This window comes from Bemisia tabaci, chromosome 2, assembly GCF_918797505.1.
Source record: "Bemisia tabaci chromosome 2, PGI_BMITA_v3".
NCBI classification, from domain to species: Eukaryota; Metazoa; Arthropoda; class Insecta; order Hemiptera; family Aleyrodidae; genus Bemisia; species Bemisia tabaci.
Genome location: NC_092794.1, coordinates 66,811,185 through 67,272,801, shown reverse-complemented (window position 1 = coordinate 67,272,801; position 461,617 = coordinate 66,811,185). Strand labels below are relative to the sequence as shown.

Sequence of the window (461,617 nt, the reverse complement as noted above, 5' to 3'; positions counted from 1 at the left end):
ATTTTTAGCGAGTGGTGTTGGTGAGACACATCTAATGATTTTTCTGATTTCGCCTAATGTTGACTGGTATGGTGCCTACGGGTGGAACGACGAGACAGCCAAAAAAGTCCTAGCCTATTTCCTGAGCGACAAGGCTAGAATCTGGTATGACAACGAAAAGAGGAACAATGGATTAATAATATAACAAAAGTCCGCTTTCTTTCCCCTCAAATTTTTTTTTATTATTGTTTACTCATTTCAGGCCTTTATTTTATTCTTTTTTTTGAGTGCTAAAACAAAACCCACATCGCTATGTTCACAATTGTAATCTCGAGCCGGGCGAGCGCTTACAACTGGAACTAGGGATGTTTAAATAATCTATTGCAGTTATTGCGTCGAATTTTTTTATCGTAAAACAAAATAATTATTTTTTATTTTTTTTTAACCCTTTTTTCGCGTACCGATCGCAGTGTCACAACACAACTCGACACACCCATCCAGCCAAGAACCTTAAATACAAAAATATTTTTCTACGAAATCTGGATCACCCTTTTTCATCCCCTTTTTAGTACAAACTACGTACAAGATTCACTGATCAACCGTACATTTAGCAGCCTTCAGCTGAAATGCTCGCTCAAACCATGCCGTGCCGTGCCGTGCTCGTGAAATGCATACCTTCAATTTACTCATAGATTTAATTTCATTCAAACTAACATATGTCAAAATCTTACCATTCCTCCGACAAGAAGATAAAACTAATTTGGATAGCCACATTACAACATATAAAGTAAGAGACGAGTTGAAACGTATAGATCCACAAAAAATCATTCTATTTTTAAAAAATACACTAAACAAAAACACCAGCGAGTGCGAGAAAACTGAAATTAAAAGAGTACTTACATTCTCTGTTAAATACGCGTCAATACAAGAGTATGAGGAACAATTAGAAATCCGCCCGACTACCTTCGACCATAAAGGTAATCCAAGCGATATATACCGGCTTGCAAAAGACCGATTAATAGTCGAATTAGCCAAAAGGGGTTATGCTTATATTACTCAAGTGTAGACAAAGCCAGAACAGCACTAAAGACCATAATTGCAATAAGAGAAAAACACAAAACCCAGTCCGTGCAAACACAGCATTCTACCGACGAGCAGACATCACCCATCAACCCCCTACACACCCCTTCTCATAGCGGAAACAGCGTAAGAGACTCAGGAATCCTCAGCGACCATCAGTCTCCAGAAAACCAAACACAGGAGCAGCAACTCCCGCATACATCAGACGAAAGAAACGAAGAAGAAGAACAAAGGGTAGAACATCAAGAGGAAGAAGAAGAAGCAGAAGATATGGCGCAGCGACCCGAATTTTCAAAACTCAAGATCCCGTACTTCAGCGGAAAGACATCGGAAAATCTCACCCAACATTTCAGACGACTAGAAGCCGAGAAAGATGCCTACGGGTGGAACGACGAGACAGCCAAAAAAGTCCTAGCCTATTTCCTGAGCGACAAGGCTAGAATCTGGTACGACAACGAAAAGAGGAACAATGGATTAAACGAAAAAACCTGGGAGGAGATTAAAGAAGCTTTCGAAGCACGCTTCGTAACAGAAAAAGACAGTTCGGCAATCATAGCCTTTAGCTCAAGGAAACAAAAACTAACAGAGAGACCAATGGATTATTTCGACGCCATGATTGACCTGAGGGAAAGGCTACCACATGAAATAGACGAAAAAACCCTTGTATTATATATCAAAAGAGGCCTTCTACCACAACCCAAAAAAATAGTCCGAGAGCAAAGACCTAAGGCACTAGAGGCCTTAAGAGAAACGCTCTTAGGAGCAGAAGAAGCGCTGGAACTCCTAACATCATCTGAAGATGAAGAAGAAGACGAAAAGCCGCCAAAAACTAAAACACCAGGCAAGTATCACAAGCTGGAAAAGAAAATGGAGAAGATAGAAGCACTTTTGGTAGCCAAGGCGGAACAAGTTCAACTTGTAAATACAGAGAGACAAGATATCAGAGGAATAGAAAAGAAAATGGAGAAGATAGAAGCACTGTTGGCAACCAAGACGGACCACGTCCAATTTGTAGATACAGAAAAACACGACATTAATGACATAGTAGCAGCGATAAACCGCCTAACTGTAAGTCACAGCCAAGGACGCCTATGTTACAGGTGCAAACAGCCTGGTCATTTTGCATCTGAATGTGTCCAAGGAAACGAAAAGAAACAATGTTTGCGGTGCGGCGAAACCTCACACGTAATATCCGAATGTACACTAAAAGAAATTGAGCGTATATGTTACACATGTGGCAACACCGGACACTACAGTAGATCCTGCGCCTTGAACCGGAACAGGAAAGATTCACGTGGACCATCACCTGCTAGATATCGTGACAGATCATCAAGAGACAAATCTCGCGAGCGCCCACAATCAAGTCAAATACGCTGCCAAATTTGCGACAAACCTGGTCACGCCGCTTTAGCATGCCAGGACTACATGAAGAACCAAAAAAACTAACTACGCCTCAGAATGCCAGTGATTCTCACGTAATTCAAAAACCAGAGGCTTCACGAGAATCAAAACAACCCATCAGAGCCTACCTAAACATGGACGTACAAATAGCTCCGGGAGAGGTCACAACAGCTCCGGCAAGAGCCCCAAACTTCCAACGAGACGTACGGGCATCTGTAGATTTCAGCCCGTACAAGATAACTTACGCCGATATTGAGCCCAATGAAGAAACGAAGATGATTAACGAAACAGACTTCCTGGTGACAATTATAAATAAGTCAAAATCGCCATTCAAACTGCAGAAAGGCACTCCAATCGGAACTATAAAAAACGGCGAAAAACTGACAACAACGCATACACCAAAACACAAACCCCGGATTACAGTGAACTTGGTAGATGACACACGAGAAGAAGAAGAAAAACCACGCGTCATCATAGTGGGAGACTATCACATGCATGGAGCAGCGGACGAGGTCAAGAAAACGCTGACTCCCTTTGCCAAGGTCGAAACGTTTTGCTCAGCCGGAGCCGAGATGAACGAGGTATTGGATAACCTAAATCATATAACACCTGAAAAAAATCGGAAAACAATTTTAGTTATAGTTGCAGGAAACCGCGATTTTGACCGCCAATATTGCCTCCTAAATCACTCAGCCATTACAAATAACATGCCACTGGGACGCATTAGGGAGCTGGTCCAATCGTACCACGTAGCATATGCTACAATACTACCAAGGTATGACGTCACCAGACTAAATGACAAAATTGGCCTTGTGAATGCGGACATGGTAGGGCAGTTGATACCAGGGAAAGACTTAACAAATATTCGCCTAAACAGTGAGAACCTACCAAAGACAGCATTTAATAACAATGGCAGAGATCTTAATAAAAAAGGCAATAAATTATTAACAGCAATAATAACGGATCACGTGAAGAAAATTATAAATGATCAGCTGGAATTGGGAATTGTAAGTGCAATTGAAAATGGCACCAGAAAAAAATTAAACCTAAAACGCCCTCTCCGAATCAAGGGGGTGGTAAATTTTAAAGAAACATCCCTTATGTTAGATACAGGATCCTCCGTAAACTTAGCGCAGCCAGGATTAGTAAACAAGGACGAAGTACGAGAGGTGAGAAATTTCCAGCTCCTAACTGCATCAAGTGAAACATTTTCGCCGAAAGGAGAAGGGATACTCGACGCTGACCTAGGACCGGAAAGACTGCAAATTTCATGCTTCATCACCGACAAAATTCCAGTTCCTGCAATTTTAGGAATACCCTTCTTAACATATTATTCGGCCCTCATTTGTTTCGACACGCAAAAAGTTATACTCAGAAAAAACGTGAAACACCCCATTAAGCTCGAATTCATTCAAGATACGCCAAATTTGAAAACAACCCAGCGACCCCAACTACAGGATGATGACCAAGATGAAGAGAATCTCATAGGATTCTGCATGGCACTCGCTCCGGTAAAGGAACCTCGTGACAATCACCGGAACTCTGAGGCCTTCACGAAAATCAGCGCAGAAATTAGGCCTGTTGAGCTATCATCACCTCCGAAATTCAGGGAGTCTTATAAATTTGGCGTGCGTAACGCGTCAAGAGATCAAATTGCAAAAACCACAAGGAAATTTTGGGTAAATGACCCAAGATGCTTATCTATTATTCGACACTTCACTACTGGCCACCCCTGGCGCGCGAGTCTATGCAAACTTTTGAATTCAAAAAACAAACTCACGCTCGGATCTTCTAAGCGGCATCGCCTTCAATGTGCAATTTAACATCGCCTATCAACACCTCGTAATTTACTGAGCAGCATAACTGAGTTAAAACGAGGAGCATGTACTGCGGATTGCATAGGGGAATTAGTTCAACGAAAATCAACGAATTCGCCTACAGGGATGGAACGTACTAAACCACCCAACGTACAGATGAGTTCTCCTTCTGATGAAAAATTTGCCGACAAATTTAATAAATTGCCTCAAAATAAAAATTTACCTCCAATTCTTGTAATCTGCTGTGCCCTTGCTTGCGCAGTAATGACGATTAAAGAATGGCTAACACATCTAAAAAACCCATTACACCAATATTTCGAAGCAACGGCGAATGCAGTTCGCATTTGTGCCTTCAACACATGTTACTGCTTCCTCTCTTCCTCTATGTTACTGGTGAATTCACTTAGAGACCGTCTGAAAGTGTGGCAAACATTTTTACAACCTGGAAAATCCCAGTACTATCAAGTACTTCGTAAATGTAAATTTAAAAAATTTACACAATTTTTGAAAAAAGAACAACCAAGAACCTTTACTCGGCAGAGAAGAAACTTCGTTCCCCGTCAAACTTTCTCTAAATCACGTAAACGAAAGAAAAAAAGCATGTTCTCCACTTCCTTACACTCTCCAGCTCTCACCACCATTTTCAGTCAATTTTTGCGCCAGATTTCCTCTTTCTTTCCATAATTTCACTTCACAACAAGAAATCCACCTTAAAACATTTTCTTCACGGAAAATGATTTTCAGGCATACGCCCTAATTTGATAAATGTGTTTATTATCTATTATCTTACTTTTTTATTGAGATTCTAAATGAGTAACGCGCTTTTAAAGTATAAACTCAAACAGCTCGGGAAGAGCTAGACGGTTGATCAGCGAACCTTAGCCTTGTTTTTCTTCCTTTTTCATCAGCAATTTCCCAAAAATTTACCTTTTAGCTTGACTGCAAATTGCAGTTTGAAACCAGAAAATTTGACCTCTATGGAAAAACACTTGTGTGCATAGGGGGACTAATGGGACATGCGTTGTTCTAGAACCGGGCTAGAATTTGCACAGTCCAATTGATCTACGTTCATAAAATTCAACATTTTCTCAGCAAACTTGTTCACCAGCAACACAATTTGCTGCTCCTGCGGCACCGAGATGCATCCCAGCCACGAGATGAGACGCAGAGATCCAGCAGTCATACGTGAAACAGATCTCACCCGAGAGTTTGGATGCATCTTTGTGTCGCGGAAACAGCAAATTGAGAGCAACGCATATCTACGCAATGGCGAAGAGACATATGATCCGGGAGCGTTGTCAATTTGTCTCATCAACTTAGTAGAAAGAATACCTTATACAGAGCATCTTTCGAAAAATTAAATGAGTACATTTTTTGCCGAGCGGAGCTGCGAGCATTGAGACGTGAACCCTAGATCCCTTATGATCACGTGCACAATACGGTTCATGTTGCGGTGCGTGCAGCCCCGTTCGATGGAAATGCGTCCATTCTTCACGATGAAATGCGCAGAAATAATTTCAACTCTTATCAAAATACGGGAACTTAATTTTCGCACGGAGAGGGACGCGAGAGGATGGCGAACTACCGGGATCGAGCACCAAATAGAGACAATCTTGAGTAATTTATCAACAAATTCACGGCAATTTAATTTTTTAATTTTAATTTTTTAGTCACAGTCTCGGAAGCGTCGCGGTGCTCGCGCGCCCTTTTCCTTGCTTGAAAATTCAGTTACCCAAAAATTATATTTCAGAGTTTCACAAATTTCATTTTTTCGTCTAGATAAGTCGATCAGTAATCACTTTTAAGTGAAAAAGCAGCGCTGCAATGGAGGGTTTCTCGCCGCGTCGTTCAGGCAAATTTCAACACACATTTTTACACAAAGTTTACAGTCCCCAATTTGAAAAATTTCAATCACATGTTCAATTTCAATTTCAATTCAATTCATTCAATTCATTTCGTTTCAAGTTCATATTTCGTTGTTTCGCTCACGTAGGGGTGTGTCTCGATCGAGACACACCCCTACGATCGATTCACACGTGAGCCGTGATTCAAATAGGAAACCATTCTTCCGAGAGCTCATGAGGTGGTTCAGAGGCGCCCTTGTGTGGGGGGAACGACGAATTATATGAGCTACATTAAGAAATAACGGAAACTAATACCAAATTATTTCGCACACTTACTAGGAAAATCATTGAAATTTTTCTCTGTGCAAAGAAACGAAGCGCAACGCGCAGTTTGTAAAAAGAGCAATTCCGATAGGAATAAGTTTAGTTTTTAATAGTTAAGTCCCATGAGTAAATATACTTAAGTAAAAGACCGATAATTCGGCATTAAACGTCCCACATTTAAATTACAATTGCATAAAGAACTAATTTGTCTCATTATTATGCTTTTTGAAATATATGGAAGAACTTACGCCCACATTACAATGGAGGAGACCTCTTAATACCTAGGTGGCTTCCTAGCAAGCTTCTCAACATTCAGAAAGTTCAACTTTTAATTATTTTTACACTCTATTTCTTTAAATCCCGTGCTGGACAGACGCGGCGCACACTGGTCCGGGCCAGCAGGAAAGGTCGAACACAAACTAATAACTTCGGAAACTTATAAGATCGAAACTAGAAACGAGAAGGTTTATGAGTGGCTTCACTGGTTCTTTCATAAAATTTCTGTTAAGAGACAGCCTTTCAGGTTAGTTTCTTTGAATAAACACGTACCAAAATTTAAGATTTTCAGTCAACACCTTGATGTCCGACCTTTACTGTTTGCTCATACCACTGTGCGGCGTAAATCGCAGTGCGTCAATGGCTAAGCCATTTGAAGCTGTGGGAAATGATCGATACCACGACCGTAGGTTTCCCATTAATTTGAGTATTTTGACTGGAAAGGTTCGTTTTCAAAGAATGCGGTATTTTTACAGAGAGGAAATTCATTAGAGCTGTTCTTTCTAGAATCATCAGCTGCACATAGGTACCTAAGGATACGGCTGCAATGGGTTTTTAGTGGGTAAGGAATTACTAATCCCTCAGAAAACATGACTGCATTCACCTGGGGAGCATAACAAATGGCCCTGCACAATGTTTGTTGAAACCTATGGACAAAGACAAATGTAGCGATCCTTTCGGTGGAACTATGGAAATTGATAGAAAAACGGTGTGACACTATAGACATGCGAAGGGGAGCTTGTGAGCATTCGATGCTTAGTCTATCATTTCACTCTTTATACACATCCATTTCTCTATATTTCCACCAATAGGATTGTCCCCTTCTTATTTTGTCTATCAGTTTCAATAATTAGCATGCAGTAGTGAAACCAAATAATACATGATTTTACAGACTTATAAAGAATGCATGCATAAATATGAGTTCTAATTTTAAGCCACATTGCTGTCAATCAGCGTTACCTTGATATTAACTTATCTCAGTCCTTAAGCGCTCACCTTTCAGTCCAAGTATGCTAGGCATTGATTCTGGTTTAAGCAAATGCTAATCTTTTAATGTGGAGTAGCATTTACACCAAATCAGATCAAAAACAGTCAAGTAAACCTTATAAAACAGGCAGCCACTGATAACTAATGCCTTTACGTGCAACACTAATTGATTTGACTCAGCCGTATACCTACAGAAGAGAGAAATAGAACCTTTGAGTAGGTGAAGCGATTACACTTAGAAGGATATCCAACCCGAACTATTCCACATTTTACCGAACTATTCCATTCTAAGAAGTTACACCAAGTGTACAAGTAGATACTTTTGTAGGAGAATACAGAGAAAAGTTTCAAAGGAATGAAAATCAACAATCAAGTTCGAATCATAACATAACCTAAAAACCTGAATTCATCGAGATTGTACTAGCCATCTCACAAAAGTAGTGGCTCGAAAACTTGGGACGGCGCGGCAACGTGGCGGTAAGCGATGGATGTTGAGTTTGACGCGGGCGAATATTTTATATATAAAATATTTTTTTTTTATTATTAATTGTAAAAAATTAAAAAAATGGTATTTTTAAAAAAATTTATATATAAAAAAATATAAATAAAAAATGTCATGTATATAAGTAATATTCGCTGCCGTGTATTTTTCACGGTATATTTGTATAAAACGGAGGATTGATAAATAAAAATACGTTTTATATGGAGGAAAAAAGAAAATTCATAAAGAATTTACGTCGACCTATATAAAATTAACAAATATATTAAATTTTTTTGTTTATATATATTGTATACTTTTGACCCTGATATCACCCCATAAAAAAGTTTTGAAATATTTTTGAAAATAGTTGGAAAATATTTTTTAAAAATTATTTACGTGACAATATTATAAAAATATTTTTATGCTTTCATTTTATAAATGATTACATTAAATATTTTTACAATATTGCTATGTAAATTATTTTTTAAAAGTATTTTCCAATTATTTTCAAAATTTTTTAGCAATGTTATTTAAAACTTTTTCAAAAATATTTTTTAAAACTATTTTAAAAAAGTTGTATCAATATTTTTCAGAGGATATTTTAATAGCAATAATGAAAATATTTTTAAAATGTTTTTAAAATATTGCGGACTGACTGGGAACGCGATATTGGGTGACGTAGGCTAAAGTCCCTCCTGACGTAATATTGTCTCACCGCTGTCTTCACATTTACGAGCGAGAGTGCTGTTATAGTAAAGTCCCAAACGACGTTCCATACCCTTCGCCCTACCACCAGAGTTGCTAAAAGAAATTTCATCGAATGAAATTTCATGAAATTTCACAAGAAATTTCATGAAATTTCTTTTTTCCCAATGAAATTTCTTTCGACCGACAAAATGTCAAAAATGCTTATTTTTTCTAACAGAATTTGTTTTTATTTTTAAAGAGAATAATATTCGTCAATTAGACCAGTTGGAGCGCGGTCTTCTCTCAGCTTTTCTCTTCTGGTCTTCTCTTACTCTTTCTCTTCTGGCAGTTCTGGCTTATCAAGGGGAGGGGAACCGGGGACCCTAACTTCAAATTTCAAACTGTTAATTTCTGAAAAAAATCAGAGACAAATGAAAAAATCATTTAAATTGTTTCAAAGATAGTTCAAGATCCCTCTCTTTTGTACCAAAATAGAACGATATACTATTAGGGGGTACTAGGATTCTTTATAGTCAAGAAATTTGTTTTGCTCCAAATATGAAAGCTAACGTCTTACTTTATCCGTAAAATTTATTTTGGTGTTCAACTGGTACGACTGTGCGCTGTGTGTTCAACCAAAGGACTAGGTACGTGCAAAACGGGCCATTTGGGGCTCGGGGCGGATACCTTTGAGACTTGTCCTATTCATTCACCTAACAATGCCCCATCTTTTCCCAAAGTTTCAAGCCCCCCAAAAATTTTGGGGAGACGCGGCGGGGGGTCAAAGTTAAAAGCCGGCAAAATTTTCGCGAATTTATTACTCAAAAACCAAGAAGTTTTGGAAAACGCGGTTTAAACGAGCGTATTCAGCGTGACGAGAGCTTTCAGAAAATGTATAACATCATAGGGTTTTGTCAACTTCAGCTCGAGTTATCGCCTCCGAAGCGCCGGAACGCTCAAAAAAGACCCCTTATTTTTTCACGTTTGGGCCGATTTAAAAAAAAGCCATTTTTTTATTTTGATGAAAAACTGATATGTTGTTCCTGACTCTCTGTAGCCCCTCTGGCTCTTTACCGCATGCTGGGGAAATGTTTTGGTCGCGAGTTATAAGAGCGGAAAGGAGCGAAGGTCGGAAAAATCGGCTATTTTAAACTGCGCGCGCGGCGTTGATCGGAGGGAAAACGTCCCCTCCTACTAAGTTCGGCGAATCACACTCCTCTGCCGACCTCGCATTGTTGCCACATGTCTCCTGATCCGTCGCCGCGCGCAGTTTAAAATAGCCGATTTTCCGACCTTCGCTCCTTTCCGCTCTTATAACTCGCGACCAAAACATTTCCCCAGCATGCGGTAAAGAGCCAGAGGGGCTACAGAGAGTCAGGAACAACATATCAGTTTTTCATCAAAATAAAAAAATGGCTTTTTTTTAAATCGGCCCAAACGTGAAAAAATAAGGGGTCTTTTTTGAGCGTTCCGGCGCTTCGGAGGCGATAACTCGAGCTGAAGTTGACAAAACCCTATGATGTTATACATTTTCTGAAAGCTCTCGTCACGCTGAATACGCTCGTTTAAACCGCGTTTTCCAAAACTTCTTGGTTTTTGAGTAATAAATTCGCGAAAATTTTGCCGGCTTTTAACTTTGACCCCCCGCCGCGTCTCCCCAAAATTTTTGGGGGGCTTGAAACTTTGGGAAAAGATGGGGCATTGTTAGGTGAATGAATAGGACAAGTCTCAAAGGTATCCGCCCCGAGCCCCAAATGGCCCGTTTTGCACGTACCTAGTCCTTTAAGAAAAAAAATTCAAAATTATGTTTTTGCTGTTTTACTCAACTTTCTGGGCATTTCTAAAGTTCCCTTTCACAGTTTACCACGTTCCTATAAATGAACTTAAGGAGATTCATAAGTTTCAAGGGTTTAATCCTGAATTCTGCGTGTTAAATGAAATTTCTTTTTATAATCTTTCATGAAATTTCTTAACTCTGCCTACCACCCATAATTTCTCGCGCGACCCCGGCGTTCCCTGTTTAGGCAACGAACTGGACCCTGTCGAAATGAAAATGAAGAAGGAGAAGTAGTGAATTTTTTGGAATTTTGTTTGCATCCCAATTTCCCGCGCATTATGCACTTTAGCAGTTAGTAGTTAGTAGTGTGCACTGTGCAGTCTGCAGTGCAGCTCCCGGCGCCTAAAGCTCTAACGGCGAACGGCCGGAACGGCCACCTTCTCCAGTTAATTTTGTAGGTATATACTTATATTTATTCTTCTCTCTTTGCCCTTTTAATTTTCAAGATTATTATTTGTCTCTTACCTCTCTTTTAATGACTGTGAACAATCAGATCTCATGAAGGAGCTGAAGTTTTTGGACCTTCTTTCGACTTGGCTGACCCCATGAGGCCATCGAAGCTGATTTAAGATTACGATTAAGATTAGACTTATTAATAAACTGTACTAACAGTACTTTCAAGATTTTTCATTCACTTTTGCTGATTGGGTTTTGGTAGCCCCTATAACCCTGCTACGAGTAGACAGGCTCCATGAGGCAATTGAATCTGACTTAAGACTCATCAGGCTTTACCACTGATTGCTGTTCAAGAATATTTTGCTATTGGCTAGAGTTCCTGTAAGAAGGCCCATTTAACTTGCTCAACTTCGTTTATCTGATCTGTTTTGTTGGGACAAGCATCAAGAGTCCACGATAAATGAGTTTACGCACGTGTAGATTGCGACTGAAGATCTGCTCGCTTTGGTTATTCCATTTACTATACATGTTAAAGTAATGTCCGACAATCTTCTGTCGAAGTCTAGAAGTGCGTAACCTTATTTGGCGAGGGCTCTAACGATCCTCCAAGGTACGCTCCTCTGTGGGTCCAGATAGATTTTGCCTGGAGGATGTGCACACCTGAACCATTATGGCCCCTTCTTCCGGAATCCCTCTCAATTGATCGTCCTCTGCCCCTCACCTTATTATTGAATTTCAAATCAATAATTATCATAATTGTGGTGTTGTTTTCTGATGCCATTCAAGTAACTATCGAGTTTTCTGTCCACAAGATACACAGTGTGATTTTTGAGTTGGGTTATCTTTCAGAGCCGTCACGCTGTGCTCTGCATCTGTTGAAAGGTATTTGTATTTAATCTGTACCTTATGTTGTTCATCGTCTGAACATGCATAGCTCCCAGTAACTTTCTCAAATGGCCAATATGCTATTAACACCAGTTCCAAGAGGTTACCCCTTGCTCGTAGAGGCGACAACATTCATGATGTCCCGCCGCATGAAGAGAAACCTTACAAGCCAGATTAGATTCTCTTTCTATTTAATCAGTGTCCCTCTCTAAATTTTTGTATTTTCCCCTTCCTTCACAGGGTCATCCTCCTGTGGGAGGTGCCAGTAAGTATTGTAACACGTTAACTCGTAGGTCATTTTTATCAGCAGCCCTTATCAACTTATACTTGGTTGAAACCATAAATGCATCTTTGATTGAAATATATTTTAAGAAGGGACAGTGAATCATTAGAGTAACCAGGAAAGAACAGAGCCCACCCACTCTTTAACTCTTGACACACATTATTGAGCCAAACCCAATTCACCAGCAGGAACTGTGGCGATTGCATGCGAGGGTTACCATTGTACTTTTCCATCAAATTGCTATTCATTGCTCCCTTCGTCAATTCTATCATTTTATCTTCAATGCTGCAGCCTTCTTTGGGGCTTGTTACATGTCAATAAAACTTGAAAATAATAAAAAAAAAAATCAGGAAAGTACAACGAAAAAATGTTTGTTGATACGAACTATTGTTAGAGTAGCTGAGGTTCGATTCAATTACATTAGAAAACAAGCATTGTTATCACAACTACATTTTAACAAATTAAAGATCAAATCTAGTTCCCCAATCACTAAATACCACAAATTTTCTACTACCACCTTTACTTATTCTCATTTTGGTTGACTTTAAGTATTCATGACCTTTTCTAGAAACATGTTGTCCCTTCCATACATGATCTACCATACGGTAGATCATTCTAGTGACCCTCAAACTACTTCTCTTTTAAACATGGTTCCCGAAATCTCACATTATTGCCATCCATCCTCCGCTGAAATTTTTCATCTGGTGCCTTTCATTAGAAAAATAGATGAACCTCCTAGACTTCCCCACACCATTATTTACTATTCACTATCTACCTTTAAATTGTTACATCATCCATTTTTTGATAATTGTTTTTGTTTCTTTCCAGTTTCATTTCCTGTTGTATTGGCCCCTTTTTACCCAACCTACAAAGTAACAACAACAACAACAAAGAACAAAGTACAAGATAGTTCATCAGTTTTTCAACCAACAACGCATTCTTCTCAACAGTGCAAAACATTCCAAAAAATGGTAATTAGATCGTCATCAGTCTTTTATTTTATCAGTGTGTCTACAAGTCTGGAAATAGTACTGATTTGTTAAGGGCATTCCGGAGGTACTGAAGGAGTGCGGAAATTCCGCAAGAAGGTCTGGATTTTTTTTTTTTTTTTTTTTTTCGCAATTTCAGTGAGTAATTAAAATTTTTGGAATTTTTCGAATATTGTCAAGTTGAGATTACCCACTGAAAAAGTATTTAATTTTTCTATTTACGAGGTATACTGAATTACTTGGGAATGTACTGTGAAAGTAGGTACTGATTTTTGGCCAACCTGTTTTAGTAGACGCCCTATTTAAGCACCATTGATAGAACGCTAGCTTAGCAAGAAGCACAAACATGCAGCTGCATTAAGTTCGAGGACCAAAATTATTAACAAAGAAAAATTCTGAGAACATTAGCGGTGGAGCCTTTTTTATGGAACAGTACGAACAAGGTACCTGGAATTGGTTCCTTCACTTTAGTTGTATTACAAGGATCAATCATTTTTTTCAATTCTCCATTTATTTTAAGAAATGAAGCATGACCATGCGCAGAGACAACTCCTTTTCCTCACCGAATGACCTTAATGCTGTCTCATCCATTCTAAGGGCCTATCTGTAGGCTCCAGAATTTTAGTTTACCTCAAGTTTCCTTTTTGACCGGAGGCTGTTAGATTCCAAAACATGAAAACGGAGCACTCGTATCTACTAACATGGGGGAGAAGTGAAGCCGCCCTAGCCTCTGTGCTTGTGTGAGTGTGTAAATAAGCGTGAGAATCCATGGAGCAAACGGAAATTTGATTTGAACTTGTCCTCTAGAGTTTTGCACATTTCTTGCTCTACACTCGTCACTCGTTTTAGCACTCGTTTTAGATGCCTAAAACGAACAAATAAATAAAGTTAGGAGGGTGACTTTTTATAATTAACTTACTTTGGCTTGGTTACAAGCAAGGATCTCAGATGAAGTGAGTTTTTCTGTTGCTCATGGTGGTCCTGCCGGTTCAAACAGGCCATTACAGTCCTAGATGATCGTTACTCCCATATGAGATTAATCGGTCGATGATGGACCAAAAATAATCTGAACTTAAAAAATTATATGTGGATAATTGAATTTGAGAAAAAATCAACCTAGAATACTTTGTTTTAGTAATTTTATTCCATCGCCGCTTTTTATTTGAATTTCAAACTTGTCGAGGATCTTGCCGCCAGTTGGAAACGTGGTTTCATTTTTTTCTTCTAGTGCTCCGTCTCTATGTCTTTGGTTACATTATATCTTTAAAGGGCCCAAAACTGCAATTAGGGCCCTGGGCAGTTCGAGCCTAGTTTGGAACATGAGATGCACAGGGCTGTCGCTGCTTGTGGTTATCCAAGAATGTGTGAGTTACTCAGTCGGTTACTCTAAATAGCCAGACTGTGAACATTAAAGCTTTCGTATTCCAATGATCGAAAGACAGGCCAGAACCATGTCTTTTACTCTTGAGCATCTATGATACATAGGATATAGATAGCTTTCTCTTACTATAACTCAAAATCGCAAAATTTAACAATCTAGTTCTATTGTAGCTTATAAAGGCAAACCTCATGACTTGGACGTTAACCTGAGGCTCGAAAGCCCTTACTGACAATTAGAACTGGGGAAAGAAAAGAGGAGTCTAAAAAATTGCACCATTCAACAGATATTTACATGCTAACCAATGGGCCAACTGATGATTGATGCATCCAGACTGCTGTGACTTTCGTCTCTTCTTTTCTTTCCCCAGTTCTACCTACCCATCTCTCTCCGTAAAGTAAATTGAGGGGTTTGGAGGACAAGGCGCAAAAGTGCAGTTTTTGCTATTTCAAGAATTACATGTTTGAAGTTTCGAAATAACATGGATCCTTGTAGCAGAAAGAAAAAGTTCAAACTGACTTCTTGATGCTTAAAAATTAGAATTCGGGAGCGAATTTTACACAGAATGTGCATTACCACTAGTTTTACTTGAAATCACTAATATCTCAGTTTTTTAAAAAAACTGCACTTATGCGCCTTATCCTCCAAGCCCCTCAATTAGATTATAAGTAACATAATGAATCAAGTTAAAAGACAACTAAAAAGGTCGAAAATAAATGACGCAGGTAAACAATGAAGTAAAGGAAATAAAATGAATTAAAAGAGAGATAGAGAAAAGGAATCTTATTATCTTATCATTGTATTTATTATTTGCAAATTAGAAATATTACGTAATGTAACCTTACATAAACCTGTAGTTAACACATTTTTTGATTTTTCAGGGTTCCAATGAAGAGCTGAAGAATTTCTTAGAGCAGGCTTTGCGCAATGCTCTTCAAACGGCACTTGTCAATTTTCAGCAAACACCACCACCACCACAATAACAACAACAACAACAACAACAACCCAGTAACAGGGACCAACCTAGATTACAATATGTCGCTGCTACTCCAGTGAGCAGTACACCTCAAACATCACAACAACAACAAAATTACAGGAATACCAGTAACAGGGACCAACCTAGATTACAAGATGTCACTGCTACTCCAGTGAGCAGTACACCTCAAACATCACAACAACAACAAAATTACAGGAATACCAGTAACAGGGACCAACCTAGATTACAAGATGTCACTGCAACTCCATTGAGCAGTACACCTCAACCTCAAACATCACAACAACAACAAGAAAATTACAGGAAAGTCGTAATCCCATCTTTTAAACCCCACAATTTAAGTACCCCACAATTTACTCCACGATCTTTCAAGCGGCATCCGCTGATTAAGGAAAAACCTTTTTACCGTCAGGTAATATTGCTCGATGAATCATCTGCCACAACTCTCTCTCCTGAGAAGAGAGAGATACTTGAGGGAAGTGGTTTCGTTAAAGATCACCGCAAATTTGATAAGAATTGGACAAATGAGAAATTAAATCAGAAAATTTCTGAATGGTTTGTTGATGTTCTTAACAATCAAGAAATTGATTTTCAGTTCGTAAAATATAATGGTAAAAATTTAAAATCATTCAACATCCCTAATGAAGAAATAGATGGAGAATTTTTAAACCGTAACACAAAATCCATTATTTACGTTAAGCCATCAAGAGATCTTACTGATACTTCTGATGATTCGTCCTCAATATGTGAGCCAAAATCCAAAATTCTGAAGACAGAGTCTGCATCAACACCGATCTCTCCAAGTTCATCCTCCCTGAAGACTTCAGCACAACCCAGTACCCACCCAGCTCCATGTAATGAAGCAAATATTGTTTCAAGAAACGTTTCCGAGCCAACCACGGAAATAGCACACACCAATTTAATAACCAGCAGTGATTCTGATAGTTCTTCTTCCCTGGACTACTGGTTTAAGGAAAAACCCAAAGGAGGCCAACGAAAACATCCACCTGAGATTTCCTTCTTCCGGTCATCTCCTGTCAAAGTTTCCTCCAATTCTGATTCATCTCCTCATCCGGTTTCCAGTCAATGGGAAGATATTGCATGTGCCTCAACCTCGACTGCTGCTGATAATAATTTTAAACTCTCTCATGGTAAACCTGGGACCTCTATGTACACAGATGATTATGGCCGAAATCACATGCTCATTGATGTTAAACCGGAAGATATTTCCCAAAATCGAGAAAATCGTCTCTCCGTGGCAGACGTTTTAGCTTCACTTCAACTGCAAATGCACCTTAAATCAACTAAGAGGCACATTAGAGCACGAAGGGACACTTTGTATCCAGATATGTTACGTCTCCTCGAAGACCCTTCTTTTTCTGTTCTTGACCAGTTAAGTGTTCGATTTGAATGCGAAGTCGCTGTGGGCAAAGGTCCTTTAAAAGCCTTTCTCAACTCCCTTGTACTTGAAGTGAAGGAAGACACCAGAATATTCGAAGGAGCATCAGAGAAAACTTTGACATACTGTAAACAGAGTTTGAAAGAAGGCCTTTATAAAAAAGCTGGACAGATCTTGCAGTTGACTTTCTTGCATGAAGGACCAAGACCTCAGTTTCTCTCTAAGGCTCTGTTTGAGCTCATATCCCAAGGATCCTTGAAAAATTAGGAATTGAAGAGTAGCTTGGTTCCGGATTTGAATACGAGACACGCCATTGAACAAATGGAAAATGCTGCAAATCATCATGAAGTGAATGCTGTCATCCGTGATAACGAGTCTTCCTACCTGTGTGCTGTAAAGAAGCACTTTCTTGAAGAGAAAGAGTTTTTCAAGAAAGAAGAAATATTGAAAGGTAACCTGTTTTTCATTTCAATCTTGCTCGAAAAAGTAGATACTGATTTATGAGGTCAAATAGCATGCTACAATTTTTCAGGACTATATGGGTTACATTCCTTACGATGGTGATATTCCTGGTCAAAAGAGAAGAATTATCCTCCTTCTGCACATAATTACGAACTGCTGCTTTCTTGAGAATGGGACTCTTGTACTTACAAAATATTGACACTAGAACTACAAAAATGCATTACCCTTATTGTAATGTTTAATTTCTGCTCTATTTCAACATTATAGAATTATAACTAGACATTTTATACAAAACTGTTACAGAATAATTTTGATAGGAGAAATATTAATCACGCAAAGTTTGGTGCCAAAAATATGATTACCCATACTTCAAAAAAGGAAAATTCAACAGGACATCAGCATCATGGCCCACCAGAATACCTGGTCTTGTAGTGTCACCATTGATATCTGAAGACTTGACGTCTGCATTGTTGCTTTCCACAGCATTTGAGTTTTAAACTTCACAATTTAGCTGGAAAAAATGCAGTTATTTTCTCAGTGTTTTGAAAGATCAGAATGAAGTCCTTTCATTTTCATCCTGTCCCACAACAGTTTATCCACTCAATTTATGTTTTCTGTTCATATACTCTTTTGTATGTTTATTTATTACGTATTCCTATTTTATTGAGAAATTAATTTCCAACCCTTAACGAATATATATTCCTGTCATTTAGTATGGATTTATCTGAGTTAATAGTTATCTACTATTGAGTGGGTCGGGTCAAAGACTGCATGGTGTAAATTTTTAAGGGGTCCAGGCTTCTGACTAGGGGGAAAGGAATGTGTAAAAATCTGATTCCTATTGTGATGTAACTTATGAATGATCCCATTGCGGCAAACCCTCATTTTCTTCACTATCTCTGTAACAATTATATCCATAATTTAACTTTATATTTTTTCTCTTGGTTGTTGCTATAGATGTTTTGGAGTACCATCTACATGACAAAATTAAAGACCCTCTCTCACAATTTAAAGATGGACTGAATGAGGGAACTTCTCTTTAAATTAAAATTAGAAAAAAAGATTAAAAGCTCTTTAGACAGTTTTTCCACGTATGCACACCGTATTTTAAATAAACTTCTACATTTTTTTTTTTCATGAAAATATTTGAAATCTAAAATTGAAGTATCTTAAAAAGGGGTGCATAGAATCCTACGATTTTTTTCCAGAGATCGGTTATACCTGTATCTACACCCTTGCCAAAAATCAAAGTGGAGACTTGGTGAAGTCAAAAGATATGACCGAAAAAGCTGAATTTTTCACCGGTGCGCTAGCGCGACGGGTGACGAAAACGGCTCCGAGCCGCGGCGTTCCGAGAATCTGTCGAGGCGCCAGGGAACTTCTAGGAACGATTCTCGGAACGCCGCGGCTCGGAGCCGTTTTCGTCACCCGTCGCGCTAGCGCACCGGTGAAAAATTCAGCTTTTTCGGTCATATCTTTTGACTTCACCAAGTCTCCACTTTGATTTTTGGCAAGGGTGTAGATACAGGTATAACCGATCTCTGGAAAAAAATCGTAGGATTCTATGCACCCCTTTTTAAGATACTTCAATTTTAGATTTCAAATATTTTCATGAAAAAAAAAATGTAGAAGTTTATTTAAAATACGGTGTGCATACGTGGAAAAACTGTCTAAAGAGCTTTTAATCTTTTTTTCTAATTTTAATTTAAAGAGAAGTTCCCTCATTCAGTCCATCTTTAAATTGTGAGAGAGGGTCTTTAATTTTGTCATGTAGATGGTACTCCAAAACATCTATAGCAACAACCAAGAGAAAAAATATAAAGTTAAATTATGGATATAATTGTTACAGAGATAGTGAAGAAAATGAGGGTTTGCCGCAATGGGATCATTCATAAGTTACATCACAATAGGAATCAGATTTTTACACATTCCTTTCCCCCTAGTCAAAAGCCTGGACCCCTTAAAAATTTACACCATGCAGTCTTTGACCCGACCCACTCAATAGTAGATAACTATTAACTCAGATAAATCCATACTAAATGACAGGAATATATATTCGTTAAGGGTTGGAAATTAATTTCTCAATAAAATAGGAATACGTAATAAATAAACATACAAAAGAGTATATGAACAGAAAACATAAATTGAGTGGATAAACTGTTGTGGGACAGGATGAAAATGAAAGGACTTCATTCTGATCTTTCAAAACACTGAGAAAATAACTGCATTTTTTCCAGCTAAATTGTGAAGTTTAAAACTCAAATGCTGTGGAAAGCAACAATGCAGACGTCAAGTCTTCAGATATCAATGGTGACACTACAAGACCAGGTATTCTGGTGGGCCATGATGCTGATGTCCTGTTGAATTTTCCTTTTTTGAAGTATGGGTAATCATATTTTTGGCACCAAACTTTGCGTGATTAATATTTCTCCTATCAAAATTATTCTGTAACAGTTTTGTATAAAATGTCTAGTTATAATTCTATAATGTTGAAATAGAGCAGAAATTAAACATTACAATAAGGGTAATGCATTTTTGTAGTTCTAGTGTCAATATTTTGTAAGTACAAGAGTCCCATTCTCAAGAAAGCAGCAGTTCGTAATTATGTGCAGAAGGAGGATAATTCTTCTCTTTTGACCAGGAATATCACCATCGTAAGGAATGTAACCCATATAGTCCTGAAAAATTGTAGCATGCTATTTGACCTCATAAATCAGTATCTACTTTTTCGAGCAAGATTGAAATGAAAAACAGGTTACCTTTCAATATTTCTTCTTTCTTGAAAAACTCTTTCTCTTCAAGAAAGTGCTTCTTTACAGCACACAGGTAGGAAGACTCGTTATCACGGATGACAGCATTCACTTCATGATGATTTGCAGCATTTTCCATTTGTTCAATGGCGTGTCTCGTATTCAAATCCGGAACCAAGCTACTCTTCAATTCCTAATTTTTCAAGGATCCTTGGGATATGAGCTCAAACAGAGCCTTAGAGAGAAACTGAGGTCTTGGTCCTTCATGCAAGAAAGTCAACTGCAAGATCTGTCCAGCTTTTTTATAAAGGCCTTCTTTCAAACTCTGTTTACAGTATGTCAAAGTTTTCTCTGATGCTCCTTCGAATATTCTGGTGTCTTCCTTCACTTCAAGTACAAGGGAGTTGAGAAAGGCTTTTAAAGGACCTTTGCCCACAGCGACTTCGCATTCAAATCGAACACTTAACTGGTCAAGAACAGAAAAAGAAGGGTCTTCGAGGAGACGTAACATATCTGGATACAAAGTGTCCCTTCGTGCTCTAATGTGCCTCTTAGTTGATTTAAGGTGCATTTGCAGTTGAAGTGAAGCTAAAACGTCTGCCACGGAGAGACGATTTTCTCGATTTTGGGAAATATCTTCCGGTTTAACATCAATGAGCATGTGATTTCGGCCATAATCATCTGTGTACATAGAGGTCCCAGGTTTACCATGAGAGAGTTTAAAATTATTATCAGCAGCAGTCGAGGTTGAGGCACATGCAATATCTTCCCATTGACTGGAAACCGGATGAGGAGATGAATCAGAATTGGAGGAAACTTTGACAGGAGATGACCGGAAGAAGGAAATCTCAGGTGGATGTTTTCGTTGGCCTCCTTTGGGTTTTTCCTTAAACCAGTAGTCCAGGGAAGAAGAACTATCAGAATCACTGCTGGTTATTAAATTGGTGTGTGCTATTTCCGTGGTTGGCTCGGAAACGTTTCTTGAAACAATATTTGCTTCATTACATGGAGCTGGGTGGGTACTGGGTTGTGCTGAAGTCTTCAGGGAGGATGAACTTGGAGAGATCGGTGTTGATGCAGACTCTGTCTTCAGAATTTTGGATTTTGGCTCACATATTGAGGACGAATCATCAGAAGTATCAGTAAGATCTCTTGATGGCTTAACGTAAATAATGGATTTTGTGTTACGGTTTAAAAATTCTCCATCTATTTCTTCATTAGGGATGTTGAATGATTTTAAATTTTTACCATTATATTTTACGAACTGAAAATCAATTTCTTGATTGTTAAGAACATCAACAAACCATTCAGAAATTTTCTGATTTAATTTCTCATTTGTCCAATTCTTATCAAATTTGCGGTGATCTTTAACGAAACCACTTCCCTCAAGTATCTCTCTCTTCTCAGGAGAGAGAGTTGTGGCAGATGATTCATCGAGCAATATTACCTGACGGTAAAAAGGTTTTTCCTTAATCAGCGGATGCCGCTTGAAAGATCGTGGAGTAAATTGTGGGGTACTTAAATTGTGGGGTTTAAAAGATGGGATTACGACTTTCCTGTAATTTTCTTGTTGTTGTTGTGATGTTTGAGGTTGAGGTGTACTGCTCAATGGAGTTGCAGTGACATCTTGTAATCTAGGTTGGTCCCTGTTACTGGTATTCCTGTAATTTTGTTGTTGTTGTGATGTTTGAGGTGTACTGCTCACTGGAGTAGCAGTGACATCTTGTAATCTAGGTTGGTCCCTGTTACTGGTATTCCTGTAATTTTGTTGTTGTTGTGATGTTTGAGGTGTGCTGCTCACTGGAGTAGCAGCGACATATTGTAATCTAGGTTGGTCCCTGTTACTGGTATTCCTGTAATTTTGTTGTTGTTGTGATGTTTGAGGTGTACTGCTCACTGGAGTAGCAGCGACATATTGTAATCTAGGTTGGTCCCTGTTACTGGGTTGTTGTTGTTGTTGTTGTTGTTGTTATTGTGGTGGTGGTGGTGTTTGCTGAAAATTGACAAGTGCCGTTTGAAGAGCATTGCGCAAAGCCTGCTCTAAGAAATTCTTCAGCTCTTCATTGGAACCCTGAAAAATCAAAAAATGTGTTAACTACAGGTTTATGTAAGGTTACATTACGTAATATTTCTAATTTGCAAATAATAAATACAATGATAAGATAATAAGATTCCTTTTCTCTATCTCTCTTTTAATTCATTTTATTTCCTTTACTTCATTGTTTACCTGCGTCATTTATTTTCGACCTTTTTAGTTGTCTTTTAACTTGATTCATTATGTTACTTATAATCTAATTGAGGGGCTTGGAGGATAAGGCGCATAAGTGCAGTTTTTTTAAAAAACTGAGATATTAGTGATTTCAAGTAAAACTAGTGGTAATGCACATTCTGTGTAAAATTCGCTCCCGAATTCTAATTTTTAAGCATCAAGAAGTCAGTTTGAACTTTTTCTTTCTGCTACAAGGATCCATGTTATTTCGAAACTTCAAACATGTAATTCTTGAAATAGCAAAAACTGCACTTTTGCGCCTTGTCCTCCAAACCCCTCAATTTACTTTACGGAGAGAGATGGGTAGGTAGAACTGGGGAAAGAAAAGAAGAGACGAAAGTCACAGCAGTCTGGATGCATCAATCATCAGTTGGCCCATTGGTTAGCATGTAAATATCTGTTGAATGGTGCAATTTTTTAGACTCCTCTTTTCTTTCCCCAGTTCTAATTGTCAGTAAGGGCTTTCGAGCCTCAGGTTAACGTCCAAGTCATGAGGTTTGCCTTTATAAGCTACAATAGAACTAGATTGTTAAATTTTGCGATTTTGAGTTATAGTAAGAGAAAGCTATCTATATCCTATGTATCATAGATGCTCAAGAGTAAAAGACATGGTTCTGGCCTGTCTTTCGATCATTGGAATACGAAAGCTTTAATGTTCACAGTCTGGCTATTTAGAGTAACCGACTGAGTAACTCACACATTCTTGGATAACCACAAGCAGCGACAGCCCTGTGCATCTCATGTTCCAAACTAGGCTCGAACTGCCCAGGGCCCTAATTGCAGTTTTGGGCCCTTTAAAGATATAATGTAACCAAAGACATAGAGACGGAGCACTAGAAGAAAAAAATGAAACCACGTTTCCAACTGGCGGCAAGATCCTCGACAAGTTTGAAATTCAAATAAAAAGCGGCGATGGAATAAAATTACTAAAACAAAGTATTCTAGGTTGATTTTTTCTCAAATTCAATTATCCACATATAATTTTTTAAGTTCAGATTATTTTTGGTCCATCATCGACCGATTAATCTCATATGGGAGTAACGATCATCTAGGACTGTAATGGCCTGTTTGAACCGGCAGGACCACCATGAGCAACAGAAAAACTCACTTCATCTGAGATCCTTGCTTGTAACCAAGCCAAAGTAAGTTAATTATAAAAAGTCACCCTCCTAACTTTATTTATTTGTTCGTTTTAGGCATCTAAAACGAGTGCTAAAACGAGTGACGAGTGTAGAGCAAGAAATGTGCAAAACTCTAGAGGACAAGTTCAAATCAAATTTCCGTTTGCTCCATGGATTCTCACGCTTATTTACACACTCACACAAGCACAGAGGCTAGGGCGGCTTCACTTCTCCCCCATGTTAGTAGATACGAGTGCTCCGTTTTCATGTTTTGGAATCTAACAGCCTCCGGTCAAAAAGGAAACTTGAGGTAAACTAAAATTCTGGAGCCTACAGATAGGCCCTTAGAATGGATGAGACAGCATTAAGGTCATTCGGTGAGGAAAAGGAGTTGTCTCTGCGCATGGTCATGCTTCATTTCTTAAAATAAATGGAGAATTGAAAAAAATGATTGATCCTTGTAATACAACTAAAGTGAAGGAACCAATTCCAGGTACCTTGTTCGTACTGTTCCATAAAAAAGGCTCCACCGCTAATGTTCTCAGAATTTTTCTTTGTTAATAATTTTGGTCCTCGAACTTAATGCAGCTGCATGTTTGTGCTTCTTGCTAAGCTAGCGTTCTATCAATGGTGCTTAAATAGGGCGTCTACTAAAACAGGTTGGCCAAAAATCAGTACCTACTTTCACAGTACATTCCCAAGTAATTCAGTATACCTCGTAAATAGAAAAATTAAATACTTTTTCAGTGGGTAATCTCAACTTGACAATATTCGAAAAATTCCAAAAATTTTAATTACTCACTGAAATTGCGAAAAAAAAAAAAAAAAAAAAAATCCAGACCTTCTTGCGGAATTTCCGCACTCCTTCAGTACCTCCGGAATGCCCTTAACAAATCAGTACTATTTCCAGACTTGTAGACACACTGATAAAATAAAAGACTGATGACGATCTAATTACCATTTTTTGGAATGTTTTGCACTGTTGAGAAGAATGCGTTGTTGGTTGAAAAACTGATGAACTATCTTGTACTTTGTTCTTTGTTGTTGTTGTTGTTACTTTGTAGGTTGGGTAAAAAGGGGCCAATACAACAGGAAATGAAACTGGAAAGAAACAAAAACAATTATCAAAAAATGGATGATGTAACAATTTAAAGGTAGATAGTGAATAGTAAATAATGGTGTGGGGAAGTCTAGGAGGTTCATCTATTTTTCTAATGAAAGGCACCAGATGAAAAATTTCAGCGGAGGATGGATGGCAATAATGTGAGATTTCGGGAACCATGTTTAAAAGAGAAGTAGTTTGAGGGTCACTAGAATGATCTACCGTATGGTAGATCATGTATGGAAGGGACAACATGTTTCTAGAAAAGGTCATGAATACTTAAAGTCAACCAAAATGAGAATAAGTAAAGGTGGTAGTAGAAAATTTGTGGTATTTAGTGATTGGGGAACTAGATTTGATCTTTAATTTGTTAAAATGTAGTTGTGATAACAATGCTTGTTTTCTAATGTAATTGAATCGAACCTCAGCTACTCTAACAATAGTTCGTATCAACAAACATTTTTTCGTTGTACTTTCCTGATTTTTTTTTTTATTATTTTCAAGTTTTATTGACATGTAACAAGCCCCAAAGAAGGCTGCAGCATTGAAGATAAAATGATAGAATTGACGAAGGGAGCAATGAATAGCAATTTGATGGAAAAGTACAATGGTAACCCTCGCATGCAATCGCCACAGTTCCTGCTGGTGAATTGGGTTTGGCTCAATAATGTGTGTCAAGAGTTAAAGAGTGGGTGGGCTCTGTTCTTTCCTGGTTACTCTAATGATTCACTGTCCCTTCTTAAAATATATTTCAATCAAAGATGCATTTATGGTTTCAACCAAGTATAAGTTGATAAGGGCTGCTGATAAAAATGACCTACGAGTTAACGTGTTACAATACTTACTGGCACCTCCCACAGGAGGATGACCCTGTGAAGGAAGGGGAAAATACAAAAATTTAGAGAGGGACACTGATTAAATAGAAAGAGAATCTAATCTGGCTTGTAAGGTTTCTCTTCATGCGGCGGGACATCATGAATGTTGTCGCCTCTACGAGCAAGGGGTAACCTCTTGGAACTGGTGTTAATAGCATATTGGCCATTTGAGAAAGTTACTGGGAGCTATGCATGTTCAGACGATGAACAACATAAGGTACAGATTAAATACAAATACCTTTCAACAGATGCAGAGCACAGCGTGACGGCTCTGAAAGATAACCCAACTCAAAAATCACACTGTGTATCTTGTGGACAGAAAACTCGATAGTTACTTGAATGGCATCAGAAAACAACACCACAATTATGATAATTATTGATTTGAAATTCAATAATAAGGTGAGGGGCAGAGGACGATCAATTGAGAGGGATTCCGGAAGAAGGGGCCATAATGGTTCAGGTGTGCACATCCTCCAGGCAAAATCTATCTGGACCCACAGAGGAGCGTACCTTGGAGGATCGTTAGAGCCCTCGCCAAATAAGGTTACGCACTTCTAGACTTCGACAGAAGATTGTCGGACATTACTTTAACATGTATAGTAAATGGAATAACCAAAGCGAGCAGATCTTCAGTCGCAATCTACACGTGCGTAAACTCATTTATCGTGGACTCTTGATGCTTGTCCCAACAAAACAGATCAGATAAACGAAGTTGAGCAAGTTAAATGGGCCTTCTTACAGGAACTCTAGCCAATAGCAAAATATTCTTGAACACCAATCAGTGGTAAAGCCTGATGAGTCTTAAGTCAGATTCAATTGCCTCATGGAGCCTGTCTACTCGTAGCAGGGTTATAGGGGCTACCAAAACCCAATCAGCAAAAGTGAATGAAAAATCTTGAAAGTACTGTTAGTACAGTTTATTAATAAGTCTAATCTTAATCGTAATCTTAAATCAGCTTCGATGGCCTCATGGGGTCAGCCAAGTCGAAAGAAGGTCCAAAAACTTCAGCTCCTTCATGAGATCTGATTGTTCACAGTCATTAAAAGAGAGGTAAGAGACAAATAATAATCTTGAAAATTAAAAGGGCAAAGAGAGAAGAATAAATATAAGTATATACCTACAAAATTAACTGGAGAAGGTGGCCGTTCCGGCCGAACGAGTAGCAAAGGTCGACATCGGCAATGGTCGATTCGTGGCGAACGGTCAGAGGTCGATTCGCGAACGGTCATACGTCGATGCCCGAACGCACCGAACCAGTCGAACCTAGTTCACCATTGTGCATTTATTTTACTTTTCATTTTATCGTTTGTTGCAAATGGAGCATTATGTTTAGGCTGCTTGTCTTTGCCGTGGACGACACTAAAGACCTCTAAGTTTAAGTAGCCCTCTTAGCAGAACGAGAGCCATAATGGATCAGGAAATTCCATCAATGGTTGTAAATTAAACTAAATTTATGCTTTGTTTCTGACCCTTAAAGTAGATACCTAAATAAACAGGTCTCGATTTTTAATTTGACCTCGACTGATGAGCAATAAAAGCCTAGCGTCACCACATCAATGTCTTCCTTTTCTTCATCAGAGAAAGGCTATGTCCAATAATAGACTTAATTGAAAATGAACTTTGGAGAAACGTTCTCCTCTTAATTTTGCACCATGATTTGAAGAGAAAGGTCTTCAGGATTTTTCCATTCTGATACTTGGAGGGAATTTAAGTTTTTTTAATATCTTTTCTAATAAGACCCAGCTGGGGTGCTAAGTGGCTTTTTTTATTTATTTTTATCTTTTAATGTGATAAGACATACACATCAATGGTGAACCTAGAAAAATTTCCATTGTGCAAGGAATATGGATTGATAGCATCTCAGAATCGGTGCATTACATGCAATTTTTCTTCATGCACTGATCCGTTATGCTTCAAAATAGTAAAAAATTTAAGAACATCTGAAATGATGCAACTGCAGATAGGATTGTGGTTAAGTGATGTCACCTTCATTATGCATCCCCTTAAAATGGAAGGATTTATAAAATGAACTTCAAATTTCTTCAATGAAAGTGAAAAACTCTTATGAAGTTGCGTGTACAAATCAATGTCTCATTTCTGTGTTTTCAGAAACAAGTCGCGGTGAAAATGCCTAATTTTTTTTTTAATTTCATGGAAAATAAACTTGATTTTTCTCGTCCTTGAAAGTATCATGTCCTACCGCGATGTGCAAAAAGAATGCTCGATAGGTACCTATGTCATAACTTTTTCCATGTTTGAATTAAAATGTTCCGATTAGGACTAGTGTGAGAAGTTCCAGTTGTACTTCTTTGAGGCTGGGCCTCAGCCGGCTCTTTCACTTTTGCAGTCAAGTATACTTAGTGTTTCATCCACTTATCTTTTTGTGTTCGTGTTTTCAGCACCCTGTCTCTCTTTAGTAGGGAGCCGAGGCACCCTTCTATGACTCAGTCTTGTCACGTTACAGTATGAGGAACTGCGCAAAAGCAGATTGAAGCAAAGGAAACTGTGTCGGTAGTAAATTCTAGGTATCCTACATGAATGTATTTATTTCCAAGTAACTCCTGTGGGTAACAAAACGTTGGCTTCCACATCAAGAATAAAGTTGTCAAAGTAGAGGCTTGAAGGCAACTTACAATGAGGTAGATGTAAAGACCTGTGATATTAAAGCGTATTAAAGGTGATAAGGAACTTTACCATCGAAGAAATCTTCACTCATGGCGACTATGACCATGGAGCAGAGACGTTTCCCTCGCTGTATAAGAAAATCTGCCATTAAAGTTTTTCAAGAACAAGAAAAGCTACAGTTTCATCTGCATTTTTCATCAACTTGGTTCTCAAGAAACCTTCAATGATCAGACGCAATGATATGCTCCTTTGGCGTGGTAGCGAGTGGAGATAATCTATGAACTGCGGAAAGACTACTTTTTCCTCAAAAAGTGGATTTTTCCACCTACCTACGCGAAAGTCGTAGAGTGTCCACTCAATTAGGGCTCAGACTGAAAAAGAAATTAATTAATTAATTTAAACTGACTCAAAAACACTTCCGGATTGAACAGCTTCGATTAACTTCCCACCGTTCCGACAATGAACAGCAGTGGCTAGGCAAGAAATTACTACTAAACAGACACACTGCCAAAAAAATAATTTATCCGACGACATGCGAAAATTTATTCAGTGAAAAATATTAGACGTTCTTGACTATTAAATAGGTAGATGTACTATCACTATTACTGATGTCCTCAAAAGGGGTTAGTTTATTGAGAAACAATAACAAACTCGTCCGAACTCGCCCCGGCGAATGTTCATGACATTCGCGGCAGTTCGCGGAACCATTCGACCCGTTCGCTTCGAGTCGACGTCTGCCCTTTTTTCGAATTCGACTTCTGCCGATGTCGACGATTGAACTCCGCCCTGACGAAAGCGCTACGCAGCGGAAATTATTCAAAACCCGTGACACCGTTGCCAAGTCACGCGCACTGTTGCCGGGGACAAAGATTTAAACGCGTGAGAAAAGTTTTTGAAATAGTAAAACGTGTTTTATACTATTCTTTCTCAAATTCAAAATCATTACCTTTCATCTCCGATAAAGTTTTCCCAAGTAATCGCTCTAGCTATGCTGCAATATCGATTTAAAGTCAAGAACCGGGCACGGGGGACACGCAAATTTGGGACAAATGAAGGCAATCTGCACATTAAAAATTGTGCTAAATTTGTATTTTAGTCCAAAGAAAGTGGAAAATAGCATGTAATAGTCAACAATAGTTTGGAAAATGAGAAAAAAATTTACTCTGCTCATGGTTCTCAGATTATGACGATTAAAACAGCTGGGGACACCAGATTAGACGCTTATTTGAAAGCACCCACCTATATTAAAAAAATTGTAAAATTTGCATGTCCAAACGCACGTCCATTTCGTGTTTTCCGAGATACGCACTTTTGCACTTTCACCATCGATATGGTGGTGCGATTTTTTAAGAATTCATGCATGCAATAGGGCCGGATTTACCTACTTGCCGCCCATGGGCCGTCTGTATTTTGCCGCCCCCATTTCATTCGTTTTGAAACATCATTAAAAACCATCAAGCAGGGGCGGACTGGCCATAGTGGCGGGGAGGCGATCGCCCCTTAACAATTTGCCGCGGAGGTCCCAAAGGGGCCCCCGCGGCGAATTTTTGTCGAGTCATCGTTTTTTTCCTGTAATGTTGTAATTTTCTTATCCTTTTCAATCACTAAAAGGCCCCGAATTCCTTGAAAATTTCTCTCTAAGAGATATGGAAGGCGAAAGCCATGTCAACACTACCAGCAAAATTTCACGAAACTTTGCGCGAAAGTTAAGGTCCGTAAACCTATCTCTGTGTGGACAAGGTCCTCAATTTTTAAGAAATGAACCAAAAAATTATGAAAGAACATAAATGTGGTTTAATAATTTTAACTTCCGCCACTGCGCCGCGCTGATCGCACTGTGTTTGGCGCAATGCGTGAGGTATTCTTGCAGTCTTGTAAGCGCTATGCGTTTCACGGCAACCGCTCTGCCGTGATAGCGAAGAGAGCCGTAAGTGCAAAATTTTCGAAATCGAGTTTTCTTCAAAATTCGTCTAAACTCTTTTAGATGAAATTGCTGAAACAGCTAAAACAGCAAAATTCATCCTACTTCAATGAAAACGAGACGTATGAGAAAGCCGTAAGTGCGCAAAAAATGACATAGTTTTTTCAAGACAGATGCAAGTGCATGACAGGCAATGAAAACAGTGCTTTCCAGTAAAGTGCCGCCCTCTTCTGCCAATTTCTAACCTGTAAACGTGTTTGTTGTGCGTCCAAAACGCAACCACGAAAGCATGCAGAAGATAGCACTTACGGCTGTCTTGCCTTACAATAACCTCGCATGAAAATGAAAAATACCCTTTTTGTGTAATGGAAATAAAATCGGTCGATTTTTAATCATCCATACGATCTCTAGGAGTCCTCCGGACGATTAGTGGCAATTTGACAAAGAACGGAGGCTTTTTTCGATAACATGTTCCGGTCAGAAGCTTCTGAGCCTGTTTTCTCATCAGAACTTCATTTTTGCACTTACGGCTCTCTTCGCTATCATGGCAGCGCCCCTAACCGCACTGTGTTCGGCGCAATGGGTGAAGTATTCATGCAGTCTTGTAGGCGCTAATATGTGTTACATGCCGACCGCCCCGCCGGGGCTTTTCCTTTTCATCTCAAGTCATTATCATCATTGCTCTCTGCGCCACGCCATTCCAGGCCAAATTGCGTGTTTGGCTTCTCTCTTAACTCAAGTAATTGGATTGCATTTTACAAAAAGGAACCACTAGCATTGCAATGATGCTAAGATTGTGCAACTTCATCCTTTGCAATAAAATTGCGGAAACTGTGAAAAACTATGAAATTTAGATGGTAATTTTTGTCTTAAATTTACAGTTCTCAGCGAGTAAAATAGAAACTATTAAGGGATAATCGGGTTTTTCCTCCAAGACAAAAGAAGTTGCACGATCTTAGCAACATTGCAATGCTAGTGGTTCCTTTTTGCAAAATGCAATCCGATTAAAGATGCTGTCTCTTGTATCACCGAAAAACGACAAAATTAGAAATTACTATATTCTCAGGAAAGAGAGATTTCGTCCCCTTTTCTCATCGATAATTTTTGTTTTTTTGAATACGAATTTTTTTACACCCACATTTAAAAAAATTGCAAACTTTGCCGCCTCCTAAATTTGCCGCCATGGGCCGCGGCCCATGTGGCCACCCCCGTAATCCGGTCCTGGTAGGCAATCGAATTTAGAATTACTGCTATCAGTGCTCCATAAAAGTACGAAAAAAGGCACGATTCGACTGTGATTTTTTCAAAAATCTTATCTCTCGAATCGTACTGAAACATATTGGAACGTGTTAAGTTCAGACATTCCTAGGTGAAATCGCAAAGTTAAAGGTCCCCGGTTATAAACATCCGTTTCGAAGCATTTCCATCTTCCAAGAAACCGTTCAAGTATTAAATAAGCCACTAAGGGAGAGGGTGCAGGCTTCAGGCTCCTCCCCCTTTAAAAATTGAAATATGGTCCAATAAAAATAATTTATGTCAACAATTTTTCAGGCTCTCGGCAGCGGTATATTTTTTTGAATAACGGGAGAGGGAGGGGGAATAAAGCTAGACTTCCAAAGGGAGAAGGTGAGAGATTGGCTTACGGGTGGCTCGCAGCGGGGAGGGGAGTCATAAATGGCATGTACGTATTACTAGCGGTGCCCAATGGAACGCCTCAAACGGCCAATTTGAGACGCGAAAAACTGCACTAACATAATGCGCGCCCCGCTCACCACGAAGTGAGTTGCGGTCGTTAGGGCTCACAAGACTCATCACTCTCTAATCAAAACTTCGTGCAAACTTTTTCAACCACTGACAACTTCCAAAATAAACATGCATATACGAGATTAATGTTTATTGTTTATAAATTAAATCCAGTTCATTAAAACTTTCTCTTTCCGCAAAACAAAAATCAACATGAATGAAATGGGCAACGTTATATGAACTTATCCGCAGGCAAGTAACCAAACGGTGAGTTTAAGAGAATATCTTTCTTCCTCTCCTCTGTGACACGGCAGTCGTGATATAAAATTAAACTGATTAATTTTCAACTAACGTAAATGACATAAGCGCCAAAATTTCAAAAATGGGATTTTGATGGATTATTCTTGTTTGTATCAAGATGCATCTTACTGGATAACGGCTTTCAAGGTACACAAATATTAAGGTCTTTGCCTCAAAAAATTCCTTGGAATTTATGGTTTTCAAAGATCATTTATAGGTAATTATGGTGGAAAGGTTAGTGGCAGACGGTGGCTTTCTCATTTTTCTTGAAATCAAGTTTGTGCCACTTACGTCATTTGAAAATGATCGGTCAAATTAGTCTTGTAAGTGCCCAATTTGATTTTTATGGTGTTTTTTTCCATTGCATCAGCGCGCAGCGGAAAGTTGGCACACTTTCACACGGACACTGCACTCGCGTACAAATGATGATTTAGAGTAAGTAAGATGTCAAAAAAACGAATCTTAGGTCGCAAAGCTGTAAGCCTCCGCCCATATTTTATTTACTTTTTCCTAAGGAAAACCAACCCGCATAGTTTCCTTAGAACTTTTTTGTGAATTTTCTTTGCTTATGAAACAAAAACAAACAGAAAATTAAAAAATAAAATGGAATGTGGAATATCCTATGGAATGGGATAACTAAACATCACCTAAACAATAAAAAATTCTGATTGGATTTCCTTGAAGAAATGAAACATAATCGGAGATTTTTGAACATTACGACACTAAGGTGCCTACGCATTTTTCGCGTTTATCTGTCGATTAAAATCCTCAGGGTTAGTGGGCTACTCGACGACCGGCGCCACTAGCCAGATGAGCGATGAGCATACGCCACAACGCCTGCAATTCCACGAATAAATAACTATTACTACGCGGCGGATATTTTGTAGCCTGTCTCCCAAAATGAAGGCGTTGTGTAGGTATCGATTTCCTCGCTGTGTTTAGTGTTATTCCACTTCAATCGGCTTCATTTGGTTGTCCTTTTATACGAGACTATTTAAGCGTCCGGGAGGGGCTCTCTAGGGGAAAATATGTACGAGTTGCGAAAATATTCTGAGTAAAAACAAATTACAAAATTATGTGGGCAGTATTAGAAAAAATGAATGAACATTCTTCATTTTTTTACTACGGGCAATAAGGAGGAACTCAATTTTTCTCTCATTGCTTCATTTATCTCTTTGAGAGTTAAGGACCTAGAGACTTAGCAGTAAGGAGTGATACAGAGTACCTACTCTATATGGTTTTGAAGTGAATCTATTTGAAAAAAAAATGTAGGTAAGTACCTACATTAAGCATAAGTAAAACTAGTCAATGGATATCGAATAAGGTGACAAACAAATAACGACCAATAAATGTTTATTTTTAAAGAGTAACTTTTAGGATGACGTTTTTTACATTTGATCACGTACACTGTTAGTTCGCCGCAGTAAACTGGCGCCTTACTTTACATAATCCAAAAAACAAACATAGAAAAATAATATCTATATACGATAAAAGAAAAGCTTAAAAAACGCTTAGTTTCTGCGTCAATTTTTTATCACATTTTACATTCATTCATACTTACTACAGCATACATTTTTAAAACTGAGAATGCAGATGAGTTACGCATTGTTTTCACGGGACATTTCGCGGGATTTTCCCCAAGTTCGAATCGCATGAATGAAACTTCTGGGCTTTTTTCTCGTCAAACAACACAACGAAATTTCTTCTTCTTTTTAAGTCGTTCCTGGGACTTTACAATGATTTTTTAGTTGGCACTGTGATTAGCATTGACTAACTCAATATTTTTCCCAACTTCGTAAGTGAGATTTATCCCTGGGACTAATCCCATGAAACGCTCCGTGGAGACAAAGCCTCATTGATGATTATTGTTTTGTTACGGATATAAAGCTCTGTAACGTAGAGAACCTCGAGACCAATCGTAAAATAGACTTCCAACACTGATTCCAAGGTATATCTGGAATATTTTCTTGAGCAACCTTAGGACATCACTAGTCAAAATCATTCTGAAACACGTTAACGTACAGTGGAATAAGTATAAGTGTTAAATATGTTGCTTACCTCAATTAATAAATAATTTACGTCCAGAATTCTTACTCGTGGTCACTTCATGTGCTCGAAAATAATAATTAGTCTATTTATTGTTTCTGTATGATCATAAGTAAATGAAACTGGAACAGTAAGAAAGATGTCCCTGCAATCTGAAAACTTAATTGCGTAACTTGAAATCCTCAGATTACAACAGTTCCCTTTCCCTCCTATGAAATACGAGGGTCGTCTCAAAAGTAAGTATAATAGTGCCATATCTTTTGAACGGCTCTATGAAAAATAAAATCGGTAAGGAGGGTTTTGTGCGTCGTACTTTCAGCTTTCTAAAAAGCTAAAGAAATTTAAATTTGGTTCACTAGAACGCCAAAAAAGTTGATTTTTGTGAAGGCACCTCCACTCCGAGCAGGTCCAAAAATTTCACGCACCGATATCAGTGCGTTTGAGGTCCACTGTTTTTTGGGATGCAAAAGGAGTGCTGTTAGTCGGGTATTTACCACGTGGGCAGACAATAAATGCAGAACGGTACAGTGAGAATCTCTTGAAACTCAAAACCCGTATCAAGAGGAAGCGTCCAGAACTTTTGACCGATCAAGTTCTGTTAATACACGATAATGCCCGACCTCATTCCGCTGCAACCACTCAAACTTTGCTTCAAAAATTCAAATGGGACATTTTCCCGCATCCTCCTTACTCACCAGATCTTGAACCAAGTGATTTTTACCTTTTTCCAAAATTGAAGTCTCTTCTTGGCGGCCAGAAGGTCGAAACCGATGAAGAGGTCTAAAATGCGGTCAACGGTTGGTTGCAGAATCAAAATGAGGAGTTCTATGCAGCAGGGATTCAAAAACTGGCTCAACGATACCAGAAATGCATAGATAAAGGAGGGTCTTATGTTGAAAAGTGAGGTAAGATTTTTTTAAAAGTACCTCTTCTTTTACCTTCTTTTTCATCTCTCTTTCAATGATTTTTTGAGTAGAAATTCCGGCGAATTGGTGGCATGAAATTTTTGGACCCACTCGGAGTGGAGGTGCCTTCACAAAAATCAATTTTTTTGGCGTTCTAGTGAACCAAATTTAAATTTCTTTCGTTTTTTAGAAAGCTGAAAGTACGACGCACAAAACTTTTTTTACCGATTTTATTTTTATAGAGTCGTTCAAAAGATATGCCACTATTATACTTACTTTTGAGACGACCCTCGTACCATGTACTGAAATGTGGAAATCATAAAAATTGTATATGTATAATGGTAGGCTCAAGAATGTAAGGGGCCACTCAAGTATTACATAAGGCACTAAGGGTCTGAGCTTGCAGGGGTCATACAAGGGGAGGAAGGTCAAACCCGTCTTACGTAAGCTCTCCACCTTAATGAAAACAATTCCTCGTATTTTCCCCTAAAAATAATTTTTGTAAGCTGTTTCTCAAACTTGCTCCATTATTTTCAGAAAAATTGGGGGGAGGGGGGGCAAGTCAGTCTTGCGTAATTTCAGAAGGGAGGTTGGCTTAACTTGGCTTACGGATGCCTCACCAGGGTTGTCTGGAGGTAAAAAAAAATCAAATTTTCATCCGTCATGTTGTGATATTTTACGGCCTAATACTTGTTCAGAGAGTTGATTTTGATTTCAAACCAAGTGCGTTAATATACACACGTCGATTAAAATGAGTTTAAAACTTTTCATATGCGTTATTTTTTAGTCAAAGCTTTTTTAGGAGTGCTCCCAAGTTTGCAAGTACTTAGTGCTCTTTTTCAATTTGTAACCCCTATCCCTCGACTTCACTTAAAAAAAAAGTGAAGTTGATTTAACACTCTGGATGTAAAAAAAGTGTGCGAGAACTTACAAAATGCTGAATTAACCGCTACAGCAGTTACTTCAGCAATGTCAATACGTAAATCTAACTGCTGAAGCGGGTAATTCAACATTTTCTAAGTTCTCGCACACTTCTTTTACGTCCATAGAATGTTAAATTAACTTCACCTTACTTTCTGTGCTGGTTTTCTGTTGAACTGAGAAAAAAAAATATATTTTCCCCCTAAAAATATTGCCGTTTGAAAACTCGGATTATTACGTAAAGCCATATTTTAGATTTCCCTGCTCTTTGGAACACACACCATAACACAGCCTCAGAATGAATTTTCTCCCCATTTAAGTGCACCGCTTGAGAGCTTTTTCATGAGTCATAAATCTAGGATGTGTAGTCAGTTGTTTTTTACTTACGCTTGAACCTTGAAAGGGTGACACCCAACAATCAGGGTATCTTTTAGAATGTAGTTATTAATTCCTTTGCTCACATTTCGCAAGTACCTCATCCATTCAATGTTACAAATGTCAAAATGAAACAAGTCTCGATCCAGGTCTGACATAGCAGACCACAAGGACACCAAATTGTTGTCATTGAAATTCCAATTTTTTTCAACGAATGGTCTTACTTGGCCTAACATAGAGGCTATCCTCGTATAGATGTTCAGTATCCTAAAAATCAAACAAAAGCAAGTTAAGGCAAAATAGAAAATGTGCGATTAAAAAACTGAGGATTACAAGTTTCAAAATCCGAAAGTTTCACAGTAGGACATCTGATAATCCTTTGAATTTACCATATAATCAATTTTTATCAGTGTTCCAAAAAAAATTTGATAAACCAAAATGTACCGCCAAAATTTGAATGTCGTTCAAAATTTACACGAAGACGTTGCAGAACTTTCAAAACTTCAGATATAGTGGGTACGACGGATGTTTTTATGAGGATTTGCCCCTCCCTTTCTCTTTTGAGCAAAATTTAACCTAGCGATGCAGCTCCGGAGTATTGAAATTTTGCTAGAACTGCGAGCAACTCTTATTGTCTCGATAATTAACTGAAATCAGACCCAAAAAATGAGATTCACAGGGTGTTTTCTAGATCTCATTGCCAGAAATTTTTCATGGGAAAGAGGGTCTGCTGTCCAAATTTTCTCATGGGAGTGCGGATTCATAGGTAAAAAATCTCTGAAAATTATGAAAGATAATGGACCACTAGACAAGGTACGAATTTAAGCATTCTGGTACATGTTTCTTGACCAGAATTTCACGTAGAGCACGATTCGCGCAACGAAGACTAATGAAACGAACTCCAAACGAAAATATTAACGTTTTTATTTCACATTGGTTACGAGGGAGTTGGACTGCCTGCTGACAAGAAATTCAAAGCTCTACGTGAGTCAAACTGCGCACTACAGCGGTTTCAACAAGCTTCTCAATCGAGTAATGTTCATTTCCCACCATGTGTTGTTCAAACTATACAAAATTTGCTACAGCTGAGCCAAAGCGTCAAGATTGAGGTTGCTAGATTTTTATATCGCAGAGACTGTCAAGATAACGTTTAGCGCACGATGTGAATCACGCATGAGTATTGAGTTTTCATGAGCGGGTGATTTGAATTGACGCATCAAGAATTATTGAATATCTTATTGGAAGGAGTTGATTTCGGTAATTTCCGTTGTGCGAGTCGTATTCTACGTGAAATTTTAGTTACGAATCCCGTATCCGAATGCTAAAATTCGCACCTTGTCTAGTGGTCCATTGTGAAAATGACTTCCGAAAAAGTGTCAAATTACCTGGGAGGTTTTCCTTGTAATTTTTCTGCGAGTATTAACAAAGGAAGAGGCAGCACATGATAGAAGAAGAACTTAATTTCGTAGAGATAGCGATTGGGTTCGAATGTAACATCCACAGTCCATATTTGATGCCCCGATGAGACTTTCTCCTCTCTGTGTATTTTAAGGGCCATAACAGAGAGTGCTCCCCAAGTTATTGGATTGCGATCACTCACGTGATTATATATTGGAGCGATTTGACGGTTGTTCTTTCTGTAAATGAGAATGCAGCTCAATAAATTACAGCATTTTCATCCGTGCCAAAATACCAACATTTCACAGAACTTTAACTAAAAAATGAACTTTAATAAGCGATTACATAGTAAAAAATTCGCAGAAAATAAACTTCAGGAATTTTTAGGATATGAAAGAAATGCGGGTTTTAGTCCCCTCTTGGCTGTGCGACAGAAACTTATCTGTAATTTTTTTATTTTTAAATGTTTTTTGATATAAGAAAGAATGATAAGGCAAGGGAGGATGAGGAGCCTATTATCTCTAGAGAGCGCGCTGCTAGGGTAACGGATAGAAAAAAGCCAATCAATTGATAGGGATATTGGCGCTCATGGACCCCACAGATAGGGTAAAATAGAGTCCCTTTATACTGACAATGAGAGTCAAGACAATTTGAATCCATTTCTGATTGGTTCCCGTATTTTAGGCCTCCACAGTGTCACAAACGGGAATAAAGATTACATTTTCACCAATTGCAAAGATTATAATCTGGAATGGACCAGGGAATTACGGGTTCGGCAAGGAACAAACGGAATGAGAGGAGGAACGGAGAAAGGCATTCGAGAATGGGCCGATCAAAGATCACGAAAAACGTTCAATTTCTGTAATCTTTATTCCCGTTTGTGACATCCATGAGCTGAATTGTCTTGACTCTCAGTATAAAGGGACTCTAGGGTAAAAGGGTCTGGGTCGGTTGCGCTGATCACAGAGTCGCAATTTGAACGTATTTCTGCCAAACGGAACTATGTACATTATGAAGTGAGCCCTGTTATTCATATATTCTTATGGGTCGCAGTGCTCATGTAATGCACAAAGTTCCCTTTGATAGAAATACGTCAATTTGATGCTTTAAGCTGATGGATTACAAAAATATAATGGACCACTAGACAAGGTACGAATTTAAGTATTCTAATACATGTTTCTTAAGCAGAATTTCACGTAGAGCACGATTCGTTCAACGAAAATTACTAAAATCAACTCATAACGAAGATATTAACGTTTTTATTTCACATTGGTTACGAGGAATTTGAACTGCCCGGTCACAAGAAACTCAAAGCTCTACGTGAGTCAAATCTCGCACTACAACGGTTTCAGCAAGCTTCTCAATCGAGCAATGTCTATTTCCCCCATGTGTTGTTCAGACTATTAGCAATTTGCTATAGCTGAGCCAAAGCGTCAAGATTGAGGTTGCCAGATTTTTATATCGCAGAGACTGTCATGATAACGTTTAGCGCGCTATGTGAATCACGTAGAGCATTGAGTTTTCATGAGCGGATGGTTTGAATTTACGCATCAAGAATCATTAATTATCTTCGTAAGGAGTTGATTTTGGTTAATTTCGTTGTGCGCATTGTGTTTTACGTAAAATTTTGGTTGAGAAACATGTATCAGAATGCTGAAATTCGTACCCCTAGTAGCCAAAATAGTGCCATCGAATAGGTATCGTCCAGATACCCTATTCTATAGGTATTTAATAGATATTTTATGGGGTATAAAATATACATATTTAGATCCATCTATTTTATAGGTATTTTACATGATTTTTTACAGGTGTATCTCAAAAGCACATTTTATACCTATTAATAAGTATCAAACCAATTTTATTTTTAAGTTTCATGGAAATGGAAATTTTCATCTCGGCATCCTCGTTTCGTGTTCGTGTGATGATAATACGTCCTCGTAGCGGTTGTACTTATCTACGTCATCAAGATGGCCGCTACATTTGTAACGGTCTCAGCTCCGCCTTGCGCATACACCGAACCCGTGCCCGTCTAGTCTAAAGCCCATCGCCGCCTTCTTGATGGTTAAAAGTTTTCAAGTTGTTTTATTTATATTTGTTTCAATACTTCATTACTATCAGCTCCGTTGCAGGAATTTGTTCATTGCTTGAATTATTCATCTGTTTGCCAGAGTAAGTAGCTAATTTTACTTTTTTCTCGTACCTTTTTCCATGCCAACCTCACGTTTCCTGCAGGTACCAGAGGATGTAATTCTGCTTGTTGTTTGCGAGTATATATCTGAGCGCCTCATGCGAGTAAAATATTCTCTTAGACGATGGCCCTAACTGTCTCTTTTGAATCTTGTTCGACAAGAATCAAGCATCAAAATAAATTTCTGAGACTAGCGCAACTGACCCATCATTTGCAGTGGGGCTTAATCGTTCATGTGGATCCCGATTCCAGGTTAGGTCCTTCCAATCGTACAAAACTTTTTCATAATCAGGTATTGAAATTATATGAAGTTATGTATGCATTTACTACCATGTGCCATTTCTTACTGCTGTTACAAAGTTGAGTGGAGAGTCTACATCAAATAAGTGTACGCACTCCTTTGGTGGGACAGAAGATAATCTTTCATCAATTTAGCATTGAAAGTGAAGAGCAGAATCGAGATGGTGGATCGGCTGATGCACTCTAAAGGTGCTAATCTTATTTGGAGCAGACCCTTATCACAAATAGAAACTTCCCAACTATTGCAGGCGAGTGCTCCAGTAAGTCTGTAGGAACATCCATGAACATCCTCATACCACCTGCATTTTCCTTGCGTCTTCAAAAGAATGAAGTACACTTAAAGTTTGGTTGCATCTACTTCATCTCTTGTAGGACATCTGAAAGTTGTCTGATTTTAAAATATCTAGAACCACTAGAGCTTCAACAAGAACGAACTGCTCTACGTATCAGTTACTCAACGTATCCTGGCAATCAGTGATTGAATCAGGTTAGGTATCCGTCAAAATTGGATGGTGGGTCCCTGAGTTTTAAATTGTATCGACTGGTGGACTATGTTTCATCCAGTGGCTCAGACCGGTAAGTAGTGAAGTGGTCAATCTTTAAGTTTTTCTTGGCCCTCCCTCCAGAAGGAAGGGTCTGACTCTCACTTTGAATTCATTCTGTTATCAAAGGGTGGATGATTTATTGTAATGTATCTTAATGTCTGTCTCTATTGATGGTCATTAATTGTAGGTGGGTCAATTGGATGATCTGTCTCTTGCTTTGTATTTTTGCAGATCGACACTTCCAGGAACTATTGCCATATCAGATGTAAATTGCTGCTTAGTGCCATTCGCTCTGTGCCTTTGACATTCTCTGTCATGTGTGGAAGGAACGTCGGGTAGAGAATCGATGGCTACCTTAATATCATCAATGATCGGAGTAAATCATTAAATTATTTAAGCTTCATTTTTGTCGGTGTCAAGGGATGATGTCGCATCTTTTGAAAAATGCATTTTTCTTCTCTATAAATAAACTGAAAAATGGCGTTGTGTTAGTGCTTTTCTGAGAGTGCTGTTCTGCAACCTGATCGTTGAAATTGTGTGTCTGTTGGGTAGACATAGATGACATAGGTTAAAAGGCGGAGCGTGATTGGCAGTGTTCCAACCCCACGAGCGCCATGTCGCCAAATGCTCCTAAAAAATCGGCCACGGCCCCTAAAAAATGAAGACCCTGCGCCAAACGTGGCTCCTAAAAAATTGTCGCAATCCTAAATTACGGTTTGATGATTTCAAGATTTTTGTCAGTCAGCCTGGACTGAACGCGCATAGCAAGCAGTTGCGCGCGGAACTTCGTCGCGGCAGCGGCTCAGCAGATCGAGAATCGTACTACTTATCGTACATACTATAGAATCGTTCTACTACTTTTCATAATAGGAAGTCAGAAAAAGTATTATTTAATTGAACAAACTTGAAGTAAACTAAAAGCTCCTTGTTTTAAATCGGAATATCATGCCTTTGGCCTTTCCCTTTCCCAAGTAATGGCTGCGAGCTGCAACTTGCAAGTCCTGTAACTGTGTATCTTGCGTATAACTTTTCACTAAATGCGTCGTGATATATTGGCAAAAATTCAATTTGGCCCCTAAAAAATCTTCAATGGCCCCTAAAAATAGAACTTGATGGGCCGAACGGCTCCTAAAACTTGGAGGTGAAGTTGGAACACTGGTGATTGGTCAGCTATATTTTATCACTGCTTTGTTGTGCCTATGTCGGGTGGAACTCACGACAAGCTACAGGCACCTCTTCAGTTTTCAACTGTATGTCCTGATAAAGCAGCGATAAGACATAGCCGACCAATCTTGCTCCGCCTTCTTACCTTTGTCATGTACGTCTACCCGACAAACACAAAATATCAACAATCAGGCTGCTGTTTTGATCAGCTATTAAATCATGGTGCTAATAATTTTTCTCTTACTTTAAAGAGTGCTTTAGATTTTTCTATAATGCACTCATAGTGTTTCAAGTGTTCCTCGGTACTTATACCAGTTCTAATTGTTCGGATTCATTGTTGCAAAGTGGATTTTCCTGACCCAATGGATTACAGATTCGAGCAAGTTGGTGAGTGTTTTTTGTTCATTTTCTAAACTTTAATTGAGCATGTTTGCATGGCCCAAATATCCCGTGCCTCCATGAGGACCTTTGCTTCTCTGGAAATTTAGGCCATGGTTGGTTGCTATACGCTACTGAACCTTGAATTTTCAACAGTACTTGGTGATAAGAATGCCATTTGACGAAATTGAGCCGAAAGGCATCAGTATGGGTTCTTCATATTTTAGTCACAGCTGATTGCCGGCTACCAAACTATGGCTAAATGGTAAGAAATTCCATTCAGATTACTTTAACCATTAATTCCTTTTATTAAATGGGACATTTATACTTTTTTTTTTTTTTCGTTGTCTTGACTTAGTAAACTACTTAAAAGCAGTTTTTTCTACATTAATCCAAAGAACAAATAAAGACTTGTCGATCAAATTTATTCTCTTGAGTAATCATCATTTTCCTTCTCTCTTATTTCTTGATTCTGGAATCTCTTATGTCAGGATGTTGATCTGTATTATTATTTTTATATTCCTGTTTATTTTTTGGTTTTCTTCATCTCTTTACTAGGATGTATTCTAAGCCTTTGGTATTGAATTCATTTGTTCTTTGTATTCATGAGTAAAAAATAAACAATTTTTATAAGTATTACGTATGCTATCTTTTGTACAGGCCACCTGGACCGAGTTTAACAGAAAGGAACCAAGCCACATCAGCTATTGCCAAATTTAATCGGGCAATGCAATTTTTTACGAGAGAACGTTCGTGCGGATTCTTTTAAAATTTTTAAGGCATTTGCTTCAAACTATGGAGAATTTTCACTGTAATTTCCACGGAAATCCGCAGAACCGTTTTCATGTAAAAAATTAAATTGCCCAATTAAATTTGGCAATAGCTGATGTGGCTTGGTTCCTTTCTGTTTAATGCGGTCCACCTAGAAACCTACTTTTTACACATTTAGAATGGTACCCCATCATTTGGGTTATCTACCCCATTTTATACCTATTTAATATGGTATTTAATACAACCCTATTTTATACCTATTTTATATGATATTGGATACTATAAAAAAAGGACACTTTATAGGATTTTTTAATATGGTATTTTATACCTATTTTAAGCTATTTAATACCCTATTTGATAGGTATTTGAATAGGTATTTTTTACATATCTTGAAATGTATTATAAATCATATTTTGGCTACTAGGGACCTTGTCTAATGGTCCATTAAAATCTGCTCAAATGCCTAGTTCCTGCTTTCAATAGTGACGGAGACATCGCCCTTCAAAAAACACGGTGTATAACGTCACCCGCACCGCGGTAGCATGCATATACCATGGTTTCCACCATCCTGCTTTCATCCATGTCTCAAGTCATCAACTAGCGCAAGTGGGTGTCTCTTTGATGGATGAAACCGAGGTTTAAAAACCATGGTATGCATAACCTCGGTGGATGACTCGGACTACATTTTGCAATTAGGAACGATAAATTCTAGTCCGGTTTATAAACGACGTATGTGCCATTAGTTTCCCTATGCACATAAGTGTTTTTTCAGAAGAGCCAAAATGTATAGTCCCGAATTGCAAAATGCAGTTCACGTCACACGCAGCGTTTTTCGATACACGAGATCTCCATTAATATTGGACGTAGACACTTGGCGTTTAGACGGATCTAATTATTTTCGTCTTATCTACACTGAAAAAAAATTCTCGGCGTTTTTACCAAGGTCCGTTGGTACCTTTACCATCTCACTTTTTTTTTACCAATTATTGGTAATTTTACCAATACAGACTGGTAAGCTTACCTAAAAACCGGTATTTTTACAGTTTTTTTCAGGTAAGAATACCACTTTTATTGGTAATTAACTCCCGGTAACTTTGCCATTTTATCTCGGTAATTCTACCACAGTCGATAAAAAATATTGGCACTTTTACCAAGGTCCAGTAAAATTACCGAGAAAGTTAAATAATTTTACCGAGATTTCTCGGTAAAATTACCAATTCCATAAATGGTAATATTACCAAGAAAAAACTGGGATCAAATAGAACCCTGAATTCTTGGTAATTTTACCCTTTTCTTAGTAAATACACCGAGATTTTTTTTTCACTGTATAAGCTTCAACCATCAAAATACGATTCAGTGACTAGCACAACTGACCCACACTGCTGAGAGGCAATAATTTTTGAGACGGTTTACGTGGCTAGTACCTGCTATTGAATATGTGCCATGGGAGGGTGACAAGAGCGCTGACGCATTTGTCGACCGGGATGGCGTCCACTCGCTTCTCAGCACCGAAATGCAGAACCCTCAAAACTCCTAGACCGACGCCAGTCATGATGGCACCTACATTTTGCAAAGTGCAGCTCCATCCAGTGACTGGCTCCTCATATGTGTTGATCACTGAAAGACAATCCGGAATGGAGATGTTGCATGTGTGAGGGATTTGCGATTTGACTGTTGTTTCTCATGTAAAAGTTCGCGAGAAACACAATGGTGCCACTGGTTTTCTCTGAAATCAACTCCCAAGCGCAAAAAAAGCTCTCAAAGTGAGGCCAAAATGGAGGGGATATCCCACCTTACCCTGAGAGTCCACCTCTACATCAAAACAAACTCTCCATGCAAAGATAGGGAGCAAATACATTGACAGGGCTGCCACTTCATTTGGGGACTCCAAAACTGAAAACACGGCAACCCTGCTAATGTATTTGCTCCCTATCTTTGCATAGAGAGTTTGTCTTGATGTAGAGGTGGACTCTCAGGGTAAGGTGGGATATCCCCTCCATTTTGGCCTCACTTTGAGAGCTTTTTTTGCGCTTGGGAGTTAATTTCAGAGAAAACTTTTACATAAGAAACAGCAGTCAAATCGCAAATTCCTCACACATGCAACATCTCCATTGAGAAATTATTTATAACAAGAAAAGAAGGAGAAGGAAATGACTGAAAAAAGAAATAACATCGTTAGTATACCTTGAATAATAAATGTAATTTTTTAGGCCGTTAGAATGCAGGAGCGTATTCTATGGGTCAAAATGAGACTTATTTTTCAAAAAATTTTCCAAAAGTGCCTCCAGTCGGATCTACGACCCCCCAAATTGTCAGGAAACTCGTCGTGTAATTTGAATGTTAGCAACGTTAATGGATCAAAACGCATGAGAATACTTTTGGAATTATTCTTTTACATCATAATGTTTAATGCTAAAACCTTATATGACCTAAAAAAAACGAACTCTAGTTAATGGGGGATTTCAAGGGATCTAAGGAGGGGAAAACTGAGTTTTGTACCCTAACAGATCCGAGACGCCCTAAAATCCTCCTTATATGTGAAATTTGGATCTGTTTGAGACCATTATTGTATTTGACGCTAAAAATATGGAGGAAACCCTATTTCCATCAGTTTCGGTTCAAAACTGTACCTAATTGATCTCTGGATCAAAGATATGATGGCTCCTCAAAAATTTGGGTGACCGTGGCTTCGATAGGTAGCGGTAGCAATTTTGGAATGAAACTTTACAAGAGAAAACGTCGTATTTTGACACAAAGAAAACGCTCGCACCAATAGTAAAATATTCCTAAATGTTATTTTTAATTAAAGGATGCTAAAATATTAGGTACCATTGTCAATGAACGAGCTGGTCAATGGGAGAAGTTCGATATGAATTGGAACATTTAAAAGCTACAATTTATAATTTGATGGGAGAGCACCATTTGCAGTTTTAGTAAACAATTTAATGTCTGATCTTTCCAAATGGTTCGTTCGTATGTGCGTCGAACGGTGAAACGAGTCAAATCAAGAAGTTGGACATGAAATTTCGGACTAAAACTGCGAATTTTGATGTATATTTCGTCACATTTTGAATTTAAAGGGGTGCAAACAGAAGAAAATTTCACGAGGAATAACCAATGAAACCACTTTTACAGCATGAAAGTTTTGTATAATGGAGTTTAAGCTTTTAAAGTTTCCAAATATCCGACCTCTCCTATTGACTCAATCCACCGTCAGTCGGACCGGAAGTGGTTCATAACTCACGAAAAACAAATTTCCCAGGCAAAGAGTGGTTGCTCGTGTACTAATGCTCACATACATTCATCATTATTTTTCATTTAATATACTGGTTACGAGATTTTGTCCTAAATACTGTTTTATCCATCTTCATCTGTGGCCCATGTAGGTACCAACAACAACTTAGTATATGAAACTTACCCATTGATGGCCGATAAATAGCAATGGGCAAAGAGTTTATTTTGTGACGCAGAAATTCCTCTGCCATAGTTTTGGTTAGGATATATGTGTTGGCCGTTTTACCTAGAATTCTGGAAAAAGTGAAGGATAAAATGAAAAAAAATCAAGAAAACAAAAAGTTCTGTTTTTTTATTGGAGTGGGATGTCAATGATATTATTTTGTGGGAAACGTGAGACAATGAGAGTAGGAGAGTGTTAGAAGGGAGAAAAAGAATAACCATCCAATGTTTATAATATATCACTTGCATATTGGAAGGATCATTTCCCACTTCTTCTTTGCAACAGCCTTCGTTTGCTTGGCAGTCCAATTTTAAAACTGCAGCCAGGCCGCAGGTGCATGAGCGCCCCGCTTTTTCTTAACTTTTCATGAAGGAGAATCATTGCAATTCTCTGAAAGAATCCATTTGCGAGGTATATCGGTTGAATGACATTACTTGAAATCAGTGAAATTATATATTTATTTGTATTATTTTTGTTTGAAGTATCCTTAAATCCCCCTTAACCGCATTGAAATCGTTACGTCGATTGATTACCCCAAGGGAAAGTACCTTGAAAGAGTGACGAGTGACTTACAAGAGTTACTTACAATCACAGCCTCTAGTCACCATTCCTGCTAGAGGGGATCTTTTGCCTAGTTATTCAAACCATGAATATGTATTATGGCTTGTGATGTTACGGATTTCGTGTAGAATTTTTTTTTTTTTTTTTCAAGAGACGATTGATCATGATTGTTGTTCAAAAATCTGTGCTTTACTGCGGCGAATACTGAACGTATTTCATTTCAACGCCTGAACGCAAGTATTCGAGCTCCACGGATTTCCGTGTTGCATACGTGTGGAGTTGAAGGCGTTTTGAGTCTCCAGGCACTTCTCGAATTCACTTGCGGCTCGACGGCGCAGCGAGCAGTGTCAAGCGCCTTCAATTCTTCTTCCGTGATACAACTACATAATATCTTAGGCACGTATAGTTACTCCACAAATCAATCGCACATCATGATATCTTATGTTATACCGATTGTTTTAGAGTCTTCGAACTGGAACACCAGTAGATCGAGCTTATGAAAAACGAAGCAGTGACGAAGTTACCAGAAGAAGCCGGCCTAAAGCCAATGGGCTTTCCTGGTTTTTTTTGGGCGTATCTCAATTTCTACGTGAGCCTTGTATCAGATGTAAATCCATGCCTTTTGGGGCTCATGCGGAAATCGAGATACGCCCTTACGCCACACAGTGAATCGAGTCAATCAAAGAGGTCGGACATGAAATTGACTAAAACTGCACATTTTGATGTTTAATTAGGCACTTTTTTTAAGGGATGCTTTTAGAAGAAAATTTCATGAGAAAACTAATGGAACCTCTTTTAAAACCTCAAAGTTTTGTAGAAACAGAGTCGTGAACTTTTAAAGTTTCCAAGGCTTGTCCGATCTCTCCCTTTGACTCGATCCACTGTATGCGGCGTAAGGGTGTATCTCAATTTCCACGTGAGCCATGTATCAAATGGACCGCATTTTGCAATTTGGACCTATAAATTCTGACTCATCTAAATAAACACTTATGTGCATAGGGAAACTAATGGCACATACGTTGTTTCTCTACCGGTTTAGAGTTTATAGTTCCAAATTGCAAAATGTAATCCAAATGTAAATCCATGCTTTTTGGGGCTCATGCGACGAATTCACATACTTACAGGTTGTTGAGACAAGCCAAGGAGTAGTCGTCGGTGGAGTCGAGAAGCGCTTTCATTTCGGTCTCCGTGTAGGCGCTTGGATAGAATTCTTCCAGTATAACTCGCGAGCTCCGATGCACAGGAATAAAGGCGGTTGAGACGTGAACAAATGCCTGCAAAAATCGCGAGACATTTTCGCAGGAGTCACTAGGACCGTTGCTATTTAAATGTAAGGTGCTTTTCATCGCCTTATGAAAGAACCTAAAGCAGGGGTATGTTGAGCGACAATGGGCCACTACACTGAAAAAAAATCTCGAAGTATTTACTGAGAAAAGGGTAAAATTACCAAGAATTCAGGGTTCTATTTGATCCCAGTTTTTTCTTAGTAAAATCTCGGTAAAATTATTGAACTTTCTCGGTAATTTCACTGGATCTTGGTAAAAACGCCAATATTTTATATAGATTGTAGTAGAATTACCGAGATAAAATGGCAAAGGTACCGGGAATTGATTACCAATAAAAGTGGTATTCTTACCTGAAAAAAACGGTAAAAATACCGGTTCTTAGTTAAGCTTACCAGTCTGTCTTGGTAAAATTACCAATAATTGGTAAAAAAAGTGAGATGGTAAAGGTACCAACGGACCTTGGTAAAAACGCCGAGAATTTTTTTTTCAGTGTAGACAAGGTCTGAAGTATAGGGAAATGTCGCAAGCTTTCTATTCAAAATCTTACGTAGAAAATAATGTAAACGACGGAAAGTTTTGAAATCTGCCCCTGATCGAGATATCAACAAGTCTTTTAAAAAATAAATCCAATGAAAGTTCGATTTTATGTTGCATTTTTGCCATTTAACTAATGTTAATAGAAAACACTTATATTTTGTTTAGGAGTTGATTTTCAGACTTTCCGTTGTGAGAATCGAATTTGAAGAGAATACTCGTGGCATCGTTCTTTAATTCATACCTTGTTTAGAGGCCCATTTCGTAATTTTTGGAGAGGCTACTTCGATCAGCTTTTTATTTAGAGTGGCCGAAATTTAATCTGAGGACTACTCACTTTTTCAAAAATTTCCGCGGAATGTTCCGTGGGCCCACTTTTGGAGCTGAGGAAATCTCTCCGAATCCCCCTTTGGAACTGGTGGAGTTTTATAGACCTAGGTGGGATGCCTTTCTGTGCCCCCAACCCTTGATTTCTTTCTTCTACACGCTATATCCATTTGCAGTGACACCAACAAATGTGCGGTAGTCTTTCAAAGATATCACAAAATATATCAGATAGACTCGTATGGCCTTCAATATTCGAGAATCTCAATGTCATAAAACAGCAGTGACGTATCTACATAATGATATTGGACAAAGCGCGGACTCGTTAAAGCATTACACTACCTATAAAGATACTAGGGGACATGTCCCCGTAGGTTAATTTAACAGAGCATCATATAGTGGCTGGCTCCTAGCGATAGCCACAAAAATCATCATGTTGGTGAGCTTAAAGTAATGAATATATTGCTTAAAACTTCTGGTGAAACTACATATTTTTGCCGTGTGAAGTTGTTTGAAAAACAATATTTAAAAATACCTTCAAATGTGGCATTGATTCTGCTAAGGCAACTAACGCTTTCAAGCTACCAACGTTGACTGCATAAGCCTTTCTTAAGGATTCATCAAATCTGACTGTTGCCGCTACATTGACGATGACATCCACTTCTCTCTTCAGTATGCCCGCATCCACTTCACTAAGGCCGAGGTGTTCATTTTCTAAGTCACCATGCACGATTCTGATTTTTTGAAAAATGTTGACATCTTGCTTCACAACTCGTGAGAATAACTAAGAAACAAAGTAAACCGCAGTTGATTCAGTTTCTCCACACAAAAACTGCAAAAACTAAACCCTATTGAAATTACTGTACTTTGACAATGGATTGTCATTAGAATGGAAGGAGGGTTGTTCCAACTGACAGCCGAGAAATTTTAGAAATTTTACGAAAAATCTTGAGAAAAAAAAACTTGTTTTTTACTTCGATTCATTCCGAAAATCATGAGCAATGGGAGTATCAAGAGGTAAAATTTAAACTATATAATTTTAATTATACCCTGCTATACTAAGGAACTACAATTTTTGTATACAGTCTTGGAGGGGATGTTTTGAACGACAGCTTATTTGCTGTTCTGTCTCTTTTTTCTGGGATAAAAGTGCAATAAAACCAGGACTCTATAACGGTCTATTTCGTTAAGAAATTTCATTTCGTAAGATATTTGTGTTTCTATACGCCTAACTATTAGGTGATTTCTAATATTCATCACATGTCTGATACTTACCGGATTACTGAGCATTGCTCGCATCCTATCCTCTGCCGATTTCCCCTTTTTTGATCTCATTATGAGGAATAATTTATTAATTCCAGGGCATGACCTATAAAATAACAAGAAAATAAGGTTGATACAATACCTAATAAGACTCGTTTACTTTCGTAAAACGTATCAAAAATTTGTGTTAACGTTGCAGGATACTCCGAATGACAATACATCATCAGATCATACTCGGGAGCTGTTCCTTAGTTCATGAAAAACATTAGATGTTGAAATAATTAAGTTGCTTCTATTTTGATCTTAATTTAAAAAGCGACGACTGTTGATGGTTGGAAACAACACGAAACTTTTCAAATCTCATAAAGCCGCAAAGTGGTTTTAAACGTTTGAGTATTATTAAACTTCTCAAAAATCTTATCTAAATCGGTAAATTTTTAGATTCTTTATGTCGCAGGCAATCAGCTACCGCATGCATTTTGCAAGCTCTTTTTGATGAATAGAAATACATGTTTATAGACAAAGGAGGAAGATAGGGTGCCATTGAAAAAATAACATAATTCCCTCCGTAAGCACGTGCATTGTAACACCTGGTAAACTTGCATATGCGACTGCGAGTATAGTGAAATCAGTTAAGCTTGGGTAGGATACCTAACTAACTGCATGGTAAAGCGTGGAGTATCGCGGGAAATGAAGGCGCTCCCAGTTGTGATCGTGCTTTTTGAGGGCTATCGTCAATAAAAACTTAATCATTACAATACAAGTCCTCGCAATTTTCTGAGACAACATTTAAACCGCTCGCAGCTTGCTGGTGATTACTAATTGACTACGACATAAAGATACCTTTCTTACGTACTAATGATTTCATTTAATAATCTCTTATTGGTTAATTATGCAGCGTAGAATTAAAAGTAAACGTTGTGCATTTACATAATTTTCATGCGTAAGTACATTGAATTATAAGACCTTAAAACTTTTTTCTCGTCAACTTTTAAGTGATATTGAAACAACCGAGAGCTCATTTTTAACAAACCTTAAAAGTTTTTCAACAAGCACCATGCCTATGAAACCGGTTCCTCCAGTGATAAGGATGTTAGCATTCTCATAAAACTGTTGAACCGGGGACAGCGGTACCTCGTCGGAGGATAAGCTCTCCTTGTCTTCACCATCGTTCCCAAAGACTCGTTCAAATGCATTCGGATATAAATAGACCATTGCTGCTTTCCAGTGATGAATAGTAGCTTTTGCATTAAGCCTCTGGTACCAAATTCAGAAGAGGTTACTTTACAGATATATGGAAAAAAAATTATCATTCCGTATACTTGAGAATGAATTAAAAGCACTCACCCTGGTAGCGACGATTGTTTGAAACAACTTGTAAATTTTAAAAAGAAAACTCTTAAAAACTGCTGAAATGTTGGGTTTAGGAAATTTTTTAAGGCATTTTTAAAGTAAAATTTAAATAGAAAACTTTTAAAATAGCGTTAAAAAACTCTCTGAATACCAATAATGTAGATTGGCAACACTAAAAGTGTTTGAAAGAAATTTGTTACTTAAAAGACTCTTAAAAAAGGAGTAATTTTTTTAAATGTGAATTTCATGAAGAGTTCAATTTTACTCAAAAAATAACCAAAAAGTGGTTCCTTAAAATTTGTTTAGGAGCTCTTGGAAGTTGCTTTTGAAAATTCATCACTACCAGGGCAAAGAGATTAACCGGTAGACTCCATGTCACCTTCAATGTTTAGACTTTTCAAACAAAAGCATCACGAGTTATTTTTATTGTTCCATTGCAGAGCTTCAAAGGATTGGACAATTGACCTCCAGAAATTTTTCAGGAATCCTTTTAAGTTGATTCATTAGGAATTAGCGGAGGGATCCTCTAAAGAAGGGGCCTTTGCTATTTATAAAACTTCCGGTTACTTACTATTTTGAATTACTTTGATCTCGTAACATAAGGACAAATGTAACCAGAACAACTGTTTCAAATTATTTTTCGTCTATTTTAATTTGGAACACAGACCACGTGAACGAGGAGAACGAGAATTAACGTAATAATCAGTATATTTGTATTATTTTTTAAAGGTATGAAAAACCATGAAAAATCAAAAACAAATCATTCAATCAGAGAAATAATGGTTTTTCCTTTTTATGAACCACTAATCGTAGTTTTAACTTCTCTACTGATTTCTTTAACTGCACAGCTTGTATCACATATATTAAATTGCGCGAAATGAGTAGGTACAAAATTTATCAACATGTATTCTCCGATAACTTTCTGATTTCTATTGATATAGAACTATTTCGTTGGGGGAAAATATCAATATTGTCGTTTGATGCCGTCACGTATACGTGGAACCGTAGTTCCTCTGAAAATAAAACCAGTCTTTAAGGGTGCATATTTAAGTCCTCGACTATGATTTAAATCATCTTTATTTTAAATTTTTTCTTTGTAGAAATCACTAGGCTTGATAAAATGTAAAATGAAAACGTACCTTCAACTGTCATAAGGAGTGTTTGTCCTCTTTGTCCCCAGATACTTCACGATACATTTGAAAACATTTCACAAATTTTAAACGAAATTTGAATGGTGAATTACACTCTTTCTGTCTTATCTTTGACGTAAGCAGGTATTAAGGAGGGAGTGATATATAAAACAAAAATTATTCCAACTCCTGATTTATTTACGTACTCTTTGTAAATGAGAAATGCGCATTTGTATAATATCTTGCGGATAATTTCTTTGCATTCTTATGACGAAGCATGTGTAAACACTAAAATCATGTATTAATACGCAGTTTCAAAAGCTTCGCAAATTCCAAAAAGAGGTATGGTAGGGTACGAGGGGAATATTCGGGACTGAAAAACTGGGTAAAAATCAGAGGAGCAGGAACTGATGTTTAAACACGTGTATTTGATCAAACTTCGACGCCGTATTGACCTGCTCTTGTTGTACAAGAATCGTTAACAGGTTGTCAAGTGTCTCATGTTTCGTTTTTCGTTTATTCAAAATAAAGTAATTTTGTTTTGTTTTCCTTATGGCAACCGAGCATGACGTTCCGAACTTAAGATTTTATTCCCAGCCATTGCGATGAACAATGTTAGTAGGGCTATAGATAGCCCGGTTCCCAATTTCCGGCCTTCTTCAAGCTGGATTTTACTTTTGATTTCAAGGTTAAGACGCCCAATTTAACTGCCTGACCTTCATTTTCACTCCTACTTTTTCCTTAACACGTGGGCTTGATTGTACCTTTACTCCAGATGCGCAAAATGTAATTTGGACGTAGCGTAAGTCTGCAAATGGGGGGGGGGGGGGGGGTTACACACGGTCTCCAAAATGTCTCATCACTCACAACTTTTGAAAGTTGTTCATCTTAACCTAATAAACATTGATTTTCAAGATCAAGACTCCATGTGCAAAAGAAAAAATCCATATACAGGGTGATCCAGAGTTAAACGACCAGACTGCAGGAGCATGTTCTATGGGTCAAAATAAGGCTTTTTTGTTGTACAATTTTTTTCCAAAAGTGCCTTCAATCGGAGCTACGGCCACCCCCCCCCCCCCCAAAAAAAATCGGAAAGTATATAGTGCTTCCTGAATTTTGGCAACGATTGTGAACCAAATCTTATGAAAATGTGTACCCCCCTGTACTTTAATGCCTTGTACTCGTAAATTATCTAAAAAAAAACAATCGAAATCTCAATTTAAAGAGAGGGTTTAGGGGGTGTTTCGACTCCCGCAGTCTGGCCATTCAACCCTGGATTACTCTGTATACATTCTCCTCATGTAGATATTCAAGTTTCTGAGCCCGAATTTTGTCGGCTTTTTCACACGGAGTGAACAGCCATCGATGAGTTCAAACCGCACCACCGGCCAATCAGAAGTGCTCAGCCGGACTTAAGTGCAGTCGAGACCCGTTCTAAGTATATTTAAGTACGGTGGAGGGGCCGACAAAATTCGGCCCCTGGGAATTTTCAGTCACGCAGTTGAGGACAGAAATATATTGGTAAAAATGGCGATCACGGATAGAGGAGAATCGTTGTCCTTACGATACTCTTGGTAGATTTCAGTTCCTGTCTGCTTTGCTAGTCGTGGTTAAGTTCGGCCCCGGTACGGGACTGAGGAGATTGGATCTCATTTGACAGAAAAGAATCTATACGATTTTTGAGAAAATTGAGTCAGTGGTTGATTTGATCGAGCCTAGTCGTTCTCTCTTAAGTATATGCAGTATTTTCTTCACAGGCGATTCATTCAGTCCGAAATTTTTAATTTGAATTGGAGATGATTCGCCTTGGAAGTTTTGATTCTTCAGAAAGAATCGCAGAGCGCGTTGGTTAGGTCTACAGGCGGAAACGGCTGTATACTTTTGAAGTTTTAGTCAAGCGGCGTATTCATCAAAACAATAATACCACAATTCATTCGTGTTTTCCTGTCGGGCGTTTTGCATAGTGGAGTAATCGAAGGCACCCCCCGCTTACGGAACCTGCTACTAGTTCACTGAAAAAAAGTTACCGGCTATATAGACATACCGTCCGTTCAAGGCTCAGAGACTGAAAGTTTCGGGTGCTGGAGCGGTGGCTTCGATCGTGCCGGGTGCTACGCCCAGAACTTTCGGCCTCTGAACCCGGAACGCAGACGGTATGTCTAACTTTGATCTATACTGCCGTGATAGCGAAGAGAGCGGTAAGCACATTTCTGTATGAGCCATGATAAGCCCATACTTGTATGTGTCTCGAGGCTCATCCCAGCATGCACTTACCGCTCTCTTCGCTATGACGGCAGCATATATCCCGTGAGTACGGCCTCCGCGCCCGGAGTTTTTTCTTTTTCAGAGTCAAAAACGAAATTCACTGCCCGTATCTAGCTTGAGTTGGTTCCCTACTATGAATTCAGTTGAGATCTTGGAAGAAGCTAGGGCAGCTAGTTTGTGAGTTGGCCCCCGTCTGTGAATTGATTTCGTTTGATTCGTAAATATACAATGAGAAATAAGTCAAATTCTCTACTTTTAATTGAATACTTTGATTTTGAGGTATATGAATTCAATTATTTCGGTTTGGATATAAGTCCGAAAAACGTGTTCCATGATAAATAGATAGCAAAAATTCGGGTTTTTTGAGCAATAAAGACGCTAAACCTTTCGACTCAGTTTTCTCAAAATGGCTGAAAGCCCGTTGGTTCCCTCTTACTAATGCACGGAAAAAAAACTTCGTGCGTGGGACCCGAAGTTGAGATCATATGGATCTTTGAAGTTTTCGGATCAAGTATCTAAAAACTTGAGGTCGAGCTGCCGAAGTTCGGGTCAGACATCGAGGCACTTCGGTGTGTACCGGAGTACTTCAGATGTGTGACCCGAACCCTTCGGTATATATCGAAGTACTTTAGATGTCTGACCCGAACTTCGGCAGCTCGACCTCAAGTTTTTAGATACGTGATCCGAAAACTTCAGAGATCCATATGACCTCAACTTCTGGTCCCACGCACGGAGTTTTTTTTCCGTGTGCAATCCAAAAGTAACACAAGTACGACTAGAAAAGTAGGCAAGACGCCACGAGTATTGAGGAGCATAGTGTGATTCTCTTTTCTCCGAGATCGGCACTTGAGTCTTGAAAAAACCTGTGACTAAGGTCAAGTCTAAATAACGCTAAAGTCAATTTCAAAACAGAATGAGACCAGTACAAATAACCCTGGCGTCAGTTCTATTCCTTGTCAGTATCAGCCTAATCGGTTGCAATCGGTCAATCTTTGATCGCTGTGCTGCTGTGCTGAAGAAGAGGGCCTTATGAACATCCGAGAGTTGACAAATTTCCGTCAATAAAATGTTTGTTTTCGAGCAAATCTATGAATATTTTCCCTCGTAATTTTCAGGAACTTTAGGTGAAATTGCAAACAACATCATCTGAAAAATTGGAAGAACGATATATTCATAAGTTTACCAGGAAATTCGTGTTTTATAAATGGAAATTTTGCAACGCCTGAAGGTTCATACGGCGTTTTTCCCCAGTATGGCAGTGTAGGACAGCTGAAGCGCAATCGCTTGTAAGCTGGAAGTAACCTTACTGAGAATTCTAACACAATTTTTATCAGTGATGATTCTGAGAAGTTATTTTTTATTTTTATTTTTTATCATTTTTTTTGAAAATTAATAACGTAAGCATACGAATTTTAAGATAATATACAGCATTTGATTTAATCTGCAAAAGAAAAAGTAATTTTTACAAAGCTATTTTGACTTTCCATTATTGTGTGGAAACACGAGAGAAAACAGCGTGGGGTATATAGACTCGTACCTAACAAATATTGGTAAACCCAGAGAGAGGGGATAATACTTTTCATTTGCACGGAATAAGGCATTTCACCTGTAATTGGACCGCGTTTAGCAGATGGGAACCAAGCAACATCAGCCATTTCCAAATTTTATTGCCAAACAGGACAATGGGCCTGTTGCATGCAAGAGATACAGCCACGTGAATAGACTTTTTAGAGGTTAAATGACACGAAAATTACGATGGTCACATTAAAACAAGTCTGAAATACACTCCTTACTGCGCAATTTGCGTTGTTAGGAACGCGCTTTTTCAAATTTCCCGCGTCTGGGGGCAGTTTTCTAATCACCGGAAACGAGCAAACGGCGGGCTCGGTGATTTCCGGAAGATGTCGAGTCGTTGTTGTTGTTGTTATTTTTTCCTTCAGTTTGTTTACAAACCCAACGTGATCTCCTACAGTGGTCCATATACGCTTTATGCGGTAACCAAATCGATCAATTTTTAAATATCCAACGCAATCCTTCTACATTTCATTTCACGATGTCACGAGCTCCAATTTTTAGGTTATGTTGTCAGTTTTAGTTGACCGGAAATAGCCGCGCGTTGCCGTTAATTGTTTCCGTTAGAAAACTGCCCCCAGACGCGGGAAATTTGAAAAAGCGCGTTCCTAACAACACAAATTGCGCAGTAAGGAGTGTATTTCAGACTTTTTTAATGTGACCATCGTAATTTTCGTGTCATTTAACCTCTAAAAAGTCTATTCGCACGGCTGTATCTCTTGCATGCAACAGGCCCATTTAATTGTTTACAAGGGAACGCTTGCGCGGATTTTATTGAAAATTCAAAGAATTTGTTTTATGCCGTGCAGAAAATTCACCGAAATTTGCACAAAAATCATCGTTTTCATGTAAAAAATTAAAGTGCCGAATTGAATTTGGCAGTAGCCGATGTGTCTTGGTTCCTTTCTCCTTAACGCAATCCAATTAGCGTCGGTCAGCCTGTTTTGTTGATTCATGCCTGATTACTGCTGTCGGAGAAAAAAATTAGCTGTAGTTAGGTTGTAAAAAAGTTTGAGGGATCAAATTTTTCAGAGGAGGCAGACAAGAATGAGAAGCATGCATCCGCATTTAGACTATAATTGTAGAGCTCACAATCAATATAATTTATTTTAAAAGGTTATTAAATGTTGCTTCTCTTGAGGGAGGTTGCGGAGGGAATCTTCATTGAAGGAAAGCGGGAGAGCTCTCAAAGAATTTTTTTCTCCTCGTAATCCTTTGCGTAACCTGTGATATCATGCAAATTTTTTAAAACATGGCAGGAAAATCCTGTGGTTACATATCTGAAATATTCGTCCCAATCTAAATCAAATACATTCAGAGGGTAAATACTGCGATCTGTCATTGACATATGAGACCATAAACACTGCATGTTGTCGTCTTCAAATCTCAAATCCCTTTGAGTGAAACTGGTCAGTTGCTCAGAGGACATTCCAATTTTCATGTACAATTCTCGTAACCTGGGATAAAATTTAGATATAAAAATAGGATTAGCTCTTAACACATCATGGATTAAAATTAAACTTCAATTTTTTTCAGGATATGTTTTGGTAAATTGACATAAACTATGTATTTGGAACTATTATTATGTTATTTCCTCCAGATACGATAAAAAATCAACCAATTTGGTTTGTCTGCGGGAGTATACTCATTTCATCTAAAAAGCTTAATCGTCGTTTCATAATTAAGTGTATATACACTTTCCTGAAGACAAATACACATAGCGTCAGCCTTTTCATGTAAGTACTCGGATTGGGAAGTTAAGCTGTGAGCTTACATGTCGTGTGATAAGAGATGTACGGAAAAGAGGTGAAAAATCAGCGGGCCGATTATTGAAAGTTTAAAGCAGCCCAATAAGATATCGAAATCGAATTGCGATATATTGCATGGTAAAGATCAGGCCCGCCACAAGGGGGGGGGGGGGGATACTGGGTCCCTGGTACCGGGGCTCGGGCCCTGGAGGGGCCCATGAAGGCGGTGACAAACCACTACGAATTCATGTGCAACCCTTGTTTCGTGAGGAAAAGTGAAAAAATTACCCTAAAAATTCCGCAAAAGGTAAATAAAGTTTCAAAAACACGCTAGGGCACTATACAATTTTTTTACTTTTTTAGAGATTTCTATCTATTTTCAAGATTTTGAGTATATGTAGAATGATATTTTTAGTAACTGCGTTTCATTTTCTTCCGTTGTCGGATGCTAAGAGGCTCCTGTCTGGGCATCCTCGACTTCAATGGCTCAACTCCCTTGCTATAGACGTACGAAAGGGGAGTCCAGGGGGGCCCGGCTCCCCCTAAAATTTAAAAGTATCATCTGCCTCCTCAAAAAAAAATAAAATGTATAAATGTTTTGACTGCAACAATTCGAAATTATTTGGTGCTGATAGTAAAAAAAGGCGTAATTATTCTGCAGAAATTGATGGAAAATCTCCATCATAAGTTCTTCAAAATGCGTCCAAATAGATTTAAAATTTCAAAAATTTCCCGGGGGAGACCTCCCGAACCCCCCTCTGTGCGAGGGGCTCTGGCCAGAAAACTGGTACCAGGGCCCGAGATGGGATGTGGCGGGCATGGTAAAGATAGAACTGTGTCTTGTCTTGTCGTGCTCACATAGAATCAATAATAAGCCTGATCGTCATTTAAGCTGCACCTTGAAACTGCCCTCTCTTGATTCTTCTTTAAGAGTTTTTTACATTTGAACTTCCTATTCGAGCGTCCAATAATTTTGGTCTTCGTCTTCTCTATCATCATCGTCAAGAATCAGGAAAACTTCGACTGATTCAGAAAACCTCAGGCAAACTATGATCGGTGAAAAAATGTGCCTTATACACGTTTCCCACATAATCCCTTCCAAAATTTTTTTGTGCAATTTTGTTCTTTGGTGAAACGTTATATCTACAGACCTGCCGGCCGATTGTTGAAATTGATAGACAAAGCTATAGACAAAGGAGACATAGGGAGTATGGAGCGATCCTATTGGTTGAAATGGGTGGTTCCTATAGACAAAGGGAGAAAATGATAGACTAACTGTCGGGTCTCTCGTGGGTTGCCGTTAGTTAGTCTATTACCTACCTCCTATGTCCATTGCCACCACTCGCTTCCACCAATAGGATCCCTCCAAATCCCTTTTGTCGTCTTTGTCTATAGCTTTATCTATCAGTTTCAATAATCAGCCTGCTGGGCGACTCTTTAGAAATTTTGAGACTAATCATCATGTTCTATTCTCACAAAAAATGTAGAATCCGTTTGCCTTTTACCTTAAAGGCGGACTCAGCTGTTTAACATCAGCCGTGACCGGTAGTAATGACACAATTTTGGCGAGGAGAAACTTCAATTTTTGAACAATCTGATTATTTCTAATTAGTTGCATTATCTTCTGCATCAAGTTAGACAGCATCCATTTGATGCGGATATTGCGTAACATCAGGGACCTTGCCCTCGTCCAAGTCACGGGGTTACGGTCGGTGACGTGGTTATAAATCGGGGTCACATCAACTTTTTCTCTCCTGAAAAAACAAAAAAGAGTGAAGTTTTTACTTTATCAAATTGAACTGCCACTGTTTCCGCAGAGTAAAGACGGAGCAAAAATGAGGACACCGCACCAAGAATTTTTATTTTTATTCTCCCGTCACATTCTTAAGGTGCAATGATACAACTATTTGAACTCTCCGGAAGGTGTAAGGTATCACGCCGCAATTGAAGGCGTTTTCAAAACAGCCAAGTTCCGATATCCGGATTATCGTTTTGCATGGTTCATATTCTTTTCTTTTATTCGGTACCACTTGTTTATTTTAATCCTCGTATAAAAACCACCCATTTGCTAAATACAATTCTAGCTGGAGCGCACTTAAGCTATGCATTCACCACTGCAAAAATGTCAAAGGAAATCGACCAGCCCGGCGTGCATGGAGGCTATTTCAATTGAGGACACCGCACCAAGCACAACCTATAACTGGAAACCTTGTTTTGAGAAAAACGCATTTAAAGTTTTGTTTTTGATGTACTGCGCAGACTTTTCTACGCAGGTACCCTGTTTTGGTGTTTTTGGGTGCCCTAACCCTTCTATTGAAGGATGCCGGGTAGATTTTGCGATACATTTTGGGTTTACACTCTAATATATTAAATTTAAAAAAGCGGTTTATAGGCCATTATTACACCCAACAGTCATTTTGGTGGCAATATGAAGTATAAATCATTTTAATCACGCATGATTTACGCAAAATAAAAGCATATCGATAGTGAGTAAAGAGAGGAGTTAATTTTATTCTCCCGTCACATTCTTAAGGTGCAATGATACAACTATTTGAACTCTCCGGAATGCGTAAGGTATCACGCCGCATTTGAAGGCGTTTTCAAAACAGCCAAGTTCCGATACCCGGATCATCGTTTTGCATAGTTCATATTCTTTTCTTTCATTCCCTACCCCTTGTTTAATTTTAATCCTCGTATAAAAACCACCCATTTGCTAAATACAATTCTAGCTGGAGCGCACTTCAGCTATGCATTCACATTTGCAAAAATGTTAACGAAAATCGAAAAGGCCAGCGTGCATGAAGGCTATTTCAATTGTAATCTTCCGTCGCATTTCTAAGGCGCAATGATACAACTATTTGAACTCTCCGGAATGCGTGAGGTATCACGCCGCATTTGAAGGCGTTTTCAAAACAGCCAAGTTCCGATACCCGGATCATCGTTTTGCATAGTTCATATTCTTTTCTTTCATTCCCTACCCCTTGTTTAATTTTAATCCTCGTATAAAAACCACCCATTTGCTAAATACAATTCTAGCTGGGGCGCACTTAAGCTATGCATTCACCACTGCAAAAATGTCAAAGGAAATCGAAAAAGCCAACGCGCATGACGGCAATTTCAATTTTAATGTGAAGAAATGAACGTATTTTTACCAAACAGAACCAAGTTCGGATGGAAAATATGGGGTGTGCTCGTTAGTTCTCGGGCCGTAAGAGTGAATGGGAATTACAAAGTGCCAGTGACGTCATCGGTGACAACGAGAGCGATCCCGAGGAGCTGCGCGTTCTTTAACTCATGAGCCTTGTCCACAACGCTCTTGTCCCTTGCGCACGGCTCAAGTCCCGCATACAGTTGGCACATAGTTCCGTTTCGTGAATTTGGAGTCCCGCTTTTCCAATTCTTCAAAAGGAAACAAATCCACTTTTACATTAATTCTTGTCCAGCTCCCCACGAGAACACCTCATCTTTCCCACCCACACATAGTTCTGTTTGGTAGAACCTCCAAATAATAGGCACAATGTTGATACTAAGCAACACGAGTTTCTGAGCGTGGCCAAGGAGAAAGTTCCTCCTTGCCCGAATAATTTTCCCCCAAAAAAGGCTTTCATTCTGATTTTCAGGAATCTTCCAACATTTCTTCGTTTCCCATTAAAAATGTGTGTCTGCGCCTCTAGGTGCAAAATGCTACCGCATTTAAACCATATTTACATAATAAAATGTAATTTCTGGTATTTAGACCAGAAAGTGCGTAGCAGCCCCACATTGACGATAAAACTGAAAAATGCGCTTTCCAGTTTGCGACGTTGAAGATTTCCTGCCATATTCTATTTTTTAAATGGGAAACTTCTTAAGATCATCATAAAACACTCTTGTTATTTTTTTCCAAGTGTGAGGAATATTCTGTGAAAATGTCAGGCGTTGGTTATGTATTTCTCCGTAAAAAATAAAGTAGGGGGTAGATTTTGCAACGTCGGAAAGGAGATGATCGTTTCTGCAGCTCCACCGTCGATACATAACGCCGTGTGAGAATCGGGCTCTCGTTTTCAAATAATCGCTTCTCAAAATGAAACAAATCTTGACGAAAATGTCACCCCAATGAGGCACAAAGCAGAGTAATTCATTAATTTAAAATTCACTTGATGGTGTGTTCAAGAATAATCGCTTTAATTTTGTAAAGTATGCAATATGAACTCTCTAAGTGTAAATTAAAAAGATAGTGGTATCAAAGCAATGCGTCAGTGTTGCAGCTATTTCTGAGTCCGAGCTGTCCACTTACGATGGGTAACATTTCATGAAACTCTGCTTTAGATCACTTATAATTACCAAGACCCTGCGTCTTTATTTCCATTATACACTGAAAAAACGAGATTACGACTGGGCCCTAGAATTGCTTGACCTCCACCGCCACAGGGGCAGGCCCTGCGCGGGTAAGGCCCAGCCCTACCTGGACAGGGTCTAGCTCTTATCAGGTAGGGCTGAACCCTGAAGCAGGTAGATTTGGGCTCTACGCGCGCCGAGCCTGCCCCTATGGTGGTGGAGGTGAAGCAATTTTACCTACCCGGTTAGGGCTGCGATCTTCGGCGCAGGTACCAGCCCTAAACTCGTTTTTTCCGTGTAAGGCGGAATTTTTATATCACAGTTCCACAACATGATGGCGCTGTCAAGGGTCTATTTCTATGGATCAAAATCCTAATAAAGTGTGTTGTATACATACGTATACTATACGGGGTGTCTTAAAAGTCCCTTCCACCCCATCTAAAATTTTACCTAATTAATATTTTGAAAGGAAACTTTAGGGATTTTTATCGATCATTACTTTTGGGGCCCCCATAAGTAGCTAAAATTGATCGATGAACAGGGGTGGAAGGGACTTTTAAGACACCCTGTATATTCAAGCCACTAAATCAGCGCAATAGGGCACTCTGCGACTCCGAATCGCCATAATCTCCTACAGATCACTAGGCAAATGACTCCTACTGATCTCGTCCGTTACGAACTCGTTCTCTCTGCAAAATCCCCGTGGATTTTTCTCCGCCAAAATTTCATTTTTCTTGCACATTAGGATTTGAATTTCTCCTTCAACTGCCGAACATCTCACTCCTGTAGGTAATAATACTTTTCAAGATGGCGCGGTGTTATAATGGACCACTAGACAAGGTACGAATTTCAACATTCTGATACATGTTTCTTAACCGAAATTTCACGTAAAACACGATGCGCACAACGAAAATTACCGATATCAACTCCTTACGAAGATATTTAATGATTCTTGGTGCGTGAATTCAAACTATCCGCTCATGAAAACTCGATGCTCTACGTGATTCACATCGCGCACGAAACGTTATCATGACAGTCTCTGCGATATAAAAATCTGGCAACCTTAATCTTGACACTTTGGCTCAGCTATTACAAATAGCTTATAGTTTGAACAACACATGGTGGGAAATGAACATTGCTCGATTGAGCAGCTTGCTGAAACCGTTGTAGTGCGCGATTTGACTCACGTAGAACTTTGAGTTTCTTGTGAGCGGGCAGTTCAAACTCCTCGTAACCAATGTGAAATAAAAACGTCAATATCTTTGTTAGAAGTTGGTTTCAGTAATTTTCGTTGCGCAAATCGTATTCTACGTGAAATTCTGGTCAAGAAACATGTATCAGATTGCTTAAATTCGTACCTTGTCTAGTGGTCCATTCCCTTCAGTCCCTCTGGATCTAGGGGATGTAAGCCTTATATTTGGACAAAAGTAATAAAAGCTATTACCTCAATGAGTGGATGTGCCATGGTAGCGCCACGAGAGCGCATGCGCATTTATCCACCGGAATGATGTTGATTCGATGATGAGACGACATTTTAGGGATTCGGAGTGCACTTAAACCAAGTCGGAAAAACAGTGCACCGACTCCATGAAAGCTGCGATTCCACCCACACACTGGCTCCTTATAAGAGTTCATCACTATATAATGACACAATAAGAGAGAATTGTAAGATTACGTACTCCAGAAAAAACGCGGGCAGCAAAAAGATTCGTTCACAGTTCAAAGATGGAGCTCCGAAAGTATACGCTCCCTTTCTTGAGAAGGCATCGATGAGGATCTCTATCTGTCTCTGATTCACTTTGGAAAACCACTGAATCCGGTTATTAATAAATGACTTATGAACGTGTTTCTGGCAAACAGGAAAATGTGCGAGGAGAAAGATGGGGGTGTGCTCGTTAGTGCCCGGGCCATAAGAATGCATGGGAAATATAAGGCGCTAGTGACGAAACCGCCGCCGTACTTGTACTTGAGACCTGTCCTCAATGCTCTAGATACACGCCCACGGCTCATGCGTGCCGCACTTACAATGGAGATGTTGCATGTGTGAGGAATTTGTGAGACTGTTTACTATAAGGTAAAAGTTCGTGAAAAACACGATGGTGCCACTGGTTTTCTCTGAAATCATCTCCCAAGCTCAAAAAGAGCTCTCAAGTTGAGGCCAAAATGGAGGGGATATCCCACCCTACCCCGAGAGTCCATATCCACATCAAGACAAACTCTCCATGCACAGATAGGGAGCAAATACATTGACAGGGCTGCCACTTTATTTGGGGACTCCAAAACTGAAAACACGGCATATCCCCTCCATTTTGGTCTCAACTTGAGAGCTTCTTTTGAGCTTTGGAGTTGATTTCAGAAAAAACCAGTTGCAACATCGTGTTTCTCGCGAACTTTTACGTATGAAGCAACAGTCAAATCGCAAGTTCCTTACACATGCAACATCTCCATTAGTTGGCTCACAGTAGTCACAGTTCTGTTTGCTGAATTGGAGAAGCGGCCGATTTCACGTTCTGTCAAACGGAACTGTGTGCACAGTGTATGAGCCGTGGGTATGTATCTGGAGCGTTGTGGACAGGGCTCATGAGTTAGTCGGCCGCCGAAGAAGCGAGTTTTTGAGGGGGAGAAAAACTTACCCAAAGATGGTCTGTAAATTGCAATCGGGAGTCTGCCAAGTTTCTCTCGTATTACCTCTTCTGCCATGATCTTGGTCAGTACATGAGTATTTGGTACTTTGCCCAGTATCCTGTGGGTTTATTAGGAAAATTTATTTTGAATGGTAGTTAAAGGACACTTTATGAAGCTCATTCAAGGACCGTACTGCGAACAATCGCTGCAGGCATAGCCGAGGAAAAAATGTCATAATTTTTACAAATTCTAGGCCTGGACCACCGAATCTGTATCTGATGAATTTTTGTTTATTCAAGTCTACTATATTTCATGCCAGGTATGATGAGAAGTATGTGAATGTGATCCTGGAAAAAATGGACGTCATTTTGCAATGTGGAACTGCAATTTCTGGCTCATCTGTAAAAACACTTACGTACATAGGGTAACTAATGGCACGTGAGTTGTTTCCATATGTAATATAAGTTGTTTCTAAACTGAGGCAGATATGGTATAGTTCCTAATTTTAAATATGGCCCAATTATTCATCACCAGTCGTGGACACTTCGATAAGAAAACAAAGCCTGTGTGAAAATCATTTGGTTGGAGTTTAACATTTCACTGCAAAGGAGGATTTGTAGTCTATACGAGACACAGTGGATCGAGTCAACAGGAGAGGTCGGACAAAATTTGGAAACTTTAAACGCTTATAATTCCGTTCATACAAGCGTTTGAGGTCTTAAAAGTGGCTTCATAATGGTTTTCTCGCGAAATTTTCTTCTATAACACCACTTAAAACTTACAATGTGACGAAATAAATATAAAAATCGGCAGTTTCAGTCAAAAATTGCATGACCGACCTCTCTAATTGACTCGATCCACTGGGCGACACACGGATTTTGAATAGGATCCGCGCAGAGGATGTCTTTTGGCCTACATCGAAGATTGAAGGCGAAACAGCAACGTGCAGAACTGACACACCCCTTCCTGTCAATTCTGCTTCCTCCATATTCTCGGTCAGGATTCGCCACTGATGGTGCTAAATGGAGATGTTGCATGTGTGAGGGATTTGCGATTTGACCATTGTTTCTTATGTAAAAGTTCGCGAGAAACACAACGGTGCCACTGGCTTTCTCTGAAATCATCTCCCAAGCTCAAAAAAAGCTCTCAAAGTGAGGCCAAAATGGAGGGGATATCCCGCCTTACCCTGAGAGTCCACCTCTACATCAAAACAAACCCTCCATGCAAAGATAGGGAGCAAATACATTGACAGGGCTGCCACTTCATTTGGGGACTCCAAAACTGAAAACACGGCAACTCTGCTATTGTATTTGCTCCCTATCTTTGCATGGAGAGTTTGTTTTGATGTAGAGGTGGACTCTCAGGGTAGGGCGGGATATCCCTTCCATTTTGGCCTCACTTTGAGAGATTTTTTTGAGCTTGGGAGTTGATTTCAGAAAAAACCAGTGGCACTTTTGTGTTTCTCGCGAACTTTTACATAAAAGACAACAGTCAAATCGCAAATCCCTCACACATGCAACATCTCCATTACGAGGCTTTTGTCTACCGTTGTCAACCGATTCAATCAAGACTGGGACTTACAATTTAGTGAGGCCAGCGACAGCGACGTCGTTTACTGTCTTAAGGGCTGCCATCATTTGAGACGGCATGTACAAAGCTGGGAAGAACTTTTCTTGAACGCGCTCCGACTTCAGGTGTAAGTGAATGAAGGCTGTTGAGGAGTAAACAAACGCCTGTGAACCATGATTTTTAATTTTTGTGACACCTCATCATATTTCTTTCCAATCGAAAGATCACTTAGCTCAGAAATAATTGAAAAATATATTCACGACCAGACTAAGGTGTTAACAAATTGTACGGGGGGTCATCCAGAAATTACACTGAAAAAAAAAATCTCGGTGTATTTACTAAGAAAATGGTAAAATTACCAAGAATTCAGGGTTCTATTTGATCCCAGTTTTTTCTTGGTAAAATTACCATTTATGGAATTGGTAATTTTACCGAGAAAGTCAATACTTTTACTGGACCCCGGTAAAAACGCCAATATTTTTATCGACTGTGGTAGAATTACCGAGATAAAATGGCAAAGTTACCGGGAATTGATTACCGATAAAAGTGGTATTCTTGCCTGAAAAAAAAAACAGTAAAAATACCAGTTTTTAGGTAAGCTCACCAGTCTGTCTTGGTAAAATTACCAATAATTGGTAAAAAAAAGTGAGATGGTAAAGGTATCAACGGACCTTGGTAAAAACGCCGAAAATTTTTTTTCAGTGTAAGATCTTCTATGAAATTTCTCAGCGCTAGAAAAACACCTATCATACCGTTTGCTCTCAACTCCCATAGTTTAAACTCTCATTTTTTGAAATTGGACCACCGGAACGCTCATTAAAGCAATGTTTTTGAGCACCACAGATCCAAAAAGACCTCAGATCTTGGGTACTCAGATCCAGCGTTCAGATTGATGATGGGTGGCTGGATTGAGGGGGGACTTACTGACAGATTCCGGCGAGGTCGAATTTTAAAAAAGTGAGAGTTTGATTAAATGCTGAGAGTACGCTATGAGTAAAGTCAACGGTGAAATTAGTTTTTTCTAGCATTAGCGGTTTTTGAGGATTTTCACAGGACTGCTCAAATTCTGCATGTTCTTTTTTTGACTAGTTTTTTACTTAAAATATATAGTTTTCAACAAATGCACTCGATCCCATGAATCACATTATTTTAAGGAAGAGATGACAATCAAATTAATCGCCCAGAGATGGTTAAGTTTCACTAAGCATCACACGATTATTAATGGTGGAGTCGCCATGCGATGGTGACTTTGCAAGGAAAGCGTATCTTGATTTGTGACGTTGCAAACTTTCTGTCGTAATATATATTTTCATCGGAAAAGTATTTAACATTCGAAAACCTCTCTGATCTTTCTCCTCTGTATTGAGAATAATAGCGCATCTAGATTTCAAGCAATAGCGTTAATTTGTTCTCTTTTGATGAAATAAAAGTGGAACTACTTATATACTTACACAGAGAGTGAAAAGAGGGGGATGAGAATCGCGTGGCTGAAGAACGCCCTTTGTGTCCTCTCATGTTACGAAATTGTCAAATAACAATCGGACATAGAGTACATAGAGTCGTAATGTAAATGGGAGAGCTGGCGCCATGTTCTGCTCGACGAATTCCGAGCCCGGTGTGCGCCGAGTTCGGGTCGCTTTTCGATACATTTTCGATCCAAAATGGCGGTGCGGAATACGTGGTAATTCCTATCTCCTTTGTTGTTGTTGTTGTCATCGGATGGCCGGGTACCCGTGTATCGCAAACAATCGATTATGTATCGAAAAAGTGACCCGGCGTCACACAGGAGTCTCGGAATTCGGGACATGGAAAATGCTTAAAAGTGGCGCCAGCTCTCCCACTTGCATTACAACTCTATGTACTCTATGCAATTGGACCGCGTTAACCAGAATGGAACCAAGCCACATCTGCTATTGCCAAATTTAACTGGGTACTCTAATTTTTTACAGGAGACCGCGTTTTTGCGGATTCTTTTGAAAATTTTAGGGAATTCGCTTCGTACTTTGCAGAAAATTCACTTAAATTTGCACAAGAATCCACACGACCGTTTTCATATAAACATTGAAGTGCCCAGTTAAATTTGGCGATAGCTGATGTGGCTTGGTTCCTTTCTGCTCAACGCGGTCCATTTCACTCGGTGTCGGAAGGTAAAAGCGTTTTTTGTGACATGACATTGGATTGAAATTGGAAGGTTACCTTTAAATTATGCATAGACTCCGCTAAAGTCACAATTTCCGACGTGCTATTAACATTCAGAAAATAAGCTCGTCGCAATGTCTCGTTTGGTTTGCTTGCGGATGCAATGTGGAAAATAACGTTCACCTTCTTTCTTATCATTTCCAACTCCTCGGAGCCAATCCCAAGCATAGGCCCCTCCAGATCTCCCTCCAAGACGCATACTTTTTCGAGAATCGTCGCATTATTTTCTAGGAGGGGCAAAAATAACTGCAAAACAAAAACCAACAAAAATATTACCCTAGATAGTTTAAACAGGAGAGTTGGCGATTTTAACATAGGTCGTTTAAGTTATGAGGCATCCCGCATCTGTCATTTTGTAATTATACTTTTTTACAAGGTAAATACTGAAAAAAAGGTATGCTGTTTTAGCACCTAGGATGTCAAAAATATGTCTGGTGATCCTAGGATGCTACCTTGCTTGCCCACGCAGCTGAATTTGCATTCATAGGATGTAAAGTTACCTGCCAGGGCAGTAAAGGCAGCATCTTGGGATCACCAGACACATTTTTGACATCCTAGGTGCTTAAACAGCGTATTATTTTTTTCACCGACGGTTTTTTCAGTAGGTCTTCACTTCATAGCATAAAATTCTCCCAGTTTAAGGAGGTTTTGTCACCTTCAAAAATTGAGAACTTTTTCGTAGCAACAAAACCTCGGAAACAATAGTTTCCCCGAGTTTTCCCCCCGTCACATTAGCCTTTACATGATCATTTTTTTCATTTGGAGTCGTATGAGACTTCAAATCTATTATCTGCAAAAATATAAACGACCGAAATAATTCGCTCGGCTGAGGGAACCGAGCGACCAAAAAGCGGCCAACCAACCAATAGCAGCACCGTATTCTACATTTTTATGATGATAAAATAAACTCACTTAACCAGCAGAATCATGATGGTGAACACTTGTACATCTACGAGACTCACCGGGCTTTGAAACATCACCGTGGCTCTTTTTTCTGCAGGTTGTCCATTCACTTTTCTAATAAGAAGGTATACCCTATTAATACCCGGACATGATCTGCAATACCAAAACATTCTCATAGAAGCGAGGTATTATTCTTAATATCGTTAGGGTGAAATAATTACCATCGATCACATCGCATAGTAAATTTTTATGATGCTAACACGCTTTTTCGATATTTTTATGTGGTAACAGAAAAAATTGTTTGCGACGGAGGCGCAAGACGAGTGAGTCTATTGGCGCTACCTAATTTTTTTTGTCCTACACCTGCACGTTTACACTGAAAACAAATTCTCGGCGTTTTTACCAAGATCCGTTGGCACCTTTACCATCTCACTTTTTTTTTACCAATTATTGGTAATTTTACCAAGACAGACTGGTAAGCTTACCTAAAAACCGGTATTTTTACTCTTTTTCCAGGTAGGAATACCACTTTTATTGGTAATCAATTCCCGGTAACTTTGCAATTTTATCTCGGTAATTCTACCACAGTCGATAAAAAATAATGGCGTTTTTACCAAGGTCCAGTAAAATTACCGAGAAAGTTCAATAATTTTACCGAGATTTCTCGGTAAAATTACCAATTCCTTAAATGGTAATTTTACCAAGAAAGAACTATGGGATCAAATAGAACCCTGAATTTTTGGTGATTTTACCCTATTCTTAGTAAATACACCGAGATTTTTTTTTTCAGTGTAGGGCCCCAACAGACTCCGATCTATGTCTCAGCCCTAAACCAACAGATATGGGACGCAAAATAGTTACCTAATTTCGATGGCCCCACCCGTCTTGTGCAGTGGCGTGGCGTGCTTTGCGATATATCGATTGATCTGCCATTTAAACCTGGAAGCGGATTGATAAACAGGGTGTTCGCAGCGAACACCTTGATAATCGATTTTTTACATTAGTTTCGATGGGGAAATATCGATAATCGATCATTGACGCCTCGCCACTGGTCTTGTGTCTCTGACGTAACGTGTAACGTAATCGTTATTTCCGTGCTGAAAGTAACTACTTGAAGCTATGGAGGGAGGGTTAGCTGGACCACTTTTTGCAATACGGAACCACTCTTATGGCTCTTTTTAAAAACAACATATATGCCATTGTTTTCCCAATGCAGGGAGGTGATTTTATGAAAGAGCCCAGAGATAGTGGTTCCTTATTCCAAAATGGTTGGACGTTCCAGTTACGGTTGCAATAACTTCTGGTACATGCAATGCCGAATGTTTCATGTAGACACATCCTCATCAATACAAAACTATTCCTAAAACATGAACAGTCATTTCGTTGCTCATAAAATATGGCTGAAGTCGAAAAAAGAGTATTTACAATGCAACGTTTAAAACTTTCCGATTATGTTTCATTTTTTAAAAGAAAACCAACCGTAATATCTCCTTGACATTTTCTATGAATTTTTTTTTAATGAGTCACGTAAGAAAATTGGCAGAAAATTCCAGTCACAGCCATTTGGAAGAAGAGAGAAGGAGATAAGACAGTTTTCCCTTGCCCAGACCCGAGGATTTTAAAGTTTGTGTTTACCAGTGGCGATTTTTCTCGTTGGCAACACCGTTTTACCACCGTTTCAATCCAAAAATGCTGATTTTAGGTGAGGCAAGTTGCCTTATCAAGAATCGATTGTTATAAATACATTCAAATGGAGGAAAAACAACGATGCCAAATTTTTGACCACTGACCTGGGGGGGGGGGGGGGGTCGACTTGACTTGGGTCGATTTCAATCAACTCCGGGGGCATTTATCGTAATTAGTTTTGAAAGTTTTGCCCCTCCCCCCTCCATCAAATTGTCACTGCATTCTATTATTTTACGTCACTTGTTCGATGCTAAGCCAAGTGATAGATAACGTGAGAGTAGCGGTCATCACGACGATCATGTACTGCCGAGGGACCAAAAAAAGACAAAACTAAAGATACGTGCTCATGAGATACACGGGACCTTAAATAATCAAACACTTATGGATTGGCAACTAAGTCAAGCCCAAGTTTGGTTCGTACATGCATAATGCATGATTTGCAGTGCAACAATGTATCTCAATGAAAATGATGCGTGAACGCTGACCGATTGACCCTACTCAGAATTTCGAATCAAAATTCAAGCATTACTTACTTCTGAAGCTGTCCCTACACGGTCAAATCGGGAGCTTCAATATAGATCACCGATGCCTTTTGTCATTCTTTAATTGGCCAGCTGTGCAAGCCCGAGTCATCGATCACTCACATTGAGGTTCCTATTTTGACTGTGTTAACATGGCTTCACTATGTTGACAATTTCAAGCAATACCTAAGGCTATGAATAATATTTACGTCGGATACTTTTGCTAAGATAATCTTTAATCTTACAGGCATTTGTAAGTTATTTTAGCCGGGATACGTTATTTCCTTTCGCATCACAAATGGCAATGGGCGATCTAATTAATTTCTAATAAAATCTAATCTATGTCAATAATTCAGTAACGTACATATATTTGCAATAAATTAGCAAGTTTCGTCCAAACGTTACACCCAATCCCTGGTAAGCTGTCGAGGATACGAGGAATTTACTGAGAAATTGAAATATAGATGGTACGAGAAAATATAAATTTTGAATGAAGTTAGTTGATGGATTAAAATTCGTTCAAAGAACCAATTTATAATTCTAAATTTGCACTAAATGATGGGCAGTCTTACTATATTTGCCAATGATTCTGTGCATCCAAAACACTGGAATTCATAGACTTAAAAAGAGGAGGTGTTTGCATTTTGGGCATCTTGGATTTTTTCAATGACGTATTTATCAGGAGGGTTATTTTTATCATCGATTTTCTTGGAAATGTAATTGTTTATGGGAAAAAATCATTACATATGATGTGTTTTAAATTATATTCTGAGTTTATATACGCAAAAAACGGATGTTATGGTCCGTTTCTCTTACTTCGAATTTCGGATTTTATTGGAATATCGACGCCATATTTTACGGACCTACGCTACGTCACGGGGTAAACAATCCTCAAGATATAAACACCTTCCTTTTTTTCTCCATGACAGGAATTTGTATCAGCAAAAATTGAAGAATATATGTATGCTTCCTCTCTTTCATTTGTTTATTTTTTTATTGGTTTGTAAGATAAACCAACCTGAGCAGTTTCTCAATGAGAGCCATTCCCAAAAAACTGGTACTGCCGGTGACCAACACATTTGCACCTTCGTAAAATCTTTGGATAACAGACGAAGGATTGGACGCGTTTGATAAATTCTGTTCATAGACGTCACCTTCTCCATCATTGCAGCATATCCTCTCAATAGTGTCTGAATAAGTGTCGATTTCTTCGTTTTGCGGTTTTACTGGGATTCCCATGGTTTTGCGACTCTTTCACGACCCTCTTTCTGAAAAACATTGAGCGGGAAATGAGAATAGCAGCCTCCCCCCCCCCCCCCACCACAAACACAGTACCGATCTCGAAATACAATCGGGTGAAAAATATAGAGTGCCAGAGAGCCTGTAGTAATGATGTAATGTGAATTTTTTTTTTTACATGCTCCAAGGTGTAAACTATTAAATGTAGAAGAATAATTTAAGAAAATTGATGAAGCCTAATAGCTTTTACGTATACACAGATGAGAAATATGCAAATATGAAACGATGTTAAACTCTGGCTGGATGGACCAGAGGGGCGAGCGGTGTTTTCAAAAATCAAAATAGCAACTCTGAATTCTCATGACACGGTGAAAATTGGGAAGTTTTAAAAAATGTTATATTTTTTCGAGTAATTTATTGCTTCATGACGTATATTATTAAAGTCGATAAAATTGTTGCGACTGTTCAGTACTCACGGAGAGAGACCAGTGATCGTCGATCCTTTGATGTAAGGGCGTGTCTGTATTTTTACTTGAGCTTTGTTCTTCATTCACAGTGGCGTGGCGTGCTTTGCGATATATCGATTGTTATGCCATTTAAACCTATGGAAAAGGATCGATGAACAGGGTGTTCGCTGCGAACACCTTAATAATCGATTTTATAGCATAGGTTTAAATGGCATAAAAATCGATATATCGCAATTTACGCCACGCCACCGCATTCAACTCCATGTTTCATTGGGCTCACGTGGAAGTAGAGATACGTTCTTGCGTCAGAGGGTTGACGGGAACACGACAGCAAAATTTTCAGTAGTGCGACTTTTCTCGTCGAGTTGTATCGAAAAATCGGATTTTGGGATTTGGACTTTAAAGGCTCTCTGTGGTGCCCAAAGAATAAGCTGCAAGGAATTATTAACATTTTCGTTCTCTGAAAAGAAATGTCCCGGGCTCAGAGGCCGAAAGTTCCGGGTGCTAGAAAGTAGCTTCGAGTGTTCCAGGTGCTATGCCCGGAACTTTCGGCCCCTGAGTCCGGAACGGGAACGCGGACGGTACGTCTATACAGCCTGTAGGTACGGCTTGCACGGCCAGAGTTTTGTTTTTTCAGTCTGCTAGTTGAGGGTGTAAAGTTGCATTAAGATTCGAAAATTCCATGTCCTAAAGAGGATAGACTAAAATTGTAAGAAGCTCTTTCTAAAAACTACTTTTTTTTAAACTATGAACTCCAAACTGCAAAAACCTTGGTTTGCTTAGACTTTCTCTCCCAAAATGCTTTATGACACTCCTCCATACAATATTTTCAATAGCTTTAATATTAGTTTTTTGTGAACTTCGGTCATTTTTCCCGTGGACAGCTAAAATTTTATAAAGTGCATAATGTCTGCAGAGCATTGCAAAATTATTTTCTTAACATAATATTTTTAATGACATTGGCATTGCACCAAATCCATTGAGCGTTTACAGAAGCGTTGAAAATTAGTCTCGAACATAAGTACTGAATGCAGAATATAAAATGTTAAATGTGGTCAAAGTTTTACCTATATGCCCTGACATGCGTTATTCCTCACCTGGAAAATCCTGGTTCATTCTCACGTCACTTAACTTTTACTGTCACTTTTGAAATCGAATGAATTTTGAATTGATTTTTATTTGAATAAATGCATTTTGCGCATTAAACAGTGTTCAATCTCAGCTGAAAATTCAAACTTCAAAACAGCGTAAGGCACTTAAAAAAATAATAAATAAATAATTAGCTCATTAATACTCCAAAGGCACTTGAACATTAATCACAATAGAAAAAATAAAATTTAGAAAGTAGTATAGAACGGAAATGATCAACCAAGCCTCTAAAAGTGTTGTAAACTTGCATTGATTCAGAAATAAACAACAGCGCGGTTCTCTCGATTGCAAAAGCGTAGTGACTTTCTTAATTGCAAATGAGATGCCGTAAAAAATCGGTCAACATGACTCATTTAAATTTGAATTTCGCGCCTGTAAGAGGCATGTCCACCTCATAGACAGAAGTAGAGTCTTTACTAATGAAACATCTTATCATTCATACTACCATACTGTCGTTTTGACAAACCAAAAACGTCGCCAGCGTAGCTGGTGTGACATTATAAGATAAAACCATAATATTTTACTCACTTTAAAAAAATGTCCATCTTTTTCAAATGATTTAGGTACATTTTTGCTAAAGTCCTGTCGTAAATAATAGAACCATAGATTTCCAATTCAATCTTTTTTTCTATCTTTTCAACTCATTTATAAATCTGATTTGTTGACCGATAGGTAAAGTATTTTCCAAATGACGCGTGCACCATAAACACGATTTTGAGAAAGTTGAGATAAACTGTGCTCATCGACCTGCTACTGATGTTAGCATTCTGAAAAAAGTGTGCTTCTTCAAACAGCAAAGAATTCAAAAAATATTGTTGCCCAAAATCAGATATTAGTATAGGCAAAACAAGCTCCCACGTGGTCGAACAGTGGTATCATCCCCGAAACAATATCCGTCTAATACCCCGGTCAATTCCTAAAAATCAATTACCATTAAATGATTGATTTTTTGTGAAGCACCTAGACCCGTGACTTCAGTCTCTGGCTTTTCAAAATAATTCCCCCTTAGCTCAGCAGCAATTCAAACTTGATGCGGCTTAGGGCGTCCCTGTCAAAGTCGGACTGTAAGTAAGAAGCTGACGGACCCAAGTATGTGATGCAACTATTTCAACGTCCGAGTAGCCGAGATTGCATAGATAAATAATTGAAGGCGAAATCTGTTGCGCTTTGGTACTATCGCTCGATTGCTCGATTAGACTATCGGATAGAGTTTAACTTAGAACCCAGCAAATTGGATTTTTTAGAAATATGAGCTCGGGGAAATTTTGGATTCAACTAGTCGTAACAAGCTGTCCGAAAATTTCACTGCATGTCTTTTCTTTGTGCTGCCGATAAAATTTAGTGAAATTTTCAAACAGATTCAACCGACGATTTCTCTGTAAAATAATCAAATGGCGGCAGTACTTTTGAAACGTCGCATGGCGCTTTTTCGCCATTTAAGGCAATTCTTTCCCCTAATAAAAATAGTTGGGGCTCTCGTCACTCAAAAAGAAAGGGCGAAATCGCCCATTTCCGTTAAATCAAGAGCAAATTTTAAATTATTTAAACCGTACCATACTTGCAAAATGCGATGACCTCCTGTTTGCTCGCGTAGGTAATAATAATCAATGAAAACCTCATTTCGGAATTTTGGCGCCTACGACATTTGAAAAATGATCCGTCTAATTCAGCTTTCTGTCTATTTTTAAGCTTGGGCCTCAGTCCCTGTGTTGCATCACTTACAAGTTAGTTCTCCAGCTAGATAATTCATTAACAGTCTGAGATAACGCCACTGTGACGTCATTTTCTGAGTAAAAGTCTCGCGTACAGTTTATTCTGAGTTGTTTATCAGCCTTCGTATGCTGGAGTATGCGTGGTATTCTTCACTTAGAATTAAGTATATTGAAGAGCTGTTTAACCTATACGTACGTTTTTGTAAAAATAAAGTTTTCTTTTTCCAGTCTTTTTTTTTTTCAATCTCTAACGCTCCTACTCCAAAAATCGTTTCAATCCCTTGGTAAACAAGTAAGCAAGTCCAAAAGTACTTTCTGTTAATTGACCAACGTAAGCTGTCGCAGGTCCTACTGGATCACATTAAGCAGAGTATATGACTATGTATATTTTGGGTGTTTTGAAAGAGAAAAAATAAATTGTCTAATCAGAATCAGATTCCGGGAAAGAGGGAAATTTTTATTACATATATACATATAATATAACAAAAGCAAATAAAATAGAGTGGTAAATAATAATTTTGACCGCATGAGGGTGCAAAGGCGAGAAAATGATTTCATACCCTTTTCGTAACATCATGCATACTAGTTAATTAACAAGACAATAATCAGACTTTTTAAAAAGAGGATAAGAAATTTTTGAGGATGGCCACTGTTTAGGCGACGTTCTTCCAAAAAAAAAGATTTCTTCCCTCGAAAATTACACATAAAGTATAGGGTAAAGTAGTATTATTGTAATATATTCAACATAGAAATTATATGAGTATTTTGATAATTTGGCACATGCGAAGAATGTATTTTGATTATTACATTTTTTTCATTTGTTTAACGGACGGACAAAGTATTGATAGTTTATTTTCCTTGATTTTTATGTTTCATGTAATCGTTGAAAATCAGCTTCGCCGTTATTGCGTCCTCGCCACCCATTCCTGAAACAACGAAGCGTCATATTAAGAAAAAGGAAGAAGAAAAAAAAAACATTGCTATGGCTTGAATATATGACAGAGAAAAAAATGCTTCGAGATTTACAACAATTTTAAACCGCTTTACACATGTTGACAATTTGTTTGGAAAAGTTGAATTAAGAAATGACCTTCATAGCCTTGGACTAGTATATCATTCCATGCAAATTACACCTCATCCTCGTACAAAATTCAACCTTGCATAAGTTGAGTATGTTCGTAGTCTTGACTTATTACATCTTTGGTTTGAGTAGCGTGTAACCCGGTAGGAAAACACTCATCGCGGGTCACGATGTGAACACTTTTTGGGCACATTTCATAACAGTAATTGAAAATCAACCACTCCCTATGTGAATTGGACGTATTTCTGTCAAACGGAACTATGTGCATTAAGACATGAGCCCTGAGACTCATAAGATTATATGCATAACAGGGCTAACGTCATAATGCGCATAGTTCCGCTTTGCAGAAATACGCCCAATTAAAATGTGCATGCCGATTGAGGATTTCATCCTTTCCCTGCGCTGGATTAGTTTGACAGTAAATCTCAAATAGGAGCAAAACCCCATTTGGACGCATTTCTAACATACAGGACTATGTACGGGTGGGGGAGATCAGGTGTGCTCGTAGTGAGCTGGACAAGAAACAATGTAAAAAAGGGGCTACATTCCTTTTGAAGAATTGGAAAAGCGGGACTTCAAATTCACCAAACAGAAGAATGTGCCAACTGTAGGCGGGACTCATGAGCCGTGTACATGGGACATGAGCGTTGTGGACAGGGCTCATGAGTTCAAAGAAAGTGCAGCTCCTCGGGATCGCTTCCGTTGTCACCGATGACGTCACTAGCTCTTTGTAATTCCCATTCACTCTTACGGCCCGAGAACTAACGAGCACCCCCATATTTCTCACCCAAACGTGGTTCTGTTTCGTAGAAATACCTCCATTTAAAGATCATTTAGTCAGCGCTTTCAGTACTTCTGGGATGTCAGAAAGGCCTAAAGTCGAATCTATATGAGAGCAGCCCATCTTTTGCTCTACTTACTTGACGTCTATATGATCTAGTCACCCTTCTAACCTCGAAGTATCAAATATATTACGCGTTTTATCGATGTCGAGAGTACCTCAGTATCGCGAAGATACCTTTCTTTCTCTATCTTCAACCTAAAACTTTTTCATTCAAATTTAATTTAGTCAATAGGGTTTAGGGTGGCCCACAAAAAATGAAGCACGCAAAATGAACGTAAGGCTTCAACCGATGAGAATCATGGCATTTTAGCGCAGAAACAGTGTACGACGACTCCTTACGGAAAAATTGCGATAGACACGATTCCTCAGTCAGAGGGAAGGAATGCAGGGAGCCAGCGCCGGACTGTGGAATGTCACTTATAGACATAAATTCCACCCTCGGGTCCGTGGGCTTCAAGCGGTGAAATTCCTGGCATTTTAGCGCAGAAACAGCGTACGACGACTCCTTACGGAACGTCGGCGATAGACATAATTTCCACAGCCAGAGGGAAGGAATGCAGGGAGCCAGCGCCGGACTGTGGAATGACACTGATAGACATAACTTCAAACCTCGGGTCCGTAAGGCTTCAAGCGGTGAGAATCCTGGCATTTAGCGCGGAAAGACCGTACAACGACTCCTTACGCAACGTCGGCGATAGACATATATTCCACAGCCAGAGGGAAGGAATGCAGGGAGCTAGCACCGGACTGTGGAATGTCACTGATAATCAAAAATTCCACCCTCGGGTCCGTAAGGCTTCAAGCGGTGAGAATCCTGGCATTTTATCGCAGAAACAGCGTACGGCGACTCCTTAAGGCACGTTGGGATTAGACGTAAATTCCACAGTCAGAGGGAAGGTATGCGGGGAGCCGGCGTCGGACTGTGGAATGTTGACTCGCCTCGCGAGCCAACATTCACTCGCGGAGCGAGTGACTGGGGGTCCAGGGGGCGAAGCCACCGGCTAGCGGCGCAAGCGAGCGTAGCGAGCTGAAGCAGCTAGTATACATAAATTCCTTCCTCGGTTCCGTGGGCTTCAAGCGGTGGGAATCCTGGCATTATAGCGCAGAAACAGCGTACGACGACTCCTTACGGATTGTCGGCGATAGACATAAATTCCACAGTCAGAGGGAAGGCATGCGGGGAGCCGGCGCCGGAATGTGGAATGTTACTGATAGACATAAATTCCACCCTCGGGTCCGTAAGGCTTCAAGCGGTGAGAATCCTGGCATTTAAGCACAGAAACACCGTACAGCGACTCCTTACGGAGCAGTGGCGATAGACATAAAATCCAAAGTCAGAGGGAAGGAATGCAGGGAGCCGGCGCCGGAATGTGGAATGTCACTTATAGACATAAATTCCACCCTCGGTTCCGTAAGGCTTCAAGCGGTGAGAATCCTGGCATTTAGCGCGGAAAGAGCGTACAACGACTCCTTACGCAACGTCGGCGATAGACATATATTCCACAGCCAGAGGGAAGGAATGCAGGGAGCCAGCGCCGGACTGTGGAATGTCACTGATATACATAATTTCCACCCTCGGGTCCGTAAGGCTTTAAGCGGTGAAAATCATGGCATTTTAGCGCAGAAACAGCGTACGTCGACTCCTTACGGAACGTTGGCGTTAGACATAAATTCCACAGGCAGAGGGAAGGAATGCAGGGAGCCGGCCCCGGACTTAGGAGTGACACTGATACACATAAATTCCACCCTCGGGTCCGTTAGGCTTCAAGCGGAGAGAATCATGGCATTTTAGCGCAGAAACAGCGTACGACGACACCTTACGGAACGTTGGCGATAGACAAAATTTCCACAGTCAGAGGGAAGGAATGCAGGGAGCCGGCGCCGGAATGTGGAATGTCACTTATAGACATAAATTCCACCCTCGGGTCCGTAAGGCTACAAGCGATGAGAATCCTGGCATTTAGCGCGGAAAGAGCGTACAACGACTCTATACGCAACGTCGGCGATAGACTTAAATTCCACAGCCAGAGGGAAGGAATGCAGGGAGCCGGCGCCGGACTGTGGAATGTCACTGATAGACAAATATTCCACTCTCGGGTCCGTAAGGCTTCAAGCGGTGAGAATCCTGGCATTTTAGCGCAGAAACAGCGTACGACGACACCTTACGGAACGTTGGCGATAGACAAAATTTCCACAGTCAGAGGGAAGGAATGCAGGGAGCCGGCGCCGGAATGTGGAATGTCACTTATAGACATGAATTCCACCCTCGGGTCCGTAAGGCTTCAAGGGGTGAGAATCCTGGCATTTTCGCGCAGAAACACCGTACGGCGACTCCTTACGGAGCAGTGGCGATAGACATAAATTCCACAGCCAGAGGAAAGGAATGCAGGGAGCCGGCGCCGGACTGTGGAATGTCACTGATAGACATAAATTCCACCCTCGGGTCCGTAAGACTTCAAGCGGTGAGAATCCTGGATTTTTACCGAAGAAACAGCGTACGACGACACCTTACGGAACGTTGGCGATAGACAAAATTTCCACAGTCAGAGGGAAGGAATGCGGGGAGCCGGCGCCGGAATGTGGAATGTCACTTATAGACATAAATTCCACCCTCGGGTCCGTAAGGCTACAAGCGATGAGAATCCTGGCATTTAGCGCGGAAAGAGCGTACAACGACTCTATACGCAACGTCGGCGATAGACTTAAATTCCACAGCCAGAGGGAAGGAATGCAGGGAGCCGGCGCCGGACTGTGGAATGTCACTGATAGACAAAAATTCCACTCTCGGGTCCGTAAGGCTTCAAGCGGTGAGAATCCTGGCATTTTAGCGCAGAAACAGCGTACGGCGACTCCTTACGGAACGTCGGCGTTAAACATAAATTCCACAGGCAGAGGGAAGGAATGCAGGGAGCCAGCGCCAGATGGTTGAATGTCACTGATAGACATAAATTCCACCCTCGGGTCCGTAAGGCTTCAAGGGGTGAGAATCCTGGCATTTTCGCGCGGAAACACCGTACGGCAACTCCTTACGGAGCAGTGGCGATGGACAGAAATTCCACAGTCAGAGGGAAGGAATGCAGGGAGCCGGCGCCGGTCTGTGAAATGTCACTTATAGACATAAATTCCACCCTCGGGTCCGTGGGCTTCAAGCGGTGAGAATCCTGGCATTTTAAGGCACAAACAGCGTACAACGACTCCGTACGTAACGTCGGCGATAGACATAAATTCCATAGCCAGAGGGAAGGAATGCGGGGAGCCGGCGCCGGACTGTGGAAAGTCACTGATAGACATAAATTCCACCCTCGGGTCCGTAAGGCTTCAAGCGGTGAGAATCCTGGCATTTAGCGCGGAAAGAGCGTCCGACGACTCCTTACGCAACGTTGGCGATAGACATAAATTCCACAGTCAGAGGTAAGGAATGCAGGGAGCTAGTGCCGGACTGTGGAATGTCACTGATAGACATATCTTCCCCCCTCGGGTCCGTAAGGCTTCAAGCGGTAAGAATCCTGGCATTTTAGTGCAGAAACAGCGTATGGCGACTCCTTACGGAACGTCGGCGATAGACATGAATTCCACCCTTGGGTCCGTAAGGCTTCAAGCGGTGAGAATCCTTGCATTTTAGCGCAGAAACAGCTTACGACGACTCCTTACGGAACGTCGGCGATGGACATAAATTTCGCAGTTAGATGGAAGGAATGCAGGGAGCCTGCGCCGGACTGTGGAATGTCACTGATAGACATAAATTCCACCCTCGGGTCCGTAAGATTTCAAGGGGTGAGAATCCTGGCATTTTCGCGCAGAAACACCGTACAGCGACTCCTTGCGGTTCAGTGGCGATAGACATAGATTCCACAGTCGGAGGGAAGGAATGCAGGGAGCCGGCGCCGGACTGTGAAATCTCACTTATTGACATAAATTCCACCCTCGGGTCCGTGGGCTTCAAGCGATGAGAATCCCGGCATTGAAGCGCAGAAACAGCGTACGACGACTCCTCACGGAATGTCGGCGATAGACATAAATTCCACAGCCAGAGGGAAGGAATGCAGGGAGCCAGCGCCAGACTGTGGAATGTTACTGATAGACATAAATTCCACCCTCGGGTCCGTAAGGCTTCAAGCGGTGAGAATCCTGGCATTTAAGCACAGAAACACCGTACAGCGACTCCTTACGGAGCAGTGGCGATAGACATAAAATCCAAAGTCAGAGGGAAGGAATGCAGGGAGCCTGCGCCGGACTGTGGAATGTCACTGATAGACATAAATTCCACCCTCGGGTCCGTAAGATTTCAAGGGGTGAGAATCCTGGCATTTTCGCGCAGAAACACCGTACAGCGACTCCTTGCGGTTCAGTGGCGATAGACATAGATTCCACAGTCGGAGGGAAGGAATGCAGGGAGCCGGCGCCGGACTGTGAAATCTCACTTATTGACATAAATTCCACCCTCGGGTCCGTGGGCTTCAAGCGATGAGAATCCCGGCATTGAAGCGCAGAAACAGCGTACGACGACTCCTCACGGAATGTCGGCGATAGACATAAATTCCACAGCCAGAGGGAAGGAATGCAGGGAGCCAGCGCCAGACTGTGGAATGTTACTGATAGACATAAATTCCACCCTCGGGTCCGTAAGGCTTCAAGCGGTGAGAATCCTGGCATTTAAGCACAGAAACACCGTACAGCGACTCCTTACGGAGCAGTGGCGATAGACATAAAATCCAAAGTCAGAGGGAAGGAATGCAGGGAGCCGGCGCCGGAATGTGGAATGTCACTTATAGACATAAATTCCACCCTCGGTTCCGTAAGGCTTCAAGCGGTGAGAATCCTGGCATTTAGCGCGGAAAGAGCGTACAACGACTCCTTACGCAACGTCGGCGATAGACATATATCCCACAGCCAGAGGGAAGGAATGCAGGGAGCCGGCGCCGGATGGTGGAATGTCACTGATAGACATGAATTCCACCCTCGGGTCCGTAAGGCTTCAAGGGGTGAGAATCCTGGCATTTAAGCGCAGAAACAGCGTACGACGACTCCTTACGGAATGTCGGCGATAGACATAAATTCCACAGTCAGAGGGAAGGAATGCAGGGAGCCGGCGCCGGACTGTGAAATGTCACTTATAGACATAAATTCCACCCTCGGGTCCGTGGGCTTCAAGCGGTGAGAATCCTGGCATTTTAAGGCACAAACAGCGTACAACGACTCCTTACGTAACGTCGGCGATAGACATAAATTCCACAGCCTGAGGAAAGGAATGCAGGGAGCCAGCGCCAGACTGTGGAATGTTACTGATAGACATAAATTCCACCCTCGGGTCCGTAAGGCTTCAAGCGGTGAGAATCCTGGCATTTAGCGCGGAAAGAGCGTACGGCGACTCCTTACGGAACGTTGGCGTTAGACATAAATTCCACATGCAGAGGGAAGGAATGCAGGGAGCCGGCCCCGGACTTAGGAGTGACACTGATACACATAAATTCCACCCTCGGGTCCGTTAGGCTTCAAGCAGAGAGAATCATGGCATTTTAGCGCAGAAACACCGTACGGCGACTCCTTACGGAGCAGTGGCGATAGACATAAATTCCACAGCCAGAGGGAAGGAACGCAGGGAGCCGGCGCCGGACTGTGGAATGTCACTGATAGACATAAATTCCACCCTCGGGTCCGTAAGACTTCAAGCGGTGAGAATCCTGGATTTTTACCGAAGAAACAGCGTACGACGACTCCTTACGGAACGTTGGCGATAGACAAAATTTCCACAGTCAGAGGGAAGGAATGCAGGGAGCCGGCGCCGGAATGTGGAATGTCACTTATAGACATAAATTCCACCCTCGGGTCCGTAAGGCTTCAAGCGGTGAGAATCCTGGCATTTAGCGCGGAAAGAGCGTACAACGACTCTATACGCAACGTCGGCGATAGACTTAAATTCCACAGCCAGAGGGAAGGAATGCAGGGAGCCGGCGCCGGACTGTGGAATGTCACTGATAGACAAAAATTCCACTCTCGGGTCCGTAAGGCTTCAACCGGTGAGAATCCTGGTATTTTAGTGCAGAAACAGCGTACGGCGACTCCTTACGGAACGACGCGGTAGGCATAAATTCCATAGCCAGAGGGAAGGAATGCAGGGAGCCAGCGCCGGACTGTGGAATGTCACTGATAGACATAAATTCCACCCTCGGGTCCGTAAGGCTTCAAGCGGTGAGGATCCTGGCATTTTAGCTCAGAAACAGCGTATGGCGACTCCTTACGGAACGTTGGCGTTAGACATAAATTCCACAGGCAGAGGGAAGGAATGCAGGGAGCCAGCGCCAGATGGTGGAATGTCACTGATAGACATGAATTCCACCCTCGGGTCCGTAAGGCTTCAAGGGGTGAGAATCCTGGCATTTTCGCGCGGAAACACCGTACGGCAACTCCTTACGGAGCAGTGGCGATAGACAGAAATTCCACAGTCAGAGGGAAGGAATGCAGGGAGCCGGCGCCGGTCTGTGAAATGTCACTTATAGACATAAATTCCACCCTCGGGTCCGTGGGCTTCAAGCGATGAGAATCCTGACATTTAAGCGCAGAAACAGCGTACGACGACTCCTTACGGAATGTCGGCGATAGACATAAATTCCACAGCCGGAGGGAAGGAATGCAGGGAGCCAGCGCCAGACTGTGGAATGTTACTGATAGACATAAATCCCACCCTCGGGTCCGTAAGGCTTCAAGCGGTGAGAATCCTGGCATTTTAAGGCACAAACAGCGTACAACGACTCCTTACGTAACGTCGGCGATTGACATAAATTCCATAGCCAGAGGGAAGGAATGCAGGGAGCCGGCGCCGGACTGTGGAATGTCACGGATAGACATAAATTCCACCCTCGGGTCCGTAAGGCTTCAAGCGGTGAGAATCCTGGCATTTAGCGCGGAAAGAGCGTCCGACGACTCCTTACGCAACGTCGGCGATAGACATAAATTCCACAGTCAGAGGTAAGGAATGCAGGGAGCTAGTGCCGGACTGTGGAATGTCACTGATAGACATATCTTCCTCCCTCGGGTCCGTAAGGCTTCAAGCGGTAAGAATCCTGGCATTTTTGTGCAGAAACAGCGTACGGCGACTCCTTACGGAACGTTGGGGATAGACATAAATTCTACAGTCAGAGAGAAGGAATGCAGGGAGCCGGCGCCGGACTGTGGAATGTCACTGATAGACATAAATTCCACCCTCGGGTCCGGAAGGCTTCAAGCGGTGAGAATCCTTGCATTTAGCGCGGAAAGAGCGTACGACGACTCCTTACGCAACGTCGGCGATAGACATGAATTCCACCCTCGGGTCCGTAAGGCTTCAAGCGGTGAGAATCCTTGCATTTTAGCGCAGAAACAGCTTACGACGACTCCTTACGGAACGTCGGCGATAGACATAAATTCCGCAGTCAGATGGAAGGAATGCAGGGAGCCTGCGCCGGACTGTGGAATGTCACTGATAGACATAAATTCCACCCTCGGGTCCGTTAGGCTTCAAGCGGTGAGAATCCTTGAATTTTAGCGCAGAAACAGCGTACGACGACTCCTTACGGAATGTCGGCGATAGACATAAATTCCACAGTCAGAGGGAAGGAATGCAGGGAGCCGGCGCCGGACTGTGGAATGTCACTGATAGACATAATTTTATAGCCATAACCCCCTAAATTGGTTACAGCATGTTCATAAACACGGAAAATTAAATTTGTGGTCAATCGGACAAAATTAAACCCACTCGCATTTGCCATTTATCCCCACAAAAATAGCGAATTTTTACTGTTTTTCAGTAATATTTCGCCCCCAAAAAATAAAGTCGGAGGGATGGCAATTTAAATAGAGGGCAGAATTAGTTCATAAATTACACCCTAGTGAAGTTTTGGACCCCCTCCCTGCTTTTGACCCGACGCGCGGTTGCCATTTTCACGCATGAAAATAGCGAATTTGTTACTGTTTTTGATGATTTTTGCCTCTCGGTAAATTAACGTTATAGATGCCTAAATTGTAATCAGAGTGTGAAATTAGTAGCTAAGATGCTTCCAATGCTCCTCTTCTGATAATTTTGACACGCTGCGACGTTGCCATTTTTCTGATTAAAATAGTGAATTTTGACTCATTTCAATATCATCTCTCACGGCCTAAAAAAAAACTCAGGAGCCATCGAAAAAGTGCGCTAAAACACGGTGATTATACCATGAGTATCTTTTTTGAAAATTTGGACCCTGTAAAATGTTTTACTCGGCGTGTAGCTCCCACTTGGCAAACAGTGGTTGACGGTAATTATCAATTTTCATACGTTAATGCGCCTTCAATTACATTGGATACTGTGCAATACTTTCGTGGTGGAATAGTTGCATTGGCACCTACAAACCTAACAGGGATACTTCACTCATTGCGCAATGCATGCAGTATCCCTGTTAGGTTTGTAGGCGCCAATACAACTATTCCACCACGAAAGTATCGCACGGTATCAAATGTAATCGAAGGCGCACTTACGTATGAAACTTGACTGTCACCGTCATGGTGTCAGGGGGTATTTTTTAACAAGGAACTTGAATCTCGACTCAAATTTTTAAAATTCAAAAATCCAAAAATCCAAAATGACTGGAATTGCCAAAAATGTTATCTTGAGACTTTCGAAATCTAAGACGGTTGATTGCCTGACCGGTCTGGCAGTGAGGTAACTTCACGCCGAGTAAACCATTTTACAGGATCCACATTTTCAAAAAAGCTACTCATGGTATAATCACCGTGTTTTAGCGCACTTTTTCGATGGCTCCTGAGTTTTTTTTTTTTTTTTTTTTTTTTAGGTCTAGAGAGATGATATTGAAATAAGTCGAAATTCACGGTTTTGCTCAGAAAAATGGCAATGTCGCAGCGTGTCAAAATTATCAGAAGAGGAGCATTAGGAGCATCTTAGCTACTAATTTCACACTCTGATTATAATTTAGGCATCTGTAACGTTAATTTATCGAGAGGGAAAAATAACCAAAACAGTAGAAAATTTGCTATTTTCATGCGTAAAAATGGCAACCGCGCTTCGGGTCAAAAGCATGGAGGGGGTCCAAAACTTCACTAGGGTGTAGTTTATGAACTAATTTTGCCCTCTGTTTAATTTGCAGACCCCTCCGACTTTATTGTTTGGGAGCGAAAAATTACTGAAAAACAGTAAAAATTCGCTATTTTTGCGGGGATAAATGGCTAATGCGCGTCGGGTTAATTTTGTCCGATTGACCCCAAATTTCATTTTCCGTGTTTTTGAACATGCTGTAACCGATTTAGGGGGTTATGGCTATAAATTTTCGAAATTCATTTTTTGTGGGCCACCCTAATAGGGATCCTGCATCTCGTCCGCTTTTCTTCTTTTCGTCTCTATCGCCCAGCCATCACCTATAAAATTAATGACAAGACTTGCAACTGATAGCTCCACTGATTATAGCCAGCCAATAGCGTATATAAACGTGCTGTCTCGCCGCTCGTGACGTCATCAAGTTTACAAAAGCGTGTGCTGCCCCTTTCTCATGGTCTTTTTCTACCTGACCCATGCCTGGCATGCATGCCGCTTCTCGCCCTTCTGGCATAAGTGTGACTTTCTTTGTAAAACTGTAATTATTCCAAATTCGTTCGATAGACAAACTTTTCGGCCTCGTAACGCTTATGTTCAATATCTGCTCTCCCACATCATCGCTGTTTCTAGTGCGCGTTTTAAGAATTTTTAGATGTTCTAGTCCATTTAACACTCAACCAATCCTACAAACGTGACAATCGTCTTTATTTGCGGTATGATCTATTTGCACGAAGTTCTCGATTTATATCGAAAAAAATTTTTATTGTTTGAATTTTGGTTACTTTCTCAACGAGAAATATAAACAATTATATTACATTATGAGGTAGTGTTACAGAATGCCTCGACAGCTTAGAGGCATTTTTTTCTTAACTTATTGTCTATGATGATGGGTAGATGTGATGATTATGTGTTTGATGATGGGAAATGCGTGGGTGGAATGGGATGAGTGAGCTTTACAGTGTACAAACGAACATAAAGATTGGATAATTTAAAAAGCAGAAATCAGAGTCATATGCTGTTGTCAACTCCCAAGGCAATTTGATACCTGAAATTAGATTTGAAGAAGAGATATCTGTAGACCAAAAAAGAAAACTAAAAAAAAACCACTTTAACACTTAAAAGGTTTTTGTAGAAGTTACAATGCCCGAGTTGTTTTCTGAAATTGCTTCAAAATATTTTTAAATATCTCTACAAAATTTGTTTTTTTGTAGATCAAATTTTTTTTTTTTTTGAATATTTATTACGCACATCTTCGTTGTTACAAATTTAGCACTGTTACTTTATAATGAAGAATATATATCTTAGAGTTAGTGAACTAATGAAATGCTGTGGAGGTGAAGAAAATGAGTATATGAGAACTAGTAGATCAAAATAAAACGCTTTTAAAACAAACTTGTTTCTCAATACATTCTAGTAGGGATGTGTACTCACTAGCGTGTTTTTATGTCAGACGATGGAGAAAAGTTTTGAGAACACATAAAGTTTGTCACATACCGAGCGACTGGAAGACGGTGACACCGCCGTTGGGAGGGACTCTCTCGGTGCCATTTATCACAGCCCCGACCTCAGTGAATTTGATTCCGGCCTCATGCAAGCTTTTCAGCTCTTGCTTTGCTCCATCAAGACTGTCGACAAAGACGGAAGCCTTCCGATACGTGTTCTCGTCCAGCTCCGAGTGGTGACTCACCCCAAAACCGACCGCTGGAAATCGCGAAATAAAAATTCAAAGCTCAGTATCAATAAAAGGCCGAAGTTTTGGTGCATTTCGATATTCCAAAAAATTAAAGTTCTGACGTAATACCCATTATAATTGGACTGCATTTTGCAAAAAGGAACCACTAGCATTGCGATGTTGCTAAGATTCTGCAAATTCTTTTGTCTTGGAGGAAAAACCCGATTTTCCATTAATAGTTTCTATTTTACTCGCTAAAAACTGTGAATTTAAGACAAAAATTACCATCTAAATTTCGTAGTTTTTCACGATTTCCGCACTTTTATTGCAAAGGATGAAGTTGCACAATCTTAGCATCATTGCAATGTTAGTGGTTCCTTTTTGCAAAATGCAATCCAATTAATCACACGAGTAAGGTTTCTGACTTCTCAAATTTCAATTTTAAACCATGGTCCGCTCGAAAAATCTATCGGGCCAATTTTCATGATTTTTGTGGCTATCGGTAGTTAGTAGCTTATAAATGGGCCCGCTTTCATTGAATTTTTAAAATGCGGGCTAACTATTGAAAAAGATAGACAAAGCTATAGAAAAAAGAAGACATAGGAAGTATGGAGAGATCCTGCTGGTTGAAGCACGTGGTTCCTATACTGTGGGAGAAAATTATGGACTAACCATAGAGTCTCTCGTGGGTTGCCTATAATTAGTCTACCTCCTTTGTCCATTGTAACCACCCGTCACCACCAATTGGATCCCTTCATATTCCTTTCGTCTTCTTTCTTTAGAGCTCTTTTCTTAGCTTTGTCTATCATAAGAAGCAACCCTAGGAACCCGCGAATCATCGGCGGTGCAAGTCCGCAACAAGGTATCTTAGCTTGCGACGTCGCAGACTTCCTGCCATACTTTATTTTTCAAATGGAAAACTACTCGGGGAAAATTCTTAACAACTCCCGTGATTTTTCTTCTCAGTGCGAAGAAAATTCTGCATAAACTTCAAGGAATGATGTCAATTCGTTCTCCGTAAAAAAATGAAATAGAAGAGGATATTTTCAAACACCGCAAACGAGATACGTCGTTACGGACTAACGCCGTCGTTCTGGGGGTTCGGCCCAGTGGCGAGGCGTGAATAATCGATTATCGATATTTCCCCATTTGAGCCGTGGTAAAGAATCGATTATTAGGGTGTTCGCTGCGAACACCCTAATAATCAATCCTTTTCCATGGGTTTAAATGATAGATCAATCCATATGTCGCAAAGCACGCAACGCCACTGGTTCGGCCGCATGGCGACCGGGGAGCGTGTCGCCAAATATAGCTATTTACGTTATTATAAAGTTAGACTCAGTGTAAATATTAGTAAACAACATGCGTAAATATACAAACTTGAACATTGGGATATTGTGGGAGTTTTATGAAAGTACTTGCGAGCCGTATAAGGCGCGTAAAAACATCAAACTTATTTCCACGAGAAAAGCTAGACAGCCTTCATTTCATTTGTATGCAACCTGCAAAGGTATGAAGCGATGAAGCAGCATCCAAGCCAAGAAAAGATGAGTCGCAAGCTCCGTTGCCTTTTAATTTTGTTCGTAACTCTGCAATCATCTACGAGAAGAGGATTCTTGATGCCCGGAGCCCATAAATCTGAAGTGGTATTTTTCTCTGGTTAGATGTTTTTTAGGTCTAGATTTTTTTTTTAAATAGGAGCTGTGGTGTTGTTAAGTGGCTACAGAAAAGTCCACTCCCGAACTCATATAAGTTCAATCCACTCTGCCTGCAGTGGCTATTCTAGCAAGTTGGCAACACTGTAAATACTTCATTCAAATCCATTAAATATACCGATTCTACGCGAGACAGGCTGCCTTACCTAGAATCGATTGTTTAACATACATTAAAATGGAGAAATAACAATATTGCAAATTTGCCAGAATTGCTACTACCGCTCTGTGTTGAGACAGGGATGAGCACACTGGCTGTAGAATTGGTCTTACATTTTTCAATTATGATATAACTATTAATTATTACCCTGTGCAGATTCGTCCCATGATCCTTTATGCAGGGTGAAGTCCATAACTTTGGGCTAAAAACACCCACGTAACACGAGGCATTAATCACCCCTGTATTCATCTGATGTACTTAAACTGCACAAGGAATTGAACTGCTTACAAAACTAGATTCTCCTAAAGTCATAACTTGCTGCCACCAGTATCATATCAATTTCGGTAGCTTTTTATGAGTTCGGGAGAGAATTCATGACAACACGCGACAGGTACCATTCTGTCCTTTCCTCAAGTAGCTACTTTGATCAATGATTAATCTATTGAATTGCAAATCCATCACTCTTGTATGAGCTCTATTGTAAGTCCATTTAAAATGCTACATTGATTGTGTTTTAAAATCAGTATGTTTTTTAAATCTTCAAAATCTCAAATTTTGAACACAAAAATTGCGAATTTCACAGTTAGATGTCTGTAAGCCACCATCATGGACTGCGTAGTGTTGTTGCATGCTTCTTTTGGCCGCTGGAAATCAAAAAAAAAAATGATTTTTCATACCATTTATATGAGCGTCCGACTTAAGCCAGTCGTAGTGTACCACGGGGGTGGGCGAGTAGGTGGCAGTCACGATTAAATCAGCGGGTTTAACGCACTCCTCTTTGTCCGGAAACGGTTTTGCGATATCACCCAAGCGTTTGCAGAGGGCTTCAGCTCCCGCAAATCGGTGGTTCCAAATTCTAATCTGCAATAAAAGGAATATCGACAGTGTAAGCCGGCAATCACATAACTCGGTTTTAGCGACATCGCAGACTTCCTGTCATTCTTTATTTTTTAAACGGAAAACTACTGAACGGCAATCCTTTAAAACTGCCGTGATTTTTCTTCTCTGTGCGAGGAAAATTCTGCAAAAACTTCAAGGAATGATTTCAATTTGTTCTCTTTTAAAAAAATAACATGTAGGCGGAGGTTTTCAGACGCTGCAAACGAGTTATGTTATTGCCGACTTACACTGTCGATATATATTTAGCCTGTTCAAAGGGATCAGTGGATCACTGGACAAGGCCTCCTATGCATATTTACTCTTCAAAATATTACGTAGAAAGCGATTCTCACGCACAGCGAGATGTTTGGAAGTCAACTCCTGAGCGATGTGTGAACAAGTATTTTTAATGAAAATCATATGGATTGCATTTTGCAAAAAGGAACCACTAGCATTGCAATGTTGCTAAGATTGTGCAACTTCTTTTGTCTTGGAGGAAAAACCCGAGTATCCATTAATAGTTTCTATTTTACTCGCTAAAAACTGTAAATTTAAGACAAAAATTACCATCTAAATTTCATAGTTTTTCACGATTCCCGCAATTTCATTGCAAAAGATGAAGTTGCACAATCTTAGCATCATTGCAATGCTAGTGGTTCCTTTTTGCAAAATGCAATCCATATAGATGTCAAATTATGCTAATGGTCTCGCATTTTTTTTGGTCATTTGATTAATATTTAAATTATATCAAACACTCGAATAGGTGTTGATTTCTAACAGTGCTGCGGCCGTGGCGTGCTTTGCGATCGATCGATATTTCCCCATTTGAAGCTGTGGTAAATAATCGATTATTAAGGTGTTCGCTGCGAACACCCTGTTCGTCGATACTTTTCCATAGGTTTAAATGACCAATCAATCGATATAACGCAAAGCACGCCACGCCTCTGATTTCTAAATTTTTCGTTGTTTGATTCGTTTTACTTGCGATAAAGAGAACGTACATTGCGTAGTGCCGATTCATACCTTCTCTAGAGGTCTATTGTAGTCATTATAATTTAGCACCAAGAGCTGCCAAACAGGGATCTAAAATTGTCTCCGAAGTGCGAAGTTGCGAAGTCAAAGATGCATCTTATTGTACATAGATCCTCTTTTTCAAACTTGCATAAAACTTGATTTTTCGATGTATTGTTTAGATCATGATTTGCGGAGCACTTATAAAATAAACGTTTGCCAATTGTAGCTCTTGCGCTTAAGCCCTGCATAGACGATAATTCCGAACCAATTCCGATCAAAGTAGACATGCTGATGACTGGTGGTCACCATCTACCATCAAATTTTGACGGGCCGCACTTTTTTGTTCAAAGTAAGATCAGAAAGGAGTGCCACCATTCATCATTTCCTGCCACAGGAAACATTTCTGCCAAGTTTTCATTTTAAAATGAAAAAAATTAATGAGTTTAAGACTGATGACTCCCGACACTTTGATGCTACTTTGATCGGAATTGGTTCGGGAATTTGATCGTCTATCGAGGCCTTTACATCCGGGGCCGGATTTTGTCGGCTCTTTCACACGGAGTGCAACATCCATCGATGAGTCCAAACCGCACCACCGGCCAATCAGAAGCGCTAAGCCGGACTTAAGTGCAGTCGAGACCCGTCCTAAGTACTTTTAAGTACGGTGGAAGAACCGACAAAAGTCAGCCCCTGATGGAAGAACTCGCCGGTCTGCCGATCCCTAAGTATAAAACTCGATGTTTTTCTTAAACGGTGCGAAATTGTTTTTTGGTGCCCTTGTTCTCAGCCTTAGGCCCTCACTCTCTGCGGCAACGTCAACATTGGTCCAACGATGCTCCAAAACTCTGACGTTCTTAGGTTATGCATTTATTGCGTCACATCATCTCGTTGATACATTGAGTGCCTGGTCTTCCACGATGATTTTTACTTTTATCAGTTCATTTACCTCTTTAATGCTGAAATAAGACATGAAAGCTTGAGCGTGGATATGAGCTTGAACTCCAGAGCCCATGATAGCAAGGACGAGATCTTTATCCTTAATTCTTCTGAAGAGATTTTTGGTGGCAGCGACAGAAGCTGCTGCAGTTCGCCACGTTGTTATTTCTGTGCCCTCCATGATCTGTAGCAAAAATATTGACGACAAAATTTCGATCGAACCCAATCAATGAATGGGACTATAACACAAAACCATTATTAATTTACCTATTTTTATTTTTTTAAATTAAAATAAATCATGATGAATGACATTGACTGACATAATCAGCTCGAATAATAGTTATTTACCTTGAAATTGGGAAGAGGGCTAATCATAAAAGAAGCGAATTGTTCCTCAAGAATGGCATTCAGCCGAAAGGGTACGCCTGTTTATTAGCATTTCATACTTCGGAGTTAAACATTTTCTGTTTTTTAGTTCGTTTTTCCGATGAGACCAATTCTGTGAATTTTTGCTATGGAAGCTGAAAATAACTTTAATTTTTGCTCGCCATGCTCCAATTTTCCGGAAGACTGAATTTTCCCCAAGAAACCCATTTCGTGTGTAAAATCCCTCCACAATACATAAAAAGTTTAAGTTATGCATTGAAGACATGACCCGTTTGTAGTTTTGACGTGTAGTAGATCTACTGATTTGCCCTCCGGATACATCTGAAGTAATTTTTCAAAGCTTCACTGCCTGTAGCCTCAGATACCATCGATATAAAAATGTTTAACGTGAAAATCGGCTCGGAAAAAAAACCGCAGAGCAAACGCTATATAAATTATTTTAATCATTCCTTTTTAGATGGCTTGGTCCACATCCTGTTTGTCCAGATATCCGCAGGAGCGCAGCTTTCCACAAACTGCGATTTTCAGTGGACAATTTTCTCATGAGAAAATTATTGGACTCAGAGTGATAAGAATACAACCACAAAACTGCAACCAACTTTTGATAACTCATCGTCGATTCAAAAAAAAAAAAAAGAAAAAAAAAAATTTGGACACACAAATCAGTCGCTAGAGTAACCACAAAACCATGGTGCATCCTTTAGATAGTGTAAAATGCTGATATTGACGGCGGTGATGACAGATCTCTACACAATTTGATCTAACCTCTGCTTCCGTATGAGATTACAAGATACAACTCTTCTCTCAGAAGTACATAATTAGCGTAATTTTAATGGATCCCACTTTACAAAAGTAGGAGATGAATCAATTTTAATCGTCACGAACAACTGAGATAACATACGAAGGAAGTTGGTAAAAAAAAACATTATAACGTTTTCGGCCCAATAATTTCCGGAAAACTATCGTTATGTGTTTTATTCTCATGAACTGGTCGGTTTAAAGTTTGAAAACTACGCCTACGGTACTTTTAGCTGCAATCTATATGCTATAATTAAAGAATGTTCCCCACAGACCAATTTCCGGCGAAACATTTCTCTAGGTTTTTGAAGAAACTAATAAAAACCGATACAATTTAGTTTTTACAGGTTGCAAGAATCAAGTTAGTGTTAATTTATTTTCGGACTTTTTAAAGAAGAATCTAGGTACTAGTTTTTTTTTGTTTTGTTTTTCATTCCCGTATTCTAGTAAAAAAAGTCGATCGACAGAAATTCGTTTTATCGAGGGAAAGATGAATGGAACCAAGGGAGGAAGGATAATGCTCGGCGGAAATATCCGAAAAATTTGGTTCAGACATCATTTCAAAAGTTGGAAATCAAAAAATCCATGAAACCTAAAATTTCGTTAAGCAATTAGGTATAGCGGCATTTTTTTTAGTAAAAGGTTTGAGATGCAATACCTAGTTTCTATACATAGGCACTCTGTCATTCGGATGCTACTACTAACAACAACTTCCATGCATGCATTTTTTTCGAGGTGAGAAAAGCGAAAGTGCCTTCAATTTTGAAAATACAACATGCAGATTCGTGGAACACGAATAGTTGCATGGAGGCGCCGGGACCAACTCACAATCAGCGTAGTATTTGTAGGGCGAGATAATCACAGCTTTAAATTGGTCATTCTGAAAAATACCCAACCGCCAGAAATTCTGATACGAGAAAAATTAAAACGGTTCGATCTATTAAAAGCCTCTGATATTTTTCGGTGCGTGAGAATGCGTGAGGTATCACGCCGCATTTGAAGGCGTTTCCAAAACAGCCAAGTTCCGCTATCCGGATTATTGTTTTGCATAGTTCCAATTGTTATGTTTTATTTCCTCCCATTTGTTTGTTTTCAATCCTCCTATAAAAACTACTCATTTGCTGAATAAACTTCTGGCTGGAGCGCATTTTAGCTATGCATTCACCACTGCAAAAATGTCAAAGGAAATCGACAAAGCCAGCGTGTATAAGGCTATTTCGATTGTAATCTTCCGTCGCATTTCTAAGGCGCAATGATACAACTATTTGAACTCTCCGGAATGCGTGAGGTATCACACCGCATTTGAAGGCGTTTTCAAAACAGCCAAATTCCGATATCTGGATTATCGTTTTGCATAGTTCATATTCTTTTGTTTTCATTTCTAACCACTTGTTTATTTATAATCCATTAATCCTCCTATAAAAATTACCCATTTGCTAAATACAATTCTAGCTGGAGAGCACGTCAGCTATGCATTCACCACTGCAAAAATGTCAAAAGAAATCGACAAGTCCAGCGTGCATGAAGGCTATTATTTGAAACAGCTAAAAATCAAGAGTGCTACAACTGATTAGTCCCGTGAATCTCTAAGGAAACGAGAGAAGCGCCCTCAATGAACATACAACACGCATATTTGTGGAACACGTATAGTGGCACCAAAGGCGTCACAGTCAACTCAGTCTAGAGTTTGTAAAGCGGAAGTGCAACCAATTTTCCCGATATACAACTAGCACTTTCAAGATACTGAACATATAAGGAAAATTTAAAAAAATAATGTGAATTCGTATTCAGAACTTTAGATAAATATGAAAAAAAGTCTTAAAATTTGTTCAAAACCAGTATTTATTTATTATTTTTCTTTTTTTAGGTTTAATGGCTTATACCAAACTTAACCTGTAAATTGTTTTGATACTTTTGATTTTCGTGTCGAATAAGTCATCAGAAATCGGTCATTGGTGGACATTCGTTGACTAGCCTATTGATTTAAAATTAACATTTGGTCCGTTGGCTGTGTTTTTATACTTTTTATAGGCCAGTCCACGAACCAGTTATCAAGTTCACGGAATGGGCAACAACATCTACCAATTCGCGGCTTGGGCAGTGGGAATGACCTGTCCACGGACGGGACAAAAAAGTTACCCAAACTCCGAACTGAGAAAAGCCAACGAAGAAAGTTGCACTACAAAATAAAATAGTGAATTGTTATTCATTGCAGTATCCTCAAACATGTGTAGCTTACCATTTTTGTTCCTCCGTTGCTTCCATCAAATAAAATGACAGTTGCTAGAATTGACGGCAACCCAAGAGCAGCGTTATTTCTGAAACTGGTCACAACTTTGCAAGCTAATACGTTATCTTCAGCTAGGTATGCTGGCATGCACAAAAGTGCGCTATAAAAAAAAAAAAAAAATACAACCATCAGGAGTATTAGTACAAAAAAAATAAAAAATGTAAATTAGAAATGTTGCGAGAAATTCCTCCTACCAACACCCTTTACAAGGGTAGATGTACGAAGTATTTTTCAGATCACACGTACCAAGCTTTTTTCCCGGTTGTTTTAGTGCGTACGAAGTCACGAACCCCAAGGAGCCCAAAAATGGTCCCGAAGCCGCGAAACCCCCCTTAAGAGGTAAACAGGGGGTTCGGCTTCTAAAAAATTGGCCCCCCGTTTAACCTCCGAGGGGGATCAGGGGGTTTCAGGACCATGTAATTCGAATTCCGTTACTTAAGATGCCATCTATTTCCGTAGAATCTACGTCAATTTTGCGACCAAAAAGTTTGTGGAGGGGACATGACACCGTCTCCCTCTTTAGGGGGTCATTTTTTTGGCCTACAAATTGCCGATTTTGGATTTGTAGGCGTCAATTAATTGTGAAATTGCATTTTTCATGTCTGATGCAATTTTATCTCAATGGACTACTAAACAAGGTACGAATTTAAGCAATTTGATACATGCTTCTTAACCAAATTTTTACGGAGAACACGATTTGGACAACGAAAATTACTGAGACTAACTTCTAACGAAGATATTAACGTTTTTATTTCACATTGGTGACGAGGAATTTGAACTGCCCGCTCACAAGAAACTCAAAGCTCTACGTGAGTCAAATCGCGCACTACAACGGTTTCAGCAATCTTCTCAATCGAGCAATGTTCATTTCCCACCATGTGTTGTTAAAACTATAAACAATTTGCTACAGCTGAGTCAAAGCGTCAAGATTAAGGTTGCCAGATTTTTATATCTCAGAGACTGTCATTATAAACGGTTAGCGCGCGATGTGAATCACGTAGAGCATTGAGTTTTCATGAGCGGGTGGTTTGAATTCACACATCAAGAATTATTGATTATCTTCGTAAGGATGTGATTCCGGTAAAGTTCGTTGTGCGCATCGTGTTTTACGTAAAATTTTGGTGAAGAATCATGTATCAAAATGTTGAAATTTGCACCTTGTCTAGTGGTCCATTCGGCTAGGAACCGTGATTTTTAGGATCATACCACTCTTCCTCCCCCCCCCCCCCCCCCCCTCCCTGGGGGCGGGGGTGGTTCGAGACCATGTAATCTGGAATCCTTGGTGTCGATTCCTTATTCAACCCTGTGGTTCCTGACCACGTGCGACCTAAAAAAACCGAGATAAAAGCCTGGTATGGGTCGATTTTCAATGTGCGCGCAACTAGTGGACTCCCCGCTTATTTGAAAATTGGCGCGTCAATTTGTATAATTTGCCAAGCGCGGTATGGAATTGGCGGGAACCAATGGGAGTGGAAGTTTTGACTTGTTTACATTCGCGTTCTTTTGATAACCAAGTTGGTTGTAAACAAACGTGAAACGTGGTTCTTCATCTTCGATTCCTGAGTGTTGTAAGTCCTTTAAGTATCTAAAATTCTCGAAGTTCTTGATTTTGAAGCATCTATTATTTGCCTGTCTTAACCGCATCCCTCCAAACAATGTTGCATTCGGTGCTCCCACGTTCCAGATCCATTTCAAGTCAATGCCTCCAAGTGTGCTCTCAAACTAACTGTAAGTTATTATCACTATAAAAGTTTATTTTTTCCTTCTCGCAGTTCCACTAGAGCTGCACTGTTCAAAATTATTGAGGCTTTCAAATTCCAGGAAACTTCAAACCTTCGTTTTTGGTTCGTTCATCAACTTATTGATTATTTATCACCAGGGATTCACTTATCATGTTGTGGTTTAGTGCCTACTCCCAATGCTTGTTAGTGACAGCTTCTCACCGGTTTATCTATATTCTTAGTCTGAAGAGGGTATTCACAGCTGAGATACAAAATACTTTTTGCCTTAAAATAAGATGGAGGAAGGTCTCAGTCGAACCTAGAGTCTAATCTATTGAGAAGTGTCAATCGGGGGCCGGGCAAAGTTCGGATTTTCCTACGATGATCATGCCCTAAAAATGGTTGATTTCATGCCTCTAGTATTGCAGACTCGTATTTTTCCTTCAAGGATTGATAACAGGACAGAATAAATTTTCCTTGAAGCCTCGTAGCCTAGGCACTTATTGTTAGAGAATGAGAACGGAGGTTGATCTGACAACAGACGGGCAGGAAAGACTAAGGTGCATCAAGGCTGTCATGGGCATTCACACTAAATATCAAAATTGATGAATCTATAACCCTCTCTCAGTGAAACATATTTTTTCCCCTTCTGCTCACTACACTGCAGCAAAAATTAATCGTCGCTGGTAAGACCCACAATCGTCGGTTCCAGACTAGGTACTTCTCATCTTTCCTTGTATGCGCAAGATAGGGAATGTTTAGGAGAATAGAGGTTAGGGGAGCTAGGAGACTATGAAATTCGAAATACCAGGTGTCAAGTAGCCCCAATACCACCTTTTTCAAGAGAATATCTGTGTCAATTTTGGACTTAAGAACAGTTTCTGTAGGAGGCACTGCCCTCCTCTTGAGATGGCAACTTTTAGGCGTCAAGTGGGTCAATTTTAACTCATGAGGGTCAATTGAGGTTAAAATGTATCGTGCTTTTCAATTTTGATGCAATCAATTTACGATTCTGAAGGGAGCCCTAACTTTTAAAATTGAGCCTCCCCCCACCCCCATTTACCTTCCAAGGGGTGCTATAGGGGCCTCAGGACCATGAAATTTTGCATTGTTGAATGCATTGAGGTTGATTACTCAAATTCATAGAGTACATAGAGTCGTAATGTAACTGGGAGAGCTGGCGCCATGTTCTGCTCGACGAATTCCGAGCCCGGTGTGCGCCGAGTTCGGGTCGCTTTTTCGATACATTTTCGATCCAAAATGGCGGTGTGGAGTACATGGTAATCCCTATCTCCTTTGTTGTTGTTGTTGTTGTTGTTGTTGTTGTCATCGGATGGCCGGGTACCCGTGTATCGCAAACAATCGATTATGTATCGAAAAAGTGACCCGGCGTCACACAGGAGTCTCGGAATTCGGGACATGGAAAATGCTTAAAAGTGGCGCCAGCTCTCCCAGTTACATTACGACTCTATGTACTCTATGCTCAAATTGCATTTTGCATGAAGGAACCAAGAGCATTCTAATGTCGCTAAGATTGTGCAACTTTCTTTACCTTGCAAATATAAACTGATCATCTAAACAAGTTCTATCTTTACTCCTGATAAACTATAAATTCAAGACGAAAATTACCTTTGTAAATTTAATTTTTTGCATGATCCGTAATATCACTGCAATGAATTTAAGTTGCTCAATCCTAGTAACATTGCAATACTCTTGGTTTCTTTATGCATAATGCAATTCACTCAGAATCTACATCATAATTGTACGACCAAAGCAAAATATTTAGAGGGAGCCATGCTAAATTCCTCCTTTTGAGACGGTAGTCTGTGGGCCTAGAGTGGACCAATTTCGGGTTTTTAAGCGTCAATTTAAATTTATATGTTCCGTGCTTTTCAAATCTTATACAATTGAATCGCAATTTAAGTGCAGCGCAGTGACTCGTCCTCTCGCAAAAAGTAACCGCTTACAGTAAACGTTTTGCGTTACTTAACTACTGCGCGGGCGTGGTGTACTCAGCACGTTCACATGTTCGCCTTCATTGTGCATATGTAGGCAATTTCTCGACTTGGGTGCACGTCGATTTGTATCCTGTTTCACTGCGCTCCGCATCATATATAAATAGCGCCAAAGTCAGCGCACGTGGCGTCTTTTCTACGTTCATAAATTCGCCTTCACTGTGCTCTAGATAGGCAATGTCTCGACTTAAGAGCACGTTATTTTTATCCTGTTTCGCAGTAATTTTTTCTGTCATTCTCATGCTTTTTGATCTTAATCGCGGCGCGGTGCCTGTATCTCATCCTTGCTCTCTGACTTTTACGCTCAGCCATTGGCGGGGCCAGCAAATTGGCAACATTGCTTTTTCTCCATTTAAACCTATTGGAATGTATCGATTCTCGGGAGGGGGGGGGCAGGTGCTCCGGCGAGAATCGATTATCCAGCACAGGTTCGAATGTAGGAAAGCCAGTGTTGCCAAGTTGCTGGATCCGCCTCTGCGCTCAGCTCTATCGCCTCTTTATAAGAACGAATAATAAAAACTTGAAATGCTGTTTTCGGAGATTTTATAGCTTGTAGATAGTAAATGGACCTGCAAACAAAGTGTGGATTTAAGCCATTTGTTACATGAATTCTGATCAAATTTCACGTGGAGCACGTTTCTCGCAACAAATACTACTAATATTATCCTCTAACCAAGATATTACCGTTTTTCGATGATTTCGATGCATTAATGTATACTCTCTGCTTTTGATGTAGAATACCGTGCTAATGACTCGCCTGACTGAAATTTTTGTCGCATAATTTTTAAACATCTTTTTTTATGCAACAGGCCCAATTCAGACGGTTTGAGCCATGGCTTCAGCAGCGGCGATTCTTCAAGTCGGCAAAACTGTTTTATATCCATTTAAATCCACTGAAATGTCGATTTTGAGTGAAACCAGCTGCGTCATCAAGAATCGATTGTTTCACATTTTAAGTGGACTGCATTTTGCAATTTTGACCTATAAATTCTGGCTCATCTGAAAAAACACTTATGTGCATAGGGAAACTAATGGCACATACGTTGTTTTTGAACCGGGCCGGAATTTATAGGTCCAAATTTCAAAATGCAGTCCAAATGAAGGGAAAAGAGTGTTTCCAACTTTAAAGACTCGCCACTGAGCTCCAGTTGCAGGGCTCAAAATTGTTATAGTATTCTCATTATTCTTCAATGGCCTTTTTCTGTGGTACTGTCGTCTACAGCAAAAAACCCGTAACTCCATTCAGCGTTTTTTCAATTTTTCTTCTACAAAATGTTGTACATCACAGGAAAATCACAGAGCATTCACGCCTTATAATTTTAGAATAATCATAATTATAAGATATACCTCTGAAACCTCAAACTGTCAAAATGAAGCAAAATGACAATGATGATTTATTGTAATAGAATAGTATGTATGAAAAAAAAATGAAAATATTGATTGGAGTTACGGCGCTTTTGCTGTGGACCAGTGGCGTGGCGTGAATTGCGATGTATCGATTGTTGTGCCATTTAAACCTATGGAAAAGGATCGATAAACAGGGTGTTCGCAGCGAACACCTAAATAATCGATTCTTTACCATAGATTTAAATGGCATAACAATCGATACATCGCAATTCACGCCACGCCACTGCTGTGGACGGCAGGGTAGTAAGCTCTTACACATGCATCGGTTATTTTATGCGAAAATTGTCAGAATTTTGACTCCCACAACTAAGACGGATAGTGTTTTTGAAGGATGCATGCATAACAATAAGAACATTATTTGGATTGCATTTTGCAAAAAGGAACCACTAGCATTGCAATGTTGCTAAGATTGTGCAAATCCTTTTGTCTTGGAGGAAAAACCCGATTATCCATTAATAGTTTCTATTTTACTCCCTAAAACCTGTAAATTTAAGACAAAAATTACCATCTTTTTATAGTTTTTCACGATTTCCGCAATTTTATTGCAAAATATGAAGTTGCACAAGCTTAGCATCATTGCAATGCTAGTGGTTCCTTTTTGCAAAATGCAATCTATTTTTGAAAACTAACGCATTCTGCTGTGAAATCGGCATGATGAGCCGTGGTGGCTGGATTACTAATTCGTTGTGACGAGATACATTTGCGAAGAGTGTCTCCGTAGCCGGGACCAAAGTGTTCCAGTGCAAATGTCGTTTCACCTCCTCATTGGTCAGAAATGGTGGTGGAGATGGGGTATCTCTGCTGCCTCCAGTAGTGTTCGATAAGTTACTTGTCACTTTACTGGTATCCGCCATAGCTCCTCTGGCCTCTCCTAGCGGAGTCTCACATATAAAATCTGTAACAATAGATAAGACCTTTGGTTCACGATATTTTTTGCTATCATCGTGCTTAAAAATGAGAGCCAGTGGCGTGGCGTACTTTGCAATATATCGATTGATTTTCCATTTAAATCTATGGAAAAGGATCGATTATCAAGGTGTTCGCAGCGAACACCTTGATAATCGATTCTTTACTACAGCTTCAAATGGAGAAATATCGATAATCGATCATTCACGCCACGCCACGGATGAGAGCGGGAAATTCATTTAGTTTCTCTTGTATAATGGACGGATTTACCTAACCTGAGACAGTCAAGCTACATCGGACGCACCGCTGAATTTTCTCGTCCGTTTTATTTCTTAATAGGAAACTGAGCAGCAATGAGTATTAAGTGTGCCAACAGCAATTCCTCAGCTATTAAAACGAATTTATCCACCTTTGGTCTCATATCTTTTTTGACGAAAATATAAACCATTTGGAGTCGTGTGCTTTTCATTCTAACACTTCAGAGACGTAATTTCGGGAAACAATTTTAGCGACACAGTTTATGAGTGTGGGGGCAAATTTTACGATCTTCAGCAATTATCACTACAAGTGTCCATCAATTTAATTTCCAGCTCGTCATTTGACTACAATTGAAGGACGAACTAAATTGATCACGTTTAGCGAAGGACCACTAGACGAGGTACGAATTTCAGCATTCTGATACATGTTTCTTTATCAAAATTTCACGTAAAACACGATGCGCTTAACGAAAATTACCGAAATCAACTCCTTACAAAGATATTTAATGATTCTTGGTGCGTGAATGGAAACCACCCGCTCACGAAAACTCAATGCTCTACGTGATTCACATCGCGCGCTAAATGTTATCATGAACGTCTCTGCGATAAACAAATCTGGCAACCTCTATCTTGACACTTTGGCTCGGCTATAGCATATCACTTATAAAATGAAAAACACATGGTGGGAAATGAACATTGCTCGATTGAGAAGCTTGCTGAAATCGTTGTAGTGCGCGATTTGACTCACGTAGAACTTTGAGTTTCTTGTGAGCGGGCAGTTCAAATTCCTCGTAACCAATGTGAAATAAAAATGTTAATATCTCCGTTAGGAGTTGATTTCAGTAATTTCCGTTGCGCGAATCGTGTTCTGCGTGAAATTCTGGTTAAGATACATGTATCAGAATGCTGAAATTCGTACCTTGTCCACTGGTCCATTACAATCGTATTGAAAAAATGTTTATCCTTCATAATTATCCAAGAAATCTCCCTGATTAGGGCAGTGGTTTTACTTCCCACTCAGAATTTGTTAATTTTAAAGGAAAATGATTGTGTAAATTTTAAAACTGTACATATATTGAGTATTTTTTTTAAAAAAAAAGAAGTTGCACAATTTTGAAAATACTGTAATTGCGTTAGTTCCTTTTTGCTGATGGCGATCCAGATTGCCTTGTCTAATCTTTCACTATTTTCTACTTTTGGTGCATATTCCGAAGGAAATACAATATTTCATTTTCTAAAAATTGTTATAGACTAGGGGGTATACTTCTTGACGGCTTCGTGCTCAATCCTCCAAAGTCTTTCGCGCCTCAGGTGTTTTGCGTCACGGGTTACTCTTACATGATTTTATATTTTTTTTTCAAAGATGTGACTTAAGATTAACTGCTGCCCAGTAACGCCATTATCTCAACGGCGCTCAAAAGAAGCTTCATGTGGTTTTGATTCCATATGTTTCAATTTAAGACACAAATGAATTGAAAATAATTGTCGAGGTAAGACAGGCATTATCAATTTCTCCGGCTAAAAGCAAGAATAGCAAAAAAATGAGGGTCATTGGCGCATACACTTTTTCCGGATTAAGAAACGAGGCTTTAAATTTTGATTTGTACTTACATCTGCGGCAGTAATCTTCTATTGGACTAAATTTTGCAATCGGAGAAACTACTATTTCTGGCTCACCCTCAAAAGCTCCTATCTCCGTAGGGAAAATAGTGTCGCATACCTCGTTTCTTAATCGAGCCGAAAAGAGTTGGTCTTTATTGGAAAATGTGGTTCAATTGAACCAAGTTTAACTGAGACACACCAAGTCGCAGAAAGTTTGAACCAAGAAAAAGGGTTTGAAGTTCAATTACTCCACGTATATCGATGTTAGGGACAAAGTTCAACGACTATTTTCTCGTTCCAAATAGTTGTTCTCAACTTGGAATTTTTAACAAGAGAAAATTTTTAATCAGCAGAATTCAACAGTGCTCGTATGACTCATTTTCCTTCCAAATTTCGACTTCGTACTTTTCTGTCCAATTCGGCTTGATTGTTCGATCACGCAGTGGCAATGGCACCAATTTCATCAAACTTTGCGCTCCTGCTAAATTTACACGATTCATCACGTTTCTGCAGGTTGAACACTCGTATTACGTTCAAGCAAAACACACCTAAAACATTTCAGCATGCGCCATTCATGAAGTATTTGCGATGAACACATCCTAAATTTTGTTTAGACACGAAAGCATAATAATTGACATTATGAAGGCGTTTGATTACCTACGAATTAAAGTAATTCCCGGGGAAGTTGAGCCGCAAAATGTTGTAAGGGGAGAACAAACACTGGAAAGACGTTAAAGAGCCGGGCGTATTCAAAACACTCCAGAGCGTAAACACGGTCCGTCACATGCGATGAGGTGAGGTGCGCGCACAGCTTTTGATAAGAGTGAAAGTTTCAGTCAGTAACCGTAGCTAGGTAGCTCCGTACCGTGTGGCTATTACGTCAGTGTTTGTCTGTGCGAGGATCAGCTGACGCGGAGGGGGCATGGGGGGCGAGAACCCCATACGGTGGCGCCCCCGGCGGCCGAAAGACGAACCGCGGCCGAAGTGATGCGGTCATAAGGAATTATCGATCGGCGGGTTCGCGGATCGCCCACTGCGCGACTCCAGCGCTGACTTCCGCCAGAAAGGAAGTGGTTTCGAGGCCTGGGACTGTGTCTAGAGATTAGGGCGGAAAAGTGCGACTTTCCTTTTTTCAGAACCGAAATTTTCTGTTCCAATTTCCTCAGTTTTTCTCGCCTGGATTTTTTACGCCGCCATACGCCCTCCGCAGTGTTCGCTTTTATATTTTTTTCCGTTTCGTAATTTTTTTTAGAAAAAAATTAAATCTCGCTGCCGTTCCAGTGTAGAGTGTTGATTCCTGCTTTTTCTGCTTTCCTCTTTTTTCCGCGGAAAATGTGTGAGTGTGTTTCCCGAAATGTGAGGAGTTAACGTTTCACCGAAGATTGATCGACCGCGAGAAGAGGTGAGTTAACTTAAAGTTCTGCCTTCTTAAAAAAGAACGTTCCGAACTTTTCGTGCCTTAAAATGTTACTGCACAACCCTCAACGGGTCCTCCCTTCTTGCGATAACGTCACAGCTTACGGCAGTATTCCCCGTCCTATATTTAGTTCATATTCCAACCTATTTGCTAATCGAAAGTTCTAGTAATGCAGTTATTTCACTCTAAATTATTCATAACTTTTTTTTTATAAAAATCCCCTCCTTTTTTAATGCAATAAGCCTTTGACTCATTTTCCAAGCCCTTTTTCCGTTTTTAGTTTAACCAAAATTAAGCTTCCAGGGACTTTCGTAAATTTTTCTTGATATTCTCATGTAATGATTGCCCGAGACTCATTCAGTTATGCTTCATATCTCCTTAAAATTTAGAAGGAAATTGAAAATCGATTAGACATGTATCATACGGTTAACCTATTTTTCAGATGCTCCAATTAGTTCAAAACATGACCTCATCTGTCACTTGAAAAGCAGCCTCTGCTATTTTGCTTCGTCCACAGCTGAAACTTCTCAGAACTCTGAGATTTAACTAATATGATTTTTTAATTTTCATTTGCAAAGCAAGAAAAATCAAAAATCAAGTATCGTATCTATATAAGCACAAAATATTCTAACCTATTATCCTCTTTTACTCTAGTTGCTTTATCCTATTTTATACCTAGAGCATGAGGTAGGTCAATCAAACAGAGCTCTCACTGAACGCTTCCATCATTTGTGAGAATAAGTTACTTATATTAGATAGATATTGGCTCTTACAGTTTTTCTGTTTGAGCGTTACCTACTTAGTTGAATGGCATCCGTCTATTTACCCCCATGACCTTTGTAGCTGCGACAAATGCATCAATATAATAATTTTGGTTCAAAACTAGGTGGGACGGACTAGGATATGTCAAAGTGACCAGATTATCAAAATTGAGTTGAAGCTGTCATTTTCAAGTTACTGCACCCTTATTGTAAGACTCAAGAGATAGGCAGGGTCCATGGAAGAGTTAATCGAAAAATTTACCGCTTTGAAGAGAACATTAATTCCCTTTTTCAATTCTAAAACGACATTGGCAGTGAATAGAAAATTTGTCTTATCATTTTCATAAAATGCAAATTCACTGATATACAAATCTCTAAAATGTAGATCTATATTGCGATTTAAAAAAAGTTCCACCTTAGTTCTATCTTTAAATACTGATAGTAAAACAAACGTTTCTCCTAAAGTTTCCCTTGATCTCGAAAAGTTGTGTTGTTTGTTGCTGGTTGATTTTTCTTCTACAATGAAAATGAGAATATTTTACAATACCACGAGCGACGCAGGACGTCAACTGCTTTAAAGTTCTTTAACGATCCATTTAGTTGAACCTCGAAGTGAAACCTACTTTTTGGCACAATCTCTTTTAAAAAATCCGGCATTTATTGGGAGCAACGCATAAAGTATCATCGTTTATCGAAAAGAAACTAAGAGACCTGCAGAAATTTGCAAACAACTTTATAACATCATCTTTCTTTCTATTTTAATTTCAATACGCTGAAGCAAAACTCACGGCCATACTTACGAAATACATAGACACTTACGAAATACATAGACACATACCATCCCCGTTCCGGGCTCGGAGACCCGAAGTTCCGGTCAGTGGCGTGGCGTGATTTGCGATATATCGATTGATCTGCCATTCAAACCTATGGAAAAAGATCGATTTACAGGGTGTTCGCAGCGAACACCTAAATAATCGATTCTTTGCCATAGGTTTAAATGGCATAACAATCGATACATCGCAATTCATGTCACGCCACTGGTTCCGGTTGTACCACCCGGAGCAGTCAAAGCCACCGCTCCAGCACCCGGAACTCTCGGCCTCTGAGTCCGGAACGGACGGTACGTCCATGTATCCCGTAACTTTTTTCAGTGTAAGCCACCGGCTTTCTATTTATTTTATACTCCATCAAAAAAATTAATTTTGACTAGCAGAACCATAATTTGCTCAGTACAAATCTCTCTCAAGATGGTTACCCATGCCTTGCTACTCTGTAAAAAGGAGCCCACTCGAACCATAGCCTGGCATGCGATAAATCGCATCGATTATGTCAAAAATCTCGGCAGATTTTGAATTTTTAGCCAAAAGAAGGATGATAGCCCCTGCGCATGAGCCTAAAAAATCAATCTAAAACCAAAAAATCGGCTGTATCTAGAGAAATGAGAGCAGAATCCTATTTGGAAAAAAACCTCGTATTCGATGCAGTTATCAATTTTTGTATCGAATGCGAGGGGATTTTTTCCAAAATGGATTCTGCTTCCATCTCTCCACATTTTGCCAATTTTTTGGTCGTAGAATGATTTTTTAGCTTCGTTTGCAGGGACTGTCGTCCTTTTTTTGGGCTAAAAATTCAAAATCTGCAGAGATTTTTGACATGATCAATGCGATATATCGCATGCCAAATTGGCCAATTCGATCACGTCAGAAACCTTGACGAATCACCTTAAGAACTACACACCAGTTGGTTCGTCTACGGATCTCTAGAAGATTGTCTCCAATTTGAAGAAAAATATTCGTCACTCGACTGACAAAGGCCGTAACTACACTCAGAGAAGAGCTCGGAAAATCATTGATATTTATGGGTGGCAGGGTTCATCGCGCAGTGCGGCTACGTCTCTAAGTCATAAGAGCGACGAATTCAGTGGTGTGGCGTTAGGGTGCGTCAAAAAAAATGAAAGTCTGAAATGTTCCGCTCCCCAGGCGGCAATCGATGACGTTTGGTAAAAAAACATGTTTGCCAAAATTTGGGCCAATATCAACCATTTTAAATGGTGCCAAAGGTCAATTTTGTAATGACATTATGATATTTTGGTTTAGACCTCGATTTCGCACAAAAAACTCGATTTTACGCTGAAATCGTGCGTTTACGAGAAAAATGCCAAAGAACTCGACTTGTAGAGGATGAAATTTTACACTAGGAAGACGTCTTGTAACCGATAAAAATCAAATTGAACTAGAAAAACTCAACTCGGTATTTATTTTTTTGGTCCTCAGAATTTCCGAGGTCTTAGAAAGTAGAGGTGTAAAAGACTCATTTTTCACGAAAATAAGTCGAAAAAGGGTGTAAATGAACTGTAGGTAAGTGTTGAGGATGCAAATGTCATCAGAACTTCCTCAGTTTCAAAAAACGTTCCAACTATTTTGCACAATCCTCCAAAAAGTGCACGGCTCGAGAAGCAGGATCGTGCTATAATAGTAAGGGGAAAGAGCGGTTTGACCGGGAAAAATTGCGTAACAAACTTTCCCAATGTAATCGTCATCAGTAGGTCCCCCTGAACAACTTCCTAAAAGTTAAAAATGGCCCGACCCCGGAATACCCCTCAAAAAAGTTAAAATTGAAAATGGCGGCCGTAATAAGAGGGTCCGGGAAATCGGTATTTTAAAATGCTCATTCTGTCTCATCATGTGAGGTATCATTTCCTATGTAATTTTGGTCGCAGATTTCATAAATGAATTCCACAAGGCCCTCCGGCCAAAGGGGGCGCTCTAAATCAAAGGTGGCGGCCAAATGTGAAAGGCAGGAGGTTGCATTTTTTTTTAAATATTCACCGAAGGAACAAGGAAAGTGAATTGTCTTTATTTTCATGTATTTATGGCCGAGAAACTTAAATTTGATGTTATAAATGTATTTAATAAAGAAAAATAAAGGAAACATACGACTACCGAGAGAAATGTAAGCTTAGAAGGGGCCGTGCGGAATTCATTTATGAAATCTGCGACCAAAATTACATAGGAAATGATACCTCACATGATGAGACAGAATGAGCATTTTAAAATACCGATTTCCCGGACCCTCTTATTACGGCCGCCATTTTCAATTTTAACTTTTTTGAGGGGTATTCCGGGGTCGGGCCATTTTTAACTTTTAGGAAGTTGTTCAGGGGGACCTACTGATGACGATTACATTGGGAAAGTTTGTTACGCAATTTTTCCCGGTCAAACCGCTCTTTCCCCTTACTATTATAGCACGATCCTGCTTCTCGAGCCGTGCACTTTTTGGAGGATTGTGCAAAATAGTTGGAACGTTTTTTGAAACTGAGGAAGTTCTGATGACATTTGCATCCTCAACACTTACCTACAGTTCATTTACACCCTCTTTCGACTTATTTTCGTGAAAAATGAGTCTTTTACACCTCTACTTTCTAAGACCTCGGAAATTCTGAGGACCAAAAAAATAAATACCGAGTTGAGTTTTTCTAGTTCAATTTGATTTTTATCGGTTACAAGACGTCTTCCTAGTGTAAAATTTCATCCTCTACAAGTCGAGTTCTTTGGCATTTTTCTCGTAAACGCACGATTTCAGCGTAAAATCGAGCTTTTTGTGCGAAATCAAGGTCTAAACCAAAATATCATAATTTCATCACAAAATTGACCTTTGGCACCATTTAAAATGGTTGATATTGGCCCAAATTCTGGCAAACAAGTTTTTTTACCAAACGTCATCGATTGCCGCCTGGGGAGCGGAACATTTCAGACTTTCATTTTTTTTGACGCACCCTAGTGTGGCGTGCTTTGCGATATATCGATTGCTATGCCATTTAAACCTATGAAAAAGGATCGATAATCAGGGTGTCCGCAGCAAACCCCTTAATAATCGATTCTTTATCATAGGTTTAAATGACAGAACAACACGCCACTGGATGCATTACATGCGCGTGCACTAAAAATGACTCTCATTGAGATAACCGTCAATTAAAAAATCAGCAATCAGTCTGCCAAATTCTCGCACAGACACAATTCTGTAATCAGGAACTACTATTGTTTGCTCATTTTAGAAACGGCATGGATGCCATTTGATTTCCTGTGCATTTAGGGGTTTTTGTGGATGAGCCCGAACTGGTAGCTTTTGATTGCAAAATGTAATCGATATCATGTAGCACTTACATTATTCTGAATTTCCGGATTACAGACTGTTCTCGCAACGAAAAATGGTACTTACCGATCTTGTTCAGATTGTATCAGCTTTTTCCACCTAGAAGAGAAGCAATTTTGTTTGTTCTCCGCGCAGTGGCGCCAGCCTGGCGCTACAGAACCCTTTTATTGATGAGACAATATCGCCGTCTATTTTCCCTCACTCCGGAGAGAATGCACCCCTCTTTGATTGACTCCACCAGTTTTAGGCCGTGATGTAAGGATTTTGGGGGCCATTCGAAGCAAAAAAGATGGCAACAGCCTTTTCAATATGACTCGACTTTTTTATGACACAGAATCTCCCAAAGATGCGTACATATTCCAGAGGAAAGTTTAGCCTGTAACGCTGTTGTCATTCATTTTTCAATTAAACAGGACAAGTCACCGATCAAAAAAAAAAAAAAAAAAAAAAAAAAAAAAAAAAAAAAAATTGCTGATGACTTAATTCACGGTGGCCTTTGAGATATCTCCGAAGGCTTGAAATTAGCAAATCTGATTGGACTTCATTTTTCAATTAAGAACCGTCATTTCCAGCTCATCCGTGGAGGCATCCATCTACTTGCTCGGATAAAAAAAAAAAAAAAAAAAAAAAAAAAAAAAAAAAAAAAAAAAAAAAAATGAATCATATAGAACATCTAACTTTTTCGGTCCCGAACCCGAACTTTGGTTCAGCTAACTGCAATTTGGTTCTTATGCCCGAAAATCTTGGTTACCTGAGCCGAGAATTTCAGTGTTGAATATGACCAAAGTATTCTATTCCTGTAAAAGAAGTTTTTTTTTTTTCGCAATGTAGGAAAATTAATGAACTTATCGATGCTTAAACGCAAAAAATCCGCTTCTTAATTGCAACGTTTTAAAATCGCGCAGTTAATGTTTTATTTTCTTTCAAAAAGGCTAATTAAAATACTTTCGTGCGAGCAATTCTATATGATTTTTCAGAGTGAATGATGTTAATTTACAGACAATTTCAGTAGAAGGTGCCGGTTAGTTATCCCTCCAAAATAGTAATAAATAGTAACTTTTCCAACTGAGCCTTTTTAAACAGTAGCGAGGCGTGTATGATCGATTAGCGATATTTCTCCATTTGAAGCTACAGTAAAGAATCGATTATTGAGGTGTTCGTTGCGAACACCCTGTCTATCGATCCTTTTTCATAGGTTTAAATGCCAGATCAATCGATATATTGCCAAGCACGCCACGCAGCTGTTTTTGAAGCTTCTTTACAATGGGGAAAAGAATGCTTTAAGCGGTCAATGTAAAGGTGATGAAGTCTATCCGTTTAGAACGCACTTCAGGGTCTTCAGAGGTTGATTGGCCAATTAACATAATGAGATTACCATCAACGTTACCTACACATCCCTAAAGCTAATCTTTTTGTTCCTTGGTCTTTTCTGTGTGAGAGTATTTTCAGCGAACATTAAACGAACATACGTGATTGTTAAATTCTTACATTCCTCAATTTAACTACATTTTTCAATAATTCTAGTGCATTTATTGAAGCGCCTATAAGCCTATACTGCCGCGCCAAGGAAAAACGCCTTATAAACATTCGAGAGTTGCCAAATTTTCTTCAATAAAATGTTTATTTTTGAGGGAAGTTATGAATATTTTGTCTTGATATTTTCGGGAAGTGAAATAGCAAACGACATTATCTGAAAAATTGGAAGAAAAATATTCATAAGTTTATCAGGAAATTCAAGTTTTATAAATGGAAATTTGGCAACGCCAGAAGGTTCTTACGGCGTTCTTCCTTAACAAGGTAGTATATGCATAAGAAAGCTAATGGGACATAACGACAGTGAAACTCACAAACCACGCATCTCGTTTGCCGTTTTTGAAAATCTCCGCTCTTATTTTATATTTTTATGTAGGAGAAAAAATCAATGTTATGTCTTAAAGTTCTTCCAGAATTTAACACAGAAAAAAAATTGTAGACATTTTTGAGAATGGACGTACTCATGGAACGCATTCACGACTGCAAAAATGTTTATGGAAATCGAAAAGGCCAGCGTGCATGAAAGCTATTTCAATTGTAATCTTCCGTTGCATTTCTAAGGCGCAATGATACAACTATTTGAACTCTCCGGAATGCGTGAGGTATCACGCCGCATTTGAAGGCGTTTTCAAAACAGCCAAGTTCCGATACCCGGATTATCAAATTGCATACTTCATATTCTTTTGTTATATTCCGTACCACTTGCTTATTTTTAATCCTCGTATAAAAACCACCCATTTGCTAAATACAATTCTAGCTGGAGCGCACTTCAGCTTTGCATTCAAGACTGCAAAATTGTCAAATAAAATCGACAAGGCCAGCGTGTATGAAGGCTACTGCAATAAATGCATTTCATAGTTTGAACCATACATTTCCACTATAAGCAAATGTTATGTTCGCCTTTTTTCTAGGCACACTAGTTGAAAACTATGCACGTGATACTTACAGAAGAGGCAATAATTCGCAAACACGCAGGAAAATAGATAATCGCGACTATTGAATAAAGAAATGAATTTATGAATATATTTATCGCAGACTCAACCTAAGAAAGAATACCCCGATGAGCTCGGGTCATTCACATAGTTGCGGGATGTCCGCAAGTGCCGGACACCCATTCGATTTATTTCCGTGTCCACCTATCGGCGTGAGAGGTTTGTTCACCTCGTGGCTACTTTTAGACTATTTTTCAAACCGTAGCCCATATCCTTTTTGGCTTAATTTAATGCGTATACCAGTATTTCCATCCGTTCACTGTGACATAGTATTTGGACTGTTTTTCGAGAGGAAGCCGCAAGGGTAGGTTTATGTTACGCTGGTGGATTGGCTGTCGGTTTTGGAATTCAAAAAAGTATTAAGATGTGCAAAGAAGCCCTTTTTGCTGTTTTTAACTAAAATTTATGTGAAATTTCCGTTAACAATAAAAAGTTATGAAAGAGAATCCTCGTTAAAATGTTGTTAAATTCTTGAAATCACTCGTATATTAATGATGCTAAAAGCAAAATAAACTGCAAAAAATGCAACGTAACAGCTAGTTGTGTTTGCGAAAAATTAAAATTGATGTTAAAACTTGCGGAAATAAAATGGAAAAAAATTGTAAGAGTGGGTGGTGGCTATTTTGCGTGAAAAAGAACAAAACAGTTTTTTCAATGAGTTTGAAATTCACTAATTTCCTAACTTGCCACTTGGGTTGTGTAAGACTCTATCTTTTTTAAACTCATCGGCCACCACTTGAGCCTTATTCCATTATCTGCGGTGCCAAAATTGAGTCCTTTTTCGCAGAAAAGACGTACCAGCTTTTCAATGCTGTTTACACGGAGAAAATATAGAATCGTTGCTCCTGTAAGCTCATACCGGATTCCTGGTCCCATCTACTTTTTGTCAACGTAAAACCACGGCGTGTGTTTTTATTAATGAAAATTAATGCACACTCTATTTCTGAATCTAAAAAAGATAAATCAGATGTATTTAACCCATCAGTTAGCTAGTGTTATTCCCTTGAACCATGCAAAGTTTCATCTAAATCAATTTACCTGCTGCTAGTCAGTGCATTATGTCATTGAATCTAGTTAAGGTGCTTTGTTAGAGTGCATAAGAGACCGTCCAAAAACGAATGAGGATTTTCATAGGCGGTTCTACGGGGGTGCCAGTGGGTGCCGGGCACCCCCAGGCAAAAATTAAGTACGGTTATCGGAACTGTGAAATTACTGCTTTTAAAGATTCTGTATTCGCTCACGCTGGGAAAAATCCCAGCAAATAATTGAAAATGTTTTAAACAGAATCAATATTGATAGCCGTGTTTTACGATGATTATACTGTTTTTTATGGTAAGATTGTAGTTTTGATGGAAAGCTTTGCGAAAAATTTTCTACATTGAATTTATAGGTATTTAAGGAGAAAAGAAGGAGAGAAAAAGAGAAAGGAGGGTAGGAAAGGGATAAAACTTGAGGGCCGAAACTTAGGCCTCCCCTGAGCGACCGTCCCCTTCGGGGCCGGTCTTCGACATTTTCCACCTCTGGGCACCCCCAAGCATGAAGGTCTAGAACCGCCTATGAGGATTTTACCAAAAACTGAAATGGAGTTGAAATCAGGCGTAATTATATCTAAAATGGTGTATGTTTCAATACAGTCTTTGCCTAAATCGATACAACGTTCGGGCATGCTTGTTCATACCATCAGCTAAATATTTTGATGGTCTGCTCCTGAGCCAAAATCACACAGTTTCTTTGACTCCATTATTCGCCGCTTATTCGTGGTTTTGAGGTATCTTTTATGGGGGACAAATATAAATCTTAAAAAGCAATGTGAGGGCTGTGTGGCATGTCTTGAACTTTAGTTACATCGCTCACGACCAGGTAAATTCTCCTCAAATTTAATTTAAGACCCTTAGCACGGCCTTCATACAGCCCGAATTTTCCTCCTTTCGATTTTTGTTTGTTTTTAAATGTAAGAGAACACCGAGAGGCTACAAATACGCCTCAGAAAATGAAGACAAAGAAAATGTGCCGCCTAAATTCTACAGCAGAACAGGAACACCGCTGACGGCACGAAAAAACTTGCTCTACATTAGGAAAGCTGTATCGGATTTGGGGTTAGCCATGTTGAAAAGTAACACACCATTGTAAAAGTGATTACGTCTACTTTTGTTCGCTTTAAGTTCTCGGAAAAATCTTTTACTGTCCTCGAAACGTCCATAAGTTTGCATTACTTTTCAATCATCCTTCGCACGAAATAGATGATCAAAATTGGAAAAAATACAAGCGCCAATGATGTGTGCGGAATTTTTTTGTAAAAATAGGACAGACTTTTTCGGAGATAATTTCAGGGGGACTCTCAAATCGCTTAGTTGCAAATTATGCATGACGTTGTACAATCCCGCGTGGCCGAAATGTAGATACAATTCGTTAGGTTTGATATCCCTGACGGATAACTTAACATAAATAGTCACTCAAGGAACCGCGTGTGTAATTGGATGTATTTGAATGAAAAAGAACCTTCCTTATTAGGGCATAAATTCTGAGACCCTAGAGAGTGAATTCATGACAGGGCCCATGTCGCAATGTAGATAGGTCCTTTCGATTTAAATACGCCCAATTGACTTGGTTATGAGGATAAAAGCTCTTTCACAGAGTTGCGCATTTTTTTTTTTTTTTTTCGTCATTGTCTTGCCAGTAGAAGAGTCCTTTTCAGGTGAATCTTTAGCAGTAGTTAAATGAAGATCACCATAACTCGTTTTCAAAATCTAGTGCCAAAAAACAGTGATTATTTTAATAACTCAACAGAATATGTGAGTATCAAATTTTAAGACTTATAAGTTCCAGTTGCACATGATTTGAATGCGTAAAATCGAAAAATAGCTTTGAAAATGAACAGTGAGGGCTAAAAACTGATCTCAGTTCCTCCTGTGGGATACCTTTAAGTGCGGGAAAAATAGCTCATGGTGTATGATATACATCCATATTAGCCGGAAGTACTTCATTTTCCATAATCGGTCAAATCAAGGCCATTTTACTTTCTCTGGAATCAATTTATGGAGCTTCAGAGATAACATCTCTTATTACGTACCATTTTTACACACCATCGCATTTACCCTTTACCCTACCTTGGTGAGGGAGTACGGTCAACCGTGGAAGGAAACGCATCAAGCCCCCCTAAGCTCCATTAGCAATAGGGAAGGAGAGGTAGAATAATATATATGTTAATCATTAGCAATAGAGAAGGAGAGGTAAAATAATATTAAAAACGCAGTATATGTTATGCGATCTAATATATGTTTTAAGACGCAACAGCAATACCGGTAATAGCGGTCCTGCGTTTCTGTTTCCGGTTGACCCTAAGTTCCGTACTTCCGCAGTTCACCAAGTGGTGCACGGAGAAAAAAACTTCGTGCGTGGGACCCGAAGTTTAGGTCATATGGATCTCTGAAGTTTTCAGATTGAGCATCTGAACACTTAAGGTCTAGCTGTCGAGGTTCGGATCACACATCTGAAACTTCGGTTCTTATATCTGAAGTACTTCAGATGTGAGAACCGAAGTTCTTCGGATGTGGAAACCGAAGTACTTCAGACGTAAGAACTGAAGTTTCAGATGTGTGATCCAAACCTCAGCAGCTGGACCTTAAGTGTTCGAATGCTCAATCCGAAAACTTCAGAGATCCATATGACCTAAACTTCGGGTCCCACGCACGAAGTTTTTTTCTCCGTGTGGAGCGTGCTGGGTGCAGTATACCTTTAAGGCGAAAGGTCCTCTGGATGGTGGATGTTCACATGAAGATCCGGAAGGGTAACGTAGGACCGCTCGCCAGGGATCTCACGCGTCATGAAACGCATTACTGCTATATTGAGGTCCCTTCCGAATTTTTAACTTTACCTCAGTGGCTGCATTTTCTGTTCACGTGAACATCCGAAGAGGTAACGCAGGACTACTCGATGGCGATACTACGTTCAATGACGCAAAAACCTTTCGAATGCGGTCCAACATTACTTAGAGTATCTGTACAAGGAGAGTACGGAAAAATATGGAAATATAGAGCTCTTAGGGCCCAAAAGGGCAGCTAGTCCTCTAAAACGGAACATATCACTGTCAATCTTTAGATTCCAATATCAAACCAATATGGCCAAGAATGTTCGTAAACAAGCGTTCGTCCGCAAAAATTAGTCAATTTCTACAAAAACTAAATCAAATACCTACGTGTTTTAAGAACGACGGGTCGTAACAATTGTAATAATACGAGTATATCACTCTGGATATTTTGAATTCATCGAATGGCCGCCTTTTTGGGTCATAAAGGCTTCATGACCTAATCTCAAAATTACCGTCATGTCTGTACTCTCCTGTATAAGCAATCTAACGTTGCTCTTCAGGACCCTCGTGTGCAGCTCTGGATGGGTGTTTACATGAAGTTTTGGAGAAGTAACGTGCGATCGCACCATAGCGGCACTGCATGCGTTCCATGACGCAAAACCCCCGGAGAGCGGTTCTATGTCTCTTGAAAAAGCAAAACCCCTCTTATGCGCCTTTCCCTCCGAGACCCTAATTTTTCGATTTCAACAGAGAATTTGCAAAAATGTGTACTTTGGAAATCTTAACGGCGGATGGATAAAATAGTTTTCGATAGAATTTCAAAAATGCTAATTTGGCAGAGGGGTCAGGGTGTCTACCGGCCCCCAAAAGTCCCCTATGTCCCCGATTATCCTCGATTTTGGAAGGGTGTCCCCGATATCCCCGGAATACCCCAATTTTCTTGTTTAGATCCCCAGAAAATGAGAAAAATCGTCCTCAACACCGGCATTTCCAAATTTTTGGCGGCGCGGTATAACCAGGAATAACAAAACTGAAGCGTTGCTTGGTTTCTCGTATGTTTTCATCGTCTCAACATGACTTGTAAAATTACTCGTATACGCCTTTTAACGCTCTAACTAGCCCCCTTTCTCTTACCGTTTCGAGATAAAAGTCCTCGATTTTCTTAAAAAAAACGCCCCTAAAAGTCTTTATAAGTCCCCAATTGAGGCACTGGATGCGAAGAAGGCACTTCTCTGTCGCAGTGTTTTAGAGTCCCCTCTAATATATAATTCATTGTAAAGAAAGTGAATGCGTCCATTTCACACACATTTTTACTGAAAATTCCTTCTGATTCTAGAATTTTCCATGGAGAGAATTCTGGAATAATCACCCATTAAATTCTTCTCCGAGGGATTAATTACCAATAGAGATTTTGAAACACCGCAATCGAGAGGTGCCCTTTTTACAACAAGTGCCTCAATTTTGGTATTTTATAACTGGTAGACACCCTGATGTAGAGTCCCTTTATACTGAGAAGTCAAGACAATGCGAATCCATTTCTGATTGGTTCCCGTATTTTAGGCCTCCACAGTGTCACAAACGGGAATAAAGATGACATTTTCAGCGATTGCAAAGATATAATGTAGAATGGACCGGTGAATAACGGGTTCGACAAGGAACAAACGGAATGAGAGAAGGAACGGAGAAAGGAATTTGAGAATGAACCGATCAAAGATTACGAAAAACTGTCAATATGTGTATAATCTTTATTCCCGTTTGTGACTCCATGAGGGGGTGTTGTCTTGACTCTCAGTGTAAAGGGACTCTACTCTGATGGTGCTTTTCATTTTGAAACTGTTTGGTCGTCCGGACGGTGAGCCAATGGAAAGCAACAGTAGCTTGAAAATGTGGCGAGCACGCTGGAAGGGCGACACCGTGTCGAGCTGGAAGCCCAGGATCGTTTTCAAAGGGAAAGACTCTATACTGCGCCAATGAACCAAGGCACGCAACCAAGGAGAGAGGGAGGAGGGCTGAAATTACCCCCCCACCCCCCGCAGCCCCCCATCCCAAACCACCCCCCACCTCCCCCGTCTCCACCACCGCCGGTGCCACACTGCATTCCCTTGCGCCCCGCTCGAGACTCGAGCCCCAAACCAGCTCTCTTACTTTTCTTCGCTGCAGTGGCGAATCTGGGCGCCGAGGTTGCCAGAGTATGCGGAAAAACCTGGATATTTTACATAGCGTTCAACAGGGAATTGCTCTGAACTTTCAGCATGGTCCGCGCCCTGTGGGCGCTGATGGAGGGGGGAGGAGTCCTCCGGCTAGGTCTCCCCACCCCCGCCCTCCCCCGTTTTGAAACAACCCGAGACATGGTGAAATGCACGCTCTCGGATCTCGAAATAATGCAACTGCTCTTCATAAAAATGAAGAGCGGTAGGAAAAAAAGAAGAACAAATAATTCTTCTTTTTCTTCTTTTTAAATTGACCACTAGACAAGGTACGAAATCAAGGAGCGCAATATATTGATGGCGAAGCTGCAACTGCAGGGACGCGCATCTCTCTCGCGATACTATAAATTCTCAACCGCTCCCTCTGTCTATCAGAAGAGATCAACCCAGTACTTGAAATATTTACAAAATTGTCTTTAAACAGAGAGGAATAGTGGCGGAGGTTTTTAAATAGGTTGAGTTTTTTTTCCATCGAAAATAAATTAAGGCAGGAAGCCTGCAACGTCGCAAACCTGTGTACGTGTTCACTATCGATGTGTCTCTTTGTCGTTTACGTTGAATACGATAGATAAATTTGGACAAAATTTTGAAATTTGGACTCAATTTTGCAATTTGGAACTTACCTATTTCTGTTAAAGTATACTTCTTTATTTCGAGCTTACTTTAGAAGCAACGTCATCACGGGAGTTATACGGATGAGAATAGAAATAGTAGTTCCTTCTTGCAAAATGTAGTTCCAATTTTCCATGTTACGAGTGTCCTGAAATGATGAAACCGTCGCACCCCGTTTCCGTTTCATCGCGGAAATTACTACGTAAGACTACATTTTGCAACACAGAACTACCATTTCTGGCTCATTTGTAAAAGCACTTTTCTCCGTAAGAAAATAAAAAACACATTCGCTTATTCGAAATCAAGCTAGAAATGGTAGTTCCTTATTGCAAAATATAGTCCAACTAAACTGGAATTCTAATGAATAAGGTTTGATTTCATCAGACCGGGGGAAAAAGTTTCCAAACCTCAAACCAATAAGTGACATCACAAAGGATAATTTTTTTTTATTTATCTATTTTTTTTATTTTTTTATTTTTATTTATTATTATTAACTTATTGAAAATGTACAATCACCCCTTTAAGAGGTGTCAATTACAATTGTTTTAACAGAGTATAACTACTAGAACTTAACCTTAAGATCAGTGTCTATTTTTTTAAATAAAAACATACTAGCATTCAAGGATAATAACACCTAGGTATTTGTCGATGTTGTCAAATTTACATGACCCAAGCCGCTTCCCAGTGGATCGAGTCAAATGAGAGCCGACCTCTCTCATTGACTTGAAAATTTGGAAACTCAAAAAGCGTATAACTCCAAACATACGAAACTTTGAGATTTTAAAATTGGTTCTATTGGTTTCCGCGTGAAACTGTATTCCCGAAACACCCCTTAAAATTTTACAGGGAATGAAATTAACATCCAAATTTGCAGTTTGTGCCAAAAATTTCATGTCTCTTTATGATTAATTCTATCCACCGTGCGCCTTTTCACGTTTTATTTTTTATTTTCCCAATTTGCACAAAGCACTCCCGACCTCAACCACCCCGAAAGGACTCGGCTAATGAATAATTCGCAATTTCAGAATCGAGGGGTAGGGGAGGACGAAAATAGATACCGCGTATTTTCGAAGCGAGCTTTTCTTATCATAGTGACTAGCTTCGGCTCTGGTTGGTCAATACAACATTGCTCGGCTCTTGAGGTCAATGGCATTGAGAATGGCATTGGCCGTTTATTGACAGCCCCGAACGGCCGCGGTTAACGTTTAACGATGACCATTACATCTGTTTCTCCTTCAGATAATCTCCATGAATCAGCGTAACTCCATTATAAATCGCCTAATATCCTCTTGCGCTTTATTTTTCCTACAGAAAACTATTCAGCATTCTGCGATTTGAAATTTTGGGCGTAGGTAGGTAAATTCCACAGAATCTTCTGGAAATTCGCAGAAAGTTATAGAGCTCAATTTTTTTTCGTTTCACATTTAAAGAGTAAATCTGAAGGGAAATTCGGCAATAACGTAGTTCTAGGCGAAATTTCTCCTTCAGATAATCTCCATGAATCAGCGTAACTCCATTATAAATCGCCTAATATCATCTTGCGCTTTATTTTTCCTACAGAAAACTATTCAGCATTCTGCGATTTGAAATTTGGGGCGTAGGTAGGTAAATCCATTTCAGTTGCCCTCAACATTTCTTGCGTTCTTTTCGTCAAAGGCCACACTTCACTACCATAGAGCACGATACTTTTAACGATGGCGTCATATATCCGGTGCTTGTTTGCCTTTGAGATGCTCTGATCCCAGAGCACCCCGTTCGGCGATCTGCCGGCATTTCGAGACGGGACCGTGTCCGTAATGAGAGAATTCGCCAGGTGATGAAGGTTGAGAAAGATATCGTGCACGACGTCATGTCCAGGCAGTTATGCTGGTATGGACATGTGCAAAGAATGTCGGAGGAGAGGTTGCCCAAACAATTTTTGGATTGGGTACCACCTGGGAAGAGGCGACGGGGACTTCCCGTAAAGGGTTGGCGGCAGGGCGTTGACGAAGAGATGTTGCGGTGTCAGTTGCCCGAGAACCTCTGGGAAGACAGGCATATGTGGCGTTTGGGTGTCGTAGAGCGCCAGAGTGCGTTATAAAGCGACTTTACATACATAGGTAGGTAAATTCCTCAGAATCTTCTGGAAATTCGCAGAAAGTTATAGAGCTCCATTTTTTTCGTTTCACATTTAAAGAGTAAATCTGAAGGGAAATTCGGCAATAACGTGGTTCTAGGCGAAACCATCCATATGCTCAGTAATCATCAGGTCAACATTTTTATACCGATGACTTCAGTTGAAATATACGTCTTTTTAATGCAACGTTTGAAATTCCGACACTGGCTGAAGTGACCTTCCAATCGCGTTGAGAAAAAAAAAAAAGAGTTTTGAGTTATTTATTTTGAAATTTTGATTGATTCAATAAAGATGGTAATTTTTAAACGAAGTCATTAATAAGTTTTTAATAAAACTTTAACTTTCTTCTCTGTATAGGCGTGCGTCACCGATGGAGGTGAAAGAGATTATCTTCGACCCCAAGGCGTAAGATTATCTTTTATGGGCTGTTCAAAGGGCTATATGGACGTATTTATGCCAAAAGGAACCATGATCAAGTGGAAAGATGGGATGTGTCCGTGGTGAGCTGGATAAGAAACAATGTAAAAGTGGAAACAGTTCCATTTGAGAAAATAGAAAAGCGGTATTTTACATTATATCAAAAGGAACTGAGCGCTAACTCGTGAGCCGTGGACACGTGGTAAGAGCGTTGCGGACAGGGCTCATGAGTTAAAACCTAGCAAGGACGACAATGGCTTCTTCGCCGCTGACGTCACTGGCGCTTTAAAATCCTCATTCATTCTTATGGCCCTCAACTAACGAGCACACCCCATCTTTCCACTTGCACATTAGGGTGGCCCACAAAAAATTAATTTTGGAAATTTATAGCCGTAACCCCTTGAATCGGATACAGCATGTTCAAAAACACGGAAAATGAAATTTGGGGTCAATCGGACAAAATTAACCCGACGCGCAGTTGTCATTTATCCCCACAAAAATAGCGAATTTTTACTGTTTTTCAGTAATTTTTCGCTCCCAAAAAATAAAGTCGGAGGAGTCTGCATATTAAACAGAGGGCAAAATTAGTTCATAAACTACACCCTGGTGAAGTTTTGGACCCCCTCCATGCTTTTGACCCGACGCGCGGTTGCCATTTTCACGCATGAAAATAGCGAATTTTTGACTGTTTTTAATGATTTTTCCCTCTCGGTAAATTAACGTTACAGATGCTTAAATTGTAATCAGATGGTGAAATTAGTAGCTAAGATGCTCCCAATGCACCCCTTCTGATAATTTTGACACGCTGCGACGTTGCCATTTTTCTGAGCAAAATTGTGAATTTCCACTTATTTCAATATCATCTCTCTAGACCTAAAAAAAAAAAACTCAGGAGCCATCGAAAAAGTGCGCTAAAACACGGTGATTATACCATGAGTATATTTTTTGAAAATTTGGACCCTGTAAAATGTTTTACTCGGCGTGAAGTTACCTTACTGCCTGACTGGTCAGGCAGTCAACCGTCTTAGATTTCGAAAGTCTCAAGATAACATTTTTGGCAATTCCAGTCATTTTGGATTTTTGAATTTTAAAGATTTGAGTTGAGATTCAAGTTCCTCGTTAAAAAATACCCCCTGACACCATGACGGTGACAGTCAAGTTTCATTCGTTAGTGCGCCTTCAATTACATTTGTTACCGTGCAATACTTTCGTGGTGGAATAGTTGTATTGGCGCCTACAAACCTAACAGGGATACTGCATGCATTGCGCAATGAGTGAAGTATCCCTGTTAGGTTTGTAGGTGCCAATGCAACTATTCCACCACGAAAGTATTGCACGGTATCCAATGTAATTGAAGGCGCATTAATGTATGAAAATTGACTATTACCGTCAACCACTGTTTGCCAAGTGGGAACTTCACGCCGAGTAAAACATTTCACAGGGTCCAAATTTTCAAAAAAGATCCTCATGGTATAATCACCGTTTTTTAGTTAACTTGTGTACCTAGGGAAAATATTTTTGCAGAATTCTTTCATAAACACTATCAAGAATTCAACCTGAAAATTTGAGGTGCATGGGTAAAACAATTTTTATTTTATGAAGTTCCAAAAAACGCGGGAAAATGTCGATGGATTTACGGCGTTTTTGCTTAGCATAGCAGAGTTCCATTTAGCATAAATACGTCCATATCATCGTCACTGTTGAACCCAAGAAATGTTATTTGAAAGGAAATTTGTATTTTTGGATAATCCATGAGCTTCAACTTTCCATCAAAACGCAATTTTTGGACACACGCAACCGACTTGCTGTATCACTGAGCACGAGAGAATAAAGTTTAATATTAATTTGTTGGTGTACACTGCTCACTGCATCTAATCGATTTACAGCCGGGGCAATTGTTTGGCGGCAGGTTTGCCAAATATGTTAAAAGAACGCTTTCATTTCGCATTGAGCTCAATCAGAGGAGTGGTGTCAAACTCCACTATTTCGCAGTTATGTTTGCGGGCGGTATTATGGCCATTCTGCATGCTACATATCTGCTCAGTGATCGCGCCACTTCCATAACAGCGCGCTCAGCGCGGCGCTGTTGCCAGTTCAAGGTGAAAAAACAATCCTTTTATAATGTGTTTTCGCAAAGATGCCGAGCAGTAATTGATGCAGCGTGCAAGTAGGCAGGTATCGACCAAATGAACGTTGCCGAAAGTAGTAAATTTAATCCCATTTTTCTTTCATAATAATTATTTCTATTCCACTGACTTTGAGATCGGAATTAGAGAGATAATGTTACTGTCGTAGAACACTAGGGGGTGCTCCTTCTGGTAGCTTTATATGCGGCCAATCCCGCAGAGAACGCTTCGCGCCCTGTAAGGGTGTGTGTGTGTTAATCTAATTGGAGCGGGCTCATTTAGAGACTATCTCCTGTCAATAGCCGCAAAACGCATGAAAATCGACTTCGTAGATCTTTAGAACAAATTAAGGGGTACGCCCTCTGGCCGCTTCACGGCCCAGCCTTCTGAGAGCGCTACGCACCATCAAAGGGCCTTTTTCGTAGTTGCAGCGTTAATGATAATCATATTTTTATGATAAGATATGTTTAACAAATCTCGGCAAAACTTCCGTGACCGAAATAGTAAGAGCCTAATGGACTAATCCAAATGCAACGTCGCAAAATTTAATCTAGCAAATCGTTATGATACTCGAAGACGGTCGCAATATTTATTATAAGCTTTATTTAATTGAGATCGATTAATGAACCGTTGTTGCAGTAAAACAATGGCAAATGATTTACAAATTATGCTGCTCCCCGCGGGGAGCAGAAAATGATTGAAAAAAAAAAAAAAAAACTGGGTCATATTTCCAAAATCCGATCAGAGGCGGCTCATCTAGGGACTATCACCTGTCGGTAGCCGCAAATATCATGGAAATCGACCCAATAGAACTAAACGCTCAAACAAACTGCGACCAAAAATGAAATTGTACATTGTTTAAATGGGAAAATTCGCAACTTTACCACGTAATATACCAAAAACCTGGGTCATATTTCCAAAATTTGAATAGAGCGGGATCATCTACACTTCCGTGCTAAGGAAAAACGACATATGAACCTTCAGGCGTTGCCAGATTTCCTTCAATCTAACACAAATTTTCGAGAAAACTTATGATTATTTTTCCTCCAATTTTTCAGATTATTTTGTTCGTAATTTCACCTAAAGTTCCTGAAGATTTCAAGGAAAAATATTCATAAATCTCCTTGAAAATACACACTTTATTTGGGAAAATTCGGCAACTCTTGAATGTTCATACGCCGTTTTCCTCAGCACGGCAGTACAGAGAAGCATCGCCAGAATTAAGACGGACGAAACCAATACAATATGGAATTAAAGAAAGGGAAAGGACTCGCATTGATGACGGCGCAGAGATACAACTATTCGTGCCTGATGGAGTATGTCCGTGTAGCATCTGCCAGATTGAAGGCGCTATGGCGCTAGGCGTAATCTAACGATGCTCCGCTCTTTACTGCCATCCAGGTATTGCTCAGAATTGGGAGAAAAGTTAAAACATGAGGCCTGATTGCATCACTCTCATCTCCGGCTGTGTTGACCCTCGATTTTTTTTCGATTTGTCGTCTGATTCTTTATCTAGGATGAATTTATAGACCTATCTAAGGTTCGTTTGTACCGGCCCCAATTGACCTTGGACCAATTTGACCCGGCTTGGGCATCTATGGGTTAATGGATGAGCCAAATATATTTCTTAGTGCAAAAACGTAATCTAATGGACCACTAGACAAGGTACGAATTTAAGCATTCTGATACATGAATCTGAACCAGAATTTCACGTAAAACACGATTCGTGCAACGAAAATTACTGGAACCAACTCCTAACGGAGATATTAACATTTTTATTTCATATTGGTTAAGAGGAATTTGAACTGCCCGCTCACAAGAAACTCAAATCTCTACGTGAGTCAAATCGCGCACTACAACGGTTTCAGCAAGCTTCTCAATCGAGCAATGTTCATTTACCACCATGTGTTGTTCCAACTGTAAGCAATTTGCTATAGCTGAGCCAAAGTGTCAAGATTGAGGTTGCCAGATTTTTATAACGCAGAGACTGTCACGATAAACGTTTAGCGCGATGTGTATCACGTAGAGCATTGAGTTTTCATGAGCAGGTGGTTTGAATTCACGCATGAAGAATTATTGAATACCTTCGTAAGGAGTTGATTTCGGTAATTTTCGTTGTGCGCATCGTGTTCTACGTGAAATTTTGGTTATGAAGCATGTATCAGAATGCTGAAATTCGTACCTTGTCTAGTGGTCCATTGGACGGTTTTTAACAGAATGAACCTGAGTGACCTATAAGTTCCCCGAATTCTCCTCAAGTATTATTTGGACAGCATTTAGCAGAAAGGAACCAAACCACACCAGTTAGTGCCAAATTTAACTGGGTAATTTAATTTTTTGCAAGAAACGACTGTGTGGATGACTTTGAAAATTCTAAGGAATTTGCTTCGCACTGCGCAGAAAATTCACTGTTTGCAAAAAAATCCTCACGCCCGTTTTCATGTCAAAAATTAAATTTCCAAATTAAATTTGGCAACAGCTGATGTGGCTTGGTTCCTTTTTGCTAAACGCGGTCCATTTTTACAACGGAAATCCAAGGAGGAAAAAAGAGAATGATTTATATCAAAATAATCAAAAGCATTCTGACCTACGGCAGTGAAGTGTGGCCCATGAAAGATTGCACCATAAAGATTCTTAAGGCAACTGAGATGGATTTCTGGCGAAGATCAGCCGGAATCTCGAGGAGAGATCACGTAAGGAACGAAAGAGTCCGAGAGATCATGAACGCCGAGCAGAACATCGTGCATGAAATTATGACCAAACAGCTTGTCTGGTATGGTCTTGTTCAACGAATGGCAGATAATAGGTTGCCTAAAAAGGCACTAGATTGGGTTCCTCCTGGGAGAAGACGTAGAGGGCGTTCAGCAAAATCTTGGATAGGTGGCATTCAAGATGAAATCACAAGATGCCATTTACCAGATGACCTCTGGATCGATAGGCAAGGATGGCGATTAGGTGTCGAAGAGCGCCTCGAATGTATGTAAATCCAAGGAGCCAAAAATCAACAAAAACGCTAACTACTGCGCGGCACTCGCGGTTTTTTCTTGCAATTTCTAAACAAAGCTCAAAGAAAGATGCCACCATTTCATCCTCAGAAACATTATTCAGGGGAAATGAACTTTCGTATATGCGTGTATAACTGCGTGTCTTTGATTTTATCACCGATTGCAACCAAAATCAGAGCTCTTTATCCTTAACCGTCTTAAAGGCATCGCAATAAAACGGTTACCTCTTAAAGCACCCTCATATACACCGGCATAAAACGTCGACTCTATTCTGCCAACCAATGGCGCCGGTGGCGTGGCGTGGATTGCGATGTATCGATTGTTCTGCCATTTAAACCCATGGTAAAGAATCGATTATGAATGTGTTCGTTGCGAACACCCTGTTTATCGATCCTTTCCCATAGGTTTGAATGGCATAACAATCGATATATCGCAAAGCACGCCACGCCACTGAATGGCACCCAACGAGATGTAACGTTTCTCCCTCAAACTTCTATTCCAGCACGCAGAGTATAAGATCTCAATTTCCAGAGTATGCAGCTGAAATTGAATTTTCCGTGCGACCGATATCGAAAAAAGACGTCCCTTCGAAACTCTCGCACGATTCAAGTCCAACTTACACCGAGTCCAAGTCTCCGATCGACCCTGCCGCGGATCGAATGGTGAACGGATCGAATCAACTTGATCGATAAAGCCCTGTCTTGGCAATGCTAATTATCGATCGAGCTTCGACAATCGACTCCGCGGTTTTAACGGATTTTAATTACTCCGACATTTTATTCGTATCGTGTTTCATTGTTTGATTGTTTCCTGTCCACTTCCACCCATCCAACCTCCCCCCCGCCCGCTTTCCCGGCCAATCCCCCACCCCCGCACCCCCGTCTACCCTCAAATCCCCTCGGTCGCCGACAGACTCGACACTAATCTCCGCGCCGACCGGGAAGAGGGAAAGGGGGGTTGAAGCTCTGTTTCTGTCTTCCATGAACACTCCTTTATGAGCCTTTACGAGCTTTCTGTTTTCACTCGTGAACGGAGCAACGGAGCTGGGATATGATCGATTCGGTGCCCTTTCTATCGCTGATTATTATTCACAGTTGCCGGATTATGTGGCCTCCAAGACGACTCACGGAGGAAAAACTCCGGCTAGAAGGACTGAAATTCAGTTTATTTGGAGTACTGAAGTTTCCGGTTTACAAAGGAACAACTTAAGACGGGATTAAGGCCGCAAATAATAAAGAGAAACACATAAAATAAAATAAAAAAAACCGCGGGACGTTTCGCAGGGATCAGGGATCACACTCGCATTTTCAACCGGCAAAACAAGAAAATTAAAAGAAAGACACTATGAGCCTCCCGTTGTTATTGTGAGACTCAACTTTGTTTTTCCGGTTTAGGTGACTGAAGTTTTCAGCCATGGGAACCGAACCTCAGTTCAGAAAATCTAGGCCTTTCGGAAAGGATACAAGTTTTAGTTGGGCTATCAAAAACTAAAAAGCACAAGGAAACTGGTAACCAAGGCTAAAAAAGAACCAAACACAAACCTGTGGGCTGATTGTTAAAATTAATAGACAAAGTTATAGACAAAGAAGTCATAAGGAGTATGGAGCGATCCTATTGCTTGAAATGAGTGGTTCTTGCAGGCTAAGAGGGTAAATGATGGACTAACTATCGGGTCTCTCGTGAGGTGTCGTTAGTTAGTCTATCACCTACGTGTTTTGTTCATTACCACCACTCGCTTCCACCAATAAGATCCCTCCGTATCCTTTTTGTCTTCTTTATCTACCTCGTTGTCTATCAATTTCAATAATCAACCCGCTGGGACGTTTCATGGTAGTGTTCGACCAGGGAACAAAAATATATACAAAATTATAAAAATCAAAATAACTAGATCCCTATTTCATGGGGAAAAAAGTTTTTTGTTATCACGAAATGGGGGTCTAGGTATTTTGATTGTTATAATTTGTTATATTTTTTTCCTGGTCGAGGAGGGGTTTCAAACCACCCCATATTGTCCCAGGCTTTGTGTTTTGTTGTTTTTTTTTTAGCATTGGTTACCTTTTTTGTGTTTTTAGTTTTTGCTAGTTTTCTTGTGTTTTTAGTTGAATTACTCGGGCCATTTTTGTACATTTTTTCTGTAAAAACCTTAGGTACCTGAATTGAAGTTTGGTCCCCATTACTAAAAATTTCACTCACTTGAATACTTTAAAGTTTAATACGAATTGCAGTTTTTTCTCCGTGCATTCAAATCATTTCCAGACGTATTTTCTTCATAAACTGAAGAAAAAAGTACAAAAAACAAAAACAAAAAAACTCCTACTTTAAATTCTTTAGTCGCCGACTCTACAGAAGTAACGCGTCCGTTCTAGGCTGAGAGGTGTGGAGGCATGTCATTCTGATAATAAGAAACATTTGCCGAAATCCCGTCTCATTCCACACGGAAAGTTCTCTGACGCACACTATATCTATGAGCCCTTCCCATACTTTCTGCAGAAATCGAGATAAAACCACAAAAAACTCATTCACACATCTGCCGTGATAGCGAAGAGAGCCGTAAGTGCAAAAATGAAGTTCTGAGAAAACGGGCTCAGAAGCTTCTGACCGGAACATTTTATTGAAAGAAGCCTCCGTTCTTTGTCAAATTGCCACTAAGCGTCCGGAAGACTCCTAGAAATCGTAAAGATGATTAAAAATCGACCGATTTTATTTCCATTATATAAATAGGGTATTTTTCATTTTCATGCGAGGTTATTGTTAGGCAAGACAGCCGTAAGTGCTATCTTCTGCATGCTTTCGTGGTTGCGTTTTGGACGCACAACAAACACATTTTCAGGTTAGAAATTGGCAGATGAGGGCGGCACTTTACTGGAAAGCACCGTTTTCATTGGCTCTCATGCACTTGCATCTGTCTTGAAAAAAACTATGTCATTTTTTGTGCACTTACGGCTTTCTCATACGTCTCGTTTTCATTAAAGTAGGATGAATTTTGCTGTTTTAGCTGTCTCAGTAATTTCATCTAAAAGAGTTTAGACGAATTTTGAAGAAAACTCGATTTCGAAAATTTTGCACTTACGACTCTCTTCGCTATCACGGCAGAAATGTTTACATTGCGCCATGGTTGCGATCGCAGTTCCACCGTTCACAAAACTCCTTAGCATGGGTCATGCATCTATTCGAACTCGATTGCGGTGATATTGCCTACCCAATTGATTTCGGGCGATCTACCAGGCTCTGAGTCAAACCGCGTTGCAGTCATCGCCCACCTCCGTCTTTCCTATTTTTATTGCAATTGAAATTTTATTCGCAAATGGTTCCCTAGGGAGTATATATTGTCGTGTACCCATGTCCTAATACAATATCTATGGTATCAATTTAAGGCATTTAAATAAAGTAATTACTCATGTAATTGAAAGATTCTTGTACGGTTTCCATGGCGGATTCATTTTACCATCAACATGGTTTGCACCAGCTTGATCAAAGTAAGTAACAGTGACCGATACGGTATCTGCACGGCACCAATATAAGACACTTTTAAGACGATGTTTTTACCGTGTTGGTATTAACTTGATAACATGTTAGTACCATGTCAATACTAACATCGTCCAAAAAGGACCGCACCAGTAACAAGATGATCTCAGCATGGCACCAACATGTTCGTTTTTAGCAGGGGCACTATTATTCTTTCTTTACGGCTGAACTCTCGCAGCTCATGCAGGACTGTCCTTCAGGTAGACAAGCGTGAATATGTTTGTTTAATGCGCCTGTTTCGACCCAAAGGTTGTCGCCTTTTATGCGAGTTCTCGTAGTTTTTATTTCGGTCCATGAGTGAATTTCGCGTGATCTAGCAACCTTGATTCGCCGACGAAGCTCGCCTCTAGAAACCCGCCGCCACTCACGAGTTGAAAATAGAAAATCGATACTAAACTTATTTTTAAAGCATTCTCATAAATACTTCATTATCAATGGCTTGCACCAACATGCCTCAGCTAAGTGACTTTAGAGCGCAATACTCCCCCCCGTCCTCGTCTACTCTCCCGCACTAACACCTTAAATCTTGCCTTTGATGGTTTGCTTTTTAAATTGATGGTGTGACTTGATTGGCCGATAAAAATAGCTGTTCTTTTTCCCTTTGTCTACGTTTCCTCGTAACCTGAGACCCTGAGTCTCGCGGGCTCTTTTTCACATAGATGTTGCAACTTGATTGGATTTTTAAAGAGACTACGGGAGGTATTATTTTTAGATACAAGAGACAGATATTACAATAGCTCCAGCGGGCTGATTATTGAAATTGATAGACAAAGCTATAGACAAAGAAGACATAGGGAGTATGGAGCAATCCTATTGGTTGAGATGGGTGGTTCTTATAGGCTAAGGAAGAAAATGATGGACTAACTGTCGGGTCTTCAGTGGGTTGCCGTTAGTTAGCCTATTACCTACCTCCTATGTCCATTGCCACCACCTGCTTCCACCAATAGGATCCCTCCAAATCCCTTTTGTCGTCTTTGTCTATAGTTTTGTCTATCAATTTCAATAATCGGCCCGCAGTTGCACAGGTAAAATGTCTAATTGCGATCGCACCCGGAGAAGGGATTTTAGTTTACGAATGAGCGTTTTTCTTGGGAGCGATTTCCTTCGAGTTGGGTCTAAAAATCGAAACCTGAGTTTTCGACGAAAGCCATTCTCATGTCCAAAAGAATAAATTGCTACATTAAAATTCATTTTTTTAATAACGGAGAGCGTAAAGATGTAAAATAATTCGACGATATTGATTTCAACACGGACCCAACCAAAAATATTGGTTTTGACTCGGGAAACTCCAAGCCCTCCAATCCAAACCCTGAAAACTCAAAAATCGCCGATTTCAGCTATGCAACGAAAATATAGTTATCTCTGGGTTGAAACGGTTCGTTGAGGGTTAGAAATGAACTAAATATGATACTTTTGACTGTTGTAATTCATGTATTAAGTATATACGAGCAATTTAACACTCATTAGAGACTTTTGACCGGGGAGGAATTTTCTACCGAGGGGAGTGGGCGTGTTGCAAAATTTTGCTGGAGCAAAAATAAGAGTTGTTTCTATCAGTAAATGTCTGAAAAATCACGGTGAGCGCATTGACTAAGTTTGCACTCTTAACTTCACAATCTGTGTAAGAAATTTGCGTTTCCCTGGTTAAAAATTGGCAGTAAAATCTGTGTTCTAAAATACCATAGACCTACAGCCGGCTGTAAGATTTCCAATAGCTTCTATACCCAGCTATACAATTTCTTATAGCCTTTTATAGCCGATGGCGAGTAAGCAACAGCCAGGCGATAAAGTGTATGCTAAACGTTACTAATTACGGATGTTAGGACTTAGTGAGTTTTTGGAATACTGCTCTCTTTTTGGGCCGTAGTATCTTGATTTATTTTGCGAGGAAAGCTCCGTACTTTTGATGGATGCCTGCCATTACTAATATATTAGAGCGCCTTCAGTTTCGTATGATACTGTGCAATACCTGTGGTGTGAAATAGTTGCTTCAAGCGCCGTGGCTGGCGGGCAGCCAGCGCGAAACACGCATTGGCGCCTACAAACCTAACAGGGATACTTCACGCGTTGCGCAATGCGTGAAGTATCCCGGTTAGGTTTGTAGGCGCCAGTGCGTCGCCGCTCCGCTTTGTGTTAGGCTCTAATATTAATTTAATCTGGCGGAGTCAGCGTTATTCAACTCATGATTTTGAAATGTTTGCACATCCTGTATGGGTTATTCTCATTTTAATTGATAAAAAAAATATGTATTAAAGGACAATATAATGTGTGTTTTGTAAGTATTAAGGTGGTTCCGTATCAAACTTAATGATTTCCTAAGCACACGAATTTCTACACAATTTCTTATAGCCTTTTATAATCGATGGCGAAAAAACAACAGCCAGGCGATAAAGTGTAAAGCCTGTGGCGATAGGAACTATAGCCCGGCTGCATAATTTTTTATAGTTTCGTATAGCCCGGCCGTATGATTTTCTCCGCATTCTACAGCCAGCTATATGATTTTCTGTAGCCTTCTTTAGCCGGCCATAATAATTCCTATGGTATTTTGAAATGCAGCTCTTATCGCCAATTTTTACCACGGTTTTTTGAGCCTCCCGCTAAAAACGATACTACGGCACACGGCACAGGTGAATATTTCGTTAGAGGAGTCGTTTCATTCAACCCTTTCACAATAGCAATACCCAACGTTGCCGACGCATTATTTGGGGCGGAGGGGAGGGATGGACCAAGCATGAATTGAGAGTGGACCATAGTTATCGAAAGTACTCATCAATGAAGGCTAAAGGTCCAAGATCTTCGCATAGCACCACAGGTGGTGACTGAATACTTAGAAATGTCCTCAGAAATGTTTTAATTAGCCTCTCTTTAGTTAATATATTTTTCAATTCGACGCATATCACGAGATTAGGCAGAGGATGCGCTTGGACTGGTGTATCTACTAATAAAAAATGTAACTTTAAGGTAAAATCATGCAAATTTGAGTCAGCTTTTTAAGTTTTTTCGATGCCAAACTGGATGGTCGCGGTACGTCCTCCACGTATAAAAGCAATTAGAGATCAAAGGGATTCTCCATTATGTTGAATTACTTAAAAAAAAATAAAAAAATAAATAAAAACTATGAAGAAAAATTAAATTGTTTTTTTTTTTTAAAAAAATAAGGAAAACTCAACAAAAAATTTTTAAAAATAAATTAAAAAATGATAAAAAGTAAAAAAAAAAATTGAAAAATTGAGAAAAAATTAAAGAATATTATAAAAGGTAAAAGGAAGAAAAAATCAAAAAATTGAAAAAAGTTAAACAAAAAATCCAAACAATAAGAATAACGTAACCTCTTTCAATGCCACCAATGGGAATAAATCGAGATTTATCGCTCTTCAGTGACGGAACATTAATAGCGTCTGTACCTGCAGAGAGATCATACGAGGGGTCACTGGGGGTTAGAGAGGAGAAAAGGGTGGGGCAAAGGCCGCTTGAAAGTCTGCCGAAGGGAGAGGCGGGGCGGAGGGTGAGGGAAGGGAACGGGATAACTAGTTTCAGCCGGGTGGGTGTTCGGATGAGTCGCCCCAACTTTAGGTTTATGCTCCGGTGGTGTGCCTTTTATCAACATTTCCACCGAGTCTCCTTTCAATAAGTCTGCAGATATGTTGGCTCGCCGTCAAAATCCTCCATTTTTCACGTTGCACCGGACGGATTTCTAGGGGACCCGCGGCAACGTCGGTTTGTTGCGGCTGTGACAAGATACGCCGCGCCGCTACTCTGCCATGCTAAGGAAGAACGCCGTATGAACCTTCAGGCGTTGCCAAATTTCCTTTGATAAAAGAAAAATCCCCTGGTAAACTTATGAATATTTTTTTTTCCAATTTTTTAGATAATTTTGTTCGTAATTTCACCTAAAGCTCCTGAAAATTTCAAGCAAAAATAAGCATAACTTTCCTCAAAAATAAACATTTTATCGAAAGAAATTTGGCAACTCTCGAATGTTCATACGGCGTTCTTCCTCAGCACGGCAGTACTGCTGCTCCTCGATTGTTGAATCGTTATCGAATGACCTTGATCGATATATAGCATTGTTAAGATAGGGATTTATCGATCGGAAGCGTTCGATAACGATTCAACAATCGACCCGCTGGTCCCATTGCCACATTTGAATTGATTCTTGTGGTAGAAGGGCGTGAGTCCAGGGATAATGTTTATAAAGGCAACAATTTGATTTTCACGACAAGTAGAATGATTAAGAATCCGACTGTTCGAAAGATGGGCCAACATCTGTTTAAAACTTCTGAAATACTTTTTCCCGCGCGGGAAGAATTTTTGTACCCTTTTTCAGATAATTTAAAACTTTGGACTTACGCTTTTTTTCATGAAAATGAAGGACACCTGAGGTATTTTAAGCAAAAAACGTATGTTTAAAATGCGGTTTGAGAGTTTTATCATTCACTTTTGTCATATAAGTAGAGTATAGAAGTGAAAATGATAGATTTAGACAAAAATTTGGAATAATTTTGCTTTTTCCTCCGCATTAGAATAAAGAAATCTCAGAAAAGGTGTGAGTACTCAGAGAGCCAAAACTGCGTCAAATTGTTTTGAAAATTTTTCGGGCCTATACTTTACCCTTCAACCACAAATCTAGCCTGAATGAATGTTGAAAGCTCTTTGTAAGCTTGGGATTTTTTTCACAAAAAATCAGTGTCGTCATCATGTAAGTTAAATCGCAAATCCAGGGAATTGAAAAAAGGACTTAAATTTGCATCTCGAACGTTTCCACTTGAATCAAGAATAAAATGGGTTGAATCAAGCACATTTCTGCACGATACAAGCTAACGTATTTAATGTAATTTCCCTTGTATATAGCCACATACTGCCATGCTAAGGACAAACGCCGTATGAACATTCGAGAGTTGCCGAATTTCCTTCGGTATTATGTTCCTTTTTTACGAAAGGTGTATGGATATTTTCCATTGAAGTTTTCAGGAGCTTAAGGTGAAATTGCGAACCCAGTCATCTGAGAAATTGGAAGAAAAATATCTATACTTTTCCCCGAAAATTCGTGATTTACAAAAGGAAATTTAGCAGCGCCTGGAGGCTTATAATGTGTTTTCTTAGTACGGCAGCATACATTTCATAAAAAAAAAAAAAAAAAAAAAAAAAAAAAAAAAAAAAAAAAAAAAAAAAAAATCAAAAGAGCGACATGGCTTTACGCTTTCCATACTACGGTTTTGAAGGGCAGCGGAACGTGTAGCCTCTGGAAGCCTCAGACGAGCTGGTTTTTTTTCTAAAAGGGAGGAAACATACCCTCCAGATGAGCCCACAACGCTAGTATTCTTACGTAGCCCAGAGCTCATCTGGAAAATAGACATGCGCCCTTTTAGAAACAATCCGCTCATATGATAAATCGATCGAGACCTACACCTGAGTCGGCCTCCCACTTGTGACATGACATTTGCGGCAAATCACAGCCATTAAGCGTTATCAAGTGAGTAGGTAGCGGTTTAAATAAACGCTTTCGGATGCTTCTTTCATTGGGCATGCAAGCTGTCAATTATCGTTTATTTTAGGGTATCGTCCGCAGTTGGGTTGTATATGCATTAATAATGGGAGCAATTAATGTTTGACTTAATCGTGACGTCAACTTCCGGCGCCATCCATTAACTCTTTGCGGCTGATGTTCGTCTCAGAATTTGTTTATCGGGAATTTTCGTTACAATGGGTCAGTTGCGCTGGTCACAGAATTTTTTTTTGACGCTTGAGTCTTGTAGATTAGCCAAAAATAATGAGATCTGTCTAAAAAGTAACTTTCTACGTTCGACTTTAGCCGAGATATTGCCCGTTGAAAAGTCGGGTTTTTGACGTCATCCCCCATGGTAATGACACCCTTGGTTTCTTCCACCTTGCTTTCATCCGAGTTTCACGTTGAACAACCAGTGCAAATGTGCGTCACATAGACTGACGAAAGCAAGGTGGAAGAAACCAAGGGTGCCACTTTCGCGGTGGATGACGTCAAAACCCCGACTTTTCAAAGGGCGATATCTCGCTTAATATTGAACATAGAAGGTTGCTGTTCGGACCGAACTTTTTATTTTTAGCTGATTTACGAGAATTAAGCACCAAAACACGATTCTGTGACCAGCGCAACTGACCCATTTGCCAGCCAAGTAACTTCGGCCGTATAAACTAATTGAACTTAAGTCGTCAATCGTTCATGTGATTTGGATGTTCTCAAACTCATTTAGAATTCTTTTCGACATTTTTGTAAATTATGACCTGAAATCGTATTAACCCTCTCAAGATGCCATTAATACCAAGATGGGAAGTTATTTTTCTTTACGAAGTTATTTGTCGTAGTAAGAGTTCAGTTATTCATTTATCGGCCTCTTTTTCTCGGTAGTATTCTTGTGTACCCAGACTCTAACAATTAGGTTTCACGCGCTTTTTTTGTTTACGTTAAAACTTGACCTAGGTATGCAACACGCTCAACGGTACACATTGTAAAAAATGCAGTATTACGCAGGTTGTCCACCTATTCGTACTTCTTTCTCTTGCTCCAAATATTGAAAGTGACTGTCGAAGCTTTAAAAGTTTATATGGCCCTTGTGTGAAGAAACATATACTAATAAGTAATTGCCGTTTGCGGAAAAAGCTGCAGCACGAGTCGCTTGATTCGATGCCCTGATCGCTGCGGTAGGCGCAACGCGTTAACACTCATGACAACGTCGCGGCCGTAAATGCAACTATCGTGCTCAGTGACTGTGCGTATTGCAGACTTACAAAAATGAAGGCGTTTTGCTAATCTTGCGTTCATTCAAACGGTGACGGTGAAAGTCAAGATACGAGTACCGCGATCCCTACGTTTTTAGGTTAGAGGTGTCTTCCTGTCCATCCCCTGCGCACTAGGATACTACGTGTTTACATTCACGATTTCTTCGCGTCGATAAAGATCCGCCTTGGTTGACTTTGTGCTCCCGATTGCGATTTGGGCGCGGAAGCGTCGGCTGTGTTAGGTATTGCTAATGCGAAAGGTTTAGGAACGACTCCTCTAACGAAATGTTCACCCATGCTGTAGTATCGTTTTCGAAGCGGGAATCTAAAAAAACGCAAATTTCTTACGCAGATTGTGGAGTTAGGAGTGCATTTCAAACTTTGCCAATGCGCTCACCGTGATTTTTCAGACATTTATTGATAGAAACAACTCTTATTTTTGCTCCAGCAAAAGTTTGCAACAGGCCCACTTCCTATCATCTGTATTCAACGTCCTCCATTTTTTCATCTCCAGAGCTCCACAAAGCCTAAGATGACAGAGCCAATCATGGCTCTTCCTGGAGTGACCGTACTGCTATTCTGTCGTGCTAAGGAAAAACGCCGTATGAACCTTCAGGCGTTGCCAAATTTCCTTTGAGTAAACATGAATCTCCTGGTAAACTTATGAATATTTTCCTTCCAATTTTTTCAGATAATTTTGTTCGCAATTTCACATAGAGAACTTGAAAATTTCAGGGAAAAATATACATATCTCAGGGTTGCCACAGTCAGGGAAAACTGGGAAAATGGCGAAAATGTCAGGGAAAATGACGAAAATGTCAGGGAAAATTTGTTAAGTCACCTTCATTTGCTTTCTAGATTGGGGTTGAGGTTTCGAACAACAAATTTTGCCTGAAAACTATTTTCAATTATGCCCTCTTAACCATTTGTCACATCTTCAATTGTCAGGGAATTTTATTTTCTAAATTCTGCGGCAACCCTAAAATCTTTACTCAAAAATAAACATTTTATCGAAAGAAGTGTAGCAACTGTCGAATGTTCATGCGGCGTTCTTCCTTAGCACGGCAGTATTCTAGTATGCATCGGTTGGCTGGCGCTAATTCGGGGGGACCCGGGGGGGCAGGGGTGGGGGGGGGGCGCCGGGCGACGGGGATTTCGGGAGACTGGCGAGTGTTTGGCGAAAGGGGCGGGGGTGCGGCGCTGACTAGGGCAGAGGTGGTGGGGGTGGCCCTAACTTGGGCGGAGGGGGTGGAGCTGACTTCGCGCCTCTCCCGTAATCTCCCGTGTCCGTGTCGGGGCCGTTTCAGCGTTTCAGCGTTTCAGCGTTCCACCTCGTCTGCCCCTGTTGTCTCTCGAGCATCAGTCCACTTTCCAAGGTTGTTAGCTTGAGCGTTAATTTTTCAAGTATTCTGTGTTGACAACCGGAAGTGTGCAGAGGAAATTCGGGGTGTTTTTTCTTTCTAAGGAACATGGAGAAAAATAACCGAATTTCCCTGATATTACATACGATTACACCATAAAATCGATAACATTTTGAACAGTAACTGCTTGGCATGTTTTTGAAAAAATTTGTTTTTTAAAAGTCATGTAAAGAATAGTTCACGTAAAAGTGGAAATCGTGTAAAAATGGCTTAACTATCGCAGGCAATTAGTCGAATTAGGAATTTTATCAAATGCCTAGGCAGATAGCCAAATTTTGGCAGTTTACGAAATTTTGTAAATTTATGGTGAAGAGCTCACGATTTTTCGATATTTTGGGGAAAATAACTCATCAAATATACGAACTCCCCTCGTTCCTTCCTCCTCAAATGATGCTTATATATTTGAATGGTAAAATTTTAAAAATTTCTGTATTTTATGATATGCTGAAAATTTCAAGATAAATATTCGCTCAGGAGCTAAAAATCTTGTAAAAGATTGCTGTATGATACACATTTTTATGAAGAATTCTTACTTACAGAAAAAATGATTTTTTTTGCCTAAAATTATGATGAGAATGAAAACTCAATTTGAGTAAGAATATATGACTATTTGCTTAGGCATTTGACAAAATGCCTGATTTAGAACTTTAGAAACAATTAGAACAAATTAGAACTTGAAGAGTCGATTTGCCACCGGGTCTCCAACACTACTAAAATAAAAGACGTCTTGCCCTGAGTACTCGGGAGGTTATGTAAAAGTCATTTTCTTGCAGAAATTTTGGGAATTTCTGACTGAAAATTTTACCAATTTTTCCTCTAATCACACCCAAAAATTAGGAAATTTTTTCACTGGGATTGCTCAATTGAGGAGTTCTTTGGAACAAAGTCGTATAAGACTTGCAATGCTGCCAAGGTTGTGCGACTTTGTATACAATTTTCAACGAACCAAGCTACACATACATGCTAATTATTTTCACAGAAAAATAAATCAAAATTTTAAGATTTTGTTCAGAAAAAAATCCCTGCAGTGCTTTCAAACTGTTCAACTGGAAACGATGCACTAAGTGGCACAATCCCAGCAGCATTGCAAGTCTTATACGCCCTTGTTCCCAAGAACTGCTCAATTATATTCTTGTAAAAAGTTGGACTGTTTGAGTCAATTTTGTAATCTTGAAATGGATTTACGTTTCTCTATCGAGGAACTTGCAAATATTGAGCGGAGAATCCCCAATGTCAGTAAAGTCCATCCGCCACTTTTACTATCTATACACGGTATAAGATTGGACCATAGGTAATAGGTATACGATTCTGTGACGCGTAAAACTGACCAAACATCAATGAACATAATCCAAATGGGTCGGTCACACTGGTCACGGAATTTTGTTTTGGTGCTTGATTCTTGTAGATTAGCTAAAAATATTAAGATCCGTCTAAACCGCAACTTTCTACGTTCAATATTAACCGAGATATCACCCTTTGAAAAGACAGGTTTTTGACGTTATCCACCGCGGTAGTGACTTCTTTGGTTTCTTCCACCTTGCTCTCTGTGTTTCACGTAGAGTAACTAGTGCTAATGTGTGTCTCCCTGCACTGAAAAAAAAAGTTCGGTAAATCCGAACTAGTCAGGATCATATGGAACCAGGTTTTGTTCGGTACACACAACCGAATTGTTCGGTTTTATGCGATCGAATCATAATAAATTCTTACAGTTCCGTTCAGTGGACCGAACAGTTCGGCTGAGCAGACCGAATAATTCGGTCGTGTGTACCGAACAAAATCGTAGTTCCATATGATCCTAGCTAGTTCGGATTTACCGAGCTTTTTTTTCGGTGTGACTGATAAAACCAAGGTAGAAGAAACCAAGGTTGTCACTACCGTGGTGGATGACGCCAAAAACCCGACTTTTAAAAGGGCGATATCTCGGTTAATATTGAACGTAGAAAGTTGCGGTTTAGACAGATCTTACTATTTTTGGCTAATCTACTAGAATCGAGCATCAAAACCTAATTCTGTGACCAGCGCAACTGACTCATTGGTAGGGAATCACCATCCTAGGGGTAGATGCACGGGGCAAAATTTAAAGATATGAGATTCTCAAGCATTTTAAGTGTAAATAACCAAATGCAGAATCAGGAAATAATTGTTCAACATTTTCAAGTTCCTTTTTCCTGGAAAAAATTTAAGAGAATATAATTGGCATTTTTTTTCTCTGCAAAATGGCAACGAAAGCGTTTTTCATACATTTATTTACTGTACGCCACTTTGCTGATGCTTTTAATGAATATATAATTTAAAGTGCGCGAGTCTCGAATGTTTTTCCATCCATGTCAGATGCATACCTACGTGTTTTGCGCGACTCGCAACGCCTAATGATGAAACAGAGGGCAGAACCAGGCAGGATGGGGAGAAAAATGGAATTTATCATGCAATCTGACAAGAGGACACACTCAAGATTCGCAATACAAGCTCCATCCACCTCCACCCCCCACTGCATCCCCCGATTTTCTCTCAGTTCCAACTTGATGTCATCTCGTCTGTCACTCCGCTCGTAATTTTGCTTGATGCACTTACCCCCCCCCATCCCTCCCTCCCACCCACCACTCTCCTTTCCAACCACTCAAATTCTACCTTACCCCTTCATTTTTCACGCTGTGCTCTTACAAAGCCTCGAAACCGAATACAGGACCCCGGCCCGGTGGACTAGCTACGTATGAAATATCCGAGTTCCTCTTGACCAGAAGCCATAGCTTGGATTTAGGAGATCTCTACGCTTAAGCCTGAGGAGGGAAGGGGCCAATGCCAGTAAAACGTGACCTGGTAAAAAGCACACTAAATCCAAAATGTACCATCCTCATTTCTTCGACGTTAGTGTCACCGTATGATTAAAAATACTTCAAATTTTATTCAGCTGCATATTCAACAGTTTCCCAAAATGTTTGGGATCTTGGAGCGAGGGGGGGGGGGGATCTGTCAGCAGTTACATAATTACTAAGAGGGATTCGGGGTTGCCTTACGAAACGTCACAAGAGCGGAGGGGGATACAAAATTTCCAAAAAGTATGACTTGTACTGATTATGAACGCTATCAAAGAACTGTTCTCTTCTCCTTCCTCTTCCTCCTCTACCTTTTCTTCCTCTTTCTCCTCTACCTCTTCTTCCTCTTCCTCCTCTACCTCTTCCTCCTCTTCTTACTCTTCTTCTCCTTCCTCTTCCTCCTTTGCCTCTTCTTTTTCTTCCTCCTCTGCATCTTCCTCTCCTTCTTCTTCCTCCAATACCTTTTCCTCTCGTTCCTCCTCTTCTTCTTCTTCCTCTTCCTTCTTAACCTTTTTTTCTCGTTCCACCTCCTCTCCCTCTTCTCGCTCTTGCTCTTGCTCTTCCGCTTTTTCTTCTTTACCTCTTCTTCCTTGTTTTCCTCTTCCCTCTCTCTCTCTCCTCTTTCTCCTCATATTATTTTTCTTCCTCTTCTTCTTCTTTTTCCTCTTCTTTTTTCCTCTTCTTCTTTTTTCCTCTTATTCTTTTTTCCTCTCCTTCTTTTTTCCTCTTCTTCCCTCTGAAATCTGTCGGCTCTTTTTGCTGCTCCCAGGCAACTGCCTGGATTGCATACTTGGGAAATCCGGGCACCGGTAAGATTCTGTAGATTGGGTGCTTTTATACATTTAAGCTGATTTGACCCCCGTTGTCCCTTATATCCAAAAATGGGGCAAAATCTCAACCCCTCCCTCCACAGTACCTTCTTATCGGAGACAAACTCGATCACCCTGAATCGGGGTGCTTCTGAAGTCAGCCTGACTCGGGCTATGTTTCGTGAAGCACCGTGCTTCACTTCAGTCTGGCATCACACTGACTTCGCGCCAGACGGTCAGACTGACATCAGGGTGAGTAACTTTTACTAGAGGCTCACTCAGTTTGAAGGAAATAAATCGCTCATACGAATCAAAGTGTCTTAAACTTTCGTGTTTCTTTTAGTGTTTAATTTTCTTAGCGTTGCCAAATTTCTAATAAAAATTCGGAAATTCGAAGGAAAATAGGCGGACATACAAAGTGTGCGGATTTGCTAAAATGGGCAGAAGTGAGCGGAAATGAGACGCAGCCATCCGAAATCTCGAAGTAATAATGTCTCAGGTCATTTACATAAGATGGGCGATTTTTGCGAGAACAACGGCAACGGTGTGCAGGAAAGGATGCATTGGCACCGGAATGCAATTTACAGCAGTGTTGCCGAAACTCCGAAAGGTTGTTTCGAGGGAGGAAGTTGGCGGCGTAGCGTGAGGGGTGACTGCGGGGTTGTACGGCGCGGGGATAGGGGGGGGGGGCGGGGCACGGCGGTGGCTTTGACGAGGGGACGGGTGGAGAAAGGTCGAACTGGGTCGCGACCCAATTCGGCTTCTGCTACCGTCTCTGGTCTCTGATTAATCCGTTCGCTTACAATACTGCCGTGCTACGGAAGAAAGCCGTATCAACATTCGCACCTCGCCAAATTGCCCTTTTAAAGTATCAATTTGTGAGAAAGATTAGGAGCATTTCATCTTGAAATTTTCAGACGCTTTAGATCTTATTGGGAGGAAAACTCTCAGAAAAATTGGACGGAAAATATTCACAAGCTTTACTGAAAATTCTTATTTTATCCAAGGAGAAATTTGGCAACGTCTGAAGGCTCATAAGGCGTTTTTTCTTAGCGGGTTCGTTTCGCCTATTCCGTAGTCCCACAACGAGCGTCCCGGTGTTTGGTGAGCTCCGGTGTCTCATTGCCCGCAAGACCCTCCTTTTCTCGCAATGATCTTTATAGTCCGAGAGCCAGACGACTTTGAGTGACAAACTCGGGATACATGTTTTGACCCCCTAAATCGATAGCCCTGCATGCACTGAAACGGAAAATTTTTGTCTGCCGCCCTCTAGCCTGTGCCATCACCCTCATCTAGGCCCTCAAAGTGGTCCAAAAAACACCATCTGGTGACAAACTCCTGACGCTCGGCAGACAAGTCTATTATTAAAGATCATACCCAGGGTGACTAGAAAAACTTTGTCTGCCGCCTTCTAGCCTGTGCCATCACCCTCATCTAGGCCCTCAAAGTGGTCCAAAAAACACCATCTGGTGACAAACTCTTGACGCTCGGCAGACAAGTCTATTATTAAAGATCATACCCAGGGTGACTAGAAAAACTTTGTCTGCCGCCTTCTAGCCTGTGCCATCACCCTCATCTAGGCCCTCAAAGTGGTCCAAAAGACACCATCTGGTGACAAACTCCTGACGCCTAGTGCGGTTGCAGATGTACTCCTGTGAGCAGCTTGTGTAATAAAGTTTGAATGATACATCATTCTCTTCGTTTTTTTCGTGTAGAATCCGATTTTCGATGTTGTCAAGTCCAAAAATGATGCTGGTGCCCCCAATTCAAGATGGCGCCCAAAATGGCCGCCCCGGGGGTCAAAATTCCAAAATTTGAGAATATTGTCGAGTTTGGTATCCATTTATATGTAATTTTGGTCGTAGAATTCATATCTGGTGTCAAAAAATAATTTCAACCCCTTAGGGTCCGTCAAATCCAAGATGGCGGCCAAAATTTCAACTTTAATGATAATGGACCTGTTGCAAACTTTTGCTAGAGCAAAAATAAGAGTTGTTTCTTGTAGATAATGCCTCAAAAATCACGATGAGCGCATCGGCAAAGTCTGAAATGCACTCATAACTTCACAATCTGCGTAAGAAATTTGCGTTTTTTTAAGCTTCCCGCTTCAAAAACGATACTACGGCACAGGTGAACATTTTGTTAGAGGAGTCGCTCCATCGTCGGCGATATTCATCATGGCCGACGCTTGCGCGCAGTTCCGCGCGTAATTCGAGGAGAGTTCAAGGTCAATCAATTCGGGCGTGGAAAATATGAACGTTAACACACCGATTGTTATCTGGTCTAATCCAGTTCAGACGTTATCTCGTCCCATCAAACGTGTTTTGGCGGATTGGCGTCGGCCATGATGATTATTGCCGACGATGGAACGACTCCTCTTACAAAATGTTCACCTGTGCCGTAGTATCGTTTTTGAAGCGGGAAGCTCAAAAAACCGCAAATTTCTTACGCAGACTGTGAAGTTTCAGACTTTGCTGATGCGCTCATCGTGATTTTCGAGGCATTATCTATAAGAAACAACTCTTATTTTTGCTCTAGCAAAAGTTTGCAACAGGCCCATTACCCAAGATGCACCTTTCACTGTCGAATGACGTGTCTTCATTTATGTTAATTAGGTCAGAAAACCTACAAGGGAGGTCTACAATGCCACTGCACCCTATGGAGGGCCAGGGTTCACCCCCTCCTACCCCCAATATGGCCGCCGCGGAGGGCATAAATAGTGACATTCTCTCAGAACGTCATAGTAGGTGTCCATTCCTATGTAATTTGAGGCGTATAAATTCCAAATTTCAAGTCATAAATCGCAAATGTGAGACTTGCAATGGCTTATACCCTATATGGGGCCAGGGGAACCCCCTCAATCCCCTCTTCTTTCTAATATGGCTGCCATGGGGAGCATAAATAGTGAAATTCTCTCAGGACGTCATGTGAGGTGTCGATTCATAACATTGGGACCATATACGTTTTTAGATCCCAGAATTCGTCCGGAATTAAGAAAACACATAACTTCCAAGGGAAATTATGAACTTGATTTATCGACTTTTTTCACCCTGAAATGTCCGCTATTCCAATATTCGCCCACATAGGAACAGTGAAATTCTCTCAAAGCGGCATAGTAGGTGTCGATTTGTTTTAAATCTGAGGCGTGGATTTCGAATCACAAGTCAAAACATGTAAATATCCCATATATACGGCAACCGCTTTGGCCTACATTTTGGACTAAAAATGCTGCTTGGGTTCATTTTTGTCGAAAGAGCTAGAAATGAATTGGTGATTTTAATGGTAATTGACAAATTTTACGCGTATTCTTTTTCTATGTACGCAAAGGACTCAGATGGGCGTCTGTTTTTTCATTTTTAAAAATTCCCACAAAAATATAATTTTTTTGCCGACGAAGTATGTATCTGCATTCAGAGTTCCTATGTTATTGTTTATGAACGCACTCAGTTTAATTGCAATTAAAACAACTGGATAATTGAGTGCTTTTTGTAGCGCAGGGTTTCGTCTCCTAGTAGAAGCGACACCTACAGTTTCCTGCGTTATCTGCAACAAAACGCACGCTCCTGCTAGAAGAAAATCGATTACAAAAAGAACCATCTATTATCCAGTTATCTAATAATGAAAGAACCAGAAACCAATATGAATCCTCTGTGTACATTTGAAAAAGAACACCGGTGAAATATGTCAATCACCATTAAATTATCCGATTCATTTCCAGCTCTTTCGACATAACTGAACCCATCCCAAGATGCATTCTTTATTCCAAGATGAAGGCCAGAGCGATTGCCATGCTTAAGTGTTTTTGTCACTTTGAGATATTGACGATTTCTGACTTAAAATTCGGAATCTACGCCTCAACTTACATGAGAATCGACACCTCACATGCCGCTTTGAGAGAATTTCACTGCAACTATGTCCCCCCGGCGGCCGTTTTGAAGAGGGTACGGGGCTACTCCTGGCCCGCGTAGGGTGAAATGGCCTCAACCTACATGAGAATCGACACCTCACATGCCGCTTTGAGAGAATTTCACTGCAACTATGTCCCCCCGGCGGCCGTTTTGAAGAGGGTACGGGGTTGCTCCTGGCCCCCCGTAGGGGTAATGGCATTCCAGACCTCTAATTTGCGATTTCCGACTTGAAATTCCGAATCTACACCTCTATTTACATTAGAATCGACACCTCACATGCCGCTTTGAGAGAATTTCACTGCAACTATGCCCCCCCCCCCCGGCGACCGTTTTGAAGAGGGTAGGGGCTGCTCCTGGCCCCGCGTAGGGTGAAATGGCATTCCAGACCTCTAATTTGCGATTTTCAATTTGGAATTCGGAATATAAGCCTCTACTTACATAAGAATCGACACCTCACATGACGTCCTGAGAGAATTTCACTATTTATGCCCCCCATGGCAGCCATATTAGAAAGAAGAGGGGATTGAGGGGGTTCCCCTGGCCCCATATAGGGTATAAGCCATTGCAAGTCTCACATTTGCGATTTATGACTTGAAATTTGGAATTTATACGCCTCAAATTACATAGGAATGGACACCTACTATGACGTTCTGAGAGAATGTCACTATTTATGCCCTCCGCGGCGGCCATATTGGGGGTAGGAGGGGGTGAACCTTGGCCCTCCATAGGGTGCAGTGGCATTGTAGACCTCCCTTGTAGGTTTTCTGACCTAATTAACATAAATGAAGACACGTCATTCGACAGTGAAAGGTGCATCTTGGGTAATTATCATTAAAGTTGAAATTTTGGCCGCCATCTTGGATTTGACGGACCCTAAGGGGTTCCTTTCACTGTCGAATGACGTGTCTTCATTTATGTTAATTAGGTCAGAAAACCTACAAGGGAGGTCTACAATGCCACTGCACCCTATGGAGGGCCAAGGTTCACCCCCTCCTACCCCCAATATGGCCGCCGCGGAGGGCATAAATAGTGACATTCTCTCAGAACGTCATAGTAGGTGTCCATTCCTATGTAATTTGAGGCGTATAAATTCCAAATTTCAAGTCATAAATCGCAAATGTGAGACTTGCAATGGCTTATACCCTATATGGGGCCAGGGGAACCCCCTCAATCCCCTCTTCTTTCTAATATGGCTGCCATGGGGGGCATAAATAGTGAAATTCTCTCAGGACGTCATGTGAGGTGTCGATTCTTATGTAAGTAGAGGCTTATATTCCGAATTCCAAATTGAAAATCGCAAATTAGAGGTCTGGAATGCCATTTCACCCTACGCGGGGCCAGGAGCAGCCCCCTACCCTCTTCAAAACGGTCGCCGGGGGGGGGGGGGCATAGTTGCAGTGAAATTCTCTCAAAGCGGCATGTGAGGTGTCGATTCTAATGTAAATAGAGGTGTAGATTCGGAATTTCAAGTCGGAAATCGCAAATTAGAGGTCTGGAATGCCATTACCCCTACGGGGGGCCAGGAGCAACCCCGTACCCTCTTCAAAACGGCCGCCGGGGGGACATAGTTGCAGTGAAATTCTCTCAAAGCGGCATGTGAGGTGTCGATTCTCATGTAGGTTGAGGCCATTTCACCCTACGCGGGGCCAGGAGTAGCCCCGTACCCTCTTCAAAACGGCCGCCGGGGGGACATAGTTGCAGTGAAATTCTCTCAAAGCGGCATGTGAGGTGTCGATTCTCATGTAAGTTGAGGCGTAGATTCCGAATTTTAAGTCAGAAATCGTCAATATCTCAAAGTGACAAAAACACTTAAGCATGGCAATCGCTCTGGCCTTCATCTTGGAATAAAGAATGCATCTTGGGATGGGTTCAGTTATGTCGAAAGAGCTGGAAATGAATCGGATAATTTAATGGTGATTGACATATTTCACCGGTGTTCTTTTTCAAATGTACACAGAGGATTCATATTGGTTTCTGGTTCTTTCATTATTAGATAACTGGATAATAGATGGTTCTTTTTGTAATCGATTTTCTTCTAGCAGGAGCGTGCGTTTTGTTGCAGATAACGCAGGAAACTGTAGGTGTCGCTTCTACTAGGAGACGAAACCCTGCGCTACAAAAAGCACTCAATTATCCAGTTGTTTTAATTGCAATTAAACTGAGTGCGTTCATAAACAATAACATAGGAACTCTGAATGCAGATACATACTTCGTCGGCAAAAAAATTATATTTTTGTGGGAATTTTTAAAAATGAAAAAAACAGACGCCCATCTGAGTCCTTTGCGTACATAGAAAAAGAATACGCGTAAAATTTGTCAATTACCATTAAAATCACCAATTCATTTCTAGCTCTTTCGACAAAAATGAACCCAAGCAGCATTTTTAGTCCAAAATGTAGGCCAAAGCGGTTGCCGTATATATGGGATATTTACATGTTTTGACTTGTGATTCGAAATCCACGCCTCAGATTTAAAACAAATCGACACCTACTATGCCGCTTTGAGAGAATTTCACTGTTCCTATGTGGGCGAATATTGGAATAGCGGACATTTCAGGGTGAAAAAAGTCGATAAATCAAGTTCATAATTTCCCTTGGAAGTTATGTGTTTTCTTAATTCCGGACGAATTCTGGGATCTAAAAACGTATATGGTCCCAATGTTATGAATCGACACCTCACATGACGTCCTGAGAGAATTTCACTATTTATGCTCCCCATGGCAGCCATATTAGAAAGAAGAGGGGATTGAGGGGGTTCCCCTGGCCCCATATAGGGTATAAGCCATTGCAAGTCTCACATTTGCGATTTATGACTTGAAATTTGGAATTTATACGCCTCAAATTACATAGGAATGGACACCTACTATGACGTTCTGAGAGAATGTCACTATTTATGCCCTCCGCGGCGGCCATATTGGGGGTAGGAGGGGGTGAACCCTGGCCCTCCATAGGGTGCAGTGGCATTGTAGACCTCCCTTGTAGGTTTTCTGACCTAATTAACATAAATGAAGACACGTCATTCGACAGTGAAAGGTGCATCTTGGGTAATTATCATTAAAGTTGAAATTTTGGCCGCCATCTTGGATTTGACGGACCCTAAGGGGTTGAAATTATTTTTTGACACCAGATATGAATTCTACGACCAAAATTACATATAAATGGATACCAAACTCGACAATATTCTCAAATTTTGGAATTTTGACCCCCGGGGCGGCCATTTTGGGCGCCATCTTGAATTGGGGGCACCAGCATCATTTTTGGACTTGACAACATCGAAAATCGGATTCTACACGAAAAAACGAAGAGAATGATGTATCATTCAAACTTTATTACACAAGCTGCTCACAGGAGTACATCTGCAACCGCACTAGGCGTCAGGAGTTTGTCACCAGATGGTGTCTTTTGGACCACTTTGAGGGCCTAGATGAGGGTGATGGCACAGGCTAGAAGGCGGCAGACAAAGTTTTTCTAGTCACCCTGGGTATGATCTTTAATAATAGACTTGTCTGCCGAGCGTCAGGAGTTTGTCACCAGATGGTGTTTTTTGGACCACTTTGAGGGCCTAGATGAGGGTGATGGCACAGGCTAGAAGGCGGCAGACAAAGTTTTTCTAGTCACCCTGGGTATGATCTTTAATAATAGACTTGTCTGCCGAGCGTCAGGAGTTTGTCACCAGATGGTGTTTTTTGGACCACTTTGAGGGCCTAGATGAGGGTGATGGCACAGGCTAGAGGGCGGCAGACAAAAATTTTCCGTTTCAGTGCATGCAAGGCTATCGATTTAGGGGGTCAAAACATGTATCCCGAGTTTGTCACTCAAAGTCGTCTGGCTCTCGGACTATTACGTCAAACGCGAGACGAAACGGGCTCGGCTGTTAGGCCATAAAAGGAGGCGAGGCAGAGCTGTGCGAAGACTTTGACCTCAACTAGGAGGGCAAATGCTCGTTGGAGGGTTCTGTTAAAGTGTTAGCTCTCTTCCCGCACCTCGTAATCGTTGCGATACAGCGACAGCATACTATAGAGACTCCGAACTATAACTTTTTTTTTATAACTTTCATCATTTGAGGCGGAAGAAAATCTAAGAATATAATACGGAAAGAAATTCATGATCTGAGGCTTATAGTGTGACAAAATGGATCCACTGGTAGAACCGTCAAGGTTAATATCCTATGATTATGCTTTAGAAGTGGGTGACACTTAAAACCTCGAAGTTGAAACCCTATCAATAAAAAGCTGAAAATGCGAACAGGGTTGTGTCTGGTATTTCTTGTTTTCGTAAGTTTCAGTTTCTGTTCGGCTGCCTGCTTTCAAAAGTGCAGGGTTTTTCTTCTTACAGTTTATCAAGCTTGATTAATAGCAATTTTAATTAATCAAAATTTATTTTATTCTTTTTTCTTCTTCTTTATTTTCGCTTGTTCATAACAGCTGCGAGACGTGAATTATCGATTATCGATATTTTCCCATCGGAGGCTATCGTGAAGAATCGATTATCAAGGTGTTCGCTGCAAACACCCTGTATATCGATCCTTCTCCACATGTTTAAATAGCAGATCAATCGATACATCGCAAAGCACGCCACGACACTGGATCATAAGTAGGAGCGAGCCGGCTCCAAAATGTCCAGAGGATGGGGTGCAGGCCCCACCGAATAGAGGATTTGGGACCGCTCCTAATAATGGGAGGGAAGGAAGGCTCAAAAGAGGCCCTGCGAGATTTCTCAAAAATTGCGAAATGGGGCCTCAGCGCGGCTTTTTTGGCCAAAAGTGTAGGAGGCGATCACAATTCAGCCCCTCGGCCGATCCGCCCTTGATCATGAGAGATAATGATGTATATCTTTCCTCTCCCCTCTGCACAACGTGCAAGGAGAAATCCAACCGAGAAAACCTACGGAGTTTCCGGAATATTTGGTGACCTTGCTTGTGAATAAAATATTTCAACACGTTCCGCTGCGGACAGGAACAATAAACGGGGAAAAGAACAAGGGGAGGGCCGGAGTCGCTAAAATATTGAAAAGCCAGGCGTGGGTGAAGGGGCATGGTTGTTGAGTAGCCGCGAAAATCCACGGTTCTCAGATATCTGAAACATACTATCGGATGTTTCAGGGAAATTTGGCTGGTATCAGAGAAAAAAGCCCGCGGGTAAGGAGGGTGGAGGGGGAGGCGACAAAGACGGGCAAAAGGAATGCGTCGATGCATAAATAATTGGCTGCGTGTAGCGCAAACAAGAGGAAGAATAAGCAGAGGGAACTTCGGAATGGGAGGAGAGGAAAGAATGGGTCTGCGTGTGCGAGATAGGGAATTGAACACAGCAGCTGGAAAGTTGGGAGCAGCTGGACCACTTGGACGTATTTCTGTCGAACGGAACTATGTGCATTACGACGTGAGCCCTGTTATGCATGTATTCTTATTAGTCTCAGGGCTCATGTCTTGATGCACATAGTTCCGTTCGGCAGAAATACGTCCATTTGGTTGCCATGGTTGCCGTCCACGTTCCACCCCAATTTTAATGCGATTGAAAATGAAATTTCTTCTTAAAAATGACGAATGAAACCTCAAAATTGGAAGCGATTGGTTGGAATCCCATTATGTTGTTCACTGAAAGTTGAATGCATTTTGAATGAAAGTAAAGCAGTGACGATAAGAACAATAAAAGTGTTTGAAATGATCAACGATACAGTTCCAAATCATGGATAATAATAAAGAAGAAAAGTAAAAGGGTAGATAGTCTTAAAGCATCTTAAATTTTTGGGCAAAAGACACTTTAGAAAAAAAAAAAGATATATGTAAAATCTTTCTAAGATTAAAAAACCACCCAAGAGAGCGTCATTAAGATTATAATCAGACTAAATTGATAGAACCGTCACCAATCACCTACCGGTCAGAACTAAGAGTAGATCTGGTCATCTGCTTTGTAATCACGGGTCAATCTTACCAACGGTCATCAAATTCGAGTGCTCAAGAAGGGTGATATCATTAATACATATATATACGGCAGAATCTCTATGAAACTAACCCGGATTAAATCTCCTCCACCGTAACAAATCTTCTCTCAGAAATAAAATTAGCATTTCGCAGAGGGCGGTATTTATTTAAGTTTGATATTAAATTTTTTTCATCGGTAATGTAATTTCCACTGTGAGATAATCAACGGAAAATTGGAACAAGTAGAGAGCTCCACCGACTTTCCACCAGAGAGTAAATCTCAGAATAAATGTAAAATATTGATGGGGACGGAGATAGAGCGAAGGACAGGACGCGCGTTGATGTGATGACGGCGCAGAGATACAACTATTCGTGCTTGATGGATGTCCGTGTCGCATGTGCAAAATTGAAGGCGCTATGGCGCGAGGCGTGAACTCACAATGCTCCGCTCTTTACTGCCAATAAGCTGTGGCGTGGCTCAGATTCGGGAGAAAAGTTAAAAACGAGGCCCGATAACGTCACTTCTATCTTCGGCTGTGTTGATGCTCGATTTCTCTTTCTTTTACAAAGTTCGGCGTCTGATTCTTTTTTAAGGATGTATTTGTAGACTTAAAGCTTGTATGCACCGACCCCATTAACTCACGGGACTTGTATTTTTTAAAAGCCCCAACCTGGCCCGTCTTGGGCATATTCTAAGGGCTGAAATAAGGTGACCCTAAGCAGGAACAAAAAATCCGTTGAATATCATGCGAGGCTGTTGGGAAAACTTGAAGCAATTTGTTCCTTGGAAAATATGGCAGATTACTTAAAGGGACCATACGCGAATCTATAGACACATCGAACGGGGGTGGGCGTAAGGGCGGTGGGTCCTGGGGCCTCCCCCAAAATTTTTTTGAATCTTTGAAGCATATTTATGCAGTTTTAGTCAATTTCGTCATGAATAATTGCGAAACGAATTCGTCTTTTCCTGTTTCTTCTTCCGTTCCTTCCTTTTTTCTTCCTTCTCTCTTTCTCCCTCCTTTTTTTCGGGCGGGGAGGCGCACGCCTCCTACGCCCCTCTCCCCTTGGATCTGCCTATGAAAGTGACATTTACCCTTCATTTCACGTAGTGTTTTCACTACCATCATTACAATCACTGCTATTTTGTGTCCGTGACTAATTCTTCTCTTACCTCATATTCTCTCTCGATTCCGCGAAACAATCCAGAAAAAATATCAGCTGGGGACTGACAGATATGAAATTATGAGGTTAAAACACTCTCAATTGAAATCGTTGAGCAGTTTGAGCTACGAAGAGGTCAAACAATTAGTTTTATGATGCCCTGTAATTCCAAATCTTGAAGTTTATCGCTGATTTTTCACTGAAACCCATCGTACAAAATTGATTGAGGGCTCAAACGAAAAAGATTTGACCAACTTGTAAACTTTGACTTCGTATCAAAATCGATGGTACCGGAGATCTCACGAGAAGTCAAAACGTTATGAGAATTAAATGTAGACACCTATTTTTAAACGTTTCAATTTTCCTGTTTCATAACGGTAAAAAGAATCACCGTACATTTCATTCATAGAGTCCATCGTCATGTCTTCCTCTTCCCTCTTGATATGTTTCGTCTTAAAAAAGTGATAATTTTACTCATTTCCCCTCTACTTCTCTCTTTATCATCTTCTTGTTATCAATGCTGAGTAATGAAAAAGAACTAATTGGAAATTGCAATCAAATTTCGATTTTTTTTAGTGAATCGATGATAAAGTTGTGCGGCATTTATGACTGTCAACATGATTCATCATCCTTTATTAAGTCCGGTCAATCATGATTGCCCCGCTTTTGGGGCGTATTCACCACTTTTACAGCAGCAGTGGGACAATAGATTATCACATTAAATTTTCAATCTCCGTTCGCACACTTTTCGGCAGTTTTGCACGGAAATGCAACATGAGCTGAAACTGCACTACTAACCACTGAAAAAGCTGCAAACCGGATTTGAGTGCAGTCTGGACCCATCCTAAATAAGTTCTCAGGGTTAAACAATCAAACCCGAGGGGTACGTTCTATGGACAAAATTGAGACTTTTTGTCAGTTTAAAGTGTTTTTTTTTTTTTTTTTTTATTTTTTTTTTTTATTTATTTTTTTTTTTTTTATTTCAGAAGTCTCCCTCTCTACGGTTAGAGGGGCGTCAAGGATCCCCCCCAAAAAACAAAAAAAAAAACAAAATGGTGGGAAAAATCAGCTTTTGCTCTGAATGTTGGCAACGGTGGGCCAAAAAGTACAAATATTCCCAAAATTGTCTAGTGCCTAGATTTGTCTCTCTATTTCTCTTCTCTTTTGTGCTGACACCTTCAAGAAAAAAAATCAACGAAAGAGGATATTTGTCAACATGAAACAGGCGATTTTCTTAGAGCCGACTCATGCTGTCGAACTCCTAATTTTCAACTTTCCCAGCCGATTCAATCAGTAAATTTATCACCAACTTTTTCCTCCAGACTAAGTTGTTGAGTTCATTAGTATTAGTGGCGTGGCGTGCTTTGCGATATATTAATTGATCTGCCATTTAAATCTATGGAAAAGGATCGATTATCAAGGTGTTTGCAGCGAATACCTTGATAATCGATTCTTTACTACAGCCTCAAATGGAGCAATATCGATAATCGATCATTCACGCCACGCCACTGATTAGTATCACTCAACTGCTAAGAGGAATCGGAATCGTTTTTGTTGTAGAGGGAAAAAGTTTGAAAAACCATCCCTCTCTTCTCTAAAAAGGTGACAGGAAGCAGAGCAAACGGAGATTGAAACGCGAGGGGCTTTCAAGAGCGTGTCCCGGGTAACACAATGATTGACGCACGTTATATGAAGCGAAAATTGCACGTTAAAAATGTCGAAATTTAAGTTTAGATTCTTTATTTATCTTTTAGGTTACTTATAACGTACAGAAAACATTATATGCGTAATTCGCATAGCATCGACACGCCTTTCATGGAGAGGCGGATCTAGCAATTTGGCAACACTGGATTTCCTCAGTTTAAACCTATGTTGAATAATCGATTATTGTCGGAGCACCTGGCCCCAATTAGTATCGATACATTTCTATTGGTTTAAATGTAGAAAAACAATGTTGCCAATTTGTTGAATCCGCCAATGCTTTCATTTCCATCATTTTACTTAAGAAAATGAGACGAAGCTCAGCCGGAGCACAGTGGATCGAGTCAATTAGAGAGGTCGGACATGCAATTTTTTACTTGAACTGCGAATGATGTTTATTTCGCCACATTTTAAATTTCAAGGGGTTTTCACACGAGAAAATTTCACGAGGAAACCAATGGAACCGTTTTTAGAATCTCAAAGTTTTGTATAAACGGAGTAATAAGGCTTCTAGGACTTTATGTCCACCTACCTTTCGTCCATTAAATAAATGTCCACCGCTATTTATGTCCACTAAACATTAAGTCCAGTCTATATTAAGTCCACATGATTTAATGATCAACCATGAATATGTCCAAAATTGTCCAAATTGTGGACATGTTATGTCCACATTTTTTTCCTCTCATTTAAATGACAGGAACCACCTCAAAAATAAATAATGCATACTACTACTACCTTCATTCTTAAAAACATTTCATTCATGAATCAAGTCATGAAAGAGAACAGACTCTAAGAGCAGATAAAAACATATGTTCATATGTACACTGTACGGATATGATAAGATGAAAACCGAAGTGGGAGCCTAGGAAACGCTCCAATGCCAAATTAAACATTTTTCAGTAACAGATGCTGTCAAAATTGAAAGTCCTCTTCAACTAGTTATTTCGTGCGCCTTTAATCTTGTAGGATACTGTGCAACGCCTCTGACGCGAAATAGTTGCTTAAATTAAGCGTTGCGGCGCGGCAGGCAACCAGCGTGACACGCGCATAGGCGCCTACAAACCTAACGGGATACTTCACGCGCTGAGCAATGCGTGAAATATCCCGTTAGGTTTGTAGGCGCCAGTGCGCGTTCTGCGCTGCTAACACGCCGCTCCTCTCTGAGTTAGGCTCTAATATTTAAACTCGCGGAGTCAGCGTTTTTCTACTCGTGATTTTGAAATGTTTGCACTCTCTGCATTGATTATTCCCTTGTAAACTAATGAAAAAGAAATATGTACTATTGGAAAATATAATGTGTTTTTTGTAAATATAAGAGTAGTTCCGTGTCAAATTTAATGATTTCCAAAGCATTCAAATTTATTATTTTATGTTTTGGGCCTTTACCGTGCTGCAGCGTGGTATAAGCGGAACTAAACGCTCAAAATTGGACGTATTTGACTCAAGAAGGTCGATGTACAAATAAGTTAAAAACTAAAAATTGCGTTCTTCTTAGTTTTTTTCCTCTTTTATTAATTTTTGTATTGTTTCTTTTATCACAACTATGGCTCATTGAGATTCATATCAATGCCATTGCTTGGAAAAGGTTTTACAAATATTTACCACGTATTGTAAATGTTTTTAAAATGAAGTAATCAATGTCATTAAAAAAAAAAGAATGTACGTTTAAGGCATATTTTATATCGGAAATTTACCAAGATTCACAAATTACCAAGAATTCAGGGTTCTATTTGATCCCAGTTTTTTCTTTGGTAAAATTACCATTTATGGAATTGGTAATTTTACCGAGAAATCTCGATGAAAGTATTGAACTTTCTCGGTAATTTTACTTGGCCTTGGTAAAAACGCCAATATTTTTTATCGACTGTGGTAGACCTACCGAGATAAAATGGCAAAGTTACCGGAAATTGATCACCAATAAAAGTGGTATTCTTACCTTAAAAAACATTAAAAATACCGGTTTTTAGCTAAGCTTACCAGTCTGTCTTGATAAAATTACCAATAATTGGTAAAAAAAGTGAGATGGTAAAGGTACCAAAGGACCTTGGTAAAACCGCCGAGAATTTTTACTTTTTTTTCAGTGTTGAAGTGTAAAATGATGCGACGGTTACAAAATAGCCACCACGCTTTCGCACAGCGCAAAAATGAGCAAGATATCGTCTTCTCGGGTGTTTTGGAACAAAATTAGTGAAAACTTCGTGTAACTTGGCTTGACATATAAAGTAAGGGGAAAAATAAGTTCTCTTATAATCCTGAAAACACATTTAAATATGGCTGACCGTCTTCAATTCCAATCGAAAAATATTAGGTGCCTTCAATGCAGTGGATATACAATTTGAGCTACTTCGGCGTTGATATAGTAGTTGTATCACGCAGTTTGGTGATGTGAGAGCAGCAGCCCGATTGTTGAAATTTATGTCGGCACGACAAGAACCGAAAATCGATCTATTACACGGCGCAGATAGGGCTATCGACGGTGAAACTACCAAACCACGTATCTCGTTTGCGGTGTTTAAAAATCTACGCTCACATTTTATTTTTTTGAAGTAGACCAAATTAATATCATTCCTTGGAATTTTCACGGAATTTTCTCCACACAAAGAGGAAAAATCACAGAAATTTTCAAGGCTGGATGTTAAGTAGTTTTTCATTTAAAAAATAAAGTATGACAGGAAGTCTGCGACGTCGCAAAACGAGATACGTGGTTTGGTAGTTTCACCGTCGCTATGTCTTGTCTTATGTTGCCGACGACGTAGCCAGTTAAAGTTTCAACGATCAGGCTGCAGGTTGGATGGGTATGGGATGAATGCACAGTTCACCATGCTTGCAAAAAGAAAAAGGTGTGTAGATTCCGAGTATATCAAAAAGAAGACATTTGCGATACAAAAACAACGCTTGCGATGTAAAATACCAATGTTATACTCCGCGCACTCATACGTATAAAATGGACGGTGACGCAGCGCTATCTTTCTGCAGCGACGGGACCCGTTAAAAAGCGGCGTCAAGGGGATTTGCATTTAATTCCCCCAGAGCGTAATTGAATTACTCGTTTTTTGCGCCAAAACGGTTCAACTCGAATACTTAGAGTCGAGTCTGTCAGTTTTGTGAGTTTTTTGTTGCATTAAAAAGGGATGCTGCGAAATTTCGCGCGGAACGTAAGCTCTCCGTGAAAAAAAATATTTATACTGATTTGGCAACAGCACCCAAAGTTCAGGCGCACAGAATCGTGGGATAGGGTACACGGTGCCGGAATTACAAACACCATGAGTGAGAGTTACAGTGTTGCCAGCGATTCGCATACATTTCACGCGAATAAATTATTTCAATAATCGTCAGGTAATTACCGGCTATTCGTGCGTTGACAATTTTTACCATTTTAAGACTTTTCTTATTAGCCATGGACTATTTCTCCTGGAAGAGTTGGTGACTGATCGATCATAAGGGGACCAAGTTGCTTGACAGGAGTCAGGACTCACCTATTTTTAGAAAGAGATTTGCTTCATTGGCGGATCCAGCAAATTGGCAACACTGTACTTTCTCCGTTTAAACCTGTGAAAATGTATCGATTTTTAGAGGGGCTAGGTGCTCTGACAAGAATCGATTATTTAGCATAAGTTTGAATGAAGTCAATATGGTGCTGCCAAATTGCTGGATCCACCTCTGAGTTTCTTCTTAGCGCATTGCCCGATAGTCACGATCTTGAATTGATTTGGTCCAAAACGGAAATGACCGCCTTACAGTGGTAATTTTGCACGTTGGCAACACTGTTTTTCCTCCATTTAAATCCGTTAAAAATATCGATTTTAGGTGAGGCGAACTGCCTTACCGAGGATCGATTGTTCTACATATATTTAAATGGAAGAAACACAATCTAGCCAATTCTCAAGAATCGCCACTGCCCCCTCGTTGAATTCTTTAAGCCCGAATTAAAATCTGCGCCACACTCCTTCAATTTAACTAGTACACTACCGGAAAAGCAGCAGTGCGGAGTACATCTAAAATATCGTCACCTTCCGGCAAAGTATCGCGAGCGCCGTTTCAAAATTTCCGCCGCCATTTTATTTTTTTACAAAGAAATTTTTGGTTGCATCTGTGTGAAAATTTCACTGAATTTTATCGGCAGCACAAAGAAAATTCAGTGAAATTTTCGGGCAGCTTCGTTGAACAATTTCTCTGTAAAAAAATAAAAAGGCGGGGAAAATTTTGAAATGTCGCAAGGCGCTTGTGATACTTTGGCCGGAAGGTGACGATATACTGTCTGCGGGCCGATTATTGAAATTGATAGACAAAGCGATAGACAGAGAGGATATAGGAAGTATAAAGCGATGTTATTGGTTAAAACGGGTGGTTCCTATAGACTAAGGGAGAAGATGATAGACTAACTGTCGGGTCTCTCGTGGGTTGCTGTTAGTTAGCCTATTACTTACCTCGTTTGTCCATTGCAACCACCCGCTTCCACCAATAGGAACCCTCCACATCTCTTTCGTCTTCTTTGTCTATAGCTTTGTCTATCAATTTCAATAATCGGCCTGCTGGTCGCTAGAGTCCCTTTATACCCAGAGTTACGACAACTCACTTTTGGTTGGGCCAGGGTTGGGCTGAAAGTGGCCTAAAAAAAAATCCAATTCTGATTGGTTCTCGCTCATGGAGGCCGAAACGAGTGCACCAAGATGGCGGTACCTCGTATGTGAAGAAGAATAATGAAAATATTACCTAATTGTGGTTTATCAAGAGTAAATTGTTATTTCCATAGGTCCAAAATGAAAATAGATTAAGAAATTATTCACAAACCAATCTCATTTTCTTTTTAATCGATCACTTTGTTGATGTTGTTTTTGTGTGACAGACATCGCAGGATTCCTGATCCTTAACCCTCAATATCGTTCGTTTGGGTGCACTCGTTTCGGCTTCCATGGCCAGCCAAGGCCGGCTGCCAGTCAGCTGATAATTGAGTTGTCGTAACTCTGGGTGTAAAGGGACTCTACTGGTCGCCATGTACCCTTGAAAATATTATGGGCTCATCTGATAGGCGATCGATGTAGACCTGGTTGAGTGACGTCACGGCCGAAATATAGGCAAGGAAATGATTGGCTTCGGTAGGCGTCGCGTCCGGGTAGCCGGTGCGATCGATGGCCCATTACAAACGCGAAGTGGCTGAGTGTCGCCGCGGCTCCTATCAAAGGCGAGTCCTTTGAGATATAAACAACTGGCTTTTATTAAAAATTTACCCGAGAGACCCGGAGTCAGAAAACAATATCAGAGAAACTTCTCCCAATTCAATCGACGACGGTCAGAACGCACCGTTATTTATAGCTCCCTCCGTCTGCTTTTGTCAGTTCCTGTGTCCCACGTCCTCAAGTTCTCCTCCTTCTCCCTGGCTTTCGTTTCAAGGCCGAGTAGTTCTACAGGGTTGCCACAGTCAGGGAAAACCGAGAAGTGTCGGGGAATTTTTAAAGTCAGAGGAAACCGGGAAATGTCAGGGAAAATTTGTTAAATCACCTTCATTTGCCTTCTAGAATGGGTTTGAGGTTTCGAACAACAAATTTTGCCCGAAACTATTTTCAATTATGCCTTCTTAACCATCCGTCACATCTTCGATTGTCAGGGTATTTCACCAAAATGTATCAGGGAAATAAGGGAAATGTCAGGGAATTTCACTTTCTAAATTCTGAGGCAACCCCGGTTCTACCTCCAGTAGTTCAAGGATACCGAGGTCCCATCTCAGTCCTTACTTGCCCCATAGAGAAAATACAGAAGGTGTTGGCAAGCGGAGAAATGTACTTTTCTACGTCACGGTTAAAAATGAAGCCGCCCCTCCAATTGGTTCGCGGAAAAACCGAGACCTCTTTGAAATTTAAAAAGAAGCGGAAAAGGTTGAGAGGCTCCCACTTATTTTGGCTATAAAAACTCGTAAATGACTTTCTACGTTTCAGTATGTTTTTCTATCAATGTTCGACTGTAACTGAAAATAATTTGTAAGTAAAAAATATATATTTCATATAATAACAACTTTTATCTTGACTCGTCCCGTTTTGAAGGTATGAATGTTGAATTACGTTCTGTGCGTCAAAAAAGCAAAAATTCGAGTCATGGTAACTAATGTTCAATTATATGATTTTCAATGTTAGATTCAATGGTGATGTAGGTCTTTATACAGGTTCCATCATGTAATCAAAATGTAAAAAATGCAAAATGTAATCCAATTAGGAATTACAATTAAAACACCTAACTGCACAGGGAAACTTATGACACATTTCCATGTCCAAAAGGCAAAAGCATGCATCTCCATAGCGGTGTTTAAAAATGTCCTCTCCCATTTTATTTTTCGAAGAGAAACAAGGCAACTTCATATCTTGAAAGCACAGAATATTCTACTAACAAAGTGGGAAAATCAAGAAAGTTCTCAAGGAATTATGATGACTAGTTTTCCGAAGAAAATTTATAATACAGCAGGAAGTCTTCAACGTCGTAAACGGAGATACGTGGTTTTGCACTTTAGTCGTCGGCATCAGTGGCGTTGCGTGAAATGCGATATATCGATTTTTATGCCATTTAAACCCATGGTAAAGAATCGATCATTAAGGTGTTTGCTGCGAACACCCTGTTTATCGATCCTTTTCCATAGGTTTAAATGGCATAACAATCGATGTATCGCAAATCACGCCACGCCACTGATCGGGGGCTGTTTCTAACACAAGCCAGAAATTGTAGTTCCTCATTGCAAAATGCAGTCCAGTCGCGGAGTAAAATTGGAACAAGCTACACCTTTCACTCTTACTATATGCAATAGCACAGAGGGTTCTGGCAATGCCAGGGGGTTGAATATAGCATCGCAAAATATTATAACCTTTCTCATATATTTATAGAGGAACGGGAGAACGTATTTGAAAGGCCCCACTTTACCCTCCTAACAATTTTGGGGCAAAAGTTAATAACAGGGATGAATGAATACTGAACCAGGAGGAACCTGGGTGCCTGTCCCCCACTAATCTACTGACAAGAAATGTGAGAGATTTTGCCTAAGAAAGTCCGTGAAATATGTATCATATTTGAAATTTTCATTCGATCAATTTTTTGATAAAAACAACTCAGAATTGCTCCTAATTCTAATTTTTTCCAAATTTTCCCAGAAAAGCCCAGCAGACACTCCTTGATGAGGTTTTTTTTAGTGCCACCAAACTCCCCTCGATGAGGTACCCCTCTGGCTCCCACCATAAAAAGTTTCTAGTTCCGTTCATGCGAAGTCGATCAACATTATTGATCTAATTAGAATTCATGAGCATCTTGTCACTCATTTTTTGGGCTTATTATGATGACTGTTAAATGTCGCGTTGAGTGTTTTGCGAAGCGAGTTCGTAAAACTGGGTCTTGAATGCTGGACCGATTGAAAATATATTGTAGACGGAGAAAGAACTCGAAACAGGAAAACGGTTTCATTCGTTTTTGCATGAGCTGATTCAATTGAACTGCATCAGCTTTCCTACTTTCTCCGTCGGCCTTGTCTCCACGAGGCGTTTCACGAGATTTGTCCCAGGGAAAAATCCCACCTACGAAGTTGGGAAAAATATTGAGTTAATCAATATTTTTCCCAGTACCAAGTATGGTACTTGTACCCCTAGGATCCACTGAGAGAAAAAGAAGAAGTGAAAACGAATCGTGCGATATTTTATTCATTACTACATTGTTAATGTTTGTTTAGTTAAAATAATGTGTCTAATTGTCAATTGAGTGCAATTATTATTTTAATCCCGGTTAAATACTCGATTTTAACTAATTTATCTTCCCGCGCAAACTAGTCGCAGGACTGTATGAGCCCCGTCCCGTGGAGACGGTAACTGGGAAAAATCCCAGAAGTTTCATTCCTGCAATTCGAACTTGGGACAAATCCCATGAAAACGTCCCGTGGAGACAAGGCCGTCGACGTGCCCGTTTCATTCAAATTTTAAGGATCATAACATTGTTTATTCCCTTTTTTTGTTTCAGGTGAGGGCTCGATCTTGAAAACTTGAATGTTTACCTGAATGTACTTGAATGGTGCCTACCTGAATGTAAGGTTTACTTTAATCACGTGTTCCATGGATACTGTTATACTACTACATCACAGAGTGCGAGAAATAGATTTGATCTTATCTATGGCATTTAGAGAGATTATTTTATCTCTATTATTCAGATCCAATTCGATCAAACAGAGAATCTTCATAGCGACATCAGGACTAACAGAATCTAAACCATCCAGCAACTTTCCCTAAAGTAAGTAGACCAGCAATTCCAATGCAGGGATGAATTGCATTTTGCAAAAAGGAACCACACGGAAAAAAATTGCTGATTCAACAATTCAATTGCTAAAAACAGTGAGTGCAATGTTTCAACGCAGATTTTACAACAAAAAAATGCTACTTTAACCACCCCCGTGGTTAAATTAGTTTACAATGTGGTTAAAGTAGCATTTTTTTGTTGTAAAATCTGCGTTGAAACATTGCACTCACTGTTTTTAGTAACTGAATTGTTGAATCAGCAATTTTTTTTTCGTGCAGGAGCGTTCTGATGTCGCTAAGATGGTGCACCCTCTTTTACCTTGCAAGTATAAACTGATCATCTAAACAAGTTTTATCCATTACTCACAATGAACTGCAAATACAAGACGATGATTACCCTCGTAAATTTAATTTTCGACATGATTTCAGTAATTTTTTTGAAAAGAATGTAAGTTGCACAATCCTAGCAACACTGGAATGCTCTTGGTTTCCTCCTGCGGGATGCAATCCAAATATGATGAGCCGTCCCTAATACATCTCTCGATTCAGCTAGAGATTAACGAAAGGTGATCATGATCATAGCCTCTAAAAGGTACAGCCTGTGTAGCAGCGCAACGTAGTGGTGGGTCTCGTCCGTAGATCTTTTTGAATCACCTTAATTTGCTCGTTTAAGGTGATTAGACGCCGCATATTTTGTGTTAGAACGGCATGCGATATATCGCATCCATTGGTCACATTTTTTCAGCTACTCATCATTTTTCTCCAATTGTGAAATCGCAATTCTGTTGTCAGGAGACTAAATCACTCACTAACCAATTTTAACAAAGAAATTCAACGTAATAAAGGCGCGGTTTTTTTAGAGAGAAAATATCGCATTCGAGTGCAGTTTCGATATCAGTATCGAATGCGATGTTTTCTCTCTAAAAAAAACACGCCTTTATTACGTTGAATTTCTTTGTTAAAATTGGTAAGTGAGTGATTTAGTCTCCTGCCAACAGAATTGCGATCTCAAAATTGGAGAAAAATGACGAGTAGCTGAAAAAATGGAACGAATTGATTCGATATATCGCATGCCGCTCTGACACAAAATATGGCGTCCATCGAATCACCTTAAACGATGTATTTGCGGCAACTTGAGGTTAAGCGGGCGTCAGGACGTCGCGCGTCGCGTCGAGTCGCCACGAGTATCGAAGAATCAAGAGTGCCTTCAATTGTTGCTGTATGCAATACGCGCATCCACAGAACACGAATAGTTGCATCGCGCCTTCACAGTGAACTCACTGTTTGCTCTTTTTGGAGATCTAGCTAGAAACGGTTGGGAGCCTCTTTGTACTGAGAGTCGGGTCGTGTGAAAATCAAGGAAATTTGCCTTTTTACACTCAAGGGACAATTTTATTTTATTTCAAATCATCGTAACGATTTTCAAGCACTTAACACGAGATTATTGACAATTTCACGGGAAACTGATCATTTTTTACAATGCCGATTTCCTCTTCCATACGTTTAGTATCTCATCTTCATTTGTTTTTTTTTTATTTCTTTGTCTAATACACACTCTCAAGCATCACAATGACCTATATTCCCCCCAAAATTGGTATTAACTCGGGTGAAAAAGCAGTACTATAGAATTAAGAGGAAGCACTACGTAGTATTTTTCACACAAAAAGGACGTAAAAAATCGAATCGACTTACCCATTTTCTTTTTTACTTCATTATCAAGGAATTTTTCACGCGGAATATTCTCGTGATTAATTGCGATATTTTCTCTACGCACAATTTTCTAATTCGTAAAAATTATCAATTTTCATTTTTTTCATGAGCCATTTTACAAATTGAGGCTATTCTCTCTAGAAACACAGCAGCGGACGGAGAAAGAAGAATCGTTCCAGTCCAGGTCTCACCTACCCTCCTCCTTCTCTAGTCCTCGTTACAATTTATACCTTCGTGATAACACTTCTTGCGATCTCTATAACAATGCTAAATTTCCATTAAGACCAAAAAACAGTTTTATCAATAAGTTACATTGTGACTACAACTTGAAATATAGTTGGGACCTGAAACGATTATTCTTTCTCCGTGTGCTGCTGTGTTTTTAGGGAGGGCAGCCTCAAATCGCAAAATAGCTCATGAAAAAAATGAAAATTGATAAATTTTAAGAATTTGAAAGTTGTGCGTAGAGAAGCCTCGTAATTAATCACGAGAATATTCCGCGTGAAAAGTTGAGGTGAGAAGTGAGCGTGAAATAAAGAGGTAAAAAAGAAATTATAGGCAATGCAAAAGCAACGATTACTTCATACCGTGAAACCAACCGGAAATAAACGCACCAAGAAGAAAGTGAAGTTAGTTCAACATTCTGAATGTAAAAAAAGTGTGCGAGAACCTATAAAATGCTAACTTACCCGCCCCAGCAGTTAGTTTTACATCTTGGCATTGCTAAAGTAACTGCTGTGGCGGGTATTTCAGAATTTTATAGATTTTCGCACACTTGTTTTACATCCTGATTGTAAAAAATTTCGGCCCAATCCAAAAAATCTCATTACCTAGTCACCAAAAATAAATAAATAAAAAAAAAAAAAAAAAAAAAAAAAATTGGATTCATCATTGAAAAGTAAGTAATAAATCAAAACGGCTCAATTTTCTCCTTAATGCCCATGCAACATACTATACACCCCCAAAGTTTTTCACACAAAACAATTCAATACCTACAAGGTATGATGGCGTGGAACACGTTTTGATCCATCGCTTTAAAGGAGTATGATATCAAAACGGCCCAACTTCTTTGAAATATGCCCATCTCTGAGCAATAACTCTTTTGAGACCTTCTGACTCATCGCTGAAGAGAGTACGCATTTTCTGTGTGAATTTTCTTCATGATCGACTGGCACTTCTCCTGGATATCTTGCAACTTTTGTTTATATTCTCCTAGTCCAGCTTTAGGATTTTTCTTTAGCCAATCCCAGATTTTATCGCTTTCCTCTTTCATGCAACCCTTGTCAGCCTGGGAGAGCTCGGACTCTGCTGCCTTTAATTCCTGCATAATTTTGTAAGTATAATCCTCTAGTTGATTCCTAGCTCTGGATCGAGCTAAATGCCTCTCATCTTCTTCTTTAAAAAGTTTAGCTTCTAGGATCATTCGTCTGATGTCTCCTTCGGATAAGCGACCCTTTTCATTGGTGATAGTAATGTTTTCAGACTTGTCAGTGCCTATTTCTTCAACTGAAACCGAAAGGATTCCCTCTGCATTCAACTTAAACGAGGCTTCTACCTTAGTCACACCTTTGGGTGCTTTTTTGATACCTTCTAGTGAAAAATTACCCAGAAAATGATTCTCAGAGGCTACTGCACGCTCACCTTCATAGATACTGAAACGTATTACTTCCTGGTTGTCTATTGTGGTTATATATTTCCTTGTTTTTTTACATGGAATCCTGGTATTTCTCTTGATGATAACACTGAATACGTCATTGATGGTATCAGTTCCAAGGGAAAGGGGAGTAACATCGCACAATACTACATCCTTAATTTTGAAGTCATCATTTCCACTCAGTGATGCGGCTTGCACAGCAGCACCATAGGCGACAGCCTCATCAGGGTGAATCGAGTATTTCAAGGATTTACCATCAAAGAAATTCTGGAGCAATGATTGGACCTTTGGAATTCTCGTGGAACCTCCAACAAGAACTACATTATCAATGGCATCTTTTCCTAGTTCAGCATCCATTAAGGCCCTCTCAACTATCGTTAATGTTCTTTGGAACAAGTCAGCACAGAGGTTCTCGAACTTAGCTCTGGTTACTGATGTGTGAAAATCAATTCCATCAAATAAAGCATCAATCGAAATATTGGCTGTTGGCGCCGCTGACAGAGTGTGTTTGGCTCGCTCTGCAGCAGCCCTCAATTTACCTAGTGCTCGAGGATTGGGTGCGAAACCTTTCTTGTGCTTCAGCTTGAATTCTTCGATCAAATAGTTCACCAAAAGGCTGTCGAAGTCTTCACCGCCCAAATGAGTGTCACCAGCAGTCGATTTTACTTCGAATAAAGAACCTTCATCGATGGTCAGAATAGAAACATCAAAAGTACCACCGCCCAAATCAAAGATCAAGACATTCCGTTTACCTTTCATATCAAGACCATATGCCAGGGCAGCCGCAGTTGGCTCATTAATGATTCGCAAAACATTTAACCCTGCAATGGCTCCCGCGTCTTTCGTCGCCTGCCTTTGTGAATCATTGAAGTACGCGGGAACGGTGATAACTGCATCCGTAACTTCACAATCAAGGTAGGCTTCAGCCGTTTCTTTCAATTTGGAAAGGACCATGGAGCTAATTTCTTCAGGAGCAAATTCCTTCACCTCTCCATCATGGTCGACACGAACTTTCGGGTTGCCACCATCATCAATAACAGAGAAAGGCCAATGTTCTATGTCCGCTTGGACCACAGAATCATTGAATTTTCTGCCAATGAGACGTTTCGCGTCAAAAATGGTGTTTTCAGGGTTCGTAGCGGCTTGCATTTTGGCACTGTCTCCAATCAATCGCACTCCGTCTACGAAAGCAACATAACTCGGTGTAATTCTCATACCTTGGTCATTTGCGATGATTTCGATTTTCCCATGCTGCCAAACTCCAACACAAGAGTGTGTGGTTCCCAAGTCGATTCCGATAGCTGGTTTTTCCATGATAGCAATGCTTTGGGAGAGTGAATGTGAGGTATGTAACGTTCTAATGTTGGCTCTTATCACCAAAACAGGAGGGGTAAACTTGAGACGATAAGTCCTTCACTAACGCAAGAGAACGAGTCAAATCAACGGAAAAGAATGTATATTCAACCGCTGACCACTGACAGATGCATGCAATTCCATTTATAGAACTAAACCCATTTCCATGCACTTTCCATGACTACACTTTTTGAGGACTTTCCATGCACTAACAGTTTTCGGTAAGCTATCGAATAATAGCTCTGCTCAAAAGTAGTGTTGATAAGAGAACCCTTATCGATAACTACTTATTAGAATTTGTACAGCAGGCGCGGCGTAAATGAGCTGTTGACATGTTTATACCTATCAGTTTTGTTTTACGCCCTATTTTAATGGGTTTTATGCAATCTTTACCTCCACAGCCGTGACTGAAGTTCGACTTTCAAAACGTCAATAAACGACACAATTATTAATTTTTCTCCCTTATATCTCATTAGTTTCAAATTTCCAGAAAAGTAATTTTAGTTTATATAACGCTGATTCAAAATATCTATACTTGTATATGGTTTTTTCCGACGATCATAGCTGTAGGTTATCCACGTAAACATGCCCACCTTCCGCGACCGAGTGTCTTGCAGGCCCCGAATCTGCTCAACAATTCCATCATAACCGTTTTTTGGGTTCCAAAATGTGTCGTCAAAACTTAATAACTTTTTTAATATTCAACTAAACTCAAACAAGGTGAGCATTATGAGTAGAGCTGAGCATCTTCCACCCAAATATTATAGGGGTTTCGGGATTTACTCCAGGACTTAACTAGCAGTAAAGCTAAATAGAACGCAAACCGTGTAGGCGAGATAATTTTTTTGATGAGATTTTTTGCTGATATGTCACTCTTAAAGTTACTAGATAGAAGTTTCCCACCATATACATTTTATAGTCTTGTTTTTTTAGAAGTTTTTTGAAAAGCACTTCTCAACAATGACCTCCACTAGGGATGTGCATATTTTTGCGCGATATATCATCGTTTCCCCACGAAAAAAGGTAACTACATTTCAGCATTGCAAAATTTCCACTCTCAAATTGCAATTTCAACAGGAAACTTTTGGACATTTTTTAACGGAAAATTTCACCGATCTTTCTTCTAATTTAACTTACTTGAAAATCGGCAAAATTTTAGACGGATAACACCACAATTATATTTCTGTAAAACATTGCATTGTTGAAGTCTAAGACAAAGTATATGTATTAAATCATGAAGCAAATTTTCTCTTCGAAATTTTACGTGAAAAACAATTTACATAGCGGAAAGTTTAGACATCAACCCTGAAACAAAATACAATTGATTACCATTAAAATCAGCAAAAAAACAAACGACGTCATTTGCACATATAAATGAAGTTCCATTAGATCTGCGCTATCAATACTTAACACTTGTTAATCTGGTTAAAGAATTGATCTCCAAACTTCCCGTGTGTAAACTGTTTTCCACGTAAGATTTTGAAGAATAAGTATGAGGCTTTTTTTGTAGTCCAAACCTTGTGCTGCAGACTGATTATTGACATTGATAGACAAAGCTATAGACAAAAACGACAAAAGGGATTTGGAGGGATCCTATTGGTGGAAACGGGTGGTTGCAATAGACAAAGGAGGTAGGTAATAGACTAACTAACGGCAACCCACGAGAGACCCGACAGTTAGTCTATCATTTTCCCCCTTAGTCTATGAGAACCAACTATGTCAACCAATAGGATCGCTCCATACTCCCTATGTCATCTTTGTCTATCGCTTTGTCTATCAGTTTCAATAATCGCCCCGCAGTGGTCCATTTTGCAACGCTGAAATACAGTTACGTTACTCGGTCTGGGAAAGAACGAAATGGAAGATAGAGACGCGGCGTTATACGCGACGCTGGCGGAAGTGACGATGGCATGTTTGGCAACGGTTGAGAACACCAACATGGAGCATGGAGAGCGACTTGAGACCTGCATTGCAGCTGTGACGTCACCCTCAAACCCACAGCCACACAACCAATATCTTGGCGGAACTGCAAACCTGCCGCCTGCCGCCTTGCGGCCCGCAACCCGCGCGACTCGCCTCGTGAATTATCGTGTAATTTCCCCCCATTTCAATAGCTTTATTTTCCTCATTTGTTCGCCAATCCACCCCTTCATTTGTCGTCTCTTAACAATGGGAGGGCTCCCTAGGATTAGGAAGTGTCGCGAGACGGCACCCGCTCTTGTTTCCAGCTTCAAAGCTCAAGACAACGGAACAAAAAATCCGCGATGCTCCCCAAGAAGAGCAAACAAATAAGTTAGACGAAAATGTAAAAAAACCCGCAAGGTCTGTTTATCAAACGTATTTCGTTCAATACAATGCATTTCTAAAAAAAGAAAAGAAAAAAATCCAAGAAACACTGCGCAAATTTCCTAAATTTTGCAATTATTATGGGAACTGCAGTTTTTTACTCACAATCAGTTTAGAAATAATGTACGGACCAAGAATGGAAAAAATAACAAATAAAAAAAACCAAGAAACATCGCAAATTCCCAACATTTTCCGATTATTACAGGAACTACAGTTTTTGAGTCTCAACCAGTTTAGAAACAATGTACACAACATTAGTTTCAGTGGCGTGGCGTGAATTGCGATATATCGATTGTTATGCCTTTTAAACCTATGGTAAAGAATCGATTATTAAGGTGTTCGCTGCGAACACCCTGTTTATCGATACTTTTCCACAGGTTTAAATGGCATGACAATCGATATATCGCAATTCACGCCACGCCACTGATAAGTTTCCCTATGCATATAAGTATTTTTACGGATGAGCCAGAAATTTTAGCTCCTTACTGCAAAATGTGGTTCAAATTTCACAGGATTACACTTATTTCTCATCATTTCTGACATGAAGTAAAGTAGGCTTGAATATGTAAACAAAAATTCATCCAAAAAATTTCTCAAAAATACACGGATATTAGTGCATTGATTAGAATACAGTGTATTTAAATCAGGAGCATCATTTGGGGGAAGGAAGAGGACATATGCTTCCTCTCTCGGCATTTTGATTCTAACTTTTTCTGGAAAAATTTGGGTCTAATTTGATCGCTTCTAGGGCAGATGGGAAAAGTGGCATCCGGGCTCATGCCCAAGGAGGCATGTCAAATCGTACTCTCCACATTTTGGGTGAGAACCAGCCCTACCCCGAGAAACGGAAAAACAATTTGTTCATAAAAACATTCAATTTTGATGTAGAAGACACAAATTTTGACGTAACGATAGTGAGTGTTTTATGCAATTTTAGGAAATAAAACAACTGAAGCTTCTTTCGTTCTAAAAAACCTCTTTTAAATGCTAAAAATATTTTTGATTTATGGTTTGAACATAAAAAATGAATATATTTAAGTAAAATTAAGTTTACATTTTGGATACATGTTCTATCCTTAAAATGTTCGATTTAAATCATACCTTGTATGTACCTTTTTTTTATTTTCATTTTTTATTTTTATTTTTTTAATATTTATATTTTTCAAACGTGGCAGACCTTTGCCAAGAAATGGCATCAATTTCAATATTAATGAGCCGCAGTGGTGTTGAAAGAAGCTGTACAAAAATGAATGACTTAGGAAGAAAAACCAAGAAGCACGCAATTTTTGGTTTTAACCCATTTGTACATCGATCTTTTAGAGTTAAATACGTCCAATTTTGAGCGTGCACCACGCGGCAGCACAGTAAAAGCACAAAATACAACAGAAAAAATTAAGGTGCTTTCGAAATCATAAAATTTGACAGGGAAACAACTTCATATATTTACGAAACACACATTATGTTTTCCTTTAATATTTTTCTTTTTTCATCAATTCGAATGAGAATAATCCATGCAGAGTGTACAAACATTTCAAAATCATGAATTGAATTACGCTGACTCCGCGAGTTTAAATGTTAGAGCCTAACACGGAGCGGAACGGCCAGAGCGATACGCGCGCACTGGCTCCTACAAACCTAATGGGATACTTCACGCATTGCGCAATGCTTGAAGTATCCCCTTAGGTTTATAGGCGCCAATGCGCGTTTCGTGCTGGCCGGCCGCCTGCCACGCCGCGCCGCGGCGGCGTGCCAAGACGCCTCAAGGAACTATTTTACAACAGAGGTGTTGCACAGTATCGTACGAAATTGAAGGCGCTCCAACATGTCAAGAATGCCTGGCATCCTTTAAGAGTACGGACCTTTCCGCGCAAAATAAATCAAGATACTTAGGCACAAAAAGAAAGCGGTAGTCCAAAAAGTCGTCTTAGCATCCGTATTTAATGACGTAAACAAGCGGGAAAGTTCTAATATGTAGGTATTAGAGAAACGCTTAGCTGTTAGGTACAAAGAGGGAATATACACATGTACACAAAGCTCAAGGACAGGATTGAAAGTCAAAAGACGCTGCTCAAAAACTGCATTTCTATGGTAACAGTAACGCAACAGCTGTGTCATATATAGGCGAATTTTAGCAGTTTCAGAAAAAGTCATCACCGGTGGCAAAAAGTTCGTTGAAAGGAACTCAATACCTGAACTTTTAGACATAATAATGAAATAACTATGAACGTTCCAGCAAGGAAAATTTTGGGAATGTTATTTATTTCATCCGCTAATTTATATTTAATAACGTCGAATGGGGTATTATCAGCTAGTACAGAGAAAATTCTAAGAATCTTGTCGGCCATGTTTTGTTGAGTTGGTGAGCCATTCAATCGCTTGAGCGCTCTACTATAGAAGAACACTGGTGGCAAAACGAAAACAAGAAGCGCTTGCTTATCGGCTGAGCGCCTTAACGTTTCGTCTATTTGAGGTGTTTTAGTTTTTCCTCCGTTCTGGAAAACTTCTCTAAAACATTTCGTTGCTTTCAGAGATATTTTTAAGGCGTCATTGTGACATAAGGGTACCGGGATACAACTTGTAGGACTGGATACTGGCACTTGTCCGAGCAGGGCTGGTACCTCACCCAAAATGGAGGAATCTTCATTTGACGTACCCTTGGCATGATCAGTACACCGGTTTTTTATGTGCGTTTTAGAAGCACGTTAAAAATCGTCCTCCTTCCCCTTCGTCATCAGTTGCTTTTTGTAAAAAAAAAAAAAAATTCACAGTAGTAGTACGTAGAGTAGTGCGCAGGAAATTCCTTCCGTCTTGAAACATACAGAATTTGAGGTTAGTTTACTGCTCAATTCGACCACAGTAGACTCTAGCTTTCTAAGCGTTGAAAGTGCGAATTAACGTAGAGCAAAACCGCGAGTTTTTCTAACTTATGAATTGATTTTGGAAAGTTTTAATGTGTCTGTGGTATTTTACGTAAAATGTTGAAAAGGAGGTGTGCAGCGCATATTTTGCCTCTTGATTCCGAATGTCTCGAGACCTTCGAGACACTCGAGTGCGTGTTAAAAGAATGGAGAAGGAAATGTTATGGTATGGGTGTCCCCTCGGGTGTTTTTTAAATTCGGTTCACTCTGTGCTTTATTGATGACCAGGTGGTGGTTGCTCAAGATCAAGATGACGTCGAGTACATGATGCGGAAGTTCGTAGAGGAGTATCGAAAGTGGGGTTTGGAAGTCAGTATATACGAATCCGAGACGATGACTTTCGGAGGTGATCAGCAAGTTGGAGGATGAGCAGCAGATCAAAAGCTGTGCGGAGTATAAATACATAGGAGTGCGGTTGACCTATAGGATGGAAGGACGGATCAAGCTATCAAGGAGGGAATTACCTTAACAAGGAAGGCTATAGCGATGTTAAATCCTCTGGAATCCTTTGGGATCCAAGGATTTCCTAAGAGAACAAACGGAGAATTTAAAACGCTATAGATAGTATATTAACGTACAGATGTGAAGTTTGACAGGTGAAGAAACGGACCCAGGATATGCTAAGAGTAACGGAGATGGATATCTGGAGGAGGTCAGCAGGACCGCCAGGAGATCTTCCGTAATGATGGAGTGCGTCAGATAATGGAGGTCGAAAATGACGTCGTGTTTAACGTCATGACCAAACAGCTTGTCTGGTACGGTCATGTCAATTGGATGACGGAGGAGAGGCTGCCAGAAAATATGCTTGGTTGGGTTCCTCCTGGGAGGAGACGGAGGGGACGCCTGGGTTTGTTTGGGGGTAACCAGGGGGTTTTGGATGAGATGAGGGAGTGCCTACTCCCTGATGACTTGTGGGAGGACTAAGTTTTGTGGCGTTTAGGCGTCGCAGAGCGCCAGAGAGCGCTGTAAGAGCGCTGTAAGAGCGATTCCTATTTATGTATTATTTCGAGTGTTCCTTATCGCGTCGATGTCAGCTCGCACCGTTTGGCAACGAAGCTCATGGTCAGGGATCACCTCCCTCAGATTTATTACAAGTCACCAAGCTCCTCCTTCCTCTCGATCCATGAGCTCCTTAAAATCATTCATTAACCGTCAATCTTTTCCGAGCCCTCTCCATTACGTCACTTTTGGGACTCTCTTGATTACGCAGCGGTTTACGACCCTTAGAGGATGTTCACTGCGTCCACGTTACCTAATTACTCCAGCGTTGCCGTTATCAGAGACAAAAATAGTCTCGGAGCTAAATCCAAGTCCATTATCATTCCAGAACCTGCGTAAATGATTGTGAGCTACACCAATTGAAGTTGAAGAGGGAATCTGCATACGTGTCACCTTCTGGCCAAAGTATCACAAGCGGCATGCGACGTTGAAAAAATTCCGCCGCCGTTTTATTTTTTTTACAGAGAATTTGTTGGTTAAATCTGTTTGAAAATTACACTGAATTTTATCGGAAGCACAGATAACATTCAGTGAAATTTTCGAACAGCTTTGTTGAACAATTTCTCTGTAAATAATAAAATGGCGGCGGGAATTTTGAAACGTCGCATAGCGCTCGTGATACTTTGGCCGGAAGGTGACGACGTTTAGGACAATGATGTATTTTCGAGCCTATCTACGATGCACATACGGTAAAGGTACACGCATCGTACACGTGTGGAAAATTTTCAACGTTCAGAATTTTACGAAATGCCTTGACGTCATTCAGAATATTTACGGCGATACTGCAAAAACGCGTATCTTGGTTTTAAATGTTGACTTTTTGTTTGGAGGATATTGTATGTAGAAATTTTTGGAAAAAGTTTATTATTTTTTGCTAATTAAACCATCCAAGTACGATTCTATGACAAGTACAAATGACCCATTAACAGCAGAATTTTCACGCAAAATTTGTATTGTTTCATCTGAAAGTGGTTAAAGAGCTGATCTCGCGATATTTCTTTCAATTTTTGTATGGTATGGAAAATAGTATAAAAATAGATTTAAAAGTGAGAAAATATGCTCAGCTTAGTGACCTCATCTGGTGGCATTTCCCATTTAAACATGTATATTTTAACAGATTAAGTTATCTTGTAAATAGGTTATCTCAGGTTTCCTTGCTTCCTCCAATCGTTCAATCTATGAACCAAGGGTATCCTCGTCTCCCACTGTAGTAGTTCACTGAAAAGAAGTTATGGGCTGTATAGACATACCACCCGTTCTGGGCTCAGAAGCTGAAAGTTCCGGGTGCTGGAGCCGTAGCTTCGATTGCTCCGAGTGCTACGCTCGGAACTTTCGGCCTCTGAGCCCGGAATGCGGACGGCATATCCATATAGCCCGTAAGTACGGCTTCCACTGCCTGAGTTTTTTTTCCAGTGTTTCTGTCGAATTACGAAATTCATCAAACAGACACTTGCAAATTCTTCACCAGAGTCAAATGAATAGGAACATACTCAAATTTGCCTCCGAGGTGGAGTCAAAGTTGCGATCCGATCTTGTGGCCAAAACAGGACCAAAGTGAGTCCAAATAAAGTCCCATTTGGACCGAGTTTAACAGAGAGGAACCAAGCCACATCTGCTATTGCCAAATTTAACGGGGCAATTTAATTTTTTACGAGAGATCGTTTGTGCGGATTCCTTTGAAATTTTTAAGGAATTTGCTTCAAATTATGGAGAATTTTCACTGATTTTTGCACGAAAATCCGCACAACCGTTTTCATGAAAAAAATTAACTTGCCCGATTAAATTTGGCAATAGCCGATGCGGCTTGGATCCTTTCTGTTTAACGCGGTCCATTTAACCTTAAAGAGCGCGGGGGCTTTAACCTCTGAAACTCCGTGCACGCGTCCCGCCGCCTGCGATTCGTCGATTTCAGCGAACACAATCGTTGCTCCAAAGCGATTCAATTTTGAAAGTGTCGCGCAAATTTTCACCGCATCTCTTCCGGCGGAAGTAAATGAATTGCTGCCAACAACCCCCCCCCCCCCCCCACGTTCTACTCTTTCCCCCGCGCCAACCTGCCCGGGCCCGTGACACCGCGCCGTTTAGCATTCAATTCGATTGGAGCAAGTGATGTCGATCTGTGTGTGATTCCCGGGGCATTTCCCCGCAGCGTGATACGAATCGAGGAAATCCGTGGAAAATTAGGCAACGGTATCGGGTTTTTTGAGGGGGGCGTGTGGTAGGCGGCGAGGATAGGTGGGCGGAGGGGTCATAGGTAGAGTTCAGAGCGGTCGCAGGGATAGGGCTGGTCGCGGGGCGGTGTGTGGTGGGGCCCGGTGGGTGGGTGGGGGGGGGGAGGGTTCTGAAAGAGACTAATGAAGCGGAAACGTTTGTTTTCGTATTGGAGCAGCTTCTCCCCTCATTTTTCACCGGCGCGGCGCTAACTTTTTTTTCGGGCGTGCAAAGCGAGTCACGCCGCGTCGGTCGCCATGCTACGAAGTCGATGTCTGTCAAGCCCTCATTTCAGCCCCGCGCGGGAAACCAATATCCCGTTATCGGATTCGTGAGAGGAGGCAACGGCACGTAACATCGGAAATTAAGAGGCTTTTAAAAAATTGATGACTTTTATGTTTTCGTCGTCATCGTTGTCGTTTTTTCTGTCGTTGCCGTCGTTTTTGTCGGCGTCGCACAGTGGATCAAATCAGTCGGAGAGATCGGACACGAAATTGTATGCTATAAATGCAAATTTTGATGTTTAACCCTTCGAATTTTTAATTTAAAGGGGGGAATCTAGAGGAAAACTTCACGAGGAAACCAATGGAATCACTTTTAAAATCTCAAAGTTTTGTATAGACGGAGCTATAAGCTTTTTTAAGTTTCCAAATTTTGTGCGACATCTCCCGTTCCACTGTGCGTCGTTGTCGTCTTTGCAAAAATAAATGCAAATATTGATGTTTAACTCTTCGTATTTTTAATTTAAAGGGGGGAATCTAGAAGAAAACTTCACGAGGAAACCAATGGAGCCACTTTTAAAATCTCAAAGTTTTGTATAGATGGAGTTATGAGCTTGCAAAGTTTCCAAATTTTGTGCGACATCTCTCATTGACTCGATCCACTGTGCGTCGTTGTCGTCTTTGTCGGCGCTTTCAAAAATTGACCTTTTCATCCTGCTTGTGCAGGGCTGCCGGCTGTCTGTAAAACTGGGAAAACTAGGGAATTTCTGATACAAAATCACTGAAAATATCATCGATCCTCCATCTGTTTACCCCTCCTGATCATTTTTAAGGCTTGTCATCTTTCAACCGGCTACCAAACGCTTTTGTCATTGATTTGATCCCTAAAAAAGGAACTTTCGTCAAAAGTGTAGCCAAAGTCAGCCTGTTTAAAAAACATTTCGTCTGAAGTTCCTGAAAATGTCAATGAAAAATACTCATATCTATACTAAAAGAAACATGTTATCGAAAGAAATTTGGAAATCCTCGAATGTTCATACGGCGTTTTCCTTAGCTTGGCAGCATTTCGACGGTGAAACTACCAAACCACGTATCTCGTTTGCGGTGTTTAAAAATCTACGCTCACATTTTATTTTTTTGAAGTAGACCAAATCAATATCATTCCTTGAAATTTTCACGGACTTTTCTCCGCACAAAGAGGAAAAATCACAGAAATTTTCAAGACTGGATGTTAAGTAGTTTTTCATTTAAAAAATAAAGTATGACAGGACGTCTGCGACGTCGCAAACCGAGATACGTGGTTTGGTAGTTTCACCGTCGATTTGAGGCCTCCTCAGGAACGACAAAGCTTATACATAAGGAAAGGAACAGTGGCGTGGCGTGAATTGCGATATATCGATTGTTATGCCATTTAACCCTATGGTAAAGAATCGATTATTAGGGTGTTCGCTGCGAACACCCTGTTTATCGATCCTTTTCCATAGGATTAAATAGCATAACAATCGATTTATCGCAATTCACGCCACGCCACTGGAAAGGAACCACCGTGAAGACGACCCTTTACCGGATTTTCTCAGGTAAAGGGTAAGTGCACGAGGCGTGACTCTAAGGCCCTAAATCTCAACGTAAACCATATGGGGCCTCTCCGAGTATAGGATCTGCTAAAAGAACAGAGACAAGAGACCCTCCACTAGTATCTTGGCCATTGTGGAAGCTTTTACTTTTGGGACTTTAGCATTCTACTGTTGACTTACCTACATGGTTGATGTTCAACAACGTGTTGGCTAGTTCCGTTTAGCAAACAAGCCGAAAATGGCCGAAGTTTGGGAAACTTGTTTGGCTCATGAAGCTCATCATCCACCTTGTAGATAGGTAAACAGCCGAAACTAGGGTGATGACTGTTGCTCCCTAATAATTGTCCATAAGGAATTGTTGAAACCCCGAAAGTAAAAGCTTCCACCTGTCGCCAGGAGGCCAGTGGAGGGTCTCTTGTCTCTGTAAAAGAACGACTGCGAGTATGGCCTTTAAGGTTGAATCGGGGAATGAGCGGTGAGTTGGGGCGGAGGACTGAGAAAGCTACTCGATTTCCTCGAATAATTTATGGACACGTGTTCATCGTGTGAAGCTTGACGCCCCGTCGTTGGCCACGACAGCGCCGGACTCTGCCATCCTCCGCAAGATTGCCCCATGAACATTTTCACATTGCAAAATTTCTCCTTTTGAAATGCTAATTTTCTGGAAAAATTATGAATATTTCTTCTTGAAATCTTCAGATACTTTAGATCACACCGAGAAGAACATTCTCAGAGAAACTGGATAGAAAATATTCACAAGCTTTCCTGAAAATTCGTGTTTTATCAAAGGAAATTTGGAAACATCTGGAGGCTCCTACCACGTTTTCCCTCAATCGCTCTTCGACCGACCGTAACCACGCTTTAATGAAGCGACGATTCACCGGTAATCGGCAGCCAGCGAGTCGATTGTTGAAAATACCGAGGCGGATCCAGCAATTTGGCGACACCGGATTTGCTCCATTTAAACCTATGCTAAATAATCGATTCTTGTCGGAGCACTCGGTCTCTTCAAGAATCGATACATTTCCAAAGGTTTAAATAGAGAAAAGCAAATGTCGCCAATTTCCTGGATCCGCAAAGCATCTTTGCTGGAGCAAGTTGGCAACGCTGACTCCCTTCCATTTAAACCCGGGTTGAATAATCGATTCCTGTCGGAGTACCGGGCCCCTCCGAGAATCGATATATTTCCATTGGTTTTAATGGAGAGAATACAACGTTGCCAACTTTCTGGATTAATCAATATCGTTGAATCATCATCGGGTGATCTTGATCGATCCCCATCTCAGCAATGATATCTGGACGGATTTCACCGTGGAAAACGGGCTTTCCACCAGATTTCCACCGACCAATTTCGAGCCAAATCGGAGGAGGTCGAGTTCCGGACCGGGTTAAATCGACTTAATGAGGGGTTTGGAGGACGAGGCGCATAAATGCAGTTTTTGAAAAAATCCAGGTATAAACAGTTACCAGTAAAAATAGTCTAAATACATATTCTGTGAAAAATTCGCTCCCGATTCCAATTTTTAAGCATTAAAAAATCAGTTTGAACTTTCTTTCCGTCATGAGGATCCATGTGATTTCGAAACTTCAAACGCGAGTTTTTTTAAATAGAAAAAACTGCACCTATGCGCCTTGTCCACTAAGCCTCTTATTTAACTTTTCTCCCGAATCTGAGTGACACCTCATTGACAGCATGGAGCGGTGCATTGCAAATTCACCGCGCCTCGCATCATCGCGCCTTCAATTTTGCAGATGCAACACGGACATCCATCAAGCACGAATAGTTGTATCTCTGCGCCGTCACCAACGCGCGTCCTTTCCCTTGCTCTATTTCTAAATTACGCTGGTTCCGTCTGTCCCATTTGTATTGTGCTTCAAGGCCTACGCGAGCAACACAGCCGTAGTTTGAAACGACGTAATCGGGCCTCGTTTTTTAACTTTCCTCCCGAATTTGAGCGACACCAGCACAGCGCAGCGGCAGCACAGAGCGGATCAATGCAAGCTGCGCTTCGCGCCACCGCGTCTCCAATTTTGCAGATGCAACATGATCATGGATATCCACCAAGCACGACCTTTTTTACGTGTTGTATCTCTGCGCTGTCATCAACACGCGTTCGTTGCGGTGTCTCTTAGAGTACCTGTGCACGAGAGAGTATTGCCATCTCAATCCTTACAGAAAAAGTGCGCCGCTCTCTGATCGGTCGGCTATCGTGGAACCCCAAAGTTGGACCAATGTAAACGAACCCCAGCCCCTCCGCTCCTAGTTCGGCCCAATGTAAAAAAAAAACAAGATGGCGAAGAAGTTCTACAAAGTTCTAGATTTTGGGTGCGATAGACATTTTCTTGTATCCAACTTCTGAGTTGAGGTCGGATCGAACTTTGATGAATATTTTTGCCGAAAATTAAGCTGTGAGTGTGGTTATCATTCATTACTCAGCCGATAATACGTGTCCCTCTTGGTCGAGTTTGTTTACGTTGGTCCAACTTTAGAGCTCCATGATAGCCTGAAATTGATGAACCAATCAGAGAGTAGCACAGTGATAGCAATACTCTCCCGTATACAGATACTCTAGTGTCCCTTATTTTTGAAATTTGAGACAAATTTAAGGTTCACTGGAAAAAAAAAAAAACACATTGGATCTAGAGTCCAGACTATTAAAAACATCGACAAGAAAAAATACTCCTGATTCAATCGGATTTTTGCTTAAATCAAAAGGAAATCCGCTCAAATTAAGATGCTTGGTTTTTGATTCAAGCAAAAATCCGATTGAATCAAGAGTGTTTTTTCTTGTCGATGTGTTTAAGACTCTGGATCCAATGTGTTTTTTTTCCAGTGTTAAGTTAGCCCAAATTATGCTTAATTATCACTCAATTATCTCTAAGTGTCTTTATGGAATAATGTTGATGTTTGTTAATGTGCCTTTAACTCTTTTAAACCTCTCCTCATTCTCTCAGACCAAAAATTACATCTTCTTTTGTTCATTTTGTTTCAGGAAAGATGCTGCATTAGCCAATGCTGTAAAGCGTAAGTTGTCGCATTTTATCTTAGAGTCTCAGCAAAATTATCAATTTCTTTTACTTCATGAATAATGTATGCTCATTGCTTCCAATTATATGTTTAAAATTCACATGAGAGAATTCAGCACTAGCTTTTCCCGAGACTGAGGCAATATTCCTAGTTTTTTTTATCATGAGTAATTGTTGAAACAGCATGACAGGGGAAAAAATGATTTCCTATAAATGTTTCTGTTTAGTTATTTTATTAAAAACAATATGCACCCTGAAAAAAAATACCGATAGAATTTACCATTCCTTCGCCCTGTATTTCACACAGCGTTAATGCAGAGTCAATTCTGTCAGAAGGAAGGTAAACGTTACTATACACTGGTACAGGTAACCATTTCTTCGGCAGAATCGACCTGAAGATTGGTAGAATTTACCATTCTTTCACGCTGTGTGAAACACAGCGTGAAGGAATGGTAAATTCTACCAATCTTTTTTTTCAGTGCATATTAAAAATAAATCACGTCAATTGACTTGTAGATCGATTCAAACGAGACACCGATTTACAGAGACAATGGAAATAATTTAGAGTCATTTTAGAGACAATTAATGAATTGAAATTTATTCAAATTGGACTTGAAAGTAGAATTAGAGTTGACTCGGTCTTATATTCAACATGTAAATAGAATATTATTATTTTGAATTTGCAGGTTTCGCCTATCTTTCCCCTCCGCAAAGATGGAGACGCTCGCGTAATTCGAGAGCGCATATTTGAATTTAGCGCGCATTAATCCAGCAAAAAGCGCGGGAAACGGAAACGCTGAGGAAAGACCACAGGGGAGGTGGGGGGATGTTGGGTGTATTCATTATTCTTCAACTGCTACAGTCAGTAACCATATTACTTCCGTCAGTTAGGATTCTTTCATTGAATCATTAGGTTTCGATCACCTCTCTTTTCCGCAATTACAGAAGCGCTCATGGAAATCGGGAGCGCTTATTTGAATTTGGCGCGCATCAACCTGTTAAAAAGCGCGGGAAACGGAAACGCGTAAAAACGGAAATGGAGAAACACATCACGCACTCTGTTTACAAAATTCCGAATCTTCGTAGCATGTGCGAATGTGAGGTTAGACGTTTGAAATTTTCGAAATTTTGAATAGAATAGATTACTGATAGATTTGTTTACAAACAACAACTTCTATTTTTGTTTATTATTTTGAAAATGAAGCGCTTTACTTCACAGCAGAATAATACTATCCAACAGCAAGGAGTGGATCATTATCATGTCTTTTCAATCATCCCTTACCCAGAGGTTCGTAATAACCATTAGATATCTGTTTTGGAAGTGACTTGTCGACTGTGCCCGTGTATGTCTGCTCAGCAGATGAATTTTTATACCCGCTGAAATCGAATTCTGCACAATAAATTCCCCTTAGTTACTCCTCTAAGATCCATCATTTCAAACACTGCTCCGGAAGGTAGTGCAGTGAAGTAAATTTACGTCTATACTATGCACACAGGGCAAGGTAGTGTACAATCAGTGGATCTATTACAGGCTCTCTTGAGGGGCTTTGAGGACAAGGTGCGCCAGTGCAGTTTTTCGAAAAATTGAGATATCAGTGTTCTGCCTTCCCTGGGTACCATGCGCTTAATAATCAGGCCTTGGCGCCTAGAAATGGGGGGGGGGGGGCTGGGCCATCGTGGCCTATGACCTTAAAATTTGACAGATTGAACTTGCAATCGGGATGCAGTGGTAGCGATAAAGCGCTCTCTATATGCACCGTTTGCAGCGCGTGTTTTTTAGAACATCTCACAGCGCTAGGCCTGTTATACACTGCAATTCTGCATTCATGCCCTCTGCAAATTTTCATTCACCATGGCCTGTATGGTAAAATTTCATTTGGCTCCTAAAAATTGGGCTTCCCGGCGAAGGTAGCTCCTAAAATTTCAGGGGGAAGGCAGAAAACTGATTGAGATATTAATGATTTCAAATAAAACTAGTCTTCTGCATATTCAGTGAAAAATTTGCTCATAAATTCCAATTCTTAAGCATCAAAAAGTCAGTTCGAACTTTCTTTCTGCTACAAGGATCCATGTAATTTTGAAACTTTGAACACGTATTTCTTGAAATAGCAAAAACTGCACTTATGCGCCTTGTCCTTCAAGCCCCTCTGTCGAGATCAGTTCGGAATTGATCCCTCTTATATAAGTAAAGAGCTTGTATCAGAAGTGGCAAGTTTATTATCACCTTGTTGGTTTCTGAATTCTCTCAGTTAAGTACCTAGCCTGGCCCCACAAGACATTTGTCATCAAAGACCGGAAAATATTAATTTTATTCCTGAATGCACTCTCTTATTTTTGCAATCCGAAGTTCATTTGAAGAGTTGAAGTGCTGTTTATCTGAGCGCTTTAACTTCATCAATGGCACATACAGCATTGCAGTAAAGCTCAGCGGCTGTGTTAGGAATAAGCCAATGTTAAGGTATGCAACAACTCTGGCAAAGTGGGAAATGGCTGAGCGTGGCATTGGTCTGGTAGAATTGGACTCAGTCGGTGCAATTTCTCACAGGCAGGTAATGCTGGTAGTATTGCACATGAAAGATCCATGAATTAATCAAAGTATATCCGTGTAGTGTGGAATGCCGACTACCAAATGGTCATGTGCCCAGTGTTCCTGGGTGCTCTTTGTACGTACATTCTGCCACTCTTCATGCTGCCATTGGCTGCTTTGTCATTCTGTGACATCTGGTGTACGGATTGTTTAAGATATGGGAGCATTTTCCCGCAAGCTTTTGGTCCGTGCCAGTATAGGGAAGATCCGCACGGCATGGTTATATTTCACACATTTGGGATCACTGAATGTCCCTCTCTTTTTCTGTTGTCTCAAAGGGACTGATTGGCCAGTGGGGTGGCACGTTTATCCACGGCCATAATTACGGATTTTTAAGTGTCCATTAAAAGCTTTCAACTATGGAGATGAAACCTGGGACTTCAGTGCTGTCAGTAAATCGCCTTAACCGCCACACCTTAAAGGCTCCAAATTCAGTTTAATCAGTAACAGCCAAATACAGAGCAAAAATAGGCGTAACATTTAGATTTCCTAGTTCTCTTTGTTCCATCTCTTAAATTTTCTGATTGCAAAGAATTTCATCAATAACCAGCTGATTTTTCCTTACAATTCCTCATAGCTTCCCTCTATGCCCTTGTTCACAGGCAGATGATGGCCCCCTCCCTGATAGGCACTCTCCCGGCCCAGGGGGAGCGCCGGCCGGAGCTTTGAGAGGTAAAATATGTCTCAGGATTCCAGTTCTTATATAAGTGAGGAACGCAGTTTTTTCCGTCCGTTCACCAGAGAGTCTGTCAAAGAAATCGAAGAACGAATCGCCGAAGAACATGCCAAGCAGAAAGAGCTCGAGAAGAAACGTGCGGAAGGAGAGGTAAGCTGTATCTTCCACCTTTGAGTTTCACTTCGTCTTATTCTATTGACATTCGTTGCTTAATTTGAAATTTGTCTAAAGCTGTAACAATAATTTTGTACTTTGATGCTGTCTGGGCGTTTTGTGAATCCATTGTCATATTTTTAGTGAACTTGGAATAAAGTGGTGTGTTAACAATGACCGAAATCCCCTCCTGATTCGGTTTGATTTTCCTTAGGATAGGATCTGTTTTTTCTGCAAGCATCAAGGCCCGAAAATTATTTCCGTCCAAATAGCAATGTTGCCAAATTTAAAACTATGGATTTTAAAATGCTATCATTTGAACAAGGAATATTCAACTTACAAAAAAATATTCAAATCTAAATCAATGAATGCACAATATTCCAAAAGACAAAAATATAAATAGCTTGTCCAAATTGTATTGCAACATTGTTTATTCATGCACTGTTCACAAGATACAGAATTTTAAAGTTGTAAAACTTGGCAATGCTGCTACGAAGACAAGAATTAGTATTACGTCTTAATGTATTCAGGAGAGACATACCCTATCCTTAGAACTAGTGTGTAAAATGAAGGGCATGAACTCAATTAAAAAAATTATATCTGAAGCATTATTTGAAAAAAAAAAAAATCTGAATACTATGAAATATTAATAGCTTGATAGCTGGTAAGAAAATGTGTTTTAATGTCAGAAGAAAAAAAATTTAAAATCACTTACGGTTTTGCTATTACCTACTGAAGTTCTGTAAATCTAGAAAGTCAATTTCAACCTGCCACAAAACTTTACGCTTTTGAAGAAAAGTATTTTAAAAATTGTGACAGCAAAGCTAATAATTTGGAAGCAAATTTCAGACAATATTAAACCGTTTCATCAGAATATTTCATGAGAACCCCAGATTTGAAATATTTGAGTGGTTAAAATATGTAGGCAGTATTTTTGTAACCTAGTTCATAAAAGTTTCCTATCCTTTTTTTGGGGCAACACAGTTTTCAATCAAGATTTTGAGGTTGAATTTTATTCTAATAGAAAGCTATGCATAATTGGTGTTTGGTATTTATCAATTAAAATCCTCAGTGTTATGCAAAAATTATTCTTACTGGATGTCTATTTCACAATTTCTTCTTATTTCTATCCGTATCTTTGGGAATTTTTCTTTCTAGTTTTGAGTTGTAAGTCAAAGTGCAAATTGATCTTTGAGAATTTTTTTCATTCCATAAAATGATTATTATTTGAGTCTGATTTTTTATGTGACTTTTAGGGGGATTTTGGACGGAAGAGAAAGAAGAAAGAAGTAAGCAAATGTTTGAGTTGATTTCTGCTATGACTTTCTGAATGATTTTTATTTTTTAGTCGATTCTCCACATTTTTAAAACAAGTTAATGCTTGCCACCAATTATATCCTTATTTTTAATAGGCTGGCTAGGCACTTGAAGGATAATGTGGATGCAGAATTCAGGTGACATTTTTGTGATTTGAACAAGAATTTTCTGTTTTGTTTATTTGATTACTGACAGGAAAACTTGTCCTTGGTTGTATCTACTTTCATGCACCGATAAATTGACAAAGTAGCAGGGTTCTGATATTTAGTAGTTTTGCAGAGTACTTTCATAGATGACCTCAACAGAATCAGTCTCTCTTTTTCAAAAATGTCACTCAATTCTCTGTTCTGCAGTACCCTTCAGTCACTGTTGACTGATATCTGTATCTCCTCCAGGATTTGAAATGAAGCCTTATTCTTTATTCGATCTGTTCAAAGTAGAACCTTTTCGGTAATGATCTGTCAATATTATGAAATTGACTACTATCATTTGTCCAGTCATCTATCATTGACAGTTTAACTTCGGTCCAGCTCATCCATGTTCCTCACTAAAATTCAAAGAACTTTAAAAAGGTATCTTTGTTTTTTTCTGGCTCAAAAATTTTAAACATTCGAGTCAATCAAAATAAGTCTACTCACTTTCAAATTCTTTCAACTACATTCAATTCAGTTAGATAAATATATTTGTTGAAATAATTGCATTGAGTCATCAAGCTATATGCAGTGTTTTGTGTTGAATGAAAAGGTTACTGAATTCAAATTTAAATATAAACATACCGCCCGAATTACAATAGAAAAAAATTAAATAAAATAAAGGCTGAAAGTAAATCATCAATAAAAATACCAAGAAGTTTTGGGACTCTCTAGAATTCTTTTCAACTGATGAATCAAATATGATCAAAGAGAGTGAAAAAAGAAGGAAATGAGCTGAAAATACTTTGTATCACAAAATTATGATATGTTGAGTTGAACGAGACTGTCAAGTCCAGTACTTACTAATGAATGCTTCAAACTCTCTACGCACCCTGCATAAAACAGTTTTTGAAACAGATTGATTTGACTGTAATCAGTACATCTGGACCGCGTTTAACAGAAAGGAACCAAGCCACATCAGCTATTGCCAATTTTAACTGGGCAATTTATTTTTTTACGAGAAAACGTTTGTGCGGATCCTTTTGAAAATGTTAAGAAATTTGCTGCGCACTATGGAGAAAATTCACTGAAATTTGCATGAACATCCGCCCAACTGTTTTCATGTAAAAAATTAAATTAGTCAATTAAATTTGGCAATAGCTAATGTGGCTTGGTTCCTTTCTGTTTAACGCGGTCCATCTCTATTGTCTGTTGCTGGATTTCCCCTCTTTTATATAATCTACTAAAATTTTTGATCATCGTTTCGTTTTTGAATTTTAAATTTTTATTCTTTGTCTCCATTAATGCTCGGAAGTCTTTTTTTGTTTTGTTTTTAGCTATTACTTTTTTTAATCAACTCTCTGCTGTAAGTTTTATTTTCGGTCTTATGATTTAAAAGGCGATCATATCTCTTCAGAGAATTTGAAAGTGAAGTAAAACTTTAAAGACTGAAAAGTGTCATAAAATCTACTGCACCTAGTGAACCTGTCGAAATCTGGGATGTTTTCATTCTCTGGAGGAAGATTAAGACTATCAGTTTTTTAAAAACTCTCTAGAGGATACTTCATAATTTTTTTTTCATTTTAAAATCTCCCCTTTTTCCTGGCTTCAATATATACCTCAATATTTAACTAGAGCTTGAGGTTAGATACATTTTTGATACTTTTCTCACCTATCATTTGAACATCAGCTTTCTCAACCCCCCCCCCCCCCCCCCGGGCAGCTTCACCGACATCTTTTTGTTTTTTGATTTTTGATTTTTTTTTCCTGCCAAAGCCAAGGCGCAACTGCTTTTCATTTTCTTTTATCTTTTTTTGAAAGAGTAATTTTTATAGATAAGTCTGTTAAAAGATAACTCACAAGCACTGAACTTTTCTCTGGATTCAATTTTATTTTCTCGACTAGTTTATAATCAAACAAATTAATTTTTTTCGAGAAACCCAAACAGCTACCAGATTCAGGAACTAATACAGAAACACTGAATGCCTTTTTGAGGATGAGGATCTATTAGTTTATTTATTTCACCATTCAAAAACTCCAAGCTATGTATTTAAGAACACTCCTGCCCAATTTTCGAAAGCTTTAATTACCTCTGACATGGTTGCCATGTAGCATGGAGCTCTGGAGTTTTAGTATAACCAAGTTTTAAGGTAAATTTTAAGCTTTGCACCTGGTGAAGTTGGGGCACTGTTCATGGGTAAATTGAAAAGAAATAGGATTCACAAAATAAAAAAAAAAAAATTCACTTACCATTCTGAAGAAATCTGTTGATAAAATTCTGCGTAAGATTTCATAAAATTGGCAAATGACCACTATGGCATTATATGTTTACTACCACGTAAAATTAGATATAATGTAGTAGGATGACTAAATGCGGAAGATGCATATCTCAATTCCGATGTTTTAAAATCTTTAAACTCCCTGATGACCTGTGGGAAGACCGAGCTTTGTGGCGATCAGGCGTCGTAAAGCGCCAAAGAGCGCTATAAAAGCGACTCATATATATATATAAAATCTTAGACATTTTCTCATTTTCTGCAAGGAAAACTAATCCATATTCCTATTCAAAATTCTTGTGTGATATTTTATAGAATGAATGAAATCGATTCACACAAAATTTTAACAGAAACTGTCTAGGTCTAGGCTAGTTTTTCTTTGAGAAAACAAAACACGACAGGAGATTCACAACGTTGCAATCTGAGTTATGCATTATTCAACTCCGAGCATCAATCAATGACAGGGGCAGGCACTCAGCTCAATACATCTATCACATTACATTGTGCATTTTGTTTTACCTATACTTGAATTCATCGGAGGATAAGACCACATAATTTTTTCAATCATCTATTTATTTATTTTTATTTTTTTTCTTCTTTGAAAAAAGTATTATTTTGTTATTTTTTTAAAGTTATCCTCTAATCCAGAAGTAATTTCCTTTGTTTCTTTGCTCTCATTCTCTCCCCCTTATTTCATATTTGGACTGCATTTTACAATAAGGAACTACAATTCATGGCTTCTACAAAAAGACATCTATCTGCACAGGGAAATTAATGGAACATATGTTGTTTCTAGAATGAGCGAGAAATTGTAGTTCCTAATTGCAAAATTTATTCTATTTGTTATATATTCTCATGAAAATACCATTCCCTTATCAGCCATTACAGCTTTGCTTTTTAATTTAAATGCTTTACAACTAGTTTTAGTTTAGTTTAGGAAGTATGTCACTCAAAATTTCAATTATCCTAATCATAACTTTGTAAAAATGTCATTTAGAGAAATTCATCACTTTTAATTTACCAGGCAAGTCCCAATAATAGTTCTATCTCAATCATAAGTATTTGTTTATTTTTAAATATTTTATTATTCTTTATTGTCATAGGCACAACAGGACATGGTAGACATCTCCCACCTTTAGTGTAGAAAACAAACATGAGCATGAGATTAGAGTGTTTATTATAGGCATCTCATCCATAATGTTCATTTTCCTCGCTTTTTAATAATTTCTATTCTATCAGAAATTGAACATTTTTTAAGTTCAGTCTTATGCATTGCTAAATTAATATCTAGTGTAAGTATTTAGTTTTTAACATAGGAAATAGATGGAAGTGCCAAAAATTAGTATAATTCAAATTCCTGTATGGTATGGAGTTTTACTGCTTTGCTCCAAACCAACTGGACTACTTTTTGCAATCGGGGACCACTATTTCTGGCTCATTTCAGAAACAACATATGTGGTATTAGTTTTCCTATGGAGGTAAATCATTTCATGATTGAGCCAAGAATAGAAGTTCTTAATTGCAAACGCAATCCAATTCTGTGAGAATGGTACTCTCAAGAAATGCAGTAGAAGTTTACGTAATCTTTAACGATTCACACTAGACGATTGGACAGGGCCCGGAGATTAAGCATTACAACTAATGTTCTCTCATCCTAATTTCACAAAGAACATGATGGACACTTGAACTCTTTGAAATTTTCAAAATTTGAGAAACAAGCGAAAAATCATTGTTTTTTATGTTCCTCATTTTGAACTACCGCTTGCCAAAAATCAGATTCTACTTGAATTCAAGCAGGCACCATATGATTTCAGTGGTTTTTGCCTTAAAACAATTTTAAAAGTGTGTTGAATTTCAAGACAAGTTCAAAGGCTCTGTATATCAGGTACCAATGGAAATATCTTAATTTCCTACCCTTATTTTCCCGCAGGTAATCTTATCATAATAGACAATTTGATGTTTGTTCATCTTGATTCAAAATCAGCGTATACAAGCACTCTTTTTATAAGTTAAACATGGAAATTTTCAGTATTTTTAACAAGTTTTACATGAAACTTCAACGAGGAAACATGTCTTCAAACGCTATAACTCTTACCCTGTCTTGTGGTCCATGAAATCGGTAAATGAATGTGAAGTGTGTCTTACTTCCAAGGTGCAATTGGAAAACATTAGTCTAGTCTCTTATCATGAGGAAGTCTTTTGTTGATCCATACTTTCCCACTGTATGCAGTTCGTCTTTTTGTCACTTATTGAGACACTCATTTTTGACCTCAAGTCCCAATTTTTGTGACCAAGTCAAGAGAGTGCCACATAAGAGAAATGTCCCCCCCCCCCCCTTTATTCTTCAGACTTTTCGACTATTCAGCAAGTGAATGAGTATTCTTTATTTTTCTATTTCTCATGCCCAGAAAAAAAAAATATTTGCAGATTTGCTAGGCCAAAGCAAAACTCTCTTTTCAGTTCTTTAAAACTTATCAAACGAAAAAAATGATAACTTTTCGTTCTCTTTGCCGCAAGATTCTGTAATCACTGTAGGTATGAGCAATACTACTTCAATCAACCTATGTTGTCTTAATTAATCAAACTCAGTACCGAGATGAGCACATGTAAATAATTTACTGCCTGTGTACTGTACATGGTTCTTTTTTTTTTTTTTTATCTTTTTCTGTGTGCAATCATGATCCATCAAAATGTAGTAATTTTTACCTTTACACTTTTACCCCAGTTTTTGCTTCATTACTAAATCAAAACGGGATGCATCCTGTGGCTGAAACATCTCTAAGGTGGATCCAGCAATTTGACAACACGGGATTCCCTCCATTTAAACCTATGTTAAATTATCGATTCTTGTTGGAGCACTTGGCCCCTTCAAGAATCTATACATTTCCACAAGTTTAAATGGGGAAAAACAATGTTGCCAATTTGCTGGATCCGCGAACAAAACATTTCTAGTCTTATCTTTAAAAAAAACTAGCCTTGTTTGTGTTGGTGTTATTGTTATCATCCGTATTTTTTCCTATTTATTTATATGGATTTTCTTACGTATCAAAAAGTGCCCAATTTTCGTTAAAATACCCAAAATCATACTCAGTGAAGTGTTTTCTTTTTACAAGGTGCCAGTATGGTACCAATTTCATGTGCTTAGTCCTGAAACGATCTTCCAGACAATAAACTATTAAAAGAAAAATCCTGCACAAAAGAACCTGGCAAGTTCTGTCATCGGATGGCAGTTTACATCTCTTGTGAATTTGTCCAGAATTTTCAAGTTTTTGTGGAGTTGCAGAAGCTCGAATTTAACAACTACTCGACTCAGAATACCGCCATGTCCATCAGGATGTGCGCATGAGCTTTTATATGCTATGGTCTACGAATGTAGTTAAGCGTTGAGCATTTATTGGAGGCTTGACCGGAGTTTCAAGGGCATAGTCAAATTTAGCTAGTCGTTGTTCTACAAAGTTTGATCATTCTTTGAAATCAGGATAATCAGAGCAATGAGCCGTCTTCTAAATCATTCCACACAAGCACAGGAATTATGTTTGTTACTGTCAAGGAGCTTGATTATCAACACCATCATCTGTCTGTCCCTGAGGAGATACTTCAAAATGTACTATATCCTTGAAAAATGTACCATTAAATACTAGCTCTAGTCTGTAGAATATCTGATAAGAATCTGTTTGGAAGTTCTCAGGGTTTTTCAGTAAATGAAGTTATGTAAATCTTCAAAGTACTCACATGTCTACTTTATATAGAGGGATTGTGACAGGCGAGTGTAGCGCCAAGCCTGTGATAGCTTTTAATTTTTGCAAAAAGTTATGTCCAAGAATTTTTCTGATGCAATCAGTGTAGCTGTATTTTCTTGTCTTATGAAAGATTGAAAAAGAGGTATAGAAAGTGTCAACATTTACCCTAAAACGCTATAACTATTACCTAGATGACAAATATTTGGCATAGGTACACAAAACTAACGTTTTTAGTGTGCACAATACTTGATCAGTTAACTTGCTTGTTAATTTATTTCACATACATAGTCAGTTTCATTCACTCTTTGCTTCCGCATGAAAAGTGGAACAGAATACTTCAACGTAAGACTAAGATAAAAGCTTATTTTACATACGGTTGCCTCTGTAACAATTTCACCACTACTTCTAATACTCTTCTTGCATTCTTGCATAGGCACTTTTATAGGCGGAACTAAGGGGAGGCATTGGCAGATCTAGCAAATTGGCAACATTGTTTTTCTCCATTTAAACCTATGCAAATGTATTAATTCTTGGATGGGCCAGGTGGCCCAATAAGAATCGATTATTTAACATAGGCTTAAATGGAGGGAATCCGCTGTTGCCAAATTGCTGGATCTGCCTTTCAGGGGAGGAGGCTGACCAATCAGGATTCCCCTTGGTTCTCCTCAGAAAGGGCTAGGAACTTTCATTTCTTGATATTTCTGTCTTCTGTGAAATTTCATTTCAATGAATTTTTCGGTGAGAACAGCTCAGAATGGAGATGTTGCATGTATGAGGAATTTGCGATTTGACTACTAATTCTTATGTAAAAGTTCGCGAGAAATACGATGGTGCCAAAATTGAGGGGATATCCCACGCTATCCTGAGAGTCCACCTCTACACCAAGACAAACTCTCCATGCAAAGATAGGGAGCAAATACATTGACAGGGCTGCCACTTTATTCGGGGACTCTGAAACTGAAAACTTGGTATCCCTGCTAATGTATTTGCTCCCTATCTTTGCATGGAGAGTTTGTCTTGATGTAGACGTGGACTCTCAGGATAGGGTGGGATATTCCCTCCATTTTGGTCTCAACTTGAGAGCTATTTTTGAGCTTGGGAGTTGATTTCAGAGAAAACCAGTGACACCATCGTGTTTCTTGCAAACTTTTACATAAGAATCAACAGTCAAATCGCAAATTCCTCACACATGCAACATCTCCACTACTCCTGAGGTGTATCGATTTTCAAATTTCTCCAGGAAGGCCCCTTTCAGACTCCTTTCAGAATAATTCTCACCCCGATGTAATACCTGCAGGTAGTTCCGGGGCACCTCCCCAACATTAAATTTAAACCAACTAGCTAAAATACAGATGATTGTATATGCGCAAATGTTAGACTCCTTTCAGAGCTGATGGAGTGCCTCAAGACACACACCCCCCCCCCCCCCCCCCGAATGGAGTGCCTGTCTTTGATCCCCAGATCTTCTTGCCGAGGTACCCCTTTGTGCCCCTCCCACAAAAAATTTCTAGTTCCGCCCATCAGTACCTTACACTTACATCTAGTTTTGATTTTTATTAATTTGGAGCATCAAGAGGACAATTATTTTCAGCGAACAAGGTAGCGATTTTTTCCATGTTATGAAAGTCATACCTCTGTGCTAAGAGAAAACGTCATATGAATATTCAAGCGGTGCTGAATTTCCTTTGATAAAATATATATTTATTGGAAAAGTTGTAATTATTTTTCAGACAATTTTATTCTGAATTCAATCTAAAATATCTGCAAATTTCAAGGCAAAGTATGCCTAAATTTCTTCCAAAACATGATTTCTCGTTGGAGCTGTAGTGTCGCACTACACTCCATGGGGCGAATCAGCATAGCCCAAAACACAATTTCTATAAGGGAAATTTTGGCAACATTCAAATTTTGATACAGCGTTTTTCCTTAGCATAGCAGTACAGTGTTATATCACTAAGCTTTGAGAAAAATTATTCTAAAAATAATATTTTTCTGTTTTGAAATGAGATTGGTTAGTCTCCCTCAAATTGGGAGACAATTCTCGTTTTCGTCTCTACCTCTGAACTTGTCCAATGAATCGCAACTACGCAATAGAACTGGCTTCAAGTTGTCACGAGTTTGCATTTCCACTATTTTTGCTAGCATCAACAACCAACTATTTTACACTGTGGTTCTTTGCAAAGATTTAGATTTTAATATCGTGTTCATTTTGATTAATTTAGATACGGTATGAAGACGAAGACGAAGATGAAGGTCCCCAACCGGATACGACATTGGAACAAGGAGTTCCTTTGCCAGTGCGTCTTCATGGACAATTTCCCCCAGAGCTTGCTTCAATACCTCTCGAAGACATTGATCCCTACTATCTCAACCAGCGGGTCAGTTTTAAACTTAATTCTGCAACTATATCAAATTTTAATTACCTTAATTGTTACTTTATTACCTATTTTTCCTGTGGCTTTGGTCAACGCAGATAGTTTGATCTTTTTTTTTCGATCAGCTGAAAGGTTCATTTTAAGTACTTGAGGCAGTCAATTTTTAAAAGTTACTTTTGAGAGAAATTGGTGCTCAAATGAGCTTTTTCTGTCTGAACCCATCCTTGAATATCTGTTCCATAACATCTTTCTAGTCCAAGAGCTTGTGAATTGAACTTGTGTGTTTCTTGTCTTAAAAATTGCCAAAATTTCATCTGAGGAGCTTGGAGGACAAGGCGCACAAGCGCAGTTTTTGAAAAAAATTGACATTTTAATTATTTCAAGTGAAACTAGTCCTAATACATATTCTGTGAAAAATTGTCTCCCAAATTCCAATTTTTAAACATCAAAAAGTAGTTCGAATTATTTTTCTACCGCCCTAAGGATCCTCGCAATTTCAAAATTTAAAACTCGTATTTCTTGAAATAGCAAAAACTGCACTTATGCCCCTTATCCTCCAAGCCCATCATTTAATGATTATCCTTCGAAAATGGTACCATAACGTCTGCAAATTTTCCGTGGACATTCATACTGAGACTGACTTTCCCATAATCCTAATTACTCATGGTTCAATAAGAAGTATTTATAAAATTTTACAGTAAGTATACTAAATTGTGAAAACTGATTGGATTTTGTTTGTTTTGTTCCAGACGTTTGTTGTGATTAGTAAAGGGAAAGATATTTTTAGGTTTAGTGCAACCAAAGCACTATGGTTGCTTGACCCATTTAATCCAATTCGACGGGTTGCTATCTACATCCTTGTTCATCCATTCTTCTCTTTGTTCATCATCACCACTATTCTCACCAACTGCATCCTCATGATCATGCCTACTACGCCAACTGTTGAATCTACTGAGTGAGTTGTCTATTTTCTGTAATCTTGTATTTTATCATTCTTTTTCTTTTACAATCTTTTCCTTGATTTGCAAGGAATTTATCTTGTTCCCATCTCAGGAATCATTCCTCTCAGATCTACAATAATGGAGCTCTTGCATGTTACAGGGGTTTGAAATTGAAGTGCATTATCCTGTATAAAGTTTTGCAAGAAACGTGGCGGTGTCACTGGTTTTCTCTGAAACAAAATCCCAAGATTAAAAAAAAAAGCTCTCAAAGTTGAGGCTGTATTAGAGGGCATTGCTCACAATACAGTGTGAGTCAATTTCTGTATCCAGTCAAACTCTCCATGCACAAATGAGGAGTAAATACATTGGCTGAGTTGTCATGGCTGCAGTTTTAAAATACCCTCTCAAAGTGGTAGCCCTGATAATGTATCTTCTCCCTATCTTTGCATGGAGGGTTTGACTGGACGTAGAGGTGAATTTTCACTGTAACCTGGGCAATCCTCTCCATTACAGCCTCAATTTTAAGAGCTTTTTTTGAGCCTTGGACTTTCTTTCAGAAAAAATGTGTGGCACCATTGTGTTTTCACAACATTTTTAACAGGCAAAAGGACTTGAATTGCAAATACATATGGCATACGAGAGTTGCATTCCTGGAGACTGGAGAAATCTTTTAAGTCCTGTTGAAAATAACAACTTTTCTTCTACCAAAAAGTGTGTGATATCCTCGATTAATCCTAAAGAATCAAGAGAAAACTCTGTGCAAAATTTTGTACCTCGTCTACATTGACAACTTTGCCTTGCACTCTGGTCAGAGTGGTTCAGCGAATTGACTGAAATGAGTAGTCTAAGCAACTAACTAACTTTAGGTCAGATGAAACTGGTTCAACAAGGCGAAAATGTGATTATTTTTTCTTGCACTCTTGTCTGCTGGAATGTCTTTGAAGCGGTTTGAAAAATATTGAGTCAAATAGACAAAACATCAGCTTTTTATTTCAATCTCAATTTCATTCCCTTTTGCAGCAGAAGATGTTTTTGTGCAAACAAGATTATCAAATCGCCGATGTTTATTTTAGAGATTTCCTTGAAATAAGTGAATCTCTGTTCAAACTTAATGAGATCCAATTTTTGTTGAAATTTAAATCCACACAATGATTTTCTTTCTTTTTTTTTTTTTTTTTTTGGATAATTTTAGAGCAATTTTATTTTCATCAATAGAAAGGAAATTAATTTTCGAAAGGGAATTTATAGCACTTCCTCTAGTTGCCAATCTTGCTTTTGGTGTACCTTCAGTATCTGAGTAAAATATTCACCTGACACCTAGTCATCTTGGAAAATGTGAATAGATGACTGTAGACACGAGCTGTATGGGTCCTCTCATAACTTCTTCTCCCCCCCCCCCCCAATTTGAAGTAAATGAAAAATGGCTCTATTTTAAGGTAAATTTTAACTGTCCGATAGTTGTATCAATACGTTAATCGAATTCAGTGATTTTGCACTGAAATGATGCTGGTTTTTTTGGTGGGAAAAAGCATCTGATCTATTTGTTTTCTCAAAAAAGTGTATATTTTTAAAGTATATTGAGTCCATCCCACCTTTTAACCAGAATAGCAACTGCTGTTAAAATTCTCCTCTATGCAAGCAAAATCAGATCATCAGCCGTATAGTTTCAAAGTCATAGCATTAGTCTCAAGACTTCTTGATGAGCCCATGTATTTATGTGTCTTAATAATCTTTCTCCCTATTTTTTGTAGTGGGAGTTCTTTTAGAATATTTAGTTTCCTAACTTACTATGTGTTTTGTGCTTGTTTCAAGCAGGTACTAATTTCTCTTTTATTTTCTTTTAAGGAATGAACCTATCGGAGAAATAAAATATGTAGTATTTATTGCATCCATTGAGAGTGGCAAAATCACTTTGAAAATTATCATCTATTTCCCCCAGGGCTAGATTGCGTCTGTCTTTGTTTCTTGAGCATTTTCAGGCTCTCATATTTTCACACTATTTCGTCACAGTATCTTATACCTTTGCCAAAGTATTACGAGCAGCATTTAAGCTTGGACGCTGTATTGCCGATTATCTCACTGTTCTTTTAATTTTTTCTTTGAAACTTTTGCACAGACTTTCATGAAATTTTCAAGGATAAATCTTGATGACTATCAATTTTAAGTGAAAATTTCAAGTGATTCTTTTAACTAGTTTTTCTACGAAAAATTGGACAAGTTTGGTAAGTTTGACAACAAAGTGTCCAGATAACTTTGTTAAAAAAAAAAAAAAAAAAAAAAAAAAAAAATCAAAGTGCCCAAGCATAACGCTTGTGATACTTTGGCTAGGAAGTGACAATTCTTTGATAATGTTGAATATTGATGGCATGGCTTAAGTCAAAAAATGCGTATCACAAGTTATGATGATGCAAGTCTCTTCTCAAGTTTTATTTTTTAAAGGAAAACCTGTTTCTATTGAAACTTTCTGCGAATCTCATTCTCTCATTAAGAAGAAAATCACACAGAATTGCAAGGAAAAATTTTGACCGATTTTCTTTGAAGAAATTAAAATATAATTGGAGATTTTTAAATATTGTAAGATAAATACGCATTTTTTTCTTTCAGCTATCAATATGAAACTGCTAGGTCCTAAAATTCTGGCAGTGACATATTTCATAGGAATTGATACACCCCGGACATTCATTTAATTTTACCCTTCTTGATTTTTTCTCCTAGTTTTACTATCTTCGTGATGTTGCTCTTTATTACTCTTGTTGTTTTGTAATAACAGGAGTTATATAAAGTGATTTTTTACGTATCAAGCACTAGACATCTGTCTGATAATCCAGCCCTGGTTTTCATTGGAGATTATACCAAAGTTTTTATTTTCCTTAAGTGAATGCCAGAATTATTCGGTGAGTCCTAACTAAGGACACTTGAAAGAGCCATGTTCAGCCAGGATGTATGAAATAAAAAGAATATTTAGCCATTTGCTTTGAGTGAAGTGTATTAAGAAAAATACATTGCATAATTAAACGAATTGTTAAATTGGGTGATTGATTTTAAAAAATGGTAGTGACCCTTGTGATCATGAGTTTTGCCATCATGTATTTTCATTAATGTATTTATTTCTCAATTGTTTCTATTGTCTGTAATGGCCTTCAAGGTAAGGTATGAATTAAAGCACTACGTAACATACTTCCTATTCAAAATGTCCCTGTGGAAACGAATCACAAGACAGGAAGTGTAGAAATTAACTCCTAAACAAGATTTAACAATCCACAATTAGTATTTTTTAAATGGCAAACACACAAAAGACATCATTTGTATAATCTAATTTCTATTTGATCCATGTTAAAAACACTTTGTAATATTTCAATCAGGAGTTAATTTCCGAATTTCAGAAAAGACAAAACTTTTTTTTAGTTCAGAGTTTTTTTTTCTAGTGGTCCATTCTCCATACCCATACTGTGCCGACACCAAATGACTTGTTTTTACATATTCTGGTAAAGCATAGCTCTTTCAATGTTACAACTCATCATGCAGTTGCCAGAATGTAACAACTGTCAATGTAAGACCTCTCTCTTGACCGGAAATTTTCTTCTCATAGCCTGTTTGACATTAATGTCTGATGATTACAGAGTTATTTTCACTGGTATCTACACATTTGAATCAGCAGTCAAAGTGATGGCTAGAGGCTTCATTTTAGAGTCATTCACGTATCTTAGAGATGCATGGAATTGGCTCGACTTCGTAGTTATAGCTTTAGCGTGAGTAGTAGTACCGTAGTCATGATAGTAGTTTTTTTATAGAATAGACCTTATTACTACAGAACAGATTTTAGGTACTTATTTTTATAGCTGTTGAAAGAGAATAATGACATGTTAAGAAATCAGAAATTGTCCATTAAATTCAATCTAAGCTCTCTTTATGTGCTTTGAGACATGAAGCATACAAGGATGTTAATGGAATTGTTCAGAAAAACTTATTTTGTGGGTAAAGAGTTCATTTAAAGAACTGTGTAAACCACACCCTGGTATCCTTTTTTGTGAACTTTTAAGTTGGACCAATGCAAAATTTTCATGGTAGTTTTTGTAAATATATGGACATATTCCCTTTAAAAAGCAACTTGTTTATTAAAGTGAAGACAACTTTCTGCGTACCTTACTGTTCCTCATTTTTTTCATCGTAAATTCATAAATTTTAGTTTCTTTTTGAAAAATCATGTGATCACTTTAAAGTTTCATTGTCACCTAACTTCACCATATTTTAAGAATTTCAGAACTTTTTGTACTCATCAACAGCTGTAAATTTGAGATAATAGCTAGTTTTTAACTTTTCTCAAGACAGTAAAATAATTTTCAGAGGTATTCTGAAATTTGTATTCTAGTTTTTCCATCATTATTAGAGATAGTTCAAGTACATATGTATTGTCGTACAAACCTTTCAGGTCTGAACCTAGAATTGCAAATAAATCCACCCTCTGATCAAAATGTAGTCTTTCTATCCATTAAATAAGTAGCCTTTTTTATGTGATAGTCATATTTTTTTTGTTTGTACATACTGTATAGAATTAATAGTTCAGTTCTATAATTTCTCTTTGAAATATATGTACCTACAAGTCGCTCCTTCAGCGCACCTTGGCACACCGTGAAACCCATGAAAAAGTGGTAAAAGACTTGATTTTGGGACAGGAAGACTCAATTTTGATAGTCTCAGATGATGGTTATCAAAATGGTAGAAGAGAGATGAAAGAGGAAAAATTGTGTGAAGAGAGCTATGTATTATTGAAAGAAATTGCAGAATGAAGTACAGATATTCCATGAATACATTTTGTGAAGGAGGCGTGAACATTTTCATTTTAAAATTAAAAAAAAAAAAAAACTTATTATATTACATCAGCCTGTTTTATTATTCCAACTGCCAGTCCGTTTATTTAGTCAGTTTTATGTTTGTTCAAAGCTCAATCTTAGATTTCTTTTTTTTTTGTGAGTGTGTTGGAGGACTTTTTTTTGGATGTTCCCTTTCCTTTGAAAAGTTACCATCTGGAAATTTTAGATTATCATTTGTAGTCATACCTAAAATATTTAAAACCTGTAAAGATTTAACATTTACATTTTATTCTAATTTATTTTCAGCTATGTTACCATGGGTATTGACCTTGGAAATCTAGCCGCTTTAAGGACTTTTCGGGTTCTTAGAGCTCTTAAAACAGTCGCCATTGTGCCTGGTACGGTTTCAGCATATTTGATTAATTTATTAAGTACAATTTACACAAGGTTAGCTTATTAGCACTGATTGAGTGCGGAAAAACTGTATTTCTAGTGGATTTGAGCTCCTTACGAGAAAATTGACCTGTTCATTGTCTCAAGAAACAAGATTTTTTTTTTTTATTTTTAATGTAGGAACTATCACTAAACTTTCCCTGTAAAAAAGAAGAAGAAGATATACAACGAATGAAAAAACAAATAAAGATGATAAAAAGATTGAGCCAAAACAATGTATGGATTGAGTTGAGAACCTAAAAAAGAAAGAAAACTTGAACTCAGTTAAAATAGAATTTTTTAAAATATTTTTGGATCCTCTTAAGGAGTCTTCCCTTCTTCAGCTTTTATTTCATGTGAGTTTGCTGTGAAATGTAACGAATGAAATCATTCAGTCATAATATTTAGATTGTGCAGGCGTAAATCTCTGTCTCGGCGATCAAAGCAGGAGCTCAAAATGGAGCGGTATATAGAAATTTGGTTAATGTTTACTCGTGAAATGATCAGAGCTCATCAAGCCAATTTGAGCTCCTCATGTTGATTGTGGAAAAAGAGTTTCAGAATGTTTGAAATTTTTTAGTTTGTCTGAATAGTATTTCTCTTTACTATTCTTATAATTATTTCCTTTACAAAAATGGGTTCAAAAATTCAGTTGACTGAAACTAAAGGAGAAGGAAGTTTTAAATTTTATCACAAATGACTGTTGGTAGTTTCTTAAATTAACGGCAACTTTTCTCAAATTTCTTCCATAAATATAATACCTTCACATAGAGAGATGAAATCTAGATATCATTAACCTCTGTCTCTTTTTCCTTTTTCAGGATTGAAAACTATTGTTGGAGCCGTTATAGAATCTGTAAAAAATTTACGAGATGTGATAATTTTAACTATGTTTTCACTTTCTGTGTTTGCTTTGATGGGTCTTCAAATTTATATGGGTGTTCTGACACAAAAATGCATTAAAAATTTTCCTGACGATGGATCTGCTGGCAATCTGACCGATGAAAATTGGTTTCGCTTTGTTTCAAATTCTTGTAAGTACATGAATTTTTACTTTTTGTGTCTTTCAAGGTTAAACAACCCATTTCAATTTGTACAGGCATTTTAGAAACTGTTTGCTCTTTCCCCCAAAAAGTATTGTATCTGCAGGAAAAAACAATTTTTGACAGGACTCCTATCTTATTTACCTTTTAAAAAAAAACAATTTGTTACCCTATAAATTAACAACTCAATGAGCTTGCATTTTTGAAAACTAGAGAGTTCATATAGTTCACAGGAGTTTTCCCCGATTTTTTTGAGCAATAATAACCCATGAAATAGGAGTTCAAAGTTCCGTATTTTGAGCTCCCATTTAAACATGCGTCGCTCAGGTTATCCAAGATGGCGTCCATTCTATCCGTCCTGCGATGGCCACACTTTTGACCTTGCATGCCGGCGAGGTACCTCTGCCACGTGTGGTAGTCCAAGAAGTATTCAAACAAACACTGGGCTGAATCTATCTGACTCCCACGCGATTACCCATAGAACTAGCTATACAGCACCCTTTTGTTGCGTGGAATCGGCCCGGGTGTATCAGTCCATGGGTAATCAGACAGGAGTCAGATAGATTCAGTCTGGTGTTAGTTTGTTTACTTCATGGACTACCACACGCGGCAGAGGCACCTTGCTGGCACGCAAAGTCAAAAGCGTGGCCATCGCTAGACGGATAGAATGGACGCCATCTTGGATAACCCGAGCAACACTTGTTTAAATGAGAGCTCAAAATCCGGAACTTCGGGTTAATATTGACCATAAAAATCGGGGGAAATTCCTGAAATTCCTGTGAACTACGTGCACTCTCTAGCTTTCCAAAATGCAAGAATTACAAATTACTGAACAAGCTCATTGAAAAAGTTATTTTTAAACAACTTCCGAAGTTAGGATAAAAATGTTTTTGGTAGCTCCATAAATGGTCTTGACAGAGTGAAATTTTTCAGGCATTTTTAAAGTTATGTATTGTCCACTATCGGAAAACAGGGAGCTGAACTTTTCAGCCTTTTTCTAAGGATGCTCGGACACTGTACCCTAACCTGTAACCCTGTAACCCTAATGGGTATTTCTTTCCTCTTCATCCCCCACCAACACTCAGAATCATTTACTATGCCAATTTTTGCACAGTTATCGAAATATTAGAATTTATTTACGGGGGACTAGCCCTTGAGAGCTGTTTGAAAGATTATTAAATAAGAAAAAAAAATAGTTTCGTTGGCATCTACCTTTTTCCAGCATTGTATCTGTTCTTTCAATCAAAAATAATTTGTTATTGAATTTTGTTTTCACAGCTAATTGGTTTGGAGAAGAGAATGACTATCCACTGTGTGGAAACTCTTCTGGAGCAGGGTAAGTTCAGGTTTTATCTTTCTGGCTGTGCCAATAAGAGATTCTCATTTTTTCAATTTCAGTTTGTAATGATCTTACCTTATTACTTGGCAACGGTTAATTTTTTGCTCGTTTATCAAATGTATCCTTCTGAGTCTGTCTTTGTCTTTTTCTGCGTTTTTATCACCTTTCTAAAACTATTTTATGGTACGGTCAGTCTTGCTTTGATATTCATCCGAGCAAATTTTTTATTATAATTGGAATTTTTTGGCGTTCTCTGCGCAGAATAGTGTGGATCTAGCATTATTCTACCACCTTGTTTTTTATGGTATATTGATGATTGAAATATCCTATGTTTACAGTAAAACCATTTTGTTGAGGATGCGAGTCACACTGAACCACCAGATAGGGTAAAAAATTGAACACTGCAGCACATATTTTCTCATCCAAATTTCACATAGAGCTTGTCAAACCATCAAAATGGGAGGCCATTTTTCCAAAACTTAAGGGGCAATCGCCTCCCAGCCCGTTTTTGGAATTATTGTTCTCTCATTTGATTGAAACAGCAAATGTTTAGAAAATATCAACACCCTCTCAGAAGATTCACCAAGAATATGAACTCAAACCATTCTTAAAAGCTGTACTAATTCTTCTTTTTTTCTTTTTCAACAGGCAATGTGAACCAGGCTACACATGTCTTCAGGGATTTGGTAAAAACCCCAACTATGGATATACTAGTTTTGATACCTTTGGTTGGGCTTTTTTATCCGCATTTAGACTCATGACTCAGGATTATTGGGAAAGTTTATATCAAATGGTAAGGATTCTAAAAATTTTTTAAGAAAATTTCATTCGAATACTTTAATTATTTAGTAATATGAAGCAAATTCATCATAAAAACTATTCAAGCGGCATCTCTTTTTTTGTATCCTTTGTTTTAAAATTGAACAAATGTAAAAATAAAAAATTTTTTATCAATCAGTAAGAATGTGAAAAATTAAATCTTGGAACATCGGTAACAGGAGACAATCACCGCCGATGATTTGATTACCTCCCTTTCTACACATCATTTTTAATTATAATGGAGAATTTGCACACAAAAATTTTATTGCTTCATCTGAGAGTGCTTAATGAGCTGAGTTCGCAGCATTTTCCATAATTTTTTTCTGACATGGGAAATTGGAGAAAATTTGAGTTAAAAAAAGAGAGAAAATGTGCTGCCTCATGACATCATCTGGCGGCATCCCTCTTATACACATGAATTTTAGCAAATTAGGTTATTTCGACTTATCTTCTCAAATAATTGTCCAATTTAGAAAGCAAGGATATCCTCGTACTCAGTTTTCGTAGCAGTATCATTTTAAAGGTGAAATTTACAAAATTGCAGACACCTGCAAATTTTCTAGTAGGCCTTGCTTTGGATTTTCAAACCTCATTTACCTCAGTCATGTCTCCTAGAAATTTTTCTTGAAATAACTTGTTTGCAGAGACAACGTTCATTTTTTTCTCCTCATTTTTTTAAAGTTTCGTACTCACTTTAAATAACTAACTGTCAGTGAATTAATTTTGTTTCAGGTTCTAAGATCAGCAGGTCCGTGGCATATGTTATTCTTTATTGTAATAATTTTCTTAGGATCTTTCTATTTAGTTAATTTAATCTTGGCCATTGTTGCTATGTCATACGATGAACTGCAGAAAAAAGCTGAAGAAGAAGAAGCTGCAGAAGAAGAAGCCATCAGGGTACGTACAAATCCTCCCATCTCTCTTTTTATCAATTTGAAACGACGCTAGAAGAAACCTTGGCATGCACTATGTGGTTAATGATGTCATACTCCGAGTTTAGCGATGGGTGATATTGGATGCACAAACTTGATGTTCAACAGATGTTACTGTTTTTTGCAAAACCATGAGCCTCAACCATGAAGACACAATTCTGTGACTAGCGCAACTGACTCACCTATACACAGGGCAAAACATAAATTTGTGTCATGAATACAACATAGTGTGTAGAAAAATGGTGTGACATTTAATTCAATTACATACAAATCGGAGAAAAAAATAAATAAATAGTGCTGAAAGATAAACTAAAGAGAAAGAGAATGGATCAGGAAAATTCAAGAAAAAAAAGGGAAAATTATATCTGAGAGAGACGAATCAAGAAGAAAGAAAATTGATCAGAGGAATTCGGAATATTTCAAAAGAAAACGGTGGGGGGGGGGATATATTTTTTGAAATAGCAGAAATATGTTCCTCTCAAAGTTCACATGCATCTCAGCAAAAATATTTTACAGTCTATTTTCAATTGTTACGAGTTCTCCTGAACCTGATGAAATTTGAATAATGTGTTCTAATCAATTTCAGGAAGCTGAAGAGCAAGCTGCTGCCAGAGAAACAAGAAAAGCCCAGCATGCAGCGAATGTTGAAGCACGAGCGGTGGCCGCAGCAGAAGCAGCAGCAGCCGAGGCTGCTGGGCATGCAGAAGGTGTCGTTAAATCTCCATCAGATTTTTCGTGTCAGAGTTATGAGCTGTTTGTTGGCCAAGAAAAAGGAAATGTGGATGACAATAATCGAGAGAAAATGAGCATCGTCTCGGAAACTCTCAGTCAAGACAAACCTCCTAGTCACTGTAGTAAAGTTCGTAAAGTAAGCACAGTAAGTATATTTTATTCTCTTTGGACTTCTCTTAAGTGTAGAAACTCTGGAACAATCACTACATACTAATTTATAAGAGGCTCTTTGCAAAAGCATTAGCATTAGCGTATAAGCTCACAAAAAAGGCTAGCAAGTTGTGGTTTACGAGGTTCTTTAAAGGAACCTTTTACCCACAAAATGAGTTCTTCTGATACACTCATTAATAACCGTGTATACTGCTTGTCTCAAAGCAGATAAAGAGAGGTTAGATTGAATTGTATGGACAGTTTCTAATTTCTCACGAGACTATAATTTATTTATCACATTTATGCATACATGCCCCATACAGGTAGAAAAATCAATAGGTAGATACAAGAGATCTCAATGAGACGGATTCAACTGGAATCAGTCTAACTATATCAGGAGTTGCCTACTTTTTTCTGGTTATTTATTTTTTAAACAAAGAACCAAACAACACTGAAACTTGAAATTTTATGAGTATGTATATTCTTCATAATGCAGGGTAAATTCATATAAAGTCTAAAGGCGTCAAGTAGTTCTCAGTGAAAAGAATGAAACATGAGAAAAACTTAAGTATTATGAATTGCAGTTCGGCTGATCTTGGTTGAACCCTTCCAATTAAAAAAAGAAGAAGGAAATTTGGCAGATAAGTCAGAACTCATTTCCCCCTTTTTTTCTCTCTCTGGGAATTATACAAACAGTTAGCTCATCGTTGAGTCTAGCTCAGTCCTTGCCTATATTTTTCATCGATCTTGAAAGAAACAAAGCCAAGCTGGGCTGAAAACATTTTATCCCTCATAAGAATTCTTTTTGAGCAGTAAGGCTCCACATACTTGTCATTTATCTTTAGTTGCACACTTGGAATTCGATGATAAACAAAAATCATCCAGGAAAAGGGCACATCTAGTGTCATTAAGATTGTGCAACTTTGCAGTTCTTTTACTTTAAAAAAATTCTCTTGATAAATAAATTGTGTATCACATTATGAAAATGCACATAATATTACAAGTTTGTTTCTTAATGCTCCATTTTTTCTGTCCTCTCTACAGGCAAGTTTAAGTCTTCCTGGTTCGCCTTTTAATTTGCGCCGTAGTTCCCGTGGTTCACACCAATTCACTCTGCGAAATGGCAGGTCTCGATATCCCCCTGGTGGGGATAGAAAACCATTAGTTTTATCAACTTATTTAGATGCTCAGGTACTATAAGTAATAAAATTATTTAATTATTTATTTATAAAATTTCCAGTTTGTCTGCTTGTTCATCTTTTTCTTGTAAATTACATTTTTTTTTTTTTTTTTTTTTTTTTTTGAAGAGAACCTTCAATTTAAAAGGATACAAAATATACATATATATTGTGGAAATTGGCTCTAGGTGAATACAGAAGCCAAAATCTATGCTCTATCGCAGAAAATTGATTGTACAAATTGATAAAATTGTAATACCTATGCAATGCGAGAGTTCCATTATCTTCTTAAGAGTTTACATGAATAAGATGATATTCGTTCAGCTTTCTCTGTAACAAAGAGATACAGGAGTTTGCCCCTGTGTCTTGTAATAGGTTTGTTGAGTTTTGTATTCTCATTAAGTTTATTTTTTCAGGAGCACTTACCTTATGCCGATGACTCAAATGCTGTGACGCCGATGAGTGAGGAAAATGGTGCTATTGTGGTTCCAATTTACTATGCCAATCTTGGATCCCGACACAGTTCATACACATCTCATACGTCTCGTATCACATACACATCGCATGCAGACTTAGTAACAGGTGCCATCATCAAACAGCCAACCACCAAAGAAAGTAGACTGAAATCTCGATCTGCCAGAAATAGCAGTTCAGCAGGGGAGCACAAATCTTACTTTAGAGAATTTGTAAGTCACTCCTTCGTTCGTGGTTGTGTTTATGTCGTACGTAGGTTTTGCCAAGCTCATGCAGGAGGCTCATCTTTGTTTTTAAACTTTCTCAGCCACCAAATGTAGTGAAAATTCCTTTTGCAATCAATAATGCCCAGCATCAAATCATACAACTTGGAAAATTTTCTTCATTCGGAAAAGTATTTGAATATTCCATAAGAATTATGTTAAATTTAGAAAACTCATTTACTCGCATATTGATGATAAAACTTCAAAAACATCTATATCGACTTGAAATGTCGCAGATTTCTTATCATTTTTAATTGTTTGGATAAAAAACCACTCAATGTCATTTCTTGAGAACCCTGGTGATCTTTCTTCCTAGTCTTTAAATAGATATAATACAGGGTGTCTAGCATCAGGATTTTCCCGATTCTCTCAGGATTTTAGACGAATCAGGATTTAATCCCCGATTTCATCAGGATTTGAGAAAAAATCGGTCATAAAATCAGGATTTGAGAAAAGTTGGCCATCTGATCGGATTTTTTTAGCCAGCTATTTTTGTGAAGTTACATTCGCCAATTTTTCTCCGCTAAAAATCAGGATTTGGAAAAATTATGAAATCAGGATTTAGCCGTCAAAAATCAGGAAAAATCAGGATCTCATCAGGATTTTGCAAAATGAAAAAAAACTAGACACCCTCTAAATATTTCTGTTGCAACATCCATCAGGTCAAAAACTTAGGTATCGAATGTTTTACCGTAAGTGTAGTTTACAGCCTTGTTAATGCAATGTTAAATGCAAGTCATTGAGTCACTCAATTTTCTTTCCAGGCATTAAGTAATGTTGAAACGGATGAATGTGGAGCGGTCCTAAAACCTAAACACCAAGACAATCCTTTCATAGAACCAACCCAACAGCAAACCGTTGTCGACATGAAAGGTAATGGCTCACCATGAATTTCCTCAAACTTTGACTTGGAAGTCAATATAATTTCTTTACCAAATTGTTTTCCAAAGTGAGCATGCCCAGTACCAAATACATAGGCTGTCCCAAAACAACTGGCACTAAGGCTGTCATTCGGGAACTACAATAGAAATCGACATGCGGTTTGCGGAAGGTGATAGCTCATACTCTTAGCTCTTAAACGAGCCTAAGTTGAGCTAGTTTGATTAAAAACTCAACGAGTTACATCAATTTTCCCGAGACTTGTAAGAAATATCCCTACAGGATTTTTCGGTAATTTTTCATTCCGTTAACTTTGCCCCCACAAGCTGTGCAATTGGTTCAGACATTATGAATCAAGTTTCCACTTGTCTGAATGAAAGTTTAAACTTGTCAGCAAGTGTTTCCATCACAGTCAAGAAGTTTTTTTCTGTTTGCAAAGTCAGTTTGGTGAAATCGTCCGGCCTAAAAACGACGCGTCATTTTGTGTTTCGTCATGAGTTCACCCGCGGACCGCGGAGTTGAAGCAGGAGCAACGATACGCAATTCGATATTGCGTTCAGTGTGAATCATCTACTTCTGAAACTGTGAATGAAATGACAGTGGCTCAGATGTGTTTCAGAAGTAGATGATTCACACTGAACGCAATATCGAATTGCGTATCGTTGCTCCTGCTTCAACTCCGCGGTCCGCGGGTGAACTCATGACGAAACACAAAATGACGCGTCGTTTTTAGGCCGGACGATTTCACCAAACTGACTTTGCAAACAGAAAAAAACTTCTTGACTGTGATGGAAACACTTGCTGACAAGTTTAAACTTTCATTCAGACAAGTGGAAACTTGATTCATAATGTCTGAACCAATTGCACAGCTTGTGGGGGCAAAGTTAACGGAATGAAAAATTACCGAAAAATCCTGTAGGGATATTTCTTACAAGTCTCGGGAAAATTGATGTAACTCGTTGAGTTTTTAATCAAACTAGCTCAACTTAGGCTCGTTTAAGAGCTAAGAGTATGAGCTATCACCTTCCGCAAACCGCATGTCGATTTCTATTGTAGTTCCCGAATGACAGCCTTAGTGCCAGTTGTTTTGGGGCAGCCTATGTAGCTCCAAAATGCTAGTATTTTCAAGTTGCTTAGGAGTCACCTGAAAACGGACATGTGATCTTCCAGAGATAAATTGCTGCTGTATGCTTTTAATGTTATATTTTAGAGATCATGAATAATCCTCTGCTTAATTTTTTTTTCTTACCTTGTCAAACTTTCAAAATATTTAAATTGAAATTTTTTCAATTTTAGTTCCATAATATTAATATTTACAGGGTTATCCAAAAGTCACTGACCATCCCTGTAACTTTTTTCCAAATTGAGATAGAAGTTTGAAACTTTGGGAATGTTCCTCGGTCTAAAGTAGCAACTTTTTGGTCCCCCCAAAATTTTGGGGGGCGGCCCCCCTTAAGGGGGGCGGGGGCTAACTTTTTTTTTTCAAATGGCAACCCCCCCTTTGTGATACCTCATTCGACAGATAATAAAAAAAGAAAATTTTTGGCGCAAACCGCAGGTCAAAATGTTCATTTTTGACAAAATGGCGGCCGGTCAAAGTTCAAAATGGCGGAAATTTGGCATCTCCGTTGTTTATTGACGGATTGGTGTAAAACTCGGAATCCTAGGGTTTTTCGAGATGAGAAAAACGATTTTGGCATTGGTTTTCCAGAGAAGTCAGTCCTTTTCAAAATGGCGGCGGTCAAAATGGCGGCCTCGAGCGGGAAGTGGATATTTAGGCTGCATATCGTTGGATTTGAATGTAACTTGGTATCTGGGGGTATTTCGGCACTAGAAGAACGAATCTTCCATTGGATATCTAAAATTTTGACAAATTTCAAAATAGCGGCGGAAAAATGGCGGGAAATCAGTTTTACGGCTCTTCACCGATGGATTTCGTATGAAGTTCGATATCCTGGCGGTTTTTGGTTGGTTAAAAAGGAATCTTTCATTAGATTCTTGAAATATCAAATAATTTCATGCTAATCCATTGGTGAAGAGCCATAAAACTGATTTCCCGCCATTTTTCCGCCGCTATTTTGAAATTTGTCAAAATTTTAGATATCCAATGGAAGATTCGTTCTTCTAGTGCCGAAATACCCCCAGATACCAAGTTACATTCAAATCCAACGATATGCAGCCTAAATATCCACTTCCCGCTCGAGGCCGCCATTTTGACCGCCGCCATTTTGAAAAGGACTGACTTCTCTGGAAAACCAATGCCAGAATCGTTTTTCTCATCTCGAAAAACCCTAGGATTCCGAGTTTTACACCAATCCGTCAATAAACAACGGAGATGCCAAATTTCCGCCATTTTGAACTTTGACCGGCCGCCATTTTGTCAAAAATGAACATTTTGACCTGCGGTTTGCGCCAAAAATTTTCTTTTTTTATTATCTGTCGAATGAGGTATCACAAAGGGGGGGTTGCCATTTGAAAAAAAAAAGTTAGCCCCCGCCCCCCTTAAGGGGGGCCGCCCCCCAAAATTTTGGGGGGACCAAAAAGTTGCTACTTTAGACCGAGGAACATTCCCAAAGTTTCAAACTTCTATCTCAATTTGGAAAAAAGTTACAGGGGTGGTCAGTGACTTTTGGATAACCCTGTATATTCCATGATCCTCAATCCTTGTCTATGCTGGGTGCTTGCAGTTTAGGCCCTTGTCTCCACTGGCTTCTTGCGTCTGGCGGAGACTGGGATCTTTTACAACTTTTCCCTGTCCAAGGCAGGACACTAGTTGTCATAATGTACATAATTTTCTTTGCTTCAAAGCACCAAAAAAAAGAAAAGAAAAAAAAATGATAATTGATATAAGCTTCCTTATTTTACGTTTTATTTTTTCAATAGATGTGATGGTTTTGAATGACATCATAGAGCAAGCTGCTGGTAGACAGAGCCATGAAAGCAATACCAATGGTGAGTTCAGGTTTTTTTTTTCAGCATTTATTTTTATCAAATCTCGTCTACTTTTTAGATTTTGCTTTTCTTCTTCAGTGTTTGAGAAATGTTGTGTCATGAATCAACGGTAAGAGTTTTTTTTTTATTTTTATATAAACCAAAAGAGAGCTTTTTTTCTTAGTACGTGTATATATTTTTCCTGCAATGCTGAAGTAAGAACCCTTTAAGAGTCTCAATTTACCTTTTCGTTGCACGAATCGTATTCTACATGAAATTTTGATGAGTTAGCGTAATGCCAAAATGCTTAACTTTCTACCTTGTCTAGTGGTCCATTGATTGTAATTAAATGAGTAAAAAAAATGATCAATTGCTCACTTTTGAACTAATTTTGGACGTTTTTCTTTTATAAATACCTTGATTTGGGTGAAATTTTGACAAGGTGACACTCATGCCTTTTTGTCTAGAAATGAGAAATTTCGAGAAGTAGGTACCTGTTTTGTATGTACCAGGTTCTACATGATGGTTTCATTTATGAATTATGTGCTATATATCACAAGGAAATGGACTTGCAGACAAGGTACGAATTTTAACATTCTGATACATGTCTCCTAACCAAAATTTTACGCAGAACATGATTCGCCCAACGTAGACCACTGAAACTAACGCCTAACTATAATTTTTGATGTATCTTGACAAGTGAATTCAAACCTCCTACCCATAAAAAAAAATTCTAATCCACTAGAGTCAACCTGTATACTAAACATTACCACCATAGCTTCTAAAGTATGAACTTATGACAACCACAATCTCAGCATTTCGCTGCAGGTGTTGCTCATTGTCAACACTTTGGACAACTCAAGGCAGGGAAAGAGTACTGCTCTATTGAGAAGCCTTCCTAAACCACTGCAGTGTGCAATTTGACTCAAGTAGACTATGATTTGTCTTGTGAATGGGGAATTTGAATTTCCTGTAACCAATGGAAACTAAAAACGTCTTTATCTTAGTTAGGAGTTGATTTCAGTCATTTTCGTTTTGCAAATCATGTTCTACGTAAAATTTTGGCCTGGAAATTTGTATCAAAAAGCTTAAATTTATACCTTTTTTACTGGTCAATTCTTATTGTTTTGTAAAATGTACCATTTTCTGGTACTTTTTTCAGTCCTTAAAGTTTTATTCAGTATTACTTTTATTATTACTGCATATTTATCGTTGTTTCTTGTCTGTTTTCTTCTCTGCATTGGTTTGGAATTCTACATAATAAGTGCCTTGTACATAAAAATTTAAATGCTAATTTGTCGTGTCAGTGACTGAGGATGGTCAATGGGGACTGGATATACATTGCTAGATTTTAAAAAATCATGAATCTACTCAAAGCTAATGTTAATTTTCTTCGTAGGAAAAATTAAGTAAAAATAGCAAACACAAAAATAAAATGGCGCTTGGAGCGCCGCTTTATTTTTATTAGAATTTTTTATTAGAGTTGTGGCAGGGAGAGAGAGAGAAAGAAAATTAAAACAGCCAGGTTTAGTCAACGGGGGAAATGGCTCTCTCTTTTAGATTGCAAGGTTAGAGCTGGATGTTACATTATCCATGTTTGCTGATTTATGATGTATTAAAAGATATCTAGGAATAAGGACAAACAGATTGATGAATATTTGATGAGGCTTTTAATGTCATTAGACAGTCTTTAAGCAATGAATAAGAAATGAGCCTTACACATTTTATAAGGAAAACGAATCGCACAGTGAGGGATCTGGATATCAATTGTTAAACAAAATATAAGTGTCTACAATTAACAACGGTAAATGGCAACCATACAAATGAAGTCATCGGTATAATCTAAACTCTATTTGAACCGTGTGAAAAGCACTTGCTAATATCTCGCCAAGGAGTCGATTTCAAAACTTGCCACTGTGTGAATTGTTCTTTACGGAAGATTTAGAAGAGAAAAATGTGACTCATTTCTAGTTCAGACCTTTTCCAATGGCCCATTGGCAGTTGTAGCAGTTAGCAGATAATTTATTTTGGAAATAATTAATTTGCAAATAACAAAAACATGAAAACAAGTAGTCAGATTAATATGTGAATCAACCACAAGCTATCCTAATTTTATTGTACAGAAAGAGAAGGAAAAAAAAAAACTGATGACTAAAAATAAAAAAATCAATCAGAATAATAATATTCAAATAAAATGAATTAAAAAAAAAGAAAAAATAGCATTTGATTTCAAGGTTAATCACTCCCAGAATTCGGCAGTTGTGGTATTTCCCAATTTTGGTATCCCTTCAAAAAACGCTGTATAAAGATCTGAGTGTTGCTAAATTCCCATCGATAGAATGCTAATTTTTAAGGGAAGTTCTGAATATGAGTCTTTGAAATTTTCAGACACTTAAAATAAAATCGTAAATAAAATTTGCTGATAACCTGGAAGAGAAATGTACACAAGTATCCCAGAAAAGTCTTATTTCATGAAGGAAGATTTTGCTACTTCTGAATGCTCATACTGTGCTCTACTTTAGCATGTCAAAATGAAGCAGCGTCAACCAACAGTTGAAGCTATTTGCCTTGTACTTTCTATTTGCCTAAATGTCAGTGAACTTGGCACATAGAGGACCGCGAGACTAGTTCTGCCGAAATCTGGAGAGGTGTGTGCTAGGGCCTTAGGTCAGAGTAAATTGTGTCATATCAATGGTGAAACTCCCAAATCACGTATCCCATTTGCGGTATTTTAAAATCTCTGCTCTTGTTTTATTTTTGAAAGGAGAATAAATAAACATCATTTCTTTAATCTTTTTAGACTTTGCTTTGCACAGAGAAGAAAGAACATGGAAGTCTCATAGGAATTGACGTTGAGTAGTTCTCTATTTAAAAATAAAGTATGGCAGGAAGTCTGCGAAACTGGCAGTATGGCGAACTGATTTACGTCATTTGGGAGTTTTACCATCAATATTTAATTATTTCAGGATTTTCTGTACATACTTTGATTCTATCCCATATTGCATTGTTATTTCTTCTCTCTTTAATGTAATATTTAATTGTTTGTAGTCAATTGTTTGCGATTATGATTCTCATGTGTGTGTTAGTATTGTTGTGTTTCAGAAAAGGCATTGAAATTTTTTTTATTTTAAACATTGATGCATGCCTGAAGTGCAGTCTAAATTTAAATTGAAGTGCGTTCCCTGTTTCTAGTACCTTAAAATCTTTTTGATCTGTAAAGATACTCAAAGGAAAGCATGTCCAGTTTTTGCCTTGATTTTTAGGTTCATCGTGGAAATTTCTAGTCTTCTTTCACTCTGGCTTAAGCTTGTGTGCATGTTGCTGCAGATTTATGTAATCAAGGAGCTCTCTAGAAGAAGGGCTCTTAACATGATGTGTTTGTTACTCCGAGTGGTGGCTACCTAAACAAGCCATTGTATATCTGAGACGTTTGCCGCCTGCTAGTTCAGCTAAGGCACTCTGGAGACATGAACTTAGGCTCCTTCTTCCAGAAACCTCCTCAACTAGCATCTCTGTTGTAAATGCTTGCTCTCTTGGCAAACATCCTTTTCTTTTCAATTGCCACATTCTGGCCCTTCATTATTTTATCTTTCAAGTTTTTAATCTTGAGGAAGATTGTCACTCTTTGCTGCCTCAGTATAAGCCTTGATAGACATTCAAAGTGCGTATCTGAAGTGTGTTACGTGTAGTCAGTCCTAAAATCGTTACTATGCATAATTTTCAAATGAATACTTGGCAGAAATGTTCCGTCTGGTAAAAGATGATGAATTCATTTCGAACGGCCATCCAATTTTGCTCGAAAATGAATGTTGTAAGGTGACCATCAGTCATCAAATGGTCTAGTTTGATTGGAATTTGTTTGGAATTTGATTGTCTATCAAGGCCTTTTGAGTCTTCACTCATAATCAAATCTCATTCTTCACTTAATCTCCATCGGAAGTCATCCTACACAAAACTATTTTCTGGAACTTTTTCATTTGAAAAAAAACATAGATGTTTGGATCTATTTTATATATTTTACTGTTACAAGCAACCTGAAAAACTCAGAGAAGACACTGAAAAATAAATCAGAAACCAAAACTCATTTCTTACTCCTCTTGTAAGTTTCACTCATAATAATATTCAATGGAAAGAGAGAAAAATATATAAACTACTTAATTTGAAAGTTAACAGAAGTTGATTTTTGAGGATGAAGTTTGTCTTATCAGCAAGGATGGACGGATATGGAAGACTTGTCTTAATCTCCTGTGGTCCTTGGGCTCTTAAGTATTAAGAGGTAGAAATAATGGACGCCAACTCGTAAGTTAGCACATAATGGGGACAGTGTTTGCCTCTTTCTACATATTTTTGTGACACATTAAACAAATTCTACAGCGATTCATGAATTTTATGTATTCAACGATAGGTGCATGTTTTTCATTGGTTTGTAGTTTTAGCTTTTCCACATTTTTTGGTTTTTACATACTATCCACTGATTGTATCCTAGAAGTTTGAATTTTTTGTTATTTATGAATTAAAGTTCTCATCTTCTTCAAAAGTAATTATCGGCTTGAGTAATAAGTGCATGTCGCTCTGTGTTTTTAGGTGTAATCAGGGGCCATCCATAAATTACATACGGCACTTTTTTCCATTTTTAGGCCCCTCCCCTCCCCCCTTTGTAAGGCACCGTAAGGCTCCCTCCTCCCCCCCCTCTAAAAATTACGTAAGGCTCGACTGACCCACCCCCCCTTCCTGTTTCAATTATCACAGATCTAAGCATTGCGTTTTCTTTTAGAAAAATGCTAAAATTTTGGCCAAAATTGTTATTAATGATACTTCATTTTTGAAGCAAGTTCAAAGGAAATATTGAAGATATAATTGGTTTAATAAACAAAAATATGTGGAGCAAAATTGAAGATTTTTTTTTGTCTTTGGAACAATTAAAAGTATCAAGTTGGCATAAGGATAAAGTCACTACTCATCATCCCACGGACAATGAGAAGTGGGAATCAAGAGAAATGACAGTAGCATGATCCAATTGGTCAGCAATCGGTGATGTGCTGATTTCCGCTATTTCATCCTGAATTTTACTATCAACTTTGCGAAAAATGGATGTTAGCATTTTTTTTAAAATGGAGGCTGGAAAGCTCACGCAAGGCTCGGCCTTATCCCCCCTCCTCCCCTCGTAAGGCACCGAAAGGCTGTTAGAGACCCCTCCTCCCCTCCTAAGTGCCTTACGTAATTTATAGATGACCCCTTACTGTATACTGCATGGTGTGTTGCGTACTATTCAAGTTTTATATTATTAAAATAAGATAAATTTGTACTTCCTCACTGTCAATTTTTATGAAAACAAAGAGCAAGCAGGCAGTTTTTAACCGACAATTTGATAAATCATAAACCGAGAGAATAAATGAGAATTTTATCATCTGATGCAAGTAGCAATATGTAATTCTGCACATAAAATAGGGAGGTATCAAGGAAATCACGTTTCACACTTTTTCATTTGTTGATTTAGCAAGGCTTCTCTTTGCTTTGTAATATCTTTTTACCCAAATTCCGGAACTTTTCAAAGGCTATATCCAATTTATTTATTATCTCATTTGTTCAATTAATTTTATAACCCTCTTAATTATGTAACAGTGCTACATTTTTTCTCTTTTTTTGTGGTACATTGACTTCAAAAGATGATTTGAAGTGTAGTTATTTTTCATGGAGTTCTTTTGCACCAATGATTTGCATCATCCTTGATGAAAATTTCTTCAAAAGCATTCATGGAAATTTTAGAGAGTCTCCTCTGAATCCGTACATGATTCAAAAGAAAAGGAAATTGTGGTCCTGTTTGAAATAAGTTTCTTATTTTACCAAGATTTACCTTTTCGTTTACTTCTTTTTAAATTAGCATAAATTGATATGTTTTCTTTCAGTTCCGTTCTGTTTCATGAAAACTATCATTGAAAACTCAGTCACCCGTAGGAAGTATTCCGATTTTGAAAATTTACTCTGAGATCAGTTTACCAGTCCTTGTTTTCTAAGAGTCAGTGTGCTCAATTCTCGTATGATATTTTATGGGTGAAAGCTCCGCTAAAAATCACACGCCTAATTTCACCCTTAGATGCACTTTCAAGTACATATTGAAATTAGAAAACTGCCTACCATACTTTATTTCACCAAGCTGATTACTATGGCAATCAGTGCAACTAGAGATGTTCAATTAATCTCACAATTTTTATTTTTATGGATTGACTGTATCCCTCACTTTTTTTATTAACCTGTCTCCAATTAAAATGTAAGATGACCACTATTGAAATAGATACCTTTTGTTCTAAAGTAATAAAAGCGATGAAGTGGGTAACTTATCCGTCTGGTAGTGCTTAGGAAAAATATCAAGTGAATAGTTGAATGTTGCTGATTTTCTTCCGACGAAGTATTCAGTCTTAAGAAATTCTAAGAATATTTTTCATCAAAATTTTTCTGTAAACGAGATTATTATGCAAATGAAATTCCCTGAAAACAATCAAAGAAAGAGAATTCACAGGTTTCTCAGATGAATATATTTTCATAGACAAAAATTTTGTAACATTCATAATAGAAATGTTATTCATGTTTGACGCGAAGAAAGTTCTAGGGTAAAATCGTGTTTTTTACAGTACATAATTCTGGAGCTCCAGAAAAAGTTTCTATTTTCACTAATTTACCTGTGGATCTCAGTTGTTAAATAGTTTTTCCTCTGAAAGTGGTCATCTTACTTTTGATTCAAATTCACCATAATTGCCTAAACTGGACATGTTACCTAAAAACTGGACAAAATTTTTCTGCAGTTTTTGTGCGTCGGTTAATTTTTTTCTTCTCCGGCATTTAAATAGACGCCATTAGTTTGAATCGAGCTGAGTGAGAAAATGTCCGAAGGTTCTGTTGATCTTTGGCTGATGACTTTTTTTCAAAAACTTTGTCTCTGAATTTCAATGTCTTCACGTGTGTTTGTTAACGTTTGTCGTTTGTTGCTTTGGCAATGCGACAGTTTCGACAGTCTATTACTTTGCAACAGACGAAGAGGAAGACGGACCATCAACCAAAGAGAAGTTACTCAGCGCCTGCCTACGAGGGATCGATATTTTCTGCGTCTGGGATTGCTGTGGATGCTGGCTTACTTTTCAAAAATATGTAGCTCTACTGGTTTTCGATCCATTTGTAGAATTGTTCATCACCCTTTGCATTGTTGTCAACACTCTGTTTATGGCGCTGGATCATCATGACATGAACAAAGAGACTGAGCGCTTCCTGAAAACAGGAAATTATGTAAGCATTTTATCTTACTTTTATGTACTCAAATAATTAAAGACAGTAGAATCTATGATATCCGGTCAAAAACTATCTAGGCATTAGATTATCTAACTGAATCCTCCTCAGTTTTTAAATTTTTTTTTTTTCTGTGCAGTGTTTCTTTTACCATCTATTGACTTGTCAGTGTATGTGCAAGGTCCTCTCTTAGGAAAAGTTCCTTTTTTTGTGTACACGTTGAATTGGACTAACAACTTTACCAGACATAGCTCTTTACCAACGACTTTAGAAGAAAACGTAGCCCATCCTTGCACTTCAAAAAGCAGGGACCATCATCTCTATAATCCAATATTTTCTTATCTGATCTGACTGTGTCACATGGGACCACATAATCAAGGTTTCAATTATGTGCATACCTGATTAAAAAAACAGCCGGGCATTAAAATTATATAGAATCAAACTGTATCGTTTTCTATTTAGCCTTGAGTATAAATGGACCGCATTTTGCAATAAAGAGCCACTATTCCTGGCTCATTTTAGAAACAACATTGATGCCATTGGTTTCCCAATGCAGAGAGGTGCTTTTATGGAAGAACCAGAAATAGTGGTTCCTTATTGCAAAATGTAATCCAAACCTTCTCAAGCATAACACCATTTTATGTGTCATTTGGATTACATTTTGCAGTAAGGAACCACTATTTCTGGCCCATTTTAGAAACAACATATATGCCATTGGTTTTCCTATGCAGATATGTGCTTTTATGGGAGAGCCAAAGACGGTGGTTCCTTACTGCAAAATGTAATCAATTTATCAGATGATTCTTATTGATATTATCAAATAGGTAACTCAAATTAACAGTAAGTATCAAATGGATCGCCTTTACCTGAAAGGAACCAACGTGATTACAGTGATTTTAAAATCGTGCAAATTAATTTCTCCTTTTTAAAAATACTGAATACATTACAGCATTAAAATTTACACAGTTATTTCCCTTTAAAATTACCAATTTTTTGGTGGGATGCTCAAACTATTTGCTGTTTTGGGAGATTTTTTACATAATTATGAAGAAGCAACATTTTAACAACACTGTAATTGCGCTGGTTCCTTCTTGCTAAATGGATCCAAATAATAGTAAGTGAAATATCAGCAAAATGGGAGTTACATTAATCCTAGTCATAATCATGAACAATCTGGTCTCTGCAAACCGCTTTCTTGTGATCAATGCGATGACAAAGATTTTTTACGTGCAAGCATACTGATGCTTTCATATATTCCCTCTTTTTTTTTATTTATTTTTTTTTTTAAGATCAATACATTCTAGGAGGTTAACTTTTTAAGGTAACTTTTTTAGGGAGTGCAACTTGTCTTAACTCTTTTAAACTTCTATTTTTCAGTTTTTTAGTGCAACATTTGGTTTTGAAGCTGCCATGAAACTAATAGCAATGAGTCCAAAATATTATTTTCAAGAAGGATGGAACATATTCGATTTTATCATTGTGGCTTTATCATTGCTGGAGCTTAGTCTTGAGGGTGTTCAAGGTCTCTCAGTCTTGCGTTCTTTCAGATTGGTGAGTATTTTTACCGCAAATTCCTATTTTGAAGGTTGCTGGTGTCCCTTTTTATCAGACAGATCTCATCAGAAATGCATATCAGCATTCATAAGCACATTAACTTGTCTGGAAGTAGTACATTTACATTTATAATCCAATAAGATGCTTAAAAAGAAAAAGAAATTCCCTAAATTTAATTTTACATAAGAGCCGGTTTCTTCCAAGAAATTCTCTTCAATTTACATGGGAATCCAATTAATGTCTACCTAAATTTATATCGCTTGATTACTTTTTAACAATTGACTAACACATATTAGTAGTTAATTATTTTACTCATTCATGAAAAACACATCTTGTTGCTACCATGGTATTGTTGATTTTATTTAGTTGAGCCCTAGTAGAGTCCTGTAGACTCTTAAGTGGTCTGAGTAATTTGTCTCTTTTTAGTGGGATATGATTTTAATCGAATGTAAGCAATTTACAATTGAGGAGCATTCCGGAAAAGAGGCACTTACACGTATGTGTTTTACGCGTTTTTCGGGAAATAGCAGAAATGGATTTCTTGTATCCTAATGCACCAACATCCCGAGTTTCAGCTTAATTAATCAATTTTTGGAGCCAAAAGACCAAGTTTTGTGAGGCTAAGTCAGGGGTCACAGGCATATTTCATCTATTTGCCTCTGAGTGCGGTCGCTGCGACGTTGAGGAGATAGCGCGCAGGCAGGCAGGCAGGTAATAGGATGGGTAATTGGGTACTGATTAGGATCACTACGGATGCATCGCACTGATTCTGCTAATTAATGCAATATCATCGGGTTGCAATGATTGTCAACGCGTTGCACCGGTCACACGTGAATTTTTGTCACTATTACAATAATTCAATTTTTAATGGTCTCTTATTGTGAGTTTGAATTTTTCAAGTTTTTTGCGTGTTTTGCTGTCTTTTTCATTAATAATGGTTGAAGATGATCCATCTGCGCGTTCGCGATCAAAATAATTATTTATTAATTTATCGGAATCATTTATTTTCATTTTGAAACTCGTTGAAGTCTCGAAAATTCAGCTCTAAAAGCCAAAACCTATGACCCCCGGTCTATTTCCGGAAAAAGGGCACATAACGGAAAATTTATAAAATTCCTCCCACAACACTGAAAGAAGTGTAAGTTTCACCAATGGTCGTTATTCATTCTAGGGTGTATGAACGTTGATATGAGTGCCCCAGTTCCGATGTATGTCATCATCGGTGCTCAGAAAATAAGAATGAAAACTTAAAATGCGTTTTTCTCACAACTTGTTTTTTCGGTATGTGCCCTTATTCCGGAAAGCTCCTTGATTTTCACTTGTTTCTGAAAGACACCATCTTGCTTGTTTTCACTTTAAATTAATCTCTCCTTTACTTATTTCCAGCTTCGAGTTTTCAAATTAGCGAAATCCTGGCCAACTTTGAATCTGTTGATTTCAATCATGGGCCGAACAGTTGGGGCCATAGGAAATTTGACTTTTGTTTTGTGTATCATTATTTTCATTTTTGCTGTGATGGGAATGCAACTATTCGGGAAGAATTATACAGGTATGATGTTCAGTCCCCCAGCTACAGGACTTTTGTCTCTTTATTTGTAAAAAATCTTGTCTTCCTGTTAGTATTTTCATGTCAAATTTTGAATGTAAAAAATGGAATGATTTTGAGCGGTAGTGCACTTATAAGTTTCAAATAAACAACTGATTTCATGTTGACAGAAGTTTTTAAGATAAAAAGATACTTGTTCGTAATAGCCCATCAAAGGTGCGGAAAGTTTCTAGCCCTCCTATTTTTCTTTCCCATCCCACTTTGCCATTCCACTTCGAAAACATTTTTTCCCTCAAAATTTTCTAAATTATGCCTAATTCATAAATTGTCACAATTTGCAGAGTAGTTTTTTTTCTGTAGTTGGCGGTCGCATAGCAGCCACAGGCCCCTAGTCTAATGTAAAATTGAATAAAAAAGTTATTAAACATTTTGCAGTGGCCCATGTGACATCAAGACGAAGGTGAACATAATTGGTGAATTCAAGAAAAATAATCTTGCAAAAAGTATCTCTGCAGAAAGGTGACTCTTATCAACATAAAAATGAACCTATACTCTGTAACATGTCCTTGAAAAAAAAATATTGGTGGGCCTATTTATTTCCTTTTGGACGTCTTTTCATACATGAGTCGTTTTTGTGGACAGAATTTCACTTTGGATAGAAAAAAGCTAGAGAAAATGTCGGTGGACGTACAGTCCGAGTATCTTCTAATGATTTTTCCCCTTTTTTTCAGACAATGTTGATCGCTTTCCTGGCGGAGAACTACCTCGGTGGAATTTTACTGACTTCATGCACTCATTCATGATCGTTTTTCGAGTACTCTGCGGAGAATGGATTGAGTCCATGTGGGACTGTATGCATGTTGGTGATGTGTCCTGTATTCCTTTTTTTTTAGCCACTGTCGTTATCGGTTACCTTGTAGTAAGTGTTTACAATTTTTTAATTCACATATCTCTCTTAAAAGTCTTGGAACTTGTTTCAACTGGAACAAGTTTCTGCCAAATGGAACTATGTGCATTAAGACATGAGCCCTGAGATCCATAAGAGTACATGCTTAACAGGGCTCACGTCATGATGCACATAGTTCCGACTGACGGAACTACGTCCACTCATCAATGGTATTATTCAATTGCTAAGTCTTAGTATCCTGAAGTTTCCATTGTAAAAACGCCATAATACTCGTGGTACCAGCAAAGAGCTTAGATGTCATCTCATCAAAGTTTCTTAGCTTTAAATTTATGGAACATTTTCTTACTTTGACTACATTTTGCAATAGGGAACTACCGTTTCTGGCTTAATTTTAAAATAGCATACGTGTTATTAGTTTCTCTATGCAGACTTGTATGTACTGTTTTGGGTGAGCCAGAAATAGTAGTCCTGTTTTATAAAATGAAGTCCAATTGGACTACATTTTGCAATTCGGAACTATAATTTATGGCTTATCTGTAAAAACACGTATGTGCATAAGGAAACTGATGGTACATACGTTGTTTCGAAACTGAGCCAGAAATTTTAGTTTCTAATTGCAAAATGTAGTCCAATTTATTAATGCTATTTTAGTTGCGATTTAAAGGCATATGCACATACTAGTCCAAATCTGAAAAGTGCTGAAATGCAAATAAAAGATAAGGACTAGTTTTTTAGAAACTAGACAGTAAAAATCCTGAATGATTTCAGTTAAAATTCGATACATCAGTGTGTCATCAGTAACTGAAAACCCAATAACTTAACTTCCTTAAGGCTTTCACGGCGAGTCCCACATGGTGGTACCAATTTTAACAGTGGGGCATTCATAAAACCCCAAAATTTTTATTTTCATCAGAGTTTTACCAGAATGGTATTCAAAACTAGTCTGAAGGTCAAGTCTAAAATAAAAAAACGTGGAAGTACAAAGCTTACCTGTCTCTGATTTTTGAATGATAATGGGACGGAGTTAAACAGAAAGGAACCAAGCCACATCGGGATCGAACCGAGAAAAAGAGGTTTAAAGTTTGTCTCCTGCATAAGACTCAATGTAAAAGATAAACTTCAAATTCTGTTTCTGCAAAATTTGCTCCAACAAAAACTTTGAATTTTTGGCGATAGATAGTAGAGCAGTAGTCGAGTTCAAAACCACTCATAACTCAATTTTTTCCAAAATGTGGGTTGGTTCCTTTCTGCTTAACTCAGTTCAATGATAGGATAACAAAGTTTTAGTTCCACTTCAGCGTAAGTGTGATAATAATGCGCGACCAATCAAATAAGATCACTTAAGACACTAAAATCAAAGATACTTTGTTATAGATGTTTCCTCTGTTAATTGTAGGTTTTTTGTACAATGTAATGAAATGATCACTTAAAAGTCACTATGAATGTTTCCAGGTTTTAAATCTTTTCTTAGCGTTGTTGCTGAGTAATTTCGGATCATCAAGCTTATCTGCGCCAACAGCTGATAGTGAAACAAATAAAATAGCAGAAGCATTTGCAAGGATAGACCGATTCATCAAATGGGTAAAACTTAGTGTAAGAAATTTCTTCCTGGGTATCGTCAACAAACTTCGCTCAAAAGTTACCGCTCAAATTCATGGTAGTAAGTATTGCTCACTGCTTCACAAACCTTAACTTTTCAATGCTAATGGAATTTCTAACTGTATGAACAAGCCAAGCACATTGCCGAGTTAAAAAATGTAACAAGTTTGTAAGATAGTGTAGCCAATATCTCAGAGTAGTGCACTTAAAGGAAATGGATCTAAATGTAAAAAAGTGTAATTATAAATTCATCATCAGAAAATTAGAATGTGAATAGCTCAAAATCAACCTTTTGACACTTATTGTCAGCCTGTCATTCATAATAATTCTCAATCTTTGAATCATTTATGAACTGACTTGAGGATGCTTTTTTAAATTTCTCATTCCAGATCGAGACCATGTCAGCATAGATTTAGCTTCAGATGAAATTTTAGCAGATGGTGTCATGTTTAGGGATAAAAAGGACCAACTTGAAGTGGCAATCGGAGATGGAATGGAGTTCACCATACACGGTAACAATCTTCATTATATAAAATGAATAAATACTTCCTCAAAAGCGTAATTAGAATAATAGAGACTTCTGCTAAACATAACTGTAATGAGCCATAGTTTCAACCATTGTGAATCCGTGGCACCCTGGCCGCCCTGGCTCACAATTCACATCTTAAACAAAAGATTTTGTATAGAAAAATGCGTCAAAAATATTCATCTCAAATCTTCCAACAGCGTAGACATTTCAAGAATAATGGGGATATTTAATCTCTTTTTATGGTTGCAATAGGCAAATATGTAAACAAATGGAGGCGAAAGGACACATGCCGATAAATTCTTTTGACGTCATGAAAACTATTAGCACAATATTTTTTCATTCAAAACAGGAACGGATTTTTGGCAACCTTGAAAGTCATCATCTCAACTAAAAATTGATCAAATGAAAACCAAAAAAAAAACACAGATTTTCTAATTTTTCATGTACTTTTCGAAAATCAATCAGAAAAAAATTATGAAATAGCCTCATTAGTTAGAAAGAATCATGTTGTGTTGCATTGCTGCAATGTGCATTGAGGCTTGCCGAGTCAACATGAAATCTTATTATGTAACACTGCTATTACTGTAAAATGCATTAAAAAAATTTGCTCAATTTAATTTTAATCGCCCAGAGGAAAATGAATGTATACTTCTGTTTTGTTTTAAAGGAGATATGAAACAAAAAATTAAGAAAGGAAAAAATCATATTGGTAATTCGATCGGGAACCATGAAATTGAAACTGAATTCTTGAAACACCGGTTTGATGAAGACACTTTCAGGTAAGAATTTCATTTGCCACTGGTTTGAGCCATAAGTGAGTATATATATATAGAACTGAATCAATTTTCAGAATAAGGGAGTTACGTGTGTCTATGGTTGGCTGCCACCTTTTTCGTTTGGACGCTTTCCAGTGTTGTCGAGTTTAGACTTTGTCCGGAGGCGGCTACCGCCACCCATGATGTGTCACATTCTATTCTCTTTGATTGCTAAATTCTAGATGTAACGACTCTTTCAAAACTGAGTCATAGCTTTTCGCACCAAATAAAAGTGCATCATGTAATACTTGAACAGCCCCAAACCTGAACTATTCTATGTGATATATATTATAATATATTCTATTGATTTATAGGTTCAACTTATTGATCTATGATTATGTCTAATTTCAAATTTTTTTTTTTCAAGCTCAAATTTTAAAAACTGGTCATCAATATGTTCTAATACTTTGAATTGCTTTACAGTAACTTATCGTATGGAAGCCACAAACATAGACCTTTCGATGAGGAAAGTCACAAAGGAAGTATAGGTGAGCCACCCGTTGAAAAGAAAGACACAAGCAAAGAAAATCTGGATGATGAACCTGGTAAGACTTATGCTTAAAGGAAAGGTCTAACGTGACTATTACAACCAGGGACCTTAATAATGAGTTTCTAACCAGATGAAGAAACTATAAAAAAGAGGACAAAAAAAACTGACTATCTATGAAAAAGATGGTGCTCTCCACTCCCTAACGGTCTAAATCCTATTTGAAACAATACTTAGTTTTGAATAAGAAATAACGGGTTCAACTGATTAATACTGGGGCGCACAATGCATCAAAGCCTAGCATCCTAGGTCCGTTCATTCAAATTTAATTTATCATTGAGAGATAAACCTTTCTTCAATTGAAACTTTCTGTGTAAGTGGAGTTTTGATATTCAACCTGTTTAATTCTGGTTTTAAATTCTAATTTAGCTATCCTGGAACGTGAATTTTAATCATTTATCAGGGTATATAAACTAGCTCTTGGTCTGATGACGGTAAATTCATTTAAAGTAATATATTTGATCCAGCTGCTATGTTTCATGTCTTTTGTTTTGATTTTAGATGAAGAAGAAGAAAAGGAGGAGAAAGAAAAAGAAGAAGAGAAGATTCCAGAGATTCCAATAGGACACATTGTTGAAGATGGCATGCTTCTGGACGATGCTGATAGCTATCCATCCGATTGTTTCCCCGAGGACTGTTATCGGCGGTTTCCTTTCTTGGCCGGGGATGATGATGCTCCCTTCTGGCAAGGCTGGGCAAATCTTAGGCTCAAAACATTTCAGCTAATTGAAAACAAATATTTTGAAACGGCTGTGATAACCATGATCTTGCTGAGCAGTCTGGCGCTGGTAATTAATTCTGATATACTCGTCTCATAACTATCTGAGGCGCATCCAGCAATTTGGCAACACCGGATTTCCTCCATTTAAACCTATGTTAAATAATAGATTCTTGTTGGAGCACTTGGCCCCTCCAAGAATTGGTACATTTCCATAGGGGTAAATGGAGAAAAGACAATGTTGCCAATTTGCTGTATCTGCAAGTGATAACTATATTGCTTGAAATCCGATCTGTTGTCGGTGAATTTATCTTGGCTTGCATCATTGCAGATTTTGTGTTGGATGCCGTTCTGAAGAAAGCTTTGTCTACGTCATTCAAAATTTCAGAAAGTTTCAAATTTTAAAAATTTTAAAACACTGCATCAATGATATGTGTTTTATACGTATGTTAATATGTTATCACCCACCAGCCAAAATATTAGACGCTTAGACGCAATGTTGCCCGACACCTTGATATTGATTTAATTTTTTCTGCACATACTGTCATGAAATTCTCAAGGATTAATTTCGATGACAGATAAATTCTAAGCAAAATTTTCAAGTGATTCTGTTAATTGGTTTTTCTAAATAAAATTGGACGAATTTAAGAAATTCGGCCAAATATTGCTGAAACACAAATGATGCTTATGATACTTTTGCGGAAAGGTGATGATGTATCTCCCGGGTTGATAGAATTTTTCATGAAAGGTTGCACGAATTTTTGGTGCCAGAAAAAAAGACATTCTCATTTTTTTTTATTTTAAAATGTTCTGTCTTACTAGATAACGGAGGCTCTGTGAATATTGCAAAATTATTAGCATTCTAAAACTGTAATTATTTGAACCAGTAGTGACCATACTTTATTTGGATCGTAAAGTATTAAGATAAGTGCTTCTTACAGGAGCAGGTACAAAACTATATGTACGCCTTCACAGATGGAACAAATTGCATCCTTTGTAATCCTTTACTTTATAAAAAATTGTGAATTTCTTAGATTTTCTGATTCACAAGAATATATTGAAAATTTTTAAACAGTATGATGGCGCCTTAAGTTTCTCAGCTTTGGAGAAATTCTCATCAGAAAATATCTCTGGATGGATGCAGGTAATTGAGGTTCCAGATATTTGGGATCTAGTTAATCAAAGTTTCACCAAATTTGTTTTATTAGATCGTATGCTGGTAATATGTTTTGAACCTTTTCATTCAGGCGCTGGAGGATGTTCATCTGCAGCAAAGACCAATTCTCCAAGATATATTGTACTATATGGACAGAATATTTACGGTCATCTTCTTTTTGGAAATGTTAATTAAGTGGCTGGCTTTGGGGTTTGCTAAATATTTTACCAATGCATGGTGTTGGCTGGATTTTATCATTGTCATGGTGAGTTAATATTTTGTCTACAAGAACATGTAAATTAATAACATAAGGGGGGAGAAATAACAAGAAAAAGTCGCTTTTTCAGAAATTCGATGAGTATAGAGAAAAGATGAAACTATCTTTTTGAAGTGAAAAATAGAGAAAATGGAGATCTGAAGGAAAAATTGCAAACTAATCTCTTTTCATCTGTTCTTTCTTCTGACCTGCTTTTCTAAAATTTGTTTGAAGCCCCCTTATAGCACACCTCCAACTAATGTAGAATTAGAAATTTTGTCTCCAAAGCTTTTTGAAGTTTTAGTGGTCCAAATCCTCAAGCAAAAATTTGAGGTGAAAACATCGGTTCAGGAGTTTTACAGAACAATCTCTGCAAACAAAGTAATGTACACATTAAATTTTGTGAGTCAGTTTCTTTTCTTCTGAGTTTTATACATGGGACCTATTTTTGTTGGCACAAACTTCTAAAATTATTTTAATGAGCAATGTTGTTTAGCTTTCTCTAATTAATTTGGCCGCTGTATGGGCCGGTGCTGCTGATATTCCGGCGTTTCGTTCAATGCGGACACTTCGTGCGCTACGTCCTTTACGAGCTGTGTCACGGTGGGAAGGAATGAGAGTAAGTTGTGGCGCGTGCACATCGATCTAGTGTCTGCTTTTCGTGTTGTCGTCTTGTATTAGAGGGTTGTAACTGAAACCGGTCTTTGCGAGTTTTGGTCTGTCTCATTTAGTGCAGCTCTCAGCTCTCCGTGTACATTCTACTCAAATCTCTCTCAACTTGTGTTTTTCACAGTCTGTGCAAAGAGAATAAGTTCATTTATACCCAATAAATTAAGCAGTTTTTAGTGCATTCCATGGCTGAAAATTTTTATATGGTTGTCATGTCTTAAAAAAAGGTTCAAATTACCATTGTGTGTACCAAACTAACCTGCTCACATTTTTTTTAAGTATGGAGAAAATAAATCAGATGAACATGAAGAACTTAGATGAAAACGTATATGTCTATTTTTATGGCACCTAATCTGAAATCAGTGGTATGTTGCGCTTATTCTTTTTGTATCTGATAGTGCATATTAATATGAACGTCTTTTTCTTGTATTTCTGTCTTGTTTCTTAGGCTCAATCAGTTTCACTTGATGGAGCCTGCTGCTTCTTTTTCTTGATTGTCATCTTATCAGAATGATTGTGTCAGTTATTTCTTTTTAAATTTTCCAGATTCTATAATGACATTAGTCTGTTTACAGCAGTATCAATTAATAGCAAAATAGTAATTTTTAAAGTAAATACCTTGAGGAACGCATTACCTGTCCAGAAATTTTATTAATAGAGGAGATATCTGTGATTTTCATGAAACTCTTTAATGATTAGTAAACGGGTAGCAGCGTAAAATTATAGATTTTTCTGATTGTCAAGTATTGCCCAGTCTTTTTTTTAGCCCTTTTCTCTTTTTAAAAATTATTTACTTTCCTATCAATATCAGATGAAATTTCTGATTTGTACCTAAGTAGAAAAAAATCATAGTTTATCGTGACAGGAGATCTACTCCTATCAAATTTTTCTTACATCAATGTATAATTTTTGTAAAAATTATTAAATACAAATTTTGGAAACAATGTGATAAGGTGACAATTGGAAGCTTATCAATGTCTGTCTTAACGTGTGCTGCAAAAATTTGAACCTTGTTTCTTCGTACAGGTTTCTCTAATAAACTTCATAGCCTCTTTGTGCGGTGCGGGTGGAATCCAAGCTTTCAAAACTATGAGAACGTTGAGGGCTCTGAGACCGCTCAGGGCCATGTCTAGGATGCAAGGGATGAGGGTATGTCTTTCTGTTAACCCTGAATCGTGGTATTAGAAAATCCCCAGCTACAATATGTTCTGTAATATCGAGTTAGTGCACTTTAGAAGTACTGCATCGAATTCCTATGATTTTAGATCAATTTTTTTGTGACAGAAATTGTATCAATGAGTAAGTAGCAAGTCATTAGAAAGACATGAAAAGAAGCCAGCATGAACCCTGTGACTTACGCTAGTATTTGGTGCGCAGCACAATTTTTTTTATTTATTTATTTTTTTTACCCGCAACATCAGCCAGTAGTTAACCCAAAAAAACACTTGTACTTCATGAATCGCAATCATCTAACAAGCAAAACAAGCTTTTTGGTGGCAAACTGATAAATTCAGTTCATGCCTCCCTAAAGATCTTAACAAAACTAATTATTAAATCCCCACAATGACCAGGACGAGCGATCTACCAGACCAATGTTAAACCTCTTTTGCTTGTTTGAGAGGTGAATGTATGAGGAACCAAAACTTTTTTTCCAATTGAGAACATTCCAATAGGGTAAATTGAAATCAGGTGCATCCTGAACATGATCATCATGTGCGGAATGAAAGCTTTTTCTTCGATTGAGAATACCTTCATCAGTTCGCTCATCAGTTTCTCATCAAGACACTCCTTTTCTTCTATTTTTCCTATTAATACTAATGTATGTATCTCCAAAATTGATCTGTCTTGCTTGTGAATGTCTACTATTCCAATTGCTTAACTCCTTTTTTTATTTTAATCAAATTTTAAATTACAAACTCCGCGCCTCTGTAGCAAAATCTTCCTCAGTAAAAATCGCATCCTATCATTCTATCAATTCAATTACCTATGATACACGCGTATGTTCTTCTTCATTTTGTCTGTAGAGAATGTGAAATTTTATTTCCCATGAGTGTATGCCTGTTTGCATCTTCTCATCAACCCGTATTTCATCCATAATCTTTGAAAGGGAGCTTCAATCCTTGTTAAGCATTTTTATTTTATCAGTCTTGCAACACATTTTATTATTTTTTTCTTTCTTACTGTAGCAGCTATTGTATTTTTCTTATCTTAATATATCAATGTGAGTGTAAAATGTTTAGTGTTAGATGTGGCATAAATACAAATGATTCCAAGTCGACAGTGATGTTAAGCTACCACAGTATAAAATGGACCGTGTTAAGCAGAAAGGAACCAAGTCAGATCAGCTACTTCCACATTCAATTCGGCAATTTAACTTTTTACGTTGTACGGATTATTTTTGCAAAGTTCAGTGAATTTTCTGAATTGCATAAGGCAATTCCTCAAAATTTTCAAAAAAGCAGCATAGACTTTTTCTTTTAAAAAATTGAATTGCGTAGTTAAAAGCTGACGTGGCTTAGTTCCTTTCTGCTAAATGCGGTCCAAGTATTCTTTTCAAAAATGATTCAGGAAATTTGAACAATTTACTCACACAGGAAAGTAGAAAGCTCCCAACATTTCGACGGTCCGTTCGGGTGCAGGTTGAGTGTCAGTTGCATGATATGCGGGAAACGCTATAATGACAGAAAAAATCCTGACTTAGAAGGAATCCTGCCAGACTTTTTCGATATTTTTGCTTTTACAGAGTTCCAAGGTTTTTTTTTTTTTTTAAATCTAAGAGGGAAATAATCGTGAATTTTGTTAAAAATGGGAAAAGCCAATTGAAGTCGGGTGAAGGCTTGAAACTCTCTGCCTCCCTCCACAAACATACCATGTGGAGAGTTTTATTGGCGTAGTATTCTATGTATCATGATATTGCTGACATATTACAGTGGACTCTCGATAATTCGAACCTCGATAATTCGAAAACCTCGTTAATTCGAAAATTTTAAGCTGACGCGGCCCTCTATAATTCGAAATTGCGACGAAAATTCTCTCTGTAATTCGAAGTGTGGGAAGTAAATATGGTCCTCCCTCTATAATTCGAAATGAGACGGTACATTCCCTCTACAATTCGAAGTCAACTGAAGACTACTTCCAAAAATAAAACTCTATTATTTTAGGTTCCTCTTGTGTGAGTAGAGTAATTAATAATAATTATTAATTTTAAAATTAAATATAAATAATTAATAATTAATAACTAATAATAACTTAGCGTAAATTTTACTCCCGTAATGAAATAAACTAATATTTTTGGTTCCTTTCAGCGTAAATCCGTCCATTTGCTCCTCCATATTCGAACCTCCCTAATTCGAAATGTCTCCACGTGGAATCTCTTTAATTCGAACTCTCTTTATTTCGAAACCTCGCTAATTCGAAGAAAAAGCTGTTTCCCTTCAATTTCGAATTATCGAGAGTCCACTGTACCAGGATTGTAAGATTTTGTAAATAGTTAATAAATGATAAAAATTAAGTGCAGAAAACAATCTGTACAGAGTAATGCTCAAATTATTCTATTGCATTTCAATCACATACTTAGCAGCCTTTGTAGGGAACAAAAAGAAAGAAGAAAGAAAAAAAATTAAGGCTAATAATGCTGACTTGGTTTAGTACGTAAGTATTCTTACTGGCTCTTCAATCATCGTTTATGGAAGTAACAATTTATTGTTAGAGTGATAATATGTCGAATATTTCTTCTGCAGCTCTTGCTATCTGATCTTCAATAATCGGACAGATTATATGGATTTTCGATTTTTGAACCACCTGTATGTTCTTGTAGCAGAATATGAACAACTATACACCAGGAAAATTTAGTCTATTTCCCCCTACTTTCCCCATTTTTTGCATGTTTACCCTGTTGTCGATGGATATGCTGCAAAGTAGTCATCCTTGAGTCAAGCAATGCCATATGAGCAGTTATTTGACAGGAGAAAAATTCTGGCTGTTTTCAAGTTTTTTTTTGGTAATATACCCAGTGCTGGAACATTTCATTGCTCAGCAAGGTTTCCAAAGTCGTTCTTGCTCCAGTTTTCTTTTGGAAAAACATTTTCAAATGATTCTGGTTGTTCAAGAGTACATTATTTTATGAGCTTCAGACCTCCAATTTGAGCATTTGTATTTTTAATGCATCCTAAGTAGTTGTTACTCTCCGCTACCTATATATTCTATTTAAGCTTGTATCAGATGAGTGTTTCACTTCTGAACTTTGGTCAACAATTTAATCTGTCACTTCAAAATGTAAATATTCACTCAGAAAAGATTACACTTATTTTGTGAAAAAACCTTCAATAAAAACAAATGATTTGAAAAGTCAGAAGTAAAGCTGATCACCTCTAGTCTGGAAGAACATCGATTATTTACTTTTGTCAATTGCAAACAATGAATATGAGTTTTAAAGCTTCACTTCAACTTTCATTTTGGTATCTTTCACTTCAACAATCATTTACTTTTGTATCCTTTCCCTCAAATCCATGATTGACTTTTCTACTTTGATTGAACTGTTTATTAAGGACTTGTTGAATTTCATTTTAGGTTGTCGTCAATGCCCTAGTGCAAGCCATTCCAAGTATTTTCAATGTGTTGCTCGTTTGTCTGATTTTCTGGCTGATTTTCGCCATCATGGGAGTACAACTTTTTGCTGGAAAGTACTATAAGGTAAATTTCTTTTCTCTAAGACTCATAACTCATTCTAATTTAATTTCATGTATGAGGTGTCTCAAAGAACCTATTTGCTTTCCATGTCTCTAGAAACATTGCATTAATATCAAATTGGTCTAAAAATTTTTTTCAGTCTCTCTCATAATTTTCTACAAGCTGCCTCTAAATTTAATTTAACAAATTGCTTGCCGTTTTTTTGTTTTTGTCCGTTCACCTCTTCAACTACACTCAAAATTGCGTGGAGCAAAATAAGGAATTAGAAAAATCAGTTCCTCGCAAAATCGAGGCTGGGCTCCCTTTTTTAATCGTAAAAAAAGTGTTTTTTTGAGCGCTTTCCATGTAAGGAAAAAGAAATGCTAATATAATGTGAAATTCTATGAAAACTTTAAATCTGCATCAAGAAAGAGCAAGCTCGATTTCTGATTCATCAAATGCTGAGAATTTTAGTTTATGTAGAACGCTCTACCTTATTTCGTAAAAACTGCTTGTTAACCAGAAAAATTTGAACGAGACCGGGCTGTGATGTTATTTTACCATTGCTGTAAAGTCAACAGTAATTTTTTTGGAAAAAAAAAAAAATTGAAGAAGGTTACGCTAATTTTTTAATTATTTTTTTAATTTGTTTTAGTGTGTCGATGCAAACGGGACGACCCTCAGCCATGAAATAATCCCTGACAGGAATGTATGTGTTGCCGAAAATTACACATGGGAAAATTCGCCCATGAACTTCGATCACGTGGGCAAAGCTTACCTATGCCTTTTTCAAGTCGCTACTTTCAAAGGATGGATTCAAATAATGAATGACGCTATTGACTCAAGAGAGGTGAGTCAGTGTTAATTGAAAATTAGCTGAATAAGAGAAATTTCCTATTCTTAATTTTAAATACTCATTTGTTGGTTTACAGCACTCTTTGGTGCCCCATGACACCTGACTGTCACTGTTCCTACTGAGCGATAATCCTTCAGGAATCTTGCCTTTCAGCATTTTCGATTGAATTCCATCCCTGAGAAATTCTTTGTTGACACGGGCAGCATATTTTTGACGCTGCCTTTCCTCATTTTATCTATTAAGATGGGCTTGCATAAAGGTGGATTATTATTTCAATTATTCTTAAAAGAATAGACAATCATCACCTTGTTTAATCTCTGAACAGAGCATTTAATTTAGTTGTTGTATTTGTTCATTCTTTAAGTAATTGACAAAACTGCAATCTTGATGAAATAAAAAAATGTGTTGACTTATCAAAAGCCTTTTCTTTCCGTTATTTATTGGCTGACTTTCAAAAAAGAATATTATCATTCTTATACTTATTTTTATCAGCTGCTATGAAAGTTTTCTCCTATATTATTAAGAGGGGAACCGAACTTCAGTGATAGACTCTCATCCTTTAAACTTTTAGCTTTTCTCAAAAACTTCTTGGTTGTGACCTTTATCTTTTCAACTTTAAACTTCAAAATTTTAAAGTTTTAAGTATTGAGATCTTATTGTAAGGCAGATTTTTACCCCAGCTATTATTATAACAAGTTAATTAAATTATACATTGAAGGTAAGTGCTGAACTGCAAGTAAAAACTGTAAAATAAAGTATACTTCCATAGTATAATTCCATTCTATTATTTTCTTTATTGATTGACTCAATATTTTCATTTTGTTCCAGTTGGGAAAGCAACCAATTCGAGAGACAAATATTTACATGTATTTGTACTTTGTGTTCTTCATTATATGTGGATCCTTTTTCACGCTCAATCTGTTTATTGGAGTCATCATCGATAATTTCAATGAACAAAAGAAAAAGATAAGTATTTTTGTTGTTTTCCTTTACTTAAAAATGTGTCAATCAATGTGTGTGTTTGTTAAGGAGTGAAAATCACTGTTGCTGTGTTTTTTTTTTTTTATCACCTCTTCAGTGTCTGTCCTTTTTATTACAAGCAGCGCATATGTTTGCATACTTTCCGTGATGTGTCAAAGTACAGAACAAAAGTTGCCCTGAAATGAAAATTTTGAACTGTGTTGCTTGAAAGTAGGTCACAAAGAATCAATTTAACCAAATGGGCATTTTTGAAGAACTTCAAAATCTGCATTCTGCCATTTTGAGAGAGATGAGTTGATTGAAATTTCGATATATTATTGAATTTGACACAAATTCCCATGACAGTATAATCCACCTATTTTTGCTCGACCATCTTGAATCTGGAGAAAAAATACTAATGATAGTAGCGGAATAAAACTATCAGCTGATGAAATTTGAAATTTTGAAGTCGTAAATAATCAAATAATTCGGAAGCTTTTGAGTATATTGATGGTGAAAGTAAAAAGGAAAACATATATCTCAATTTATAATGCAGTGAGGTGGGGGAAAAATAGAAGAAAAACTAAGCATCGATATTTACTCAGGAGTTGCTCTCCAAAATTCGCATACAAAAAAGTTACTTGCGAAATTTCTCAAAGTAAGAAGTCTAGTTCACTTTCCTCTGAAATACATCGAAAATCAAGTAAATATCTAATATTCTCTCCATGATTGACCATTAGCCATCGAAACTTCATCAAGAGTTCACAACGATTGATTCTCTGTGATAAATTATTCATGTCTATGTCCAAGGAGTTATTTCTTCTCAAACCGTATTACATCCGCAGAAATGACACCAAAATGTTAACCAATGGAGCATGTGATAGATGTACAATAGCTTTCCATTAAAGCTTAGCTTTTGTAAAAATTTGTCGAGCTCGTCATCAGGTTTCAATTTCTAATCTTTGTCCTCTATTCGATTCCAATGAGGATGCAAAAAATAAATTATTTTAATTTGGGTACTTTTTTTCTCCATTCAATTGATCTGTGTGATATGTGTATATATCTAAAAGTACTAAATGTGATGCTTCTAATGCCATTGCCAAAGCCTAACTACTCAGTGCTTTTAATATGTTCATTTATCGCTGTTTTGAATTGGCAGTGAAATACCATGCTTTTTGAGCGCTTTCAAACTTCCATGAAATGATGCTAAATTCATGGAATCTTATCGTAAGAGAGCTGCCAATGCTTTATGTGTAATGTGTATACTAGTGATTCATATTCTTCTAGGTGTCTGTAAATCTTTTAACAGTTAAAATAGAAGCCTCTTAGTTACTGACGTCGATCTTATTTAAAAGGAAAACCTCAAGACTAGTTACCCAAGAAACCAAAATTTTATTTGATCTCTGCAGCATGCAGCCCTTTTTTCTAATAGCAGAACTAGGAAAGGGGACCTTACTCTCATATTCTTGCGCTTTTTACCATATTTATCTCTTTCTTTGGAGACCTTATGAATCACTCTCATGTGTAAAAAAGAGAGGGGTAGACAAATTGAATGCAAAACAGGGGCCCACAATAATAAGACTTTGCTTGAAGGTTATCATGATCCTCCAATAAAATTAAATCCATATTCTATCATGTGCTAAGAATGGCAGTGTTGTCAGTCTCCCTCAAAATATTTACTCCCACATTAAAAGTACACAAGTTATATTCTTTTGTGATCAGTTCATCCATAAAAAAGCGGATCATCAATTAACTGATTCAACAGTTCACAACAGCAAGAAATGCAAACAAAATTTTGTTTGGGCTACAGAAGGGACAAGACAAACTTGCTGTAATAATGCGTTTCATGCGCACGTCCTTGCTTGAGACATGTTGGTGCATAAATCAACATTTGATTCAATCGTACAAGCGTTTTGAAAAAAAAAAAATCAAGTTGCGAGTATTCTTGCGATCTTGTAACGGTTTCCCTTTTTCATCTTTCCGTGAGGAACTGCAAATAAAGGAAATTTTAATCCATTTTACAAGGAGAACATTTCTGGAAAGCCCAGCCTACATTTTTCTGATTTTGAATGGATAGAAAATGCCTAATGCTTTTGGAGTGGATTGCTTGAGGGTAAAATACAACTTTGTTGTCAATTATGGCTGAAAACCTCTGCTTTGGAGGCAGGATCTGTATATAAAAAGAGCTCAGATGAAAAGAATGAGAAAAAAACTCTCAATAGCTGCAAAAAGCTCTAGTGGGAACTTCTAGACTTTTCCTCCTGAAAGTGATGACTATTTTGGTCAACTCTGTTAAGCTTTGAAAGTCAAAACGCCCCACCCAAAGACTACTTTTCTGATAGTGTTGGTAAACACAAGCCAAATATTCTTGTTGGATTTTGATTCCTGCGGCTGTTAAATTGTTTTTCTTAATAATAGCATTGCCCAGCATCCTTAATTTGCTATGGAAAGCATTTAACTATTCTCTGCGCGCATCTCTCATTTTCGGCTGTGTGATAGTGAACTGCAGTAACACTTACATGTTCCAATCTTACTATGTTCCAAAAGAGGTAGCGCTGTACAAGGTTTTTTTCTAGTTTTTAATCTTGTTCAGGTTGATTATTGTAAAAAATTGAGTTTGCTATTGCGTCCGCAGCTTACTAATCAACTTAATAAATGAAAAAGTTAAAAGAATGTTTCATACATCCATCTTTTTTGATTGACAGGGGTAAAAAAACTCTTAGTTTTTGAGTACTCTATTCTTATCTTTCAAAAATATAAAAATTAGGTGGCTTTTGGTATCGATAATAAGCTCTTATTAAAAGGGTTTAGCTTTTATGTATTGTGCAACTCTCTCTGTTTATATTTTTATTTTTGCTACAATATATTTGTTTATCTTTTTTTTTATGTATATTATTTTGCCTTGAAAATGACCCATCAGAATCTGCGGATAAGCAATCCAAGATTATCTAATAATCTGTTTCTTTTATAAGGTAAGATAGCTGGAGCGATAGGCATCTTGTGCATGAATCTGTAATCTGGATGCTGTGAATATTTTAATACTCTTGGAAACTCACAAAGTGCATAAATTTTGTTATGAAACATCCCATGAATGTGCTAATCGATTTTTAGTGAGATATTCTCATTGATTACAACTCCCTCTTGCTATGGTTTTTGCTCCCTTCAACTCTCCTTACCACATATTTTCAAAGGGTACTGCATGATTAACTAGAAAATGACTCCTTTTCTTCCCTGGTTTTGTTTTTCCACCTGTTTCCTACTCTTGCTTTTCTAACGAGGAAGGTTATTGGCCCTGATTGAAAACCACCAGGCACATCATGCGTTCATCCCAAATCTTGCAGAAGCTTTGTTGGAGGAACAGATGAGGTGTATCTATATTATCCTTGAACAAGAGTTGGGTATAAAGCGCCTCTCAGATTGGGGTTAGAGATGTTGATTTCCTTTGTAATGAGTATTTCTATTTTTACAGAAACAAGTACAAATAACTATGATGTAAAGCCAACATTTTTGCCTACATAGACTAAATATAGAAAGAAAGTAGCTGAAGTTTACCAAAAATAAAAATTATCCAAAAATAAGAAGGAAAAATTCGAAAAGAAATAAAAAGATAATTTTTGAGCTAGCAGTACCCTTTGTTTTATGATACCATGACAGCGATACTTCCATTTTGACCTACCATTTGTTCTTGCATTCATCGATTTCCTACATCTGTAGTTCTTTCTAGGATTGATAACTCATATGTTTTTCTAATGTTTTTTTAGATTCCCAAATTCAAATTAAGTTCTCACTAGAACTTTTGTTTAGGGCGCTTCTTTTTAAAACAATTTTATCTGTTCTTTTGTATACATTTTATAATTTTCCCCCATGAATTCAATATAATTTGAAAACTCGTCTCTTTTAATTTTCATCGGAAAGTTTGCACGAATATTTTTTATTGTTTAATCTCAGAGTGCTTTAAGAGCTGATTTTGCAGTATTTCTTTTAATTTTTATTTCCAATAGGGAAAATAGTGTAAAAATAGATTTAAAAGTGAGAAAATGCACTGCCTAGTGACGTCATCTAGCGACGTTTCCCATTTAAACACATGTATTTCAGCATTTCAGCATTTAAACTACTAAAATATGTCTGCTGATTTTTTCTGCATTTGACAAAGAGGGAATGGTAGAAAAGAATAGTATACTCTATTTTTTTGAAAATCATCAAAATTGTTGAACGCATCACCTTTTTAGGTTCAAAAAGTATGCTTCTTTGATACTCCTAGTTTTTTTGTTTCTTTTGGACAGTAGTTAAATTCATGACGTTTAAAAGCTCTTGGTTCGATTTACCCACAGGTTTTACCCTCCTTATATGATGATTTTTCTCATTCTTCCTTTTTGTTAGTTGTATTACTGTTGCACTACTTCAGTGCGACTTTATAAGTAGGTAGTCAATCCTGATTTTAACTCTATTTTACTTTAATTTTCTTTTTAGGTACTTTTGTTTTTTTTTAAAAAGAAAATTAGGCTTCTCTCTTTTCTTCTCAATTTGTTTTAGAAATGTAATTTTGATTATGAATTAGGAAAAAACAGCTTCTTCCTGAAACTTTTTATCATCATGAGGTTCCAATGCTCTTCTACTGAAATTTCATCTCAATATCTGTAATAATTTAATTTACTTCAAATAGCCCCGTCAAATTTTTTTCTTTTTTTGAAAATTAAATCATAATGGGGCTATTGCGTGGTTTAAGAATGGCCTTGAAACTAAGTACTCTCCCAGTCAAATTTAGGGATAAGCGCATAGGCAGGATCAAAGAAGCTTAAAACAGCTTTTTTGTTTGAAAAAAGCGGCTTAAAGTTGAAGGATTAAAAAGCACGTTCCTTAATCAGCCTGAAACTCATGATGCCACATGAAGTGGCGACTCATGGTTTTAACCACCATGAAGCCAATGTTCCATGGCTGTTGTATAATTCACATCTTGAACAATCTATTTCATGTAGAAAAAGTAGTCCAAAGATTCACACCCAACAGCTATCTTAATTGTAATTTTTTTTGCAACATAAAAAAAAAAAAAAAAAAAAAAAAAAAAAAAAAAAAAAAAAAAAAAAAAAAAAAGTGCATTGGCCCCACTCATGAAAGTAATTTTTAGAATCAGTATTATTACACACAAATATTATTCTATCATTTTGTTGTTTGCTATGTTTTTCAGAATAGAATTAAGGGTTAAGCCTTAAGAGTATAAAGGTGATTCAGGGAATTTGTTTACTATTAGGTGGAAGGATTGAACTGGAATTAATCTAACGACATCGTATGGTGCCTATTTTTCTTGGTTTTTTTATTTTTTAAAGAAAATACTAAATCAGAGAAATTTCAAAGGCGTTAAGCAGTTTAACTCTATTATAAAAATGAAATTTGAGAGAAAATTAGGCTCTGAAATGCAGTTAGGTTGATTCGGGTCAAATTTGCTCAAATGTTGATTAAATTTTTGAATGAAACGTGACCTACGTTAGATTTGGAACTGAAGTATGTACGTTTAGATCGCGCCAAGATAAATTTCTTTCAGTTAAGTGGTATAACTTTTAGCTTTGTAGCCTTCATTTTCTTAAAATTTTCAATTGTCTTTAACATATATTGTATGTAAAAGTCTAATTTACTGCTCATATTAAAAATATGCATTCCAAAATTCTGCACAGATTGCAGCCTCGTTCAGCTGTTATCTTCCTCTCTCCTTCGCTATGAATGAATTAGCCTCAACCTTAACATTGGGCACATATGCATTTTTTGCATGTAGACCTCAACATGTTATCCATAAAGTACCTACTTACTTTGTAACTTTTAACTCATTGGATGATATGTCTCTAATTTTCTCATCTCTTGTCTCCTGATTTTGAATTCTACCAAATGAGACTCGTTACACCTGCAAATCTGAATGTAGGGAGCTTTTTTTTCTTTTTTAACAAAATTAAGTAGGATGTGATCAGTTTTTATGTTTATCAATTGAGACACTCTCCACTCATACGGGTCAAACTCTTTGCATATTGGTTTTATCTGTTTCGCACACATTAACTTGTTTTTTAAGTTGCCAGTAGTGCTTACTTGGTTTAATTCCAGAATAATTATTTTTTCTCAATTTTGGTATCTCTCTTTTTAAATCATCATTTCATGATTAGCGTTTTACTTCTGCTTATATTTTTCTCTGATTTCCATCTTTGCACTTTATTTTGGTTTGTATTGTAGTTCCTTCTCTCTAACATGAATTAAACTCTTTCCTGCACACTTTCACAACTCTAATCACCATCTATGCATAAATGCAATGTTCCTAATCAGCAGCATTTTCTTGAACTTTTTTCTTATCGAACTGTCACACAACGACTAACTCACATTCAATGGTGGGTAACAAGGAAACTTTGCTGCACATTTTCCTGATGATAACCTACTTTTGAGTTCAGATTTGAACTATGTAAAGGAAGGGAAAGAGAAAAAGTCTCAGCAAACCCTGGCATAACTTGATTGAAAGGAAAATCATTTTGATCAAATGATGGAGAATTAGGCGAGGAACCACTGGAGTTTTATCTCGTCATTAGAAGCAATCGTTATGCTTTGAATTTCATACTTCTCTGTGCCGTATGACCTCTTGAGATTGTTTTAAATTTGCTTGTGCAGTCTTCCGCAACAAGTTTCCCGATTGCGTTCATCAATTGCCGCAATTTAATGCTGAAAACAGAAACAATAAGAATGCTTGCTTCTTGATTATATCTCTAAGCTTAGCATGCATACTGTAAATTTAGTCAATACATACCTTAGTGCTGTATGCATTGCAGTCTTGACCGCAATCTCTTACTAAAAATTGCTTCCTCCAAGGTCCTTGTACACTTTCATGGTACTATTGGTTTTGGTTAGTTTGAAGAATTGACCATGTAGGTGAATATTCTTTCCTTTCATTTCTTTAAATGAAAACAGCTTGTTTCAATTTTCGCACTCTTAGTCTTACTTAGATAGTCGTAAAAGAAGTGCCTCAGTCCCAAATTAGTTGAGAGCAACTTGAAATAGTCTCAGTAGTATTCATAAATTATTATATTTCATCAGTTAATTTTAGAAGAATGAATAAATACCATTATCATAGACTTCTTCATTTGTTGCAAGAAACAAATGTTTATAGCTACATTTATTGCTTCGTTCAGTAACTTCTTATTATTAAATCGGAAATATAATGTCTCAATGGTGAAACTACCAAACCATATATTGATGGTGAAACTGCAAAAATGAATATCAGGGTTTTGCTTATTGCGGACTTTCTGACTTTATTTTCTGCGTCGGAAGCTACTAAATAACTTTTGAAACCTTCGATGATCTTTATTCTCTACTTGTGTAGAATAATCTTTGAAAATTCCGAGCCATATTGTTTGTCTAATCTCCTTATAAGAATAAATCAGGAGCAGGCATTTTGAGACACTGCAACCAAGATATGCATTTTTCTAGTTTCATGGTCAATATTGATTCCACCATATTGCAAATTTCCTGCTACATCATATGTCTTGAATGACTGATCATCCTCATTAAATAAGATTTTGTAATATTTTTCTTTGCCCTCTCAAGAATACCTACTCAAAATTTGGTGCATCAATTTCCAGTTTTACTCTTCTGAGATATAAAGGAGCAGAAATTCAGAAACTCAATCGAGATCTTTGTTTTCGTAGTTTCACTATTTTTATATTTTCTATTTGTAAAAAAATTTCATTGAATAATTGTTTAAGCCTCTGTCTTCCATCCTTTTATCGTTTTGTAGAAAATTACTAAACAATTTTTTAGCTCTCTGAAGATATAGTTGCACTTAAAATTTGTATTTTTTCTCCTTGCAGTGAAATACGTAGATAAAACAAGAAATGGAAAAAAAAGAAGAAAAATGAAAAATAAGCCTTGAAGAAATTTCTGATGGAATCAATATTTACATAAAAAACAGATTTATTTGTAGGAAGTAATATTATAAAGCATGTACCAGATACCTCTGTACTTTTTTGTCCTCATCAAGCAATTCAACTAAAGAGTCAGTATTTTTTTTTTTTTTTTTTTTTTTTTTTTTTTTTTTTTTTTTTTTTTTTTTTTTTTTTTTATCGAGAGAAAATTACAATGTCTTGAGGGTTAGAGGTAACCTTAAACTTGCTAGGGCTTGGCATTTCCGTTCAATCTGCTTTTTCGTGCAAGTACTTTTCATTACCTGACACATCTTTAAACACGATTGCCTGAAAAAAAACTGGCAATTAAACCTACCAATCTCAACTCTGGCGTTTATTCCTAAATAACTTTTTGAATTTATTGTTGTTTCAATGCAGTTGAATTTACAAGGTGTGGTTTTAAATTTCTTCGGACTCCAAAATGATTGTGTTTTTCAATGTTTACGCAGGGGGCTCTCTGGAGATGTTCATGACCGAAGATCAGAAGAAGTATTATAATGCCATGAAGAAAATGGGATCGAAGAAACCCCTCAAGGCCATCCCCAGACCAAGAGTGAGTGTCTACTGCAGAAGCACCGTTTTCTTGTCCTCTATCGCTAAGTGCAAAGTGCCAAGTTAATCAATCATGCTCAGAAGCAAAAATGCAATTTTAATGTGGACCAGTGTGGATGTGAACAAAAGCTCTGTCATTTTCCTTGGAAACCTCACTAATCTACATAAAAACAAAAACACTGAAACCTTTTCTAATAATGAAGCGTCTGGTTCTATCAGTTTGAAAAAGAGAGAAGATATGATCCTCATTTCAAATCACAGAACATTACAGTCGAACCATTTTGAATTACTGAGTTGGTTCACTCGCTGATCGAGGTCAAAAATTCAATTATTAATGCATGACAAATAGATGTTTTTCTTATAGAGCTTTTAGACTCTTAGACGTCTTTCTTTTTATATATAGAGCTTTTTCCAAGGGGGCTTTTCCTTATTAATTTTGAACTTTTTGATTTAAGAAGCTTTGAATTTCTGATCACACACTTTTTTACATAACTTGGTTTGTTCCTATTTCCTAACTCATGAAAATGTATTTTGCAATTTATAATTGCTCTCTAAATTTACACATAAACCCAACAAAAATTTTTTACCGCAAGTTTTAATTTGTACTTCTTTTTTCTGTTTAGTGGAGACCGCAAGCCATCGTTTTCGAGATCTGTACGGATAAGAAATTTGACATGGTCATCATGTTGTTCATCGGCTTGAATATGTTGACAATGACAATGGATCATTACCAACAAACTGAGCTGTTCAGTATGGTTCTCGATTATTTGAACATGATATTCATAGTTATTTTTAGCTCCGAGTGCCTCTTAAAAATATTTGCCCTTCGGTATCACTACTTCAAAGAGCCCTGGAACCTCTTTGATTTTGTTGTAGTGCTGTTATCAATTGCAGGTAAGTTCATTTGCCAGTTTCTGTTTTTGGGTCATAATTGATTTTAAAGAAATAAGTCACTAAACCATGAACAACTGTTGACAAATTTATCAATAGATAAATGATGTGTAAAACATGATGCGCATATTTAGAACGCAAAATAGACCGTAACTCAGAACCGTATGGACCGTAACTCAGAAACCGAGAAAAATGCAGTTCAAAATGCATGACTTTTCGGCAAATTTAAAATACCCCACTTTTGCGCCAAACAAAATGATGTCATTCGGCACCAGTCGGAAGCAAGCAAGGGTTTCTATGACTTCCGTCAAATGTGTTATACTCTCCGCGTGTAAAAACAATAGAAAAGTCAAAACTGTTTTTTGAGAATCAAAGAATCAAATCTCATTCATGTTGTCTGTAGTAAACATGCAACAATTCCACATTGGAATACGATTTATTTTAACGAACATAATGGGAAATGAGAGGAGGTGGCATTTTGACGACCGCAGTACATATCTCTAATTATTTTCCTGCCGTTGCGGCGCGTTTGAAACTCCTTTGTGTCTTTGGACTTTTAAAAGGCAGACTTTTTCAGGATTTTGGCTCCAAAAATATGCAATAGATCACCATGTAATCCATGCACCAAGTATTGTTAGACTATCAAATAATAAATGCAAGGTTTAGTGACCTATTGTAACAATGATATTTATTGACATATTATCTGCAGTAAGGGCATCCATGTAATCCATGCACCAAGTACTGTTAGAATATTAAATAAAAAATGCGAGGTTCAGTGACCCTTTGTAACAATGATATTGACACATTATCTGCAGTAAGGGCATGCATGCCTTAACTGTGTTTTGAGAAAAACGCATTTAAATTAAAAGGTTCCTGGAGCAGAAGGTCCTTTTTGCAAATAATGCAATGTTTCAGTAGCTAGTTAGTTTTGAAAATGATTCCATTCGTTTAAGGTAGTTTTGAAAAAGCCCTCTAAAACAAAGGATTAAAATTTAATCAAAATGCAATTAAAATTAGCATTTCAAATGAATTCATTGTAATCCGATTTCCTATCTGGCAACTATTGTCAAATGGCTAAAGACAATGCCTACTATAATATCCAAATGTAATTTTATTTTACAACTAGAGACGCAAAAAGACTTCCAAACTATTTTAAATATTTAATATTTGGATTGAAACTGACTCATCAAGAGAAGTCTAAAAGAAGAGGCAGCAGGAATAACTACATACAATGGTTTCAACCGAGCTGCAATTATCATCATCAAGATAAATGCCTAACTAAATGTATCGTCTCGCTTACATGTCTGATTTCTTGCTTAGTAATAACTGTAAAGTTGTATTTTGAAAGGTGAAAGGACTTCTCAAAAAAATTGTCCTCTTATCTTTTATCATCTTCTTTTTAGGTCTGGTTTTGAGTGACATCATTGAGAAGTATTTTGTATCTCCGACATTGCTCCGAGTGGTTCGTGTGGCAAAAGTGGGGCGAGTGCTGCGATTGGTGAAAGGTGCCAAGGGAATCAGAACTTTACTCTTTGCTCTTGCTATGTCACTGCCGGCACTGTTTAACATCTGTCTTCTTCTCTTCCTCGTCATGTTCATTTTTGCCATTTTCGGAATGTCGTTTTTCATGCATGTCAAGGACAAAGGTGGTCTTGATGATGTTTACAACTTCAAAACGTTTGGTCAATCCATGATACTTCTGTTTCAAGTAAGTGCTGATGATCTACTCATTTGTCTTGAAAGTTTAAGTGAATAATAATCTAGAAATGAATGTCGGAAATGCCAGAATATTTCTCAGTTTCTTTTTTCAAGAACTGTGGGTGAAAAAAACAAAAAGAGGTACTCACTTAGTGTTTTTTTATAGATGGCTCGGCCCTTGTGGCAAGTAGTAAGAGACTCTCTTATTTAAATCAGAGGCGCGTCGTATCAGTTTACCCAACAATTTTATTGCATATTTGTCGCCTAAAGTAACATAATAGCCAAAGTGCGTCACCTGAGTATCTTAATTACTATTTTTCAAAATTTCAGCTCCTTTTTCCTTTTTTTGAAGAGGAAGAAAACTGACTTTAGAGCTTGAAATCAATGCAGAACAATACGCTGCTAGAGAAAAAAATCAGAGAAGTTTTCAAAAAAGTATATCGGCTTGCTTCTCAAAAAAAAAAAAAAAAAAAAAGTGGCAGAAAGTCTGAAATGTTGCAAACGGAGGTACATGGTTTTACACCTTGGCTATCGAATTGCTTGTCATGGCCCTGAAATAGAAAAAATCTCATAATTTTAACGGAAGTGTTCATAACATGCTAGAAGGACTTTGTAGCAGTTCTGTGATTAGTTCACCTTCTTCATCAAATTACCTCAATTCCTTACACAAATTTTCCTGCTTGTCCCTCTAGCTGAGAATGCTTAATAGCAGATCGTAAGTGAAAATTTTAGGCAATCTACAGGAAACTCACTTGATTATATGTATTTTAATCTGGAATAATGTGTTTCTTTTTTTTTCTAGATTTCCACCTCTGCTGGTTGGGATGGAGTCCTTGACGGCATTATAAATGAAGAAGACTGTGATTTACCAGACATGGAGATGGGCTCACCAGGAAACTGTGGGTCCTCAACTGTCGGCATCATGTATTTACTATCATACCTAGTCATTAGTTTTTTAATTATCATAAATATGTACATTGCTGTAATATTAGAAAACTATTCGCAAGCAACCGAGGACGTCCAAGAAGGTTTGACGGATGATGATTACGATATGTACTATGAAATTTGGCAACAATTCGACCCAGACGGAACGCAATACATCCGCTACGATCAGCTGAGCGATTTCTTAGATATTCTAGAGCCTCCGTTACAGATCCATAAGCCTAACAAATACAAGATCGTAACGATGGATATACCAATATGTAAAGGTGATATGATGTTCTGCGTCGATATTTTGGATGCACTTACGAAAGACTTCTTTGCCCGTAAGGGTAATCCGATTGAAGAAACAGCAGAAATCGGGGAGGTGAACTTACGGCCGGATGAAGTTGGCTATGATCCAGTCAGCTCGACGTTATGGAGGCAACGTGAGGAGTACTGTGCAAGACTGATTCAAAACGCTTGGAGGAAACATAAGCAACAGCGACAAGAAGGAGGCGCAGACAGCCTCCATTCTGGAGATGCGGATGCTGATGCTGATGCCTGTGATACAGCTGTGCTAGTCGAAAGTGATGGTTTCTCCATAAAAAATGGGCACAAGGTGGTCATCCATTCTAGGTCTCCCTCTACCACATCTAAACTTGCCGATGTTTGAGATTAGCCACGTCCTCCTATCCAGGTGAGTTTCCAGTCTCTCCTTAATCGCTCAGTGCCACCCTCTTTTTCTAATTCATTTTCTTAAAACTCTAGGAATTTTATCAGAGTTTCTTAAATCCTAAGTAAGTGGCAAAGGAACCTCGTTTTGAAAATGCCAGAAATGGGACCCGTGTGAAACAATATTTTTGGTAGGCACTGATGGCATAGCTAGCCAGGAGAAACAGTGTTTGCGGATTTGCTGAACTCATATTAAATCATCGCCTCGCTACATCACTCAACTGTTGGATTTTGATTGGCTTTTTCTCCCCTTAGAAATGATTTTTTTTAATTTTTTAATGAACTTCTTGGTTTTCTCACGAAATTTTAAGTATGAAGATGTACACTACAATCCTCAAAAATTCCTCACCACTAATTAAATTTTCTTTATTTTTATATATTTTTTAATTAAAGATTATCAATCTTATTTAGGTATACTTAATATATAAATTTATTTTACTTTAATACTTAACTTTTAAAGGTTTTTATTGTTTAATTGTTAACATCCTACTCTACAATACACAACAGTCAGAGTTTTCCACTGACATCCTTTTTGGTAAACTATTGCTGTGCTCCGTTTTTAGCAACGGTATACTCTGATGAGGCCGCAGCAGTCAGGAACAATTAGCCCAAGTTTAACTATATTCTCACTCTAAGCAGTGTTGCTCTGTTTGACGGTTTTTTAAATGGCCCTAAATCATAGATATACATGGCAACAGCACAGTTTTGGTAATTCCATAAATGCCGATAGTTTTCAGTGAGAATACTTCAATTTTTACCATTTTGTATCGGAGGCTTGTAGAAAACCAAGAGCACAACCCTACATCTCAAGGTCAGCTTCCAAATAATTGATTGTTCAGTGGCTTTGTTTGTTTGGTGTTTCTAGGCAAGAATGACGACAATGGTGATTACAGAACATTGTTATTTTCCAACATCATGTACCGATATTTAACTGTTTGCAGAAATTGCATTTCGCTGCGACTGTCTCATAATAATCCCTGCTTTTTCTTTTTAAATGAATGTTGACATATTGACAAATGAACTACATTTTGCAATGAGAAACTACTGTGTTTTTTAGAAACAGTGTATGGATGGCCAAAGTGCAAAACCATGTGCCTCTTTTGCAATGTTTCAAAATTTACGCTTGCATATTTTTTCCAAGAGGAGCGGGTCAACTTTGTAGCTTGAAATTTATAAAATATATTTTCTTATTCTGATAACAGATAAGAAAAATCAAGGCAGTTTTCAAGAAATCACGTTGTCTAGTTTTTCAGAGAAAAAATAAAGTATGACAGGAAGTCTTCAACATTGCCGACAGAGCAATTTGCTTCGCATTTTGGTCATCGATTTGTACTGTTAGTTTTCAATACCGATAGGTGCTTTCACGGATGAGTTAGAAATGGTAGTTCCCCATCATAAAATGTAGTCCAAATAATAAAAGCACAAAAATAAAATCACAAAACGAAAATCAAGTATTTAAAGCATCTTTAAGTTTATATTTGTACGGTGATTGGGCGTCGCAGAGCACAAGGCTGCGCTGTGAAAGCGACTTTATGTATGTAAGTTCATATTCCTAAGAATTGGAGCAACTAGGTGATAAGAAATACATTTCTCTAAAGCTGTGTGTTTAATCTTTTTTTTATTTTTCTGTTTCAGACTCCTGCTGAAGGAGAGGGTACGGAGTGACGTGGCGCCAAAGTTTTTCTTTTTTTTAAATCATTATTTTCTTCATTTCTTTAAGTTTGTTTGTCTCTCCAAGTAAAAATTGCTTAGTTTATGCTTCTGTAAGGACACTAGTACCAAGCAAGCAAGTGAATTTTTCCTATATTTTCTATTTATAACCTCAATTTATTTTAGTTTAACAAAGCGATTCTTTGAGTTTCGAGAATCAAAAAAGTGAAACTCTCATAATGAATAGTGCGGAAAGAAGCAAAAAATTTAAAAAAGTAGGATGTATAGCATCCATGTGTATAAAATAAAAAAAAAAACTTTTATTAAATTTTTTGGTTAATTACAATAATTTTTAGGAAATAATTTGTGAAATAATTTCAAATCTTTATTATATTTCTGCAAATACTAAGCTTTTTAAATTGAATTTTTTTTCATTTTGGATATAGTTTATGGAAATGTTGCTAGGTTTGAACATATTAATTTTATTTTTGTTTTTATATGGATTTATATAATAAATAGTAATTTTAATATTAGCAGGTACGTACTGTCAACCAAAAAATAATTGAATCAGCTCAAATTTTAAGGTCAATCTTTTAGCCCCTCCTGTGAGTTTTTTCTTCTTTCTTGTGATATATACATCCCTCTCTTTATTTTCCCAATTTCTCTTTCAAAGTTTCTCTCATTGATAAATGAAAATTTAAAGCTTGCGATTATAAAGCAAAGATTTTGATGAGGAATGTGCATACATTCAAAATTTTTTGGGTGACAGTATTATTTGTACCTTCTAAGTTTCACTGGTTACCAGTGATATCAAACGCTTCACTTCTATTAATTAATGTATCATTAGAGCAGATAACTTAGTATTTAAAAAACCCTGGAAAGAAAAAAAAACTCAAAATCTTAAAGAAATAATACCACAGAAAAAAGAAAAAAATGATCATTTCTAACTCATTTATTTGATGGAGCATTTTTTCTTCTCTCTAAATCTCCCCTTCCCTTTTTATTATTTTTCTTTATTAGTCAGCAATCCTCTGTGAAATTACTCTTGTACAGGTACAATCTTACATTAAGTGATACTGTGTATTTGTCCAGTGACCCTCAAAATTTTTTTTTTCGTGAAATTTGATTTCAAATTTTACTTTTTTTGTGATTTATTTGTTTTGAATCATCCAAAAAGAAAAAAAAAAAGTAAAAATACCCTAATTATTTCAAGCTAAATAAATGCTTGTTAATAGCTCAAAAGTTTTTAAGTGTTATTGAAATCTTATGAATTGCTTCATGAGATCTTTTGTGCATATTCGTAAGATCTTGTCTGCAAGAAATAAATGAAAAATTGCCGAAATAGCTCACTACACGCAAGCACAGTAATTTTGTGACTTGCTCTTTTGAAATCAGTACTAATACCTGAATATCAGATCATTTCAGTCGATAAATTCGTGAACTGCCAAAGAAAATATCTAATTGAAGATGCAAAATTAAGCCTGGAGTGTTTCAGTGCAACTATGAAAAAACATAATTTTGGCGTCCATTTGTAATTCGTGAGAAATCTCCGATTCACTTCAGTGTAGTTTAAATGGACTCTTTGATCCACCCGGACAACTACTATGTAGACAATATCTTACTTTTATTGCAAGTGAAAATGCCAAAATCAGGCTGGAAGACAATTATTGATGTCAGTATCAGTCGCTCCGCCAATAAGTTGAAAATTCCTTTCTTTCTCTTCTTACTCGGTAATAATTTTGGAGTAAATAAAAGGAAAGTTTTCCCTTTTTCACTGGAATACTCAATTATTTAAATGTGAGCCTTTAGAATCATTTCAGGTCCTACAATATCAAACGGATGAATTTCTTTTGCTGTTATTTTTTTTCGTCCACATCAAGAACATGCTTGCTTGCTCGCATGGTTTGAAAAATTTAAATCTGGGCCTTACAGAACTCTCACACAATGTGAGCTTAAACGACAGTGTAGTCATTTGACACACCTCTTTTTTCTGACTCACATTTTGGCATTTTTGCTTGTTCCTTTCTTATTTTGGTCTCAGCCAATTATTGCTAGCAACGATTTAACGATCTTTTAGATAATAATTTGTAACTCCATTTTTATATCTTGAAATGATTTTTCATTTTTACACAAACTTCCCTCAATAATGAAAAATCATCATTTCACTTTTGTTTTCGTTTTTTTAAATTATTTACTGTTTTGTTTTGTTTTGTTTTGTTTTGTTTGATGATATGAATGTCATACCGTTATTACTCATTGTTTATAATAGTCATTATTAATAAGCAAAATCATTAAGCATCAGTATAATATATTTTTATCAAAAGACTCACTCTCAAAGCTAGCTGAAATCGTTAGTAATCTTCAATGACCCACAATTTTTCACTTTTTTGTACATTGCTCAAGAGTTTTAAGTATTTATTTTATTATTTTCAGAGCTTGCTAATGATTTTGAATTCCATCAAGAATTTTCTTGCAGTTGAATATTGTAATCTTCATTGAATGTGCCGGAACTGTTCATTCATGGCCTTCTTTTTTTTCAATTTTCTGCAGTCTTACTAATCTTTTACTTCCTTCATTACACTTAGCTTCCTTTTCCGCCCATCAGTTTTTTAGCATATCGTGTCATAGTTGATTTCAATCACAATTTATTGCTGGGAAAATTAAATAAGAATTCAATGCTGAGCAAATATTGTTCAGAATAATTCAGATTGAGGACTAAAATTTTCGGGTGAAAATTCAGTGGGACTGACCTCCTCTGAAGGAACTGACATCTATATAATGCCTTTTTTTCTAGTTACAGACACTGTTGCTTTATCTTCATAGCTCCGTCTGTGGATATGGTCACTGATCTGAACAGTTTTCCTATTTGCAGCAGTCCATAGCTGTTTTTTTTATTTATTAATAATGTAAGTCAAGACAATCTGTATGAATGAAAATAAATTGCCGGCCATTATGCTGTAGGCACTAGCATTGTGAAATTATCTCTACTTTGTCTAAAACCATCTTCACAGAACTCTTTTGATGTAATTTCCGTGTTTTATTTCTCTGTATTTTTGTTTTCACTTTTTCTTATTACGTGCAAGTTTGGTCAATTTTTTAATCACAAAATACATAGTCTAGCTTCCTTTGATTTCCCCTCGCTACAAAGCTCTGTTTTCAAAATTAGCCACCAATCACTTTTGAAAGTAACCTGTCCATTTCTTTCTCTCTCTTTTTACCCAGGTAAAATTTTTATATGATACGATTCAATTCAAAGTTCATATTCCCTGCTTGTTTTAAGTTAAATTGATCATTATGCTCAAAAGAGAAAATAATTGCTAAAACCAGAAGCAAAAATACTTTTGAAGGAGATTTAATTATTGTTATGACAGTCCTGTATTATGTAACTTCTCCGAAGTACTTAAAACTGGAATTTTTACCAACTTCTAATGGTATTTTCTTTTTTAAAACAGGTATAATTTTTAGTTCATCTCTTTTGATTTATTGTCGTACGTGTTATTAGCAATAATATCGTTTTTAAGTTCATCTGTTCATTTGTTCCTAGTTCAGTGGACCTGTAAAAAGAAACTTTCAAGTACTTACCAAGTTTCGCCCCCTGATGAAGGGTTTGTGCATTGTAAATTTTCAAAGGTATGTGTTTATGCGAGATTTTTAAAGACTGATTGTATTGAAAATCTAATTTTTCGTTCATTTTTAAATTCTTTATTTATTTTAGTTTTAGCAGCTCGCTTATTGATTATCCACGGAATTTTGAAATCTTAACAGTAACGTGCATACAAAGATTACTATCATCCATAATTTTTATGTAAATTTAAATTCAATGACTGGCACAAGTAGACCAGATTTTTTCATTTTACACAGCGATTTTTTCTTTTGTAAGTTGAAGGAATGAATCTAGATCATCTCTTAATCAGACTGTTTTTGTTAGCTAGCGAGTTCGGTATTCCACAAAGTGTCGAAGTGCATATGCTTAATCTCTTTGTAATCCGTCCAATAACGCCATAGGCTAATTTGTCTTCCCTCCAGATTAGCATTATGGGTTTTGGTGTTTGGATCTAAGATTTGCCTTATTTAAAAACAAAAGGAGAAAAAATACTCAATACTTTTTCTGTTCCATGTTGAATATATTTTGCTTGGTTTTTCCTCTATTTGAATAAGGGTGGGTATTAAAAATCTTGACATTTTTCTCATCCTTATGCAAGTTTTCGTTCTGTTTCTTGTAGACTATCAATAGGTATATTGCAGTAGTCTGCTTGTATCATAGGCCAAAGACATTTGATCAAGATTCATACCTTGCAATTTTACCAAAGTTGAAAGGAAAAAATCGCTTTTCATTTTTGCCTATTTTGTAAAAGTGAATTACCTTTTGCAATTATTTGTTCATGAATTGTTTTTGTTCAAAGTCATCTATGAACATGATTGTCAATTGACCACTAAGTAGCTCGCTCATTATCAGCTGCCAGATCTATTATTGAATGTACTTAAGTGTCTGAAAAAAAGAAACTCAACTATCTGTTGAATCGAAACATCAATCAATAAAGTGTTATAATTGATTCCAATGTACATAAATAAATGTGTGCATATGTGAATGTCATTTGTAAATGATTACAGAACAATGCCTTCTTTTTTTAATCTTATTTTGGACCCACCTATTTGCTTGCAGAATCATGCTCGGCTATTGTTTACCGATCACTCTTGCTGTATACTTGCTTCACTGCATTACATTGTCAGTTTCATTTGATTCTCTCTTAATTTGTTCTCTTTTTTTTTCAATTAATTCATTTTTTCTGTTTTCTCTCTTTGGTTAATTTCAACTTGTCAAATTTATCATATAACAAGTAAAACTTTTTCAATTTGCGTTAAATGATTATTTTTATTCTTGTCATTACTTTTTTCAAAAATTATGAAAGCAGCCATTTACAATCAGGTACATGCACTCACTATTACGATTAGAAGAATCATTGAAGATGTTTTCGCATCATTAATCTTCACTTCTTTGTTTTTTGTTGCTGGTGATGTGGGAGAACTTTTATTTCATGTTCATCAAAAAAACTTATTCTCATTTCCCCCTGCTTCCTCTGGGTACAATTTCCGATTTTTAGCCCAACCTCCAAATTACTTTTTTTGGATTGTCCATCTTGGGCGACAGTCTGATACTACCAATAGGTAACTTCTGTGTTTGGATTCTCCTTGAGAACAGTTGAGTAGCATTTTTCAAGCTTCTACTTAAGCTTGACTCTGGCACTGTAAAACTTGCGAAAACCTTGACAGCTTCGAACACGTCAGAGGAAACACTCATGATGTCTTTTTCTGGTAGGTCAAAGCCCCACTTTCCACCTCCTGGCAGCTCAATCGTGTAGGCGTACTGGATTCCTGCATAGCCTTTAACCCAGTCAGTGCTACCACCAGCAGCAGCTCCTTAAATTAACAGAGGACATTCAGTAGGTATTCATGAAAGTGTCGAAGTAGTATTCACAGGAAACAAAAATCTTTTAACCTTGAAAACGATTGCTCGAGAAATTTTAGAGGAAAAACTTAAAAGTTTTGTCATGAAAGTTCGGATAGCCAATTTGGCTGATACCTTAAAACTCAAAGAAGTATTTTGGAATACAAATATTGCGATTTGATTGCAAGAAATTTTCTCAATTTATTGCAACTTCATTCAAATTTTATTGAAATATTCCTGCAACTATAGGCCAAATATTTGCAATCATATGGTAAAAAAAATTTCAATTTTCTGGTGACAAAAATTGAAGAAAGTTGAAATGAAAATTCCTCTTTTTGCGAAACGTGTACAATTAGATACATTCAGGTGTTAGTAGGCAAGTACTCTTATTCTTCAAACCAAAAGTTAAAAAAAATAAATTATTACTACAAACATTTTTGGAAAAAATTAGAGCCTCAAATTATTTCCTCAAACCTCTTGGGGCATGAAAGTTTATCAATCAAGCGAGAGAAAATTTCTAGTCTAAACTAAGTAATGCTCAAAATTAATCCAAAAATAATTCCTGAGGAATGAGCATAGATATTTTTCGAAAAAAAATGTATTGGTTTGCCTTTTAGCTTGATAATAGGCCAACATTTGGACTTATATATTTATGCTAAAATAAACTGTGTTATTGCACGCAATCTGAATGCACATATTTCCAATTAGCATAAGTCAATTTAAGTGTAGGCAAGAAGCAAAACAAGCTCCCATGTGGTCGAATAGTAATATAAGGCATCCTAAAACGGCACGCACATGAATAGATTTTTACCAAACGAGAGTTAAATTCCATGGCAGTTTTCCTTCAATTTTTAGTGTAGGCAACATTGTCTCCCACGTGGTCGAATAGTGGTATCTTTGTAAAATGGTACGTTCAGTCGGGACACTTAAATGAGTGCTTCTTATAATATAATGCAAAACAATTTGGAAAATCTCGTCATGTAATTACAGAATATTCGAAAACGCCTTGAAATGAGCCGTGAGAATAATTAAAAACTAAGAAGCAGGAATAATTTAACTAATTAATAAAAGGAACTCAAATCGACAATATAATGCGAACAAATTTGGAAAGTCTCGTCATGTAAATACAGAAGATTCGAAAACGCCTTCAAATGAGGCGTGATACCTCACGCGTTCCGGAGAGTTCAAATAGTTGTATCCCCGCGCCTTAGCAAGGCGATGGAAGTTTAATATTGAAGCAGCGTCCCCGCTTGGTCTTACGGCTTTCCTGTGCCGCACAGGGGCGGACCGGTATTCGAAAAGTTAGGAGGAGACCTAAATTTAAGGGCCCTTCTTGTCGTTCGGGGGCCCCTCTAAGAAGGTCCGAGGGCCGTCCCCCGGTAAATTTTGAAAATTTCACACTTTTTAAACACCTAGGCATTATTGGAGTTGGATTCTACAGTACTTGAACTTCAAAATAACCCATTCTCAGGATTCATCGGGGGTCCCTCCATCACAAATACTTTCGGCGACCTTCCATGTCTCTTAGAGACAAATTTTCAAGGAATTCGGGGCCTTCTAGTGATTGAAAAGGATAAGAAAATTACAACATTACGGGAAAAAACGATGACTTGAAAAAAATTCACCGCGGGGGCCACTTCGGGACCTCCGTGGCAAATTGTTAGGGGGCGATCGCCTCCCCATTCCCATGGCCAGTCCGTCCCTGGACTCAATAAGTGCAAGAAAGATAGCCATATGATGCTGAGAGATTCGAAAACGCCTTCAATTGAGGCGTGATACCTCACGCGTTCCGGAGAGTTCAAATAGTTGTACCCCTGCGCCTTAGCAAGGCGATAGAAGTTTAATATTGAAATAGCGTCCTCGCGTTGTTTTTCGGTTTTCCTGTGCCGCTACTGTAGTTTCAACCGTTAAGGGCGCGAATGCCAGGATTGTATTCCACAAAAAGATAATTTTTGCATAATAATCAAAAATTAAGAAGCTTGAATAATTTAACTAAATAACAAAAGGAACTCAAATCTACAATGAAATGCAAAAAACTAACGTAGTTTAAGTGCGCTAAAGCCAGGGTTGTATTTCGCAAATGGATAGTGTTTGCAGAATAATTAAAAATTAAGGAGCAGGAGTAATTTAACTAAATAATAAAAGGAACTCAAATCTACAATATAATGCAAAACAATTTGGAAAATCTCGTCATGTAAATACAGAAGTTTCGAAAACGCCTTCAAATGAGGCGTCATACCTCTCGCGTTCCGGAGAGTTCAAATAGTTGTATCCCCGCGCCTTAGCAAGACGATGGAAGTTTAATATTGAAGTAGCGTCCCCGTTTGGTTTTTCGGCTTTCCTGTGCCGCCACTGCAGTTTCGACCATTAAGGCCAGGACCATTAAGGCGCTAAAGCCAGGATTGTATTTCGCAAAAATATGATTGTTGCAGAATAATTAAAAACTAAGAAGCAGGAATAATTTAACTAATTAATAAAAGGAACTCAAATCGACAAATGCAGTAGCAACTACAGTAGCGGCACAGGAAAGCCAAAAAACCAAACGGGGACGCTACTTCAATATTAAACTTCCATCGCCTTGCTAAGGCGCGGGGATACAACTATTTGAACTCTCCGGAACGCGTGAGGTATGACGCCTCAATTGAAGGCGTTTTCGAATCTTCTGTACCTATTTACATGACGAGATTTTCCAAATTGTTTTGCGTTATATTGTAGATTTGAGTTCCTTTTATTATTTAGTTAAATTACTCCGTAGTTTTGACCGTTAAAGCCGTAGTTTAAGGACGCGAATGCAAGGATTGTATTTCGCAAAAAGAAAATGTTACCAGAATAATTACAAATTAAGAAGCTTGAATAATTTAACTAAATAATAAAAGGAACTGAAATCGACAATATAATGCAAACAAATTTGGAAAATCCCGTCATGTATATACAGAAGAAGATTCGAAAACGCCTTCAATTGAGGCGTGATACCTCACGCGTTCCGGAGAGTTCAAATAGTTGTATCCCTGCGCCTCAGCAAGGCGATGTAAATTTAATATTGAAGTAGCGTCCCCGCTTGGTCTTTCGGCTTTCCTGTGCCGCTGGCGTATCGATTTCAAATTGGTGCTTTACAAAGTCTCTGAGTATTTGTCCTCTTGCACCAAAAACGGTTTTTCTTAAACTAACTTCTTCGCCCGCTGCGCAGTTTTAAGTGTTTCCTGAACAATTTTTTTTCCGAGTTGGTGTGTTTTCGAACTCACTGATTCATTTCTTTCCCCCAGAGCTATAGTACTTAAATGACAGTGATAATACTTTACCAAGCATAGCAGACGATGAGCCAACACGGTATTTTGCACCTGAATTCCGGCTGATTGCCTCACTCGCTTTCATAGCCAAACGCTCCTGTATGTATAAAGAAAAGTATTGTGTCAGGAAAGATGCAGAAACTACACGGAGGAAAAGTGAGGAATATCTATAAAGTATAGGCGGATTCAAGGGGGACCGTAAGGGTCGCACGCCCCCCCCCCCCTTCATACGCCTGGAAGGAGGAGGGAAGAACAAAAGGTAGAAAGAAAGAAGGAACGGACGAAAAAAGAAGGAAGGCCGCTTACATTTGATATTTATTCTTGAAGAAATTGACTCAAACTGCATATCGATGGTGAAAGTGCAGAAGTGCGTATCTCGGAAAACACGATTTTTCAGGAGAGTAAAAAAACTGTCTACATTCTTCCCTTTTGTCAGTAGAAGGGTAATAATTCTTGAGGATAGCAAGAATAAGATGCTTTTTCAGACTTCATCAATATTTTGAATAGAATCTCGCGCTGTTAGAAAATACGGCCGAAATGCCGAGATTCGCGTTTTCGGCACTAAGAATTGACACTTTATCACGAGATACGCATTTCTGCAATTGGTGTTTCAAACCTATTGTTGGCGGATTTTGATCATTCAAAAACTGAAAAAAGGACTTCATGCTTACAATTCTTTATCAGAAGCTTTAGTTTGACCTCATACGGCCGGATCAAGCATTGTATGATTGGAAACTGACATTAGATTACGAGATACGCAGTTCTGCAATTAGCGTCTTGAAGCTACTCTTGATCATTGAGATCATAAATAGAATTTATTCAACCTTAAAACCTATTTAGAAGCTTTAGTCGATCCAATATACTAAATGAAGCATTGTTTGACCGGATTGACTCTAATAAAACTGACCGTTATGATGAGCCGTCAGTTCAATCAGTTCATGATTGCATTGACCCAGAGAGTAAAAATGGACGTGAACGCCGCGCGCTGCTAGTAGGTAGTAGATACCTATGAAGAAATTATACTGGAGGGCCCTCGAGTGATAATCCGCCTTCAATTACGAGCGTATGCAACATTAATGACAAGTAATTGTACCTAATCCCCCCCCTTCCCTCGTCTATCGGCCTATCACCAGCATTCACTGATATTATGCATGCTGGACTGCCTGATTATCCACATTTATCCGCATCAACTTTTCTTTTAGATAGATAAATGAAAACCATTGAAAACAAACACGGAACAGCTGATCAGCTGATGTGCGGTGTTGGCGGGAAACGCTGCTGAGGAGCGCGCGTTGTGATTGGTTGTGCGTAAGGCGCGCCGAAAAATGAACAGGCCTGAACGAGATACGCATTCCTGCACCTAAGCCCGAGATACGCGAAAAAAGTTCTACGGTTTTAGGTGACTTCCCGATTTTTTTCGATTATAATCTCTTGCTGGCTGATAGACGACATCTTCAACTACACGTTTATGCAGCTAACTGAAAACTGTCAAAAATCGAGATACGCACTTCTGCACTTTCACCATCGATATTTGATGCTTTGAAAAATTGAAAATTTTCTAGGCGAAGCCCCCCCCCCCCCCCGGACACCCCTCCCAAAGTTTTTCTTGCGTTAAATAATCTGCCACAAAAACCACCAAAAGTAATTTTCTTACAAGTACAGGTTCTGTCAGAGTAGGTGTAATACTATACTTAGTCATTACTGCGCTGTGATAATGAGTATACCTATGATGGGTAATTACACAATGGGCTAACGAGCTTATGCGATAATTTACAATTTACGACCCGCACCACTTAAACACAATGATCTTACAGGGACTCAGGGACACACCGCATCTGGCAGTTTAATAGACATGTGTGCCTATGCCTAACTTTATTTTTTCATAGAATATTCACAGAAGACTCAGTTTTATATACTGCAGTGCGAGTTCTTCTCACACTCTCAATCCCTGCCTTACAAGTAAGTAATTATACAATTTTGATGTTGGGAGGTGGCAAACTAAAAAAATAGTTTAACGTGTGCATTTGTATTTTATCTCAAGAAAAAATAATAATGAATATAAATAATAACTTACCAAAGATTGCCAGTCAAAGGGTTTGGCACCTTGGTGACCCCAGGGATATAGAATGTACTGCAACAAGAGGAGAATAAAAGAAATAAGAAAATCAAAATTGTTTCAAGATATATTAGTCTTCTAGTCCTCGAGTTCTAGAAAACTTCTCTCTTTTTCCTTTTCCCTAGTTCACTTCTAAGAAAATGTATGTATCATTGACCATCGTGTAAAGATAAAGTTATGAAAAAAACTAGCATCAACATTTTTATATATTCTACAAATCGTGCAGAATGACGCAAAAGGAAAACTAATGTTACGCGCAAAACTGAACATTTCAGAATAATTTCTGTTTAAATTTTACAAAAACATACGTCGGGAAAACTCGTAAAAGTGCGATCCGAATAGCACGATTTGCAGTAAATTGCAATCACATGGTAAAATGATTGCTACTGCATCGGAGTGCAGTGCATGCCGCTTACCTACTAATTAAAGGGGCTCCTGTAATTGAGGTGTGTTAGAATGCTTTTCCGCAACAATACTTTACATACCACTTATCTTTCTGATACGAATAAGTCATATTGTTATTTTCATCAACATTCATTGACCAAATGATGTGCTCAAAAGCATCTCAATTTCGTAGTAAACAAAATAATAATATACATTTATTTAAAAAAAAGAAAAAAAAACTATAGTATTTTCAGGTTTGGAGGTCGAATCCAGGCATTCCACAGTCGTCTGTAAATTACATTATTGATTAATCTTCATATCGACGGTGTAAGTCGGCAATCACATAACTCGTTTGCGGTGTCTGAAAATCTCCGCCTCCGTGTTATTTTTTTTAAAGAAGAACAAATTGACGTCACTTCTTGAAGTTTTTGCAGAATTTTCTTCGCACAGAGAAGAAAAATTACGGCAGTTTTAAAGAATTTCCGCTAAGCAGTTTTCCGTTAAAAAAATAAAGTATGACAGGAAGTCTGCGACGTCGCAAACCGAGTTATGTGATTACGACTTACTTATCGGACTTGTCCGATATCGACGGTGAAACTACCAAACCACGTATCTCGGTTGCGGTGTTTAAAAATCTACGCTCACATTTTATTTTTTTAGAGTAGACCAAATCAGTATCACTCCTTGAAATTTTCACAGAATTTTCTCCGCACAAAGAGGAAAAATCACAGAAATTTTCAAGATTGGACGTTAAGTAGTTTTTCATTTAAAAAATAAAGTATGACAGGAAGTCTGCGACGTCGCAAACCGAGATACGTGGTTTGGTAGTTTCACCGTCGATATGTTGGATCGATTCAGTTTACGCTCCATAGTTTGTGTTCTTCATAGCCTCGAGAGATCCCCCCCTCCTCCACCCAAAATTGTCTGGCCTTCCCATTGAGTTGAGCTGTTGAGTGCAGTTGTTAATGAGTAACTGGACTGGGCATCAGCTTACATTCCCGAAGCTATGGAATGATAAATATATCTTGATTTGCATCCTGTTGGCCATGATGAAGTCGCGCAAAGCTCTAGATTCTGGCTCGGAGAAAGGAGCAGGGCCTCGATAAATCCCTGAGCAGGGATCGTAATTCAGCGCAGCAAACTCTGTTGGAGGAAAAAAAAATGTCCGGAATCAAATAATAAATCAAACGACTAAAAATTTGGCAGGAGATAAATTAGAACGTAGTGGCGGTGAAACCCCCAAACCAAGTATCTTGGAAATAATCTCTGCAAGGTTTCTAAGATAATATTTGTTTTGTCCTTCTTACCAACGATTCAACCAAATAGTTCGAGGTTCACACGGTTCAATCAAAGCTCATGGAGATATGTGGAATAGATAACTATCTTCGCCCTCCGGTATATTTGTTGCCTATGCGGAAAAATTGAAGGCAAAATTTAGGTGAACGATACTTATCAGCAGGGTAACAAGGTGGCTAGAGTCTTTACCCAATTTTGTTTGGTCCAACGTTTTTATGGTACATTTTTAAGTTTGCCAAATAGTTTGTTTAATATTTGTTGATGTTTTTTGAACCAATAGTGTACTTAGTCCAGTTGCAAGCAATGATATAAGTGCTGAGAAATAATGAAATTTATCCCTTAGATGTCCAGGCTGGGTCAAATTGACTCCATCAGGATCGCTGAAAACACTCGTCCCGCGGGTTTTGCTGGCCAGGCGCGGGTTGCCGGTACATTCGAACTTTTGATGTAGGTCTACAAATACATCTTAAAAAAGAATAATATATCAACTTTAAGAATGAAAGAAAAAAATCAAATATCACCGCAGCCGAAGGTAGGAGAGACCTTGCGGGGGGTCTGGTTTTTTTAACTTTTCCCCGCACCGGAACGACAGTTCATTATAGCAGCCTAGAGCGGAGCATCGCGAGCTCACGCCTCACGCCATACCGCCTCCTATTTTGCAGATGCAACACGGACATCCGTCAAGCACGAATAGTTGTATCCCTGCGCCGTCATCAACGCGCAACCTTTCCTTTGCTCTATTTCCACGTTTTGTTGGTTCCGTCTGTCTTATTTGGACTACATTTTGCAATTTGGAACTATAAATTCTGGCCCGGTTTAAAAACAACGTATGTGCCATTAGTTTCCTTGTGCACATAAGTGTTTTTCCAGAAGAGTCAGAATTTATAGTTCCAAATTGCAAAATGCAGCCCATTTGTAGAATGGTGCTACAAGAGCAAAACAGACGAAGATAGGAGAGATGTAATCGGGCCTTTTTTTTAACTTTTCTCCCGAATCTGAGCGACACCTCATTGGCAGAATAAAGCGGAGCATTGGGAGTTCACACCTCGCGCTTTCGCGCCTTCAATTTTGCAGATGCAACACGGACATCCATCAAGCACGTATAGTTGTATCTCTGCTCCGTCATCAAAGTGAGTCCTTTCCCTTGCTCTTTTTCTTTCACTCTATCTCCATGTTGTGTTGACTCCGTTTGTCTCATTTGTAGCGGTGTTCGAAAAGCTACGTGAGCAACACAGCCGATAACTTCCATTTTTGTTGGCCAAATTAGGTTTCGGGTAAAAAAAAATGGGTGAAGTGTCTACCTACCGGTTAGCAACATCGTGCAATGGTTCAATCAACGTGTAGGGAGCGATTGAAATCGTCCCCTCTAGGGCAGAGTATCACATGCGCCATGCGACGTTTTAAAATTTCCGCCGCCATGTTATTTTTTTACAGAGAAATTGTTGGTTGAATCTGTTTGAAAACTTCACTGAACTCTATCGGCAGCACAAAGGAAATTCAGTGAAATTTTTGAACAGCTTCGTTGAAAAATTTCTCTGTAAAAAAATAAATTGGCGGCGGAAATTTTTAAACGTCGCATGGTGCTTGTGATACTTTGGGCGGAAGGTGAAGAAATTTTTTTTCCGAGAAGGTGAAATGTTGCAAGCGTCCAATAAGTGTGGTATCCATCTGAGTAATCTTGCAGATTTATTATGATGAAGCGAAGTAAATTCCTCTCGAAAACCTTTTAGTCATTAAACAAATTAGTGAAAATATACGCACGCGCATGGTCTAATCCAAAATTCCTATTCAGATCCACTCCTGAACATACAGTGTTTTGATGTCTCCAAGTCTTGGCCCGATTTTTTCTCCACATCCTATCCTGAATCAAAGTAAAACCACTTACAATATTTCAAAAGGAAGAATGATGAGTGATAATTAAATCGGAGAGTGAGGTATATATTTTTATCCCTGCAGGAATTTCTATAAAAATATTTATTTTAACGCCAGGTGTTCAAGTTAAGTTCAGAGGTCAACGCTAATTTTTTCCGATGGTGATTCATGAGCTTTGGTGGATCCAGCAAATTGGCAACATTGTTTTTATGGAAATGTATGGATTCTTGGATGACAAGAATCGATTATTTAACATCGGTCTAAATGGAGGGAATCCGGTGTTGCCAAATTGCTGGATCCGCCTCTGTCATGAGCAATTTGTTGAGAATGGAATTTGCCAAATGATGACTGATGTCGGGGTGAGCGCTTTGGCAATTTTTTGCAAATTGGTCTAGAATCGCTTAACCAAATTGCTCAACCGAATATGTAAGTGCTCACTTCCAAAACTAATTATTACACTATTCTGCTGTGATAAGGAAAAACGCCGTATGAACATTCGAGAGATCCAAAATTTCCTCCGATAAAATGTTTCTTTTTGAGGAAAGTTATCAACATTTTCCCTTGGAATTCGTACCTGACTTGAATCAAATTACGAACGAAATTCTCTGAAAAATTGAAAGGAAAATGTTTATAAATATTCCAATAAATTCGTGACACAACAAAGGAAATTTGGCAACGCCTAAAGCCTCATACGGCGTTTTTCCTTAGCACGGCAGTATTGTAGGCAGGTATGAGGGGTCTTTAAAATATCGACAGTGAAACTTCCAAACCATTTATATCGGTTTGCGACGTTGCAGACTTCCTCTCATAATAAAATAACAACTTAATTTGGAAAAAGGCTCGCAAAAGGGGGACAAATTAAAAGCAAAACCCGAAACGTTTCGAAATAATCACAATTCCAGTATCTTTGGACCTTGGAGTATCACCGGAAAACAAAAAAATAAATAAAAATGAGTCGTCGATTCGCTGTTATTGCGAGACCGAGATTCAATATATGACCTTCCTCTCATATTTTATTTCATAAGTAGAGCAATACTCAACGTCAATTCATAAGAACTTCCGAGATTTTTCTTTTCTGTGCGAGGCAAATTCAGAATATGCTTCAAGGAATGATGTTGGTTTGTTCTTTTTTAGGAAAATAAAATAGGAGGGGATATTTTTAAACGCCGAAAATGAGATACGTGGCTCCCGAGTTTCACCGTCGTTATGATCTTTCTGTTTACTTGACCCTATTCATTCTTCCCAATGAGGGTTAGGTTCATACTTACTCCCTCACCACACAGCCTCACAATTCACACCCTTGACAATCCAAGGTGACTGATAACTCTCTGCCTTCGGGGGCAAATCAGCATTCAGTCATTTATCTGTGCATTTTCAGAGTGTAGCCTGCACACTGGTCTCGAAGAAGAGGAAGAAAAAAAAGCGACAAAAATTTACCCTAAACCGGGTTGCAGGGGGGGGGGGTAGTTTATAGTACGTGTGGACTTGAAATCGGGAAAAATCAAAATCTTGGCAGTTTTTTCCTAATTTCGAGGTATCGCACTACGATTTTGATCAGCTTTTTTTATTTATTTGTCCATTGAATCGGCGTTGATCGGTTCACGTTTTCATTTTTCGTTCGATTCATGTCGATCGAATGTATACCCTCTCGTCACATTCAGGCAGACCTTCCATTATATCCTTTTTTTATAACTGAACAATTCGCCTTCTGCTGCGTCGGCAGCAATTGTTGTTACGAATATGTTGAGCGTGCTGATTTTAGATCATTACATACTCGACTCTCTGAAGGCGTTTTATGTGCGCAAGTAGCGCAATCTGTCGGAGAACGAAGGAAGTAGGGATTGAGCCTTCAGTCTCCGACAGATTGCGCTACTTGTGCACATAAAACGCCTTCAAAGAGTCGAGTATGTAATGATCTGAAATCAGCACGCTCAACATATTCGTAACAACAATTGCTGTAGACACAGCTGAAGGCGAATTGGAAACAACCGTGTAATATGCGTCGAAAATAATTTTAGCTCTTTAATAAAATTAATATTAATTATTATCAATAGAGAGTTGTATTTTATGGTCTTTTTATGAGTGATTCTCCAAAAAATGTTCAACATAAACTAAGTTTAAATGCAAAATAAAATATACCGCGCTCCAAAGTTTCATGCTTGGCAAGAAGTTTAGCCTAAACTTCCCGTCAAGACTGATGAAGCCCCAACACCATAATTCTCACGAAGCAAAAAAAAAAAAAAAAACCGCGGCAAAATTTTTCCTTAAACGGTTTTCAGGTGCCGAATTTAGCGTTCTCAGTGCTTCAAAAATTTACTCTGGAGACTTCCACAACTTTGCTGCGACCTATATCCGAAAACGTCATTTCCATCTATGACTTCGAAGCTTTCCTCTACATGTCTTATCGTGTTGTGGATTTTTAATGATTCAGAGGAATTATTGGTAATACTTCAAAATGTTGTGCTTCACTCCGCATCAAAGTCATGAGCCCTGGCTTTCGTTGATTTCACAAGACGTTAGAACTCATGAGTTTTTGGGCTTCCGCCCGTGTAACAGAGACTGATTAAGTGCTGCGGAGAGAATTAATTTCTCACCAGAGAAATTAGTTATTGCTCCGGAGAAAAATATGTTTTCTTCTCAGCAATAACTCATCGTTCCGAAGGGAGAATATTTGTCTCCGGAACACTAACTGATTTCTCCGGAGCAGGGCCGGATTACAGGGGTGGCCACATGGGTCGCGGCTCATGGCGGCAAATCTATAGGGGGCGGAAAATTTTGCAATTTTTTTAAATGTAGGTATAAAAAATCAGATTTAGAAAAAAAAAATTACAAACGAGAAGAGGCGACAAAATCTCTCATTTCCTGAGAGTCCAGTAATTTCTAATTTTGTCTTCTTTCAGTGATACAAGAGACAGCACCTTTAATTAGTCGAGTTAAGAGAGAAACCAAACACGCAATTTGGCCTGGAACGGCGCGACTTAGAGAGAAAAAATGACGAGGACTTTCGATTTACTTACCTTACCCTACTGACAGACCAAGACGATTCAAAATTTCCCGCTTTGTTCAATTTTCCGCTAAATTTGAAATTCCCGCCACTTAATTTTGCCCCCCCCCCCCTTCTAAGCTCCCTGGTTTACTCTTATACAGACTGGCCCAGACCTACCGTACCAGACCTTTTTTTCGGTTAATTTGGGTCGTACGAAGTCCAGGATCGCGGGGATGAATAGGGAATCGACCCTAAGAAATCAGAAGTTCATGGTCTCAGAGCCCCCCTCGCCTCCCTTGGGGGGTAAAAGGGGTGTGCGTACTTCAAAAGTCAGGATTTATGTCAAAATTTTGAAATTATTTAATCGGAATCAGAACGTATGGGAATTTTTACCTTAAATCGACACCAAGAAATCCAAATCCGTGTCCAAAACACTGACCCCTAAAGGTGGGGGACAGAGCCCCCTTTCAAAAAAATTCAAGTTCGTTAAATTGCCGTGGAGACTCGAAAAAAATGTGTATTCATGGTAATCGACCCCAAGGAATCCAAATTTGAGGGTCTCGTTGTCCTCAGAAACTTTTCTGATGGGGCGCAATGGGACTCTGAACTTTTAAATTTAACCGATGTGGAGGTTACCTCTGTGCCCCATCAGAAAAGTCTCTGAGGACAACGAGACCCTCAGATTTGGATTCCTTTTACCCCTTTTTTAGCCCCCAAGGGGCGCCAGGGGGGCTCTGAGACCATGAAATTCGGATTCCTTAAGGTCAATTCCCAATTCATCCCCGCGATCCTCGACTTCGTACGACCCAAATTGACCGAAAAAAAGGCCTGGTACGGTAGGTCTGGGCCACCCTGTATAAAAGAACCGGGGTACTATTTCCAACATCTGAATACAGCGGACTCATCTAGGAACTATCACCTGTCGATAACCGCATAATATCATGGCAATAGACACAGTAGACACTCAAACGAGCTGTGACAACAAATAAAAATTTATTTTGTTTAAATGGGAGAATTCGCAACTTTACCACGTAATTTAAAAAACCTGGGTCATATTTTCAAGAGTTGAATGTAGCAGGCTCATTTAGGAACAATTGCCTATCGATAACCGCAAAAATCATGAAAATCGGCGCAGTAGAATGATGGAACTAAGCGTTACCAGATATGCAAATTTAGGAGGTCTCGGTGCTTATAGTATAGATATTGCATTTAAACTTAGTTCATGTAGAAATTTTTTTCGAGAATCCCCGATAAAAATACCATAAACTACAACTCTCTATTGGTAACAATTGATATTGATTTTATCAAAGAGCTAAAATGTTTCTCGACGCATATTAAACGGTTGCTCCCAATTCGCCTTCAGCTGCGTTCGCAGCAATTGTTGTCACGGATATGTTGTGCGTGCTTATCTCAGCTTATTACAAGCTCGACTCTTTGAAGGCGTTTAAAGTGGGAAAGTAGAGCACCCTGTTGGAGAACAACAGTAGTGAGATTGAATGAATCGATCAATCCCTACTTCCATCGTTCTCAGACAGATTGCGCTACTTGAGCACATAAAACGCCTTCAGAGAGTCGAATATGTAATGATCTGAAATCAGCACGCTTAACATATTCGTAACATCAATTGCTGCCGACGCAGTTGAAGGAGAATTGCTTCCACACATAAAACGCCTTCAGAGAGTTGAGTATGTAATGAACTAAAATCAACACGCACAACATAATCGTAACAACAATTGCTGCAGACGCAGCAGAAGGCGAATTGTTCAGTTAAAAAAAAGGATAGTCTGCATGTAACGAGAGGGTGTCGACATGAATCGAAGGAAAAATAAAAGCTTGAACCGATCAACACCGATTCAATGGACAAATACATAAAAAAGTAGCAAAATCATTAGAAAACTTACATTTACAATGAAAATTTTAAAATTCCGATTCCTCGAAATTAGGAAAAAACTGATTTTGATTTTTCGCGATTTTAAGTCCACGCGTACCATAGACTCCCCCATGCAACCCGTTTTTGGGTACATTTTTGTCGCATTTTTTTTTTTTTTTTTGCCTCAAGACAACTGTGCCTGCTTGCCGTAAAAACGGAACCTACCGCCTCCGCTCCCTAGTCCAACTCCCGACAATGAGTGGTGAGGGTAAGCACATGACAGTAGCGATTCTTGAAAATTGGCAACTGCGTCTTTTCTCCATTTAAACGTATGTTAAACAATCGATTCCAGGTGAGGCAGCCTGTTTCACCTAGAACCGATAAATTCAATGGATTTTAGGGGAGTACTTACAGTGGTGCCAACCTGCTTGAATCGTCACTGGCGCACGACGATGAGCGGGGAGGGGAAGAGGCGATTCCGCATGAGTTCCAGAGGGATGGAGGGGACAGCGGACTGCTCAGGCTTCATGCGCGTTACACGTTATTCTCATGATTTTATATCATAGAATAAGTTATCGACTGCGGGCCGATTATTGAAATTGATGGACAAAGCTACAGACAAAGAAGACAAAAGAGATTTGGAGCGATCCTATTGGTGGAAGCGGGTGGTTGCAATGGACAAAGGAGGTAGGCAATAGACTAACTAACGGCAACCCACGAGAGACCCAACAGATAGTCAATAATTTCCTCCCTCAGTCTATAAGAACCATCCATTTTAACCAATAGGATCGCTCAATACCCCCTTTGTCTTCTTTGTCAATAGCTTTGTCTATAAATTTCAATAATCGGCTCGCTGGTTTGATTAACACTGTCTATTTCAGTGCTGCCATTTCCCGGAATTAATTCTGAAATGCCGAACTTTCCAAATAATCGTAACTTTTCCCATAATTTTCTGAATCCCCGGAACTTTCAGCTATTTTTGGAATTTCCTCGAAAATTGAGGTTTTTCGTTAGATTGACCATATATTTGATCAAATTTGATGCTGTTTGGAACTAAATCCGGGCGTATTTCGGAATTTTCCTCGGAACTTTGGCAAATCGGAATATGTCTCTGGGAATCGGAATTATTTCGGAATCTTTTGATAAAAACAAATGGCAGCAATGGTCTGAAGAGTAGGTTCTTACTCACTAAATCCGGGCGTATTTCGGAATTTCCCCCCGGAATTTTTCTCGGAACTTTGGCAAATCGGAATATGTTTCCGGAAATCGGAATTATCTTGGCATCTTTTGATAAAATATAATAGCAGCACCGGTCTATTTATCTGAAGAGTAGGTTCTTACTCACTAAATCTGGGCGTATTCCGGAATTTTCCCCCGGAATTTTTCTCGGAACTTTGGCAAATCGGAATGTGTTTCCGGAAATCGGAATTATCTTGGCATCTTTTGATAAAATATAATAGCAGCACCGGTCTATTTATCTGAGGAGTATAGGTTGATACTCACTCTGCTCATGGAGTAAACGTATCCGTCCGGGTTGAGGAGGGGCACGAAGTACCAATCGGTGGCGTTGATGAGGTGAGCGTTGCGGTGGCGGTTGGTGACGAGTTGGTCGAGGACGTAGAGGACGACCGCCGGGGAGATCCACTCCCGGGCGTGGATCCCGCCCTCGAGGAGGATGGCTGGCTTCAGGCCGCCACCCCCGGAGGACACCCTCACCCCCTTGATCACGCGACCTTCCACGCTGCGCCCCAGAGGGAACACCGTCACCACCTCCGGATGAGACCTCGCCAGCTGATCCAAGTACCGGCTTATCTGCAACATGTAACGCCATTCGCGATAAATGGATCAGCGAGCCGATTATTGAAATTTATAGACAAAGCTATAGACAAAAAAGACATAAGGAGTATAGGGCAGTCCTATTGGTTGAAATGGGTTATTCTTATAGACTAAGGGGGTAAATGATGGACTAACTATCGGGTCTCTCGTCGGTTGCCGTTAGTTTGTCGATTACCTACGTTCTTTGTCCATTGCAACCACCCGCTTCCACCAATAGGATCCCTCCATATCCTTTTTGTCTTCTTTGTCTATTGCTTTGTCTATCAATTTCAATGATCGGCCCGCTGTTGCGCTCTGCCGTGCCAAGGAAAAACGCCGTATGAACCTTCGGGCGTTGCCAAATTTTCTTCGATATAACACGAATTCCCTCGTAAACTTATAAATATTTTTCTTCCAGTTTTTCAGGGAATATTCTTTGTATTTTGATCTAAAGTTCCTGAAAATTTCAAGGAAAAAGATTCATAATTTTCCTCATAAATGGACATTTTATCGAAGGAAATTTGGCAACTCTCGAATGTTCATACGGCGTTCTTCCTTAGCACGGCAGTGCTGGTCACAGAATTGTGTTTTGATGCTTTAGTTCTTGTGGATTAGCGAAAAATATTAAGATCCGCCCAAACCGCAACTTTCTACGCTCAATATCAACCGAGATATCGCCCTTTGAAAAGTCACACGGAAAAAAGAATTTTAGGGCTGGTACCTGCGCGGAAGGTCCCAGCCCTAACCGGGTAGGTAAAATTGCTTGAACTCATACCCCGTGGGGGCAGGCCCGGCCCGGCGCGCTGCCGTGATAAGGAAGAACGCTGTATGAAAATTCGAGAGTTGCTGAATTGCCTTCGATAAAACGTTTGTTTTTAAGGCAAGTTATGAATGTTTTTCCTTGAAATTTTCAGGAACTTTAGGTGAAATTGCGAACAAAATCATCCGAAAAATTGGAAGAAAAATTTTAATAAGTTTCTTTCAATATTTGGACGTATTTCTACCAAACAGACCTATGTGGAGGTGAGAAATGTGGGGTGTGCTCGTTAGTTCTCTGGCCGTAAGAGTGCATGAGAATAATAAAGCGCCAGTGACGTCAGCGGCAACGATCGATCGCCGGCAAAACGAGGAGGTCGTTGGAGGGACTCTTTAACTCATGAGCCCTGTCCACAAGGCTCTCTTGCCATGCCCGCGGCTCATGAATTCCGCATTCAGTTGCACATAGGTCTGTTTGATAGAATGTAAAATCCCGCTTTTCCAATTCTTCAAAAGGAACCACGCCCACTTTTACATTGCTTCTTATGCAGCTTTCTAGAGCACACCCCATATTTCTCACCTCCACATAGGTCTGTTTGGTAGAAATACGTCCATTTGTGTTTTATCAAAAGAAATTTGGCAACGCCAGAAGGTTCATACGGTGTTCTTCCTGAGCACGGCAGCGCGGTAGAGCCCAAACCTACCTGGTTCAGGGTTCAGCCCTACTTGGTAAAGGCTGGACCCTGTCCAGGTTGGGCTGGGCCCTACTCGCGCAGGGCCTGCCCTTGTGGGGTATGAGGTGAAGCAATTCTAGGGCCCATCCCTAATCTTATTTTTTCCATGCAAGTTTTTGACGTCATCCACCGAGGTAGTGACACCCTTGGTATCTTCCATCTTGCTTTCATTTGTCAGTGCGACGCACATTTGCACCAGTTACTTAACGTAAAACTCTGATGAAAGCAAGGTGGACAGGGCGAATTTCAGGGGGTGGCCACATGGGCCGCGGCCCATGGCGGCAAAATGTAGGGGGCGGCAAATGTTGCAATCTTTTTGATTGTAGGTATCAAAAAAAGAGAGAAAAAATTTGGATTTAGAAAATAAAGCACAAACGAGAAAAGGCGACAAAATCTCTCATTTCCTACAGAGAGTAATTTCTAATTTTGTCATCTTTCGGTGATACAACGCAATTGACGCAAACAACGCAATTTGACCTGGAACGGAGCGGCGCGGCAGTCGGCATGAAACGCATAGCGCCTACAAGACTGCATGAATACTTCACGCATTGCGTCAAACACACTGCGGTCAGCAGCAGTCGGCTTGAAACGCATAGCGCCTACAAGACTACATGAATACTTCACGCATTGCGCCAAACAGTGTGGTCAGGTGCTGACCGTCAGCAGCGGTCGGCGTGAAACGCATACCGCCTACAAGACTGTATGAATACTTCACGCATTGCGCCAAACAGTGTGGTCAGGTGCTGACCGTCAGCAGCGGTCGGCGTGAAACGCATAGCGCCTACAAGACTGCATGAATACTTCACGCATTGCGCCAACACAGTGCGCAACACATCGCAGCGGCGGAAGTTAAAATTATTAACCACATTTATGTTTATTCTTTCATAATTTTTTCGTTCGATTTTTATAAATGGAAGGCCTTGTCCGAACAGGGATGGGTTTACGGAACTGAACTTTAGTTAGTGTTGATAGGGCTTTCACAAGAAATGTGCCCAACACGAGTAAACGCGTCTCATACACCCCTCCCCCACCGGCACCTTCACTTGATGGTTTTTATAGATCGTATTCGACGGATCACACAGGTGAGATGATATTGATATCGATTGGTTCAATGTGTAACCATAGCCTCAAAAGTCAATTTAGAAATCTGAGGTAACGGGTCTAATGTCATCGAATTTTTATTCTCTCGCGTACCAAATGGCAATGAAAAGTGAAATCGTTAGGAACTTTATCATTTTCAGCTTTCCCAAATTAAATCCTGAAATTTTTGTTTGAAGTTATGTTCTATTATTTTGAACCAAACGGTACTTCAAACCACTGTCGAATACGATCTATTGATGTTTCCGAACGAATGAGAAGGGGGCGGAAAAATACAGGCGGCCCATGGGCGCCGGGCGGCAAGTAGGTAAATCCGGCCCTGAAGGTGGAAGAAACCAAGGGTGTCACTACCGCGGCGGATGACGTCATCAAAGACCCGACTTTTCAAAGGGCAATATCTCGGTTAATATTGAACGTAGAAAGTTGCGGTTTGGAGAGATCTTATTATTTTTCGCTGATCTACTATAATTAAGCATCAATACACGATTCTGTGAGCGCAACTGACCCATTGTTTAGACAAAGAAAGATCCTCCATTATCAGAATCTGAGCTAAGATAAAAGCTTTCATTTGTGGGGTACAACGTTTAAATTTTGACCCACCTTTTGGTCGGCTGTTGAGCGGCATGATGATGAGCGCTTCATTTAACAAACAAGCCAATGTTTGGTAAACTTGTCTGGCGCATTGCATTATCCAAAGCTCATCAGGGAACAGGGAGAATAATGACTGTTGCTACCTTAAGCTTTTAATATTCCATAAGAAAATTCTAAATCACTGAATGTAAAAAAGACCCGGCAGGATTGATGTTTTAAATTAACAGGATGACAATGGAAGGTCTCGAATTGTCACTGGTGCATATCGTTGGCTTGCTTTCATCGATGACCGACGATCATTGTTGGAACCATAGTGCTCAGAGGAAAGCAACAATGATGAGTTGGCTTTTTATGCTTTTGACCGTGGCATTAAAAGCTCTCCAATTTAACCTCCACAACTATATCCTGCTTAGACAGGAGCTGGTCACGACGGTTAACTCCTCATATTTTGACGTATTTCTATTAAACAGATTTATGTGCAGGTGAGAAATATGGGGTGTGCTCTAGAAAGCTGGAGAAGAAACAATGTAAAAGTGGGCGTGATTCCTTATGAAGAATGGACCACTAGACAAGGTACGAATTTAGGCAATCTGATACTTATTTCTTAACCAGAATTTCACGTAGAAAACGATTCACACAACGAAAATTACTGAAACCAACTCCTAACGAAGATAGTAACATTTTTATTTCACATTGGTTAAGAGAAATTTGAACTGCCCGCTCACAAGAAACTCAAAGCTCTACGTGAGTCAAATCGCGCTTTACAACGGTTTCAGCAAGCTTCTCAATCGAGCAATGTTCATTTCGCACCACGTGTTGTTCAAACTATTAGCAATTTGCTATAGCTGAGCCAAAGTGTCAAGATAGAGGTTGCCAGATTTTTATATCGCAGAGACTGTCATGATAACGTTTAGCGCGCGATGTGAATCACATAGAGCTAGAGCATTGAGTATTCACGAGCGGGTGGTTTGAATTCACGCATCAAGAATCATTAAATATCTTCGTAAGGAGTTAATTGCAGTAATTTTTGTTGTGCGCATCGTGTTTTACGTGAAATTTTAGTTACGAAACATGTATCAGAATGCTGAAATTCGTACCTAGTCTAGTGGTCCATTGGAAAAGAGGAATTTTAAATTCAGCAAACAGAACTATGTGCCAGCTGAATACGGGATTCATGAGCCGCGGGAATGGCACGAGAGCGTTGTGGACAGGGCTCATGAGTTAAAGCGCCCCGACGATGATCTCCGTCTCGCGCCCCAGCTCCATCATTGCCGCTGACGTCACTGGCGCTTTATTATTCTCATTCACTCTTACGGCCAGAGAACTAACGAGCATACCCATATTTCTCAGCTCCACATAAATCTGTTTGATAGAAATACGTCCATTTTTGCTTGGACGTATTTGAGGGTGAAAGGAATTATGTGGAAATGAATATAATCAAAAGGATCTATGTATACATGTGCCTAGGGTTTACGAGCTCCTTTTAATTTATCCGTTTTCCACATAGTTTCTGCTGGCACGGGAAGTCCAATTAGACTATATTTTGCACTAGGAAGTACGATTTCAGGCTCAGTTTAGAAACAACGTACGCACCGTTAGTTTCCCTATGCACATACGAGTTTTTTCAGCCGAGCCAGTGATCGCAGTTCATAATTGCGAACTGTAGTCCACTTGGGAGTCCTATACGATTGCCATTTTTGTTGAAATGTTGCGATTTTGGGATGAATCTGGAGTGAATTTTGTAGCTCAGCGCGATACCTTCACTAAAAGGAGCGTTATGATTTATTTTCAATTTTCCGGTCGGAAGGCAAAATTTTGAGAAATCAATGTTCGTTATCTTAAATGCTCTTTTTGCATCATGTGCTCATAAGACTATGTCCGTAACTGCAGTGGTCTCGCCATATTTGAAAAAAAAACTTACCTCCAGCTCTGTGTTGTATTTTGTAAAAGAGATAGGATTTGTATTGATGAAAGGATGTTCCCATAGTGATTTTCCCTCACTTCTTCCAGGGAAGAGAGAACTGTTGGGTCGACGTGGAGGAGGTCTTGAAATAAGTTCTTCTCTAGGCCTTAATATCATGAGAAAAACGTTGCATTATAATCTTTAAAACAGTGATGACCACGATCAATTTGAAACTAACGAAATTATCTACAGAGCTGTTTTGTTACCTAACCACCGGCGATGTGCCATTAATGAGCTGCATTGATGACTGAAAAATTCTAGCAAGACAAGACAGGTGGTTCCTTGAAATGAGTGTATTTATCGTAAGGTGGCAGCACTGTTTATCGAGGTGAAACTACAGAAAAGCTTATCTCAATTGGACCTCGTTCAGCAGAAAGGAACCAAGCCACACCAGCTATTGCAAAATTTAACCGGGCAATTCCATTTTTTAAAAGAGAACGTCTGTGCGGATTATTTTGAAAATTTCAAGGAATTTCGTTCGTACTATGCAGAAAATGCACTAAAATGTGTACAAAATCCGCACAACCCTTTTCATGTAAAAAATTAAATTGCTCAATTAAATTTGGCAATAACTGGTGTATGGCATGAGTCTTTTCTGCTTAACGCGGTCCAATTTTCAGGGTAAAAGAAACGTACCTATGTATAAAAATCCATTTATTATATTAAACTCTTCATTCGCGGTTTTTTGCGTGAAATCCACAGACTCTTATCACTTAAAACTTATTTTAGGAGTTTTTTCATTTACTTACGACTTTAAAAATCGTATAAATTATTGGTTTTACATGTTTTTGCAAGTTATTTTATGCGCTACGCTACTAGACAGTTTTCCCCGACTGATCCAAAAGTAATATTCACTCACCTGTTATCAGAGAGGAGAAATCTATCGCTAAGTCCTAATGTTGACACATACCATACTAGGTACAACATTTTTGGAGGCAAGGGATGAGGCACCGTCACTTTCCCACCGACAATTCGAGCTATCGTTTTTTGTGGCTGCATCTTGAGTTTTTTTCTCTTTTCCTTTTTTTAAGTGGAAACTTGATCAAAAAAAAAAAAAAAAATTCTCAAACTTACTCTCTCTCGAGTCGTTAAATTTTCCGAGACTTAGTATTCAAGCAGAATTTTATTGGTAGCTTGAAACCTCGTCTTCAGCTCAGAGAAAAATTATTTTGTATTTACTTTACTTCATTCATTTTTGGAAGGGTGACAAGGCGTGCCAAGTCACTGATTCCTGATCAAGTCACTGATCAGCTGCATAGGAACGGCGTGTATATCACCCATTAGTCGAGTGTCACAGCAGTAAGTTTTCAAAAATGATTATTGTTTCATTGAAGAGTTCAATACGTATTCAGTTAAAAAATTTGATTCCTCCCACATATGATGAGATGAGAAGAATTGAATGAAAAATATGTTTAGATGAGAATAATGTCAGTTGATTTTGTCTGGAACGTGTTTGACTATTCTCATTTTTAGAAACCGATTGCTTTTGCCGAAATGTCCTAATAAATGCAATCGTTTCAATTTTCTTCACAGACATGACATTTTTAATTTTTTAAGGTTTACGTATTTTTTTAATTTATTTTCACATTTACTGAACAAGATGACCTTTGAGAGGTATCTTTTGATCGCAAATCAAGCCCTGTTATTAAACTCGAGCTCTTATTTTTACAATATCACTAAAACTCACTTTTATTGAGGCAGGAGCCAACAGCATGGATTTTTTTTCCAAATACACTGACACCAAACTATAAACACACCGGCAGTTATGAGGATTATCTAATGTCATCAAAGAAACTCGAGCTCAAGAGAGTCATTTTTCACTTGCACAGTTCACTATCACTCACAGTCTCCACCGCGATGTTGTAGAATGAAAAAGGCACTATGCGTGGGCGAGTGGGCATACGAGATTTAAGTGTTTGGTAATTTTTCGTGCTGCAAAGTTGCATCATGGTTTTTTTTAGGATATTTGAAAACGATTACCTCACATGGCTCGAACTGCATGTCCGACCTCGATGAGCACGCGCACCGTTTTGGCGCGAAAGCCGTACCTCCGAAATGACGATCTTCGGGCGTGATCAATATCGCCAGATTTCGCTGAAAATTCAGCATGTTCTCCCAATCAGCTCTAGAATATCTGTACACGGGAGAGAATTGCCATCTCTATGCCGCTCTCTGATTGGTTCATCAGTTTCAGGCTATCATGGAGCTCCAAAGTTGGACCAATGTAAACAAACTCGACCGTGAGGAACACTTATTATCGGCTGAGAAATGAATGATAATCACACTCAAAGCTTAATTTTCGGCAAAAATATTAATCAAAGTTCGATCCGAACTCAACTCAGAAGTTGGATATAAAACCATTTCTATCACACCCAAAATCACGTCTAGAACTTTGCAGAACTTCTCCGCCATCTTGTTTGTTTACATTGGGCCAAACCATGAATTAAACAATGAATTTAAAAAAAAATGAATGAATTAAAATAAAATTAACTTTTTTTTTTTTAAATGAATTTTTTGGAATATTTATTTTCATTGGTCCAACTTTGGGGCGCCATGATAGCCGACCAATCAGAGAGCGGCACACTTTTTTTGTATTATAAGGATAATTGAGATGGCAATACTCTCCCGTACACAGGTACTCTAATCAGCTCAACATAAAATACCCGGATTTTCACACATAACCTGGCACCTATGGGCGTGATCAATTTCTCCCTCAATCATGCTTAGAATAGACATCGATGCCGGGTGAGAGGCAATGACTTCATCTCCCATTCGTTTTCGGTGGCGTAGACGGGGAGGGTGGGGGGGGGGGATATCCAGACCGAAAAAATTTCACAAAAAAAATAATTTTTTCGAGAATTTTTTCCTCATTAATCCCCCCCCCCCCACCCCGATTAACAATTTCTGGCTGTGACTGGCTTATAACCTCTCTGTCCTTCTCATTAGCTCTATGGGCTGATTATTGAAATTGATAGGCAAAGATATGGACAAAGAGGATGAAGGGAAAATTTAGAAATCCCATTGGTTTAAGCGGATGGTTGCAATGGATAGAAGAGTGACGTAATATATACTAACTGACAGTAACCTACGAGAAAACCTACAGTTAATTCATAATTTTCCCTCTTGATCTAGAAGAACCCCCCGTTTTAATAAATAAGATGGCTTCCTCGCCCTTTGCGCGATTCGCCCCTTTTCCTCTCGTCCTCTTCGCGTCATCAATTTCAGTAATCAGCCCACTGATATGCAGGCAAGCTTCTTAAGTAGCTCAGGTTACATGATAAAATCATTGCTATTGTATTAGAGTGTGGTGCTGTGTATATTGTCTATTCACTGGTTGGAAGGGCTCTTTTCTTGAAAATTTATTGAAATTAAATTTGAAATAAGTTGCAATTTATTTTTTTATATATTTATTTTTTTTTGCATCGCAAATTGCCGATAACTCACTTATGAGAATGTTTTTATTGGTCATTAAAAAACGGCATTTGTTGATCAAATGATATAAAGTATTGCAATGGTAAAAGAGTTGGCATTTTACTGTATTAATTTGAAAATTATTTCAATATTTTCGTTACATGTGATTCTTCAGTAAGATCCCCCTCCCCTCTATCCAACAGAGTGTCTTACATAATAAACCTGATCTGATCATACCTTGGAGTTTTTTGCCGTATAATCAGCAAGATTCAAGCATCGAAACTGGATTCTGTAACAGGTGCACCCGCGCGTGCATTTCACAGGTGGTTTTTTTTCTGATCAAGAAAGTTTTCGCCGCTCGGGTCTCGGGTGAAATTTTCGGGGATAACAAAACGAGACAACGAGGCTCGGCGCATGTGCACTTAGTGTCCGTTCACACACGACCGCGCATGCGCAAAGAGCCTTTATTGGCCGATTCGCCGCGGTCGATTAATTTAAATTAACACGTTACCAGCCTCAGGCCAGGCGCACATGTTTACCGGCCTCCAAAGCAAACCGTAAAATTCACTCCGCTCGAGAAACGCTCACTCCACTGGCATTGCCAAATTTCCCAACCAGCCCCGGAGATGTACATCCTAGTAGCAACGGCTGTTCATGAAAATTAAAAATTAAAAAATAAAATATATACCTAGAAAATAAAAAAATAAAAAGGAAAAAGTAAAATATAGAAAATAAAAAATAAATTATAGAAAATAAAAAATAAGACAAAAAATAGAAAATAAAATATTAAAAGTAAAAAATTAAAAAAAAGAAGTCTTCTTCTTAAAATATATTCTGTGAAGAATTCACCACTAAAATCCAATGTGAAAACGTGAGTAAGCTCTCTCTTTCCGCCACGAGGCTCCAAGTAATTTTGAAACCTTAAACAAGTATTTTTCGAAATGGCAAAAACTTTCTTTTACGCGCCTTACTCTACAATCGTCTCTACTGTAGTTTCTTGACATTTAAATATAGAGAAATAGTTTTGAAATATTCTTAGAACATTGATAAATAACAACAGTGCAAGACTAACACAATCAACATGAATTTGAAGAATCAATGATGAAAAGGGCACAGAGTCACTTTTCCAAGTTTCAGAGAAACGTACAAGTTTCGTAAAAAAAAAAAAAAAAAAAAAAAAGTATAACTTTTTTTTGGGCAAGGTGAATTTTTTGGGGCAAAAATTTAAATTATAGCTTTGGACCAACATGCGATTAGCCATGAAAAGTTCTAAAGTTTAAAGTCACCCTTATCACACGGATTCCTTCTAGAAAAAAAAGGATGTGTGCCTTTTTGGCACTAACTTCTTCGACCATTGTAAATTCTTTTACATGAATAATTTTTTTTTTCAGTTTTTCTTTATTTTTTGAAAATTCTCAAATTTTTGGGAGATACATTTTCTCTTCGGCTATCAGAATTTAATTTGTTTTAACAATTTAATTGGACTTTTAACAATTTCTCTCACTTACATTCATGTATCAAGATCAGTTCATTCCTTGAAAATTCTCAAATTTTTAGGGGGCTTATATCCTCGTGGATCCCCAAAATTCAATTTGTGCCACTTTCTTTCTGTTTTTCTGGATGTGGCTGCGTTCTTCATAAGTGCTGTATCACCTTAGTTTAGTCATACTGCTGTCTTGCCCCCATTTTATCCTGTGTACTTCGAGTGGTATCCAGATACAGCCTAAAACGAATCTCTTGATTCCTTTTTCGCTAGATATTATCGACACACTAGTATTTGGTTATCAAAAATGATAAAAATATGAAAATACAGTTAGCGGAAGATCCGCCTGATCAATGAATAAAATGACCTCATTTCGAGGTTATATTTGACAACATCATCTTCAATGACGGTCATTAGACTCAATGAAAGTGATGCGCGCTTCCCGCAGTCTCTTTGGCCCACGGACGATGTCTTTTCCCTTTCGATAGCGGAAGATGAATTTTTCATATTCTTCTTCGTCTCTTCCTTCTTGGGAACACGCACCATTGTACAATGGAGAACCATGGAGTGCTTTTGAATCACACATTTCACGATTCCATAGATCGAAGCTCAGCTTGAATGAATGACAATCTTTCACCTTATTACTAGTTGATGATACACCTTCTTGTCAGTGGCGTGGCGTGCTTCGTGATCTATTGATTGATACGACATTCAAACATATAGAAAAAGATCGATTATTAGGGCATCCGAAACGAACGCCGTGATAATCGATTATTTACAATAGCTTTATACAAGGGAAAATATCGATAGGTGATTATCACGCCTCGCCCCTGTTTCTTTTCTGGATAAGCGCAAAAACAAAGAATAGACGATTCCTTAACTGCTGAAGGTTTCAATCCTTTATATATGTAGGTATTATCGGACCTTGCGTGATTTGCCCCACGAATTAGTTTGAAAGTTAGTCTCTCTTGTCCAGGAACCGTGTTTTTATGGCTTTTAGTCTTGCAGAAAATAAAAATGATGCATTGTCCATGAGGCATATTTTTAGTGGCCGTTCACAAGATACGTAACGTTTTTGGGACAAAGGGGAGATCTGATTCTGCGTTACGGGTGTGTTACAGGCTAAGACTGCCGTCCTAAGAAAGAGCGCCGTATGAACATTCAAGAGTTGCCAAACTGTCTTCGCCAAAATGTTTATTTTTAGGGAAAGTTAGGAATGTTTTTCCTTAACATTTTCAAGATGTTTAGCTGAAATTGCGAGCACAATTATCTAAAAGATTAGAGGAAAAATATTCATTTTACCTGGAAATTCGTGTTTTATCAACCGAAATTTGGCAACGCCTGCAGCTTTATACGGCGTTTTTCCGTAGCAAAAAGAGGGGAGTAAAAGGCTGCGGCACGCGACGCCGAAATCGGTCCGAAGTCGGGGACTGGGCAAGACTCCTGAAATACTTACACGCTGAAGTTAGGCAATGCTGCGTTGAAATTCCTTTATCCTTTTAATCGTAAGTTTTCAATCGACATGGGAATTTTACAGGGGTCATAACTCGTCCTTTTCCCCGTTTCAAATATAATGGGCTCGCAAGACAAAAAGACGAACAGACACGGACGGGTATGGGGGTGAGTGGGTGATCGGCGCGGGAGAAAAATGAGTCGAAATCGACGAGTCGACCGCACCGGAAGTGGACGCTGAACATTTCGCCGGTTTTGGCGGAAACTGGAAAGCTCCGTTTTAAACTTGTTCTCAGATTAAGCAATTCGTTCCCCTAGTTCAATTCCATTGTTGCCGATCTTATTGCAAAAATTCGCTTTGCAAAGTCAAACATCGCCTCTACAAGTCACCTCAAAATGTTCACGGAGCAAAAACTTCGTGCGTGGGACCTGAAGTTTAGGTCATATGGATCTCTGAAGTTTTCGGATTGAGCATCTGAACACTTTAGATCTAGCTGTCGAGGTTCGGATCACACATCTGAAACTTCAGTTCTTACATCTAAAGTACTTCGGTTTTCACATCCGAAAAACTTCGGTTCTCACATCCGAGAAAGTTCGGTTCTCACATCTGAAGTACTTCGGATGTAAGAACTGAAGTTTCAGATGTGTGATCCGGACCTCGACAGCTAGATCTAAAGTGTTCAGATGCTCAATCCGAAAACTTCAGAGATCCATATGACCTAAACTTCGGGTCCCACGCGCGAGGTTTTTTTCTCCGTGTTGACACCTCAAATCAGTCATAATTTCGTGACTTTCATGCCCGACAAGCTACTCAAAATAATTGAGTTTGGCAGGATAGGATCCTTTGTGATTGAGCGTTTTTTTTTTTTTTTTTTTTTTTTTTTTTTTTTTTTTTTTTTTGCAGAGAGAACAATGTTAATTTTAGTGCTAAAGCAATATTGGACGTATTTCTGCCAAACAGAACTATGTGCATTATGACGTGCGCCCTGTTAAATATGTATTCTTATGGGTCTCAGAGCTCATGTCGTAATGCACATTGTTCCCCAGAGATACGTCCTATTATCCCCACCCCAAGATACGCCGATAGAAACCGTCAGACTATCATACTGGATGATACCACTATTCGACCACATGAGAGCTCGTGTTGCCTACACTCAAAATTGAAGGCGAACTGACGTGGCGTTGGCGAAATTTCGTCCCGTTTCGTAAAAAGTTCTTATTTATATATCCACAGTAAAAATCTCGCACCACGTATCTAATTTTCTCTTGTGTCTCAAAATCTCCACTCCTACTTTATTTTAATAAGGGATAGAAAATTAACATCATTCCTTGAAGTTTTCACAGAATTTTTTTCGCACTGAGAAGAAAAACCACGGCAGTTTTTAAGAATTGCCGTTGAGTAGTTTTCCACTCAAAAGATGAAGTATGATGAGAAGACTGCAACGTCGCAATCTAAGGTACGTGTTTCAGGAGTTTCACCGTATGGATATCGATGGTGTAATTCGGCAATAACATAACTCGTTTTGCAACGTCACAGACTTCCTTTCATACTTCATTTTTTAAACGGAAAACTACTCAACGGCAATTATTTAAAGCAGCCGTGATTTTTCTTCTCTGTGCAAAGAGAATTCTGCAAAAACTTCAAGGAATGATGTCAATTTGTATTCCTTTAAAAAAATAACATAGATGGGGAGATTTTCAGACATCGCAAACAAGTTATGTGATTGCCGACTTACACCGTCGATATGAAGATTAATCAATAATGTTATTTACAGACGACTGTGAAATGCCCGGATTCGACCTCCAAACCTGAAAATAGTATAGGTTTTTTTTTCTTTTTTTTAGATAAATGTATATCATTCATTTTTTACTACGAAATTGAGATACTTTTGAGCACATCATTTGGTCAATGAATGTTGATGAAAATAACAATATGACTTATTCGTATCAGAAAGATAAGTGGTATGTAAAGTATTGTTGCGGAAAAGCATTCCAACACATCCCAATTACAGGAGCCCCTTCAATTAGTAGGTAAGCAGCATGCACTGCACTCCGATGCAGTAGCAATCATTTTATGTGATATGTGATTGCGGACTTACGCCGTCGATATGTTCCGAGCGAGCTAGCTATTTCATGATGAGACCCCTGTTTATTGATCTGTTTATCGAGAGTAATTGATGAGAGAGTGGTCTCAACTCGTTGCAAATCGGCAACAATATGCTCGGAGCTTTGAGTTGGTGTGCTGGGGTAAGTTATGACAAGTGGAAGGAGCGAAGACGAGAAAGAGTCCCGTCCCCGGTTCTGGTCAGTGGTAAATTCACTTTTCACTCCTGGTTCCGGGTTCCGGTTTCCGATTTGTTATTTGTTATTGCGCGCCACTCTGCTGACGTCCCCATTTTACAACCCCACGAGCCACGACCCCCTCCGGGCGCAGGCCACCCGCCAACCCCTCACCCTTGCCCAGTTTAAAACACCCGTCCACTAAAAACTAACATATTTTTCAAAATTCTCATTATTATATTGTAAAACGCTCTTTGTATTCCCGTTTGAAGAGTTGATTTGACGTATTTAAGCTAAAAGGAACTACGTGCAAGTGGAAAGATGGGGTGTGCTCGTGCAAGCTGCACAAGAAGCAATGTAAAAGTGGGTATAGTTCCTTATTTCGAGAAAATGGAAAAACGGGATTTGACATTAAATCAAAAGGAACTGAGCGCTAACTCGATAGCCGTGGGCATGTGACAATAGCCTTGTAGACGCAGGGCTCATGAGTTAAAGACAGTAGCGTGGCGTGAATTGCGATTTATCGATTGTTATATCATTTAAACCTATGGAGAAGGATCGATAGACAGGGTGTTCTCAGCGAACACCTTAATAATCGATTCTTTACCATAGGTTTAAACGGCCTAACAATCGATATATCGCAATTCACGCCACGCCACTGGTCAAAGACCGCGTTGCCGATCGTCGTTGCCGCTGACGTCACTGGCGCTTTATATTTCCCATTTATTCTTACGGCTCGAGCACTATAGAGCACACCCCATCTTTCCACTTGCACATAGTTTAGGGTAGGTTTTCTCCCTTAATATCCACGTTGTCGTTGATGCGTTACAGCACTGGAAAAAAAAATCGCTTGGATGTAGAGTACAGACTCTTAATAACATTGACAAGAAACATTTCTCTTGATTCAATCCGATCTTTCCTTCAATCGAAGAGCCGAGCCTCTTGATTTAGGCGGATTTCTTTTTAATTCATGCAAAAAGTCCGATTGAATCAAGCGTTTTTATTCTTATTAATGTTTTTAAGAGTCTGGACTCTAGCTCCAAGCGACTTTTTCTCCAAAGTGGATATGACTCTCCGAGTCCGAGAGTATTGAACAACCGTGCAAATACAGGAGAAGGATCACTGAGCCCGGAAGTAACTAAGTTGAGAGGGAAAGAAGTGGGAAAACAATTCCATTAGAAAACCAATGGCATGGTAGACTTCTTATCTCTGATTCATCTGGCTCGATTCTTTATTATCTGGAAGCGCGCGGAAGGAGAGCGGAATCATCAGGGTATTGTCCTGGCAGAGGAAAGGGAAGGCTCCTGTTTTTTATTTTTAATCGAAACCCTTAGGTTTCTCGTTTTGTTCTGTTTCGAAGTAGCGAGTGTTTCAACAGCCGAGTTCCTCCTCGTCATTACCATCAAACCCCGTCACCAGCGCACTCCGTTGCCACGACATGAAAATAAAAATCCCGGAGCTTTTTCCTGGCAAAACTATTTCATTCGGTCAATTTAAACGAAAATAACACACCAGTTCCCTAAGAATCTCCATGGAAACCGCAATAAACCTCTATAAATAACCTAGATTAAATATATAAAACACTGGGAGAAAAACACCTTGACTCTAGAGTCCAGACTCTTAAAAACATCGACAAGAAAAAGTACTCTTGATTCAATCAGATCTAAGCTTTAATCAAGAACCGAGCTTCTAAATTTGAGCGGATTTCCTTTTGATTTAAGCTTAAATCTGATCGAATGAAGAGTCCGTTTTCTTGTCAATGTTTTCAAGTGTTTGGACTCTAGATCCAATGTGCTTTTTTCCAGTAAATAAAATAAAAACTAGTATAACTAGAGAAAAACTTACCTCAACAAGATAGTATTTTATTATCATTTCTCTAATTCTATATCCTTTTCCTGACACCTGAGGATGTTTTGTTCGAGGAACTTTATTTTTATTTACCATAGGTGGATTAACTGGAATTATTCTTGGTAATCCTTCGGTTGATGTCTGCTTACATGACACCTATTTTGTTGTTGCCCATTTTCAGTATGTGTTATCCATTGGAATTATTTTTGCTACTATAGGTGGGATATTTATTGATTTCCTCTAATTTTAGGTTTGACTTTCAATAATTATAACCTGGTTTCTCAATTTCATATTACATGTATGGGAGTTTTTTTAATTATTAAAACAACGAATCAAAATTCAATGACTTTTAACGTATAAATGTTTTCAAAATAATTGTACTCTTCTATTTTTTTATAATTTATAATAATTAAAGGCATAAATTCCTTAATATAAGATCACAAGAAAAGCGGAAACCCCAAAACGGAGGAAGACCCCAAATTCTAACCAATACTCTGCCATACCAAAAAATAAAATTAGAAAAACAGGAAATCAATTAATTAAGGAAATAATTGTAAAGATCATAAATCTCAAAAAGTCTATTAATCAAACTAAAATTTACATTTTATTTATAAACACATAGATTTATGTCGCCATAACTAATCTCCTTAAAAGTCTCAAAGTCGTTTTTCAGATGGCAAAGTTTGTCATTTTAGAGAGAAAAATCTCATCGGAGTACAATAATTTTCTCTCAAAGATATATGCTATTTGCTCCTATGAGCTTTTTTCCTCTATAATGAACTTTTTTCCTGTGTAATGAGCTTTTTTCCCCAGAATACACGTTTTTTTCTATGAGTAAAGTAAAAGTTTCATACTGAAATTTTAAAGGCACCTTCGCAAAATCACCAACACTTAGTCTAAACGACCCCTGAGTCGAACTGCAATCTGTTCGTGAAAAAAATAGGATTTGTTCGTCCTATTAACAGAGTTTTCCTCATAAAATTTTGCCTTGTTACAACACACACAATTTGTAAACTTGTTAAGAAAAATTTAGTACATAGATCATTTTCAAGCATAAAACTTCCTTAAATTAGCTCATCGCTCTATTGACAAGAGAGACCTTCAGGTTCAGAGAGTGAACGGTTAGAATCAACATGAAAACGCTATTCTCTCTCTTTGGGTTGAGTTGCTTTTGGAATTTTTCAATGTTTACCATATTCTTCCACAAATTTTGACGAAGAATGATGCATTACGGCGCTTAAATGTCCTTACCATGTCCAGTAGACGATTTCCACGGATTAGGAGCTAAACCGGAGACACATACAGCCTCACAACTCGAATGCCAGTGCCGGTGGAAACATGTATTTCCGAACAATCATATAACTTCCTCATGGCAACAACATCCATCTGACTAACCTATCTTTTGCTTACTGCTGAGTAACGCGTTGAACGGAGTAAGCTTGCTTATCAAACAAACCGCTGAAAACTTTACTCAACAGACATCGAGGAGAAAATTTCAACGGTTGAACGGTTGAGCCGTGTTTGAGCTGTTGTAATGAGAGCTCGCTTAGAATATTCCTAAGCTTAATAATATGAACCCTTAAGGACAGTACTACCGTGATAGCGAAGAGAGCAGTCAATGCAAAAATCAAGTTTTGAGAAAACGGGCTCAGAAGCTTCTGACCGGAAAATTTTATTGAAAGAAGCCTGCCTCTGTTATTTGTCAAATTGCCACTAATCGTCCGAAAGGCTACTAGAAATTGTTTGGATGATTAAAAATTGACTGAGTTTATTTCAATTACATAAATAGCGTATTCTTCATTTTAATGCTAGGTTATTGTTGGGCAAGACAGCCGTAAGTGCATTCTTCTGCATGCTTTCGTGGTTGCGTTTTGGACACAGAACAAACATACATTTTCAGGTTAGAAATTAGCAGAAGAGGGTGGCACTTTACTTGAGAGCACCGTTTTCATTGGTTCTCTGGAGGAACATTGGCACTTACCGCTGTCTTGCCTGAAACTACGTCATTTTCTGCGCACTTACTGTTTTCTCACATGTCTCGTTTTGATACCATCAATATGAATTTTGCTAATTTCGCGATTTTAGTAATTTTATCGAAAAGAGATTAGACAAATTTTGAAAGAAACTCGATTTCCAAAATTTGACACTTACTGCTCTCTTCGCTATCACAGCAGAGTACGACTCAAAATTATCAGAAATCCATCGATGTTTCAGAAAAATTGGCAACGCGGGTAAACTTTTTCACGATTTCTCAGATGTTCGATTTATCTCTTACCTTCCCTTTCCTTCCTTCCCCGCCCCAATCTCCAATGAAGCAATCAAGCATCCCCTGGAAAGTTTAGGGGGAGGAGAGGAGGAATTATTGTAATTCCGCAGTTGTGAAGCTTGCAGCCGAAGACGAAGACTTTGCTCAGACAGACAATTTTCTTCTTCACTTTTCACAATCGCGAAATAAACGAGCTGCAATTTATTATTTTCCGATTCCAGGAGCAATAGTATAGCGATCTCGGCGTTGTTTATAATTGGCTTTAAAATTGGTTTCTTTTCTCTTCGTCACAGATTTATCTTCCGAGCTGATAATCATCTTCAGCACTCCGCAACCTCCAACTTTCGTACCCCTGTTAAGGCGAGAATCCGAACCTTTAAATGAGCAGTGTATTGTTTCAACCTCGATTAGAAATAATAGAACAGCTGTTGCAAAAATTCGATTTATCATTTGTTTTCTTTCTTTTTTATTTGTTTGTTTATTGTTTATTATTAATTTATTTTATATATATTTACTTATTTTTTTAGACGTTGCTTTTAATTCTATAGTAAGTTTTTTGAAAGTACCACCACACAATTGGTTTCATCGGTATGATAAAGTAAAGTTCAGCTATTCAGTAAGTAAAGGAAATACATTCTACAACTAATGTTTGCACCTTGTGTACGCGGCTCGGGCAACCAAACTTACTTCCCAGATAAGCTGGTTGCGTCGGACTAACTGAAGGGGATTGTAACTGGAACTGAGCTCCTATCTATAATTTCGTTGTAGTATTGAAACGTAGAGGCTAAAAAAAATCTTGTTTGGTTTTCCTGCACATGCTCAGCACCATTTAGACAAAACGCTCTGCCAAATAAACCGTTTTATAGAGTGTTGTGTGTATTTCATATCGACTGAACATTGAGTTCATGGCGCACTTCTCTGTTCAAAAAACCGTGCCTCAGTTCATGTGATTGAAATTGTTAACTAAATCAAAGTGTAAACACAGTTCGGTAGCATAAACCGAACCGTAGAGATAACTCGGTTGTATGAATCGAGGATACGGTTACCAACGCGTGTTGAAAATATTAATAGTCGGTTTTGATATTGAGGATGGAATTTACTTAACTATGACGGTACTTATATGTCTAAGCTGACTAAATTTCAATTTACTTAACTCTGACAGAGTCGGAATGGTGTACGTTGCTTGTATGCAGCAAAACAATGGCAAAATTTAGTTTGACGATGGGTCAGTAACATCGTTTATCAGTTCAATCAAAGCTTAAAGAGCGATCAAAATGTATGTTGTTAGAATAGATACCTATTCTCGCTTTTCAATATGTTCGTTGCCTACGCGGCAAAATTGCAGGCGTAATTCGCATAGACGACATCTGTCATTATTTTTACGTATACGCATGGTGTTTTGGTTCTACTAAAGTTTACAGAGCGAAATTAATGTGTGTTTTTCGAATAGGTAACTATTCCCCAGTAGATATGTTGCCTATGCAGCAATATTGAAAGGGGAACTTTAGATGGACGATACCCACGAATAGGTTAACATCATTGTTTACTCCTCAGTCAAAGCTCATGGAGCGATATACGTGCGTGTTTTTCAAAAAGACAACAATTTGCGCTCCCCAGTATGTTACTTTGTTGCCTATGTGATATATTGAGGGCGAACTTAAGATATACGATAGTATAGCGCCCTTGTTGTGAGGACGCCTGGTGCAGCCGTTCTTCATGCGCCACCCTGATTCGGCCCTGATCTGATCCCAGGTGACTATTAGTATTGAAAGTTCATCAGAAACGGTCAACGCTCAGTAAAAGTTATTTCGTTACAAATATCTGAAAAATAAAGGAGCGCCATCGGTAACAAGCGGAAAAATTAATGTATAGGAGGGCATTATTGTGGCGGTTGGGTGTTGCAGAGCATCAGAGAGCGCTGTGAAGGCGGTTTTTATGAGGGTATGAAAACTGAGCGTTCACAATGATGCCTCGGGATTGCGGAACGTTCCATCAAAGCAGAACACCAATTGTCGAAAAAGAATAATGTGTATAAAATTGCTCGGATAAAATGTGTTCTTAATTAATTAAACAAAAATGAAAAAAAAAGTTTTAAAGAGAGACATCGAAGGAAAAGTGGGAAGGAGGAAGACGAGGGGTAGAGGACAAGAGGTGGGAAGGGCGAGGAGGAGAAAGGAGATTGGAGTGGCTAAACGGAGTATCGTGGAACCCGGAGAAAATTCCCTTTTTAACATTTTTCCATTATCGGGAAGAGCTTAATTTACAGCTTAATATAAAATCTTTTCATGCTTAGTCGGCCAATTCAGAGCCCTCCCCCTTCATTTTTAGAGCTGTCTTCAGGCTTTTACCCGCGGATGGGACGGAGGGGAGGGGAATGGGCGAGAGGGGGTGTGAACTCACTTAAGGCTCCCCAAACACGCCCTCTTCGCATTTCTTGCTTCATTCAACTTGTCACAATTTCATTTTTAAATTAACCCCACTCCAATCCTCCTTTCCATGTCTCGCTGAGCCAACCTTCGGGATATCATTTAATTTATATAAGAAAAACGGAAAATGTATTAAAGGCTGATTTAAGACTTAAGAAGTTCTGCTTAATCGGTTACAAAAAATCCAGCTCATTATGTGATCGCGTTTTTTTCTTCTTGAGGGTGCGCGCTGCGGAATTTGTGTTTATTTCCACATGGGTAAATGAAGAGAAACATCTCTCTTTCAACAGCTTTTCAACCTTTTTCTCTTACTCTTACCCGCCTCCTCCTCTCTTCCTCTTCACCTCCATAAGTTTCCGCTTGACACCCATGGCTCGCCTGAAGTATGAAACTGATGTTGGCGAGCTGAGAGTAAAAGAGAGGTTTCCTTAATAAGATTTTTCCCCACTTGAAAGACCAAACTTTGAAACAACCTTAAATAGAAGATAAAAGTGGTGTTGGAGAAAAAATACCACCTGTAAAGAAGCACTTGACAATTTTATGCAGCCTTTATTCATCTAAAATCAGCGCACCCCGCACTCTCTCTAAAATCAGGTACGATGTCCTCCTTTAAAATCGTTATTTATTTACTTTTTTTCATTTTTTTTTAAAAAAAAAAAAAATTATTTTATTTATTTATTTTTTTTTTAAACTCCAAATTCACATTTTTATCATTGATGACAGCGGATATCAGTTTAATCCATGTTAGAGCATGGAGCAATAATAACCATCGGAATTCTTCATTTTAAGTAAAGTGAAAGGTTAATCTAGTTTCAACAGAAATGGTGGCGAAGTGTGGTACATACAGTACACACAGCGTGTGACGAATCAGAATTAGTGAGCTCGTTCTTGCAGCATAAAGCAGTGGATACTTACTCGCACGACTCAACGATTATATTTTCTTCTTTTTACCTTCTAAAACTATACGTTATTTTTCCATAGAGCCACCCACGCGACGCCTCTGGTTGTTTATCACGCAAAGTACATGTATGTATGTTGTATACACACAAGGAGAAACTTATATTTTAGACTTACCCTGGTAAAAATTGGCGATAAGAGCTGCGTTTCAAAATACCGTAGGAATTCTTCTAGCCGGCTAAAGGAAGCTACAGAAAATCATATAGCTGGCTGTAGAATGCGGAGAAAATCATACGGCCGGGCTATACGAAGCGATAAAAAATTATGCAGCCGGGCTATCGTTCCTATCGCCGGGCTTTACACTTTATCACCGGGCTGTTGCTTTTTCGCCATCGATTATAAAAGGCTGTAAGAAATTGTGTAGAAATTCGTGTGCTTTGGAAATCATTAAGTTTGATACGGAACCACCTTAATATTTACAAAACACACATTTTATTTTCCTTTAATACATATTTTTTTTTTCATCAATTAAAATGAGAATAATCCATTCAGGATGTGCAAACATTTCAAAACCATGAGTTGAATAACGCTGACTCCGCCAGATTAAATATTAGAGCCTAACACAAAGCGGAGCGGCGACGCACTGGCGCCTTCAAACCTAACAGGGATACTTCACGCATTGCGCAACGCGTGAAGTATCCCTGTTAGGTTTGTAGGCGCCAATGCGTGTTTCGCTCTGGCTGCCCGCCTGCCACGGCGCTTGAAGCAACTATTTCACACTAGAGGTATTGCACAGTATCATACGAAACTGAAGGCGCTCTAATATATTAGTAATGGCAAAGCATCCATCAAAAGTACGGAGCTTTCCTCGCAAAATAAATCAAGATACTACGGCCCAAAAAGAAAGCAGTAGTCCAAAAACTCACCAAGTCTTAGCATCCGCAATTAGTAACGTTTAGCATACACTTTATCGCCTGGCTGTTGCTTAGTCGCCATCGGCTATAAAAAATTGTGTAGCCGGCTATAGAAGCTGTTGGAAATCTTACAGCCGGCCGTAGGTCTATGGTATTTTGGAACACAGATTCTACTGCCAATTTTTACCAGGGTATTGTCTTGCAGATGGACAAATTCAGCAGTGTGTTGTAAATTTCCTCTGCAGCTAATTTAATGAAAATTTTGGAAATTATTCGTTTAGCTTAACTTAAAATTTTAATAAAATATAAATAGAATCAAATAAGATATTAAAAACAGAAATCTTAATAATCCAAAAGTAAAATTACTAGTGTGTCACTTCATTCTCCTAACAAAAACAAAGCATATCAGCTTTTCAAACGACGGAATATTTTTTGGTCGTAAAAACGTGTTTCCTGGTGGTTTCAATGGCTTTTTATTTATTTATTTTTTATCAATGCTCCATAGCAATGGGCTATATCGACGGTAAAACTCGTATCTCGACCACGTATCTCGTTTGCGGTGTTTAAAAATCTCCGCTCCCATTTTTTTTTCTTAATCAATAACATTCCTTGACATTTTTGCAAAGTTTTCTTCGCATGGAGAGGAAGAAACATGGACATTTTCAAGAATTGACGTTGAGCAGTAGTTTTCCATTAAGTCGAAAATGTCGTAAACCGCGATTCGGTCTGGTAGTTTCACCGTCAATTTGTAAGAAAATGAATACATGTACATTCTGCCGTGCTAAGGAAAAACGCCGTATGAGCCTTTAAAGGTTGCCAAATTTCCTTTGATAAAATACAAATTATCGGGCATATCTGTGAATATTTTCCCTCCAATTTTTCGGTAAATTTTATTCGCAATCAGATCTAAATTATCTGAAAATTTCAAGAGATAATATTCATGATTCTCCTCAAAAATAAACAATTTGTTGGAGGAAATTTGGCAACTAGCGGATGTTCATACGGCGTTTGTTCTTAGCATGACAGCATTCATGTTCGCAAGTAGAACAAGCCCTGGCAGTATGGCAACACTTAATATTGAGTCCTAAAATGCGGTGCAATATAAAGGTGAAGCGAGCACTATTTTACTGTGGAATTATCTCCTGATTGGAAGAATTGGTACGCAGGCTGGCAGTGTTTATTGCGGTTCGATTACAATAATAGTGACGAAACACTGTGCAAGAGAGGACGCGGTGTGACATCCTGCGGTTCATGACTGTGTCACCAAGCCCTTGTAAAAACCGCGTACTTGCCGCGGGTTTCCGTTGGAGTAAAGCGATTCTTACTCAGCACGGCACACGGTAGATCGAGTCAAGAGGAGAGATAGGACATGATGAGGAAACTTTGAAAGCATACATCTTCCTCACTATGGATCAAAAGAATTTAAAAGCGGAGGAATTGGGTTTCTCGTACAATGTCCTACATGAAACACTCCTTGGAATGTATAATATGACAAACTAAACATCAAAATTCGTAGTTTTAGCCAAACATTGCACAGTTTGCACCACTGTGTGACTCTGTGGCGTAGCGCCCGAGCTCCCGCGCACCCCTTCACCGCTATCCCACCGATACCATACCCCGCCAGCCCTCCTGCTAACACTGCGATGGAGCGCCGCACAATGGTATGCGTTGTTAGAAGAGTTGGACATGACATTTTTCACTGTTTTTGATGCTTACTTCGTCACATTACAAACATCACGGGGTGGTTCTTCTAGTAAATTTTACAAGGAAACCAATGATGATGCTTTCCAAATGCTTTATTTTGTTTAAATGATGCAATATAAGCTTTTAAAGTGTGCATATCATGTCCGATCTCTTCAATATACGGGTTCCGCTGTGCGTTGCGGCTCATCGATTTCTTGGGAGCTTGAAAAGCTTGTGCTTATTTACAGCAATTTAACCACCTCGTATTCAGAGGACTTCGTGGCGCAACGGTAGCGCGTCTGACTCCAGATCAGAAGGTTGCGTGTTCAAATCACGTCGAGGTCACAGGATATTTTTGATTGATTTTCGGAGGGAATTTCGAGCATTGCGTACAGGTCTTGTGATTGGACGGACTCTACGGCACTTGGAGAAAGAAAATGTCAATCCTTTGCTTATTTAGGACCCTATTACCGATTTGCTTGTAATGAAATGGATTATGTGCAACAAGGAAGTACTATATCCGAATTATTTTAGAAACAGCATAAGTGACATTAATTTCTTATTGCAGACAGTTTGAGAAATGCCTCGGCGGTCGTTTGATGAACTGTCCGCTTACTTAAGACAGTATGATTGATGTGCTTGCGATGATTAGGACTATGGATACATTAAATATTTTAAGGCTGTCTTAATTTAGAAATAACATTGGCGCCATTAGTTTCCTCATGCAAATAGGTGCTTTCAAGTGGAATAGCGCAATGCTGCTAGAGCAAAAATTTTTACGTCTCATATCAGCTGAGTTCTTTTTAGATTTTTTCATATCCTCCGTGCGCCCTTATTAAAATGGATAAACAGAACAAAAATAAATAAAAAAAGTAAATGAAAAAAATAAAAAACGTACTCCAAATAATTTTTTTCCTTGCTAAATATCCCTATATCCCTTTGCTTTCATGTATGAGCCTGAAATAATAGTTCTTTATTGTAAATTGCAAAGCATCTATACTTGACTGCTTATGACTGTTCGGTATGCAGTATGATTTTCAGCGCACCCATATGATGGGTACTTAAGACCCAGGATGATAGTTTGGGAATACTGACATTTTTTTGACAGGCCGGTTGCGGAACTCAATATTGAAAATAAATTTAAAAAAAAAAAAAAAAAAAAAAAAAAAAAAAAAAAAAATTATAATACAACATGAACGCAGGAATAAAATATATACACGCAACAAGGAAAAGACAGGAACTACAAGGCAATTTCATATCACCAATTCCAAACTCTTCACGTAATCTTCTCACGTGGCACTTTCAGAAGTAGTAAATAAAAAACACAAAGTTTAGTGACACAAGAATGTTTCAAAATTCAGTATTATCTGAGCCTTTTTTGAACCGTAGATAGCGGAACGCTCCTTCAACTTAAAACAATGCGAAGAACAATAGAAGAATATACGAGGTAGGGTTGAAACCTAACATGCAACTATTTTAACTCCGCGGTGGGCCAGGTTGCATACGCCAAATTGTGTAGGCGAAATCTGAGATCTGCCCACGGCTTACGCGCAGTATACGCGCTCACTGCGATTTAAAATTGGATTACAATTTGCAATAAGGAGCTTCTATCTCTGACTCTTCCATAAAAGCACCGTTCTGCCTAGGGAATCCAATGACATATATGATGTAACTAAAATGAGCTAGAAATAGTAGTTCCTTATTGCAAAATGTAGTCCAAGTATAGCTTCCATCGCCTTGCTAAGGCGCAGGAATACGACTATTTGAACTCTCCGGAACGCGTAAGGTATCACGCCGCAATTGAAGGCGTTTGCTAGTTTACTATCTTTGCACAACAGGATTTTCTGGTCCCATAACGTTCGGAGCATGGAAGAAAGGGAATGACTGATCTTCCGAGCTACTTCCACGGTTACGCGCGCATCCCCATGTTTTAAATTTTTGTATATTACTTTCTCGAATGTCCGTCGATTTCACAATCAACTAGAAAATTGATCGTGAACACGAAATTTGCTCGGACATGATTTGGTTCTAATTTCAGCTTTTTAAACATATTCTGTTACCAAATTGTTTTGTATTATATTGTTGATTTGAGTTCCTTTTTATATTTAGTTTAATTACTCCTGCTTCTTAATATTTAATTATTTGGCAAAATTATCCATTTGCGAAATACAATCCTGGCTTTAGCGCCCATAAACTACGGCCTTAACGGTCGAAACTGACGTAGCGGTAGCGGCACAGGAAAACCGAAAAACCAAGCGGCGACGCTACTTCAATATTTAGCTTCCATCGCCTTGCTAAGGCGCAGGGATACAACTATTTGAACTCTCCGGAACGCGTGAGGTATCACGCCTCAATTGAAGGCGTTTTCGAATCTTCTGTTTTTACATAACGAGATTTTCTGGTCCCATAACATTCAGAGCGTGGAAGAAAGGGAATGACTGATCTTCCGAGATACTGCCACGGTTACGCGCGCATCCTCTTGATTTGATTTTTTGTGCCTTGCTTTTGTTCCAGTTAATTATGAGATCAAAATTTGCTCGGACGTGCTTTGGCTCAAATTTAAGCTTTACATACACATTTTTTATCGCAGTTTTTTGAATTTTATTGTTGATTTGAGTAACTTCTATTTGGTGAAATTCCTACAGCTTCCTTGTTTTTAATTCTTCCATACAAATTATCCATTTGCTAAATACTAGCTTAGCTTGAGCGCCCTTACACTATGCTGTCAAAACTGCAGTACTGGAAAGGAATAACCCGAAATGGCTAGCAGGAAAGCTGCTTCAATATTAATCTTCTATCTTCTTAGTAAGGCGCAGGGATACAACTATTTGAACTCTCCGGAAGGCGTGAGGTATCACACCTCAATTGAAGGCGTTTTCGAATCTTCTGTATTTACATGACGAGATTTTCCAAATTGTTTTGCATTATATTTTAGAATTGAGTACCCTTTATTATTCAGTTAAATTACTCCTGCTTCTTAATTTTGAATTATTCTGCAAAAATTATCCATTTGCGAAATACAACCCTGGCTTTAGCGCCTTTAAACTACGGCCTTAACGGTCGAAACTGCAGTAACCCGAAATGGCTAGCAGGAAAGCTGCTTCAATATTAAGCTTCCATCGCCTTGCTAAGGCGCAGGGATACAACTATTTGAACTCTCCGGAACGCGTGAGGTATCACACCTCAATTGAAGGCGTTTTCGAATCTTCTGTATATAAATGACGAGATTTTCCAAATCGTTTTGTATTATATTGTAGATTTGAGTTCCTTTTATTATTTAGTTAAATATCTCCTGCTTCTTGATTTTTGATTTTTCTGCAAAAAGTATCAATTTGCTAAATACAATCCTGGCTTTAGCGCCCTTAAACTACTGCTCAAACTACTCAGATTCCTAAGTCGTAATTTATAAGTTCCCTCTCGTTTTATATTCGTAGATTAAAACATATCCAACAGTTATATTGAAATTCTGTCTGAAGTTTCTGTAAGTATTCTCTCTACATAAGAATCACGCAAAATTTCAAGCCGGACGCATTAATTAGTTTTCTTTGAAGAAAATAAAACATAATCGGAGATTTCTAAACGTTACAACAATTATCGAATACCCCTTTTTTAGCATCAGCTATCAATTTATTATTGTCAGTTGTATTATACCCGGGCGATTTTCCCCGTTTTCCCGAATTATCCTTTATTTTTATTCAGCGGTAGCGTCCTCCAATTCATCCCGATAAAAAAAAATTGCATTCAAGTTTATTACGACAGAAACAAATGAACGTAAGTAAACTGTAGAGCGCAGTAAGGTAGCCCCACTTGGTATTTGCTTACAGTCTTTAGTGCCCATTCTCTAGAGTAATTTGTTGTTCTAAATTGGTGCTTGTCCCTCTCAAGTGCTTTCCCACTATCCATCAGAACTTTTCCAACACGGAGCTGTTCCTTTTCTTAAGGAAACCATTCGTTTGAAATAATTGCTACTTAAACGCCCTCTGACATATCATATCGTGTAATTAGAACTGGTTCCAGGATTTCGCCTAGCACATGTTCACGCGCACGTCTCAGGGTTGCGGGGTAGTCAAATTTTATGTTTAACACCTACGTAGCATCACGGCTTAAGGCAAGTCCGCAGCATATCTGCCGTGCCAAGGAAAAACGCCGTATGAGTCTTCAAGCGTTGCCAAATTTCTCCCGGCTAATCTTTAATTTTCACGAACATTTTGGAATATGTGTCTATCAATTTCTCAGATAATTTTATTTGTAATTTGATCTAAAACTTCTGAAATTTTCAAGGAAAAATATTCATACATTTCCTTAAGACTCAACATTTTATCGAAGGAAATTTGGCAACTCTCGAATATTCATACGGCATTCTTCCTTAGCACGGCATGTATCAAGAATAGCGAATCAGTGGATTAAGGTCACTACTGGGCAATTTCCTCCCAATAATTTTACAAGGCAAAATTAAACTGAGGACCTATTTTTTTTATTCTGAGTTATGATAAGTACTTTCTCTCCTTTTCATTTTTTTAAATTTTTTTATTTTTATTTTTGAGATGGTCAAATCCTAATGTAATACAAATAAAATGCAGTGCCAGTATTTTTGATTATGATGCCCTCCGCACAACGTAACTAAACGATGTAAAAAATAAGTTGATCCGTTGTGACTTCCGAGAGTGACAGAATTAAATTTGATACTTAAAATGTATAGGTAATATTCTTGACGGTCAGTGAGGATTCCCCACAAAGATTCATCATGGAGAAACGCCAAGTCATTTAGACATTCTTCATTTCTTAATGCATGGGTCATAAATCATTCTAAAATCATTGTACGGGTTATACTTACGTGTGAAGAAAGCGTTATGTCCAGTCAAGAATATACAGTCCATCGAACTTTTTAAACTTTCGCCATATCCCCACATTTCCTCTGCTTGAAGAGCAAGAGGCAAATCCTAAAATTTACTAAGTGTGGACATGTGCATATTAGAGTGAAATTCCCAAACCGCGTATCTCGTTTACCGTGTTTCATAATCACTCATATTTTATTTTCTTAAATGTTAAAAAATCAACATCATTATTCCTTGAAGTTTTTACAGAATATTTTTCGGAATGAGAGGAAAAATCACGGCAGTTTTTAGGGTCTGGCGTTGAGTAGTCTCCTATTTGAAAAAAGTATGTCAGGAAATCTGCAACGTCACAAACCGAAGCTTAAGGGTTTGGGATCTTTGCAATCCGTGTTCACGATACAGTCTTATGGGAAAAATAATGAAGTGAAAAACACTCCACAATGTATAAGTCGAAGGCAAATAGTCAAATATCAGACATTTTGTCAAATGCTTAGGCAAATAGTTAAATATTCTTACTTAGACTGAAATTCTGATAATTTTGCTGACTGTAGACAAAATAATTCTCTGATCATGTGGAAATGAATTCCTCTTAAAAATTTGTTCCGTACGATTATAAATACGGTTTTTCTAGTCCTTGAATGCAAATTTATCTCAAAACATGCAGCATTTCGTAAAATAAAAAGTTTTTACAATCTGAACGGTTGAAACATTATGAAGAGCATTTTTGAACGGGAAATAAAATGACCTTTGTACTTTGATGGATTTTTAGTCTCAAAATATTAAAAATTAGAGAGGTATTTTTCAGGATGTCAGGAGGTGTCAGTTGCCCGATATCCTCTTGGAAGACAGGCATATTTGGCGTTTGGGTGTCGTAGAACGCCATAATGCATTGTAGAGCGACTTTTATGTATATAGAGAGGTATTTGTGAAAACATAAAAATCTCGTAACCACTGAAAATTTATCTGCCTAGGCATTTGATAACGTGCCTGATTTGACTATTTGCCTCCAGCATATATACTTATGAGTGAAACTTGGCAACGGAACAATCTCTCAACAATTCAGATCGCTTATCCCGTCACCAGAAGCTCCAATGTTACAGGGTAACAACTTAATCCTATATCTTTCGTCGCCCCGACTCTTAAAAAGTTTGTATCACACCTCAATCGTGAGCTCCGGAAGTTTGATTGAGAAAGCAGACTTAACAAGAGTGTGTAATTTTCACGAGACCGGCTCCTGACCCCGGACACGGTGCCTTTATTAAATACTAGGGGTTACGCCCTCTGGCCACTACGCAGCCCAACCTACAAAGGCGCATCGCGGGCCCCTCATACACGGAAAAAATTAAATTGTTGATTCAACAATTTTGTTGTTAATAAGGGGACTGCAATGTTTTAATGTAGATTTTACAACAAAAAAATGTTCCTTTAACAACATCAAAGCGCTGTTTCTACCACCCCCGTGGTTAGATTAGCTTTCCGCCATTGTAAAATGTATGTTTGAGACATTTCAGTCACTTTTTTCAACAATTCAATTGTTGAATCAGCAATCCATTTTGAGACTTGCAACGCTACTTAGATTGTGCAATTTTTAAAAGCATTTGGGGCAAATGAAACTCATTTACAGTCAACTTGCTTCCACGCAACACTGGGGAAAAATTCAGAGCAGATTCAGGGAAAAATTCATGGTGGAGCTTTCGGATAGGTTATACTCGAGCTTTGAGAGTTACGTTGCACAATATTAGCAGCATTGGAAGCTTCATTCGCCCTTTAACCGAAGGGGTGCTCAGTTTTTCCAACTAGACATAAGCATATGAGTTGAACTTCCAAAAATTTCAACTTGAAGTGGTTTATTCTCAAAAAATCTCCGAAAGAGGGCCTTCCAATCCCTCCCACTTTACTAAGTGAAATGATTGTCCCTAGCGGCTCCAGATCCAGCCATACTGGTGCGAAACTTAAGGTGAATTTTCGTGAGTGAATTTGGTCGACTTTTTCAATCAGATTGGCAGGGTTGCAAACCAAAGGAGAAAAAAACTCTAATGCTGTCCTCTCTGCTGATTCTAGTGAGTGGAATTTGCATATTTTTGATAATTCTACCATGTTAATTGGGAAATTCAAATAAGTTCTGGTGTTCAGTTTTTCACACCATTCGTTATTCATTGGATTCTGTATGACCTACGTCGCGAGGTGGGTCGAGAATTTTGGATGTGGTCGTCATTGCAGCCAGCATGAAAACCAAATGTTGTAAGTGCTCCGTCGCACAGTGAATCGAGTCAATAGGAGAGTTCGGACAAAATTTGAAAACTTCAAACGCATATAACTCCGTTTATACAAAACTTTGAGGTTCTAAAAGTGGTGCCATCAGTTTCTTCGTGAAATTTTCTTCAAGAAGCACCCCTTTCAGTTTAAAATGTGACGAATTAGACATAAAAATTCGCAGTTTTTGTCCAAAATTTAATGTCCGACCCTGCTAATTGACTCGATCCACTGTGCGCCGCCCGAAGGGAATTTCGTTTCGTTGTAACGGAGGTTGGCAGTAAGTTAAACACTTGGACCAAATACACTCGCGAAAATTTGCCTTTCATGGAGTGCAAGTAACAAATCTATTAGTTCTAACGAGGAGCGAGGATAGAGAGGCGCTGTCCCGATGTTGGTATTACAGTCTCCCGATGTTGGTATTACAGCCTCGAGCTGGCCAGGCTCCGTATTCAATGTTCGATGCAATGGTCGACGCGGCGAAAGGTGGAAGGTCGAAGCGTGATGTTGCACACGAAAATGATGGCAGGTTAACACGCGAACATCAGTGACGCCTCTTCCGTGTTCCACCGACCAATTACAACGACCCGACATAGCCCGCCCCAGCGAACCACCACCTCTAACACCCCCCCTTCCTCTGAACCCCCTTCCGTCACCCCCCTCCCCCCCCCGGCGTTCCTTGGGATCAACTTTGGCGTGAGCCGTGGCCATGTCCTGTTCCGTTGTAATAATACTCTGCCATGCTAAGGAAGAACGCCGTATGAGCCTTCAGACGTTGCCAAATTTCCTTGGATAAAAACCGTGTTTGCTGGGAAAATTGTGAACATTATTTTAAAAAAAATTCAGAGAATGGAGATGTTGCATGTGTGAGGAATTTGCGATTTGACTATTGATTCCGATGTAAAAGTTCGCGAGAAACACGATGGTGCCACTGGTTTTCTCTGAAATCAACTCCCAAGCTCAATAAAAGCTCTTAAAGTTGAGGTGAAATGGAGGGGATATCCCACGCTATCCGTAGAGTCCACCTCCACATCAAGACAAACTCTTCATGCAAATACAGGGAGCGAATACATTGACAGGGCTGCCACTTTATTTGGGGACTCCAAAACTGAAAACACGGCATCACTGCTAATGTATTTGCTCCCTATCTTTGCATGGAGAGTTTGTCTTGATGTAGAAGTGGATTCTCAGGGTAGCGTGGGATATTCCCTCAATTTTGGCCTTAACTTAAGAGCTTTTTTTGAGCTTGGGAGTTGATTTCAGAGAAAACCAGTGGCACCATCGTGTTTCTCGCGAATTTTTACGGAAGAATCAACAGTCAAATCGCAAATTCCTCACATATGCAACCTCTCCATTCTGTACAAAATTTAATCTAGAATATCTGAATATTTCAATGAAAAATATGCTTAAAGTACGTCAAAAATACACGTTTTATCGAGGGAAATTTGGCAACTCTGGAATGTTCATACGGCGTTCTTCGTTAGTAAGGCAGTACTGGAGTACGCTCGGAAGGTACGATCCTTGAGAAACCGGGTGAGCCACGGGGGAATGTATACTGTCATGAGCTGAGAAAATCTCTCAATTTCAACAGTTTTCCGGCCGGATGATTCAAAATCCCTGTAATTACCACTGCAATGATGCTGTTATTTTGCCATTTAATCTAACGAAAATGAGGCATTGAGGCCATTCATAAACGATATTCGGTTTTTTTTCTCATTTATTGACCACAGTAAGGAGCTTTCGCCCTGGTTCTTTGAAGAATCTCGGCTCAAATATTAAGATGGAGACAGATCTTTGGAGCCAATCTACAATTGGACCGCGTTTAACAGAAAGGAACCAAACCACATCAGTTATTGCCGAATTCAACTGGGCAATTTATTTTTTTTTACGAGAGACGTTTATGCGGATTCCTTCGAAGAATTTAAGGAATTTGCTTCGCACTAGGAAAAGAAAATTCACTGAAATTTACACGCAAATCCGCGCAACCGTTTTCATGTAAAAAATTAATTGCCCAATTAACTTCGGCAATAGCTGATGTGGCTTGGTTCCTTTCTGTTTAACGCGGTCCAATTTATGGTTAAAAAAAGGAAGTTGACGCCACTGAATTTTTGTGCGTGTAAAGTAGGTATGATTTTAAATGCCGGAGACAAAATCTACACCCTATTCTTAAATGAGGAAGTAAGTGAAAAAATGCCCTTATGACGTTCATGTCTGGCTAAGGGTGCTAGGGTGCTTCAGCACCCTATAATTTCTAACTGGTGGCTTGCGGGGCCCCGGTAGGACTGAAGTAGGAGTCCCGAAAGCTTGAACCCCCCCTCCCCATAAAGGAGGACTTTTGGTCAGTTAGGGGGGTTCCACTCGAGAGAAGGGCCCCGAAAACGTATCAGGACCTAATTATGTATAATATAAGGTGTAATATTATCATTAAAAAAAATTCCCAAAAACTTTGTGGGGGATCGCCCTCTCCCCCGCACTGAAATAAAAATCTCGGTGTATTTACTAAGAAAACGGTAAAATTACCAAGAATTCAGGGTTCTATTTGATCCCAGTTTTTTCTTGGTAAAATTATCATTTATAGGATTGGTCATTTTACCGAGAAATCTCGCTAAAATTATTGAACTTTCTCGGTAATTTTACTGGACCTTGGTAAAAACGACAATATTTTTTATCGACTGTGGTAGAATTACCGAGATAAAATGGCAAAGTTACCGGGAATTGATTACTAATAAAATTGGTATTTTCACCTGAAAAAAACAGTAAAAATACCGGTTTATACGTAAGCTGACCAGCCTGTCTTGGTAAAATTACCAATAATTGGTAAAAAAAGTGAGATGGTAAAGGTACCAACGGACCTTGGTAAAAATGCCGAGAATTTTTTTTCAGTGCGCTCATACTTGCGCCACCTCTGGCTAATATTGTGTTATAGACATCACATATACCAATGAGTCAACCTTAAAATAATGTTGATTTAATTTTTTTTTTTTTTTTTGGTATCTCCATAAGAGAACGATGAAATCGAAGCACTTGCGGAGCAGAAAGGGCATTTCTTGGTTGCGGTTTCTCAGAATCTCCACTAACATGAAATATAATTCAAGCAAACTATACGGAATTCGTGGACACTTTTATCGAATTTTCTACATGATTTTATAATGCTGAAAACGAAAATTTTGAGAAAATTAATTGAATAGTTTTCTCTCTAAAATGTAAATTAGCAGTGGAGATTCTGAATCACCGCAAGCAAGAAATGCCCTTTCTAGAACCAACGCCTCCATCTTGGAAACTTGCATCATAACCAAGAGACTCGGGCCTGCTATGAATATTGCCTTACTAACGAAGAACGCCGTATGAAAATTCGAGAGTTGCCAAATTTTCCTCGATAAAACGTGTATTTTTTACGTAATTTAAGCATATTTTTCCTTGAAATTTTCAGATATTCTAGATTAAATTGTGTACAAAATTGGCTGAAAATTTGGTAAAATAATATTCACAATTTTCCCAGCAAATACGGGTTTTATCCAAGGAAATTTGGCAACGTCTGAAGGCTCATACGGCGTTCTTCCTTAGCACGGCAGAATAGTTCGTGCTGGGCCTGCTCGATCTCTGTCTCTATTTTCCCTGGCAACCCGTCGATGAAACTCAAATAGTTAGCAGTGTTAACAAGTGATTCATACCACCCCCTTTCCAGGAGCCACCCCCTTCACCCACCACTTCCCCATTCCGTGCCCACAACTTCTTCGGAATATCCGCGTGGAAATTGCATCGGCGGCCGATGGTTTTCCGCCAGCCGGGGGAGGGAGAGGGGGAAGGGGGAGGATAACAATGCATGCTCCGCGAGTTTCCCTTGTTTAACACAGACTGCTCATGTATGATGAGATGTAAACCCCTATCCCAGCAACCCCCCGCCCCCCCACGGCTCCCGGTTTTGACGGCCGGAGGAACTCCAACATGGGTCCTACATGGAAAACACATTAGTCAATACTTAGCTCCGGCAGCCCCGATCTAACCTCTCCGAATCCCGGTCTGGGCGTCTTCCCCGTCCTCCGGCACAATGGCGTACCACGATTCTCGCATGAGCCCCAAAAAGCATGGATTTATACGTCTAACAGGGATCAAACGAAAATTGAGGTGCGCCTTTAGTTATAGAGTAACGACCGGAATTGCCAGACCGCTCGCTTCGGGAAAAAGTTCACCAGAGTTTGGTTGAAAAGGGTTGGCGATTGGGTGAGAATTCGCTCAATGCTGGGGGGTCAGTATCCACGCGGAAAAAATGGATTGCTGATTTAACAATTAAACTGTTAAAAAATATGTCCAACATGTTTCAAATGTACACTTTACAATTGGACCGCATTTTGCAATAAGGAGCCACTATTTCAGGCTCATTTTAGAAACAACATATATGCCCTTGGTTTCCCTATACAGAAAGTTGCTTTTCCAGAAGAGCCAGACATGGTGGTTCCTTAATGCAAAATGTAATCCAATTGTGGAAATCTAATTTAACCACTATTTTACAATAGTGGAAAACTAATTTAACCAGGGGGTGGTTAAATCAGCATTTTTTCATTGTAAAATCTACGAGTGCATTGAAACAAGTCGGATATTTTTTTATCTGCAAAATTGTAAAGATCAGCAATATCATTTTTTTCCGTGCATATTTTGTGAGGTGGACTCCGAACGAAAAGCGAGATGGACTGATTCAGAGGTTGCATAATACGTTCTACATCCAAGGTCGATGGTTTCATTGTATAAAGAACACAAAACCTTACTGTTGTATTTGTGCCGTGCCGCGCGCCATGGCGGTGAAATGCCTCCAAAACTTTCTTGCAACTGGAATTATGAGTCATTGATTGATTTATGATGTGTGCATAATAAAATTTTAATGAATCGACACAATTGACATTAGACAAAATTCGGTTATTAGATGATTTTTTTGATTGGAACAATCGCTAATCGCTTTGTCGAAAATCGCTTAAATGCGATTTAGCCACGAAATTAGTCAATTGTCTGGACCTGCATACGGTGCTTTGAGAAAAACATATTTCTGTACATTAATTATCTTACTTTATTTATGTACCTATGTCTATTTAATAATTGGACGTATTTGTGCTAGAAGAAACTAGATGTTATTAAAGTTCGCGAGCAACGTATCTCTTTTTAGTATAAATACGCCCAATTTTAATTATAATGACTTTAATTATTAACATTGCGTTAGATTCGAGTGAAATGAATCTAGCTTGCTGAACCTTGGTTTCTATTCATAAATAAATATTGATCCACCCAACACGAACTGCGATGGAAGAAGAAACGAGTACTTAAATTTACGAGTCTCCTTTTCAAACCCGCACGTACGTCGCACCAAATCATAAAGTCGTTGTCTTGTTTGATTACGTGCCGATTACATTTTTTTGGTCGATCGCGAGATTTGACAACGTTCAATCTTTAAATTGTGCGAGGCCGAAAATCGGGAAGTTCATAAGTTGAATCATTAATGAACGGACGGTCGAGAGAATATTGTCTTCGTCAACCTGGGAAATCGAGTGTTCAGGCCGAGCAAAAACCAACATTTTAACGGGCTAAAACTTTTCCCTCAAAAGTTGTGACAGAACGATTAGTTGTCGATGAAATCCAAGCTCCGGGACACTTAAAATGGATAGGTAGGATTATTCGAAAAGAAAGCGAATTCATAAAAGCAGAGATCTACCTTTGCGTTAAAGGTAGTTGAGATGCGCGCATTGTGGGCATTGAATCTATAGGTAGAGATGTATTGTACTCAGCGTAACAAAGGTGGTATACCATCCTGATTGAAGGGGATATTGCCGCGCTGCTATTTAGCACTAGCACGTCGCAATGCTTACAGAACATCGTTTCTGGGACGAAGGCAAACCTAACACATTTCAAACGTTGCAAAATTTACTTGAGCAATTGAATTTCTTGCAAATATGCTATTGTGCAATTTACCTCCATAGTTTTGTTAATTTGTGTACGTTTCAGCAAAAGAAAATCCGTAAAATCTCCAGTCAAGAATTCGGTAAAGTTTTTTGATCAAAATATAATTCATGAGTGGAAATCTTGCAACGTCCGTGAAGGATGATGAATTTGGAAGGTGGCGAAGCATATGTAAAATGGTTACATTGCAATTTACCTATAGGAATAAGGTGGGATCTATAAATCAAAAACTGGTTAGGGATAAGCGTTTAAATCCATTGAGTCTGTGTATTATTCATAAATAATCTAAAAATTACACCTGCGTAGTAATGAAAAATGAGAGAAAAAAGAAAAATGAAATTTAATGGCAATAGAGTGTAAACACCGCTGATAACTCACTTTTTGGGGACCTAGCAAAGAGCGTTATTCGTTGAATTCCGAATTTCAATTATTTTACGCAACGCAACCCGACGAAAATAGCTCCTCTCAAAAATTTTCTCCTGCAAAATTGCTTTTTTTTCCAGTCGACGGTCAAATATTTTAGTTTTGGACACATATCACCATACAATACCTTGGATAAATAATACAAGCAAGCCATTAACGAAAGTGAGATAAGGCAAGATCATAGCAAGATTGAGGCAATTGATGAAGCCTAAAGTTCGGGCAAATAATAAGAAAATGAGGGTGTAAGGATAACAAATAGAAGTGCTGAGCATTAAAAGTCCTTGAAATTAACATTTCCATAAAAGTCCATTAAATGTCTGTAAATTTTCTTAAAAATATACGGTCTTCGCGGTTCAAGCCGTGGAGGCAGATGTTATGTGAATTGCATTTTGCAAAAAGGAACCACTAGCATTGCAATGATGCTAAGATTGTGCAACTTCATCTTTTGCAATAAAATTGCGGAAATCGTGAAAAACTATGAAATTTAGATGGTAATTTTTGTCTTAAATTTACAGTTTTTAGCGAGTAAAATAGAAACTATTAATGGATATAATCGGGGTTTTCCTCCAAGACAAAAGAAGTTGCACAATCTTAGCAACATTGCAATGCTAGTGGTTCCTTTTTGCAAAATGCAATCCATGTGACCATCAAGTAAAATAACTCGGAGTACGCATAACATCGAAAGAAAAGAACACACGATTTTTCCTACAGACCGTTGGTTTGAAACTTGTGTCATACGATAGAGCAAATATGGCAACGTCAAAAGCGCACCGAACTGCTCTAATTAAAACTCGACCAAAATAAAAATAAAAAAAAATTGTCTGTCAAACACAGCGATTACCTACACCTGCGATGTCGCGAAATAATTTTAAATGAGATGAATCTTGCTAGCTGATCTACTTCATGGTTATTGTTCGTTTCTATCTGAATTTTTTACCGCACTTCAAGGCTGACCAGCCCTAAAAATTTGATGGGTAAACAAGGTAAAAGCGATTAATCCGTTTCATTATTTGTGCGCACAGCAGAGGGTGCTGGGCGTCTTAATGAAAAGTTAAGTTCGAGGAAACGTTTGCACACATATTATTAATTAATTAGGATTGTTCGTGCGTCCGGCAGCTGATGGCTTGCCAAATTCTGTGACTATACAAGTCTCGTCACCTGTTGATTTTCGTAACCCTTGAGGAACGGCTCGGAAGGAAGGTTCCCTCATCAAATAGAGACTAGAAAATCTATTCTTGAATGTAGACTCGGTATACTTGACGTAGAAGCGAGGGGTTTGAGCGCATCTAAATTGCTCTCTAAATACGATCATGAAAATTCGATTCGGTGACATGTAATTGATTTGAACCACACAACTTGTTATAAATTATAACTTTCCTCGGAGCTACACACGTAGACATTCATCAGTCTTAACTATTTTGACTCTTATTTGAATTTTTACTCTGTAAGTTTTTCAATGACGTTAACCTCGGAATTTAACTTTTGCTTCACTCATTGTTTAGAATGTTGATGCGGGGTTTTTGAAATGGACGTATTTCTGCCAAACAGAACTATGTGCATTATAACGTAAACCCCGTTATGCATATATTCTTAAGGGTCTCAGGGCTCATGTCTTAATCCCAGAGACAAGAGACCCTCCACCGGCCTCTTGGCGACAGGTGGAAGCTTTTCCTTTCGGGGATTCAACAATTCCTTATGGACGCAATTATAAGGGAGCAACAGTCATCATTCTAATTTTGGCTGTTGACCTACCTACATGGTGGCTGATGAGCTTCGGGTGACGTCATGATCCGAACAAGTTTCCCAAACTTCGGCCATTTTCGGCTTTTTTGCCAAACGGGCCTGCCAACACGTTGCGTTGTTGAACATCAACCAGGTAAGTCAACAGCATAGAGAAAATAAAGGAGTTGTTTGAATTCCGGGCATCCCCTGGTAAAAATTGGCAGTAGAATCTGTGTTCCAAAATACCATAGACCTACAACCGGCTGTAATATTTCCAATCGCTTCTATAGCCGGCCACACAATTTCCCATAGCCTTTTATAGCCGATGGCGATTAAGCAACAGCCAGGCGATAAAGTGTATGCTAAACGTTACTAATTACGGATGCTAGGACTTGGTGAGTTTTTGGAATACTGTTCTCTTTTTGGGCCGTAGTATCTTGATTTATTTTGCGAGGAAAGCTCCGTACTTTTGACGGATGCCTTGCCATTACTAATATATTAGAGCGCCTTCAGTTTCGTATGATACTGTGCAATACCTCTGGTGTGGAATAGTTGCTTCAAGCGCCGTGGCAGGCGGGCAGCCAGCGCGAAACACGCATTGGCGCCTACAAACCTAACAGGGATACTTCACGCGTTGCGCAATGCGTGAAGTATCCCTGTTAGGTTTGTAGGCGCCAGTGCGCCGCCGCTCCGCTTTGTGTTAGGCTCTAATATTTAATCTGGCGGAGTCAGCGTTATTCAACTCATGATTTTGAAATGTTTGCACATCCTGTATGGATTATTCTCATTTTAATTGATGAAATAAAATATGTATTAAAGGAAAATATAATGTGTGTTTTGTAAATATTAAGGTGATTCCGTATCAAACTTAATGATTTCCAAAGCACACGAATTTCTACACAATTTCTTATAGCCTTTTATAATCAATGGCGAAAAAGCAACAGCCAGGCGATAAAGTGTAAAGCCCGGCGATAGGAACTATAGCCCGGCTGCATAAGTTTTTATCGCTTCGTATAGCCCGGCCGTAAAATTTTCTCCGCATTCTACGGCCAGCTATATGATTTTCTGCAGCCTTCTTTAGCCGGGTATAAGAATTCCTATGGTATTTTGAAACGCAGCTCTTATCGCCAATTTTTACCAGGGTCTTGGAATTTTTTTGATGACGTAGGTCGGTACCGCGACTTTTATCATCGATTTTCTTGGAAATGGTGTAGTTTATGGAAAAAATGCATTCTACATAAAGTGTTTGAAAGTATATCATGAGTTGATTAAAGCAAAAAAATCGGACGTTATGGTCCGATTCTTATACTTTGAATTCCGGATTTTGCTGACCAGGTTGTACCAACCTACGTCACAGGGTACACAATCCTCAAGCTGCAAACACCTCCATTTTTTTCTATGAGTCAACAGTGGAATGCTGAAGTCCCGAAAGTAAAAGCTTCCACCATGGGCAAGATACTAGTGGAGGGTCTCTTGTCTCTGCTTAATCCACATAGTTCTGTTCGGCAGAAATACGTCCAAATATATTGGCAGTGCGTCCGTGTTTAGCACCCAGGGAATTTTTGGCAACAAAGCCACCAAACACCTAACTGAATTCCTTTCCCCACGGCGCGCGGCGCCATCTACAAGGCGCTAACATGACCACAGGTCTCTGAAAGGTAGACAGCAGGAGACACCGATCGAAAAAGAGTCAACAATGAAACGGTGGCGCAAATCGGAGGCAAATGAAGGCGTTAAAATTGGAAGCGACATTTATTGGGCGTTTAGGGACCGGCGCGAGATCTCCGATCTCAATGAGTGCCGGATGCGACAAAAAAATTGAAACTTCACCTCAGAGGTCGCCTGAAGATTGGACGATTTGGCAAACGTCTCCTCATGACTATCCCGAACATGGTTTTAAACGCGAGGTAATTTGAATATTTTCGGTCATTGTTCGTTTCGACTTCCAGCAGGTGTGATTTCCTTTCAGGTGCATCCAAAGCACCTGTCGACAACGTAAGGAGAAACAGCCCGTGAATCGACCACGGTTTGTTTATATAATTAATTATAGGGCTTAGGTCCAGTCTACTTGTCAAATGCCACACTTGTCCGAGTATTATAAAAAAAAATCGGTTAGACGGACTAAACTACGGTGTATGCGGATCATCAACAGTGGCGTAGCGAGAATGATCGATAATCGATATCTTTCCATTCGGAGCTGTGGTACAGAATCGATTATTTAAGTGCTTGTTGCGAACACCCTATGTTTACCGATCCTTTTCCGTGGGTTTATTTGGCAGATGAATTGATACATCGAAAATCACGCTACGCCACGGATTATCAGCGTTGTTGGTAACCCGAGTTTTTTTTTTTTTTTTTTAAATCAAAGAGACAACACTGCGGAAATATTTGTGTTCTCGTTTTCCTATTGGTGATTATAGGAATCGAAAAACAAACAGATGAAATAGATAGGTTCTCCTTCTTCAGTGGAACCTACTTCTGATGCCTCTGAAAATATGAATTATGAATGCCTGTACTAGTTTTCATATTGAAAACATTTTATAAGAAAAAACAAATGTAAAAAATTACAGTGGAGTCACGGCGTGTATGCGTATACAGCGGTTCAATGTTAGTAATAACATCTATTGAGTCTGTTCCTATACCTAAACAAGATTGCAACTCACCTCAGCTCAATTTGTGAGGATGCAACTATTTAAACGTCCAATAAGCTGTTTTTGCATACTCGTCAATTTGAAGGCGATGCCAATGAACGTAATCCCAAGTGATTACAGAGCGTTATTTGCCTTTCTTTGACAGATAAGTATAAAGTAATGCGTTAAAATTGGCACATCTTCAGAGCTTGATGTGAATATTTTCTTGAAAACTTTAAATTAGGATACATTGGCACTCAAAATGGCTACCTACATGGCACCCACAAGTTAATTTCCGAAAGACTGGAGACATTTCTTATAAATGATGCAGTTTTATTTTAAATCTATTAAAGTACACAATAAACCTAACAATTTGACGGTGTGAAAATCGTGTAATTATTGAAATTACAACTATAATAGTGAAAAATTAACACAAAATGACAAAACATAAAAAAAACAACACAACACACAAATATACACAAAATAAAACACAACAAATATACACAACATAAAATTTAGCATCTTCAACATTTTCTAAAACTCGAACAGTAAGTCCGTTCACGATGATTATACCGTAGGACTGGTGAATTTTTTTTTAAATAATGTGCGTTACAAAACATCGATTGTGTGAGGATTGAGTTGGTAATTATTTCAATGCAATTATAGCCGACTTGAAATTTTCAATGTGCATGTCATGAAATTCACCCCATCCTAGCATTTCCTAAAATTCAAACAATATATTCATTTATATAATTACTGTCAGACTAGTGAATTTCTTTAAAAGAATTAGTTTTATTTTAAATCTATGAATGCTTAAGACAAACTTACTAGTTATATTATATGAGTATTGAGTGGGTAATTATTTAAATTGCAACTATCGCCGTGATATAATGTTCACTCCACAGGCCATAAAATTCAATCCGGTGTCTTGTATATCTTTAGGAATAAGTTCGTTCACTTTAATTACCTGGTAAAATTTCTCCAAAAAATTAATTTAAAATCTTCTATAATCTGCGCAATAAATGTGTATAAATATACCCTAAGATGTCAAATAATCAAATATCTTTTGTGGTATGATCACTTTTCACCGTAGTTTTCTTCACTTCCAAGTAGATTAGTTTTAAGAAAAACACTTTTTATCGTCTTTATTTCACAAAAATTGTCTTAATAAATTTGTGGACCATATGCTCGTGTGTTGTCAAGAACACCTGCATCCCACAATTTTGGACGCTATGCTCACTTCGATTTTTCTAAAAAAATATCCCTCATTAAAGTGAGCATGGAGTCCAAGATCTTGGACGTGATGAGCAACCGAACATTATATAGGTGATCATGGAGTCCAATATCATGGACGCGATGCTACATTACCGACTTGATTACAATGTAAATTTGACGTGTGCCTAGCCTCCAAAAGGCTCCTATATAAAATAAAACAATTTCTAATTTCTAATTTCAAGGTAACGATCGGAACGTGTGTATGCCGTGTAATTATTATTTAAATTGCGGACGGTGCGGTGTGGCGATACAGATCGTAGTTGTGGCAATCTCGCAGATAGGAGGCAGTGATACCGGCAGAATTACCGATTTTGAGAACAATGGTGTCATAAATTCACCAGAGGCTCGATCGGGTAGCGCGGCGCGACGCGGCGATTTGACTCGTGTTGGAATCTGAAAAGTGCGAATTCAAAAAGAAAGGGCTCAAACTGTCGCCGGCTAAATTATTGACTCTCCCGCCCCATTAGCGGCTGAATTTACCTGTATATTGTTCTCCGGCGAAATTCGATAGAAATTGCGCCGGTTGTCGACAAGAGTCGCGGCTATTTTCGCCCGGATCTCACGGGCTCGGCATGGGAACTATGTGGAAAATTTCATAAACGTACCGTTGTCCTTTGTTAGGTGATAGTTCTGGCAAGCTGTTCCCTTCCACGCTTTCGTCGCGCATTTGCGTAAACTGGAGTGCGATCAATTTTTCCCCCTTTTACCTCGCGCGCGAAAATCGATCGCCACCTCACGTGTTCCAGTTGTTCCCAGTGAATATATTTACAACCACCCAGTTAGATTAATTGGACTTCATTTTGCAATTAGGAACTATAATCTCTGGCTCATCCGTAAAAACACTTATGTGCACAGGGAAACTAATGGTACATAAGTTGTCTCTAAACTGAACCAGAAATTGTAGTTGAAAATTGATCGCCGTCTCATGTGATAATTTCTAGTGAATATATTTACGACCGCGGTCCAGTTAAATTAATTAGACTTCATTCTGCAAGTAGGAACTATAATCTCTGACTCATCCGTAAAAACACATATGTGCATAGGGAAACTAATGGTACATAGTGTCTCTAAATTGAGACAGAAATTTTAGCTCCTAATGTAAAATTGAATCCAATTTGCATTCCTGAATGATTATTTTTCCCTTCATTACTTCTGAAGCACCGAAGGAAAACAAAAAGTAAGTCATCTTTGCATTTTGGGATGGAGGTACTTACATGTAATACTTTAGACCGTTTGACTGAAATAATTGAAAGCAACCCTATGATTAGTATTCCGCCATATAAAGAATAGCAGTTTGATCTAAGCAATATTTAAAAAACAAGAAAAACTAATTAATTGCTGTGCAGAAAGTTTATATTGGTTGGTTTTTTGGTTTGCTCCCTTGGAAACAAATCTTAGTTGTCAATACATAAACTAGGGTCATGAACAGTGAAAGTATTACCTTTCAATAAAATTGATAAAGTATTGAAAAAATAAAATATAGCCTAGAAAAAGTAATATCGAACGATGTGCGCAGTCAACAAGAACCGTTGCGAGTTGGCGCTCAAGTCAATTTGATCTAAATGTGCTTGTCCTCATAGTTTAAGGTCATGTCTAAGTCCTTCGTTGAACTTTAAGACTCTCTAAACAAATGTGCTTATCTACGGCCAAACTTAACTTAAAGATCTAAATTTGTGTATATACACCCATCTTCTAAATTCTTTGCAAAGACGTTAATAGCCTAGGATGCTGAATGTCTTTAAATAAACTAACTTACTAACTAACTAACAATTTCGAATTGCGACGTTGCAGACTTCCTGACATACTTTAGTTTTTAATTGGAAAACTACTCAACGTCAGTTTGTGTTTATTTTCTCGATTCTTCCTCTCCGTGGGAAGAAAACTCTGAGAGAACTTCAAAAAGTTATATTGATTTGTTCTCCTTTAAAAAAATTGAAATAGGAGCGGAGATTTCTAAGCACAGCATGTTCGAGATACGTGGTTTTGGAGCATCATTGTCGATATTTTTCATAACTAACGAAGGTCTTAAAGCGGAGAAACTACCATATTTAAACGGTACTATGGCGCTGAACGCGGTACACTGAAAAAAAAATATCGGTGTATTTACTAAGAAAAAGGGTAAAATTGCCAAGAATTCAGGGTTCTATTTGATCCCAGTTTTTTCTTGGTAAAATTATCATTTATAGGATTGGTCATTTTACCGAGAAATCTCGCTAAAATTATTGAACTTTCTCGGTAATTTTACTGGACCTGGGTAAAAACGCCAATATTTTTTATCGACTGTGGTAGAATTACTGAGATAAAATGGCAAAGTTACCGGGAATTGATTACCAATAAAAGTGGTATTCTTACCTGAAAAAAAAAACAGTAAAAATACCGATTTTTAGGTATGCTTACCAGTCTGTCTTGGTAAAATTACCAATAATTGGTAAAAAAAGTGCGATGGTAAAGGTACCAACGGACCGTGGTAAAAACACCGATAATTTTTTTTCAGTGTACCTGGTAAACGTTAGTGCTATGCTGCCGTGCTAAGGGAGAACGCCGTATGAACATTCGAGAGTTGCCAAATTTCCCTCGATAAAACGTGTATTTTTGACGCAATTTAAGCACATTTTTCCTCGAAATTTTCAGATATTTTAGATTAAATTGCGTACAATATTGTCCATAAAACTTTTGGAAAATAATTTTCACAATTTTCCCAGCAAGTACGGTTTTTATCCGAGGAAACTTGGCAACGTTTGAAGGCTCATACGGCGTTCTTCCTTAGCATGGCACTGGCAGTATGGAGGTTAAGCTCTATTCACGTGCCCACCACTGGCATGTCTCTCGACGCCATAACTTGAACGTTGACGAGCTGTAAATTAAAGACAATATTAACCGTCAGCAAAGGAGCATTCAACAACCTCGACAAGCTCCTCTACGGATTGAACGCTTGTTACGAGTGTTACTCTACCGTGCTGAGGAGAAACATCGTATCAACATTCAAACCTTGCCAAATTTCCCCCCGAAAAATTATCACTCCCACGAAAAATTATGAATATTCCACCGCGAAATTTTCAGAAAAATTAGATTACAGCGAGTAAAATTCCACCACAATATTGAGGAAGAATAAATGCGTAAATTATTAGGGGAACATATTTTTTAATGAGTGTAAATTTTGCAACACCTGGATGTTAATACGATGTTTTTGCGTAATACGGCATTACTGTCCCCGCTCCAGAGACTCCAGTGCTCAACAAAACACACTATTCAAATGAACATTGCTGTAGAGTCTGATCTACCCGGGAAGACTACTTTCCTGCGTGGACCGGGTTTGAGAATCGAGGGGTTTCTCCGTGGATATGGCTATCCTGCGTGTACTTGGACAACCACTCGTCGGAAAGGGGGGAGGGGGTGCAGTCACGCTGAAAACATCATTCGGCTGAAAAAGAGTCGAAGCCCAAGACGAAAGCTCGAGCACAAAAACACCCGTGAAATCGTGATGCTGCGTCAATGCCTATTAATTAAGCTATCTGACCGGGTGCCGAGTGACGGATGATATGAGATTACCGATTGATCCCATTCGATTTTTGACAACGGCCCTTTTGCCACTCATCGATCGAGTTTTCTATTTCCTCCGGCTGACGTTGTCAAATGAGGGTTAACGGGTTGACATGGTCCTCCTGACTTTAACTATTGCTTATAACTTGTACTATCTATATATTTCTTACTAAAATTTCATCAATGTTTCCTCTAATGGACCATTAGACAAGGTACGAATTTCAGCATTCTGATGCATGTTTCTTAAACAAAATTTCACGTAAAACACGGCGCGCACAACGAAAATTACCAATATCAACTCCTTACGAAGATATTTAATTATTCTTGATGCGTAAATTCAAACCACCCGCTCACGAAAACTCAACGCTCTACGTGATTCACATCGCGCGCTAAACGTTATCATGACAGTCTCTGCTATAGTAAAATCTGGCAACCTCAATTTTGACGCTTTGGCTCAGCTATAGCAAATTGCTTATAGTTTGAACAACACATGGTAGGAAATGAACATTGCTCGATTGAGAAGCTTGCTGAAACCGTTGTAGTGCGCGATTTGACTCACGTAGAGCTTTGAGTTTCTTGTGAGCGGGCAGTTCAAATTCCTCGTAACCAATGTGAAATAAAAAGGTTAATATCTTCGTTATGAGTTGGTTTCAGTAACGTGTGTTGCGCGAATCGTGTTCTACGTGAAATTTTGATTAAGAAACATGTATTAGAATGCTTAAATTCGTACCTTGTCTAGTGGTCCATTACACCAAAAAATCAGTATAATTTGTGGAATTTGTAAGAAAAAACCAGTAAAGTTGTATACAGTGATAATTTCCAAAGAATGTAATGTACTAGAGTCAGTTTTGCAACTTTGGAATGGAGTTACGTTTCAGTGGCGTGGCGTGCTTTGCGATAAATATAGATTGATCGACCATTTAAACCTATGGAAAAGCATCGATAAACAGGGTGTTCGCAGCGAACACTTTAATAATAGATTGTTTACCACAGCTTCAAATGGGGAAATATCGATCGATCGCAAAGCACGCCACGCCACTGTTACGTTTCTGTGTTTTCCATCCGCTCTAGTTCAGATTATGGCAGTTCCGACTCTACCGAAAAATCCGATGGCGACATTCGACTCATCAAATAGGTCATATTTCCAACATTGACGAAAAGCTATGGCCTTTAAACCAATCAATGGTTCATATGGAACACCAGTAACAGTAGTAAAGGCAACTTATAATAATTATTTAGTTACTTAATTTACGACAATCAGCAACTAGGCTATTTACGTCGGGGACCAGGGAACCTTAAATTTTTTTTAATTGCTTAAAGAATTTTAAAATTTCGGTGACATAATAATAGCACATATACCTTCGTTATGGTATATATATCTCAATAGGGCACGAAATACCTTCGTATATGGGTCACCGACCGAGAATCTTTAGTTCATTTACGACTATTAGTGGTGTTCCACGTGAACCTTATAATTGGTTTATAAAGCCATAGATTTTTCTCCGTGAAGAACTTGACTCCAAGCATTGGATTATATCACAAAATTCTAGATACTTGGCAGCACCGTAAAGTTACTTGATCGTTTGTTAGTGAGTAATGGTTTCTGTTCTCTCTTGAATTGCTTGCTTGAACGGTTTCGCGGTTATGAGTTGGTGCTGGCTTCGTATAACTTGCAGTTTCCTATTGTCGCGATAATAAGCGCCCAGTCTAGGACTTTTATAGACTGCGAAACCGTTGTCTCTGCACTTGCCGAGCGGCTCTCGGAGTAGTTCGTACGTTTACTTAATGAGACATTTTTGAATACTTCACCCAAGAGCATTTGACCCAGATTCCGAAGAGTTAGATCAAAAACTAGTCGATGCAAACTCGCTACGTGAGCTTTCGCAGCCAGTCAAGTTGCCTCCACGAAGCGATAGCTCCACTTTGCAATTGCGACGTGCCACTCCCTTTTTCAGTCACCTTGCTCCCTCGAAGTTTTTAAGGAATCTGCAGTGTGGTCAACAATGGAACGTGTACACATGTGTGCGGCTGTGCGGGGCTGAAAAGTTATCCCTTAGAAAGGATAATCGAAATTCGAATTTAAAATCACCGTAGGCTTACATTCGAAGGAAGGGATGAAAGCTAGATGGGTTTAATAATTATACTGCATTCATAGGTGAATATACATAGACACTTTGAACTGGGGGGGGGGGGGGGGGGGGGGGGCGGACGGGGGCCCGTTGGGCTTCCCCCAGAAATTTCTTGAACTTTTAAAGCATCTACGTAATTTGCGGTTTGAGTCAATTTCGTCATAAATATTTACCAGACATGAGCGTTTTTCCTTCTCCTTTCTTCCATTTCTTCCATCTTTGTTTTCTTCCCTTTTTTCTCCTTTTTTTAGGGCGAAAGAGGGAGGGGGCGAAGCTCCCTACGCCCCCTGGGTCCTCCCATGACTGCATTTTGCAATTTGGAACCGCAATTTCTGGCTCATACACAAAAATACCCATCTAATTGGGGAGACTAATGGCTTAGGTGACCATCGCCTGAGACCATCAAACTTAGGTCACCTGGCCGGGAATCGAACCCGGGACCTCTCAGTCATAGGGCCAGCGCTATACAACCAGTACACCACAGGAGGCCGACAAAGGAGGTTTTTCTGTGCATTCTCGCTGAGACAGCGTGTCTCCTCTAAAATTGAGAGGTAAAGATTGTTTCACATACATAAAAATGGGCGACTTTGGCGAGGCCAACTTTCATGAATTAGCACTGGCCTTTCGTGAAACTAGACCCTTTCGAAAGATTATGTAAGAACGATGATGAATGAACTGAATTTCTCTTGATGTTAGAATACAAAGTAAGATATGTTTACCGTCTCAACGTTAGCCAGCTGATTATTATGCATCAGTAAATGTCTAATTGAATGATCTTAATTACTGAGCAATCCAAGATATGGCTTCGTCGATTAGGTTCGCGAAGGAGCAATTAAGTCGCAATAATCGACCTGCTGTATAGTCTTACCTAAATTAACTACATTTTGCGGTAGGGAACTACTATTTCTGGCTCTTTTAGAAACAGCGTATATGTGTTACACACCGTTGGCGAAATTGCCAAGCCCGGTGACCATTTTGCGAACTGGCCTTAAATTGAAAACACGGTAATCGACAAATGTCCTCCACTGACCGATTTACAACGAATTGAGATTTTGAACGAGACTTAAAAGCATTAAAACAATTTACAGGTTATGTAAATAAATTCTACAACTTATTGGCGCGTATACGTAGTATACCGCCTTTGCGATCGTTTCGAACCCTGCTCGATACAATAACCGAGTCCCTTAGTTCCTTACCGAAAAGTGACTACCGCGAACTTCTGAGATTTTCCAAAGCGTGTAAAAAGTTTATTTATCCATCAATAATTATGATTTAAAGTTGTTTCTCATTCTGGGGCTCATTAGTTTATGTGCAGTGAATACCAAGAGTCTACGTTACTTGGTTTTTTCAAAAAAAGCCTAAGAATGCGACGCGCTGATTTAAATTATGCATATATAAGCAGAATCAAGCGAATTGATTCGAAGATGGCTGAGCAGGTCGGCACTCTCGAAATGAGAATTTAACTCCTCCGTTTTGTTCAAAACGTTGCTTTGACAGATCTGTAACCTCGGTTATAATTTCCAAAAGTTGGTACCCGTGCTCTGATAGTGCAATCTGTGTAAGTGCAATCTGTGATGAGCCTCGAGACTCAATAGACCATTAGCTAAACGTGGCTCATACAGGAATCCACTTACCCCTCTCTTTCCCACGCTCCTGCTCACTGCGTCGGCGTCTCGACGAACAATAGCTAATGACGGTTGCCAAGCGATGCCGGGATCCTCAGCCCCTCGCAAAATTACTTACGCTTCATTAACCATTTCACCGTCACGCTAGGATTCGTCCAATTTTCAAAAAAAATTGTTTCGCGAGTTTTTAGCAATTTTTTCCTTACTCTCCGTTAAAACACGAATTAAAAGAGGTCTCATTCATAAAAATCGGCCAAATAGAAGAGAAGTTACAGTATTCGAAATCCGAAGAAATCAACAAAACTTCTCCAAACAAAAAATAAAATGAAGGGGGAAAAAAAGAAATGTATAAATTACAATTTAATATGATTGACCTCAGAATGTGACAAGCAATTCAATTATAAAAAGGAGAAAAAATTGAGTGAAATTACAAAAAATTAGCCTCTTGCAAGGGGCTTCCTTGTATGAGTTTTGACCTGAAGACAAGTAAATCCCGTTATATTATTAAAACGAAATTGACTCCATAGTTTAATGCCTTAGTTTCTTGAATACGATTATTTTAAGCACTCGATTTATATCAGCAATTTTACCCATGAGGTGATTTCCTGAGAGCTGATAATATCACGAATTTCTCATAGAGCCCTTCAAAAATGGCTTGCTTTTTGGGCAGCCGATTCGGCCATCAAACCGGGGTTTAAATGGAAGCTGATAATAACACAAAGCTCTGAGAACAATTTTAAGATGAGTATAGGAACGGTTTGTACATTACGAGGAGAGGCGGGCATTCTGTTCAGCATATCGATACATAAGTATTTTCACACGTAGAATTCAATTTTCACGTCAGGGAGTCGACATATTTTGATTTTTTCGATTTTATACGGAAAATTTATGGTTTTTCGGGATTGAAATTACTTACAATTGTTTCATGAAAAATGAATGCACCCAAAATGACTATAGCATTTTGACTTTCACATACCTACGTGCACTCACTAAATTGATTGGTAAATTCAAAGAGTGGGTACATCGACCTGGTATATCAAGTTTCTGCGATTTTTTACGGCAAATCGGTAGATTTTCGGGATGTGGATTGCTTACTTTCAATTCATGAATGAATAAAGCATGGACATGGTTGAGCTTCTTTGCATGAAAAGACGTTTAAAATAACAAAATCAAGACATATTTAATACAATTGCATTTATATCGAGTCAATTTCTTTTCAATAATATAACGGGATTTATAATACCGGTGATTTGGGTATTTTAACCCCAAAATACCTTTAAATCGACTTTATCCTCTAGGAATTCGACAGAATTTTTCCTTTCTTCGCTTAAATTTTTCCGTAGCACTTTTCCTCAAGAATCTGATAAGATTTTGCTTGAGGCGGATCAAAAAACTTAAATTTGTTCGAATAGCTTTCTAGATTCACAATACACGGTCTCGTCAAGGTGCGTCGTTGACCTTGCAGTGTTGGATCGTGAATTCTCCTGTTGTGCTGCTTGCCTTTTTTGAAATCTCTGTAAATGAAAACTAAAGGGGTTGATATGTGCGAGTTAATGACGCGCCTTATCAACACATTGTGTTGGAGTTCACTGCTTGTTTTTTTGATGTTTCTAAAGTTTTTCTATCTCCAAGTTTTTTTTTTTTTTTTTCCATTTATCTCATATATTTTCAGTATTTTAGACGTGCGTGTTGCATGTATTAAAAATATTGGAGGCACTCCTGCTTTACAAACACTACACTGAGTTGACTGTAGCGTCTTGACGCAACTATTCGTGTTCCACGGATGTGCGTGTTGCGTGTTCCATATTGAAGGCACTTTCTCTTTTCGCAATTCTTCAGAGATGCACGGGACTCTTCAGTTGTAGCACTCTAAATATAGAGTGCCAATGTGGGAAGAGTATGGTAAAATGATTGAAAAAATAATCGAGCAACAAGCCAAAAATAAATTAAACAAATAATATTTCAAACTACATAGAGATTATTTCGATTATTATTTACTCTATTATTTTTTCAATCATTTTACCATGTTCTATGAAGCTAGCCAAAGACATTGAAACGTATGGAAAGAGTATTGCCAGCTAGTGACTCGAGGTTAGAGTATCTATGGCCAATAATTGAATCGGTCATTCTTAAAAATACAAAGCGCCAGAAATAAGAAAAACATTAGAAACTGCACCAATCGACCCGTTTTGAATCTTAGATTTTATAATAGTGTGATTAATTACTTATCCTTTTAATATTTCAGAGCTCTTAACCATTAGACGGGTCGATTAAAACTTTTTAAACGCTTTTCTCGTATTGTAATTTCTCGCGTTTGAGTCTTTTGTAGAATGGCCGATTCAAATCGGTCATTATCTCGACCTACGAATACTACACTGATTATGGGTTGGTTGTGGCTCCTCGATGCAACTATTTGTGTCCGACGGATGTGCGTGTTGCATGTTCAAAATTGAAGGCACTTTCACTTTTCTCGCTGCTTTCGAAATGCACGGGAGTTGTCGTTATAGTTGTAGCGCCCGAACAACAAGGTGCCGTAGAGAACTCAAGTATTCCATCTCAATCCTTTTACCACAAAAAGAGTGCCCGCTCTCTGATTGGCAACGACTATCAGACTTTCATGAATCTATGGATTTTTCGTGGAAATTAAGTGCCAATGTTCGATGGTTTCATAAAATTGTACCTCTAGACAACTCGACTGACTGATACGTCTGATCTTTTCCCAAAAACGTCATTTCATTATTTAATTCACATCATTTGCAACGTCTCACTAGTTGAGTCCATTTGTCTATCAGGCCCTCAATTGAATTGGTTTCTGTTGGACGGGCGTAAGTTCAAAAACTCGTGAGCCCTGGCGTCCTGCGTGGTCAACGAAAGCCAGGGCTCACGGGTTTTGGGATTTACGCCCGTCTAACAGAAACCGATTCAATTCAAACTTGCCAAAATATTTTTGAGCTAACACTCGCAGAATTCGTTTCTCCTTCTTCTTCCTCTTCTTCTTTTAATTCTTATTCTTATTATTCTTCTCCTCCTCCTTCTTCTTCACCTTCTCCTTATTCTTCTACTTCTACTTTTTCTTCTTCTTCTTCTTCTTCTTCTTCTTCTTCTACTTCTCCTCCTTCTCCTTCTTCTTTTCACCCAAAGAAATGTGCTAAAATTGGAAAATTGCATGAAAAATGTAATCGATTCACTCAAGTTCGATTGCAGGATCCGTTATTTTCCAGGTGCTTGGTTGAAAGAGGCTTAATTTTCACTGAGCCGAAGGAAATGTCCTCTGACGTGGCAACTTTGGGACGAAGACGGGGCTGATATGGAGGGGGCCATTCGGGGGGTGTCCGCCCCGGGGCCAGGGGGTGGAAAAGGGGAGGAGTGAGAGAGCTTTCGCTACATCCCACTTACAAGTTGCTACCGATGGGCTGGTGCAGAGGACAAAAAGCCCCCTTCCCCTCTGCCCCTCCTTCCGCCGTTCGCAAGTTGAGCTTTTACTCGGCGGCTCAGGTGCCCTGCAGGTTTCTATTGGATTTGTAGACGCTTGTGTTCGACAAATGACTTCCGGGGCTAAGGGCACAGCGTTGTCGTCTTCCCTTGAATAAATAATTGCATAAATCAATAAGACATTTGAGGAAACCAAACACACGGAAAAAAATGAAATTGTTGATTTAACAATTTTTTAGTTCAAACAGTGCCCAACATGTTTCAGTGTAGATTTTACAATAGAAAAATGCTAATTTAACCACCCTCGTAGTTGAATTAGTCACTCACGGTTGTAAAATGAACATCTGAAACATTTCGGACATATTTTTTTAACAATTTAATTGTTAAATCAGAAATCCAATTTTTTCCGTGCAAGGTCCACGACACAGAAAGAATTACTGCTTTTTGAGTTACCGGTGGCTATGTTTCCTGGCGTTGGTAACCTAATCAATACCGTGTGAGTTTTTTTTAAAAAAAGAAACGGTTGAAAAAAAAATCAACCGGTAAAAGGTAGAATAAATTGAACTAAAAGGAAATTTTAGTGGCGAACATGATCGATATTACTTCATTTAAAGCTTCGGCGAAGAATCGATTATTAAAGTGTATGTTAAGAACACCTTGATAGCGATCCTTTTTCGCGGGGTCAAATGGCAGATCTATCGAATCATTGCAAAGCACGGCACTGGAAAGATGATCGAGCTCAAGAGACCTCGCAGGAGATTTTTGGGTCAAGCCTGAGTGAGGTTGATACACACATGAGATACAGCCAAGTGCATATATTTGTTTGATGGTTAATCATATGAAACTCTAAATCAGCCCATCAGAAATGTCTAAAATTCTCTCTTCAACGCAAAATCTACTTAGTTCGTACCGTGTTATTTCAAAATTTCCGCGTCAGTGTCATAAGCAGTCAGAGGCAAGCAGGTTTGCCGAGTACAAAAAGTGAAAAAATTTAACCTATATGAACAAAACAATCAAGCAAACTGTTTTCACGAATGATTTTAAACTTTTATTCTCTTTTTGTTACCTTTTGTTGCAAAATATATACTTCGAATCAGTCGAAATCCTAATTAGATACAAAAGATGGATATAAATTTCCGATATTAAATTGTTCAATTAAAATTAGGTCAGGTTTTTGTAAGCCTCTCACAAGGCAAAACTACTTGCTGGCAACTGAGGAAAACTGGCTACTAGCGCAGTTTAAAGAAGGAAATAAAGAAAGAAAAAAAAAACGTGACACGGACTAAGAAAATTTTACTGTGCGTAAGGGGGTAGATTATAGATATTTCGAGCAACATGATTTCTGCACAATTTTGGTCGTTAAAAGGTACTCATTTGGTCATATTTTTTGTGTGTCAAGTCGATTCCTTCCCGCTCCTGAAATTAGAGTACCTGTATAGGGAAAGTATGGACAACTCGATTTATGTATAGGGCCCAAAAAGGCGACAACGTGAAAAACGAAAATCACTAGAAAAGTGTTGCTGCCAACCTACGCATTTGAAAGATTAATCAATAGGGCCGACAGCGCATTACAAACAAGCGTTTCTAAGGATTAAGACTTTGAAACTGAGAAAATTCATGGGAAATCAAAATTTTATACGCGCTTTTATAATTTTTGATCAGTGAACCTACTCTCAGAGTTAGAATTAGTACCACTGGATAATTCGAGTTCATCGGTTGGCTGCCTTTTTGGGCCCTAAGAGCTACAAGACCTGATCAAACCTAGCCTCCAAATTTTCGAGTTGTCCATTCGCTCCTTACGAAGGTACTCCACCTGAAATGAACGCAAAGTCAGTAAATATTCACGAGATCAGACATCCAGGCAAGGATTGATCCTGAATACTGCTACACAAAAACACCGTGCTCAATTCAAGGCGCCAAGAGTCTTTGTGTTTTTGCGCTCACTGAAACTTGGGAAACTGGAGTTTCCTTTCTGCTTCCTCCAGGAGCAAGTTGATTCAGCAGAGAGACAAAATTGAAGCTAGCGCGACGCTCCGCTGCGCTGTGCACTTTGTGTTCGCGACAAGTACTTTTCTCCCAGGGTGATGTATTGATGATGGCAAGATCAGAGCTGCCGGATTTAAGGAAATGCTTCTCCTTCCTTCAAAGTGAAAAAATCAAATAACACGGGATCATGCATAAAACCTATGCATCTGATAGGAGCGTATATAATTGCTTTACCTAGCAAAGACACTCTTGTTTGTGATGACACCGGAATTTATTTAACTATGAAACTCTGATTGAACATGCGATTTTTTGCAATCGAAGAGATGGCTGCAAAAACAGTACATACCGGCGGTGTAAGTCGGCAATCACATAACTCGGTTGACGACGCAGCAGACTTCCTGTCATACTTTATTTTTTAAACGGAAAACTACTCAACGGCAATTCGTTAAAACTGCCGTGATTTTTTTTTCTCTGTGCGAAGAAAATTCTGCAAAAACTTCGAGGAATGACGTCAATTTGTTTTCTTTAAAAAATAACATAGAGGCGGATATTTCCAGACACCGCATACGAGATGTGTGATTGCCGATTTATACCGTCGATTTGTCCGTACCAATAATTTGTGCTTGCAAGTTCCATTAATGAGTCCCGGCAAAAATATCCGAAGAGATTAGAAAGACTTTAGAGTTAGTATATTAGTATAGTTAGTCGATACGCAAAAAACTTTTGTTATAAATACAAATAATTTATGAAATTTATTGCAAGTCTTCGTCCTCAAAGGCTCTAATTATGAGAACGCAAGAAAACATATTTATACTTTTTAAAAACGCAACGAGCGCAGGGCCGAATTTAGGGGGACATGGGCCACGGCCCATGGCGGCAAATTTAGGGGGCGGCAAATGTTGCAATTATTTCAAATGTAGGTATCAACAAAAAAAAATCGGAACCAGGAAAAAAATTACAAATGAGAAAAGGCGACAAAATCTCTCATATCCTGAGAGTTTAAGTATAGTAATTTCTAATTTGTTCGTTTTTTGGTGATACAAGAGACAACGCCTTTCATTTGCCTTGTTAAGAGAGAGACCAAACACGCAATTTGGCTTGGAGCGGAACGGCGCAGAGAGCAATGATAACGAGGACTTGAGATGAAAAGGAGAAGCCCTCGGCGCGTCAGTCAGCATGAAACACATATTAGCGCCTGCAAGACTCCATGAATGCTTCACGCATTGCGTCAAACGTAGTACGGTCAGCAGCGCAGCGGTTGGCGTGAAAGTCACAGTGCCTACAAGACTGCATGAATACTTCACGCATTGCGTCAAAAACAGTGCGGTCAGCTGCGGTCGGTGTGAAACGAATAGAGCCTACAAGACTGTAGGGATACTTCACAAACTGCGCCAAACACAGTGCGGTTGGCGCGGTGGCGGAAATTAAAATCATTAAACCACATTCATGTTTATTCTTTCATAATTTTTTCGTTCATTTCTTATAAACGAAAGGCCTTGTCCACACAGAGATAGGTTTACGGAACTTAACTTTTGCGCAAAGTTCCAGGAGCTTTTGCTAGTGTTGACAGGGCTTTTACAAAAAATGTGCCCAACAGGAGTAAACGTGTCTTATGCACCCCTCTTCCTCCGGCACGTTCACCTGACGGTTTGTATCGATGTTTCAAAACGAATAAGAAGGGGGCGGCAAAATACAGGCGGCCCATGGGCGGCAAGTGGGTAAATCCGGCCCTGAACGAGCGATCGAAATTTTAAAACTATACGTGCATTTTTCTTTTAAACAAGGTTTATGCGTATACGTAGTTGTTTTCGCAGCCCTCTTCTGATTATGCAATTTACAGTGTCAGAAAATTGAATTTTTTTTGCAAGAGGTTTAGGTAAAACACTTTATACATCCATGATTAAATTTGATAAATGCATATCTCCATTAATGCTTCATGTTTCGAAATGCTTTTCGAACAAACCTATGTCTCACATACAGATAACAAAAGCAAACCACCACAAAATTCGCCTCTGATGGAAACGAAAATATTTTGCCCGTTTACTTTTTGAGACCAATTTTTTCACCCTAGATCCGTTCGACTTCCGTTCATTGACTTTTATTGAAGAAAATACATATCCACGATAATTTCTGTTTGCTGAAAGCACGAGGAGATACGAATGTCGACATGAGAAACATGTTAATGAAGAGGCTGTGAACCTCTGAGATAGTACAATTTTAGTGGAAAGGCGAAGAAGGTGGAAGACCTTCCAAGATATACTTAGTAAGTAGATAAGGCATGAATGAGAGTTTGAATGGAGTGCGAAAGGAAAAATGTTAAGTAATCAAACTAATAACATATAGTTTTTACTATTTCTGAAAGAAGGACAGAGAATCTTATAATTCCTGTTTTTTAGAGAATGGTTTCATTATCTAACGTTACCTTGTATATTTAATGAAATTAATTTAGTTTGTTTAAATTATGTAGATAGATACGAGACATTCTTGTAGTAGTTACACTGGGGAAAAAAACACATTGGATCTAGAGTCCAGACTCTTGAAAACATTCACAAGAAAAAATACTCTTGATTCAATCAGATTTTTGCTTAAATCAAAAGGAAATCCGCTCGGATTAAGAGGCTTGGTTCTTGATCTTGTAAGCAAAAATCCGATCGAATCAAGAGTATTTTTTCTTGTCGATGTTTTTAAGAGTCTGGACTCCAGATCCAATGTGTTTTTTTTCCAGTGTACGTTTTATTTAAATAAAATTTGTTAAAAAAAAAAAAATCTCTTAAGTTAACAGAAACTTAACCGGGGCTGAATATATCTGTAAATATCGCGCGAAATTATCCACAAAGCAAAGATCTTTTACAAAACCAACAGAAAAATACAAGCTTGAATTTCTACACGGAAGCCAAAGGAACAGAGCCCTAATGCAGGCGTTGCTTTCCCTTCCTTAGTGGGTTAATTTCTTTCAGCACGCTAGTTAATACTCGTGATTGTACGGACTGCGTTTTGCCGAAACGCGGGCAGCTCATTAGCATTCACGAACAACTACCCACAACAAATGAAGAAGGAAAGCCCTAAGCTCAGTGGTTAGATTGAGCTCAGAGTCGAAACAAATCGGGTCTTGATGTTACAAACAGTCGGAGAGATATTGCATTTTGTAAAGTTTTCGTAATTTTCGGGAAACTCATTCCTGTATTCCTTAACTCAGTTCCTTCCTTCATTCGCAGGGTCAAACTGGCACAGGAGGCGGTATGTCCATCGCCACCCAAATCAGGGACGATAATAATGTTGGAAATGTAAAAAAAAGAGAAAAAAAGGAAAAAAAAGAAAGAAAAAAATTGAGGGGAATAGGGCGACACATAAAAGCACTGAAGTTTCTGTGACCCTTAGCCTGAGTGAAAATTGCTACTTGTATGGAGGATCCAGGCCGAGCCAAGGGAAAATTAGGGGCCGGCCAGCCTGACCCTGTCTGTACCAAAAAAAGGAAAGAAAAAAAAAAAGCAAAGAAGAATCTACTTTTACGTGAATAAATTTGAATTACGCACTTAACTTTATTTTTAATATTTCTTTGTTTATCTATTTGTTCACTGTTTCTTAATTACATACAAATACCTCAATATACAAATGTAGAAATTTAGGAATGTAATTTTTTTCACATAGTGATTTTACAGTGAAGAGCACAAAAATATCTTAAAAAAAGAAAAAAAAAACGAGATAAAGTCACCGCTTTAAGACCAAACGCTCTGTTATGGACATATTCCAGCTTTTTTCCTCGAGCTTGTGGCATCTGAAAGCAATACCACTATTCGTCCACGTAGGAGCTCGGGTTGCCTACACGGAAATCTGAAGGCAAACTGACAATGAGATAAAGTCACCGCTCCGCACGTCACGCTCGTTGAATTATTCCTGCTTCCTACCTGGAGCAACTGTGACATCAGAGAGTGATACCACTATTCGGCCACGTGGGAGGCCGGGTTGCCTACACTGAAATCTGAAGGCAAACTGACGATGAGGTAAAATCAGATCTACAACGTTTTTTAAGGTTTTCCCTGATGGTAAACAAATTACCTAAAAATTCTCGATGTTTCACGCCATCCGGACTTTTCTCCACCAGTTCCACCTTCCACCAATTTTTTCTTGTGCCGCTATGCCGTGCGTCAGATATTCGTATAGAAAGTTCGACGAAGTGAAAATTTGATAAAAGGGCGTTTCGAGTGAATTTCATAGACAGAGAGACAAAATGAATTGCGATATAATTCAGTATGTATATTTGCAGTTATTTCAAACTATTTCTTGGTTACATTTTGTGGACGAATACCTGATACTCTACAGCGTGATGTGATACTCGCACATTCTGAAAAAAATGTCCTGAAATCCTTGTGAGTTGATTGATCGACGATCGAACTGCTCTCCGAGGTGCTGAAGAACCACTGGAAATTATACTCATTTTTGACATCATTCTGGTCGCTAATGTTGTATTTCAAACCACGGCGCGACATTATTTTGAGACGCTGAGCAGGAAGCGGAATGACGGAAGGATGGCGGCCGGCCATTTTGAATCCTTAAATATGATACCGGGCACGAGCTACGAATTTCGGCTGATTATCGGCGGGGGCGGGCCCGAACGAAATATGGGGAGCGTTTCCGGCGAGGCCCGCATAATTTGGACCAACACGAATACTTCGACGAGGCCTAAGCGCAATGAGACTCTTATTACTTAATCGATCTCGTTAGCAGAAACAAAACCGCTTGCACGCTCCTTCCTCCAATTCTTTTATCCGAACTCGCCGTTTACAGTCTCTTCTCTTCTCTTCTCTTTCCTCGAGGGGTCCGCATGATCGGGCCCGATGCGAGGGTAAATTGTCACCCACGCCCACAGCAAATTTGGCGCCCCCATTCCTACGTCAATAATTCGGGGGAGGAGGGCAAGCTGAAAAAGTATGGTGAATACAGGGATGTTCTTCTACACTGCCGTGGTAAGGAAAAACGCCGTATAAACCCTTAGGCGTGGCCAAATTTCCTTCGATAAAACACGAATTTCCTAGTGAACTAGTGAAGATTTTCCCTCCAATTTTTCAGATATTTTCGTTCCCAATCTCACCTAAAGTTCCTGAAAATTTTAAGGATAAATTTTAACACAATACGCAAAAGCGTTTTTGTGCCCATCGAAACGCTAAAATGGTGGTTGTCATTTCTAATTTTAGGAAACACCAAGCATCACGCGAGAAAACTTATTTCTTATAGTCGCAGCCTGATTAAACAAGTAAATTGTTAAAATACGTATAAGTCCGATATCGACGGTGAAAGTCGGCAATTACATAACTCGGTTTGCGACGTCGCAGACTTCCTGTCATACTTTATTTTTTAAACGGAACTCAACGGTAATTCTTTAAAACTTCCGTGATTTTTCTTCTATGTGCGAGGAAAATTCTGTGAAAACTTCAAGGAATAATGTCCATTTGTTCTCCTTTAAAAAAATAACATAGTTGCGGAGATTTTCAGACACCGCAAACGAGTTATGTGATTGCCGACTTGCACCGTCGATATGTTTTAAATGTACAGTATACAATAGTGGAGAGCTAATATAACCACGGGAGTGGTTGTATTAGCACTTTCTCACTGTAAAATCTACATTGAAGCATATCGGACATTTTGCAAACTACAAAATCGTTAAATCAGCAATTTCGTTTTTTCCTTGTGAAGTACCGACTTTTCTCCAGTGAAAAACTCCGCGGGTTCCCTGAAATTTGTCAGTCGTGTTTTTCGCGTGGAATCACGGTCTCATCACGTGGACTCATCTTCGCAAATGTTACGCTCGGCAGCCGCATTGTTTTGCATAACTTTCCAGGCGTTATTGGACCGCTCTCCCGCTCCCGATTTCGCCCACTGTCGTTTCGACAGATGTAAATTAAAAATGACAGCTGTAAGTGTTTGATTAGAAACCGAGCGGTGTGATTGACGCCACCCCTCCTCGCCCCCATCGCAGTAATTTCATGACAGCTAATGGCGTTTTCCAGACCGACACACTAGCAACCATCACTCATTCCACACTACGCGGATGGAGTCTGTTCACTTAGTATGTTTTCACGTCCCTTGAATTAATAAAATAGGAATGAGTTTGGGGAGGGAGAGGCGGAGAGACGTATAAGTGACTTCCCCTTCTTTTGCGGGACATTTTCATGCTCCTTGGGGTAGAACTCATACACCGTCAACCTCAACGCCTGTAAGTATAAGAAGTCAACCATTCAACCAACCATGTCACAGCTTGATGGGAGTTTCGCCTCTTTTTTAGGCACTATAGAGTAGAGTACTACGTAGGGAGAGTGCGAACATGTCGAACAATGGAGCTCTCAGGGCTCAAAAGGGCAATTGGACGTAATTCTATCAAACGGAACTAGGTGAATTATGACATGAGTCCTGTTATGCACATATTCTTATGGGTCTCACGGCTCATGCTTTAATGCACATACTTCCGTTTGGCAGGAATACGTCCAATTAACCTTATGACACAAAAACTGTCACTGCCAATCTTCAGATTCCAATATCAAACTGAGATGGACAAAACTGTTTATGAATGAGCGTATTCCGAAAAAATGAGTAAATTAATGCAAAAACTAAGTCGAATACGTGCTTCACAAACAAAAATTGAGAATTTGCAGGTGTCTAAAATTCGATGAACTTCGTGTTTAAGTGGAAATTACTGAATGAACTGAACACGAGGATACTTTTGGTTCATATGAACTGAATAATTATTGGAGAAAATATGACAAAATGATCTAATCTCCTAAAATACGTATGTTTAAATGGGATATGCCGCCAGATGACGTCACTAGGCGGTGAATTTTCTCACTTTTAAATATATTTTTATACTAATTTCCATATCAGAAAAAATTAAAAAAATAAGACTGTGAAATCGGCTCTTTAAGCACCTTCAGATGAAGCAATAAAAAATGTACATGCAAATTCTCCATTGTAATAATGCATGTTTCCGGATGCAGAGCAGAGGCGTATTTCCGCGTCTGGATTTGGTCGAGTTTCTTGACCTATTGTCAACCTCCCTTACAACAGATCGAACCCCCCCCCCCCCCGGACGACGCGACGCGACGGTGCGCCTACAACATTTGATTTTCATCTGCGGGGTAGCTACGCGGTTCAACTTCCAGATGGTCTCTTGATTTCTTTGAATAATCTGGAAATACCTCAAAGTAGGAAAAGCCATGCATACTAACTCTCAACCAATGGAGCGCATCCCCAAAAGAGGCCTCCTTTGACCAGTGGGTCGCATTCCTGAAATGGGCGCCCCCGAACCTGTCAGGTGCACCCTGAAAAAGGGCACCCCCTCTACATAAGGCGCAAACCCTAAATGGACCCCCTCCGTAAAATGTGGCAATTCCTAGAGAGGACTCCATAATAGAGGTCTCCTTGAAATTAAACCAAAATTGACCCTCTGAAAACGACCCACAAAAAAGCCCCCCTGAAAACGACGGCCCTCTGATAAGAACAACTCAATAAACCCCCCGAACGACCCATTAAAAAAGAGGAAGGGGTAGAAAATAACTGGTAGTGAAAGAAATTAAAATTTTATTAAAAAAAAAAGAGAAAAAAAGGAAAATCAATCTGATGTCGAAAATTCCGACGGAAACTAAACGCTCCCATTAAATCTGCATGCAACTCATTGATGTAGCATATGAGGCTGAATAAAATAGAAAACATGATACCTAGGATATAGTGCTGTCGAGTCGACTGAAAATCCCACCCCGTTGATCAAGGGCGAGCGGGGCCTGAAAGGAAAAGCTCGTGCATTAGGATTCGTGTTTTACACGATGTTTGATTGTCCCGCCAACAGGGGGCGTTGATGCCGAGCATTCGCATATCTCTCGCTCCAATCCACGGGATCGCGGAGCCGCACCACTGCGACTCGACAACTATGACGGACACGAGTATTTTTCGCGCGATTATTTGATAAAACACTCTTGTTGGCTATTTGAAATCCGTGTTTTGCAAATCCGCGTCCGGCCATTGTCCGGGGTCTTTTGTCTCATTAATTATCACCACCCCACGGCTTGAAAGCTTTGATTTCGTTCTCCACTCCAGCCTCAAAAGTTCCCACGGCTCAGATTGGTGGACTGTCCGTTTCACTAATTTTACGGAGAAGGCCTTTTGAATCTTCCGTCACATTGATACGGTGCAATGATACAACTATTTGAACTCTCCGGAATGCGTGAGGTATCACGCCGCATTTGAAGGCGTTTTCAAAACAGCCAAGTTCCGATAACCGGAGTATCGTTTTGCATAGTTCATATTCTTTTGTTATATTCCGTACCACTTGGTTATTTTTAATCCTCGTAGAAAAACCATCCATTTGTTAATACAATTCTACCTGATGCGCACTTATGCGCATTCATGACTGCAAAAATGTTAACAGAAATCGACAAGCCCAGCGTGCATGGAGGCTATTTCCATTTAAATCTTCCGTCGCATTTCAAAGGCGCAATGATACAACTATTTGAACTCTCCGGAATGCGTGAGGTATCTCGCCGCATTTGAAGGCGTTTTCAAAACAGCCAAGTTCCGACACCCGGATTATCGTTTCGCATAGTTCATATTCTTTGTTATATTCCGTACCACTCGTTTATTTTTAATCCTCGTAGAAAAACCACCCATTTGTAAATACAATTCTAGCTGGAGCGCACTTCAGCTAGCTATGCATTCACCACTTCAAAAATGTCAAAGGAAATCGACACGCCCAGCGTGCATGGAGGCTATTTCCATTTAAATCTTCCGTCGCATTTCTAAGGCGCAATGATACAACTATTTGAACTCTCCGGAATGCGTGAGGTATCACGCCGTATTTGAAGGCGTTTTCAAATCAGCCAAGTTCCGTTATCGGAATAATCGTTTTGCATAGTTCATATTATTTTGTTTCCATTTCTAACCACTTTTTTAATTATAATCCTCCTATAAAAACCACCCATTTGCTAAATACAATTCTAGCTGAAGCGCACTTTAGCACATTCATGACTGCAAAAATGTTAACGGAAATCGAAAAGGCCAGCGTGCATGAAGGCTATTTCAATTGTAATCTTCCGTCGCATTTCTAAGGCGCAATGATACAACTATTTGAACTCTCCGGAATGCGTGAGGTATCACGCCGTATTTGAAGGCGTTTTCAAATCAGCCAAGTTCCGTTATCGGAACAATCGTTTTGCATAGTTCATATTATTATGTTTTCATTTCAAACCACTTGTTTATTTATAATCCTCCTATAAAAATTACCCATTTGCTATGTACAATTCTAGCTGTAGCGCACCTCAGCTATGCATTCACCACTGCAAAAATGTCAAAGGAAATCGACAAGACCAGCGTGAATGGAGGCGGTACCGATAAATAACGTCATCCTAACATCAAACCGAGGTTTAAGATTTTTTTCATTTATCGAGATGGAGGTATTTTGATGTCGTGGGTTTTTCCCTAGTTTTCGTTTAAGTATGCCGTTTCTGGAACTCAGGAATTTCTTCGACTGTCTAAGGATCATGGTATCGTTAGGATACTGACCAATCTTTCAGTGTTGTAATTTTTAAGGATATAAAATGTTCTGACCTCATGTACGACGGTTTTGTCAGCAAAGGCTTAGTAAAGAAGCTAAATGAAATGAGCTTTTAATGCACGTTTAAATAGACCCTCCTTGGTGTGAATTACAATTTATTCCCTTGCATTCAAAGTGATTTGTTTTCATTCGCTGCTCTTGTCCCTTGGGTTTTGACACAGTTGTCAGATTCTCTTAAACATTCCAAAATGCGTAGGACATTTTGATTTCCCTCGCACAGCATGGCAACGTCGAGTGTAAATTAAGTGGACGACTAGTCACCCGGCTCATATGCTCATAGTCGAGCATTCATCCGTTTATGAATATTAAATTATACTCAGATCTTATGCAGGCCACGCCTCCTCCGCCCCCTATCCCCGAAAAAACAGGGATCCCATTTTTGCTCCTGAGACGGATTCAATTCTGGGACAAGTTGCTGGAGCCGGCTCTCAAAATGGGATCAAAACAAAAACATAACCCCTCCCCCGGCCGATGAATTGGCCGACGCAAGCTGTATATTGATCATGATGTAAATTGTAATTATTTACCTCCTTCCCCCTCGCGGGACAGGGGTGGAGGGGCAAGGCCCTCCGTATTCGCAATCCAATTAACTGTAGATACATTAAAGGATTATAACCATCCCCGAGGGTTATTCAGGGGGTTCTGTTTGGGCGGTTGAGTTTTAAGGTTTAGGTTTATCTCGCCTCCCAAGAGGTGTTTTACATTCATTCGAACACCCTCCAAACGCGAGGCGAGAACTTGGTCCCGCACTAAGTGAAAAATCTATTGATAGAATTTGTATAAATCCTATACCCTCTATTGTAAGCTCCACAATTCAGCTTTTATTCGACCACCCCTTCCCTCTGCCCGTCTCGCTTTGACACCATTTCCAGCCAATGTACACCCCTCGCCACCCTTCAGTGGCGTGGCGTGCTTTGCGATATATCGATTTTTATACCATTTAGTTCTATGGAAAAGGATCAATAAAATCGGTGTTCGTATCGAACCCCTTAATAATCGATTCTTTACCATAGGTGTAAATGACATAACAATCGATATATGGCGATTCACGCCACGCCACTGCCACCCTTGCTTTCGCTCACACACTTGCGAACACTTACTCTTTACTTATTATCCTCTTAGTTACACGGAAAAAAAAGATTTCCTGAATTTAAGTAAACGCGTCTACTTGGATTTTTTACTTATTTCAAAACGGGTTTGACTTGGAAGAAACCAACGGTTTTATTCATGTAAGACAACATGATTCGCTTGAGACAAGCGAATCGTGTTTTCTTAAATAAAATAAACGTTGTTTTAAAATAAGCCAACTTTTGCTTGAATGAAGAAACCAGTTTCTTTAAAATTAGTAAACGGGGTGAACGCCTTCTGAGTCCGGCCGTTGCCTCTTTTTAAGTCAACAGCATGCTTGGTAGAAGAAAATACGTTGTGTCGAAAGAAGAAACCGGTTTCCTCAAAATTAGTAAACGGGGCTGACTCCTTTCGAGGCGACCGGATGCAATTAGCAATACGCCCGTTGATTTTTTACAATTCAACAGTTTGCTTGGTACAGTGAAACACGTTGCGTTTAAAGAAGAAACCGGTTTCCTCAAAATTAGTAAACGGGACGAACGCCCTCAGCGGAGGAGAATGCAATAAACCAGACGCTGTTGCCTTCTTTTAACCCAACAGCTTGCTTGGTAGAAGAAAACACGTTGTGTCGAAAGAAGAAAACGGTTTCCTTAGAATTAGTAAACGGGGCGAACGCCCTCAGCGGGGGAGGATGCAATAAGCCGGACGCTGTTGCCTTTTAATAACCCAACAGCTTGTTTGATGAAAGAAAACACGGTACGTCAGAAGAAGAAACCAGTTACCTTAAAAGTAGTAAACAGAGTGAGTCCCTTCCGCGGGGAACGGATGCGGCATGGGACATGTGCGGTTGCCTACTTTCAATATAACATTTTGCTTCGAAGAAGAAACCAGTTTCCTTAAAATTAGTAAACCGGGATGGTGACGCCTCCTATGAGAATGATACATGCAATTGCTGCCAGATGCCGTTAGCATCTGCTTAAACCAACACCATTTATGACGGAATAAAAGGAGACGGAAGTTAAAAAATCAAGATGCCCATTATATTTGTCTACAAAATATTTGTTCTTTGGGGAGAAATTCATTTAATGTGTCCTTTGAGAAATCACTCATATGCTCGGCGTCGACAAAAAATTAAATAAATAAAGAAGTAAAGAAGGAGAGGAAGAGGAAATATTTGCGTTGTTTTAAATAGATCGGCACTGTGCATTTGAAGTTTTAATTTTTATTTTTAAATGAAGGGGGCCTCATAAAGAGGACTTAAATACTTAAGTAGATTGAAGCCGGGAGTTTTTTGCATTGCCTCAGTTCAGTTTCATCGGACAATGTATTTCCTCACACTAAAAAATCGCAATTTTTTTTACTTATTTTCTTCCTTACTTTTCCTGTCCTGATGAATGAAAGATCCCTCGCAGATAGAATCAAAAAGGGTCAAATAAAATGCATGCTTATGCTAAGGGCCGAGGAAGAAATTAAAAAATGTGGAGAGAATCATACTTTTCAGCATGTCACCCACCAAGTTGACAGATGAAGATAATCGAATAACTCTGCTGCTACGTAGTGTTTACACTGTTCAATATCGATTTTCCGGGTCCCTTTGATTTATGAACGCAACGATGGAGTGGATCGAAAACAAAATACAGTATTTTCTGTATTTTCGAAAGGAATTTGCGAGTGCAAAATTGTTGATATTTAAAACTTTGATTCATTTGTGTCCGGGGAAATTTTGGGTCGAAGGGCCTGTCGGGACCGATCTTTCCGCCCCCCCTCCCTTCACAGTCTTGTACGAATACTCATAAGAGCTCAACATTTTTTACCGTAATTGAAGCATTTGACCCTTTTTACCTTGTTTCCCTGCAAAATAGGGTGGATCCAGCACTTCTTTACCACCTTCCTATCAACTTTAGAGAGTGTAACGAAAATGAAGTGCAGCTATACAATAAAATATTAGAACGTCACGCGTGTGATTATGTAAACTGAGTAAAATATAAGAGTAATCGAAGATTGAACTTTTTTTATGAATAAATTATGACTGTCCACGGAAAAAGATGCCTTAATCCAGAAAATCTCAAAGCTTATTTTTCAAATCTTATTTTTTATAGTAAGGAATTAGAACTATTAATGTTTCTTTTATAGTGCTCACATTCTTCCTTTTCCGCCCGATGTGAATTTATTAGAACTATTGAATAGAACTATTAATATTCTAATTGAAATAGAAAAGTCTAATAAATGGTCCAGAATAGTCTTGAATATTATAATCGAATTGAATAGAACTAGTAATATTTAAAAAATGTAACAATCTCAGTCATCAAAAATAAAAAGTTATTGTGTTACAAACATTTTCGAAGAGTTTCATTCTTTATTCTTATTTTTTTAAAGTCAGCGATTCTTCAAGAAAAAATGAAGAGAGAAAATTTTAAAAAAGGCGCATTGCTTTAAATTCTTTTTAAAGAGATTAAAAATTAATATAAGATGGGAAAGAAACAAAAATAAACGTAAAAAAGTGACAATAGTAACACGCGTATTTCTTTTTTGCTCCAAATTCATCTTTTCGGGTTCAAAAAATCTTAACCCATCAGGTCTCACGCATATTCACTATCACAATAATGGTGTGAGCCTAAGTCAATGACTTATATAGTGTAAATTCGGCCGACGTAGACATAAGCCCCGATGGCTAAGTAGGTAGGGTGTTAGGTTCGTAAACTGTAGGTCCCAGGTTCAAATCCCGATAGGTAGGCCAAAATTTGCAAGTCGGTACTTGCCATGTCGAGTCTTCGATACTTGCAAATATACAATTGAAAATTTTTTTCATCAAAAATTCGATAAATTAAACCATTTTTTGCTATTATTGATCAATAATAATACATATGATATGGGTGCAGTGTGCATACCTGCAGTGACTATTTACTAAATTTAAAACAACAATTGGCTAGAAATAAGTAAACACGCCTGGGAGTTAGGCAACATCCATTCATGCCGGGCGTCCCCGTTTACTAATTCTAAGACAACAGTTGGTTTCAATACAATAAACGCGCATTCCCGTCCAACACGCCGTTTACTAATTTTAAACAAACCATTAACTTGAAGCCAGTAAATGCACGTGGGAGTTACGCAACTGTTTCCTATTTCTAAGAAAACAGTTTACCTAGATCAATACGACGGATACTCACTTCAAACCAACGATAATTTCTTAAATTTAGGAAATATTTTCACGGCATGGAATGTTTCCTTTTTTTAAGTAAACGCTTTCTTCTTTTAAGGGGACGTGGAGCGTTGGATTGAGAAAACGCTATTTCTTGATCCAAGGTAACTCCGTTGTCTTAGTTCAAACCTCCGTTTCTTGTCGATACTTTTTAAGTATCCAGTTTACTTGGTCTAAGACGGCTCCGCCTTGTATTTAGGAAACATTTTTTTCAGTGTAGTTGAGCAGCTCACCCCCTATCGCGAACCGGAGTCCACGGTTTTTTTCTAAGACAAATTATGATTAAATTGACTATATTTTGCAATAAGAAACTTTCATGTTCCTTGGCAGATAAGTGTTTCTTCTTTTCCGTCTTTCTCTTCTTCCCATACTTCTTCCTCTCCTTTCTATTCTGTATTTAATCTGCCTCGTTTCCTTTTTTTTCAAACTAATTCAATTTTGCATTTTCATATTCATGCAAACATCTGAGGGCATTATCGAAAAAGTCAATTTTATTTATTTTTAAAGTAATGGGTTTGAAAATTTGAAACAGCAAAAACTAGAAAAAAAATGTTTTTCAGTTTTTACATTACTGGGCTAATTGAGAGGGGTCCATTGTTAAACATTAGTTCATCAAGTCTTGTAAGCTTTATATTAACTTCATTATCTCCATGAACAACTTGAAAATTTCTTTTTTATAGCATATTCCAACTGTTTTTTCTTTTATTGCTGATAAAAACCGAAAAATAATCAATGGGATCAATTAAAATTTTAGTCGTGTCTGTATGTAAAACTCGTGCGCCGATTGTTTCATGCGCAAAAATAACGGTACATCTCCTCACCGCAAATGAACGTAGGTAGATAATCGTCAATCTCACTGAAAAAAAAAAAAGGAATCATAAATTTGCCGCCAAGAAGTATTTTTTCTTGAATCAAAAATTTTGCTGCTTAATATAAACTACTTTTTTGCTTAAGCCGGGCATTTTTTCTTGTAGATATCAAGAAAAATTCAGCTTAAATCAAGATAAAAGAAATTCTTGGCGGCAAATTCAAGAATCATCATGTCTCAGCCAAGCACATTTTTTTTCGGCGTTCGTTTCAGTAATGCATCCTTCACAATTGCTCTGTTTAAAGATCAGAAAAATTTCTCTATCTACTTGCTGCGCTCTCAACTCCAGCCTACATAGACTAAATGTCGGGATCCATAAATTAATTTGCATTGTTTCAATTCCGCCGGAGTTGATCAAGATAAGATCCTCTTTAATATGTATGAAACGCAACATGACACAAGGCGCACGCACTTGGAGTGGTTGGATAGATTTTGATTTTCGGGGATCTGTCGTGTTCATTTTCACCTTGAAAAGAATTAGTTCTCCGCCTCTCCACACCCATTTTACATTTTGTGAATGAATAATAAAGAAACTGCACTTTAAGATGCCATATCTCTACGAAATCATACGAATATAGAATATAATAAAACACCGAATAACATTCAACAATGAAGATATAAGAGATAAAAACTTGGCGCTGAAAGCTGGCTACGAGAGTTCTGTTCCGACGTGCGCCCACCGAAAAATCCACCCGGGTGCATGCGCGGAACGTAAAGTACATACAAAATACATTTATGTAAATTCATGCGTACATAAGTGTTTCTAAGTGTTCTTTGTGACGCTAAGGAGGCAGTATACGTAGTCTCGATGCAAAGTAAGTTGGGCAATTGAGCATCTTTACAAGGGCTTCATTAACTCTGCATTTTGTGATTAACATCAGCTTAATTGGACGTATTTCTATCAAACGGAACTATGTGCATTAAGACATGAGCCCTGAGACCCATAAAGATACATGAATAACAGGGCTCATGTCTTAATGCACATAGTTCCGTTTGACAGAAATACGTCCAATTAAATGTAGGCTCTCCGAGGCCTCAACTATTCCGAGACTAATTCAACTTAAACGTGAGAAAAGCTTATGACCTTAGTGACGCATTTAGCCGTATATTTTGGAGCCACTGTTATTTTTTGACGCTATTGAAAACCAAACCAAACATGTTCGTAAATGTCGCAGGCAAATAGTAAAATCAGGCATTTTGCCAAATGCCTAGGCAAATAGTCAAATATGCTAGCTTAGAGTGAAATTCTGATTATTTTCTTAATTTTAGACAAAATAATTTATTGCTCCTGTGAAAAAAAATTCTCAGTAAAAATTTGCATCACACAATGGCATTTTAAAATCTTTTTAGCTCCCGAGCAGGCACTTATCTTGAAATTTTCAGCATGTCATGAAATACAGAATTTTTTGAATTTCAACATTTAAATATATGAGAAGCGGCTGAAGAAGAAGAGCCGAGAAGAGTTCGTAGGTTTGATGAGTTATTTTTCCAAAAATAGTCAAAACTTGTGAGCTCTTCGCCATTAATGCACAAAATGTTGTAGGCAGTCAAAATTTAACTATCTGTCTAGGCATTTGACAAAATGCCCAATATCACTATTTGCCTGCAACATATACATATGGAGAGGATTGAGTTCCCCCGTTTTCTTATTTTCTTGAAATGTTCCTGAAAATCGCGAAAAACGAAATTTCCTAAGGGGCATTTGATGCTAGCTCTATAGACCCCTGGAGCGAGTGGAGCCCCTCTGGTCACGCGCTGTGTGGCAGATCAACAAAAACAGTGAAAATATGCCATCATGCGACCACTCTCGATGTCTACAAATTTATTCTAAAATCAATTCCAATTTTTTATGCAGTTTTGTTGATTGACCATTTGAAGTCAGCTCTTGAAGAAAAATTATCTGAACGAAGTTTGGATAGTGCTAATAATTCGGCCAGTTTGTGTTGAAATTCGCAATTTTGCTGCTCGCAGGAAAATAATTTGGCTCCTCCTATCCTACTTTCCTGAGTAGGAGCGTCACCATTGCATATATTCATTGTAATTTCTCGAGTGAAGTACGTATCAATGGTGTAATTTATAAACCGCAGTGGCGTGGCGTGAATGATCGATTATCGATACCTCGCAATTTGAAGCTATGGTAAAGAATCGATTACTACGGTGTTCGCTGCGAACACCCTAATAATCGATCTTTTTTTCATAGGTTTGAGTGGCGTATCAATCGATATATCGCAAAGCACGCCACGCCATCCACTGAAACCGCGTATCTCCGTATGAGATGTTGTAGGCATCCTGTCATACTTCATTTTTCAAATGAAGATCTACTCAACGAAAAATCTTAAAAAGTTCCGCGATTTTTCTTTTTTGTGCAAAGTATAAAGTCTGAAAAATTTTCAAGGTATGTTGACTTGTTCTCCTATGAAAAAAAAAATAGGAGCGGGGATTTTCAAACACCGCAAACGAGGTACGTGGTTTGAGAGTATCACCGTCTATATAAATTGCATTTTGCAGTGAAGAACTAACTACTCCTAACTATTCCTAACACATACATAAAACCACCTTTTTTCATAAGTCAACCGATGTCACATACGTTGTTTCTATAATGAGCCGAATTAGTATTTCCTTATTCCAAATGCAGTTCATGGCACTCCTTTCTGTCAATAAAGTTGCCAGAGATACGGTGGCGCAAAGGCTCTCTCGCCACGGACCACGAGCTTATCAGAGATTCACATTGCGAGCTCCGCACATACGAATTCAACGGCTTATTCAAAAAAGAGTAAGTGCTAAGGGATCCCTATGGCATTTACGCCCTTATTCAAATGCAAGCCCTTAAGTCATCGCGGGTGACCGAGCATCAAAAGTGAAGGGGGGGGGGGTGGCAACCCTCTGCCCAGCCACGAGGGCGAGCTTGCGCTTGTGTGCTCCAAACGGCCAGAACTAAATAGGATTCGAAAATATCGGTATAAATAGAAGGATTAGCGCTCTGGGTGGGACTGGTGCGCAGTTGCATTTCGGTTAAAAATATGTGGATTTTCGGGTTGCTTTGAAGGCATATCTGGCAACACTGGAAAGGAGTTGACACAACCGGTGAATGTTGTTTCGACACTTGTCCCAAAAGCGGGATTAGTAGTTGGAAATTAAACCAACAGAGCTCTAGATAAAGGACCCACCCGGTGGCTTGGCGCGGCGTGCTTATATCTAATCCGATAGAAGTGCGGCGCAACAGTCCTACACTGCCGTGCTAAGGAAAAACGACGTATGAACCTTCAGGCGTTGCCAAATTTCCCTTGATAAAACACGAATTTCCTGGTCAACTCATGAATATTTTTCTCCCAATTTTTTAGAATAATTTTGCTAGCGATTCCACCGAAAAGTCTTGAAAATTTCAAGGGAGGATATTCATGACTTTCCTCGAAAATGAACTTTTTATCGAAGGAAATTTGGCAACTCTCGAATGTTCATGCGGCGTTCTTCCTTAGCACGGCAGTACAGGACGATGACCAAACACCTATGTACAAAGGAATAAAAATCCTACTCTCATAGAGTTTGTCAGATATGCGAGTGGCACTCGGTGAGAGCGAGGCTTCGCTGTATCCGCTCTTTTCTGGTTCTCTGTCACAGATTTTTGATTCGATGACAGGTCCGCAACCAATGGACAAAGGCCGGAGAGTTTGCCGATTGGTCCTGTGGGCCGGATGCGCAGGTGGCCCGGAACTGGTCGTCAGGGTCGCTTTGACACTTTTCGGATATTGGCCCGAGAATTGTGGAAAGGAAATTGAGTGGATTACAAGACAGGATTTGGACTCGCGCACCGCAAGAATGAGGTCCTCGACACAATTTCACCAAAAACACGTTGCGAGCCTCAAGCATGTTGGACATTTCCGAATTCCGATGAAAACTGGAGTTCTCTTGTCCATTAAAGTGGATCCACAGTGGAAAGTTCGGTGTACAAAAATCACTTTGGTGATGGAGAATTTGCAGGTGTCTGAAATTTGACGAAATATACGTATAAAATAAAACGACTGAGTGAACCACGCATGAGTTTGTCTTTTTTTCATTGATTGAACAACTACTAGAGAGCGTATAACTTGACACCTGAAATTTCGTACATATGTATATTTGGATTGCATTTTGCAAAAAGGAACGACGAGCATTGCAATGTTGCTGAGATTGTGTACCTTATTTTGGCTCGGAAGAAAAACCTGATTATCCATTAACAGTTCCTATTTTACTCGCTAAAAACTGTAAATTTAAGACAAAAATTACCATGAAAATTTTTTATTTTTTCATGATCTTAGTAATTTTATTGCAAAGGATGAAGATGCCCAATCTTAGCATCATTGCAATGCTTATGGTTCCTTTTTGCAAAATGCAATCCATTTATCGTTGGCAAATATCAATCGCTGGGAACTTGCTAGCTACTTGAGGAATGAATAGCAAATCATGAAATTCAGAAATAAAAGAACACAATTAGAGAACTGATTATTTTGCCTTCGAAGTGAAATAGACACATTTTTCTCCGTAAAATCATGGTAGCGATAAGCACACTCACTTGATCATTTAGTGAAATATGTGACCTCAGTTGGGTTTCGATCGGACAGGCAACTAAACTAAGTCCTGGACGAAGCGTGGAGTATCACAAAAAATGAAGGCACTCAAAGCCGAGATCATACTTTTGACGGGCATAACCCATTAAACTATCACTCAGCCGATGCGTATTATTGCAATGTATCGAAACAACACGTGAAGCACTAGCAAATTCGCAATGGGTGGCGTGCTTCGCGATACATCGATTGATCTTCCATTTAAACCCATGGAAAAGGATTGATAACTGGAAAATTGCCGACGATTGCTAATTGCCGGCGACATATTTTACATATCCTTGGGTAAATCCTTAGAAAGTTAAAGGCGTGAAGTATATTTAACTCTCTCTTTAGATAGTTCTTTCTTTATCTCTGACATTCGAGTCACCCAGAATGTAATTCATCCAACATCTCAAGACACCTGATTTTGGATTTTGAAGTTGATACGTCGCGACGCCGGAAATTTAAAAGGGACCCCCAAAAGCTCCTAAAAGCTCCCAAAAGAGAGATCATTCACGGAGTCCAACTGATGGCCTCCTTCCCTTTTTCATGCGTATTCTTTATAAAAGGGAGTGAAGGCGGATGGGGTGACTGGCGTCCAGATTATCGGGAAAACAAAGGGATGAGGGGATGAAGTCAGCGTGGAATAAAAACGAGTTTCCCGGAGAACCCGAAAACCTGCACCTGTCAATCGAGAGGGAGAAAAAAGTCGCGCTGGGATGGCACGGTGGATAATGGGCGTTTGAGGATAGATTAATCAAGGAACAATTCCAGCGGTGGTGATAGCGGTGCCGCCAGAAAAGGGGAACATTTTTGTGCGCAACGTTATGTACAACGAATAAAGCGACTGCTGCCAAAGTGCCGCGGGCTGATTATTGAAATTTATAGACAAAGCAATAGACAAAGAAGATGAAAGGGGATGTGGAGGGATCCAATTGGTCAAAATGCTTGGTTCTCATAGACTAAGGTGGCAGAGGATAAACAAGGATGAAAAAACGGGAAACAAGGCTAAAAATACACAATTAATGAAACCCAAGACGTTTCGACTCAAAACTGAGTCATTTTCAGTCGGAAACAATAAAAATTTAAAAGAAAAAACGATAAAAAACCTGAGCCCTACATGGTGGCGGTCGGGATCTAAGGTGGCAGTTGAAGGACTTACCAAAGGGTCTTCTCGTAGGCTGCCGTTAGTTAGTCTATTACCCACCTCATTTGTCTCTTGCAACCACCCGCTTCCACCAATAGGATCCATCCATATCCTTTTTGTCTTCTTTGTCAAATAACTTTGTCTATAAATTTCATCAATCAGCCCGCAGGAGAGAAAAAATGCATTTTGAGCATTTGAGGTGATATATGTATCAGTAAGTAAAACAGAACAGTGACGGTGAAACTCCCAAACCAAAGCATCTCGTTTGCTGTGTTTCAAAATTTCCGCTTCTCCTTCTTCTTTTTTTGAAGGAGAACAAAACAACATTACTCCTTGAAATTTTCACAGAATTTCCTTCGCACAAAGAAAAAAAATCAACGAAGATTTAAAGAATTGCCGTTGAGTAGTTTTCCATTTGAAAATGAAAATATGACGGGAAAGTCTGCGACGTCGCAAACCGAGATGGTTTGGGGATTTCACCATAGGTAGGTAATTCACAATCAGAGAATTTGCAATAAAGTCCGGGGATTCATCAAATAGATGCCAATTTTCAACAAAACTCGATGTATTTAACCCTCTTGGCATGATGTTACTAATTCGTGACAGTAATACATTTTTTTTTTTTTTTTTTTTTTTTTTTTTTTTTTTTTTTTTTTTTAAAAATGTAATTACTTCTCCTACTGATTCATCCATATTTGTAACAGGAGACTACAAGACTCATACGGTCTCTCTAAAATGTTCGAAAAATATTATTTCTTTAATGCCAATTTTAGTCCAACTGATTCTCATGGCTCTCGAAAAAGGAGCAATTTTTTGGGAGGCTCTTCATTGAGGACATCTTTCTCAATCATTTTTTGCGGACAGGGAGAGCCATGTCGAATACATTTTGCAAAATGGAGTTCCTATTTCTGGCTCTTTCATAAAAGCTCCTATCTGCTTTCTAAAATGAGCCAAAAACAGGAGATCTTCATGTCAAAATGTAGTTCTATCTGGGTACTCTTTTTCGACGTAGGAGTTAAAAGCCGTATCCAGGCATCAACGATGTCTTCACCAAAAAAACTCCGGCCGTTGAGGCCGTACTTACGGGTTTTATAGACATACCGTCCGCGCCCCGGTCTCAGAGGCCGAAAGTTCCGGGTGTTGCACCCGGAACGGTCGACGCTACGGCCTCAGCACCCGGAACTTCCGGCTACTGAGCCCGGAACGGATGGTTTGTCTATGTAGCCTGCAAGTTTTTTTTCAGCGTTCTCGTTTCGACTTGGCAACCAGAGAATCAATAGCAGAATGATTAAGTCGTTTCGACACCGTGTCTCGCCATCCATCTCAAATTCACGCGGCCAAAGTCGCATCCCGATATCCCGCTCGTAAAACCACGCATTATTAATGACGATCGGTGTGTAAGCGCGAGTTTTTTAAGCTCACCTCCGAGGGTTAGGACGGGGGGGATGGGGGATGGGGGATGGGGTATGCCGATCCTTCTCCCCTCAGCCTTGGTCCTCGATTATCGAAGGGCCGACAATCTGGCGAAATGAAAGAATAATGGGGCTAAGTTGCGGGATGCGGGCGAGTGTTTAGATAAGAGGAGATAAACTACTGATGAAGAGGCAGGGACGAAGGGCGCAGAGGGAACATGGGATTGGTGAGTTTGCGGTGAAGGGGAGTATCGGAACGCCCGCCCTTCGGCCCGGGGGAGGGGGAGGGCGTCCTTAGCGCGCTCTCCCCGGTTAAGTTAATTAAATTCCGAGATAGGTTAAATACTGCGACCGAATATCGCCACCTTGATGAATTCTCGAGGAGTGACCGCCGGGAGGGGCGCGGACGGGGAAAAAAGGGGACAAAATAAAAATCCCCCTCCCCCTCTCGGTCGGGCACGTATATCTCTCTGTGAAAGGAATTCATTTACGGGGGTTCGCGGGAGGGGCGGGGATGTTGGGAACCCTCCGCTCCGGGGAAAAAGCTCCTGGGAGGCGCGCGCGCGGGGCGCAGACCACCTTTAATGACTCTCTTCTTTTATCCTTTCGCATGATTCGAATACCACTACACTCTCGTCCCACCTGTTTACGTCCGATGTGAGGAGGCCCCGCGCCACGGCGGGAATTTCGATATTAATAAACGACCGTAAGTTACTAACTTATCATCTCATATAGAGTCCCTTTATACTGAGAGTCAAGACAATGTGAATCCATTTCTGATTGGTTCCCGTATTTTAGGCCTTCACAGTGTCACAAACGGGAATAAAGATTACATTTTCACCGACTGCAAAGATTATATTCTGGAATGGACCAGGGAATTACGGGTTCGGCAAGGAACAAACGGAATGAGAGAAGGAACGGAGAAAGGAATTTGAGAATGGGCCGATCAAAGATTACGAAAAACGTTCAATTTCTATAATCTTTATTCCCGTTTGTGACTTCATGAGGGGGTGTTGTCTTGACTCTCAGTATAAAGGGACTCTAATCTCATACTGCCGTGCGAAGGAAGAACGCCGTATGAGCCATCGGACGTTGCCAAATTTCCCCTCGATAAATCACGAATTTTCGGGGAAATTTCTGAATATTTCTTTCCCGATTTTGTAGCGGATTTCGTTTGTAATTTGATCTAAAATATCTGAAAATTTCAAAGAAAAAAATGAATAATTTTCCTGGATAATACGTGTTTAATCCGGGGAAATTTGGCAACTTTAGTATGTCTATACGGCGTTTTTCCTTAGCACGGCAGTATAGACATGAGCTCGAGCTCTTATAACCGGTGCAGTTGCGGGTTCAGCAAGTTTGGAACATTGTTTTCTTCGCGGAAAAAAGAGCACAGGGTTTTTGGATGATATGGGCGTTTCTAATTAAACCACCCACTTCCACCAGTAGGATGGCTTCATTTTTCATTTGTCATCTTTCTGTATCGTTCCGTGTATAACTTTCAACAATGAGCCTGCTGGTTCCTCTAAAAGTCGATTCCTATCCGTAGGCTCAAGGGAGAACACGGAAGGAAAAAAAAAAAACAAGTGTAAGGGGTTATTCCCTAAAATTGTGGTACTGCCTCAATTTTTTGGATGATGTGGATATTTCCAACTAATTGTGGTATATAGTACTACAACTCTAGTTGGGGTGGTACCGCAACATTTGGGTTGGGTCAACAACAACAATTAGGTTACTAACGCGGATATTGCTTTACTGTATATATACCAAATTAATTGGAAATGACCATATCATCCAAAGAATTGGGGGTAGTACCACAATTTTAGGGCCCCAACACTTATTTTTCCCCCGTGTTTTCGCTTGAACCTATGGAAAGGAATCGACTTTCAGAGGGAGCAGCAGGCTCGTTATTGAAACTGATACATGAAACGATATACAAGGATGACAAACAGGAAATTAAGCAATTCTATTGGTGGAAAGTGGGTGGTTTAAATAGGTAATTAATAGAATAACTGGATTACATTTTGCAGTAAGGAACCACCATAAAAGGCTCTCCATAAAGACATCTGCATAGGGAAACTGATGGCAAGTTTTTTGTTTCTAAAAAAATGGGATAGAAATAGTGGTTCCTTATTGCAAAATGTAATCCAACTGACTGACAATATCATCATAGTGTATGTACCGTAGCATCTCCTCTTTTTGAAGGCGCTTCTTAACTTTTCGCGGTCCTGCTTCTTCAACGTCTCGTATCTATGATCGAAGACAGGGGGGGGGGGGGGGCGGAGAAGAGAGGAGGGCGAGAGGGCACTCAAACCATTATCACACAGCGCGCCGCGTCGCGGTGAGCAATTCCGAAATCGAAAAGGCAACAAAAGGCACAGCAGCGCAAGGCAACGGGAAAGCGCTGCGATACGGTATTATTATGGGATCTATGATTACATTATCCAACAGTTCAATAAGCTTGTCAAACTATTTAAGCGTTCGTGAAGGCTGGAGGGACAAGTCGAATCCCATTGTGCGGGATAAAACAATTCCTCAGCGCACCGATGTTGCCACACCAAAGGGAACCTTCCCATTTTCGGACGAACGGAGAGACCCGTGTCCTTTGTTTCGTATCATCCGAAAATGGACATGTTTCTTTTTAATTTTTCTTTGTAAATCCGGTATTAACTTTACCATTCTTTAAATCGAACAGTGATAATGGAAAATAGATGTGTAACTGACGGATTTGAGATTGTCTCTCCGATGCCGGATCCAGCAGTGGCGTGGCGTGCTTTGCGATATATCGATTGTTATACCATTTAAACCTATGGAAAAGGATCGATAGACTGGGTGTTCGCAGCGGACACCTTAATAATCGATTCTTCACCATACGTTTAAATGGCAAAATAATCGATAAATCGCAATTTATGCCACGCCACTGGGATCCATGATGACCCTTTTCAGTCACCGTGCACGCACTGTACATAACGGGCCTCTAGAAAAGTTATGAATTAAAGTACTACGCAAGTTGTTCAGTGGCGAGGTGTGAATGATCGATAATCGATTTTTTCCCATTTAAAGCTATGGTGGAGAATCGATTATTAAGGAGTACGTTGCGAACACCCTGCATGTTTATCAATCCTTTTTCATGGCAGATCAATCGATATATCTCGAAGCACGCCACGCACTGAAGTTGTTTCGAAATGCCACAAGGAAAACGAGGCGCACAGCGGAAAATCAATGAATCGGCTCAATCAGCAAAAGTTCGGTCACAGATGCTAAACTTCGAATATTGAGCTTCTAACTTAAGCACTAAATTTTTTTGGTTCAGGGAACCGAATGTTTTCGTCACAGGAACCAAATTTCGGTTAGCTCAAGCTAATTCCTTTGTTGAACAAGTTTTGAACCAGAGTTCGATTTCTGTGACCGAGACATTGGGTTACTTGCAACGGCAAAACTTCGGTGCTCAATTTGAACCGAACTTGTTTCTCCAAGCGTGTAGGACACATTTTTCTTGAAGAGAAATGAGGGGCTTGGAGAACAAGACGTTTAAGAGCATTCTTTGAAAAAAATCGAGATATTAATGATTTTAAGTAAAACTAGTCTAAATGCATATTTCGTGAAAAATTCGCTCCCAAATTCAAATTTTTCAGCATTAAAAAGTCAGTTGGATTTTTGTTTCCGCCGTCAGGACCCATGTAACTTCGAAACTTTAAACACGTATATCTCAAAATTGCAAAAACTGCACTTATGCGCCTTGCACTGAAAAAAAATTCTCGGCGTTTTCATCAAGGTCCGTTGGTACCTTTACCGTCTCACTTTTTTTACCAATTATTGGTAATTTTACCAAGATAGACTGGTAAACTTACCTAAAACCGGTATTTTTACTGTTTTTTCAGGTAAGAATACCACTTTTATTGGTAATCAATTCCCGGTAACTTTGCCATTTTATATCGGTAATTCTACCATAGTCGATAAAAAATATCGGCGTTTTTACTAAGGTCCAGTAAAATTACCGAGAGAGTTCAATAATTTTACCGAGATTTCTCGGTAACATTACCAATTCCATAAATGTTAATTTTACCAAGAAAACACTGGGATCAAACAAAACCCTGAATTCTTGGTAATTTTACCCTTTTCTTAGTAAATATACCGATATTTTTTTTCTGTGTGTCCTCCAAGCCCTTCAAGTATCATCTAACCGGGGCATTGCATCGTTTGCAAGCGCCAATTTGATCTTTCAACGCTGCAAAGGAGACTTTTTCCGTTGTGCAATGCTTGTAAAGCCGATCCTGAGAGCTATTATTCCGGCTGTCAAACTCGGTTTGAGGTTTGTCCCAGCGCCGCCATTCATAAGGTAAAAACCGTCCGTTTATAGTGAAAAATGAATGTTTTCGGAATCCAAGGCGGCAATGAGGGTTCGAAGCCCGGTTTGGTAATATTCAGATCACTTGTAAATTTCCTCCCGCTTTCATACTTCAGTGAGTTCTGACAGCTAGCCACTCGGCGAACCCGGCGCTTCTCCCTGTCCCTGTCTGCAGGGGTGCCATTCTCATGTCCCTCAGCCGGAGATCTTTGAGGTATGGTAAACAAATCAATTGGACGTATTTCTGTCAAACGGAACTATGTGCGTTATGACGTGAGCCCTGTTATTCATGTATCCTTATGGGTCTCAGGGCTCATGTCTTAATGCACATAGTTCCGTTTGATAGAAATACGTCCAATTGATATGATACACGCGACAAATTGAATTGTTAGCGCTCTTGCGTCGATAAGCAGATGATATTTCATGGCTAAACTCTCAAACCACGTATCTAGGTTGCGACGTTGCAGACTTCCTGCCATACTTTATTTTCAAACGGAGAACTGTTCACCGTCAATTCTCTAAAACCCCCTTGAATGTTCTTCTCTGTGCGAGAAAAATTCTGTGAAAACTTCAAGAGAAAATGTTCAAGTCCGATTCTGACGGCTTGCGCCTGATTTTAAAGAGTTTGCGAATTTTCAACGTAAAGATTATGTCAATGTAACCCAAAGTATAACTAACTGAAAAATATCAACCGAACATTTCGGTTAATTTGTGTGCTACTTCCCATATTAACAAAAATAGAGAACCCGTTTTCACGAAGACTCGGTAAAACAAAATTGCACACTTGACCCCGAAATGGATATCGTCAGTTTATTGATTCTCCTTGTAACCTCCTCCACGTGACCAAAAGGAGGAAAAAAAAAACCCGCACACACACAAACATAATGTTGGTTACTTTGGAAGTATGCATTTTTCGCACAAAATCTGGGATTTTCCACACAAAGATCATGATTGACGTTCCGCACAAAATATTTCCCGCGCAAGTTACATGAAGTCACACAAGGTTCCTTGCCATCACATGATGAAAAAAACTTACGGTGTTATCTTTTACAAAAAATGTAGCGATCCTCGATGAACAATAGGTCAGTAAAATGTTTCCTCCTAATTCTTCAAAATTTTTTCGGGTGTAGATTAAGAAAAACCAATTATCTGCGCGATGTTTTCAAGTCGTGCCATAAATAACATTTCTCCGACTGCTTTTGTGCGGAAATGTCAATCCAGGTTTTTGTGCGGGAATGTCAAAATCGGAAATTTCGTTCAGAAACGTCAACCCACCGTTACTTTTTCCTACCGCGCATCGTTAAATTTTTCACCCTGTTCTTGATGACCATTAGCAAGAGACTGGCTCTAATGATGAAGGTAAGTCATTGGAGACGAGTGGGTTGCGTCTGCTGAACGGAAGGCGCGGAGGAGGCGCGAGGGTGGTGAACAAAGAGCGCGACAGGCGAAGAGGGATGTTGCATGATTTCGTGACACAAGTCAAAATGCAGATGAGAAAATGGTCCCGGCTAATGGTCGCAGTAATTGATAAGTGTCTGAAGGGACTTTGGAGAAAATTACGTTATTAACGTAGACGAGAGGAAGAGAGAGCGACGTGGGGGCGAGATCGCAAAAAACAAGGGTCGAGTGGCGAGAGCCCCTCTTGGCGGGGATGAATCTTTATTAAGAGCTCTGTTTATAAAAACAGCCCCAGCTCACAAGTCGCTCCGGGTCGGGGCGGGGGGTTGATAGCTGCCGTGCTAATGAAAAACGCCGTATGAGCCTTCAGACGTTGCCAATTTTCCTTCGATAAAACCCAAAATTACTGGGAAATTTTTGAATATTTTTACCCAACATTTTCAGACAATTTTGTACGCAATTTAATCTACAATATTCGAAAATTTCAAGGAAAAATGTGCATGAACGTCATCTAAAATACGTATTTTATTGAGGGAAATTTGGCAACTCTCGAATGTTCATACGGCGTTTTTCCTTAGCACGGTAGGATAGGAGTCGAGTCTCTAATGGTGGCTAATACCCAGTGGGCATTGCTGGTAAATGATACTCACTCTTTGATAATACGCTTACATGTTGCATCTACTTGCTCCCCGCGAGCTAGCATGTGTAAGGGAAAGTCTCCGAAAGTGTGACAAAAGCCTTTTTGTCTCATGTCTCATACTTTTTCCCTCTTGTCAGCCTAGATGGTCCTCTAATCACAGTCTCATTATTTTGCTCTCGAGCTGGATTTTTGAGAGCATGCGGCGAACCGAATTCGTGATGTGTGGTGCTTGGAAATAGAAGGAATAAAATCGGTCAAAAGTCGGGATGGTTCTTGATTTTTTTTCTCTTTATTAAATATGTTCATCAAATTTTTTTATTCATTCTTTTATACAAAATTGTCTGTTATTTTTTTCCAGTGTAACCCTAGAATGCCCAAGCCGGGTCGAACTGACCCAAGGATGGTTGAAAACACGTACTCCGTGGGTTTCATAGGGCCGGCACATCTGAACTTAAGATGTAGGACTAAAAATACATCTTAAAAAAAGAATAAGACATTACATTAGAAAAAAGAGAAAAAAAAATCGAATATGTGTATCAACACAGCCGAAGATAGGAGAGAAGGTTTTGGGTCTGGTTTTTTTTCAAATCTTTTCTCCCCAACCAAAGCGACAGTTCATTGGCAGTCTAGAGCAAGACATCGCGAGCTCACGCCTCACGCCACTGCGCCTTCAATTTTGCAGATACAACACGGACATCCATCAAGCACGAATAGTTGTATCTCTGCGCCGTAATCAGCGCGCGTGTCCTTTTCCTTGTGTTCCATTTCCATGTTGTGTTGGTTCCATTTGTCTTGTTTGTAGGGGTGCTTTAAGAGCATACGTCGGCAAAACAGCCGAAGATAAGAGATGTAATCAGGCCCTGTTTTTTACCTTTTCTCCTGAATCTAAGCGACACCTCATTGACAGCATAGAGCGGAGCATTGTGAGTTCACGCATGGCGCCTTCAATTTTGCAGATACAACACGCATATCCATTACGGACGAATAGTCTGTTGTATCTCTGCGCCGTCATCAAAGCAAGTCCTTTCTTTCAATCTATTTCCAAGTTGTGTTGGCTCCGTTTGTCTTATTTGTGGCAGAGCTTAAAGGGCTAACGCAGACAAAGTTTGGATTAGATTTGTTGCCCAAACTAGGTATCGGGTAAAGAAAAATTGGACAAAGTGTCTAGCTACCATTCTGGCTGTTTTTTAGAAAAACAGATAGTGATAACGAGAAAGAACACTAAGAAATGGCCCAAACTATACGTCACAAGGTGGTGAAATGGCGCTGCATGGGCCCACTTCAGAGATCCATATGACCTAAACTTCGGGTCCCAAGCACGAGGTTTTTTCTCCGTGTACACTAAATAAATCTCGTCCGATCTCATCTTCAGCGTAGGAACAGAATATTAACAATATACGCTCAGTACGAATTCAAAATCCCGAATCATCCTGTATATCGAGCCTTCCAGGTGAGCAGGATTCGAGGAGTCGGCGGTCTCGGAGATATGACACAAAGGTGAGGGAAAGTTCCGAGCGACCAAGGTGGAACGGATGTGACGGAGGAGGGGTGAGACCCGGGCCGCACCGTTCGAGGGCCGAAAAGTTAAGGACTTGGCGCGAGTTTGACGGGGATATAGTTCCGGAGAGCCGCGAGGGGGCGGGGGGCGGGGGCGGAAAAATAAGCTGAGAACGAGGATTTTCATATGCCTGCTCGAGGAGCGCGAGCGATGTAAGTCGGGATATCGGGAGCGCAACTCCCGCATTCAAATTCATAAATCTCGGTATCGCGGTTTCCTCGGAAAGTTTGACAATTGTATAAAGAATATAACTTTTACATTGGCGTGTCAAAGTTTTTCCGGGGGGGCCGGGTCCCCTCCCCCTTATCTTGGCGAGCGTTTAAAGACACCGGCAAGTTTGGCGAGCATCGAGCGGAGGTTAATCAATTCACAAAAAAATCTAAGTCATATCCGTGGTTGCCGGTTCCCCCGGTCGGCTGCTATTGGTCGGGACAATGCGAAAAGCGGGATTTTCGGACACGATCTGGTGAGCTTCGCCATATTTCCATAGCGTCCTCTCCATCCACTCGGGTACTCGTCTTTTCGCTCCACTCGCTGGCTCTTTTCTTTGTTTTGCATATAATTTGTTTTCTGTCTTCGGAATCGGGCGCTTGTTCGTGCTACTTTTCGGGGAACTTGCTTCGGTTGGTGTTTGTGTTTTGACGAGAGGGAACCCGGCTCTCGCGAGCACTTTCATCATACCGACGCCACCGCGTATGCAGCGACCCCCTCTTCCCGAAATCCCTTCCAGTACAGAGTGTTCCAAAAGCCCCCCCCCCCCGTATTTACTGTATAATCACTGTCCTCCTATTGTGGGGAGGGAGGACAGTGCTTATACTATATTAAAGTACCCTTTCTAGGGGTTGCCCTATATAATAAGGATATCAAAAATTTACGCGATTTTTTAAAAACAAAATAAAATATGAAATTAAAGATGATATTTAAGATGAAAGATGAGGGTGGGGAAATCATTTTGACACCCTCTAGAGGATGGTCTCCTTTAAGATAGAAACATTCCCAAAGTTTCGTTTTTTTTTTTTTTTTTTTTTTTTTTTTTTTTTTTTATTATTATCTCGAAGGGTTATCGAAGGTAAGAGGGGGAGGCGGGACTTTTGGAATACTCTATGGAGGGAACCAAGCAGAGATAATATTTGTATATTTTAGAGACCTCCCAATCTAACAATCTAAGCGATGTAATCAAGTGATGCAAAAGTGAAGCTCGGAAGTTGCAACACTATTTTTGCCTGATGATGATATATACGCGGCTTGTCAAGTCAAAAATCACATAAAATTCGCCTATTGATGACTGATGAGAGTCGTCGTGAGTACTTTAGTGGGCAAGTTTTTGTATATTCAGTTTGGATTACTTATAAAATTGCGTAACTTTTTTGTCACTAGTTAATAAGGTGGTGAAATGGTGCTGGGTCTACACCATTTCGCGGGGAAAACAAAGCCAAAAATTTCCGAAAATTCCTATTAGAGTCAAAAAGTTTTGAGCTCTAATTTAAGCTCAGTCTTAGCTCAGCCGTGAAATGGTGTGGACCCATGCAGCGCCATTTCACCACCTTATGACCTATAGTTTGGGCCATTTCTTAGTGTTTTTTCCCGTTATCACTATCTGTTTTTTTGAAAAACAGTCAGAATGGTAGCTAGACACTTTGTCCAATTTTTCTTTACCCGATACCTAGTTTGGGCAATAAATCTAATCCAAACTTTGTCTGCGTTAGCCCTTTAAGCTCCGCTACAAATAAGACAAACGGAGCCAACACAACTTGGAAATAGAGTGAAAGAAAGGACTTGCTTTAATGACGGCGCAGAGATACAACTATTCGTCCGTGATGGATATGCGTGTTGTATCTGCAAAATTGAAGGCGCGATGCGTGAACTCACAATGCTTCGCTCTATGCTGTCAATGAGGTGTCGCTTGGATTCAGGAGAAAAGGTAAAAAACAGGGCCTGATTACATCTCATATCTTCGGTTGTTTTGCTGACGTATGCTCCTAAAGCACCCCTACAAACAAGACAAATGGAACCAACACAACATGGAAATGGAGCACACGGAAAATGACACGCGCGCTGATTACGGCGCAGAGATACAACTATTCGTTCTTGATGGATGTCCGTGTTGTATCTGCAAAATTGAAGGCGCTGTGGAGTATTTTTAGTCCTACATCTTAAGTTCAGATGCGCCGGCCCTATGGAACCCATGGAGTACGTGTTCTCAACCATCTTTGGGTCAGTTTGACCCGGCTTGGGCATTCTAGGGTTACGCTGGAAAAAAAAGAAAAAAAAAAAAAAACACATTGGATCTAGAGTCCAAATTCTTAAAAACATCGACAAGAAGAAGTAATCTTGATTCAATCAGAATCTAGTTTAAATCAAGAACCAAGCCTCTTAATATCAGCGGATTTCGTTTTGATTCAAGCAAAAACCCGATTGAATCAAGAGTATTTTTTCTTGTCAATGTTTTCAAGAGTCTGGACTCTAGATCCAATGTGTTTTTCTTTCCAGTGTACACTCACTTATTTAGCGAAATCTCAGCACCTATACCAATGCTTGTAATTTGACTAGGTAAACTATTGGTTCGTACATCATTGCACAAAAATCTATTTGATGAACTTTATCGGACCGCGAAATCTGGTAATTTGTCTAGCCACCGCCAGAATTTTTTATAAACTTAAAAAAGTAGACTCCACCCGACACAAGGACTACTCTTATTGCGTGGATTATCTTTCTTTTATGTTCTGTGTATTTAAACGAGATTATATTACCACCTATTTCACCTGTTTAAATTTTACTTTAATTGAAATCCCTGTCTCTGTCAATAAATTTAAAGTATTGCAATGTTGCAATTAGGAATGCGGATTTTTCGACCTCAGCCATCGATGGAGCAGCGGAGTGCGGCATGTTGCAACGAAGGAGACAGGTCAAGACTGCCTCAAGACTGCCGTGCTAAGGAAAAACGCCGTATGAACCTTCAGGCGCTGCCAAATTTCCTTTGATAAATCACGAATTTTCCGGTAAACGTATGAATATTTTTCTTCCAATTTTTCAAATAATGTTGTTCGCAATACCGCCTAAAGTTTCTGAAGATTTCAACGAAAAATATTCATAACTTACCTCAAAAATAAAAAATTATGGAAGGAAATTTGGCAACTCTCGAATGTTTATACGGCGTTCTTCCTCAGCACGGCAGAAGAGGACGCAAAGCGCTCTCTGGGTGTCGAAGCGCGAAGTGAGAGGGGTTGGACCCTATGCTCTACTTATCCTTTCGGCGGAACGTGCTCCGGTGGAAATAACCAGCAAATCGAACGGGAACACTGGTAAAGGCGTATTAAGTCGACTCACGAATCGCCTTATTATGAATGAAACAATCAGTATTTGTCTTGTTCGCCGTGCCAGGGGCGCTCAGTGTCAGTCGGTATTATCATAGTAATAAGCTAGCGGATTAGAAGCGGACAGGCGTCCAGCCTTGTGCCCCATCCCCTCCCCCTCCCTCGTCCCACGCGCCCCGACCCTCCTCGATTGCTGTATCCCTGACAGGGTCTGGGCAGGGCCCAGGACAGCGGCTCGTCGACCGTGAGAATGGAGAATTCACTAGGTCCTGAAATTTTGAAGCGACGTATCATTTAAGGAGCTTGGAGGACAAGGCGCATAAGTGCACACCGAAAAAAAGGATGCTGATTCAACATTGTGGATGTAAAATAGTGTGCAGTAACTCACAACACGCTGAATTCATCGCTAGAGCAGATACTTTAGCAATGTCAAAATGTAAAACTAACTGCTGTGGCGGTTAATTCAGCGTTATGTAAGTTGTCGCACACTATTTTACATTCAAAATGTGAAATCAGCACCCTTTTATTTCGGTGCAGTTTTTGAAAAAATTGGGATATTGAACATTTCAAGTAAAACTAGTCTTAATGCAAATTCTGTGAGGAATTCGCTCCCCAATTCAAATTTTTAAGTATTGAAAGAGTCAGTTTGAACTTTTTTCGGCCATAAGTGTCCATGTAATTTCTATAATTCAAACGCGCATTTCTCGAAATAGCAAAAACTCCACTCATGCGCCTTTTGCTTAAAGCCCCTCATTTACTTTCAAAGTCATGCACAAAAAAAACAGCGGTTAAGCTACAACACCACAGTGTTGTCATATACGCTTTTGTGAAACAACAACTAAGAAACTCGTGTTTTGGAAATAATTGAGTCCTGTCGAAAAATCTAAGTTCAGAAAAAATATTTTGATTGTGAAGATAGACGTCAAAGTGTGTCCTTCATATTGCGTCGTGTGGAGGAATAACATACTTCAGACCTTCTTTCCTCGGTTCAAGCTTGATGCGACTTGGTACATTTTTGTGAAAGTCGGTCCTTGTAAGACGGTTTTGAAGACTTGTGTTGTTTGAGCAGGAATTGGGATTTCTAAATATTATACGAATGTACTCCTACTCGATGTTTGGTAGGGCCAAAACGAGGCCAAAATACTGAGGTGCTATGATGGTTATGTCGTTGTTCCAGTAAAACGTCCCTCATTTTTGGATTCCTAGAGTCATAATGTTGCATTTTGAGCAGTTGTATAACCTGGAAACGCTGAAATACTAAGTAATAATAAATACATTTTGAGTCATTCCGTCCATTGATCTGAAATGTGACATGAACATCTCCTTAAATCAAATCCACATTTTTCTCGTCCATGATAGACGTATCCAAAGTTCCGAGTGCAAGTTTCAACAATCACTCCTATGAACACTCCTGTAAACAGGAAAGCGCACGTTAATAGTCCATGCATCGATTAATCGAAGCCCTTAATGCGTAGAGATGTTGGTTATATTTCATCTGGATAAGGGTGGCAATAAGTGATGAATATGAGGAAGGAAGAAACGCCTGAAAGGGGAAAACAAGACAAAAAGTGTTGCGTGGCATGCTGTAGGTGTGCATGGAGTGGAAATTTTATTATTCCCTAAGTTGGCACAATAGAATTCGAGGCTGCCAACAAAATTAAGTAGGCGGGAATTCAAGGAGAGAGTGTGGAGTGAATGTTTTTAACGCTTTCACGATACTTGGTGCATAATATATTAGGTGTGGGATTCTGGCAAAGACAACTTGAACAATGCTTTTTCATATTTTCATTTTTTCTTCTATCCAGGAGGGCTTCATTTCTTTCGCGTTGCCAGTGTATTTGCCGTTTTCCCTTTCGTTCAATACTTGTTTCACATATATTCACGGCAGTAAAATTTAAATGCACTGAAATCGCAAACGAAATAAGAATTTGATCAACGTGGTGAGATTTTATTAAGGAAAACAAAAAAAAAAAAAAAACAATTGACTCTTTTTTAAATAAACTGGCGTTATTATAATGTCTCAGAGGATTCAAACTTAAACAACATATATATGTAAGTAGTCAACAACTTACTTATCGCACTCACTATACTCAGTATAAGTAAGAATATTCAAGAATACTGCTGGAGTCTTTCAGTGGGAATGCAAAAGCTTCAGAAGAGAATCGTATGAATGTTTCACGTATGCTCCCTTCTCAACTTATGATCAAAACCATTATCTTCCAATCAAAAGTGCGTATTTCAACTTTCGGTGTGAAAAAATCGCCTCGAGGGAGGCTGGGGGTAGTTATAGGGGGATTAATATGATTTATCATCGCGGCGGAAAGAGCACATAAAGGGGCGAACGCCGATCGACATCCAGACCGAGGAAATATATTTATTGGTGGATTATTTGTTTCTTCTTTGTTTCGACAACTGCGGGTGTAAATTAAAACCGCAAACCCCCCCCCCCAAAAAAAAAAAAAAAAAAAAAACTTTCAGATTTTAAGGGGTGAGGAATCCGGCCAAAGTCTTAGTGAACCAAATTTTCTCGTTACTTCTAAATGAAAATGAAAAAGCATACTTCACTGTACACAGATTATAGGCCCCATCATAAATGAGTAATGCAACAGCTACGACTTGTATGATGCTGTGCTAAGGAAGACCGCCGTATGAACTTTCGAGAGTTGCCAAATTTCCCTCGATAAAATATTTATTCTTGAGGAAATTTATGAATATTTTTCTTTGACATTTTCAGGAGTTTTCGATGAAATTGCGAACAAAATTATCTGAAAAATTGGAGGGAAGATATTTTTAAGTTTACCCGCGGAAATTCGTGATTCATAGAAGGAAATTTGGCAACCTGAAGGTTCATACGGCGCTTTTCCGCCTTAGCACGGCAGTATGTATGTGAAGCCCTTGCAAAAGAGCGCCGACTCGACGAATTTTTCGAGATCCTGTCTCAGCTATTCAGATGAGCTACTAAGTACGAGTTACCATATAGTTAAAATTTTGGGGAAGAATCTTTTCCACAGCTACACCTTTAGTAAATTCCGGGAGGTTCCACTAATATTTTCCTTTTGAAGGCGCGTCCAAAATATACTTCCCGGTCCTATTTTTTTCTCCCTTAAAGTTACTTATACAGCCCCTGGAATATAGGAGAGTATCAAACATACATACTTATATTACACTGAAAAAAAAGATTGGTAGAATTTAACATTCCTTAACGCGGTATTTCACAGAGGGTGAATTAAAAGTCGATTCTGCCAGAGGAATGGTTACCTGTACCGGTATATAGTATCGTTTACCTTTCTTCCGGTGGAATTGACACTGAATTGACGCTGTATGAAATACAGCGTGAAGGAATGGTAAATTCTACCAATTTTTTTTCAGTGTACGTTCGGACAGTGTGTTTAAGCGTTAAGATCCTCCTTTGGAGTTCTTTCACCTCCGCGTTTTCGTTTTGTCTTGGTTAGGAGGATCGATACGAGTGATCGGTGACAGAAACCGAGAAAAACAAATACCCAAATGACAAGGATTCTTCGTCATTTCATTCCCGTTGACAAAATGTCACAACTGTTAACATAGGACAAAACACACACACGCACACATAAAGATCACTCCTCTTACTGACATGGTAGCCAACCAGTGCAAGAAAAAACGCATGCCTTGAAACATATTTTCTCTTACCAATATTGTTCATGAAAAGTCAAGCCGAGGGTATACTGAAAGGAAATAGGCATAATTAACACGGAGGGACTGGATATAGAATAAGGGCCAAGAAGATAATTAATTCTACCGCAAGATTGTTATACGAGGTATATTGATGGCTAAAGCCGAAAACTATATCTTGCCAATCGTGATGTAATTGCGTTTCATCGCACATATTCGACTTTTTTTTTTTTAAAGAAAAAAAAAACGAACTTACCTGCAGTTTTTCATTAAATTTTTATGGGACTTTTTCGCGTTTGTCCTATCAATTTCATGGGAAATTGACAAATTGTGGAAAATTCATCCTAATTTAAAAAAAATTAGGATGAATTCCTTTTAAAAAATTTAATTTTTAAAATTGATCCTAGGAAGGACTAAAAATAACTTTCCTTTCAATTTTAAGCGATTTTTTTCGATAAATAATGAAAAATCACCAAAAATGTTCATAGAAATTAATTTTTAGAAAATAATTAGTCCTTCCTCCCTAAAAATAAAGCGGGAGTGGAGACATACAACGTCGTAATCTGAGATACGCGTTTTTCTACATTGGCCATAACTTCTGTCCCTGGGTGTTGACACGTTTTGTTTCTTAGTTTGGCAACATTGTTGCATTCTAACTATCTTGCTTTCCTTGCGTTAAGTACTCCGAAACATGTTGACGAAAACAAATTTATTTTAGAGTCATCCGAAGGTAGTCGGCATCCTTTTTGAAAGAAATGAGATTCGCCAAATATGTGGACTTGGGCTTGTTGCCCCTATATCTCTCTCTTGACTTGAATTCAAGTATAGATGTCGGTCTCGGCATATCTTTTTTCAATATTTGTCCTCGAAACGGTGTGGCATATAGATATCTAGTGCACAAGTGTCATGCAGCGCGTGTGCTTCTTAGATATTGTTGCATTTAAGTATTGAAATTATGGGATTTTTTAGATAGGTGACGAATCTAAATCCAGTTGCCCTAAAAGAAATGAACTTTAAAAACCAATTGTTGCAAGCTCTTTAAAAACGCTCTTACGTCAAGGGAACGACACATTTATCTCTGATTTTAAAAGTAACTGTTTAAAAAGGTGAATAATATTCAATTGGAAAATAGGTATGAAATCAGTTGTAGGATAATCCTGGTTTCACATTCTAAAAAGCTGCACAAAAATTCTGCATAACGCCTTCAACTTGAAGAATACCCATTAAGCTTGGGAACTACTCAACAGAAATCAGATAAAGACGCTCACCTTATGCAAAGACCAAGAAACATCTATTTAGTAAAGGGATGACAGGCGCAGGCGTGGCGCACCATGTAAAAGATATCATTATACCCTCCATCACGTTTAATCAACCGCTTCGAAGCGGCGCACAGACGTAAATGAAATTGGAGTCGCGGTGTTTTCCTAATATTATATGTATCAGTGTAATGACGGTCAGACTTCCAAACCACGTATCTCTGTTTGCGACAGTTGCAGCTACCGGAAAATTGGTAAATTCTACCATTAGAGTGCCACCATCGTGATTCTAGTAATAGACGAGTCAGGATAATGCCTGCAACTATTATGCTTTTTGTGATCGGCGTTCAAAACACGGATTGATATCAACGATTTTCGAACTAACTCAAAATTGGACTACATTTTGCGATGAAGGGGCCTAATATTATAGGCTCATTTTAAAAACAACGCATTATGCGCTATCAATATTCCGGTGCCTTTGAACAAATGCCATTTCTCAATTACATCTTCCTTTACCTTCCTACATCTTTCAGATCTTGTTTTTTTTATTCCTCCTGGATTTTCTGTTTTCTCTCTTCCCATTCATTAATTTCTGATTCCTTCTCTTTTTTATTCTATTTTTTTAATCTTCCTCCTCCTCTTTTTCTTTTTATAGATCTTCTCCCCCTTTACTTTTTTCCTATTTTCTTTCATTTTTTCTTATTTCTCTTTTTCTCCCTCTTCCTCTTCATATTCTATTCCCTTTTTGTCCTATTTTCTCCTTCTTTTTCCTTTGGCTCCTTCTACCTCCTCCTCTATCTCCTCTTGTTTCTGTCTGTATTTTTTTCTTCTTCCTATGCTCTCTATTTTTCTGTCTCTACTTCCTTTCCTTACTCTTCATCTCCTCGTCGGTCTCCTTTTTTCCCTCTTCTTCTGTCATTTTCTTTTCCTCTCATTTCTATTTTTTATTATCTTCCTCTTCTTCTCCATGTCCTTCCTTCCCCTCTCCCTTTTCGATATTTTTCCCGTGCAGATAGAGGCTTAAATGTGTGAGCCAGAGATAATATTCTCTTACTGCAAATTTCAGTCCAGTTATAGTCTTTTTACTTTTTTATTGTTGTTTGAATCTTCCCATCCAGATTGGATTTACACTGGCCAACTGTGTTGCGGGTTGCGGGTGTTGGCGCTTGGGTCGGTAATCAATAGGAGTGAATCAGAAGGGTCGCTGCGATGTAAATGATGTGCAGTGCGCCTTACCACCGTGCACCCACAATTCACGCGGCTGACAAGTTAATTTAGGCTAATGAAAAACTTCCTGCCAACACATCTTCCGATTTTCATAGCAACTCCGAGTGTCAACCGGTAATTACACGATCCAGGATCCAGCTACACTCCATTGTTGCCTCGCCTAGGAAGAACAACATATCCATGTCTAAAGTCGAAAATTACTTATCTCCGATTGCGATGTTACAAGCAAAGAGAATATATTTTAAAGACCCTGCACTATCAATCTAAACAATATCTAAACAATAATCTAAACAATCTATCAAAATTATAAATGCTCTGCCCTGGAACATCAAACAACAACTCCGCATGGTGACGTAAACAAATTCTTCAATTTACTTCAAAATCTCCTCTTAACTAAGGCATTTTATAATATAAACGAAAGTCTGACTTCAGCTGTTGAATAACATTCTACCAACCATCACTTAATTTAACATTTTACAATTATAATTTATATTTTTAATTATTGTATATTGTAATTCCTAGTGTTTTTTAACTTGTGCCATAGCTCCAATAATGGGGCTTTCATGTACGTAAATATAATACATAAATAAATAAACAATATCTTAATGATGATGAATACGCAACTTGTTTAACAAATAAAATGAAATAGATTTTGCCCAATGATGACTGATGAATGTCGGGGTGCATTTTACTAGGCGAGTTCTTGAAAATTAGGTTTCAATTGCTGAACCAATCGCTCAACTCTTTAGTCATCAGCATCAGCCATCATGAAGCAAATCTAAGTGTTGACTTCCGAAAGTGACTTTTGCACTGTGTTACCAAAGAGAGCAGTTAATATGCAAAAATGAAATTTTAGAAAATGAAACTTCTAACGCCTATGCGGCAAATTTTATTGTGTAAATAAAAATAATGTTGGGTTACTGTGTAAAAATGTTGTATTGTGTAAATTGTTTTTTTGTGTTTCGTTCTTCGTGAAATAGTCAATAATCATCCATGAGCCTCTCAAAAATTGTTCAAATGATTAAAAAGCGACGGATTATAAGGACCTTTTTTTATTTTATGTTGCCAAAGATAATAAGTTATATTTTCTACATGCATCCGTGGTGACATTTTGAGCTTATACAACACATTTTGAGGTTAAAAATTGTAAGAAAACGAATATCGGAAGAACGTGTATTTACTGTAGTTTTGTCTGATTCGACGTCGATGTTTGCGCATTTCATGATTTTTTACAGATCTCCCTTTGACATAAATGAGAGAAAACTGTGTTAGTTGAATCAGTCCTCTTAAACTAAATTTAAGGCAATTTTGAAAGTTCTCAATTTCGAAAATGTGGGCGGGTTGCTCCCTTTGGTAACACGGTAGTCCAGAAGAGACACCAGTGAGGGGTCTCCAAAGTATACTGTCTCTTGTCGTTGCATATTCTTTAACAACCAGGATATTAATTCTGATGTCGAGGCGTGCATTCGATTATCGACATTTCCCCATTTGAAGTTACGGTAAAGAATCGATAACTAAGGGGTTCATTGCGAACACCCTGTTTATCGATCCTTTTTCATAGGTTTAAACGGCAGGTCACAATCAATATATCGCAATGCACGCCACTGGATATTGATTCAACGTACTGATTTTTCTCGGGTTGGGCAACATTGTGGCTCATTGCAAGAGCGTGGCATTCGTGGCGCCAAATTAAATGTACTTACAATTAAACCTAGCAAACAAACAATCGACCGAGGAGAATTAAAATTAGACCGTCTCCTCTCCCAGTTCGGAACGCGGATTGAGTGAGAAAGGGGGAAATGGGATAAAAAACCCGCAAAAAAAAAAAAAAAAAAAAAAAAAAAAAACTGCGAGGCCTCGCGACGACGGACAGGAGCGCCCGATCGCGAGCTTGCCCTCTGACCCTGCAGACTTCGCGGAGGGGCAACTGCGGTTCATGCTCAATTCGGCACGACAACTTCACGGCGCACGATTTACACGGACACGCCCTTTCCAAACCAAATTCTCAATCTTTATCTACAGAAACGAAAAAAAGTAATGATGACACTCAAAATAATGCCTGGAACTCTATCGATAGCTTTTGGAGAACGACTCGACACTGGAAAAAAAAAAAAAAAAAACACATTGGATCTAGAGTCCAGAATCTTGAAAACATTGACAAGAAAAAATACTCGTGATTCAATCAGATTTTTGCATAAATCAAAAGGAAATCCGCTCAAATTAAGAGGCTTGGTTCTTTATTTAAGCAAAAATCCGATTGGATCAAGCGTACATTTTCTTGTCGATGTTTTTAAGAGGCTGGACTCTAGATCCAATGTGTTTTTTTTTTTTTTTTTTTCCCAGTGGATAGTCAATGGATCAATGAGCAACTGTGGGCAGATTGTTGAAATTTATAGACAAAGCTCTAGACAAAGGAGACGAAAGGGATATGGAGGGATCCTATGGGTGGAAGCGGGTGGTTGCAATGGACAAAGGAGATAAGTAACAGTTTAACTAGCGGCAACCCATGAAAGACCCTAGGTAGTCCATCATTTATCCCCTTAGTCTATAGGAAACACCCATTTCAACCAATAGGATCGCTCCGCACACCCTATGTCTTGTTTGTTGACCGCTTCGTCTATGAATTTCAACAATCAGCCGGCAGGGCAAGTTCTGAACTAGAGATTAGGATTTCGTGTTTTTTTCTCAGAGATTTGAAGTTTGAGTTTGCACAAATTTTGCCTGGTTTTAGGATGTTTGTGCATTAGGATAGGGTTACAGAGTTAGCGAAAGGAAAATAAAATATTTTATTATTCAAAATATAATCTCTTTAATTGAGTGGTTCACACAACAAGAAGTTCGGATATCCAATCCTGAACAAGATATTGATAAATGTGTTTAACACAAATAAATGGATTAGAGCGCCTTCAATTTCCATTGATACTTGCCGCTTTGCCTCGCAGTTACACTGAAAAAAAAGTAGTTAGCGTTGAGAACTAATTTGGTAAGTTCTCGCCAAGTAGAATCAAAATTAGGCTTCAGAACTAATTTATTGTACTGAAGCACCAATCAATTCGCTTCATACGCTGACTTGACTTTACTAGAGCGCGAACCAGAATTGGAAAACAGCACTAGCTGTAAAATTAGCGCTGTGGTAAGACAAATTCACCTTCGGGTCAAACTAATTCGCCCTCAACACTAACTGCCACAATGTCCGTTACATTTATTTAGTTTCGAAAAAGTGGCGTCGGTACAGCAGCCTCAATCGCGTCAGCTCTTGAAAATCAATTAAAATGTGAAATTTCGGGCTCGTTTGACAATGTAAATACTCCCGGTATGATTTATAGTGTCCTCTCTTTCTTGAAAACGTTCGAAAGCAACATAAATAAACCTGTTAAGGTTAGAAATCGTCTGTTCGATTCAAAACGTAAACAAGCATGATATTCGTTGGAGTCGTCAATCTTCTGTATTAAATTGCGATTGAAGCGTTCCGCGTTCAGTTTATATTTTACGAAAACCTGTGAACTTACTGCTTACTTCTATAGTTCGTGTTCTCCCGTAATTTCAAAAGAATATCTCAAGTGTTCGGACGAGATATGTTTATTCAGTGTGAACATTCGCTACCGTTTCATGTGTGAGTGTGTGTCTCTCTAAAGGATAATTCTGTCTACTTGCACATACCTATGGGATATTCCTTTCCTCTGTCGTTCATTTGGAACCGGTCAGTTGATTTTTACCTCTCATCTTTTAAGAAATCTTCTTTTCCTGAAAGTATTGTCCAGTTATCATTCGCTAAGCCGTTTTCTCCTCTCTCAGTTTTGAGGTTAGGTTGACGACCCAACCCTACCGAATGCGAATTAGAGTAGCGGAATTAGTTTCCAGCACTAATAGTGGTTAGTGTACAGAAACCAAAAATCATGTGTGTCCAAATCACACAATTTGAGTTAGTGTATAAAAACCATTTTTAGTCATCTGACGCTAACTCATTTTTTTCAGTGTAGTTTAGTTGCCGATTCGAACCAAACCTAACTAACAATAAGATCGATGTTTTCATCACGTACACGCGCAAGAATGCCAGCTGACACCATGAATGCGGGGAAAGATAAGTTTATTTAAATTCCAAGTGTAATATAATCGGTGCCTTCTATTTTGTTTCGTCATTTCTAAATTTTTATATTTTTCTATTCAACATTCATGGATAGCAAATTTCTGGCGTGTGCTGATTGCCTGCGACATTTTTCATTTTAATACAAAATAATGTAAGTCGAAAAGCCTCTGAATCATTAGTAATTTTTTCCTAAACAAAATTGAACCACCAGGATTTATATCAAATCACTCAGAACATATTATTTAGATCAAATATCAAGTATAAAAAATACGGCAAGGTATACAGTTTGATATCACGTATTCGATTTTTTATATTTTTTCCTGCGTCTGGTAAACCGACTCATGACGGAAACCTGTTGCTAAAATTGAACTCTGCCCCGTGAGATGTCGTTGTGACCAGGTTCCACTACACGCACATGAGTTCGGTTTTTCTTCTTATTTTACTTCGATCCACTTTATTTGATGAGGGATTGGTTTTCAAATTCATATCATTTGCCACCCAAAAAGTATTGAATGCAGTCCATGCGGTCCCTTTTTATGACATTCCTGCAGCTCGTAGTGGCAACTTCAAGCAGAGCGTTTTCTTTCATTACCATCACACAGTGGAACGACGACTTAATGGAAGATTTTGGACACACTTTAGAAACTTTAAACTCGCCTATTTTCATTGATAAAAAAACACAACGATTAAGAAGTGTTTGCATTGGTTACCTTGTGAAATTGCCTTCAAGGTGCACCCCTTAAAAAATGTGATGAACTAACATCGAATGGGTCACCAAACCATGAACGAATTTTGACTAGCAAATACAATATTCTAGAGGCAAATGACGCGTAGAACACGATGCGCATATCAACAACGCGGAAGAGTAACTCCGAAATCAAGAAATACGCAGTTCAAAAGACGCAACTTTTTCGCAAATTTTAAAAGCCCCGGTTTCGCGCCGAACCGAATCCGGCACCAATCAGAAGGGAGCACGGGTTTCCACGACTTCTGTCAAATGACTTTCTACTCCTCGTATAAGAAAACTATGGAAAAGTCGAAACTATACCTTCAGAATCGAAGAATCGAATCAAATTCATGGTATTTGTAGTTAACGACCGCCAATTCCGCATTGAAATACTTATTATTTTAACAAGCATCAGAGAAAATGAGAGAAAATAACGGTATGACTGCTGTGGTACATCACGACCATCATTTTCTTGCTATGCCGGCGCGTTTAAAATTATTTTCGAATCTTCAGACTTTTTAAAAGCGGGTTTATCCTTGGATTTGGCTTCAAAATGACGCAATAAATCACAACGTAATCTGCTCACTTGGTGTGCGTGTACAAGCCGCTTTTTTACGGTGCGCTGCGACGCCTACCCGCCACAGGAATCTGTCATGAAAGAGATCCTGCGAAAACCGGCTTCTCTCCATCTCCTGCCGGATGCCCTCTACCCACCGTTTGGCTGGACATCGTACTTTTAGAATATTAAATAAAAAACACAATGTTTAATGACTCATTCGGAAAGTTAGTCATAAATTTCATGTCCATCAGCGTCGCCCCAGAGACGAGAGACCCTCCACTAGCATCTTGGCCACGGTGGAAACTTTTATTTTCGGGACTTCAGCATTCTACCATTGACTTACCTACATTGTTGATGTTCAACAACGTGTCGGCAGTTTCGTTTTGCAAACGAGCCGAAAATGGCCGAAGTTTGGGAAACTTGTTTGACTCATGACGTCACCCGAAGCTCATCACCCACCATGTATAGGTAGGTCAACAGCCGAAATTAGGGTGATGACTGTTGCTTCCTTATAAATGTCCGTAAGGAATTGTTGAGTCCCCGAAAGTAAAAGCTTCCACCTGTCGCCGAGAGGCCAGTTGAGGGTCTCTTGTCTCTGCGTTTCGTACAGCTCTACCTACTGTGCGTCATCGGAAAAAAGCACAGACCTCAGGATCGGAATTGATCCATCGGTCGTTTCGGATAAAATTAGACCCTTAATCGGCGCTCGCCAGGCTGAGGACCCGCAGCAACGGTGCGAAAAGAGGGACGGTGTGGAGGGAAGGAGGGCCTAAAACAGAGAAAAAACCCGGTTTTAATGATCACCTGTCATCCGATGAAGATATCCGTTGGCGCCCAATCGTGTCGACAGGATGGCGCTTGGCTTCGCGCGTTGGGCAACTTGCCGCTATGCGCCCAATTACGCACGCTTTTGTTACCGCGTTGCTCGCTGTCATCGCCAAATCCCGATTTTCCACACGGGCCTCGATCGGGGAAACTGCCATGCCAAGGAAGAACACCGTATGAACATTCGAGAGTTGCCAAATATCCTTCGATAAACTGTTCATTTCTGAGGAAAGTTATGAATATTTTCCCTTGAAATTTCTAGCACTTTTTGGTGGCATTGCGAGGAAAATCATCTGAAAAATTGGAACAAAAATATGAATACGTTTACCAGGAAATTTGCGTATTATCAAAGGAAATTTGGCAACGCCTGAAGGTTCATACGGCTTTCTTCCTCAGTACGGCAGAAAACCGTGTCTTACCTTCTCGTCCGGCAACCGCAGGAGTTCAACCAGTGGCGTGGCGTGCTTTGCGATATATCGATTGATACGCCACTCAAGCTATGAAAAAAGATCGATTATCAGGGTGTTCGCAGCGTACGCCCTGCTAATCGATTCTTAACCATAGCTGCAAATGGCGAGAGATCGATAATCGATCATTCACGCCACGCCACTGAGGAGTTCTTCCGCACGGTCTCGGTGGTGAATTAATTTAAACGTTTTTGTCGCTCCGTGGCTAAATTTTATTGCGGTTTGCTAATTTGTAGCCGTCTCCTCAAATTTTTCTCATAGATCAGACGTGAGCCGGACAGTTGACAAGGTCGCCGGAAGGGAAGGGGGAGGGGGGCTGATTAGAGGTGTTGAAAACCGTCGACAGGCAGTATTTGTAAATCAGCAGCCGTCCTTCCTCCATCTGTTTTAAACTAGAATTAGAATAACTAGAGCACATCGCCACTTGCCGGCCAAATTATCACAAGCGCCATGCGACGTTTATAAATATGCGCCCTCATTTTATTTCTTTACAGAGAAATTGTTCAAGGAAGCTATCCAAAAATTTCACTGAATTTTCTTTGTTCTGCCGATAGAATTCAGTGAAATTTTCAAACAGATTCAACCAACGATTTTTCGGTAAAAAAATGAGATGGCGACGGAAATTTCGAAACGTCGCATGGCGCTGGTGATACTTTGGCCATAGGGTGACATGTGGACTGCATTTTGCAATTTGGAATTATAATTTCTGTCTCCTCTGGAAAAACACTTATGTGCATAGGGAAACGAATGGCACATACGTTGTTTTTAAACCGGGCTAGAATTTATAGTTCCAAATTGCGAAATGTAGTCCATATGAGGAAACATGTAATTTTAAGCCCTTAATCTTCTTTTCATGTTTTGATAAATAACTTGTGGAAAAAAAATGTTTCAAAAACCTATGCTCTACGCGTTTATTTGCCCTATCTGAACAGCTAAAAAACCCTTGTTGAAAAAATTGATTTAAAGATTTCGGTCGGATCAGCATATAACTGCATTTCACATGCTCAATTTCCTCTCGTATTTTATTTTCTCAACTGAAAATTAAATTACTTAATACTCCAGTGAATTCACGCTAGATTTTGAAGAATGTACTGAAACATTTCAAGAATCTGTTTTGCTTATAGTTGTCTGTTCAAAAAATAAAACATGAAAAAAACTAGTCAACGTTTGATGTAATTAGGCTAATTCTAATTATATCCTTCCAAATGGTGTAGGAAAAAAGTTTTCTTCGTTAAGTTTCCCTGATAGAAAGAAGATAATTTCAAAATATTTGGAACATTCTACCTCTTTGTGTTAAAACTAGTTTGTCATGGAACTCTTAAATCTGAAACATTTTGCCATTAGGAACTACAATTTCTGGCTCATTACTCGTATAGAAACAACATATGTGTCATTAGTTTTCTTCGCAGATAGGTGTTTTTATGTTCAAGCCAGAAAGTATAGTTTCTTCTTGCAAAATGCAGTCCAAATATGGTTTCATTGAATGAACTACTTTTTGCAGTAAGAAGCCAATATGTTTGCCTCACCCATAAAAGCCCCTACTGCATAGAGGAAAGTTTTGGCACATACGTTGATTCCAAAATAAGCCAGAAATAGTAGTTCCTTATTGCAAATTTAAGTCCAAAAGTGATTCCTCTGCGTGGAGTTTTTTGCCAAAAATTCGATGATGGTAGCAGGGTTAAAACGAGTAGGAGGATGATGACTTCGTTGTTTTGTTTCGTTGATGATTGTTAAATATTTTTCGTCCTGCTTGACTTGCACGCAACGGACCCGCAGTCGAGCAATAATAACTGTGAAAGGAAGGAGGTATGCGTGAACGCGTAAACTGGCGCGTGAATATTAATTAATTACACCTTTAATGGGTGATTCTTTCATCGTTACCCGTATACTGCCGTAATATGCGGAATGATGTCGGATCAGCATTCGGACGCTACCAAATTTCCCCCGATTAAAGTATGCATTTATGAGAAAATTTATGAATATATATTACTTCGCAATTTTCAGATAATTTAGACTAAATTGCAAATGAAATTTTGAAAACAGTGAAAGAAAATTTGTCGAGCTAGTATCCCTAAAAATGTGTATTTTGCTGGGGGACATTGGCAACGTGTAAAAGCTCATAGGCTTTAGCATGATTACATAGAAGGCTATAATGATATTTAAAAAAAATCCCTTAAACGACACATCTGTTGTCAAAATACCAATTTTTAGTCGTGCGCTCCTAAGAGCCCGAGAAAAAATGGATCATTCAAGCTCATTGAAAAATGAACGATCCGGATCATTCAATTTGAATGAGTTTTTCGTCAGCTCATTCAAATTTGAATGATCCAGATCGTTCACTTGATCATTGAATTTTAATGCGCCCGAATGAGCTTGAATGATCCGGATCATTGGATTTCAATGAGCTTGAATGATCCGGATCATTGGATTTCAACGAGCTTGAATGATCCGGATCATTGGATTTCAACGAGCTTGAATGATCCGGATCATTGGATTTCAACGAGCTTGAATGATCCGGATCATTGGATTTCAACGAGCTTGAATGATCCTGATCATTGGATTTCAACGAGCTTGAATGATTCGGATCATTGGATTTCAACGAGCTTGAATGATCCGGATCATTGGATTTCAACGAGCTTGAATGATCCGGATCATTGGATTTCAACGAGCTTGAATGATCCTGATCATTGGATTTCAACGAGCTTGAATGATCCTGATCGTTGAATCCCAACCAGCTTGAATGATCCTGATCGTTGCATTTCAACGAGCTTGAATGATCCTGATCGTTGAATCCAAACCAGCTTGAATGATCCTGATCGTTGAATTCCAATGAGTCAAGGTCTCGGTCTGATGAGAATCTATTATAAAAAAATTGTAAACAGTATAGAAGCAAAAGTACATGGGTATCCATTCTCACTTTGCAGTTTTTCTTCAACAGAAAAATGAAGGGGGGAAAAAAAACATATGATGATAGAAAAAGTTAAGAAAACACAGGCTCACCAGAAGTTTCGGCCAATTCCTCTTGAAGTAAGCTCCGCCCTATTACAGTAATAGCGTGAATGTACCTTTAATAAAAGTAGTTTGAAGGTGAAAATTTTTGCTACAAACCATCTCCCCCACGCTGTCAAGAATGCAAACCACAAAACAGTCATGATGGGAGAGGCTCGTAGCTTTGCCGCCGAGTTGCAAAGCTGCCGCGGGGATACTTTCCATCAACAACTGAAAAATTTAACTAAAAAGAAACATATTAAATTAACAGCATAACCAGACAAATGTTGAATTGAAGAATGAACTGCGCGTTTAGAATTGCATGAGTGACATCGCTGTTACTCTGATTTAAAAGAAAGAAAGCAGCAAAAATTACATTGGGATACAAGGATATGTAATTGATTTTGTCCTTGAAATAATTAAATTACTTAGATTGTGCTTTGAATTGAAACAAGCCAGTAGATACTTACAATTTTGTGCTTGAGTGTTTGTTCAAATGTAGTGTCAACGATGGAGACCATATTATTGGAGTAAAAATGTATCTTCAGAACACAAAGCAGTGCATTTGATGGCTGGAGCACAACTCACAGGTATAAGGTAAGATCATACTGATAATTTGTTAAACGGTCTAGGGAAAAAGCGAGAAAATTTAAAGCAACACAGAAGAAAAATCTGAGCGGCGACACGCTAATGATACGCAGGCAGTAAGACTAATCCTAGTCCTAGACTGATCAGATCAGACCAACGCGAGCCCCGCGAGCCCTCGGCCGCGTAGGTTTGGGGTGGAATTTCCAAATCTTCCCTTGCTCAACGGCATCTTCCTTTGTTTTCCTCACGCAGCAAACTGCAGAGTGGCCAGTGGGGGGAGGCGGGGAAGTAACGGCGTTGCCACATTGCTTAAATATTCTTCCATCCTCCTGTCTTAAGGGTTGCTACGATTACGTCACTTTCTTGTCTCTATTTTTTATATTATCATGTAAGGCTCATTTTTTTATTGTCATAAGACTAACGAATTTACCGGAAAAGCTAGTGTGAGGGAAACTCTTCTTTTCTCGATAATTAAAATCCTCTGCTCTGTAATTTCTCTTCTATACTGCTTTGAATCCTATCTCTTGTTATTTCCCTAGACTGTTTAACAAGTTATAAGTATGAACTTACCTTATACTTGTGAGTCGTGTTCCAGCCATCAAATGCACTGCTTTGTGTTCCGAAGACACAATTTTATTCCGATAAAATTTTCTCCATTGATGACACTTCATTAGAACGAACACTCGAGCACAAAATTGTAAGTACGTTCGGCCTTGTTTCAATTCAAAGCACAATCTAAGGTAATTTAATTATTTCAGAGGCAAAATCAATTACATACCCCTATATCCCAATGTAATTTTTGCTGCTTTCTTTCTTTAAAATCAAAGTAACGGCGACATTGCTCGTGTAATTCTAATTGCGCGGTTCATTCTTCAATTCAACATTTTTCTGGTTATGCTGTTAATTTAACATGTTTCCTTTTAGTTAACTTTTTCAGTAGTCAATGAGAAGTATCCCCGCAGCACTGCCGTGCTAAGGAAGAACGCCGTATGAATATTTGAGAGTTGCCAAATTTCCCTTGATAAAACATGTATTTTTGAAAACATTCTTGTATATTTTTCCTTGAAAAGTTCAGATATTTTGGATTAAATTAAGTACAAAATTATCTGAAAATTTCAGAAAGTAACATCCGCAATTTCCCAGTAAATTTGGTTTTTATTGGAGGAAATTTGGCAACGTCTGAAGGCTCATACGACGTTCTTCCTTGGCACGGCAGAGCCAGAGCAGAGCAGCTTTACAACTCGGCGGCAAAGCTACGAACCTCTCCCATCATGACTGTTTTGTGGTTTGCATTCTTGACAGCGTGGGGGAGATGGTTTGTAGCAAAAATTTTCACCTTCAAACTACTTTTATTAAAGGTACATTCACGCTATAACTGTAATAGGGCGGAGGATGAGCTTACTTCAAAAGGAATTGGATTAAACTTCTGGTGAGCCTGTATTTTTTTAACTTTTTCTATCATCATAGGTTTTTTTTTTTTTTTTTTTTTTTTTTTCCCCCTTTCATTTTTCTGTTGAAGAAAAACTGCAAAGTGAGTATGGATACCCACGTACTTTTGCTTCTATACTTTTTACAATTTCTTTATGATAGATTCTCATCAGACCGATACTTGAATATCCGAATCTGCTGATCATATCATCCATATCATTCTGGTGGCTTATTCAACTTCAATAATCTTGATCGTTGATTTAATAAGCTTGAATGAGCCAGCATGTTGGGTCGTTCAATTTCAATGCTCTCGATGATTCAGTTACGATAAGCCTGATCATTGGCCCAATGAGTTTGAATAAGCTGATAAATTGAATCATTCAAATTGAATGATCCTGATTATACAAGTTGAACGATCCAACGAGTTAGTGCATTCATGTTGAATGATCGAATGAGCCAGCGCATTCAAGCACATTGGGTGAATGACCCGATGCACATTCAAGTTGAACGATCCAATGAGCCAGCGCACTCAAGCTCATTCGGGATCATTCAAGCTCATTGAAGAATCATTCAAACTCATTCAGGATCATTGAAAATTGAATGATCCTGAATGAGCTGGAACGATCCATTTTTTCTCGGGAGCGCTTGTGAGATTTTCAAGCAACTCTATTTTTCAAAATAATTATTAATTCGGAGACATCATAGCATATTTTCAGCAAACTTAACCTTAACGTTTCTCAAATTCTAAAAATAAAAGACGCCTATGATGATACTCGGATGACAGCGCAGAGGTATACAACTATTCGTGCTTGATGGATATCCGTGCTGCATCTGAAAAACTGAAGGCACGATGGTCCCCACCCGACCAATGGAACGAAGTATAGGTCTTTAAGCTTTATACTCCCCTACTATTTGCGAATGTTATACCAATAGTAGCATCTACTCATCTGGAACAAACTGTTGTTTCAGTATTTAAATCGCATTCGCATGGAAAAAAGGGTCAGGAGACTTTTGAAACATCTTATAATGTCACCAAACTCGGGTGAACATCACACTGGAGGCTGTCAAAAGGCAATCCGGGCTGGTGTTTTAACCCGGTTAATCTTTATTGACCCTCCAGTTCCAATATCCGGTTTTTGGGAGGGTGTCCCGTGTCCTTTTTTTCTATAAAGTGCCGTGTGTCGATTTCAAAGGTGCCGAGGCGGAACGATATCCGAATTTCTCGAGGGTCCAAATCAAAATATTTAAACTGTCGTTTTAGAGCCACCTTGCTCCTTTCCAGGCAGTTTCCTCTTAGGCCTCTCCTCGTGTGAGACTTGAGACTTGAATTTTAAGCGCTCAGCTGATAGGAAGCGCTTTTTGATTTCAACCTGCATCTTGAATTCTAGTATACTATGTATCTTGCATTCTGCATCTTGAATTCTAGTATACTATGCATCTTGAATTCTAGTATGCTCTAGTGGCAGTGCGTTCAAATGACGCACCAGCTCAACAACAAGATGATTGAGGGAGGCCTAAAATATTTAGAGTAGATGAATCTGTGAAACCTTTATCTAATACTTTTGATGGTAAAGCACGAAGGATATAATCGTTTTCCTATACTTAAATTAATTTTTTAGCGGTAGAGTGTTTTCTTAAAATTGATAGCTGAAATTTTGGTGAGCGAGTTCTTTCATCTCAACGGTATGCTCATCTTCTTCGGGGAACTTAAAAACGTGCCTACATCGAAAACAACTAAGTGCTTCTCAAATACGGACTTATTAGAGCTTTCCTGCTTGTCCTTCTTGATCCGTGATGCTTCCGTCATGAAAAGAGATAGAAAATGGACAAGTTTATGCATTTAAGCACGTGGACAATTATTGAGAAGCGTTTTGAAATAAAAATTTGAAAGTTAACGAAGTGAATTTAATGAAAAGATTCCCATGGAGTCCCACACAGTCCACGGCGGAACCTGTCTCTGGAGTAGTGGAGTTTGACATCGGATGTGGCAGTGAGGGTAGCTACCTCTTCTGATCAGTTTCCTTTTTAGTAACCATGAGAGCTAGAATGGCGAATGCAAGCGAGTTGTGAAAGTGTAATTTAAAATATATTCCTTTCAGGGCCGGATTAAGGGGGTGGCCACATGGGCCGCGACCCATAGCGGCAAATTTAGGGGGCGGCAAATTTTGCAATTTTTTTAAATGTAGCTATAAAGAAAAATCGGATTCAGAAAAAAAAAATTACGAACGAGAAAAGGTGACAAAATGTCTCATTTCCTGAGAGTATATCTCTAATTTTGCCGTCCTTCTGTGATACAGTAGACAGCTCCTTTAATTAGTCGAGTTAAGACTAAGAAAGAAACCGAACACGGAATTTGGCCTGGAACTGCGCGGCGCAGAGAGCAATGATGACGAGAACGTGAGATAAAAAGGAGAAACCCTCGGCGCGGCGGTCGGCATGTAACACATATTAGCGCCTACAAGACTGCCCGAATACTTCACGCATTGCGTCAAAGACAGTGCGGTCGCTGCGGTCAGCAGCAGGCAGCGTGAAACGAATAGCGCCTACAAGACTGGATGAATACTTCACGCATTGCGTTAAACACAGTGTGTGCAGCAGCGGTCGGCCCGAAACGCATAGCGCATGTAAGACTGTAGGAATACTTCCCGCATTGCGTCAAACACAGTGTGGTCAGCGTGGCGCGGCGGCGGAAGTTAAAATTATTAAACTACATTTATATGTTTGTTCTTTCATAATTTTTTGGTTCATCTCTTATAAATGTAAGGCCTTGTCCATACAGAGATAGGTTTACGGAACTTAACCTTCCGCCAAGTTCCGTGAAATTTTGCTAGTAGTGTTGACAGGGCCTTCGCAAAAAATGTGACCAACACGAGTAAACGCGTCTTATACGCCTCTTTCCCTCCGGCACGTTCACATTATGGTTTTTATTGATGTTTCAAAACGAATGAGAAGAAGGTGGCAAAATACAGGCGGCCCATGGGCGGCAAGTAAGTAAATCCGGCCCTGATTCCTTTATATTTAAAGGAGTTTCTCAGTATGTTCTCAGAGATCTAATTCGAATCTGTATGATAAGACATCACCACATGACCTACCAGCTAAAAATCCTCTACACTGAAAAAAAAAGAACCCGGCCATGGGAACCGTACTTACAGGTTATACAGAGCTTCCGCGTTCCGAGCTCAGAGACCGAAAGTTCCGGGCGTAGAACCCGGATCAATCGAAGCTACGGCTCCAGCACCCGGAACCTTCGGCCTCTGAGCCCAGAACGGACGGTATGTCTATAAAGCCCGTGACTTTTTATTCGGTGTATAAATTTAGCCTTTGTCGAAGAGAACAGAAATATAAATACGCGTAGTTTACATACAAATAGAATCAGCAACAAAAACCACCATTCACGCTAACGACACGCAAAAAGAGCTCCGTTTCGCAGAAGGCCTGTACCAGCACACTGCGAAACTTTAGGTACTCATTTCATCCTGGCAAAATGTCCGCCTAAATAATACGCGAACGCAGACGGAGGAATACATCCACCGCATTAAAAAGTCATATTTTAATCCGTTTTTCAATGCGGAATGAAAAGAGCCGGAAGCATTTGTGCAGCGGGCGTCTCGTCTTTTTTCAGTATATATGAAATGCCATTTTCCGCTCATCACACCTTACTCCCGCCCTCCTCCCGCCGTGACGTCACGGGAGGCAGGGTTGATACATTCGAACTGTTCTCACTTCAACATCAAGTTGTCATACACGGTCGGCATAGCTGCCCTCCACCCATGGAAAACTTTCATTTTTGCCTATGCCGCACAGTGGATCGAGTCAATCGGAAAGGTCGATCATGAAAGTTTTGGCTAAGACTGCAAATTTTGATGTTTAATTCGTCACATTTACAGTTTTGAGGGGTGATACCGAAAGAAAATTTCACGAGGAAATCAATGGTGCCATTTTTAAAATCTCAAAGTTTTGATTTAACAGAGTTATAAGCTTTTTAAGATTTTGAATTCTGTTCGACTTCTCTCATTGCTCGATCCACTGTGCGCCGCAGTGGAATATATACGAATTTATTCGCACATTTTAGCGACACGGCGGCGTCGCACGTCGGCTGAAGAGGCGAAACGTGGAGAGGAAGGGCGCAGGGACTCTGTAACACAGTTAGAGGGTGGAAACGGGATTTTACACCTTTATGACGAGGAAAAAAAACCCGACTCCTCCGGAAAAAGCCTCGGTATCAAACTGATGAGTGTATTTTCATCTCGTGTGCGCGAAAAAAAGAGGGGTGGCACTGGGAAAGGCTGCAAAAATGCCGTCACGGAGGTTCGAAGGTTTAGTCAGGCGAAGAATGCTTAATGGGATTAGGTACAGAAGGCAGACCAGGCAGAATGGCGGGGGGTGGGGGCTGGAAGGGGGGAGGAGGGGGGAACGAGACGAAAATTAATAAAAAATGAGAGTCCAAACGCGGCGCCGCGTCATTCCCGGGCTGCGCGGCATATGTGACAAATTCGAAGCCTAGCACACGTCACCTGCATTTTGAAAAATGAATTTCCGAGCGTTTGTCCTCGCTCAGTGCTCTTGCCGCGGGCTCTCAGATTTACGGCGGAATTCACAGATTTTTTTTATCCTTGGAAACGGGCGACGATAAATTCGGAATTTCTACGTTTCCGCGACTGTTCAACAGTCGGGGCTACGTTAAAGGACTTAATCTAGATTCTGCTGTACTAATTGTAAGCTCTGCGGGCCGATTGTTGAAATTGATAGACAAGGTGATAAACAAAGAAGACTTGATGAGTATGAAGCGATCCTATTGGTTGAAATGAGTGGTTCTTATAGACTAAGGGAGGAAATGATGGACTAAGCATAGGTCTAGTTAGTCTATTATCTACCTCTTTTGTTAATTGCAACCACCCGCTTGTACCAATGAGATCCCTCAATGTCATTTTTGTCTTCTTTGTCTATCGCTTTGTCCATAAATTTCAACAATTAGCCTGCTGGCGTACGCGTGATGCTCTGATCAAAATGCAGCTACCTTCGATTTGACTTTTGTTCCAGGTACGAGGTAGGTATTTACTGGGTAGAATCTCCAAAATAAAGCAACCAGATACACTTACTCTTGGTGTGTAAGATGATTTAGTATATTTATTTTCAGGGAAAAAGAAGAACATGTTACATGTCACCACGTGAGAATTCTAAGAGAAGACAGCGGATGCATTTACTGATCGATTTTGCTCGGGAGGGAAAACTTTCAATCAGAATGAGCGGTACACGGACTGTATGTCCACTTTTTTTACGTCCACAGACTTTTCTTCCACAATTTTTACGTCCACAGTTCTAAAACCCACACTATTGTTAAGTCCATTACTTAAACGTCCACTAAGTTAAGTCCACAAATGTAAAGTCCGCTAAAATCAAATTCAAGCGTTATATTTTAGCCCGCGTGTAAAATTATATTGACAATATCGAAATAAGAAAATTAAGAGAGAATAAGGTGTTGTTATCGTAACTCATATTTTAAATGAAATGTCAATTTCTTGTTTTGATTCAACTTTTCAAATTGTCTTTGGTAAATACTTGGTTTCATTTTTATCCTTGAAATTTCGGATATAAAATATGCCTTATATGTACATTCTTTTTTTTCTTTTTTTTAATGAAATTGATTACTTCATTTTAAAAACATTTACAATACGTGGTAAATATTTGTAAAACCTTTTCCAAGCAATGGCATCGATATGAATCTCAATGAGCAATAGGCGTGATGAAAGAAACTATACAAAAATTAATAAAAGAGGAAAAAAACTAAGAAGAACGCAATTTTTTGTTTTTAACTTATTTGTCCATCGACCTTCTTGAGTCAAATACGTCCAATTTTGAGTGTGTAGTTGCGCTTATACCACGCTGCAGCACAATAAAAGGCCAAAACATAAAAGAATAAATTTGAATGCTTTGGAAATCATTAAATTTGACACGAAACCACTATTATATTTACAAAAAACACATATTTTCCAGTAGTGCATATTTCTTTTTCATTAGTTTAAAAGGGAATAATCAATGCAAAGAGGGCAAACATTTCAAAATCATGAGTTGAAAAACGCTGACTCCTCGAGTTTAAATATTAGAGCCTAACACAGAGCGGAGCGGCGTGTTAACAGCGCAGAACGCGCACTGGCGCCCACAAACCTAACCGGATACTTCACGCATTGCGCAACGCGTGAAGTATCCCGTTAGGTTTGTAGGCGCCTATGCGCGTGTCACGTTGGTTGCCTGCCACGCCGCAACGCTTTAAGCAACTATTCCGCACAGTATCCTACAAGATTGAAGGCGCACGAAACAACTAGTTAAAGAGGGCTTTCAATTTTGACAGCATCTGTTACTGAAAAATGTTTAATTTGGCATCGGAGCGTTTCCTAGGCTCCCTCTTTGGTTTTCATCTTATCATATCCGTACAGTGTACACATGAAAATATGCTTTTATCTGTTCTTAGAGTCTGTTCTCTTTCAAGACTTGATTCATGAATGAAATGTTTTCAAAAATGAAGGTAGTAGTAGTATGCATTTATTTTTGAGGTGGTTCCTGTCTTTTAAATGAGAAGAAAAAAATGTGGACATAACATGTCCACAATTTGGACAATTTTGGACATATTCATGGTTGAACATTAAATTATGTGGACTTAATATAGACTGGACTTAATGTTTAGTGGACATAAATAGCGGTGGGCATTTATTTAATGGACGAAAGGTAGGTGGACATAAAGTCCTGGAAGCGAATGAGCCTCTCTTCGAGAGTGAGTTGCGCTGTTCGTAAAACAGTCTCTAAGTTTTTGACTTTGAAGTTCAGAGAAAAAAAAGAATTCAAAGGCCATGTTATTACGCTCAATGTTGCTGATGTTTGACGTTATCCACCCCGGTAAGACAAACTATAGTTTTTTCGTAGGTAGTTAATCAATAAGTGCAATATGGAATCTTTCTTAAGTCACTCAAGGTATACACTATACATCACGGACCTGACAGGGTCGCGAACGTTCCTTGTAATCCTCTTCACTTCCTTTTTAACATCTCAGACTTGGATCGGCAGATATTATCAATAGCACCAAGGAAGATCAGATAGCCTTCATTTCTCTGCATATGCAATATGGACATCCGTTAAGTTCGAAGAGTTGTATTCAGACCTTGCCTTCTACGTTACGTTCCCTCCTTACTTATTCGACGAACACACGTATATGCCTTCCAAGAGCTCGAAATCTTTTTCTCAGAAGTGAAAGTGTAATGATAATCTTATTATAATAACTTTCTATCCCTTTAATTTCTTCATTCCAGTTTTAATAATGAACTCACATGTTTTGTAAAAAAAAAATAGTGTGCGTTCATTTGTATTCTACCATCAAGGATACTGTTTTTCATAAATCTGAAACGCACGAACTGGTTGAATTAGCACTGCTACACTAAAAACTTCCTTCTTCTTGAACCCCAACACTCCAACTGAGATGAAATGAAATAAATAATTAAACAAGAGACATGTCAAAAAAGTAGACGATAATCATGACGAGGGAGCTTCAACCAAGCAGAATACATTCGCAAGTCATGTGAGGCAATCTCAGTTTCGATTTGGACGAGGCTGCTGACCAATCAGCTTTTGATTTTTACAAAGTCTAATTACTCGAAAATTACATGATAATAAAATCCTTTCGTGATGACGAGGGGAAAATGACGTAGTACAAAAATCGCCTTTTTCACTTTTTTTTTTAACAACGGTGATCATTCCGTTATAAAATGCACATGTATTTAATGTCATATTTTGCTGCACATTTATATTTATTATTCGAGCCTCACTGACCGCGACCGGTGTATCGATTGAAGCGGCGAAGCATGGACGGTACCCGTTGTGCTCACGGATGGCTCGCTGAAATGGATTCCGGGGAGGAGCTGAAAAGTCAGGCGGAATGGACGAACGAAGCGAGGTAAGCTGAGAAAGAGGGAAGGGGAAATTAAATTTTCTGGTGAGTGCTGAATACGCTCATTCTAAATAACTAAATAAGCCAAGCAACTCCTAGTACCAGCAAGTCAAAGCTTCCTCAGCGGCGGGTTAAAAAAGGTGAAAAACGTCGAAATGTCCGACGAACAAAAAGGAAACGAAAAGCGAGGACGGAGGAGAGGAGAAATAAAAGACTCTGTTGGAGTATTCTCCTTTTGAATCGGAATATGTCCAGGCTTCGCCAAAGGGTGGGCACCGGCGAGGGGAGGTTACAGCATGACAAAGACTAGCAATCTGTTAGTTTGGCCAGCGAACATGGTTATATTGAGGTCTCCAGCACAATTAGAGTAACCCCTTATTTTTTTCCAGCCCGACGAAGTTAAGTAGAAAACCATGTAAGCTTCCCCTCAGGTGGACGGGGTGGGATGTGTGAGTGATAGCCTCCACGGCGAGTCGGGCTGACCGCCCCCACCCCTCCCCCCTCCCGCCAGGGCTTGACTCTCCATCTCCGATTCTGCACAGAAAAAAACTTAAATGTACCACCGTACCGTTTGATACGGTTTTATGCCCCGCTATCAAAGGAGAAAGAAATATCATGCTATTGTATACAACAATAGAACTTTTAGCTTTTTTTAAAACTTAAATTGACTGAGAGCCATTCGGACTTTTCGTCCCCCTCGCCCTCGCTTGTATTTTTGTAGCGTTGGATTGTCCATTACAATTCCGTCCCTAATATCGCGCCCGCGTGGAGAAGAAACTTTTCACCCCCGCCCTCCTGTCCCCGCTGCCATCAGCGCGCCCTTTTCGGCCTCAAACTTTGCGTCAATTTATATTTCAAAATGGGATCGAGGGATGCTCTAACCTCGATCCTCGTACAAATGAATTAATTAATTTAGTTCTTTTTTACCTTTTTATCCGCGGGTTTTTTGTTTTGTTTTTTGTGTTGGCTGTGTGTGGATCTCTTTTTTTTTTGTCAATTATAAGCTCGGCTCTGTGTCCATTAGAATTCATTGTCATCTTGTTTATCCCTTCTCCCATTCCTCAAAATCTCTCCCGGACACTGAAAACGATTCCCTCTCCCGAGGGCATTCATCTCTGTTTCCACGATTTTTCGCTATCAAAGCAGCTTTGATTGTCCAGGTACACGCTTTTCAACTCCCAACTTTTACGTCTATCAATCAGGTGATAAAAAAAAAGCGATAGAGGGACGAGGGATAAAGAACAGGAGTCACTCAATAGATCTGAAAAACATCAGCCATTGTGGCTAAAAAAAGCGCGTGTCATTTACTGTTCAAAATATATAAACAGCAATTAATTTACCCTTCTCGTCGCTCCCACCGCATTTGGATCATTCCGGCTTTATCTACCGTCGATACATGCTATTCGCTTTATTTGAATCAATTATTCTCGGTGAGCACTATTTTTCTGCAGAAACCACGGTTGACCGCTTCAATTCTTGGTCCTGTAACTTTCGAGCCGTCTACTTGCGGGCGAGAAGTGAAGTACTTTTCAGATCTATCAAAGCCAGAAATATCATCGAGTGACAACAAGTGAGCGCAATATTAGACGAACTGTTTTTCTAATTGATAAAAAAAAAAAAAAAAACATTAAATTTGATGAATTGACTGATTTCTTCCAAGTTTCCCTAAGAGGCCCCTATAACATGCAAGGCTGAGACAGAACGCCGTATGAGACTTCAGACGTTACCAAATTTCCATTGATAAAATCCGAATTTTTAGGGAAATTTGTGAATATTAGAGGGTACACCCCTCGTAGGCTTGGTGGCGGCTGTAGCACCCCCAAGGAGCATTTTGGGAGAATATTTAAGAGAAAGAGCTGCTAGTAGTTCGGAACTTTCTCCAGCAAATTCATATTTTATCGAAGGAGATTCAGCAACATTCGAAGGTTCATTAATTCAAGGAGACTCTGGTTTTTTACGTCAGCGGGGAATTCAAATTTGTTTTACCAAAGGTTAAATAAAACTCAATAGTAATGAGGCTACATCAGTACGTGCATTAGTTATGGGTCAATAACTCGCATTAATTTGTACATTATGAGAATTATTGTCTCTCAAAGACTCAAGCTATACTATTAGCGGACTATAGTAGCGGATTTTGTCCTTAGATCACTTAAAATCACCTGAAAGATCCCATCGGTGGATCCAGCAAATTGGCTACGCTGCCTTTCCTCCACTCAAACCTATGGAAGTGTATCGATTCTTGGAAGGACCAGCGGGCCGATTATTGAAATTAAGTGTTTGTCGGGCGGACATAGATGACATGGGTTAAATGGCGAGGCGTGATTGGTCGGCTATGTCTTATCGCTGCTTTGTCGTGCCTATGTCGGGTTAAACTCACGACAAGCTATCGGTGCCTCTTAAGTTTCCGACAGTATGTCGTCCATTCCACCAGACAAAGGCACGACAAAGCAGCGATAAGACATAGCCGACCAATCACGCCTCGCCATTTAACCCATGTCATCTATGTCCGCCCGACAAACACTTAATTTCAATAATCGGCCCGCAGGTGCTCCGACAAGAATCGATTATTTAGCATAGATTTAAATGGAGGAAATCCGGTGTGTCCGCCTCTGAGAGATCCAGCGCGTAAGGAATCGTTTATAATTTTCCAATATTTCGACGGCGACTTTCAACCAAGAGCTGGACACAGAATCTAGCATAACATTGGAATCCTCTCATTTTCCATCAAACGATGCCAAAGTCTAATCCATCACGAAAATACTTTGTGTACTTTTGAGGTAAGTTTGACCTCACGAGCGGATGTGTTTCGACGAGCAGCTCTTGCTTGTCAGTTCGTCAATGCCCGGTGCTTGCAGGGTCTCAGCATCCATCACGACGCCGGCCGCCGGCCGTTGAACGTTGAGTGGTCATAATACTAAGCAAACACTCTCGTCCATGTCATCTGTGCGCCGCTCAAGATGAAAGGATATTTGATCACATGTTTCACCTATTGAGACAGGTTTACCAACAATCAACTCGTCCGAAAGAGAAGTCTCCTCACCTAGACTTCGAGTGTCGAGATGAAAGAAACTACCCGACAGGCTTCCTCTGACGTCGGCAGGACCAGCTGTCATTTCGGCAGGTCGTCGGTAAACTTATTAGACAGAGAAACACATTTTTACTTTCTCGCAATTCAAATAGATGCAAAAACACTTTCTCGCCATAAGCGGGAATATAACTCCAAGGGGCCCCTTCAAGTACCTCGATATATTTCGAACGAAAAAAGATTATTAGGTTCGATTTGGACGAAAACGAGTATGAAATTACATATCGACGGTGAAATTACCAAACCACGTATCTCGTTTGCGGTGTTTAAAAATCTACGCTCACATTTTATTTTTTTGAAATAGACCAAATCAATACTATTCCTTGAAATTTTCACAGAATTTTCTTCGCACGAAGAGGAAAAATCACAGAAATTCTCAAGACTGGACATCAAGTAGTTTTTCATTTAAAAAATAAAGTATGACAGGAAGTCTGCGACGTCGCAAACCGAGATACGTGGTTTGGTAGTTTCACCATCGATATACCCTCTGATTCTAAAGGTTAAAATTTAAAAATTTCACTTTTTTGTTAATTTATGTGCATGGGTAGGAGTAGGAGGGCACCGCATCAAGGGGGGTCGTAGGGGGGGGGGGGTACAGAAAGATACCCCACAGTTGGATGTATATAGCGACTCATTCAGCTAAATAAGACGGTTCGCGGGGACCTCTGCAGTTCCAAAGGTGGCCAACGGAAAAAAAGTCTTATTTTGACCCACAAAATATGTCTCTGCAATCTGGTGGTTGAACTTTGGATCATCCTGTATTATTCGTCGTCTCTCTGACGCAAGGGCGCATCTCTATCTCCACATGAATCCCGTTCTCCATTTAACTCCATGCTTCCCGCGGCTCATACGGGAACCGAGATACGCCCTTGCGTCATAGGAGCAACGGATTATTCCACGGGGGTTAATTTGGCAAAGACCGAATCATCACAGAGCGTTCCCCCCGCGAGGTGGCAGATGGGAGGCTCGGTGTTGGCAGCGCTGACGAGGCGGCGAGGTGGAGGCGGCGCGGAGAGCGGCGGCGGCGGAGGTTCCAAGACGTCTAAATCTCGGACGCGGTTAACAAGGCAGAAAGCTGTTTTCGGCCTCCCGACTAATTAACACTGACTCCCGGTCGGCTGCCAGCCCGGCTCCTCCGGCACCGCGATCCGCGGAAGGGACCCAGGGTTTTATTAATCGCCGCGCCGAGCTTCTTCAATGAATGAACGCCGGAGCCGCCGCGCCGAGGCCCCGCTCTTGGGCCCGCGCCCCTGTGACTATGAGTGCGCCACGAAATGCCTCGATATTTCACCGCATCCGGCATCTCGTCTCCAAGTCGCTTGTCATCTCCTACTCTGCCGTTTTTAGTAAAAACGCCGTATCAGCCATCAGGCCTCGCCAAATTTTCTAATCACGAACTTTCAGGAAAATTTGTAAATATATCTCCTCCGATTTTTCAGAGGATTTCGTTCGTAATTTGATCCATGAAGTCTGAAAATTTCAAGAAATTTTCTAAGTCGTTTGTCATCTCCTCTACTATGCCGTCCTAAGTAAAAAAGCCGTATCAGCCATTGAGCGTTGCCAAATTTTCTAATCACGAATTTTCGTAATTATATCTCCTCCGATTTTTCAGAGGATTTCGTTCGTTATTTGGACGTATCTCTATCAAACGGAACTAAGTGCCAATTTGAGTTCCTTTTGAGGAATTTCTCTCCCGAATCTGAGACACCTCATTATGTATAGCAGAGCATTGAGAGCTCACGCTTTGAGTCATCGCGCCTACAATTTTTCAGATGCAGCACGGACGTTCGTCAAGTATACGAATAGTTGTATCCCAGCGCCGTTGTTAACGCGCATCCTTTCCCTAGTTTTATTTCTATATTGTGTTTGTTTCCGTTTGTCTCATTCGTAATGGTGCTTCAAGCACTACGTCAGGAACACAGCCGAAGGTAGGAGAGATGTGTTCGGGCCTCTTTTTAAACTTTTCTCCCGAATCTGAGCGACACCTAATTGACAGCATGTATAGCAGAGCATTGAAAGCTCACGCTTTGAGTCATCGCGCCTTCAATTTTTCAGATGCAGTACGGACGTCCATCGAGTACGAATAGTTGTATCTCTGCGCCGTCGTATCTCTCCGCCGCCGTCGTATCTCTCCGCCGCCGTCGTATCTCTCCGCTCATGCGCCAGCCTGTCGCCAATTTGGAAACTCTCGAATGTTCATTGGGCGTTTTTCCTTAACACGGCAGAGTAGACCTGAGGAGAGCGTTACACCATTTTGTTTTTAAGTGTTGAAGGATAGAAACCTACGGCACAAAAGCGTTACGAGGGAAGGGGCAATAAATTCGACATTTATAAGTGTCACGTATTTTATTAACGGCACCTTATTCACAACAAGCGAAAAGCCACTGACTAAAGTCACGGATCTGCGTCTGGATCCTTCACCCATAAACATTATTTTAATAATTGGCTTCACTTCATTGAGTGAAATAGAGAGATAGATCAGGTTTCTTTCATAATAGTGTATCTAACAAATTTTGCCGACGGAGATATATACCACTAATCGACCTCGTGAGAGCTTGTATTGCCTACCCTAAAAATCGAAGGCGAACTGACATGGCGTTACTGTAATATTTCCCGCTTCCAGTAAAGTTATTGTTTTAGTGTGTGCCGGGTTAGCGTACAAGTTCACGACGATATTAAGTCAAAATTACGTAAAACAGCGTCGACATAATTGCAAAGTTTATCGAAATATCCGTAATTTGAAAGTTATTTATTTGATGAAATTACAGATTTTCCTTTCTTTTTTCCTCTATTGTCCTTCTTTTACTCTCCTTGTTTCCTTATTTGTTTAATAAGCGAAGTAATTGCCAAAAGTAAAGAGTTTGATGCAAAAACGGCTTTTTTCGCCCCCCCTCTGGAAGTTCTTCAGACTTTGTATATTGATTACTCATACTTGAGCGCTTCTTTTCCCAAATTTTCAGACTCCCAAAAAATTTTGGGGGGGGGGGAGCTAGGGGGGGTGGAAGTCAAAACCTGTGAACCTCGATATCTCTTGAACAAAGAAAGATATCGAGGTCCGGTTTGGACGAAAAATCGTCTAAAATTGCATACTTTAAGATTCTAAAGGTCGAAATCCCGATATCACATTTTTAAGTCAACATATGTGCTTTTTTCCAGTTTTTAGGTCTAGAAAATTTCTTTTAAACGAAAAATTTACAAAGATCTCAACTTTTTTATTTGAACCAAAACCAGTTTTTTAAATTGTTCGTCTTTTTCCGCATCCAACGAGTGGTCCATTAAGCTGGGGAACCAAACGGTTCCGGAGTTATGATCGATTGAAGTTTCCGCTCAACGCGCGCCGACCGATTTTCGCGCGCAAAAAAGTCGGATTTGACTGTTATTAGATCAGATTGAATGTTCAAACTGAGCAAAATGCTTTATTAGGGACTCTTGAGGGTCGCTGAGTACAGAAATTACAGATACTTCCAAATAATTTACGTTTTTAAAATTACAGCTCCGCAGCGCTATTTTTGAGGCCCACTGAGCGCCGACCGGTCGCTCACTGGTCCTGTCCGAAGCTGCAATTTTAAAAACGTGAATTTTTTGGAAGTATCTGTAATTTCTGAACTCATCGACCCTCAAGAGTCCCTAATAAAGCATTTTGCTCAGTTTGAACATTCAATCTGATCTAATAACAGTCAAATCCGACTTTTTTGCGCGCGAAAATCGGTCGGCGCGCGTTGAGCGGAAACTTCAATCGATCATAACTCCGGAACCGTTTGGTTCCCCAGCTTAATGGACCACTCGTTGGATGCGGAAAAAGACGAACAATTTAAAAAACTGGTTTTGGTTCAAATAAAAAAGTTGAGATCTTTGTAAATTTTTCGTTTAAAAGAAATTTTCTAGACCTAAAAACTGGAAAAAAGCACACATGTTGACTTAAAAATGTGATATCGGGATTTCGACCTTTAGAATCTTAAAGTATGCAATTTTAGACGATTTTTCGTCCAAACCGGACCTCGATATCTTTCTTTGTTCAAGAGATATCGAGGTTCACAGGTTTTGACATCCACCCCCCCTAGCTCCCTCCCCAAAATTTTTTGGGAGTCTGAAAATTTGGGAAAAGAAGCGCTCAAGTATGAGTAATCAATAGACAAAGTCTGAAGAACTTCCAGAGTGGGGGCGAAAAAAGCCGTTTTTGCATCAAGCTCTTTGACAAGCTTACGTAACACCGTCCTCTAAAAATTTGTAATTGATCAGCGATGAAAGAAAATACGGGTGTCATTGACTTCTCACAAAAAATGATGAGTTCTCAAGAACTGGCGTTTTTTGCATCGCTTATAAACACAGTTTGAACCAAAAAAAGATTGATTGTACCTCTTTACGAAAAAACTACACCTCAATTCTCAATTTTAAAAATTTAAAAAACAAAACCCAATCAAGCAGGGCCGGATTTACCTACACTTGCCGCCCATGGGCCGCCCGTATTTTGCCGCCCCCTTCTCATTCGTTTTGAAACATCAATAAAAACCATCTAATAAACGTGCCAGCGGGAAAAGGGTGCATAAGACGGGTTTATTCGTGTTGATTTCATTTTTTGGGAAATCCCTGGCAACACAACTAGCAAAAGTTCACAGAACTTTGCGCGAAAGTTAAGTTTCGTAAACCAATCTCTAATGGATAAGGCCTTCCATTCATAAGAAATTAACGAAATAATTATGTAAGAACAAACATAAATGTGGATTAATGATTTTAACTTCCACCGTCGTGCCGCGCAGACCGTACCGTATTTGGCGCAATGCGTGAAGTATTCACGCAGTCTTGTAGGCGCTATGCGTTTCACGTTGATCGCACTGCGTTGGCCGCAATGCGTGAAGTATTCATGCATTCTTGTAGGCGCTATCCGTTTCACGCTGACCGCAATGGACGCAATGTGTTTGATGCAATGCGTGAAGTATTCGTGCAGTCTTGTAGGCGCTAATATATGTTAAATGCCGATCGCCACGCCGGGGGTTTCTCCTTTTCATCCTAAGTCCTCGTCATCATTTCTCTCCAAGTCGCGCCGTTCCAGGCCAAATTGCGTGTTTGGTTTCTCTCTTAACTCGACTAATTGAAGGTGCTGTCTCTTGTATCACTGAAAGACGACAAAATTAGAAATTACCATACTCTCAGGAAATGAGAGATTTTGTTGCCTTTACTCGTGAGTAATTTTTTTTCTAAATCCGATTTTTTTTTATACCTACATTTAAAAAAAAAAGCAAAATTTGCCGCCCCCTATAGATTTGCCGCCATGGACCGCGGCCCATGTGGCCACCCCCTTAATCCGGCCCTGCGACATAGGCTCACAGAATTTTTGGTGGTCTACGTCATACCATTATGGCAATCAAGACAAAGCAGAAATAATGCAATAAAGAATGACAAAATGAGATATTGATGTGGTAGTTTCTGCAAAAAAATTAATCTTAAGGAGTCATAAATCCTTGAATAATTATCTCAAGTTGGGGCTCTTGGCCAAATTAAGTGCAGCAAACTGCTCTTCGTTGATTTCGAGGAACTTTTTTTAATTATCAATGTTTTTTTATTTTTCCGTGCCCTTAAAACTCAATGACACAACTTACTGAATGTTTCTGGTACCAAAAAAAAAGAAAAAAAAGTTTTTCGCCGAGTCTTTGAAGTTGACAAGCCACTCCAAATGGCAGCGTATGATATACGTGTTCGTAAAATGTCAGTGATTTTCCATGTCACAAAGTAAAGCTTTCAGACGAATGTTAGGGTTTATTCCACTTTTAATTCACTTGTTCATGGTCGAATATATCCTCGACATTTCGTAGTACCGTAAATCATTATTTATCAGTTCACTTTCTCTAGAATTTAATTACGTAAAAGAATGTAAACACTGTTTTGTTACAGGATAGTTTACAGGATAGATGTTGTCATTACTTCTCACTCATTTATCATTATTTTTCTTTAACTATGCCCTCAGTCATTGGGGGCCGTTCCCATTTTCTCCCCATCCGCTCCTTTGCATCGTACCCCTTATTTCTTCATCAAAAGCATCGATTCCTTCTTCTTGGGAACGAATTTGAACTCCTGAAATTAAGATAGATTTTCAAATGGTGAATGAGTGGACAGAAATTGTGCTAGAAATATTTACTGAGTGGGAATTTGCAAGCTGGAAAATGATCATTTACAGACCGCTCGTAAAGTGCATGCATTTGCTTGCAACCGCCAGTATATTGAACCTGGGCCTGGACTTCGAGACCACCCTGTATGTTTGGCCTGCTACGGAAGCTGCACTGCCATGTCAGCGATAATCGCTCCTGCGGAATTCACCCTCTGAAAGGATTCCTCAGGCTCTCCAGGCTGCGTTGCTCTGAATATCCCGCAATAAACAACAAGGTAACTGGAAAAAGACAGGAAAAAATCCCGTTTTTTACAATGTAAACATTAACCGCGAGAAAGGAGGATACTATGGGAAGAAAATGGGAGGACATTTAACAAAGGACATTAAAAAAAAGGAGCCGGGGAGCGCGGGGGGTGGGGCGAGGGAGGGGGCGGGGATAAAAAATAAACTTTCCGAGAGGTGACTGGCGCGATTTAAGCAAGCGAACTTGTCGCTCCAAGCCTCCCAATCCTGGGCCATAAAAGTTAAGCTCTTTTCGCGTTTATTTTACAGATTTCATTAGGGGGAAACCGACCCGGGGAAGGACTTTTTTTCCTACCCAGCGGTAATCGGGGCGACCCAGCTTACCCCGGAAAAATTAACATAAAGTCCCCGCCGCGATCTACGTTACACCGACATTGTGTCCGTGTTTTTTTAAATATTTCGCGTTTGTGTTTATTTGCATTAGTGTAGAAAATCCATTTCCCCCTCCCCCGCGCGGCTTTCCCTCGCGGAGAGGGAGAAGAAAAACTTGACGTCTTATTTTCCCATTAATACTTCGCCGTGAGCCAAGCGGGGCTGCTCCCGTGACCCTCGCTTTGCGGGGCTTTTTATTCCGCTCCGGGAAACATAAAAAGTTTATTTTATGTTCCCGAGCTCATCGCGTTAATTTAGCGCTCGTATTAATAACGGGAACTAGATTTAACGCTGCGGAGAACACACCGTTTGAGCGTGTCCGGCTAAATTAAGGGGCGTTCAAGTGCGGCGTAACGCACGTGGGCGAGGGGGGTTGAATCTGCGTTACGGTTCGCGTTACAAGGCGCAAGAGGGTGAATTCTTCGGTTATTCAACGTTTCAGTCACAAAGAAATTGCCGCCTTTTTTGGGAGGCTGAAAGCTCACAGATCACATTGTATCAACTTACCACCGTATCACAGCGGCAAAACGTGCCATGGATTATCTATATTTTCCCGTTGGAATTAATGACAAAGAATCGATAATTACGGCGTTCGTTGCAAACACCCTGATAATCGATCCTTATTCATTACTTCTTTGATATATGACGGCGGTTTTATCGATTCATCGCAAAGCGTGGCAAACAAGTGCTAACTAGAGAGAGGCCCACCAAGAGTTACGTGACTCACCAGGAGACATTGTAGTTTTGACGTCACGGATGTATAAAAAGGTGATTGAAAACGAGGAAGTTACGGAATATTTAAATATCCCCTTTGAATAACCTAATTCTAAGTATCACACTTATGACTCCCTTATTGATGTCTAAGGAAGGAAATTGATCGAATATTTCTCATTAGGTGTAACATAATAACATATGTATGTAGATGAGGTGCACATGCAGTATCGCGTTCAGCGTTTATTCCAACCGCAGTTCGCCTTCAAGAACCTGGGTTGGCAATATAGGCTGCCCAGGAGCTGTAATAGTTGTTCGCAGTATTTCATTTATCCTCAATGATTTATGTAAAGTATCAGAGGACCAATATTTGTCTGATATACTCGCGCTTAATATTTCCCAGTTTTCTTCAACAATTTAGGTAGGCAGTTTAAAATGCTTGAAGCGAATGTATTATTTTATACAAGGGGGGAAAAAATAAAAACTTTGTAAAAATTAACTAAATCAAAGGGAGCCATGTGCTCTGGGTTTGCATGAAACATGGTTCCCTTTGATTAAATTCACTTGTGCGAAGTTCCTTTAAGCATAAATACGTCTAAGCAAAAGTTGCTTGCAGCAATATAGCCAAGTCTATCCCTACGTATTTTACTAGTTTCCGGTATTTGCCTCGCTTTATTATTATATTCCCTCCATTTTTACTTGGCACTTGCCCGTAAAACCCCGTCACTTGCGTTATTCGGACCACATTTATAGAGTTTTTTCCACATTGTCGAGCGCGTATATGGACCCGGCTCCTTCCTTAGGTATAATACATCAGGGAGAAAGCCAACATGTGGTGTAATTTTAAAACATTTGGCATCCTCGCCGAAATAAGACGTTGTAAGTACACATGTTGCATTTTTGACAGCTCGTCCGTTGTAAGCACGTCATATGTACAAGTTATATTTAATGTCTCGTAATTATTTTAGCAGCCATTCACTTTGTAGTCGGAAATTGGTTCTTTGCTGCGGCTTGTTCGGTGCGAAATGCTATGCTGTCTGCCTTGTTCCCGTGATATATGAGCGTCACAATTGTGTCGGCTGTTTTATAATTACGCATTCCGACTTGGCTTAGCGGCACTCTCTCCAAAATTAAACTGTTGAAATTCTTGCTCTATTTAGTTTCATCGTGGATCATAACTTGAAATTCGGACTGATACTGGGATGCAGTGCACAACTTAAATAAGATACAAGAGAGGGAACAAAAATTAAAGTTGTGCCACTATCCTGTGTGGAACTTAAGAGTGAACTAACCCAGGGGAGGGTTGCACCTCATAAATTTTGGTTAAAAGGGCTCTGCTAGGGGCCTCTTTGGAGGAATGATGCAGGGACTGTCTAGCCAGGGGTGCTATGGAGTGCTCCAGTAAAAAAAAAAACTCGGAAATGTTGACGGGTGGCAAAGAGGTCCCCAGCAGGTTTTTTGTGGGGACTCCCAAAACTTGAAAAATCCATAAGTAGGAAGACTTTGAGTTAGTAAAAGAGGATCTTAGTGTTCCACCCAAGAAAGAGAGGCCCCAAAAACGTACCAGCATCCCAATACTGCCGTGCTAAGGAAAAACGCCGTATGAACATTGAACATTCGAGAGTTGCCAAATCTCCTTCAATTAAATGCTTATTTTTGAGGAAAGTTATGAATATTTTTCCTTGAAATGTTCATGGACTTTAGGTGAAATTGCGAACAAAATTATCTGAAAAACTGGAGGGCAAATATTCGTAAGTTTACCAGTAAATTCATAATTTATCAAAGGAGACTTGGCAACTCCTGAAGGTTTATACGGCGTTTTCCCTAAGCACGGCAGAATAATTTTCGAGCCGCACCGATATCGGAATGGAGGACTCCACAAGTCACAATGGAATGAACTTCCACTATTAGTGATGCACCTGGAGTTAAATCTCCTCCTGAGTTTACTAAAGAAGTAAGTGAGGTAGTGTGAGCCGTTAGTACGAAGTACTATTTGGTCCATCCCTCGGTTTTAGGAACCATATCTTCAGTTTAGGCAACCGAAGCTTCCGAACCAGACCACACGGAGAAAAAAACTTCGTGCGTGGGACCCAAAGTTGACGTCATATGGATCTCTGAAGTTTTCGGAACACGTATCTAAAACCTTGAGGTCGAGCTGCCGAAGTTCGGGTCAGACATCTAAAGCACATATACCGAAGGGTTCGGGTCACACATCTGAAGTAATCCGGTAGATACCGAAGTGCCTCGATGTCTGACCCGAACTTCGGCAGCTCGACCTCAAGTTTTCGGATGCGTGATCAGAAAACTTCAGAGATCCATATGACCTCAACTTCGGGTCCCATGCACGAGGTTTTTTTCTCCGCGCAATCCACGGAAAAAGCTCGGCTGCATGTACCTAGGAAATGGTTCCTAGAACTGAAAATCAGTTCACTTCAAAAGAATAGTACGGCCGATATTCAACACTGTACTTACGGTTCATTTGATGAAGCTTTTCTTCTCCGTGTATACACCAGGAGGTACTTGAAGCCTCTTTGATCCCAAGAAGTGTGAAACAAGCCAAGTTTATCTCATCTTATCTTTTTCGGTTTCTCATTTGAACGTATTTCTGCCGAACGGAACTATGTGCATTATGACGCGAGCCCTGCGTTATGAATATATTCTTAAGGGTCTCAGGGCTCATGTCTTAACGCACATAGTTCCGTTTTGTAGAAATACTCGTACATCTGGGAACTTTTCGAGACCTGGATGGCGGGAGCTTTTGCGGGTGGAGGATGCGGCTGGAAACGTGACGCTGGAAGACGTGGCGCGTCGATGCGGTGCGGAGCGGCGAGGACCGCGTTGCGTTGTGGCGCCCCCAGGAAGGCGGCCGGGGGGGTCGGGGGGGCCTGGACTCCCAGCCTCGGCGAGGTGTGTGGCGCCCCTGAGTTGCTGCCATTGTTCTGTCACTCAACCTGTAATTACTGCAATCCGCAAGCTTGTCACCCCCAGCCTCCTTGCCACGTTGCCGCTCATTACCCGCCCCATCAGGGACAAAATACCCGATACGGAAAAAGTCCCACGGTATGATCCAATTTCTCAAGAGCCGCGGTCGATCCAAACAGCGTTCATCGATAAAATACCGATCATCTTAAACTCACGTGGAGAAAACAATGCGGTTATTCTGCGGCTGCACAATCCCGCTGCTGCTGTGGAATCCCGTGTACGATGTGTACGTGTGTAGATTATTAAATAATAAAACAATATTTAATTAAATTATTTTATTTAATAACTAGATATTTAAGAATTGATTTTATTTGAAATCTAAAAATTTATCAATTTTACCTCTTAAATGGTAACAATACTATCATACAAGGGATTCCACGGTAGTAGAACCACACTGAAAAAAAAAGTAGCTTGGATCAAGCATGATGATTCTTGAATTTGCCGCCAAGAAATTTTTTTTTCTCGCTTTAAGCTGACTTTTTCTTGATACAAGAAAAATAATGCTTGGGTGAAGCAAGAAAGTAGCTTATATTAACCAGAAAAATTCTTGATTTAAGAAAAAATACTTCTTGGCGACAAATTTAAGATTCTTTTTTTTCCAGTGCATGAAATTTGGTGATAGGAAAGTGATTGTATCACGTCTACTGGAAAAAAAGTCTCTTGGATCTGGAGTCCAGACTCTTGAAAAATTCGACAAGAAAAAGTACTCGTGATTCAATCGGACATTTGCCTAGACAATGAGGAAATCCGCTTAAATCAAGAGGCTGGGATCTCGATTCAAGGGAAAATCCGATTGAATCGAGAGTATTTTTTCTTGTCGAATTTTTTAAGAGTCTGGACTTTGGATCCAAGGGACTTTTTTTTTCCAGTGTCTATTATAATGTCACTGTCATGCTAGCACACCTGCTAGCTTTACTGCACACAGTAATGCTATTGTGATCATCGATAAATTTACCAAAATTAAAGGTATTCTACCACCGTACCTTCTCGTATGGCATTATGACCATGTGACCGTAAAGTAAACGTATTTTTTTTCCCTCCCTGTATTTCATATCGGGGACGACTCACGATATCATTCCCCTACGCACACAGAGAGAAAAAGATTGCGCTCTTATACAATGCTTATAGTGGATCATAGATCCTACCCACTTATCTAGTCGTGGTTAAAATGTAATTTTTGTCTTCACAATAATTTCGGTCTTGGTAACAATGCAACATTGATACCACGAAGGTAATACTGTAACTACGACGAGAAAAATATTAAGGACCTGCAACCCACTATAAATATTGTGAGAGCGACGATTCCTAATGCCGTGTGAAGTGTTTCAATTTGATCCCTGACTCGGAGGCGCCATTTCGGCTATAATTAAGAGAAAGAGGAGCCAAAGTTTATAGGAAGAGGAGCAGTTTTTTTTTTTTTTTTTTTTTTTTTTTTATTTTTTTATTTTTTTATGTTTTAATATAAGATCACTCTCAACACCTCGCCATCCGCTATCATTCACCAAAAATAATTAGGATTTTCAAAGGTGACTTTAACACTATGGGAAGCCTTTACCTAAAGTACCCTGTCTCTGACCGGAACTTTAGAGCCGGAAGAACCGCCTTTTTACCGATAGGACTTCGCGCATATTTCCACCTTGGCTCCTGAGCTTTTGAGGTTAACGCCCAATCAATGTGGTTTTACTTTTTACTCTCCCCTTCAACTCTTCCGCAGGTATCTTCCCTCTCTAGCCGCTTTACACGGGCAGATTTCATTACAAATTGCAAAAACGGAAATCCTTTCGATAGCTTTATGTTGCCAACTACAAGAGATACACCATTGCATGATGCATGCTTTCATTTCCCATTCACGATTTATTCTTCTTACGGAACTAAAAGTGCGAAAATAACTTCGCCGACGAATTCAATTCAAATCACTTCACTTAACCTTCTACGATTGATAAAGCTCAACTTTAAGTTTGATAAACTGTAATTATTCATATATCCACGAAAATGAAAAATTCTTGTTAGAAATTTAAGGAAGGAGCTCCCTTTCACACAGTTAAAAATATCCGTGGTTCTGGTTATCGGTAATTGTTGTCAATTAAATTTGCTTTAAAATAGGATCTGTAGTGCTCCTTTCGAACACTCGAACGCTCAAGAAGAGAGGTTATTGTGTCTTTTGAAAATATGATGATCATTAGATTTAAAATGAGCGTGGCAATAAAATAAGTCACTTTCATTTATCTACAACAGGCAGCAGAAGTGTCAATTGTGTCAGGGATCAGGTTTTTAAATTTTGAAGTCGAGGCGAGTCTTTGTAAATCATAAAAGAGTACTATTAACTCGCTTACACACGAATCTGAAGCAAATCCATACATTTTTTAAAACTGAAAAACTGGAAACTGCGAACCCTAAAACTGTGGCTGTTCCTCCTTACAGTTTGAGGATGCAGCTTAAATAATTATAATGGATGGTTCATGGCGTTCATTCCAACTATTCCGCCTTCAAGAACATAGGTAGGCAATGTGACCTGCCGAGGAGCTGTAATAGTTGCTTGCAGTTAAATTTTTAAGTAGAAACATGTGTTACTGTGCTCTGTGTTTCCTGTCATGTGGGCCATGGAGTCATTTTTTTTTTCAGGAGCCTCTTGCTGTACGTCTCTAAACCCGAAGACAGTACATAGAGACCCCGCTTTGCTATCCTCTATACGTTGTGTAGAAGTTACTTTTGGATGGCAACGCTTAAACTCGCCTGATGAGGACTGCGAGGATCAAAGAGCTCAGTATTTTGTTCAGCAATCCTAACTTTCATACATAAGAGCAGCGCTCTCTGGCGCTCTGTGACACTTAACCGCCTCAGCTCTGCAGGGAATTACCACTACCTTATATCAGTTAAAACCCTCTGCCGCCATCCTCTCACTACTAATTCCCTTCGTCGCCTCCCAGGAAAAACCCAACCAAGCACCTTCTTTGGCAGCCTTGCCCATGTCATCCTGTTACCGTAACCATACTAGACCAGGTGTTCGGTCATATCTGACGTCGGATACAATGCCATTTTCGACTTCGATACTCTAACACACTTCAGCATCACGGACCCGATCTATTCTAGAAATTCCCACCAACCTCCTCCAGAAATTCCCACCAACCTCCTCCAGAAATCCATCCCCGTTGCTCTTTGTATATTCCTAAAAGGCTGGACACACGTGAAGCGTCCAAGTGGTGGTAGTTTAGTCAAGTGTTGCGCGTCGATGCGTCAAAATAGAGCATCGATGCGCAACAACTACCACCACTTTGACGCTTCACTTTGATCGTGCGTCCAGCCCTTACCCCAATTTGCAACGACTCGTTTATCGAAGTTTTCACCCCGACGTTCATCAACCATCATTCGGCGAAAGACAGCGTTGTCTTCCGAATTTAGCTTTTGCCTTACACGATTACGTTACCTATAGATTTTTCGTTTAGGGTCTGTAAGATACATCGTGTCTGTCTATAACTGTGCCTGTGAAAAAAATATCGAGAGTGAGAAATGAGTCGATTTTTCGAGAAGTATTGCAACCATGGGTCGTGTTGATACCAACATACCAAGAATCCCTGTTCCTCCAGTAGCTATTCTAGCCTAGACCACCGCGGAAAGCACAAACGGTCCTGTGAGGCCGCGCCGCGCGCAAACACAATTACAAAAATGTCTCGCTCATTTGTGTACGGTTTTCTTTGAGCTAACGCGGATGGGCTTTCCTCCTATTCACACCTCCCTCTGCCCGTATTCCCTCTTCCTTCTCCACGGGGACTTCACATCCCAGATCGCGTTTATCCTGACAAATTCTCCTTGAAAACACTGTTTTATGCCATTTTACAGTATCAAAGTTCCTATATACTTAGGGTGGTTCTTCAGCTCTCTCGAGTGCGATGGTCGAGCTACCAATTGATAAATTCTGTATATTTCTACAGAATTTCGAGCAACTTATCATGCAGTAGTGCTTTGCACTGGAAAAAAAACACATTGGATCTAGAGTCCAGACTCTTGATTCCATCGGATTTTTGCTTGAATCAAAACGAAATCCGCTTAAATTAAGAGGCTTGCTCCTTGATTTAAGCTAGGTTCTGATTGAATCAAGAGTACTTTTTCTAATCGATGTTTTTAAGAGTTTGGATTCTAGATCCAATGTGTTTTTTTTTGTCCAATGTGAGTTTTTTTTGTAGACCTTGTGTCCACGAGACGTTTCGTGGAATTTGTCACAGGGAGAAATCTCACTTGCGAAGTTGGGGAAAATATTGAGTTAGTCAAAGCTATGAGAGAAGATGAAGCATTTTGTTGTTTTGATTAACGGGGAAAAAGCCAAATGGTTTCATTCCTGCGATTCGAACTTGGGACAAATCCCATGAAACGTGCCGTGGAGACGAAGTCTTAAAAGAGAGCCTGATTAATGAACAATTTTATTATACTTTCAACAACTCCATAATTTTTCCTTGTATCAAGAGACCCGCAGGTATTATTAGACAAATCTCCATAGATTATCGTTTCATTTATCGAGCTTTAAAAGAATGTCCCGGGTGAATATCGCAAATCGGAAGGCGATATTGTCAGAGATTCACTCGAGAGTTCTTTTGGAGTAAAATCAGTGGAGCAGTGGCGTGGCGTGAATGATTGTATCGATACTTCCCCATTTGAAGCTAAGGTAAAGCATCGCTTATTAGGGCGTGCGAGCACCCTGTTTATCGATCCTTTTCCATGGGTTTAAATAGCAGATCAATCGATATATCGCAAAGCACGCCACGCCACTGCAGTGGACTAAATATTTTCAACGCATTTTAATTTTTTCTTATTTTTTACAAACCTTTTGCTTTATTTAGTAATTATTTATGGAATTATTAAAAAATGTAGAGGCCCCATGCGAATGAAAATTTAAATGTATTATAAGTTCATCCGCAAATCTAATTTAAGTCAAGTGTCATGATCTTTCAAGTTTTTGCAGAATCGATATGTCACGGGCCAATCCCGGCTTTGAACCGATCGAGATTTGGCCGGGCCGACCTGGACGCAGAGTGGCTTATTACGTTGATCTCAAAAATAATGAATCATGGTTCACCATAATTGAGGACATTGCACCAAGAACAACCTATAACTGGAAACCGCGTTTTGAGAAAAACGCATTTAAAGTTTTGTTTTTGATGTACTGCGCAGACTTTTCTACGCAGGTACCCTGTTTTGGTGTTTTTGGGTGACCTAACCCTTCTACTGAAGGATGCCGGGTAGATTTTGCGATACATTTTGGGTTTACACTCTAATGTACTTAATTTAAAAAAGCGGTTTATAGGTCGTTACTACGCCCAACAGTAATTTTGGTGGCAATATGCAGTATAAATCATTTTAATCACGCATGATTAACGCAAAATAAAAGAATATCGATGGTGAGTATAGAGAGGGGTAACTAGCACATTATAGGCCCTTAAATTTATAGGCCCGTATTACGCCCAACAGTCATTTTGGTGGCAAAATGCGAAGTATACATTTTTGGAGGAAAGGATAGTTTGAGAGGAGAATAAATTATTTCAATAGCTCGTTTTTCTGAAATAAAAACAAATCTTTATAAAATGAGATCAAAAAATCGAGCCATCACTATCGCCGCGCCGCGCCGATGCCCGCTAACCGAGAATGATAAGGCCGCGCGTATAGGTCGTTCTTGCACCCATCGATCCAGAGGCCTGACTTGCCTCGGAAAAAAAAGGGTTTTCGACCTCGAGACGTTACCTATCTATATTCTATCGCTACCACAGCATAGTCCAGGGTACGTAGAATCCGAAAAGCAGATTGGCGTAATAACGACCTATACGCCTATAGATTGTTCTTGGTGCGGTGTCCTCAATTACAAACACCAAATTAATTGCTAAAAAAACCCTGCTTATGAATGGTGAACACACGGGATATACTACACTGCTCTGCTTTGAAAAGAACAGTTCGCAAAAGTCTGCCTCCGGCTAGAAATTAATTTTCGTCCCCCGATATTCCGCAAAACGAATTTCCTGAGCGTCACGTCAACGTCATACCTGCGTCATGGCCCAATCTGAAGAGCGGGGCTCGGATAATCTTTTCGGGGGCCGTGAGGGTGCGGCGAGGGGGCTGAATGACAGGACGAAGGCGGGGGGAAGGGGGGTCGCAAACACGATAATTGGTGCAGTGGTACCTGTGCGAATTTTTGGCACGCGTCAGACGTCTCTCTTTTGCTCCGACTTCGGGCGCCCCCTTCGCGCTTGGCTCAGCCCCTGAGCCGCCAGATGAAAGAGTCGTCCCCCGTCCCCCCTCCCTGGGTCCCCCACCCCCCTCCCCGAGTCCCCGAGGAGAGTCAACAGCATTTAATGAATGAATCAGTCGGGCTTGTTAATCACCTAAGGCGAGGTTGCCGGGTGTGGTCTTTGAATGGACCATAATGGGAACTACAATATTTGGCTCATTGCGCAAACAATGTATGTGCTATCAGTTTGCTTTTGTAGATAGTTGCTTTTGTAGACAGTTGCTTTTGTGGGTGAGCCAAAATTGGTACATTAAAATCGGACGTAATTCTGCCAAAGGGAACTTTGTGCATTACAACGTGATCCCTGTTATGTATATATTCTTATGGGTCTCAGGTCTCATGTCTTAATGCACATAAATCCGTTTGGCAGAAATACGTCCAATTGTAAAATAAAATCAAGATGATTCAGTACGCAGAAAACCCAATTTATACTAAAACCGAACTTCAGGTGGTGCAGATCTTAGTTCGGCTCGATACGCACGACAGAATAAGGGCGTTTGGATGGTTTGAATAGCGTTTGGATGGTAGCTCAAACTGCCGTGCTGAGGAAGAACACCGTATGAGTCTTCAGACGTTGCCAAGTTTCCACCTCGCGGGTGGGTTCGCCCTTAGCTAACCTAAAGTCCTCCTTAATGTGGATTGTTCAAGTTTTTGGAGGCCCCTGAACAAAAGTCCTGTGGGGACCCCTTGAGCCTCCCGTTAGGATTCTACGGGGGGCTGGGAGCTCCCTGGCACCCCTGGCCAGACCACCCGCCCCTAAGGAGGGGCGAACGGGCTGATGGTTGAAATCTCTCATAGAGCGATCTGATTGGTTGAAATGTACGGTCCTTATAGACTAAGGGGTAAATGATGGACTAACTATAGGGTTTCTCATGGGTTGTCGTTAGTTAGTCTATTACCTACCTGATTTGTCATTGTAACCACCTGCTTCCACTAATAGTATCCCTTTACATATCTTTTGTTTCTTCGTATATAGCTTTGTCTGTCAATTTCAACGATCATCCCGCAGAAGAGTCCGTTTCTGTGATTTCGCCTTCATTTTATTTCGAGACAACCGAGAGGACATCCTAAAGATACAAATGTAACCTAGTTGAAAGTAAAGGAGTGTAAGTGAATGGTGTTACGATTACTCACATTTTACCTGACATAAAAATCACTTCAGAATATAATCATAGACTCTGATCTAGGCAATTTGCACTATTTGAGCTCATGCTCAACTCCGTATGATTTCATTCAATCGAATGAGAAAAATTGGAATCAAGAAGCAGCGCTTTCCTCGTTTGAATGCTGATAATACTATACTCATTGTAAAAAAGGGTTCGGGTCACGCATCCGATGAATCTATGTCCGTCGGTTTCATGCCAAGAGTACTCCACCGTGCTAAGGAAGAACGCCGTATGAGCCTTCAGACGTTGCCATATTTCCTTCGATAAAAACCTAATTTACTGGAAGAATTGAGAATATTTTACCCCAAAATTTTCTTACAATTTTGCACGCAATTTCAGTTAGAATATCTGGAAATTCAAAGGAAAAATATGCAGAACTTTCGTCGAAAGTACATATTTTATCAAGGGAAATTCGGCAACTCTCGAATGTTGATACGGCGTTCTTCCTTACCATGGCAGTACTGTCCGTCTCCAAGTCGCGGGATCCTTTTTTCATTCCATCATGCACGCCTTGGCATGTTCTACACTCGGCAGCTTGAAAATAAGCTGGACCTCCATTCCAAACACAGTTGAGAGAATTCCGACGTCCGAATAGCAGAAATAGCGAATGACGGAGATTGACGACTTGTCAAGTGGCAAGATACAGCGAGTGCGGACGCGTTTCCATCATTATCGGCGTGATCATGGACGGGCTTCGACTCGGGAAGGAAAATCAAAAGAGCTGAATTAAATCCGCAAATAAATAGGTTGGTAATTGCCACTGTAAAGGAAATCAAACTAGGTAATCGTGGGAGCTGGGCCAAATATTTTCCAAGTCTTGGAGTTGTAAGATCGCAGTCAGACATTTTCACTTTTCTTGTATCACCCATCTGCATTTTACTTCAACATATCAAAGTGATTTTTTCTTCTATTGTACTAAACTGTCTGACTGCAATTTTACCTATAAACTGCGAGGTCTAGAACGTATCTGACCCAGTTCCCGTATTTACTTAGTTTTTTTTTTTTTTTTTTTTTTTTTTTTTTTGGCGCGTATACGTAGTATACCGCCTTTGCGATCGTTTCGAACCCTGCTCGATACAATAACCGAGTCCCTTAGTTCCTTACCGAAAAGTGAATACCGCGAACTTCTGAGATTTTCCAAAGCGTGTAAAAAGTTTATTTATCCGTCAATAATTATGATTTAAAGTTGTTTCTCATTCTGGGGCTCTCTAGTTTATGTGCAGTGAATACCAAGAGTCTACGTTACTTGGTTTTCTTAAAAAAAGCCTAAGAGTACGACGCGCTGATTTAAAATATGCATATATAAGCAGAATCAAGCGAACTGATTCGAGGATGGCTGAGCAGGTCGGCACTCTCGGAATGAGAATTTAACTCCTCCGTTTTGTTCAAAACGTTGCTTTGACAGATCTCCACACCTCTGTTATACTTTTCAAAAGTTGGTACCCGTGCTCTGATAGTGCTGTTCATCTGACAACAATGTCAGTGTCAGCTGATAATAATATTTTTATCATATGAGGTTAATAAAAAGTTTTCAGTCAGTCTTTGACATCCTGAATAATTGTCTCGGTATTTATTTACTAATTTTACAGAATTATATTTTATTTCTTATTAAAACTAAGAAATACAGTGCAATCTGTGTAAGTGCAATCTGTGATGAGCCTCGAAACTCATTAGACCATTAGCTAAACGTGGCTCATACAGGAATCCACTTACCCCTCTCTTCCCCACGCTCCTGATCACTGCGTCGGCGTCTCGACGAACGGGGGGCGACGTTTTGGGCGAGTGCTACTGAAAAGAGGGCGTTTAGGGCGGGGAAATGGGTGTCTTTTGGGCGGGGATGAAAACGGATGTTTTGGGCGATTAATTAATTAATGTAAAACAAAAAGCAACACTGTAATGTGAACTCACCAGTCGCCGGTTGAAACGGAGATTTTGAAGAGATTTTGGCGAGTACGATGAATTTTTGGGTTTGGTTTACAGGAAGTTCTCAAACACGGTCTCTGACTCAAGAAACCGAATTTGGGAGCTTCCCAACTCCCTTCCGTAAACAACACATAATAAAAACATTCAAAACAATTGAAATTGTCAGTTAAGTTTCGTCAAAAATTTTGAAGTGACTTACTCTGTTTTAAAAAAAAAAAAAAACATAAATGAGGTAATAGAAAGTCCTTATTTCGAAAAGTAGACCATAGGTGAAGGAGGAACTCGTCTAAATGCACCGCTCTCCGCAAATTGTCATATGATGTGTTCGGTGGTTAAATTGTAAATATTATCACTTAAGAAGAAGTACTGATTGTAAAATATTCTTAAAACTCGGCGATATCTGGTGATAAATAGTTTTGGCCAGCTTTTCAGGTCCAATACCACAGTGTGCGGCGGGAGTTCAATGCCTATTTTCTCGAGACATCTACAATCTTAATTTCGGTGTGAATAGTAAGGTGACAAGATAGTTTTTTTTTTTTTTTTTTTTTTTTTTTTTTTTTTAAACATCCTTTATTAAGTAATGATACATAATATTAACAAGTTTAATATGGACTAATAAACATTAACTTTAAAATTATATTGATTTACTTAACAAAGACCCCGGCACCGCCTGGTGGCATTACATCGGCTTCGAAAAATGGCTTGCTTTTTGGGCAGCCGATTCGGCCATCAAACCGGGGTTTAAATGGAAGCTGATGATAACACAAAGTTCTGAGAAAAATTTTGAGACGAGTATAGGAACGGTTTCTAAAAACAACACTGCCCGAGAATGACAGCGTTGCCACATTTTCTGACTTCGCCCAGCATGTCCAAAATACCGCCGTTTTTTCCAGCCCCTTTCCTCGCCTAAAAGAGACCCAAATTTTGGATGAGTTTTATTGCCTCTCGCCCAAAACATACTTCCCCCGACGAACAATAGCTAATGACGGTCGCCAAGCTAGGCCGGGATCCTCAGCCCCTCGCCCAATTACTTACGCTTCATTAACCATTTCACCGTCACGCTAGGATTCGCCCAATTTTCAAAAAAAATTGTTTCGCGAGTTTTTAGCAATTTTTTCCTTACTCTCCGTTGAAACACGAATTAAAAGAAGGTCTCATTCATAAAAATCGGCCAAATAGAAGAGAAGTTACAGTATTCGAAATCCGAAGAAATCAACAAAACTTCTCCAAACAAAAAATAAAATGAAGGGGGAAAAAAGAAATGTATAAATTACAATTTAATATGATTGACCTCAGAATGTGACAAGCAATTCAATTATAAAAAGGAGAAAAAATTGAGTGAAATTACAAAAAATTAGCCTCTTGCAAGGGACTTCCTTGTATGAGTTTGACCCGAAGACAAGTAAATCCCGTTACATTATTAAAACGAAATTGACTCCATAGTTTAATGCCTTAGTTTCTTGAATACGATTATTTTAAGCTCTCGAAAATTTATACCAGCAATTTTACCCATGGGGTGATTTCCTGAGAGCTGATAATATCACGAATTTCTCATAGAGCCCTTCAAAAATGGCTTGCTTTTTGGGCAGCCGATTCGGCCATCAAACCGGGGTTTAAATGGAAGCTGATGATAACACAAAGTTCTGAGAAAAATTTTGAGATGAGTATAGGAACGGTTTCTAAATTACGAGGAGAGGCGGGCATTCGGTTCAGCATATCGATACATAAGTATTTTCACACGTAGAATTTAATTTTCACGTCAGGGAGTCGACATATTTTGATTTTTTCGATTTTATACGGAAAATGTATGGTTTTTCGGGATTGAAATTACTTACAATTGTTTCATGAAAAATGAATGCACCCAAAATGACTATAGCATTTTGACTTTCACATACGTGTACGTGCACTCACTAAATCGATTGGTAAATTCAAAGAGTGGGTACATCGACCTGGTATATCAAGTTTCTGCAATTTTTCACGGCAAATCGGTAAATTTTCGGGATGTCGATTGCTTACTTTCAATTCATGAATGAATAAAGCATGGACATGGTTAAGCTTCTTTGCATGAAAAGACGTTTAAAATAAAAAAATCAAGACATATTTAATACAATTGCATTTATATCGAGTAAATCTCTTTTCAATAATATAACGGGATTTATAATACCGGTGATTTGGGTATTTTAGCCCCAAAATACCTTTAAATCGACTTTATCTTCTAGGAGTTCGACAGAATTTTTCCTTTCTTCGCTTAAATTTTTCCGTAGCACTTTTCTTCAAGAATCTGATAAGATTTTGCTTGAGGCAGATCAAAAAACTAAAATTTTTTCGAATAGCTTTCTAGATTCACAATACACGGTCTCGTCAAGGTGCGTCGTTGACCTTGCACTGTTGGATCGTGAATTCTCTTGTTGTGCTGCTTGCCTTTTTTGAAATCTCTGTAAATGAAAACTAAAGGGGTTGATATGTGCGAGTTAATGACGCGCCTTATCAACACATTGTGTTGGAGTTCACTGCTTGTTTTTTTTTTTGTTAATCAGTGATGAAACTGGCTAGGAAAATAGAGACTGATTAAAGATAGACACCTCTGAATTCAAAACGGAATCTAAAAAGGTGGACATAACTTTTCCTTTCAGCGTTCGGAGGGGGGAGTTTTCCGGGGTTTAAAATGGTGGGAGAGAGAGGGTTGTAAAACCTAGTCGTACGCAAGTCTCCTATACTTCTGAGAAAAAAACCGAAGAAAACATATTTATCAGCTCATTCAATAAATTTGTTCTTAAATCAATGCTGGTTTTGTCGATCTTGATTTGAAATAATGTTTTTTGACCATTTTTCAGTGAAGCGAAGGAGAAATAAAAGTTTAAGTATGTTTAAGATCATTGAAAAAAAAAAAACACACATTGGATCTAGAGTCCAGACTCTTGAAAACATCGACCAGAAAAAGTACTCTTGATTCAACCAGAATCTAGCTTAAGTCAAGAACCAAGCCTCTTAATTTAAGCGGATTTCGTTTTGATTCAAGCCTAAATCCGATTGAATCAAGAGTATTTTTTCTTGTCAATGTTTTCAAGAGTCTGGACTCTAAATCCAATGTGTTTTTTTTTTTTTTTTTCAGTGTAAATAAGCACGTATGGTTTCGAAATAGGATTGAAGGTAACAGACAAGTGGGGGAAAATCGTGTTGGAGATGGAGGAAAGAATGAGAATGGCAGCAGGGGCAGGGGGACTTTTCGTCTCCTCTCGCTATTTAGCGGATGATCAATGGGCGCCAATTGACGATTGTTCTTTATCTTGGAGCTCTTTGCTCTTGGGGAAGTAATTTGTCAAAAAGTAGGAGCCGCAAGTGTTTTAATTGTTATTTTCCCGGTTAAAATTCGAGTCTATAGATCTCGCGCCGCCCTGAGATTTACATCCTCACCGTTCGAGTTGCTGCTTGTCGCGCAGTGGGTCTGGTCTGCTCCTAGCAAAAATACCAACCAAGTCGGTATACGCTTTACTCATCTATACAAGTTCTCTGCGCTTAATACTAGAATTCGGTGAAATCTGTTTAATTTTTACGATTTGGCCGGCAGGTAAAAACATGGCACGCCCAAAAAGCATCTTAATAATTCCGTTTCTTCATTTACTAATCAAAACAAATCCACCGAATTCTTTTAGAAATATTGAACTCCGTCAGTTTGAAATGCATCTAAGTGCGCAGTTTTGATTTTGAACTGAATGTTTTCATTATATGGTCACGAATATGCAAATTAGGTACAGAGCTGATTTAAACAAGCTGATCGGGTTAAAATAATTTTGTTTGTGCGTTGTATTGAAAATCGGCAATCCACTGTAGAAGTGTTCAGCACATTCTGTGATGAGAGGTTAGTAGCGTGAGTGGTGCCGGGGGGGGGGGGGGGGGGGTTGTCGTGCCGTGATGACTGTACGACTCTTGTGAGTGAGGAGCGCTGCGTAAGGAAAATCAGTGCGCCTTCAATTGTTTGATCCCGCAAAAAGGACAACCGTCGAACACGAATAGCTGCATCCTTAGGTTTGAACCTAACTACATCGCATCCTTGCCTGCTGAGGATATAGTATTTGCTGCCTCCTTCTTCCGCAAAAACGCTGCCCACTAAGTCACACTTTTTCAAAGAGTCATAACTTATTGTTGCAACATTGTATAGGAGGATTTATTTTATTATTTTATTTGTTTTGGAAAAAAAACGGGTCAAATCATACGAACCGTGAAAATAAGGAACAAGAAAACCCCCTCCTCAGCCAGAGGATGGTATAAGATGGTAAATGGAGAATTTGTAGGTGGCTGAAATTTTTATGAATTCCATGTTTAAGTGGACGCTATACCAAGTGAGCTGAACACGAGGACACCCTTGATTCATAAATTGAATAATTATTGCAGGAGATATGACAAAATAATCTAATCTGCTAAAATACATGTGTTTAAATGGGAAATGCTGCTAGGTGACTTCACTAGACGGTGCATTTTCTCACTGTTAAATGTATTTTTATACTAATTCCCATTGCAGAAAAAAATTATAAAATTACTGCAAAATCAGCTCTTCAGGCACTTTCAGATGAAGCAATAAAAAACTTGCGTGCAAATTCTCCATTGTCCACAGAAGAACAGTTTCCTTCCTCTGAGCGGCGCACCATGAGGCCAAAATAGCGGCCGTACTTGCGGGTCTGTGACATAAATTATTGACCCCGTCAACCCGTTCCTTCTCGCGAACCTGGGACCAAATTTCCGTGAGCTTGCGTTATTTCCAGTCGTGTGACGTCAAGTTGTGCACGGTAATTTTTTTCCACGCTTACAAAACTGTACAGCTGTTTTGTCTTGCAGTTCCAACTCCCCAAATGCTCCTTTCCAGTTCGCCGCCTCACTTCCTTATTCCGATCCAGATACTTTTTTAAGCCCAGGAAGCTCCTCTCTGGTCCTCGCATTTTTCCTCTCTCTCTTTCAAGCTGCTAGCGCGACGCTCTAAAATAAATACGTGTTACTTCTGCTTTGAATATTTGGTTTTCTTTTTGCGTGAAAAGACGTCAAGGGACCTGTCGAATAAACTTATCGTGTTACGACGACTTCCTCCAGAGACTCAAGGAACACAAAACGCTGACGCTGGTGTTTCTCTCTCCCCCCTCTTTTATTATTTCAGTATTGGTTTAAAAACGTTCTAAAAAAGAGCAGATGAAATTACAAGAGAGCATGCATTTGCAACGAAAACTTGACTCTGATAGAAGTCATAAGCAACTTAACGGAAACGAAATAAATACACAGCTTAGGGTATAATGAAATATTTATCAGATCTAAGTTTCCGGAGTTCTTTTATTTTTTTAATATTTTTATCTATTTCTGAAATCAGATTTATGATTAATTGAATTTTATATAATCAAATAATTTTGACCCTCCCCCCATAATGTGAGAATATGTTTGCATGACGAAGTCGTATAATCATATTATTTTACAAGAGTGCGTGATATGAATATTTTTGCGAAAAAATTGACGTCAAAAAATGTTTTGTTTCGGCTAATATCTGTGCAGTAACCTCATGCTCAGTTTTGTACTGGTGCTCATTAGAGTCAAAAAGATATATTTTTGACTCTAATTATAATTTTTGGAACTTCTTGGCTTTGATTTCCCCGCGAAAGGGTGCGGACCCAGCACCATTTCTCCACCTTGTTACATACAGTATTCGGGCCACTTCTTAGTGTTTTTTTCTCATTTTTGCAGCAACTATACATTGAAGTGGTAGGTAGAAAATACATTTTAACAGTATGATAGCTATAAATTGCAGCAAATAAGCATATGGTGACATTTGGTAGAATGCAAGAGTCCCTGTGTTGACGCCACTGTCAATTAAATCAATAATCAATTACGTTTCCTAGTCAAAGTATAGTTATGAAAAAGGTCATTAGTATTTTCCCTCCTACTTATTTCAAAATTAATTTTTAAAAGAAGAGCTTCGGAACTATACTCATCAATGAAATGAAAATATTCTCAAATTTGTCGCCAAGAGATATTTCTTGGATCAAGAATGACACTGCTTAATTTAAGTTACTGTTTTCGCTTAACCCAATCATTTATTTCTTGTCCTTAGAAATTTTCAGCTTGAAGTAAGATAAAACAAATTCTTAGCGGTGAACTCAAAAATCATCAAACTTGAGCTAAGTTTTTTTTTTCAATGATTGCTTCCGGTTTTTGAAGAGTCAGGTGACGTAATCCCCTCACCGCATTCAAAGACGGATATCCATCCTCAAGTCGCAAATCAAGAGGGAACAACATGAGGTAACAAAAACAAACACCGTCAAAGACGGAACAGAAAAAAAACCGAACATAAATATGAGCTCGTCACTTCAAAGTCACTTAAAATACTTACACGCCATAATTATCTCAGCGACGCTAACTTTGCGGCGCTCAGACAAATAACTCGAAGGTGTTTATTTTGATAGCTAATAAAAAGGAAAGTAAAAACGGTGCTTCAATTTTCTGTTGTAACATTGTACCCCGGAGTAACTCGAGGGGTAGAGGGAGCGCCGACTATTTTATGGGGGCCCCGGCCCCGTGGCCCCGAGGTCGCTCCTCCACGCGCGGTTTCAGGCGTAAAACGCAACACGCGAAGTATAAATCTCGCGGTTATCACCACCTTTGGCCCATTCTGCCACCGCGTCGCGTGCATCTAATCATTCGTTACCACCGTACATTGCCAAATCTAACGAAAACCTAGTTTTCGCCGTGTTTTTCATAATAATAGCCGGTATAATTTTTATCTTTTTATTGTCACCTGGCAAATTTTTCTGCCCCCAAATCGGAAAATTGACGTGTCCGTTTATGCCTCATTCGCGGTGTATTTTCCTTATAGCGATCGTAAAGCGGAAAATACAATAAATACATTTTTCCAACAATCTTTAGTATTTGACATTCGCATTTTAAGTAATTGGGTGGATTTGATTCTGCCATCTTCATAGTAAGAGTTGAGATAGTGCTATGTTGCTGATTTTAAATTTTTCAGAGGTATGATAACTTAAGTCGAATTTTGGCAACTGAATCTACTTGGGATGGAATCGTTTGGAATTCGTCTGCTCCTTCTTAATTTTTGAAGCCTTAACTGCTTAAGTTCTCAATAAATATTCAGCAAAAGGATTCCGTTTGTGTCTAAAAGAAATTTAGTTGTTTGCAAAAGACATGAAAATGTAAGACCAGTTCTCTTAAAAGGAAATACTTTTCCTGCAAAAAAATAACTGCACTATTCTTTACAAATAGACAGAGCCAATCGACAATAACTCATTGTAATCAACCGTATACAAAAGCCTTTGATTGATTCTGGGATCGTTTCTCGCACCGAAAAAAAAGGATGCTGACTCTACAATCTTGATGTAAAAAAGTGCGCGACAACTCACAAAACGCTGAATTCACCGCTACATGCAGCAGATAAATTAGCAATTTCAAGATGTAAAACTAACTGCTAAGGTTAATTCAGCGTTTCGTGAGTTGTCGTTACATCTAGAATGTTAAATCAGCATCCTTTTTTTTCGGTGCGGTTTCTTTATAGTTTTCTACGCTATTTACCAAAAACTGCACCAAAATCCAGAATCTTTGGATTGGTTTGTGTTTTACTCGCTCCATTAACAAAAGTGAAACAAGAACAAAAATATTTTTTTAGTGGAGTTTCTCAGACGGGCTCAATGCTGTTGAGTTAAGTGTAAAGAGAAGCTTGCGCGTTAGTTGGATCGCATTTCGAAGAAAGGAACCAGCGAGATTACAGTGTTGTAAAAAGTTTACTTCCTCCTAATGATCTAGAAAATCTCCCCGAATAGCAAATTGTTTTTCTCCCCACCAAAAAAGTGTTAATCTCAAAGAAAAATAATTGTGTGGATTTGAATAATACACATGTAGTAAGTATTTTTAAAAGAATAGAAGTTGCACGATTTTGAAAACACCGTAACTGCGCTGGTTCCTTTTCGCTAAATGCAATCCAGTTGATCTCTCGATTCGTGGCAACCTTGGTTAACCGAGGGCGGAATACGTCTTGACTCTTGAAGAAAGGGGAAAGCACGGACCTATTTGGTGGTAGATTTACCGCGTCGTCGTGTTTGTTCAAAGAAATCCAGAAAAAACTCCCCTTGCCCGGGAACGACTTCGGTGTGAATTTTTTGGTTAATTACGTTTTATTTAATTTTATTCTCTGACGTCGAGTAACTTTGCAGGTCGTTGTCACAGTGCGAGAGGAGACGAGCACGCTTGAATGGAAATTTACGGGCTCCTTACGTAGGCGTCCCTCAGGGACGTGACATAACCTCCAGGGCAACATCCGGGGCCATGAGCTCCCTTATTTATTTTGCATTATTATTTTTACTCCTTTATTTGTTTCCCGTCCTTATTTATCCTTAATGATGTTGAGGTTGAGTAAACAGAGGGAAAGATGGGACGCGGCATTTCAAAAACTAAATTGTGCCAAAAATTTCTGAATTTAGGTGTCTCTTCAGCACTTAGAGAACGATTTGATGGTAGATCATTCAATTAAGAATTCGTCACCTTCCAGGCAAAGTATCACAAGCGCCATGCGACGTTTGAAAATTTCCGCCGCCATTATATTTTTTACAGAGAAATTGTTCGACGAAGCTGTCCGAAAATTAAACCGAATTTTCTTTGTGCTGCCGATAAAATTTAGTGAAATTTTCGAACAGATTCAACCAACAATTTCTCAGTAAAAAAATAAAATGGCGGCGGAAATTTTTAAACGTCGCATGGCGCTTGTGATACTTTGCCTGGAAGGTGACGAATTGTTCTGGGTCTTCTTGTGGTTCTAAAGAATTTTCAAACATCACATCACGACGCGGCTGCGCTGTATAGTATGCGAGGTATTTAAGCACAGAATGTTCCAAAATATGTGTCGATGGTGAATTGGTGAACCTACCAAACCACGTATCTCGATTTGCAACGTTACAGACTTCCTTTCATACTTGAGTTTTTAAATGAAGAACCACTAAACGTCAATTCCTTAAAGCTTTTGTGATTTTTCTTTTTTGTGCGAGGCAAATTCTAAAAAAATTCAATCGTTTGCTCTCCTCTAGAAGAATATATCAGGAGCAGAGATTTTTAAATACCACAAACGAGATACGTGGTTTCAGAGTTTCGCCGTCAATATGCATGTCGTCGTCAATATATACCTGATTTTTTGAATGAAGAACCACTCTACGTCAAGTCTTCAAAACTTTAGTGGTGTTTCTTCTCTATGTGAGGCAAATTCTGAGGAGACTACAAAAAGTGATAATGATGTGTTCTCCTTTACAAAAATAAATCAGTAGCAGTAATTTTTAAACCCCGCTAACGAGATACGTGGTTCGAGTTTTTCACCATCAATATGTCTGGAGTTCATACGCCCCCCCCCCCCCCCAAAAAAAAAAAACGCAAGCGCTAGGATTTGTTTTTGACAAGTATTCTGCCGTACCAAGGAAAAACGCCGTATGAACATTCGAGAGTTGCCAAATTTCCACAGATAAAACATGTATTTATGACGAAATTTATGCATATTTTCTATAAAATGTTCAGATATTCTGGCTTAAATTGCGAACAAAACCGTCTAAAAATTGGAAGAAAAATACTTACGATTTCCCCAATAAAATCGTATGTTATCAGAGGAAATTTGGCATCGCCTGGAGATTCATACGGCGTTTTTCCTTATCATGGCAGTATAAAAAGCAGTTCTATCAGTCTTACATGTGCGGAGTCTTGAAGCGTTCGAAGGAGTCTGCTTAGCGAGACAGGAAAAGCGGGGAAAATCTGGAAAGCTTCAGTGAAGAAGGAATGACGGAGGGAAGGAGAAGGAAGAGGCAATCAAAGACTTAACGGAGGAAAGATAGTGAAAGAGCGGAAAATGGAGGGGGCGGAAAAGCGAGTTGGTTTTTCGAGTGTTAATTAAATTTCTCAACAAAAGAGTGACTTAGGAAATACATCATTTCGCCTCTGTTCCTCTCATCGACAAATCCCGGGGCTGGATGGCAAGCAGCCGGGTAGTTCCGACAGACTTTTCTTCGGCAGGGAACGATAAGAGTTGGTTAATTAGTCTGTAAATGATTAATATTAATTAATTAGTCAACTCGCTTTTTCGATTCACTCGCTAAGCGGGCTCAATCCTATCTGCTTGAAACAATCGGAAATTTCCTTGTACCCATGCATACTCATCGCGACGCTTTTCTTGGCCAGGTTGCCGCCTACACTCAGATACCAGGTCATTTTGTCACCTTCCAACGTATCACAAGCACCATGCGACGTTTCAAAATTTACGCCACTATTTTATTTTTTACAGAGAAATTGTTGGTCGAATCTGTTTGAAATTTTCGCTGAATTCTATAAGGAAATTCAGTGCTATTTTCGGAGAGCTGCATTGAACAATATCTCCATAGAAAAATAAAATGGCGGCGGAAATTTTGAAAGTCCCCCGGCGCTTGTGATACTTTGGCCGGAAGGTGACGATTTATGACATTTAATTTTCAGCGCAACTAGTGGACACCGTAAATGCAATTGAAAGATGTAATATGAAAAATTCAAGAAAAATTATCACTCCATATCAGGACCGGATTTACCTATTTGCCGCCCATGGGCCGCCTGTATTTTGCCGCCCCCTTCTCATTCGTTTTGAAACATCAATAAAAACCATCAAGTGAACGTGCCAGCGGAGGATGGGTGCATAAGACGCGTTTACTCGTGTTGGACAAATTTTTTGGGAAAGCCCTGACAACACTACCAGCAAAAGTTCACGGAACTTCACGGAAATTTAAGTTTCGTAAACCTACCTCTTTGTGGACAAGGCCTTCCATTCATAAGAAATGAACGATGAAATTATGGAAGAACCAACATAAATGTGGTTTAATGATTTTAACGTCTGCCGCGCCGCCGCGCCGTGCAAACCGCGCTGTGTTTGACGCAATGCGTGAAGTATTCCGACAGTCTTGTAGGCGCTATCCATTTCACGCCAACCGCTGCTGAACGCACTGTGTTTGACGCAATGCGTGAAGTATTCCGACAGTCTTGTAGGCGCTATCCGTTTCACACTGACCGCACTATGTTTGATGCAATGCAAGAAGTATTCGTGCAGTCTTGTAGGCGCTAATATGTGTTACATGCCGATCGATCGCCGCGCCGAGGCTTCTCCTTTTCATCTCAAGTCCTCATCATCATTTCTCTCCAAGTCGCGCCGTTCCAGGCCAAATTGCGTGTTTGGTTTCTCTCTTAACTCGACTTATTAAAGGTGCTGTCACATGTATCACTGAAAGATAACAAAATGAGAAATTACTATACTCTCAGGAAATGAGAGATTTTGTCGCCTTTTTTCGTCTGTAATTTTTTTTTTCTAAATCCGATTTGTTTTATACCTACATTTAAAAAAAATTGCAAAATTTGCCGCCCCCTAGATTTGCCGCCATGTGGCCACCCCCTTAATCCGGCCCTGCGACATAGGCTCACAGAAATTTTTGGTGGTCTACGTCATACCATTATAGCGGAAAAGTAACCAGATGTAAAGAGCGGTAACATATTTTGACTGTGCTAGCAATATATCGCTGTTTGAGGTGAATATTTGTGCCTCCTTCTACGAACGACTAATATCCCTGTATGTAAGGTCATCCAGTATCGAGCAGAGTAAAACATTCAAATATAATAAAATCTAAAAATCCCTCCCTTTAAAAATAAAGCATAAGTCAAATCAATAAAAAACAGCAATAAAATATTTCAAAATCCACTGGTGACGAGAGCCAGCTTTGTGCCCCAGTCGTTTACGTCGTTTTTTTTAAAAATAAATCGTTTGGTTGTGGTTTGAACTGTGCACGGCGGCCATGTTGCATTGGACTCATAGTGATTGGATTTAAGGATCGTCACCTCTTAATATGGCGTCATGAGAAACCTTATCTTAAAAAAATCAGTTTAAAGGCTACCTTTTAGGTTGAAAAATAATTTTAAGGTCTCCAAAGCTCGGATTCGTGACTCGCTGAAATGTACTGCAGAAACTCCTATTTTGAAGACATTCCTGGATGTATCAACGGTCATATTGAATCAATGGAACGTAAGCAAGTGTCATGAAGCTCCTCATTCCTAAGAGCAATTTGGTTCGCAAGAATACATCCTATCGAAATACGATAACAAGCTAAAACCAAAGGGTTCCCTCTCATAGCGTTTTTCGTCTCAACATGATCGATTAAAAGTATCCCTCAAATGCATTTTATCGGTCCCTTTTATTTCCATGTATGCTGTCAAACTAGAGAACATGGATGTAGGTAAACTTGCCGATTTGCTCTGGCGCCAGGCAGTGATGCTTGGCAAAATGAAGTATGAAAGATAAATGAGCGAGCACATTTCAACCACGTCCTTTCGATGATTATCTGCATCGTAGATTCATCCGATTTGCGGTGTTTACGAAAGAAAAAAAGGCTTTTCATACATTTTGGTCTACCAGTAGGAAAAAAAGAAGTGACCGGTGCTCAAGCCAAGTACTAATCGAGGGAATTTTGTCAGATTTTGCGTACATGCTTTTTCTTCGCCCCTCTTCACATAACTTCTTTTTTAATTTAGAGGCGCTCAACCAAGTGTGATAAATTGATGACTGGACTAATTTACCGCGTAAAATGGAAGATGAAAAAAACGAAGAATAGTGGATAGGTGAGTAGATATGTCGCAGGTAATTAGTTAGCAATCGACGGCAATTTGCAAGCGCTTCAAGTGTTGTTTCGAAAAAATCGCAAAAATGCACATCGGCATTGTGAAAGTTTGATGGGCAATGGCCTTCAAGAGTATGATCCATGAAGTATGGAAGTAGGATCGCCTTCATTTTTTGTGATAATCTACGCATTGTCACAGAGTTAGTTTAGTTGCCTATCCGATTGAATCCCAAACTGAGGTTGCGAATTTCATTACATGCGGAAGTTTACCATGGAATAGGAAAGATGTGTCTACTCATTTTAACGGCAAATTAATCAGTACTCTTATCTTGTTCCTTTATTTCTACATTTTATGATTCGATCCCCGAGGTATAGAGATTGAAAATTGCCGAAGATTGGTATTTGCCTGCGACAGTACGAACACTGCATGAAAATGCTTATCCCTCACAAAAATATTTCCACGCTCAACTCAAATTTTGCACGAAGAGATATAGATAATTTCCCTTGAAGTTCACTGGAAAAAAAAGTCTCTAGAAACTAAAATCTAGACTCTTAAAAATTTGACAAGAGAAAATACCCTTGATTCCATCGGATTTTTGCTTGAATCAATAGGAAATCCACTTAAATGAAGATGCTCAGCTCTCGGTTCAAGCAAAAGTCCGACTGCATCAAGATTTTTTTTTTCTATGAAAATGTTTCAATAATCTGGGCTCTGGTTCCGAGAGAATTTTTTTCCAGTGTTGCAATGATATGGTTCGATCCTGGAGAAATTGTCCCGACAAAATTCTCACATACACTGAAAAAAAATTCTCGGCGTTTTTACCAAGATCCGTTGGTACCTTTACCATCTCACTTTTTTTACCAATTATTGGTAATTTTACCAAGACAGACTGGTAAACTTACCTAAAAACCGGTATTTTTACTGTTTTTTTCAGGTAAGAATACCACTTTTATTGGTAATCAATTCCCGGTAACTTTGCCATTTTATCTCGGTAATTCTACCACAGTCGATAAAAAATATTGGCGTTTTTACCAAGGTCCAGTATAATTACCGAGAAAGTTCAATAATTTTACCGAGATTCCTCAGTAAAATTACCAATTCCATAAATGGTAATTTTACCAAGAAAAAACTGGGATCAAATAGAACCTTGAATTCTTGGTAATTTTATCATTTTCTTAGTAAATACACCGAGATTTTTTTTTCAGTGTAAGAGCGGATCACTTGTTCCTCTTAACGCAGTGGAATCATTTTATCGTTTATTCATCCGTGTATCAATTTATTTATTCGTTACAAAGCGATGGCGCCGATGGAGACTGACGAACCGCCAGCGAGGAGGCCGCGTTTGAAAACTCAAAGGCTGACAGATTGACGTTGCGTGTTGAACGTTTGATTGATTTACGGTGGAGTGACAACTTGTCACCTTTTGAGCATCACCAACGCGGCGGCCCGACGCGATGTTAGTCCAGCCTGTGAACCGCAATCCTGCTGTGGGCGACTCCATCGATTTATCGATACGATCCAAGTATCGATTTTCGATACAAGTTTTAGTGGTATTGGGAAACACTTGAACTCGGTGCATCTGTGGTTAATAGAGAAATAAACACCTTCGGTTATCTCAGAAAGCACTTTTTGGCCCAAAGACGAGTGTTCGTATTCATGTGGTCGTATTTATGGTCTCACCACGGAAAAAAGAGGTAGGGGTAAGACCCAAATTGAGCATTTCCAATTCATTGTGGTGGTATGCCAATAAATTAGGATACTAACCCAAATGTTGCGGTATTACTACAATCAATCCAAAGTGCCCCTATCATCCAACAAATTGGGATAGTACCACAATTTTAGGGAAGAACCCCTGGCACTTTCTTCCGTGTCCTTAGGAGATCCTCTTCTTAGGGAGGCACCATGTGGTTTAAATTGTAATTAGGGGAAGTTTAAGGAGACCTTGAACGCAGCATCATGAAAAGGACAATTTTTGCGAACATCGAGTCAAATTCCCTTTGAATACGCCTTCGCTCTTGCAAACTGTAGGCTATATAATCAAGGAAATCTTAACGGCCAAACTACACGAACAAACATATTTGGTTAACAAAATCTATTTTCGGTTCAACGAATCAAAAATTTAGCTTTACGAGCCGAAAAACTTTGATTTACAGAAAACATGCACCACACTAACCAACGCTTTCAGTGCAGTGAAGCGAGACCTCAGCTCACGAATAGAAGATTAATAACATAAAAACAGCCAGAAAATGAGGGTCGACTAGAAATGGATGCAATAAGTTCTAAATCCTCCCATTAAAATCTTCTAAGGAGCCATGTTATTCAATTATAATTTAGCCCCATAAAAACTCTAGAAATTCAGGGCACGAAGTTGATACATGTTTCGATCATAAAACTTGCGTTTATATGTTTTATGACGTTAAATTACCATGACCTAGTAGAAGAATCCAATCAAGATTTAGTCTTAAATATATGTATTCAATGAATAGCTTGGCGAAAAATAATTATGACGAGTTTTGTTTTTGAATTAAAAAACTTGAGTACATATTTAGAATAAATTTCAACGAACTCTAAAAATTAAATTCAGCCGCTTAAAGCATGAATCATAAATGCAACAGTTACCGTGACAATTTGAGACGGCGAGTTTCTGTTTTATGACATTTTTCCCCAGAAAATATATCGTTACCTCTGAAGACGTTTGGCAATATTGTCTCAACCGGCACGTTGGCACGTTTATAATTTCCAAGATATCTATAGAAAAAATTTAGATGCCTCAACGCATGACGCGCATGTAAAATTTGTCCGGAGACAAATTGATTGATTTATGACCTGTAATTAATAATCTCTCGCTGACAAGTGCACCGTGTAGAGTGTTGCCTTTGAAATCCATACAACTTTCTACCATCAAGAAATCTGTAGCAAATCGCATTAGCCACTGAAGAGGATCCTAGCTCACCGCTTTCTTCTCTCACTCAGGGGGTATGATATGCGATACTCAGTAAGTTGCAATCTCGTATGCTGTTATTTTTTTATTTTTTGTTTTCAAGATTTGACTACAATAGTTGCATTATCTCATTATGATACTGCTGATACTGTTGTAAACTTGTTGAAACCACAGATTAGTGAAGAATAAGAAATATTTCATGAAAAACGCCGTCAATAATTCAAAACCCAGATTTAAAATGGTGCCTTTAATAATTCACTCTACAGAGCTATCATTATTTAGACTGCATTAAGCATAATGGAACCAAGGCACATCAGCCATCGCCTGAATTTAACTGAGCAGTTCATTTTTTTACATGAGAACGTCTGCAGATACCTTCGAAAATTTTATATAAATTCACTGAAATTTGCATAAAAATCCACACAACCATCTTCATGTAACAAACGAAATAACCCACTTAAATCTGGCAATAACTGATGTGGCTTGGTTACTTTCTGCTAAACGCGGTCCATTTGACACTCTTATATTTTACGGTATGAGTTAGAGAGCTGTGTTTTTATTTTTTATTTTTAATATAATTTACATATATTTATTTATTATACAATTTATATATTTTTACTTTTTGCACTTTTTGTTTAACCAAAAAGAACGAAGTTCCTTCCGCGTAGAGAGTTGATTCCGTTCCGGACTCAGATCACCCCGTTTGAGGGGCGAAAAAGGCTACGGAGCGAAATTCACTCCAAATTTCACCTCACGATTTTTGAAAGTAAAAGAGTCCTGTCTCGCGCCGTCACAATAAAGAGGACGGGTGACAGCCAAGGAAATTAAAGAAACGGCACCAATGTCAGGGCGACAGTGTCATGGGACTGAGTCGGTGGCGGGGAAAGAAGTGAACTCATTGAGATATGTCGGATATGAAATACTTGGTAATAATGACATATTTAAAATGTACAGCCTCGAGTCGGCACTCAATCATCGTTGTCAAATCGTGCGAAATTGGCCCGATTTTTCCGACCGTGTCTCAATACCGTCCACGTAGATCGTGGCAACAGTGGTTTCAATAAACTTGCCGCGCGATAGGAGCAGACAAGATTGGATGCTGGGCGGGATCCGCCGTATAATAACGGAGGAATCACGTTTTCTTTTAACGAGAGGGCCATTTACTTAAAGGCAGTTCAGCTAGGAGCTTATCCTTAGCTACCCTCGTTATGAGAGCTATCTGACGAAAGTTGCGTCAAACATCCCCTTTTCTTGTATCAGTGAGATTGTTTAGTAATTATTAATTCTTGCACTCTTAAAAAGCAGCGACTCAAATTTGACCGCGTTAAGCAGGAAGGGACCACACCACATTAGCTATTATCAATCTGATTAACCCTGTAGCTATGTTAATGGAGAATTTGCATGCAAATGTTTTATTGCTTCATCTGAAAGTGCTTAAAGAGCTGATTTCACAGTTTTTTTTTTCTGATGTGGGAAATAGTATAAAAATGCCTGCCCTGCAGTCTACCCTCTGTTCTTTTGATGATATTTTAATCCTTCAATTTTTAAGCCACGGAATTAGGGATTCAAATATTCTAACATATGTTTATTATCAAAGTATCATTCAGTAAAAAAATGACATCGTGTTCGACGTCATGACCAAACAACTTGTTTGGTATGGTCATGTCAATAGGATGACGGAAGAGAGGCTGCCAAAAAAGATGCTTGATTGGGTTCCTCCTGGGAGGAGACGTAGGGGACGCCCAGTGAGAGGTTGGCGACAGGGGGTGTTAAATGAGATAAGAGATTGTCAACTCCCTGATGACCTGTGGGAAGACCGAGCTTTGTGGCGATTAGGCGTCGCACAGCGCCAAAGAGCGCTATAAAAGCGACTCATATATATATCATTCAGTATTTGTAGTTTTCTTGTCGATGTTATTTTCCGGGGGGGGGGGGTGAGGTTGTGATCATCTCCATAGGATCGAGAGTCGAGTGTGGTGAAGACTGGAGGAAAGAAATAACGAAAATATTGCAGCTTTATTTTTTACGGATAAAAAAATGATTTTTTCCGTAAAATAGGGTTCAATTATTTATGAAAATCACGCAGAAAAAAATTGGATGCCCACCCTCTCTCTTGAGTGAAATAGCCATGGCAATGTATAATTCAGTCATCGGAATATAGTCTACTGCCAAATACTAACATAGAGAAAGTAAATTAATGAGTCTATTTGTAGATTTTAACGAGAATGATTTAAAACTGTATCAGCTAGATGTTTTCGCATCACATCACATAAATATCATTTTCTAATTTTACCGCTCTGTGTGCGCAAAGCGCTGATAGACACTTGACGTATCCGTTGAAGAGGAGAGAGCTCGTACCAAGAGGCTCCGCACTTGTCAATAGAAAGCTGAAGGGGGTCATGATTTGCGGGATTTGCCGAGAGCCGCTGTATACTTAGATGTATCTTCACGGACTGAAGGCGCTTTGTGGTTCACGCAAGCCACACAGACTGGAAGTGGACATGTGGCCGGACTTCACGTCTCAACTCCCAAGAAGGAACTAATATTTAAGGCTCATTTTAAAACTAACGTACGTGCCATCAATCTCCTATGCAAACAAGTGTTTCCTCTTCGTCAACTTCTTATTATTCTATTTATTAATTTTTGCTTTTGTTCTCTTTCTTACTCTTCCTCTTCTTTGTCCACTCCTATGCTTAAGTGGCGTTTCGGGTTCATCAGTGCCAATATAAAGATGAAATAAATTCAATTTTTTTGGCCAAGATAATGTAATTACAGAGTTGTTCATTTCATGAAAGATGTATTTACATACATTTTCCGCTGAAGCGTTTCAGGCTCCACCCATTATAAGAACTATCATACAATGTACACGTACGTGTCACAGTGTATCACAACAAAATTGAATTATAACTTCACGACTGAATGTATATATGTGAATTGCACATTCAGATGTGACATTGTTTGACAATTCCATTAAAACAAGAAACAGAGAAGTCAGCTACACTGAAAAAAATAATCGGTGGGATTTATCAGAGTTTGGGTGTTATTTACCATACTGTCTACTTGATTTTTTACACAGTGAAGCTGCAGCATAGTTACCAATATACCGGTATGGTAAATAACACGATACGGCTGACACTATGCGACACAGTGCCAGTGTGGCGTTCCCGACTGACTAGTATGGTAATTTCAAGCATCCAGATGCTGCGACAAACCTTGTAGATTCTAAAATCCACTCATCTTATATTATTAAATGCTTTTGATGAAAGTCGTGGATATTTTACTTACATCTTACTTTTAGAAATTCCGTTACATACACAATCAATGGCAGTTAAAGACAGTTTCAACGAGAAATAGCAGATAATTGCTTCACTGATTTCAAGTAAATGATACCAAAACCATACTTGTTATTCGCGTTAAGGTATCATTTACAGACTAAATCAGATCCACGGAAAATTTAATTGCATATAATAAATAGATAGTTCAAAATATACCCACAAAAAGACACTACATGAAAATCCAATCGCACGGTTCACGGTGGGGCAGAAGCTGCCAAATTTTGCTTAAAGTTACAGTTAAACATCAATCCCACGCACATTTGTCTCTTCATCTGAGTATGTTGAGCTTCGAAAATTTTAACAAGAATATAGATATACCTACGAACGAAGTATTCAAAAATCACTTCTAGTCGATTATTTTCAAATTACTTCCGCACTTTTATGTTTTCGAAATGACTTTACACAGAACCGATATTCACTGGATTGCAGAACAACTTTGCGAAGGTTTTCAAATTTTCAGGATTCCTTCACTTTGCAAGCCAGATTCATTGTAGCAACTCCTAACCTCCAGAAATTGGTCGATACGAATAACGAAAAAATCTCAGAAAATGTATGTGGCAGATCAATATAGATAGATTCGAAGAGAAGACGGTAGCTTTAGGGACAATTCGAACACAAATTTGGGCAAATTACGCGTGGATTCACATGGATTAATATGGATCAATAAAACACAGCCACGGACTCCGACCCTCAACGTGATACATTTATAACTGACAAACAGACAAACGAAAAATGGCGGACCACAGACCGCAGCGCAGTCAAGCGGGAGCTCTCACCACGCTGACTATACCAGTATGGTAAATTTAACCTACCAACACCATGACCAGTCGCATACAGATGCCTACAGATATCAAACGCAAGTGTTACCATGTTATTCCATACTTTTAACTCATCGTATGGTAAAAAATACCCAGCTGATGGTGAGAAATACCTAAACGATGGACAGACACACCTAACTGATATTTACAATCCGGGTATGGTAATTTTTATATCGAGTATGATTCTCACTTTCATCTAGATGCTTAAATCGACCATTATTTGGCTTTTTATCACCATATTTTTTTTTACTATACCATTATGGTCAATCCCACTTCCACTTTTTTTTCAGTGTAGGTTACGCAGTACACACCTGCACCCGTACCCCTAAAATGTGTTTTTTCTATCACTTACTTTTGTGAAAATTCTGGGGAAAAAAATAATGAAATAAGTGACATGTATTATAGAACACAGCCTCTCTTTCATCCATGTATCTGCATCTTGCATGCATGAGATCAATATTTTTAATATTTATTAAAAAATAAAAAATAAATTGACCTTTAGTCATCAAGTTGGCTTTGTGAAAAATTATCCCTTCCCTTTGGACTGCATTTTTCGATTAGGAACTACTCTCTTCAGATCGTTCAAAAAATCACCTAACATCATTTAGAAATACCAATGACACAAACTATGTTGTCTTGAAAATCAGCTTCAAATAGTGGTCGCTTCTGGCAAAATGTAATCCATTTTGCTTCTTACCGCCAGAAGTCCATCAATTTTACTGTTCCCCACCAAAAAGATGGAGAATTCAATCTTGATTGGCGACACTGTTAGCCAGGAATATTCCTGAGGTCGAACGTACAATCCTTTTTTTCCCTGCGTACATGCAGGAAAAACCTTTGATAACAAACTCGACAACTTTGGCGTTCTGTACGAACCGCGGTTCTATTCTATGTCTACTAGAACGCGAGGACAGTTTTCAAAGATGGCGCCGGATGGAGATTCAAAGAGCAAAGAGCAGTGACCAAACATGGTTAGCCTTTAAACAGGGTCAGAATAAAAACTCCTCCCCGGCATGAGCCTTTGTCTGCAATGCTAACAATTTAGCTCTATTTTCTCGTGTGCCGCTGTTCTGCCGTGGTAAGGTAAAACGCCGTATTAAAAATTTAGAGGTTGCCAAATTGCCTCCGATAAAACGTTTATTTTTTTTTTTTAGAGAAGTTATGAATTTTTTTCCCCAGAAATCTGTAGAATTACTAAATCGACTGGACGGCATTTGCCCGAAACCTAACTAAATTTCACGCTGTCTAATTTTCACTAATCTTTTACTTATAGCAGAAATTCGAAATAAATAATGCTCTAAAACTTTTAGTGAAGTCCCTTGCGATCGTGAGGAATGTACTCACAAAATTTCACACCAAAATTCTACTTAATTTTCTGTTACAAAAATTGGACATGAGAAGGGAATCGACAATCCGAAAAGCAGTGAGGCTAATTATTGTGGTTACACTCGTCTGAATTGCCCAAATGACTCCAAAAAAGTAAACGCGAATCCAACCAGAATCATGAATTTTTAGATTACATCTGCCTGCCCGAGCTCTCAATTTCCCCAGTTTTACACTAATACTCATTAAAGCTAAAATGTTTGCCTCTGATTGAAAATTTTTGGTTATGTTTCCCCGCAAAATAGCGTTGACCCGGCACTATTTTACCACCTAGTTACTTATACAGTTCGGGCAACATTTCTATTGTTTTTTCCTTTTTTGGTTATGCTATTTTATATCAGGGGTAAGTACTTTCAAGTTAAATAGTTTTTAAGCTAATACATTTACGCGTTGTAACTATATCTAGCTATATTTATTGAGTACCCTGCGTTACAATTGTTTTCCAGCTTCTTCTACACGGAAAAATTGAGATTTCTGATTCAACAATGCTGTCGTTAAAAATAGTGTCCGACTTGTTTCAATGTAAATTTTACAATAAAAAATGCTAATTTAACCATCCCCGTGGTTAAATTAGCTTTCCACTACTGTAGAGTGTACATTTGAACCATGTCGAACATATTTTTTCAACAATTTAATTGTTGAATCAGCAATCCATTATTTTCCGGGCAAGTGTTTTTCAGCTCCTTTCAATTCAAATTTTCCATTTCAGGTTTTGAATCCTCCGATAAAATTTAAATTTATGGCGGGAAATTTGGCAAGGTTTGAGTGCGGATAAGGGGTTTTGGGTGAATAGTGTTGCTGTGGCGCTTGTAACCGGTAGCCGAGACCCGGGTCGGACAACGACAGGGCCGGGCACGCAAGTAACGCGGGCTGGATGCGGCGCTAATGGGATGAGTACACATGTATAAGGGGTCGGGTCGGGTAGGGGCCTGGTTATAGGCGGGCAGTGCCTCCGACCGCCAGGTAACTCCGCCTCATGCCGACCAACAACCATTGCAATCCAGCCCAGGCGCCGCCGCCGCGCCGCGTCGCCACCGCACCATCCCAACTGGCGCTTGCACACGGTTAAGTACGCTCTCTCCTAGAGTACCTGTATAGCGAGAGTATAGACAGATGTGAAACTCCGAAAATCCATCAGGCCTTCACCGATGCCTCCGCGAATAAAGTTAAGGCCCAGAAATGCAGCCAACCTATGAATTTCGATTATCCAGAGCGATTTATTAATACAATTGTTACGAACCATCGTTTATATAGCACGTATTTGACTTAGTTTTTGCATGAATTTACTCATTTTTGTGGAAGAAAGCTCATTTATGTTTTTTCTTAGCCATATTCGTTAGAATTGGAATCTACAGACTGGCAGTGAAATTTTGTGCGTTAGAAGTTGGTTAGAAGGGTGGCTGCACTTTTGGGCCCTAAGCCCTCCATGAAGCGATCTGTCCTTACTCTCGCTGTACATGTACTCTACTCTCTCCTCTCTACAATCATGGTATGGGCAGCGGGCTCATTGTTGAAATTGATAGACAAAGCGATAGATAAAGAAGACGTAGGGAGTATGAAACGATTCCACAGGTTAAAATGGTCAGTTCCTATAGACTGAGGGAGAAAATGATGGACTAACTGGATTGCATTCTGCAAAAAGGAACAAAGAGCATTCCGATGTTAACAAGCTTGTGCAACTTTTTTCACCTTGCGGAGGTAAACTGATCATCTAAACACATTTTATCTTTACGTCCGATAAAGTATAAAATCTAGACAAAAATTACCTTTGTAAATTAATATGATGCATGATTTCAGTAATTTTTCTCTATTAATTTTTGCAAAATGTAATCCAACTATAGAGCTTCTCGTGGATTCCACATTCTCCACTACCTCGATACGCAAATACAGCAATTATTTAGAGAGAGAGATTTTCCGACAGAGCCATTTCAAAGTCGGAAAGAGCAGAAAATCTCGCCAAAAATACTAAAATCTAGGCCTAATCTAGCTTAAAGGTTAAGCGATTGCTCCAAGCCTAACGCCCTTGTTGGAAGTAGAACGTTCTTCCCGGAGCAATCGTGACATCTGAGAGTGATACCACTATTCGACCACGTGGGAGCTCGGGTTGCCTACCCTGGAAACTGAAGGAAAACTGACAGTGAGGGCGTCACCGCTCCGCACACCACGCTCGGTGAAAGAGTCCTGCTTTTCTTCCTTGAGTAACCGTAACATCTGACACTATTCGTTAACGTTCAGCTCGTGTTGCCTACAATTAAAACCAAGGACAAATTGCCAATGTGCTGAAGTTGCCTACGACGTTTTTATGGATTTCCCTGAATTTTTTCTTATTCTTTCTTTTAAACTGTAATACGTTTTTCTTGAAATCTTCAGAAGGTAATTTGTCTCCTCCATCTGTAACATCCTTCAATTTACCTGCCATTTCTTCAAGTATGATTGCATTAATAGGTCACATTATGATATACAAGAACAGCCGATAAAGCTTTACAATTACAAACTAGCAACAAAAAGAACGAACTACGTTAGTCAGAAGTTGCAACATTATCTTTTACATTTTGTCTTTAAAAGCCAATCACAGCTTGTCCGTCATATCTTAAGTTGGTGATATCTTCAATTTTTCACGGAAAAAATCTATTTGGACGTATTTTAAAAAGATTCCATAACTTTCTTTTTGGGACAAACTGAAATACTGTTATCTCGATGATAATCGGCATGTCATTCCACTGTACCGGAGGTGACAGCCCTATACCTACTTTTAGGTACCTATCTCCCCTCCTTTCCCTGGTAAAAATTAGCAGTAGAATCTGTGTTCCAAAATACCATATAGACCTACAGCCGGCTGTAAGATTTCCAATAGCTTCTATAGCCGGCTACACAATTTCTTATAGCCTTTTATAGCCGATGGCGACTAAGCAACAGCCAGGCGATAAAGTGTATGCTAAACGTTACTAATTACAGTTGCTACGACTTAGTGAGTTTTTGGACAACTGCTCTCTTTTTGAGCCGTAGTATCTTGGTTTATTCTGCGAGAAAAGCTCCGTACTTTTGACGGATGCCTGCCATTCCTAATCTATTATAGCGCCTTCAGTTTCGTATGATACTGTGCAATACCTCTGGTGTGAAATAGTTGCTTCAAGCGCCGTGGCACGTTGCGGCGCGGCAGGCGGGCAGCCAGCGCGAAACGCGCATTGGCGCCTACAAACCTAACAGGGATACTTCACGCGTTGCGCAATGAGTGAAGTATCCCTGTTAGGTTTGTAGGCGCCAGTGCGTCGCCGCTCCGCTTTGTGTTAGGCTCTAATATTTAATCTCGCGGAGTCAGCGTTTTTAAACTCATGACTTTGAAATGTTTGCACACTCTGTATGGATAATTCTCATTTTAATTGATGAAAAAAAATATGTAGTAAAGGAAAATATAATGTGCGTTTTGTAAATATTAAGGTGATTCCGTACAAATTAAGGACTTAAAAAGCACAAGAATTTCTACACAATTTCTTATAGCCTTTTATAGCCGATGGCGAAAAAGCAACACCCAGGCGATAAAGTGTAAAGCCCGGCGATAGGAACTATAGCCCGGCTGTATAATTTTTTATCGCTTCGTGTAGCCCGGCCGTAGGATTATTTCCACTTTCTACAGCCAGCTATATTATTTTCTGTAGCCTTCTTCAGCCGGCTATAAGAATTCCTATGGTACTTTGAAACACAGCTCCTATCGCCAATTTTTACCAGGGTTACCTGAGCACATTATATTTAATACGACCTCAAAAGGAAGCACACAAATGTTTCTTTTTTCCCCTTATCTTTTGTTGTAAACAATTTTGTCGAAAGCTGTGACGGTGGTTATACCATAGAAAAGGAGTTTCAGATTTCAGTGAAGAATGGCGAGGTTTGATTTTTGCTTGAAAGGTTTTTGCTCGCGGAGCTCTGATAAAAATCACCGTGAAATTCAACTCAATAAGCACTACTATCACAAACTCCAAATTTTGGAAAAAATTTAACAAAATTTGCTGCCACAGAATGACATTTTTACTCACAGACTGAACATGTCATCCGGTGAAAATTATTCTCCTTACCTAAAAATATACACACTTATCTATGATTTACGTAGTCCATACACGCATAACATGAGTACAATCTCTCAATTTGTGAGATAATAATATTTTGGGTAAAGAGAAAAGGGGGGTCATCACGAGGGGGGGGGGGGGGGCTGCGAAGCAGCTTAGGGATGTTCGTACTTCCCAAGCAACTAATGTTCAAGTGAAAATATCCCAAGTGGGCAGAGTCCCGATCATGAACACAGTCAAAGGAAACCAGCCTCGTAGAGACTCTCTGAGAGTAGGCCTCTGTTGATCACATACTATTTCAGCCTCGCAGCACACCAGTCCTCGGTAGTATAGTGGTCAGTATCCCCGCCTGTCACGCGGGAGACCGGGGTTCGATTCCCCGCCGGGGAGGATAATTTTACATGCAGGTCAACTTATTGTTCTGTAGATAGTACAATCAATATACCATGGTTTTGGCCTGCTGAAGGTTCGGTTATGAATTATCATCTCTATTTCACGTCTAACGCTGCTGTCTTGAGCGACATGGTTACGGACGGAACCACGGCCTTTTCAAGGGAGGGGCGGCACGAAAAGATACCTCACCTGAGGAGGTTCTGAGGAACTTCCCCAGCTTAAGAGAGTTTCGGGGGTAACGCAGGCACGCAAAACATACTGCGTACTGCTGTCTTATACCTAACATGAAATTGAAAAGACCCTGTTTTTGAAGTTTAAAGTAAAAGTCATCGAGTTTCAGTAATCCGAGCAATTTTCAAGAGTATTTTGGTTGGTATTGAACAATTTTTCGAAAAATCAAATGATTGGTGGATAAATTTTTCCCTCGAACGCTACCAGGTACAGATCCGTTTCCTGAGAACTTTGTTTTGCTCTTAGGGGCCGTTCAAGTATTACGTAACGCACTTAAGTGGAGAGGGGGGGAGGTTGAGCCAGCGTTACGATGCGTTACAAGGGGGGGGGGGGGGTAAAAATCTGAAAAAATGCGTTACATATTATACTTGAACGGCCCCTTACTGCTTCCTACACGGCATTACAGATTCGCCTTAATCGCTCCGTATGCTAACAATTGGAACCGAATTGAAGTTTGGACTCCTAGGAATTAGGCGAAATAGGAGAGAAGTTATTTTAAGAAACCATGACTTTTGTAAATCGTGTAATTTTATTGAATAACCCTTTTTTATAACTCCTCCCCCCCCCCCAAAAAAAAAAAAAAAAACAGAAAGAAAAAAAAGTGAAGTTTGGTCATTTTGCATGTTCGCCTCCCCCGCACTGAAAAAAAATTCTCGGCGTTTTTACCAAGGTCCGTTGGTACCTTTACCATCTCACTTTTTTTTACCAATTAATGGTAATTTTACCAAGACAGACTGGTAAGCTTACCTAATAACCGGTATTTTTACTGTTTTTTTTTTCAGGTAAGAATACCACTTTTACCGGTAATCAATTCCCGGTAACTTCGCCATTTTATCTCAGTAATTCTACAACAGTCGATAAAAAATATATGCGTTTTTACCAAGGTCCAGTAAAATTACCGAGAAAGTTCAATGAATTCACCGAGATTTCTCGGTAAAATTACCAATGCCATAAATAGTAATTTTCCCAGGAAAAAACTGGGATCAAACAGAACCCTGAATTCTTGGTAATTTCACCCTTTTCTCAGTAAATACACCGAGATTTTTTTTTTCAGTGCGGCGAACTTAGCAGAAGAGGCTGCCTCCTTTCGTCACAGCGAACGAGGCCGCATGGCAACTTAGCAATTAGCAATTACCACGCCCGGGGGCGCGGGATCAGCCTCGCTCGAAGGGACCCAGGGACGGGGGGGGGGGGGGGGGGTTGACCCGGAGCCGGGTAAAAAGCGCATCCTCGCGGGGGCAAGCGAGACTAATGCCGACACACTCCCCGTCATCGGGAGGGTGCCACTTTCTCACCATCTCACCGCCGCCGCCGCCGCCGCGCCCAAGGAGCTTTCCCGCACCCCTCCCCTCCCCCACCTCCTCCCCCTCCCCCTTCGACGGCCCCCGCGGCCCGTGCACTTAATGCAAAAACTCTGCCAGCGCTCGCTACTCACGGCTCGCCTTTCACGGAGGCAATAAAATTAATAGTTTTAAAACAAACACGAACAATGGTTGTCAAAACAAGCCACAATATCGAGTCACGTGCCTCCCCGCTCCCCTGTCCTCGCCGTCGCCCCCTCCCCCTTGCCCTGTCCAGATTAAATATAATAACCTCGTCAGGAGATCTCGCTGCGCTGGCATCGCATTGCCAGATGGGCCGCACCTCCGATCCTCTCTTTCTGAAATTTTGTTTGGGCCGCCTTTAGCAGAAAGGAACCAAGCCACATCAGGTATTGTCTAATTCAACGGGGCAATTTAATTATTTAAAAGGGAAGCGTTTGTGTGGATACCGTTAAAAATTTTAGGGATTTTTCTTCATGATATGCAGTAAATTCACCAAAATTTGCACGAAAATTCGCAGATCCGTTTTCTTGTAAGAAATAAAATTTCTCAGTCAAATTTGGCAATAGCTGATGCGGCTTGGTTCCTTTCTGCTTAACGCGGTCCATTTGGCACCCAAAAATGAGGCCGTTGCTTGAACAGGGAATGAACTGCTAGACAATGGTATACTTTTAAGCGTTCTTGTGCGTGATGTCTCTTTGAATTCTAAGTCCAACACAATTTGCGCCACGAAACTTATTGAATTTAAATGTATGTATGTCTCGCTTAAATTGGTTCAAAACAATAGAACATAACATCAAACAAAAGTTTCAAGGTTTTAGTGGGGAAAGCTGAAATGAGAATATTGCTAACAATTTTTCTTTTAATTGTCATATCGTATTTATAAGAATAAAACATCGATCACAAAAAACCCGCTCCCTCAGATTGCTCAATGGACTTTTGAGGCTATATGAATTTACGTGTTGGACCAATCGACATCGATAGAATCTCACCTGTTTGATGTACCGAACACGACCCATATCACTTCAGAAAATGCATATCTCGATTTGCGATGTTGTGCCGTGTGCGTCACTGCTAATGGCATTTCAGTCCAAACAGATGCGTTACGACTTGAGGAGGAATTTGGCAACGTGGCTCACCCCTCTTTCCCAACGTTTTGCACCCCTCCTCAAGGTCGACCTGTCGGATCCAACGTTAATGCCCTCTATTTATGACTTCTCCGGTCCTCTCCTCCGTAAGCCCATAAGTTATGGCCTGATTTCAATTTTTGAGGCACCCTCCCTCTCGTTGACACATGATCTTCGTGATATCTCTCATGATATCTCTCATGACATCTCCTCCCTCATTATAGCGTCGGTTGCGATTATCGGCATCGGCTTAATCTGCCGGATCCTGAATTCAATTTTTAGCGCAATAGCATCTCTTACAGGATCACTTGAACCCTCTGAATGTTTACATTATACACGATACACATCATTTACATTATAGACGTTTACATTTTACACGATACACGATCTAACGCGCACGAGACGGTAAGCCGGGGACCCCTCAACGAGGAATGCGTCCAGCCGAGAGCACACAAATATTTTATTACAACCGTTGTTATAGAGGGAAAAAATCAGTATTGATTGGAGTGCAGGTAATATGGTGGCTGTCTAGATAAACCTAAACCTCCTCTAAATTCAAATTACGAGGGTACTGTTAAGATGATAGTGATAAAATTACTAGATGGACGAATGAATTTTTTTGTCTTTCCATTATATTAAATGAAAAGAGTATTTTTAAAGTGACGTGAGACAAATAATTTGTATCCAAAAAATAGTGGCATTGACTGAAAATTAGGGTAATGACCTGAATCCAATCACGAGTTTTTTTAAGGACTAATAAATGCAAGAGATTTTTCTCCCTGAGTCATCCATATAAAAATTTTTTTATGCGAGGTGTGCAACTGACATTTGAACTCAAAGGCTTATTCAGTTGGTGCTCTCTTATTTTCATTCTGGTTAATGAATAAGAGCTAATGAGAGAAAATGCTATTCAAAAGAAAATAAAGAAAGAAGGAAAGAAAAAAAAAAACTCCAATCATTCAATATACATTATTGAGAGGTTTTCTTGTCTAATTTTTGGGTAGTGTCCATTCCCGTACCTTTAAAACCCCTCTGTTGATTCGTCCTTAATTACAGCTTTGAAAATGAGATAAAAAAAAGTTCTCTCAATAAGAACAAAGGGTGAGCTCTAATTTTATTTAAATGCCTTCGCTTTAACTTCGACTTTCTCTCAAATTAAAACATTTGAAAGAAGTAAATATTTGGCATTAGAATTTATTTTTCATTAACGCAAACTTCTTTTGCCTAATCTTATTCTTTTCTCCCCGCATTTTTAAGAGAATACTTGGAATAGAACCCTATCTCACTACCTGGCCACTCGCCTGTAAACAATGAATTTCTTGAGTTTCCTTCAATCTTAATTATTTTTTATCACTTAAAAAAGCGAACATATTCATAACTCTCAATTCATTTGTATTCGCTTCTTTATTTCAATTCATTTTTATATCCCTGCTGCTTCTTTTCATCTTTTTTTATAATAAAACACTAAGACGTTGGGACTGTAATTAAATGCCCAGAAACCCCAGGTTTCATTAATACCCTCCGAGGAATGACTTCTTGCTTGGGGTTTGAAGTATGTCGTCCGACACAAAGTTACCTTCATAAATTAAGAGACATCCATGAGAAGTTGATCTTAAATTTTGATTTTCCGTAACATCTTGCATAAGACAACATTTTATGGGGATACTAGACTAATTTTGTTAACGTTCCAATCATATTCGAAACTCATAAACTGGCTATTAGTATTTTTAGTAAGTTAGTAGCAACAAAAGTTGTTGTTTATATTCTCTATTGAAAAAAACAAACTTCAAACAAATATAATTGTAATACGTCCATTTTAAGAGCATGATTAATTTTATTAAAGAAACTTTGAAAGGATGGGGAGGAGTTCAAGTATTACGTCCTATATTCTTCCGGCATTTTAGTCATTTAAAGCATCTGAAACACTAACATAAATTCTCCTCTCATTCAAACGTCTTGCAAAATTTTGCAATCGAATAAGAAAAAGTAATGCCGACCTGCGTATAAACTCCAAATGAAATATCTTCCAACCAACCCTTTTATTTATCCTGCTGATGGCAATTTGTAACAATTTATCCTTTTTGAATCTGATTTTGAAGGGTTGCAAATTTTGAACAAGCATTGTGAACAACAGCAATGTGCCCTCGACTCCTGTGAACTGTTGAATCTATAAAGGTGAAGGTTGGTAGCAACCTCGTTTCATAAGAAAATGAAAAATATCAGATGGATAAATTTCGCATACTCACCTTCTTCCCCTACCAAGTCATTCGCTGTAACACTCAGAATATCAGCCAGAAAGGAATAGGCTGGTACCAATGTGCAACATTCGGCCGTGCTAAGGAAAAACGCCGTATGAGACCCCAGGCGTTGCCAAATTTCCTTCGATAAAACACGAATTTCCTGGTGAACTTGTGAATATTTCCCTTCCAATTTTTCGGATAATCTCGTTCCCGATCTCACCTGAAGTTCCTGAAAATTTCAAGGATAAATGTCCATAACGTCCTCAAAAGTAATAATTTTATCGGAGGAAATTTGGCAACTCTCGAATGTTCATACGGCGTTTTTCCTTAACACGGCAGCATTGGCAGCTTGGTTTTGATATTTGGACGTATTTCTGCCAAACAGAACTATGTGCATTAAGACATGAGCCCTGAGACCCATCAGCATACATGCAGAACAGGGCTCACCTCATAATGCACATGGTTCCGTTTGATAGAAATACGTCCATTTCTGAATCGGAGGAGATTGAAACTGAGTGCCGTGGAACGGTGAAGGGGTTGGTCTTGGAATCGAGGGATACGGTTGAAAGTGCGCGATAAAAGGATTCTAATTCCCTGCGAACGCGTGACGGAGCCTTTCGTTATGCGCTGTGCTGCTACAGCGTGGGTGGATGCAGGCGAGGGGGCAAGAGGAGCCAAAAATTTAATAAGGACACGAGTGTGACAACACATTGTGACGTCGATATGATTGTTAGCGCGAGCGCCCCGATTTCTCAGTGCATTACTTTGTTGCCGACTTATATTCACAAAATTACAAGACTCCGTTTCTCTCTGCTGAATCGGGCAAGGGTGAATAACCAGTTTTTGGTTCAATACTCACGGTACACTGAAAAAAAATCTCGGTGTTTTTACTATGAAAAGGATAAAATTACCAAGAATTCAGGGTTCTATTTGATCCCAGTTTTTTCTTGGTAAAATTATCATTTATGGAATTGGTAATGTTACCGAGAAATCTCGGTAAAATTATTGACTTTCTCGGTAATTTTACTGGACCCCGGTTAAAACGCCAATATTTTTTATCCACTGTGGTAGAATTACCGAGATAAAATGGCAAAGTTACCGGGAATTGATTACTAATAAAAGTGATATTCTTACCTGAAAAAAACAGTAAAAATACCAGTTTTTAGGTAAGCTTACCAGTCTGTCTTGGTAAAATTACCAATAATTGGTAAAAAAAGTGGGATGGTAAAGGTACCAACGGACCTTGGTAAAAACGCCGTGATTTTTTTTCAGTGTACTCATTGTATAGTCCATATTACCATGCATATAGTGCTAAACAGTCTCCTTAAAGGTTTTTCCGACCGAATGCGAGGGAGTATACGTAATGAATGTTCGGAAAGCGGAAGATTCTGCACGGCAATTTATGATACAACTATTTCAACTCTAGTGTGAGCGGTGAAGTATCGTTCGAAACTGAAGGCGTTTTCGACCGGTGGGTGATGACAGCAAATTAACGTAGCCTACAACAGCGTGTGCCTCGCATACGAATCGTATATATGTATGATACAACTATTTTAACTCTAGTGTGAGCGGTGAAGTATCGTTCGAAACTGAAGGCGTTTTCGACCGGTGGGTGGTGACAGCAGTTTTCCGTATCTTACAACAGCGTGTGTCTAGTATACGAATCGTATATATTATGATACAACTATTTTAACTCTGGTGTGAGCGGTGAAGTATCGTTCAAAACTGAAGGCGTTTTTGAGTGGCGAGTGGTGACAACAAATTAACGTAGCTTACAACAGCGACGTGCCTCGCATACGAATCGTTTAAACCCGTATCCTTTCCGTCATTTCTTTAATAACGAGTCAGAATCACCAAGATACAATACATTTGGAAGAACATTTGTAGATTATTTTAGGGACCCCGTAATGCTACATTCTCTATAGTCTAACAGTTACCTTCGAATCAGGCTTCAGATTTACGTAATGATGACAATACGAGGGCTGTTCTTGTATCACGATAGTGCGACAAACACCAACTCTTCTCGATAATAATGCATAAAACACCTGCGTAGACTTTTCTCTTCACTCGTTCATAGAAACAGTTTTGCTGAAATTGATTTTGTACAAAGAAAAAAAGAAAAAAAAAAAAAAATGAATTTGTCTTGTGTATTTTTAGTTCATAGTTCGCGCGTGTGGAGTCTCTGAAATACAGCGATGGCCAACGTTCGAAACCACGTATCAGCGTTTGCGACGTTGCAGATTTTCTGTCATACTCTATTTTTTCTTTGGATAACTAGTCAACGTAATTTCTGAAAAACTTCCTAGATTATTCATTTGTGTTGGCAGAATATTCTGTAAAAATTTCAAGTTTCAAAGTTTGCTTGTTTCTCTTAAGGAAAAATAAAATATGGGCGGACATTTTGAAACATCACAAATAAGATACACGGCTCCGCGCTTCAGAGGCGGATCCAGCAATTTGGCTACACCGAATTCCTATATTTAAACCTGTGCTAAATAATCGATTCTTGTCGGAGCACTTGGCCCCTCCAAGAATCGATACATTTCCGTAGGTTTAAATGGAGGAAATCCGGTGTTGCCAAATTGCTGAATCCGCCAATGCCACTCCAATAGGGGAACTCGAAAACATTCTTAACTCAATTTTTTCGAAAATTTAAGTTGGCTCCTTTCTGATGAACTCGGTCCATTTTAGCCTTGTTTCTCGTTTTACCCTTGTTTTTCTCCTGTTACAACGGATTGCGCTGGTCACATAATCGTGTTTCAATGCTTGACTCTTGTAGATCAGCTAAAAATAATAAGATGTGTCCACACAGCAACTTTCTACGTTCAATATTAACCGAGATACGCACTTTGAAAAATTCGGTTTATGACGTCATTCACCACGGTATTCATACCACCTTGCTTCCACCTTGCTTCTATTCGAGTTTCACGTTGAGTAATCATTCGTCTCCCAGACAAATGAAAGCAAGAAGAAAGAAACCAAGGGTGTCACTACCGCGGTGGATGACGCCATAAATCAAATTTTTCAAAGCGTGATACATCAGTTTATATGAACAAAGAGAGAGCTGTTTGGACAGAGCCTAATAATTTTAGCTAATTTACAAGAATCGAGCATCAAAACACGATTCAGCGCAACTGACCCATTGTCTCGAGCTGCTTCGTAAAAAGTTGTGAGTGTTGTCTCTGCTTGTTATACCCATTCGCTAGGTGTAATCCTCTCGTATTTGGTAGAGTACCTATATTGATAGAGTATGGTGTTACCACCTCTGAATGGCTCAGCCATCTTAGGCTGAATGGAGCCCTTAGGACCCAAAAATGGCGGACGCCATAAATTAATGTATTGCAAAGTGACTCAATATGTAGTTTTCCTTGCTTATCGTAACGAGAAATTTACTCAAATGCACTATTGAGACTTCTTCACGTATTTTTAAGGCTAATCGTGTGCACTTTTTCAGAAAAATTATCTTAGATGTAGTAAGGTTGGCAGCAAGTGCGGTTGGTGATAACTAGAGTCCCTTTATACTGAGAGTCAAGACAACACCCCTCATGGAGTCACAAACGGGAATAAAGATTACACAAATTGGCCGTTTTCCGTAATCTTTGATCGGCCCATTCTCAAATTCCTTTCTTCGTCCCTTCTCTCATTCCGTTTGTTCCTTGCCGAACCCGTGATTCCCTGGTCCATTCCAGATTATAATCTTTGGAATCGGTGAAAATGTAATCTTTATTCCCGTTTGTGACACTGTGAAGGCCTAAAATACGGGAACCAATCAGAAATGGATTCACATTGTCTTGACTCTCAGTATAAAGGGACTCTAGTGATAACCGTCAAAAGTTGGCAATGACCCCCCTCCCATCCACAAAAACCAAAACAAAGCACCGCCATTTTTGGGTCCTAAGCCTCTCCACGGGGCCCAGTGGCCATGCTCTCTCAATATAGGTACTCTAGTATTTGGGTGTTTCAAAGTTGGCAACGCCAGGGCAGAAGGAGGATCAAAGACGACACGATAGGCTGTCGTCGTTGTCGGAGCCTGCTGGCGCAGCCGGGTGAGCCGGGTGTAACACGTGCTGCCTCCGAGTCTCAGGGAGGGAAGGGTTGACGGGCGCCGCGGCAGGGACCAAGACGCCGAAGAGCACCGGGAACAGAACGACATCCAGCTAATATTCAAATCATATTCACACTCTTGTTCCCGCTCCGTCCCGGGCGACGCTGGCGCAGCCTGACAGGAAAAAGGCGCAATTAACAGCAGCACCGACACTCATAACAATCGCGCTGAAAATTAAAATCCAATAAAGAGCGGAATGTACTCGAGACCTCCCCGGCGGGATCGGGTTTTCATGTCGGAGCCGAAGATTTGCAGATTAAGCCGGGGCAGGGCGACGGGGCGTGTTGGTTGCAAATGAAAAGGATTTCGGCATAAAGACGCGCAACGACATACTTGGTAGTTTTCACCACGACATCTGTGCCTCTGAAATTCACTCCCGTTTTATTGCCGTTTTACATACGAATTTAACTACGCGACCCGACTCGGCGAAGCTCACCCCTCGCGATGGCCTTTTTTCCAGCCCCCAACCCCTGCGCCCTGCGCGCGGGTGCGGAGCGAGTCATTGCATCATTAGTAAATTATCCTCCGATATAAACACACTTTATTAATTTCATAGTTTCCTACTTATTTTCCGGGTTATTTCCTCCGTTAGCGCCCCCTGCGTCTGAATCTCGTCTGTTGGGCGGGAGGATCAATTAGAACGCTTCCATTAGGTTATTCGATTCGGGGTATAAAGTCAAGCCGGCTGGAATCTAAAAGAGTAACATATTCGAGGCTTTATTGTATGTATACTTTAAAAATTAAAGTATTATGAAAAATATTCTTTGCCTGGGTCGGGTCAACTTTGACTTAAATCGAGTCAAGACTAAATTTTGATTTATTTGACTCATAGCTTTAAATGACTCTAATCGACTTTGAATCGACTTTGTAGTGCATTCGATGACGTAATACGATGTTAATCGATGAACGACGACTCCGTGAATATTGGATCAAAAATCTGGTGTTTGAGCAGATTTTATTATTGTTTTCTAATCTAACCATAAACTAACAGAAAACTGTGCTACAAGCTGATTATTGAAATCGATAGACAAAGCGATAGCCAATGAAGACATAGGGAGCTATCCTTTTGGTTCAAACGGGTGGTTCCTGTAGACTGAGGGGTAGAATAATAGAAGGGTCTCTTGTCGGTTGCTGCTCTATAGTCTATTACTTACCTTATTTTTTGTTTATTGCAACCACCCGCTTCCACCAATAGGATTCCCCAATTTTCCATCCGTTCCCTATGTCTATCGCTGCCTCAATGATCAGCCTGCACTACACTGACCCTTTATAACTCGTAAATTTAATGTTACGCCCAAATTTTCATTATATTTCTTTAAGTTCTCGTGTTTATCCCTTTAGTTCTCTTCTTAATTTGTCACTCTTTTTTTCTAATTTCTTCCACATATCTTTCATTTTTATCGTGTTTGACCGACCCATTTGGACTCAACAAAGAAGAGGGAAAATTCATTACCCATTATAACTCGCAAATTTAACGTTACACCCCAATATTTCATTATTTTTCTTTATGTTTTTGTGTTTATTCTTTTAATTTTCTAATTTATTCCTCATTTTCTTTAATTCTTTATCGTATTTAACCGACCCATTTGTGCTTGACGGAGAAGAGGAAAAATTCCGAGATTTACATATCGCACGGAGGCAACAGAGCGAGCGACGAAAGTCCACTACGAGGGAGAGGAGAAAGCTCGAGGCGGAAAAAGACACAAGGAACGCGGATGTAAAACGAAGACGAACGAGCAAAAACTTCCAGAGGGATCAAGTAGGCCGCGGACGAGGGGGCGAGCGGGGGGTGGGGGGAGGGGGAGGTAGCGGCTTTGATTCAAGATGGTCGCTTGTGCGGCTTTTTCACCCCACCTCGAAAGCTCGGAACTTTATCGCGCACAAAAGAGCCGGAGGCGCTGCTATCATATCGGGAGCGAAATTCCCCGGAATCGACGCCGCGCCGGGGAGGGACCCGAACTCCCCGGTTCCCCGACCCGGCAGCGCGGCTCCGTGCGATTCTGAGTTATCTTTTTCAATAACAGTTGACTTCCCTTGTTACAATTCCTTACACGTTCCTACACAATGTTCCTCTTATATCTTCAAAATCACCACTTTATTCCTCCGTGCAGCTCTGCTCTGTCTTTTCGGCTGCGCCCTCCCTCCCTCGCGAGCGCACGCCCTCATCCCCCGTATTATGTCAACCTTCTTCATTTATCAATGATTTTATTCCCTCCTATCCTCCTTCTGTTCCACCTCTTCCTCTCCCATTTGTCGGCTTCAATCAGGCTCCGAATGCTTGTTCCCTCGCTCCTCAATTAGGTACATCTCGACGCTCATGCTGAGGCATCTGGAAAGACTCCGACACGAGTATAATCAAAACGAGAATAAAATCAAATCTCAAGAACGGATCCCTACTTCCCAGTCATTGTAGCTTTACTTTAACCGTCTGATTTTTACAGCAAAATTATTTAATACGAATTCTTGCGACAAATTATACAAAACTAATTAGTGTTTCCTCCTGGCAAAAATAAAATTCAGCTATAATTCCTTAAAAAAAGTGAAAAGCAAGGTCCATGATGTGATATCATTGAAGAGAAGTGTGTTGTTGCTTACGCCAGGCCATGATAGACAAAGCGATAGACATAGAAAACAAAGGGAAAACAGAGGGATCCTATTGGTGCGGAAGCGGATGGTTTGAATGGACGAAAGAGGTAAGTGACAGACAACCAATGACAACCCACGCGAGACCCTATGGCTATACATAATCCATCATTTTCCACCTTACTTCATAACAACTACCCATTTCAGCAAATAGGATTGCTCCATTTTTCTCCTGATTTCTTCGTCTATAGCTTTGTCTATCTATTCCAATAATCAACCCACTGGCCCGTTTTAAGGAGGCTGAGCTAAGTTATCTACTCGTATTACAAAAACAGCCCTTACTTTGGTCCCCACCCAGGACAATGTATTTTAGAAACCTCCACATTATCAATCTAAGCGATATTCGGCAATAATACCGCAACCTATCGTTTATATGGAACACCAAAGTTTTTGGTCCTCGTAACTGGAATTTTTAGTTATAAAAACCAAAATTTGCATTAGAAAACCAATGTTCACGCCAATTTCACGAGGACCGGTATATTTTACTGAGTAATTTGATTATAAAAATCAAAATGTCGTCTTAACACCGGAAACGTAGATACTGAATATGGAACGAAGTTGAAGTCGTATAATCGAAGTTTCCCTCTCCGTAAGTGTAAACAGAATGGAAGGAAATGTTTCTGTAAGTACCCTCAGCTTAGAAGTTGCCAGAGTAATTCTTCTCCATTTAGTAGGATCGTTGAGGATCAAATCTTGGTTGAGCCTAGGAATAATGCAACGCTCATAGACTACTATTTCAGATGTAACGTCACTTCAGCGATTTTCCTTTACATTAGATCTCGATTGTGTCGGATAAGATCCAATCGATAACAATATTGTCTTTTTTGGCCATCAATGGATATAAATTGATACCAATCGAATAATAGATGCCCGCATGTTGGATGGAGAGTTGAAACAGTCACATTGAGACCCGAAAAACCTACACGCCTTCATTTTTTCCTTTATGCAACTTGAACAACCGTTGAGTAGGTTTAGATGTATCAAGGCGCCGTTTCGACTCTGAATTCTCTTTTCCTAATCGTTTGCGAACGAGAACCAAGTACATAGATATATGTATAAAACCACCCTGCTGCAGTGGCGTAGCCACGAAAAACAAGTTCGGTTCGAAAAAAAAAACCTTTCATTTTAATCTTTAAGAAAGAAATTAAAATTCTTAAAGAGCAATTGAAACATTTTTAAGCAATTCTAGCAGACAACTGGGACATTTTTAGTGATGAACCTTTTTTAAATGTTTGAAAAACGTTTGATTTTGAGAATAGAAAATAAAAATAATTTGAACAAGTTTTTAAAGACCCGACTTTTTAATACACTCATTAAAAGTTTTTTTAATTTTTTTTATTCTTTATTTAAATATTAAAACAATTTTATATGTATTATTATTTAAAACATAGGTGTAGCTCATTTAAATCATCGTAACCAACCTCTATTCAAAGTCGTTTTTGATATCATCTAGTTCATTTCCGTTTCAACGAAACTTGCGTGAAATATTTCATTATTTTTAAAGATATTATCGTCCTATTGGGGCTATATCGGCTATTCGGCTGGTCAAAAAATTGGAAAGAATTGGGTGCACAGTTTGTCATCGCTGTTAATAATGTTGGCTTGTAGCAACAGGAAAACTAGCACAACATCCACGTAGCGCGGAAACTAACGAGCTCGGAGTCCTCGGAGAAGGAGCAGTTTAATCAACTCTTGCGCGGCGCCCGGAGTCGGTAGTCTGTATGGCCCACGAAACATGTGTGGCGGGTGGAAAAAGAAAACATTAACCCTCTCGGCGCCCATTTTCACGACACCCATGACGATTTGACCACTGTTTTTGCGGTGCCCGGCAACAGACGTAAAAGCATATGTGACGAAAATATCCGAAAACCTCACTCCGTATCTCGCTCTTCGCTCTCGTACCGGGGTTGCCCGATTGAAAAATGGAAAACTCGCTTATCACTCATATTTAGGGAATGGAGATGTTGCATGTGAGAGGAATTTGCGATTTGACTATCGATTCTTATGTTATGTAAAAGTTCGCGAGAAACACGATGGTGCCACTGGTTTTCTCTGAAATCATCTCCCAAGCTCAAAAAAAGCTCTCAAAGTGAGGCCGAAATGGAGGGGATATCCCGCGCTATCCTGAGAGTCCACGTACATTAAGACGAACTCTCCATGCAAAGATAAGGAGCAAATACATTGACAGGGCTGCCACTTTATTTGGGGACTCTAAGACTGAAAACACGGCAACCCTGCTAAATTTTTATTATTACTGGAAGATTTCTTTTCTTTCTTGATGAGTATCCTCACAACTGATTTGAAAAGTTGGCGGTGACACTGCACCGTGGAATTCTTGTAAAATGGTGCGTAAATTTGCTAAGTTTGACTGTGAAGGTTTGCCAGAAATAGATTCTGCCGAAACACTTGCTTGTTTCAAAGAAACAAAGATGCTTCTCATGTGAAGATGGTTTACTTTTTGTCGTCTTATGGAGGTTGTAATTCATCATGTTCTTGCTTTGCATTTAAGTTTATTTATTGTTTTCATCTAAAAGCTTCAAATGGTATGCGTAAACTACACCCGCATGATGCGAGGTTGTTGGTTTCCAAACTGATAGTAACTCACACAAAAATGGACACGAAGCTGACCGCATTCCTTGTAATTAATTCTATTTTGATACATTATTTCAAAAGTTAATCCATGTGTCCTGCCCATGTTGCCATGTTTGGATTATTATGGATGATGGTCGAAAGTCAAGTATGAAAACTCTACATCGCAAAGTTACCTCTGCTTGTGATGCTCATCGATGTGTCAATTGCATGACTTAACTTTCTTTTCACCTGAGAACGTAAATCAGTTACAAATAGAAAAGTATCTGCCATATGCCATATTGCCAGATACAATATACAAATTAAGTAGAGACGACGCAGTCAGCAAGTTTTGCTAAAGACCCTGAATAAAAAGAGAAAAAGAGTAAACTTTGTAATGCGCAACTTTAAATCCTACTTGAAATCTGAATGTGCAGTACAATTAAATATGGGCCGTATGTTCTTCCTGAAACAGCCCTGGTAAAAATTGGCGATAGGAGCTGCGTTTCAAAATACCATAGGAGTTCCTATAGCCGACTGAAGAAGGCGATAGAAAATCATATAGCTGGCTGTAGAAAGTGGAAAAAATCATACGGCCGGAGTACACGAAGCGATAGAAAATTATACAGCCGGGCTATAGTTCCTATCGCCGGGCTTTACACTTTATCGCCTGGCTGTTGCTTTTTCGCCATCGGCTATAAAAGGCTGTAAGAAATTGTGTAGAAATTTGTGTACTTTGTAAATCATTAAGTTTGTACGGAATCACCTTAATATTTACAAAACGCACATTACATTTTCCTTTACTACATATTTTTTTCATCAATTACAACGAGAATAATCCATACAGAGTGTGCAAACATTTCAAAGTCATGAGTTGAAAAACGCTGACTCCACGAGATTAAATATTAGAGCCTAACACAAAGCGGAGCGGCGGCGCACTGGCGCCTACAAACCTAACAAGGATACTTCACGCGTTGCGCAATGCGTGAAGTATCCTGTTAGGTTTGTAGGCGCCAATGCGCATTTCGCGCTGGCTGCCCGCCCGCCCCCCGCGCTGCGCTGCAGCGTACCACGGCGCTTGAAGCAACTATTTCACACCAGAGGTATTGCACAGTATCATACGAAATTGAAGGCGCTCCAACATATTAGGAATGGCAGGCATCCTTCAAAAGCTCGGAGCTTTCCTCGCAAAATAAATCTATCGCATAAAACTCACTAAGTCCTAGCATCCGTAATTAGTAACGTTTAGCATACACTTTATCGCCAGGCTGTTGCTTAGTCGCCATCGGCTATAAAAGGCCATAAGAAATTGTGTTGCCGGCTATAGAAGCTATTGGAAATCTTACAGACGGCTAGTTCTATGGTATTTTGGAACACAGATTCTACTGCCAATTTTTACCAGGGAGCTCCTTTCCTCAGAAGGTCCCATTCGGTTTACATCGTGATTAAGGGAGATTTTAGGAGACCACCAGCATAGCATCATAAAAAGGACATTCTGAACGAATCTCCAGTCAAATTCAACAATAAAAATTTGGGAAAAGACCCTTACGAGGGATCACAACGAATAGCCATTGCAAAAACTGGAAGACACGAAAGAAAAAGTATTATGATATTCGTTAACTTTGAGGTCGGTGCAAACCTTCCGTAACATTTTCAAGACCTACAAAATTATTTCCTCTGTATTTTTATTTTCCGCACAGGCAAATCATTGTAATCCATTTCAAAGAGCCATTTCTAAAGTTAATCCGTTGAATTTTACTCGAAAATATTTAAACTTGTATTTTTTATGATGCATGCTATGTTTAGGATCTCTAAACCTCTATTAATCACAATGCAGAATGTAAAGTTTAAGGAACAGCTGTGAATACGATCCTTATAGTGAAAACAAAAGTTGAGTTATCAGCCGATTTTACAAATGTATGCAATGATTACAACTCAGGCCATCATGCTCTAATAAAAAAAAACAATGTGCAAGAGGATGTTAATATATTTACAATTTTTTACCATGTTATACCATGTTAAAGTAGAATTGTAAATATATTAACATCCTCTTGCACATTGTTTTTTTTATTAGAGCATGATGGCCTGAGTTGTAATCATTGCATATATTTGTAAAATCGGCAAATAGCATAACTTTTGTTTTCTCATTATGAGTAGCCGAAAACCGAAGAATCTTGTCGTTCCTAATAGTATACCTATGAACTCAGTCACATGGCTCGAAGCGCGATTGCTATCATGTCAAAGTGACAACCACGCACAGTCCAATGGGGGACGCCTCTTCGAATCCACCCTCATCGAATGACAATTCAACAGATATGAATTTAAATTAGGCTGATCGACAATCTCGCAAAATCGTCCGACAAACAGCTGAAAATTCGAGCCCGCAGCACCCCAACGCACCAGCACTTCTACAATCCCGTAAAACAGTTGTACCAACTACGTTCTAACGTCGCCGCGACAAGCTATTTGACAATTGCAATCTCTCTCACACAACCGTGTGCATGCTGCAGTAGTGGTTCCCAAACTGAGTGCTTTGTGGCTCTTTGTAAAGTCTTCACCCCTTAGATGTAAGGGTGTGACTCAAATTCAACGTGCGCCCGGCTCTCCGTATACACTGAAAAAAAATTCTCGGCGTTTTTACCAAGGTCCGTTGGTACCTTTACCATCTGGTACCTTTTACCAATTATTGGTAATTTTACCGAGACAGACTGGTAAGCTTAGCTAAAAACCGGTATTTTTACTGTTTTTCTCAGGTAAGAATACCACTTTTGTTGGTAATCAATTCCGGTAATTTTACCACAGTCGATAAAAAATATCGGCATTTTTACCAAGGTCCAGTAAAATTACCAAGAAAGTTCAACAATTTTACCTAGATTTTTCGGTAAAATTACCAATTCTATAAATGGTAATTTTACCAAGAAAAAACTGGGATCAAATAGAACCCTGAATTCTTGGTAATTTTACCCTTTTCTCAGTAAATTCACCGATATTTTTTTTTTCAGTGTACTGTATGCTTTCTGGGGCTCAAGTGAAATGAAGTACGCCCTTACGTCAGAGAAGCGATGAAATACGTATGTTCTCACTTTTCCCAGAAGGAGAGGAGAAGTTGCTCCTTCAGAGAGATGACGATGACCATTTTCAGCTTCGAATCATATAGTGTGGTCCAGATGGGTCCAGAGATCCCGCACCACGGTTTTAACCGCTGCGCTAGGGATATCGTGCATATTTTCAGAGTTATTCCTTGAAAATTGCGGGTATTCCCGGAGTTCGTTTCCTTTGACCTAGGAACGCTTACAAAACTTCGAATTTCTACTTCAACTTGTTCAAAAGTTACAGGAAGGGGGGGTGCCTAGTGATAGCAGTGCAGGACTTTAGGATTACTCTGTATATCTGTGCCACGGAAAAAAATGAAATTTCTATTTTAACAATTTTGTGGTTAAAAGAAGATTTCGACATGTTTCAATGTAGATTTTACAGTTTAAAAAAAAAATGCTAATTTAACCGCGGGGGTGGTTAAATTGACTTTCCACTATTGTAAAATGTACATTTGAAAAATGTTGGACACTTTTTTTAACTAAAAAATTATTAAAATGCTAGTTTCTTTCCGTATAAAAGGATTCGTTTCGAAACGAGAGGGTCAGACATTCAGGGATTTTTCAGGCAGGCTGTGAAGTTTGAGAAGCACTGAAGTCTGGAAGAGGACGAATAAAGCAGTTCGGGAACGGATTGGGCACCGGTGCCACGACAGAGCTCAAGGCAAAGATAGAGGGTTTCATCGCATTGTCCGACGGAGCATGAAATAGGTCACGTGACTTTCACGTTTGTCGCATCCCCTAAAACAAATAGTGCGAGGGGTCGTTCCGGGCCGAGGTCTCGGTGTTTGCTCAAGCCAGAATATTGGTTTTGATTATCATTTATTTGCAATTTAAGTGCCGTTTCACTCGCCAGATACTTGGGCCGTTTTTCCGTCGGCCCCGGGTTCCCGTCCTCGAATCCATCGGCGTTTGTCACCGTGGTTTATACCGGAGCCGCGACACGATCTGGGACTCTGCGCGTGACCAAAGCAAGCGCATGCCGCCTAAATTAAACTCAAACAGACCAGCGCCGCCGCCGCGCCGCCGTGGATTCGTATCGCCGCCGCCTTCATATACAAAAAAACAACCTATAAATTATTATTAGGCCCTTGCGCAAACGCCCGTGTCATGAGCAATGTTTTTAGTCAGATGACATTTTGTTTGTAAGTACAACTTCGAATTAAATCCGTCTCGTGGTGTGAGAGGAAAAGCTGCCATTGCGCATGCAGTTGACTACTCCCGTGCAAAGGAAACACGTCGCAACATTCGAATGTTGCCAGATTTACTCTAGAAAAAACTTACTTTTTAGGGAAGTTATGAATATTCTTCTTAAACATTTTTAGACAACTTGGATCAAGTACTCAACAGAACTCTCTGGAAATTTGGGAAGGAAATGCTTACACATTTTGCCGAGGATTCGTCATTTGTCAATTGAAGTTTTGCTACGTCTGAGACTCTTAAGGCGTTTCTCCACGGCTAGGCAGGCTAGCCTTCAGCGTCTAGTGAAAGGAGCTATTATGGTGAACCCTCTACTTTTCTGGGAGCAGAAGGGGCTAAATTGTATACGAGGATATAAAAAAAACCTACTCTAGAAGAGGAAAACAAAGAAGAACAAATTAGCAGAAGGATAGGGATATTTATTATAATGGTACCACTATAATATAATATAAATTTAGATATATAATATATAATTATAATGCTAATCATAGAAATACCAAAATTTCATGATTTATTCTTTTGTCTCATAATTTCTCTTAAAATGTATTTCAATCTAGTCTTTACATGTATGTCTTCATTGGTTAATAAAACATCATCCAAAGATCTAGGTGATTTCTAAAATCTGAGGATTCTAGGGAGACATGGGAGAAATTTTTAGACCATTTTCTGGAAGGAGAGAAAAGGAAAAAAAGAAAAAAATGGCGTGTTTTAAGGAGAGGCGGGGTGAATACTACGTAGGACGAAGAACAGTAATCGTTGCATTACTCATAGCAAGACGATTTTCGGGGACCGAAAAAGATAAAACTTCCCCAAGCAATGGGAACCATGAAGCTAGGAGGCGGGGAGGGAGGAGGGAGGGGGAGGAGGGAGGCCTCTAAAGCTTACCGGCACAGAGGCAAGAGGGCGGTACGGGGTCGGTGTAAGGAGGGTACGTTGGGACAACAGCACAATGACACGAAGCACAGAGATCAGGAAAGCAATATAACGAATTTTCATTTTATTCCGTGGAGTGGAAGCAATTTATTCACCCTTGTAACCTCCACCCCCAGTCACCTCGGCGCTAGCTGGCTGTCTGACCAATGAGAGAGGCCGACGGCTCTAATACGCACTTGAAATTTGAAACAAAACGCTTTAATTTACTCTTTAAACAAATACGTGTTCAAGCACCCAACCCCGGGGTTTCAGCCATGTTGCTTCTTGGCGAGAAGCACATTCGGTGTTCCTCCAATCCTCTTAGCCACTCACTGATCGATATAACACTACCTGTTTCACAGCTTCGCTCCGCGATCATTCTCCTCTCCATGTTCCCTGTAAAAGCTCCCCGAGAGAGACAGTTTATTTTACAGACATTGCTATCTGTCCTGTGGTAAGCGAATTTTCGCTAGTGGATTTGGTTGACACTTTCGACCAAATTCTAATGCAGAACGTTTTTCTTCCCCCAACTCAATCCACTGGTCTATTGGACTCATCAGCAACCGGCGTCTGAAACGAACCCAAAATGTCTCGACCTACCTCCGGAAGTCCGGAGGTAGGTTTAAAAGTGGATGGGAGTAAACGGTCTCACCAGAAACCTCGAACTGCAGCTAATTTTTCCAAAATGGCGTAGTTCTGTGTGACAAAGACAACAACTAGTAATAACAACCGCGGTGAGGTGATGGTGGTGAAGTAAAGTGGAAAAAATTCACAAATTTTTGTAGATTTGGTTCATAATTTTTATGATATTTTATTACTTTATATCTAAGATTCACCTAATGATAAATTATGACTATTGACAATTGGTTTATTTAACCTAGCATGATTTGCAAAAATTTATCAATTACAGTGGCTTTGCAAAATTCTTTAGTTATTATTTGGCGAATTTTATGACCAACAAGTCGCTCGTCAATCAATATTAGGCAAAAAATAGCGTTAACTTCAAAATTTAACTTTCGCCTCGCCCGATTAAATTGCTTACCCTGGTAAAAATGCGGCGCAGCAGGCGGGCAGCCAGCGCGAAACGCGCATTGGCGCCTACAAACCTAACAGGGTTACTTCACGCGTTGCGCAATGCGTGAAGTATCCCTGTTAGGTTTGTAGGCCCCAGTGCGTCGTCGCTCCGCTTTGTGTTAGGCTCTAATATTTAATCCCGCGGAGTCAGCGTTATTCAACTCATGATTTTGAAATTTTTGCACATCCTGTATGGATTATTCTCATTTTAATTGATGGAAAAAAATATGAATTAAAGGAAAATATAACGTGTGTCTGGTAAATATTAAGGTGGTTCCTTATCAAACTTAATGATTTCCACAGCACACGAATTTCTACACAATTTCTTATAGCCTTTTATAACCGGAGGGTGAAAAAGCAACAGCCAGGCGATAAAGTGTAAAGCCGGGCTATAGGAACTATAGCCCGCCTGCATAATTTTTTATCGCTTCGTATAGCCCGGCCGTATGATTTTCTCCGCATTCTACAGCCAGCTAGGTATATGCTTTTCTGTAGCCTTCTTTAGCCGGCTATAAGAATTCGTATGGTATTTTGAAACGCAGCTCTTATCGCCAATTTTTACCAGGGTACATATGTAATGCAAGGTATTTAAACTATATTGCCTTAATGGGCTAGGCAGTGATGAGATATCCTTATACTTTCTGAAAACATTTTGATTTGGACTTAAAAGTTGGGCAGTTCTCCTATCGTCATTTCCAAGACACGAAATTCGAAATGTTCTGAACTGTCCTTTCTCAAATTGTTATTTTACCTGAAAATTGATGAGCGTTTATCAGTGAAAAGTTCTGTGACTTTTTTCAGATTGTAATCATATGAAAGCAAAATTTTAGCAAATCAAAATTGGTAAAAAAATTTCCGCAGATAGCTGAAAGTTTCATTTTTCCAGTTTGGGCAGTTTTCAGAGCGAGGCATTTAAAATCATGTAATATCAGTTTTCCTTATCGTGATTGATCATGAAAAAGCTCTACATTCTTTACGTTATTTGCGCTTTTGACGTTTCAGAACACTGAAACCAGCGAGATGCCTCAATCACCAGAGAGCACTAGCTGCGGCTCTCTGTCCCGGTTAGCTGCTCATGGTCGCGTCAGGGTTTTTTTTTCAGCCGCTGCTTGAGCTTACTTGTTAAAACTGAAACGCTACCCCGAGCTCTCCCTCCTCGCCCCCCCCCCCCATCCTCGGCCGTACCGCTTCCATAGTTCGCGTTTCAAGTAGACCGTGTAGAATAGAAACGTGCTAGTTTTACATGTCCAAACCACTGTACTGCTCAATGCTCGCTATGCCATCAGCCACTGACCGAGTGCTTTGTCTCCAGACTTGACAAAAAAAGAATAGAAAAGAAAAACGCCCTGAAAAGACCGACTGAAATGTTATCCCCCGTTATAGTGTAAATGTTTCAATGATGTGTCTATCAGACGGACGATATTTGGGTTCATGCGCATTTTACAATTACCAATAAACGCCGTTTCACGTACGTGCACCCCTTGAGCTGTTTTTCATTAGAATGTATACTCTTCATTTCCTGTCCTAAAGGAAGAAGTTGAATAGAGAAAGGGGATGAAAAGGCGAGAAGAGAAAGGAGGATGAAGATGAAAGAGAAGAAGAAAAGAGGTAGTAGTAGTAGGAAGGATATGAAGAGAAGAGAGAAAAAAGAAGCGTAGAAAAAGCAGAAACGAGAACGAAGTAGATGATAAGAATTAGAGGGAAAAGAGTGAAAGAAAAAATGAGGAAGAAATGAAATAGTTGTGTCACTGAGATATTGCACACTTACTCAGACCGCATATAAAAATAACTTTTTACCAAACGGGATGCGGTTACTTTAATGTCATGCCAGTTTTCCTTCAATTCTTAGTATAGGCAACACCAGCTCCCACGTGGTCGAATAGTGGTATCATCCCCCAAATAACAGACAGTCGATTTCTGTTGTAGATAGAATGGCATTTAAAGAGGATGGAAAAAGAAAGGAGAAGGAGAGGCGAGAAAGAAATAGAAAAAAAAATGTATGAATAGAAAGAAAAGAGGAGGAAGAAGAACTAAATGACTGCTTAAGTTCCCTTCGTAAATCATGGAGCATACCCTCAACTTTACTTTAGGGTTTTAAGAAAAAAATTTTCGGGAGGAAACCACTGAAATGTGAACCTAAGTATAATTGATCCTTTTTCAACCACAATTGGACGTATTTCTATCAAACGGAACTATGAGCATTATGACGTGAGCCCTACTAAGCACGTATTCTTATGGGTCTCAGGGCTCATGTCTCAATGCACATAGTTCCGTTTGATGGAAATACGTCCAATTTATATACTGAACCCAGGAATTCGTCGCCTACCTGACATAAGGGCGTAACTACAATCTGCGATGAACCCTGGGCTCCATTCAATTCAATGCTTTTCTTGGCTCATCTAAATGTGTAGTCGCCCTTATGTCAGGAAGGTGACGAATTAAGTAAAACGTGTTCGATACGTCGCGATGTTTGTTTCCATCAACGAAGCACCCCTCAAACAATTTAGTTAACCAACCAATCATGCAATATTGAATGAGTGACAGGGTCATGCTTGAGACAGAGTCAGTTGGAGGGTAAGCATTCAAATATTAAACATTAAATTTGTCAACTGCGAAGTCAATCGACACGGAGTGAGCATGCACATTGCGTAAGACGGTCGTTTGATGTTCTCACCGCAGTGTGACAATAATCTGAATGCCGAGCAACTGAGTGTTGATTCCCGACTCTTTAGGGTCGGGAATCCACACACTGTGACTTTTCACGTAGATAAAAAAGAGAGGGAAGATAAAATGAAATTATTTTACAGGTTAATATTTTTTGGTTACATCGACCAAATCTTTGATTTTGGCAACCTCGTTAAAAATTAGACTCAAGCTGCCAATATCAAACCTGGATCTCATGAAAGATAGTCCAAATAGCTAGCCACTCGCAAGCCGCAACGGGCTCATTGCAAACTTTAGCTAAGCAAAAAGAGGAGTTGTTTATTATGGAAAATCACCATGAGCGCAGTCTGAAATACACTATTAATTTTCCAATCTGCGCAAGAAATACGCGTTCTTTAAGATTCTCGCTTCAGAAATGACCAACAAAGAGTAACCAAAAGTAACCAAAAACCCAGAAATGTTTCACGGTGTGGCGAAATGAAAAAGGAGCAAGTTGCAATGTCTCCCCCCCGAATGATTCAATTAATTGTTATATTTGTGCAATCAAGCTAATAAGGCTGGACCACTCGACGATTTATTTGCGCAGTGAGGAGCCAGTGACAGTTACTTGCATGGCGGTCTGGTCCAGTGGCGTGGCGTGAATTGCGATATATCGATTGTTATGTCATTTAAACGCATAGAAAAGAATCGATAAACTGGGTGTTCGCTGCGAACACCTTAATAATCGATTCTTTACCATAGGTTGAAATGGTTTAACAATCGATATATCGCAATTCACGCCACGCTACTGGTCTGGTCTGCGCCGCCCGGGCCGGGCCGGGGCGTCGCGTCGGTCTGGGGGTGCAGACACGGCGGACGGCGAGGATGCTGGGTGCGATCTCTATCGAAGTTGAGGGGGTTAATTGGTAATTATAGAGACATCAGGCTGCGTCCCTTATCTCAAGCGCCAGATGACTTCATCGAGGCGACCGCCCGACTCGTGATTAGTGATGCGTTAGACCAGCGTTAGTCGCACTCCCCCGATTAGATCGATTTATTATGACCCCCGTTTAACCTTCTGCCATCCGTGAAAGAAACGCCGGATTTTTGACCTGCTCCGGTTCTCGGATCAAATATCTGCCAGATTAGAGTTCTCTGATTAATTGATGTTTGTTTTGTCATTTCCTTGCGTTCGCTCGGATTATGTGTCACTGTTCGTGGAGAGGGGTCTCATATTTTGATCCTTATTTTTTACAAGAGAACACTTTAAAAAATAGAGCATCGCTCACGTTGAAAAATTATCGATGAAGATGGGCTTTCGATTTTTTGCCTTAGGGTCGTGTTTATAGTCGTTCCTGAAATGCCAAGGGGGCTGATTATTGAAATTGATAGACAAAGACGACGCACTGAAAATAAAGCGATCCTCAGGATCACTTTCCACCAATTGGTCATTATTTCACCCCACTTCTCCACCTGCACAAATGGGTGGTGCAATCAACAGCAGAAGCAAGTAGACTAACTAACGGCAACCCGCGAGAGACCCTGTAGTTAGTTCATCATTTTCCCCCATAGTCTACGACAGCTATACCCGTTCCAACCAATAGGATCGCTCCATATTCCCTATGTCTTCTTTATCTATCATTTTCTCTATAAATTTCAATAATCAGCCCGAAAGCGTCCTTAAGCCAAAAGAATTGCGTTGATTTAGGAGACCTGAACATTTGGAGAACTACAATGAACATGACACCAGTAGCAATAATTATGCAAGTCGGAAACACTGTCTTTCGTCCATTTAAATCCATTAAAAATATCGATTTTAGGTGAGACAAGTTGTGTCACCAAAAATCGATTGTTTTACGTGCAGCTGAATGGAGGAAAAACAGTGTTGCCAACTTTCAAGAGTCGCCACTAGGGTCATATTCATAGTAGTTCCTTGAAAATTCCTTTAATCAACGTAATCATTTTGGCTCAAGGAAGCCTCAGTACCAGGAAGCCGGTATTAAGGAACGACTAATGTGACGACCCTTAGTAAAAATTGCCAGTTTTGCACAACATGAAAAGCGGATGTTCCAAACTGGACAAGCTCCATCAAGTAATGCAATAATTGTCAATGATCCACATTCAAACGCCCGACGCTCTGACGCGATGCTCTGACGTCCGACAATCAAAAATAGCAGGAATTTCTTGAGATTAATGGTTAATGACGGTCATGCAAAATATATGTGCATGATTATTTTGGTCCCTCAGATCAGCGTACGTACATTCAGTAGATCAAATTGTGTAATGATGATAATCACTACTTTAAACACAGGCGAGAGATTCGAGAAAAAGAAAAATACTTTTATTAACATTGACATCGAGCACGGGAACTAGATTAAAAATAAATTTGGCCACCACCGTTCTGAGCATTTTTTCCTCTTAATTTTGTTTCATTACACGAATATTTTAATTTACAAATCGTGTTCCGAGGCCTAGCGTGGAGTCCTAATGCCGACTTGATGGAGGAATGGTTCAGAACATCGCCGGCAGCAGACTGTTGACCGGAACATTTAAATTAATTAAGGACCTAATATCTCTGGTTTGGAC

General features: G+C 39.2%; 8 protein-coding genes, 1 long non-coding RNA gene and 2 other non-coding genes across 26 annotated transcripts; 5 read left to right on the top strand and 6 right to left on the bottom strand.

The window, feature by feature from the left end:
• The first annotated feature begins 10,752 nt into the window (after nt 1-10,752).
• Nucleotides 10,753-24,473, top strand: LOC109039513 (uncharacterized). Of its 3 annotated transcripts, none has more exons than XR_011899148.1 (3): nt 10,753-11,107; nt 13,106-13,248; nt 22,351-22,433. XR_011899148.1 is itself a non-coding variant. In XM_072296125.1 (3 exons), exons 1-3 carry the CDS (start codon nt 11,760-11,762, stop codon nt 23,919-23,921), a joined length of 582 nt encoding a protein of 193 aa, XP_072152226.1. In that variant the 5' UTR covers nt 11,118-11,759; the 3' UTR covers nt 23,922-24,473. The 3 variants fall into 3 exon arrangements, 2 of the variants coding, with proteins under 2 accessions (XP_072152226.1, XP_072152227.1); XM_072296125.1 differs by lacking the exons at nt 10,753-11,107; nt 22,351-22,433 and adding exons at nt 11,118-11,991; nt 23,715-24,473; XM_072296126.1 differs by lacking the exons at nt 10,753-11,107; nt 22,351-22,433 and adding an exon at nt 15,526-15,637 and having other exon boundaries at nt 11,118-13,248.
• On the bottom strand, nt 13,373-26,885 carry LOC140223773 (uncharacterized). 5 transcript variants are annotated; one of them, XM_072296123.1, is made up of 3 exons: nt 26,735-26,846; nt 24,598-24,740; nt 13,373-14,131 (listed from the first exon to the last, which is right to left on the bottom strand). In XM_072296123.1, exons 1-3 carry the CDS (start codon nt 26,844-26,846, stop codon nt 13,925-13,927), a joined length of 462 nt encoding a protein of 153 aa, XP_072152224.1. In that variant the 3' UTR covers nt 13,373-13,924. The 5 variants fall into 5 exon arrangements, 3 of the variants coding, with proteins under 3 accessions (XP_072152224.1, XP_072152223.1, XP_072152225.1); XM_072296122.1 differs by lacking the exon at nt 26,735-26,846 and adding an exon at nt 25,855-26,728; XM_072296124.1 differs by lacking the exons at nt 13,373-14,131; nt 26,735-26,846 and adding exons at nt 15,413-15,495; nt 25,855-26,728.
• Nucleotides 26,886-33,542: 6,657 nt separating this feature from the next.
• LOC109039777 (fatty acyl-CoA reductase wat) lies at nt 33,543-53,832 on the bottom strand. Its single transcript, XM_019055433.2, has 10 exons — nt 53,115-53,832; nt 51,656-51,879; nt 50,635-50,728; nt 49,895-50,143; nt 48,338-48,489; nt 46,616-46,725; nt 44,622-44,814; nt 37,839-38,090; nt 36,466-36,720; nt 33,543-34,209 (listed from the first exon to the last, which is right to left on the bottom strand). The coding sequence occupies exons 2-10, from the start codon at nt 51,835-51,837 to the stop codon at nt 34,080-34,082; spliced, it is 1,617 nt and encodes a 538-aa protein (XP_018910978.2). The 5' UTR covers nt 51,838-51,879; nt 53,115-53,832; the 3' UTR covers nt 33,543-34,079.
• On the top strand, nt 38,112-41,171 carry LOC140223860 (uncharacterized). Its single transcript, XR_011899145.1, has 2 exons — nt 38,112-40,020; nt 41,116-41,171. It is a non-coding gene; the product is annotated as an uncharacterized lncRNA (long non-coding RNA).
• Nucleotides 53,833-58,005: 4,173 nt separating the features above from the next.
• Nucleotides 58,006-75,680, bottom strand: LOC109039778 (fatty acyl-CoA reductase wat). Its single transcript, XM_019055436.2, has 9 exons — nt 75,314-75,680; nt 73,529-73,778; nt 70,363-70,456; nt 69,398-69,646; nt 67,214-67,365; nt 65,641-65,750; nt 64,452-64,644; nt 60,196-60,444; nt 58,006-58,399 (listed from the first exon to the last, which is right to left on the bottom strand). Exons 2-9 carry the CDS (start codon nt 73,747-73,749, stop codon nt 58,129-58,131), a joined length of 1,539 nt encoding a protein of 512 aa, XP_018910981.2. The 5' UTR covers nt 73,750-73,778; nt 75,314-75,680; the 3' UTR covers nt 58,006-58,128.
• Nucleotides 75,681-77,513: 1,833 nt separating this feature from the next.
• LOC109039789 (ketimine reductase mu-crystallin) lies at nt 77,514-106,643 on the bottom strand. 3 transcript variants are annotated; one of them, XM_019055448.2, is made up of 7 exons: nt 106,477-106,643; nt 103,685-103,949; nt 97,861-98,011; nt 94,447-94,620; nt 92,285-92,468; nt 89,558-89,764; nt 77,514-78,003 (listed from the first exon to the last, which is right to left on the bottom strand). In XM_019055448.2, exons 2-7 carry the CDS (start codon nt 103,906-103,908, stop codon nt 77,927-77,929), a joined length of 1,017 nt encoding a protein of 338 aa, XP_018910993.2. In that variant the 5' UTR covers nt 103,909-103,949; nt 106,477-106,643; the 3' UTR covers nt 77,514-77,926. The 3 variants fall into 3 exon arrangements, with proteins under 3 accessions (XP_018910993.2, XP_018910994.2, XP_018910995.2); XM_019055449.2 differs by having other exon boundaries at nt 106,481-106,629; XM_019055450.2 differs by having other exon boundaries at nt 106,368-106,507.
• Nucleotides 106,644-106,845: 202 nt separating this feature from the next.
• Nucleotides 106,846-256,719, top strand: para (sodium voltage-gated channel paralytic). 8 transcript variants are annotated; one of them, XM_072296114.1, is made up of 36 exons: nt 106,846-107,221; nt 183,213-183,244; nt 186,436-186,659; nt 187,919-187,951; nt 196,349-196,504; nt 197,251-197,456; nt 201,063-201,191; nt 202,560-202,651; nt 203,507-203,719; nt 205,007-205,064; nt 205,716-205,860; nt 206,619-206,783; nt 207,405-207,695; nt 208,745-208,891; nt 209,295-209,564; nt 210,380-210,488; nt 213,378-213,446; nt 220,453-220,703; nt 222,081-222,254; nt 223,644-223,806; nt 224,535-224,722; nt 226,163-226,370; nt 226,699-226,821; nt 227,506-227,617; nt 228,077-228,198; nt 228,702-228,988; nt 230,166-230,339; nt 232,026-232,148; nt 235,569-235,691; nt 236,323-236,517; nt 237,352-237,489; nt 245,857-245,964; nt 246,587-246,857; nt 248,258-248,562; nt 249,355-250,170; nt 251,841-256,719. In XM_072296114.1, the coding sequence occupies exons 3-35, from the start codon at nt 186,513-186,515 to the stop codon at nt 250,144-250,146; spliced, it is 6,087 nt and encodes a 2,028-aa protein (XP_072152215.1). In that variant the 5' UTR covers nt 106,846-107,221; nt 183,213-183,244; nt 186,436-186,512; the 3' UTR covers nt 250,147-250,170; nt 251,841-256,719. The 8 variants fall into 8 exon arrangements, with proteins under 8 accessions (XP_072152215.1, XP_072152220.1, XP_072152214.1 ...); XM_072296119.1 differs by lacking the exon at nt 232,026-232,148 and adding an exon at nt 230,827-230,949; XM_072296113.1 differs by having other exon boundaries at nt 220,426-220,703.
• On the bottom strand, nt 166,604-170,234 carry LOC109039787 (heat shock protein 70 B2-like). Its single transcript, XM_019055446.2, has one exon. The coding sequence runs from the start codon at nt 169,909-169,911 to the stop codon at nt 168,061-168,063; it is 1,851 nt and encodes a 616-aa protein (XP_018910991.2). The 5' UTR covers nt 169,912-170,234; the 3' UTR covers nt 166,604-168,060.
• LOC109039788 (carboxypeptidase B) lies at nt 256,371-280,457 on the bottom strand. The gene is made up of 8 exons (XM_019055447.2): nt 278,929-280,457; nt 278,028-278,175; nt 272,616-272,924; nt 266,146-266,245; nt 264,083-264,231; nt 262,663-262,719; nt 260,601-260,685; nt 256,371-257,273 (listed from the first exon to the last, which is right to left on the bottom strand). The coding sequence occupies exons 1-8, from the start codon at nt 279,066-279,068 to the stop codon at nt 256,954-256,956; spliced, it is 1,308 nt and encodes a 435-aa protein (XP_018910992.2). The 5' UTR covers nt 279,069-280,457; the 3' UTR covers nt 256,371-256,953.
• A 16,545-nt stretch (nt 280,458-297,002) lies between these two features.
• On the top strand, nt 297,003-297,074 carry TRNAW-CCA (transfer RNA tryptophan (anticodon CCA)). Its single transcript has one exon. It is a non-coding gene; the product is annotated as a tRNA-Trp (tRNA).
• A 138,725-nt stretch (nt 297,075-435,799) lies between these two features.
• TRNAD-GUC (transfer RNA aspartic acid (anticodon GUC)) lies at nt 435,800-435,871 on the top strand. Its single transcript has one exon. It is a non-coding gene; the product is annotated as a tRNA-Asp (tRNA).
• Nucleotides 435,872-461,617: the final 25,746 nt, after the last annotated feature.

Excerpts from the sequence above, each read along its gene's own strand:
- LOC109039789 (XM_019055448.2), bottom strand. The coding sequence starts at position 103,908 with ATGGCGGATACCAGTAAAGTGACAAGTAACTTATCGAACACTACTGGA. Across the intron at positions 89,765-92,284 it reads GTCGGACGCTCATATAAATG|CGGTCGGTTTTGGGGTGAGT; the intron begins GTATGAAAAATC and ends CGCGATTTCCAG. Across the intron at positions 78,004-89,557 it reads CACCGTCTTCCAGTCGCTCG|GAATGGGTGGCGAGGACGCA; the intron begins GTATGTGACAAA and ends TCGTTGTTTCAG.
- para (XM_072296113.1), top strand. The coding sequence starts at position 186,513 with ATGTCTCAGGATTCCAGTTCTTATATAAGTGAGGAACGCAGTTTTTTC. Across the intron at positions 210,489-213,377 it reads AACCGTTGTCGACATGAAAG|ATGTGATGGTTTTGAATGAC; the intron begins GTAATGGCTCAC and ends TTTTTTCAATAG. Across the intron at positions 236,518-237,351 it reads ACGCTATTGACTCAAGAGAG|TTGGGAAAGCAACCAATTCG; the intron begins GTGAGTCAGTGT and ends ATTTTGTTCCAG.
- LOC140223773 (XM_072296122.1), bottom strand. The coding sequence starts at position 26,086 with ATGTGCACACCTGAACCATTATGGCCCCTTCTTCCGGAATCCCTCTCA. Across the intron at positions 24,741-25,854 it reads TGCTCTGCATCTGTTGAAAG|TTTCATTTCCTGTTGTATTG; the intron begins GTATTTGTATTT and ends GTTTCTTTCCAG. Across the intron at positions 14,132-24,597 it reads GCAAAACATTCCAAAAAATG|GCATCTAAAACGAGTGCTAA; the intron begins GTAATTAGATCG and ends TGTTCGTTTTAG.
- LOC109039777 (XM_019055433.2), bottom strand. The coding sequence starts at position 51,837 with ATGGTCTATTTATATCCGAATGCATTTGAACGAGTCTTTGGGAACGAT. Across the intron at positions 50,729-51,655 it reads CTTGTTGAAAAACTTTTAAG|GTCATGCCCTGGAATTAATA; the intron begins GTTTGTTAAAAA and ends GTTATTTTATAG. Across the intron at positions 46,726-48,337 it reads TTGGCTTGTCTCAACAACCT|AATTCTAGGTAAAACGGCCA; the intron begins GTAAGTATGTGA and ends CACTTTTTCCAG.
- LOC109039787 (XM_019055446.2), bottom strand. The coding sequence starts at position 169,911 with ATGGAAAAACCAGCTATCGGAATCGACTTGGGAACCACACACTCTTGT.
- LOC109039513 (XM_072296125.1), top strand. The coding sequence starts at position 11,760 with ATGTGCACACCTGAACCATTATGGCCCCTTCTTCCGGAATCCCTCTCA. Across the intron at positions 11,992-13,105 it reads TGCTCTGCATCTGTTGAAAG|TTTCATTTCCTGTTGTATTG; the intron begins GTATTTGTATTT and ends GTTTCTTTCCAG. Across the intron at positions 13,249-23,714 it reads GCAAAACATTCCAAAAAATG|GCATCTAAAACGAGTGCTAA; the intron begins GTAATTAGATCG and ends TGTTCGTTTTAG.
- LOC109039778 (XM_019055436.2), bottom strand. The coding sequence starts at position 73,749 with ATGGGAATCCCAGTAAAACCGCAAAACGAAGAAATCGACACTTATTCA. Across the intron at positions 69,647-70,362 it reads CGGTGATGTTTCAAAGCCCG|TTATTTTTGCCCCTCCTAGA; the intron begins GTGAGTCTCGTA and ends TTTGTTTTGCAG. Across the intron at positions 58,400-60,195 it reads CAGCTGAGTCCGCCTTTAAG|GTTACGAGAATTGTACATGA; the intron begins GTAAAAGGCAAA and ends ATTTTATCCCAG.
- LOC109039788 (XM_019055447.2), bottom strand. The coding sequence starts at position 279,068 with ATGCAGCCACAAAAAACGATAGCTCGAATTGTCGGTGGGAAAGTGACG. Across the intron at positions 272,925-278,027 it reads AATACAACACAGAGCTGGAG|ATAAGCCGGTACTTGGATCA; the intron begins GTAAGTTTTTTT and ends TACATGTTGCAG. Across the intron at positions 260,686-262,662 it reads CCTTTGACTGGCAATCTTTG|GAGCGTTTGGCTATGAAAGC; the intron begins GTAAGTTATTAT and ends TTATACATACAG.